The sequence below is a fragment of the Callithrix jacchus genome, chromosome 6, assembly GCF_049354715.1.
Source record: "Callithrix jacchus isolate 240 chromosome 6, calJac240_pri, whole genome shotgun sequence".
NCBI lineage: Eukaryota > Metazoa > Chordata > Mammalia > Primates > Cebidae > Callithrix > Callithrix jacchus.
In genome coordinates this window covers 153314257-153890972 of record NC_133507.1, presented here as the reverse complement: position 1 = coordinate 153890972, position 576716 = coordinate 153314257, and the positions used below count along the sequence as shown (strand labels likewise).

At 45.7% G+C, this 576716-nt stretch overlaps 6 protein-coding genes, 2 long non-coding RNA genes, 3 other non-coding genes and 6 pseudogenes across 45 annotated transcripts; 10 read left to right on the top strand and 7 right to left on the bottom strand.

Annotated features, from left to right (window-relative positions):
- Positions 1-21836: 21836 nt before the first annotated feature.
- LOC118154694 (uncharacterized) lies at positions 21837-26979 on the bottom strand. Its single transcript, XM_078375644.1, has 3 exons — positions 26581-26979; positions 25129-26359; positions 21837-24856 (listed from the first exon to the last, which is right to left on the bottom strand). Exons 1-3 carry the CDS (start codon positions 26977-26979, stop codon positions 24792-24794), a joined length of 1695 nt encoding a protein of 564 aa, XP_078231770.1. The 3' UTR covers positions 21837-24791.
- ECEL1 (endothelin converting enzyme like 1) lies at positions 25862-33853 on the top strand. 16 transcript variants are annotated; one of them, XM_035306072.3, is made up of 18 exons: positions 25862-25976; positions 26926-27812; positions 28409-28477; positions 28584-28694; positions 28780-28872; positions 29065-29189; positions 29434-29656; positions 30156-30254; positions 30526-30600; positions 30749-30852; positions 31093-31151; positions 31232-31283; positions 31839-31906; positions 32062-32186; positions 32535-32600; positions 32873-32968; positions 33208-33284; positions 33486-33853. In XM_035306072.3, exons 2-18 carry the CDS (start codon positions 27027-27029, stop codon positions 33496-33498), a joined length of 2241 nt encoding a protein of 746 aa, XP_035161963.1. In that variant the 5' UTR covers positions 25862-25976; positions 26926-27026; the 3' UTR covers positions 33499-33853. The 16 variants fall into 16 exon arrangements, with proteins under 16 accessions (XP_035161963.1, XP_035161959.1, XP_035161957.1 ...); XM_035306068.3 differs by having other exon boundaries at positions 33428-33853; XM_035306066.3 differs by having other exon boundaries at positions 32873-32977; positions 33428-33853.
- Positions 33854-46242: 12389 nt separating this feature from the next.
- On the bottom strand, positions 46243-47417 carry LOC100399440 (chromosome 6 open reading frame, human C9orf78 pseudogene; annotated as a pseudogene).
- Positions 47418-55393: 7976 nt separating this feature from the next.
- On the bottom strand, positions 55394-59399 carry LOC100399082 (intestinal-type alkaline phosphatase). Of its 2 annotated transcripts, XM_008999702.5 has the most exons (11): positions 59256-59399; positions 59058-59174; positions 58830-58945; positions 58452-58626; positions 58204-58376; positions 57827-57961; positions 57660-57732; positions 57395-57529; positions 57115-57306; positions 56775-56891; positions 55394-56665 (listed from the first exon to the last, which is right to left on the bottom strand). In XM_008999702.5, the coding sequence occupies exons 1-11, from the start codon at positions 59320-59322 to the stop codon at positions 56295-56297; spliced, it is 1671 nt and encodes a 556-aa protein (XP_008997950.3). In that variant the 5' UTR covers positions 59323-59399; the 3' UTR covers positions 55394-56294. The 2 variants fall into 2 exon arrangements, with proteins under 2 accessions (XP_008997950.3, XP_035161955.2); XM_035306064.3 differs by lacking the exon at positions 58830-58945.
- Positions 59400-90622: 31223 nt separating this feature from the next.
- On the top strand, positions 90623-97049 carry LOC118154748 (endothelin-converting enzyme-like 1 pseudogene; annotated as a pseudogene).
- A 16721-nt stretch (positions 97050-113770) lies between these two features.
- ALPP (alkaline phosphatase, placental) lies at positions 113771-117766 on the bottom strand. The gene is made up of 11 exons (XM_054258044.2): positions 117694-117766; positions 117495-117611; positions 117275-117390; positions 116907-117081; positions 116659-116831; positions 116287-116421; positions 116131-116203; positions 115866-116000; positions 115591-115782; positions 115257-115373; positions 113771-115132 (listed from the first exon to the last, which is right to left on the bottom strand). Exons 1-11 carry the CDS (start codon positions 117764-117766, stop codon positions 114834-114836), a joined length of 1605 nt encoding a protein of 534 aa, XP_054114019.2. The 3' UTR covers positions 113771-114833.
- Positions 117767-122712: 4946 nt separating this feature from the next.
- LOC144576762 (endothelin-converting enzyme-like 1 pseudogene) lies at positions 122713-124020 on the top strand (annotated as a pseudogene).
- Positions 124021-127203: 3183 nt separating this feature from the next.
- Positions 127204-132600, bottom strand: LOC144582945 (alkaline phosphatase, germ cell type-like; annotated as a pseudogene).
- LOC144576851 (U6 spliceosomal RNA) lies at positions 127236-127342 on the top strand. The gene has a single exon (XR_013519442.1). It is a non-coding gene; the product is annotated as a U6 spliceosomal RNA (small nuclear RNA).
- Positions 132601-141104: 8504 nt separating the features above from the next.
- On the bottom strand, positions 141105-527026 carry DIS3L2 (DIS3 like 3'-5' exoribonuclease 2). 18 transcript variants are annotated; one of them, XR_013519159.1, is made up of 22 exons: positions 526974-527026; positions 486025-486169; positions 485006-485163; positions 476185-476238; positions 469224-469325; positions 408238-408472; positions 357705-357805; positions 351636-351883; positions 331138-331311; positions 286069-286148; positions 253464-253576; positions 235159-235266; positions 215132-215365; positions 178534-178613; positions 150924-151035; positions 148398-148581; positions 147621-147707; positions 144082-144229; positions 143581-143711; positions 143345-143449; positions 142237-142338; positions 141105-141600 (listed from the first exon to the last, which is right to left on the bottom strand). XR_013519159.1 is itself a non-coding variant. In XM_054258039.2 (21 exons), exons 2-21 carry the CDS (start codon positions 486074-486076, stop codon positions 141525-141527), a joined length of 2661 nt encoding a protein of 886 aa, XP_054114014.1. In that variant the 5' UTR covers positions 486077-486169; positions 526797-527026; the 3' UTR covers positions 141105-141524. The 18 variants fall into 18 exon arrangements, 13 of the variants coding, with proteins under 13 accessions (XP_054114014.1, XP_078184954.1, XP_035161942.1 ...); XR_013519158.1 differs by lacking the exon at positions 150924-151035 and having other exon boundaries at positions 141105-141689; positions 142237-142820; XR_013519157.1 differs by lacking the exon at positions 150924-151035 and having other exon boundaries at positions 142237-142820.
- Positions 227907-243504, top strand: LOC118154691 (uncharacterized). The gene is made up of 3 exons (XR_004744908.2): positions 227907-228688; positions 241874-241944; positions 243113-243504. It is a non-coding gene; the product is annotated as an uncharacterized LOC118154691 (long non-coding RNA).
- Positions 453077-459864, top strand: LOC118154690 (serine/arginine-rich splicing factor 1 pseudogene; annotated as a pseudogene). Its single transcript, XR_013519160.1, has 2 exons — positions 453077-455671; positions 456293-459864. The product of XR_013519160.1 is annotated as a serine/arginine-rich splicing factor 1 pseudogene (transcript).
- On the top strand, positions 494580-506757 carry LOC128932441 (uncharacterized). Its single transcript, XR_008482318.2, has 3 exons — positions 494580-494624; positions 502881-502949; positions 503960-506757. It is a non-coding gene; the product is annotated as an uncharacterized LOC128932441 (long non-coding RNA).
- Positions 497629-498084, top strand: LOC100398005 (small nuclear ribonucleoprotein D2 polypeptide 16.5kDa pseudogene; annotated as a pseudogene).
- LOC118154974 (U7 small nuclear RNA) lies at positions 503486-503546 on the top strand. Its single transcript, XR_004745216.1, has one exon. It is a non-coding gene; the product is annotated as a U7 small nuclear RNA (small nuclear RNA).
- LOC118154881 (U6 spliceosomal RNA) lies at positions 517924-518030 on the bottom strand. The gene has a single exon (XR_004745131.1). It is a non-coding gene; the product is annotated as a U6 spliceosomal RNA (small nuclear RNA).
- A 20170-nt stretch (positions 527027-547196) lies between the features above and the next one.
- Positions 547197-551716, top strand: NPPC (natriuretic peptide C). Its single transcript, XM_035306048.3, has 3 exons — positions 547197-547433; positions 547882-548192; positions 551210-551716. Exons 1-2 carry the CDS (start codon positions 547344-547346, stop codon positions 548170-548172), a joined length of 381 nt encoding a protein of 126 aa, XP_035161939.3. The 5' UTR covers positions 547197-547343; the 3' UTR covers positions 548173-548192; positions 551210-551716.
- The last annotated feature ends 25000 nt before the right edge of the window (positions 551717-576716 follow it).

Below are 576716 nucleotides of genomic sequence, written 5' to 3'. Positions count from 1 at the left end.
CACCTCGTTGACCAGGATGGTCTCAATCTCTTGACCTCATGATCTACCCGCCTCGGCCTCTCAAAGTGCTGGGATTATAGGCATGAGCCACCGTGCCCGGCCTAGATAATTATTTTTTTTTTGAGATAGAGTTTCACTCTTGTCATCCAGGCTGGAGTGTGGTGGCATGATCTGGGCTGACTGCAAACTCTGCCTCCCAGGTTCAAGCGATTCTCATGCCTCAGCCTCCTGCCACCACGCATGGCTAATTTTGCATTTTTAGTTGAGATGGGGTTTCATCATGTTGGCCAGGCTGGTCTCAAACTCCTGACCTTGAGTGACCCTCCCAGACTGCTGGGCTTCCACGCTTGAACCTCTGCTCCTGGCCTTAGATATCTTTTTAGAAAACCCTGTCTCTCTGATGCAGAGACGTTTTCTGGAGTCATTTGGTTCTCTTCATGGTTACTTCCAGTCATTTACTGCTGCCAACATAAACTCAAATTAGATTTAAGAAGTCATATGAAAATGTTCGATAGAATCCCTCTTCCAGCAAGTTTCTAGCAATGTATCTCTCTAAACCTTTATCCGTATCGATGCAAAAAGAATTTCTGGAAATGGTGGTTATTTATTAATGATGGCCTAATTTTTGAAATTGAGACTGATTTTTATTGTGTTTTTTTACTTTCTTCTATGGGCTTTCCTGTGTCGTTTGAAGTCTTTAAAAACAGCAGGTAGCATTTATACAGATACGAAACATCAAGAGTGAAAAGGAAAAGTACAGCACCAAGTGGAAATCCTGCCAATGGGGCAGAGCTTACTGATGCAGTATTCACTGAATACATATTTATGAATGTCAAAAGCTGGTTGAGTAAAGGGAATTTCATGTAGTTGCATGTATTACAATGTATCAAAGCTTCACAATAACTGTTTGAGGCAGGTGTTGTCAGACCCATTTTACAGATGAGGCCATCAAGGCTCAGAGAAGTTGATGGATGCAGCCGAGACCACACTGCTGGGCACTGGAGAAGAGATGGAAGGCTGTTCTGCCTGCTGCCAGAGGTCACATCCTCAACCTCTGCCCAGCCCGGCCTCGGGAGTCCAAAGGGGCCTTCTGACTGCAGGGTTTGCTGAGGTATCCATACAAACGTCGAAGGTTCTTGAAACAGATTAAAGGATTGGGCAAAGGCTTTGTTTCCCCTCGAGGGAGACTCAGCTGTGTGAGGCAGGAGGGCGTGAAGCAGAACAGCTGGGAAGACACCTATGAATGGGGTTGGGACCTGCAGACAATGGGAGACCAGGGACCTAAAGGGAAGAGGAAGAGGAGAAACCAGAGACATGGCTGCCACCAAAGTGCCTCCAGTGTCCCTTCTGCAGCTATTTGGCACCACAAGACTGGCAACCTCCTCAGAGCCCCTGAGGTTGGGGAGGCCTCGTGGGGGTGCCCCAGCTACTCTCTCCTGTGTCCAGCCAGCAGGCATGGAGCAAGAAGGGGTGTGTACACAGGTCGGGGGCCCTCCGCAATGCCTCACCTACCCTTGGGCTGGGCGTGTCCAGCCCCCTGCCCAGAGCTCCAAGCCTCATCACCCAGGGCCAGGTGGAGGCCATGGAGGGTGCAGGGAGAGCTTACAAAGCCAATAAATCCCCCGAGGCAGTTACAGCAGTGAGTGAGGCATAAACAAGGCACTTTGGCTGCCGCAGCCACCCCCCGACCCCATGCACACACGTGCGCATGCACACACACAGGAACACACACGCATACACACACACACACATGCTGGAGCCAGCCCATTTGCAGGGTAATGGCTTTGCGACAGGAGAAATTATCTGCAGCCTTAGAGGCAGCCTGGCCAGGCGGGGCAAGCTGGGGGCGGGCCTTAAGATGAACCTGGGGGATACTAAGGGAGGAAGCAGGTGCCCGCAGGCTACGGCCTGGGCCCCTGGAAACACTGCAGGGCAGGGGGTGAGGGTGCAGGCTGCAAAGGACTTGGTGAGGGTCATGTGGGGTGGAGGGTCCCTGCCTACCCCTGCCCACAGTTCTTTCCCTTTCTACTTCTAAGGTCTGTAAGTAGGCAGATAACTGGGAGCAGAAGTGACTCAGGACCTGAATCATGGCTGGGCAGCCACCTGCTCCTGTCCTGGCCTGAAAGCCATGTCATTTTCCCTAGCCCCAGGGGGCCACACTTGTCGGCCTATGGAGAGGGCTGTGGGGTGACTAAGGAATGAAAGGGAGCCCCAGAGAGGAGGGTGTGTGTGGTGGTGTGTGGTGATGGGGGTGGCAGGGTTTGCATTAGCTGATTGTTTCCCTCCGTGACTGTCATGGGAATTAGGGCTGGGCTGCCCAGCCGTGCTGGGGAGGAGGGGGCTCCGGAGGAAGAACCTCACCCTTCCCCAGGTCAGGAAACTGGGGAAAGAGCCACCACCTGGATCTTCAAAAAAGACCTCTGCCTGCCCGTTTTAGGCTGAGGACAGAGGGGCTAATCTCCCCCATGCCCCTTTAGCCAGCTGGCATTGGTAGGGGCAGTGAAACCCCAGTAAAGAGCAGGGCAAGCTGGACTCCCAGACCTATGGGACTTTGAAGTTCACAGTGAGGTGAGGGGGTGGGAACAGTCCCAGGGGTCCTTGGCCTCCTGCCTCAAGGCCTGGCTAGACCTGTCATCTGTGGTGGGAGTGCTTGCTGGTGAATCACGCCTGTCTGCTTGACAATAAAGCTGGGTTCTGTGACTCTGGCAGCAATGGAGCATCCTGCCCACCTGCGGGCACACCCAGATTGCATTTGCTGAAATAAATTGCAGGATAAAATAAATCCTGCACACATGATTAATGGGAGGCAGAGAGGCAGGCAGCCACCATGAGGAGCCACTGGGGACAGAGTGACAGTTGGGCACAAAGCCAGCACAGCCACGGGGCCTCCGGGAAAAAGGGCTGTAGCAACTGTATGGCTACCAAGGTCACTGTGGTCCCTGCCACTGACACTGCACAGGAGACCTGACCCTGCATGCTGGCGAGGCCCTAGGGACTCAGGCTGGACCCTCAGCTTGGCTCTGCGTTACTACAGGTGGTGCGGAATGATTGTACCACTGCACTCTAGTCTGGATGACCTGGGCCTGACTAATCCTGGGGATTGGGGACCTCGAGGACCAGAGCAGGGAAGAAATCAAGCCCGGGTCTTGGGAGGAGGGATGAGGGTGAGGGGTAAGGATCTCCCAGCTGCCAGCTGTTAAGTCCTTGAGCAAATTACTTCCTGTCTCTGAGCCTCCGTCTCCTCATCTGCTCAGTGGAGCTAAGACCAGGGCCTCCCTCAGAAGGTTGCTTCGGGGCTCAGCTTAGGCCACCCAACCAAAGCACAGGCACATTGGGGGCTGTCCCAGACAACAAAGGTGTGCTCAGCATCTATGACACGCCCGTGCTGCGCTGGGGACTGGGGCACATTCTCCCTCATGGAGCTTGTAGCCTGGTGGTAGGCAAATGGTCAAGAAATAATAATAGTAAGGACTCTCTCTGTAAGTCATCTGAAATGCACACGGCGCTGTGTGAGAGAAGCCTTGAGTGCTGGGGGTGCGGGGAAGGGGCTTGCTTGTAGTCTGGAGGTCAGGGCAGGCTTCCTGGGGGAGAGGGCACTGAACGTGAGTGAATTTATGGCAAAAATTCAACAGTTTGGTTTTATTGAGGCTGTTGAGAAACAGTCCCGTTCATTGCTTGTGGGAGAGTCACAACAAGAGTTGACTTTGCTTACACAATACCTCCCCGAAGTACACACACTCTTATTCTCCTTTTAATTTTTATTTTCTCTTAATGAGACAGGGGCTCATTCTGTCACCCAGGCTGGAGCTTACCATAGCCTCGACCTCCTGGGCTCAAGTGATCCTCCTGCCTCAGCCTCCTGAGTAGCTGGGACCACAGACATGTGCTGTCATACCTAGCTAACTTTTAAAATGTTTTGTAGAGAAGAGGTCTAGCTGTGTTGCCCAGGCTGGTCTTGAACCCCTGAGCTTAAGCAGTCCTCCTCCCTCAGCCTCCCAAACTGTCATGCCATTGTGCCTGGCCTCACGCATTCGTATTTTGTACTCCCACTTCAGAGCACTTTATCCTACAGATAGGCACAAAAACAGTTACAAAATGACAGATGGACAAAGATGTTCACCACAACATTGTTAGAAAGAGCAAAAAAGAAAAGTAGCAACAGCTCAGGTAGTGATGGAGGAAAGACTGAGTTGAATAAACTCCTTACGAGGCTGGGAATGGTGGCTCATGCCTCTTATCCCAGCATTCTGGGAGGCTGAGGTGGGAACTACTTGAGGCCAGGAGTTTTGAGACCAGCCTGGGCAACATGGCGAGATCCCCATATCTGCAAAAAAAAAAAAAAAAAAAAAAATTTTAATTAGCTGGACATTGGCCAGCTGTGGTGGCTCATGCCTACAATCCCAGAAATTTGGGAGGCTGAGGCAGGTGGATCACTTGGGGTCGGGAGTTCAAGACCAGCCTGGCCAACGTGGTGAAACCTCATCTCTACTAAAAATACAAAAGTTAGCCGGGCGTGGTGTTGCACACCAGTAATCCCAGCTGCTCAGCAGGCTGAGGCACCAGAAGTGCTTGACCCAGCAGGCAGATGTTGCAGGGAGCCGAGATCGCGCCACTGCACTCTACCCTGGGCGAAAGAGGAAGACACTGTCTCAAAATAAATACATAAATAAATAAATGCATCAATAAAGAAGGAAGCTGGGCATGGTGGCATGTAGCTGTAGTCCTGCCTACTTGGGAGACTGAAGTGGAAAGATCACTTGAGCCCAGGAATTTGAAGTTGCAGTGAGCTCTGATTGTACCACTGCACTCTAGTCTGGGTGACAGAGAAAGGTGAAATACTACACAGCTATGAAAAAGGAATAAGGAATCTACTGCTGTGGAAAGAATGTCAAGATAGAATAAGTGAAAAAATGAGGAACAGTGTACATGGCATTCTATTTTTTGTGTGAGAAAGGACAAAAAGAAAAGCACATATTTTAATTTGTTTTAGAAGACTACACACAGAATTATAGTCGCCCCCTGGGGTTATGGGATGCAAGAGGAAACCAGGTGCTTGGGAATGGGAGTGGGACTTTGAATTGCTTTGATTTTTTAATCATATGGGTGTATTATCTACAGAAAACAAATTTAAAGATATTTCAGGGACTTTGTTTCTTTCTGGAGGGCAGAGGGCACATGACTGGAGGGGCTGGGGTGGGGAGCTGGTTCGGGGATAAACAGTGATACCAGGCCTTACCTCAACCTGGGGCGGCCCTGTGGTGACAATCCAAGTGCCGGATGAGTCGGAACAAACCATGTTGGGAACAGTTGGTCCATGGAACCTTCAGGAAGCCATGGAGGCTCAGAGGGAAGAGGGTGTGCAGCAGGTGTGGCCCTACCGGGCCCCAAACTTGGCCCTGCGCTCACACTAAGGTGGAGGACTCAGAGGGTGGGGACTGATCAGAAAGGCTGACGGTGGAGGGAGCTGCAGTGGTGCTGGGGAGTGAGTCTCTGAGTGACACCTGTCACTCACCCGGTGTGGCTGTGGGCATGTGTGTGGGTTGGTGGAGGGGGCAGGGGTCTGTGGTCAGGGCAAGAAGCGCTGGGGGGCCAGGAGAGATAAGCCATCACTTTGTGGGGGACATGTTGGTTCCCCACTGAACCACCGGGTTCTGAGGCAGGAGGCCTGAGGCCCAAAGACCCTCCCCACCTCTACCCTGAGGAAGCCCCTCCTCCCCACCTGCCAGGCTGGAGGGGCCCACCTGGGTGAGCAGATGTGGGGGTGCCTCCTGGCGGCGCTCAGTGAGAGTCACAGGCCTAGAAGGACTAGGAAGTCCTGGGCTACCCTGGGCCAAATTCCAGGATCCCACAAGGGCTGGGAGCTAACCAAAACCAAGGGGTCAAAGCTAGGCAATTTAGGGGGAGCTTGGGGCAGGTGAAGGAAGGTCTCGGTGGCTGTGGGGGCCCCAGTACCCATCCCCCCACGACAAGCCCAAGCCTCCTCCCTCAGCCTTCCCAGCAGAAGGGCAGGCATCTCTGCCTCAGAGTTTTCTGGGGCTCAGGGAGGTGAGCCTTCTGCTTTTCCTGACTCCCCATGATCTTTCCACTCCGCCTCCCTCCTTCTTCAACGAGGCCTTTCCTGTTTCCCAATCACCTCCTTCCTGTTCAAGCCACCCGCCAGGCAGCTTTGCCAGGTGTGCAATCCCAGTGCAGGACCCACTACCAAAGCGGCAGGGCTTCCTGGTCAAGTTAAGCAATTCACAAGGGCGACAGCACAGCGGGCCACCAGCTGGGGGCCATCTTCAGCAGGCAGTTCTGTGAGCTGAGCAGCATGGGGGGTAGGGCTGCAGGGGAAGGGAATCCTCTACTCCCAAGCACATGGCGCCCTAATCCTGGATTTGGGGTTCCCTGACCTCGCAGTTGTGGCTGAGCATCTCCACTGTGGGAGCTCCCAGCCCTTCCCCCACTTGTGTGCACATGTGGGCACACATGCACACGAGGTGGCGAGGTCCTCAGAGCACAGGACATCCAAACCAGGCTTCCGTGGGCCTCATTTGGTGCTGACGCACACCAGGTCCATGGAGCCTCACTGTGCCCATTTTGCAGATGCAGAAACTGAGGTATGGATAGGTGGATGGCTCGGCAAGGGGAGTTGGGATTCCTAGGTCTGGGCAAGAGCCACTGGGGAGAAAGGAAAAAAAAGGAGGAAGAAAAAGGAGGTGCAGGGACTTGTTCTCAGTGTGCTGCTGTTGACATGGACATGGTGGGGCCTAGGGAGATAAGATGGATGATGATTTGTGGGGTTCGCTGGACCATTGGCCTGTGGCAGGCCTGGCTCCGGGAATCCTGCAGGTACAGACTCAGTGACCCCCACAGGAGCTGCATGCAGTAGGGGCTGTCATCATAATCACTCCCTTTACATGGGGTGCCACTGAGTGAGCCACAGTGTCCCACAACCTGCACCGGGTAACAGAACAAAAAGGGGTGGAGCTAGGACTTGCACCCGGGCCTGTGGGAGTCAGGGAGGCTGAACTGTCCTGGGAGAGAGGCAGGCTGCCCCCGGAGCTTGTCAGGACTCCCCTCTGTCCTGTGTGGCTCTCCAGGCTGCACTGTCTCCATGCCATGCTCAGGGCCTGGCTCATCTTCTCCAGAGGCCCCTGACCCAGGCGGTCCTGAAGCTCAGAACTTGGGTCCTGGGGATCTGGGGCTTGCAGAGCAGTGTGGGAGCTCGGAGCTGGGGCTCACCCTCGTGCTGGCCCCTGTGTCCCCGCTCCCTGGGGACCAGGACCCCTCTCCTCCAGAAGCAGGCTGCCCAGGGAAGGGTGCTGCCCCTGTGGCTGGAGGTGCAGCACACTCCCTGAGCCACTTCTGGAAGGGCAGCCATCCCCAGCAAGTGCCTCCCCACCCAGGAGGCTCAGGATCAAGTAGAGGGACATCGAGGGGCCAGCCTTGAAGGCCTGTCTCCAGCCTGGCCCTCCCTGGAGGGAAAGGGACACAGCCCCCAGTGGCAGTCTGAAGCCCCCAGTGGGGACATCCCTGCCCTGTGTGAGTGCATGGCCTCCCCTCCACCTGCTCCTCTCCCTCCAAGTCTGTCCCTGTCCTTCCCCTTTCCCTCCCTGGCACCATCTGGGCTGCCTTTGTCTCCCTCTGACACCCCGGCTCCTCTCTCTGTCTCTCAGGGAGCCTCCGTCTCTCCCTGTCACCCTCTCTCCCTGCTTCTTCTCTCCCTGCGGTGTCTCTGTGGCCTGTCTCTGTGTCCCTCACCCTGCCCTCCCCCTTCCCAAGCCCTCTCTGGAAATCCCTCAGCTCCCCTGGCCCTTCCCACGGGCTCGGTCCTCAGGAAGCCTCCTTTCCTCTCCGGCTGGGCTTTTCCTAGCCGTGTTGGGGAGGGCACATTTCTTGTCATCCAGACCTAATATCTTAATGCAAGGCCATTATTCACCCGAGTCCAGGCAGAGCAGGACTCTCCCCTCCTCGTTTGTCATCTAGAGTGAAGCCGCTGTGCTGCTCCTCAGGGATCAGATTAAGGGACTGACAGGCTGGCCAGAAGCAAATGGAGTTGCCGCCGCTGCCACTCCTCACTCCCTGCTGCCCCAGCCTCCCAGTCTCTGGGCCCCGATGTGTGACCTGGAAAGACCTCAGGCCTTGGAGTAGGGGAGGCCTGGGGCCTCAGAGGCTCCTGTTTCTCACTTCAGCTCCTCCTCATGCACCTGGCAAAAGGTGAGGGGCAGAAGGAGGCTTTCCCTCTGAGACTGGGAGAGAGAAAAGGATGCAGGTTCAGAGTGACCTGGACTCCTGGGACTGGGAAGATCTGCTGTAAAAACAGAACAGCCAGCTGGGTGGTGGCTCAGTCCTGTAATCTCAGCACTTTGGGTGGCCAAGGCTGCAGATCACTTGAGGCCAGGAGTTCGAGACCAGCCTGGCCAACATGGTGAAAAACCGTCTCTACTAAAAATACAAAAATTAGCTGGGTATGGTGGCATGTTCCTGTAATCCCAGATACTCAGGTGGCCGAGGCAGGAAAATCACTTGAACCCGTAAGGTGGAGGTTGCAGTGAGCCGAGATTGTGCCACTGCACTCCAGCCTGAGTGACAGAGTGAGACTCAAAAACAAAAACAGAACAGCAAACATTGTAGATAGTCCTTAAAGCCTGGCAGGACCTGTTCTAAGCGCTTTACCTGTATTCACATGTTGAATCCTTACAGCAACCTATAAAGTAGGTCCTATTAATATCCCCATTTTGCAGAGGCTCAGAGAGGCTAAGTGACTTATCCAAGGTCACATGGCTAGTGAAGTCTATGTGTCAGGCATAGTGCTTTGCATCTCTGTCAACTTTATCAACACACTCCAAGAGAGGGGCTGGTACCATCCTCATTTTAAAGGTGAGAGAACTGAGGTGTTCACTCCAGTCCAGAACTCTCTGGCATGGCTCTGTGCCCCACCATGGTCCTGCCCTCCCTTTCTTGTTTCACAAGGAGAGGATCTGCTATGCACTGCTGTCTGCAGGGCAGGTGTGACTGCACCAAATGGCTGGGAACAGGATCAGGAGGCCCCCTGGCCTGTCTTGTTACTCAGACCCATCTTTGGGACCACATCCTCCACCGGGGTTGTTGGCTTGTAAGGGCAGTGTCCAGCATAACTCACCATCACTGTGCCTCCTTCCCTCAGGTCCCATCAGGATATCTGCCATCTGGAGTCCAGATCTAAATGCCAAGGACTGCCTCTGTGGAAGGGGCAGGGGAGGGGCGTGGAACCTACCTGGAGCCTTCTCATTGCTGCCTGGGCACCACCTCTTTCCACTTCCCACATCAGCCTAGTTCCCATAGTAACCGCCAGCTTGCTGTCTCCTAGCAACTAAGTGGTCCTCAGAGGCGAGGCAGAGTATTAAAGAGTAGTTGACATTTGAGGCTGGAGCACTGGGTTCAAATCCCAGCTTCGCCATGTCGTAGCTGTGAGGGCTTTGGCAAGTCACTTAACCTCTCTGAACCTTCTCTTGTCTGTGAAATGGGGATGATACTGTTCATGGATTAAGCATTCAAAATTAAGTTGCCAATCGGTGAAACAGGGGAGGGCCAGGCAAAGGTGTGGAATTAATGAGAAAGGCCCAGTGGGTCACTGTTGGGCCCTGGTAGTAGCAGAGGGAGGCTCAGAGAGGCTACGTGACTTGTCCAAGGTCACACAGCTAGGGTGTGTGGATCCCTGGTGTGAGTGAGCCTCCCCATCTCGAAGGACGCCAACCTGGCCCACGGGGCAGCCCCACCAGACTCTTGTGCCCTTTGCATCATCACAGTCCTCAGTGTGGTACTTTCATCATTTAAGTGCCCAGGGATATTCCTAGGGAAGCCACACCCCACGCCAGCTCTGCCGCCCCAGTGTAAAACTGCAATGTACAGGCTCCCAGAACCTGCTAATTCCAAGCCCTTTCCACATATCATTGAACTTCCCAGCCAGGTGGGGTCTCTTCATTACTTCCCAGTGTCAGAGGAAAGGGGCTGGGAGGCTAAGCTCCCTGCCCACAGTCTCGCAGGAACAAGAGGCAGGGCTGGGGCTCTGGGAGCCTGACTTCCTAGCACCTTTCCAGTGCTCTCGTGGGTTAGGAAGGAAAGACTGGAGAGGGGTAACCAGAATGGAGGTGAGGGAAAGGGAGGCAGAGACCCAGGGACAGGGCCTGCGGTCTCAGCGGGAAGGCGTTGGGGCCCGAGGACCCCAGCCAGAGCGCCAGGCTGGAGGAAACGCCTCCCTGCTTCCTAAACAGCGAGAACAAACTGCCTGCGGCTGCTCCTCACCCCGAGCCGAGCCGCGGGAAAGCCCCCGAGGGTGGGGGAAGAGCCCCGGGAAGTGGGGACCGGAACAGCCGCCCCCTCCCTCCTCGGGCTCGGGAATTCGCAGCCTTTCTCGGCACCCTCGGGGGGAAGCGAGGGTAGAAGAGGGGGACCCACCCCGTGGGGCAGGTGCAGAAACAAGGGCCGGGTCCCCGGACATCCCCCCAAGGTCCACCCAGCGGGCGCCAGGCCCCAGGCCTCGGTCCTCGTGGTGCTGGGGGAGGAAGGCTGAGCGGGACATTGACCTATATTTGGAGAGCGCTCAGTCCCCCTCCCGAGTCCAGGTGAGTCCCCTCCTCCAGTCCCCGCACGCAGCCCTTCAGCCTGAACCTCCCCCCGCCGCCCACCCAGGGCCCTCCGAGGGCCAGGGCCGAGGTCGCTGCGGCAGCTCCGGCCGCCTGATTCAATGAACTAATTCCCGGCAAGACAGATGTGCCATTCCCAGGCGCCTGCCAGTAGCGGAGACTGAGCGCCCGGGGGCGGGGGCGGGAGCGCGGCGGGGGCGGTGCGGTGACGTCACGGCCCAGCCGCTGACGTCAAGGGCACCGAGCCAGGAGTCCCGCAGCGGCCCGGCCCGCCCCGGCCTTCCGCACAGTGCGTGTTTGTGCGCACACCTGTGTGTCTCTGGGCCCCGGGGGTCTGCACTGGGTCCTTAGTTTGACCCAACTGGGCTGACTCCTACCGATACTCCTCCCTCTAACCCACTCCTCTGCCTTCCCTTTCTTTGTCCTCTGATCTTGCCTCCCCGCCCCCCTCTCCTCCCCCATCACCATCCCACCTCCGCTTCCCCCCACCTTCCATCTCTTCCGCCTCTTACTTCGGTGGTACTTTCTGTGGGCGCGTGCACAGTGAGGACGTACGCATACACGCGTGTACATTGATACCCAAGCATGCACACACGTGTGCACACGGGGGCCTGTGAACGCACAGGTGTGTGTCAGCAGGAGCATACCTCAGACGTGCACACAATGGTGCCCAGGGACACACACATGCACGCAAGGGCACAGGAGCCTCCAAGCCACACCTGCACTCACGGGTGCGCACACGCAGCCCTGGGTCTGGCTGGGGGTGCTGCAGGCCCGGGGGGGGGGCCCTCTCAGCCCTGGAGAAGCGGAGCCCATAGCCTCAGCCCCTCCGCAGCCAGGTTTCTGAGCCCCCGGGGAGCATTACCGCTGGGGTTGGGGAAGGGGCAGGATGGGGGGAAGGGAAGCCTTGTCAAGGACACCAGCAAGAGAAAGGAAAAAAAAAAAATAAAGTGGAAGAAATAAAATCAAAAGGCTTTTAAGGCTGCTCTCCCCAAGTAGTTATGTCTTGGCTGCGATTGCCGGCAATGAAATATTGTGCTCTCTGATCGCATAATGCAGGGAGCTCTGCAGCCCCCTCCCCCTGCCCGTGGCAGGCCTACCCCCCTTCCCCTCCTTCCCCCTCCCCGCCCCCCCTTCTTTCCTTACAGATCTGCCTCCTTGCTCCCGGAAGGGTCCTGAATGTTTAATGGAGGGCACAGCTGATGCCCACATCCACCCTGGCACTGACCCCAGGAGGGACCCTGAAAGCCACAGCTAGCCAGGACACCCCAGTCCACAGCCTGGGCAGGAAGGGACAGCCCAGCCAGGGGATGGGAATCCTGCCCATGCCCAGCAATTGTGGTGCCCAGGGCGTCTCCCTGCAGAGAAAGTGCTGGCTCTGGGGGTCTTTTAGGTGTGACAGCATCCTCAGTCCGAGAAGGAAATGAGGACCCTGTGTCACTGATTGGGATCCCCTGCCCTTGGAGCCCTGAGAGGCTGGGGACACACCTGAGGCTCCTGGAGACTGCATGTGTTGGGGCAGAGGGTGGAAAGGTGAGGGGATAGGTGGAGGGTGTCATGGCCTGATTTTCAGCGTTTAGTTAAAAACGGAGCTCCATAATAAGAGGTCTGGCTTCCAGCCTCAGCTTCCATTCCAGCTCCCTCACTTCCTGGTTCTGTGACCTTGGGCAAGCTCCGAGCCTTGTGTGTCTAAGTTTCCACACCAGAAAGGATAGAGCAAATAATAGAACCAGCTTCATAGGGTTACTGGAGGATTAGAAGAGAAAATATATGCAAAGTGCTTAGCACAGGGCCCAGTGCACAGGAGGGGCCCATGTAAGTAGGGCTAATTATCTTTGTAATCCACAGTGGCTCCACCCCGATTTTCCTGGACTAGGAGGGGCTGGGCTGGCAGCAGCCCACAGCCCCTCTCCTTCCCATCTTCCTCCTCCTCTCCCACCCTGGCTTCCACACCCACCCCACCCCCAGGCAATGGTTCACTCCGTGCGCCTTTCTGTCAAGGCGGCCAAATTGGCCAAATCTCCGTAATGCTAAAAAATTGGTCCATTAGCTGGCAGGGAACATTGACAGGAGGGGAGAGTGGAGAGTATCACCGCCACAGATGTGCCAGGGGCAGGGGGAAGGGGCTCCAGAGCCAGCCCTGTGTGTGTTTCTGCACATATATGTGTGCGCACGTGTGTGTGTGTGGGGGAGTGCTGAGGCTCTGCTGTGTGCCAGATGTGCTACCACTTGGGGCGTTTACAGCATCACCTCATAAACCCCAGACGGCCCTGAGTGGTTGGTCCTGTTATTATTCCCATGTTACAGATGTGGAAAGGGAGGCTCAGAGACCAAGGGGGCTTGAGCAGGTCGCTCAGCTAGTACCAGGGAGAGAACTCACCCTCTGCTCTGTGACTCACTGGCCTCCATGAGGCCCCTTCCCAGAAGTCCCAGTGGCCTGAAACACTCCATGAGCCTAGATTCTGAAGCCTCTGCCCTCATCCCTGCCTCCTGGCCCTGCCCTGGGGTGGGGGTGGGGGGGGCGGGGCGCTTCTCACTGCCCTGGAGCAGCTGGCTGGGGAAGTTTATCATGTTGGGGTCAGCCATGCCCAGTTGCTCCTTGTGGGGAGAAATGATGGATGTGGGAAGTGATCAGTGCCTGGAGGAGGATGGGGAGGGAAGCTCAGGGTTTCTGGCTGCCATGGCTGCCCTCCTGGGCAGGGCCAGGAGGCAGGGATGAGGGCAGAGACTTCAGAATCTAGGCTCATGGAGTGTTTTAGGCCACTGGGACATCTGGAAAGGGGCTCCACAGAGGCCAGTGGAATCACAGAGCAGAGGGTGAGTTCTCTCCCTGACACCTGCTGAGCGACCCTGCTCGAGCCCTTCTGGTCTCTGAGCCTCCTGTCCTATTTGGAAGTCATCTCACTTAAATCTAGCCCAGGTAGATATTCCTGTCCCTCTTTTGGGGCAAAGCAATTGAGGCCTGAAGAGGCTAAGTAACCTGTCCACAGCTAGTGGAAGGTGGCGATGGGATTGAATCCACATCAGTTTGACTCCAGAGTCTGGGGTTTCAATCCTTCTGCTCCAGTGATGGGGAGTACCTCTCTGGGTGTTGTGTCCTATCAGGACAGTTTGCATCCTGAGAATGTGTTCATTCATTCTTTCCTTCCATGCATATGAAGTACCTTCTAGTGCCAGCGCTGTGCACTGGGGACGCAGAGACAAACCAGCCCCTTCCCTGCCCCCAGGCCCCCCACTCCTGCAGCCCCAGGAAGCCCTGCCTCTCCTCTGGGGGCTGCTCAGCAATCCTCGCTTCTTCTCTCTCCCTCTACTCCTTGCTTCCTGGATCTACTTAACTGTGAGTCGGTCCACCCAGCTGCCTGCACGCACGGGCCCCCATCCCTGCCTATAAGAGGCAAGAACCAGCTAGTGGACTTCAGGACCTGACCTAACCAATTTTTGCTCTGCAGTTCCCCAGCCCCCCATTTCCCACCCCAGCACCCCCACCAGATGGGTGGTAGGGACCTGGCTGGTGACTAGGGATACAGCTGCCCACTCCAACCACCCCAAGGGAACAATACTTCAAGGCCAATGCCCTGGGCTGTGGCTGGGGACAGTGGAGGCTGGCAGGCTGGGGAAAGAGCCTTCTCTTAGCCATAACCTGTCTTGAGACACCACCAAAGGTCTGGCTGGGCTGCTGCATGGCCCCGGCCCCACTGTCTATTATGCTGCATAGTGTCCCCCCAATTCCTGTGTTCAAGCCCTAATCCCTATCGGGATGGCATCGGGAGCTTGGGTGTCTGGGAGGTGATTAGGCCATGAGGGTGGAGCCGTCACGATGGGATGTGTGCCCTTCTAAGAAGAGAGTTTGCTTCCTCCCTCTGCTCTCTGCCATGGGAGGATAAAACCAGGGGACAGCACCTGCAAACCAGCATGGCCCCAGCTGTACTGGCACCCTGGCCTCACACGCCCAGCCCCCAGGACTGTGAGGATACACCCAACCTGTCGTGTTTGCTATAGCAGCCTGAACGAACATGCCATCTCCCCACGAGAAGTGAGTGGGCGCCCAAGAGCCAGCCATGGCCCAGAAGTGAGGGGATGTTGAGGGACATAGGGCAACCCGGCCTCCATCTGTCTCGAGACAGAACTAGGATTCAGCTTCTCAAGTCCACATTGCCCCTTTTAACATCCCCTCTCTGCAACTCTGCAGGGTAGCCAGGCACGCATGGCAGGGGTGGAGCACAGACTGCTGCAGGGAGGGCCGGCCTCTGATGCTGCTGCTCCCTGAGTAGTCCAGGTGGCAAGTGACTCTCCCCCACTTCTACCCCTTTGCCCCCCCGCAGCTTGATTCCTTAGAACCCTGGACTGACTGTGGTGAGGCATGGTGGTCACAACTTTGGGCTCCGATATCCAGCAGTTTAGGTTCAGGTCCTGCCTCTGACACTTCCCGGCTCGTGACTTGGGAAAAGCCCCTTTATTGTAAGCTGTGGTCTCACCTTGCAAAGCGGGAGGATAATAATGGCACCTGCCCCTTGGGTGCTGTTGCCAGAAGTCAGTGAAATGCAACAGTGCGGAACAATGTGAGTCCTGAGGGTGATGACGGTAGTGAAATTATGTTGAAAGGGATGATGATGATGATGGTGGCAGTGCTGACGACGGGGAAGTCAGTGAAAAGGATGAGGAGGTGAGGTGACGGTGCTGACGGTGGTAGAATAGGGGAGGGCGACAAGGATGGCTGCTGCAATCCAGGCCCAGTGAAGCAAGACAGCAAGGCAGATGGGAAGCTCGCTGGTGCAGGGGTATGAAGCCGAAGGGTGCTTCTCTGTGGATCCTATGCCTCCCCCACCTGCTGTTAACCCACCGCCTCCAGCCAGCCCCGGAGAAGGCTGAGGTCTCTCCTCTTCCTGCCTGACTCTGGCTGGGCATTGATATGTCCATGGCCCCCTGGCCCCACCCAGGTCTCTGGGAAGCATCCACGAGTCCTGGCGGCTGCTGTGAGTCCCGGTTCTCCAGACCCAAAGGACCTATCAGCAGGTGACCATGGGGTCCAGCATGGCAGGCATGGACTGGTGCCTGGGTCTTGAGCAGGAGTCCCAAGGCTGTGGGCCATCCCGTGGGCTCTGAGGAGGGTCAGGGCAGGGCCATGGACCTCAGATGGGCTCCACAGGAGAAGGCAGTCATGTGGGCTGGATGGGCAGGCAGCTGCATGCTTCTGAGTTTGGAGTCAGATCTGTTCACATCTAGTTCCACCACTAACAAGCAAGAGGTGAAAAAACCTGGCTGTTTCCTAGTCCCCCTGAGTCTCAACTTTATCTCTGTCCTGACACATGGGGCCATGATTGTATCTACCTGGCAGAAGTTGTTTTTGCAGGTTGGGCGGGCAGCAGAACACCTGCCCCTGGGAGGTACCCTGGAGACATTGCTGATTTCATTATCATGGCCGCCATCGGCTCTCAAGGGCTGCATAGACCCTGGCCTGGGCTGCATCCGGGACAGTCATGGGCCAGACCCAGGCTGGGCTGGGGGCTTCTGGCAGGCAGGCTGGGCTGGGATGCTTCACCTCCCTGACCCCTCCATGTGCCAGATGCCCGGCTCTCCACTGCCCCCACCCCCAGCCTCCCCCTGTGCCCTCTCCACAGGCTGGCGAAGGCTCTGACGTGTGAAATAAAAAGAGATTTTAATTACCTCTCAGCAAAACAGCAATTAGAGAGAATCACAGCACAACAGCGGTCCCCTCCTCCACTACCCCAGCCAGGTCCGCCTTCTCGCCTCCTCTCCTCCTCTCCCCATAACCCCAGAGTGAGGCTGGGTATGACAAGAAGTCCTCCCATTCAGCTCAGGCCCCAGTCCCTGTGCCCCAGTCGGGTGTGAGGTGGGCGAGCCAAAGGTCAGGAGGTGGTCTGTGCTGGGGATGGGGGCGGGAGGGTGCAAGGGCTGTACGGAAAACCCGCAGATGACAAGGGCTGCTTGGGGAAGTGGAGCCTCCTTCTGTGCACACCTCAAGGATAGCCAGGGCCCCGTCTCTCTGGGGTCTGTGTGCGGACCACAGGGTTTTCCATCCACACCGCCTGTGCCCTGGCAGTGCCTGTCCCTGTGTGTGTGGCCGGCATGTGTGAACACCCGTGTGTGCATGTGAGCCTGGCAGCAACCTGGGGCAGTGCAACCCTCAGGATGAGCAGGCTGTGCTGAGCAGGCAGTGTGTTCTCTTGCAACAGGCTTTTAAAATAATTGCCTGTGACCCTGAGCAGTAGCTCTCTGTCTGATGGCTGCCCCCGCCCCAGGCCTCTGCTGCCAGGGGTCACTGCTCTGTCCATCTGCAGCGGCTGGGGCACCTGTGCTGTACTTGGGGATGGGGCAGGGAGGGCGGGTGAGGTGTCCCCATGGGTGGCCTGAGGCTGGGGGTGTCGGGTGGTGGGTGGCTGATTGAAGGGATAATTGCAGGCAGCAGGCCCTAGCTAATGCATGCTATGATTAAGCCCCGTTACTGAGGGAGGCTGCTGAAGCATGGGGGCGGGGGTGGGGGCTGGGGATAGGCCGCCTGTTGGGGGCTGACAGCCTTTCTCATGGGAGGGGGAGCGGGCAGCCACTGATACCTCTGTAGTCCCCTACCTTCCAGAGCTGCAGCCTGATGAGTGGGGAGAGCCAGGTCCAAGGAGTAGGAGGGACCGCCCCCGCCCCCGACAACAGTCACATATGCCCACCCCTGGGCAAAGGTCTGCAAGCCTCCATTCAGTTGCCTAGGGGCCAACCCCCATGGAGGAGCAGCAGTTTCCTGGCCATGAATCCTGGGGTTCCTGTACTGTGAAGCCTCCCAGCCCCAATGCCAAGGAACACCATCACTGGGTTGTGGAAGCCAGACTGCATCGGCACTGTGGCTCATGCCTGTAATACTGGCACTTTGGGAGGCTGAAGGGGGTGGATCACCTAAGGTCAAGAGTTCCAGACCGGCCTGGCCAACATGGTAAAATCCTATCTCTACTAAAAATACAAAAATTAGCTGGACTGGGTTCCTGTAATCCCAGCTACTTGGGAGGCTGAGGCAGGTTAATCGCTTGAACCCGGGAGGCAGAGGTTGCAGTGAGCCGAGATCAAGCCATTGCACTCTAGCCTGGGCAACAAGGTCGAGACACTCTCTCAAAAAAAAAAAAAGTCAGACTGGCCGTGAATGGACAGCTGACAGGAGGGACCGCAGCTCACTGGGTGTCACAGATGCCAAGTACCTGTGATGGGGCCACAGATGAGCCTGGTGAGTACCTGCAACGTGTCCCCACGTCTGACCCACTTGTCCATGGGGAACAGACCTCAGCATCTATTTCCCAGAGGCCCAGAGCAGGTACATGACTTCCCCAAAACACAGCCAGGGCTGGGTCACACTGCACGTACACTAGTCTCAGTGTGGCCACTCACCAGCTGTGTGACTGTGAAAGTCAATCTCTCAGGGCCTCAGTTGCTTCCTCTGGGAAATGGGATAATAGTAGCACCTACTCCTGGGCTTGTCCTGAGGAGTGAATGAGGTAATTCAGCACTTACTGCCCGGGGCCTGGCCCGGAAGTCAGCTACTTCTGTCCTCAACACTGTCTTTGCTCTCTGACCCACATCCTGTGGGAGGCAGAATCCTAAGATGCCCCAAGATTCCCAGCCCCTGGTGTACACATGCATGTCCCACCATTACTCAACTGAACACAAATCTGGGGAGTGTTGTGAAGGGATTTTACAGATGTGATTAAGGTTCCAAATGATTTTAAGACAGGGAGATTATTGGAGTGAGCCTGACCTACACACGAGCCCTTCAAAATCAGAATTTTGCCAAGGGCAGTGGTTCACACCTATAATCCTAGCACTTTGGGAGGCCAAGATGGAAGGATTGCTTGAGCCCAGGAGTTTGAGACCAGCCTGGGCAACACAGAGAGATCCTATCTCTTAAAAAATAAATAAGTAAAAGCAAGAGTTTCCCTGGCTGGTCAAAGTGAGGAAAACAGAAATTTGAAGTAAGTGGAAGATTCCACTGGAGAGAGGGATCCTCCATTGGAAATAGAGGGGGACTCTGGGGGCTGACAGCAGCACCCCCAAAGTAGACACCTTGATTTTACCACTTCAGGAAACTGAATTCTGCCACAAACCCTGACCTTGGAGGAGGCCCCTGAACCCCAGATGAGTGCCGCATCCCCAGCCGACACCTTGATTTGGCCCAGTGAGGCCATGGGCGGAGAATCACATGCCTGGATGGCCGACCCCGTGAGCTGGGAGCTTGTACAAGCGAGCGCTCTAAGTAGCTGCATTTCTGCTCGTTTGTTCGGCAGCAGCAGCAAACTATAGCCCTCTTTCGTAGTTCTGTCACAGACTCTGGGACATCTTGCCAAGAGGAGAGCTTGGTGCCAGGCTGAGGGCAGCCCCAGGCATGGCTGGCACTCTCCGGTGACGTGTGGATGCGCACCTTGCTGCTGGCTACTCCTGGCAGGCCCAAGAGGCTGTCACGGGTGGAAGGGAAGGCAGAAACTTGGCACCCAGGCTTCCTGCTCGGGGCGGGGCCATGCAGGAGTTGGGGAAACCTGTACCCAGTGGCCTGTCCTCCAATCTGAACTCTCATCATGACAGAGGAGGAAGTCTGTGGGAGCCCCTGCCATGCACTGTCCAGCCCACACCCCCCGAGTGCGTGGCAGTGGACAGAGGTGGGGCAGAGGTGGGCACTGGTATTCACAGTGATCGGGGTGAATCACCAGAGCACCAGACCTACGTCTCCAGTCCTTTATCCCACAGTTCCACTGTAAGGAGCCTCTGACAATGCCTGACCCTCAAACACACAGTCTGGAAGGAGGCTCTACCAGAGCCAGGCCCCTGTGCCCAGCCCCCCGCCTGCCAATATCTGCCTTCCTCAGACCCTCTGTCTTCTCCCCTGCATAGCCCTGCTCTCTCTCCTACAAGGGACAATTAGTGGCCTCAGCTTTAATTAGCTAACGATCCCCTTCAGCTCCAATCACTTGAGATGATGATGGAGTACTGGGGGAGGGGCTGCAGGCCCAGGGACCCTGTGAGCCAAGGAAAAGGCCTTTCAGGCAGTTCAGGCTTCCCGGCCTGTCCCAGGCTCGCCCCTCCTTGCATTCCCAGGCAATGCACCATGGAGACCCTGGCAGGAAGGGGTGTCCAGGGATGCCATATCCGCATCCGTCTTGCAGCAGGAGCCGAGCTCCTGTGTTGGCCTGTCCATCAGATGGGGAGCCCCAGGGGCCTGCTTGTCGGTGCTGGAGGCTGCCCAGCTGGAGACTCTCTACTGCCCCCTCCTTCCTGTCCCCCTTCACCACTATCCAACTTTCACTCTGCAAATCTGACCCCCACTCCTGACTCCCTGCCTTGTGGTCAAGGCCTGGCCACTTAGGTTGGGCAGGAAGGACGAGGCAATGGGGAAATCTAGTGTCCCAGCAGAGCTGAGGAGGAGAGGCTGTTATGAAAATACCGAGTCATAAGAACGTCAAGTGGGGACACATGCAGTTCAGGATGTACCCAGTGCTACAGACAGAAAACAGCTTGGCCTCTTCAGATAGGGAAATCCAGGAAGGGCCCATGGAGGTGGGGACATCTGGAAAGGAGGCCAAGGTCCCGGCTACAAGCCCTGCCCTGAGATGCCTCCTGAGGTCTCTGGGCAAAGCCAGCCTTGGCATCTCCAATGCATTTCCTGGGCCTGAGGTCCCAGGCTGGGCCCCTGGCTCTGAGCTGCTGTCACTTGGGTCCCCGAGCGCCCTACTGCCCCCTGCAGAGCTGTCCTTCCATCTCCCCACTCAGAGTGTGCGTGGCCCTGAGACTCTGAATGCAGCACACAGAGGGTCCAGTCTCTGTTTCAAAACGAAGTAGCTGCATGAACCTGGGCATCTTCCTTTCCTTCCATGCATCCCAGTTTCTTCCTTTGTAAACTGGGGCCAACGACAGGGCTCCCTCATGGGCTTACTCAGCGCAAGGCTCAGTGTGGAGGAGCTAGAGGGCTTGGTGCACAGCATGGCACTTGGGAGCTGCTCTGCGTGTGACAGTGGTTGTCCTGCCCACAGTTGTGACAGGCCTGTCCAGGTTGGATCTGGGGCCTTGCTCTATTCACCTGGCCCAAGATCTGGGCACCCCTGCTCTGGGGTCATGTGCCAGGCTCTGGGCTGGGCACTGTGGGGCATGCATCACTCCTGCCAGGCACCCTTGGGCACCTTCCTCAGGTGGGGGCTGTTAGGGGGCTTCTGGAAGCTTGAGATGGACCTTAAGGAGGGACACAGGTCTGGGAACACAGCACTCAGGCAGAGGGGACAGCTTGAACAAAGGCTGTGCTGTGAGTATGCCAGGCTGGGAGAGCAGGATACTCAGGGGAGTGTGAAGGGACCAGACCCAGGAAGCCTCAGAAGCCACAATGGCTGGGGCTACACAGAGGCTGGGGGCAGGAGCAGGCAGGACTGCAGCAGCATCCTGGGGGGGAAGGAGGGAGAGACCCCTTCTCCACTAAGAAAGGGAGAAGGAAGGGCCAGAGCGGTAGACAGGAACAGGTTGGGAATGAGAGGAGGAGGTTAGAAGGCTTTCCAAGTGGGTTTGGAGTGCAGTAAGTTTCCAGCACCAGCAGGTATGGGTGGGACCTGGGCCCAGAGCCAAACACCTGGGCACAGCATCCAGGGGGTGGAGGAGGGCCAGGGGCAGGTAAGGTGGGACAGGGCGGCAGGCAGAGAGGAGAGTTCGAGGCAAGACTCCAGGCCAAGGCCTTAGGATTTGAAGACCAGACAGGGGTGGGCGAGACAACCTAAGTGTCCCTCAGCCAAGGAGGGTGACCTTGAGGACCTCTGGGTGGGAAACACCAGCACAGGCCACATGGAGAGGAGAGTCACTCAAGTATCCATCCTATTGTGTCTTGTTTATTAAAAATAAATCAATAAGGGCTGGGCACAGTGGCCCACACTTTGAGAGGCCCAATCCCAGCACTTTGAGAGGCTGAGGAAGACAGCCTCTTCAAGTGATCACAGTCATCACTCAACTTGATCGCCAGGAGTTCAAGACCAGCCTGGGTAACATAGTGAGACTCACGTCTCTACACAATAAAAAAAAATTAGCCAGGCATGGTGGCAACACCTGTGGTCCCAGCTACTTTGGAGGCTAAGGTGGGAGGATTACTTGAGCCTGGGAGGTCCAGGCTGCAGTGAGGTATGGCTGCGGCACTGTACTCTCGCTGGGCAACACCACGGGCTGCCAGTGCGTGACAGAGGGCTTTCATGCATATCCTCTATGTACTTGTGTGGCTTAAATATTTTAATGCAAGAGTATATTTACATGTTTCCTGTATAAAAACAGCATTACTCTAGAGGTTGGGAGGCAACCCAGAGAGGAGTCTGTGCATGGCGGGACAAAGTGAACCATGGGGTTCAGAGTGGAGGGGAGGCGTGCAGGAGACTGGAAAACGGCTCTTCTTGTCATTTGGCGGGTTCAGGACCCAAGCGCCTGGGCAGGTTTGTCTGGGTGCTGTGCCTGGTGTATGGCCTGGAGTCCAGAGATACTTCATGCAGGGCGTCTCCATGAATGATCACAGTTGTCACTCGACTTGATTACATGCGTCCCCTGTCCCACAGCCTCCAGAAGGGGCTGTGGGTTACACGGAGATGAAGAACAGGGGCTGCCGTAGGAGAGACCTACGCATCCAGTGGAGTAGGGGCCTGTGGAGTCAGCATCTGATCAGAGAGGTGAGGTCACTCCCAGGTGCCCCAAGGATGGGTGGCGATTGGCTGGAGGAGGGGAGGGAGGAAGGGGGCTCCAGGCAGCCAGAACAGCGAGTGCTAAGGCCTGAGGGATGAGGCTGGAGATAGCCAGTCACCTTCTGGAAAATGGAAATAGAGCTGAGTGACCAGAGGAAAGAGGGAGGTGTGGGGGCGGGGAAGCAGAGAGGGTCAAAGAGAAGAGCTGGGAGGAGGCCCTGCCTCATGGGCCACGCTAAGGTGTGTGAGCTCCACCGTGAGGGGTGAGGAGGGGTTCTGGCATGGAGAACCCCTCCACAGAGTGGAGGCCAGGGCAGCAGTCCAGGGTGGAGTGGGCCTAGTTCGGGGTCAGGGCCTAGCAAAGGAGCTCAGCTGGAGGTCTGGACACGGTGGAGGAAGCCAGCCCAGGAGGGCTGGGGAGTGTGGGGAGGTGAGAGGCCAGGCCTGGGAGCCCAAGGGCTGCCTTGAGGCACAGGAATCTGAAAGTCAGTGAGGGACAGAGACCCCACTGCCCGGCCAGAGGCAGGCCTCACTGGAGGCTCAGGCAGGACTGATGGGCACCCTGTCACCCCACCTGGTCACAGCAGCGGTGAGGAGTGGAGGCCTGGGGCAGAGTGCTGGGGTCCTGGGGCTTTGGGGATCTCTCAGTTCAACTGTGGCCCTGAGATTTCCAAGGCAAACCTGAGTCAGCACCGTGGCGGCTGCGGAGGCTCTGGCCTTCCTCTGCCCCCTCCCTGCCACCCGGCCACTTGGGAGAGTCATTTCATTTCTCAAATTAAAAATCCATTTTGTGCCTTGAATAATAGATGGGATGAGCCCCGAGAGGCCGGGTGGAGGACAGGAAGCTGGCTGGGGTGTGTTTTGAGGGCTCAGCTCAGAAGACACCACACATCTGCAGAGGTGTGGGGCCTGGTTGGACAGGGTGGAGGCTGGCGGGGCAGGTCCCAGAGCTGATGCCCTGAGGCGGCACACTGAGGCAGGACAAGGGGTTCATCCCCACCCACATGCAGGCTGGAGGAGAAAAGCGGGTCCCACCACAAACAGGTTCCAGATAGGGCCAGGCCTGGCGTTAGGTGGCAGCCCCACCTCAGAGCGAGGCACTTAGCTACCCACTTGGTGAATGGGCAACAGATGCAAGCTATTGGTGACAGCATGTGGTCCCCAGGGAGGGCTCCATGCCCGGAACCCAAACCGAGTGATGCCCCACTCTACAGGGTGGCTGGGATCTGCCCTTGGTCAGGGAGGAGACAGAGGGTCAGGCTCTGAACCCATCTCTGCCCCTGGCATCCCCTCAGGCTTTTGCTCTCCAAGTCAGTTGTGGCGGCACCCCACTGCTCCCCCAAGCTGGGCACTCAGCTGCCTCACTCAGGGCTTGGCTGGGTTTAGTTGGGCACTGCTGTGGCCTGTCATTCTCTTGCTCATGAGTCATGGGGTCACCTTGGCAATTAGGGGTAGGAAGAGAGCCCCCCCCCAAAGAGTGAGCAAGCAACAGGCCGGACCGCTGGTGCCCTACTCCCCTACAGCGTCAGTTTCCCTTACAGAGAAGGTGTTGAAGTCAAGGAAGTGGGCCTCCGACCTCTCTTTATTGGTAGTCTGTGCAGGGCCACCAGGACTGAGGGGTCAGAGAGCCCAATTCCAAGTCAACTCCTGTAGGCCCTGGTTGCTGCTCTCTGGGGCAGGGCTGGGGGATGAGAAGTGAACAGAGCAGGTGAGGTGGAGCCTGCAGGGCACCTGGCTGGGAGTCCTGAGGCCCATGAGCAGATCAATAGCAGCTGAGTCTGGGAGAGGGTGGCTGGAAGGGGGTCCCAGAGCTGACCTGGGAGGGAGGAGGAAAGGAAGAGGGAGGGAGAAAGGAGGGAGGAGAGACTGAGGGCCTGGAGGCTGCCCCCACCCGACCCCTGTGGCTGGAGCGGAAGTGTCCCTAGGGAAGCATATTTGCCTCTGTGCCTTTCTGTCGGAAGAGTCGGCTCTCTGAGACAATATCCATTTTTATATTTCTTGGAAATTTCACGGCATTCATTTCGGGGAAAATAAAAGCTGTCATTGCTGGAGAAATGATACCAATCAGGGCCTGAAAAGGCTGGAAAATTATCCTCCCGGAGACAGGAACGTTGAGGGAAAAATGCAGATTAAAAGCACAAAGAGCCACTTTGCCACCTCTCTGCCCTCCCCTCCCCCGTCATGGAAACACCACATTTTAAGTAATTCCATTTTTTCCTCCTTAGAATTAATAGGACCCGAGAAGGATACATTGGGCAGAGGATGACCCTGGGGTGGCCAGAGATGGAGGCAGGGTATCCAGAGTGGGGGCTTAGAGATGGAGAGGTGAACACACAGGAGACAGGCAAGACAGGGGCAGAGGCTGTCACTCGGGGCCAGGGCCCAGGAGCTGGGCAGATGCACAGCCCCAGAGGACTGGAATGGGGTGATGGGTAGGTTAGCTGAGTCCCTACCTTGTCATGATTTTTATCAGATGGCCCTCCTTGGCTCTTACCATTGTTTAGGCCAATCCTGTGGGCTGGAGCCGGCAGGCCTGGAAGGGCTGATGTTTTGTGGGGTCCCCTGCTAGAGACACCAGATGGAGAAGGGGTGGGTCAGGCAGGGCAGAGAAAGCAGAGATTCCAGAAACAGTATCAGTCTTCCAAGGACCCCAAGTTCTCTAGTCCCATGAAGGCCAGGCTCTCTGGCCAAGGGAGGGAGGCAGGTAGAAGAGGCTCTGGCTCCAGGCAGCCGGGAGGCCCCACATTTAAAACGCCAGTTCATCTGGAAGAAGGCGGGGGGTGGGTGAATTTAGGGTCCCTGCTCCCTGCCTTCCCACCCCTCAACAGTCCACATACCAAGGTCTTGAGGCTCAGGGCCTGTCTGAGGCCTGGGGCTGCTGGGCAGAGGGGGCAGGCTCCAGCCCTTCCAGGCGCCAGCAGGGAGACTTCTCTCCTTGTCTGGCCTTTTCTTCCTACCTGGGCCAGGGACTTCCTGAGCGGTGGTGCCAGGTCCAGCCAAGGCTGGGGAGGATGGGGAAGGGGGCTGCATGCCCTCTTCTTGCAGGAGTCCCCACTGAGTTCCCTTCACCAGGGGATAGATGAAGGGGGCGAGGCCAACTAGAAGCCCTGGTGGAGAGCTGATCCAGGGGTTCCAAGGAGGACAAAGAAGCCGGTAGTGAAGGTGCGCTCTGCGCCAGGGACTGTGCTGGCAGATACAGGCGCTACTGACACCGCCCGCAGCCCTTGGGAGGAGTCCTCGGCTCCTCATCTCCAGCTCCAGCCCCTTTCCAGCCTGCTGGGAGTGGGGAAGCTGGATCGGAGGAGACCCCTCGCTGGAGTACCCGCTGCCCTCACTCGTCCCGGAACGCGGCTGGACCCTGGAGTCCCCGACCGCAGCCCGCGCACGACCCCCGGGCGCCTGTCTCCGCGGCAGCCGACCCACGTCCGCGCTGCCGCCCCACTGCCAGGTGGCCCGAGAGACGCAGGAGGAAGGAGGGGCGCGCGGGGCGGGCGGAGGAGGGTGGAGCCGCCGGCGCGCCCCCTCCCTCGGGCCGGCGGGCGGGCGGCGCGGCGGGCTCCGCGCGGCGGCAGAGGAGGCGGCGGGCGCTGGGAGGCACCGGACGCCCGCGCCGCTCCGCTCCGGCTCAGGCCCCCGCTCAGGCCCGACTCTCTGGGTCCCCGCTGGCTCCGGGCGCACCTGCCGGGTAAGTGGCGCCCGAGTCCCTGCCGCGGAGGCCACCATCGCGGCCACCTCCGTCTCCGCCGCCGCCACTGCACGGAGCCTCCCGGCTTTGTCTGCGTCCTTTCGGCTGCGGCTGCGACTGCGGCTCCCGGGCTCGGCTCTCCGGCTTCGCGGACTGCGCAGCACAGCGCCAGGGCTCGGGGCTCGCCGGCCAGCTCGCGCCCCGCCGGGGGTGAAACTTCGCCCAAGTTTGGGTTCTGGGGAGAACCTGTTGAAGCCAGGAGTGGCTCGGGGCGGAAACAGAGATGGTGGGGGTGGGAGGAAGAAACTGGTCTTGGGTTCTCCATCAGGGCCATCCAGTGGGTGGGCTGTGTGTCCGAGACCCTGGGGCGTTGGCGCGCGCCCCTAGGAAAGGGGTGAGTGGGCCGTCGGGCCACCAAGCAGAAAGAGCCAGCAAGCGGGGTTGGAGTGGTGGGTCCTGAGGACTTCCGCGAGGACGAAGTTTGGTTCTTTGGCCGCTTTCTGGAGCCTGTGTCTGGGTCCAGCGCGGAGAGCTGGAAGTGCCGCATAGACGCGCCCCTGACCGCACCTCCTCACTCAAGCCTCGGCTCCTTCCCCTACCTCACTCGGCCTTGGCTGGGGCAGGTCGTGGACAAGAAAGACGAAGGGAAGAGGGACGGCACTTCCAGTAAAGGCCCACTACATGCCAGGCCCCGTGCCCAGCGCCTCTTGCTTCCCATCAGGGACCGCCCAACCCTGCGGCCCGCACGTGTGTGCAGGGAGGGGACAGGGGAGAAGACTCCATTGTTCACGTGGGGGTGGTGGCCCCGCCGAGCTCTCCTTGTCCCTGGATTCCGCAGTGAACGAGGCCCAATGCTGGGGCCTCCGCATCCAGGACTGCGCACCTCCTCTTGCCCTGGAGCCCCGTCGGGCTGCGGCGCCTCCTGAGCCTGCTTCTGCCTTTCCAGCAGCTGCGGCTCCGGGGCCATGTGGAGGACCACCAGGAGGTCGGCAGCCGCGAGCATCCCGTAGCCCAGGTGGCCCAGGGCTGCAGCGCGGCGGCCTCAGCGCCATGGAGCCGCCGTATTCGCTGACGGCTCACTACGACGAGTTCCAGGAGGTCAAGTACGTGAGCCGCTGCGGCGCGGGGGGCGCTCGCGGGGCCTCCCTGCCCCCGGGCTTTCCCTTGGGCGCTACGCGGAGCGCCGCGGGGGCCCGGGCGGGGCTGCCGCGATGGAACCGGCGCGAGGTGTGCCTGCTGTCGGGGCTGGTGTTCGCCGCCGGCCTCTGCGCCATCCTGGCCGCTATGCTGGCTCTCAAGTACCTGGGCCCGGTCGCGGCGGGCGGCGGCACCTGTCCAGAAGGCTGTCCTGAGCGCAAGGCCTTCGCGCGTGCCGCTCGCTTTCTGGCCGCCAACCTGGACGCCAGCATCGACCCATGCCAGGACTTCTACTCGTTCGCCTGCGGCGGCTGGCTGCGGCGCCACGCCATCCCCGACGACAAGCTCACCTATGGCACCATCGCGGCTATCGGCGAGCAGAACGAGGAGCGCCTACGGCGCTTGCTGGCGCGGCCCGGGGGTGGACCTGGCGGCGCGGCCCAGCGCAAGGTGCGTGCTTTCTTCCGCTCGTGCCTCGACATGCGCGAGATCGAGCGACTGGGCCCGCGGCCCATGCTGGAGGTCATCGAGGACTGCGGAGGCTGGGACCTGGGCGGCGCGGCGGAGCGCCCGGGGGTCTCGGCGCGATGGGACCTCAACCGATTGCTGTACAAGGCACAGGGCGAGTACAGCGCCGCCGCGCTCTTCTCGCTCACAGTCAGCCTGGACGACAGGAACTCCTCGCGCTACGTCATCCGCGTGAGTGCTCCCCCCTAGCTCCCCGACAGCGGCCACAGACCCGGGGCGTAGTGGCCTTGCCCAGGGCTTCTTGCGCGCGCGAGGCGGGTGCGCGAGAAGAGACTAGGGGAGAAGAGAGCAGGGGAGGGGAAGGGAGCGCACAGCGGCAGAGCGCGGGAGGAGGGCCCAAGTAATTTCCCTGGGGTAATTGCAGTGTTTAGCTGAGCCGCGGGAGCTGTAATTTCCCAGCCCTCTTGCAGGCAGTGAGGGCCAGGAGGGAGGGGCGCGCCGGCGGGCTGGGTGGACATCTCGGCGAGGGCTGGCGCTGGCCCCAAAGCTAGGGGTCCCAACAGTCAGTGGAGGATCTACAAATGTCCCTGACAAATAAGGAAAATGCAGGCGTACAGGGGGAAGATTGGGCGTCCCCAGGCTGGAACAGTCAGGGATGGGGCTTTGGCCATTTAATCTGGGTAGGAGGAGGGGCTGGGGTCTGTGTGTTTCTGGGGCTGTACCCATGGATGTCTGGGTGCACTCTGGGCATTGAGGGGGGAATTCCCTCTGTTTAGGGAACTTGAGGGCATGGACCTCTGACCTCTGGCTCCTGTCTCCCTCCTCAGATTGACCAGGATGGGCTCACCCTGCCAGAGAGGACCCTGTACCTAGCTCAGGATGAGGAGAGTGAGAAGGTGCGGGGACACGGGATGGGAAGGGAGGGAAGGCCTGGGGCCCCGGAGGGGTGGACCCAGGCTAGGCCTGTCCCTGTCCCTGGATAAGCCCCCTCCCCTGGTACAGATCCTTGCAGCATACAGGGTGTTCATGGAGCGAGTGCTCAGCCTCCTGGGTGCAGACGCTGTGAAGCAGAAGGCCCAGGAGATTCTGCAGGTGGAGCAGCAGCTGGCCAATGTGAGCAGGCCAGGTTGGCGGCTGCCCTGGACTGGGGGGAGGGCACCATGGAGCAGGGCTGGGTCAGCTGTGATCTCTCCCCCAGATCACTGTGTCAGAGTATGATGACCTACGGCGAGATGTCAGCTCCATGTACAACAAGGTGACGCTGGGGCAGCTGCAGAAGATCACCCCCTATGTGAGTGTGGCCTAGTCCTTGTGGGCAGGCAGGGTTGGGGGTAGTTGGACAAGCCCTTCCCTGACTATGGACTCTCATGTTCCCTCATTGCCTCTCCCTGCCCCCCACCGTCTTCTGTGGCCCCTGCCACTCTGTCCCTCTCTGTCAGTGAGGACTCTGACAGCCTCACTGTCCCTGTCCTTGGCCTCACAGTTGCAGTGGAAGTGGCTGCTAGACCAGATCTTCCAGGAGGACTTCTCAGAGGAAGAGGAGGTGGTGCTGCTGGCAACAGACTACATGCAGCAGGTGTCCCAGCTCATCCGCTCCACACCCCACCGGTATGGCTGCAGAGCTGGCATTTTCTGCCCAGTGGCCACTAGGTCCCTCCCCTGCACCCCGGACCTATCTGCCGGGTGGGCTTTAAATTTTCTGCTCTGCATATCTGGGATGACCTCCTGCCCCATCTTTGTGGGGTTGTCTGGGTCCTGGGTCTAGCGGCAGGTTGGGGGGAACAGGTGGCGGTGGTGCCCTTGGTGGCTCATATGAACATCTGGATACCCACTGGCTTCACCTGGCCCCCAGGGTCCTGCACAACTACCTGGTGTGGCGCGTGGTGGTGGTTCTGAGTGAGCACCTGTCCCCGCCATTCCGTGAGGCGCTGCACGAGCTGGCACGGGAGATGGAGGGCAGCGACAAGCCACAGGAGCTGGCCCGGGTCTGCCTGGGCCAGGCCAACCGCCACTTTGGCATGGCCCTTGGTGCCCTCTTTGTACATGAACACTTCTCAGCTGCCAGCAAAGCCAAGGTGGGCTGCCCTAGTTTGGGTGGGGAGAATGGTGCCAAACTGAGGGTGGACCCCTCCTGAGGCCATGGTCCTAGCATTGGGAGCCCCACATGTCCCCCTGCAGGCAGGGGCACCAGGCCTTGCTAAGGACTCAACCCATTCTGAGGCATTATACTGCTCCTCCGCAAGCCTCCTCTTCCAGGAAGCTCATGTGGACTATGAACTGCAGGTGGACCTCCCTGCCAGGCCCCAGCCCACCTTCTCAGCAGTGCTCAGGAGGCGTGGCCTCAGGGATGTCTGTGGTCATTGCTGGGGCAGTTTCCTCTTCTAGCCTGTGAGCTCATTGTTAGGGGTGCAGGGCCTGGATCCCCACCTCCAAGGTGTTCTCTTGGTGCTCAGCACTGAGATTTGGGCTTAGAAAGTGCTGCTTAAAGATGGGGGTACCCCTCCTGCCAGGAGTGATGGACCAGTGTAAACGATGGCTGAGTTGACCCTTGCTCCCTGACCCCTGACCCTGCAGGTGCAGCAGCTGGTGGAAGACATCAAGTACATCCTGGGCCAGCGCCTGGAGGAGCTGGACTGGATGGATGCTGAGACCAGGGCTGCCGCTCGGGCCAAGGTGAGGGGACTCATTGCCATCTGTTGGTCCCATACACATTGAGCACCTGCTGTGTGCCAATGAAAGAGAACAAAAGGGGCAAAGAGGCTTTGTGGAGTTGACTAGGCCTGCCTCCACCATGAAGCTCACGGTGAAGCCCACTCCCAGGCTGGCCTAGTGCTCCCTTTCTTGGTGGTGGGGGTGGGGGGCGCTGTCCCTTTCTTGGTTGGGGGGTGGGGGAAGTGCTGTGTCCGGAGGGCCCATGCCACCCTCACCTGCCCTTGGCCTGCAGCTCCAGTACATGATGGTGATGGTCGGCTACCCAGACTTCCTGCTGAAACCCGACGCTGTGGACAAGGAGTATGAGGTGGGGCCCTGACCCTGTCTGCCCAGCCTGTCCACAGCCTCTCTACTAACAGCTCTCAGGAGGGCAGGTGTCCTGCGTGGCCAGGCTGTGGCCCGGTCTGCAGTAGCCCTGCCCCGCCTGCCGCTGAGTGCTGCCCCACCTCCTGCAGTTTGAGGTTCACGAGAAGACCTACTTCAAGAACATCTTGAACAGCATCCGCTCCAGCATCCAGCTGTCAGTCAAGAAGATTCGGCAGGAGGTGGACAAGTCCACGTGGGTGCCTGGCCCAGAGCTGGGGGTCAGAGAAGGGCTGTGCAGAGAGGGCAGGAGCTGGTGGGGCACATCACCTCACAGCCACGCAGATGTGGGGGGTGCGTGGGCCAGCACAGGGCATGGGGTGGGGGCGGCAGGGTGACCCCCAGACTGTCAGGAGATGGCTGATGAGGAAGCTGTGATGTGAGGGTCATGGGGAGGGAGTGTGTGCCCCCTGTTTACCCCAGCCTCCCTCCACAGCTGGCTGCTCCCCCCACAGGCGCTCAACGCCTACTATCTACCCAACAAGAACCAGATGGGTAAGAAAACGTGTCCCTACGAGGGGCGGGGCAGGCTCTGAAAGTGGGTGGGTTTCCCACTGAGCACCCCCTTCTTATAGTGTTTCCCGCGGGCATCCTGCAGCCCACCCTGTACGACCCTGACTTCCCACAGTGAGTACATAGCTTGCCCTGTTTGTGGCTGAGGGCAGGGCTGGCATGCAGACCTTGTCTACCTGGTGTGTGTCAGCGTACCGTGGCTACAACTGCCCCAGACCCAGCTGGGTTCAAGAGTCAGGACAATTGTGGACCCTGGCTCCCCACTGCATCCTTGGTTACTTAGGTTTGTTATTTGTAACTTCCTGGAGTCTACCTTACTTGTATGAGGCTTGTTTAGATGTTTCAAAGGTGAGGCAACACTCATGATGAGGTAGGAGGCCAAACCCCACGTGGGTGCCTCCGTTTCCCTCCTGTCTCCTCCAGCTCTGTTTACCACCCAGTCAGCTCTGTTACATGTAATTTCCTATAAGGCAGCTGGCAAGGTTCCACTGGCAATCATACAGCCCATGAGGAAGCAGAGGCACAAGTGCCCCTGGACCACACGGGTGCCTCTGTGGCCTCCCTGGGCCCCCTTCTGGCCTGGCCAGGGGATATCCGGGTCCTGGGCAGCAGCATGGGGCTCTCAGAGGGTGGTGAGGGCTGGACCTGATGCTGCTGTCATGTGCCCAGGTCTCTCAACTATGGGGGCATCGGTACCATCATTGGACACGAGCTGACCCATGGCTATGATGACTGGGGTGAGGCCTGTTGGGGCCCACGGGGATGGCCGGGAGGGGGCAGGACAGGCAGTGGAGAGGCAGGGTGGCGGATGGGTTAACTGGGGCTGGTGGGTGGTGGTGGGGGGAGGGAGGTCAGGGTGACGGTGGGTCTCAGCCGGCTGCACTGCCCACAGGGGGCCAGTACGACCGCTCAGGGAACCTGCTGCACTGGTGGACGGAGGCCTCTTACAGCCGCTTCCTGAGAAAGGCCGAGTGCATCGTCCGTCTCTATGACAACTTCACTGTCTACAACCAGCGGGTGAGACCCCACCTGCTCCTTGTGCCCCTCAGGCCTGGCGGGGCACGGGCTGGGAGCATTGCACACACCCTTGCACACATGCACGTGTCCAAACAAAACACATGCCCAGGACCCTGCACACACACTCTGTTCCCATGCACACTCACGCGGACACATGATGAGTGTGTGCAGACTTACGGAGCACCAGGGCGTCGGGGGGGAAAGAGGAGGGTTGGAGTCCCCCTCAAACTCTCTGGGCAAAGGAAGGAGAAGGGTGGTGGGAATTAGGGGCTAGGGCCCAGGGTATCAATGCCTGAGGGAGGCCACCTGGGCCCCAAGCAGCCCCCTGGCCTCTTCTCTTCCCGGCAGGTGAATGGGAAACACACACTTGGGGAGAACATTGCAGACATGGGCGGCCTCAAGCTGGCCTACCACGTGAGCAGCCTGCCTGTGCTCCACCCCTGTGGTGGGAGGGGCGGGGTGGATGAGGACTCCAGGAGGGACAGAGCTGCCCCTCCCTGCCTACCCTGCAGAGCTCTGGCCTGGGGCGGGGCAGGCATGTGCTGGGGATACCATCCATTGGAAGAGGAGGGATTCACAGGCCCCCCTTCACAGGGAGAGCAGGGAGGGCTGCCTGGATGGAGGACAGAGAGGGAGCAGTGTCCAGGCAGGTGGGCACAGCAGGTCCATGCTCTGTCTGTCCCCAGGCCTATCAGAAGTGGGTGCGGGAGCATGGCCCAGAGCACCCACTGCCCCGGCTCAAGTACACGCATGACCAGCTCTTCTTCATTGCCTTTGCCCAGGTGGGCCAGGTGGGGGATTGAACTGGGAGCCTTGGGGTGGGGACACGGCATCCAGGGTCAGTCCCAGCTCTGCCTTGCCCAGGCCTCGCATGGCCAGCCTGTCTCTCATCACCTGTCCCCTCAAAGGTGATGGCCCTGTGGCACTGAGGGGGCCTGCGGCCTTGCGTGCTGGGTGGGGGGCTGGAGGTGGTGCCTGGTTTCATCTCCCCCTCCTCCCTCCATTTGACTCCTGGACCCAGAACTGGTGCATCAAGCGACGGTCGCAGTCCATCTACCTGCAGGTGCTGACCGACAAGCATGCCCCTGAGCACTACAGGTATGCTACCTGCCCGCCTGGCCTCGTCCACTCCCTGTGTTTGGGTGGGATCAAGAGCATGGGAAGGAATAGAAGTCATCCCCGGTGGCTGGGGTCGGGGTGGCTGCAGGGCCCCACACTCTGTGGGTCTCTCCCCACCCCAGGGTGCTGGGCAGTGTGTCCCAGTTTGAGGAGTTCGGCCGGGCTTTCCACTGTCCCAAGGACTCGCCCATGAACCCTGCCCACAAGTGCTCCGTGTGGTGAGCCTGGCTTCCCACCTGCACGCCCCCACTGCCTCTGCACGGATCGCCTCCTGCCGGCTACCGGGGCAAGCATGCACCCGGTGCCAGCCCCGCTCTGGGTACCACCTGCCTTCCAGCCCCTCCAGGACCCGGACCCCCTGCTGCCCCTCGCTTCAGGAGGTGCCCGGAGCAGGGGTGAGGTTGGACTCTGGGGGCTGTGGGGGAGATATACTGGGGTCCCCAGATTCTGCTCTAAGGGGGCCAGACCCTCTGCCAGGCTGGATTGTATGGGCCCCACCTTTGCTGTGTCCTTGCTGCAAAGTCTGGTCAATAAATCACTGTACTGTTGCCTTGGCCTCTTCACGGGTCCCCAGGGCAGGCGGAGCTGTAGAAAGCCCTCTGCAGGGAGACTGGGGCGCTTAGCACGATCCGGACTGTGGAGAGGATCTGCTTGTCTCCTCCTCAGCCGCCTGTGTCCAGCCCCCGCCCCCGCGGGCCCCTGTTCCTCTACGTTTTCCGTTTTCCACCATTACTTCCCTGGCCCAGCCGCCCTCCCCCAAAGCCTTGCCCAGGGCTTCCTGCCCAGTTCTGGGGCACCCCTAGATCAGCCTTACGGCCTGGTGACCCACATTCCAGGGTGATGCTGGGACTTATGTCCCCTGCAAGTCTGAAATGGGAGAAGCTTCTGCCTTGTCTTGGCCTGGCCCTTGACTCAGCTTCCCTGGAGAGGGGGATTGTGACCCACACCCACACAGAGGTGGGGCCAAGCCACAGGACATCTCAGCCTCTCCTCCAGCGTGGAGGTGGGCTCCTGGGGTGCAGAAAGGAGAAGACTAGAAGGAATGGTAGGCTCCTGGCATGACGAGGGTGGACTGAAGCAGGGAGCTCTGCCCAGGCTGGAGGCCACAGGCTGACTCTGCCTGATCAAGAAGAGGCGGCAGGGGGAGGGGAGACTCTCCTACTGGGCAGCCCCATTCAGGGATCCTGAGTCTGCATTGAGGGGGACCAGTGGGCAGCTGCCCTTCCTCCCAGGTCTGTTTTTCTTCCTTTAGGGGTGGCCTAGAGGGGTTAACCCTCCCTGAGCACCGCCCGGTGCGGCCATCCCCATCTCCTGAATTGAAGCGGCGAATCTCTTGCCAGCCCAGCTCTTGTCATTCTGCCTTAGCCAATGCCTGCCTGTGCTCTATCCCTAGTCTTGAGAGAGCTTTAAAAAGTCCTTGTTACCTGAGCCTTGGGCAGGACAACCACGCGTGGCCCTGCGGAGGAGGCGGGAAGTAAGGACACCTAGGGGAGTGGCAGGTCTGGGATGGGATGGAACCCTTCCTCCCAGTTTGCAGGTGGCTGACACTGGTTCCAAGGTGTCAGGGAAGACTGCAGAGGCTCGGTCCTGGGCACTGGGCCCTGCTCGGAGCTGCCTGTCAAGGGCTCCTTCACGGCATGCTCTGTGGAGGACCCCAGGCCCCATGCTGGTGCGGTTTCCAGACCTTTCCTCCTGAGCTGGGCGCACACATGTCTCTTGGGCAGCTGGAGCAGAAAGACAGTCATCTTTCTGCCACCCTCCTGGATGGGGCCTGGTGTCCGGGTCCCTCCACACCCCGAGGCCCACCCTGTCCCTCCGACCTGGGTTTTTGACTGGAACAGGGCTCTGCAGGCCCAGCCCCTCTTGCCCTCACCCCAGGGCCCCCCAGTTTTCCAGCTCTATCGTGACCAATCCCTCCTGCCTCTATACCAGCTTAGGGGAGGCCTCGGCATCAGGGGAGCCTGTGGGGTGAGCCTCCAGCAGAGCCATCAGACAGGGGTCCTTTCCGCCCCTCTCAGGAAATGCAGTGAGGCCAGGACCTTCTTGGGGCCAGGCTGTTTGCCTCTGTGCCCCGCTGAGGATGCAGTGAGGATGGGTGCTGGGAGGGGCCTGGGACAGGACATGAGGTTTCTGGCTTCCCGGCTGGTCCAGAGCAAGTCGCCTGATGCCCAGCAAACACCATGTATCACCCGTTAGTTCCCAAACTGCTTTTTCAGACAGGCCCTAGGAGCATCACTACTGCGACCCAGTGAGGTGGACAGAGACACGGGGACAGCCCCTTTAACAGATGGGCCATGTGCCACCCCCAAGGTCACCCTGTTCCTGTTCCTGATGTCGATGTCTTGTGGAGCTCGGGTGCCAGCAGGTGTCGGGATGGGTGCATCGCCTGTTCCGCTGGGAGACCAGGCAGGTGGCATTGTCCCAGCCATTGCTTGGTCTACCAGGCCCTGTCCTAGGATCCACACTAGGTTGTCACTGACTGTGATCCCGCTGGGGTTGAGGAGTGTGAATGAGCTCAGCACAGCCACCCACTTGCCTTCCATTTCCCTTGTGTTCAGTGAGGGGACATCAGCCCACCTGTGAAGGCCCTTCCCGGGCAATCCCAGAAGCGGCTGAGGGGTGTGTCATTGCTGGGCTGGCTCCATCCATCCCCTGGGGTGGGTTGTCCCACACAGCGAGCACAGCTCACTGGGATGACAGAAGACAATCTTTGGCCAAGCGGTTGTGCTTAAGCTTCAGGATGTCTGGCCCAGCGAGGTGGCTCAGGCCTGTAATCCCAGCACTTTGGGAGGCTGAAGCAGGGTCACCTGAGTCTAGGAGTTAGATATCAGCCTGGGCAATATGGGCAAAACCCCGTCTCTACAAAAAATACAAAAATTAGCTGGGCATGGTGGTATGCCTCTGATATCTCACCTACTTGAGAGGCTGAGGTGAGAGAATCACTTGAGCCCGGGAGGCAGAGGTTGCAGTGAGCCATGGTCCCACTTTGCACTCCAGCCTGGGTGAGAGTGAGACTGTGTCTCAAAAACAAACAAACAAACAAACAAAAACCCAGAAAAACAAAAAAATCTTCCAGGTATCCACCTGTGTTCCCAAGTTCAGAGGGCAATGCTATCCCCGGCAGTGTCCTCAGGGGCTGGCTGGGCCTCCGCACCCAGGTCCTGGTTCTGCCATCCACAGCTTTGTGAGTAGGCCTTGAGCCCAGGGGTTTACTGCCGGGTGACCTGGCAAGGGAGGAGGACTCTATGGGCCCCAGCGTTGCCATCAAAAGCAAGAGGTAAGGGGTGCCCCAGCCCTGGCTTGCAACTGCCGCAATGAAGGGTTGGCATGCCTGCCCCCCTCCTGCCTTCCTAGGTCTACATAGTTCCCCTGCCTTGGCTGCGACACGTGAACTTGCCTCGGAGTTCTCAGGGCCTAGGGCGTCGGGAGGCGGGGGGCCTCTCAGCCCCTGGGGCCCTGTGGGTGCCTCCGCTATACAGACTTGGGAAGGATTTGAAGCCAGCAGAGAGGTGGGTTTGTGCCCAAGCTTCCCACCCTAGGGCCAAAAAGGGGACATTGATGAATGTGGGGGTTGAGCCCAGCTCCAGCTTAGTGGCCCTGGGATTTCTGGGATCCCAGGAAGGGACACAAGGCATCTGGTGCCGCTGAGCAGCCCCGAGCCCCAGGCCATTCTAACTAGCTCCAGGGAGCCCAGATTTAAGTTCCCACCACTCCTATGGCTGCTTCTATGCTGGCCCTGATGTCCAGCACCCTGTGGGGCCCAGCTGGTAAGTGCCACAGATGCAGTATTTTTAAATGGCTGAACATTTTTAAATTTCCAAATATGTTGGAAGCCCAGTCTTTCATATGCAAATGCCTCTGGGGGACAGGTTCTGGGGTGGGAGGAGATTGGGTTTCTCCACATGGCCCCTTTGGTGGGCTGGTTCTTTCCCACCTCATGCCCCCTATGCCGGCAGCATCCTGATTCCTTCCCTCCCCAGGTCCCACCCACACAATCCTGGGTGGAGTCACAGGCTTTGCTGAAGTTTCAGGACGCCAGAGCGGGTGCGGCCTGTTAGCTGCTGAGATCTGCTGTCTTTCTCTCCTCCCTCCCCGCTGTTGAGCTGATTGGAGGAACCCACTTTCCCAGCATTGATTATGAAGAGTAGTTTCCCCTTCTTGCCTGCTCCAGACTTGTCCAGAGGCTGAGCACTGTCTCTGTCCCCATGGGTGGACTTTCAGGGACATTCAGGGGCAGGATTCAGGTCCAGCTTTCCTTCTTCCACCCCCATGGCCTCTGTACCAGTGAGACTGCAGGAGGTTATTTTTACAGATCCAAATTTCACTGTCTACCATCCATCAAGAAGTAGAAGGCATGGCCAGGCACGGTGGTTCATGCCTGTAATCTCAGCACTTGGGGAGGCCAAGGAGGGTGGATTACGAGGTCAGGAGATCAAGACCATCCTGGCTAACATGGTGAAAACTCTTCTCTACTAAAGATCCAAAAAATTAGCTGGGTGTGATGGCTGGCACCTGTAGTCCCAGCTGCTCAGCTGAGGAAGGAGAACCACTTGAATCTGGGAGGCAGATGTTGTGGTGAGCTGAGATCGCGCCTGGGTGACAAGAGTGAAACACCGTCTTAAAAAAAAAAACAAAAATAAAAAAACCAAGCAGATTCTAGAAGGGACTAGAATCTGTTTTTATTTCAATTAGCGTCTTCCGCTTCCTGCTTCCTTTGCAAGGGGCCTCAGGACATGTCCATGAAAGGGGCTTCTTGGTTTGTTTGTTTGTTTTTGAGACAGAGTTTCTCACTCTTGCTGCCCAGGCTGGAGTGCAATGGCATGATCTCGGCTCACTGTAACCTCTGCGTCCCAGGTTCAAGCAATTCTCCTGCTTCAGCCTCCCAAGTAGCTGGGATTTCAGGTGCGTGCCACCACACCCAGCTACTTTTTTGTATTTGTAGTAGAAACGGGGTTTCACCATGTTAGCCAGGCTGGTCTCAAACTCCTGACCTCAGATGATTCTCCCACCTCAGCCTCCCAAAGTGCTGGGATTACAGGCGTGAGCCACTGAGAAGCTGAGACCCTTTAGGCTTTGGATTCAGCAGCTGGCCTTCCCAAGTCTAAGTCACCACATAGCAATTGACCCATAAGAGGCTGTCCTTGGGAGGATTTTATGGAGAAGAACTGAGCCCACCAATCATGCTACATATAGTTCCTTCCTGTTGCTTATTGAAGGTTTCTGGACAATGGGAAACTCAGCCCAGGCACCCCAAGGAAGCCGGTGCTCTGTAAGCTCACTTGTTGCTGCCTTTTAGAGCCCATGGATTTGGAAGGCACTAACTGACTGAGCCCCTGGCGGCTGTGCTCTTCATCGTCTGAGAAGAGCAGCTCTTCTCTGCAGCCTCCATCAAGCAGTCACTCAGCTTTGCCTAGAAAACCATCAGGGGCAGGAACTGCCATTTCTCAAGACCCCTTCCCCTTGGGAAAAACCTTAGCTGTGTCCTGACCTGGTCTTTCCTGCAGAGTCCTTATGATGAGCAGGAATCCATACCTTAGAGTCCTGGTGTGGGTCCCTGCACGGTGATTCCTCTTCATATGGTCCAAGGTGAGTCACAGGTCCTTCTCCTCTCTAGGCAAACATCCCTTTTTGTTCCTACTGCTGTTCATGTGACATGGGTTGTAGCTCATGTTGGGGCTTCTCTCTGGGGCCTCCTTTCCATCTGCCTGGGTTGGGGGTTCTCAGTCCTCACTTGTTTGCAGCCCATTTTAGAGGTGCTGTCCCACATGTTCCCCTGGCTGTTCCTACTCCCCCACTATCAAGTGTGGCTTATTTTACTCTCTGTCACTGACTCAGGCCACCCCGCTCCCTGACAGCTGGTACACTCTGCTGCAGCAGAAATAAACCAACCCCAAGCAGCATGGTAGAATAGGAAGCTCCTGACTCTCCCCCGACCACAAATGCACTAGATTGGTCTGTTCACAAGTCAGTTTCCTCAAGAGAAAGTCAGAGACCAGTTGAGACTCCTACCCATTGAGCAACAGAGAAAGCCACTTTGAATGGTTAGGAGAGTGGAGGCACATTCAGGCATGGCCCAGGGCACCTCACCACCTAGCTGGGAAGGAATCACCCCAGCTTCCTTCTCCCTGTGGAGAGAAGGGTTTGGACCTTAAATATAGCACCCTAACTCTAAAGCTCCCCACAGTTTGCCTCTTATTTCACCAGCTCTGGGAGCAGAGAGGATTAGATGCCTGTGAGTCTCTGTAGACCACAGGAACAGAGCAGCAGTTTTATATGGGCATACAAGCACTTCCAGTGGCTTTATCCTCTGGGAACAGTACAGAGAAGGGGCTTAAAAAGAACAACCCCCTGTTTCTTCCTCAGATAGAGCACCCCCATTTTCACAGCTTCCACTGGAAAGACTGCATCCTAAACCCCTAGCTTTGGGGGCAAAGGGGACTGGCACGAATGTGTCTCTCTAGACCACAGGAAAAAAGCAGCAGTTTTATACAGGTGCACAAGCACTTCCAAGGTCTTCATCCCCCCGAAGCAGCACAGAGAAGGGGCATAAAAAATACAGCCCCCTCTTTGTCCCTGGAAAGGGTTTATACCAAAAATTGAGTTCTCCAACTTTTACAGCTACCTCCCAAAAGACTCCATCCTAAACCTCTTAGCTCTGTGAACAGAAGGGACAGGGCATATGTGAGTCTCCTTGGATCACAGAACAAAGAAGTGGTTTTAAATGAGTGTGTAAACACTTTCATGGGCTACACCCCCTCGGAGCAGTGCAGAAAGAGGCAGGAATGTGCAGTTCCTGTTTGCTTTCCAGAAGAGGCTCTTGGCACACACTTCTAGTGGCTACTTGATGGCCTGGCTTCTAAATGAACTTGCATAAACCAGTTAACTGGGCAATGGAAGAGAACAGGAGCCCTTTGACAGCTGGAACCAGAGCTTGGAGCTGCATAAACCTTCCCTCAGGCTCATGCTGGTGATAAATCCAGGCTTACCCATTCTTCATGAAAGGAGTTTGGCCACGTGCCAAGAGCCAGAACTTCTATAGCTCCCACCTAAGGGACTGTGTTTTTAATTACCAGCTCTGGGACTCAATGGGGCTTTGCATTCCTGAATGGCCCTAGACCACAAAAAAACAAAGAGGTGGGCGCAATGTCAGCAGCTATCGCCCCAGGATCAGAGAGTGCACCCTGTACAAATACCTGTACAGGCATTTGCCACAGATTTCATCCCCAGATTAATGCAGAGAAAGTGGAAGACAAATGCCTGCACCCAGCTTCACTGTAAAGGTAGAAGGAACTGGAACACGTATCCAATACCCAAACTTTCCAGCTATATCTAGAGAGTCTGGTTCCCATCTTACTGGTATTGGGGTACTCATATGATGTAGTACATCCTAAGCTCTATGGAGCCACCACAAACAGAGACAGCAGTCTGGACAAACACAAAGATTTGAGGGACATCTTAAAATCTCTGGTTAGATAGATTGCTGAGGTTTTTCTACATTCTCACAAGACTGAGGGAAGTAGTTGTCCTATCTAATTCAAAGAGACCAACACAGAGACTCAAGGAAAATGAAGAAACAGGAGATGATATTCTAAATAAGAGAACAATATAAATCTCCAGTGAAGAAGCAATCCAAGTGAAGTGGAGATACATGATTTAACTGACAGGGAATTCAAAATAACAGTCATAGAGATGTTCACCAAGGTCACGAGAGCAATACAAAAACAAATTGAGGATTTCAACAAGAGACAGAAATTGTTTAAAAGCACTAAACAGAAATCATAGCTTTGAAGAAGACTATAACTAAACTGAAAAAGGATCAACAGCAGACTAGATCATGCAGAAGAAAGAATCTATAAATCCAAAGACAGCCCACTAGAAATCATCTAATATGAGAAGCAAAAAGAATGAAAAGGATTGGAGATAGCTTAAGAGACTCACAACTTAAGCATTATCATGCCAGAAGGAGAAGAAAGAGAGAGAAAGGGATAGAAAACAATGGCAGAAAACGTTTGCAAGCCTGGGGAATGAAATAGCCAGATCCAGGAAGCCCAGAGAACGCCAGATAAGATGAATCCAAAAAGATCCACAACAAGACACATTGTAAGCAAATTGTCAGGAGTTAAAAAGAGTGTTGAAAGCAGCAAGGGAAAAGTGAATCATCATGTATAAGGGAACCTCCATATGACTATCAGCATACTTCTCAACCTTGCAAGCCAGAAGGGAGTGGGATAATATATTCAGAATCCTGAAGGGGGAACAAAAAGTCAACCAATAATACTATACTCAGCAATCCTGTCTTTTAAAAATAAAGGGGTGACAAAGACTTTCTCAGACAAAACTGAGAGAGTTTTTGTTTTAGAACAGCTAAAAGGAGTTTTTTAAGCTGAAGGAAGAGGATGTTAATTAGTAATATGAAAACATATGAAAGTATAAAACTCATTGGTAAAAGTAAGTACATTGTCAAATCCAAAACACTCTAATACTATAATGGCAGTATGTAAATCATTTATATCTCCAGTACAAAAGTTAAAACTATTAAAATCAACTAGAGCTACAGTGATTTGTTAAAAGATGCAAATTATAAAACGATGTAAAGTGTGACATCAAAAACATAAAATAAGGAAAAGTAAAAGTGTAGAGTTTATATATGCAATCAAAGTTAAGTTGTTGTCAAACTTAAAATAGCCAGTTAAGTATAAAATGGCTTATGTAAAATGGCTTAAGTATAGTAGCCACAAAGCAAAAGCCTATAATAGATATACAACAGATCAAAAAGAACAGATCCCATGCATAGCAGTATAAAAAGCCATCAAATCACAAAGGAAAAAAAAACTAGAGGAAGAAAAGAATGAAAGATCTACAAACAGCCAGAAAACAATGAACAAAATGGTCTCACCTATCAATAATTAGTTTGAATGTAAACAGATTAAATTATCCAATTAAAAGGCACAGAGTAGCTAAATGGATAAAATAACAAGAACCAACATATACTGCTTACACAAGACTCACTTCACCTTAAAGGACACTTACAGACTGAAAGTGAAAGGATGGAAAAAGACAGTCCATGCAAATAGGATTTCAAAAAAGAAGAGAGGTAGCTTTACTTATTTCAGACAAGATATACAGAGAGAGAGAGAGAGAGAGAGAGAGAGAGAGAGTGTCTTGCTCTGTCATCCAGGCTGTGATTCAGTGATGCAATCTCAGCTCACTGCAACTTCTGCCTCCCAGGTTCAAGTGATTCTCCTGCTGCAGTCTCCCAAGTAGCTGGGATTACAGTTGTGTGCCACCATGCCTGGCTAACTTTCTATTTTTAGTAGAGACGGGGTTTCACCATGTTGGCCAGGCTGGTCTCAAACTCCTGACCTCAGGTGATCTCCCCACCTCAGCCTCCCAAAGTGCTGAGACTATAGTTGTGAGCCACAGTGCCTGGCCCAGACAAAATATACTTTAGATGGAAAATTGTAAAAAGAGACAAAATCTTTGTATAGTGCCATCCTGTAATGGTGGATTCATCAAGAAAGTATAACAAGCACAAATACATATGCACTCAACTTTGGAACACCTAAATATATGAAGCATGCCTGCAATCTTAGCACTTTGAGAGGCCAAGGAGGGAGGATTGCTTGAGGCCTGGAATTTGAGACCAGCCTGGGTACCATAGCAAAACCTCATCCCTATGACCAGTCAATCAAGCAACCAAGCAAGCAAACCTTAAGGGATCTGAAGGAAGACACAGACCACAACACAATAATGGCAGTGAATTGCAATTCCTCACTTTCAGCATTGGACAGATCCAAACAGAAAATCAATAAGGGAAACAATGGATTCGAACTACACTGTAGACCAAATGGATCTGTTAGATATACATAAAGAACATTTCACCTAAAAGCAACATCATACACACTCTTCTCAAGCGAACATAAAACATTCTTCAAGGTGTATACATTAGCCTACGAAACAAGTCTTAAATTTAAGAAGATTGAAATTGGCTGGGCGCAGTGGCTCATTCCTAGAATCACAACATTTTGGAAGGCTGAGGCATGAAGATCACTTGAGCCCAGGACTTTGAGACAAGCCTGGGCAACTTAGGGGGAACCTGTCTCTACAAAAAATTAAAAAAAATGTTTTCCCAAAGGAATGTTTATTTTAAGCTCTATGTGAAGAAGAACAGAGTGTAAATGTCAAAAGGAACAAAGGAAACACAAATGACAGGCACACATATTTACAGAGCAAGTGTAGGCAAAACTTGTCAAGAAGAGTCTTTAAATACTTCTACTTTTAGATTTAACAGTTCACATCAGTTTCTAAGAATAATGTACCATCCAGGAAGAAGTTTTAGAAGTTTAAGGCTTAACCTTAAGTTGAGTTTAAATCCTTGAGTTTAGAAGGCTTGTGTTGCTGATACCTTGGTCAACAGCTTTTGTGTTGACCATTTCTTCTTTAGTTCGCTGGATGTGGTAGTGCGTGCCTGTAGTCCCCGCTCCTAGGGAGGCTGAGTCAGGAGGATCACTTGAGCCTGGGGGTTGCAGGTTGCAGTGAGTGTGATCAGTGCCACTGCACTCCAGCCTGGGTGGTTCAAAAAACCCAAAAAAGATTCAGATCATATCAAGTATCTTTTCCAACCACACTGGTGTGAAACTAGGATCAATAACAGAAGGAACTATGGGAAATTAACAAATATGTAGAAATTAAACAATATGCTCTTTTGAGCAACTGTTGGGTCAAAGAAGAAATTAAAGGGTAAATTTAAAAATATCTTGAGACAAACAAAAACAGAAGCACAATGTGCCAAAACCTGTGGGATGCAGCAAAAGCAGAATTGTTTTGTTTTGTTTTGTTTTTGAGATAGGGTCTCTGTTTTCCAGGCTAGAGTGCAGCAGCACGATTACTGCTCACTACAGCCTTGAACTCCGGGGCTCAAGCAGTTCTCCCACCTCAGCCTCCCAAGTAGGTGGGACTACAGGCAGGTGCCACCACCCCTGGCTACTTTTTAAATTTTTATTTTTGTAGAGATGGAGTCTTATTATGTTGACCAGGCTGGTTTCAAACTCCTGGCCTCAAGCAATCCTCTCGCCTCAAGCCTCCCAAAATGTTGGGATTACAAACATGAGCCACCATGCCCCGTCTAAAAAGGTATTCCTAAAAAGGAATAAGTAGGGAAGTTCTAAGAGGGAAGATTATAGCAATAAATGCCTACATCAAAAAAGAAGAAAAATCTCAAATAAACAGCCTAAAGTTATGCCTCAAGGAACTAGAAAAAGAACAAACTAGGCCGGGCGTGGTGCTCACACCTGTAATCCCAGCACTTTGGGAGGCTGAGGCGGGTGGATCATTTGAGGTAAGGAGTTCGAGACTAGCCTGGCCAACATGGTGAAATCCCGTCTTTACTACTACTACTAATAATAATAATTAGCCAGGCATGGTGGTGGGCACCTGTAATCCCAGCTACTCGGCAGGTTAAGGCAGGAAAATTGCTTCAATTTTTGGTTGTAATGAGCCGAGATTGTGCCATTGCACTCCAGCCTGGGCAACAAGAGCAAAATTACATCTAAGAAAAAAAAAAAAAAGACCAAACGAAGGTGAAAATTAGCAGAAGGAAGGAAACAACAAAGATCAGAGCAGAAATCAATGAAACAGAGACTAGAAAAACAATACTAGATGAACAAATCTAAGAGTTGGTTTTTAAAAAGCTGAACAGAATTGACAAACCCTTAGCTAGACTAATAAAGAGAAAAGAGAGAAGATTCAAATAAAATCAGAGATGAAAGAAGAGTAGTTACCTTGATGACAGAAATACAAAGGATCATAAGAGATTACTATAAGCAATTATGCACCAAAAAATTGCACACCTAGAAGAAGTGGATAAATTCCTAGAAATATAACCTAAATATTGGATCGTGAAAAAACTGGGAATCTGAACAGACTGATGATAAGGAGATTGAATCAGTAATTGAAGGTCTACCACCAACAACAAAACGTCCCAGGGTGAGATGGCTTCATGGTTAATTCTACCAAATATTTAAAGAAGAGCTAATACCAATGCTTATCAAGCCCTTCCCCAAAATTGAAGAGGAAAGAATACTTTCAAACTCATTCTACAAGGCCAGTTTACTCTGATACCAAGCCAGACAAAGACACGACAAAAAGGAATAAGAACAGGCTCTATCATGGATGAACATGCATGTAAAAATCCTCAAGAAAATACTAGGTAAACCTATTCACCAGTACATTAAAAAGATCATTCACCATGGGCCAGGTGCGATGGCTCACGCCTGTGATCCCAGCATGATGTTGAGGTAGATGGATCACTTGAGCCTAGGAGTTCAAGACCAGCCTGGACAATATGGCAAAATCCTGTCTGTACTAAAAATACAAAAATTAGCCAGGTGTGGTGGCACATACCTGAAGTCCCAGAATTGCTTGAACCCAGGAGGCGGAAGTTGCAGTGAGCCAAGATCATGCCACTGTACTCCAGCCTGGATGACAGGGTGAGACTCTGTCTCAAAAAAATAAAAATAAAAGGAAGAAAAAGATTATTTATCTCTCAGATAGAAGTTTGGTTCAACCTATGGAAATCAATGTCAGTCACCATATTAGCAGAATGAAGGACAAGAAATCATATATTCATCTCAATACATGAAGAAAAAGCATTTGACAGAGTTCGATCCTTTCATGGTAAAAAGCTCTCAGCAAAGTAGGTATGCAAGGAACGTTCCTCAACTCCATGAAGGTCATGCATGACAAGTCCATCGCTAACATCATACTCAACAGTGAAAAGATGAAATCTTCTCCTCTAAGAGTCGGAACAAGGCAAGGATGCCTGCTGTCACCATTTTTGTTCTACTGGAAGTCATAGCCAGAGCAATTAGGCTAAGAAATAAAAGGCATCCTAATACGAAAGGATGAAGTGAAATTATCTCTGTTTGCTGACATGATCTTTTTTTTTTTTTATTTAAAAACAAAATTTAATAATGCTCACAAGAATAGTTTGCCCTCAGGTGGAAAATTACATATTGTTTTGTTTCAAAAAGTTATAAATTTCGTGCTTGAAAAATCCAGCAGGTAAGCAGAAGGACTAATAGAGGCTGTTTCCCGAACTGTCTGCTGGCAAATGAGCATGCTCTGTCCAGGAAGCCATTTCTCCCGGGAGGGATGTAGGGAGAGGAAGGCAGTATTTACAGCCCACTCCGCACAGCTCAGTACCGCCTATTCATCTTCTTGAACTTCTCATAATGATAGTCATCAGTTGCCTTCTCGTTAGCAGGACGCTTACGGTTAGGAGGGGACCGCTCAGGCTCTGGCTTCTCCGTGTCGCCTACTCTCAAGGGCCGGGCTTTGGGCTCTTCTTTGTTTCTCCGTATGGGCGCATTGAGCTCCTCATGATAAAATCTGTTGTGCTGCACATAATTCACAGCCATGTTGGTAGGCACAAAGGAGGTCTCGCTGTCTTTCTTCTTGTTCTGCTGCTCTGCCAGCAGACGAGCCTTGGCATCCTCCGTGGAAATGATATTTTTTATTTTAGCATCGATGCCCAGGTCCACCTCAGGAATGCCACTCAGCATCTGGTTGGAAAGCATCTCCTCAGTTTTCTTTGCTGAAGAAACATGGATATTTTCTGGAAGTTCATAAAGACAGTCCTCTGCGTTCTTTGGCTTCACTTTCTGTTCCTCATGTTCCACAATTCCTTTCCTCTTCTTTAGCTCTGTCTCAACGTACTTCATCATGTCTGCATCCTCATCCCTTCGGTTGGTTTCTGCAGAAAATGACGTCCCCAGGTGCAGGTCCTCCTCGTCACTAATCTTATCTTTGCCCCTTTCCTTCAGTTTCTTCATATCCACCATACCACCTGTCTTCATCTGAAAAGGATCATCCACTAGAGTGGTCTCTTCCTGTACCTTCTCTCCCACCAGCAGGGCCACAGCACTCACCCCGTTGGGCCTCTTCCTCAAGTTCTGTACCTCTCTGGTCTCTTCCAATTTTAATCGAACCTCCTCTGAGTCCTGCTCATCTTCCTCTGACTCCGAGTCGCCCCGGCGGTGACGGAAAATCTTCCTGATGACCGGCATGTTGACAACGTCCAGGCTGTCCAGCCGCCGTGCCGCGGCCCAGGCTGCTTCCGGCCTGCTGACATGATCTTATATATAAAAATCCTAAAGATTTCCCCCCAAAAACTGTCAGAACTGATAAATAAATTCAATAAAGTTGTAGGATACAAAATCAACTTACAAAAAGCAGTAGCATTTCTTTATACTAACAACTAAGTGTCTGAAAAAGAAATTAAGAAAACAATCCCACTTAAGAGACCATAGAAAAGGTTGGAGTGTGGCCAGGTGCAGTGGCTCACGTCTGTAATCCTAGCACTTTGGGAAGCCGAGGTGGTAGCTCATGAGGTCAGGAGTTCAAGACCATCCTGGCCAACATGGTGAAACTCCGTTTCTACTAAAAATACAAAAGTTAGCTGGGTGTGGTGGCATGCGTCTGTAGTCCCAGCTACTCTGGAGGCTGAGGCAGGAGAATTGCCTGAACCCAGGAGGCAGAGGTTACAGTGAGCCGAGATCACACCATTGCACTCCAGCCTGGCGACAGAGTGATACTCTGTCTCAAAAAAAAAAAAAAAAAGAAGTTGGAGGGCAGTGATGCAATCATAGTTCACTGTAGCCTTGAACTCCTGTGCTCAAGCAATCCTCATGCCTCAGCTTCCTGAGTAGCCAGGACTACAGGTGTATGCCACTATGCCAAGCTAATTATTATTATTATGGTTTTTTTTTGTAGAAACAGGGCTTGCTATGTTGCCCAGGCTGGTCTAAAACTCCTGGTCTCAAGTGACCCTCCCACCTTGGCCTCTCAGAGGGCTGGGATTATAGGCATGAGCTAATTTACCTGGTCTTGGACAATGGGGAAGGGACAGTGTCTCTCTTAATAAGTGGTTTTGGGAAAACTAGATCTCCACATACGGAAGAATGAAAATGGGCCTTTATCTCACTTTTTACACAAAAATCAACTCAAAATAAAGACTTAAATGCAAGACCTGAAACTAAAAAAGTACTAAAAGAAACACAGCGAAAGGCTCCATGCCATTGGTCTGAGCAAAGATGTCTTGGATATGACCCCAAAAGCACAGGCAACAAAAGCAAACATAGACAAATTGTATTGCATCGAATTAAGAAGCTTCTGCACAGCAAAGGAAACAGTTGATAGGGTGAATAGACAACTCGAAGACTGGGAGAAGATATTTGCAAATCACACACGGTAAAGGGCTGATATCCAAAATATACAAGGAACTCAAATGACTCAATAACAAAAAACAAATAAGCCTATTTAAAAAAGGGTGAAGGACTTGAACAGACATTTCTCAAAACAAGACATACAAATGGCCAACAGATAAATAAAAAAGTGCTCAATATCACTAAGCATCAGAGAAATGAAAACTAAAACCATAATGAGATATCACTTCACAGCCATTAGATTGGCTCTTATAAACGAGATGAAAGATAATAAGTGTTGACAAGGATATGGAGAAAAGGGAGCCATGATACATTGTTGGTAGTGTTGTAAATCAGTACAGCCATTTTGGATAACAGTATGAAGATTTTTTCAAGAAAAAGAGAATTACCTGGAGGGCTAAGTGTTGTGGCTCATTCCTGTAACCTCAGCACTCTACTCTGGGAGGCCAAGGGGGAAGGACCACTTCAGACCAGGAGTTCGAGACCAACCTGGACAACACAGTGAGACTCTATCTCTAAAAAAAAGAGAGAATTAATTACCTGTGTCATATCATCCAGCAACCCCACTACTGGGCACATACTCAAAGGATTGAAATCTGTATGTGGAACATTTATTCACAATAGTCAAGATATGGAAATAACCCAAGTGTTCCTAAATGGATAAATTGATTTTTTTAAAAATGTGGTGTATTTATATAACAGAACACTGGTCAGCCTTATAAAAACAGGAAATTCTGTCATTTTCTTTCTTTCTCTCTTTTTTTTTTTTTTTTTTTGAGACGACGGAGTCTCACTCTGTCACCCAGGCTGAAGTGCAGTGGTGAGATCTCCACTCACTGCAGCCTCTACCTCCCAGGTTTAAGCAATTCTTCTGCTTTAGCCTCCTGAGTAGCTGGGATTACAGGTGCATGCCGCCAGCCCTAGCTATTTTTTATATTTTTAGTAGAGATGGGGTTTCACCATGTTGGCCAGGATGGTGTTGATCTCCTGACCTCTTGATCCACCTGACTCAGCCTCCCAAAGTGCTGGATTTACAGGTGTGAGCCACCGTGCCCAGCTGAAATTCTGTCATTTTCAAAAACATGGATGAACCAAGAGGATATTAAGTGAAACAAGCCAGGCACAAGGGGAGGTGAATGGGGAAGGGGATAGGTTGGTCAACAGGTACAAAGTTACAGTTAGTAGGAGGAATACGTTCTGGTGCTCTATTGCAGAGCAAGGTGACTAGAGTTAATAACAATTATTATATATTTAAAAACAGCTGAAAGATGGGATTTCACTTTTTTTTTTTGAGACAGAGTTTTGCTTTTGTTGCCCATGCTGGAGTGCAGTGACATGACCTCAGCTCACTGCAACCTCCACCTCCTGGGTTCAAACAATTGTTCTGTCTCAGCCTCCCATGTAGCTGGGATTACAAGCATGTGCCACCACACCCAGCTAATTTTTGTATTTTTATTAGTGATGGGGTTTCACCGTGTTGGTCAGGCTGGTCTTGAACTCCTGACCTCAGGTGATTCCCCCTCCTTGGCCTCCCAAAATGCTGAGATTACAAGTGTGAACCATCAAGTCCAGCCGAAGATGGGATTTTAAATGTTCTCATCACAAAGGAATAATAAATATTTGAGGTGGTGGATATGCTAATTAGTCTGACTTGATCATTCCACAATGTATATATATATTGAAATATCACATTGTACCCCATAAATATATACAATTATTATTTATCAATTAAAAATAAAATTAAACTGGCCAGGGCGTGGTGGCTCATGCTTGCAGTCCCAGCCCTTTGGGAGACTAAGGCAGATGCATTCCTTGAGCCCAGGAGTTCAAGACCAGCCTTCGCAACATGGCAAAACCCTGTTTCTACAAACAATGCAAAAATTAGCCAGGCGTGGTGGTGTGCACCTGTGATCCCAGCTACTTGGGAGGCTCAGGTGGAAGGGTCACTTGAGCCCAGGAAGCAGAGGTTACACAGCCAAGATCATGCCTGGGAGACAGAGCTAGGCCCTGTCTCAAAAATAAAAAAGAAAGAAACACACACACACACACACACACACACACACACACACAAATAAAATAAAATAAAATCTATAAACACATCCACACATAAAGCAACCCCGTTGGTCACAGTGAATGCCTCCTCCCAGCCTCCCCACTACCCTGCTGCAAGGTTCAAGGTGCCCAGAGGGCTGCATGGTTCCATCCCAATGGCCTGTGCCCAGCATGAGCTCATCAGGTTGCAAGGGAGTGAAGTGGTTCCTGGCTTCCCAGACCTCAGCTGCCACCCAGGATCCCACAGCCTCTGGCAGAAGCTCATGGCTGATTCATTGGATCAGCAGGCAGCTCAAATCCCCAAGAAGCAGTCACATGGTGCAGTCAAATCGCATCTTTCCTTGTCTATATTTTGCATAAATAATAATTTTAAAAAGCTCCTTCCATCCTGTGGAACCAAACCATTGCAGGGACTGCTGTCAGGAATCTGTGTGGAGAGGTCTGAAGGTAGCTCCTTGGGGAGAATTTTCCATTTCTCTAAGGAGCCCAGACAGGGCGGGTGGAGGCGGGAAACTATGCTGGCTGATAACAACAAATTTGCAAATCTGGTGAACAAAGCAAGGGCCAGGACAGGGCACCAGGGCCTGGCCACCTCCCTGTTAAGGGTGGATAGTGGCCTCATCTTTTGACAGGGGCCTGGTGCTTCCTCCTTGAAGCGTAGGTCAAGAGCCACATGACTGGTTCCCAGGCACCATGCCAAGTGCATTGGCAAAGACTGGCATCTCTAGTGGCAAGGTTCTCTCAAGGGGAGCTTCCAGCTCCTTGCTGGTGTTGGGGTCTGGTGTGTGCCCTGGCAGCGAATGGGGAAGGAAGCTGGGGTCAGCTGGGGTCAGCAGGCCCTGGGCTGCCTTAGATGAAGGGGTGCAACTGCAAATCCCACCCAGCTCCCTGCAGGCCTCTGGAGCCCCTCTGGGAGGCTGAGATTCAGGGAGCATTCCTTTAGGGGCAAAGGCCAGTTATGTGGCTGCTAGCCCAGTGGGGAGGCTTGTTCCTGGAACCAGTGGGGCCAGGGCACGATCAGATGCAACATCAGCACCCAGGCCAGAAGGGCACAGCTGGGTTTCCCCTTGAGTCCTCCCAAGAGGCTACAGGGACTGTGCTCCTCTCCCTAGATCACGAGGCTTCCTGTGCCCATTACTGGGGCAGGGGCTCAAGGGAACTCAATGGGCAGGGAGCTCTGAGTCTAGTGGGGACTGAACCTGTGGTGCCTTCTGGAGTCTGTGCTCTGCAGGGAGTGAGACGCCCCTGCTCACAGGCAGTTGCTCAGCCTGAGCATCCTGTCCAGTACTCAAGCACTTCGGAACTAACCTGGACCTTGGGGTTTGGTTAAGGGATGTTGGGCCCTCCTAAGTGCTTACTGTTTGCTGAGCTCACCACATGCCTTGCCACAGCCCTGGGCTGTGGGTGCCCCAAGAGCTCATGCTTAACATCAAGCTGTGTGCTGGCACCTTCGCCCTTCATGCAGGCACCCACTCCACACAGTTCTTGGGTGCCCTGGAGGAAGGGAGTTGGGTGCCCCGGGCCGGGGGTTGACACAGTACCCACTCAGGATTGCTTGCTTTCAGCGGATTGCGAAGGATTAGAGTTTAGTGTGTCTAAGTAGATTGACGGATTATATGATCTAGTTTTAACTGAACTCATCCTCCAAAATGGCCAAGTGGCTCACACAAGATTACTGTAAGGAATCTGCAACTAGCACTAGAAGCCCAGAGCGGTGAACCACAGCAGAAGGGAGAGCTGAGGACTCCGCAGTACTCCCGGCCGAGCTCAGGGCACAGACCTGAACAGAAGTTCACCCTAATATATAAAATAGCAACAAAACTCTTTGAATTTCTCCCACTCTGTGGTTACTGCTGAAGTCTGCCGCGGGTGCCTTGTGCCTGGAGGTACTGGTCTTCAGCAGTGTGAAATCCTCATGGTTGGCAAGGTGTCTAAAACTGAGCTTTCAGAACTGAAGAGAAACCTGTGCGATTTTTTTCCCAGCAATGTTTAAAGTTCTGGCAGTTCAGCCCAGTACTTCTTAGTATTTCCCTAAGCAATGATAAATATTTGGAAAACTCTTTTAAAGTTTCTGCATGACAGCATGAGGCAAAAAACACCTACCACCAAGCAGACACTTATTCTTTCTGCTGCAGGAAACATGGCAGAAACAATGAGCAGTAAATGATCTGCCGACAAACCGAAAGGCATTTCTTTGTCAGCAAACACGTTGGAAGATGTAGAGAAAACACTGCCGAAGATTGGAAGAAACTCGTGTTCGAGCAAATTACCCAGTGTGGGAGGTTTGCTTTGCAGTGGGCTGAAAGCACAGATGTTCCCAACGTGGCTCAGCGGAAGGTATTTGCCAGGTGCTGTTCCAATAATGAAATACACACACTGCTGCTTTCTTTTCTTTCTTTCTTTGCTCTTTTTTTCATGAGCCATTAAAGGGAAGATATAGCAGACAAGATATATCGCCAATAGTAAATGTCTTCTTTAAATAAAAAACAATGTCATACAGGAAACGGTAAAAATGCAACCATGGATGGAATAGCTACTCAGAAAGGATTTTTTCAAAAAGGATTCTGGATGAGAATCAGGGTGTAGGGGTAGGTTCATCTTTACCCCTCACTTGTCTCTTCCCCAGTCTAATCAGCGTAGGGAGGAAGTGGAAGCCTGAAGGGCACACAGAATTTTGCAGGAGGCCACCAGTGGGCTAATTTTATAAAGCCAAGCCTGTAGTGTTACAGTAGAATATTTACTACACTTAGCAAGGAGGGTTAGGCGTGACCATGAAAACTTTCCAGCCACACAGAATGACCTGTCTTTATGGCAAAATACTGAAGAGGGTTGTCCCAAATTTCCCTCCCTCTCTGCTTAACTTTCCCTCCCCACTTATTTTTTTAAAAATTTATCAGTAATTTTTATTGTATGTCTCTGTTTCTGCTTCCCTGTGATTGAGTCATTTTTCCTTGTGAATATTCTTTTTTTAAATTTTAGATTCATGGGTACATGTGCTTGTTTGTTACATGGGTAGACTGCATACTAGTAGAGATTAGGCTTCTAGTGAACCCAATACCCATAGTGAACTTGTACCTGATAGGTAACTTTTCAACCCTCGCCCCCACTCCCACCTCCCTCCTTTTTTTTTTTTTTTTTTTTTTTTTTTTTGAGAGGGAGTCTCCCTCTGTCACCCAGGCTGGAGGCGGTGGCATGATCTCAGCTCACTACAATCTCTGCCTCCTGGGTTCAAGTGATCCTCCTGTCTCAGCCTCCTGAGTAGCTGGGATTACAGGTGCCCGCCACCACGCCCAGCTAGTTTTTGTATTTTTAGTAGAGACGTAGTTTCACCATGTTGACCAGGCTGGTCTCAAACTCCTGACCTCAAATGATCCACCCACCTCCTTTTCCCAAAGTGCTGGGATTACAGGTGTGCACCATCATGCCTGACTAATTTTTGTATTTGAATAGAGATGGGATTTCATGATGTTGACCGGGCTGGTCTTGAATTCCTGACCTCAAATGATCTGCCCCTGTTGGCCTCCCAAAGTGTTAGGATTACAGGTGTGAGCCACCATGCCTGGCCTCCCTCCTTCCTAAAGACCAAAGTGCTTACACTTTTGAGATGACAAGAGCTACTCGTTTTAGGCAATCAGGAAAGAGCTTGAAAAATAAATGTACTTTTCTTGCATCTGCTCCTTCAAGGTAAAGATGTCCTTTCAATGAAAAAAATGAGAAAGTAATCATCTTGGAATGAAAACTCATGCCAAGGAAAGAACATTTTTTTAGAACAGAAGTTTGAGAGTGTTTTCATTAATATATAAATTTTGTGGTCAAAAATGTATGTGACTGATAAAATCCTCATCCCTACACATTTAAAAAAACTTGAAAGCAGATTATATATTTGAATCTGTTTTTTAAAATTTAGATATAATTTCCATATCATAAAATTAATGATTTTATTTTGTTTTTTAGACATGGATTCTCGTTTCCCCAGTCCTACAGCTGTTCACACGTGCAATCAGGGCTCCTCCAATCAGCTCCAATATTTTTGTGACAGCCACTAAAACCCAGGTTTAAAAAAACTACCCTGAGAGCCAGATCTTCAAACTGATGTTTTACAATTTTATTTCAAGGTTTTAGGAAATAAGAAATCATATTGAATCACGGTACTATTTCTTGCTAAAGCAAGATGCTTATTCACACCTCTGTAAATGTACAAATACATTTGTAACACTGTAGAATTTGCTGGAATATGTGGCTGATTTCACCTTTATTTAATTCTTTTCAGTGTTCTCTTGGGGCAGGTGTGGTACTCACTCAGTATGGGTGTACTGGGATGGTGCTCCCAGAATGCTTTTGGAGGGAAGTCAGAAACACCAGAGTCTGCTCCTTCCCCAGCGCTCACCTCTGCCCTCTACCCCCTACCACCCACACCCTCCGCCCAAAAGATCAGACCCTTCTCCTGGCAGCAGTCAGAGTGCTCATTTCCCAACCAGGGCAGGCCACAGCTCTCCTCAAAGACCTCCAACCCCACCCCTCCACCCAGACTTCATGGTCCCCTTTGCCCCCCCACTCTCCTACAGGCTTTCCCTCCTTCTACCCACCTACCCACTCACCTACTCTGATCCAGCTACTGGCCTCCCAGAGCACCTGCTGGCACTGCCCCAGGGCCTTGGCACTGCTGTGCCGCCTTGCTCAAGCCCCCACTCTGTGCAGGTCTCTTGCTCAACCGTCTGCTCCTCAGCAGCCCCTCCTGGCTGTGTTGTCCACCCCTCCAGACACCGTGCCCACAGGCACTCATGATTTTTCTTCTAGGAAGTAGTACTGACATTACATTGTCTAACACTTCCTTTTATTATTTATTGTTTTGTCTCCCAGGAAAATAGAGGCCTTGAGGAGGCAGGGGAGTCTTCCTTGTTGAGAAATCTATGCCCAGAGTTCAGATGTCCTGGGAGGGGCCACGGGCTCTGGGGCGGGGCTGCTGCCCTGCACCCAGAGCTCCCCAAGTGCTCCTTGGATCTCCTTAACTGGAATGGGCATGGGGGGCTGGGAGCATCTGAGTGGTCTCGACTTGGGGCAAGCGTCTGCCTCATTGGTCCCCTGGTCAGGTGCAGGGTTGTGGAATGATCCCAGTGGGGAAACAGCAGAGGACTGTGTCAAGGCCCCCCGGGGATCCCAACCCCAGAGCCTCCTTGGGTGGGTTACAGGGTTAGAAGGTGGGTTGCAGGGTGGTGGGAAGCTGCTCTTCTCCAGGTGTCCTGATGCACTCAAGTCCTTAGCTGCCAGGATTGAAGCTAAGAACGGGGGGGGGGCGGGGGGAGACACACACGGTCTGAGTGTGTCGTGTCCCGGGTGGGAAGACATCTCTGGGTCCATGCCTGTTTGGTCCTCCTCAGGCTAGAGGCGGGGTGGGGGCTGGGTGGCAGCCGCATGGCACAAATCTGCAGTCTCTGGGGTTGGGAGGAAGAATCAGAGAGCAGCTGGGGGCGGGGTGGGGGGGGGTTGGTCCTGGGAATTCCAGGCTCAGCTCCCCCGGCTCCCTGTGCTTCTGCTCCCTGCGGGGGATACGGAGCAAAGGGCAGCGCTGCACTAGTTGAGTCTGGTTTATCTCTAGGAGGTGAAGGTCCAGCGGCAGGACACCGGTGTGTGTTCTCTGGAAGTAGCAGCTCGGGACGGGGACCAGGGCAGGACCCCTGGAGGTGGGGAGCAGGAGAACTCCAGGGTAGGGCGTTCAGGGAGCAGTGGCCGCCCCCAGCAGCAGCAGCAGGGTCCCAGCCAGCAGAGGCAGCGACTGGGGAGCCAGGTGGGCGGCGTTGCTGGTGCTGGCAGGAGGCGCGGAGTTGATGGTGCCGGCGGGAGAGGCGGCGTCGGTGGTGCTGGCTGGAGGGGCGGCACCCGTGGTGCCGGCGGCGGGCGCCAGGTCGCAGGCCGCGTAGGGATCCAGGCAGGCGGCGAAGGCCATGATGTGTGCTAAGAAGCTCTGCTCCTGCACACCGTGCACCAGGTGCGCCTGCGGGCCGCGCGCGAACACCGCCACGTCTTCGCCTCCGTGGGTCTCAGACGACAGGGGCACCGCCGCCTGCTGCTTGTAATCGGGGCTCCCTGGTAGGAGGATGAGTGCAGTTCAGGGAAGGCAGGCGGCGTCCCCCTCCCGAGAATGGCCCCATCCCTGGCCCCCTGGCACCCCGAGCCTCCATCCAGCCCCACTCACCGCTCTCGCTCTCATTCACGTCTGGTCGCACGCTTGAGCTGAACGCGTAGCCTGGGCCATTGCCATACAGGATGGACGTGTAGGCTTTGCTGTCCTGAGCCTTGCTGGGGGCCAGCCCTGTGGGGAGATGGGAGTCCCTGTGGTTGAGCTGAACGCAGCTGTGGGAGTGCCTCCCATGTGCCAGGCATCGCCACTTTTTGCCTGTTCAGGGGTTCGGTCCTCACAAGATCTCTACAAGGCAGGTGTCAGCATCAAGCATATTTGACAAAGGAGAAAACCGAGGCTCAGACTCCACCCACATAATTGATGCGGCAGCGCCTGCCCCTCTGCCCAGACATACCGAAGACGGAGCTCCCTCGCAAGGTGTATCCACCAAAGGAGAAGACATGGGAGTGGTCAGCGGTGACAAGGGTCAGCGTGTCCTCCTCGCTGGTGAGCTGGCCCGCTCTCTCGATGGCATCGTCAAACATGACCGCCTCCGTCAGCGCATGATAAGCTATGCCCTCATGATGACCATGGTCGATGCGGCCGCCTGCAGGAAGGCCAGAGCGGCATGATGCTTGAACCTGCCCTACCCTGCCCTGCCCGCCTTGCTCCACTCCCCAGGGGACACCACACACCCTCCACGAAGAGGTAGAAGCCGAGGGGATTCCTGCTTAGCAGGCGTAGGGCGGCCTCCGTCATCTCCATCAAGGAGGGGTCTCGTGTGGGGTCTCGGTTGATCTCATATTTCGTGTCTCCGGGCTCAAAGAGGCCTGTGGGACAAGGGGCTCAGTGGTGACTGGAAGGCTGGGGGTGGGAGGGTGCTGGCAGACCTGCACACAGGCTCGGAAGGTGCCATCTGAGGCTGTCCAAAGGGTGCCAGGGCAGGAAGGGGGTCATTACCCATGAGGTGGGTCACAGAGGAGTCCAGGGAAGCCTGCATGAGCTCAGTGCGGTTCCACACATACTGGGCACCCTGCAGGGACACAGCCAGGCCTCAGCCCACAGCCCTGAGCCCCACACCTCTGCACTCCCCCTGCTGTGACCCTGCACCCACCAGCCCCCATCACCTGGTGCTTCGCCAGCCATTCCTGCACCAGGTTCTTTCCGTCCAGCCTGATTCCGTTCTGGCTGGCATCACTTGGGTACTCAGGGTCTGGGGTCCCCGTGGGAAACATGTACTTTCGACCTCCGCCCAAGATCACCTGGGGACAGAGGATTGGGCAGGTGGGTTTGGGGCCTGGCTGGCCCTGTGCCCCCCCCCCCAATGCACAGCCCTTGGCTCCCCTCCCCAGGCCTGTGGAAAGGGCCCCGCCTGTGCTGCACCATCTACGTCTCCAACTTCCAGACCCTGCTGGCCCCATCAGGCTATTGGTTGCCTGGATCTGAGCCTGTGCTCCCACCCTCCCCTCTGCCCAGCCCCAACCCTTGGCCTTGGGGGTCTCACGTCAATGTCCATGTTGGAGATGAGCTGCGTGGCGATGTCCTGGCAGCCCTCCTGGCGGGCCGAGGCAGGCATGTCAGCATCTGAGTACCAGTTGCGGTTCACCGTGTGTGCGTAGGTGCCGGCCGGTGAGGCATGCTGCACCCGTGTGGTGGTCACCACTCCCACAGACTTCCCTGAGGGTGACAGAGGTCAGGATACCCAACACAGGTCTGTGACGCGGCCCTGACCCTGCAGCGGCCCCAGCTCACCTGCCTTCTTGGCCCGGTTCATCACGGAGATGACCTCGTTGCCGCGGGTCGTGTTGCACTGGTTAAAGCGGGCGGCTGCGCTCAGGCCGATGGTCTGGAAGTTGCCCTTGACCCCGCACAGGTAGGCCGTGGCTGTGGCTGCGCTGTCTGGCACCTGTCTGTCCACATTGTATGTCTGGGGACGGAGATACCCTGAGCTCTACTTTGGAGCAGATACACAGACCCCAAGCAGAGCCCTGGTTCTGGTCCTCTGGGATCCTAACTGCCCCCAGCTCCTAACTCAGGCCCCAGCTGTCTGGAGTCCCTCCCTCCTGCCACCCCCCATATCCTTGACCCCTCCCCTCTACTTGGAGGACTCTGAGGTGGCCCAGCCCTCACCTTGGACAGAGCCACGTATGGGAAGCGGTCCATGGCCAGGGGTGTCTCAGGCCCCAGTTTGCCATTACTCTGCCCCTTTAGGATCCTGGTGGCTGTCACTGTGGGTACCCCCATCCCTGAAGGAGCAGAAATGTGTGAGGCTTGGGCCCCAGGGCTGTCCTGGAACCGCCGACGGTCGGGGTGCCCGGGCTGTGAGGGTTGCGGGCTGGACAGGGCTTGCTTACTCACCGTCGCCCAGGAAGAGGATGAGGTTCTTGGCGACCCTCTGGATGGGCTGAAGCTTCTTGGCAGCATCCAGGGCCTCAGCTGCCTGGCGGTTCCAGAAGCCCGGGTTCTCCTCCTCAACTGGCCAGGGAGAAAGTAGAGATCAGGTCAGCCCGGCTGAGGGGAAGTCCTAAGTGCAGAACAGCAGGGGAGCCTCATTACCTGGGATGACGCCCAGGGAGAGCTGCAGCCTCAGGCCTAGCAGCAGCAGCACCCACAGCCCCTGCATGTCTTGGGGGCAGCTGGAGGGAGGCGAGGTGGGGACACCAGATACCAGCTACAGTGCAGGCTACCTGGGTTTAAATCAGGGAAGGACTTTGCCCCTGGCTATAAATGCTCCACGTCTCTCCTCACGCCCCTGGTGTCCATCTTGACCCCGCCCAGTCCTGTGACATGAAACCAAGGTTGCTGAAGGGAAGGGACAGGGTATGGCTCATAGTGCCACTCCTTCCTTTGCCTCATTGGTTCGTATTTCCCAGCTACTGCCTGGCTCTGTTCTGGTGTGAAGAGAGGCGAGACTGGGAACACACAGCCCACGAGCCCCAGAGGAGCATGAAAGGAGGCACGTTCGGTGGCCTGGCTGCCCTGGAACCCACTTGGTGTGTGTGGGTGCCCACACCTATGTCATGAGGGTGCGGGTGGGGGGAAGGGCCAGCGCCCTGGGCCACCCGGGCCTGGGCTGTGTCTTCCAGAGCAGCTTGTGCACTTGAGGTTGACCCCTGTTCCCTTGCACAGGTAGATGGAGCCTGTTGGAGTCTGTTTTCCATGGGCCCTGGGCACACCCAGAACTGTAGCCTCTCACGTGGTGCCCAGAAAGTTTGGTAACCTCAGGCTGAGTTCAAAAGTATTGCTCCAGTCCAGACATCCCACTCTGAGTGTGTAGCCAAAGGGATGCGAGCCAGGGACATGCTCCCAGCATCCATAGCAGCCAAGAGCTGGAAGCAACCCATGTCCATCAACAGAGGGATGCAGAAACCAAACAGGGACCCATGTCCAGTGGAGTATCATGCAGCCTTGAAGAGGAAGGAGCCCCTGACACCTGCTACAACGTGGATGAACTTGAGGACATTATGCTCAGTGAAATACACAATGCCAAAGGACAAATACTCATGAATGCACTTCTCTGAGGTCCCTAGAGGAGTCAAATTCATAGAGACAGATGTGGAATGGAGGTTACCTGGGACTGGGGGAGGGGAAATGGGTTAGGATTAGGGTTGGGGTTGGGGTTAGAGTTGGAGTTTAACGGGGACAGAGCTTCAGGGCTGCAGGATGAGAACGTTCTGGGGATCAGCTGCACAACAATGTGCGTGTACTCAACGCGGCCACCCTGCACACTTGGAAACGGTGAAGGAGGTGAGTGTGACGAACTGTGTTTTGTAGCACAATTCAGAAATTGGTCCGAGAAGAAAAGGCTCCTCCAGCTCCACCCGCCCCTGCTCAACACAGCAGCCCTCCTCCACTCAGGCCTGCTCACCCCGAGCCCCAGGCTTGGTCCCCAGAGCCCAGGGGACCTCACCTGCTTCCCAGCCTCTGCCTGTCCCACTCCACTCCCCACCACGCCCATATGCCTCCCCTCCGGCTGAGCTTTCTGGGGTTCTCCTGCCTGCACCCTGCCTGGCTTCCCACTGTTCTGGAGCTCTCAGGGAAGACGTCGCCTCGTGGGGCTTTCCTGCCCTCTGCTAGTCACCCTCCTAGTTCCCAATACCTCCTGCTTCATCTGCTGAGTTAGGAACGTTCTTGGCTAAAGGTCAGAGGAAACTCACTAATGGGCAGGCGATTAATTAATTCATTGATTCATTCCAAAGTCAAGGTGAGTCAGGTGGCTTTACAGCCACCCTGAGTTTCATGTTTAAGTTGGAATTTTTGACAGAACTACAGATTCACATGTAATTTTAAGAATAATACAATCCAGGCATGGTGGCTCATACCTGTAATCTCAGCACTTTGGGGGATCACGAGGTCAGGAGATTGAGACCATCTTGGCTAACACCATGGAACCCCCATCTCTACAAAAAAAAATATAAAAAATTAGCCTGGCATGGTGGCAGACACCTGTAATCCCAGCTACTCAGGGGGCTGAGGCAGGAGAATCGCTTGAACTTGGAAAGCAGAGGTTATGGTGAGTTGAGACCCCACCACAGTATTCCAGCCTGGTCAATAGAGTGAGACTCCATCTCAGAACAAAAAAAAAGGAAAAGAAATGCCTTGTGGACTGTGCCTAGTTTCACTGCCACCCTCCCTTTGGCATCTCTCCTTCAACAAGATAAAGCACGCTTTAGCTCAGAGCGTCTAAGGACACTGGGAACACGGCTTTGGTTTGTTTGGAATACACAGTTGCCTTCCGTTTGTGGTAGGAGATGGTGGTCTTCCGTGTTTTGTAGTTACAAGTTTCCTTTTCTAATAGATTTAAGGAAAAACTGGGCTTATGTAGCGAACAATGTTCAGTAAATAATAGCACAGGCAGTAAGTGGCTATGGCAAAAAGCTGTCAAGGTGATACGTGACCCGCTGAGTGCTGAGAAGCATGGATTTAAAAGAAGTATATTAAATAGCCTTTGGGTCTGAGCTGAATCGCTCTCTCCATCACTTACTGGGTGTCCTTCAGAACGGAACCTCTCCAAGACGAACGAGAAGCGTGAGAGTCCTGTCAGCCTCAAGAAACAGAGGGAGGCTCTCTGAAATGATGGAGTTTAATAGGGAATCAGCAGCAGCCCCGCACGCGGAGCCCTGGCCTTATAAACCAGGGGCGCATCACGGAGGGGAGGCAAGGGGGGCTTTGAAACACCCAAGGAGCAGTGTATGGTCTGTTTTTTGTTTTTGTCTTTTTTTGTTTCTGTTTTGTTTTTTTTTTTTTCAATTGCTCTGTTGCCCAGGCTGGAGTGCAGTGGCGAGATCTCAGCTCACTGCATCCTCTGCTTCCCGGGTTCAAGCAGTTCTCCTGCCTCAGCCTCCTGAGTAGCTGGGATTACAGGCAGTCACCACTGCGTCCTGCTACACCGTTGTTTTGAAAGGAAGAGAGCCCTGGTTCCAGGGGCTTATCCCAGGAGCGGACATCAGCAGACACCGCGTATCAGGCAGGTGTTCCTATGTATCCGGCTGGCTGTCCTTGTGACTCAGGTAGCCAGCTGCAAAGTCCTGGCAAAAGGTCTTGTTACTGGCATCTGTGCCTCAGAGCCCTTCCCAGAGGCTTCATAAGTGCACTGAGCGTAGGCAGGTGTGCGGCGGGGAGGGGCTCCTTCATAACCCCCTGCCTGCATTATTTTGTTGTTGCTCTTAGGGGTGGACAAAAGTGACTTCTTTCTGATTCTAAAAACTTTCACAGAGGCTGGGTCTCCGGGCTGTTGTTGGCTTGATTAGTGCAGGGCCTGCTGCAGAGTTAACAGGGGGAGCAGGCAGAAGAGGTGAACGCTGACCTTTATTAACACGAGGCAAGCCCTGAACGTCCTTGAAACCCCGTTTCCAAGCTGAGGATCTGCACACCACACAGTTGGCCAAATGGTCACGGAATGCTCCTTCCTAGAGCACAAATCTCTTCAATTCTTAATTAAGGGCTGTGTAGTCAGGACCTCCTTCTGGTGCATCCCACCTACCAGGGAGGGACATCCAGGCGCTCCTCACCCACAGGAGAACTTGGGTCAGGTATCTGGAGTGGGAACCAGAAGGGACTGTCCCACCCCCAAGGCAGAAGACACAGCCATCTCCTCCCCATGTGCTTCCTGGGAGGTCTCTCAACAGGCCGTGGAGCCCCCGCAGCAGCACGAGCAGGGCCTGGGGCCTCAGCCTGCAGGAAACTGGGGCACAGGAACTGGGGCTCAGCGAAAGGGGAGCTCCACCAGGCACCCGAGCCCTGATCTGGCCACCCTTTTACCCCCTGGCAGTAGTCACAGTGGCAGGGGTGGCTGGCAGGTGGGTCCTAGTGCACGGCTGTCCCCTGAGAGTGAGGGACAAAAGACAACTCTGCCCTGAAAGGTGCTTCGCGAGTGTATTTGGATGTGTGGAAAAGAAAGTTTACAAAGTCAAGGGTGCTGCGATTGTGTTTAGTGGTTTAACTTTATCTTACATGGCAGGAACCGGGAGGACAATTGTATTCCAGTAGCACCCTGGTGAGCTGAAAACCTGTGAATCAGAATACACTATGCGAGAGCTTTTGTTCCATCCTCTATTCTGCTGCTTTTTAAATATCTGGCTAAGTGCTTTCCAGAACTGAGCAATGTACAATTGATACACATTAAAGAATGCAACACAGCTCATGGACGAGGTTGAGCAAAACTGTTTTTATGTAAAATAAATTATTAAAATGGATCAGTTTCCCCCTCAAATGACTTTCTATCTATGAAAAAATAAATAGGCTGGACGTGGTGACTCATACCTATAATCCTAACACTTTGGGAGGCTGAGATGGGAGGATCACCTTAGCCCAGGAGTTTGAGACCAGCCTGGGCAACATAGTAAGACCCCACCACTACAACAAATTTTTAAAACTAGCTGGATATGGTGGTACTTGCTTGTATTCCCGCCTAGTTGGGAGGCTGAGGCAGGAGGATCTCTTGAGCCAGGGAGGTACAGGTCTCAGTGAGCCCTGATGGCCCCACAGCACCCCAGCCTCCGAACTCCAGCCTGGTCAACAGAGGGAGATCCTGTCTCAGAAAAACAAAAGCTGAAAAACCAACAATATAAATAAGCAAAATTTCCCCCAAACCATAAAAACCCACAATTAAAGAGAAGGTTCCAAGAGATGGTCTTACAATATGGTTTCAAATTCGGAACCCAGACCCAGGCCTGTGCAAATTGATACTAATCATTCCAAGAATCACCCCCTTCTCCAGAACCTTCTTTATGTGAGAGGCATCACACCCTGTTGCCTCCACCAGGGCTCAAATCTTTAATTCACTTCAGTCCTCCTGACTCCCATCCCGACTGCCGTCAGCCCCTGAATTCTGTGATTCCAACCTAGGACCCACTCTGGTCCGTGACCAGCAAGGACTGAGGCAGGCTTTTGTGAAGCACCAACCGCGCTGCAGACCTCTCTGGAGAAAGCCCATCCCCACCTGTGACGTTTGCGGCCAGTCCCCGCCAGGCCTCTCTGGACAGCTGCACTGTCCCCTCAGGCCTTCCTCCTGGTACCTGAGTGATCACAGCCCCTCCTGCCTGGCCTCCAGTTTCCTGGGTGGTAGAGCCGCTGGAGTGGCATCTGGTGGTGCCTCTGCACAGGCCTCGCCTCCTCTAGTGCCCAATTCCCAAGCTTCATGCCTGTCCCTCCCTTCTGCGGCCTGACATCCTCCTTAGGGGCCAGGAGGCTGCCACCCCAGACTGTGATCCCAGTTCTTTCCTGAGGTCCTTCCTAACAGGAACTGGGGAGGCATCCGTTTCTCTCCAGGAAGGTGGCTGCAAGCTCTGGGAACCTCAGCTCTTTCCCCAGGCTGGGCCACTGCCTGCACCATCTTCCCCTGGACCCAGGGACCGGTACTGACCCATCAGAGTGGGGAACACACTCCCTGTCCTCTGAGCACCGCCAGTCCTTAGTCACGGAAGGAGATCGGTGGTGAGTACAGCTCCCTCCCCCCCCATGGCGTCTCCTTGAAGAAAAGGCAGAGTCTCCCTCTGTGCCCCCGACTGCCCGCAGGTGCTGTGGGACAGCACAGGGAGTGGCCAAGTCCTCCTTTAGATGAGGATCGGTGCCTGCCCACCCTTTCTGTTGAGTCCTTTCAGCCAGGGGCCACATAAGAGGCTGGGCCCCCAGTGGACCATAGAGAGCTGTCCCACCAATGGGTGGCATCGGGCTGAGTCAACCATGTTCCTTAAAGGAGGGAATGCAGACGGGGGCTGTGCATGAGCGGCATGGAGAGAAGGGTGGGCCGTCTGCTCTGAGCTCCAAGGTGGTGGGGTGTGGGGGCAGCCTGGGCCTGAGCCCTGGTCTTGGCTGGGCACAACCTTACCAGGTCACCGTAGGCAGAGACCTGACCTGACCGTCTTGGATACAGTTTCCACTTCCTCCAGATGGGGTGGGGTGGCCAGGGAATCTCCATGTTCTGAGGCCAGCAGGGAAGGCAAGGCTGTCTGGAGAAGGTTGGAGCCCAGCATCTGCCTCCCAAGCAAGTCCAGGCAGCAGAGAGCCCCCTTGCTGACTCCCCTGGCTACTCCTCACCAGGGCCTGGGGGTGCTGGGATGTAGGAACAGGTGTCCATCTGGGTCTGTGCTGCCTGCAAAGGAGCAGCTCACAGGCTCCGTGGGAGGCCCTGGGGGACAGCAGGACCAGCCTGGCCTGAGAGGCCCAGAGAGGAATTTGGCCACTGTTCCTCAGAAGGTGGGCAGCCCAGAAGGGAGGGGAATGGAGGGGCTGGGGTGTCTCCTCAGAGGGTGGGGAGTGTAGGGGAGAGGGGGGCTGGGTTGTCTCCTCAGAGGGTGGGGAGTGTAGAGGGGAGGGGGGCTGGGGTGTCTCCTCAGAGGGTGGGGAGTGTAGAGGGGAAACTGGGGTGTCTCCTGAGAGGATGGGGAGTGTAGAGGGGAAGGGGGACTGGGGTGTCTCCTGAGAGGGTGGGGAGTGTAGAGGGGAGGGGGGACTGGGGTGTCTCCTGAGAGGGTGGGGAGTGTAGAGGGGAGGGGGGCTGAGGAGTCTCCTCAGAGGGTGGGGAGTGTAGAGCGGAGGGGGGACTGGGGTGTCTCCTGAGAGGGTGGGGAGTGTAGGGGGGGCTGAGGTGTCTCCTCTTTGGGGCTCTCACAGGCTGCCTGGGTCCTGGCAGCACCCCACACATAGCCTTTACCCCAACAGCAAACCCTCAGATGCTCGCCTGTCCCTACACATACTTGGCTCCAGAAGGCTCTGGGGACAGGAACAGATGGGGTAACCATGGCCTCTGGGACATCTTGGGAGTGTGAGGATACACAGACTGAGGCCACCTGAGGTGGCTGAGCCCTGGAGGAGGGAAGGGCACCAGGGGCAGGTGAGGGATGTCTTTGGTCCCCTCCCACAACCAGCCCCATTTGATGGTGGCAGAACAAAGGCAGCCATGCCCAGTCACTGTGGTCCAGGCGCTGCAAGGCTCTGACAAGGGACCCTATTGAGCGTTTCTTTGAAGAAAATTCACTGTAACCAGATCAAATGAGCTTGTTAATCCCGACACCCCAGGAAATGGTGTGGGGAGCAGAGGCCGGGCTCACCGTGGCTTTCATCCTAGTTTCTGGCAGCTCTCGGGAAGCCAAGCCAGGGAGCTTCCCTCACTGAGACGGGAAGGAGTGAAGGCTGGGCTCCGGCTGGCTGGGGAAGGGACTGCCCAGCGGCTGGCCAGCTCTGCCTGGGACCCAAGGCAGGTGGGATCTGTGGGTGCTTGGAACACTGGGTGGGTGACAGGGCCAGGCTGTGTCACCAGGAGCTGGTTTCCCCTCCTGGTTGGGAAGGGCCCCTCCAGGGCTCTCATTCCCTCCCCCGAGGCATAGACCTGCTTCTGTCCCTAGAGCACAGGGTCGGGTCTGGAGCTGCCAGGGCACTGACTCAGACCCAGGGTACAGACAGGGCCATTCAGAGCGCTGGCTAAGAAAATGGGGGAGGAGGTGGTACAGAACCCATGACCCCCACCAGGCCCTACAGAGCTGGTGCAGAGAGGAAGCGGGGACAGGGTTGGACACAGCCACATGCGTCAGGGTGACGGGGGCGCGCTCAGTCCTGCATACTAATTACATTTTTAATCAGGCAGAATGAAACTCCGGCATCAATCTGCCAGGCGGTTGGCTCTGAATCATGCTGGAACTGACAGGAAGGCTCCGGGTGGTGACATCGGCTCAGCAGCAAGGGGTGGAGCCTGAGCTGGGTCCCTTGCCCTGGGTGCAAGGGGCATTCCATGCCCAGGCTTCCCAGAAGCACCCCACACACCAGACAGCACTCCACACTTGATTTTATTCCCTGACACTGATTTGCAGAAAAGCCTCCATTCCCTGGGCTGGAGGGGGCAGTGGGGCCAGGGCAGAAGGGGAGCCGGGTTCATTGCTGGCCAGGTCTCAGCCTTCCTTCCAGCCCATCCTCTCCCCTGCACTTTGTTTAAAAACTGAGCTGCAAACATTAAAGAAAACACAAAAGTAAAACCAAAGCAAGCCCTTGAGTTGTTAAAATCCAAATTAAAAATCCCCCTGGTGTCAACAGGTCCTATTCCTAAAGCTAGTGGGGTGGGGCAGGAGGGTGGGCTGAGCTCTGCCAGCAGGATCAGCCCTCAGGTTCCTCGTCACACTTGACCCCCTCCTCCTCCTCCTCCTCAGGGCCCAGGAGGCCCTGGGTGCCCAGTGGCTTCAGAGCAGCACTATACTAGAGGGCCATGACTGCCCGTAGGATCCCTTCCACCAGGCTGAAGATGGTGATGACCTGTGCAGAGTCCGGCCGTGAGGGGACAAGGACAGCAGGGCCTGATGTCAACGTGAAGCTCCACCTCGATCCCTGCAGCAGGACCCCAGGTCCCTCCCTCAGACTCTGGTCAGTAACGGGGGTCTGCTCCAGGATGAACACTCTGGGTCAGGGCAGAGCCCCGCCTCTCTCCACTGTGGTTGTCCCCAAGGAAGGGAAGGTGGTACCAGAAAGCAGTGCCCTCAGAAGGGGTTCTGGGTGAGCTGGGAGGGCCTGGGGCCGCAAAACCCCACCAGGGAGGCTGTAGTGCTGGGGGAGCCCAGGGGACACAGAGGAAGGAAAGGGGGGCATCGCAGGAGGCAGGGGAGGGCTTGCCAGGACTTGGGAGGACAGGACACAGGGGGGCCACCTGCCCTTCCACCCTGGAGGGCTTCACTGCCTGGAGGCAGCCCTTGGCCCTCCATCCTGGCCCACCCCTGCCTGGCTGGAAGGAGCTTCAGGGAGGCCCTGCCAGGCCACCTTCTGCTGAGGCATCAGGTGAGCGGGACCAAGGGCCAAGGGTGGGGGCTTGGAGGCCCCTGGCTCTGTGTGCTAATGGGCCCAGGGCTCACTGCACTGAGGTGGGAACACAGAACGGTGGCGGCGGAGTGCTGCGCCCCCTGCTGGTGCCATCTGTCTGTGCAGACAGGGCTAGGCCCCCTGCAGGGTGACCTAGACTTGAACTTCAGGAGACAGAGCCCCAAGGGTCTGCAGGTGGACTCGGTCCTTCCTCTTCTGCCTGGCTCCAGGTTAGGAACACATTTGCTGCACACAATGGGCTGGACGCTGCACTCCCCGGGCACTCTGGATATTAGGAAATTCAAAGCCAGGCACATGGGCCAGCTGCAGCCAAGCCCCTAAGGTGGCGTTAGGACAGGTCCATGTCCCCTTGGAGAGAACTGGGAATCAACAGTCACCCAGCACAGGAGCCGGGTCAGGGACAGTTCTCTCCCTTGTCTTCAGGGGACACAGTTTCCAGAGCAGCCAAGGACTATTCGCTGGCCTTTCATTCCTTCACGTTCCTCATAAGCACAGTCCCCAAAGCCTGCACACCCTGCCGAGCTGTGCTGCCCATGGAGGGGCCTGCTTTCTGGTTCCTGGGTCCTTGGGGAAGGGGGCCAGGCCCGACCCTAGGCCTGGAGCCACCATCCCAGGTGGGAGAGGTGGGTATCTCAGCAAGGCCCATCAGATAGGCTTTGTGCTAGGGCTGGGGGAGCGAGGGGTGGAGTGGGACCCATCACAGCCTGCACCCCTCCAGTGTGGGACGGCTTGGGCTGCCCCGCCCTCTCCCCCCTCCGCTCTCCCAGGGCACTCACGTTGCAGTAGATGTGCTTCTGCACGCCGTAACGCAGCACCAGCACGTCAAAGGCTTGGTTCAGGACGCCCATCACCATGGCTTCTGACTCCAGGGGGCCACTCTCCTGCAGGGACAGTGCTGCAGCCATGGCACCTCCTGGCACTGCCCTGGGCTCCTTGAAGCCTCCTGATGAGTTGGTGCCCAGGAGGGTTGGGAGCCAGAGGGAGGTGAGGGGCACCAGGCTGGAGGGCTCACCTTGACCAGAACGGCAAAGAAGAGGCCAGTGCTGAGCTCCTGCACGCGCTTGGAGGCCATGCGGCGGTCGTTGCAGTGGTCTGCCTGCTTCTGCAGGGTATCCGGTGCCAAGTCTAGTCACTCTCTATAGCCTGGGAAGAGGGGGCGGGGTCATGGGCAGGAGCTGTATGGAGCATGAGGGTTGGGAGTGGGGAAGGGCGATGGATGGGAGATGGGCTGCATGGTGCTCTGCGCCAGGTGACAGATTAGGACCCCAGCACCCAGCCCTCAGGGAAGCAGAAAGCAGCCCTCTGAGGTCAGCGCCCTCCTCCCAGCTGTGTCCTGGGCTGGCTATGGGCCCCCTGCAGCTTCTGCAGCACTGGCCCATACAGAGAGTTCTCAGACTGGGCTCCCCTGAGCTTGGGTCCAGGCCCTGGGACCTCTGCGGTTACTGCAGAGCGGTCTTAGGCCACCCAGCACCTGCTGTAGGGGAAGTGTGTATACAGGGGCACGTTGAGTGTGTAGTACAGAAGCCCCAAGCACAAGTACAGTACCATCTGCCGGGCAGGCCAGAGCTGCCCAACCCGGCTGGGAGGGCCCAAGTCACCCACAGCCTTGCCATTGCAGCCTTGGTGTGCACAGAACAGACAGGCTGCTGGCTGCTGAGTGAAGCCAGAGAGGACCGGGGCTGGGGGCCCTTTCTCCACAAGGGGACCCAAGGGGAGGCCAGAAGGCTAGGCAGAGCCCAAGGGTGCCCATGCTTCTCTGTAGGAGACAAATCTGGTCTGCCTGGGCCTCAAAAATGCCCTGAGGATGGCAACACTGAGAATGGCCCACACATGTACTATCGCTGCTGGACACCACCAGGAGGGAATGGTCTCTGGTCTACCCCTCCCCAGCATGGGGCTGGGGCTGCCACTCTGGCCCAGGAAGGAGGATGGAGAAGCCTGTGGCCATGTATGACCAAGGGCTGCAGACATTGTCTGCTGGAGATACACACGGAAGCTGAGGAGCCTGAGGGTCTTTGTTCAAGGAGGCCAAGGCTAAGTCCACTGCTCTATCTGGCCAGAGTGGGTGGTGGGAGAGAAAGCCCAGGATGCCATCCCTGCCCTGTGCAACTTGAGCCTCAGGCTCCTGGCGCTTCCTCTCCAGCCCAGGCCCACTATTGATTGAGGCTGACCTCATCCCCTCTGGCACTGATACTGCCCAGCTGAAGCCACGCTTCACCCCAGCACCTCTGTGCTCCCCAGTACTCCACAGCAGCCAAGGGAGGCAGTTTCCAGCCTGCCAGCCTCGGCCCTTCTCATCCCCAACCACCTGACCCTCCCAGGGGCTGACACAGAGGTCTGAGTTCCACAGGCCCTTGTGCTGGGCAGGAGGCAGGACTGGGGCAGGAGACACCCAGAGCCTCTTGCGACCAGCACACAGCGCAGCCCAGCTGGGGCCACAGCCCCTCAAGCTGCTTATCCTGCGGTCCCGGTGCTTTCAGGGCTGGGGGCCAAGGCCAGTGCTGCTGCCTGGGAAGGAGTGAACCCGTTCCTTGTAGAAGTCCAAGGTCACACCCGTGCGTCTTGCTGGCTCCCTTGCTCCCTGGCTGCTGGTGCATTCACACCCTCCTGCGGCCTTGGCCAGACAGCCGGCTCCTGTTACTCTGTGCACACAGGCCCTGGAATCCAAGGCACAGCTGGCGGTGACCTGCTCAGCTCCCTAACTCTGCTTCCCTTCCAGCCCCTGCTGGGCCCTGGGTTAAGTCTGGGGCAAGTCTCCAGGGGAGGTGGGTGCAGCCTCTACGCCCAGACACATTTGGGCTTCGTTCTCAGCTGTGGCCCAGTTCCCCAGATAAGCTGGGTGAGCATGACGAAGGGCCTCCCCTGGCTGCTGGAGGTGCGAAGGGTCAGGTGGGATGGGTGGGGACCATGGCTTTCACACAGGCCCAGCCGTCCCTGGGACGGCCCTGGTGTTCTGATGCAGAAGCTCACTGGGGACTGCGTACCCTCTCACACCTTTGTGTGCTCTCTGCGGCTGCCCTGCCCTGTTGCCCCCCCCACCTCCGCCCCAGTTCCTGGGGCTGAGGAACAGGAGAACTTCTGGTGACTCCCTGCTGTCGGATTCCCAGGTGAGGGCGCCTCCAAGCTCCCTGGCAGGCAAGGCAGGAGAACGCGGCAGTTCCTGCTGGAGAAATAGCTGACAGGGTCTGCTATCTGCCCTTGGTCAGGCCATCAGCACCAAAATGCTTCAGATGCACACAATCACGCATAACCTTTGCACTCACTCAACAAAGGTTACCATGTGCCAGGCACAGTTCTGGACTTTCTCCCCATGCAGTCGGACAATCCTCCTGGGGAGGAGCACCCAGCTGTTCCTTGGTGTCCCCTTCCCCCTCCAGCCCAGCTGCAGGCTCCAGGGAAGAGGGACACCTGTAGCCTCAGGTCGACCCTGGGCTGCATTTTGCAATGTGGCAGGCAGGGGGCAGCATGGCCCCACAGAGGGCTGCACTGAGGCTGCAGGCTAAAGAGGCCACCAGGCAGGCAGGGTGAAGGAGCAGGGCTGTGCGGAGCCGCCCTGGGGTCTCCCTATGCCCATGCCCCACCGTGTGGGTTTAGGAACTCAATGTCTGGGGGCCTCTGGGGCTGAGCCAAGCTCCTGCTCTCAGTAAACACGAGGACAAGGACAAGAGGGAGGGGACAGGGAGAGGGCGGGGCTGCTGGGGAAGGCCCTGCCATGACCACAGACCTCAGGCAAGCTGCTTCCCTGGCAACTCTGCTACCTGTCCTCCCTGGACCCCAGCACAGCCCAGGAGTCACCCCCGCCCTCCACAGAGAACAAGTGCACTCTTGCTGACCTTGCACGTGAAGCCTGGTGAGGCTTTGGAGGAGAGGCCCACCTTGCCAGGGCTGTGGCTGAGTCTCTGCTTCCCTTGTGCTCTTGGCCCCTCCCTCCCTCCCTCTTGAGGCTGGGGATCGGGACAGTGCCTGTGGAGCTCTGGCCCAGCCAGTCGGGCCACATCAAGCATGGACCCAGACAAAGGCCAAGGGCATTGAGTAGGGAGCTGACACTGCAGGGAGTCTGCTTCCAGCCTTGGCCATGATATTTGAGGACAGTTGCAGGGTCGTTTCCTGCCCTCAGGTCCTTCTGATGCTGCAGGGCAGATGGGGGCGGAGAGAACAGCTGGGCTCTGAGCAGGAGTGAGTGAAAGTGGGCCTGGCCTCTGCCTCTGGTGGTGGCTAGAAGTTTGGGGACAGGAAGGTCCAGTTGCACCAAGTTCAGGATTCACCATCGCAAATGGGGCCCCAAACCACTGGTCGGAGAACTGAGCTGAATGGTGCGGGTCGCGTCTGGTAGGGTAGGTGGGGATCAGGGCCCTCACCTGGGGCCAGAACAGCTCCGCAGTTCCCCACCCTGTCAATTCCCTGATTGGCCAGCAGGTGGCGCGCGGCCTCTTCCTCCCCGAGTTCCTGCTATGGGTCAGCTCCACCTTAGAACCCAGGGGCTCCTGCGAGAACCCAGGTCCAGAGATAGGCTGCGACAGCGACCTGGTCAGCAAGGCCCTCTCCCCCGACCTCCTCCCTTCCTGACCGCCTCAGCCTCCCACAGTGCTGAGATTACAGGCATGAGTTACTGACTTTTTTTTTTTTTTTTTTTTAAATTTTGAGGCAGGGTCTCACTCTGTTGCCCAGGTTGGAGGACAGCGGCGTGATCTCAGGTCACTGCAGCCTCGACCTCCCTGGCAGCCCACATGATCCTGATCCTCCCATCTCAGCACCCAGGTAGCTGGGACCACAGGCGTGCACCACCTTTCCCGGCTAATTTTGTTTATAGAGAAGGCGTGTCACTGTGGTGTCCAGGCTGGTCTCCAGCTCTCGGGCTGAAGCGATCCTCCTGCCTCAGTCTCCCAAAGTGCTGGGATTACAGGCATAAGAGGCCATGCCCTGTCAGACACATTAAGTTTTCAGAATCTCAGTTTTCTTCCTTGTAAATAGGGAAGCAATGTGCTGGTGCCTGGCCTTGAAAAATGACATTATTGTAACACGTTCTCTGTTGTCACTGGTGTGGTTGCCCCAAGTCTAGTGATTGGGCTAAACATGCAGCCACATTTCTAGAAGCTTCTCCTGCCCTCCTCCTGACAAGGGCACCACTCTTGTCCCAGCCTCCGTCTCTTTTACCGGGTGGCCTCCCTACTTCTAGTTAGGCTCTGTTCTGCAGCCCTCACACCGAAGCTGGTCGCATACCTGTCCTGTAAAGGCCCTCCATGGCTCCCCCATCATGGGCACGGGAGAGGGATGTGACACGCCCTCCAGGGAATCAATTCTGCATCCATCTCTCCTCCCCTTCACCCTCCCTTCACCCTCCTGACACCTGCTTCTCAACATCCCATTCAGAGCCCATCCTGCACTTAGCCGCTGTCCCAGGGGCTGTTTCCTTCCACGCCCAGTGTCGTGGGCTCTTGGTCCCGCTGCAGATGCCAAGCGCATCTGTGCAGAATGAAGGACTCTAAGATGGAGCATGCCAGCCTCCAATTCAGGAGTGGAGAAGGCCGGGTCCCTGTCCCCAGCGACCTGTTCTGCTGGGCCCTCTCCTCGCTCATCCCTGCTCCCCATGGGTGGACCTAGCACCACCCTTGGGCTCAGACAAGACAGTGGCTACACCCCAGCGTGGCCTCCTCCTGCAGAGCCAGGCTTTGCTAGCATCCTTGTGTCCTCTCTCTCATTTGCATCCTGAAGCCTTCTCTAAGTGGCAGTGGTGGCCAAACTGTGCCCTTGAGCAGCGCCGAGAGAACAGGCAGCCCCTAGCCCTGTGGCTGCCTCGCGTGGTGCTGCCCACATCACGTTGCATCCAGGCCTCTGCAGCGCAGTGTTCCATGTTTCTGTGTGGGTCAAAGCTTAAGGTGCAAACAAACAAACAAAAGGGACTGGCCACACACAGTCCCCCACCCCAGGCCACGGTCCGAACTGCTGCACCAGACGGCCTTGGCTCTGACTTCCTGGAGCCCCCACAGCAGAGGTACATTCCTGAGTATGAGATTAATTCCAAGAGACAGTAGGCGAGAGAGGAATGTCTTATAGGAAAGGGATGAGATAACAAAGGCATGGAGGCAAAACTAAATAAATAAATAAGGTAAACAGGCTGGACATGGTGGCTCACACCTGTAATCCCAGCACTTCCGGAAGCTGAGGCGGGTGGATCACCTGAGGCCGGGAGTTCGAGACCAGCCTGGCCAAAGTGGCGAAACATCTCTACTTAAAATACAAAAATTGTCTGGGCATTAGTGGTGGACACCTGTAATCCCAGCTAGTTTGGAGGCTGAGGTGAGAGCATTGCTTGAACCTGGGAGGTGGAGGCTACAGTGAGCTGAGATTGTACCGTTGCACTCCAGCCTGGGCAACAAGAGTGAAACTCCCTCTCAACAAACAAACAAACAAACAAAAACAAATAAACAAAAGCCTCAGGTTAGTTTGGAAAGTAAGGGGTAAAGGGCAGGCTGTGTGAAGGGGCGGCTGAAGGGCTGTACCAGGAGGGGTGCGGGACAGCCTGGTGCCTGTCACACTCTACCACCAGCACTTTTCTGGGGGCTGGGGAAGGCTGTTGGAACAAGGGAAGGACTTTGCACATGGACCTTAAGCAGGACACAATGAGGGCCAGAGGCTGGGCCAGAGGCAGGGCACGGCTGGGATGAAAGCTGAGCAGCTCAAGGCTCCCAAGAAGCAGCCCCAGGCAGCAAGAAAGAGCAGAGTAATCCCAGCACTTTGGGAGGTCAAGGTAGCTAGATCACTTGAGGTCAGGAGTTCGAGATCAGCCTGGCCAACATGGTGAAACTCTATTTTGTGCTAAAAATACAAAAATTAGCTGGGCATGGTGGTGCATGCCTGTAATCCCAGCTAATTGGGAGGCTGAGGCAGGAGAATTGCTTAAATCTGGGAGGCGGAGGTTGCAGTGAGCTGAGACTGCGCCACTGCACTCTAGCCTGGGTGGCAAAGTGAGACTCCATCAGAAAGAAAAAGGAAAGAAAGAGAGAGAGAGAGGGAAGGAAGGAGGGAAGGAAGGAAGGAAGGAAGGAAGGAAGGAAGGAAGGAAGGAAGGAAGGAAGGGAGGGAGGGAGGGAAGGAGGGAGGGAGGGAGGGAGAGAAAGAGGGGGGGGGAAGGAAGGGAGAAAGGGAGGAAGGAAGGAGGAAAGGAGGGGAGGGAAGGAAAGGAAGGAAAGGCAGGCAGGCAGGTAAGCAGGGCCAGAGACCTGGGGCCACGAGGGCTCCGCCTTCCTAACTGGGCACAGGTGGGCAGGAGGTAGTGAGCGCCCAGTAAGAACAGGAGGTGGCTGAGAAGCAGCTTGGGGACTTTAGAGGAGCCTGCAGTTTGTCCCCAGTGTGAGAGCTGCCGAGAAGAGCAGGGGCTTGCACAGGACCCTTGGATTTGGCCAGAAAAAGCAAGTCACAGTGGTGGTGTGGCTGGGAGGCTGGTTCAGAAACCCCAGAGGATGGAGGGAGGGAGGGAGGCTGGCAGGTGTAGACAGTTCCCCACCAGGTTGCTGCTGATGGGGCCGAGTTGGCCTTGTGGAGCTGTGGGGTGTCTGTCTACTTCCTGCTTGCTGTCTGAAGCATCCCAGAGGCTGGAATGTGTCTGCAGAGGAGCTCATAGAGAGAAAGACCACCGGAGAGCGGCCAGCTCATGGGGCAGCCCACAGGACCCAGAGCAGGAGGAGGAGCTCAGGACGGAAGCTGGAGGTCCCATCCTGGGGAGGGCGGATGGCCAGCTACCAGGAGGAAGCCCCGCCATGGTGTTGGGCGAGACTAGGAGGCTTGTCTGGGTGGGTCCTGAGGCTGGCCCCTGCTCAGCGCCCACAGCTCTGTCCTGACCATGGTCCCTGCAGAAAGGGTGGGTGCAGTCAGATGCCACTTCCTTTCAGCATCCTGGAGGCCATGGCACTAAGGAGTGTCACCCATGCCATGTGACAGTGGCCAAGAGACAAAGAGCCTTGCCTGGATCAGATAGCCCATCAGGGGCACAGAGGGCTGGATCCCTCATCCCTGGGCCTCTTGACCAGCACCCTGCAGGCTCAGTCAGACCCTTGGCCCAGACAGTCCTAGAACAGAGGAAACAGGCTGGAGCCTGCTGCCAGGTTTCAAGTCCAGCTCTGTCACCGTCACCTGCCAGACAGGTGGCCCTGGAGCTCTGGCCTGAGGACTGTGCCCTGGAATGATCTTTTCAAGTCCACTGGGTGCAGGAGAGAGGAGAAAGCAGAAGCACTGTCACCCTACAGAAGCAAGGTTCAGGCCCAGTGCGGTGGCTCATGCCTGTAATCCCAACACTTTGGAGGCTGAGGAGGGTGGATCACAAGATCAGGAGTTTGAGACCAGCTTGGCCAATGTGGTGAAACCCTGTCTCTACTAAAAATACAAAAATTAGCTGGGTGTGGTGGTGTGCGCCTGTAGTCCCAGCTACTTGGGAGGCTGAGGCAAGAGAATTGCTTGAACCTGGGAGGCGGAGGCTGCAGTGAGCTAAGATTGCACCACTACACTTGAGCAGGACCCAACTTCCTGACCCAGCCTGCCCGGCCTGGCCCTCACACTCTTGGCTCCTCTGCATTTGGCCTCTCAACCCTGTCTGGCAAGGAGGCCATATCTCCAGAGGTGTCCCATTTCAGATCCATGCACCTGCTAAAGTGCTGAGGAGCTCACCCACCCCTTCCTCCACAGGACGCTCAGAGAGTGGCTTTGGAAATGGGCGGAAGCCGGGGTGGAGGGGCAAGGCCGGTGCCCAAAGCTGAAAATGCATCCATTTTCAAAGGCCAAAGCCAAATGTGGGACAGAAACAGCCTCTTCTGCCCTCAGCCACCAGGGCCCTTGTCACACTGTGGGAGGCTCCTGCTAATGGAATGAGACCGCTCACAGAGCTTGTTCAATTAGCTCTTGCTGAAAACTGCTAACGCGGCTTTGATAAGAATTGCTCCCAGCCAGTTTCAGCCTCATTTCTTCTGCAGACCAAATTTTCCACACTTGGGCACATGCTCTCTGTAAGCTCCGGAGCCCTGGGCTCTACCGAGGCCGTGAAGGCAGCTGCTGGGCCTGTCTCGGAAGCTGAGTGCCCGAGCATGGCCCCTTCTCCATGGCTGGGCAGCCCATGGGGCACAGGTGGCGGCCGCCTTCATGTGGGGCCTGCTGTGTTCCCAGTGGCCAGAAATTGAGTGTAGTGTGGTGGAAACGGCCGGGCCCGGAAGGCAGGGGTCTGTGGAGCACCGAACTGCAGGCTGCTCTGTCCCGGGCCAGGCTGGGTGGGGCTGGGGCCTGGGAGGGGAAAGTGGAGGCCTGGAGAGAGGGAGCCACAGGCAGAGCTGGCCTGGGTGGGGTGGGGGTCCGGAGGAAGTGCAACTGCCTGACTGATGAACCCCCACCCACCGCTGGCCGTGCACCCTGCTGCCAGCCTCCAGCAGAGAGTGCTGTGGCCACTGGGTGGCCCACCAGTCACAGCTCGGGCCTCTTGCTGACCCCTCTCCTCCTGTGCACTCTGCAACCTCCTGAATGCATTGGACGTTCTCATGAAACCACAGGGAAATGAATGGGGCCCAGTTCACAGGCATGGAAAAGCACAGAGGAGGCCTCTGGAGCCAGACATCACAGGCCTGCGGGGGAGGCCAGAGCCAGGTTTCCTAGGCTGGGAGGCTCAGTCCACGGCAGGGCGTTGTCACTACCATCATCCTGCTCCTGATTGCCAAGGGCGCCTCCTCCCCTCTGCCAGGGTCATAGCAACTGCACAGCCCAGGGTCACCCATCTGAACCTGGCTCTCCACCTGCCCGGCCACCTCCCAGGGACAGAGCCTTTCCTCCACTCTGCTCCCTAGCTCTGGGCCTGAGGCTGGTCACAGACAGAGGCAAACACACATGGCCCCCTGCAGTGACAGCCTGGCTGGGCTGGGACTGGACACTGTCCCCGCCTTGGAAGCCTTGTTTCCAGGTCCCCGCTTTGCCTCTGCCTCTCCCCCACTGTGGTTGGACGAGGAGGGCGGAAGCAGCACTGAGGCCCGCACAGCGCCTCCCTGGCACGGCTGCCTCCTCATGGCTGCCTCGGGCTGGGCCCTTTCCTGTCTGAGTTGCCCAGGGCTGAGCACGGATGCTTTTCCTGCTCTTGGTTTCCCATCACTGCTAAAGGCACCGTGTGTGGCCTCTCCTTTGCCCCTCCCACCCCGCACGGAGATGAGCTGGGCCCCTGGGTCAGGAGGGCAGGGCAGAGCAAGTCACTGGCCACAGCAGCGGTGAGATGGGGAAGGCCCCTCCCCCTCAGTTGCCTTGGCCCACATGACAGCATGGCCCCTCGGTGCTGGGCCTCATGCAAGCCTCTTTTTAGACTATTCCTGGTGGGAGTTTTCTCCCTCTGAGCTGGGCAATGAATCCCTGATGTTTTTCCTGGTGAGCTCCGAACAGTCAGAGAAACCTCAAGAAGTCCCCAGGTCAGTCCCTCGCCCAGGCCTGACTGCGACCTGGGGTCAGTCAGGTTGGTGCTCTGAGGGTCAGCAGGCTGGTGCTCTGAGGATCCTTGGCTGTCACACTGGAGGCTCCCTGGTCCCAGCAGGCTTTGCTTGGCCTGTTCCTGCCCTCAGCCCTGCTCCCTTACCGGGCAGGAGGGGATCAGTGCCTCTGTCCCTCAGGGACCCCTTGGAGGTTTCTCATGGGTGACAGGCACCTAGACCCTTAAGAACCCCTGGGTTTCCATGCTGTCCCCTCTGCTCCCCACACCCAAGTCCACCTTCTCCACTCAGCTCCCTGTGGGGCTGTACAGGTTCAGTTCAGGCCCATCCTAGGCATCCTCCTGGGACTGACTCACAGAGGCTGATAGCGGCATCACGAAGGAGGGGCTATAATCACTCCCTCTACAGATGGGCAAACTGACGCACAACGAGGTCCCCTGTGGGAGTGAGCCCTGTGTGTTTGGTGTGTGTGCACGTGTGTGTATACACATGTGTGTATGCATCTCTGTGTGTATGTGTGTGTACATGTGCATGTATGTATGTGTATATATGCATGCATCCATGTGTGTATGTGCATGTGTGTATGGATCTATGTATATATGTGCAAGTGTGTATGTGCATGTGTGTGTATACATCTGTGTATATGCATGGGTGTGCATGGGTGTATGCATCTGTGTATGCATGTGTATGTGCATGTATGGATCTATGCATCTGTGTGTGTACATGTGCAACTGTGTGTGCACCTGTGTGTGTGTGCATCTGTGCGTGCATGTTTGAGTGTGTGCATGTGTATGCATCTGTGTGTGCATCTGTGCGTGCATGTTAGTATGTGCATGTGTATGCATCTGTGTGTATGTGTGTGTACACGTGCAAGTTTGTGTGTGCATGTGTGTATGCATCTGTATGTGTGTGCATCTGTGAGTGCATGTTTGTGTGCTTGTGTATATGCATCTGTGTGTGTATGCATGTGTGTATGTGTGTGTGCATGTGTGCACATCTCTGTGTGTGCATGTGTGTATGCATGTGTGTATGCCTGTATGTGCTTGTGTGTATGCATGTGTGCATGTCTGTATGCGTGTGCATCTGTGAGTGCATGTTTGTGTGCATGTGTGTATGCATCTGTATATGCATGTGTGTACGCACATGTGCATGTGTGCGCATCTCTGTGTGTGCATGTCCATATGCATGTATGTGCATGTGTGTATGCATCTGTGTGTGTATGTGTGTACATATGTGTATGCATCTATGTGTATGCACAGGGAGCAGGGGGCTGAGGCCCCACCGTGTGCCAGATGTGCCGCCACTTGGGGTTTTCACAACATCACCTCATACAAACTCCACAACGGCCCTGAGAGGTTGTTCCTGTTATTCCCAGGTTATAGATGAGGAAACTGAGGCCCAGAGATGAGAAGTGCTAGAGCAGGGTCACTCAGCAGGTGTGGGGGAAGAGGATTTCCTCCCGGTTCTGGGATTCCACTGGCCTCCATGGGGCCCCATTCCCAGATGTCCCAGTGGCCCCAAACACTCCATGACCTTGGTCTTGCAGTCCCTGTCCATGTCGCTGTCTTCTGGCCCTGCCCTGTGGGGTTTACTCTCTTTAGGAACAATGTGAGTCCCTTTTTTTTTTTTTTTTTTTTGAGATGGAGTTCCGCTCTTTATTGCCCAGGCTAGAGTGCAGTGGTGCGATCTTGGCTCACTGCAACCTCTGCCTCCCGAGTTCAAGCGATTCTCCTGTCTCAGCCTCCCAACTAGCTGGGATTACAGATGCCCACAACCATACCCAGCTAATTTTTGTATTTTTAGTAGAGATGGGGTTTTATCTTGTTGGCCATGCTGGTCTCAAACTCCTGACCTCAGGTGATCCGCCTGCCCCAGCCTCCCAAATGCAGGTCCCATTTTTAAGAATTCCACAGAAGGCTGGGAACAGTGGTTCATGCCTATAATCCCAGCACTTTGGGAGGCCGAAGCGGGTGAATCACCTAAGGTCAGGAGTTCTAGACCAGCCTGGCCAACATAGTGAAACCCATCTCTACTAAAAATACAAAAATTAGCCAGGCGTGGTGGAGAACACCTTAGTCCCAGCTACTCAGGAGGCTGAGGCAGGAGAATTGCTTGAACCTGAGAGACGGAAGGTTGCAGTGAGCCGAGGTCATACCACTGCACTCCAGCCTGGGCAACAGCGCAAAGTCCATTTCAAAAAAAACAGAATTCCATGGAAGAAAGTTGGATTTGAGGAAGCTAGAAGAATTCAGGATCAAATCCTCTCTACAGGTAGATCAAAGGACTCATAAATAAAGCCAGGACTACAGTCTAATAACAGGCTTTTCTTCATATACATAACTTTTCATCTCCACACTGATTGGACAGGAATCTCAGGCTGGGCGCGGTGGCTCATGCTTGTGATCCCAGCACTTTCAGGGGTTGTAGTGAGTTGGTCACTTGAGTCCAGGAGTTGGAGACCAGACTGGGCAACATGTCAAAACCCCATCTCTACAAAAAATACAAGAAAAATTGGTAGGGCATGGTGGCATGTGCCTATAGTCCCAGCTACCAGAGAGGCTCAAGTGGGAGGATCGCTGAAGCCCCAGAGGTCGAGGCTGCAATGAGCCATGATTGTACCATTGCACTCCAGTCTGGGTGACAGAGCAAGACTCTGTCTTAAAAAAAAAGAAAGGGAACCTCAGATTATAAAACCTCTTGAGGCTCGAGAGCCAAACCAAGACAGACTTTAGATTTTTTCTGTAGTCTTAAGATTCCTAGGCCTGCCAGGAAGTGGCAATTTTTACTTGCTCGCTGTAAGGCTGGGAACCCTGGAAGCCAGGCATTCTATGTATATTCACAAATCTATTGCAATCAAAACTTTGGTAATATAACCAATGTCTCCAATTGCATCCTATATAAAAATAGAGCAGGCTGGGTGTGCTGGCTCATGCTGTAATCCCAGCACTTTGGAAGACTGAGGTGGGCAGATCATGAGGTCAGGAGTTCGAGACCAGCCTGACCAACATGGTGAAACCCAGTCTCTACTAAAAATACAAAAATTAGCTGGGTATGGTGGCACATTCCTGTAATCCCAGCTACTCAGGAGGCTGAGGCAGGAGAATAGCTTGAACCCAGGAGGTGGAGGTTGCGGTGAGCGAGATTGTGCCATTGCACTCCAGCCTGGGAGAGAGAGAGAGAGAGAGAATCCATCTCAAAAACAAAGAAAAAGAAGAGAGAGCAAATTTTTATTGAACTTCAAATAACCATATTGTCATAAGAATACTCATGAATAGTGTCTGAATTTTGGAGGTATCCACTCTAGCATGGATGACAGAGTGAGACCCTGTCTCAGAAAAAAAAAAAGAAAAAAAGAAAGCTTCAGTTGAGATAGCTGTTAAATACAGAAGGAAAAATGAATGTCTCTTGTGGATTTACTAAAAGCAGATATAGACTAGGCATGATGGCTCACACCTGTAATCCCAGCACTTTGGGAGGCCAAGGCGGACAGATCACCTGAGGTCATGAGTTCCAGACCAGCCTGGCCAACATGGTGAAACACCATCACTACCAAAAACACAAAAACTAGCTGTGCGTGGTGGCATGTGCCTGTAAACCCAGCTACCCAGAGGCTGAGGCAGGAGAATCAATGGAACTGGGAGGCGGAGGTTGCAGTGAGCTGAGATTGTACCACTGCACTCCAGCCTGGGCGACAGAGCAAGACTCTGTCTCAAAAATAAATAAATAAATAAATAAAAATAAAAGCAGATCTATATTTCAAGGAAATCTTGTTGTACTAACATAGGGGACCAAATTTTTAGTTTTTAAATTAGTGTAGGTTTTTTTTAACCTCTCTTAGAGCCTTCAGATCAGAATATCAGTGTTGTTTTAATATGAAAGTTCAATCTTTAGAAAGACTCATGAATAATTTCCTTCTAATTTTAGCCAACTTGATCACACACAAAAATTTCTTTCACAAATTCATCCTTCCTAAAAAAAATGGCAAGGATGAATTATATGTGTCTCTGCTAGATGCTTCAAGGTCATAAAACTATAAACCCTCTTTCCTTCCCTTCCTTTCTTCCCTTCCCTTCCCTTCCTTTCCTTTCCCTCCCTCCCTCCCTCCCTCCTGCTTCCCTTCCCTTCCCTTCCCTTCCCTTCCCTTCCCTCCCCTCCCCTCCCCTCCCCTCCCCTCCCCTCCCCTCCCCTCCCCTCCCCTCCCCCTTCCCTCCTTTCCCCTCCCCCTTCCTCCCACTCCCCTCCCCTCCCCTTCCCTCCTTTCCCCTCCCCCTTCCTCCCACTCCCCTCCCCTCCCCTTCCCTTCCTTTCCCTCCCTCCCTCCCACTTCCCTTCCCTCCCCCTCCCCCTTTCCCTTCCCTCCCCCTCTCCCTCCCCCTTTCCCTTCCCTCCCCCTCCCCCTTTCCCTTCCCTCCCCCTCTCCCTCCCCCTTTCCCTTCCCTCCCCCTCCCCCTTTTCCTTCCCTTCCCTTCCCTCCCACTCCCCTCCCCTCCCCTTCCCTTCCCTTCCCCTCCCCTTCCTCCCTCTCCCCTCCCCTCCCCTTCCCTCCCCTCCCCTCCCCCTCCCCCTCCCCTTCCCTCCCCCTCCTTCTTCCCCTTCCCCTTCCCTTCCCTTCCCTCCTCCTCCCTTCCTCTACCCTCCCCTTTCCTCCCTCTCCCCTCCCCTTCCCTCCCCTCCCCTCTCCTCCCCTCCCCTCCCCTTCCCTTCCCTTCCCTTCCCTCCTTCCTTCTTTTTTTTTTGAGATGGTCTCTCTCTGTTGCCAGGCTGGAGGGCGTGGCACTCTCCCAGCTTCACTGCACACTCCTTTCATGACTTAGCACTTTCATGATATGCTTAGACCTTGCCTCAACCTAAATGTCCCCTTTCTTAGGTAACAAGTCATTTTACTTTAGGACAAAAAACTTACAAGATCCTTTTTCATTCCAAATTATTCTTTTTTCTTTTAACCATCCTTATCAAAAATATATCTTCATATCTTTCTTCACGTCCCTCTCCTACTTATGGGTTCCTTTCTATCTTGTTTTTAATTCTTTCATGAATCCATATTTTGAGACAGCATTTAAATAATCTCCAAATTAGACAAAAGTATTTCTTTCCATAAAGAACACATTTTGGCCAGGTGCAGTGGCTCACACCTGCAATCTCAGCACTTTGGGAGGCAACAGCTTGAGCCTAGAAATTCAAGACCAGGCTGGACAGCATAGCAAGATCCTATTTCTATTTTTTTAATTTAAAAAAAGTTAAAATAATTTTTAAATATATGGAAAACTCAAATAAAGCAAAAACATATTTTTTATACATTTTTATACATTTTAAATAGTTCTTTTTATATATTTTTACATTTTTAATACATTTTATATAGTTTTTATACATTTTAAATAGTTCTTATCAAAACATATTTTTATACATTTTAAATAGTTCTTATCAAAAATACTATTTTTTGGTATACTTTGTCTACAGAATTGTATAGATTAATTAGAATTTTTAACTTTTAGCAACCTTAATTTCTAGTGAAAATCTAGGAAGCAAAAAATGTTTAAATGGCTGTCACATATTGGTATTTTACAGATGGGAATAATTTTAGAAACATGTTTCCCCATCACGTAATTTTTATGTGTATTACTAGAACCCCAGTATATTTGGTAGTTGCATAAAATTTAAGAAGCCAAAAACAAATTTATATTTGTGTTCGGCAATTTACGATGTTGTGTTTTATCTTATTTGGAAATGGCCAATATATTTAATGAATATCTGTCCATTAAGGTAGCATAACATGACTTTAAGATTTCAAAATCTGGCAGGGCACAGTGGCTCATGCCTGTAATGCCAGCACTTTGGGAAGCTGAGGCAGGAGATTGCTTGAGACCAGGAGTTCGAGAGCAGCCTGGTCAATGGTGAAATGCTATCTCTACTAATAATACAAAAAGTAGCTGGGTATGGTGGCATGCACCTGTAATCCCAGCTACTCAGGAGGCTGAGGTATGAGAATCACTTGAACCTGGAAGACGGAAGTTGCAGTGAGCTGGGATTGCACCACTGCATTCCACCTCGGTAACAGAAGAAATTCTGTCTCAAAAAAAAAAAAAAAAATTCAAATTCTATGAAAAGCTTATTTACAGACATTCGTGCCATTTACATTTAACTCTATGTGTGTGTGTCTGTGTGTGTGTGTGTGTGTGTCTGTGTGTGTGTATTAGGAGTTTCTTATTGCCCAGGCTGGAGTTCAACGGCGTGATCTCAGCTCACTGCATTCTCTACCTCTCAGGTTCAAGCGATTCTCCTGCCTCAGCCTCCTGAGAAGCTGAGATTACAGGCATATGCCACCATGCCTGGCTGATTTTATATTTTTAGGAGAGACGGGGTTTCTCCATGTTGGTCAGGCTGGTCTTGAACGCCTGACCTTAGGTGATTCGCCCACCTCAACCTTCCAAAATGAGATTACAGGCATGAGCCACCAAGCCTGGACACAGAAAGCAATTTTTTTGCTGGACAGAGATCCTTTTTATTATTGCTCTGAGCTCACAATTTTGACCTCTTTGATCTGACAGCCCAATTTTTATAAACATTTCTCTCGTTCTGTTCTTTTCTAGTATCAGTCCTTCCATGGGCTGTTCATTCCATCACCCCAAGCAACTGTTAGACAGGCAAACCTGAATTTACATTTCCAAAATGTGTCTGGGTTCTGGGGTTCTGGGTTGCCATGGAGCTGTTGTGATTTGTAGAGCCATTAATTTGAAAACCTTTTAAGACCCCCTTCCTTATTGCTTTTTCTCTTGGCTGGAATAGGATAATGTGAGTTTATCCTAATACCAGCAGCAATGTCAGCAGATTCCAAGTAGGCAGAAAAAAAGGGAGAGAGAAGCAGGGAATTTAGAAGGCTCTCCATTTAACTCTGCAGTTGGCAGTTTTTAAGTTCAATATAAGGAGAAAACAAACTTGGGAGTTCAAATGATTCCCATCATGTCCATCGATTTTTAAATGTGCACGCGGAAAGGCCATGTGGCTGGCTGTTAATGTTTGAGAATGTCATTCACTTTCTTATTAATCTCTTAAGAGCAAAGAAAATCCTATAAACCCTGTTTGCCCAAGTGTTTAGATGGTGGTGATACCCTAGTTTCTTTTAATTGGCCATCTCACACCCATCTTTTTTTTATCGTTCTGTTGTTGTTTTTGAGACAGGGCTCCTTCTGTCAAGCAGGCTGGAGTGCAGTGGTGTGATCACAGCTCAATGTAACCTCCACCTCCCAGGTTCAAGCAATTCTCATGCCTCAGCCTCCTGAGCTCAAGCAACACCCCCTACCTCGGCCTCCCTAATAGCTGGGCCTACAGGTATGCACCGACACATCTGGCTAGTTGTATTTTTTTGTAGAGACAAGGTTTTGTAATGTTGCCCAGGCTGGTCTTGAATTCCTGAGCTCAAGCCATCCTCCCACCTTGGCCTCCCAAAGTGCCAGGATTATAGACGGGAAGCACTGTGCCAGGCCTGCACTCACCATTTATGTATTTTTTTTAAAACCTTTCCTATGGTATTACTATCAGATGATCAGAAGATATTCACAAACAAGCAAAAAAAAAAAAATGAGCCAAGTTATTTATAGACGTGGGAAACCAAACCAAATTCAGACTGCTCAGAAAATTCAACCAGGGCGTGCACATCAAACAAATTATTCGCCAGGTGTGCAGAACCAGAAGTGAGTTCACCAGAAAAGGCTTGCCTCATGGACAGAAGATAAATTCCCTAGAAACCAGAAGGGCTCTTCTGTTTATACCAGAAAGTGCTTGCCAAAAGCAAAGAAGCAAAGCAAAAAACAGAACTGGCTGGGCACAGTGGCTCACCACTTTGGGAGGTTGAGGCGGGCAGATCATTTGAGATCAAGAGGTCAAGACCAGCCTGGTCAGCATAGTGCAATCCCATCTCTACTAAAAACACAAAAATTAGCCGGACATGGTGGTGCGCACCTTTAGTCTCAGATACTAGGGAGACTGGGGCACAAGAATCGCTTGAACTGGGAGGAGGAGGTTGCAGTGAGCCATGATCCTGCCAAGCACTCCAGCCTGGGCAACAAAGCAAGACTTTGTCTCAAATACACACACACACACACACCACACCACACACACACACACACCACACACACATACACCACACATACACACACCACACACACACACCACACACCACACACACACCACACACACCACACACACACACCACACACCACACACACACACACCACACACACATCACACACACACACCACACACCACACACACACACCACACACCACACACACACATCACACACACACCACACACACCACACACACACACCACACACACCACACACACACCACACACCACACACACACACCACACACACCACACACACACACCACACACACACACACTACACATACACCACACACACACCACACACCACACACCACACACACACACACACCACACATCACACACACACACACACACACACACACACACGCCATGACCAAAAACAAAACCCCAAACTTTATCCTGCCAAGAAGGATGCAAGGTCCTTTGTTTAAGGGAGCCTTATAACCAAATCTGATCCACGATCCAGGATCAAATAAAAAGAAACTGACCAAAGGAAGAGAGTGTGAGTATTCGAGGAGATTCACCAGAACAGAAAAGCAATTCCTGGAGAGGCCGTGTGTAAAGGACTCAGTCAATGCTTCGTCAGATTCCAGGGGATGCTGATTCATCCAGGATGAGTTCACTTCGGTCCCACTTCTGGCACCACTATGTGACACTGCATAACGGATACAGGAAGACTCTAAAATAAAATGAACTTTCTTTGGAAATGGTATCGCAATGGGAATAAGCAGGCTGTAGGAAACTATGTGTGAATTTAGGAAGGTGAAGGAAGACAATGGTTTTTAAAGGAAAGAGGAGGAGGATCACAGGATTGTTTTGAGATATTTGTCCTTGGCTACAAGATCAAGGCAGCAGCCTGAGGCTGGACAGGCAGTTGCTGGCAGACATCCTTGCAGAAGTATTTTTTGGTGAAAGGCTTCAAAGGCCATTGTGTAAGGTGGTTGTAGGCAGTCTTCTGAGATAGTTCTTCTGATCAGATTTTGTGCCTCCCTTCATGGCCCTTCCTGGCTCTACTTCTCAGGGTTTTTAACAAAAGGAACTCCATTTTGATTCTGACAAGGTTCATACGCAGGGTGACTGGGGTCTGTCCTTAGGGAGGAGGCAGAGAGTCAGATTCTGAAGCCCTTATGCCTGTGCTTCACACCCCCTAAGGTCTTCTCGCTCCAATGCAGCCATGGCTACTCTGCCCCCTCCGAAACCCCACCGCTACCCCCCATATCAGATATCCAGCTGCCTCACTCAGGGCTTCACTGGGTTTAGCTGGGCAGTGCTGTGGTCTGTCACTCTCTCATGTGTGAGTCATGAGGTCACCTGGGCAATCAGGGTGTATTAGTCCATTCTCACCCTCCTCTGAAGAAACACCTGAGACTGGGTAAGAAACCTCCTTTATAAAGAAAAGAGGTTTAATTGACTCACAGTTCATCATAGCTGGGGAGGCCTCAGGAAACTGACAATCATGGCAGAAAGCACATTTTCACAGGGCAGGAGAGAGAATGAGTGCAAGCCTGGGAAATGCCAGATGCTTATGATACCATCAGATCTGCTGAGACTTACTCATTATCACAAGCATGGGCGGAATTAGCCCCATGATTCAATTACCTCCACCTGGTCTCGCCCTTGACCTGTGGGGATTATGGGGATTACAATTCAAGGTGAGATTTGGGTGGGACACAGAGCCAAACCATATCACAGGGGTAAGGGAACACCCCCCAGTGAAGGAACTGGAGGTGGACCACTGGCATCACCCACTCGAGCTTCAGCTCCCCTTTTGGGGAACTGCAGCAGAGCCAAGGAGTTGGACCTTGAATTTTTTTTTTTTCTGACAGAGTTTTGGTTGTGTTGCCCAGGCTGGAGTGCAATAGCGCAATCTCGGTTCACCACAACCTCTGCCTCCCAGGTTCAAGCAGCCTCCCAAGTAGCTGGGATTACAAGCTAATTTTGTATTTTTAGTAGAAATGGAGTTTCTAGGCCGGGTGTGGTGGCTCATGCCTGTAATCCCAGCACTTTGAGAAGCTGAGGCGCATGGATCACCTGAGGTCAGGTGTTCGAGACTGGCCTGGCCAACATGGTGAAACTCCATCTCTACTAAAAATACAAAAATTAGCCAGTTGTGGTGGCGCATGCCTGTAATCCCAGCTACTTGGGAGGCTGAGGCAAGAGAATTGCTTTAAAACAGGAGATGGAGATTGCAGTGAGCTGAGATTGAGCCACTGCACTCCAGCCGGGGCGACAGTGAGAATCTGTCTCAAAATAAATTAATTAATTTAATTAAATAAAAAATAAAAGTAGAGACAGGGTTTTTCCATATTGGTCAGGCTGGTCTTGAACTCCCGACCTCAGGTAGATCTGCCCACCTCTGCCTCCCAAAGTGCTGGGATCACAGGCATGAGCCAGCGCGTCTGACCGAACCCTTCTTTATTGGCAGTCTGTGCAGGGTGACCAGGGCTGTGTGGTCAGTGACTCAACCCAAGTCACCTCCTATAGGTAGTGATTGCCGTGCACTGGCACAACCGCCCATTGGTACCATGGGGGCTCCCACTGGCAGCCCCAGGCCTGCTTCTGGCTCTCCTTTGCTCTCCCTGGATCAGGGGCTGAGGGAGGGGATGAGGCCAACCAGAAACCCAGACGACCCGGGGAGAGCTGATCCTGGACAGGGGTTCCCAAGAGGTCACGGAGGCTCCCTGGTGAAGCTGCGCTCTGTGCAGGCGCTGTGCGGGCAGCCCAGGCACTCCATCAGAGCCCTCTCTTCCCTTAAGAGGAGTCCTCCTTGGGCGGTGCTCCAGGGCTGTGGGCTGGGCCATGACGGTCCCCAGCTGCGTAGCTCCAGCCCCTTTCTAGCAGGCTGGTGGGCAGCTCAGTGTGGGCACCTGGGATCTAAGGGGACTCCTATGGGAGTACCCGCTGCCCTCACTCGTCTCGGGACGCAGCTGGACCCGGAGTCCCCGACCGCAGCCAGCGCAAGACCCCTGGAAGTCTGTCTCCGCGGTCCGCGACCCAGGTCCCCGCTGCCGCCACGCTGCTAGGTATCCCGAGGGTCGCAGGAGGAAGGAGCGGAGCGCGGGGCGGGCGGAGGAGGACGGAGCCGCCGTCGCGTGCCTTCCCTCTGGCGGGCGGGCGGGAGCAGAGAAAGCGGCGGGCGCTGGGAGACACCGGCCGCTCGCGCCGCTCGGCTCCTGCTCAGGCAGCGGCTCTGGCCGGACCCGCTCAGCCTCTGCCAGGCTCTGGCGCGCACCTGCCGGATAAGTGCCGCCCGAGTCCCTGCGGCCGCGGCCACCACTGCGGCCACCTCCGTCACCTTCGCGGCCGCTACGTGGAGCCTCCCTGCTTTGCGTCCTCGCGGCTGCGGCTGCGACTACCGGGCTCAGCTCTCGGGCTCCACCGACTGCGCGTCGCGGCTCCAAGGCTCTGGGCTCGCCCGGCCAGCTCGCGCCCCGACATGGGTGAAACTTCGCCCAAGTGTGGGTTCTAGGGAGAACCTGTTGAAGCCAGGAGTGGAGCGGAATGGGGATAGTGATAGACAGGTCTCAGGTTCCCCATCAGGTCGGTGCAGGGAGTGGGCTGTGTATCCGCGACCCTGGGGCGTTAGCACCGCCTGTGAGGAAGGGGCGGGTGGGCCTTAGGGCCACGGAGAAGAAGGAGCCAGCAAGGGGGATTGGAGTGGTGGATCCCGCGGACTTCCGTGAGGGCAGTTTGGTTTCTTGGCCGCTTTGCGTAGCGTCTGTCTGGGTCCAGCGTGGAGAGCTAAAAGTGCCGCATAGACGCACCCCCTGACCACATAAACTCACTCCAGCCTCCGCTCCTTTCCCCCCACCCCACCTGGCCTTGGCTGGGGCAGGTCGTGGACAAGAAAGGCGAAGGGAAGAGGGACGGCCTTCCATTGAAGGCCCACTACGTGCCAGGCCCCGTGCCCGATGCCTCCCGCTTCCCATAAAAGCCCTCCCAACCCAGCGTCCAACGTGTGTGCAGGGAGGGGACAGGAGAGAAGACTCCACTGCGCTTGAGGGGGTGGTGGCCCCGCCGAGCCCTCCTCGTCCCTGGTTTCCGCAGTGAATGAGGCCCGCGGTTGGGGCCTCTGCACCTAGGCCTGTGTCTGTCCTCACGGTGCCCGGGACCCCCGTCAGGATGCGGCGCCTCCTGAGCCTGATTCTGCTCTTCCCCACGAGGAGGCTGGCGGTGCCCATCTCATAGCCCAGGTGGCCCAGGGCTGCACCGCGGTGGCTTCGGCGCCAGGGAGCCCAGGTACTCGCCTACGGCGCATTAATACGTGTCCCAGGAAGTCAAGTACCTGAGCCGCTGCCACGCGGGGGTCGCGCAAGAAACCTTTCGCTTCCCCCGCCTAGGCTTCCCTCGGGGTTCACCGCCACCGGGCCTGGTCCGGCTGCAGCGTTGGAAAGAGCGCAAGGTGAGCCTGCTGTCAGAGATGGTGTTTGCCGCCCGCCTCTGCTCCATCCTGGAGGCTATGCTGGCGCTCGGGTACCTGGGCCCGGTCGCCGCGGGCGGCGGCACCTGTCCCGACGGCTGCCCTGAGCGCAAGACCTTTGCTTGCCGTCTGCTTCCTGGCGGCCAACCTGGACGCCAGCATCGACCCATGCCAGGACTTTTACTCGTTCGCCTTGCGGCGGCTGGCTGCAGCACCACACCATCCCCGATGACAAGCTCATCTATGGCACCATCGCGACCAACGACGAGCAGAACGAGGAGCGCCTGCGGCGCTTGTCCAGGCGCACAAGCAAGGTGAGCACCTTCTTCTGCTCGTACCTCAACACGTGCGAGATCGAGCGACTGAGTCCTCGGCTAGTGCTGGAGGTCATCGAGGACTGTGGGGCTGGGACCTGGGCGGTGCGGCGGAGCGCCCGGGGGTCGCGGCGCGGTGGGACCTCAACCGGCTGCTGTACAAGGTGCAGGGCGTGTACAGCGCCACGGTGCTCTTCTCGCTCATGGTCAGCCTGGAACAGAGGACCTCCTCGCGCTACATCATCCGCGTGAGTGCGCCGCCCCACCTTCCCCCAGCTCCCCAGCGCCCTGCCAGCAGCCGCTTGCCCAGTGGCCTTGCCCAGGGGTCCCAGGGTGTGCGAGAGGAGAGGAAGGGAGAAGAGAGCAGGGGAGGGGAGGAGAGCGCAAGTAATTTCCCTGGGTTAATTGCAGTGTTTATTGGAGCCACAGGAGCCGAAATTTCCCAGCCCTCTGGCAGTAAGGACAGGGAGGGAGGGGTGAGCCGGCAGGCTGGGCTGCCATCTCCCTGAGGGGTGGGGCTGGCCCCAAACCAGGGACCCCACCTGTCAGTGTGGCACTTCGGAGCGCCCCTGACAGGTAGGGAAAGTGCAGGCGTACAGGGGTAAGATTGGGCGTCCCCAGGCTGGAACAGTCAGGGATGGGGGCTTTGGCCATCCCCTTTGAGTGGAAAGAGGGGCTGGTGTCTGCGTGCTTCTGGGGCTGTACCCATGGATACTCTCTGTGCATTGGGGTGGGAATTCCATATGTGTGGGGAATCTGGCATGTGGACCTCTGACCTCTGGCCCCTGTCTCCCTCCCCAGATTGACCAGGATGGGCTCACCCTGCCAGAGAGGACCTTGTACCTAGCTCAGCATAAGGAGAGTGAGAAGGTGCAGGAGCATGGGATAGGGAGGGAGGGAAGGCCTGGGGCCCCAGGAGGGGTAGACCCAGGCTAGGCCTGTTGCTGTCCCTGGATGAGCCCCCTCCCCTGGTACAGATCCTGGCAGCATACAGGGTGTTCATGGAGCGAGTGCTCAGCCTCCTGAATGCTGACACTGTGGAGCAGAAGGCCCAGGAGACCCTGTGGCTGGAGTGGGGGTGGCTGACAACAGGGGAGCATAGGGCAGGGCTGGCTCAGCCCTGATCTCTACCCCCACTCAGATCACTGTGTCAGAGTATGACGATTTCCAGGGAGATGTCAGCTCCATGTACAAAAATGTGATGCTGGGGCAGCTGCAGAAGATCACCTCCCCAAGCCCCTCCCCTGCCGCCCGGACTTGCCTACTGGGTGTGCCATGAATTTCCACCCCCACTTCTGTCCAGTAGTCACATTAGAGGAAGCAGCACTCCAGTAGGCCCCAGAGCCTGAGGATCTGATCCTGGCTCTCCCCTCTGCTTTTCCAGGCCCTGGGCAGGGCTGGGAGCTTCCTGAGCTGCAGTCTTCTCAGTCTGGGGATGGCTGGAAAGAGAAAGTGCTCTGCTGTCCCTGGGCTACCCCTGGGAGAGCCTCCTGGTGTCTGCCCACCATGGGGAGGAGTGGAGGCCTTCGCAGGCCAGCTCTGAGTCAGCCACCCTCAGGCACAGATGCTGTCTCCCTATGGCAAGTCAGGAAATGATGCAGGCCCTGAACCATCAGCATCAGGGCTGGCGTCAGGAGCAAGAGTGTCCTGCTGTGTCACTGAGCTCAGCACACTCCAATTTCAGCCTCCACATACCTGGCATGACCTCCTGCCCCTTCTTTGAGGGACTGTCTGGGTGCCAGATCCAGCCGCAGGCTGGGGAGCACAGATTCGGGTGGTATCCCTGGTGGTCCACATGTCTGAACACCCCACCAGCTTCACCTGGCCCCCAGGGTCCTGCACAACTACCTTGTGTGGCTCGTGGTGGGGGTCCTGAGTGAGCACCTGCTCTTGCCATTCCACGAGGCACTGCGCCAGCTGGCATGGGAGATGGAGGGCAGTGACAAGCTGCAGGAGCTGGCCCAGGTCTACCTGGGCCAGGCCAATCACCACTTTGGCATGGTGCTGGCGCCCTCTTTGTACATGAACACTTCTCAGCTGCCAAGGTGGGCTGCTCTGGTTTAGGGTGGGGAGGATGGTGCTGAACTGAGGGCGGAGCCCTCCCAAGGCCATGGTCCCAGCATGGGACCCACATCCCCCTGCAGACAGGGGCACCAGATCCTGCTAAGGCAGCCCATTCTGAGGCTCCAGGCTGCCCCTCCGCAGGCCTCCTCCTCCTGGTCTGTTAGCAGACAGGAGGTGGTCCTCCCCGCCAGGCCCCATACTCTGGTGGGGGTGGTCCTCCCCGCCAGGCCCCATACTCTGGTGGGGGTGGTCCTCCCCGCCAGGCCCCATACTCTGGTGGGGGTGGTCCTCCCCGCCAGGCCCCATACTCTGGTGGGGGTGGTCCTCCCCGCCAGGCCCCACCCACCTTCTCAGCCATGCTCAGGGGGCACCGCCTTAGGGATGCCCATGGTCGTTGCTGCAGCTGTTCCCTCTTCTGGCCTGTGAGCATACTGTTGGAGGGCAAGGGCCTGGATCCCTACCTTTAAGGTGTCCTCTTCCCACTCAGCACTGAGCTCTGGACTTAGGAAGTGGTGCTAAAAGACTCCTTCATGGCAGGAGTGATGGACCAAAGTGAAAGGCAGCTGAGTTGACCCCTGACCCCTGACCCGTGACCCTTAGGTGCAACAGCTGGTGGAAGACATCAAGTACATCAGGGGTTGGCGCCTGGAGGAGCTGGACTGCACGGAGACCAGAACAGCTGCTGGGGCCATGGTGAGGGGCCCCCAGAGCCATCTGTTGGCCTCATGCACATTGACTGAGCACCTACTGTGTGCCAGCAAAAGAGAATAAAAGGGATAAAGACTCTTTGTGGAGTTGACCAGGCCTGCCTTCCCCACCGTAAAGCCCACTCCCAGGCTGGCCTAGTGCTCCCCTTCTTGGTGGGTGGGGGGTTGGCAGGGGGCGCTGAGGCCCCATGCCACCCTCACCTGCCTCCTGCCCACAGCTCCACTACACGATGGTGATGGTCGGCTCCCTGGGTTTCCTGCTCAAACTGGGTCTGTGGACACAGAGTATGAGGTGGGCCTGTGTCCCTGCCTGCCCAGCCTGATTACAGTCCCTCTATTAATGACACCTGGGAGGGCAGGTGGCCTACATGGCCCGGTTGTGGCGCTGTCTGCAGGTAGCCCTGGCCTGGTCTGAGGCTGAGTGCTGCCCGTATCCCCCACACTTTGAGGTCCACGGGAAAACCTACTGCAAGAATAGCATCCACTTCAGCATCCAGAGCTCAGTCAAGAAGATTCGGCAGGAGGTGGGCAAGTTCACGTGGGGGCCTGGCCCAGAGCTGGGGGTCAGAAGAGGGTCAGGAGGTAGTAGCCGGGAGGGTGGTGGCCCAGCCCAGAGGTGGCACAGATGATGCATTGTCAGGAGATGGCTGCGGCTGGGCCACCGGGATGGCCTTCCAGGACGAGGAGGCTAGGGTGTGAGGGTAGTGGTGGAGGGGATGGTGCCCCGCAGCTCACCCCTCCTTCCTACAGAGGCACTCCTCCCAAGGTGCTCATTGCCTTCTGTCTACCCAGCAAGAAGCAGATGGGTACGGGGTGTGTCTCTACACCCCTTGGGTCTGAATGTGGGTGGGGCTCCCACTGACCACACCCTGCCTGTACTGACAACACAGAATCTCCTGCAGTCCAGGCTCTTTGACCTGACTTGAGTGGTCAAGACATAACATACCCTGGTCAATGCATGCTCGGTGACATCTGGGTGGCAAGCTTCTATCAAGAAGAAATTCAGCTACTTCTTGGTATTGGGGTCTGGGGTGTGACCTGGTAGCAAAGGGGGAGCTCTGGTTGGGTGGGGTCCGCAGGCCCTGGGACCGTCTTCAGTCAGAGGGTGCAATTGCAAATCCCATGTAGTAAGTCCCACATGTTGTAGACATCTGCAGACCCCTTGGGAGGGGCACAAAGGCCAGTTATGCAGATGCTAACCCGGTGAGGAGGCCTATTCCTGGAACCAGTGGGACCAGGGCATCATCAGATGCCGTGTCAGCACCCAGGCCAGAAGGGCACAGCTGGGATCCCCCTTGAATCCTCCCAAGAGGCTGCAGGGAGCATGCTTCTCTTCCCCGATCATGAGGCTTCCTGGGCCAGTCACCAGAACCGTGCAGGGCCTAACGGGCTCCATGGGGAGGGGGCCTGGGATCTGGTGGGGACTGAACTTGTGGTGCCATCTGGGGTCTGAATTTCGCAGGGAGTGAGATGCCCCTGCTCACAAGGAGTTGCTCAGCCTGAATGGCCTGCCCAGGCCACAAGCACCTCAAGACTAACCTGGACCTTGGGGTTTGGTTAAGGGATGTCAGGCCCTCCTGAGTGCCTATAGTTTTCTGGTCTCACCACATGCCTCAGCACAGCCCTGGGCCGTGGGCACCCCAAGAGCTCGCGTTTAATATCCAGCTGGCGCCTTCACCCTTCATGCAGGTGCCAACCCCACGTGGTTCCCTGGTGTCCCGGGAGGAAGGGAAGTGGGTGCCTCAGGCCAGGGGTTGACACAGTGCACCCTCTGGATTGCACGCTTCCAACGAATTGCAGAGTATTAGAGTTTAGTGGATCCACGGATTATATGATCTAGTTTTAACCGATCTCATCCTCCAAAAGGGCCAAGAAGCTCACACACGATTCCTGTAAAGAATCTTCAACTAACACCAAAAATCCAGAGCAGGTGAACCACAGCAGATGGGAAAGCTGAGAATTCCTTATTATTCCCAGCAGAGCACACGTCACCTGGGGTACACACCTTACCAGACGTTAGCCCCTAATATAAAAAGTTAGCAAACAAAACTCTGAATTTCCCCCACTCTGTGATTACTGCTGAAGTTTGCCCCTGGTACCTTGTTCCTGGAGGTATTACTAAAAAATTACTTAGGAGCAGTGTGAAATCCTCATGGTTGGCAAGGTGTCTAAAACTAAGCTTTTTTTTTTTGAGATGGAGTATCACTCTGTCACCCAGGCTGGAGTGCAGCGGCAGGATCTCGGCTGACTGTAACCTCCACCTCCTGGGTTCAAGTGATGCTCCCTCTTCAGCCTCCCAAGTAGCTAGGACTAAAGGGATGCACCACCATGCCTGGCTAACTTCTGTATTTTTAGTAGAGACAAGGTTTCACCATGTTGGCCAGGCTGGTGTTGAACTCCTGACCTCAGATGATCTACCAGTCTTGGCCTCCCAAAGTGCTGGGATTACCTGGCCAAACTAAGCTTTCAGACTGAAGAAAGAGCGCAATTTTTTCCCAACAATGTTTAAGTGCAGTTCAACCCAGGACCTCTTGATATTTCCATACGCGATGACAAATATTGGAAAACTCTTTTAAAGTTTCTGCATGATAGCATGAGGCAAAAAACACCTACCACCAAGCAGACACTTATTCTTTCTGCTGCAGGAAACATGGCAGAAACAATGAGCAGTAAATGATCTGCCGACAAACCGAAAGGCTTTTCTTTGTCAGCAAACACGTTGGAAGATGTAGAGAAAACACTGCCGAAGATTGGAAGAAACTCGTGTTCGAGCAAATTACCCAGTGTGGGAGGTTTGCTTTGCAGTGGGCTGAAAGCACAGATGTTCCCAACGTGGCTCAGCGGAAGGTATTTGCCAGGTGCTGTTCCAATAGGGAAATACACACACCCACTTTCTGCCACTGAAGAGAAGATATAGCAGAGAATATCTATTGCCAACAGGAAGTGCCTTCTTAAATAAAAACAATGTCATAGGAAACGGTGAAAGAGCTACTCAGTTTTTTCAGGCCAGGCATGGTGGTTCCTCCCAGCACTTTGGGAGGCCTAGGAGACAGATCACTTGAGGTCAGGAGTTCAAGACCAGTCTGACCAACATGGAGAAACCTTTTCTCTACTAAAAATACATAAAATTAGCCAGGCATGGTGGTGCGTGCCTGTAATCCTAGCTACTCAGGAGGGTGAGGCAGGAGAGTAGCTCGAACCCAGGAGGCGGAGGTTGCGGTGAGCCGAGATTACACCATTACACTCCAGCTTGGGCAACAAAAGCAAAAACTCCATTTCAAAAAAAAAAGCTTTTTTAGGATATGAATCAGCATATCCTGGTGCAGCAGTAGGCTCATCCTCACCACTCAGTCATCGGCTGACCCCCGTCTAATCTGGCGCATAAACAGGGTGTTGCAGAAGGCAGTGGGGTTGATATTATAAAGCTTAGATTGCCGCAGAATAGAAACTTAAACTTCCAGCCTGGCCAATATGGTGAATCCTCGTCTCTACTAAAAATACAAAAACTAACCCGGCGTGGTGGCATGTGCCTGTGATCCCGGCTACTCAGGAGTCTGAGGCACCGGATTTCCCACTGCACTCCAGCCAGGGCAATGGAACGAGACTCTGTATAAGAAAAAAAACCACATATAGAAACTTTAAGATACTTGGTAAGGGGATTGGTGCAACCGTGGAAGCTTTCTAGCCACCTAGAATGAGTCACAGAATGACGAAGCACTGAACCCACCTGTCCTGAGTTCCCCCTCTTTCTTCCTAACTCCCCCTCCCTCCTTCTTACCGTCCAGTTTGCTGACTTTGAACTGAAAAGCTCTCTATTTAGGCATGCCATGAGAAGATTGAAAATATAAAATACTTTCTGTGTGTCCTTCAGGTAAAAATGTCATTTCAATGAAAAAATGAGAAGGTAATTATCTTTCCATGAAAACTCATGCTAAGGAAAGAGCACATTTTTTAATAGAAGTTTGAAAATAATTTTGTGATTCTTGATTTTGTGGTCAATAATGTGACTGATAAGCCCTTATACTTACACATGAAACAAAACAAAACCAAAAAACTAGAGAACAGAATGATCTAATTCCAGAACAATCTATTTTAAAACTAGTCCAGTTTTTTAAAAACAGAAGTCCCTGGATGTGGGCGCTCATGTAAAATAGAATCATACAGCACCTACCAGCTGGTCAGAAAGAGGAACTAACGGACACCTGGAAAGGCAGTAGCTGGATTTCACCAAAACCTTTTGCATATTTGCTGCATAGAATGTAACCATGAGTATGATAATTTAGTAAGGCCAGCTAACGGAGGCCATCTCTGTTCACCTCTCACATTTTTGTAACAACCACTGAAACCCAGAATCGATAAAACTGTCCTGAAACCCAGGTTCTCAAAAACAGGTTTTGTTTTGTTTTGAGACAGCATCTTGCTCTGTCACCCAGGCTGAAGTGCAGTGGCGAAATCTCAACTCACTGCACCCTTGACTACCCTGAGCTCAGGTGATCCTCCCACCTCAGCCTTCCCAAGAAGTTGGGATGACAGGCCTGTGCCACCTGACCTGGCTAATTTTTTTAAAATTTTGGGGCTGGGCATGGTGGCCTATGCCTGTAATTCCAGCACTTTCTGAGGTCAAGGCAGGCAAATCACTTAAGGTCAGGAGTTTGAGACCAGGCTGGCTAGCATAGTGAAACTCCATCTCTATGAAAAATTCAAAAAATTAGCCTGGCATAGTGGTAGGTGCCTGAAATCCCAGCTACATGGGAAGCTGAGACAGGAGATTCACTTGAATCTAGGTGGTGGAGTTTTCAGTGAGCCTAGATCCTGCCACTGCACTCCAGCCTGGGAGACAGAGTGAGACTCTGCCTCAAAACTAAACAAAAATGTTGTGTAGAGGTGACGTCTCACCATTTTACCCAGGATGGTCTGGAACTCCTGAACTCAGAAAAGGGGCCGACCATTTTCTGGGATCACCCAAGGTGGGATAGTGAGTGATGAGACACGTGGACTGTCAAGACTAGTAGATTTTGAATCCTGCCTCTGCCATGTCCTGCTGTGTGGCCTTGGGCAATCTACTTGTGTCTTTGTTGCTTCTGATAGAACAGGAGGGTGGTGAGAGAGATTCAAGTTGAAAGGAGACAAAGTTTTAAAATGTTGGCTTTGGCTGCTGTGTGGAGATTGGATTAGATATGAGGCTGTAAGGAAAAGGGAGGGATTTGAGTTTCTGGTGAGAATCAAGGTGGCTGGAGCCAGGGTTTGGTGCTATAGGTGGGGAAGAATAGAAAGTGATCCTTTTTATTTTTTTGAGATAGAGTCTCGGTCTGTCACCCAGGCTGGAGTGTAGTGGCATGATCTCGGCTCACAGCAACCTCTGCTTCCGGGTTCAAGCGATTCTCCTGCCTCAGCCTCCCGAGTACCCGGGATTACAGGCATGAGTCACTGTGCCTGGCTAATTTTCATAATTTTGGTAGAGATGGGGTTTCACCATCATGGTCAAGCTGGTCTTGAAGTCCTGGCCTCAAGGGATCTGCCTGCCTTGGCTTCTCAAAGTGCTGGCATTATAGGTGTGATCAGAAATGATAATTTAATGGACTTGGTCTGTGAGGGAGTGGTCAAGGGTTACGCCCAGATTTCCGGCTTCTGTTATTATAAGTAAAACAGAAGAAGAATGGCTGAACTTCATTAACATAGTTTCCATTTGTTGTGGTCACGCAAAGTATATTTTCCATCTATTCCATTTAAAGACTAATAACAAAAGTAAGTCCTTCTTTGCTCTGCAGGGATAACTCTTCTGTGAGAAAGAGACTCACTGAGACGTTGAGAGCCTCTGAGTCTCCCATGTTTCTCCCCAGAGGTAACGACTATCGTGTATTTTGGTCAATTTTGCCTTTGTTGTTGATTGTTTTATCACATAGGCATATTTTTCTAAATAACCTAGTGATTGGTTTTGTGTGGGTTTCTACTTCATGTTTCTTCTGTTTGGGGGTTCACTGATCATTTTTATTTATTTTTAACTTTTTACTTTTTTATTTTTTACATTTCAGATGTTACCATTCTAAACTTTTTCATCGAAGGGTTTATTACGGCCTGTTATTTATTTGTTATTATTATTATTTTCATTTTTAAAAAAGTTTTTTTTTGTTTGTTTGAGACAGAGTTTTGGTCTCGTAGCCCAGGCTGGAGCACAGTGACCCGGTCTCGGCTCATTGCAACCTCTGCCTCCCAGGTTCATGTGATTCTCCTGCTTCAGCCTCCTAAGTAGCTGAATTACAGGCATGTGCCACCAGGCCCAGCTAATTTTGTATTTCTTGTAGACATGGAGTTTCACCATGTTGGTCTGGGTGGTCTTGAACTCAGGCGATCTGCACATCTCAGCCTCCCAAAGTGGATGGCTTGAGCCACCATGCCCAGCCACAAGAAATGTTTTTTCAGCGTTTCACTCTGTCAACCAGGCTAGAGTGCAGCAGCAAGATTTTGGTTCACTACAACCTCCGAGGCCTGAGTTCAAGCAATTCTCCCGCCTCAGCCTCCCGGGGATCTGGGATGACAGGTGCATGCCAACACACTCAGCTAATTTTTTTGTATTTTTAGTAGAGATGGGATTTCATCGTGTTGGCCAGGCTGGTTTCCAACTTCTGGCCTCAAGCCATTTGCCTGTCTCAGCCTCCCAAAGTGCTGGGATTACAGGCATGACCCACCACACCCGACTGGTTTATTACGGTTTTAATAAAATTTGGAAAAATTTTGAAAATAAGAATAATCAAAAGGACGGCTGGGTGCAGTGGTTCACAGCTATAATCTTAGCCTCTGGGAGGCCAACGTCAGAGGACTGCTTGAGCTCAAGAGTTCAGGTTAGCCTGGGTAACATTAAATGGACCCTGTCTCTCTCTGTACATATAGAAAAGAAAATCCCAAAAGGTAGAAGAAACCTAGGTATCCATCAACAGACAATGGAAAAACCAAATGGGGTCATACACCCAAGGGAATATCATGCAGCCTTGAAAAGGAAGGAGGCCCTGCAGAAGACCCTGCTACAGCCTGGAGGACTGTGAGGACATTATGCTCGTGAAATATGAGAGTCGCAAAAGAACCAATCCTGTCACCTGTAAAATAAGGTTCTTAAAAACAATAACAAAAGGGGCACATACACACGAACACACTTTCTGAGGTCCCTAGAGGAGTCAAATTCATAGACGGAAGTGGATGGAGGTTACCTGGGACTGGGGGAGGGGAAATGGGTTAGGATTAGGGCTGGGGTTGGGGTTAGAGTTGGAGTTTAACGGGGACAGAGCTTCAGGGCTGCAGGATGAGAACGTTCTGGGGATCAGCTGCACAACAATGTGCGTGTACTCAACGCGGCTGCCCTGCACACTTGGAAACGGTGAAGGAGGTGAGTGTGACGAACTGTGTTTTGTAGCACAATTCAGAAATTGGTCCGAGAAGAAAAGGCTCCTCCAGCTCCACCCGCCCCCGCTCAACAAAGCAGCCCTCCTCCACTCAGGCCTGCTCACCCCGAGCCCCAGGCTTGGTCCCCAGAGCCCAGGGTGACCTCACCTGCTGCCCAGCCTCTGCCTGTCCCACCCCACTCCCCACCACCCCCATGTGCCTCCCCTCAGGCTGAGCTTTTTGGGGTCCTCCTGTCTGCACCCTGCCTGGCTTCTCGATGGTTGTCCTGGGGCTCTAAGGGAAGATATTGCCCTTATGGGGCCTTCCTGCCCCCTGGTAGTTGCCCCCCTGGTTCCCGCTGTCTCCTGCTTCATCTTGCTGAGGTAGGAACATTCCTGGCTAAAGGTCAGAGGAGACTCACGAACGGGCAGGCCCTTAATTAATTCATTGACTCACTCCAAGGTCAAAGCCAGACGGGAGCTCTCACAGCCATCCTGTTTTTTTTCTCTTTTTTTTTTTTTTTGAGATGGTGTCTCACTCTGCCTCCCAAGCTGGAATGCGGTGGCACCATCTTGGCTCACTGCAACCTCTGCCTCCCAGGTTCAAACAATTCTCCTGCCTCAGCTTCCAGAGTAGGTGGGATTACAGGTGTGCACCACCATGCCCAGCTAATTTTTTAAAATTTTATATATAGAAGATGGCCGACCACTAACAGTTCAGGATTGTAGCTCCCAGTGAAAGCTCAGAGAACGAGACGACGCAACATCTTTAGACGAATTTTCGTCACTCACTGATTAGCCGATTCCCAGTGGAGGAGCCCCCACGGGTCACCGGCGTGACTCTTGTGGCTGCCGCAGCGGTTTTGCCGGCGTCTCAGCGCAGCAGCTCTTCATGCAGAGCCAACGGGACTGCTTCCCCTACTGACCGGAGTTTGGAGCTCCGGGAAGTCAGAGCCGCTTGTTGCGGACTCAGGAGGGAAGCCAGACCAGAGATTCCCGGGCAGAAGAGCACCATCAGTCTTACCGCTACTATTTAGGCTGCCACAGTGGGTTGCTCGGATCCCAGCACTGGGAATCAATAAGTCGGATGTCGACTCAGAAACCTAATTAGAAAGGCGGTTCATCTACAATGAAGGGGAAAAAACAGCCTAAGAAGGCCGAGTATACTCAAAATCAGAACCCATCAGCAACGGAACAAGCCCTGATGGAAAAGGACACATCAGCAACCGAACAAACCCTGATGGAAAAGGACTCATCAGTAATGGAACAAGCCCTGATGGAAAAGGACTGTGTTCCATTATCTGAAGTAGGCTTTAAAAGGTGGATGATAAGAAACTTCTGGGAGTTAAAGGAACTTGTTCTAACCCAATGTAAAGAAACTAAGAACTTGGAAAAAAGGTTAGATGAAATGCTGAAAAGAATAGACAATATAGAGAGGAATACAAATGAACTTATGGAGTTGAAAAATACAACACGAGAACTTAGTGAAATATGTACAAGCTTAAACAGCCGAATGGATCAAGCAGAAGAAAGGGTATCAGAGGTCGAAGACCAACTTAATGAAATAAAACGACAAGAATAGAGAAAAAAGGATAAAAAGGAATGAGCAAAGTCTCCAAGCAATATGGGACTATGTGAAAAGACCTAATATACGCTTGATTGGTGTACCTGAATGTGACGGAGAGAATGAATTCAAGGTGGAAAATACTCTCCAGGACATTATCCAGGAAAATTTTCCTAATTTAGCAAAGCAGGACACTATTCAACCCCAGGCAATACAGAGAACACCACAAAGATATTCCTCAAGAAGACCAACCCCAAGGCACATAATCGTCAGATTCACCAAGATCGAAACGAAGGAGAAAATATTAAGGGCAGCCAGAGAGAAAGATCAAGTTACCCATAAAGGTAAGCCTATTAGGCTTACAGCAGATCTCTCAACGGAAACCCTACAAGCTAGAAGAGAGTGGGGGCCAATATTCAATATACTTAATCAACAGAACTTTCAGCCCAGAATTTCATATCCTGCCAATTTAAGCTTTACATTTGAAGGAAAAATAAAATCTTTTAGGAACAAGCAAGTACTCAGAGATTTTATTACCACCAGGCCTGCTTTACAAGAACTTCTAAAAGAAGCATTATACACAGAAAGGAACAACCAGTATGACCCTTTCTAAAAATACACCAAAAGGTAAAGAGCATTAACATAAAGAAGAATTTTTATCAACGAAAGGACAAAATAGCCAGTTAATATCAAATGGCAGCAACCCTAAATTTAAATCGACCAAATCTCCCAATCAAAAGATACAGACAAAATCTAACGGTATATCCAAAGATATACATAGACTCAAAATAAAGGGTTGGAAAAAAAAAAAAAGTACCAACCAAATGGAGAGCAAAAATAAATAAATAAAAAGCAGGAGTTGCAATTTTCACATTTGACAAAATAGATTTCAAAGCTACAAGGATACAAGGGTAAAAGGATTAATGTAATAATAAGAGATCTTAACACCCAGATACATAAGACCCATAATGAGATTTAGATTCAACGAGACAGAAAATTGATAACGATATCCGGGACTGGAACTAAGATCCAGAACAAATAAACTCAGTAGAGCTCTCCATTTTAAACACACAAAATATACATTATCCACAAAATCTAACGATATATCTAAAGATATACAAAGACTCAAAACAAGGGGATGGAAAAAAACTCACCAACCAAATGGAGAGCAAAAATAAATAAATAAAAAGCAGGAGTTGCAATTCTCACACTTAATAAAATAGATTTCAAAGCTACAAGGATGCAAGGGTAAAAGGATTAATGCAACAATAAGAGATCTTAACACCCAGATACATAAGACACATAATGAGATTTAGATTCAACGAGACAACAAATTGATAACGATATCCAGGACTTGAACTCAGAGCCAGAACAAATAAACACAATAGAGGTCTCCATTTTAAACACATAAAATATGCATTAACCACTTTAAACACTCAAAATATTGATCGGCCATTATTGAAACCTATTTTAGGAATGAAGTAATATTCCTTTTCCCCTCTTTTTCTTTTCTTCCCCTTCTTTTTCTCTTTTTCCCTCTAAAAAAAAACAAATTGGCTTAAATTTTGATTTTTTTTTAGCTACATTAATTTAAACACAAAACTTTTTCCACAAAAAAAAAATTTATATATATATTTTTTGTCACTCAGGCTGGAGTACAGTGGTGCAATCTCGGCTTACTGCGACCTCCGCCTATCAGATTCAAGCTATTCTCCTGCCTCAGCCTCCGTAATGGCTGGGATTACAAGTGCCGACCACCACACCTGGCCAATTTTTGTATTTTTAGTAGAGACGGGGTTTCATCATGTTGGCCAGGCTGGTCTCAAACTCTGGGCCTCATGTGGTCTGCCCACCACGGCCTCCCAAACTGATGGGATGACAGGCAGTAGTCACCACACCCAGCTGAGGTTCGTTTCTAAATTGAAATTTTTGATAAACTGTAGATTTACTTGTAGTAGTAAGAGATAATACAAGAAGGCTGGGTGTGGTGGCTCAAGCCTGTAACACCAGCACTTTGGAAGGCCGAGGTGGGTGGAACACCTGAGCTCAGGAGTTCGAGACCAGCATGGGCAATATGACAAAATTTCATCTATACCCCCAAAATATAAAAAATTAGCCAAGCATTGTGGCATGCGCCTGTGGTACTGGCTATTCCTGAGGCTGCGGTAGAAGGATGGCTTAAACCTGGGAGGCGAGTTTGGGGTGAGCTGAGATTGTACCGCTGCACCCCAACCTGAGTGACAGAGTGACACAACATCTCAAAAAAAAGAAATGATAATACTAATCATATAAAAAAATGCCTTGGCCAAGTGCCATGGCTCATGCTTGTAATCTCAGCACTCTGGGAGGCTGAGGTGGGTGGATCACCTGAAGTTGGAAATCGGAGACCAGCTAGACTAACATGGAGAAACCCCGTCTCTACTGAAAACACAAAATTAGCCAGGCATGGTGGCGCATGCCTGTAATCCCACCTACTCTGGAGGCTAAGGCAGGAGAATCGCTTGAACCGGGGAGGTGGAGGTTACGGTGAGTCAAGATTGCACCACTGCACTCCAGCCTGGGCAACAAGAGCAAAACTCCATAAAAATAACACCTTTGCTGCTTCCCCTGTATCTAATGCCTGGCCATCTGCTATGCATCCTGTATCTCCAAAATGTTATCATTTCAACTAAGTTACATAAATGCAAACAAACAATGTGTGATCTCTTGGGAATGGCGTTTTTTTTTCACTCAACATAACTTCCTGGAGCTTCATCCAAGCATGGACCAGTAGCTGCCCCCTCTGTAGTGCTGAGCTCTATTTCATGGGATAAACACAGTGTGTTTAACCAATCACCTGTTGAAGGAAGTCTGGGAAGATTTCAGTTCTGGCTTTTATAAATACAGCTGAACATTCGTGGGTGGGTTTTTGAGTGAACATACGTTTTCATTCCTCTTGGATAAATGGCCAGTGCTGTGTGGTGGTTGCATGTGTAGTTTTTGGAGAAACCGCCAGCTTGTTTTGCAGATTGGCTGCGCCATTACGTGTCCACCAGCAAGTTGAGGAACCGAATTTTTCAGCATACTTGCCAGCGTCTGATGTTGTCATATGTTTTATTTCAGCCATTCTGATAGCTGTGTAGTGGGAAGTTTCTTTAAATGCTCTTCTTACGATGACCTTAAGTGATCCTCAGCTACAATTCGCCCTGGTTTCCTAACTCATGCTTGTAATCCTAGCACTTTGGGAGGCGGAGGCAGGAGCATCCCTTGAGGTCAGGCTGGGCAACATGGAGAGACAGCATCTTGACAAAAAATTTAAAAATGTACTCAGGCGTGGTGGTGCCAGCTATTTCAGAGGCTGAGGCAGGAGAATCACTTGAGCCCAGAAGGCTGCAGTGAGCCATGTTGGAGCCACTGTACTGCAGCCTAGGCGACACAAGGACATCCTGTCTCACAAAAGAAGGAAAAAAAAAAAAAAGAAAGAAAGAGAGAGAGAAAGAAAAGAAAAATGTGGCAATCAATGTAGAAGAGACTGCACTGAGTGGGGCTGTTTCCCAGATCCCAGGCTGGCCACACCTAAAAGTCTACCTCTAGGGAGCTGGGGGGAAGTGAAGGAACCAACAGGAATGTCATTCTGGATGTTGACCTGTGCACTTCCCAGGAGACAGCAATTCTGTCCTGGGTAAGTGTCCTAGAGAAATTTGGCACATGTCCCAGGAGGCAAGCACCAACGTGTACGAAGTGGCATTGTTTAAACAGCCAGACATCAGAAGAGCCCAAATGTTGATCGACAATAGAAAAGATGAAAGGCCGATTGCTTTGTCATTGGAATACTATACAGCAAAGGAAATAACCAGGCTTTTGTAACATCCAACAGATTAAGTGAATCTCACAGACATAAAGCTGGACAGAGATGCAAATCACAGAAGAACACGTCGGATAGAACACATCTTTCATGTATGTTGTGGCATGACCACAACTCCCAGCAGCCTCGACCTCCTGGGCTCAAGCAATCCTCCCACATCAGCCTCTTGAGTAGCTGGGACTACAGGTCGATGCCACCACATCCAACTCATTTTTTTGCATTTTTTGTAGAGTCAGGGTTTCATCATGTTGCCCAGGCTGGTCTCCAACTCCTTAGCTTAAGCTATCCTCTCACCTCAGCCTCCCAACATGCAGGGATTACAGGCGAGAGCCACCTCGAGGGGCTGACCCTCCGTGTGTGTGCGTGCACACGCGCGCGTGTGTGTGTAACACTCCTATGGCACTGAACTATTTATGTTTGTTTTTGCTGTGATATGATCAGATGATGTTCAGAAACAAGCAAGAAAAAAAAAAATGAGCCAAATCATTTAAGGACCTGGGAAACCAAACCCAACTCAAACCAGAATCAGAGTGCTCACATTTCAACCAAGGTGTGCACATAAGCAAAATGATCAGCCAAGTATGCAGAGCCGAAGGTGAGTTCACCAGAAAAGGCTTGCCTCATGGACAGAAGATAAATTCTGTAGAAACCAGAGTCCTCAAACCTGAAGGACACCTTTACACTAGAAAGTGTTTGCCAAAAGCAAAGAAAAGGAAGGAAGGAAGGAAGGAAGGAAGGAAGGAAGGAAGGAAGGAAGGAAGGAAGGAAGCCAACATTTTTACTCCCAGGAGGGATGTAAGGTCCTTTGTTTAAGGGAGCCTTATAATCAAATCAGATCCAGGATAAAGTAAAAAGGAACTGACCAAAGGGAGGAAGTCTGAGTATTCGAGGAAGATTCACCAGAACAGAAAAGCAAATCCTCCAAAGGCAATCTGCAGAGGGCTCAGTCAGCACTGCATTCAATTCCAGGAGATACTTATTCATCCAAGATGCATTCACTTCGGTCCCACTTCTGGCACCACTATGTGATGGATACAGGAAGACTCTAAATAAAATGAACTTTCTTTGGGAATAGGTATTGCAATGGGAATAAGCAGGCCATAGGAAACTATGTGCGGATTTAGGGAGGTGAAGGAAGACAAAGGTTTTAAGGAAAGAGGAGGATCACAGGTTTGCTTTGAGATATTTATCCTTGGCTACAATAATCAAGGACATGAGTGGCAGCAGTCTGAGGCTGGATAGGTGGTTGCTGGGCAGATGTCCTTGCAGAAGTATTTTTTTGGTGAAAGTTTAGGAAGGCCTATGTGCAAGGTGGAACTGGGGCCTGGACCACTGGCATCACCCACTCACCCACAGCCTTGGCTTCCCTTTTGGAGACACTGCAGGGGAGCCAAGGAGTTGGATTTCAGACCCCTCTTTATTGGCAGTCTGTGCAGCATGACCAGAACTGTGCATTCAGAGGCTTAACCCAAGTCACCTCCCATAGGTCAAAACTGCTGTGCTAAAAAGCAAAAAAAAAAAAAAAAGAAAAAGAAAAGAAAACTGCTGTGCTCTGGTCAACTGTGCATTGGTACCATGGGAGCTGCGCTGGCATCCCCAGGCCTGCTTCTGGCAGGGCTCTCCGTTGCTCTCCCTGGATCAGGGGCTGGGGGAAGGGGATGAGGCCAATCAGAAACCCAGACGCCCCCGGGCCTGGACGGAGGAGTGGGGGGATTCCCAGGAAGACCAGCAAACTCTCTGGTGAAGGTGCGCTCTGCGCAGGCGCTGTGAGGCTGCCCAGGCGCTCCATCATGCTTTAGAAAGAGTCCTCCCTGGGCGGTGCTCCAGGCTGTGGGCTGGGCCAAGACAGCCCACAGCTGCGTAGCTCCAGCCCCTTTCTACCCGGCTGGTGCGCAGCTCAGAGTGGGGACGTGGGATCCGAAGAGACCCCTCCCAGGAGGACCCGCTGCCCTCACTAGTCCCAGAACGAGGCTGGACCGGTTGCGCGGCGGCAGAGAAGGCGGCGGGCGCTGGGAGACAGCAGACGCTGGCGCAACTCTGCTCAGGCTCAGGCTCCTAGCGGACCTGCTAGGCTCGGTCCTGCTCAGGTGCGCACCTGCAGGGTAAACGGTGCCGAATCCCTGCAGAGGTCGCCTCCATCGCGGCAGCTGCGCGGAGCCTCCCGGCTTCTGCGTAATGTAGGCTGCGGCTCCCGGGCTCACCTCTCCGGCCCCGGGAACTGCACCGCGCGGCTCCTGGACTCGGGGCTCATCCGAACAGCTTGCGCCCCACGGGAGGTGAAACTTCACGTTTGGGTTCTGGGGAGAACCTTTGAAGCCAGGAGTGGCTCGAGTCTCGGACACAGGAGGGGAGTGGGGGACGGGGCGCGGAGCCGGTCTCGGGATCTCCATCAGGGCGGTACAGGGAGTGGGTTGTGTGTCCGAGACCTGGGGCGTTGGCGCTGGCCCTTGGGGAAGGGACAGGTGGGCCGTCGGCCCACCGAGCAGAAAGAGCCAGCGAGCCGGGTTGAAGTCGTCGATCCTGCGCACTTCCTGAAGGACAAAGTTTGGACGCTTTGTGGAGCGTCTGTCTGGGTCCAGCGCAGAGAGCTGAAAGTGCCGCACAGGACGCCCCCCTGACCACACAAACTCATTCCAGCCTCCGTGCCTTCCCCAACCCCACCCGGCCTTGGCTGGGACAGGTCGTGGACAAGAAAGGCGAAGGGAAGAGGGACGGCCTTTCAGTGAAGGCCCACTAAGTGCCAGGCCCCGTGCCCGACGCCTCCCGCTTCCCATAAGAGCCCGCTCAATCCAGCGACCCGCACGTTTGTGCAGGGAGGGGGACGGGGAAGAAGACTCCACTGTGTACGCGGGGGTGGTGGCGCCGCCGAGCTCTCCTTGTCCCCGGTATCCGCAGTGAATCAGGCCCGCGGCTGGGGCCTCTGCACCCAGGCCTGCGTCTCTCCTTGCGGTGCCCAGGAGCCCCGTCGTGGTGCGGCGCCTTCTGAGCCTGACTGCTTTTCCCGCAGCTGCGGCCCCGGGGCCATGCAGAGGCCCACGAGGAGGCCGGCGGCCACGCGCATCCCGTAGCCCAGGTGGCCCAGGGCGGCACCTGGGTGGCCTTGGCGCCACGGAGCCCTCGCATTCGCTGACGGCGCACTACGACGAGTAATAGGAGGTCAAGTACTTGAGCCGTTGAGGCGCCGGACCTCCCTGCCCTCAGACTTTTCCCAGGGCTGAGCATCACCTGCCCCAGGTCGGGCTGCAGCGCCGGAACCTGCGCAAGGTGTGTCTGCTGTCGGGGCTAGTGTTCGCCGCAGGCCTCTGCGCGATCATGGCGACAATGCTGGCGCTCAAGCACCTGGGACCGTTCGCGGCGGGCGGCGGCGCCTGTCCCGAGGGTTGCCTGGAGCGCACGGCCTTCGCTCGCGCCGCTCGCTTACTGGACGCTGACCTGGACGCCTGCATCGACCCCTGCCAGGACTTCTACTCGTTCGCCTGCGGCGGCTGGCTGCGGCGCCACGAGGACAAGCTCACCTATGGCACCATCGCGGCCAACTACAAGCAGAACTAGGAGCGCCGCCCAGAGTTAGGAGAGCGCCTTCCTCCGCTGACTGCCTCGACCTGCGCGACCTCCAGCGACCGAACCCGCGGCCCATGCTGGGGGTCATCGAGGACTGCGGGGGGCTGGGACCTGGGCGGCACGGTGGAGCACCTGGGGGTCGCGGAACGATGGGACCTCAACCGGCTGTTGTAAAAAGTGCCGGGCGTGGACAGCGCCGCCGCGCTCTTCTAGCTCACGGTCTCCCTGGGCGATGGGTTTCGCGCTACGTCATCCGCGTGCGTGCGCCCCCCCCCACCCCAGCGCCCCGCCAGCGGCCACGGACCTGGGGCGCAGGGGCCTTGCCCGGGGGTCTCTGCGCGCCGGAGGAGAGTGCAAGAGACAGGAGGAAGGGAAAGCGGGGGGTGGGGGGGAGCGCACAGCGGCAGAGCGGGGGAGGAAGGCGTAAGTCATTTATTTCCCTGGGGTAATTGCGGTGTTGAGCAGCCATTTCCCAGCCCTCTGGCAGGCAGTGAGGCCGGGGGCGGCGCACGACTATGTATTCAAGCTTATGTACAAGGCATCTGAAGTCGAGGCATGGAAAGATACTGAGGCACTGTGTGTCTGTTGTTTGTGCGTGAGACTGTAACTCCTGGCCCTGAAAACCGGACGAGGAGTAGAATGTGTGATGAGCGCTGAAAACAGCCTCCTAAGAATGTGGTCTGAGTGCTTTCACAAGGCCTTCTGCGCCTCATGACCCGACTGCCAAAAGCCATCTGGTGGGTGTTTGTACTTTAACAAGCCCTCTCAATAAATACTTGGCGGACGGATTTTGGGGCCAGAGCCCCTCTCCACCCCGCTCAGCTGCAGTTGTCTGAGTACTTCATTCTCCGGGTTCACTGCAGCTAAAAGCTGTGGTGGTGACCCCTTTGAAATTACCCGTGGAGAAGGTCGGCTCATCAACTTTTGTACTAAAAATACCAAAAAATTAGCTGGGCGTGGTGGCGCCAGCCTGTTATCCCAGCTACTCAGGAGGCGGAGGCAGGAGAATCCCTTGAACCCGGGAGACGAAGGTTGCAGTGAGCCGAGATCGCACCATTGCACTCCAGCCTGTGTGACAAGAGCAAAATTCTGTCTCAAAACGAAAACAAACTCATGCTAAGGAAAGCGTATATTTTTTAGCAGAAGTTTGAAAATATTTTGACACTTGATTTTGGGGTCAACAACGTGTTGGACTCATAAACACGCATGCCGACACAGGAAAAGGAAGCTTGAGAACAGAATGATCTCGTTTCAGAATAATCTGGTTTTTGTTTTGTTTTGTTTTTTTGAGACGGAGTGTTCTTGTTGTCACCAGGCTGGAGTGCAGTGCAATCGTGCGATCTCAGCTCACTGCAAGCTCCACCTCCCGGGTTCAAGTGATTCTCTTGTCTAAGCCTGTAATCCCAGCTAGCTGGGATTACAGGCACCTCACCACACCTGGCTGATTTTCCTATTTTTAGTAAAAATGGGGGTTTCACTATGTTGGCCAGGCTGGCCTCAAATTCATGACCTCAAGTGATCCGCCTGCTTCGGCTTCGCAAAGGGCTGGGATTACAGGCCTGAGCCACCATGCCCAGCCAGAATAATCTGTTTTTAAAACGTCTCCATTTTTAGAATATAGACATCCGTGGGTATGAGCGCCCATAAAAACATACACGTGAACATGCAGCTCCTCCCCATTTGTTAGAAAGAGGGACTTCCTAACCACATGACAGCTGGGAAGACAGAAATCCACCAGCTGGATTTTACCAGAACCTTTGCAAATGTGGTGGGTGGAACGTAGCAATGGGTATGATGATGTAGTAAGGCCAGGTAAAGGTGTCTACCTTCTGATCACCTCCCGTGATTTTGTGACAGCCACTAAAACCTAGAATTGAAAAAAAAAAAAAAACTGTCCTGAGAGAGCCAGGTCCTTATATATATATTCAGACAGGGTCTTGCTGTGTTGCCCAGGCTGGAGTGTGGTGGCACAATCTTGTTTCACTGCAGCCTCCACCTCCCTGGGCTCAGTTGTTTTTGTAGAGATGGGGTCTCACTATGTTGCCCAGGCTGTTCTTGAACTCCTGGACTCGTCATCCTACCTCCTCTTCCTGCCAAACTTCTGAGATTGCAGGCAATGAGCCACTGTGCCTGGCAAATAGATGTTTTACAATGTTAAATCAATTTTCATAAGCAAGGAAATATTCAGTCATGCTGCAGAGTTTGGCATAATCTTGGCTCACTGCAATCTCCTGGGTTCCAGTGATTCTCCTGCCTCCGCCTCCCAAGTAGCTGGGTGCCCACCACCATGGCTGACTAATTTTTGTAGTTTTAGTAGAGACCATGTTTTAGTTTAGAACGATTTTGGTTTCACCATGTGGGCCAGGCTGATCTCAAACTCCTGACCTCAGGTGATCCTCCCACCACAATCTCCTGAGTAGCTGGGACCACAGGCACGGGCAACCAGGCTTGGCTAATTTTTGTATTTTTGTGATAGTGTAAAATTTGCTGGAAAATGTGCTTGATTTCACCTTTAATTCTTTTCGGTTGGGCACGATGGCGCACACCTGTAATCCCAGCACTTTGGGAGGCCAAGTTGGGCAGATCACCCGAGGTAGGAATTGGAGACGTGCCTGGCTAACATGGTGAAACCCTGTCTCTACTAAAAATACAAAAACTAGCCAGCTGTGGTGGCATGCGCCTGTAATCCCAGCTACTTGGGAGGCTGAAGCAGGAGAATCACTTGAACCTGGAACGTGGAGGTTGCAGTGAGCTGAGACCACACCATTGCCCTCCAGCCTGGTCAACAGAATGAGAGTCTGCCTCAAATAAAAATCTTTTCAGTGTTCTCTTGGGGCGGGTGCAGGACTCACTAAGTACGGCTGTGCTGGGATGGGTGCTCCAGAATGCATTAGGAGGGAAGTCAGAAACACCAGAGCCTGCTCCTTCCCCAGCTCTACCGGGGCCTGCCGCCACCCCGTTCTCCCACGACCAGACCCTGCTTCTGGCAGCAGCCAGAGTGCTCATTTCCCAGCCAGGGCGGGTCACAGCCCCCTCAAAGACCTCCAACCACACCCCACTACTCAGACTTCACAACCCCCCCCATACCTCCCACCCTTTGACCCCTCTACCCACCCCACCCTCTGATCCATTCCTTGGCCTCCCAGAGCACCTGCTGGCACCGCCTCAGGGCCTTGGCACTGCTGTGCCGCCTTGCTCAAGCCCCACTCTGTGCAGGTCTCTTGCTCAACCGTCTGCTCCTCAGCAGCCCCTCCTGGCTGCGTTGTCCACCCCTCCAGACATTGTGCCCACAGGCACTCATGATTTTTCTCCTAGGAAGTAGTACTGGCATTACATTGTCTAACACTTCCTTTTATTTATTATTTATTTTGAGATGGAGTCTCACGCTGTTGCCCAGGCTGGAGTGCAGTGGCACAGCCTCAGCTCACTGCAACCTTTGCTGCCTGGGTTCAAGTGCTTCTCCTGCCTTGGCCTCCCAAGTAGCTGGGACTACAGGCATGTGCCACCACGCCTGGATAATTTTTTGTGTTTTTGGTAGAGATGTGGTTTCACCATGTTATCCAGGATGGTGTCGATCTCCTGACCTGGTGATCTGCCCGCCTCGGCCTCATGAAGTGCTGGGATTACAAACACTTCCTTTTATTATTGCTTTGCCTCGGAGGAGAACAGAGCCCCCCGGGAGGCAGGGGAGTCTTCCTTGTTGAGAAATCTATGCCCAGTGTCCAGAGACCTGCGCTGCAGAGGGACCTTGGGCTCTGGGCTGCTGCCCTGCACCCAGATCTTCTCAGGATCTCCTTGGATCTCAGTTGGGTGCTGAAATGGGCATTTGGGGTGGGAAACATCTGAGCAGTTGTGATTTGGGGTCCCTTGGAGGGGTGCAGGGGTGTGGTATTAGCCCAGTGGGGGCAGCCGAGGACTGTGTCAAAATCCCCCTGGGGACCTCCACCCCAGCAGCCTCCTTGACCGGCAGGGTGGCAGGAAGCCACGCTTCTCCAGGCATCCTGATGCTCAAAGTTCTCAAGTCCCACAGGTGATTCAAGGACTGAAGCAGAGATCAGCGAGGTTCGGGGCCTGGGTGCTTCTTTTCCCCAGGAAGAGAGCAGAGCCTGCCTGGTACTCATTGGGCTGTAGGTGGGGGCTGGATGGCCTGAGCCCCTTCCTTTCCTGGGGTGCAGGCAGCCTCAGGACACAACCCTTAGTCCCTGGGGTTGGGGCAGGGAGTCTGGGAGAAGCCAAAGGGCAGGTTTGGTGTGGGGCTCAGTCCCCAGGGGGCACGGGGAGGTGAAGGTTCCATGGCTAGGCATCTGTGTGGGGACTCCAGGGGGGACAGCTCAGAATGGAGGCCTGGCAGGACCACTGGAGGTGGGGAACAGAACTCCGGGATGGGGAGGCAGGAGCCCCAGGGACAGGGCACTCAGGGAGCAGCGGCCGCCCCCAGCAGCAGCAGGATCCCAGCCAGCAGGGGAAGTGAACCTGGGACCGCGGCCGGCCCCGGGTGCGCAGCGTCGGTGGTGCCCGCAGGGGGCGCCAGGTCGCAGTCCTCGTAGGGCTCCAGGCAGGCGGCGAAGGCCAAGACGTGCGCTATGAAGCTCTGCTCCTGCACGCCATGCACCAGGTGCGCCTGCGGGCCGCGCGCGAGCACCGCCACGTCCTCGCCTGCGTGGGTCTCTTCGTCTAGGAGCACTGCTGACTGCTGCCGGTACTCGGGGCTCCCTGTAGGAGGGTTCAGTTCCGGTAGGAGGGTTCAGTTCCAGGCAGACAGGAGGAGAGTCCTTCCTGCCAGTCCCCCATCCTTGGCGCCCTAGTCCCCCTGAGAGGGCCACCCCGCAGCACTCACCGCTCTGGCTCTCGGTAACATCCGGCCGGGCACCGTCTTTGAGCACGTAGCCGGGACCGTTTCCATATAGGAGAGCCGTGTAGGCCTTCCCGTCCCGGGCCTCGCCGGGGGCCAGCCCTGCAGAGAGAGGGGTCCCGTGGTTGAGCTGAACACAGCTGTGGAAGTGCCTCCCATGTTCTAGGCACCGCCACCTTTTGCCTGGTCCGGAGCTTAGTCCCTGAGACCCTACAGGGCAGGTGCCAGCATTGCCTCTATTTGACAGAGGAGGAAACTGACGCTCAGATTTCACCCACAAAATTTATGGGGCAGCACCTGCCTTTCTCCCCAAGCCTACCGTAGACAGAGCTCCCTCGCAGCGGGTAGCCACCAAAGGAGAAGACGTGGGAGTGGTCGGCGGTGACGAGGGTCAGCGTGTCCTCCTCGCTGGTGAGCTGGCCCGCCCTCTCAATGGTGTCGTCAAACATGATCGTCTCAGTCAGTGCCCGGTAAGCCCTGCTTTCATGATGACCATGGTCGATGCGACCACCTGCAGGAAGGCCAGAGGCGGGTGGTGCTTGAACCTGCCCTGCTCCAACCTCCTGCTCCCACTGGCCAGGGGCCATCACACACCCTCGACAAAGAGGAAGAATCCTCGGGGGTTCCTGCTCAGCAGGCGTAGGGCGGCCTCCATCATCTCCATCAGGGAGGGGTCTCGTGTGGAGTCTCGGTGGATCTCATATTTCATGTCTTCGGGCTCAAAGAGACCTGTGGGACAAGGGATCCCGTGGTGACTGGGAGGCTGGGGGTGGGAGGGTGCTGGCAGACCTGCACACAGGCTCAGAAGGTGCTATCTTAAGCCATTTGAGGGGTGCCAGGGCAGGAAGGGGGTCATTACCCATGAGGTGGGTCACAGACAGGTCCAGGGAAGCCTGCATGAGCTCAGTGCGGTTCCACACGTACCGGGCACCCTGCAGGCACACAGCCAGGCCTCAGCCCACAGCCCCGAGCCCTACACCCCTGCTGTGACCCCGCACCCACCAGCCCCCATCACCTGGTGCTTCGCCAGCCATTCCTGCACCAGGTTCTTCCCGTCCAGCCTGATCCCGTCATGGCTGTAGTTATGGGGGTACTCAGGGTCTGGGGTCCCCATTCGAAACATGTACTTTCGGCCTCCGCCTAGGATCACCTGGGGAAGAGGATGGGGCAGGTCGGTTTGGGGACTGCCTAGCCCTGTGCCCCCTCCTCATGCACAGACCCTGGCTCCCCTCCCCAGGGCTGTGGGAAGGGTCTCGCCAGGGTTGGACCTTCTACGTCTCCAACCTCCAGACCCTGCTGGCCCAATCAGGCTGTTGGTTGCCTGGGTCTCAGCTGGTGCCCCCTGCTACTGTCTGCCCAGTCCCAGATCTTGGCCTTGGGGTCTCACGTCAATGTCCATGTTGGAGACGAGCTGCGTGGCGATGTCCCGGCAGCCCTCCCGGCGGACAGAGAAAGGCATGTTGGAGTCTGAGTACCAGTTGCGGTTCACCGTGTGTGCGTAGGTACCGGCTGGCGAGGCGTGCTGCACCCGTGTGGTGGTCACCACTCCCACTGACTTACCTGAGGGTGACAGAGGTCAGGATACCCAACACAGGTCTGTGACCCGGCCCTGACCCCGCAGTGGCCCCAGCTCACCTGCCTTCTTGGCCCGGTTCATCACGGAGACGACCTCGTTGCCGCGGGTCGTGTTGCACTGGTTAAAGCGGGCGGCTGCGCTCAGGCCGATGGTCTGGAAGTTGCCCTTGACCCCGCACAGGTAGGCCGTGGCTGTGGCTGCGCTGTCTGGCACATGCTTGTCTACACTGTATGTCTGGGGACAGAGACTCTGGGCTCTTCTCTGGGGCAGGCACCAGACCCAGACCATGATCTCTGTCCTCTGGGATTGCAGCTGCCTCCAGCTCTTACTCCAGCCCCAGCAGTCTAGGGTCCCTCCCTCCTCCCGCCCTCCATAGCCAGGATTCCTCTTCTCTGCTTGGAGGACTCCGAGGTGGGCCAGCCCTCACCTTGGACAGAGCCACGTATGGGAAGCGGTCCATGGCCAGGGGTGTCTCAGGCCCCGGTTTGCCCTTCTTCTGCCCCTTTAGGATCCTGGCGGCTGTCACCGTAGACACCCCCATCCCTGAAGGAGCAGAAATGTGTGAGGCTTGGGCCCCAGGGCTGTCCTGGAACCACCAACAGTCCGGGTGCTGGGGCCGTGAGGGCTGGACAGCCTGGCTCACTTACCATCGCCCAGGAAGAGGATGAGGTTCTTGGCGGCTGTCTGTGCGGGCTGCAGCTTCTTGGCAGCATCCAGGGCCTCGGCTGCCTGACGGTTCCAGAAGGCCGGGTTCTCCTCCTCAACTGGCCAAGGGGAGAGCAAAGATCAGGTCAGCCTGGGCTGGGGGTGCCCCGTGTGTAGGGGCAACGAGGGGAGCCTCATCACCTGGGATGACACCCAGGGAGAGCTGTAGCCTCAGGCCCAGCAGCAGCAGCAGCAGCACCCAGGGTCCCTGCATGTCTGGAGGGAGCAGGAGAGTGGTGAGGCGGGAATACCAGGTATGGAGTAGCAGCTGCACTCCAGGCTGCCTGGGTTTAAATCTGGGAGATCTGTCCCAGCCTCTCCCCTTGTTGCCACCTTGACCCTTCCCAGCCTCTTAATTGAAGCTACACTGTCTGAAGGGAGTGGCAGGGTGTGGCTGGGCTGGGCTGGGGTCCTGAAACAGGCAGCTCAGGGCGGGGCCAGGTGTCCCCCAGGGAAGGGTGGGGTGTTGGGTGCAGATGCCATCTGGGTGAGTGTGGTGTTCCCCCTGCAGCCAGGAGCCCCCGCTCCCCCACTCATTGTCCTGTGTGGAACAAGACACCCTGTCACTGGTTCATTCACCCATTGATTTCTGTATTTCCTGGGAGCTGGGGCCAGGCTCTGTTCTGGTGCCAAGAGGAGGGGAAGCTGGAGACACACAGCCTGGGCCAGGGCCTGGGTTCAGCGTCCTGATGACAGGAGCCTGGGCCATGCAGGAAAGGGCCTCATGGGGGCCTTGCTGCCCTGGCACCCCCTTGCTCCATCATCTGGTCTTGGCCTGGACAGGTGGGGCTGGCAGAAATCTGGACCCAGAGCTCCAGGGCTGTGAGCCCCTGTGAGGCCAATGGTGACAACACTGAGTGGGGCCAGGCCAGTCTCGCCCATTGCTCACATGTTGTGTATGATTGTGTGTGTGTTTTCGTGGGTGCAGTCACACGATGTTTGGATGATGCAGGTGGGGTAGAGTCCAGCACCCTGGGCCACCCAGCCTGGGCTGCGTCTTCCAGAGCAGCTTGTGCACTTGAGGTTGACCCCTGTTCCCTTGCACAGGTAGATGGAGCTGGGGCGAGTGTTTTCCATGGGCCCTGGGCACACCCAGAACTGTAGCCTCTCACGTGGGGCTCTGATGTTGTGATAACCTCAGGCTGACTTAGAAAGTGTTTCTCCAGTTCACATATCCCCCCATCATTTTTTTTCTTCCTCGCCTTTATTATTATTTTATGTTTATGAGACAGGGTCTGGCTGTGTCACCCAGGCTGGAGTGCAGAGGTGCAATCACGCCACACCTCCCAGGCTCAAGCGATCCTCCCACATCAGCCTCCCATGTATCTATGTTACATGCAGCTAATTTTTAGTTTTTTTTGAGAGGCAGGATCTCCCTATGATACCCATGCTGGTCTTGAACTCCTGGGTTTAAGTGATCCTCCAGCACTGCTAGGACTGTAGACTTGAGCCACCAATCTGGGCCCACATTCAGGAGAAATGGATCTGGAGAGGAAGCAGAGTGCTCAATGGTGGGCAGACAGACCTCTGCCCTCGTGGAGGGCACCATCTAGCGGAAGAGGAACGTTTTGAGACATGCACGAAGCACTGGCGGTCAAAGTGTGGGGAGTTGCTGGACTAGGGCAAGGGGTAGGAAGGCCTTTCCTAGAGAGTGTGGTTGGAGCTGAGAATTAGGGATCACTAGGAGTTAGGCTGATGAAGGGGGTGAGGAGGCGGCGGGAGGAGAAATGGTCTGTCTCTGAGATCACCCTGTGTTAGGGCCGACCCTTTTCTGGGATCACCCAAGGTGGGATAGTGAGTGATGAGACACGTGGACTGCCAAGACTAGTAGATTTTGAATCCTGCCTCTGCCATGTCCTGCTGTGTGGCCTTGGGCAATCTACTTGTGTCTTTGTTGCTTCTGATAGAACAGGAGGGTGGTGAGAGAGATTCAAGTTGAAGGGATACAAAGTCCACCACGTTTTAAAGTGCTGGCTTTGGCGGCTGCATGGAGAGTGGATTGGGGTGGGTATGAGCAAGAGAGAGGGAGGGATTTGGGTTTCTGCTGAGAACCACAGTGGTTGGGCAGGATTTGGTGCTGTGGGTGGAGAATAATAGAAAGTGATCTTTTTTTTTTAAGATGGAGATTCGGTCTGTCACCCAGGCTGGAGTACAGTGGTACAATCTTGGCTCACAGCAACCTCTGCTTCTGGGTTCAAGCAATTCTCCTGCCTCAGCCTCCCAGGTACCTGGGATTATAGTCATGAGCCAGAGCACCTGGCTAAGTTTTGTATACGTATTAGAGATGGGGTTTCACCATCATGGCCTGGCTGGTTTAACTCCTGGCCTCAAGTGATCTCCCTGCGTTGGCCTCCCAAAATGCATGAGCCACCATGTCCAGCCACCCTGAATAGAATTCCTTCAGGGATTTCTGGCTGACTATGCCAGATTTAACTTAGAGACACAACGTACAGCATGCAAACACATACATACATAGACACACAAATAAGACCGTATAGCTTTCATTTTATAATTTTAGTCATGAGTTAGCAAAACATTGTAATATGAACTCACAGGTTTATAAAACACAGTTGGATCCAAATGAGATTTCTAAGAAAATGGGAGAGGTCCCAAAGCTAAACTTTAAGATTTTCAGGGCCAGGCACCATGGCTCACAGCTGTAATTCCAGCACGCTGGGAGGTGGAGGCAGGCTTATCACCTGAGGTCAGAAGTTTGAGACCAGATTGGCCATGATGTTGAAAACCTGTCTCAACTAAAAATATAAACATTAGCCAGGCGTGGTGGCAGGCATCTGTAATCCCAACTACTTGGGAGCCTGAGGCAGGAAAATCACTTGAACCCAGGAGGGAAAGGGTGTAGTGAGCTGAGACTGCTTCACTGCATTTCAGCCTGGGCAACAACAGCAGAACTCTGTCAAAAAAAAAAAAAAAAAAGTCATTAGTCTTGATAAGCAATCTTATCCAAAATGTTGGGTTAAATAGTTCAGTTTTCTTTTCTTTTTTTTTTTTTAAAGAAACCTCCAGACTGGGCACGGTGGCTCATTCCTGTAATCCCAGCACTTTGGGAGGCTAAGGTGGGTGGATCACCTGAGGTCGGGAGTTTGAGACCAGCCTAATTGATCATGGAGAAATCCTGTTTCTAATAAAACATACAGAATTAGCTGGGCGTGATGGCGCATGCCTGTAATCCAAGCTACTCAGGAGGCTGAGGCAGGAGAACTGCTTGAACCTGTGAGGCGGAGGTTGTAGTGAGTTGAAATTGCACCGTTGCGTTCCAGCCTGGAAACAAAAGCAAAACTACCTAAAAACAAAAACAAGCAAACAGAACAGCTGCTCCAGATTCCAGATTGAAGAGATCCTCCTGCCTCAGCCTCCTGAGTAGCTGGGATTACAGGCCTGCGCCACCACGCCCAGCTAGCTTTGTATTTTCACTAGAGATGGGGTTGCACTGTGCTGGTCTGACTGGTCTCGAACTCCTGACCTCAAGTCATCCACCCACTTTGGCCACCCAAAGTGCTGGGATTACAGGCATCAGCCACTGCACCTGGCCAAGAGTTTCAAGATATTTATCCTTGGCTACAATAATCAAGGATATGAGTGGCAGCAGTCTGAGGCTGGACAGGCGGTTGCTGGGCAGATGTCCTTGCAGAATTATTTTTGGTGAAAGACTAGGAAGGCCTTTGTGCAAGGTGGAACTGGGGCCTGGACCACTGACTAGCATCACCCACTTGCCCACGGCCTCGGCTTCTCTTTTGGAGATACTGCAGGGGAGCCAAGGAGCTCGGACTCCTCTTCACTGGCAGCCTGTGCAGCAGGACCAGGACTGTGTGGTCAGAGGCTCAACCCAAGTCACCTTTCATAGGCTGCGATTGCGCTGCTCTGGGTCAACTGTGCATTGGTACCATGGGAGCTGCACTGGCAGCCCAGGCCTGCTTCTGGCAGGGCTCTCCATGGCTCTCGCTGGATTAGGGGCTGAAGGAAGAGAACGAGGCCAACCAGTAGTCCAGAAGCCCCGGGGAGAGTGGATCCTGGACAGGGGCTCCCAGGAGGACAAGGAAGCTCCCAGGCGAAGGTGCGCTTCGCGCAGGCGCTGTGGGGACAGCCCAGGTACTCCATCAGCGCCCACTCGTCCTTTAGGAGTCCTCCCTGAGTAGTGCTCCAGGACTGTAGGCTGGCCATGATGGCCCGCAGCTGTGTAGCTCCAGCCCTTTCTAGCCGGCTGGTGGGCAGCTCAGAGTGGGGACGCGGGATCCGAAGGGACCCCTCCCAGGAGGACCTGCTGCCCTCGCCGGTCCCAGGACACTGCTGGATCCGGCTGCGGACGCTGGGCCCATGCAGCTCTGCTGAGCGTCTGGCTCTGGCTCCCAGCCGGCCCTCTAGGCCCCGGCCCTGCTCAGGTGCGCGCCTGCTGGGTAAATGGTGCCGAATTCCTGCAGCCGTTGCTACTATCGAGGCAGCTGCTCAGAGCCTCCCGGCTTCGTCTGCTCCCACCCCGAGAAACGTAAAACTTCACCCAAGTTTGGGTTCTGGGGAGAATCTATTGGAGCTAGGAGTGGCTCGAGTTGGGGACACAGACGGGGAGTGGGGTTGAACCTAAGCAGGTCTCAGGTTCTCATCGGGATGGTACAGAGGGTGGGTTGTGTATCTGCGACCCTGGGGCGTTGGGACCCTGGGGTATTGACGCTCTCCCCTGGAGAAGGCCATCCGGCCACGGAGCAGAAGGAGCCAGCGAGCGCGGTTGGATGGTTGACCCTGCGCACTTCTGCGAGGACCAAGTTTGGTTCTTCCTCTGCTTTGTGGAGCATGTCTGGGTCCAGCGCAGAGGGAGGAAAGTGCCGCCTTGACTCACCCCTGACTGCACCTCCTCACTGCAGCCTCCACTCCTTCCATCACCAACCCGGCCTTGGCTGGGGCAGGTCCTAGACCAGAAAGGCGAAGCGAAGAGGGACGGCCTTTCAATGAAGGCCCACTACGTGCCAGGCCCCATACCCGACGCCTCACGCTTCCCATCGGCTCCCTCCCAACCCAGTGACGGGCAGGTGTGTGCCCGGAGGGGATAGAGGAGAAGACTCCACTGTGCACTCGAGGTGGTGGCCCCGTCGAGCTCTCCTCTTCCCTGGTATCCTCAGTGAATGAGGCCCACTGCTGAGGCCTCTGCACTCAGGCCTGCATCTCTCCTCGCAAGGCCTGGGAGCCCCTTCGGCGTGCGGCGCCTCCTGAGCCTGACTCTGCCCTTCCCGCAGCTGCAGCCCGGGGGGGCATGTGGAGGCCCACGAGGAGGCCGGCGGCCACACACAACCCATCGCCCATGTGGTCCAGGACGGCACCGCGGCGGCCTCGGCGCCACGCAGCCCCCACATTCGCTGATCACTACGATGAGTTCCAGGAGGTCAAGTACGTGAGCTACTGCAGCGCGGGGGAGGCTCGCGGGGCCTCCCTGCCCTCAGGGTTCTCTTGGGGAGCAGCGCCACCGGGCCCAAGCCAGGCTGCAGCGGTGGAACCCGCGCGAGGTGTGACTGCTGTCGGGGCTGGTGTTCACCGCCGGCCTCTGCGCCATCTTGGCGGCTATGCTGGCGCTCAAGTACCTGAGCCTGGTCGCGGCGGGCTGCGGCGCCACGCCATCCCCAACAAGCTCACCTATGGCACCATCGCGGCCATTGGCCAGCAGAACGAGGAGCGCCTGCGGTGCCTGCTGGAGCGGCCCAACACCAGGGCGCACTTTCTTCCGCTCGTGCCTTGACGTGTGCGAGATCAAGCGACTGGGCCCGCGGCCCATTCTGGAGGTCACCGGGGACTGCGAGGACTGGGACCTGGGCGGCGCGGCGGAACATCCGGTGGTCGCAGCGCGATGGAACCTCAACCGGCAGCTGTAAAAAGTGCTGGACGTGGACAGCGCCGCCTCGCTCTTCTCGCTCAGGGTCCACCCGGGCGACAGGAACTCCTCGAGCTTCGTTATCCGCGTGAGTGTGCCCCCCACCCCCAGTGCCCCGCCAGCGGCCTCGGCGGACCTGGGGCGCAATGGGCTTGCCCAGTGGCCCATGCGCGTAGGAGGAGGGTGCGAGAGAGGATAGGAAGAAAGAGCAAGGGAGGGGAGAGGAGAAGGAGAGGGGAGGGAAGGCCAAAGTCATTTCCCTGGGGTAATTGCGATGTTTAGCGGAGCCGCCATTTCCCAGCCCTCTGGCAGGCAGCGAGGACCTCATCCTCACCTGACCTCGAGCCCGCAGCTCCAGTACATGATGGCAATGTTTGGCTCCCTGGGCTTTCTGCTCAAACTGGGTCTGTGGACACGGAGTATGAGCTGTGACTGAATCTCTGCCTGCCCAGCCTGACCACAGCCCCTGTTGAGAACTGAACGCGAGCCCGGGAATCTCGTCCAGTGAGAGGGTCCCAAACTTGGAATATAGCGTGCGCCGGAAAAAAAGGAGAAAGAAAAGAGCGAGGTCTGGAGGGCCACATGCGCTATGCCCATGCAGCAATTTTATTTTTGCAATATGTCTCATAATATACTTTTCTGAAGTTAAAGTTGTTTACGCCAGATCAATGTACTTGTTACAGTAAGCAAGTTACGCCCACTAAGTTACGCCCAGTAAGTAGGTTACACCCAGCAAGTAAGTTACGCACAGTAAGTACTTAACAATTGTAAGCAAGTTACAGTTATGCCCTGTAAGCTACGGTAAGTAAGTTACAGTTACGCCCTGTAAGCTACGGTAAGTTACCAAGTGTAGATACTTAAGTTAATATTTTACAATGAAGGTAACAAGGGTCCAAAATGAACACAATCAAGCAATAAACCATAAGAAGCCGAAAGTGGACACAATGCCTTCCAAGTCCTCATATCCATAAAATAATGTCTGTTAATTATTTTGAATAACATACTCCCTCTGTCAGTTCCTGCTTTCCCTCAGCTCAACTCCCCCAACCGGGGATCTGGGTCCGGGCTCAAGCTCACCTTATGGCGAGGCCCATTTCCTAGGGGCCTCACACGGGAGCGATCCCCCCTCTGCTAACGGCACCCCAGAGGGCAAGTGGCCTACATGGCCTGGTTGTGGCGCTGTCTGCAGGTAGCCCTGGCCTGGTCTGAGGCTGAGTGCTGCCCGTATCCCCCACACTTTGAGGTCCACGGGAAATCCTACTGCAAGAATAGCATCCGCTTCAGCATCCAGAGCTCAGTCAAGAAGATTCGGCAGGAGGTGGGCAAGTCCACATGGGGGCCTGGCCCCGAGCTGGGAGTCAGAAGAGGGTCAGGAGGTAGTAGCCGGGAGGGTGGTGGCCCAGCTCAGAGGTGGCACAGATGATGCATTGTCAGGAGATGACTGCGGCTGGGCCACCAGGATGGCCTTCCAGGATGAGGAGGCTAGGGTGTGAGGGTAGTGGTGCAGGGGATGTGTGCCCCGCAGCTCACCCCGCCTTCCTACAGAGGCACTCCTCCCAAGGTGCTCATTGCCTTCTGTCTACCCAGCAAGAAGCAGATGGGTACGGGGTGTGTCTCTACACCCCTTGGGTCTGAATGTGGGCGGGTCTCCCACTGACCACACTCTGACTGTACTGTCACCACACTGCAGTCCAGGCTCTAAACCTGGCTTCAGCAGTTAAGTCATAACATACCCTGACCAATGCATGCCCAGTGGCATCCTGGGTGGCAAGTTTCTATCAAGAGGAACTTCAGCTGCTTCTTGGTGTTGGGGGTCCGGTGTGTGCAATGGAAGCTCTGGCTGGGTGGAGTCAGTGGGGCCGGGGCCGCCTTAGGTCAGAGAGTGCAATTGCAAGTCCCACGCAGTAAATCCCACCCCCTGGAGGCATCTTGGAGGCCTCTTTGGGAGGCTGGGATTTAGGGGGGCTTTCTCTAGGGGTGAAGGCCAGTCATGTATATGCTAACCAGGTAGGGAGACCTGTTTCTGGACCCAGGGAGGCCTAGGGCACCATTACATGTGTCATCAGCACCCAGGCCAAAAGAGGGCCACAGCTGGGAACCACCTAGAGTCCTCCCAAGAGGCTGCAGAAAGTGTGCTCCTCTCTCCTGCTCATGAGGCTTCCTGTGCCAACCACTAGATCTGGGCAGGGGCAGGGGCTCCAGGTCTTATGGGGACTAAACCTGTGGTGCCGTCTGGGGTCTGTGCTCTGCAGGGAGGGAGACGCCCCTGTTCACAGGGAGTTGCTCAGCCTGAGTGGCCTGCCTGTCCCAAGCAAATTTGAACCAACCTGAACCTCAGGGTTTGGTGAAAACGATGTAAGGCCCTCCCGAGTCCCTATTGTGTGCTGGGCTCACCATATGCCTCACCATAATCCTGGGCGGGGGGACCCCAAGACAGGAATGTACACCTATCCTGTTGAATATTGAGCTCCATGTTGGTTCTTTCACCCTTCATGCAGGTGCACACCCTAATGTCCGACCTACCCTCTGCGGGAAGACTGAGCTCGTTCGGAAAAAACCGGACCGCAGGCTAGAGGAAATTCCTTAAGTTCAGGCTTTATTGAGAGGAAAGAGCCTCCGGGCGGACCAGCCGGGACGAAAAGGAAAAATGGCCGCGCCGCTCAGAGGGGCAGGGTTGTTTTATAGGGGGCTGAAGGGCTGGGGGGTGGGGAAGCCAAAAGCCGAGGTGGTGGGCAACTGTTGGTCAGTTTGAACTGCTGGGCGGGAAGCTGGGCGGCGGGAGGGCTAGGGCCGGTATGTAAAGTGAGAGATAAGGGAGCCTCTTTGTGGGGGAGGGAAAGAGAGAGAGATTTTGCGGTAGGGGCAGAGTTTTCCAAACACCTAAGTGGTTCTCAGGTGTCCCGGAGGAAGAGAATGGGGTGCCCCAGACCAGGGCTAGACACAGTGCCCCCTCCCAGGTGCAGGCTTTCAGTGGACTGGGGAGGATTAGAGTTTAGTGTAGCTGCCCAAATGGAGTGATGGATTGTCATTGAACAGTCAACTGTAAAATATTTCAAGAGATTTATTTTGAGCCAAATATGAGTGACCATGGCCCCAACACAGCCCTCAAGACATCCTGAGGGCCAGGCATGGTGGCTCACGCCTGTACTCCAAGCACTTTGGAGGCCAAGGCAGGTGGATCACCTGAGGTCGGGAGTTCAAGACCAGCCTGACCAACATGGTGAAACCCTGTCTTGAAAATGAAAATAAGACATCCTGAGAACAAGTGCCCAAGGTGGTGGGGCGAGCCTGGTTTTATACAATTTAGAATGACATGAGACATCAATTAAATACACTGAAGAAATAAACTGGTTTGGTCCAGAAAGGTGGGACGATTCAAACGAGAGGGGGGCTTCCAGGTTAAAGGTGGATTTAAAATGTTTCGGATTGGCAGTTGAAAGAGTTATTATCAATGGAAAGGAATGTCTGGATTGTGGTGAGCTGACCAGTTTTATCATGCGGATGAAGCTTCCAGGTAGCAGGCTTCAGAGAGAATGGCCTGTCAGTGCTTCTTATCGCAGGTCAGGTCTGTGTTGCTGTTAATGCTGGCGAGGTATGAGAGGCATGTGGGACCCCCACTTCCCCTCAGGGCTGGAAGCAGTCCTTGAGGTTAAATTTTACAATGTCCTGGCCAAGGCGAAGGCTTTTTAGATGGCTGGGTGGCCTTAGAATTTTATTTTTGGTTTACAATTGTATAATCTAGTTTTAACCAAACTCAGCCCCCAAAATGCCCAAGAGGCTCACACAAGATTCCTGTAAAGAATCTGCAATTGTGCTCGCTTCCGCAGCACAGATACTAAAATTGGAACGATACAGAGAAGATTAGCACGGCCCCAGCGCAAGGATGACAGGCAAATTCGTGAAGTGTTCCATATTTTTTTTTTAAAGAAAAAAAAAAGAATCTGCAACTAACACCAATAATCCAGAGTGGGTGACCCACAGCAGAAGGGAGAGCTGAGAGCTCCTTACTACTCCTGGCAGAGCTCAGGTCACTTGGGGAAGCAACTGACCAAAAATTACCCCAATATAAAATATTAGCAAACAAGCCAGGCGCGGTGGCTCACACCTATAATCCCAGCACTTTGGGAGGCTGAGGCAGGCGGATCACCTGAGGTTAGGACTTTGAGACCAGCCTGACCAATATGGTGAAACCCCGTCTTGAAAAAAAAAAAATCAGCAAACAAAACTCTCTGAGTCCCCCCACTCTGTGGTTACTGCTGAAGCTTGCCTTGGGTGCCTTGTGCTTGAAGAATGTATTTGATCAACAGTGTGAAATCCTCATGATTGTCAAGGCATCTGAAACTAAGCGTTCAGAGCCAAAGAAAAAGTCACATGCGCCGGGCACGGTGGCTCACACCTGTAATCCCAGCACTTTGGGAGGCTGAGGTGGGTGGATCACGAGGTCAAGAGATCGAGACCATCCTGGTCAACATGGTGAAACCCCGTCTCTACTAAAAATACAAAAAATTAGCTGGGCATGGTGGTGCGTGCCTGTAATCCCAGCTACTCAGGAAGCTGAAGCAGGAGAATTGCCTGAACCCAGGAGGCAGAGGTTGCGGTGAGCCAAGATCGCGCCATTGCACTCCAGCCTGGGTAACAAGAGCGAAACTCTGTCTCAAAAAGAAAAGAAAAAGTCACATGATTTGTTCCCATCAAATTTTTTATTTTTGGTTGGTGTCTCACTCTGTCGCCCAGTCTGGAGTATTGGTGGGGTCTGGGCTCACTGCAAACTCTGCCTCCTAGGTTCAAGGGATTCTCCTGCCTCAGCCTCCCAAGTAGCTGGGATTACAGGCACCTGCCACCACCCTGGGCTGATTTTTGTATTTTCAGTAGAGACAGGGTTTCTTCCTGTTGGCCAGGCTGATCTCAAACTCCTCACCTCTAGCGATTGGCCGCCTCTGCCTTCCGAAGTGCTGGGATTACAGGCATGATCCACTGCACTAGGCGCTCATCAATGTTTAAAGCTCTGGCAGTTCAGCCCAGTACTTCTTAGTATTTCCCTAAGCAATGATAAATATTTGGAAAGCTTTTTTAAAGTTTTTGCATGATAGCATGAGACTAAAAACACCTACCACCAAGCAGACACTTATTCTTTCTGCTGCAGGAAACATGGCAGAAACAATGAGCAGTAAATGATCTGCCGACAAACCAAAAGGCATTTCTTTGTCAGCAAACACGTTGGAAGATGTAGAGAAAACACTGCCGAAGATTGGAATAAACTCGTGTTCGAGCAAATTACCCAGTGTGGGAGGTTTGCTTTGCAGTGGGCTGAAAGCACAGATGTTCCCAGCGTGGCTCAGCCGAAGGTGTTTGCCAGGTGCTGTTCCAATAGGGAAATATGCAAACCACTTCTTTCATTTTTTTGTGTGCGCAGCTAAATGGAAGATATAGCAGATAAGATATTGCCAACAGCAAATGCCTTTTTAAATGAAAACAATGCCGTGAGGAACGATGGAAACGCAACCACAGATGGAACAGCCACTCAGACAGGGTCATTATAAAAAGGATTCTGGATACAAATCATCCTTACCACTCGCTCTCTGGCTGATCCCCAGTCCACGGCACAGGAAAGAAGCAGCCTAGAGCCACATGGAACGTGGCAGAAGGCAGTGGGGTTGGTTTGTAAAGCTTAGATTGCCACATAAGAGTAGAAATGTTGTGGCCGGGCATGGTGGCTCATGCCTGTAATCCAAGCACTTTGGAGGTCAAGGCGAGTGGATCACCTGAGGTCGGGAGTTCAAGACCAGCCTGACCAACGTGGTGAAACCCTGTCTTTTAAAAAAAAAAAAAAAAAAAAAGAGTAGAAACGTTGAGAGATTTTGTAAGAGGATTGAGTATGACCATGGAAACTTTCCAGCCACATAGAATGAGTCACAAAGTAATGACCACATGGTCCTCGTTCTTCTTCTCTTCCTAACTCTTGCTCGCTCCTTCCCGAAGTCCAATTTACTGACTGTGTTGGAGGTGAAAAGAGCTGTCCATTCTAGATGCATCGGGAAAAGATTGAAAATAGAAAATATATTTTCCCTGTGTCTGTTCAAGGTAAAGATGTCCTTTCAATGAAAAAATGAGAGGGTAATTCTCTTTCAATGAAGACTCATGCTAAGGAAATGGCATATTTTTGAGCAGAAGTTTGAAAATATTTTCTCTGACACTAGATTTTGTGGTCAATGTAATGGACTGATAAACTGTCATTTCTACACAGGTAAAGGAAGCTTGAGAACGGAATGATCTCATTTCAGAATAATTTTTTTTTTTTTTTTTGAGATGGAGTTTCACTCTCATCACCCAGGCTGGAGTGCAATGGGGCAATCTCGGCTCACTGCAACCTCTGCCTCCTGGGTTCAAGCGATTCTCTTGTCTCAGCCTCGTACATAGCTGGGATTACAGGTGCATGCCACCACATCTGGCTAATTTTTGAATTTCTGGTAGAGACAGGGTTTCACCATGTTGGCCAGGCGAGTTTCAAACTCCTGACCTCAGGTGATCCCCTGGCCTCAGCCTTCCAAAGTGCTGGGATTATAGGCATGAGCCACCACACCTGGCCAGAATAATCTGTTTTTAAAACGTTTCCACTTTTAGAATATAGAAGTCGTGGGTATGAGCGCACATGTAAACATAAACATGCAGCTCCTCCCGATTTGTTAGAAAGAGGGACTTCCTAACCACCTGACAGCTGGGAAGACAGAAATACACCAGCTGGATTTTACCAGAACCTTTGCAAATGTGGTGGGTGAAACGTAGCAATGGGTATGATGATGTAGTAAGGCCAGGTAAAGGTGTCTACCTTCTGATCACCTCCCGTATTTTTGTGACAGCCACTAAAACCTAGAATTGAAAAAAAAAAATGTTCTGAGAGAGCCAGGTCCTCAAATGTGTGTGTGTGTGTGTGTGTGTGTGTGTGTGTGTGTGTGTGTATTCAGACAGGGTCTTGCTGTGTTGCCCAGGCTGGAGTGCGGTGGTGCAATCCTGTTTCACTGCAGGATCCACCTCCCTGGGCTCAGTTGTTTTTTGTAGAGATGGGGTCTCACTCATCTCAGTCAGTGCCCGGTAAGCCCTGCTTTCATGATGACCATATTCGATGTGGCCACCTGCAAGAAGGCCAGAGGAGGGTGATGCTTGAACCTGCCCTGCGCCAACCCCCTACTCCCACTCACCAGGGGCCATCACACACCCTCGACAAAGAGGAAGAATCCTCAGGGGTTCCTGCTCAGCAGGCATAGGGCGGCCTCTGTCATCTCCATCAGGGAGGGGTCTCGTGTGGAGTCTTGGTGGATATCATATTTCATGTCTCCGGGCTCAAAGAGGTCTATGGGACAAGGGGTTCCGTGGTGACTGGCAGGCTGGGGGTGGGAGGTGCTGGCAGACCTGCACACAGGCTTGGAAGATGCCATCTGAGGGGTGCCAGGGCAGGAAGGGGGTCATTACCCATGAGGTGGGTCACAGATGGGTCCAGGGAAGCCTGCATGAGCTCAGTGCAGTTCCACACATACCGGGCACCCTGCAGGGACACAGCCAGGCCTCAGCCCACAGCCCCAAGCCCCACACCCCTGCACTCCCCCTGCTGTGACCCAGCACCCACCAGCTCCGATCACCTGGGGCTTTGCCAGCCATTCCTGCACCAGGTTCTTCCTGTCCCTCCTTATCCTGTCCTGCCTATAGCCATGTGGCTACTCAGGGTCTGGGGTGCCCAAGGGAAACATGTACTTTTGGCTACCTCCTAGATCACCTGGGCATAGAGGATGGGGTAGGTGGGTTTGGGGCCTGGCTGGCCCTGTGCCCCCTCCTCATGCACAGACCCTGGCTCTCCTCTGCAGGCCTGTGGAAAGGGTCTGGCCTGGCTGCTTCTATGCCCCAACCCCACCTCCAGACCCTGCTGGCCCAGATTAGGCTGTTGATTGCCTGGGTCACAGCTGGTGCCCCCTGCTACTGTCTGCCCAGCCCCAGCCCTTGGCCTTGGGGGTCTCACGTCAATGTCCATGTTGGAGATGAGCTACGTGACGATGTCCTGGCAACCCTCCTGGCGGGCCGAGGTGGGCATGTCAGCATCTGAGTACCAGCTACGGTTCACTGTGTGTGCATAGGTGCCGGCTGGTGAGGTGTACTGCATCCGTGTGGTGGTCACCACTCCCACTGACTTCCCTGAAGGTGACAGAGGTCAGGATATGCGACACAGGTCTGTGACCCGGCCCTGACCCCGCAGCGGCCCCAGCTCACCTGCCTTCTTGGCCCGGTTCATCACGGAGACGACCTCGTTGCCGCGGGTCGTGTTGCACTGGTTAAAGCGGGCGGCTGCGCTCAGGCCGATGGTCTGGAAGTTGCCCTTGACCCCGCACAGGTAGGCCGTGGCTGTGGCTGCGCTGTCTGGCACATGCTTGTCTACACTGTATGTCTGGGGACAGAGACTCTGGGCTCTTCTCTGGGGCAGGCACCCAGACCCAGACCATGATCTCTGTCCTCTGGGATTGCAGCTGCCTCCAGATCTTACTCCAGCCCCAGGAGTTTAGGGTCCCTCCCTCCTCCAGCCCTCCATAGCCAGGATTCCTCTTCTCTGCTTGGAGGACTCCGAGGTGGGCCAGCCCTCACCTTGGACAGAGCCACGTATGGGAAGCGGTCCATGGCCAGGGGTGTCTCAGGCCCCGGTTTGCCCTTCTTCTGCCCCTTTAGGATCCTGGCGGCTGTCACCGTAGACACCCCCATCCCTGAAGGAGCAGAAATGTGTGAGGCTTGGGCCCCAGGGCTGTCCTGGAACCACCGACAGTCTGGGTGCTGGGGCCGTGAGGGCTGCGGGCTGGACAGTCTGGCTCCCTCACTGTCTCCCAGGAAGAGGATGAGGTTCTTGGCGGCTGTCTGTGCGGGCTGCAGCTTCTTGGCAGCATCCAGGGCCTCGGCTGCCTGGTGGTTCCAGAAGGCCGGGTTCTCCTCCTCAACTAGCCAAGGGGAGAGCAAAGATCAGGTCAGCCTGGGCTGGGGGTGCCCCGTGTGTAGGGGCAACGGGGGGAGCCTCATCACCTGGGATGATGCCCAGGGAGAGCTGTAGCCTCAGGCCCAGCAGCAGCAGCAGCAGCAGCCAGGGTCCCTGCATGTCTGGAGGGAGCAGGAGAGTGGTGAGGCGGGAATACCAGGTATGGAGTAGCAGCTGCACTCCAGGCTGCCTGGGTTTAAATCCGGGAGAAATGGCCCTGCCCTTCTGTTTGTTGCCCCCTTGACCTGGTCCAGCCTCTGGACCTGAAGCCACCCTGTCTGAAGGGTGTGGCAGGGTGTGGCTGGGCTGGGCTGGGGTCCTGAGAAAGGTGGCTCAGGGCGGGGCCAGGTGTCCCCCAGGGAAAGGTGGGGTGTTGGGTGCAGATGCCATCTGGGTGAGTGTGGTGTTCCCCCTGCAGCCAGGAGCCCGCCCCCCACCCCTGCTCATTGTCCTGTGTGGAACAAGACACCCTGTCACTCGTTAATTCACCCATTCATTGATTTCTGTATTTCCTGGGAGCTGGGACCAGGCTCTGTTCTGGTACCAAGAGGAGGGGAAGCTGGAGGCACACAGCCTGGGTCAGGGCCTGGGTTCAGCGTCCTGATGAAAGGGGCACGTGGGGGCCTTGCTGCCCTGGCACCCATTTGCTCCGTCATCTGGTCTTGACCTGGACAGGTGGGGCTGGCAGAAATCTGGGCCCAGAGCTCCAGGGCTGTGAGCCCCTGTGAGGCCAATCGTGACAACACTGAGTGGGGCCAGGCCAGTCTCACCCATTGCTCACATGTTGTGTGTGATTGTGTGTGTGTTTTCGTGGGTGCAGTCACAGGATGTTTGGATGATGTAGGTGGGGTAGAGGCCAGCGCCCCGGGCCACCCAGGCACTTGAGGTTGACCCCTGTTCCCTTGCACAGGTAGATGGAGCTGGGGTGAGTCTGTTTTCCATGGGCCCTGGGCACACCCAGAACTGTAGCCTCTCACGTGGGGCTCTGATGTTGTGATAACCTCAGGCTGACTTAGAAAGTGTTTCTGCAGTTCACATATCCCCCCATCATTTTTTTTCTTCCTCGCCTTTATTATTAACTTATGTTTATGAGACAGGGTCTGGCTGTGTCACCCAGGCTGGAGTGCAGAGGTGCAATCACGCCACACCTCCCAGGCTCAAGCGATCCTCCCACATCAGCCTCCCATGTATCTATGTTACATGCAGCTAATTTTTAGTTTTGTTGAGAGGCAGGATCTCCCTATGGTACCCATGCTGGTCTTTAACTCCTGGGTTCAAGTGATCCTCCAGCACTGCTAGGACTGTAGACTTGAGCCACCAATCTGGGCCCACATTCAGGAGAAATGGATCTGGAGAGGAAGCAGAGTGCTTAATGGTGGGCAGACAGACCTCTGCCCTCGTGGAGGGCACCATCTAGCGGAAGAGGAACGTTTTGAGAGATGCACGAAGCACTGGCGGTCAAAGTGTGGGGAGTTGCTGGACTAGGGCAAGGGGTAGGAAGGCCTTTCCTAGAGAGTGTGGTTGGAGCTGAGAATTAGGGATCACTAGGAGTTAGGCTGATGAAGGGGGTGAGGAGGCGACGGGAGGAGAAATGGTCTGTCTCTGAGATCACCCTGTGTTAGGGCCGACCCTTTTCTGGGATCACCCAAGGTGGGATAGTGAGTGATGAGACACGTGGACTGTCAAGACTAGTAGATTTTGAATCCTGCCTCTGCCATGTCCTGCTGTGTGGCCTTGGGCAATCTACTTGTGTCTTTGTTGCTTCTGATAGAACAGGAGAGTGGGGAGAGAGATTCAAGTCGAAGAGAGACAAAGTTCATCAGGTTTTAAAGTGCTGGCTTTGGCCGCTGTGTGGAGACTGGATTAGAACGGGGTGTTAAGGAGGAGGGAAGGGATTTGGGTTTCCGGGGAGAATCAAGGTGGCTGGGACCAGGGCTTGGTGCTGTGGGTGAGGAAGAATACAAATGATGCTTTTTGGATTTTGTTTGGATGGAGTCTCAGTCTGTTGTCCAGGCTGGAGTGCACGAACTTGACTCACAGCAACCCCCACTTCCAGGTTCAAGTAATTCTCCTGCCTCAGCCTCCCGAGCCGCTGGTATTGCAGGCATGAGTCACTGTGCCTGGCTAATTTTCATAATTTTGGTAGAGATGGGGTTTCACCATCATGGTCAAGCTGGTCTTGAAGTCCTGGCCTCAAGGGATCTGCCTGCCTTGGCTTCTCAAAGTGCTGGCATTATAGGCGTGATCAGAAATGATAATTTAATGGACTTGGTCTATGAGGGAGTGGTCAAGGGTTACTCCCAGATTTCCGGCTTATGTTATTATAAGTAAAACAGAAGAAGAATGGCTGAACTTCATTAACATAGTTTCCATTTGTTGTGGTCACGCAAAGAATATTTTCCATCTATTCCATTTAAAGACTAATAACAAAAGCAAGTCCTTCTTTGCTCTGCAGGGTTAACTCTTTTGTGAGAAAGAGACTCACTGAGACGTTGAGAGCCTCTGAGTCTCCCATGTTTCTCCCCAGAGGTAACGACTGTCCTGTATTTTGGTCATTTTGCCTTTGCTGTTGACTGTTTTACCACATAGGCGTGTTTTTCTAAATAACACAGTGATTGGTTCCACGTGGTTTTCCACTTTATGTTTATTCTGTTTCAGGTTCATTGACATTTTAATTTTTAACTCTTTTTACTTTTTAGTTTACATTACAGAAGTTACCATTATAAACGTTTTCCATCCAAGGGTTTATTACAGTCTTTTTTCTTTTCTTTTTTTTTTTTAATTGAGATGGGGTTTCACCATATTGGTCAGGCTGGTCTCGAACTCCTGACCTCAGGTGATCCACCCGCCTCGGCCTCCCAAAGTGCTGGGATTACAGGCGTGAGCCACTACGCCCAGACTTTTTTTTCATTTTTGGAAAACCACTTTTTCAGCCTTTCACTCTGTCACTCAAGCTGCAGTGCAGTGGCTGATCTTGGCTCACTGCCACCTCCACCTTCCAGGTTCAAGTGATTCTCCTGCCTCAGCCTCCTGAGTAGCTGGGACTACAAGCACATGCCACCACACCCAGCTAATTTTTTTGTATTTTTAGTAGAGATGGTGTTTTATCATGTTGGCCAGGCTGGTCTTGAACTACTGGCTTCAAGCCACCCACCTGCCTCGGCCTCCCAAAGTGCTGAGATTACAGGCGTGAGCCACCGTGCCTGGCTGGTTTGTTACAGTCTTAATAAAATTTGGAAAATTTTTCAAAACAAGAATAAAGGATGCTGGGCACAGTGGTTCACACCTATAATCCCAGCCTTTGGGAGGCCAAGATCGGAGGATTGCTTGAGCTCAGGAGTTCCAGGCCAGCCTGGGTAAACACAAATAGACTCTGTCTCCCAAAAAAAACAAACAAACAAAAAAACAAATCCCAAAAGGTAGAAGAAACCCAAGCATCCATCAACAGACAATGGAAAAACCAAATGGGGTCATACACCCAAGGGAATATCATACAGCCTTGAAAAGGAAGGAGGCCCTGCAGAAGACCCTGCTACAGCCTGGAGGACTGTGAGGACATTATGCTCGTGAAATATGAGAGTCGCAAAAGAACCAATCCTGTCACCTGTAAAATAAGGTTCTTAAAAACAGTAACAAAAGGGGCACATACACACGAACACACTTTCTGAGGTCCCTAGAGGAGTCAAATTCGTAGAGATGGAAGTGGATGGAGGTTACCTGGGACTGGGGGAGGGGAAATGGGTTAGGATTAGGGCTGGGGTTGGGGTTAGAGTTGGAGTTTAACGGGGACAGAGCTTCGGGGCTGCAGGATGAGAACGTTCTGGGGATCAGCTGCACAACAATGTACGTGTACTCAACGCGGCCGCCCTGCACACTTGGAAACGGTGAAGGAGGTGAGTGTGACGAACTGTGTTTTGTAGCACAATTCAGAAATTGGTCCGAGAAGAAAAGGCTCCTCCAGCTCCACCCGCCCCCGCTCAACACAGCAGCCCTCCTCCACTCAGGCCTGCTCACCCCGAGCCCCAGGCTTGGTCCCCAGAGCCCAGGGGACCTCACCTGCTGCCCAGCCTCTGCCTGTCCCACCCCACTCCCCACCACGCCCATATGCCTCCCCTCCGGCTGAGCTTTCTGGGGTTCTCCTGCCTGCACCCTGCCTGGCTTCCCACTGTTGTCCTGGGGTTCTCAGGGAAGATGTCGCCCTCATGGGGCCCCCTACTAGTCGCCCCCCCCAGTTCCCAAGACTTCCTGCTTCATCTTGCTGAGTTAGGAAAATTGTGGGCTAAATTTTGGAGAAGACTCACTGTCAGGGCCTTAATTCATTGATTCACTCCAAAGAAAGCCAATCAGGAGCTTTTGCAGCCACTCCATGATGATTTTTCGAGTTGGAATTGTTTTGGTTTTGGAGACAGTCTCATTCTGTGTCAGCCAGGCTGGAGTGTGATGGTTCAGTTATGGCTCCGTGCAGCTTTCGGCCTCCCAGGTGCAAGTAGTCTTCCCACCTCAGCCTCCCAAGCAGCTGGGACCACTGGCATGTGCCACCACACCTGGCTGGTTTTTTATTTTGTGTAAAGACATGGTCTTGCTCTCTGGTCTCCAACACCGTGGGCTCAAGGGATCCTCACACCTCAGCCTCCCAATGTGTCTGGATTACAGACATGAGCCACTGCACTCTCCTTTTTTTTTTTTTTTTTTTTTTTTGAGACAGGGTCTCACTCTGTCACCTGGGCTGTACTGCAGTGCCGTGATCATGGCTCGCTGCCTCAGCCTCAGCCTCCCAAGTAGCTGGGCTTATTGGCACCAGCCATCATGCCTGGCTAATTTTTTTTTTTTTTTTTGGTAGAGTCTCACTATGTTGCCCAGGCTGCTCTCAAGCTCCTGACCCCAAGTGATCCTCCGAGCACTGGGATCACAAGTGTGAGCCACCACACCCTGCTGGGTGTTGTTTGGTGACAACATTCATTCCCAGCCCCTGCCATGCTCTCCCCTGAGTGGCAAGGGCTGTCATCATATTTCTTAGTGAGATGTCCTGGTGAGATCTGGAGGGCAGGAGGCAGGCAGAAGCCATTCATCCGTGGTTGGCAGTAGCTGGTGAAGGGGTGGACTCAGCCCCACCCTGGCTCTGGCACTGAGCTGGACATGGTCGGGACTGCATGGAGCTTGGTGTCCTCAAGGGCATCAGGTGGTAGAGGGTGCTAAGGAATCCAAATGGTGTCCTACAGGAACAGCCCTTCCTTCTCAGAGACCAGAAGGACCAAGACGACCAATCCTCAAAGAGTACACGCCACAGCCTGGGCCTCCCCTGGCCCCAGGTGACAGTAACCAGGAATCCCAGGAATGGAGGCTTTATCTCTTCCTCCACTGGGAAAGACTGCTGCTTCTGCTTTGAAATTCCTGGACCTCAGAGGAAGGGCTGTAACCAGATATCACGACAGTCAGGTGACTCTGGCAGGACGGTAGGAGGCAGGTTAGCCAAGTGTCCCCATGTGGCCAGGGTGTCACCACACACTTTGAATGTGGACAAATATCTTTTGTTTACTGCAAGTGACATTGGTGTGTGTGTGTGCTCTCCAATCTTGCTCAGGCGCATGAAAAAGTTCACAACATAGTGAGCAACATACCAAAACCCTGTTTCTATTTATTTATGTATTTTTTAGGACGCAGTCTCCCTCTGTCCCCTAGGCTGAAGTGCAGTGGCGCCAACCTCCGCCTCCTGGGTTCAAGCAATTCTCCTGCCTCAGCCTCTTGAGTAGCTGGGATTACAGGCACCCACCACCATGCCTGGCTAATTTTTGTATTTTTTTTCTTTTTAAATTTTTATTTACTTTTTTGGAGACGGAGGCTCGCTCTGTTGCCCAGGTTGGAGTGCAATGGTGCGATCTCAGCTCACTGCAACCTCCTCCTCCCAGGTTCAAGGATTCTCGTGCCTCAGCCTACCAAGTAGGTGGGATTACAGGTGCCCACCACCATCCCCAGCTAATTTTTGTATTTTTAGTAGAGATGGGTCACCACATTGGCCAGGCTGGTCTCGAACTCCTGACCTCAGGTGATCCACTCATCTGGCCTCCCAAAGTGCAGGGATTACAGGCGTGAGCCACCGCCCCCAGCCTTTACTGTATATTTGGTAACATAAGGCATCAAAAAGCTATTAAATAAACATCACTTCCATTTGGTGCAGGGCCAATATATAATTACATATACCATTCCTAGAGAAAACAGTGTAAATATACAGAAAGGAACAGCCAAGTTGTATCTTGAGACCTAAAACAGATGCCGTTTCTAATTCAGAACTAATAAAAAAGCTGTATGTTAAAGAACAAGTGACTTTGCCCCTTGTAAAAGCTGTCACTTGATTTTCAATAGATACTTTAATACAATGGAGAAAACACAACGTATTATCCTCTCACAAAACTTTTACGTGTCAATCTAGTCTAAACAGTATTTGATCAATAACAAAAATCTTTTTCTTGCTCTGTCACCCAGGCTGGAGTGCAGCTGCACGATATTGGCTCACTGCAACCTCCACCTCCCGAGTTCAAGCAGTTCTCCTGCTTCAGCCTCTCAAGTAGCTGAAATTATAGGTGTGTGCCACCATACCCAGCTAATTGTTTTGTATTTTTGGTAGAGACAGGGTTTCACCATGTTGGCCAAACTCGTTTTGAACTCCTGACCTCAAGTGATCCACCTGCCTCAGCCTCCCAAAGTGCTGGGATTACAGGCGTGAGCCACCATGCCCAGCCAAAAATATTTTAATAAATTCCAAAACCTTATTTTAACCATTACTGCTCTATAGCAATAGTTGAAGTCCCAACCTGAGCCAAGGGCAGTGTTGGTCTTGAGCTAAAGACACTTGAGTATCTTTCCTACTGCAGCAGATACGGTTCCCCAGAGACATGTGCACCATCCAAGAACGTCCCCAAATCCACAGTACCCGCTGCCACAGCACAGCGGGGAGGGGGGCTGGGGTGTCTCCTAAGAGGGTGGGGAGTGTAGAGGGGAGGGGCTGGGGTGTCTCCTCAGAGGGTGGGGAGTGTAGGGGGGGGTTGGAGTGTCTCCTCAGAGGGTGGGGAGTGTAGAGGGGAGGGGGGACTGAAGTGTCTCCTCAGAGGGTGGGGAGTGTAGTGGGGGGTTGGAGTGTCTCCTCAGAGGGTGGGGAGTGTAGAGGGGAGGGGCTGGGGTGTCTCCTCAGAGGGTGGGGAGTGTAGAGCGGAGGGGAGAGGCTGGGGTATCTCCTCAGAGGGTGGGGAGTGTAGAGGGGAGGGGGGAACTGGAGTGTCTCCTCAGAGGGTGGGGAGTGTAGGGGGGAGGACGGACTGGAGTGTCTCCTCAGAGGGTGGGGAGTGTGGGGGGGGCTGGGGTGTCTCCTCAGAGGGTGGGGAGTGTAGAGGGGGGGGCTGGGGTGTCTCCTCAGAGGGTGGGGAGTTTAGAGCAGAGGGGAGAGGCTAGGGTGTCTCCTCAGAGGGTGGGGAGTGTAGAGGGGAGGGGGGGCTGGGGTGTCTCCTGAGAGGGTGGGGAGTGTAGAGGGGAGGGGGGCTGAGGTGTCTCCTCTTTGGGGCTCTCACAGGCTGCCTGGGTCCTGGCAGCACCCCACACATAGCCTTTACCCCAACAGCAAACCCTCAGATGCTCACCTGTCCCTACACATACTTGGCTCCAGAAGGCTCTGGGGACAGGAACAGATGGGACATCTTGGGAGTGTGAGGATACACAGACTGAGGCCACCTGAGGTGGCTGAGCCCTGGAGGAGGGAAGGGCACCAGGGGCAGGTGAGGGATGTCTTTGGTCCCCTCCCACAGCCAGCCCCATTTGATGGTGGCAGAACAAAGGCAGCCGTGCCCAGTCACTGTGGTCCAGGCACGCGAGGCTCTGACAAGGGACCCTATTGAGCGTTTCTTTGAAGAAAATTCACTGTAACCAGATCAAATGAGCTTGTTAATCCTGACACCCCAGGAAATGGTGCGGGGAGCAGAGGCCGGGCTCACCGTGGCTTTCATCCTAGTTTCTGGCAGCTCTCGGGAAGCCAAGCCAGGGAGCTTCCCTCACTGAGATGGGAAGGAGTGCAGGCTGGGCTCCGGCTGGCTGGGGAAGGGACTGCCCAGCGGCCGGCCAGCTCTGCCTGGGACCAAGGCAGGTGGGATCTGTGGGTGCTCGGAACACTGGGTGGGCGACAGGGCCAGGCTGTGTCACCAGGAGCCGCTTTCTTCTCCTGGTTGGGAAGGGGCTGGAGGGCCCTCCTCCCTTCCCCAAGCCCAGGCCTGTTTCTCTGTCCAGGCTCCCTTGGCACTGCCAGAGCACAGGATTGGCCTGGGGCTGCCGGGCACCAACTCACACCAGAGCTGGGGACAGGGCCTCACAGAGTGCTGCTTGAGGGGAGGGGGTGTCACAGCACCCACAACCCCCACCAGGCCCTACAGAGCTGGTGCAGAGAGGAAGCGGGGACAGGGCTGGACAGAGCCACATGCATCAGGTTGACGGGGGCTACATTTTTAATCAGGCAGAATGAAACTCCGGCATCAATCTGCCAGGCGGCCGGCTCTGAATTATGCTGGAACTGACAGGAAGGCTCCAGGTGGTGACATCGGCTCAGCAGCGAGGGGTGGAGCCTGAGCTGCGTCCCTTGTCCTGGGTGCAAGGGGTACCCTGCTGCCCAGGCTTCCCAGAGGCGCCTCACACACCAGATGGCACTTCACACTTGATTTTATTCTGTGACACTGATTTGCTGAAAACCCCCGTTTCCTGGGCAGAGGAGGGCAGAAGGGCCCAGAGAAAAGGGGGGCTGGCCTCCCAGAAGGACTAGGGCCTGCTCTGCTGGGGTTACTGCTGACCAGGCCTCAGCCTTCCTTCCAGCCCCACCCTCTCCCCTGTAGTTTGTTTAAAAGTTGAACTGCAAAAATTAAATAAAAACAAACCCCTGAGTTGTTAAAAACCAAATTAAAAGTCTCCCTCCATGTCAAGAGGTCTTATTCCTAAAGCCAACGCGGTGCGGCCGGCAGGTGGCGCAGGTGGTGGGTCGAGCTCTGCTGGCGCCTCAGTCCTCAGGTTCGCTGTCACACTCCTCCTCTTTCTCAGGGCCCAGGTGGCCCAGGGTGCCTGGCCGCTTCAGAATGGCGCTGTACTTGAGGGCTGTGGCCTCTGCCCGCAGGACCACCTCCACCAGGCTGAAGATGGTGATGACCTGTGCAGAACACAGTCGTGAGGGGACAAGGACAGCTGCCTCGGTCCCTGCAGCAGGACCACCTCCACCAGGCTGAAGATGGTGATGACCTGTGCAGAACACAGTCGTGAGGGGACAAGGACAGCTGCCTCGGTCCCTGCAGCAGGACCCAGGCCCCTCCCTCAGCCTCTGGAGGCCTCTGCTGGCCCATCTGTAACAGGGGCCTGCTCCAGCTGGAGTGAGAGGCATCTTGGGCGCTCCCAAGGCTTACGAAGCACAACCTGAGGGCCCGGATCCACCTCTGGGGACACATTGTTGGTGAAACTCGTTCCAGACAGTTTCTTGGGTGTAAACTCATAGCTTTTCTCAGGCTCTCAAAAGGACCCCAGAAGGATAGCACCCCTGCATTAGAGGGACAAGCAGAGCCCCGCCTCTCTCCACTGTGGTTGTTCCCAAGGAAGGGAAGGTGGTGCCAGAAAGCAGGGCCCTCAGGAGGGGGTCTACATGAGCCAGAAGGGCCTGGGGGCCCTGAAACACCACCCAGGAGGCTGCAGTGCTGGGGGAGCCCAGGAGACACAGATGAGGGCAGGGGACACCATAGGAGGCAGGGGAGGGCTCATCAAGACTTGGGGCGATGGGACACAGAGGGGTTCTGACCTGCCGTGTCGGCTCCTGCTCCGTGTCCTCAGGCTCCCAGACCAGCGTGAGCTCCGGCTTCTTGCCCACCTTCTGGAAGTGGTGGGACCGTAGGGCTAGTGCCTGGAGTGCAAACACCAAGCCTCAGGCCTCAGCCCTGGGCGCTGCTGCCTGCCATTCCACCTTGGAGGGCTTCACTGCTTGGAGGCGGCCCTTGGCCCTCCATCCTGGCCCACCCCTGCCTGGCTGGAAGGAGCTTCAGGGAGGCCCTGCCAGGCCACCTTCTGCTGAGGCATCAGGTGAGAGAGACCAAGGGCCAAGGGCGGGGGCTTGGAGGCCCCTGGCTCTGTGTGCTAATGGGCCCAGGGCTCACTGCACTGAAGTGGGAACACAGAACGGTGGCAGCGGAGTGCTGCGCCCCCTGCTGGTGCCATCTGTCAGTGCAGGCAGGACCCGGCCCACTGCAGGGTGACCTAGACTTGAACTTCAGGAGACAGAGCCCCAAGGGTCTGCAGGTGGACTCCGTCCTTCCTCTTCTGCCTGGCTCCAGGTTAGGAACACATTTGCTGCGCACAATGGGCTGGACGCTGCACTCCCCGGGCACTCTGGATATTAGGAAATTCAAAGCCAGGCACATGGGCCAGCTGCAGCCAAGCCCCTAAGGTGGCATTAGGACAGGTCTATGTCCCCTTGGAGAGAACTGGGAATCAACAGTCACCCAGCGCAGGAGCCGGGTCAGGGACAGTTCTCTCCCTTGTCTTCAGGGGACACAGTTTCCAGAGTGGCCAAGGACCATTCACTGGCCTTTCATTCCTTCACGTTCCTCATAAGCACAGTCCCCAAAGCCCGCACACCCTGCCGAGCTGTGCTGCCCATGGAGGGGCCTGCTTTCTGGTTCCTGGGTACAGGGGAAGGGAAAGGGGGAAGTGGGCCAGGCCCAACCCTGGGCCTGGAGCCACCATCCCAGGTGGGAGAGGTGGGTATCTCAGCAAGGCCCATCAGATAGGCTTTGTGCTAGGGCTGGGGGAGCGAGGGGTGGAGTGGGACCCGTCACAGCCTGCATCCCTCCAGTGTGGGACGGCTTGGGCTGCTCTGCCCTCTCCCTCCTCCGCTCTCCCAGGGCACTCACGTTGCAGTAGATGCGCTTCTGCACGCCGTATCGCAGCACCAGCACGTCAAAGGCTTGGTTCAGGACGCCCATCACCATGGCTTCTGACTCCAGGGGGCCACTCTCCTGCAGGGACAGTGCTGCAGCCATGGCACCTCCTGGCACTGCCCTGGGCTCCTTGAAGCCTCCTGGTGAGTTGGTGCCCAGGAGGGTTGGGAGTCAGAGGGAAGTGAGGGGCACCAGGCTGGAGGGCTCACCTTGACCAGAACGGCAAAGAAGAGGCCGGTGCTGAGCTCCTGCACGCGCTTGGAGGCCATGCGGCGGTCGTTGCAGTGGTCTGCCTGCTTCTGCAGGGTATCCGGTGCCAAGTCTAGTTGCTCTCTATAGCCTGGGAAGAGGGGGCAGGATCATGGGTGGGGCATGAGGGTGGGCCTGGGGGCTGGGAAGAGCTAAGGCAGGGGCATAGGCTGCATGGTGCTCTGCCCCAGACGTCAGATTAGGCCCCTAGCATCCAGAGCAGCAGAAAGTGGCCCTCCAAGGTCAGCACCCTCCTCCCAGCTGTGTCCAGGGCTGGCTATGGGGAGGGCAGCACTGGCCTGTGGGAAGAGTTTCTAGACCAGGCTGCCTACGCTTGGGTCACCTGACCCTTGGACCTCCGAAGTCATGGCAGAGTGGTCTTGGGCCACTGAGCACCCACTGTGGGGGTGGGCAGCCCTAAGCTGGCCCAGGTCTGCCTGGGCCCCGATTGCACCCCTCACCTAGTGCGGCAGCCAGGAGGCGGTGCACCAGGACATCAGCGAAGCGGCGAATGGGCGAGGTGAAGTGTGTGTACAGGGGCACGTTGAGTGCGTAGTGCCGGAACTGTGCCGGGTCCTGCAGCAGCCCGGAGCAGAAGTACAGTGCCATCTGCGGGGTGGGGTGGGGAGGGGCGGGTTAGAGTCTGGTGAGCCCAGAGGTGCCTAGCCAGACCCGGGGGGCTTGTACCACCCACAGTCCTGCCATCAGCAGTGATGTGTGCACAGGAGCTGCCGGCTGCCGAGCGAAGCTAGGGAGGACCAGGGCTAGGGCCCTTGCTGCACAAGGGGACCCAAAGGGAGGCCAGGAGGCTGGCTGGGCAGAGCCCAAGGGTCCCCATGCTCCTCTCCAGAAGACAAATGTGGCCTGCCTGGGCCTCCCAGGTGCCCTCAAGATGGCAGTACTGAGAATGGCCTGGACAGGTACTACCAGGAATCAAGTCTCTGGTCTACCCTTCCCCAGCAAGGGGCTGGGGCTGCTACTCTGGCCCAGGAAGAAGAAGAAAGAAAAGAGGGGGAGGGGAGGAGGCAGTGGAGGTGGAGAAGGAGGGGGAGGAAGAGGCAGAGGTAGAGGAGGAAGTGGAGGATGATGATGAGGAGGAGGAGGAGGATGAGGAGGTGGAGGAGGAGGATGACAAGGAGGAGGTGGAGGAGGAGGAGGTGGAGGAGGATGAGGATGAGGAGGTGGAGGATGATGAGGAGGAGGTGGAAGAGGATGAGGAGGAGGAGGTGGAAGAGGATGAGGAGAAGGTGGAGGAGGAGGAGGATGAGGATGATGAGGAGGAGGAGGTGGAAGAGGATGAGGAGGAGGAGGTGGAAGAGGATGAGGAGGAGGTGGAGGAGGATGATAAGGAGGAGGAGGAGGAGGAGGAGGAGGAGGTGGAGGATGATGAGGAGGAGGAGGTGGAAGAGGATGAGGAGGAGGAGGTGGAAGAGGATGAGGAGGAGGAGGTGGAAGAGGATGAGGAGGAGGTGGAGGAGGATGATAAGGAGGAGGAGGAGGAGGAGGATGAGGAGGTGGAGGATGATGAGGAGGAGGAGGTGGAAGAGGATGAGGAGGAGGAGGTGGAAGAGGATGAGGAGGAGGTGGAGGAGGATGATGATGATGATGAGGAGGAGGAGGTGGAAGAGGATGAGGAGGAGGTGGAGGAGGATGATAAGGAGGAGGAGGAGGAGGAGGAGGAGGAGGAGGAGGAGGAGGAGGAGGAGGAGGAGGAGGCGGCCTGTGGTTTGGTCGGACCGGGGACTGCAGACACTGATGGAGACACATGCAGAAGCTGAGGAGCCTGTGGGTCTTCACACGCCAAGTCCCTTCTCCAATCTGGCCAGAGTGGGTGAGACAGAAAGCCCAGAATGCCATCCCTACCCTGTGCAACTTGAGCCTCAGGCTCCTGGCGCTTCCTCTCCAGCCCAGGCCCACTATTGATTGAGGCTGACCTCATCCCCTCTGGCACTGATACTGCCCAGCTGAAGCCACGCTTCACCCCAGCACCTCTGTGCTCCCCAGTACTCCACAGCAGCCAAGGGAGGCAGTTTCCAGCCTGCCACCCTCGGCCCTTCTCATCCCCAACCACCTGACCCTCCCAGGGGCTGACAGAGGTCTGAGTTCCACAGGCCCTTGTGCTGGGCAGGAGGCAGGACTGGGGCAGGAGACACCCAGAGCCTCTTGCGACCAGCACACAGCGCAGCCCAGCTGGGGCCACAGCCCCTCAAGCTGCTTATCCTGTGGTCCTGGCGCTTTCAGGGCTGGGGGCCAAGGCCAGTGCTGCTGCTTGGGAGCGAGTGAATCCGTTCCTTGTAGAAGTCCAAGGTCACACCCGTGCGTCTTGCTGGCCCCCTTGCTCCCTGGCTGCTGGTGCACACTCACACCCTCCTGCGGCCTTGGCCAGACAGCCGGCTCCTATTACTCTGTGCACACGGGCCCTGGAATCCAGGGCGCAGCTGGTGGTGATCTGCTCGGCTCCCTAACTCTGCTTCCCTTCCAGTCCCTGCTGGGCCCTGGGTTAAGTCTGGGGCAAGTCTCCAGGGGAGGTGGGCGCAGCCTCCACACCCAGACACATTTGGGCTTTGTTCTCAGCGGTGGCCCAGTTCCCCAGATAAGCTGGGTGAGGATGACAAAGGGCCTCTCCTGGCTGCTGGAGGTGCGCAGGGTCAGGTGGGATGGGTGGGGACCATGGCTTTCACACAGGCCCAGTCGTCCCTGGGACAGCCCTGGTGTTCTGATGCAGAAGCTCACTGGGGACCGCATGCCCTCTCACACCTTTGTGTGCTCTCTGCGGCCGCCCTGCCCTGTCCCCACCCCAGTTCCTGGGGCTGAGGAACAGGAACACCGGAGACCTGATGATGATTCCCTGCCATCGGATTTCCAGGGAAGGGCGCCTCAGAGCTCCCTGGCAGGTGAGACAGGAGAACGCAGCCTTTCAGGCGCTGGCTGACTCGGGAGCGGCTCCAATCCCTGGAACTCCGGCTTGGCTTGTACCTCCTTCGAGTTGGATGGATGTGGAGGCGTGGGCATGGGAGGGGGCCCAGGGGGCAGAGCCAGAGGCAGTTCTGGGACTCAGGGGATGCTGTGTCTTCTCTGCTAGGCCTAGAGCCACTGGAGTGTAGAAAGAGAGAGCCCAGCAGGCACGACCCAGCCTGTCTCTGCTGGGTGCCGCAGGTGCTTGGTCAGGAAGACACTTGGGACTGGGGGCAGGTGAGGGCGGCCAGGCCCAAGCAGGCCCTGATGGCTTCCAACCCGGCAGAGCTTGTCCTGCTGGGTTACAAGGTGAAGTGCCAGAAGATAAATCTGCTGAGGTCAGCTAAAGCCATCCAGTTCTTGTGAACAGACTGAATCTGCTGAGTGACAGCCCCTGAAATATAGCCTGTCTCTGTCCCTGGGCTGGGCTGGGGTCCAGAGCAGACTCATCAGTATCCACAGCTCCCAATGACCCAGGGTCCACTGGGGTCTTGGTCCCAGGATGCCAGGGCCCTGCATGGGTGAAGCTCAAGCCTAGGGGGGTGTGACAGGTGTCCCAGAGCAAGCCCAGCTGTCTACCCCACAGGCTGCTGCCTCCCCGCAGGCCCAGGCCCAGGCTCACAGCCAAGTCTGTTTCTTTCCCACAATAGCCAGAGGCCAACAGCTGGTTCTGGACTCCACATGCTGAGGTGGAGGCTGCGGGGTGTTCCCTGGGACAGGAAGCCCCATAGGATGCTGTCTCTCCTCCAGGACTCCAGCCGGACAGGAGGTCTCAGTAGCCCTTCAGCTCTAGGGCACACTGTCCTTGAGCAAGTCTGAGCCGGAGGCAGCTGCTCAAACTCAAGAGGCTCAGGGTGCCCCTCCTAGGTGCTGCCTGGGGTTGGCCTCCCCTCCCACTCCCAGGAGTGTCCCCACCTCTGTCCACCCAGCCATGCCCAGAGCAGGGCAGGAACGGTGGTGGGCTGCGTTTGCACATGGAGGCCACGGGTCTGGGGCCCCGTGTGCTCCTGGGCACAGACAGGGACAGCAGCCGGGCCCTCCTTACCTGCATGGGTCGGGAGCACATATTGATGAGCACTTCCTTCCGGGCCAGTGAGTGCTTGTCATCTCCAAATGTTTGGGTCAGGCTTTTCTAGAAGCAAATCCCAGAAACCTGTGTGACATGTGGGGCAGCTCGGAGAGGGAGACTGGGCCCCATTGTCTGCTGAGCACCTCCTTCCCAGCTCTGGGGGAGCAGAGTTGCCTGTGGGACTTAGCCCTGCTCAGAGGGTATGGGTGGGGAGAGGGGTCAGCTGCCCACAGCCTGTGGCCCACATTGGCCTGAGGTCTGTCCCTTCCATGTCTTGCTGGCTGGCCCACACTCGCTGGGCTCTGGACTCCAGCACTCTGGACTAGGGCACCTCCCTGCTCCCACCAGAGTCAGGCCTGGGTGAGAAGTCTCCCTCCTCCAGGACCAGAGCCAAGGCCCTGGGCTCCTTAGCTTCACCCCAAGCAGGGAGCACCAGATTCCTACAATTCCAGCCCCCACACTGAAAGCCTCTGGGCCCAAGACCAGCCCTTTGTGGCCACAGGACCCCTGCTCTCTGCTGAGCCCCCAGGTGTCTGGCTTGGCACAGTCCTGGTGAGGGGGCAGGACCCATCATTAGGGCCCCTATGACTCAGAGGGGGCCTTTCTCCCAGGGCCTCCTTCCTCCCCTACAGGAGAGACCTGGCTGAAGGGGAGGGATGCTGAGGGAAGCAGAGGCCCTTAGACCCCAACCTTGCAGGTCTTTCTCTTCTTTCCACCAAGCAGAGTCTCCCCTGAACCCTGCCCAGCACTCACATTGAGGGCTCCTGCAGAGCTGAAGTCCATGGGCAGCCCCATCTGGTCACAGAATTCCATCAGGTCATTGAGCATCCGTGTCTGGGGCGGGGGGTGCCGGCGCAGCAGGGCCTGCTCTGGGAAGGCGCGGTGGATCTTGTGGGCGACCGCCATGTTGGCCAAGAGCATGAACTCCTCCACGAGCCTGCAGAGGGTGGGTAAGATGGGAGGGACCCTGGGGTTGGGGGACAGCTATGCAGGCTTTCTCACACTGCAGCCCGCCTGGCTCTATCACCCTTCAGGTCTCAGCTTGAGGATGACCTCCCAGCCATCTCATGTGTTCAGCCAAGTCCCCGCCTCGCCCAGCACCCCCATGGTCTCCCCTGTACCGGTCAGTCTACACTGCCTTCTCCTCTGACTGGTTAGCTCGTGTGCTGGCTCCCCCATAGAGGGGGACCCTGGAGAGCAGGGAAGCTCCTGTCTACTAAATAATTCACCACGGCAGCCTCAGAGCTCAGCAGCCCACCTGATCCAGAGAAGATGCTGAGGAAAGATCTCTGGTGAATGACAGGATGCCTGAAATCCTCAGGGAGCCCCAACTGTAAAAGGGCACCGTGCCTGCCAAGGCCATGGGAACACAGGGGCCCCGGTCCAGCCCTTGCTCAGAGGGCTCCCTGGGGTGTGTGGCAGTGGTGAGTGGACTGAGGAGATCCCAAAGTCCCAGGAGTGCTGGGCTCTCTTCTCCCCTCGGGACTGTGCCTTGTCAGAGGGAAGCCTCCCGATAGGGTCTCTGAGGATGAACAGGAGAGTCCGAAGCAGCAAAAGGGAAGCCCTCATCAGGGGATGGGGCAGGACGGGGGGCGGGATGAGATCCCGGAGTCACCCTTTTAGGAGCTGCTGCTCTGGCTGCATGGCACTTGGGTGTCATTAGACTCAACAGGTACTGTGAATGGACATGGCTCCCAGTGAAAGGACTGAGTAGGCCAAGGTCCCAGGCTGAAGGAGTAGGGACCGATAGGCGATGCGGGAGGTGAGCCAGGCAAAGGCTGGGGGGCTGGTATCACTGAGGTCAGCACCACTGTCTCTGCCACCAAATTTTGGGCAGGAGGCCACATACTTCTTTTTCCCACCTTTGGTGGGACAAGAGGATTGCATGAGCACGACAGCTGGAGCCTTGCTGATGGGTGCTTGGGCACGTTCTCATGCCTTGGTGACCAGGACCCTCTTCATGGCAAAAGCTGCTCCCCTTAGGGAGACATAGGGCTTTCGGAGCCTTGCCCAGCCTGGGGGGCACTCTGCCCTCCCTGCCTTTCCTCAGGCTTCATGCCCAGCTCCACGCTTTCCCCTGTAGTGGGAGAAGTCAGGGAGGGAGTTCCTGCAGGCCTGGCTATAGCGGGAGCCCTGCCATGAACTTCCTTTCCAGGAGATGTGGGTAGTGCTGCGGGTGAGCCTCGTCATCTGGCCATGCTTGTGGAAAGAAAGCCAGCCACAGGAAGGGAGAGAGAGCCCCAGCAATGTAGAGCCCCTCCTCCACCCAGAGTGGGCCTGCCAGGGCAGACGTGTGGCTGTGCTCTGCCAGGCTGTCCTGAGAACACATCTGTCTCCCCAGGGAGCCCGAGCTGCAGAGGAAGAAAGGCTGGGAAATGCCCCAGGAAGGCAGATGCCACCAGATAGGGCCAAGGGTAGGACCCACCGGGGAAGAGGGAAGCCAGCCCAGCACCCCGGCTCCTCCTCTGCGGGGACTTCTTTGGGCCAGCTTGTGGCACACAGTAAGGCAGGTGACAGCTGGGGCATGTGACCACAAGGATCAAGCTTCAGCTGACCCTTCTACCACACAGGACATCCAGCAGGTAAGAGGAGGAGCTTCCACATTGCCCTCTGGGTGGCAGCAACTGGCTGTAATGTGCCACCCCACCTCCCAGCCCCTAACCTGTGCTTGTGCCCATCACTTCCTGCTGAAAACCCTTGTGTTCAAGTCCTTAACCCATGACAAGCCTCCCAAGTCCAAGTTTGAATCTCAGCTCCACAACATTCTTGCTGTGGGATCCTGGACAAATCACAGAGCCCTCCCCATCCTCTGTCTCAAATGAAGGACAGGCATCACAATGGCACCTGCTCAGAGCTGTCATGGACACAGAGAAAACAGGTTTTGCATTGACAAGCCCTCTGCCCAACTCATCGAAAGCCCTCAGTTGCAGATGCTGCTCTCCTGTTGTCCCACCTGCCCCCCACATGGCCATCCGGGGGTCTCCTCAACATGCCCTGTGATTTTTGTCCCTGCCATCAATCTCTGTTCCTCAATTCCTTTGAAGCCTCCCCTGAAAAGCAGGCTGCAGTCCCTGACATGAACACTGTTTTAGGCTCACCTTATCACTGTCTAGCGACATTAGACTGTTTTTATTTGGATTTCATAATAAGACATTGTGAACCCAAGAATCGTCAAAATCCCTGCTCGAAAAATATCTGATACTGGTCAGGCCATCAGCACCAAAATGCTTCAGATGCACACAATCACACAAACTTTTGCCCTCACTCCACGAAGATTACCATGTGCCAGGCACGGTTCTGGACTTTCTCCCCATGCAGTCAGACAATCCTCCTGGGCGGTAGCATCTGGCTGCTCCCTGGCGTCCCCTTCTCCCTCCAGCCCAGCTGCAGCCTTCAGGAAAGAGGGACACCTGTAGCCTCAGGGCCAACCCTGGGCTGCATTTTGCAATGTGGCCGGCAGGGGGCAGCATGGCCCCACAGAGGGTTGCACTGAGGCTGAAGGATAAGGAGGCCACCAGGCAGGCAGGATGAAGGAGCAGGGGGCTGTGCGGAGCCATCCTGGGGTCTCCCTATGCCCATGCCCCACCCTGCGGGTTTAGGAACTCAATGTTTGGGGGCCTCTGGGGCTGAGCCAGGCTCCCGCTCTCAGTTCCTGCAGGGGCTCTCCACATCCCCTCTCATGGTCTTCAATAAACACGAGGACAAGGACAGGAGAGAGGGGACAGGGAAAGGGCGGGGCTGCTGGGGAAGCCCCTGCCATGACCACAGACCTCAGGCAAGCTGCTTCCCTGGCAACTCTGCTACCCCTTCCTGAGCCCCAGCACAGTCCCAGGAGTCACCCCCGCCCTCCACAGAGAACAAGTGCACTCTTGCTGACCTTGCACGTGAAGCCTGGTGAGGCTTTGGAGGAGAGGCCCACCTTGCCAGGGCTGTGGCTGAGTCTCTGCTTTCCTTGTGCTCTTGGCCCCTCCCTCCCTCCCTCTTGAGGCTGGGGATCGGGACAGTGCCTGTGGAGCTCTGGCCCAGCCAGTCAGGCCACATCAAGCATGGACCCAGACAAAGGCCAAGGGCATTGAGTAGGGAGCTGACACTGCAGGGAGTCCGCTTCCAGCCTTGGCCATGATATTTGAGGACAGCTGCGGGGGCGTTTCCTGCCCTCAGGTCCTTCTGATGCTGCAGGTAGCAGATGGGGGTGGAGAGAACAGCTGGGCTCTGAGCAGGAGTGAGCAAAGATGGGGCTGGCCTCTGGCTCTGGTGGTAGCACCTTGGGGTCGCTAGAAGGTGGGTCCCCAGTGGAGTTTGGGGACAGGAAGGTGTGGGCCAAGCCCAGCTGCCAGCAGCCAGAGTTGCACTGAGTTCAGGATTCACCATTGCAAATGGGGCCCCAAACCATGGGTTGGAGAACTGAGCTGGGTGGTGCGGGGTGGGTTGGGTAGCGTAGGTGGGAGTCAGGGCTACCATCTGGGGCCAGCACAGGGACTCCAGGCTCCAGTGTCCCCTGCCCTGTCAATTCCCTGGTTGGTCAGCAGGTGGCGCCCGGCCTCTTCCTCCCGGAGGTCCTGGGATGGGGCAGCTCGAGCTTAGAACCCAGGGGCTCCTTCCTGCAGGAACCCAGGGCCAGAGAGGGAGGCTGAGACAGCGACCTGGTCAGCAAGGCCCTCTCCCCTGACCTCTTCCCTCCCTCTCCTGCGGAGCAGTGGTAGGTGCACAGCCAGGGCAGCCAAATCTCTGAAATGCCTCAAGCTGTCCTGGGTGTTCAGGCCATGCCCCTCCACACTCTGGGCCACTGGAGCCGCAAAGAGGGCAGAGTGGGCACTGGGGCTGCTGGATGGGAGGGCACCCTGCCCCCTGCCTTGGCCTCAGACCTTGCTCCCCTGATATGGGCACCGGCCCTAGTGTCACCCCACTCCTACCAGTGCCAGCAAGGCACAGGCATGAGATCACTGGGCCCTGCTGGGAACAGGGTGCTGGAGCTCAGGGACTGCCTCACAACTGCTCTTGGAGGGGCTGCAAATGGCTGCCAGCCAGCATCACCTTCCAGAACAGCCAGCCAAGGCCTCGGAAATGGGGCCTCGGTCCCAGGCCTGGCATTGGCCGAGCCTCTGGAGCCTGTGCCACCAGGGCCCCACAACTCTGGAGGTCTGGGGCAGGGCTGTGCTGTGACAGTGGCTGCAGGGCCAGGACCCCAGCTTCTTGGCACTCACTCCCAGTACCCCTCTTCCCTGGGTCTGGGCCTCCCCGGAGCGGAGAGGAAGGGCAGGTGTGAGGCTCAGCAAGCCCCTCACAGGCTGTGGCATACAGCAGGGAAAGGCCACCAGCCCCCTGCACACAGTACACACTCCCCACAGCAAGGGTGACACTGGGGGAGATAGAGGTTTCCACAGTGCACAAATGTCCCTCTAAAGAAAGAGCATCAACATCAATATACTTGAAACTTGGACTCTTCATGTATTTACGACAGGGCGTCCTTAGCCCCAAGTGGCCGGCAAGCATCAGGACTGTGCAGAGTCAGCCACTGGGTGCCGCATTCCTGCTGGCTCAGGTGGGACCTGTTTCTGTCACATCTTAAAGGATGATGCTGGCAAAGGCAGCTCTCCCCCTGGCAGGACTCAGAAGTAATGAGATGAGAAAGGGGTAAAGCCATCTGCGCTTCAGAGGAACTCTGCCTTCCCTGACCATCGAGGAACCACATCTAAGTGTTTCTCTGCTCAACTGAAAGGCTGGGGCTGGGTTTTGCCAGTCAGGGATCCGGGCATCTGTGGCCAGGAAGGTCCTGTCTGGCAGGTGGTAGGGGTGGGGGTGTCCTTCACCTCTCCTGGCCCTGCCATCAGGAGAGGAAAAGAGACGAGGGGCTTCTCCTCAGTGGCTTTCATGGAGTGGCAGCCCTACCACTCGCTGTGTGATTTCAAGTTTCCTAACCTCATGGAATCTCAATTTGTTCCCCTGTACAACAGGGAAGCAATGTACAAGTGCCTGGCTTGAATAAATAAGACCTGATTATTACACATCCTATGATGTGACAGGCCTGGGTGCCCCAACTCTAGGACATGGACAAAAAACACAGCAAAAGCAATACTTCCAGAAGTTTCTCCTGCCCCCCCCCCACCACCACCACAAAGCCACCCTCTGGCAAGGAGGCCATGTCTCCAAAAGTGTCCCATTTCAGATCCATGCACCTGCTAAAGTGCTGAGGAACTCACCCACCCCTTCCTCCACAGGACGCTCAGAGAGTGGCTTTGGAAATGGGCGGAAGCCGGGGTGGAGGGGCAGGGCCGGTGCCCAAAGCTGAAAATGCATCCATTTTCAAAGGCCAAAGCCAAATGTGGGACAGAAACAGCCTCTTCTGCCCTCAGCCACCAGGGCCCTTGTCACACTGTGGGAGGCTCCTGCTAATGGAATGAGACCGCTCACAGAGCTTGTTCAATTAGCTCTTGCTGAAAACTGCTAACGTGGCTTTGATAAGAATTGCTCCCAGCCAGTTTCAGCCTCATTTCTTCTGCAGACCAAATTTTCCACACTTGGGCACATGCTCTCTGTAAGCTCCGGAGCCCTGGGCTCTGCCGAGGCCGTGAAGGCAGCTGCTGGGCCTGTCTCGGAAGCTGAGTGCCCGAGCATGGCCCCTTCTCCATGGCTGGGCAGCCCATGGGGCACAGGTGGCGGCCGCCTTCATGTGGGGCCTGCTGTGTTCCCAGCGGCCAGAAATTGAGTGTAGTGTGGTGGAAACGGCCGGGCCCGGAAGGCAGGGGTCTGTGGAGCACTGAACTGTAGGCTGCTGGGGAGGGAACGTGGAAAAGATCTTGGTGGCAGCTCTGTCCCGGGCCAGGCTGGGTGGGGCTGGGGCCTGGGAGGGAAAAGTGGAGGCCTGGAGAGAGGGAGCCGCAGGCAGAGCTGGCCTGGGTGGGGTGGGGGTCCAGAGGAAGTGCAGCTGCCTGACTGATGAACCCCCACCCACCGCTGGCCGTGCACCCTGCTGCCAGCCTCCAGCAGAGGGTGCTGTGGCCACTGGGTGGCCCACCAGTCACAGCTCGGGCCTCTTGCTGACCCCTCTCCTCCTGTGCACTCTGCAACCTCCTGAATGCATTGGACGTTCTCATGAAACCACAGGGAAATGAATGGGGCCCAGTTCACAGGCATGGAAAAGCCCAGAGGAGGCCTCTGGAGCCAGACATCACAGGCCTGCGGGGGAGGCCAGAGCCAGGTTTCCTAGGCTGGGAGGCTCAGTCCACGGCAGGGCCTTTCTATAGGGGAGCGGGTAGGGCCCTGCTGCAGACAGGCATGTTCAGCTGCTGTACTTCCAGCTCAGAAGAAAGGAAATCCCCAGAGGCCAGGCAGCCACATTTGGGCCCTCAGACCTGGCCAAAGGAGGCCCAGTGGCTATGGTGGGGAGCAAAAGGGGGCTGGCTTGGAGCTGGGGCCGGGCTGACAGTGCAGAAGGCTCTTTTCAGGGTAAAGTCAGCCCAGAAGCCTCATTCCCTCCCCCAGTTCAGGCTCCGCTGGTAGGGGCAGGCCTGCAGGCTGGCAGTGGCCCAGCCCCCGAGCAGAACCAGGTGCCAGCCTGTGCTGTGTGGCTTTACAGAGTGTTGTCATTAGGGCTTGCTGGCTGCTTGATGGTGGAGACACATAAGCCTCTCTCTAGTGACAGCCCCTGCCCAACAGGAACTGGAAACGAGGTCCCCAGGAGTGGTGGCACCGGCACACAGAAGACTGGCCACCTGGGGGAGTCCCTGCAGTGCCCCCAACAGCTTGGTTTGCTGCTTTGCTGGCTCCTGGCCAGGAGTCCCTTTCAAGCCGTTGCAGTGGAAGCTGGCTCCGTAGGCTTGGAGCCAGAACAGAGCTCAGTAGGGGCCAGCTGGGTCATCACAGACTTCAGGAGGCATCTACTTTGGTTTTACAATTAGGCTTTGGGCACTTGAGTGTTCAAGGAAGAAGGAAGTTCTGCAAGGCACAGGTCTTTCTTTCTCTCCCTCTCTTTCCTGCACGTACATACGCTCTCACACACAGACGTTGCCAAGGCAGGCACAAAAACGAGAGATGAGCCTGGGCTTCCTGGGACCTCAAGCCACTTTGCTGCTGCAAGTCTGAATGTGTGTGCCCACATCTGAACACTGCTCCTGCCCCCACAGCTGCTAGGTCAGATCCTGCAGCAGGGCCACCACCCCAGCCCCAGAGTCACCAAAGTCTTCAGGGAAACAAGAGCGCAGCTGTGGTCTCTGCACTTCCTCATCCACCCCTCACTGTCCCCCCATACCCAGTGTACACGGAGGGGATTTTTGGTCCTAAGGTGACAGAGGGAGATGGTGTCTCTGGGAGGCCACAGAAGTGACCACAGAGGTCCCATCCATGGTGTAGCAGGGCTGGATTTGGAGACTGCCAGGCACTTTGCCACTCTTAGTCCACCTAAGTCTCAGAAGTCAGAGTTCTCATGCCTGGCAGGAGCACAGGGAGCTTGCAGGATTTGCCCAAGCTCCCAGACCCAGGGTCCCTGATATCCTGTCCAGTGCTCTGTCCTCAGGTGACCCTGCGTTGCTTGCTCTGAACCCTCTGAGCAGGAGGGAGCAGCAGGGTTTCTTACTGGCACCTCCAAGGGCTCTGCCGACAGTGGCAACTCAACACAGAGCTCGCCCTGAGAGCACACGGCTGCCTGGGGGCTGTGTCACACCCCAGCGGTCAGCTGTGTCACTACCATCATCCTGCTCCTGATTGCCAACAGCACCTCCTCCCCTCTGCCAGGGTCACAGCAGCTGCAGAGGCCAGGGTCACCCATCTGAACCTGGCTCTCCACCTACCTGCCCAGCCGCCTCCCAGGGACAGAACCTTTACTCCAGTCTGCTCCCTGCCTCTAGGCCTAAGGCCGGTCATAGGCACAGGCAAACACACATGGCCCCCTGTAGCCACTGCCTGGCTGGGCTGGGAAACTGTCCCCACCTTGGAAGCCTTGTTTCCAGGTCCCCGCTTTGCCTCTGCCTCTCCCCCACTGCGGTTGGACAAGGAGGGCAGAAGCAGCACTGAGGCCTGCACAGCGCCTCCCTGGCACGGCTGCCTCCTCATGGCTGCCTCGGGCTGGGTCCTTTCCTGTCTGAGTTGCCCAGGGCTGAGCATGGATGCTTCTCCTGCTCTTGGTTTCCCATCACTGCTAAAGGCACCGTGTGTGGCCTCTCCTTTGCTAATGCTCCTCCCACCCCCCATGGAGATGAACTGGGCCCCTGGGTCAGGAGGGCAGGTCAGAGCGGGTCACTGGCCACAGCATCGGTGAAATGGGGAAGGCCCCTCCCCCTCAGTTGCCTTGGCCCATGTGACAGCATGGCCCCTCGGTGCTGGGCCTCATGCAAGCCTCTTTCTAGACTATTCCAAGAGGGAGTTTTCTCATTCTGAGCTGGGCAATGAATCTCCCATGTTTTCCCTGTTGAGCTCTGAACAGAGAAACCTCAAGAAGTCCCCAGGTCAGTCCCTCACCTAGGCCTGAGTATGGCCCAGGGTCCTTGGCTGCTAGCGCTCTGAGGGTCCTTGGCTGTCACACTCCCTGGCCCCCACAATTTTGCTGGCCTGTTCCTGGCCTCAGCCCTACTTCCTTACCAGCCACAAGGAGATCAGTGCCTCTGTCCCCCAGGGATCCCTTGGGGCCTCCTCATGGGTGACAGGACCCAGACACTTAGGCCACGCTGGGTTTCCATGCTGCCCCCTCTGCTCCCACACCCAAATCCACCTTCTCCACTCAGCTCCCGCTGGGGCTGTACAGGCTCAGTTCAGGCATCCCTCTCCCTGGCTCCATGGTCCTGTGGGCTGATTCTAAACCAAATCTCATCCGTGAATCCAGACCGTCTTCCTCTGGAGGCAAGTTTTCCTCTGCAGACCACAGGCCCTGGGGTGGGAAGGTGAGAAACACCTGGCCTTGCCCATCTAGGTATTTCAGATCTGAGCAGCACATAGAGGAGCTGATAAAGTGTTTGCGGGAACAAATGAGGCATTTCAGAGACATGATTTGCTTGTTTGCTCCACAGAAAACGTTGAGTGCCAAATAAGACTTACTTTGAGGGGTGGAAACACAGCCCCCAGTAATAAAGGACGAGGGGTTGCAGTTATGGTGCCAGCAACTTCCCTTCAGCTCATCACTGTTGAAGCAGAGGTGTATGGACTTGGCAGGCAGAAGCCAAGACAGCTTCTGCTGGCCTAATGGGACACGCTGCATTTGCCTCAATGCACTCTTACTGCCTGTAGGCGGTTATTGCTTAAATCCAACACAGGTGACAGGTGGCAATGTGACTGGGCCTCATTTGTTGGTTACATGATCAATGAATCCTCTCCTGCAAGGGCAGCCTGCCTCAGTATAAACATAAAATGCGGAAGATGAAGAGAAAACCCATCTTGTCTTGGGTTTTTTCCACTGAAGCAACGCTCATCTCATCACCCCCGGAACACAGTGTGTTGAGTCTGGCAGAGCTCTGCATTCATTCTGCGACTTTAAAAATACTGACATACAGTTTTATGAGCTAGGTTCAGAGTCGTTTAAATGAATGTGTCCCCTGCCCCCCAGAACATTCTGGGCTTCCCTGACATCTTCATAGACCCGCCCCATGTGGCACTGGGGCCCAGCTCTGCCCTCTCTGCCTTGCCCATACGAAGGGGTAGGGTGGAGGGGTGGGGCGGGGAAAACCACAGGACTGCTGGGTTTCATCCCCACCCCTACCCAAAGTCAACCAAAGACTCCTGAGAGCTCTCACACAGCCTGTGTGAAGACTTCAGCTCTATGCCACTCTCATTCTACCTGAGAACCAAGACCAGAACAATCGGAATCAGGCCCTGAGTTCTTCCAGGCCAGCTGGGTCAATGGTAAGTCAGACAGCAAGGCCAGACAATGCCAAAGCCAGACCTGAGAGTTCTGCTTCCCCTGAGCTACCACTGTGCAGGCTAAGCCCATCTTGTAGGGCAGCCTGGGGTACAGAGGGCGGCCCTATTTATCCAGGATTTACAGAGTACAAAGAAAGCTCTCCTGGTACCTGGGATGCTGACCAGCAACGGCCTTCTGGGAGCTTCTTCGCAGGTAGGTCAGGCTAAGCCCGGCAGCCATGTTGGCCTGGGAGGACCTGCCCATTCCTTTCAGGCCTCCCCTGGATGAGAACTGTTCTTCCTGGCAGAGGCTGCAGTACCCAGAGCTCTCTGCATCAGTCCAGTTGCCTCTACCTGGGAGAAGACCTTGTCCAACAACCGCAGAGGGCCCTGTGTGGTCTGCTGGGCTGTGCATTAACTGTGCTCTCTAGTTAATGGTGCTTATGCCTGTGCATTTACCAGTAAATCTTTGTGATACTCAAGCCCAGTTCCTCGTGTGCCATGTTTGGCTGCTGTGGAAGTACAGTCAAATGGTCATTTACAACAAAAGAAAGAACTGGCCACTAGTTTCACCAGGACACGCTTACATGTAGCATGCAGTCCAGGGCATCCACCACATGCCAACCACACAGACACTGGGTGCTCCTTACTCAATACTATCTGCCCAGGAATGGCCCAGCCAGCCATGTGGGAGCAGACCATACCTCCCTGATGGGTACAGAGCCAGCAGTGCTAAGACTCTAGGAGTGGCAGTTGTGAGAAAGGAGTGGCCATGGCCACTGCACTCACAGAACATGACAGGAAGACCCCCTGCCCTGTGTAATATTTGGAATGCTCCTGAAGTTTCAGGGAGAGATGGTGGAGAGGCAGTGGGAAGGAGAGCCATTCTCCTTCTACTCATGATCTTTAGAGATTCCCCCTCATTCCAAAAAGCGTGACAAGAGGGAACACAGAGGCTTGGTGAGGCGGCTCTCTGCTCTGCTCAGTTCTCCAGGCTTGACCAGGCCTCTTCCCTCTGGCTATTGCCCCTTGACTCCACCCTGCCACCTGCTCACTTGCCTCCCCTTGGGTGGGTTGGGGCCTATGGGGTCCCACACTGACACTCCAGCCAAGAAAAGCAGAGGGCGACAGTACCCAGCACCCTGCTGCACTGGCCTTCCCATGTGGGGTGTACATGACACTGAGAGCTACTCCCTGCGTCCTTTGCTCCCCTCCCTGCTGGCCTTTGTCAGCCCCCTTGCAAATGCTGCTTTCCACACCCGTCTTCCTCGGGCTGCGGGCTTCCAGGGAAGGAACTGGGCCTTTTGCATCCTTGTGCTTAGTGCAGTACCTGGCGTTAGTAGGTATCCAATAACGTTTGCTGGACGAGCAAACAAATGATGTTTACAGCTGGGCCAGAGAACACCTGCAAAACTGGTCCTCCAACCCACGAGGGATGTGGGAAGACTTCTCAGGGCCCTTTTGAACTCTGAGGGATTTCCTAGGGGTGTTTTTCTAAGTTTGATGGTGGGAAAGGACCCAACTGGCACAGAACACAATTCTGAATATAAGGGCTTCCTGAAGATTCCTCCAAGTTATCTTTGAGCCCAGCTTCATTGGCACTCTGCAGCACTGGCCTCTGGCCTCTATGGAGGCCTGGCTTGCAGGAGTGTGTTCTCCACTGTGGATCGGCAGCTTCACTTTATAACACAGCCCAGAGGGCTGCAGCAACTTGCCAGTATTCTTGTCTTGCTAAAGTCAGGGGGAAAGGCAGGGCGCTGTCAACCACGCACAACCTGGATAACCTTAGGCAGGCAACTTAACCTCTCTAACTTCTTCTATCTACCTCACAGGGTTATTCCGGTGAGGATCAGACGAGATAAACTTTACCTTATTTAACATTATAAGCTCTGACATATTGTTAACTATCCACGCATATTAATTATTAGTGTTACTATGAAAACCTTCTGCACTGAATTAAGGTGACAAAAAATAGAAGAGGTATAATTAAAAGATAGAAGAGGCCAGGAGTGGTGGCTCGCCTGTAATGGGACTTTGGGAGGCTGAGGTGAGCAGATCACTTGAGGCCAGGAGTTCGAGACCAGCCTGGCCAACAGAGTGAAACCCCATCTCTAAAAATACAGAATTAGCTGGGTGTTGTGGAGGGCATCTGTAATCCCAAGCTACTTGGGAGGCTGGGGCATGAGAATTGCTTGAACCCGGGAAGCAGAGATTGCAGTGAGCAGGGATCGGGCCACAGTACTCCAGCCTGGGCGACAGAGTGAGACTCTGCCTCCCTTCCACCTCCCTGCCCCACCAAAATAGAGGAATGGTAGGAACAGAGAACGTGAGAGGAAAGAAAAGCAAACACGCTCCCGGGAGACGTCTGTCCAGCACCTGCTGAGCACCTCTGTGTTCTCGACACTGTGCAGGGGCTGGGATGAAGTGACTGTCCTTGCTCTTGGGCACAGGAAATCAGATCAACACACACTCACTCCCCAACCCCTAACTCCTGTAAAAATTGTATCAGCATAAAAACGTGGCTTGTTTCCTCAGCATTTACTGCCTGGGTGAGGGAAGCGTTTTACACACATTCTCCACGCTCTACCTACAAATATTTCCTTTCCATTGCAAGGAGTGCCCATGGGTCACGAAGCCAAGGGTAATAACCTGCCTCCCAGAGCACACAGTACGGTACTGATGGTTCTGAGACCAATGGTGCCTTTAAGGATGGGAGAGTTAAGTTCGATGACACTAGCAGCTGGGAAATTCACTGCGAAAAAAGCCCAAAGGAATGGAAAGTTCCTTCCTCTTCAGAATGGTACAATGAAAAATCACAACAATGGTTTCCTACATTTATTACACAAAAGATAGTGACCAGTTAACTGCTCTTTTATCTACACCAAAGACGAATGAGAGGAAACAGATTTTGATGAACTGGAGGGCTGATAAACTAAAGAAGAACAATTAATCATTTCATTTGAATATGCACAACATTGTGCTTACCTAACAGTTAAGCACCTTTGAAACATGACCAGAAGCAGGAAACGGGCAGAAACAGGGCCTGTGGCAGCCAATGCAGATGCATGCAGGACGGGCACGCACGTGTGCCTCCTGGGAAGTCCCTCCTTCACACCTCACTCAGAGCCTTTCCTCTCATTGAACAGAATCCCAACAGCTTGCCTCGGCTTCCTCACAGATTCCACACCCCCTACAAAGCCTCACGCTTGGAGTGGCTGGAGAGGGTGCTACAGGCTTCTCTGGAAAGCCAAGGAGAAGTGACAACTGGCCCTGTCTGTACAGGCAGAGACAAAGACAGGGGCAGGGCCCCAGTGAAATAAGTGAAAATACATGGCATTGTGGGGACATCGAGTGTGGAAGCGAATGACACTTCAGAATGCAGCAGACCCCATTAAAGAACGGGACATGAACCTAAGGAACAAGGTTGCGCTGCCTGGAAGAGTAAATCCTCTCTGTAGAATGATTCCTTGCTTCTTATTCTAGGTAGCACAAACATGAACAGATTTACAGAACAACAAGGGCTGTGGTGGAAGCTGAGGAGCCGCTGCCCCGGGGGAGGAGGCTACTGTGAGGCCGCAGTGGTGTGCCAGGGCTGTGGGATACACAGCAGTGCCAGGGCGCTCAGAGAAGGGAGCTGCTGAGAACGGGGTCCCCGACCCCAGGAGATGAGCCATGTCCTCTGCCATCTCTGTCACCCATTCATCACAGTCCATTCTCCAATTTGATAACTACCCCCAACTGATATCCCAGGCTTGGAGGGTGGACCCGGGGTCTCACCTAGCTTTGGGACAGGTGGGGGTCACATGGGGTCAGCTTGGGGGTAGCCCAAAGTCAGTGGAATGATCTAAGCTGTTCGTCTCAGCCAGGTCTTGCTGCCTTGGGCTTTCAGAACAGCTGCGGAAGTCAGCCACTTCCTCTTGCTTAACTCAGTGGGCATGAGCTGGGCGCTTGCTCTGAGTCACTCTATGAAATCTTTTCCCAGCTGTGTTCTGGCCATCAGAGAAGCATCTGCAGAACAGACAGCAAACATGTTCAATTCTTCTTCAATACGTGAGGCAGCTACTAGGCAATTTATAGTCATTGATAGCCTCTGTCTGTCATCAAGCACAGCAATTCCTTCGGGCTCTAGAGGCTTTCTGCCCAACCATCAAGAAAAAGCCACAGTGCCCCAGAGAGCTGGGAGTGGCAGTGAAGATAGATCAGAAACACTTCCACACAGACAGCACGGCCAAAAGCAAAGAGAGCCAAGCACATTCTGGTTACCTGCCAGGCAGCCGCAGGAGGTGACAGCCACGGGCACCCTTCTTCAGGCGCAGACCCAACATGCAATCCTATGACCAGTTTCTTTTATGGGCTAACCTCCTTGAGAGTGTATGTGAGGCCTCTGCAGCTGGAGCCTGGGCTCTGGGCTTCCAGTACCTGAGTAAGGGTGTTCATTAAACAGGGACCTGGCCTGAATATCACAGCCTCTTCTAGAACTCCTTGAAGTCTTGGGAAGGGGCAAGCCTCCTTGGGTTTGAAGACTGCCTGGCTGTGCCATCTGCTTAAAAAGGTTAGCAGGAGGGACCAGAGAGCCGGCTTCCCCCTGGGGATGCAAACCTGTGGTTGGAGGAACACCCAGAGAGGAGAGAGAGAAACGAGGCATTCTAGGACCTGCTGAGAAAGGTATGGATGTGGCAGGTATAGATACGGGGAAAAGAAAAATGTTCATTCTCACCACCCTCTGCCACTGGTAAGAAGACATCTTCATGCGCTATGAAGTATCTGGGAAAGAAACCCAAAGAGCTCCAAGTCACGCTGGATTGCTGTAGCCCCAGGAGGCTCCCCAGAATGGAAGGAGCTGCAGTCCATCTCAAAAAGATGAGGAAAGGGAATGGCAAAGTAACACAGAGGAAATCTTACTCAAGAAAGGGAAAGTGTTATCTGCTTAATGCAACTCTGTGTTAAATCAACAAAGAAAACACTGACTCTTTAAGGTCTTTGAGAGTTTTGAAGTATCCAGTTTTGAGAGTTCCTGGTGTCCTATAATTTCTGTCTCGTAGGAAAATCTCTTGGGGCATCCATAGGTAGTTATTTGAGCTGCAAAAGGTGGGGTGTGAGAATAATGGGAGACACTCTTGGCCCAGGGAGCTGCTTTCAGCCCCAGGGCCTTGAGGCCTCCAGGGCCTGCTTGGTTTGGGTCTCAATCTTCCCTGTCCTCTTCATTCCTCCCTCTGAGTCTCAGTGAGAGGAATTCTGTGAACCTGCATAGGACTTATAACCTCAAATTGGGACAGCTGAGACTCTACAGGGCTTAAAAATATAGGATCTACCCTGAAGCCTGAGCAGCCTGCCCAGGAGGAAAGCCTTCAATCCCGCCTCCCAGCACTACACAACAGGTAACAGAATGACAGCAGAGACTAGGGAATGCCCTGTACTGGGCCCAGTGGGTGCAGGGCGGGTGCTGAGGAGGGCTGCAGGTACAGCCCTTTAGGGCACAGGCAGGTCCAAAGGGTTCCTTTCTATGGCAATGGAAATCAGGGAAAGGTGGGATGGGGCAGGTGACAGGGTAATAAGGTTTGACTCTGTGTCTCCACCCAAATCTCATCTTGTAGCTCCTATAATTCTTATATGTTGTGGGTGGGACCTGGTGGGAGATAATTGAATCACAGGGGTGGGTCTTTCTCATGCTGTTTTCATGATAGTGAATGGGTCTCACGAGATCTGACTGTTTTAAAAATGGGAGTTTTTCTGCACAAGCCCTCTCTTTGCCTGCTGCCAACCTTGTGGGATGTGACTTGCTGCTCCTTGCCTTCTGCCATGTTATGAGGACTCCCCAGCCATGTGGAACTTAAGTCCATTAAACCTCTTTATTTTGTAAACTGCCCAGTCTTGGGTATGTCTTTATAAGCAGCATGAAAATGGACTAACACACAGGGAGATAAGGAGATTTTGGGGAGGAGGTTACTGGGGAAAGGAAAAGATGCTGAATATACCTGTGAGGTATTAATAGTTTAGTGACTTTTCTCTAAGTCATCTATGATAAAAGTGGTATTTTTATGACCTCAGGGGTTACACATTCAATATTCTACCAGGGAATCAGGGAGCAGGAAGGAGAGCAGAAGAGTCTAACAGATCTGTCTGAATGTACAGCCATGAGATCCTTCCATAAAATGTCCAGGGCAAAAGCTCCTCACAAGGTTAAAATGAAGAGTAGCAGTCTCGTGATAAATATTAGTTCCTTTTCACTTAAATAAGATATCAGATTCTACTTTCCTATCTCCTAAATCACCACTTAAAACTTTAAAAAATTGTTCCCAAATTGAAAACTCATCTTGGGGAAAAATCAAATAAAGTGTAGACTAAAGAAAATGACAGTAAAAATTTTCATAATCTAAGAGTGAGTTTGTGGTAAAAACTCTTCTCTCTGATATCAGGAACGAGACATAAATGCCTGTTATTATTATGTCCAGGAAATACTGTACAGTGCAATAAGGCAAGAAAAAGAAATACATGGCATGAGAACTGGAAAGGAAAAAAGTAAAACTGTCATTATTTGTGGGTGACATGACGAGGTACATTGGAAATAAAAAAGCATCTACACTGAATTGAAATATTGTTATAAAAAATCTACAAATTATTTGAACCTAATAAATTTAGGAAAGTCACTGATGACAACTAGGTCAATAAAAATAAACTGTGTCTTCTTGTATCAGCAACAAATAAAAAATTAAATTTATAAATACCATTTAAAATAGCACCACAAATCAAATACCTAGGAGTAAATCCAATGAAAAATGAGCAAGAGCTCTAACAGAAAATTATACTGAGAAAAATTAAAGAAGACCTAAATAGAGGGAGATACCATGTTTATGAAGACTCAATAAGTGTTGATTTTTCCCAAATTGATTTACAGATTCAGAGCAATCTCAATATAAGTCCTAGCAAGTTTGTGTACATGTATGTGGCAACTGACAATCTGATTCTAAAATCTATATGGAAATGGAATGGGCCAAGAATAGCGTAGATGTTCTTTATAGAAGTCCAAGTTGGAAAGTCCGGCTCTCCTGGATATCAAGATTTTTATAAAAGTACAAACATTAAGCTAGTGCGGTACTGGTACAAGAACAGACATATAAAGCAGTGAGACAGAACGGGGTGCAGAAACATACCTGTGCATATGAGTACTTCGTTTTTGACAAAGGTGGCAGTGCTAAGCTATGGGAAAGTATTTTCAAAAAATGATGCTGGGTCAACAGATATCCATATGAAAAAAATGAACTTGCTGTACCATTTTCAAAAATCAATTCTAAGTAGATTCTTTTTTTTTTTTTTGAGATGGAATTTCACTCTTGTTACCCAGGCTGGAGTGCAATGGCGCGATCTCGGCTCACCACAACCTCCGCCTCCTGGGTTCAGGCAATTCTCCTGCCTCAGCCTCCTGAATAGCTGGGATTACAGGCACGCGCCACCATGCCCAGCTAATTTTTTGTATTTTTAATAGAGGCAGGGTTTCACCACGTTGACCAGGTTGGTCTCGATCTCTTGACCTCGTAATCCACCTGCCTTGGCCTCCCAAAGTGCTGGGATTACAGGCTTGAGCCACCGCACCCGGCCCTCTAAGTAGATTCTTTTAGAATATAGACAAAGATTTCCTAAATGGATGCAAAAAGCATTTAACCATAAAAAGATTGACACACTGAACTCCATTAAAACGAAGCATTTCTGTTCATTAAAATGACACCAGAGACAGTAAAAGAGCAAACTACGCAGTGGAAGATATTTGCAACATGTGTAAGCAACAAAGAACTGATATCCAGAATACAGAGAACTATAAATCAAGAAGAAAAACAGAAAAACCAGTAGAAAAATAGGCAAGAAATTTGAAAAGGCACTCTACTGAATGGCCAATAAATAGATGAGCTCTCATACACTGCTTGTGGAATTACAGATGATTCAACAATCTCCGTCCCATTACATACTCAAAAGTAACACATGCATATGTGCACCAAAAGACATGTACAAGCAGAATGATTTATAATCACTTCAAAATGGAAACAACACAAACATTGACTGAACAAATGCAGACTGGATAAAACGATGGACTATAGGATGCAGCAGCAAAGATGAATTCTCACAGATATGATGCTGAAAGAGAACAGCTGGTCACAAAAGAGAATACAGTGAGTAATTCCATTTATATGAAGTTCAAAGCCAGATGAAACCAATTTATAGTGTTAGAAGTTACAACAATGGTATCCTTTTGGGAGGAGAGAGGGGTACATGGGAGGCTCCTGGAGGCTGTAATGTTCTATTTATTATTTTTTTAATAAAAATTTTTTTTTATTGTCATTAAACTTCCCCGGGCTGGTGTCAGATCCCTGAGCTCCAAGCAATCCTCCTGCCTTGACCTCCCAAAGTGCTGGGATTATAGATGTGAGCCACTGCACCTGGCCATATTCTCTTTCTTGACTTAGATATGTTCATTTTCTAATAGTTTCCTTGAATTAGATGCTTATAATTTGTACACTTTTCCCTATGCATGTCATAATTCAGAAATAAGTTTACAAAGTAAGCTTATTATAAAAATCTAATTTCCAGTATGAGCGCTACAGAAAAAAATTGCAGAATGCATAAGTCACAATACATGCCGAGACATGGACCAGCATGTGTACACTGATGTATGCAACTGGTCTGTGGCTAGCACCTTCTGCTGATTTTTGTGGCTTCCACATTTCCTCGCTTGGATCAGTTCTGGCCTCAGAAAGCCAGCAAGAGCCAAGGGTCTAGTGATTTCTACAAAGGGTCCTGAGCACCACAGCTCAGCAGCATGGGAGACCTCTGCTGAGGTAACTGGCTACCATAAAACGTGACTTCAGACTCTATCCCTCCCTGGTTCTCCCAGCAGGTGGGGAATGGGCACTGACTCAACACAGCTGATAAAGAGCTCTTCCTTGTCCTGGCCCCTTGTGGTTCAGATTCCATGTGCAGGAGAAAGGATGACTGTCACTCCAGAGGTGACAGAAGCAATGTAGGAGGCAGCTGTGCTACCTCAGGCTTTGCTGGCCTCCCTACTCCTGGACTCATGGACAACTCAGTGCCACTTCTGTGTAGCTATTCTAGGGCCCCACACCTGCTTGCATCAGATAGCTCGGGTAGTATCCAGGGAGAAGCCTGCTGGATGGTCCTCTAATGTACAGCTTGACCTTGCACAGGGCACCTATCAGGGCATCCATTTCTCTCTCTCTAAAATGGGAATGTTCATAGCCTCTTTTCTTCTTCCCATAGACAAAACTGAGGTTGAATGAAGCACTGCATGTTAACAGACAAAATATCATGATTGCTGCTGCACGGAGTGAGATGAGAAGAGAGCAGAGCATAAAGAGCCATGGCCAACCCTCTGCGTGGATGGATGGTGAAGAGACACAACACTACCTGAATCCAGCCGTGGAAACAGGAGTTGTGCCTGCATCGTGCTGATGCCAAACACTAACGGCTGCGGTGGAACAGTGAGCTCACACCTGCACTGTGAGTGGCTGACTCCCATGTGCCCAATACAGCTGCAGGCTTGCTCCCATGAGCTCACTCTTGGCACCTCTCTGGCTGCGCCACTTCCAACTTCTCCCGAACCCCTCCTCTCTCTTGATTTCCATCTCCCCTTTCTCCTAAACTAGGGCTTCATCAGGAACAAGAAAGGCCTTCTTATGCTAACCTGGCAGTGTCTGGGAGGCCTGGAGGCTCTTGCCCTCTGCAATGAATGGCTCTTAGGTAACACTGCCGCTTAGCCTGAGGAGCTGGCATCAGTTCCAAGGTGCAGACAGAAAGTGTCATTTCCAAAGTACTGGGAAGTGTTGGTGCTGGTTTGAAGTTGTCAGGGCTGCTGGGAAATATTTTTGCTGATTATTCAGGATGAAGGAAAAGGCAAAGAACCAAGCAGAGGGGGAAACTAATTAGACGCAGGACTTGATCCAGGAACACCCTGCTCTGTCCCCTTCTCAAGTGCTGTAGCCAGGAAGAAGCATCACTCAGATCTACTACTGAAAACGTCCCCAACTGCAAGTGCTCTGACCCACCGCTACATCTGCCCTGAAGCCACACTTCCTGGGGCTCGCCTCCTGGGTGCTAATGCAGGCCAGGTCCTGCAAGATGTGAGGATCCTCCAGCAGGCAACTTTGGCTCTGGCTTGAGGACTTCCCGTCAGTGAACCTTAAAACTGGGCTGCAGGTGGGAGCCCTTGTGCAGGCCTGTCATCCTAGCTGGTGGGGATGCTGAGGTGGGAGGATCCACCTAAGCCTAGGAGTTTGAGACCAGGTTGGGCAATATGAGACTCTGTCTCAAAAAAACAAAACTAAACAAAAAAACCTGGGCCATAGCCTGAACTCTCCCTACCCAGTCCTCCTTTCTTCCCAGATTCCTTCACAAGGGCCAGACTTGTGTCGAGGTCTGAAGGCTCTGCCTTCTGCTGCTCTCTCCCCTTTCATCCTTCACAGGCATCTTCTTCCACATGTTTCTCAACAACTAATCCCATCTCAGCATCTGCTTCTTTGCAGATCTGAACTGACACAAGTGGGACAAGAGTGGGTGTGAGAAAACAGGCAGAAAGATGGAGTTTGGGGAGTGGCTCACTCACTACCTAGGGGGCAAAGGGGATGCTCTTCTGAGTGGTGTGTGGGCAGGGACAGGCCCTGGTACAAAGTTGTGGCTCAGTTGCTCAAAGACTCACCAGTAAGTGACCTGGGAAGAAGCCCCTGAGTCACTTTGTGATGATGCCAGCACTGGAAAGCTCTGGGAAGCACAATGTCTACAAGGGCTGGTTGCTGTAAGGTGAAGGAAGCCCTGGGCCTGCCCCTGTTCCCTCCCCTCATCCTTCACAGCCCTTCCCCCAACACATCTCTTACACATTAATCCTTATTGGGGTCCACTTGTCAGAGCACTTAAAATAACCCACCACATCCTCCATGATAAACAAACACAAAACAACAGAGAGAAGCACAGTGTGGTTTCAGGATTGGTTCTCTAGGTCTATTGTGTCTAGACAGTGTGTTCTGAGACCCTGGGGGATGCCAGGCAGGCTAAGCCCCCATGGGCAGGAGGCATGTTGGGAAGCAGAAAGGACTATGTGCTTGGGTGCTGGGGAAGAGAATCCAGGTGTCCTTACCCAGACAGGACAGTGGCCTGAGCTACCTGTGGGCTGGGGAGAGGATGTGCAGTCCAGATCTGCCCTATTTTCTGGAAGGCTGCAGGTAGTACTGTCCTTCAAGGTAGGCTCATGAATGCAGCACACGCTTCAGCGGAGGGAAGGCAATCCCACAGTGTAGATCTCTCTCATACAGCAAGAAGCCAGCTAGTGAGTTTAATGATGTGTGTTTCAGGGTCCCAATGAGTCAGGTAGCTAGGCAGGAAAAAGTGAAAGATTTTCTCTTGGCAGTTTAACAAACTAACTTGTTCTAAGATTTAGACTGGAGTAAGGTGGAGGACCCGGCTGCGAGCGTAAAGGAGACTCTAAGAGGTCCGCAGGGACAAGGGATCTGCCAGCAGCTGCTGGCCTCACTGCCTGGACCACGTGAGGCACAGCTGCCAGCAGGACACGGGAGCGGGCACCCCAAAGCTAGGACCTGGGTCTGCCAGGGTCTACCACAAGTGCCACTCAGGCAGGTATTCAGGGCAACTGCACCCAAAACTACGAGATCTTTATAGCTGACAAGTGGATGGTGACCTACTGTGCAGCGTGACTGGCTTAACCCAGGACTCTGATGATAAGTCAGAAGCTGCCCACCTAACCTGGGGTTCATGGGGATTGGAAATCCCAGAATTTCCCAGGCAGTCTTCCTGAGAAGGCCTGCTTGGAAAAGGCTGGAATCAATACTCCCTGCAGCTTCCTGATGTGGAGAGAAAGGCAGGTTCCATGAAGGCATAGCACAGGCTTTGGAATTTGCCCCAACTGGGGCAGCAGCCACGTTCTGCCCTTGACCTCTGTGGCCCTGGCAGGTGAGCCTCTTCAGACTCTTCAGTCTTGGTTTGTTTTTACTTTTTTTTGAGACGGAGTCTCACTCTGTTGCCAAGGCTAGAGTGCAGTGGCACGATCTTGGCTCACCACAACCTCTACCTCCCAGGTTCAAGCGATTCTCCTGCCTCAGCTTCCCAAGTAGCTGGGATTACAGGCAGGTGCCACCATGCTCAGCTAATTTTTTTTGTATTTTTAGTAGGAACGAGGTTTCACTATGTTGGCCAGGCTGGTCTCAAACTCCTGACCTCATGACCCACCTGCCTTGCCTCCCAAAGTGCTGGGATTACAGGCGTGAGCCACCACGCCTGGCCTGTTTTTTTTTTATTCTGTAAAATTGTGAAAATAATAAAACCTCTCAGACTCTCACTGGTTTTACTTTTATTTTTTATTGTGAATATCCTCTAGAACTGTTTTAGACTAAGTAAGCCCCGTGCCTGATGTCTACGGGCACTCAGAAGGTGGTAGTCCCGTCATGACTATGGTACGTGGGTAATGAGGTCTAGATGTCATGCAAGATTGCCTTGCAATCGAATTCAGCTTCCACAAGTTTGTCTGACATTTTTAATGCTCTTCACGGTTATCGCTGTGTTTCACTATCCGGCAAAAAATGGTAAGAAACTGATATAAGTGCCTGTAATTACTACTACACTTAAGAGTTAAGCCACATTTCTACAGCTTCTCTGTTCTCTCTGTTAGCTCTTCAGAATTCATAACCATCCATGGAGACAGTTTCCCTGATGTCATGTGTAATTTGACCATCATAATAATCCTACAGCAAATGAAAAGACAAAGTTGGAAAGAAGCTTGACTCCCCAGTAGCCATGCTCCCTGCCTTCCTAAAGGGCTAAATCAGGCCCCCCGCCTTCCCTTCATCAAGCATTATTTGCTGGGTAGTGGACTAGGCACTGTGAGTACTGAAATGAAAACAACAAGATGGTTACCTCAAAAGCATCAGTCCAGTGGAGGAAGTCAACAAGTAAACCCAAGACTGAAAGGCACGGTGCTAAGAGCTGACATAGAGCAGACGGGCATGGCACAGGGCCACAGGGAAGCCACACCTGACCCAGCTTTGGTGGTGCCTGTGAGGGGTATGGAATGGTTTCCCAGAGAAATACCTAGCTGAGAGTGGAAGGAGAAGCAGAGGTGACTTAGATGGGTGGGCAGGGGTTCTGGGAAAGAGATGTTCTGGAAGCAGGAAATGGCATGAGCATACTGGGACACGCTGTACGCAGGAGCTCAAGGTAATCTGGTACAGACAGCATGTAGGGTGCCGGGGCAGGAGGACAGGGTGGGTCTGTAAGGCAGGCAGGGCTGCCTTGCTGCTGAGGAGTGCCCAGTCCCTTCCACTGGCACATGGGCTTCTGCTGGCAGCATCAGTGTTTATTCAGCTCTACGGTCCCAGGGCCTAGAACTATACCAGTATGCAGCAGGTACTCTCTACACACTTGCTAAAACAGTGAACATTTTTAAGTTTATTCCAATATCTGCTTCTGACAAGATGGTAGACTGAATTGATGTGGACCTCTTTCCCAACACAAACATACAGAAATGATAGATTAAATATACAAAAAGAATAATTTAAATATATTATTGAGTACAGAAGAATAATGGGGAAATTCCCAGACTCATGAAGTGAAAAAAAAATTAAGTCAGAGCTGTAATTTTTACCATGGCAACTGGGGCTGGGAGTATGAGTTTGATAGAGTTACAGGAGGTAAGATTTGAATGCATGCAGGAGGCAGAGGACCTGCGCATGGAACTGGAACTGAGATCCCCACATAAAACCAGGATCCTGGGGGCTGTCGGTCTCTAAACAAAGAACCAGGAAGACCTTCCTGACAGAGCAGAAGAATGTCTGTATATGGCACAGACCAGAGGCATCTCCTATAAGAAATGGAGATGCCAAGCCCACAAGGCATGTGGGTGTGGAGTCTGAATGTGGACTACCCAGGAGGTGGGACTCATAAGCCAAGGAGTTAACACTCAAACTAGCGGGACCATGAACCCTCCCCAGGTCTTGGCAGAACATAAGCAAATGTGATGAGGTAACACATCCACAACCCACAGTATGTGGAACTCCCACTAAACACAATCCCTACTTAAGATAATCTTTTTGAGATGGAGTCTTGGAGTGCAGTAGCTTGATCCTGGCTCACTGCAACCTATGCCTCACAGGCTCAAGTGACTCTCCTGTCTCAGTCTCCTGGGAAGCTGGTCTTACAGGTGTGTGCCATCACACACAGCTAATTTGCGTATTTTTAGTAGAGACGAGTTTTCACCATGTTGGCCAGGCTGGTCTCAAACTCCTGACCTCAGGTGATCCACCCACTTCAGCCTCCCAAAGTGCTGGGATTACAAGTGTGAGCCACTGTGCACAGCTTTAAATGATCTTATGATAAAAAACAAATTGCAAGAGAAAATGAAGGATGAGTCAACAGACACAAGAAATAAGAGAACTGGCATTCTTGGAACTAGAACTAAAAATCTCCAAACAACTGGAAACAGGCTATAAAATAAACACAATCGAAACAATTAGGGAGATAAAAGAAAGAACAGAAATTATAATGGAAGACTAAGACACCAAAAAATAAATTAATTAATAATAGACTGATTTTCTATTATTAACAAACAGAACCTCTGAAAACTAAATATAAAAAAATGAAAAATGAAAAAAAAATATATATATATATATATAAACCAAACTTTAGGCCAGGCACAGTGGCTCATGCCTGTAATCCCAGCACTTTGGGAGGCTGAGTTGGGCAGATCACCTGAGGTCAGGAGTTCAAGACCAGCCTGGCCAACTGGTGAAACCCCATCTCTACTAAAAATACAAAAAAAAATTAGCTGGGCATGGTGGTGCATGCCTGTAATCCCAGCTACTTGGGAGGCTGAGGCAGGAAAATCACTTGAACCCAGGAGGAGTAGGTTGCAGTAAGCTGAGCTCATCCCACTGTACTCCAGCCTGGGCAACAGAGTGAGACTCCATCTCAAAAACTAAATAAGTAAATAAATAAAATTAAATTAAAACACTCATATTGGGAAGGGTTATTAAACAGCAGATAGTAAACAGCTACAAGGAGAATAAAGTGACAGACACTTTTGAGGAAGTTTCCTACAATGCAACACTAACAGATACGGAAACCGAAAAAAGAGAGGAAAGATGAAATAAGACAGAGGGTTTCTAACAAGTTCCAGAAGGAGAGATTAGAGAGAACCAAAGAGAATCAGAGATAATAGATAAAAATTTCTAATTGAGAACTATATTGAGTCCTAAACGATACAAGTAAAAATGAATCCACTCAGACATAATGTAGTAAAACTGAAGAACACCAAAGATAAAAATAAGGTCTAAAAAGCAACCAGAAGGAAAAGACACACACACTCACTCAGGGTACAGAGAGGATAGCCTGGAGACCAACCAGCTAATAGCAGGAAAAACAGCTTGCAAAGCAGCTCCACAGTCCTGGCAGTAAGAAGGAGGGCAACAGTGGGGACCAAGAGAAAGGAGCCTTCTGGACAAAGCGCCTTGTCTGTGAAGGTCATGACCAATCACACAGTAACTCCAAAGTCAGAAGCATTCACCTTCCTCATCGTTGCTGTCCCAGCACTCGATTCCTACTACTGCCAAGGTGCACATCATCCCACAGGGTACTGGAGTGTGCTTTGCTACTTACACAAACCCTGAGGTCATGCACTGGGTCTAATGTATCTTTGCCTCTCCCATGTAACCTACTGTACAGAACAGGGGCTTCATAAATGTGTAACTGAATTCTCACAAATCACTTATTCACTCTCGAAGGCCTTCTTCCTTGTCCTGTATCAAGAGACCTCCAACCTTCAATTTGACAATGACTCTCAATCACTCCGTGACTAACTGGATTTAGTATTAAAGACAGGTAAAATTTTCTGCAACAGAGGAAAAAAAACAAGGTGGCCCTTGGGTCCACGGGTGGCGAATGGTGGTATCTGCCAGGGGGCGCAGGTGAGACCTCACACCTCTTAGATGCAGATTGGAACAGCTTTTGGGAGGCTGAAAGAATAATTCAACATGGAAAGCTTTACTAGTTGAACCCAAGACACAATAGGACAGCTTCTTGCTTTCTTCTAATGACCTCAGAGGAGAATGTTAACCTGAGACTGTGCCTCTAACCTTAGAGAAGTCAGGTCCAAGTCACATCAGAGACGAACCCCAGAGGCAGACATTAGCCCCTTTATATGAAAGGAGAACAGGATGACATAGAGTCAAGGAGCAAAGCTATCAGGCACCACCCATGGATCCGAGGTCCACCTTTTTATCTGTTGCAGAAAACTTTACCTGCTTTTGATATTGAATCCAGTTAACCAAGGACTAAGAGAATCCAGAAAATACAAAAACGGAGTGCCCATTTTCTGGGCCATTCCATTTGAAAGGAAAGACTACTTTGGAGAACCATCCAACAGCCTAAGCACTTATTCAAAACAACTTTTTTTTGCTAAGAGATTGAATATGGCAAACAGAGATGAATGCTAAAATGATTACAAACTGTACTGCAGGGAATACCCAAAAGGGAAAACCGGTAATTTCAATAATCAGTTGAACCAAACTAATATTCAAGCTAGCCTTTTCATCTGCAGAATTTCCTCTCTCTGCTGGTGTTGCCTTCAAGTTACTTGGCCTGAGACAAGGGTCTGGGCTGAACATCTTCATTTCCTAAATGCCACTATCACACCAATATGTGGATTCAGGTGTTATAGGGAAAATGACCATAAATGGAAACAGAGAACACAGACAGGAAGGGGTCTGGGGGAGAAAAGTAGCCACAGTCAGGATTGTGGGGTCCTCCATGCTTCCCAACTCATGAGTGAGGAGTGCAGTCTGCCTTTTTTTCCTTCCTTCCTCCATCCTCCTTCTTTCTTCCTTCCTCCTTCCTCCTCCTCCTCCTCCTTCCTCCTCCCTCCTCCTCCTCCTCCTCTTTCTCCTCCTCCTCCTCCTCCTCCTCTCTGTTTTTTTTGGGGTTTTTTTTTGAGATAGAGTCTCACTCTATCACCCAGGTTGGAGTGCAATGATGTGATCTTGGCTCACTGCAACCTCTGCCTCCTGGATTCAAGCAATTCTCCTGCCTCAGCCTCCCAAGTAGCTGGGACTACAGGTGCACACCACCATGCCCAGCTAATTTTTGTATTTTTAGTAGAGATGGGGTTTTACCATATTAGCCAGGCTGGTCTTGAACTTCTTACCTCAGGTAATCTGCCCACCTCAGCCTCCCAAAGTGCTGGGATTACAGGCGTGAGCAGAAAACTTTACCTGCTTTTGATATTGAATCCAAAATATCAGACTGGCATATCAGAATCCAAAATATGCACCCGGCAGGAGTCTGTCTTTGATAGTGTCATACACAACAGAAGGTTATGAATGGCAAGTACACCAGCCTCTTCCCTCATCAGTACACTGTTAGCTGCAGACTTTCTGGGAAAATGGAAGTCACAAGCCAGTTTTTCTCTTTGGGAGGGAGAGGCAACCAACATTTCCTATGGGCATTCTATACATGAGGCTGGTGATGACACACTTCAACATGACATCCTGCCTAGAGAGCCCCATGCAATCCTGCCAGAGAGGCATTATTAATCCCATTATTTTGAACAGATGAAGAAACTAGAGGCTCAGGCCAGATGCAGTGGCTCACGCCTATAATCCCAGAACTTAGGGGGCCAAGGCAGGCCGATCACCTAGGTTAGGAGTTTGAGACCAGTCTGGCCAATATGGTGAAACTCTACTAAAAAATACGAAAATTAGCTAGGTGTTGTGGTGGGCACCTGTAATCCCAGCTACTTGGGAGGCTGAGGCAGGAAAATCATTTGAACCCGGGAGGCGGAGGTTGCAGTAAGCCGAGATTGCACAATTGCATTCTAGGCTGGATGACAAGAGCAAGACTGTCTCAAAAAAAAAAAAAAGAAAGAAAAAGAAGAAAAAAAGAAACCAGAGGCTCAAAGAGGTTAGGAAAGTTGTCTAAAGATTGAGAATGAACCCCAAGACTGACTCTAATACAAGTAAGAGAGAACCAGAGAGAGCAGTCACTGAAGCATTTGATTACCATACTTTTCTAGATCATGGCTCCTATCTGATTTCCTACACATACACTTTCTTTTATAGGTTTTTGGGGGCCAAAACTTATTCATATTTATAAACCCTAAGTTATCTTCTTACATTGCTTGGCCTGATAATATGCTAGGAGTTATGGCTAGACCAAGACACACAGCTAGGCCAGGCACGGTGGCTCACATCTATAATCCCAGCACTTTGGAAGGCTGAGGCAAGAGGATGGCTTGAGCTCAGGAGTTCAAGACCAGTCTAGGCAACATCATGAGACACTGTTTCTGTTATACATATAAAGAGCTAGGCTGTTTTCTCTTCTCACAGTCAAAGACAACCTAAGTTGTTGCCACTGGATATGTGAACAGCTAAGGCATAAGCTTAAAGGATACAGAGCTGGTGCCCTTCTCCCATTGAACAAAAACTCTGCAACTGTTTCCCAAAGAGCAGAGAGTCCAGTCAGAATTGTTAAAGGATGTCTGGTCAAACCTTCCTATGATTAATTAGGGGTATACAACAGTTTACTATGGAATTCTCCTAAAGATAAATTACAAAGAGTTATCATGTCTTGAAGGTACTCTCAATGGAGATGTGGTCATGAGGCCAGCTGGTAGCCTATCTTCTACCCGTAACAGTGCAAGAGGTCTTGAGGTAGGTGCAGGTTTCTCTTCTGGAAGGTAATATACAGTTTTACCGACATGCACCTGTTTGTTTCCTTCCCCTGTATAAACAGCCTAGAGACTTAGACAATGAGACCAGAGTACATTCTAGACTACATTCTCCTCAAGACCAGATTGGGACTGCTCTAGTTATTGACTGGGGTTTCTAAGTAACACGATGGGTCAACTGTTTTCCATCTGTTCTCTCCTCAGAGTAAACATGTTGACTCTGCTTCTCACAGCTGTGGGAAGTTACCCTGAGTGAATTACTTTAGTTCCCTGGACCTTAGCTTCTGCAGATATGACAATAATAAAAGAACACACCTGGGGCTGTCATGAGGGTTAAGTAAGATAATAAATGTAAAGCCCTCAGTGCTGTCCCTAACACACAGGAGGTGCTCAGTGGTGGCTGCCATCATTACCATCACTGTCATCATCAGGGAACATTACCTGTGTCTCACTCACCACCACTTTCACTGTTTCACAAACAAAAAATACACGGCCAAGGAGGCAGTCTGTGGCTGGGTGCAGTGGCTCACACCTGTAATCCCAGCACTTTGGGAGGCTGAGGTGGGATGATCGCTTGAGCAGAGGAGTTCAAGACCAGCCTGGGCAACAGAGGGAGAACCCTGTCTCTATTAAAATTTTTAAAAAATTAGCTGGGTGTGGTAGCATGCACCTGTAGTCCCAGGTACTTGGGAAACTGAGGTGGGAGTATCACTTGAGCCCAGTATCACTTGAGCCCAGGAGTTTCGGGCTGCAGTGAGCCATGATTCTACCATGCACTCCAGCCTAGGTGACAGAGCAAGAACCCGTCTCAGGAAAAAAAAAAAAAAAAAGGAGGCAGTCTGTGATGTGGAAAGGAGGTGCTATGAAATTATGCCAGGTGCCACCTTTTCAACAAGGCCACCAATTTAAATCTCTGTAAGCACCCAGAAATCTCCCAACCATTAATATGAAATTCACAAGGTAGACAATTACCACAAAACCCATAAACCTAAGTATAGACAGATAGTATAGACAGTGAACCAAATAAGCAGGCACACGCCTGGAGACTAAGAGTGGGGAGGGTCTGGGGGACGGCTGGAGCCTGGAAGAAGGTCTGCTTCAGAATCTGCTTCTATCACAGCACAACTGCTCCTCTACGAGCACTCCAACTTCTATACTCAGGGGCAAAGAGATCTTATAAGAGGACTATTTCCGTGGCAGTTATTTTCTAGTACAGTAGTAAAAGGTGTCACTCCCTTCCTGAAAACCACCTAGCAATGGAAGCCCAGTGTCAGATAGCCCACAGGCACCACTGCTGCACACACGTGAAAGGACGCTCTTCCCCACTGAGTGGCTTACTTGTTGCTGTCGCGGTACTCATAGATATGACATCCTTGAGGCAATCCGGTCTCATGGTCCAGAGTGAAAGCAAGCTTTAGCTGAACAGAGAGAGAAGAGAAAAATAAGCTTTAGGCAGCATGTTCTATTCGCTCCAATAGCTGAAATGAAAAAATAAAATCAAGTAAAGTCACACTCCCTCAAGTCTATGTGTTGTGGAGAACCTGGGCCTGCCTGCTCTGGGAAGAGCCCACACCTTACAGGGACCTCATCATCAATGATGACTATCACCAGGACTCTACTTGTTCACTCAGCATACAATCAATACATTTATTAAGCACCTACCTTCTGCTAGACATGAGCTAGCGGAGAGGGAAAGAACAGTGACAACAGCCTCTTTCATGGGTCTTACCGCCTAGCAGAGAAGACTGATGGCAATCAAATGATCACACCAATGAATATGTATATATGTGTAGAACTTCAAATTCAAATAGGCTCTCTGAAGCAAGAAAAAGTCCCCATTATTCTATAAAAGTAAAGAGCCTGACCTGGATAAAACGGGTAGAAGGGAAGGCTCCTCTGAATCAGGAGGAGCGGGGAGTAGAAAGGGTTCTCCTGGGCAGAGAGCACAGAGTGTGCAGACACCCTGGGGCAGGAGCTGCAGGAACTGCAGGATGGCTGGTGAAGTTAGGCCCTGATAGATCCAGGTACATGGTGGGTGACTCAGGGCAGGACCTTCTTGGCCACGATGGAATTTTTGGCCTTTACCTTAACAGCAAAGAAGAGAAAAAGAAGGAGTGGATGAGGTAGAAGAGAAAAAGAAGGAGTGCACAAGGTAATCTGAAATCTATTTTGGCAAGATCCCTCTGGCTACAGTGCCGACTGCAGACCACAGACCACAGAGCAGGAGCGACATCCTGCGGGACACGGCCACTACAGAGTCAGGGAGTGGCCATGGGCTGGGATTAGAGGGAGAGAAATGGACAACTGGAGACACATTTTAGAAGTAGAATCAACGGGATATGCTGGTGGATTTGATGCTGGCAGTGGCAAGGACAGAAAGAAATCAAACTTTTGAATCCAAATCACCAGTCAGGTGGTACTGAGAGAAAGGCTGAATTTAAGGACTGATGAGTCAGAAATTTGGCTCTGGACAGGTTAACTTTGAGACACTCATTAGCTTTCTTCGGTTATGGAAGACCAGGAACAGGAGCTCTGGTGAGGCCTTGGTTTCTTTCTGGATTCCAGAGAGCAGTGCTCAGGTGAGTGCTGAACTCCCAGCAGAGCCCAGGGAGGTGCAGCATGTCTTGCCAGAGCCAGCTGGTTACGACAGCTTTAACATTCCAAATGCAAGCCAATTACTATGTTTATTAATTCACTGAGTTTTTAAAGCACCAGGGAAATTTTAACTAAAATTAACTGCACATTAGGAGGATACATTATTATAAATTTTTTTTTACTACAAGGCTGTGAACACAGCTAATGATCTGCATCATTAGACACTGGACGACTTTCCTCTTCCTTAGTGGGAAAGGAACTCATAGGAATGGCTTGTCCTCTAACTGACCCAGATGAAAATACAAAAGCAGAAACAAGCCCTTCTTGACCATCACGAAGCCAGGAACTTCAAGTCAAAGGCCTGTTTTCCCTACAGAGCACCACTTGAATCTTCCCAGCTCTCCTTTGTGAAGTAAAAAATAACGTTAAAAGCATCTATTAGTTACAACCCTTTTTTCTTTACCTCTCTCTTTGCAGCTGAGGTCAGGTCTATATTCATTCTGCCCATTTTGAGTCTGCATTGCTTAGAAATTTTTATATCCTTTGACTCAATGATTTAAGTTATGGATTTATAGTTTAGAAAAATTATTAGAAATGTAGGAAGAAAAGGTTTATTTGCAAAACGGTTCCCCCCAGTGTTATTTATTGCAAAGACTAAAAAGTCTAGCAATAGCAGAAGGTTAAACAAACCGTCCTATAGTCACACATGGAATAGCAGGCAGTTGTTATGTTGCTTAGGAAGAATTTTTACTAACCCAGGAAAAATACGTTGGACAGATGAGATGAAGTAGGATGTGCACTTGATTATACAGTGTACCATGAAGACTATGTAAAAAAGTTCAAAGACTTCCTAGAAGAAAGACTGAGGCCAGATGTGGTGGCTCATGCCTGTAATCCTAGCTCTCTGGGAGGCCGAGGCAGTAGATTGCCTGAGCTCAGAGACCAGCCTGGGCAACATAGTAAAACCCTGTCTCTACTAAAACACAAAAAATTAGCTGAGCCTATAGTCCCAGCTACTCGGGAGGCTGAGACATGAGAATTGCTTGAACCTGAGGGGTGGAGGTTACAGTGAGCCAAGATCACACCAATGCACTTCAGCCTGGGCAACAGAACGAGGCTCTTGTCTTTTAAAAAAAAAAAAAAAAAAAAAAGGCTTGGAAGGAACATACCTAAATGGCAACAGTGGCTATCACTAGGTGAGAGGTTCCAGGTGATTACCTTTTTTGCATTTTCCAAATTCTTTATAAGTATACATTGCTTTGATAGAAGACTCATATGTTTTCCTCCTTATTTTAGGACTGCCAATTCTTTCTTACAGAATTCTAAGCCCTCCTGGGTTTCCTGTGTCTTTGGTCCCTGTTTTCTGGACAGCTGGTCTTAGCGGAGTGTCTTATGCCTGTCCTACTAGCCGCTAGACCCAGGAAGTACAGTATTCAGCTTCTCAATCAGTATCTAAGCATCCTTCTTGCTCCCAAGAGGGCACTGGGTGAGAGAGAACTTACTCACTGGGCTGGCACAGGCATGCAAGGGAGATGAGCTGGCAAGGCAGGCTACACGGAGGAGTGTGTGAACTTCATTGCACCAGAAAAGAGAAGCCATGGCAGGTTTCAGGGCAGGAAGACCAGCTCTGATGGTCAGGTAGAAAAGGGCTCAAGTGGGAGAGGGCAGGGAGAAAGGCCTTAGAGGGGGCTGCTGCAGTGGCCCCAGGAGATGATGAGGATCTGGCCTATGGAGGTGCAGTACGGATGAAGTGTTGGAGACAGCTAAGAGACAAGACTTGGAAATATATACACATCTAACTATGTGCCAGTGACATCTGGAATCTGCCTCCCAGACCCCACTCAACGCTGTTATCTCCCATGACCAGGTGAAAAACAAGTGATCAGACAGAAGCTGTAGTCCTTAGTCATGAAGGAACTATGGGAAATGTAACTGCCGGGGGATCCTCAAAGTCAGGAAACTATGTACACCCCAATTCAACAAGGCAAGTCAGTAGAAGTGGTGATGGGGTGGTGGAGAGAAAAGACAGGAACAGAAGACCAGGCATGTTTACTGAATGGAGGACTCATACTTATCAAATGCCTACTCTATGTCTGTTCTCACACCACTAATAAAGAAATACCTGAGACTGGGTAATTTATAAAAAAAAGAGGTTTAATGGACTCACAGTTACACATGGCTGGGGAGGCCTTATAATCACAGCGGAAGGCAAAAGAGATGCAAAGGCAAGTCTTATGTGGCGAGAGGCAAGAGAGTTTATAAATCAGGGGAACTCTGATTTATAAAACCATCAGATCTCGTGAGACGTATTCACTATCATGAGAATAGCATGGGAAAAACCCACCGCCATGATTCAATTACTTCCCACGGTCCTTCCCACGACTTGTGGGGATTATTATAATTCAATATGAGATTTGGATAGGGACACAGAGCCAAACTATATCACCTACCAAGTAAAGGCTTTCCTTTATCCTGACAACCACTTGAATTAGGTATTACTATTTCCTTTAAACAGATGAGGAACTTGAGGCTGAGAAAGGTTAAGTAGTTTGTGTGAACCACAATTAGAACTGGAATTTTAACCAAAATCCACATTCCTTTCACCTCACCAGCCTCACCAGCCTCACCAGCATTACAGGATTGGTGATGGTCTGGGTATAAGTCGGTGAGAGAGGGAAGAGTCAACAATAACTTTCAGGACTCTCTGGCTCAGGCTGCAGTGCAGATGCTATTGCTGCTCACCCCGACAAGGAAGGACAAGAGGTTTGGGAGAAGAGTTGGAGTTCAGTTTGAGGCTGAGAGGCATCCAGCGGAGATGACCAGCAGGCTGCTGAATATACTATTCTGAAGTTTACAAGCAAGGTTGTAACCTGGAGGGATAAGAAGAGGGTCCTGGATAGAATCCTGTGAAACACCTGTATTGAAGAGCTGGACAGCAGAAACTGGGGAGTGGCTATGGAGTTCTGAGTTCTGACATTATAGAAGCCAAGGGGAGAACATGCTTAAGGAGGGAGCAGTCAGCAGCATTAAATCCTTCTAAAGGGTCAAGTAACAGAGGACATTCCCAAACAAGGACTCCTTTGGATCTATCAGAAAAGACTCTTGCAGGGAGTGCTGGGAGCAGAGATCAGGGTGACAGGTTGAAAAGCGAGCAGAAAGCCAGGAAATGGCAATCATGAGTGAATGCAACTTTTAGCAAATTAGTCAGTGCTAGGGAAGAGGCAAGATTCATGAAATGGAATGGGACAGGATGAGAGGCTGTGGGAATGTACCGAAGGTGTGGAAGGGAGTGTATTTAAAGACAATGGAGGCTTGTTTAAATGCTGACAGGAAGAAGGCACTGTGGTGGAGTAGAAGACATAAGAGAGACAGAGAGAACTGCAGACTCAAGGTCTCTGAGATGACGAGGGATCGGATCCAACACAAAAGTGGAACCCCTTTCTGCAGGAGGAAGGACGACAAGCAGGGATAACAGTGTGATCTGTGGATTAGGCAGGGGGGATTTAGAATGTCCTAGTATGATTTTTTGGGTTATTTCGTGAGAATTAGGAGACGAATTATCTGCAAGGAATGGGGAGTGTGATGGGGGAAAAAGTTTAAGGAAAGTGATGAAGGCTTAAGATTGCTTAAGAAAGTGATGAAGCAGCTGACCTGGACGGAGCCAGAAGGATTGCCAAGGAGGACTTGGATCCCCCTGAGGCCACAGGATCTGAAGTTACTGTAGCAAGCATCTGTCCCACTGTTGATTTTTTTCTAGCAAGCTAAACATTAGCATAAAGAAAGTTAGGTTGGTCCAAGCTGAGTATCTCCCTGGAAGGTTTAATGGAAGAATAAGGGGTAAGGGAGTGGAGATACCATGCAGCAGCATATGGACCAGGAGGGGAATAATGGGAAAGAGGCTGATGGGAAGAAAACGGAAGTGGCTGGGTGACAGATGTCTTGAATGGAGCTAATATTTATTGAGCACATCCTCTGTCCTAAGCATCTTTCGTGCTGGTCTTATTTAATCCATGCAACAGCCCTGCAAGGTTGGTTCCTACCTCTGTTTTACAGGGGAGTTTATTAAATATTTGGCCCAAAGGCAGAGCTGAAGTGTGGTCCATGTTGCTAACCACTGGGTGTAGTGTCTGAGAGGTCAAGGAGAAGAGTGTGGGAGTCACTGGGTAAGGGAGTTGAGGGGGCTGAGGCATGGTCAGAGAGCAGGTCATGTGTCTGACCTTGGAGATAGCTGGTCAAAACCAAGATCCAAAAAGAAAATCAATAAATGGAGAGTCAAGGGTCTAGGTAGGGATGAGTGGGGGATCCTTCAAGAGGACTGAAATTCACCCAGGATGATGGTATGCTGTTTCCACAAAGTATGCCCCCACCACTAAGCAGGTGTGTGCAGGTGCTTACCATGTGCAAGGTTCAATACATGAATGAATGGGTCCATCTGGTTCTTGTACCAGACATGGATGCATATCTAGCAGGCATTTCCTCCTTGCTAAGGATGCCCTAGTTTCACTCAGCTATTCACTCCCCTGTCCTGCTCCCCAGTATAGAGGGTCAAGGGGAAGAAGACCCAATCTCTAGCTCTAGGGCTGGACTTGACGGCTCTGAGATAAGAAACCCAAGCCAATCAGGGCATGGCATTTCCTGGCCCTAGAAGCTGGTTCAGGAATGGATGTGTGATCCAACCGAGGCTGATGAGGTATGAGGGGATGCTTCTTGAGTGCTTCTGGGCACACGGGCCAGAACTGCAACCAGCTTGCCACCATCCTGAGAAGAGAACCAAGTCATGGAGGATACAGACTCAAAAGACTGACAAAGCGGACAGCCAGCGCCTTGGTGGAGGCAGGCCTGGTCCCTGCCACCTTTGGGACCTCTACTGCCCTTGTGTAATTTGTGCTCACGTTTCTCCTAAGGACACTGACACAGTGTATCTCCCCACACCCTTGCTTCTACTCTCCTAATCCGCTCTCTAGTTATTATCTTCCTGAAACATAAACCTGGTGATGCTTCCCTCTATAGTACCTCTGATGGCTTCCTGCTGCTGGAGATATAAAAGTAAATTTAACACAGCGCAGGCTCTCTGGAGGGTGGTTGTTCACATGAACAAATATGGACTGTAACAGAGCAATGGAAAAAGGTGGGCCTGTGCGCAGGAAGGTGTGCCAGCCAGGCAGGCCCTCAGGGCGGACAACAAGAGTCTTACAGGACAGGGAAGGGCCATTCTCTGGCTCCCAAGAGCTCCATGCACTTCCCCTACGTGGTCCACCTCCCTGAGGCGTTTGGAGCAGGCCATGCTCCTTCAGGCCTCTGTGCCCTTTCTCATGCTCCACCGGCTTCCAGAGGAGCCCTTCCTGCATGTCCCTCCTCTGCACAAGTGGCCTTGATCTTTTGTTTTTCCCTTCACTGGGATGGCGGAGGCAGAGCCTTTTTCCAGAGTCCAGGCTTCACTAGGTCTCCTGGGCACTCAGTGTCCTTATCACTGTCACAGCAGATGGCCAATGCTATCCCTTCGAAAGAATATCTCCTTTCTCTCCAGTAAATAAACTTTGCCTCACATCTGCCCACTGCTCAGTAATCGCCACCAGACGACAAGCTGTGGCTCAGATGCTCTCAGTGTTCAGGTGTTGCCATCTCATCAGCACTCTGAAGAGGCACAAGCTCCTTCCCTCAACAGTGCTCACTGGATACTTTCTACCTGTCAGGCACGGCAAGCAACCAGGCAGCAGGACCACAGCCTGCAGAGACCCACCCACAGAGCAGCTCAGCTTGGGAAGTCAGCCTGCAAGAATGGCAGCCGCTCAGACTTCACAAGATCTTTCTCTCTCCAGAGGCAGCTGCCTTGTCAAGCAAGAGAGCTCACCACTACCCAATGCTTTCCCCAGGAATAGGCTTCCCTGGGTGGACAGTTTCCAGCTGCACAACGGTCCTGGTATTGGGTGAAGAGGGAAGGAAGTGAAGGACCCAAGGGGCGGTAACAAGGCTGCTCTGTCAGCTTTCACCAACAGAGGGAAGAAGACTTCAAATGGTTTCAGTTAGAGGCAAGGCTTTCATCCCAACAAGGACAGGTCAGTCTCCCTAGGGCAGAAAATGGAAGACCCTTCTCCTTCAGGGGCTCAGGCTGAGGTCACACAGTGGGGCAGGCTCCAGACAGCCAGAGCATGAGAATGAGACTTCCACAGGGACCCCTTTGGACCTAGGCCTCTTGCTGTAGGGTGGGGCCCCAGGGAATCATGTGGGTGAGCTCTAGAAGCCTGGATGAGTTGAAGGGACTAGGACCCTTGGGAAGGAGAATCTTTCCCCAGACTCTGTGGAAACATGGGATGCAGACCCTGGTGGGGTTGTTGGGCCTTTGAGAGGCCCTCCTTCAGCCCTTCTGAGCTCTCTGGGTGGGATGGCAATGGAGACAGCAAGGCCATCCTCCCAGCAGGCAGCAACAGGTGAGCAACAAGAATGAGTGACTGAGGGCTATGTACAGCTTCCTCAGGCTGCTCAGATTATTGCTGCTTGGGGATGGCACTTCAGGGAGGACTTAGGGGCAAAAAGAATGTCCTAGGTAAGCAGGAGGAAGGGTGCCCACTGAGTCATTTAATGTAACTATTAAAAGGCAGGTGACCTTATTTTGAATCCCAGTCTGGTGAAGCCAGAGGGCCAGGCTACATTCATAAGAATAACCAGAAGAGTGGTGGGACAACACAGAAAAGTATGGCCAGGCAAGCATGCCAGAGGTCTCTCTGGGCTACTGAGCAGGTAGGCCTTTGGCTGGCTCAGGCACACGGGCAGCTTTGTCCAACAGCCACACTTGGAGAATGTCACGAAAGGGCCACTAGGCACTAAACTCCATCAGTTAGGGAAACACCACATCGGAGGTTTTGAGGCTTTGGAAAACTTCTGGCCTGACCTTGGGAGGGCAAAAAATAAGTTATAAAGATGAAGAATTCCCTGTTTTGTCCACAGTACCTCCAAGATGACCTCTCACGGGCAACCAGGTCACCCTCTGGTCATCTCCTGGAAGGTACTTACAGCCCCAGCAGGACACAGTCATTCAGTTTTCTCTGCAGGCTACTCCATGAATGAGCAGGGAACCTAGGATTCTAGCTCAGGGCTCCCGTCACAGGCATGTAATGAGGGAGGTCACTGGTAAAAGTACAGTGTGGGTTCTTTGGCCAGTTCAAACCAACATGAGTTCTCCAGGAGGCCTGTGAATTTCCTTCAATCTGCTAGTTATTAGGACTAAGGTTCAAATGCAGGTCAAGGCCAGCCTGGGAAGCCTCCAGCCTCTCCATGGTTGACTCTTCCCCACACAGTCCACTGACTGGGTGTTGCAGGGTATCCAACTCTTCCTTAAGCTGAGAGTGGCAAATCCTAACACAGTTCAAACGTTTCAGGTATGCCACTTATGGCAGACTTAAAAAAATCAGAGAATTAATTCTACCTGCAGCCTTGGCTTTTAATAGAAAAATCTGATTAGAAGAAAATCTCCACATTCTCAGAGACGATCTTGAGTTTTTCTTCTTTAGTGCTGGTGTTTGGTTTGGATTTCCTAAGTATCATTTCTTTTTTCCATCTCCTTTTTGCTTTCTTTTATAAGACAAAGATGCTGTGGACTTTGCTTTAACTTGGTTAATAACGATTCTATGGCAATGTATTAAATTTCTTCCTCCTAAGTCCACTGAAGTCTTTTTGGACTTGGAGAGAGCTTTTTAAGAAAGAACTTGCTCATTCAGCAGGATTTTCCTCCCCACCCCAAGCTCTGCTTCTGACCTGGAAAAAATAAGAGTGAGAAAGAGCAAGAGAATCCTGCAGTCCTGACGCTCAACTTCACAAACCACAAAAAAGAACCTTGCTCCAGTAACGTAATCATGGAGATTTCTGGCACCTTGGTCTTTCAAGAAAAATACATCCTTCTGCTGGCACCCATCAAACTAAACTCTGTTCAGCATGGAGTTCCCAATTCATTAGTGTTGGAAAGTCTATAGCGAGGCTGGCCGCTCCCATTGGATGACGCCTCCCTGCAGTGCTGTCTGTAAACCCCACAGCTGTGTTTTCACTTAAAGCCACTTCTCCTGACTGAGCTGCACCTTGTTCCAGAGGCTTGTTCTGTTCTCATTAAGGTTAAAAATGACAGGACAAGGATTCTTCAATGCTGAGGTTTTACTTTCTGAGAAGCAAAAAACGTCTGCCTCTAGAGCTCTGGTCAACCCACAGGGAGGGCTGCTCTGTAGGAAGGAGCCGGTCCCAGGAGAAAAGGGCCTGGTGGTAGCTTTCATGCCCCCAGGTCAGGCCATCTCCTCTTCTGAGGGTGACTCCATTGCTCACCAGCAAGTCTATGGCAGGAGAGTTCTGTTCACCACTGTCCCACACAACCTGTATCACTGGGTGAGTCTGGCAGAGGAGAGCTCGTCCCTGGTCCCGGGTCTCCTTTAGCAGAATAGGAGCACTTTTACCTCAGCAGCTTCCTGATCAGGCCTTGCCCAGTTACTGGGCCATGTTCTTGCCTCTCACATGCCTTAGCAATATGCAACAGTGAATACAAAGCGTGACAAGCAAGTCTGTGTGCGTCACATGTAGCCAGCTGGAGAGACAGTGCAGCCAATCTGCTCATCCTAATCAAAGCTGGAGCATTTTTGAGGATTTTCATGGCCAAAGAGGGTGACTGTATTGGAATATCACCATATCAAACCATTTGTGCTCAGAGCTCAGGAGCCTCAGGCCAATTACTGTTCAGGGAATAGAGTTACCCAAAGCTGCCTCCACAGTAAAGTGTCAGTGCTGACTGCAAGAACTGCATATCTCCCCTTCCAACAAAGAGACGGTTGTGCACCTGGGAAAGATACTGTCTAGATTGCCTTGCATATAGAATATAGTGATTCTGCTACCTATCTGTCTGCTTTCTAAAGCTTGCGGTCCTGCCCTCAGCAGTGGTCCTACCCATGCTGCAGACCTTGTAGAAGCCTCCCGCTTTAGAGTGGCTGCTGCACAGCTTCAATCACACACTCAGCAAAGAGAAGGGAAACAGAAGCAGCCCAAATGACTGGCTCTCCACTTATTCAGAGATGTTCTACACTTTATCCTGGAATCAGATTAGGCTAGAAGAAAGTCATGTGCGTAGATCATGTGAGCTTGGCTCTCTAGTGCCTGTCTTCCTCAAGGGTGGGTTAATATGTCCCTCTATTTTCACCAGATTTTGTCTTAAGAAATACCTTGTAAAAAATCTCTTTCCTGGCTGGGAATGGTGGCTCATGCATATAATCCCAGCACTTTAGGAGGCCGAGGTGGGTAGATCACCTGAGGTCAGGAGTTTGAGACCAGCCTGGCCAACATGGTGAAACCTCGTCTCTACTAAAAATACAAAAATTAGCTGGGCGTGGTGGCAGGTGCTTGTAATCCCAGCTACTTAGGAGGCTGAGGCAGGAGAATCACTTGAACCCAGGAGGCAGAGGTTGCAGTGAGCCAAGACTGCACCACTGCACTCCAGCCTGGGTAACAGAGTTTCAAACAAAACAAAACAAACAAACAAAAAACACACAGCTCTTTCCTCATTTGCCCAAAAATGCTGTCCACTGTTGTAACACTGAATATTTCCAATGTCAAGCCTCATGTGAGAAACTGCTTTTGGGTGCTAGGAAAAATAATTCTCAACATTCAGTGGTGTTTGTTATAAGAGATAACCTTATAAATTCTCCCTCCCCCACCCCACCAAGCAGGATGACTGCCTCTGTGATAATGAAATCAGAAAACATGAGGCCCAGTCACAGGAGCTGTGCCCACCATTACAGATGTCACATTCTTTCTGGCTCCTCCCCTTGATTCTGATTTTCTGTCTTTCTATTGTTTAAATGCAGCTCACTGCGGATTTCCTTTGTTGTAAGCTCTCTCAAAATCGTTTTGGAAATAGATGAGGGTATATATAAACAAAGCGAAGTTATTAAAAATATAAGCCAAATATACATAAAAAGATGAGATCCAGGCAAGTTTGAACACAAACTGATGAAACAATTACCATAATGGTAGGCATTCAGTTCACGGAAAAAAAAAAGAAAAGAGGATATTCCCATACAATACTCAGCCAGTGATCAAGCTGGCTGCATTCTTGAAAAAACAGTAGAGAACAGAATGATCTTCCAGGGAACTGGCCTCAGTTTCCAGGGACTTGAGGAGTCGTTATATAACCCCAAGTAGGGAGCCAGCAGCTCTGGCTTTGTCTCTGTTCTCTCCCAGATTCTGGGGTGACGATGGGGTTCTGATGGCCTTGGACTTTCTACCTGTGAAATACAGCTGAGCTCCTCTATGGTTGTCTTCATAGTTTGTTTTATGGGTAAATGTGAGATACTTTCTAGGTTTGCAGGAAGAAAGCACTCATCATAAGCCCCTGCTATATCACTCAGAGGAGAAGCTCTAAGATTTCAGAAGGACCAGTGCTCACATCTTGAGATGTTTTAATGAGAAACAGTGGCAGTGAAGAGTTCTCCTGTAAAAGACTGTCTTATGCAGCTAACCACTCCCATCTAAGTTCATGACTTGACTTCAGTTTCTGCTTCCTTCCTCCCAGACAAGGCCAAATATCTGGATAACATATTGCAGGACTAAACGGCCATCTCAGGTCCCTTCTGGACCTGGGGCAGCCAATCTACCCTCTTCCCTAACTGCCTGCTCCCCTGGTCCTACACCCTGGCTTCAACCTGCAGAAGGGGGCTTAGCAGCACCTCCTGGTAGAAGAATCGCTTTCTACTACCATCCAGCCACAAAATGCCCATTGATCTGACATCCCTTAATCAGTTGCTCAGAACAATCTGGAAGAGACACCTATGGGGCCCATACCTGGGGTCACCTGAAGTTCCTATTCCAAGATAATTAGCTGTATGTTAGATAGTCTGTTTCTTTACAGAATGACATATCATTCTGTAAAAAGATGCTATTCTAACTGTGGTCAAAACCAAGGAACACATGGGTATTATGAAGTTTAAAGACCGTACAGATGAAAGTTTAAAGTTAAGATGAAATGCAAGACCAAATGAAGGGTATTTGGAAGGCCAGGGTCCATTAAGAAGGAAAACGGCACTGGGTGGAGTGGCTCACGCCTGTAATCCCAGCACTCTGGGAGTCTGACATGGAAATATTGCCTGAGGCTACGCGTTTCAGAGCAACTTGGGCAGTAACAACATGATCTCCATCTCTACAAAACATTTTAAAATTAGCACAGGCACGCACCTGTGGTCCCAACTACTCAGGAGGCCAAGGTGGGAGGGTCACTTAAGCCCAGAAATTTGAGGCTCCAGTGAGCTATGATCATGCCATTGTACTCTAGCCTGGGCAACAAAGTGAGGCGTTGCCTCTATGTAATAAAAGGCAAAAAAAAAAAAGGAAAGAAAATGAACAAATTTTCTATTTGTAATGCTAACTATGAAAAATTAGCTTTGGTAATAAAAAAATCCTTGGATAATCTCACACAGTTGAAAATCATTTAAGAAACTAGACATAATGTCAAATGTTAAAAAAATAAGTTTCACAATAATCTTAGGGGAATGTTTTCATTAAGCAGGAACTTGTTTGCCCTCTAGCTGCCATGAATCTCTCTAGGGGTTCTAAGGGCCAGAACTCAGGGGACAGACAGATCTCAAAGTCTAGTCTAGATCTTCTAGTCTCACTTTCTGCCTGTTAGACTAGACTAGTTCTCTTTCTAGCATTCCAGAGTTTACGCTCTTGCTTCTACCTTTCTGCCAGGAAGACAGGCCTTTGACAAGGGGAAGAAAGAACTTCTGCTTGCGAACACCTCTACCTATGAAAACAATCCATGACAGGCCAGGCATGGTGGCTCACGCCTGTAATCCCAGCGATTTGGGAGGCCAGGGCAGACAGATCACTTGCAGCCAGGAGTTTGAAGCCAGCCTGGCCAACATAGTGAAACCCTGTCTCCACTGAATATACTTAAAGTTAGCCAGGCGTGATGGTGCACACCTATAATCCCAGCTACTCAGGAGGCTGAGGCAGGAAATCTGAACCTGGAAGACAGAGGTTGCAGTGAGCCAAGATTGTGCCACTGCACTCCAGCCTGGGCAAGAGTGATAATCTGTCTCAAAAATAAAAGTCCAGTAACAGGGGGCTGCTTAGTAGAGAAGTAAAGGGTACAGCCTCTTTAGCTGCTGGGTTTTGAATCCCGGCTTTACTTCTTCTTAGTATGTAATCACCAGTCATTTTACCTTAGTTGCCTTCTACATAAAAAAGAGATAATAACAGTGTCTAGCTAGAGTGAATACTCAATGATGTTCCTGGTGTATTATACAGTAAGGCCAGAGGTTATTCTGGGTGAGTTCAGATCAGAAGGCAAAACATGACATGCTAGAACAAGCTGATTGAGACTCAGTATATCTAAATGTGACCACTCTAAAACCTGAGGAATTTCTACAACAATAAGGTCCAATTTCTTTACCTGAGCAATATCCGGGAAACACTCTCTCTGTGTAGGACTCCTTGGGCTGCAGCAGGAAGATGCAATGCTTCAAAGCCTCGCTGTCTGCCTCAGCGGCCCCACGGCCACCACACTGCTTTCCAGTGGCTGTGCTGACATGGGGTCTTCTATTACAAGACAGCCCTGATTTTATTCCCCACTGACACTAGCTCCAGGGCTGCTTCAGACAGCACCACCATCAGGGAGGCCCTATGCCTTGAGATGAAGCTCACTGCTCAAAAAGAAAAAAAGCTTCCAAGGCCCTGCTGGGTGAACAGATGTGCCTCAACAAGGAAGCTGCCCAGAACCTCAGCACCAGTAACAACTTGTCCATTAATCTCTGCTTGGGGAAGAAAGAGGCCACCCTGGCCTGTCAGAGCACAGCAGAGGATTGGTTCTGACAGTCCAGATACATGAAAATCGCTTATATCGTGGTCTGATTCTTCTCAGTTATTTTCAAGTTGAAACATGTCTCTAGCTGTATATTAACATCATATTGTCCTGGCTAGATTGTAAATCCCAGTAGAGAAACCCCAGTTGTTTACTCTTTGAGATCCCCACAAAGGCTTTAAGTTAAGGCAATCCAGGACCCTGTGATATGCAGGAATCACAGGTTCCACATGCAACCAGAGACTGTGCCAGAAACATCAAGTGTCCAGGTACTACTGCTCTTATCTTAAAGGTGAGGAAACTGAGGTTCACGAAGGTTAACTGACCTGCCCAAGGTCAGGCAACATATAAACCAACACTTGGCCAACCTGGACATGAAACTCAAACCCGTATGGCTCTAAAGTCTTGACATTTCCTACTGGGCCCCACTTGCTGTTTTTTTCTCCTACAAACGGGGACACTGTGTTGGAGGCTGGAAGTTGCAACAATTTACCTTTCCCTTTCTCTAGATGCTAATAGAGAACTGCAAATGGCATTCAGAAAGTCAGCCTCCTCAAGGCTCACTGGCAATTAAGGTGGGGGCTGAGGAATCAGGTGGGAGCTGAGCAGACTGACCCACCCAGTTGCAGATGCAGAGGCTGGAGAAGAACTGGAGGAAGGGGATGCCTGGGTGGGCTCCCTCCAGGCAATGTCAAGCTTGGAGCCTACAGATGCTAGGTGAGCCCACTCAAAGGAGAGCAGGTGAGGGAGAGGTTGGCTTCACCTTTTCAATTCAATGAACCTGCCTCCAGTTATGGCCCAGTCACACAGCTAAGTAGTAGTAAGATCACCACTAGAGCTACTCACTCTCAAGGTCTGTAACAGGCTAAAAGAGGAAATGTCAGTCAGCTAGTCAAAATACTGCAGAACAGAAATAAAGGAAAAAAAACCTAAAACAACAAAAATTAAGGTCAGTATAAGAACTATTATTATCCTATTAAAACTTGGTTTGGGGATGCAGATAGCCACTTTCTATTATTTGGTCATAAGCCCCTATTCAGGATTTCATCTGTAAAATCAAAGTCTCAAAAAGCTCCTAAGGCTCCTTCTGGCTCTCCGTTTCACAGTTCTGTGGGCAAGCACTTGCTGAGCACCGTCTCTGTGGTGCACAGCGTCGGGCCAGGTCCCATGGGAGGCTCAAGGGAAAGGCAGGCAGAGATGACTGAGCTGCACTACCTCTTAACACTGAGGGAGCTCAGAGAATGATCTGGTAGAGTGGCCTGCATAGAGTAGATGAGGCCTGAGGTGAGTCTTGGAGGACAGCAAGGATCTAAACAATGCACTCAGGAGAGATACCAGGTGATGGGGGAAAAGCAAGACCTTTAGCTCTCCTGGGGCAAAGACCACAGGGGTCACGTCCATCAGTGCATCCCTAGTGCCTTCCAGAATTTTCAACAAAATAGGTGCTCAATTAAAATTGTTGAAGGAATAAATGATCAACACCAGAGAAAATAAGAATGAATATTCAGTGTTCCATGAATACACAAAAGATTGGTCTGACTACAAAGTGGGGGGTATAATCGGGAAAAGATCAAATAACAACACTGACTGTGGTATCAAAGATGACGGCAAGCACATCAACACATTCTGCCGGATTCTCTCAGCAGCCTCATAGGGTGGGTGCGGTTACCACTCCTACTTTATAGCTGGGAAGCTGGAGGCTCACAGAAGCTGAGAAGCTTGCTCTGGGTCACACAGCTGCAGCCCTGATACTTGAGCCTGGGAGCCTGACTCTCAGTTCAGTGCTTTCCCATAAGACAAGAGAGGCTCAGCCCACATCTGACAGATGATAAAACCTGGACGCTCTTCTAGTTTGTGCCCTCCTCCTAGGCACCTGCAACTGTATGATGTGGGTTGCTTTCTGAGGGCAAGCACTCCCTCAACTGAGAGCTGGCTATTTCCTGGGGGTAATGCTGGTGTTGTACACAGAAGAATTTTAAAAAAACCACTTTTTATTCTGAGATAATTACAGATTCAGGAAATTGCAAAGATAGTACAGGTTGCACGTGCCCATCTCCAGTTTCCACCCAAGGTTCCGTATTACATAATTACAGTACAATATCAAAGCCAGGAAACTGACACTGGCACAGTATGTGTGTCTAGTTCTATGCCATTTTGGTCACACACATACGTTCATGTAACTGCCACGACAATCTACATAAAGACTGTTCCCTCCCTACATAGGTCTCCCTTGGGCCACCCTCCTCTCCCCACCATCCCTAACTCCTGGCAACTACCCACCTGTTCTCCTCTATAAATTTGTCATTTGGAGAATGTTATCTAAATGGAATCACACAATATTTTAAATAGCTCTTCAAATCATTCTGAGATCAGAATTTGATCTATTTTTTAGATTTTTAGAAGAATCTAAAACAACAACATCAATATCCACCAAAAGAAATGAAAAATTAAGCAAGATAGGAAATGTTTCCACCTAGTCCAGGCCCAGTCACTCACAACACCTGTAATTCCAACACTTTGGGAGGCAGAGGCAGAAGAACCGTCTGAGCCCAGGAGTTAAGAGACCAGCCTGGGTAACATGGTAAGACTTCATCTCTACTAAACTTAAAAAATTAGCTGAGCACAGTGACACATGCCTATAATCCCAGCTATTCAGGAGGCTGAGGTGGGAGGATCACTTGAGCCTATGAGGACTGCAGTGAGCCATGTTCACACCACTGCACTCCAGTGTGGGCGACAGAGTGAGACCCTGTCTCAAATAAAGAGAACTGTTTATTTCCTAGTTCTGCCATCTTTAGCTATATGAGTTTTGACAAGTGTTTAAGCTCAAGTCTCAGTTTCCTCATCTCTAAAAAAGGGAATAAGGCTTGAGGATTAAATGAGCAAATGTATGAAAGCACTTGGCAAACTGCAGGCTCTCAATAAATTCTAGCTGTTTGTTACTACTAAAGAAAAGCCAAAGAAGCCTCTGTGCTGCTTCACAGAAAATAAGGCTCTTAATGGTCACAGATGATTAAGGCAATGACCATGCCAGCCCTTAAACAACCTAGGTTACTCTTCCCCTTTCTTTGCAAGACTCCAGGATGGAAACAACCTGGGGATTCTTAAAAGGCGCTTCCAACAGGCGTTTTCATGTGCACAGCCTCATGAGAACAGGCTGCCATCCCCATGCCAGATTCACCAGGGGGCCTTGAATTCAGAAAGTGGTGAAAATGGCCAAGTGCTCTCTGCTTAGCACAGGATACCTCCAGAACAGTAGGGTTTGTGTGGAGGCCCCCAGCAGCACACTGAGCACAGAGAAGAGGCCAGTGCCAAAGAGAGGCAGGGGTCAGATGTGTGATTGAATTAGGTGCTGCATGGATACTCCTGAAAGCGCAGCCTTGCTCAAAGGCTGGATGCCAGAAGGGGACAATGGCCTGTACTGCCCACGAGGTCATCTTTACTGTGACTAGCTATGGAAATCTGAAAACGTCTCCCCCAAAATCACATATGCGAAGACTCCATTATATAGTGGAAAGAGCACTTGACTTTGAGCCTTTGAGTAGCTGGGAACCTTGCACAAATGGCTGGCTATATCTAAGCAATATGCCCAAGGCCCATTGAAAATGGGACAAAACGAGGCATTCAGAATCCTTCATGATTTATTGAAAGTGGCATTGTCTGTGCCTCTGCATGGCACCAGCAGGGGTGGGATGGAGGGCACTCCTCCTGATGGTGGGGTCACCCCATGGGTCTCCTGTTCCCTTGGACTTTTCAACTCCTCTGGCCCACATTCACTCACTCAACTTTTCTCCTTTGAAGTTATAGAATACACTCTCATCTATCACTGACATGTTGGGTTTCAAAAGGACTGGGAGTGAATTCACTTTTTTTTTTTTTTTAAATAAATGAGAAGGGCTCAGCTGGAAAGACAGAGAGTAGGAGGTGAGGAGGGAGGGTGCAAGTAAGGAGGAAGGATGGCTGGTTTCCTTCTGCTCCACAGTAGCCTCTGGGCTCACCGTCGGGGGATGGAGGCTTTCATGGGTGCCATGCGCTGCTCCTAAGTGCCTGTGTGGCTCACTGTGGCCTGGCCAACTAGACTTCATATTGCTTCTAGTTCTTCCTGCTGTACTTTGGGAGGTGTGAGCAATCCTGATGTTTCCCATGTCTCTCTAACTCAGAGGCAGCAGCCTATGGCAAGGTAGGAGAGGAGCAGCAGAATTCTGGTCCAGCCATCACACAAGTGTCTTTAACTGGGCAGCTCATGCACCTCAGGCTTGGAGGGTTTCCACTGGATGCCTGCTCCTCCTCCCCGGGTGGTGCCAATGATGCTCCTGTGTGGCACATTTTCCTGCCTGTCAGAAACCTGGGTGTATCCAGGTGTACTCCCTCCCTTTTGTGGTTCTGATTCCACCTCTCTCATCTGTTCCTTCCTGTCAGCTGTGTGGCCTCACCTGCATACAGCCACGGCCATCGAACTGGCCTCCTTGATGTCTATACCTTGACCACTTCCAACTCATTCTCTACAGAGCTGCCAAAGAGATCTTTCTAAAAAAGAGGTCCCATCCCATGAATCCTGTATGTAAAATGCTTCAATGGCACCAAGGTGAATTCAAGAACATACTCATATTTCAAAGCAGAGCAAACAAGCTCCTTCAGATCAGCCCTGGTTACATCCCCAACAACATTTTTACTACCACTGGGAAACTTCCTCTCACACAGCCACACCAATGGCCTGTATATCCCAGAACAAACCAACCCACAGCAATGCTCTGCCTAAGACATTCTTGGAGAAGCCATCTCTAGGCTGCTCTCAACTGCCTTGCCTTACTGGAACAAGAATCTCCTGCCAGCTTCTACAGCCTAGCGTGGATCACACAGTGGACCATGCATTTCTTGAAGACAGAGCTGTGTTTTATCTGTCCTGCTGTAACTGACACAGTGCCGATTATCAATGTTGTTTCCTGAGCACTCTGGCTGCAGTGTATTTTCCCATGGATGAAAGATGGAGGGCCTCTACTTAGCTTGGCTGAGGTTGGTCATTTCACAGATTTCTATCAAACATCAGCTGCACATCCTTCCCAGGCAAGTGATCCTTGGCCTCTCACCCACACCAGGCTTTGTTCCCACCATGTTACACTCCAGCTGTTCTGAGGAAAACTCCATTCCAATGACAGTCATAACTAGTAAGCTGCCTTGTTGACTGTAATTTTTTAAAAGGCTTTCAGTTATGAGATTAAAGCATAATTGGGTAAGTCACTGACATGGGTGTTTGCATGTAATCGGTAAAGTCTTGGGTTTGGCACCATCCATCATTTCAACTTTGTACAACAGTTAGAAGGATTTATCTAGAAAGTTTGGAGGTTGTTCTCTAATCATCCCATATGCTCTTTTAAAATGATACAATCTTCAGTTTGATGTCAAATCTCAAGCCAGAGAAGCCTGGTATTTGTTTAAAGGCCACCCCTGGGGCAACTTCCTCCTTTTCAGATAGCTCATGGAGAGCAGGATGCCTGGCAAGGCTCCTAGGAACACCTCCATCCCAAATCTTCTCAGGTGCGTCTGACTCTGCTCCTGCAACTGTTTTCCAAAAGAAACTTCTAGGCCTGGGAAATATGTTTTTAAAAAGGGAGAAACTAAAATGTAAACCCTAAAATCATAAAACCTTCAGAAGAAAACAGATGAAACTCTTTGTGACCTTGGGTTAGTCAAAGATTTCTTAGATATGACACCAAAAGCCCAACCTATAAAAGAAAACTTTAATAACTTGGGACTTTATGACAATGAAAACCTTCTGCTTTTCAAAAGAGGGGAAAAGAGAAGCCAGAGAGAATGGAGAGAAAAGAAATGAAAAGACAAGCCAAAGAACAGGAGAAAGTATTTACAAATCACAAACCTGGTAAAGGATTTGTATCAAAAAAAAAAAAAAAACACCTCTCAAAACTCAGTAATAAGAAACCAAACAACCCAATTAAAAATGGGCAAAAGATATGAACAGACACTTCACCAAAGAAGTTATGCAGACAGCAAGCATGCACATGAAAAGATGCTCAACAGCATTTGTCATTAGGGAAATTCATATTAAAACCACAATGAAATACCACTACACACCTATTAGCATACCTAAAAAACAAAACAAAAAAACTAACAATATCAAGTGCTGGCAAGCACATAAGAAACAGAATTGCCAGGCACAGTGGCTCACACCTGATATCCCAGCAATTTGGGAGGCCAAGGCGGGTAGATTATCTGAGGTCAGGAGTTAGAGATCAGCCTGACCAACATGGCAAAACCCCATTTTTATTAAATATTAAAAATTAGCTGGGCGTGGTGGCGCATGCCTGTGATCCCAGCTACTTGGGAGACTGAGGCAGGAGAATCGCTTGAACCCGGGAGGCAAAGGTTGCATAGAGCCGAGACTGCACATTGCACTCCAGCCTGGGCAACAAGAGCAAAATTCCGTCTTTAAAAAAAAAAGAAAGAAAAGAAAAAATGAAAAAGAATTCTCATATATTGCTGGTAAGAATGCAAAGTGGTATAACCACTTTGGAAAACTGGCAGTTCTTTATAAAGTTAAATATACATTTACCATATGATCCAGCAACCCTATTCCTAGAAATCTACGCAAGTGAAATGGAAACAATGGCCATACAAAAGCCTGTAGGCAAATAGAGCATTATTCATATTGCCAAAAGCAGGAAACAACCCAAATATTCTTCAACTGGTTAGTGGATAAACAAACTGTGGTACATCTATACAACAGAATACTACTCTGCAACAAAAGGGAATGACCACTGACACACATAACAATATGGACGACCCTCAAATGCATTTTCATGCTAAGTGAAAGATGCTAGACTTAAAATGATTCCATTTGTATGACATTCTGGAAAACCAAAAACTATAAAGAGACAATACAGGTTAATGGTTGCCAGGGTCTGAGGATAGGGAAGAGGAAGTGACTACAGGGGACACACGGGAGTTTTCTGGGGTGATGGAACTGTTCTATATGTCTTGACTGTGGTGGTGGTGGTTACATGACTATATGTGTAGCGTGCAGAACTGTACACTAAAAAGGGCAGATTTTACTGTATGTAAGTATATGTCAGTAGGGAAAAAAGTGATTTTAGCTATTGTAAGATTCTAGTGATAGCATATAAAATGGTAAAATGTGCCCTTTCACAGAAATGGTGAAAAGAGGACTGAAGAGTTGATTGAGCCCACAAGCAGGAAAACAAATGCAAGTCAAAGCAATAATAAAACACAATTTCCAATCTATCATATCAACAAAGATTAAAGAAAACCCACTAAGTCTCAATGTGGTGAGAAGCAGTAAAAATGCACTATTGTTCCCTGCTTAGGCTAACCTTTCTGGAAAATTCAGTCATGTGCTGCACTAACGAAGTTTTGGCCAATGATGGGCCCCATATCTGACAGTAGTCCCATAAGATTCCAATACCGTATTTTTATTTTACTTTTCTATGTTTAGGTATACAAATATGCAACACTGTATTCCAACTGCCTATAGTACTCGGCACAGTCACATGCTGTACAGGTCTGTGGACTAGGAGCAACTGTCTAAACCACAAAGCCTGGGGGGGTAGTAGGCTCTCCCATCTAGGTTAGTCTAAGTACACTCTATGATGTTTTCACAATGATGAAATCACTTAACAACATATTTCTCAGAACATGTCCCTGTCATTAAGTGATGTGTCACTGTAATCTCAAAGTCAAAAGCTCTAAAAATGTACATGCCTTAAGATATACAGAAAAATGTTATTACTTAGTGATAGGTGACCAATGGCTGCTTTTGGTTTACTTGTCAATTTCTAAATTTTTATAAAATAAATATGTATTACTTTTATAATAAAATAACAAAAGGTAGTAAAAAAAAAAGTAGCACAGAGGCTGGGCACGGTGACTCAAGCCTGTAGTCCCAGCACTTTGGGAGGCTGAGGCGGGTGGATCACGAGGTCAAGAGATCGAGACCATCCTGGTCAACATGGTGAAACCCCAACTCTACTAAAAATACAAAAAATTAGCTGGGCATGGTGGTGTGTGCCTGTAATCCCAGCTACTCAGGAGGCTGAGGCAGAAGAATTGCCTGAACCCGGGAGGCGGAGGTTGCGGTGAGCAGAGATCGCACCATTGCACTCCAGCCTGGGTAACAAGAGCAAAACTCCGTCTCAAAAAAAGAAAAAGTAGCACAGAAAAAAAAGTTACTTTTCTTCAATCTAGTAATTTTAAGAATGTACTCCTAAGGAAATAATCCAAAAGAATATTAATCACAGTGTTATTTATAACAGCAAAAACTAGAAACATTCAGGCCGGGCACAGTGGCTCACACCTGTAATCCCAGCACTTTGGGAGGCTGAGGCGGGCAGATCACCAGGTTAAGAGATCCAGACCATCCTGGCCAACATGGTGAAACCCTGTCTCTATTAAAAAAAAAAACAACTGGAAACATTCTAGCTGCAACAATGTTAGCAGGTGTGATGTACACTGTGGTCTAGTGATTAACACAGGATGAAAGATTTTGCAGCTCGCATTTGTGTGACTTGGGTGTGACGTTCAAAACTGCATCCCTTTGCCTTCCCTGCTCACAAATCTTACTCCCCAGTAAGGAACTCAGCACCACCATGTCTAGGCTAATGCCTCACCATGGAGCTCCCTTTAGGGACCTAGCCAAACCAGAGTGTTCTGCTTCCCTGCAGGGGGCAATGAGGCTTACTCTGCCTTGTACTTTCATTTTACATCCTCCCCCGCCCCCCAGATCGATCAGAAGTATCATAAAGGAGGCGATGTCTCCATGCCATGGCTGCTGGAAGCCACCGTCCTTTACTGTAGTCCTTCCATGTTCACCTCTGTGTTAAAGTAGCTCTTCTGTGAAGACAGAAATGGGCCCCTTCTCAGCATCTGGCCACACAGCTAATCCCTGTTGGATGCTTGCTATGTGTCAGGCACTGTTCAAGTGTTTTATGGGTACAACTCATCTAACCTAATATCCCCATAATGTAGGTACTGTTATACCCTCTATTTCACTGACAAGGAAACTAAGGCACAGAAGAGTTAAACCGACACAACTAAGTGATAGACTCAGGATCAGAACCCAGGTAGTCTGATCCAGGGTCCATGCTCTTGATCACTAGATTCTCCTGTTGCACAGAAGATACTCAAATAAACAATCATTGATTGGAAGCTGGTAGCAACAGCAGAGTTGAAAGCTGGGGCCTGGGGCAGTCTGAAGTGGAAACATGTACCAAAAAGGAACAAGTCTGAGCGAGGCCTGTGGGCAACAGGACAGATCTCCACAGGGACCAACAAGGTAGTCTTGGCAACTAGGAGTCGGAAATCCCAGTCAGAAAACTAGGCAGCCAAGGAGGGTCCAGAAAAGGCAGGAGCTTTGCTTCCCTCGAGGTGAGCTCAGCTGTGCTCTGGCACGCCCACCAAGGAGGTGGGTAAGACTGAGAGCTTGGCTGGTGGGTGGTGGGCAGGAGAAGAGAAGGGGAGAGCTCCCTGTTATTGATAGGTCGAAACCTTCAAACTGCCTAATGGCCAAGCCAGCATTCTCAGAGCTCAGTCACAGCTCTGTTCAAATGTGCTTTGAACCCAGTAGACTCTGTTATTCATTAGCATATCTTCTAATTTAGGAGGCTGCCAGTCTCATGATGACAAGCAGATAAAAAACCTGTTGGGATTCCTTCCCCAGGTATTTGCCCTTATCTCCTCCCACTGTGGCAGATTTCTTTTACCCCAGGAGGTCACAATTCAAGGGGCAATTAAATAATTTCTAATTTATTTTCAGCATTTCTAGTATAATAGCAAGTTGCCAATATCCATTTTGTACAGGAGAAAACTTTTTTTTTTTTGAGACATTGTTTTGCTCTCGTTACCCAGGCTGGAGTGTAACGGCGCGATCTCGGTTCACTGCAACCTCCGCCTCCTGGGTTCAGGCAGTTCTCCTGCCTCAGCCTCCCAAGTAGCTGGGATTACAGGCACGCGCCACCATGCCCAGCTAATTTTTTTGTATTTTTAGTAGAGACGGGGTTTCACCATGTTGACCAGGATGGTCTCGATCTCTTGACCTCGTGATCCACCCACCTCGGCCTCCCAAAGTGCTGGGATTACAGGCGTGAGCCACCGCGCCCTGCCCAAGAAAACTTTTAAACAGAGTTCCCACATTTCTAACCAACTTTGGAAAGTGGCCCGTTCAAAGCACAGCTGGTTACTATAGAACATGAAAGCAGCCATGTCCACGCCTGGCACAGGTGCAGCTTGCTGTCCAGGCTCTTCTTCTGCACCCCGTCCCATCTGCCTCCACATCCTCCAGGAGACAGTAAGCTACTCCGAGGGCTGCGACCATGTTCTAACCTTGTCTTTGTTCCCCAGTACCTAACAGAGTACTTTGTACCTGGTAGATACTAAAAAACTATGTGGGCAATTAAAAAGATAAATCAAAAGGAATATTTTAAAGTTATAAAAGAATTTTAAAGCTCTTAAATTGTCTTTAGCTTAAAAATGTCTGCCATGTCACTTAAAAAGGGAGTCAAGAGGCTGGGTGTGGTGGCTCACGCCTGTAATCCCAGAACTTTGGGAGGCTGAGGTGGGCAGATCACGAGGTCAAGAGATTGAGACCATCCTGGTCAACATGGTGAGACCCTGTCTCTTAAAATATATATATATGAATCAAGAAGTATTATAAAGCAAAACAAACCATGCTACAATATTATTACTCTTTAATAAATGCGGGCGTTTCTTGAGGAACAGCAGTACTACATTTTCACATTGTAGATAATATAATGGGAACAGTGTCCTGGGCACCCATGGACCTCAGAGGTGACATCTGGATCACTGTGAACAGCTCTGAACTAGCCTAGTGATGCCACACTAAAGGACTGCATATCTCTTCTGTCCCTAGCACTATGCTAGATTTACAAATATGAAAGAAGCAACAGTAAGACATCTGCCTTCTCAACAGTTATAGTCAAGAACACAGGCAGGGAGGAAGAGAAAAAGGAATAAAGAAAGAAAACTGCAAAACAAAATGAATGAAAGCCAGTGGTATTCTGCACCAGGCACCTAGGGAAGAGATAGCTGGAGGAAGAGGAAGGCTATTTGGAGCAAGCTTCTGGAGGGAGTGAGGTGTGTAGGGTTGTGGGGAGCAAATGGAGGCCCAGACTCTAAAGAGGCAAGGCAAGAGGGAAGAGGAAGGATAGGGGTTAGTTGGAAGTGGGGTACACCCACACCAGGCTACCTGACAGAGAACCCAAAGGCAGGGGCACTAAGATCTGATGTAGGAAGCCAGTCGTTCTCACCGGCTGGTCTGAGATCAAACAAAATGAGAAAAAGATGAGATGATTAAATAGGTTTCCACCAAGCTCAACCAAGTCAATGTCAAAGACTGCCCTGTATTGTGAAACTATGTCTTGTCTTTGTCTCGGTGCTAAGATGTTTACATTTATAAAATAATGAAGACAGTAGATGAAAACTGGCTTTTTAAAGAAAATGTCCTTGCTTGGTAAAATAAAAAGGCAGCAGTCTTATTATATCTTATCTTCAAAATATTTTTGGAAATCTTATTGGTCCAGTCATATTTGCTTCATAAGACTGCAGGCTCTTGAGTGGCAAGGTGAAAGCAGCATTTGGGGAAACTCAGTCTGGCAGCAGAGTTTAGGACAGACAGCAAATAGAACAGAAGATTCTGGCCTTAGCAGCAGAGCCTCAGCTCACTGAACAATGAAAACTGAAATAAACTGGGCCTGTCCCAAGAAGCAGTCATGGTTGGAATCTAAGGACCAGCTGCAAGGGTTCCCTTTCCCTAATGCAGGTTTTACTAACGTCAAAGGATTCCACGTATCTTATGTAGCTGTTTGGCTCACATTTGAGTGACGTGGAGTGTGACATGAGGGCAAGGCAAGGACGTGCAGTGTGTCCCATGAATAGAAAGAGGAGAATCCAAGTGCTGCCTAATTATGAGAATAATTACCCAAAAGCCAGGGTCCCAGAGGAGCCAAATCCTGTTCCATCTGTCAAGGCCACTAACTTGAAAAGTTCATATCTCTGAGCGGAAGAAGGGGTGCTGGACGGGGCTCTGCTCTGGAAGTTTCTTATCGATCTCCTGGTCAGCACAGGAACCTGTGTCTCACTTCATGTCACCTGGAGATGCCAGGCACTTAGGTTTAAGTCATCTGGGCACACTTTCAACTTCAACTGGGATGTGAGTTATCTTCCTTTCTCAGACAGCCCAGCAGCAGCTAGCACAGAATCTGTCTTACAGAAATGATCTCCATTAAAAGCAAAAATAGGCTCTGATCAGAATGTTACAGAAGGAGCATTAGACTGCAGAGTCATCTTGATACACAAATCACTTTCAGCCCATCATGGGACTGGGGAGTAGCAGCTGATGGTAGCTCACCCTAGAGAACTTTCTGGAAGTTTGGTGTCTCCCTCCTACCTTTCCATGCCAGCAGGCCAGCATCTCCCTTCCCAGAGTGGCACACTAGGACTCTCTTTGCCATCCTCTGGAGTGCCCCTTCCATCTTGCTCCCATGAAGGAGGACACAGTTTGTCTGAGAAGGCAGCACCGAAGTGCTCAGGATGCCTCAGAAGCACTGCCAGGCCCTGAGGGTGCCAAAGCTTCCTGGCTCCTCACACCTGTTAAGGCAACTCCACCTTGAGAAAGTCCTCATTATACCTTATTCTAAACCCTGGATGCCCCAGCAAATAATCAAACACCCAGCCCTTTCATTCACAAGGAAGGAGAACTGCCCTGGCTCATGATATGTATCTAATCCTCTTATATAAACACGCCTGTCTTCTAGCGCTACAATCCACTCTCTTGAACACAGTTCCCATCATCTTTTTAAAAAGATCAATATGTATAGTGATGTTTAAAGATCTTGAAATGCCTGGTTAAAAATGAGCACTGGGCAGGGGCTGGGGATACAAAGCTGGAGAAGATGTTGTCTTTACCCTTAAGGAACTTGGAGACAGGGAAGCAAACAGCAAATGGCAAGACAATGTGACAGGGTGATAAAGACAGGTAACACGTATAAAGAATCAGGGGAACCCTAGGAAGGAGGGGTGGATGGGCTGGCCCTGCCTAGGAAAAACAAATGCAAACTACTCTGCAGCAGGATCTGGAGTTTCAATCTTCAGCTTCAAAAGGTGAACCAAGAAGGTCACAGGATTGAAGGTGGAGGAGTAGGGTAGGGGTAGGACTTTCTTCATCTATAAGAAATGAGCCTGGATATAGGCAAGCAGAAAGAACCAGAAGGCAAGTGAAATGCTTCTAGAAGTGGGGTGGGAGTCAATTTTGCTTTCAGAGTTCTTGTGAGGATCTGCACTGCTGTTCTCAAGAGCCACTGGTCCTTAACAGCAGACCCTGCACTGGAAGGGCATCTTCTAGCGAGGGTCACATCAGGGCTGTCCTCCATCAGAGTGCCCAGTCTGATGGAGGGCATGGTTCTCTCTGCATCTGGCTACTTTCTGCTCCCACAAATCACTCCAATCAGTTTCTTTTTACATTACTTCTGGGCTGTTCTGCTAGATTGCCTTCTAACCCAAACTGTATCAGTAATAGATGAAATATTTCAATCTCAGTCTGATATGTGTGACTATTTCTCAGTGGGTTCAGCACTCAGAGGAGAGAGGAATGAGGGGATACATCTCTTACCTCTCACAGGGTGGGTACTCCATATCTTTCAGCTCCTTTTCCCTTTTCTCACAGTGTGGCTCATGGCTTCACCCCCCAAACTGGCCTTCTTTCTCTAATACCACTGCACTGAATAACCATCGGATTTGCAATTCTGTCAGCCCTGTCTCAAGTGACTGTGCTCTTGCTTTTATCTTATTGGTGTTTTTTAAAGTACATACAGTTCTTCTCAAATTGTTGAAGCAGCTTGAGGGTAGAGAGTTTGTGTTCCGCTGCCTACAGCTCCTTCACAGAACAGCGAGCAGTATTTGTAACAGACAGGAACTCAGGAAGCGTCCTTCTTTGCAGGTCACATATCACCTCTGAGTCTGTATTTTTAATACCTTCCAGAATACTGCAACCTGTATTCCTTGTAATTTTTGAAAATTATGAGGAAATGACTAGGTGATTTGACTTGCCTAGAGGGAGACTGAGCACATGAACAGGACAGGGTTATAATAACGAGCTGCTCAACGGAATTAATCTGACACTTAATGACGCATATTAGTTTTTATGCATTTGTTAACAAACTAGAAATGGTGACCAGCTCACATAAGGGGCTAAAATTAGCGTTGCTTATATTTAACTCGGCCAACTTTTCTCGTGTGTCTCTTCTTCATGCCTTGGGATGCACAAACATGGATTGCCTTCCTCGATTCCATAAAGTATACTAACTCTATCAATCTCTGTCTTTCTTTTTCTCTCTCTAAAGGGAGACTCCAATACCTGCGATGACGGAAATTCATGCTCCCAGGTTCTCCCTGAAGCTCAGGAATGCAGCTTCTTCCATCCCTTGCTGCTTCCTCCACCCACTCTCTTCCACGGAGGCCGTCCTAGATAGCCTGGATGCTGAACAGCTAGGAGAGTACACATTCTTAGCTGTGGATCTACTTTATAAATGAGATGAATAAATTTAAATGACATTTTGCTAATATTATTATTATAAAAGTGGTAACTGGGAAAATGTAGGAGTCTAATATTCTTCAAGCCTTGCTGATTCTAGTTCTCCATGGTTGAAGTAATATGCCGTCGATATTTAAATGGAAGCCTTGAACTTCTAGCAGAAGCCTTCCCACTTCCCATACTGTTTATTACTCTCAAGAGAAGTGTAGCAATTCTTATGGGAGCACAGATTATATAGAGCGATTCTGTTTTCAATTGGATTTCCTTATAATTATTCATGTCAGACCAACCCAAACGATGCCTGAGAGCTAATATACACAGGAGGTAAGAGAAAAAAGAAAGACTAGTGAAGTTACAACCGTTCTCTGAGGATCTGAGAATGCAACTATAGTTCTCAGCACCATTTCAAACACAATGGGATTCTCTTTCTTTCTTTTTATCATTATTATTTTTAATCACAATTGGATTCTTTAAGGATTCTAATGAGAACAAAGTTTGGGGCAGGGATCATTCCCCAGTCTCAACATTAGCAAGAGTTTAGCAAGATACTTTCAACTACCTCTTTCAGTTTTAAATTTTAGGACTCTTGTCAGTCTTTTTTATAATAAATAACACAATGAGAAATGTCTGTGACATACTGAGCTCTTTGTAGAGAAGAGCTCGTGAAAATAAGACAAACAAAATATGAAAGATGAAGGAATAATCTAAGACCACAACCACTGGGATATTTCAGAGACCTGGACGCCTTAGAGAGAAAGAGAGAGAGACAGAGAGACAGACACACACATCCATGTAGGCAGAGAACTCCTGACAGATGTTTCCATCTAAAGTACCCTGATTCCCATGCTACTGAAAGAGCATAAATTGGTACAGCCTCTCTGGAAGGAAAGTGGCAATATGTTTCAGGTTTCTTAAATACATCCATACCCCTGACCCTGTCATCACAGTTCTAAGACTATCGTAAGAAAATAATCAGAGATCAGGTCAACGATTTGTGAACACAGATGGCCATGGTACTATTATCTGTAGTTCCAAAAAACATCAGACTGTAATCTAAATATTCAAAATTGGGGAGTGGCTGAATGTTTTAAGAGTATATTCATATGACAGAATATTATGTAGACATTATAATGTTTTAGAAGATTTTTTAATGACATGGGAAAAATTCATTATGTAATATTAAAGAGCAGAATATAAAAACTATACATATGCTAGCCACCACCCTTCCCTTCTGCTATGAAATGGTAAAATAAACAAAATAATGCACAAGTAATTATACCAAAATATTAACCATGGTTATTTCTGGGTAATGCAACTACAGGTGATTATGATTTCTTTTTTATATTCTTAAATTTTCTAACATGAGAACATATTACTTTTATGATAAAGCTCCCTTTCTAAAGGAAGAAAACGGGATCAGAGGGGCCTACTCATGGAAATCATCATCTCTCTTCTCGACCTCCTCCCCGCTGGTATTCCCTGGTGGTACACAGTACTACCATGTGCCTAAACTGGAAATCTTATTGCCTGATCTCTCACCTCTGATCCTGCCTCTCCCTTCCCCAGCTAATCAAGAGAGTCAATTTGCCACAGGCTTGTCGATTTTCCCTCCTCTCATGGATCTGTAATTTTCTCTCACCCCATGGTCCCTATCTCAGGTCAGGCCCTCATCATTTCTCTCCTGGATCATAAACATCCTTTATTTTGTTCACTTACAGAGGCTCTTTCTAAAACCCAGTTCTGATCATGTCACTTCCATATTTAAAATCATTCCACAGCTGCCCTGGCTCATTCCTACAGACTCCAAGGCCTAGCCTGCTTCTCCTTCTCTAGCTCTTCTCTCTCTCTGCACCCTACACCACACACCCTGGAATAATCTGCTATTTCTCACCCCTCCCATGCCTTCACTAGCCAATTGCTTGCCTTTGCAGCCTGGCTAGACCCTCAAGTCTTTTAGAAGGCCTAGTGCCCCACTACCTCTGCTGGAAAATCTTTCCTGAACCCCTGAGACTGAGCTGGTCCTCTGCAAGACAGCTCACTGCACTCTGGGCAGAGTTCTGTCACATTACTTTACATTTTCTGTGTGGCCTGCTGGCTCTCTCATTATTTTCCTATATTATTTATAGAAAAGCTCTATGACTAAGAAAACAGAATGATTCTACAAACACTCAAGCCCGTGATCAATAGCTTCCTTAAGTGACAACATAAATAATAAGACCAAGGAAGAACCAGACCGGATAAATGTATCCATCCTTCTTACCTTGGATCAAATATATTGTACAGAAATTAAACAGCAGAGCCAGCATGCTAATTTCTTAAAAGCGACTGTACTGGAGAGAAGGAACAGAAACGGATTCAATAAAGCATACTGCTACACTTGGCAGTGGGGACAGTGTCGGGGAGAAGTGCCACAGTTTCCTTAGAGCCACATTTTGCCATGAGCAGTCCCCACCCTCAGCACACCTACAAGTGGTAGAGTCAGCATCTCTGCATGTGGGCTTGGGTGGGCTGGAGACCTGACTGAAGAGCTGCTGAGCTTGTAGAAGTGGGAAATGAGAAGCTCTGCTCCTTTTGCTTCAGACTAATTAAAGCGACTTGACTGTAAATGGAGTAAGGGAACTGATGCTAAACTGATTCATTCCTCTACTCCCTGCCTCCAATTGGACGGGATAAGCATGGTACTAATCAAAGGAATAATTTACCTAATTGCATGAAACCATCCTGAGAGTTCATTTAGCACAACTGTTCTCCATTACCCAGCCTGGCTTCCCTGTGACGTGATGATGGGCTGCTAAAAGCTTGCTGGGGAGCAGGGCGGAAGTGCTTGCTGGCTGGGCGAGCAGGGGTCAGCAAAGTACGGACCACTGGCCAAACCTGATTTTGTATGACCCCAAGCTAAGATTGGTTTATACATTTTTATATGGCTGAAAAAATAATCAAAGAAAGAATAATATTTCGTGATATGTGAAAATTATATAAAACTCAAATCTCGGTGTTCTTAAAGTTCTGTTGGAACATTGCCACACTTCTCTATTTAAAGCAATGCTGGTGCATTCACACTACAACAGCAGAGCTGAGTAGCAGAGACCGAGACTGTATGGCCCACAAAACCTGAACTATTTACTCTCTGGCCTTTTACAGAAAAAATCTGCCAATCCCTGACTTAAAGGCTGGGCCAGGTCAAGGTCATACAGAACATCATTCCAGTGCAGCTTGGGTCCCAGGGTATTTAAAAATAATTTTCATTAACAAGGCTATCTTGACAATCAAGTGCACTCAAAGAAACTGCCTGCAGTTTGGGTTTCAAAACTGTGCCAAGTAGGATTCATATAAGATGCAGTTGTGAATTTAGTCAAGGCTCAAGTTGACAGTAATTTGTCTGAAAGGATGGAAACATCGGGTTTTCCCACCACTATTTCAACTTCTGAATTCCCGAAGTCCACTGACCCAGAAGGAACTGCTCACATCCCCTAACCACCTGTCAGGGAAGAGCTTCCTGCAAGCCTCATGCTTATTTTGAATAGAAGCCCTCAAACAGAGTGGCTTCTATGTACCGCCACCTGACTGAAGAGGAAGAGGCTGGAGGGAGAGCCCCAGCCAGCAGTAGGTGTAGCTTCCTAAAATCAATCAGTATTCCCAAGACACTTTTATATTTGGATTCTTCTGGCACCTGTCACCCTCCTTTGGTATCTTTTCTGAATGCAATGGCTAAGAAGCCTGAGGCCTTGTCTTCACATCATAGTCAGGCAGTCTCTGTAAAGGGCCTAATTGGGAAGGTACCTGAGAACCGGCTTTGTGTCCCAATAAACAGAAGTGCCAGGGGACTCTGTGCCCCCTACCTGCAAAGTCTATTAGTTGGGCCTGAATCACTAAGCAAGAACCAGGCAGAGAGCAAACTTCCCACAATTCCCCTCTCCCAAAGCTCAAGATTCGGATATGATTACAAACCATTATGATTCCTTTTACTACAAACACAAAAAAGTCTGGGCCCCTGTTACTGGAGCTCCCTTTTCAGAAATGAGAGACACATGTTAAATAAGTAAAATAAAACAAACATCTATGTTAAGTCCTAGAATTAGCCGTAGAAAACATGGAGATGGAAGAAGCCACCTGGAAGGGGTATTACTTAACCCATCCAACCAAAAAGCACAAGACTGCATCTGGCATCTGCATTTGCTTTTTAAGCAGTGAAAAAAGGAGTCATTTTATGTAATTGAACCTCTTTAGAACTAGGTTGAACTGTAGGTAAAGGAGACATTTGGAGCAGGTAATCCTACCCAGAAGGCAGTGCTTCCCACCACAGTTCTAGTATATGAAGGCTAGTATAGGACAGCACATACTGCTAGTAGGTGGGCCTCATGGAACTGAGGGCAGACTAGGTGGCCCTGAGGCCTGAGGCTCACTATCTCAGACATGGGCTAGGCAGCTCTGGTCTAAGCTGCCAACTGCAAATACACAGTGGTCAAGTTGCTCTACAGATCTGAGGTTGGGACTTCTGACTAGTAGGCCCCTAACTCAACCAACAGTCACCATACTAATGCCACACACTCAGCCCCCATTCATTCCAAAGGTCACCATAGTAAACTGACTTCTTGGAAAGGTGAAAGTTGTGGTTTACACACTTATTCTGAACCTTAGGGCATGATGCATAAATAAATGATACCCTCTTGCACAGACTCATCTCTAATTGAGGCTAGCCTAAATGGACCTTTTTTTTTTTAAGGACTGCCACCAAAAGCACGGACATAGTGGACCAAGGCAAACAAAGCATCAGAGAACAACTCCAAACAGTAGGCTACTCAAAAAAGCACCAAGGAAAAATGGATTTTTGTGAGGGCAAAGCAAGCAGTAGGGACAGGAGAACAAATGCAGTGACTTCTGAATAGGGCCATTTAGCTGATTTATAAATGACCTCACCAGAGTCCTTTGCTGTGGGAGATTGATGTGCTCCTCCTTCCAAAGCTGGGGTCCATGGACTTGTTTTCGGGGGAACCAGGGAATCGACTTCAAGGGTGCAAAGCCCTTATTTTCAAACCTTAATTAACTGGAACCTAATTAGGACTTTGGAGGGGTTCTTTTTTCCACTTAAAAGGAAAATTTTTTTCTCAAGTCAGCATGGTGTAAATGGATGCAAAGTGAGCACAGGGCAATTTGGATTTCTTGTATATAAGCAACTCTTTTAACCTTTAGCTTTCTAACTGATAAATTGAGAGGGCCAATGAGAGACACATACCCAAAGTCATTTTCAGCAATAAAACTCTGATTCTGAGATATGCCAACAGATCTTTATTTATCAATAATCTGAGATCATTCTTCTATTTTGACAACTATACCCCATCCTCATATGAACTGGGATCACCTGACAGTCTTTTATAGTTTTTAGAGTATTTCATATATTTAATTCAACTGAACGTTGCAACAAACTGGTGGGGCGAGGTCTCTAAAATGTAATGACAGAAACTCTCTCCTGTGATGTGCTTCAGCAGACACTGGTTGGTTACTCTGGAAGTCAGAAAAAGAAGGGAATCACACAGAAGAGATAAACCCATCACTAAATGTTCTAATTTATATAGATGTATATTCATTTGCTAATTTTTTTTTTTAGTGTAAGGTTTTCAAAAAAGGAGAGTGCTTACTGGATTTCTACACAGTCTTTTCTGAATAAACTACACTCGCAATTCACTGTCTATACTTTATCATTTGGTTTCTTCAAAAAAGAATGAGAATTTAGACATTTACGAAGCAATGTGAATACAGAATGCTTACTGGATTCCACAATTACCCCATTTTACAACTGAATTTTTAAAGACTTACCCTTATCCAGGTCTTTCCAAAACATTTAACTTAGTTTTTTATAAAAACAACAGCTTCTTTTTTATGTTCGTATTTGATGGGTTTACCTGATACAGAGTTAAACTGCATAATTACAACACGTACAACTGGCCTCGCCAGGTTTGAGAACCTGGGCGGGGGGCGAGGGAGAAGGCAGTACTAGACAGCCAGTGCCACCTGCTGTGGTCATTGATCACTGAATTTGACAGAGGGAAGGACGGGCATGGCTGAGATGATTGCAGGGCTGGACTAGAGCTGAGGGAGGAAGGTCAGGGACAGAGAGACAGATTTTGGCTCATTAGCACCCAGTTAGTAGTTAGAATCACAAGAGTAGAGGAGGTCATTCAGGGTAGGAGTATGGATAGAGAAAGGACAAAGGTGAGATAGATCCAGGGAATGCCTACCCTAAAGTGGTGGGCAAAAGAGGCTTCTGCAAAGGGGGCCAGCATGACATTGCTGGAGATGTACAAAGAGAAACAGAACCAGGGGGTGGGTTTCAAAGGGCCTGGTGCAGGTCAGAAGTCTAAGAAGCAAGAACTATAAGGTGTCCTTGGCCTTGACAATCAGGCAGCCACCAGTAAGTGAGAATCCGAGTATGTTCACACTCCCATGAACGATTTCTTGAAGTAGGTATTCTGTAATCCCCTATGCCTTTAGTTTCTCTTCCACCATGTCTGCTGTCTTCTTCAGTGTCCGCTCTGCCTCCTATCTATCTCCCTGCCAGCATTCTCATGCAGATAGGCCTGCTCAGGCTGCCTAAGCCCAGGCCAGGGAAGGAGGAGCAGGAGAACTCCAGAGGCTACCCTGACTCTGACACACAGAGACAGGACAGGTCATCCACTGGTTCCAAGAGCAGCCACTTCTACCTAAGCCCAGAGCAGCACCTATTTGCAATGCCTGCTAAGAAGCATTTGTGCAAGTCTGTTGCAATAGGAAGGATAAAATCAGAACTGTAATCAGAAGGCTTTACAACCAGGCCCTTCGGATTTCTCCCAGCTGACAGGCTCAGGGAAAGAAGTCTGCATGAGGTGGTCTGGTGAACAGCCCCACTCTCCTACCCACCTCATTTTTCAGACACATGGCAACTTCCCAGAGCACACAACAAGCAGGGAAGGAGAGTGTGAGTAAGAAATATAAATGAAAGAGGAAAAAACGTCGATAATACAAAACACAGTCTCTGCTCTGTAAGGTACTGACAAGCAATAAAAAAGAAATCTTGGTTCCTAACAGTCGCTGACTCTCAGACATGGACATTCAACCAGGTTTCAGTGACAGCTGCCTAAGTCCCAGAGGGCTGCCAGCATGGCTGTGATAGTTCAGACTTATCAATGTCAATCCAGGCCAATGTGTTTTTTAGTAGCCAGTGTTCTATAGCAGGAGTCCCCAACAGCCCGTCCATGGCCCGTTAGGAATGGAGCCGCACCACAGGAGGTGAGCAGCAGGTGAGCATGACCACCTGAGCTCTACCTCTTGTCAGATAAGTGGTGGCATTAGATTCTCATAGGAACTCAAACTTGATTGTGAACTGCTCATGCAAGGGATCTAGGTTGCACGCTCCTTATAAAAATCTAACTAATGCCTGATGATCTGAGGTGGAAGTTTCATCCCAAAACCATCCCCCACCCCCAATCTGTGGAAAAATCATCTTCCATGAAATCAGTCCCTGGTGTCCGAAACAATGGGGACTGCTGTTCTACTGTAAACAAGTAACTCTTTCTGTAAGATGAGGAATAAGAATAAATACTATTTTTTCCCAAGCCTTCAGATCAGACACTGGTCAGCTGCCTCCTAAATTTCCATGTCTCCTATTCTTGCCTCCATTAAAGAACAGGTTTGAATAGAAACTGAGGTAAGGATCACAGACTGGACATAGCCTTATCAGGGAAGACCAGCTGGGGGTTTTGGACAGAGCCACCCACACGGACCCACTGTACTTGGAGAGTGAATGGGAGTTAGTTCCTGCTGGCCTCAGAGAACACGATTTTAATGTAGTGACTGGTGCAAGGGGAAGGAGGGAGGAGTCTAAGCCTGCCATGCTGCCTGCAACCACGCTGGGTTCAGGCACGAGTCAAATCCGTTGGCTGCACTGAAAAAAAAAATGTACTGACCTGATCCAAACGAAGTGCGCCGTCCTCAAAGCGTTGCTGGCGTAATCGCTTGGCAATTCCATGGAGATTCAAGACGGCCTGGTGTACCTCCTCGCTGCTATGCTCTGGGGAAATGGGAGGCAGCTCTGTCACAGGGATTTTCTCAGTGGGGCTTTCAATCATGCTCTGCGCATGCTCGTAGCTAAGTTTGGTGCAGGAGCGGATGATGGTCCGGCCAAACCATTCATCAAGGATCTGCAAAGATCGACAGTCTGTGAGGGAACTGTGAAGAGAATTTTTTTCAGGATTTTCTTCCTTCAACCATTCATCCATACACATTCAACAAAGATTTATTGAGCACTGCTCAGAATGGTGGCAGGTTCAGGCTAGGCACCCAGATGAATCAGAGATGGAAGCTGCTGCCCTCAGGGAGCTTAGTCTCCACCTGGCATGGAATTAATCTAACAGGCACTGGACACCTATGGATGATCCCCAAGCACACTGGTGGCATAGGCGAGGCATGCTGGAGGTTTTTCCATTAGTTTTGGTGAATGGGCATCAATCTCAACACTGAGGGGAGTAGAGGAAAGAGCTGCCGACAACATGGTAGACAGGTACTCTGTGGGTTTGGGAGCAGCTCGGATGCAGGGGAATGGAGAAGGGGAAGGCAGGGCCACTGATAGAAAGAGGGAACACATGTGGAAAAGCAGGATAGGGCTGGAAATAGAAAACCCATTTCCACTGTTTCATTTGGCACACATATGTAGAGACAGAAGTCTAGAACAGGCTTCTCAATCTTGGCACTGTTGGGCTAAACAATTTCTTGTTGGGCGGGGGCTGAAGTGTGCATTATAAAATGTTCAGCAGTATCCCTGGCCTCTATCCACTGGATGTCAGGGGCACCTCTCCCCTATACCCTCAAGCTGATAATCAAAAATGGCTCCAGGCATTGCCAAATGTCTTCTGGGGGAAAGCAGGCACAGGATGAGAACCACTGGGCTTGAAGGAGATATACCCAAGTTTAGTGGTGGTGCCAGCTGAATGATGGGATTACCACTGAAGTGTGTTTTATTATTTTCACTTTTCTGTATTTTTGTATAATAAATATGTATTACTTATAAAACAAAAAGTGAACATTAAAACATTTTGGGCACTCTTGGGTCTGAGGTGCAGGGAGAGATGCAGGCAAGGTGATCTGGCAGGTATTTGGGTGTGGGCCTGGCCATCTGGACAAAGAGGGGTCTACGGAGGAAACAGTGGTCAGGAGAGGCAGGGCTGCTTGACCTAACACACCTCCTTCATGTTAAGGAGCAAAAAGAGAAGCCAGGGCATGAAACAGTAGAAAAACAAGAGAGTTGAGAGAGACAGGACAAAAACCAGGAGGGTCCAATGTTAGAAAAAGCAGGAGAAAAGAGCTTTAAGAAAGGGGACTCGAAGGCAACAAGGGACACTCTGACAGCACTTACCATGAGACAGGCATTGTTCACACTCTCCATATGGCAACTATTTAATTCTCATAACAACTCTATGAGGTAGGAATTTTGCTATCCTCTTCTTCAGATGAGGAAACTAAGGCACAGAGAAATTAAGGAATTTGCCCAAGGTTACACTGCTAGAGACTGGCAAGGCTGGGAACTGAACCCAAGCAGTCCAGCCCTAGAACCTCGGCTCTACACCACAAGTATACGTCTAATACCGCTTGGTTGTCAGGGAGGAGAAAACAAAGACAAACTCCTGGCATTGAGCATTTGTTGGCTATTTTAGGAAAATGCCAGAGCGAGGCAGAGTCACACTGCAAAGAGTAAAAGCATGTACTGCTAATGGGTCCAGAGATGCTGAAAGAAGGGCTCCAGCCTTCACACTCCCAGGGCAGCCAGAGCTTTGGCCTCCTGTCAGCTCATGCACATGCCCCCTGTGCCACTCAAACAGCAACATCTGCTGTGTGTGACATGATGTGAAAAAGCCTAGAAAGCACCGGGCTAAGGATAGGTGAAGGCTGGAAGTGGATGCAATGCAACCAGTGTGGCTGACGACTTCCAAAAGGACGGAAGGGAAGGAGCAGAATGGAGGGCTGTGTGGCATTTGCAGGAGAGAAAGACTGAACCATCACTGACGAAAGATTGAAGACACAAGAGAACAAAAGAGATCCTAGTCCAAGTGAAGGCCATCCATCCAGGACAGAGGAGGAGTGCCCTGGTAGGGAGGAAGGAAGGAAGGAAGGAAAGGGGAGGAGACCTGAGGGGAAGAAGAGGGAAGCTGAGAGCATGACTATCACAGAGCCCCAATCTATGTAGACAAGCATAAGGCAAAGAACAAGGGAGGCTAGGTGGGCTCGAGGGCCTGAGGAAAATGGAAAAGCTCAGATATAAATGCTGTGGAAGTATATTTCCTGTGTGAGAAAAGGGAGGGAGTGCCAGTCAGGAGTAGAACCTTTTAGCCTGGGCTTGCAGACATCCCCCTTGCCTTGCTCTTCACCAACGTTCTGTTCACAACCGCTGACATAATGCTTTCTGAAAAAGCCAACTGAAGGGTCTGTAGGCACTCCCCATGGGGAAGGACCGAGCCCAACCCAGGAGCTGTTCACACCACAAAGCCTCCAGGAAATACAGCTTCTACCCTGGAAGGCTGGAGAGACCACTTTGGTATTGTCCACTTTCCCTTAAAGGAAGAATCAATACTCTTGAAAAATGGCAGCCATGTGTTAGAGGACGAGAATGGCGGCAACTACTCACATTTTTGTCTAGAGCAGGGTCTTACGAAGGATCTTGAATCAGTAATCACTGACTTTAACTTTTCTTTAAAAAGAATCCTGAAACTATTCTTTCTATATACCAAGAACTACTACTATCCAAAGATATAAGGGATTCGAATAACCTAGCTAATTTTCCATTGTGGCAAGCACGTCTTGAATTTGGCTCTTAGGAGGCATGTGTGTGTGCTGCAGGCAAAGGCAACTGCAGAGCGGATTCCAGCTACCACCCGACAGTCCCAGCGGGGAGTGCCACATTCAGTTCTCCACAAGAGTCTAAAGAGCCCCTTTTAGGCTCAGCCAGGCTTGTCCTCCTCGTACATCCACATTTCCTGAAGAGCTGCTCCAGCCTCCTCTGAAACGACAGGGCCATGACCTCTTCATTCTTGTGGTCTCAAGGGTTTCCCCTGGTGATTTAGCTTGCTTCCTTTTCTACATTTCATTCCAAACCCAGTCACTCCTCCTGTGGGTCTACATCGGGCCGCACAGTCTGCCTTCGGCATGCTCAGGGAATGTCAGTTTCAGTTCTATGCCACTGCTCTCTTTCACATTTCACAAGTGGTCTAGAGGTTCCCTCCAGCATCCAGCATCCAGCATCCAGGTCACAGGGTGTGCAGCCTCCCAGCGTCTGTGGTCTTTTTCCCTAGTGAATGTTCCAGCACAGGGCAACCAGTGTACCCTGATAGGGCATCTGCTTTCACAAAAACCATGGGTCAAGAACTGCTTTAAAAATCTAGTGAATGTTGGCCAAGCACGGTGGCTCATGGCTGTAATCCCAGCACTTGGGAAGTCAAGGCGGATGGACTGCTTGAGGTCAGGAGTTTGCAACCAGCCTAGCCAACATGGTGAAACCCCATCTCTACAAAAAATACAAAAATTAGTGGGGCATGGTGGTGTGCATCTGTAATCCCAACGACTCAGAAAGGTGAGCTACAAGAATTGCTTGAGCCTGGGAGGTGGAAGTTGCAGTGAGCCAAGATCCATTGCACTCCAGCTTGGGTGACAGAGTGAGACTCCGTCTCAACAAAACAAAACAAAATGAACGTAGTGAAAGATCCAGTCCCTCCTCCCTGAAATATTTATGTATAAAACTTAGCAGCAAGCTCCACACGGCTCCCAGACACCCCTGCACCCTGCGTGCCCATGTCTCCTGGCTGTAAGCACATCCCTAGCTCTCTCTCACCCCTCTGACTGCTGAGCCCTGACCAGGAGCCACTTGGAATCCTGAGGTATTCCTAAAACTGATTACCTGAAACCTGCCCAAAGCAGCAGACTGTCACTCTTTACCAAAGCCTGCTCATCGCCCACACTGGCACTGGCTATCAGTTCGTTTGAGCTCCTTTTTTTTTCCTTAATGGGCACCTCTACTTTGTTTCCTTCTCAGTCAAAATAGATCCCTTCCTAACAGCACACAGGAACACCACCAAATTTGAGACTGCAGTACTGATGACCACTTTCCCAGAGCTCTTTTGCTTCACTTCAGTCCCCTTCCTTAACGCCTGCAACCCCAAAAGTCCACCCCAACCTTCTCTTTAAATACACAATGGGCTGAAGTAGAAGCTTGAAGAGCCGTCAGGAACTTCCTGCTCAGGGACAGGGACCTCTGGCAGCTGAATCTACTCTGCCTTAACAGAATCCAGTGCTTCTGGGAGTCATACCTGTCATTAAAAAATTATTAGGTCAGGGAAAGCAGGCCTGAAACCATTTTCTGCAGAAGTCAAGCAGAAAAGAAAGGAACCTGTTGTCGCCTGACACAGAGAAAAGCAGCAAGAAAGTAAAGATCCAAATGGAGGGGTTCCTGGGAACAGCCAGCCTCACAGTATGGAAGGCAGGCCTCTCTGGATGGAACACCTCATTACTTTCCAATTGGAAACTGGATTCATATCAACGCCCAGTGCACAACCAAAGCCAGTGGCAGAAGACAAAAGGACAGAGTTTTTCATGGAAAAAGTAGAAATACCACAGGGAGCTTCCGAAACAAAACCCTTCATAAAGAAAATCATGTCCTTCCTCTTTCCTTTCTTAATCATAGGATTTGGGTGACTCTTCTATAGCCGGGCGAGTTTACTGCACATATTCTGGAATACTACTGTTCAGAATGTCAGATTAAACACAGTGCCAACGCCGAATGAAGGCACATTACTGGGGAAAAAAAACTACTGAAAAAGGAGGACATGATTATCTATGACAACATTGTAATTCAAGGCCTACCTATTGTACCAAGTACGACTGGAAGCAGTCTAACCCTGGGAGTATTCTTATACCTACTATTTCTAAAATCTCCCCAACACATCTGGGAGGAGTACATTGTTAGCCCATTGCACAGTTGAGAAAACAGACCAGGAACTTGTCAAAAGTCATACAAACTCCTACCTGGCAGCCAAGACCAGATCCAGTTAAAGACACACTCAAAATCTAGTGTTACTTTTATTACATTCCAGGTGAAGGTCATAAGTTAGACAGAGGCAGATGATGAAGTAAAATAAACCAATTATGTCTCAAACACATATCAACCTTCTATACTGATACAAAAGTATGACCACCTCCTTTGAAAATTATTCAGTTCTGGCCGGGCGCAGTGGCTCAAGCCTGTAATCCCAGCACTTTGGGAGGCCGAGGCGGGCGGATCACCAGGTCAAGAGATAGAGACCATCTTGGCCAACATGGTGAAACCCCGTCTCTACTAAAAATACAAAAATTAGCTGGACGTGGTGGTGTGTGCCTGTAGTCCCAGCTACTCAGAAGGCTGAGGTAGGAGAATTGTTTGAACCCAGGAGGTGGAGGTTGCAGTGAGCCCAGATTGTGCCACTGCACTCCAGCCTGGCACCTGGCAACAGAGCGAGACTCTGTCTCAAAAAAAAAAGAAAAAGAAAAAGAAAAGAAAATTATTCAGTTCTATTCAAATGTATTTAAAATTTATCCTCTGAAAAATGTCAGCACCTCATTAAGATATCTCTGGTTGAAAAAAACTGCAAATGGGGTTAATTTATCTTAAATAATTAGGTACAAAATCACTTTTGCAGTAGCTCCAGGGTTCCATATGCAAAATATTTTGTTCAAAAAAACAGGAAGAAAAAAACCTTTTCCTGATTGGAACAAAACCAGGTTGTTTGGAGTGGCGGCGGCGGGGAGGTGGAGTGGATTTTGGCTGCTTCTTACAGCTACGAACACCGGGCAATCATCCTTAGTAGGGGCAGCCCGGCAGTGGGAGAAGTCAAAGGCGCCAAGAAGCAAGTGTCTGAAAAGGACTGGGTGGAGAGAGGACGGGTTGGAAGAAAGCAGAGAGAGGCAGGTCATGTCTGTGGTGGAAAGAAAGCCAACTTGTTAGGGAAGGTCCCAGTAACAGCAGGGGACAGAGGCAGTGGGGTGGCTAGAGCAAGGCCCAGCCCTCGCAGTAGGCCCAGTGTCACTGAGCAAAGCTCAGGCTTCCCCTGAAAAAGGAAGCAATGAGCACAGTAAGATGAAGGCGTGAATATCTAGACTGAAACACCATCGCACACAATCCACTTACTCCTGTTGAATGTTCACTTTCTCTTCACAGGTGGTTCACTGCAACTTCCACCTCCCAGGTTCAAGCAATTCTCCTGCCTCAGCCTCCCAAGAAGGGGACTACAGGTACCCACCACCATGACTGGCTAATTTTTGTATTTTTAGTAAAGATGGGGTTTCACCATGTTGGCCAAGCTGGTCTTGAACTTCTGACCTCCGGTGATCTGCCCACCTCAGCCTCCCAAAGTGCTGGGAATACAGGTGTGAGCCACCACGCCCAGCCAAATATGTGTTTGTTTATTCATTCATTCACTCATTTTTTCTTTAGGGACAAGGTCTCGATCTGTTCTCTATTTGATCAAGTGATCCTCCTGCCTCAGCCTCCCGAGTGCCTGAGACTACAGGTACGTGACATCATGTCCAGCTAATTATTTAAAACATTTTTAGAGATGGGGTCTCACTATGTTGGTCAGGCTGGTCGCAAACTCCTGGGTTGAAGTGATCCTCCCACCTCAGACTCTCTAGTAGCTGGAACTACTGGCATGCACAAACCATGCCCACTTAATTCCAAGTCTAGGAGGAAGGAAACAGAAAACTTCCTCAAATGTTTAACTCCCATGCCAAACCCAGGAAATGTGAGAAGAGCCTGAAGGCCCTGGATATGGTCAGGAGATAAGAATTTCCTTCCTGGAGGGAGCACTACACACTGGGCTCTATTGGGGGGAATAGGGGAGCTGGGGAGAGACAGCATGGGGAGAAATGCCAAATGTGGGTGAAGGGGAGGAAGGCAGCAAAACACACTGCCATGTGTGTACCTATGCAACTATCTTGCATGTTCTGCACATTTACCCCAAAACCTAAAATGCAATTTAACAAAAAAAAAAGAATTTCCTTCCTGGGACAGTGGGTGAGGACACTGTGCCTGAGCAGGCCTTGAAAGTGTTCCCCTTCCCAGTGACAATGGCATGGGGATGTTGGGGGGCAGGAGAAATCTTTAAAGGAAATACTCACCTCATGGACTGGCTGGGAGGCCTAAGGCCTTGGGAAGGCAGCTGGTGGTAGAGGAGGGCGGAAGAAAGGAGGAGAAATGTGGGAGGGCCATAGAGGAAGCCTTCTGAAGATGGGATTAAGACATGGATTGAGACCCAAGGAACACAAAATCATGCATATCTAAGGCTGGATGAGGTTAATTCAGCCCCAGGCCTTTCATCAGAGCCACACTAAGCCATCTCACAAAAACAGCGGCCCATCCTTCCTTTAAAGAAGCCCAGCACAACAACCTATTACAGTGTTTACTAACTTTGGGGCCCGCATCTTCAGATTTAAATCAAACCTCTACTAATAACTTTTCTTTTTTTTTTTTTTTAAAGAAAGGAGAGAAGGAAAGAAAGAAAAAAAGGAGTGAAGGAGAGAAAGAAAGAGGAAGAAAAAGAGGGAAAGAGAACGGGAATGTTGCTTTACTCTAAAATGAGTATTGAAAACCTCTTTTATGCCAATAATTGTGCTTAATAATGGCTGATCAATATTTCATTTCATTTCATGAGTAGGTGTGATGTGGTACTGACAAGAATGTATATTTTGTGTATTTAAAGTGGAGAGCTCTATAAATGTTTATTAAGTTTACTTGTTCCAGATCTGAGTTCAAGTCCTGGATATCCTTATTGATTTTCTGTCTCGTTGATCTATCTACTATTGATGTTGAAGTCTCCCACTATTATTGTGTGGGAGTCTAGGGAATCTAAGTCTCTTTATAGATCTCATGTATCTGGGTGTTAGGATCGTAGCTCTTATTATTGCATTGATCCTTTTACCACTATATCTTTGTTGCTTTAAAATCTATTTTATCAGATGCGAGAATTGCAACTCCTGCTTTTTATTTATTTATTTATTTATTTTTGCTCTCCATTTGGTTGGTAAATCTTTCTCCTTCCCTTAGTTTTGAGTCTTTGTGTATCCTTGCATGTGAAATGGGTCTGGATGTAGCATACCGTTGGGTTTTGGCTGTGTCTTTTGATTGGGGGATTTAGTTGATTTAAATTTAGGGTTACTGCCATTTGATGTTAACTAGCTGTTTTGTTCATTCGTTGATGTAAATTCTTCATTATGTTGATGCTCTTTACTTTTTGGTATATTTTTAGAAAGGCTAATACTGGTTGTTCCTTTCTATGTGTAATGCTTCTTTCAGAAGCTCTTGTAAAGCAGGCCTGGTGGTAATAAAATCTCTGAGTACTTGCTTGTTCATAAAAGATTTTATTTTTCCTTCAGTTGTGAAGCTTAGTTTGTCTGGATATGAAATTCTGGGCTGAAAGTTCTTTTCTTTAAGGATGTTGAATATTGGCCCCTACTCTCTTCTGGCTTGTAGGGTTTCTGCTGAGAGACCTGCTGTAAGTCTGATAGGCTTCCCTTTGTGGGTAACCTGACCTTTCTCTCTGGTTGCCCTTAGTATTTTCTCCTTCATTTCAACCCTGGTGAATCTAACATTATGTGCCTTGGGGTTGCTCTTCTTGAGGAATATCTTTGTGGTGTTCTCTGTATTACCTGGGGTTGAATATTGTCCTGCTTTGCTAAGTTGGGAAAGTTTTCCTGAATAATAACCTGAAGAGTATTTTCCAGCTTGGATTCATTCTCTTCGTCACATTCAGGTGCACCTATCAAACGTAGATTAGGTCTTTTCACATAGTCCCATATTTCTTGGAGATTTTGCTCATTCCTTTTTATCCTTTTTTCTCTATTCTTGTCTTCTCATTTTATTTCATTAAGTTGGTCTTCGACCTCTGATATCCTTTCTTCTGCTTTATCAATTTGGCTATTAAAACTTGTGCATATTTCGCTAAGTTCTCGTGTTGTGTTTTTCAATTCCGTTAATTCATTTATATTCCTCTCTATATTGTCTATTCTTGTTAGCATTTCGTCAAACCTTTTTTCAAAGTTCTTAGTTTCTTTACATTGGGTTAGAACAAGTTCTTTTAACTCCCAGACGTTTCTTATCATCCACCTTCTGAAGCCTGCCTCTGTTAATGGAACACAGTCCTTTTCCATCAGGGCTTGTTCCGTTGCTGATGAGGAACTGTAATCCCCTGTAGAGGGAGAGGTGTTCTGATTGTGGGTATTCTCAGCCTTTTTAGGCTGGCTTCTTTCCTTCGTTATAAATTTATCCATCTGTCGTCTTTACAATTACCACCTTTCTAATTAGGTTCCTGAGTGGACGTCTGATTTATTGATTCCCAGCACCGGAATCTGAGCAACCCACTGTGCCGGCCAAAACAGCGGCGTTAAGACTGATGGTGCTCTTCTGCCCAGGAATCTCCGGTCTGGCTTCCTTCTTGAGTCCATAATAGGCGACTCTGCCTTCCCGGGGCTCCAAACGTCGGTCAGAAGGGGAACCAGTCCCATTTACTCTGCACCAAGAGCTGCTGCGCTGAGGCGCCAGCTAAACCCCTGTGCCGGCCAAAAGAGTCACGCTGGCGACCCGTGGGGCTCCTCCACTGGGAATCTTCTGGTCCATGAGCGACAAAAATTGGTCTGAAAGTGTGGCGTCCTCTCATTCTCTGAGCTTTCACTGGGAGCTACAATCCCGAGCTGTTAGCGATCAGCCATCTTGGATCTCTCTCCCCCAATCTCTACTAATAACATCAGAATGCAGGAGAAAAGCTGATTACAAATAATTTTCAGCTCTTTGCATGACAATCTTATAAATGACAAATATATTGTTTTATTTCTTGAAAATGTTTTACTTTGAATTCTTATTTTAATCCTGAAGATGCACAGCAAAATCTGTGCTCACAATTAATTCTGCTTTATTTTGAAGTGACCTTAGGTGAGCCATCTAACTGTCCAGCACCTTCATTGGGGAACTGAGACTGGAAGGACAGAGAACACAGCAGAGGTCTTCCAAAGGCTCCCTTTTCCCAGTGTTGTCACCACTGGCCTGAAATAAAACAGCTCTGCTCCACCTCCAGTCATGACTACAGATGGGTCTTCTGGGAACCTTATAATTATTCTCAGAAGCAGTGTTTGAAGCAATCATCTCTCACTGCGAGCTGCTTGGGCAAAGTCTCCACTGAGGATAAAACCCAATACCCCTCACGCCTATAATCCCAGCACTTTGGGAGGCCGAGGCGGGTGGATCACCAGGTCAAGACATCGAGACCATTCTGGTCAACAAGGTGAAACCCCATCTCTATTAGAAATACAAAAATTAGCTGGGCATGATGGTGCATGCCTGTAGTCCCAGCTACTCGGAAGGCTGAGGCAGGAGAACTGCTTGAACCCAGGAGGCGGAGGTTGCGATGAGCCGAGATCGTGCCATTGTACTCCTGGGAAACAACAGCGAAACTCCGTCTCAAAAAAAAAACAAAAAACAAAAAACCCAATACCCAAACACTGTTTCTTTACCACTAACCGAAGCCCCAAATTATATTATCATGCTCATGAGCCTTGGCTCTGTGAGCTTGCTGCAGACACTGTGGTAACCCAGGAAGAGCAAAGCATTTTATTTTTTAAGTTGTAGGATTCCCAGGAAGGGAAAGGCATGAAACTCTGGAGGGGCTGTCATGGGGGAGGGCGCTGGGCAGTGGGGAAGAGTGGGTGCAGCTTCAAGAGAAATCTGCGTCAGGTGCTGCTCCCCTCCCTGGACGTGGCTGAGGAGGGCTAAGAAGGCTGCCATGGATAAAAATGCTTGCCAAGGGGATTCCATGTTAATGGAGTACACAAAGCTAGCACAGAATTGTGAAAACAGTATACACATCACTGAAGTTATTGCTAAGCATTTTGGGTATGTGGCACCGTGCTATGGAGAAAATACATGAGGAATGAGCCCTGCTTATAAGGACCTCAAAATCTAACAGGACAACAGAACTGTGCCATGATAGCTCTAAAATGCACGGAAAGATGACGGGTGCTGTAGGGGTGGAGAGCTGGGAAAATGCATGCTGACAGGGAGGACAGAATCCCACAGCCATAGCCCAGGCCCCTCTCTCTCAAACTTCAGCCACCTCTCCATCTCCCCTCCCTGCAGGGTGGGAGAGCTGTGGTCCTCCCATTGGGAGCTCATCCCCCACCTAGGGTTGAGTCCTGACTCTCCCAGAATCTTCTTGACCAGGCTCCAAATATCTGTTCCTTCTTCCTGTCTCTTTTACTATTTGCCTTCCTACTCAGCTTACAAACATATTCCAATATCTCTATTAAAAAAAAAAAAGAAAAAATCTGAAAATAATTTTTACTTTTCTATTACAGTGGTAGTATGTGTTCACTGCAGAAAACGTTAAAAATAAAGGTGGAAAGGCAAGGTGCGGTGGTAATCCCAGCACTTTAGGAGGCTGTAGCAGGTGGATCACCTGAGGTTGGGAGTTCAACACTAACCTGGCCAAGATGGTGAAACCCCGTCTCTACTAAAAATACAAAAATTAGCTGGGCATGGTGGCAGGTGCTTGTAATCCCAGCTACTCAGGAGGCAGAGAATTGCTTGAACCTGGTAGGCAGAGGTTGCAGTGAGTCGAGATTGCTCTACTGCACTCCAGCCTGGACAAGAGAGTGAGACTCCATCTCGAAAAAAAAAAGGTGGAAAAAGAAGGAGAAAAATATCTCCTATAAATCCACCATAAGGAGATAATTATTATTTCTATTCTGGTGCATATTTAATTTCTGTACCTTCAATACTTTGTACACTGTCTGAACAAAGCATATATCCAATAATATTTACAAAATGAATGGCTGACTAATGACAGTCTCATGGGGGAAATGGCATTCTGGCTGGATCTCATGGGCTGAGTAGGAATCTGACTGGTAGAGGTAAAGGGAAGATAGCAAACATAACGTCCTAAGCGTGGCACCTCCAGATTAGGCCAAACCAACCGTTCAGTGGCAAGTGGGAAGGCTGAGAGGCCAGGAGGGCAGGCGGTAGATGGCCACACCATGGGGGTGAGTTGGTGGAGGTCTTTGAATGTCCTTTGCCAGAGACTGGACTTTTGTGGCTAGTTGTGACCTAGTGTCAGAGGATGCTGAGTAATAGTGTAAGAGGACCAGATTCAGCTTCTAGAACATCATCTAACACCACTGGGGACACAGAATACATTAGGGTGCAGGGAAGATGGCGAGAACTTGAACCAGCCAGGATGGTGGCTGTAGTAACAGAAAAAAGAAAACTGATTAGGGACACTCTGCAAAGGTCACACTGTTAGCACTTGGAACTGCTTGCATGTGGCAGATGTGAAACAGGCTAGCAACTTGGAGTTTGAGTGGCTTGGTGGATGCTGATGCTGTTGATCTAGAGAACACAGAGCTTAGACTTGGATTGGAACAGGAGCATTTTCACTGCATGAAAAGAAGGGAAAGGATGTGGCAAGGCAGAGAGGAATTGTGATGTGGAAAGGGGGACTTCAGCAGATGAAGTTGGCTGGCCTCTTTGCTTTCCAAGAAGGAGAAATGAAAGGTACTTGGGAGAATGATAGGTCTTAAAGGAGAGGAGTGGAAGGCAAGGTTGAGGTTGGAACCTAAGAAAAATGCTTGGAACCTTAGTAACAAATAAAAGGATTACCAAGCAGCACTGAAGGTTCCGCTGAGAAAGCCCGAACTGGTACACACCACAGTTCTACAATGTCCAATTCTCAGAGTGTAATGAGTTAGGCAGAAAGGAAAAGACCTGCTCAGCTACAAGGAATAGGCAGAGTCTTGACGGATATAAGAATATGGTGGGAAAACTCAATCTTGACTGTTGTCAGGTCCCTGGAGCTGGGGATGGGGCCTGCAGCACAGCAGAGAGCTCAGTTATACATAAAAGGCAGCTTCTATCCTGTGAGCAGCGATACTCCAGGACATAAGAAGAGAGGCTAGTCACAAAAAGACTCTGAAGTCCATGCATTTCTAGCACAGAAGACAGGCAGAAAAGAACGAGGTAAAAATTACCATTGTATGGACTTTTATCTTTTATTCTGAATGAGAGACAGGAAAATTTCAATGGAGAGACAAGACCTAAGATTCAGAAGGATCACTCTGACAGCTGTATACAGAGGAGACGACATGGGGCAGGAGCAGCAGCTGCAAGAACAGTCAGGGGGCCACTGTATTTGTCAAGGTGAGAGAGAATAGCTTGGACCCAGGTATCAGTGCCAGTAGTTAAGGAAGGGGCAGATTCTGGAGACATTCAGAAGGCAAAGCTGCGATGATTCACTGGCAGACTGGATGCAGATGCAGCATGAGAGAAAGACCAAAGTCAAGAATGACCCCGTGGTTTTTGATCTAAGGAAACGGCTGAAACAGGCGACGTCTGGAGTACACTCTGGGTCCTGACTAATCCTGTACAGCACACAGCAGGGATGCAAACTGAGGACAGCTAATAAATTGTGAGACCCGTTTTTTATTATTATTCAGATATTTGGCCCTAAGATTCTATGGTCTCTGGACGTAGTTACTAGTCAGAGAATAAGGCTCTCACAACCAACATGTGAGAAATATACTAAAAATACATTATTCAGTGTTTATTGACCTAAAAACCTAAGCACTAGCTTAATGAATGCATACATGTCTAAGATTTTCTTGTGAGTGTTAAAAAAAATCTAGTGGGCATTAAGAAAACGTTGGAACAGTCTTTCTATAGCTGACTATGCCTGCTCCAGAAAGTAAGCCATTCCAATAGACTAAGGAAAAATACACAGCTTTCTTCACTTCAGCTCCAGATGAGACTGGTGGCTACCCAGCAGCCCTGGCACGATGCTGTTGGCCCTGCTCTGGCTCCTTCTAAGTTCAAGACTTTACGCCATGAGAAGTCACCATTGCATGCAAAAGCAGCCTCAGACTTAGGCCACAGAGGCTTCGGAGACCCTCCTCTTCATCACTGGGTTCTTGAGGCAGGGCTACCTTTGCCGGGTGGCTTTCTCTGGCTCCCTGACCGTCCCATCTGGTTCCAAACTTTGTTCCCCCTGCCCTTGCTAAACTCAAGCTTTCCTTGCCAGTGTCTTGAAGAAGCACCATCCCTTGGATGTGAGTCAGGAATCTGACCTCTCATTTCATGCATCTTGACTGTGGGTAAGAGATACTCATCCCCAGGACTAACCAATCAGGTCTACCTCTCATGTGGTCGCTTGCTCTGGGTAGGGTGTTTGGATAATCACAGTACAAGGAGTGTGGTTAGTGGGCTTTGCCCTCCAACCCTGTCTCTAGTCCAAACTCTCATACTTCCGACCTGTCTTGGCTTGCACTGAGGCCCACAGCCCCTCCTGGATCCTGTGCCTACTTCACACCTGTTCTCTAGTCCCTAATGCCAGTGGCCTGGGCACCAGACACTACCTCCAACAGAAATCCCAGAGGTCAACTGAGTTACAGAGTTTGCCACTTTCTAGTGCTTCTTTTATGATCCTCATATTTTAGAAGCTCATTAGATTGGGCAGCTTTTTATTTCTTGGGTCTGACTTTGGCAGGCATAACTCAGACTCAAAAGTTCTTTTATGTTGACTCAAGTTAGCTTTCTTCTATGGGCTTTTAATTTTCTATTTAGTTAAACTTTCACAAAAATAAGCATTTATAAAAATATAAAAGTTACACGTTTTCAAAAAACATTAGAAAATACAAAAAAGTAGAAAAAATTACTCATAGTTTTACTCCCCAAACATAACTGCTACTGGCATTCTATTTTATTTCCTACTGGTCTTTTTCCATTCATTTTTTCCCCCATGCACGCTCCCACCACCATCAAAACATGACTGCTGGCATACTGTTCTCACAATTCCTTCTTTGTTTTCAGATAGCATTTGCCTCTTAAATCTTAAAAAAAAAATCTTAAAGGGGGTCTTTTTTTTAAACCAGATATTTAAGAGTCATAAAAACTAAATATAATGTGTATAACTTGTTTTGATCCCAATTCAGGCAAATCTTTGGGAGAAAGCAAGGAAATATATTATGGACTGGGTTTAGAATGACACCAAGACATCAGTAGTCACTGTTAGGTGTGCTAATGGCATTGTGGTATATAAGAAAATGTCCAAAATTTTTACGGCTTCATACTGAAATATGTATGAGTGAAGTGACATGTCTGCAGTTTGTTTTAAATACTTTGACAATAAAAAAAAAGCCTTGATAGTAGTTGAATCTGGGAGGTGGGGAGGATGGATTTATTGTGCCATTTACTTTCATGTATGTTTGAAATTTTTCACAATAAAAATATTGAAGTATACATAGTTCAGTCAAGTAGTTTTAAAGGCTTGTTATGAAAAACAGCTGCCCTCCGTCTCTCTCTGTCACTTCCCAAGAGTAACTACTTTTACCACTTTAAAAAGCGTATTTGGGTATTAACTTCTATATAACCTGCCTGCTACTTCTTGATTTTTTTTTTTAGGCATTATTTGCAAACTTTTCACTACAGAAGATAATTTATTTTTCCTTCCGTACACACTCCCTCCCACATCATGCCCACATGACCATTCAAGTCCTTAATCCTCCTAATACATGACAATGATCAGAATTCACTTGCTCAATCTACTATTATGGTTATAGAAATACTGTTACTTTTCTATATAACTTTATATTCTCACTGGAATTAATAACTGCCTTTTTATTTGCTTGATTTTTCTGTGTACTATGTACATTAACCTACCCCAAACTTTCCACCAACCATCTATTTGGTTCTCAAGGTATAGTCCATGTATCCCTAGGGATCCCTGAGACCCTTCCAGGGGTCCAGGGGGTCAAACCTATTTTCTTAATAATACTAAGGCAGTGTTATATGTTCTTTCCACATGCTGACATTTACACTGGTGGCACAAAAGCCCTCATGGGTAAAGCTGCTGCCTTGGTGAAATCCGGCAATGGCACCCAGTGCACCTGTGGTCACCACTCTCCAGCACTGCATACTCATGTAAAACAAATGAAGATTCTGGACAGAGCAGTAAAAATTATTAATTTTATGATGTCTCAACCCTTGATTGTCTTTTTCACTTTTGTTGCATGTGGAAGTAGGCTGGTGGTCTTGAGGAAAAGCATTTATGTAACTGAGTCATGAAGTGAACTATTACTCATTTTATGGAACATTGTTTTTATTGAAGGAACAACTGACACACAAACTATAGTTATTTAGACTTGGGTATTTGAGGGAGAGTGAGAGAGCACAGTCTCCAGTGTCTCTTCTTTTTTTCTCCACAAGAGGTCTCACGATGTTTCCCAATCAGTGAAATCCTCCTGTCTCAGCCTCCCAAAGTGCTGGGATTACAGGCATGAGCCATTGTGCCAGCCCCCATTTTGTTTTTGACACAGAGTCTCACTCCCATTGCCCAGGCTGGAGTGCAGTGGCATGATCATGGCTCACTGAAGCCTCAATTTCCCAGGCTCAGGTGATCCTCCCACCTGAGCCTCCCCAGTAGCTGGGACTACAGGCACATACCACCACACCCGGCTACCTTTTGTATTTTTAGTAGAGACAGGGTTTCAATATGTTCCCTGGCTGATCTCAAATTCCTGGGCTCAAGTAATCTGCCTGCTTCAGCCTCCCAAAGTGCTAGGACTACAGGCATAAGCCACTGTGCCTGTAACTAACTTTTGAGAAACTATTTATTACAGTCTGGTATAGTACAAAAATGAATATCCACAATTATCTGAAAAAGTTATTAAAATGCTCCTTTCTTTTCAAGCTACATGTCTACATATCAACCAAAACAAATGATTCCAACAGACAGAATGTAGAAACCCATGAGAGGATCCAGCTTAGCGTCTTCTTTTTTTTTTTTCAGACAGAGTTTCACTCTTGTCCAGGTTGGAGTGCAATGGTGAGATCTCAGCTCACTGCAACCTCTGTCTCCCGGATTCAAGCAATTCTCCTGCCTCACTCTCCTGAGTAGCTGGGATTACAGGCACTCGCCACCACGCCCGGCTAATTTTTTGTATTTTTAGTAGAGACAGGATTTCGCCATGCTGGCCAGGCTGGTCTTGAACTCCTGACCTCAAGTGGCTGGCCTCCCAAAGTGCTAGGATTACAGGCATGAGCCACTGTGCCTGGCACTTAGCATCTTCAAGACAGACCTGAAGGACAGTGTAGTAGCTGCGACAAGGATCCTGACTGGTCCTTTACAGGAAAAGTCCGCCAGCCCCGATCTAAGTGATTCCTTCACTTCTTTCCAGTATCGGATCATTTGTTTCCTGGGTCCCACACCTTCCTCTTTCTTGATTTACTCCTCCTTCATTTTTGTGAAGCACATCCCCTGGTGGCTTTCTGAGAAAGGGTATGTGAGATGTACATTTTTGTTGAGGCCTTGTATGTCTGAAGATGTCCTTTCCTACCCTTGCCCTTTATTGATAGATTTGCTGGGTACAGAATTTTGGCATAAAGATCACAGTCCTTCAGAAATTAGCTCTGCATCACTGTCCTCTAGCTTCTAGGGTTCTGGTAGAAAACTCTGGAGTTATTCTGATTTCCAATTTATCATATGTCTTTTCTTTGTCCACAGTATTCTTAAATTTTATGACGATGTGTCTCCACCCCTGTGCTAGGCAGTGTGCCCTTTCAATATGAAAAATCATATCTTCCAGGAATGGGGCATTTCCTAGAATTATTTTGTTGATTATTTCTTTTCCTCTGTTTACTTTGTTCTCTATTTCTGGAATACTCACTGAAGAGATAGTGTCTATCTTGGACTAGTCCTCTAATTTTTTGTCCTTTCTATCTTTTTCTGGGACAACTCCTCAACTTTATCTTTCAATAGGAATTTTGAATCTTCTTTAATTATTCTAACCTGTTTTTAATTCCCAAGAGCTCTTTTTTTTCCCCTCCAAATGTTTCTTTTTTAAAGTATCAAGATTTTGTGATATAGCTACTTTCTTTTTTAAAAAATTCCCTAAAGATATAAGTGATCATTTCTTTTCCCGGCTAGTGTGTTTTGTTCTAGTTACTTTTTCTGTTTGTTTCCCTTTTTCCTGTTTGTTTGTACTCCAGTTGAATTACACATATACTTACGAGCCCCAGGGCTAAGAGTAAACTCTGGACAGGGTTTCATCAAAGTAAAATAAAGCTATTGTTGAATCAATGCATTGGTAATAGCTTCCCTATTCCATATTAGAATCCTCCCTCTGGGCTGTCTCTTCATACATGGAAATGAAATCCTAAAAAGCTCTGATTGTGTGGGGGAAGCTTATTGTCAATAAGCTTTACTGCAGGGAGAAACAGCTGGGCTTTTGATTGGGAAACTCTTAAGGTTAGTATCTTTATGTTTTTATTGCTTTTTTTTTTCCGGCAGTCATCTTCGAGTAATATCTTTATGTTTTTATTCCTCACTATTCAGATTCCTCAGAGATTTTCCCATGTCCCGACTCATGGATATAGGCCTGGCAACCAGAATTCTGGGGCTGGTGGCAAAAAGCAAGCTGACACTCTCAACATTCAGTATGCCAACATTCACTCAACCTCCCCTAAATGAGTTCTCTAGACAGGGTAAAGTAAGAGGTGTCTGAACTAGAGGACATCAAATACCACCATCAAGCATGTTTGATGTCCTCTAGTTCAGACACCTCTTACTTTACCCTGTCTAGAGAACACATTTCTGATCTTCTGCTAAGTTACAGGAGGGGCAATTTTAAAAAATAAACTTTCAATACTGTTGTTACCCTCATTCTCCCCCACCCCTCCCCCACCTTCTAGAATTATCTGGTACTGTCAATTTCTGAATTGTTTAGGGTTCTGCTGTGCAAACTGGGTTGTTTCTTGGCTTTCTCTATTTCTGGCTCAGGATTCAGCTTTCTCAGGACTGCTAAGTCAGTTACCACTCATCCATCTGCTACTTAGCTTCCAAAATTTTGTTGCTGTTGTCTCCTCTCCCACTCTCTTTGTTCTTGTGGGTTTCTGTCTTTGAAAAAAAATCCCTTTACTGTTGTTTTAGTGAGGTTTTGGGAGGGAATGAAAGCAAATGTGGGTATTTGATCCTCTATCTTTATTTGGAACCCCTTTATAATTAAGTATCTTTTTTTACTTCCATTTAAATATTACAGTATAAACACTTCCCATGTTCTTGCATGGTCTCTGTTGATAGCTTTAATAACTGCATATATTCCATTGAGAATGCACCAGAGCTTACCTAATAATGACCCTATTTCTGAATATTTGGAGTTGTTTTGGATGCAGGAGAGGTCTAAATTCTCTTTCATGTATCTCTCTCCCATCATTCCCTATAGGCACATCCTGATGACAGGCATAGACCTATTTTTCCCTATGCCTAGGAACTCCTGCTGACATCCTTCTTTGTTCTTGGTCTGTGGTTTCACCGCCCTGTGCCTTGATTATGGCACTACTTGCTCATTCATCTTCACAGCTCCAATCATCCTGTGTGATGATGCAGTGCTGACCTTTCTAAAATCATCTTTCTCATGACACTTCAGAGGAACCCTAACACCTACAATTCACTTGTGAGTGGCAACTGTGATTCTCCACTTTGATTTCACCCCACCTATGTAAACTCTTTTCACTTTACCTAATGTCTTCCTCCAAATAGGTTCTGCTCTCCTAACTGCAGGCTGAGCTGCCCCTCCTGCCTTGCCAAGCCTCATTCAATCCCACTTACACCCTGTCTCCTGAATAAGCCTCCCCAGCATCTGCTTACTCAGTTTCTTCCTTCATGATAGCAGACATGAAGAATGTTCAAAGTGTTTAGGGTCAGTCTTGCCTTCTAAGTGGGGCTGATGGCTCTTCCAAGGCAAGGACTCTGACATTTCTTCTCTATTATGGCTGCTCCATACCTCCCTTGTCCTTCCACCATGGCACCCCAGCCAGTGCCAGGCACATGGTGAGTGCTTCCCATGACTCCACTCAAATGGAGAAAGAAAACATGTAAGTTGTTACCTTGCCCGCTGGAGTCAGTGTCCAGATCACAGAGAAGGTCAGCTTGTCAGACATGGGGTTGAGACTGCACAGCTCCTCACACAGCAGCCTGGGAAGCATGGGGACCACCTGTAAACAGAGTACAGGCCCATGAGCACCTTTCTCCAACCCACTTAGGAGAAGCCCAGAGGGCAGAGTTTTGGTGAACAGCTTCAGCTTTTCCCGAGCAAGCTGAAGATGGAGGTGGCTCTGTTCCCAAAGACACTGCAGAAAGACCACACTGTCGTATACTTTTCCATGCGCCTCTAGAGTCAAATGGAAATGTGAGCTGGGAGAGTGAGGCGAACTAGTAGAGGAAGGCAAAAGTACACTGCAAGCAATGGAAAATAGCTACACTGTATGATCTACTAAACCTGACACTCCAGACTCAAGAAGTACTTATGCTTTGGGGACATAAACACTCCAGTTGAATTATACATATACTTAAGAACCCAAGGGCTGAGTGTAAACTCTGGACAGGGTTTCATCAAAGTAAAGTAGGCTATTGTTATTGTTGAATCAATCTTTTAGTAATTCATATACCATAATTTACCAAATTAGCTATTGGAATATTGAGAGAATACTTTAATAAAATATCACTAGAGAGGAGACCGACTCAAGATGCTGTGGTGAGAACAACCCAGGATTGAAGCTCTCGGTGAACACACGGAGGGTGAGTCAGGGTCGCATTTCCAGACGGATCTTTGTTACCCACAGAACGGGGAAATTCCCAGGTATGAAAGAGACGCGGGAAGCCAGCGCAGTGGTTTTGGCTGGTGCAGCCAGCGGCCGGCGCTGCAATGCAGCGGTGCTTCACAGCGCTCCGCACAAAGCGCACTGGTCTGGGTGCCCTGCTGAACCAGCAATCTGAGACTTGAGAGGGCAGATTGGCATATCCATCTGATTGAACGGGACTTGGACAGTGAGCCAGGCCAGGAGATTCCAGGGAAACGGCATTTGGGCCAGTGGGACAAACAAAACGGCGATTCCAAACCCTCCGGGTGGAGAGTTTCACTGCGGGCACAGCTGAACCCATGACGGTGCAGCTCGGTGGGGGAGGGGCGTTTGCCATTACCGAGGCAACCCACCCCTACTGAGGTACACTCCCATTGCTGACGCAGCCTGCCGTTGCCGAGGCAACCTGCCACAACAGAGAGACTCCGCCACAGGGCATAGCCTGTGGCAGCAGGGCGGAGACTGCAGCAGCAGGGCAGAGCCTGCAGCAACAGGGTGGACCTCACACCAGCAGGGCGGAGCCTCGGCAGGCAAATAGTGACTAGACTGCCTCCTAGCTGGGTAGGACAGCGCAACGGACACTCATAAAGAAAACCCCAATCCCCCGAGACAGAGCATCTGAGAAAAAAATGGGTTTTTTTATGAGTTCTGCTGCAGCAGAATTAAATGTAGCAGCCTAACAGCCCTGAATGAACAACAGAGCACACAGATCAGCACTTGAGCTCCTATAAAGTACAGACTGTCTCCTCAAGCAGCTCCCTGACCCTTCTATATCCAGAAGACTGACATTTGGCAGGCGTCATTCTGGGACAAAGATAGCAGAAAAAGAAACTGGTAGCATCCCTCACTGTTCTGCAGCCGCTATAGGTGCACCCCAGACAAGCAGGGCCTGGAGTGGACCTCAGCAGTCGTACAGCAGAGGGGCTAGACTGGTAGAAGGAAAACCAAGTAACAGAAATACTTCATCATCAACAGTCTGGGCGTCCACTCAGAGACCCAATTGAAAAGTCAGCAACTACTCAGACAACAGGTGGATAAATCCACAAAGATGGGAAGAAACCAGCGCAAAACGAAGGAAAACACCCAAAACCAGAACACCTTGACTCCTACAAAGGACCAAAACTCCTCACCAGCAAGGGAACAAAGCTGGACGGAGAATGACTGTGACAAAATGATGGAATTAAGACTTCAGAAGGTGGATAATGAGAAACTTTTGTGAGCTAAAAGAACATGTTTTAAATCAATGCAAAGAAACTAAGAACCTTGAAAAAAAATTTGAAAAAAGATTCGAGAAAATGATAAGAATGGATAACTTAGAGAGGAATATGAATGAATTGAAGGAGCTGAAAAACACAATACGAGAACTTTGCGAAGCATGCACAAGTTTCAACAGCCGAATTGACCAAGCAGAAGAAAGAATATCAGAAGTCGAAGATCAACTCAATGAAATAAAACGAGAAACCAAGATTAGAGAAAAAAGCGCAAAAGGAATAAACAAAGTCTCCAAGAAATGTGGGACTATGTGAAGAGACCTAACCTACGTTTGTTAGGTGTACCAGAATGTGACGAAGAGAATGAATCCAAGCTGGAAAATACGCTTCAGGATATTATCCAGGAAAATTTCCCCCACCTAGCAAGGCAGGCCAACACTCAAATGCAGGAAATACAGAGAACACCACAAAGATATTCCGCAAGAAGAGCAACCCCAAGGCACATAATCGTCAGATTCACCAGGGTTGAAATAAAGGAGAAAATACTAAGGGCAGCCAGAGAGAAAGGTCGGGTCACCCACAAAGGGAAGCCCATCAGACTCACAGCAGATCTCTCAGCAGAAACTCTACAAGCCAGAATAGAGTGGGGGCCAATATTCAACATCCTTAAAGAAAAGAACTTTCAACCCAGAATTTCATATCCAGCCAAACTGAGCTTCAGAAGTGAAGGAAAAATAAAATCCTTTGCAAACAAGCAAGTACCCAGAGATTTTTGTCACCACCAGGCCTGCTTTACAACAGCTCCTGAAAGAGGCACTACACATAGAAAGGAACAACCAATACCAGCCATTCCAAAATCACACTAAATGCTAAAGAGCATCAACATAATGAAGAATCTACATCAACTAACGGGCAAAACAGCCAGCTAGCATCAAAATGGCAGTATCAAATTCACACATAACAATATTAACACTAAATGTAAATGGACTAAATGCACCAATCAAAAGACAGAGACTGGCAAATTGGATAAAAAACCAAAACCCATCAGTGTGCTGTATCCAGGAAACCCATCTCACATGCAAGGATACACAAAGGCTCAAAATAAAGGGATGGAGGAAGATTTACCAAGCAAATGGAGAGCAAAAAAAAGCAGGAGTTGCAATTCTCATCTCTGATAAAATAGACTTTAAAGCAACAAAGATCAAAAGAGACAAAGAAGGTCATTACATAATGGTAAAAGGATCGACACAACAAGAAGAGCTAACGATCCTAAACATATATGGACCCAATACAGGAGCACCCAGATACATAAGGCAAGTTCTTAATGGCTTACAAAGAGACTTAGACTCCCACACAATAATAGTGGAAGACTTTAACACTCCACTGTCAATAATAGACAGATCAACCAGACAGAAAATCAACAAGGATATCCAGGGCTTGATCTCAGACCTGGAACAAGCAAACCTGATAGACATTTACAGAACTCTCCACCCCAAATCCACAGAATATACATTCTTCTCAGCACCACATCACACCTACTCTAAAATTGACCACATAATTGGAAGTAAAGCACACCTCAGAAAATGCAAAACAACTGAAATCATAACAAACAGTCTCTCAGACCATAGTGCAATCAAGTTAGAACTCAGAATTCAGAAACCAACCCAGAACCACACAGCTTCATGGAAACTGAACAACTGGCTCTTGAATGTTGATTGGATAAACAATGAAATGAAGGCAGAAATAAAGAAGTTCTTCGAAACCAATGAGAACGAAGACACAACATGCCAGAATCTCTGGGACACACTTAAAACAGTCTCTAGAGGAAAATATATAGCAATAAGTGCCCATATGAGGAGAATGGAGAGATCCAAAATTGACACCCTATTGTCAAAATTGAAAGAGCTAGAGGAGCAAGATCAAAAAAACTCAAAACCTAGCAGAAGACAAGAAATAACTAAGATTAGAGCTGAGCTGAAGGAGATAGAGACACGAAAAACCCTTCAAAAAATCAATAAATCCAAGAGCTGGTTTTTTGAAAAGATCAACAAAATAGACAAACCACTAGACAGATTGATAAAAAAGAAAAGAGAGAACAACCAAACAGATGCAATAAAAAATGATAAAGGGGAAATCACCACAGAGTCCACAGAAATTCAAACCATCATCAGAGAATATTACAAACAACTCTATGCACATAAACTAGTAAACCTGAAAGAAATGGATAAATTCCTGGACTCCTGTGTCCTCCCAAGTTTAAACCAGGAGGAAGCTGAAACTATGACTAGACCAATAACAAGGTCTGAAGTCGAGGCAGCAATTAAGAGCCTACCACACAAAAAAAGTCCAGGTCCAGATGGGTTCACAGCTGAATTCTACCAGACACACAAAGAGGAGCTGGTACCATTCCTTCTGAAACCATTCCAAATAATTCAAAAAGAGGGAATCCTTCCCAAATCATTTTATGAGACCAACATCATCCTGATACCAAAACCCGGCAGAGACCCAAAAAGAAAAGAAAACTTCAGGCCAATATCCATGATGAACATAGATGCAAAAATCTTCAATAAAATATTGGCAAGCCGATTGCAACAGCAAATCAAAAAACTTATCCATCATGATCAAGTAGGATTCATCCCGGGGATGCAAGGCTGGTTCAACATACGCAAGTCTATAAACGTAATTCACCACATAAACAGAACCAAAAACAAAAACCACATGATTATCTCAATTGATGCAGAAAAGGCATTCAACAAAATTCAACAGCCCTTTATGCTAAAAACCCTCAATAAACTCGATCAATGGAACGTATCTCAAAGTAATAAAAGCTATTTACGACAAACCAACAGCCAATATCATACTGAATGGGCAAAAACTGGAAGCATTCCCTTTGAAATCTGGCACTAGACAAGGATGCCCTCTTTCACCACTCCTATTCAATATAGTACTGGAAGTTCTAGCCAGAGCAATCAGGCAAGAAAAAGAAATAAAGGGCATTCAAATAGGAAAGGTGGAAGCCAAATTGTCTCTATTTGCAGACGACATGATAGTATACCTAGAAGACCCCATCGCCTCAGCCCAAAAACTCCTGAAACTGATAAGCAACTTCAGCAAAGTCTCAGGATATAAAAATCAATGTGCAAAAATCACAAGCATTCCTCTACACCAAAAACAGACTTAAAGAAAGCCAAATCAAGAACGAACTGCCATTCACAATTGCTACAAAGAGAATAAAATACCTAGGAATACAACTCACAAGGAATGTAAGGGACCTCTTCAAGGAAAACTACAAACCACTGCTCAACGAAATCAGAGAGGACACAAACAGATGGAGAAACATTCCATGTTCATGGTTAGGAAGAACTAATATCGTGAAAATGGCTATACTGCCCAAAGTAATTTACAGAATCAATGCTATCCCCATCAAGCTACCACTGACTTTCTTCACAGAACTGGAAAAAAACACCATGAACTTCATATGGAACCAAAAGAGAGCCCGCATAGCCAAGTCAATTCTAAGCAAAAAGAACACAGTGGGGGGCATCACACTACAGGATTTCAAACTCTACTACAAGGCTACAGCAATCAAAACAGCATGGTACTGGTACCAAAACAGAGATATAGACCAATGGAACAAAACAGAGGCATCAGAGGCAACATAACATATCTACAACCATACAGTCTTTGATATACCTGACAAAAACAAGCAATGGGGAAAGGATTCCCTGTTTAACAAATGGTGTTGGGAAAACTGGCTAGCCATGTGCAGAAGGCAGAAACTGGACCCCTTCCTGACAACTTACACTAAAATTAACTCCGGATGGATTAAAGACTTAAACATAAGACCTGGCACCATAAAAACCCTAGAAGAAAATCTAGGCAAAACCATGCAGGACATAGGAGTAGGCAAGGACTTCATGAACAAAACACCAAAAGCATTGGCAACAAAAGCCAAAATAGACAAATGGGACCTAATGAAACCCCACAGCTTCTGCACGGCAAAAGAAACAGTCACTAGAGTGAATCGGCAACCAACAGAATGGGAAAAACTTTTTTGCAGTTTACCCATCTGACAAAGGGCTGATATCCAGAATTTACAAAGAACTCAAACAGATTTACAGGAAAAAAACAAACAAGCCCATTCAAAAATGGGCAAAAAATATGAACAGATACTTTACAAAAGAAGACATATATGAGGCCAACAAACATATGAAAAAATGCTCATCATCACTGGTCATTAGAGAGATGCAAATCAAAACCACATTGAGATACCATCTCATGCCAGTTAGAATGGCGATCATTAAAAAATCTGGAGACAACAGATGCTGGAGAGGACGTGGAGAAAAAGGAACACTTTTACACTGTTGGTGGGAGTGTAAATTAGTTCAACCATTGTGGAAGACAGTGTGGCGATTCCTCAAGGCCTGAGAAATAGAAATTCCATTTGACCCAGCAATCCCATTACTGGGTATATATCCAAAGGACTATAAATTGTTCTACTATAAGGACACATGCACATGAATGTTCATTGCAGCACTGTTTACAATAGCAAAGACCTGGTCTGGGAAAATGTGGCTAAAAGCTTCAGCAGAACTAGCCATTTACTCAACATATTTCCTATGGCCCACTTTGGTTTGCAGTGTTGAGCATGGATAATACTGTAAACCCCACGCTAGGTAATTGAGAAATGACAGGCAAAGGGTGGCCATGCTGTAGATGAGGTACATTTGGCAAATTATGTTTCTTTACAGGCAGAAACAACAAATCCCAGTGGCTTCTTATTCTGTGTGAAGCATCTGCAGCTGTACTCTGCTTTAGTACAGTAAGTATCTTTGGTATGGAATAGTAATCTAGAACTCATGGCCCACATCAGTAACAAATCATTTATAGTTGTTTGGTATTTGTTTTTTCTTTTTCTTTTTACTTTCTTTTTTATTTTTTTAAATTAAATATAAAAGTTATTTTAAAAATTTTTCATTGTGAGGCCCCACTTTCACGGTCTGTATTCGTACTGAAAATCAAGATCAAGTGAGCTTTTGCCTTTCTGCTCCATGAGGTTTCTGTCCTCCCTGAGCTCGCAATTGTTTGGTATTTCTAAAGGATGCCTCATCTCTTAACATGTATATGAAACCTAATGACTACCTGATAACTTTGGTAACAGCTTTTCCTAACAGCTTTTGGTAACAGCTTTTACAGACAACTGCTTTTGAAATTGTTTCTTGCCATTGCTTTTGCACCATCCTTTCAGACAATACTGTATTTTCTTTGCTAGTATTTTATGATGCATTTGAATGTAATCTAAATATTTAATATTTTCTTGTATATGTCAAGCGTTGTATAAAATGATATATCTTCACCTGTTTAAAAACAGTACACAAAATGGAGAAAGCTTCAATATGGTACTGAATTATAGACTTCACATACTCAGCCTTCGGGCTACACTAGGGACTGAATTGGCACCCTCCCCTCCCCACCCCCAGTTATATGTTGAAGCCCTAACCTCCAATGTGACTGCATCTAGAGAAAGTGTTTTTTAGAGGTAAGTAAGGTTAAATTAGGACATGGGGTGGGGCCCTGATCTAACAGGACTGGTGACTTTATAAAGATGAGAAAGAGACACAAGTCTCTCTCTGCATGAGTAGGCACAGAGAAAAGGCCATGTGAGTGCACAACCATATGCAAATCAAGAAGAGACCCTCCCCAAGAACTGAATTGGCTAGCACCTTGATATGGAACTTCTGGCCTCCAAAACTGGAAGAAAATAAATCTCTGTTGTTTAAGCTATGGCATGTTGTTATAGGAGCCCAAGCTAAGACACTAACTTGAGTTTGTTGGGCATGTGTTCTTGTATTCTCCTCTGGGCTGCATTAACTGACAGTTCGTTCTTTCAACTATATTTTGGTAACTGACTGCTCAGCCACCTAGCACACTGGCTGCAATGATATTAGTCCAGGGTTTAATGCCTTTTTTTTTTTTTTTTTTTTTTACAGATAGTTAGTGTGTCTTCTACGTGTTCAAGGCAGTATCTTACTTTAAGTCACAAAGCCGAGCATTTGATTATGCGTCATAATTCCTGACTTCATATTGTAGTGTTTGTCAAAAGAAAGTCATTACAGCTTGGGCCAGAATTAGACCCTGAAACAGAAAGAAAACACTGATGGAAAAACTAGTGAAATCCAAACAATGTCTGTTTCTTAGTTAGGACACATGAAGCATAGTCATGTAAGATGTTCACATGGAGGAACTGGGTATGGGACCATTCTGCACTACCTTCGCAACTTCTCTGTCAACTACAAGCATTCCAAAATAAGACAGCTTATTAAAAAGAAAGTCACTGTGTTCATTAATTGGTGGTGTGTTACAAACATAAATATGAAATAAATGTATGCTAATTATCTAGTGAAAACCTGATCTGTTTCTACATGTTCGAGTTTGGGGTTCAGATTTTATTTGCAAAAAGGGCTTCACCACTTAAAAAAATACAGCAAGGTCCAAAGACCTTTTTACCAACTCAGTGACATGCAGACTCAGCAGCAGCATGGTACAGGAAAGAGAGCAACCTGAGAGACTTGGGGGCTAATCTTGGGCCCACCGCTTCATGTACAATTTGGGCAAGTTTGTAAAAGTGTGAGTCTTGATCTTCAAGTCAGTAAAATTTTGAGTCTTGGTCTTATTGGTAGAACAATACTGAAGATGCTCAATAAAGATCAGCTCACTGGCCAGCCCACGGTGTCCAAGGTGCTGTCACCAGGCTCAGGCATCCCCTTCAGCCTTGTGCCCTGGCCCTCTCCCAGGGCACTGGCAACATCAGTCACACAGGCCTTCCTGCTGCAACCCCTTCACCTGCCTGTGTGCTGCTCCAGCTCTTGCCTGTGCTGGTCCCTCTTTCTAGAACACCTTTCTGGACATTTTACAGCTGGCAAATTCTTGCACATCCTTTCAGTTTCTGCTCATTTCTATTGCTAAAAGGTTTATCCAAAATCCCCCAGGCAGAGTGTGTGCTGTGCTTTGTGCACCTCCCCTGTCCTTTCAAAGAGGATTTGGGGCTGTCCTACACAGTCAGCTACTTACTCCATCCTCCCTGCTCTTCCGCTGCATTTACACACTGTCCTAATAGCTTCTTCAGGTGCCTCAGGTGCCACGGACAATGAATCCTCAGGAGCAATGGCCAGGCCTCACCCCTCTCTCTCCAGCACCTGATGCATGGTAGGCACTTCCAGTGTGCCGACAACTGACTGACTGTCCAGGAGATGGACCACCTCATTTTTCCTACGTCTACTGCATTACATACACATTTTATGAAATACACTAGAGACTTCTATTTAAACATCTTGACAAAAAAGGCATAAGCAACTAGTATTTTAAGTACAAGCTACGCTGCTTTGGCTACTACCTCCTGAAACTTATCAGCACATGCAGCAGCGGCACAGGCCATAAAAACTGTGTGGTGTCCTGTATCTTACACAGAAGACGTTTTATTATTCATACTGCAATGGTAAGACACTACACAATCTAAGTGCTCATGAAAAGGCTGAACATTAAAACTTTTTGGTTAGTATAATTATATTTAATTTTTAAGAAGCATTCCTTGAAAAAGACATTCACTAGGTCTTAAAGCAGAATTCAGGTGAAATTCATAGAAAACCATCTTTATGTGCATACAGTTTTCTAAATAGATAGTTATTCCTCTGTGTTTCAAAGGAAAAGGAATTAAGAGGTTACAATCACATCTGTGGTTTGGCACATCACAGCCTCTCACAAATGGGGCCTGGTTCCTGCCAGGGTCACTGTGAATGCACTCTCCCACAACCCCAGACACAACAGGATCTCTGTGGAAGAGGTCAGGAAAGGAGAGGCAGGCAGCCCCTTCTGATCAGCTGCTTTCTGGAATCCAAGTCCCGTTATGTCAGGCAGAGATGCGCCCGGACCATGGCGCAACAGTCCACGCACACAGGTCAGTTACATGAGGCCTGCCACGGTTACTGAGAGCCTTTGGGCCAGGGGGATAAGTGTGGAACACCATGTCTGACTGGAAAAGAAAGGTCTCTCCAGGAGCTGAGAAACTCCTGGCTATCATTAGCACTGTGCAAATGTTCAAGCATTCCCTGACACCTTGATCCTTTTCCCCGGTCTTTTCCTCATTAACTTCACTACATAGTGTGAACCACATGGATAATTCCTTCGAGGTTCTTTATTTCCCTCACTTCTACTATCCCTGCTCCACAAAGCCCATGACTGATCTTATAATCGGCCTTTCCAACTTCTGCACGTCCTTGCTGAGCAGTGATAGAGACCTGGGCTGTGTGGAGGTAAGTTGCTAAGCTGTCTTAGTTCTTACCTCCATGAGGGTTGGCAGACTTTGTTAGTTCCTTCGCCACGCCCCTCAGATGAGGTCCCAAAATGTTATTACTCTCCTCAGCCCTCCTACCTGACTGCCTTCTCAATCGTTCTCAGCAGAAAATCTCAACTCTTCTTCACAGAGAAAACAGATCATCAGACTCCATCCCTTGCAAGCTACTTTCCAGCTCTTTCCTTTGGCCAGTTTCTCCCAGGCCCCCTCACTTTACATGTGTGCCCTGGTCTCCTGCCACCTCACAATGAGCATCTTCCCTGTCCAAGGCCTGGCCCTCTGGCCTTGTGACTCCACATACCTCTGGACACCATGAACTGGATGTCCCATGAATATTTCAAACTCCACATGGAGAAGACAAAATTCAGCATTTCCCCTCTTCTTCGCCTGTTCCCATGTCTACATTTCCCACCTCTGTTAAGAGCAGCATTCTGCCCAAGTTAAATAAGCAAGGAAACAAATAATCACTCCTCCCTCAAAACCATCAAAGTCACAAACACCACACCCATGCCTCCCCACGCTCCTCACCCCTGCCCCCAGAATACAGCTGGGATTAACCTGTGATTTTTCACTCTCCTCTCTCTTCCGTCTACATCCAATCACTTCCCAAGCCTAGGTCTAACATTCTAACTCTCTCAAATGAGTGTTTTCCTCTCCTCCTTCCACTGTTCAAGTGTGGATATGTCTCTCTCCTTCTCTCAGGATAAAAACCAGTAACAATTCTTGAGTAGAAATTATTCTAGATAAGACTTATTTATTCTTCAGATTTCTGCATCTTCTTATTAATCTCTACTTAATGATAATTTGCAATTCCATTTATATTAGGCCACAGTCCCTTTGCCTTCCCAATAGTTAAGGAGCTGAATTTAGTAAATGGACTTTTGCATGTCCTGTAAATGAAGGAGGGCCTAGAGGGTTTAACGGGCCCAAGAGGTTTTTAGAAAAGCCTGGCCCCTCTATGTTCAGTGGCTAAGGTCACAGGTACTCAAGAGCTCCTCAGGGGGAAACTGGAGAAGGACCCTATTTCTGAGAAGACAGCAAAGGTAACAGTGGGAAGCTAAATTTGCTGTTTTCCCTGTCCTTTGCTTCTCCCTATTTCTTATGTGATATTGCCAGAATTGGGAAGAAACTGCAATTTGGAGTCACTAAAATGCTGCTTGTTCAGAATCTCCATTTGGCACTAGGCTGAAGACATTTATTGTCCTAGTTTTCCTGGGGTCTAGTTAGACATTACCACACTGGTAAACTCTCATAAGATTTTGGGAGCAAAGATCTCTGTTTGTGTTGGGGTAGTTACTCAGCGCCTCAAGAGCATGTGACTGGGGAAAGGGTCCTGGTACTGATGACAATTTTCCTGCCTCTGGCCTCACTAATCTTCAATCACACAGGTGCTAAGGTGATTTTCTATCTTGGTCAAAGGAGACCATATCACTTCCCTACTTACCCTCAAAATCCGAGCTCCTTCGCCTACCACTCCAGGCCTTTCTCTGTAACGTTATCCTTGGCTGTCTCTACAACTCACACCTCAGCAATTCCAAACTGCATACTGCTCCTTGAACGTTTCATGCTTTTTCTAGCCTCTTCCTGGAATGTCTTCCTTGCCCACTTTTGTCTACCTAGAAATTTTCTACTCAAAATGTGAAACACTGTTCAAAGCACAATTGGTGTGTGAAGGCTGCTTGGTCCTTGCAGAAGCTCCTCTCCCACTACCAGCCCAGGCAGATACAACCTCTCTTTCTCTTCTAACACCTCCTCACCTTTGGGGCACTTCTGTATCTGAAGACAGCCTGATGCATGGCAGGTGTTTCCTACCTGGCCACCTCCTCTGACTTCCCCAGGGCAAGACCAGAATCTGTCTCATCTTTACCTCTCTGGAATATGGCACACAGCTGGTACTCAATAAATACCAAGTGGATGAAGACTGATAAGTACTTTATGCAGCAGAAAAGGAAACGGGGTTTGAAGGATGCTAAGTCCTCTTAAGCATGCTTCACAGCCAGGACCAAAGTTGAGTCAGGGCAGAGCTTAAAAGCTGGCCATGGAGAAAAGGGACACTGATGATAAGATGCTGACTTTCTAAGCATTCTGGACCAGGTCTGAGTAGAGAGAAATCGATCATTTGGGTAAATACAACACTGCCCAAAGCAGCTGGGTGGGGGTACCAACAAGACTATAAAATCTTACATTAGCCTCAGAGAGCAGAAACATCTGCTAAAGCCACAGCGGGCAGGCTGGCCAAGTTCAGCAGCAGGTTAGCCAGGACAGCCCTGTGACCAACACAAAGGGCCACAGAGGGGAAGAATCAATCATTCAGGCAAGGAGGAGCAGGAAGGACTAGCAGTGATGTGGGAGCCAGATACTCACAAGCCAAGCCATAGGGGCTTCTCCACTACCTGGAGGGCTTGCAGGGCCTCTTCCACCCCTTTCAGCACAGGCCTTCGCTGGCTCCCCACCCACACTCCCTCACGCCCTCAGTGCCCATTGGCCATTCAGCCCATATCTGCAGTCTGAAAATTGGTAACTTTTCCCCTTTTCTCCAAGGACTTTGAGGTTTTAACAACAAGATACACTCAGCTAGCTCCCCACTTACACACTGAAATAACTTAAAGGAGACAGATGATTCACTTGCCAGCCAACATCTCTGTTTAAAGAGTTTCCTTTTCCATATCAACACTTCCATGAATTCAGAATTTGATCAACTCTTTGCTACACAGTTTGACATTAACAAAACATCAACACTCTGAAAACCTGCTGGTGTCAGAAAGAAACATCTTAAAACTCTTTGGACTCTGCATTAAGACAGGCTTCCAATCCCAATCTTTGATCTCTATTATAAAGCAGTACCAATAAAATAGCGTAGAGATTTATGGGCGAACTTTCACTTGAGCTGTTTCACACCTAAAATAACATGAATGCCTGGGCCAATAGGCAGAAAATTTAGGTTTAGGTTTCAACTGTTTAGATTTTCTTTTACTTTTAAAGCTTAATTTGCTTATTTCTAAATTATCTTAAACTTTGCAATTACATTATATTTAAATCCCAGAGAGGACGTTTGAGAGGCATGAACTGAGTAAATGTGGTGTCCTTCTGAGAAGGACAGGCCAAAGTTCAGGTGGACAGCTGTCCCCTGTTCTAACAGAACCATCAAAAAAATTTTTTCTGATATTTAAATGGACACTATTTAAATTTATTTTCCCACCTAAGTACAGCCTATTGTTAGTAAGATTAACCGAATGCTTATTACTGCGAGCAAAATCTCAACAAAATAATTTCATTTTAAAAGTCAGTGAGATGGTACTTGGACCTGAGACCTGTTACACTGTATACTGTCCTGTTCTATGGGTTAATCCCCCAATTAGAGTTTAGATAATGAGTTTAGATTGCAATTCTGGCATCAGTCACTTATAGATCTGAATGAAATCAGTGCCACATCCTCTGTAGATGGGAAACCAACTGGAACCCCAGATCCCCTTCCCCTGTGTGATGAAGCTGGGAGAAATGTTTGTGCCAAGCGAGAAAGCAGAGAATCTGGAGGATGAAAACGCAGCTCATCCAGCTTTTCAGAAGAGCTTTATAGGCAAAGTAAAGTGAAAACGGCAGAAAAGTTCCTGGACACAGTCCTTTAAGAAACAAAAACGAGTAGGAAGAAAGGTCAGAGCAGCGGTTCAAAGGAATCAGAGCACACAGCTGCTGCTGTCCAAGGTTGCGGGCCGGCGCCACTTGTGCCTGCCAAGCTGGAGGCAGTGCTGGGCAGCAGAGGCATGTGGGCCCTTCCTCCACCCAGCTCCCCACTTTCAGAACTCAGAAGCAGAGCCCCAACTCTGTAGTCCCACAGAGAAATTCCAGAACTGTGACAAACACAAAACCAAAGGAAACATGCTTAATTATTTAACCCAATTTGATTTTTTCATTTTCTGATTTTGAAAAGTAATTCCTAGTTATAAAAGAAGGATGCAGCAGCTGGTACATGGCCGTGGCTTCATGGCCATGGGGGTCAGGGAGGGATGTGCTCATGTGCTCATGAGGGATACCTGTGGGTCAGAAGTTTGTGCTGCATTCTCTTAAGCTGCCAATATCTGCCCAGAGCTTGGACACAGGTGTCACAGACATTGTGAGGGATGGGGGTCAAAGAGAAGTTCCTAAATATTGCATTTAGCCTTAAGCTAGCCACAAAGGTCAGGTAGGGATACAGTACGTTTGACACAAGCAAATGCTTCAAACAGAATTCCCCCACTCTGATGAGGACACAGCTAGCTATTCTCACTAATTGTTCACTGAAGGTGCTGGGTCTTTCAGGCATCACTGTGCATAGAGATTACCTATTGCCCATGGCACAGTTACCTGGAACTGGGTTTTGATGATCACACAGCTTCTGACTCAGAGTTTCCTGGCTCTGATCAACTCTGTCTTCCTCTCCATTCAGTATTTTCATTTCTGGGATGGCAGAAAACATGTACATGGTGGTTCTGATCACCTAATGTGAATAGTAGACAAAGCCGAACCTCTGAAAAAACCAGCTGTCAAATTCTCCTGGAGCAGGTAGAGCTAGGGTTTGCTCCAATATTCTAGGTTGCAGTGATCCAGAGAGTACTGTCCTGGGGTAGGGGAGAGGAGGTGCCAGGTCTTCCTAGGTAGGGCCTTCACATATTGAAGGCAGCCATGTTAGATGACAGCTCTGGCTTTCCTTTGGGACAAGAGAGCCCATCTAGGCTAGCTCCCTTTGTAGCAGGAGCAAAGTGTCTCAGACAGGGTGACTTCTACCACAGGGTTGAAGACATCACTGTCAACCGTTAGGCTCAGCTACACTGGGGGAACTAAACTTGGGCCACAGGCAACAGGATCTTCAGCCCCTAGAGGATATGGCTGCATTCAAAGCCTAGACTAGTCTCTTTCCTTTTGAGAGGTTGGTTTTCAGGGTGGACAAGTTGAAAACATTGGTAACATTTGGTAAATACCAGAAATCCTAGAAACTTTTGAGTTTTCCTAGATAGCTTCTGCTCCAGAAGTGCCATTACCTTTGTGGGCATCAAGTAGGCACTCTGCTAGAAGTGTAGCCTAGAAATTCTAGAATGTACCTGGATTAGTCCATTCTCATGCTGCTATAAAGAACTGCCCGAGACTGGGTAATTTACAAAGAAAAGAGGTTTAATTGACTCACAATTCCACGGGGCTGGGGAGGCCTCAGGAAACTTACAATCATGGTGGAAGGGGAAGCAAACATGCCCTTCTTCACATGGCAAAAGGAAGAAGTGCTGAGCAAAGGGGGAAAAGCCCTTATAAAATCACCAGCTCTCATGAGAACTATCATGAAAACAGTATGGGGGTAATCACCCCCTGATTCAATTACCTCCCACTGGGTCCTTCTCACAACACATGGGGATTATAGGAACTATAATTCAAGATGAGATTTGGGTGGGTACACAGCCAAACCATATCAGCACCCTTCTTAAGGCTGGCATGACAACTATGGTGTACAGTGGTCCAGGATGATACGTTAGGTCTTGGGATGCTGGAGGACTAGACAAGGTTGGGCTGGGGAAATAAATGATGATCCACTCATGTGACAACCTACCTGTCCAGGAGAGCTTCTGTACTTTTCGTGCTTGTGTATGTCTGGAATACTCAAAGGACAAATGACATTATGGATTATTGCACCTGGTAGAGTTATGTCTGGAAATCCACCTTCCACATGTCTGTCACATGTGCTGCTAGGTGTGGCTGAGGTGAGAGGTGTCCTAATCCTGTGCATCAGAGCACAAAGATAGGCATCTGTGGGAACCTTAGATGACAGCCATGTGAAAGCTGTGGTAGTTCTGAGAGAAGTGCATTCCACAGGGAAGAGGAGAAGGCCAAGAAACCCCTGACACAAGCTCATGTCTCTATCCTTAGAGGGCCTTGGTTTCAGGGTTGAACAGAGAACATACTACCAGAGCTGGGTAGACCTACAATCCTTGGGCTCCCAAGCCAATTCTCTATTTGGAATGTGGGTACAGCTCCTCTGTCTCTGTGTCTGAACACCCTCCTGTCCATGGGTATATTCACTGGGTATCCAGGGCAATGATGTAATGAGGAGGTAGTAGGTAGGAAGTGGTGCCACAGGCCATCCAGGAGGCAGAACTGACACGACATAGTCAGTGACACTATTCAGACCTCTAGCTGGGAAGAAAACAGGGCACAGGAGAACACTGGCTCTTAAAAAGATCCACGGCCTCCTTTATACTGGCAGGATGAGACTAGGCCTCCCCTATGGCCAGAGCCAGGCACGATAAGAGTTTGGGGTTGGTTTCACTGGGACCATAAGGTGGGGACATTTCCAGGGTGAGCAGTACCCCTAGTGGCCTGCCCTGACAGCATCTAGACAATATACCTACAAAAAGGCCAGTCCCTTCTTGGGAACAGCAGGAAATAAAGGTTTAAGAGGTGAGAAGCACAAGTTGTCAAGTACTTTTTTGGAATGATGTGAAGAAGGGAAGAGATACCAGAAAACTGAGAGAAGAGGAATGCTGTCTTGCAGACATGCCTCAATGCTTGTGCTGAGATTTGTATGTTAATCCATCTTTCCAGGGTCTCTCCAGGTTCCCTATACTGGTGGTTTCTTCAAACCTACAGGATGGCACCCCTCTAAATCATTCTTTATAGGGCAGGTAGCCGGGTGTATTTCCCCAGGAGTTAGAGAGGCAGTAGTTAAAGTACAGGGACCTACCAGGAAATCCACCTTCCTGCTGCTTGTAGGGGCATAGCTCAGAACCTGGCTTTTCCTTCTGTCAGCTATGTGAGTACACATGGGAGCTGCTGCCCAGAATGAGGCAGCAGAAAGAGTATCCTTTCCTTGGGCAATGACATTTGAAAGTTCCCAGAATGGAGGAGGCTTGGCACCTGAGCTAGTTTCTTGTTCCTGAGAGATGGGGCCAGACAAAGGGTATCCAGCTCCCAGAGTGCCTTGGTGTGTGAGGGTGGATGGAGGGGATCTTCCTCTGACTTTAGGGCAGTCAATGAGCAAATACCAGAATCAGGTCCTAGGGCATGGGCTTGGGAGGCAGGAAGGCTCAAGCTAGTATAGGTAGCAATCCCAAACTGGACTGCTGAATTTTAAAAAGCTGGAAAGGAAGTGGAAGTCCAGATATAGCCAAAGAAGGAAGATGAGCAAATGAGCAGAGGATCAGAGGAAGGAAGGAAGGAAGAGAAAGAAACCTGGCAGAATTCATGCACCACAGTGTAGAGGGCAGAACTCACTTAATTTTGGTCTCTTATTCACCCCTGTCTCTAAGTCTACTGCAGTGTCCACCAGATAATTGGTGCTCAACATATACTTGTTAAAGGAATGGATTCTCATGGTTACCTATTGGACATGCCAGGTACAGGTACACAGAATGGAGGGGATGTTTTGAGGTGAATCTGTCTAATCCTTTCATTTCATAGATGAGTCTAGGGAGGTCTGTAGACACTTAGTAACTAACCAGAAGTGGTACCATCAGGATGAGAAGAAAAAGCTCAAACTCCTCCTCCCCTTCGCTTTTCCATCTCGGATTTTTCCATAGCTATCTTGTAATGGGCAGGTCAGGACCAGACTGGCTTCCCCACCTTTAGAACAGGGTTTGAAAACAATTCCTTAAAGGGCCTACAGTAATAGGAAATCATCATGCCACTCTGCTGAAGTAGTGTGAAAGCAGCCACAGTATATGAACAAATGCATGTGGCTGAGTTCCAATAAAACCTTACAAAAACTAGTGGCTGGTGTGGGCTGAGTTTGCCAAGCCCTGCTGTAGAACAATCAGTTGAAAGCAGTATTTTGCCTCCTTTCTTTCTGAAACTGAGTATTTGTCAGTTACTTACATGGCAGGGCCATTCTGGGATAAGGCCTCAGATGAACACCTGTGTCTTCCTTTGGCTTCTCTTTCAGGAGAACATGCAATAACAGAGAGCACACACTTTTCCAGGGAAAGAAACAAATAAACACAGGAAGAAAAAAGAAACTAGAAATGGATTTTTACCTTTTGAACCAGGTAGACACTTGTGGCCCTCTCAGCAGCCACTTTATCCAGATCGGACCCCTCTGGAACAAAGTAACTGACGTCGGCAATGTGAACTCCCACTTCAAAGCTGCCTGTAAATGCATGAGAAGGACTATCAGGCTAGCATGCAAGGCCACAGCATTCCCTCCCAGGAGTCCTTTCCGAGAATGTATGTCACTCCCAGAGGCCACAGGACCTGCAGTGTAGGCTGACATGTTTTGCTTGCTTCCTTCTTTGGCCACTTACCCCTGTGACCCACACTACTGTCGCTTTCCCCATTGTACAGCAAAAGATGATGAAATTGTCCTTGTGAATAAACAAGATTAACCACTTCACAAAATGTTACCCAATTCTAAAGGCTTCTTATCTTTGAGTAAACATAAGAAGATATGGCTCATTCTCAATGATGAACAATCCTTTTAGGTCACTAGAAGTGAATTAATCCCCAAATCCTGCAGAGGCAGCCTCTGAAAGCTCTGCCCTTCCTTCCCATCGGCCATTGCCCTATTCACCCCACACCTGGTTGCCCTGCCTTGCCTCTGTGCCTCCCCATCAGGCCCTCCACATTTTTCTGTGATCTTTCTAAATGTGGGTCTGGTAAAGGGACTCTTAGCCTGTTATTCAAATCCTTGCAGGGTCACACCCCAAGCAACCTCAGCCCCATCCTTCACATGCTCTGCATGCAGCTGTCATGGGAAACCTCTTTTCATTCCCTGAACAGATCTTCCCTCAAGCCATTCAGATGTTGGCTTGGCTCATACTTTTTCCTATGCTTGGGATAGTCTCAACAGGGCATGCTTCCTACAGGGCATTCTTTGGAGTTTTTCTGCCCAATTTTGCCTATCAAAATCTTCCTGACTTTATTTGGGTCAACTGAAAGAGAATCCCAAAACAAGAAGAGATTCCTTTGCCCCTCCCTGCTGTTTCCTCCACCTGTCTGCCTCCCCTAACTCCCCATCCCCCACACATACACCCCTGTTCCCTCCACCTGCACTATAAAGCACCTGCTCCACATCTGTTGCTGTTTGCCACAGTCTTTCTTCAGAGCTCTCGTCACTACCAGATATCACAGCATATCTCTATCAGCTTGTGTGTTTGTTATATGCCTCTCTCCCTACCACGTAAACTCCAGCAAGTAAGGCCTTTTGTGTAATGTTCACTGTTGTACGCCCAGGGCCTGAAAGGGTGCCTGGCACATAATAGATCCTCAAGAAGTACTTGTTGAATGAATGAATCAATAGTCCTTTCCCTCTGGTAAAGGACCTCCCTTTTTTCCTTTTAGAACTGCTCCTTCCCTTCCTGGTGGAGATGTCTTTCAACAGGCCCTGTACTTCCTGCCAGTTTTACCAGAGTTGGTCAGAAGAACAAGGCTGTTAGAACTATACCTTAAGTGAGGGAGGGTAGTTAGGTTATCAACTTAAGATTTATTCTTGAATACCCTGTAGATAATCTGTCAAATAGTGTTATGTGAAAATAAAAATATACACATTCATATGTATGAGTATATATGTACATAAACATGTATGTGTGTATGAAAATGTACAAAATGAACAGATTACAAAAGAGTATACATGTAAAATAAGTATATAGGCTGGGCACAGTGGCTCATACCTGTCATCCCAGCAATTTGGGAAGTTGAGGTGGGCAGATCACTTGAGACCAGGAGTTTGAGACCAGCCTGGCCAACATGGCAAAACCCCATTTCTACAAAAAATACAAAAAGTAGCCAGGCATGGTGGCACACACCTGTAGTTCCAGCTACTCAGGAGGCTGAGGCAGGAGAATCGCTTGAACCTGGGAGGCAGAGGTTGCAGTGAGCTGAGATTGTGCCACTGTACTCCAGCCTGGGAGACAGACAGATCTCAAAAAAATAAAATAATAAAATAAATTAAGTATACAGTTTAAAGATACACAATGGGCAGACAGAAGCACATGGAAGATACAAGCATAATGCTAAATTTGCTTAAGTTGAACAATACACTTGATAAATTACATGAACTTCAGGAAAGACGGTCTGTCTCCTGAGATTCCAGGCACTAAGGACCATATAAACCTGGAGCTGCCAGGAAACATCTATGCTACATAATCATGCAAAAATAGAAAATAATAGTCTAAGAAAGAAAAGAAGAATTATGACCTCATTTGAACTTCAGGATCCAGCTGAGCCTGAAACTAGTCTACCTGTGAACTTGGCTATTAATGAGTGGATCAATTCCCTTTCCATTATGACTCACTGACAGAGTCCTGACTCATCCCCATGTTGGCTATGAAGGGCTTATTAAGACATTACTGTTTGCTCCTTTGGTGACCTGAATGATCCGTCCTAAGGCATCACATATTTTATCTGCAAATTGTGTAGCTATTTATTATCCTCCTATTCCTTCTTCACTGGGGGATAATTCTTCCCTCAGTTTTTAAAATGGAAAAATGCTTAAAACATGGGGTACTTGAAAAAGGGGTTCAGGCAAGGAAAAGAATTTAAGATTCCCTATTCTTCATCTGGTGTAACACTCAGAGGCCACCTTCCTACAGGGCATTCTTCAGGGTTTTTCTGCCCAATCCTATAGCTATAATACATAAAGGAATGACTTTACTTAAGAGATCCCAGCTGCTATGTGGTAACATAACAGATCTGTTTCCCACAGAGGAGAGGGCTGTCTGGAAAGCTGAGAGTAACCAGCATGACTCCAAGTTTAGCTGCCTCATTCTGACAGGCACGCAGCTGTGTCGCTGGGTCACTGGGAGCAGTGAAACCTGCCCGGCGATCGAGGAACTGAACTTTACGTGAATTCAGCCAAAAGTCTCAGACGGCTCAACTCCCAGTTTTGATATTTCAAGTATCTAAAACCAACACTTAGAGAAGGTAAAACAAAGTGTCTTCTTTTGAAGTCAGCATTATAATATATTGGCCTAACAGGTAAATATTGACTAAAGGACAAGAGAGAGGATTATTACATCATGATATAAGCCAGAATCTTAAATCCAGTTTCTGTGTTGTTACTACACATGAACTTTCTGTCCTTAGTCAAAATTGACAAACCGACAAAGAGTTCATTACAGGAGATAAAATATGAAAGAGGCCAATGAAAATATATTCAAGAGGCTTACATTTCACTCAGAATTCCCAGCAGAGCCTCTGAAACCAGCAAAGAGAAGCTCTCTTATTCTCTGCTTTGGATCTTTTTTTATGGAAACCCTAAGTAAATATTTTATTATATATGTTTACATAATGTGAACTTGCAGAACTCGAGAGGTAGTGGCCTTGAAATTTTTACTCTATGAAAGAGAAAATATAAATCCAAAAGTTACATAGCATACACTGCCAAAATGTTTAAGAAAAATTTGATATTTTAAAAGATACTGTCTTTCATATAAAAGCATTCTTTTAAAACATTTTTAAATTTAAAACTTTCTTCTGCCAGGGCTAAGATGAGTCTGTGTGTTTAAAGAGCAGTCAGAGCAGAGAGAGGACGGAGCCCCCGGTCAGCCGCGTCTGGCTCACTTTGCCCAGGGTCCACAAACTTAGATGAGTACAAACACTCCTTTGAATGAACTTGACAGGACATCAGAACAGTTCCATCCAATTAAAACACTAACAGATTATAAAGCAGAGTTTAGAAACCATCTCTTTGAAGCCAGCCTCCCAGCCAGTGCAGCCACTTCCCCACAGTGTCCCTGCCAGGTGGACCTGACATATCCTCAAGGGTAGGAAGTTGACATCTTCCTGAAGCCACCTGCTCTCTTTCTGAAGAGCTCTGTCTGGTAGAGGAAGTCCTTCCTCACATGGATCCTCTAGTTTATGCCCACAATAGATATCCGTGAGTGGGGATCCCTCCATTTAAGGAGCTCTCGGTCTAATGGGGTTCACAGATACACCCACGTGATGATTAAAGTGTACGGGAGGAAGTTGAACTGCAATCAGTGAGAACATTTGAAAGTGTTTTGTGATCCATAACAACTACCTAAGTGTAACGTGGACAGTGATGATCATAAAAATATAATAAAGATACCAGGAGTGACCATTTATGAAATGTCTCCTCTGTGCCAGGCAGGGGCTCCACACACAAGCTAGCTTTGACTACAACTTTGCAAATCGTTTTGCATAGATGAATTATCTGAGACACAGAGAACTTCTCAGTCACTATTCCAGTTACCTGGCTAAAAAGTGAGAAATCCCAGACTCAAATCCAGGTTGAGTTCAGAGCCTTTGCTCCTTTTATTACACTATCATTGCAACTCCAGGACAGGATGATACAACTCAATTTTTCATCTCAGTGGACCACAGCTCTCCCTATCTCTCATAACTCTGTGGAAGCCATGTTCTCGGCTTTGGATTCAGAAGTCCTGGCAGAGACTTTTCCCATCCATGTTCACAGCCACATTCCTGTCCCTGAAGGCTCTTTTGGTTCCCACTGTCAGTATCCTTAACTACCTGTAGCAGGGCCTGAATACAGAACAACCACTAAGCCATTAACTCCAGCTCTATTTAATCAGATGGAGCACTTTAAAATCTAAACCATTTCTCTCTAAATCTCTAGTTTATAGCCATTTTTAGTTGGTAGTACAGAGACTGTCTGAACTACTCAAGAGGCCTGTGCCAGGAAACTCTACCCTTACCAGCAATGAGATAAGAGCCTTCCAGACTTGGGTGACTTCATTCACTCTGACCCACTGCTGAGACTGCACAGTGGTTACAGTGGTGACAGAGACTTTTCTTGACATCAGCAGGAAACTCCTCACATAAAACAATACTATGTGCTGTAATAGATGTTTGTTCCCCCCAGTCTCCCCACCCCCTGCCAATTCATATGTTGAAATCTAATCCTCAGTGTGATGGCATCAGGAGGTGGACCTCTGGGAGGTGATTAGGCCACAGAGGTAGATCCCTCACAAATAGGATTAGTGCCTTATGAAAGGGACCCCAGAGAGTTCTCTCATCCTTTCTAACATGCGAGGACGCAACGAGAAGGTGCTGTTCCGTGAACCAGGAAGTGGGCCCTCACTAAACACTGGATTTGCCAGCATCTTGATCTTGGACTTCCCAGCCTCAAGGACTGTGAGGAATAAATCTGTTGTTTTATTTCTTTATGCCATCTAGACTACAGTATTCTGTTATAGCAGCCTGAACAGATAACCTCTGTGCACTAAATCCAAACCTTTGTAGGCCTGACCTTATAGCAGCATCTGAAGCTTGGTGAGTCTGCACCCTCCCCACCACCCCCACACCTTGAGACACTCCTCCTTAAGCTCTGGTCCCCACTCTGGGTGTCTAAGCTCCACGGCTGCTCCTCTTCAAGTTTCTCTGCCTCTCTGTATCCCTTGCGTGTGGCATGCCCAGCCTCCGTGCTCTGCCCCAGGCTGCCTTCTCTTCTAATTCCAACCCTTCACTCTGGATTGTCTGATCCACTTCCAGGGGTTCAAACCTCATTTCTGCGCTTTGGTCTTCTACCTATATGTCACCAGCCTAGACTTCTCTGAGCTCCAGATAGAGGTCTACAAACATCGACTGGGAATTGTCACTCATGGTCACATCACACTCATACCTCCAAAAGCCCCTACCCTCAGCAAAACCATTTCTCTACCCATGTTTCCTGTCCCAGGAAGTGGGCTCACCCCTCACTAAATCAAAAGTGATACCCATGTTTGCCTAAACCAAAAAGAAACCTGGGACTTTCTCAGGCCTGTGTTGACCAATCATTCTGTTCTACCTTCCATAGATCTCTCACATCTGCTCATATGTCTTCCTTCCCGCCACCGTCACCTTGGCCAAGACCATGGCTTCTTTTAAAAAATACCTAACAACCTCTTATTGCTCTCCCTGCCATTCCTCAAACCCATTTTCCATGGTGAAGACAGTGCCCTTTCCAAACACAAATCTACTGTTGCCTCACTGTCTACACCCTCCAGAGCCGCTGCTGTCCCGAGCATGCAGCCCAGACCTCACTTCCATGGCCTGCCTGGCCCGGCTTTTGCCCACCCCTCTCATCCTATGGACTTGTGTCTTCCACTCCTCCCCCGTACACCATCCTCCATCACTACTTCACAAGGAGCTGATACCAACCAAGCTGCTCATCATGTGGGTCTGCTCTGTGCATGCTTTGACTTTCCTGGCCTTTACCTATTAACGACAGCTACACCCCCATGACACTGTGATGGAACTCCTATGGGAACTCCCATGCTTGCACCCAAGGGGCTCCCACAGTTCTCTCTATTCTCTTCCTGGCAACTGCCACTGTCCTTCAAACTATCACCTAAAGTCATGTCTTCTGGCCTTCATCAGGCCTGCCCTGATGACCTAGACCAAGGCTCGATCCCCTTCTGTGTCTTCCTCAGCTTCTCAACTCTTCCACCCCCATTTACTGCATGCAGATCATGAACTACCTCCTAACTCTCTGTAATCAGCATGATGGGCAGAGAAAGGGCTGGGCCCACAGTGACTGAGATTACTGAATGAAAAAGAAAGCAACAAAAAATATAGGGCAGGCCTCCTGCTGCTCTGGGCTGAAAGGACTGTAAACCCTGCCTAACTGGCCATGCAGGCACTGAGCCTGCTCCATACCAGGTCTGCAAGAGAGCACCCAGCCTGTGCCTGCATACCTCAGGTGACTTAAAACTCACTGCTGTCTGGTGAAGCCCACTACATCCCATCCTCAGGTAAAGTGGCAATCAATTTTTTTATCTCTTTTAAAGTCAAAATATGTCTCTCTAGAGTTTCCAGTTACTGGCTCCAGTTCTGGCTCATGAGGGCGCCCAGAACAAGCCCATCTCCTCAGAGGACAGCAGTCTGGCTAAGAGAAAGGAGTGAGGCAGGACCAGGTGTTCTTGGGTAGCAGCAGTTTTGATGACTTAGACAGCTAGCCTATGGCCCCCGGGACGTCTCTCCTCAGGCTAAACACCCACATGGTTTGGCTTTCAGTTACCTCCTAATCTTCCTAATAACCACCTTCACTCACTCAATCAGCCGTGCAACAAGTACTTATTATGAAGCTTCTACTATGTACTAGTCCTTTTCTAGGCACTGGAGACATACAAGAAAACTGACAAAGTCCCTTCTCAAGTCAAGCTTCCAGTCTAGTGGGGAGAGAAAGGTAACAAGCAAACAGCAAATGACAAGATTACTTAGATAGTAAGAAGGACTTTGGAGAAAACAAAACAGAGAATGCCTGGAGCCTACTTTGGAGTTCGTCAGTAATGAAAAGGTCTCTCTGAGGAAACAGACTGAGACCTGTGGGTCTAGAAAAGACCATGTCGCATAATGGCATGGGAGAGAGCATTCCAGGCAGGAGAGCCAGAGCAAAGGATAGAGGTGGGTGCAACCTTGCTGTGTCTAAATAATAGAAAAATGCCTGGAAAGCAGAGAAGAACTGGAAACAGGGAGGCTAGTGAGGCCCTGAGGAGAGCTGCCCTGTTGGGTCAGGATGAGGCATTCTTTACTTCAGGTGCAATGGGAAACCACCGCAGGGTGTTAAGTGGAAAAGTAACTTGAATGTAGCATACTCACTTTCTCATTTTGCCACCTCACCCACTCAGCAGACCAAGGGTCTATTAATGCCATCTGCAGTCATACTGAACTGAAAACAAAGAGCCTGAAGACCACAACCTCTTAGGAATGGCACTGATAAGCAAACAAATCAATCACTTCGTTTAGTAATAAGTTTGATAAACAAAGGTAGATGATAAAAAGAAGTACAGCCTGCTAGACAGCCTGACAGATACAATAGATGTTGGATTTCCTGTCCCTCAGGTTGCTTTCCATCCAGCCTATGATGGGAACACAATGCTTTGGCTTGGGTCACCCTCTTGACCCTCTGACCAGTTTTCCCAACACAGGAGCCTCAACAGAGATACAAAACAGTATTTGGAAATTCAGAAAGGGTAATCCAATCAAGAGGGCTGAGAGGAAGGGATGTTCCACTGTCCAAACAGCACCAGTGAGGAAGGGCCTTACTTAGTGCAGCTCATGCAGCCAGGACATGGGCCCTGGCCTTAGCATGATCCTACTGAATTTTGGAGACAGACTCAACTGGGCTTGGATCACCTTGTGGCCACACAATAAACTCCACCTTTTACTTGGGATAAGCACATTCCCTCTAAGAAATACTGATTGGGTTGCTAGGTAAGAGGGACAACTCAAACACTGGCATCTTCCAGTTCCATGTGGTATTCGTTATGTAATCTCACACAAAAGCTGACCACCAGTATAGCAAGCCATGGCAGCACTCCATGGCCATGACGTGGAGAGGGTTTCAGAATATTTTATAAACTTAAGAGAAGTCAAAGTTAAAAAAAAATATCTGGGGTAAGTAAATCTGAATAAATGCAGGAACCCACCCTGAGGAGGGGCTAATATAGGATGATTTCTTCTTAGGTTTCCCTAAAGGTCAGGATTTGAAGAGTCTGGATTTTTTTCTTTTTTTTCCCCCTTTGCCATCCAGCAAGGGGTTAAAGAGGACCTCCAGTTGCAAACTCCTTAACTGGTGAGCTCATCTTCTGGAACTAAGCAGTTTCAAGAACCTTTTCCCTTCATTATGACTAAGGGCCCTATCAATCTGCAAGTACTCAACTAAACTGCCCACACAGCAATTTTTGTCATGTTCAATGTAATTCTCGGGAATCTAAGTTTAAATTTATATGAACAGCATGGATGAGGAACACCCAGGTAGTAAATTCCACTTTTCCTCTTCCAAATGACTTGAGCAATGGCCTTCTTCATTAATAGGAAAGAGAACAAGGAGCTGAAATTGTGAGGCTGGCGCACTCAACGTCTGGGAATTTCCAGGCATTTTAGCAGTGAGTGGGGAAAGCCCAGGCCAGTCGATCAAGGCTCAGACAGAGCACAGGCTCCAGAGAAGCTCTGAGAGCAGAAGGGCAGGCATTTGATCCTTCCTCAATGCCAAAAGACAGTGAAGTCCTAGTAACTGGGAAGAACCCTTGAAGGTCATTACAAAGTTAGCAGGTCAAAGTAATAAGGGCTGGGGTGCAGGTGGTTGGGAATGGAGGTGGGTTGAGAATGGAGCAGGACTGGCTATGGAATGAGGTATGCAGGTGCTAGGTGATGGAAACAACGGATTTCATTATACTCTTTTTTCTACTTTTGTGCATGTTCAAAATTCTTCAAAAAAAAAAAAAGAAGAAGCAGGACTAAAGACAAGAAAAGAAAAAAGCTTGAGAAGGACAAATCCAGTTAAGTAAAACTATCTCAAAGTTTTAAAACAACAACAAGCCAATAGAAGCCGAAGTTGAAGGTTACTGCTAAGAAAGAGCAGAATAAAAATGTCCTCACAGTGATGATCTTTAGAGGCAGCTGATACACGGATTGTTCCTTTTTCCATTACACACATTTGTAATGTTTTCAGTTTTTAACAGCTGGGAAAAGCAATAAGGATAAAAAGTATAAAATTTAAAAATGCAAGCCTAGCTTTAAAATGTCTGGAGAAAAATACATGAGGAAGGTGATAGAATTTCGAATTTTTCTTTTTGCTTAGATGTAAACTTTAATTTTTGTATCATTAAGTGTGTTACTTGGTAAACAGTCTTGGATTTTTAAAAATAAAACACACTAACAAAACACCATGTCCACCCCATCCACCTGCGTACCTCTTGACTTTCCAGCACACACCCAGAAACAGCACCACCAGCCAGTCTGAGCAGGAGGCAGTACATTGGTGCCAGCTTATTGGACAATTCTCCTGGTGGATTATGGTGACTAAAGCACTTTGCAAGTAAATTCTATAAAGGTGAACTCTGTAAAGAAAGTAGCAGGAACTGGGCATACTCCTTCTGAACAGGAAACAACTATTTTCATGACAGAAATGTGACTGAAGTATGTAGCAGGTTATGGCATTTGTTGTCATCTCTTTCATGGGCTTCAGCACGTACGGACAGCATGGGGACCTATGTCTGAGGCTGTGCAGGGAATGCGTGTGTGGAATCCCAGAAGAATGATTTCCCCCAGATCTAGGTCTGAAAACAGAATTGTAGCATATTTTCATTCATTTGTGGATTTTTTCTATTTTTAGTAAGTCCCAGCTAGGCTTGGTGGCTCAAGCCTATAATACCAGCACTTTAGGAGGCCCAACCAGGCAGATCGCTGGAGGTCCGGAGTTTGAGATGAGCCTGATCAACATGGAGAAACCGTCTCTACTAAAAATACAAAATTAACTGGGCATGGTGGCGCATGCCTATAATCCCAGCTAATCAGGAGGCTGAGGCAAGAGAATCACCTGAACCTGGGAGGCGGAGGTTACAGTGAGCCGAGATCATGTCATTGCACTCCAGCCTGGGCAACAAGAGGGAAACTCCATCTCAAAAAAAAAAAAGTCCCTCTATTAACAAGACATAATTACTAGTCTCTAATAGCCAAATACACAAGAGATATATAATTTTCAATTTTTAAAGAAATACAAAACAACTATCAACTATGTGTATTTAAATGCCTATAAACTAAATGTTAACTGTTATCACCCACTACTTAATCCAATCCCCAGCGTTCCTTACATCTAGGTAAAAATTCATATTTACCTAGAATTCTGAAAGGCAAAAGCTCATTGCTTTATATTCCAGTTACTAAAACCCTTAATGGCTTTTCTTTCATACTGGAGATACCTTTTGGGTTATTTTCTCACAATGCCCAATTAGCTCTTTTGGATCCAGTCACTCAGTTTCACTTATTGATTTCTTTGCATGAAAGGGAAACCATTTTCTGACTCCCCAAGACTTCACAAAAGTTAGTAAGAAAGTATACCCATAATTTATGCATGCTTGAGACTCCATCACACTGGCTGTCTCATAATAATGGCATATTGACTGCTTACTTTTTAAAGCACTTTGTTATATTAATTCATTTCCAATGCTATGATACGAATCTCTTTCTACAGGTAAAGAAACTGAGACCCAGGGAGGTCAGACACCTTGCATCAAGGTCTGGCTCCAAAACTGGAGCTCTTAACCACTGCATTATAGAGATTCGCCCCCTCAGCATCAGGTACTTGACAAACTCATACTTGCTTCTTTTTCAACACCTGTAGACTACAAGCACTCTCAATTTAATTTTAAATTAAAACATTCATTTTGCAGGACACGCATTTTAATAAGTAGAACAAACAAGAAGACATAACATGATTTTTAACATAACTGAAAGTAATTCCTTTACAGAGACAGTAACTTTGTTGAAATAAAAGCCTTGTCATGTAGTCTTTTAACTCCTGGTCACTTTCTATTTCTGAACTGTCCATTTATCAATTAGTTATAACTCAATTTCCTGTTTTTTTCGTTTTTGTTTTTTTTTTTTTTGAGACAGGGTCTTGCTTTGTCACCCAAATTGGAATGCAGTGGCACGACCATGGCCCACTGCAGCTTCCACCTCCCAGGGCTCACATGATCCTCCTACTTCAGCCTCCTGAGTAGCTGGGACTACAGGTATGCACCATCATGCTCAGCTAATTTTTTTATTCTTTGTAGAGACAGGGGTCTCACTATGTCGCCCAGGCTGGTCTCGAACTCCAGGGCCCAAGCAGTCCTCCCAAAATACTGCAATTACAGGTGTGAGCCACCCCACCTGGTCTTGAACGAGGTAAATGGCAAAGTCAGGATTCAAACATTGTCTGACTCCAGTAACAATGTGCTTACCTATCCTACCAAAGGACTATATGGTAGTATAGCCTTTTCCTAAGGGCTGACTGATGAGTCATGTTTTAATCATTACTACAGTTATCACTATCTCTTAACTTTTTATTTCATGACCGCTTTATTGAGATTTCATTAATATACCACACAGTTCGCTCAGTGTGCAACTGAATGGTTTTTAGTATATGCACAAAGTTGTACAACCACAACTACAATATATTTTAGAACATTTTCATCACCCCAAAAAGAAAGCCCTTATCTGTTTTCAGTCACTCCCTATTTCCTCCCAACCTTCCCAGTCACAGGCAACCACTAATCTACTTCTGGTCTCTATAGATGTACCTGTTTTGACATCTCATATTAATGGAATCATACAATGTCCTTTTACGGTTGTCTTCTTTCACCTAGTTTATTTTCAAGGTTCACCCCTGTTGTATCATGTACTTCATTTCTTTTTATGAATGAATAATATTCCATTATATGGATATATCATATTAATTTATCCATTTATTGGCTGACAGAAATTTGCACTGTTTCCATTTGTAAATCCTTCTTTTTTTTAATAATTTTTTTATTAAGGCATGAAATACATAAAGCATATCAACGTTAAGCATACAGTTCAATGAAATTTTATAAAGTAAATATACCTGAACCACCACCTAGTTCAAGAAATTGGACATATGCAGAATTCCGGAAGCCTTTCTCATACCTCCTCCCAGTCTGTACACTCACCAAAGATAATTACTTTTCTGACTTCTATAGTCATTGATCGGTTTTACGTTTCTTTGTATTTTACATAAATAGATTCATACAGCATGTATCTATTTTTTGTCTGGCTTCTTTTGCTCAACATAGCATTTCTGATATTTATCATGTTATGTTATGTTTTGAATTTGCTTCACCTGTTACTATATAATATTCCATTGTAAGAATAGACTCCAATTATTCATTCTATTGTTATCAGGCACTTGGATTGTTTTTGGTTTCGGGCTGTTATAAGTGATGGTGCTATGAACGTTCCTGTACATATATACTCCTTTCTATGGGGTATATACTTAAGACTAAAAGTGCTGGGCCATGAGTTATGAATCCACTCAACTTTAATACATGTTATACAATGGTTTCCCAAAGTAGTTGTGGCAAATTACACCCCTGCTAGCAGTATATGAGAGTTCTAATTGTTCCACACCCTCACTAACATTGCCAGCTTTAAAAACTTTTAGCTATTGTGGTGGGAATATAGTAATATCTTGTGGTTTTAATCTCCGCTTTCCCTCTGGACTTATGATGTTTTCATGTTTTTGACCATTGGCTATATTCTTTTATGAAGTGCCTGTTCAAGTCTTTGTGTATTTTTGAGAGGAGTCATGTGCTGATATTCTCCCATTCTGTGGCTTGCCTTTTCAACAATCTTTTTTTTTTTTTTTTTTTTTGAGACAGGTCTCACTCAGTTGCCCAGCCTGGAGTGCAGTGGCGTGATCTCAGCTCACTGCAACCTCTACCTCTCAGGTAAAGTGATTCCCGTGCCTCAGCCTCCACAGTAGCTGGGACTACAGGCGTGCACGACCATGCCCACCTAGTTTTTATATATTTAATAGAGAGGGGTTTTTACCATGTTGGCCAGGCTAGTCTCGAATTCCTGATCCGCCTGTGCCTTCCAAAGTGATGGGATTACAGGCATGAGCCACCACACCCTTTTAAACAATCTTAAGGATGTCTGTTGATGAAAAGATGTTCTTAATTTTAATGAAATCTAATTTATCAGTCTTTTCCTTTAAAGTTTATACTTTTTGTGCCCCACATAAAAAAATCTTTGCCTATATTAAGGTCATAAGGTTATTCTTCTTAAGTTATCTTTACAAGTGCTAATGTATTACCTTTCATACTCAGATCTATGAGCCACATGGAATTCTTTTTTTTTTTTTTTTTTTTTGAGACGGAGTTTCACTCTTGTTACCCAGGCTGGAGTGCAATGGCGCAATCTCGGCTCACCGCAACCTCCGCCTCCTGGGTTCAAGCAATTCTCCTGCCTCAGCCTCCTGAGTAGCTGGGACTACAGGCGTGCGTCACCATGCCCAGCTAATTTTTGTATTTTTAGTAGAGACGGGGTTTCACCATGTTGACCAGGATGGTCTCGATCTCTTGACCTCATGATCCACCTGCCTCGGCCTCCGAAAGTGCTGGGATTACAGGCATGAGCCCCTGCGCCCGGCCGGAATTCATTTTTATATGTGGTATAAAGTAGGGGTCAAAACCAATTTTTTCCCCATATGGATATCCAATTGATCTAGTACCATTTATTGATAAAACCACCCTTTTCTCACTACACGGTAGAGACATCTTGGCTAAAAACCAGGTGTGTGTGTGCAGGAGGGGATCTGTTTCTGTATTCCCTATTCTAGTCTTGCCTTGACTTCTGAGCAGCAGCTAAACATTTATTACTTCAGTGTAACCCTTACTATAATTCCACAGTAATATTTTTGGTCTCACTCTTGTCCAGACTGGAGGGCAGTGGCATGATCACGACTCACAGCAGCCTTGACCTCCTGGGCTAAAACGATCCCACCTCTCAGCTTCTCAAGTAACTGGGACTATAGACGTGCACCACCACATCCAGCTATTTGTTGTAATTTTTGTAGAGATGGGGTTTCACCATGTTCCCGAGGCTGACCAGCCTCAAACTCCTGGTCTCAAGCAATCCTCCCATCTCAGCCTTCCAAAGTGTTGGGATTATAGGCGTGAGCCACTGTGGGTCATGCAAATTTTAATCTTTCTAATTTTATATTAATAATAACCTTCAGTAAGCACTTACTTCTTGTCTAGTACCATTCTAAGTGCCAGGGATTATCTCATCTAATCTTCCCCATAATTCCGAGTTAGATATTATTATAACCCTTTTATAGGTCAGGGAACCTATAAAGATAAGAAGAGGTTAATTCTTTTCTCTGGAACACAGACTGTGTCCCTTCTCACTTTGTTGTTATACCAACTACTTTTGTGGAAAAGCATCAGAAGTATACGTGACTTTAGGCAACTACTGTAAATATCTTTAAAGCTAGGTTGTGTTTCTGCAACAATAGGCATCAATGAAGCTTAGCTCTTTTAGTTTTCCATATACTCAGTAATTTGGAACTGGAAGACACTTGAGAAATTGTCTAGTTCAAACCACCATTTTATAGCTGAAGAAAGAGAATCTCACAGAAATCACAGAAATGCCCAAATTTCCATGATGCAGTAAAGGCAAAGATGAGACGAGAACCCATTTCTCCTGCTCCTATTCCAGTGCTCTTTCTGGTATACCACAACTGTCTCTCATCACACAGTGAGTGTGTTGGATCACTGGGACCTCTAACTGGCTTCCAGGTTTACCTTGGTGCCAGATTCTTGAGGATGCCTGACTGGTGGGTGCCAAATTATCTTGGCTTTCAGGAGCAAGGAAACTGGAACCAATCGGCAGAGCTGGAAGCTGATGAACACACCACAGTCCAAATTCGGTTTAACAAGGTGCACTGAGACATCCATGAAAGAAGAGAATTTCCAAAGCCCAGACCCCACAGAAATAGAGCTAGCAAGATTTGAATGGAACATAGGAATAAGACTTAGAGGGGTGGAGCTGCCGCTCCACTTAATCTTTCCACTTAGATTCCGTGTCCTCAAAAAGGAACTCATTGGCAAGCATCCCAGAAGCCCACTTCCATGCCAGATCCCTCGCATGACTATTCAGTTATTTGGATTTTTTGAGTCAAGGTAAAATTCAGTAAAAAATGATCATACGACAAGCACAATTAAAATTGTTCACTCCCCAGCCGGGTGCAGTGGCTGACGCCTGTAATCCCACACTTTGGGAGACCGAGGCAGGTGGATTACCTGAGGTCAGGAGTTCAAGACAAGCCTGGCCAACATGGTGAAACTCTGTCTCTACTAAAAATACAAAAATTAGCTGGGCATGGTGGCAGGTGCCTGTAGTCCCAGCTACTTGCGAGACTGAGGTAGGAGAACCCCTTGAACCCGGGAGGTGGAGGTTGCAGTGAGCCGAGATTGTGCCACAGCACTCCAGCCTAGGTGACAGAGCAAGACTCCATCTAAAAACACACACACACACACACACACACACACACACACACACACAAACAAAAAAACTGTTCGCTCACCAATGCCTCAGATAAATGAAGAAGACATGCATTTCCTTATCAGTTGACAGATCTACAGAATTTCCCATTTCTCCTCCCAGGTTCATTATCAAGGGCTCTACTATGAAAATAAGATTTGACTGAGATCAAGTACTTGGGTTGCCTGGGATCTGCCGGAGTTGGAATGCCCTCTGACATAAAATACTGTAAGAGGAAAGAATTCAAAGTTTCAAAATGGGGTTTAGAAATGACTTCACAAAGCTGGGTGTGGTGGCTCACACCCGTAATCCCAGCACTGTGGGAGGCTGACACGGGCGGATCACCTGAGGTCAGGAGTTCCAGACCAGCCTATCAACATGGTAAAACCCCGTTTCTGCTAAAAATACAAAAATTAGCCAGGCAGAGTGGCATGTGCCTGTAATCCCAGATACTCGGGAGGCTGAGGAGGAAGAATTGCTTGAACCCACAAGGCAGAGAGGTTGCAGTGAGCAGAGATTGCACTACTGCACTCCAGCCTGGGTGACAGAGCAAGATGCTGTGTCAGAAAAAAAAGAAATGACTTCGCATGGAAGAGGAAGGTAAGAGGAATAGCGGTCAAAGTACTGGGCATCATGAAGATGTCAGAGACAAACCCAGAAGTGTATCTAAGCAGAAAATTACTCTGAAGTGGAATTTTTCTTTTCTTTTCTTTTTTTGAGACAGAGTTTCACTCGTCACCCAGGCTGGAGTGCAGTGGCGCGATCTTGGCTCACTGCAACCTCTGCTTCCCAGGTTCAACCGATTCTCCCACCTCAGACTCCCAAGTAGCTGGGATTAACAGGCACACACCACCACACCCGGCTAATTTTTGTATTTTTAGTAGAGACGGGGTTTCTCTATGTTGGCCAGGCTGGTCTCAAACTCCTGACCTCAGGTGATCTACCCACCTCGGCCTCCTAAAGTGCTGGGATTATAGACATGAGCCACCACACCCGCCAGAATTTTTCTTTGCCAAGATGTACTGACAAATGATCAGGGTTCCCCTCTAAAACACAAAGCACAGGTTTTAAGCATAGGTTTTTGTTAAGTTAAATGGTGCATGTAGATCTTATTTTTAAGCTACATATGCTTATGTTTCCAAAAGCTAACAGATTAAACTTTCCTAACTAAATGTGAGGTGCCTCTCATGGTACAGTCTTCAATCTTCAGGAAGGGCACCATTTTGAAACGCAGCATTCCAGGTTCAGCTCACTGAAGCGGATAAAACAGGGAGATGTATAACCTATGTGCTAAGAGTATATGTGGGGCTAACTCCAGGGTTTAAATCTAGGTATTCTGTCTGAGGTAAATTAAATTCCAAAAGGCTAGGGAAGGCCTGAAATAGGAAAACACCTGTAAGACCATCTGCTGGAAAGTTGAGAAAAGGACAACCCAAGGCGAGAAGAATGGTTGAAAGGAATGGTCCAGTCCTGAGGGGCACGTGCCAGGCAGAGGAGAACATCAAGGACATATGTAGATACACGCATATCTGTCCGCCTGGGCCCTCCTTTGAGGCAGGACATAAGTGGAGCTTTTGTAAGTTCACACAGTGGAAAGCTGTGGTGAAGGTTGTGCTTAAAGGCTGGCTGACTGACTGTAAAGCTATTTCCCCAACCAATGGTCTATGTGACACAGGCCTAGGATTCCATCTTTCTACACCTTGTCAACTGGGAGTTTGTGATGGCATGGCATATAAGGACTGCAAGGTGAGGTAAAGTACACTGTGCAAAGCTGGGGGTGGTAGACAGCACAATGTAATATAATGGTTTCTTTCAATTAGCTCAGGATTAGGTGCTGAGTATGTAGCAGGGAAGCTGCAGACTAGATCTCCTACCAAATAGTATAACCAGTTGACCTCTGCTTCTGGAAGGACGCAGCTCTTCCCCTGCCAATGTAGTGCACTGACGATTGTCCTGATGTGGCTTGCAGAGCAAGGGATGGGAATGCTGTACTCTTCCCTAAACAGGATCAACTCCTGCTAACATTACTCTTCCTAGGAAGAAGGGGCAAGTCTTCAGATGGGAAATGCAAAATGGAAGAAGTAGGCCCTTGGGCCTCTTTCTAGACCTCTTAGTTCTAGACTTTCAAAGGGCAGTTGCCGAGGTGTGGGTGCTAGGGTGATGCTCACAGTGTGGGGACAGGTCAGGGCCCAGGCAGGCCTAGATGTGGGAGCAGTGGAAAGCAAGCCACTTTGTGGTGCTTTATGTTCCTCTCTATTTTCCTTTTGCTATCTTCCCATCGTTAGCAAACTCCTGTTTAAAAGTTACAGTCTAGTTTCAATTGTGTGTGAGGTATGAAGCAAAAGATTATGGAATCACACTTAGACCAAGGTGGCAGTAAGTGCTGTCAGCTGCAAAAGTTGGTGAGCAGAGAGAGCAGACATCCAAGGAGAGAATGCCCACATGCGGCAGCTGCTGGTCCCATCTGGGAACTCTTTCTCTACTGCTAACCTTCAGGAATCTAGGTTTCTTTCATCAGACAAGGCAGTTTCTTTTTTGATGGTCTCCTGTAGTGCACGCTTTCCAGCAATCCTTGGCTCACTGGTAGCCAGCAGGTCAGCATATGGCATATTTCAAAGAGCTAAGTAGCTCCTGGATGGTCTGAGGAAAGTAGCAGGAGTAGAAACCTTAGGTCCTAAGGAAGGAGACATTGTGACTTCCATGTGAAAGGCAAGGACAAAGGTAGAGTCACCATGAGAAGGTAGGAAACTCATCTTTAAGGCATTAACGGGAGGCACAGCATCAAGGACATGCTGATTTACACCATGCATCTGGCCACTGCTCTTCGAGTGAGGGTAAAAGAAGGCAGCTTGATATTGCCAAACTTTAATTTTTGTTAATCTGTGGATGTATAATGAGAAGTCTATTTAAAATTTCCAAATTAAAATTAAAAATTTTTCTAAATTATTTCTAATCTAGTTGTATTATAATCTAAGAACATGATCTGAATAATACCAATGATTTAAAAATCATTGGTACTGATTATAAAATTAGTACTCAGAAAAGCTTTTGTGTGCTTAAGAACAATGTGTATTCTCTAATTGCAAGTACTATATTCTAGACATGGCATTAAAGCAAATATTACCTGTGCTGTTCAAATTTTCTAGTTCTATTGAATTTCTGGTGTGTTTGAACTATCACTTCCTGAGAAAGGTATATTAAATTAACCCGAAATGATGATGAATTTTTCTATTTGTCCTTGTGTTTCTGTCAAGTGTTGCTTTACATATTTTGAAGCTATATTATTTGGTAATATATGTTTAGAATTATTAAATTTTCCCAACAAATTGACCCTTCTAATCGTAATTTAGTGACTCTCTTCACATTTAATAATGTCTTCCACCTTAAGATCTACTTGTGCTAAGTACAGTGGCTCATGCTTGTAATTCCAACACTTTGGGAGCTGAGGCGGGAGGATCATTTGAACCCAGGAGTTTGAAACCAACCTGGGCAACACAGTGAGACCCTGTCTCTACAAAAAATAAAAATGAGCTAGGCATGTCGGCACACACCTGTAGTACCAGCTCCTCAGGAGGCTGAGGTAGGGGCATAGCTTGAGCCTGGGAGGCTGAGGTTGCAGTAAGCCATGATCTCACCACTGCACTCTAGTCTGAATGACAGAGTAGGACCCTCTCGAAAACAAAATAAAAAGAAAGAAACAAAACAAAACAAAAAAGTAGATTAAAGGTTACCAGGGCCTGCGGGCAGGAGGAATGAATAATTATTCCTTAATGGTTACCGGATTTCTATTTGGGATGATGAAAAAGTTTAAAAAATATCAGTGATGTCTGCACAACATGTACATGTAATTAATGCCATGATTTGTAAACTTTAATTAATATGGCCAATTTTGTGTTACATATATTTTATCACAATAAAAAAGTAAGTACGTCTTTATTCAACCTTCTTTCCTAAAAGATGATTTTGCAGTGTAAATAATTCTTAAGTTGAATGTTTTTTTTCCCTCTCTCAGCAACTATTTTTCCATTGCTTTATGTGTTCCATTGATATTGTTGAGAAGTCAGCTACAGTCTATCTTTCTGGCTGATTTCCAGATCTTCTTTAAATATAATGTATCTAGGTGTGAATTCCATTTATGTATCCTGCTGAAGCTCCACTGTATTCTTTTTGTAAGTGATAGAGTCTCACTCTGTCTCTCAGGCTGGACTGCACTGGCACAATCATAGTTTACTGTAACCTCAAACTACTGGTTCAAGTGACCTTCCTCCTCAGCATCTCAAGAAGCTAGGACTACAGGCCTGCACCACTATGCCCAACTAATTTTTTATTTTTTTCACAGAAAGGGTCTCAGTATGTTGCCCAGGCTGGTCTTGAACTCCTGGCCTCAATCAATCCTCCTGCCTAGGCCCTCCACAGTGCTAAGATTATAGCCACCATGCCTGGCCTAGAACTCATAAAAAATTAGACTTTCTCATTCTATCCTCCATGTCTTCTAACCATGGTTTTATAACCCTGCTTGTCTCTTTGTGTTATACTTTGACTTTTTCAGATTTATCTTCCAATTCTCTAATTCTCTATTTACTAAGTCTAATTGCTGTTAAACCAATTTGTTGAGTTTTAAATTTTACTTACTACAGTTTCTCATTTCCATTCTAGTTTTATTTAGTTCTTTTTTCAAATCTTAGTCATTTGATAATCTTTTTTCCTAACTCATACTTTCAATTCACTCTTTAGTTTCTTTCAACACATTAAAATACTTATTTTATTGTCAATGATTCTAATATCTAAAGTCTTTGTGACTGTGATTCCAATATTTGTTTTTTCTGCTCTCACTTATGGTACCTTATTTTCCTGTGGGTTTGGTGACTTTTTATGTGAGCTTATATTTACTAGAACTTATCGGTGGCAAATCTTTAAAGGTTTGGTTGAGTCAATTCTTCCAGAAAGGATATGCTTTTGATTCTTCTGGCTTCTGGAAGCATTATCCACTTGGTGCCACTTTAAAATAAGTATCTGGCTTCAAATGTTATAGACTATGCAGGTTGTGTTAATTCAGGTCTTGAGCAGAATCTCCGGGCTACTAAGAATGGGACAACACCATTAGGTAAGCTGCTTTCTTTAGCACATGTACACTTCTTTGGCATATACAAAGTATACCTGCTCTTGTTTTATTCCTGGCCTCTAAAGACTCTCCATACTTTCTTACCAGTTCTGCCATACGTTTTTAAAAAGTGCATCATGTTTCAAGAGTTTTACTGAAGAAGGATTTTTCAGGACGACCATTCTACTATATTACTGGAAATGTAAGTCTTATGCAAAATTATATATAGTTACATTTACATATATATATAAATATATATGGAGAAAGTCTATAGCTATCATGAAATACTCAAAGGGCTTTGTGACCCTAAAAAGAATAAAATCACTACCAACATTCTGTTTCAGTCACAGACAAACTAAAATATCAGATTCACTCTGAAGTTTCACAGATCTCCAGGCAAGAGGAAATCCCGCATATAAAGTGGACTTTCATTTTTAAACTGTCACCTGACTTCTAAGTTCTGGTATCACCTCGGCATTAACTTCATACCCCAACTTAACCTCCCAACTACAATCTCAACAGATGAAAATTAAAAACAAAAAAATTTTTTTTGAGATGGAGTCTTATTCTGTCACCCAGGTTGGAGTACAGTGGCACAATCTTGGCTCACTGCAGCCTCTGCCTCCTGGGTTCAAGCGATTCTCCTGCCTCAGCCTCCTGAGTAGCTGGGACTACAGGTGTGTACCAGCACACCCCGGTATTTTTGGATTTTTTAGTAGAGATAGGATTTCACCATGTTGGCCAGGCTGGTCTCGACCTCCTGACCTCAGGTGGTCTACCAGCCTTGGCCTCCCAAAGTGCTGGGATTACAGGCATGAGGACACCATGCCTGGCCTAAAAACTTTCTAATTTCCAATATCTCATCGACATGCATTAAGATCTATCTGCTACCAAAAGAATAGTTGGATTTTTGTACTCACATTTCTATTTCTTTTCTTTCTTTCTTTTTTTTTTAGATAGAGTCTTGCTCTGTTGTCCAGGCTGGTATGCAATGGCACGATCTCAGTTCACTGCAACTCCCATCTCCCAGGTTCAAGCAATTCTCCTGCCTCAGCCTCCTGAGTAGCTAGGGTTACAGGCACGTGCCACCATGCCCAGCTAATATTTGTATTTTTAGTAGAGACAGGGTTTAACCATTTTGGCCAGGCACTGGTCTCGAACTCCTGACCTCATGATCCACCCTCCCCAGCCCTACCAAAGTGCTGAGATTATAGACATGAGCACCATGCCCAGCCCTGAAATTTCTATTTCTCCCAATCTACAGGTGAGTACTGCCACTGAAGAGATAACTTGGTGTTTGTTTATGTATTTATTTATTTTAGAGACAGAGTCTCACTGTGTTGCCCAGCCTGGAGTGCAAAGGTGCCATCTTAGCTCACTGCAGGCTTGAACTCCCAGGCTCAAGTGGTCTTCCCACTGCAGCCTCCACAGGGCTAGAACTACAGATGTGCATCACTATGCCCAGCTAATTTAAAAAAAAAAATTTTTTTTTTTCTATAAAGACTAGGTTTTCCTATGTTGCTGAGGCTGGTTTTGAACTCTCAGCCTTAGGTGATCCTCCCACCTTGGTCTCCCAAAATGCTAGGATTATAGATATAAGCCACTGCACCTAGCACTGTACTTAAATGTTTAAAAGGCATTTCTTAACTAGCAAGGCTATTTGCCAGTATTACTAAGGGGGAAAAAAAATGGCTTTTGGATCACACATTTTGTTTTACCATCATATTAAGGTTCATTCAGGAAGTTAATTTAATCAGAAAATTAGCACTTGTTGAATTTGAAAATAGCAAGGATATAGGCAGGAGGGAGATGGAGGACATGGCAAGATAAAATCAAGACATGAGTTGCTCTCGAAGCCTGTAGGGATGAAAAGAAGAACGTTACAGGCCACGCAAGACACTTGGCAAGGAAATGAGAGGAAGGAAGTGAGCCTCACATGGGCCAATTCACAGAGCTGGAGTAACAGACAGCAGGAACATTAGACATAATCCAATGATCTTATAGGTACCACTGACACATGACAGATGGACTGAAACACCTGAATAAGGGATAGGTATGCCCAGTTCCAAAGAAATGAACTTATTTTAGGAGAGAAAGTGGATCAGGCTTATATGTCAGGTGTACACCCACAGGCAACCCACAAAACTAAGAATGGAAGTGCCCAGAAATAAAGGGGTAAGGCAAGAACCAGAAGAAGGAGTGAAACACTGAAGGTATGCAATCAGTTGCCTAGCTAGATCTCACTAGGCCAAACATATTTAAAACCCAGGGTAGCAGCCATTATACTCAAGAAGTAGAGATATCCAAGGAACACCCTGCCCTTAGGAAGTAAGAAAAAACAGAATTAAATCCAGGAATAATGACATTTATTGTCTTTGTATTCAAGACATGAAGAATACTTGCTGCTAGGAACAGTGCAGTCTGCTAGGGGAAAAGGAAAGCTCTGCAGAGGTTTATGTTGTTCTGGGAGATTTCAACTGACAGTAGAAGGCAGGGAAGCAAGGCATTGTAAGCAGAGGGAAAGGAGCAGGCAAGGCCTGGAGGCAGGAAAGAGAGCAGGAGAGAAGCAGAGCCTGCCAGCCCCCATTGTGTGTGTGTTAAGGGAAGCTGTGCTGGGGAGTGGGGTGGCAGGAGAGGAGGCTGAGGACTAATCTTAAAGGGCTTTGTTAACAAAGCTCTGCTAAAGACCTGCGGACCTAACACTATAAAAACCCTAGAAGAAAATCTAGGCAAAACCATTCAGGACATAGGCGTAGGCAAGGACTTCATGACCAAAACACCAAAAGCATTGGCAACAAAAGCCAAAATACACAAATGGGACCTAATCAAACTCCACAGCTTCTGCACGGCAAAAGAAACAGTCACTAGAGTGAATCGGCAACCAACAGAATGGGAAAAGATTTTTGCAGTCTACCCATCTGACAAAGGGCTGATATCCATTAATTTACAAAGAACTAAAACAGATTTACAAGAAAAAAACAAACAAGCCCATTCAAAAGTGGGTAAAAGATTTGAACAGACACTTTACAAAAGAAGACATACATGAGGCCAACAAACATATGAAAAAATGCTCATCGTCACTGGTCATTAGAGAGATGCAAATCAAAACTACATTGAGATACCGTCTCACGCCAGTTAGAATGGCGATCATTAAAAAATCTGGAGACAACAGATGTTGGAGAGGATGTGGAGAAACAGGAACACTTTTACACTGTTGGTAGGAGGGTAAATTAGTTCAACCATTGTGGAAGACAGTGTGGCGACTCCTCAAGGACCTAGAAATAGAAATTCCGTTTGACCCAGCAATCCCATTACTGGGTATATACCCAAAGGATTATAAATCATTTTATTATAAAGACACATGCACACATATGTTCATAGTGGCACTGTTTACAATAGCCAAGACCTGGAACCAACCCAAATGCCCATCGATGATAGACTGGACAGGGAAAATGTGGCACATATACACCATTGAATACTATGCAGCCATCAAAAACAATGAGTTCATGTCCTTTGTAGGGACATGGATGAACCTGGAAACAATCATTCTCAGCAAACTGACACAAGAACAGAAAATCAAACACCACATGTTCTCACTCATAGGCAGGTGTTGAACAATGAGAACACATGGAAACAGGGAGGGGAGCATCACACACTGGGGTCTGTAGGGCGGAAATAGGGGAGGGACAGCGGGGGATGGGGAGTTGGGGAGAGATAGCATGGGGAGAAATGCCAGATATAGGTGAAGGGGAGGAAGGCAGCAAATCACACTGCCATGTGTGTACCTATGCAACAATCTTGCATGTTCTTCACATGTACCCCAAAACCTAAAATGCAATTAAAAAAAAAATACATATATATATGAAATATATATATATATATATATATATATATATATATGAAAAAAAAGAACTTCGGACCTAATCCAGAGGTACAAGCAGGTTTGCAAGCAGAAAAGCTACATGATCTGGTCCTTGTGCATGCCATGCAGGAAAGACAACTGGCAACAAGGTGAATGGGAGACAGTGAGAAGGAGGAAAACTTACTAAAGACCATGACAACAGTCCAGAGAGGAAAAGGAATCAAATGTGATAATCAGGATTACTCTGTAAAACTTGGGTTGATTAGATGCTGAGCGATACCATCATAAAAGCAAGGGGTGGAGAAGAAAAAGGGGACCCTTGTCTTGCTACCCCTCCAGCTCGCCCTCCCTGGAAATCCCCAAGTTTGATCTTGAACTCCATGCCTCAAATGATCCTCCCACCTTGGCCTCCCAAAGTGCTGGGATTTACAAGCGTGAGCCACTGCTCCCAACCTGAATCTCTTAAATTTGGATCACTGCAACCTCTTTTCCCACACCTCAGGGACTGAGAATTACTGAAGAAAATCTTATTATTCTCCAGACTGTGTAGGATTCAAACCCAGACATACCCGAGCAGTGTTTGCCAATGTTTTGTCTGATGGGTTCCTGGTCAGTCCCTACCCTATCTGTGATGTGTGCATGGCATGGACATGTATGTGTGTGCACGCATGTTCATCCTGGCTTATGACTCCTACAGCCCTTTTTACAGTCTTTTGTTAAAATGTTGGGGAGCGTTAGGCCACTGAATCTCTCTTTCTCCTGCCCTCCTTTCACCAGCTTTTCTCCCCAAGGCAGGAATCTAATCTTCCTGTCTTCCCATTAAAATGTTCTCTGACCTACCTTGTCTGATTGTGGGTCTGAAGACTTTCATTCCAAAAGGGGTCCTGGAAGTGGGGAGGCTGCGCAGAGAGGCCAAGAAGCATCTGGACAGGTCTTACTGAGTTTCCCCACTCAGTCTGTCACTGAGATCAAACACTTTTTGAACCCGGGGGGTGGAGGTTGCAGTGAGCCGAGATCGAGCCACTGCACTCCAGCCTGAGTGACAGAGGGAGACTCCATATCAAATAAAAAAGAGGTGTTTTTCCCCTATGCCTCATTTTCCACTTATGCTATGATTAATCTCCCACCTTCTTCTTCAAGACCCTGCAAAACAATCAACTCTACTCATGCCTGTGTTTTCGACTTTTCCTTCTCTGTCATCTCCTAGTTCTCAACATAAACATGTCAAATATCTTCCATCTTAAAAGCAAAGAAAAAAGCCACCTTTGACCCTGCTATGTTAGTCAGCAAGTGATGAGTGGTGAGAAAAAGAAAATTAGAAAGGTAGATAGGAGGTGAAAGAGGTGGAATCAGAAGCAGAATGGCTAGGGAAGGCCTCACTGAGAAGGTGACCAATCAAACCTGAAAGGAAGTAAGAGATCAGCCATGTGGCTTTGCAGGGTAAGAGCACTCCAGGCACAGGGGACAGCAAGAGCAAGGGCTGTAGAGCATGAAAGCAGGGGACTAATGCCTGAAGGGCTGGGCAGTTAAAGGTGAGTTAAATAGGTGACTAGAGAAGAGAAGCCCACATTTAGAACCAAGAGCAGGCAGGGGCCTTTGGGTTCAAGGAAGAGTGAGTGAATTTCAAGGAGGAAGAGCAGACTAAAGAGCCAAGTGCTGTAGAGACTTAGTGAACTGAGGTTGGGGCAACCTGTTTCAGCCAACATTCTGAAGCCATGCTGCAAAAGGGATAAGGAATATATGGGACATGAGAAAGCAACAGCAAGTACAGACTACTCTTCCACGGTGCCTGACAGACAAGTGAAAGTTCTGGAGCTGTGGCAGAGTATGGGAAGGTTTTTTTTTTTTGAGATGGAGTTTCGCTCTTGTTACCCAGGCTGGAGTGTAATGGCGCGATCTCGGCTCACTGCAACCTCTGCCTCCTGAGTTCAAGCAATTCTCCTACTTCAGCCTCCCGAGTAGCTGGGACTACAGGCGCGTACCAGCATGCCCAGCTAATTTTTGTATTTTTAGTAGAGACGGGGTTTCACCTTGTGGACCAGGATGGTCTCGATCTCTTGACCTCATGATCCACCCGCCTCAGCCTCCCAAAGTGCTGGGATTATAGGCGTGAGCCACCGCGCCCGGCCCGAGTATAGGAAGGTTTTATAGGACCAGGGAGACTTCAGTTGGTACAGCAAGCGGAGGAAGCAGGGCAAAGGGAAATGGAAAGGGGCTGGCGTGAATGGCTGCTGGGGAAAAGTCTTCCCAGAGGTGAGAAAAGAGTGCAGGAAGAGGGTCTGGTCTGGCTGCTAGAGACATGCATAAACCTTTTCACTCAGAAGCTCCAAGGCTCTCACATTTCCCATTTCTTCCCAGTAGTGGGTCCAGTGACTTCATCTCACCCCTTTTCTCTTTAAAACAACTACCACCCCATCCTACCCCTCAGGTTTTCTACCCAAAGCCTGGCACACAGGGAGAACAAGTCTTTCTGGATCCAAATTTCTTACTGCCTCCAAAGGTGACCAAAACCTTTGAAATTCTCAGCAGGTGACATACATACCATTTGGGGAGCCAGAGAGTTTATTAGGAATTCTAAGAAACTGTTACAGGCACTGCTCCTCCCTTACTGCTTTGGGCTCCCAGGGACAGAGCTGTCTGGTCCATCCTCCTCAGAGAAGGTAAAGATACGCAACCAGGCAGGCTGCAGAGACAATCCAGGCAGGAAGACTGGTGCTTCCTTGAGCACAGTAGGTAATGTGCACTCCGGAAGCCCTTTAGGCTGGATGATGTTCTAACTTACCCAAATATTTTCTTTGCAGATAGTGGGACAGACCCTTCTTTTTTTGAGTTAGACAGCTGCACTGTGGAGATGGGAAATTTGAAACGTGCACCTTGGGCTGCAGTTTCATGGTTCAGAGAAGAAAGCGACAAGGAGGAGAGATGGACACAAGGGATGTGACTATGATATCCAGCTGGGCATTCCATAAAGACCTCTGCTAAATTGTGGTTAAGGTGTAAACTCCAATTTCCAGAAAGCCTCAAGGATGAGTGGGTATGTTTATTTCTTCCCATTCATTTATTCACTCACTCTTTTACCCCAGTGGTTTTTGGCATGTCCACAAAGTTGTGCAACTATCAACTATCTAATTCCAGAATATTTTCATCACCCAAAAAGAAACTGACACCCATTAGCCATCATTCCCATTCCCATTCATTCGTTTCTAAGGCCGGGCTATGGTAACTCTGGAAGTTCAACAGCAGAGAACACATTAAAGAATACGACTTTAGAGAAACAAGATGCTGGAGAAGGGAAGTTCAATTTCCTGTAGGATCTGCTGGGAGCCTGAATCAACGAAAAGCTGAATAAAGGTCAAAGCTTGTCAGGCTGACAATTTTCCCTCAGAGACTAAGGCAAAGCCACAATGCTTGATTAGCTGAAGAGAATGGGTAGCTGTTACTCCAAACCCAGTTCTGCCCAATAAGGAGGAACTGGCAAGGAGAGAGCCAGCAGGCCCTGACAGCCGGGGAGACAAAGTCTGGATACAGGCAGCTATGTACTTCAGACTTCATAAGAGCAGAAGTGACTCCATGACATGAGGGATGGACTAATACATCATAACCCGCTGGACACCAAAGAATATTTAGGATGCTAAGTTGAGAATTTATGACTCAGAAGACACATGATAACTGTTATCTAGTAACTGACAGGTGGTCACATGAGACACTAGATTTATTCTATGGGGTCCCAAGAGGCATAAGTGGGACTAATGAGTGGAAAACTATAGGAAGAGAGCAGTGTTTCAGATCATTACAGGGAAAGATTTCCTAACAGTCAAGCAATCTTAAGGCAGAATGAATTGCCTTTAAGGTAGAAAGTTCAAATGCAATCTGGACACTCAATAAGTGAATGCAGTGGAGGTAATTCAAAAACCAGAGTGTGATCTGACAACTGTGGCACTCCCACACTTGAGGGGTGAGGTCAGCTGTGAGGTATGCTGCAAGTGATCTGTTATGATAATAAAACACTGAGATCTAATGTAGATGATGGGGTGATGGATAGAGCCAACCATCATGGCACGTGTACACCTATGTAACAAACCTGCACGTTTTGCACATGTACCTCAGAACTTAAAGAATAATTTTAAAAAAAAACTGAGGCATATGATTTACTGTCTCTAGATTCTGGGTTATCACTATAACACCACTCCTATTCACTTACATTATTAAATATTTTCTTGAACGAAGGTGAAAAACTCCACATTGCTGGATAATGCTCATGGGAGTGTTCTCCTGAAGTGTGCTTTTAGGCTAAGAAAAGTGGAGAATTACCAGGTTGGATGACTAGTAGAATCCCTTCCAAGCTGAGATTTCATGAAGATAGGTGGCACCCCCTCCTCAGCCTTCAAATGAATTATGATCTACTGGTAGACAGGTGGTCGCTGTGATTTGATGAATTGATCATTGGAGTGTCTCATCTGATAGACACTGGTAACAAGTCCTGGGAGTACATCTGAACTCTACCAAAAGGGAAAGTGAGGACTAGATATGTTATATTTGTCTGCTTTTCACAGAATGGTCATTCAAATAATTTTAATGAGACCACAGGAAAGTTAAACTTTACAGTTTCTTTAAAAAAAAAAAAAAAAAACTACAAATAATATAAATAGTCCTAGAAAACACTATTTGTTTTTTGAAACATTAAACATTTTTCCCCCTAAGCAAGAATTGACCTAAACTGGTAACTACCTCAACCTGAACTTAGCCAACCTCACCCCAATCCAAATTGGAATTGCCTTTCCCTTTTCAATTCCTTGGATGAATGGTCCTGGCAGAAACTGCTGTCACAAAGGCCAACTGTAGAAGTGCCACCATAAAACTGCTTGACTGACCAACTCAGGCCTTTTCAGAGTCTTCCCTGACTCCTTTTCCATGTCCTTTTTCTGCTGTTCCACCAAACTACTTTGGAATGCAGGAAAAACGAAGCAGATGGGAGGTATCTGATCACCTGGTGCAGTAGGCTACTGAACAGCCTGTGATTTCTGGCACCTCATATTTTTTTATTACAAAATTTTTTTCATTATAAAACTATTATTGCCACATTATAAAAATTTGGAAATTACAGAAAGAAAAAAAATCACTTATGATCCTATCATTGTAATAAAATCACTGCATTTTGGTGCATTGCTTCCTTTCCTCCAGGGTTCTTTGTATATAGTTCCATGGGCTGCATCCATTTAGCTTATTTACACATCCCTCAGCTCCTCTACAAAGAATCTGCAGTAACTAACATAAATATCATCAGACAGACAACTCCATGCCCACATACTCTCTCCCAAACCAGCCTGTGCTTCTGATTCCCATTTCTAACTTACGAGTTCTAACTCCTGGTCATCCAGGTTGAAACCCTGGCACCATCCTGGACTCCTCTCCCTCAACCTCACCATCCATTTCCACAGATTCTTCTGTCATTATCACTTTCTCACTTCTTTCCTTCCCACCCCAATCCCCCCACTGATTTCGCTACCATCTAGTCCAGGTCCATAATTACTGCAATGCTTCTCTGACTCATCTCCTGGCCTCTACCTTCTCTCCTTTTCCTTGCAGTGCGAAATTCTTTTCCTCTTTTTGAATGCTCTCTTGCTGAATGACATCTGCTTGGCTTTCCATTGTCTTAACGAACAAAAAACATTATTTGGTCTGAAAATTTGTCCCCAGTCTATCTTTCCCACCATATCTTTGTCCACTTCCTCTACGAAACCTCTGCTGATACCCTTGTACCCTAGATATAAAACCGCAGTGTATGCAGTGAATGGGGCAGGATATGTGCCTGCTCCCTGGAGTCCCTGCAAGGTGCAGCGTTCCAGGCCAGCTGAGACAGAGGAACAGGTAGTAGATGTATCCTTCTGCTATTATCAACTATGAAACTGGACAAAATAAATGAAGCAATCATGTCCAAGCATTACATAAACAGCAGAGCTGTGAACCTAGAGGGAAGGGAAATATGAGGAATGAGGTCCAAGTTCACCCGGCTTTCAGCCTAGGGGCACTTTTCATACTGTGGCTCGGGGAAGTGGCATGTGCCGGGCAGGTATGCCTAAGCCTCTGCATGCAGAGGAGACTGCTAAGAATGTAAGAAATCAAGCCAGTACTTGCTTTTTAAAGTAGGCTGCTTCAATTCTGGATTTTAAAAAGATATAATTTCTCTACAATTTCCAGGGGACCTTTTCTTTTGTTATGCTTTATCTTTCTTTCAGTTTTCTTTAGTTGAAAATATTGAGGCTGGGCACAGTGGCCCATGCTCTGGGGAGCCAAGGCAGGAAGATTGCTTGAGCTTGGGAGTTCAAGGCTGCAGTGAGCCACTGCATTCCAGCCTGGGCAACAGGATAAGACCCTGCCTCTAAAAATCAATCAATTAATTAATGAATTTTTAAAAAGAAAAGAAACTATTGAGCAATCTTGCCCATAGTTTCAAGGAAGACAAAAACAGTTTTAGGCAATGATGCCTTCTATCTACTAAGCTTCACTATCTATTATAGTAGAGAAGAGTTTACATACTGAACCTATGGAGTTCTGTGTCATGGGGAGATATTAATATCTTTGCAATGTTTTAAAAGACTAGGTCACTGGGCCATCAACACTTGGTGGCAGACTGAAACTGCAAGGCTGGATATCCTCTTTGGGAAAATGTCAAAGGCCATGTTAGTGCCAAGGTCATCTCTGAGAATGACTGAAGCCAAAGCAGTCACCCAGAAGCCATCCTAGAGAGTGGCAAGAAGTAGGTAAATACTAGAGGCAGCACATCTGGGCATTAGAAAAGGGATTGGGGTGCTGGGCATGGCAGTTGACGCCTGTGATTCCAGCACTTTGGGAAGCTGAGGTAGATGGATCACTGGAGCCCAGGAGTTCAAGACCAGCCTGGGCAACATGGTGAAACCCCATCTCTACCATAAATACAAGATATTAGCCAGGCTTGGTGGCGCACACCTGTAGTCTCAGATACTTGAGAGGCTGAGGCGAGAGGATCACCTGAGCTTCAGAGACTGAAACTGCACTGAGTCAGGATCATGTCACTATACTCCAGCCTGGGCAACAGAGTGAGACAAGAAAGAAAGAAAAGAAAGAAAGGAAAGAAGGAAAGGAAAAGAAAGAGAGGGAAGGGGAGGGGAGTGGAGGGGAGGGGAGAGGACGGGACCGGAGGGGAGGGGATTGGGAGGATTCACTTTTCTCATATTCTATACATTTTTCCTTTGAGACTCAATTATTGCATTCCCTTCCTCCAACTGTAATTTCCAAAGACAACTGGCCTCAATCCCACTTTTACCTGCTCAGCAACATCCCAAAAGAATGTTTAAAGAGCCCTTACAGTTTGCCTTTTTCAACCTCCTGGATAGATGAAAACCTACCGGGAGCAGCCCAAACTTCTCCAGCTCAGCCCTGGAAAGGCATTTCTCAGGGAAGGTGTTCCTGCTGCCCACCAGGGAGCATGCCTTTGAAGAGTACCCCTTTGATAACCTTATTTGGTGTTAAATTCAGGTAAAGAACCCTATGTCTCTCCCAAGCAGAGCCCTTAGGAGCTTTCTTTCTGTGATACCTTATGCCAACACTAGAACTATCTGAAGGGCCAAGGCTTGAAATTCATTCTTTTGCACTCACTGTTGCCCCTTCTGAGGCCCAAGAAGAGTCTAGTGAGAGAACATTTCTCATTCTCACACTCGCCAATGTCAGCACAGGAACACAATCTTAAGGTCACGTAGTTGTAAAGGCTCAGAGGCCTATGGCAAGTTCAGGCATAAAGCAAACCTAGCTTTGCACAGGATGTGGCCTAGGGAGCACAGGGCAGCCAGGCAAACCACATAGGCATGCAAACTGTCTGCTACCCAGAATGCTATAGAAATCTCCATCCTACCATCAGCGAGTGGCTTGCAGGAGAGGGCGTCATCAAGGTCTCGGGCAGTTGATGGGTCAATGGTGAAGATACAGTCTTTTCTAGGAAAGAGAGAAGAAATAATTAGCAGGGCCACAAATAACAACTTCACCCCACATAGTACAGCTTTAAAGAACAGCAAATTTTGCATATATGCTCTGTTAGTGAAAGTGAAAAGTAACTTCTATTAAGTCTCTGAGAACGAGATCTTAGCTATAAATGTTAAGACTGGGAAGAGACAAATGGGTGAGTGACTTTCTCTTCCTCTGTGTGAAATGGCACCTACTTCTCCTTCACCCCAAGCCATAAGAGATGTGGGTGGGTGAGAATGAGGCTGCTTCCATGAATGAGGCTTCTCAAGAAGAGTTAGACAACAAGAAGGGCAAGTTACTTTGGTAAATTAATCTTCAATTTACACTTTGTTAAAATATCCTTCCCCAGTGGCTGATGGGAAGCTATCCTTTAAGGATCTCTATGAAGATAATTTACTGCTCCTTCTCCTATGTTGAAAAAATGGGAATACGGCAAAGAATAAGTCATCTGACTTGTGATACAGGGGGATGAGACCCAACAATGAGCTTCTAAAAAAAACTCTGGGCTGTGGAGTTAAACATAATATAAGTTTACCTGGAAACAGCCCAAATCACAGTTTGTTTCCACAGAATAACTGTGTACTTCAACCAAGCTCATACCAAGTATACCATGTGCCCATTTCATCTTTGTCAGTATCCTTACAAACATCACACTCTTAACATGTGAAACTCCCAGACATTTTTATTCTGTTTTATAGTTTCGCATGCCCAGCTCAACCCACCCATTCCCATGTAAACAACTAAAGATTTTGGCAGTGGCTGTCCTTGGTTCTCCATACTTCCGGCCTTCCCTGCCTGGGTACTGCCTGGAGATTGGGGTATTCAGCAGCAACTGCCCTTCTACCCTCATGCCATACTCTCTAGTCAGTGCTCACTGCTTCCTAAGTTCTTCCTCCACTCCATCCAGTACTAGCGGTGCACTGCCACCATTTCTTTGTCTTTTCCTGATTCATCAACACCAATGATGTTGGCCATGCTGGTGCTAACCATGGTAAGACAGGCTTTGTTCGTGAAGACTTCTTCCCTGGTGTTGTCCCTCTGTTCAAAACTTCCTTGGCATTGGTGAGCTTCGATTGGGCCACTGTACTCCAGCCTGGGCAACAGAGCGAGACCCTGTCTTCAGAGGCTGCCAAGCTGCTTTAGCACTGGCCTGCCACAAGCTCTTGGGGCCTTTCTCTATCTGACTCTTAACTGTCCACTTTCCCTACTCCTAATTATTCGCAACAGCCCTCTCTAATCCTAACCACAATACTTTGATCCTAAGACAGTATTAATTATATGATGCATCATCAATTCTCTAACAGCTTTTGGAGAAATAAAAACCCCACCACATTAAATATATACATTAATTTTAAGACACTTCAGAATTTCAGAATGTCAAATGTTGGTCTCAAACTCCTGGCTTCAAGTGATCCTCTCAACTTGGTCTCCCAAAGTGCTGGGATTACAGGTGTGAGCTCCATGCCCAGCCCAAAAAGTAATCTTTAATGGTAAATGGATAACCAAACTGTGGTACACCCCCATAATGGAACAGTACTTAGCAACAAAAAGTAACAAATTATTCATAAATGCAACAGCCTGAATGAATCTCAAAGGTATTAGACTGAGTGAAAGAGTCACTCTCAAAAAGAAAACAAAGCACTTTGGGAGCCCAAGGTGGGCGAACAACCTGAGGTCAGGAGTTCAAAACCAGACTTGACAACATGGTGAAACCCCGTTTCTACTAAAAATGCAAAAATTAGCTGGGCATGGTGGCACCTGCCTGTAGTCCCAGCTACTAAGGAAACTGAGGCAGGAGAATTGTTTGAACCCGGGAGGCAGTGAGCCAAGATTGTGCCACTATGTTCCAGCCTGGGCAACAGAGTGAGACTTGGTCTTGGTCTCAAAAAAAAAAAGAAAAGAAAACAGACATAAGACAGAAAGCAGATCAGTGGTTGCCAGGGATAGGAAAGGTATGCTTGTGTGGGACAGCAGGACGAGTGGAACTAAATCCATACATGTCTTAAAATTCACAGAATTTTACATACAGCAAATAAAGGTTAATTTTATTGTTTAGTCTAAAAAAATTAATGTGATTTTTCAAATCAAGAAAAGTAAAAAATATATGTTAAATATTCATAGGGTTGATTGATGGGTGCTAGATTTATGGATTAATTTTTCTGCCTTTAATGTGTACTTTTTCATATTTTAAAAAATTTTCACTGCAATTGAATATTACTCTTGCAAATGGAAAAAATAAACACGGTAGAGAATCTTCCTCAATCAAAAAACAATTGATCAGATATATATTATTGCTTGTACATGTATTTAGCTATCTGTAACACTTGTTACAAGATGCATTTGGCTTAATAGAGTTAATGGCTTTAAGATTATAAATCTGGTAAAAAACTATGTCTCCACTGGACGCTAAGAAAATAGGGCCAAGGAGGGTGAGTACCACTCAGGTAGAGGGAACAAGAACATTTAGAGTACAGACCCCAGAAAGGGTGGTTAATCAGGAGACCCACTCTCCCACTAAATATTTCGAGGAAGAGTCACACACAGTGTGGGAAACATGAAGGTTGAAGCCTCACGATATGTAGAAATAATTTTGGTTCCACTATATAAAAGAGGTTGTAAGCAAGAGTGCCAGAGGAGAAGAGAAACACTGATCTCCTGGAATGCATGCTCCAAGGGCTGTGTTCCCAGAGCCTTGAACAGAGGCTGCATCTCAGATGTGTTTGTTGAATGAACAGATGGATGGTAACAGGAAGCGCCCAGGAGGTGAAATCAGACCTGGCACCACAGCAATGTGCTGTAATTGATGAAGATCTTGAACTTGGCTCACAAGGAAAAGAAGGAAGTATCTACTTCTTTCTCCTTTTGATATCTCCCATAAAACCTACCCAAATGTTTTATATACACTGAGTACTCAATAAAAAATACTTGTATAACTGCAGCTAAAAAGTCAGACATGGTAGTAGGAATGTTTGCTGCTGCTTCTTTCATCATAATGACATCATAAAAAGCCAAAAATTGTTCCCCTGGCCAAAATAAAAAAGAACTCCACCAGCTTGGTTGGGGGTAGAAGCTATAGTTTACTAGGTTACTTGGAGAGTTGACTAGGAAGTTTTCTTTTCTTAAACTGTCTCTGGGTGCTTTGAGACTTTCATTTCTACAGATACAGTGAATAAATGATAATGCCACTAAGACATTTCCAGCTTGAAGTTGATCCAACCATACGTGACTGAGTAAGACTTTGTTAGTTTGTAAATGTCTTCTTTGAGAGAGGACTCACAACTGCTTTCTATGGAAAATCCTAGACTAGCCTACATGTAAGGACTCAAACCAACTTTCTGTTACCTTTAAAAATTTTTAATCTGCTGGTAAACCAGAAACATGAAAGTCTAAATCAAAATGGAACCTGATGAACAGCACTCAGGAAGGCTTGCTTGCTGGAAGGGTAAGCCACCGAAACATTACTCCTGATCAGGAGTCCGCAAACCATATCACACTGGCCAAATCTGGCCTGCCACCTGCTTGTGAATGATGTGTAAGATGAGAAGTTTTTGCATTTTTAAATGACTGAAAAATAAAAAGTTGGCAGGCGCAGTGGCTCACACCTGTAATCTCAGCACTTTGGGAGACTGAGGTTGGGGGATCACGAGGTCAAAAGATCAAGACCATCCTGGCCAACACGGTGAAACCCCCATCTCTGCTAAAAATATAAAAATTAGCTGAGCATGGTGGGATGTGCCTGTAGTTCCAGCCACTTGGGAGGCTGAGGCAGAAGAATAGCTTGAACCTGGGAGGTGGAGGCTGCAGTGAGCCAAGATCACGCCACTGCATTCCAGCCAGGCAACAGAGAGAGACTCTGTCTCAAAAATAAATAAATAAATAAAAAGTCAAAAGAAGAATACCATTTTGTGACATAAAAAATGACTGTGGAAATTCAAATTGCACCCAAAATATTTACTATGTGACCCTTCCCAGGAAGTTTGCTGACCCGTTTTAGCTCAATATGTCTGAAAGTGCCAATTAAGTGTTTTAATCTTTTAAAAAAAGGTCTTGTGATTAAATCAGTTTAGGAAATACTGGGCTGATTTCTTAATTGTAGGACTTCGAGGAGCCTTTAATAGGCCAGTATCAACAGTTCTTGCCTGATTCGTTTGCTCCCAGCACCTCTTTGTGGGACAGCATCTCCCAGAACCAAGGTTCCTCAAGGGAGCACCTTCGGAGACATGTAGAACCACACTGAATGCTCGGCACAGGCCTCCCGTAGTGCCCTTGTCCTACTTAGGGCTTTGCCACCAAGCTTACCCTGAGGTACACCGCAAGAAGTCAAGCAAATGACTGTATTATCACTGTAGGGGATTGGGGAGAACAAGAGCCCAATTGACAGTGCAGTGTCCTTTTATAGAGTGCACTTACAGGGAAAGGTAATGCAGTGTAAGGAAACACTCTTCCCGTGACAATCTACATCTTACAGACACACAAATTTTATCCTTGGTGGTTTCCCCTTTAGCTATATGAACTGTCTGCTGTAAAAAATAAAATAAATAAACTTTAAAATGTTTTCCTTTTTGCTCTGGCTGCTAGGAGACTCAGAAAACCTTCCCAACTTGCCTCGAGAAGATTTTATTTATAGTTTGCACATTGTGAACTAACCCTTATCCTGGCTGTGCCTAATTTTCCTACTCATGTGTTCCTTTTGCCCCATTTCCTAATGTTTAAAAAACTTGCTGGCACAGTGGCTCATGGCTATAATTCCAGCACTTCCCATGGTGGGCAGACTGCTTGAGTCCAGGAGTTCAAAACCAGCCTGGGCAATACGGTGAAACCCTGTTTCTACAACAAATACAAAAATTAGCTGGTGTGGTGGCATGAACATGTAGTCCCAGCTACTTCGGAGACTACTCCTGAGAAGTAGGAGTAGTCTACTATTACTTCCAGTTAGTAGTAGAAGGAGAATTGCTTGAGTCTGGGAAGCAGAAGTTGCAATAATCTGAGATCACACTACTGCATTCTAGCCTAGGTAACAGAGCAAGACCCTGTCTCAAAAAACAAACAATAACAACAACAAATTTATTGTATTATATATGTCTGTAAATTGCCTTAAAAGATTTTCGGATAAAAGCAGAGTATTACTACATACATATGCATATTGAGGGATTACAACATTAGAGAATCATGTGTTGAGGGGATGCTGCAAGAAAGAAAGCAGCAGCCTAGACTACCCAGGGAATGAACCTCTAGGCAGTCAAACTCAGAGGGCTTTCAGAAGGCATTTGTACTGTAGCGGCAGAATCCAAGCTTGCTCTCTCACTGTGGAAAATTGGGAGAAGCAAAGGAATGGTGAGTGACCCTGACAAACCCCAGTCCTCAGTGCTGAGAGCCAGTGATTTAATCTGTTGTCATCACCGCAATTAGGAATCTGCCACGATGTGCTGCATGAGGGCTCCTGCTTGAAGCCGCAGTGGCTAGGAGCTGCTGGCCTCAGCACTTGGGAGCCCAGCCCTGTGGGGCAGGGTTGAGGGTGAGTGGGGCGGTGCACCATGCAGCTGTCACACTCTGTTAACATGCTTGGGATTTTACTGGCTCCTTTTCTGGAAGGCTGTGGTCTCACAACCTGCAGGGAGCAGCCTGGCCTGCCAGCTTTTAGAACCTGTGAGACCAAATATTTAAAGAGTTCCGCAACAATGGTTAGAAAGAAGCTAACCCTGACCCACAGAAAATAAAGTACCAGGTGGGGGAGGGAAAGAATGAGACTCCAGTTCATGAGGCTGCAGAATTCCAACTCAGAGCAAAGTTATGTAACCAAAATTTCTGAAGGCACGTGACCAAGGGGCTTAGGAGAACTTTTTAAAGAGAAAGAAAACTTCTAAGACTGTATAACCCAAAGCCATTGGTCTGGGAATGAACACATGAAGAGTAAGCAAAAGCCTTCTATAATCCCTTAAGACCTCACCAAGAACCCTAGGAAATAACAAAAGCATAGAAGTAATTTCTGTTCCTTTGTCACTCACACTCTTCCTCTGAGCCTGCACTCTCAGGTTCCTCAAGGTGTTAATATCTCTACCTCCTTTAAGCTGGAAGAAGCTGCCTCGTCACCACAGCAACATTTACTCACCACTCTGTCATTATTCACCTCGCTGGATTTTGGCCGTGGCCCCTACCACATCACAGAAACTGCTCTCCCCAAGGTTGCAGATGCTGCCAGATTAAGCATCCTAAAGCATGCATTGGTCAAAAACCTTCATCAACTCCTTACCGAGAAAAATAGAAAGTCAGCTTAAGATTTAAAGCCCTTCATGACCCAGACCCAACCTGTACTTTTCCAGTTAGATTGCATGCTCCCCATCTGTCCCTCGTGTGCTAAACTCTCCTCTATACCCTCTACTCTCTGAAACGTTGTTTGTGCTGTTCCTATACTGGGTTACTTACTCTACCAATCTCCAATGTCTAAGACCTACCTTGCAGTTAAAGGCCTGGCTGCAATGCCATCTTTTTTCCAGTAAGCCCTCATGGCCCCACAGAATGGAAACCACCTCTCTCCACCCACCCTACCCATGCCAGCAAACTGCCCCTCTCTGATGGCAACAGCCACTGTCTCTGACATATTGGTGGCCACTTATGGACATGTCTTATCTCTATGACAGGCTGGAAACCAGTATCGTGTCTGATAATGATATTGGCCTGTCTTTACATCCCTTCCAACACATTGACGGCACATATACAATGAATAGCTGATGGACAGATGAATCAAAAAATGACCAAAGGGCTCTTGTGGAGCACTTTTCCATTCAATTTTGCCACTGTGTCTTGGGAAATACATTTAAGATTAGAACTCATGACTTCTTGGCATTCAATCCTGTGGTCACACCACAGTGTTATTGTTTCCAAGAGTGTCCTTTTCTGTCTTCATCCCATCTTCTTTTCTCATAAAATAGTGTTTTACAAACTGTGGTTCAGGGACCATTTCCAGATTAACAAAATTTATAGCGGCCCTCCACTGTCCGTGACTCTGGGTCTGTCTCCTTGCTAGCAAGCAATTCTGGGGAAGAGGATCTGGGTCAATGATGAAGAATGGGTGAAAAGAAATGGAAAAAAAAATTAAGAAATAACCTTAAGTGGATAAAGAATAAAACTTTTAGTCCAACACTTTCTTAGATCAGATGGCATCACAGGTTATATAGAAATCAGCAAATTTTATGTAAATCGTAGAAGGATAAACAACTGAAGAGCTGGATCCTTTACCCACCAGGATGTGTTCCCAAGTGTACCACTGTAGAGAGCCCAACTAGATGGGTACTGGACATTTCAGAACAATCAGATGCTGAATTCATCTTAGCCTCCATTTCATGGAGCCGGAATAATCATTCAAACCTGGGTTGTCCCCTTGTTTCAGTGGGGCTGTGCCTTTTCTTTTTTTTGATGGTAGTTGCAAATATCATAATACTCTTTCACTCACTTCTACTCACACAAAGTAAGCGAACGCAAATCACAAATTTTTCAGAACAGGAAAAGTCTATAATCTGTTTAGAGCAGAAAGTGACCTTAGTCCATTTGCCTCCACCTCCCCAGCCTCATTGTACTCAGTGGTGAAGTGACACTTAATGGGGCCACATGGCCAGCAGAAAGAAATGGGCAGCACTGTGGACAGATCCTTTTCACCAGGGGTTTCTAACCTCAGGTCCTCAGAAAGGTCAACTCAAGCTTTAGCAAAATTCTACACCAAGTGAATGTGGTTATTAAGTTCTTTTATTTTTTTAAGGATAGTGACAAAACTTAATCCAAACAGACTGAAATGGTCCCCCCAATACAACCCTTTACTCACTGGTCCAATGAACCTGTCATCGTTCTATGCCTTTTTTTTTTTTTTTTTTTTTGTCATTTTTTGTTTTTTAGATGGAGTCTCGCTCTGTTACCACGCTGGAGTGCAGTGGTGTGATCTTGGCTCACTGCAACCTCTGTCTCCCAGGTTCAAGCAATCCTCCTGCCTCATCCTCTGAGTAGCTGGGACTACAGGTGCACACCACCATGACCAGCTAATTTTTGTATTTTTAGGAGCGACAGTTTCACCATGTTGACCAGGATAGTCTCGATCTCTTGATCGCATGATCCTTCCGCCTCGACCTCCCAAAGTGCTAGGATTACAGGCATGAGCCACCATGCCCAGCCCGTATGCCTCTTTTTATATTTTAAAAATAAAGACATCCTAAAGCAGAGGACAAAGGACAGGACAGGTATGGGACTGTGGGAGCCAGAGATCAAGAGATGGGTCAAGAAAGCCATGGTTTAAACCCAGAAAATACATTCAAATTAATTTTCTTCCACTCAATTTTCATTTGAAGAATGTCAAACTTTCAGGAAAGTTCAAAGAATAATAAAATGAACATCCATATACCCTTCATCAGGATTCATCAAATTCAACATTTTGCTATACTGGCTTTACCTTTTTCCTCCTTCCATCCCTCCCTTCCAATGTCTAGCTGGTTGTTCTGTGTGTTTATTTCTGACATCTGAACTACTGAGAAGCATGTCGCAGAGATGGCAATACTTTCCCTCTCCATACTTTAACACTGTCCAAGACTAAAGGCATTCTTCTACAGAAACACAACACTAACACCACCGCCAAGAAGATTAATACTTTCATATCACCGAATTCATAGACCATATTTAAACATCTTTGGTTGTTCCCAAAAGTCTCTTTTACTTTTGGTTTTCCTCCTGATCCAGGATCTAATCAAAGTTTCCACACTGTATTTGGTAGTTATGTCTCTTGAGCCTATTTCTTGTCCAACTATCTTTTGTTTTTCAAATATGACATGCTTTTTTATTTTGAAGGGTCCAGGTCAGTTGTCTTGTAAAGCATCTCATGTTCTCGATTTATTAGATTGTTTCCTCACAGAAGGAGGAAGAAAGGGATACACAGAAATAAACCAAATGTGACAAAATTAATCTCCTCTGTATTTACTATAAATGAAAAGTTGGGTTAAAAGGCTTGACTAGATTCATGGTGAACGCTTTGGGCTCAAATTTTCACAGGTGATGGTGTGCATACCTTCAGAAGGCACAAACTGTTAGGTTGCCAGATTAGACTAACTGTGTATGTTAAGGCTATGTTTTACCCTTTGTAAATAGTAAGTAACCTATGGAAAGAGACTTAGAGATCATGTGAATATCTTGTTCTCAAAAACCCTTGTGGGGCTGGGTGCAGTGTGGCTCATACGTGTAATTCCAGCACTTTGGGAGGCGAGCTGGGCAGATCACCTGAGGTCACAAGTTTGAGGCCAGTCTGGCAAACAGGGTGAAACCCCATCTCTACTAAAAATACAAAAAACTAGCCAGGCGTAGTGGTGGGCACCTGTAATACCAGCTACTCAGGAAGCTGAGGCAGGAGAATCACTTGAACCTGGGAGGTGGAGGTTGCAGTGAGTCGAGAGCGCACCACTGCACTCCAGCCTGGGCAACAGAGCAAGATTCCATCTCAAAAAACCTTTTGGTCAATGGTTTTAGCATCCAGATGACTTGACTTTTGCCTGAATGAATCACAGCCTCGTAAATTGTAAAATGTTTGCTAATCCTATAATATCTCCTACATTTGCTGGCTGTCTTCTAGTAAAAGAAGTTTTTCCTGCCCCCAGTGTTTTTTTTTTTTTTTTTTAGCATCATTACAAATTCATTAATTTGAAAAAAAAAAAATTCACTGCACTATAATCCATTACCACTACATTCTTTTTGAAACATAAATTGTCCCAAATTAGGCTGGTGGGAGCCCTTTCAAGTGAGCCCCTGTAACCCTGCGGCAAGTCCTCGTACAATCCCTGCCCAAAGCTTATAATCACCTACTTCCCTAAGGAGCCCAAATTCCTTCTGGTGGCAATGGCATTTAGAAACCAGGATGGGGCACAAGATATGCTCATTACCACTGAGCCACCTCTAGAGCCTCTAGTCCCTTTACGCAAGCAGAGTTAGAAAATATTGGGTTGAATCACAGGAAATTGCTAATATTTGACTATTTGTAGCCTAAAAACTGGCCATTTCATGTGGTTCAACCTAAATACTGTTTAAAAATCTTGAGTTCATATGGATATCCCCAACTGAAATCTAATACCATAAAGTTCTTAACTCCTCCATTCCATATTTACATATTTCTTTTCCCAGGTCCCAGTGGCCTTGATATTCAACACTGTTTCAGAATTACAATGCCAAAACCATTCACAGCAACCAGTCTATTAAGTTTGACTTCTTTGGTGTTTTATCCTTAGAATATACTCACTATGGGCTTAAAAGTTACTTGAATTCTTTGTTCTGTAGGTGCTGATGCTATACATTTGACAAACATTAGGCCCATTTGTTTTTGTTTGATTTCAATTTTAGAAATTTTGCTTTTACCACCTTTTAGATTATATTAGTGAACATTTAAAACTTTAAATGGTTCAAAAGTTAGTATACCCAGAGAAATCTCATTCCCATCTCTATCCTTCCCCTACTCTTACTTCTCCTCTCTAAATAACTATTTTTATCATTTTCTGGTTTACCCTTTCTGTGTTTGTTTTCCTTTTTGATTGATTGATTCATTGATAAACAGATAGATATATAGATGCTTTTTCCTCATTTTCTCTTCTTTCTTACACAAATAGTCAAATACTATTATTTCTCTTTCCATTTTGCTTTTTGCACTTAACAATAAATCCAATAAATTAATCTGTATCACTTCAGGGACCGGAATCATAGAATCATCAGATTGGAAGGGGTCCTAGTCCAAATCTTATCCTCTGAATACCTCCAAACAAAAACCAAGCACCCAGATAAACCCACATCTTGAAAGCTAAGATGGGGAGGCAAGAGAAGGAGTCCACCGCGTCATTGGACAATAATTAGATAGCTCCACCTGTTAGGAAGCACCTTTATGTACTCAATTGAAATCTGACTCTGAGAAACTTCAAAATTCAGGCCCTTTGTGGCCACAAAGAATTAGCTGGCTCCCTCTGATACCATACAGCTCTTCAAACATGACTTTTTCCAAGAAATATACCCATTTCTTTCTTTTCTAAACTGTTTATAACTGTGAATAACTGTAGCTTTTTTCAAAATTTTTTACTTATTTAGTGTTAAGAACAAGTCCAAGTTGTAGGAACCAGTGGAAGATCAATGTGAAGAAGATATCAGTGGTCAAGAGAAAGACAAGAAATGCTTCACCTGACAAATATTTAGTGGCTATCTACTGCCCTAGGGGTTTGGGGCACATTTGAGAACAGACAAAGATTTCTACTGGGGGAGGAGATAGAAAATAGAAGTACTGAAATTAATTGCTATGGAGGAAAAAAGAAACATTAGAGTACAGTAAGGGGTGCTGAAAGTATTGATTACAGTTATGAATAGGATAGACAAGGTAGGCTTCACCGAGATGACGGCACGTGAAGACAACTCAAAGGAGGTGCAGAAGTAAGGCCTGGGCTATCTGGGGAAGAAGAACTTGGGCAAAGGCCTGGAATCCACCAAGTTAGTTTACCTGAAGGCACTGAACTACTGGGCACAACTCAACCAAGAGAGTTTGTACGCAGGGCAGAGATGGCTTGGTCTCTGACTCCTTTATTTCCTGTCCAAGAAGATTTAAATCTAGGCTTGCTCGTGTTCAGAATGCAGCTTTCCATGCCTAAGGGTGCAATGAGGGCAGCCGAGTCCCACCGAGCCAGAAAGTCTCTCTATCCGAAGCTCTCTCTGAACATCTCTTTCTTCTTTTATCTTTGGTAGTAGTTTACCTATAATCCAGATTTAAAATATCAGATTGCAGTTACTTTAAAACAGCCTATGAGAACACTGATTAATACAAATTAAGTTTTAAAATCAGACAAAACAAAGGGTCTGTAAGCTTCCAGGAAATAATACCACAGAAGGATCAAATACTTAAGCCCATAAATATAAAGTATTAAGAGTTAAAGCATAAAAAGTTCCACAAAATTTATAAAATCTTCAGAGATTTCATAAACATACTAGGGGTCTTCAATATATAAGAAATCTTATTCTCATTAAAAACACTTTTTTTCTCTATTTCCTAGAGATGGCCCTTAAAGGGACAGAATTATATTAATGGTGGATATTATTTTTACTCTCGTTTTGTGGAAGGGGAAACTGAGGCCCAGAAGGATTAAGTGACTTGCCAAAGGTCACAGAATTGCAGAGCTATGACTCAAAGGGACAGGAATTCACCAAAAGGGAAGCTGTTAAAATAAGTCAATTAGACCAAGTTCTATTTCAATGAGAGTTGAAATCTCCCCTACTTCTACCCTTAATTCCAGACTTTAAGATTTAAACACTCTGGATGCATTTTAGCAAAGGTAATAATTTATCCCAAATCCCTACGAGAAGAAGTTTCTCTGTGGTTGACTAAGTTGACAATGACTCCACTTTAGGTACCACATCTAAATCTGAAAACTTCCCACCTTCAACCTGAAAACACCCAACCAGAGTTCTTTTTTTTTTTTTGAGACAGAGTTTCACTCTTGTTACCCAGGCTGGAGTGCAATGGCGCGATCTCCGCTCACTGCAACCTCCGCCTCCTGGGTTCAGGCAATTCTCCTGCCTCAGCCTCCTGAGCAGCTGGGATTACAGGCACGCGCCACCGTGCCCAGCTAATTTTTTGTATTTTTAGTAGAGACAGGGTTTCACCATGTTGACCAGGATGGTCTCGATCTCTTGACCTCGTGATCCGCCCACCTCGACCTCCCAAAGTGCTGGGATTACAGGCTTGAGCCACCGCACCTGGCCCCAGAGTTCTGATATAAAGTTTCTTCACAATGGACCCTCCTTAGTATGACCAAGAAATTCAAGTCCCAAGTACTTTCTTTTGGAAAGGACATATAAAAATAGGAAAATGGTAGCAAAAGAAATAATATGTGAGAATACATTTTCACTTAAATATACTACACTTTAAAATTTGCTTCTCAATTTCCAGAAGTGACATAGTTAATACATAAAAATAAAACAGAAATGGTAACCACATTTTAATATGACTTTATCTGAGACTAAGCACAGTGGGGTAAAGAACAGCATTTAATGGATTTAAATTCTAGTGGACAGAATTAAGAATAGTCACAAAGTCAAGGAATTTATTATGTCTAGACATCTCTCCTAGATTTCTATTTGAGGAACAATATATTTCTTTTCTCATCCTTTGAATTCCCAAGTTAGGAATTCAGAACCTGCTGTTGAAAGGATCATCATCCTTAATTCTCAATCCATTTATCAGGCTAACATGCAAATGCAAGTGGTGAATGCATTTCAACAGCCCTGGAGCTCCAAAGAGCCTTCTCAGGGAACATGCTGAGCTAACTGGGGAAGGGTTAAGCCACCCCTATTTTTCAGATCTGAAAACAGTTGTTCTGATATGAGAAGAAGCATTACAACGGTGCCAGCTCCCTTCTATAAAAGCTTATACACATTTTTTGCACAACTGTATGATTGTTATGGCAACCATAAAAATGGAACTATCATTCTTCACATTACACACTACCCATACTAGATTACCTACCTACATTTGTTCTTCTACATCACCCAGAATTTCTTTTCAGAAAATGCTATGTCTGCCCTATAGATGTTTAGGAGCAAGATAAAGTGGTCTCTTTCAAAGGGAGATTGCACAACAATGAATCTTTCAAAAGCCTTGCTCTTCAAGAATTCTAGGGCTTTCCTGTCAAGTCTTTTAATCCCATGGTCACTGGGAGGCCTCAAAGTATTCCCCCGGGAGGCAAAGGAACTACCTGGAAAATGTATTTTCAAACTGAATATTTTTTATTAAGATGATGATGTGGAAAGATACAGTTGCTGAAGCATCATAAATGAGGTGTAATAGGCCTTAACAGGCCTGGCACAGTTTTATAAAATATTCAGAGTATTTACTAGAGTCTCCGTTTAGTGAGGTAAGAGACTTGTGTAAGAGATCCATACAAGCATTTTAACTAAATAAATTTTCTGCTGAAAATAAAAAACAACATGAATATATTTTTAAAATACCAGGCCAGGCACAGCAGCTCATGCCTGTAATCCTGGTGCTTCGGGAGGCCAAGGTGGGAGGGTCACTTGAACCCAGGAGTTCCAGGTTGTTGTGAGCTATGATTACACCACTGCACTACAACCTGCGTGATACAGAGCAAGACCCTGTTAAAACCGCCTTTTATATGAGTGCAAAATTTATAATTATAAAAATTCTAGGCCAGGTGCGGTGGTTCATGCCTGTAATCACAGCATTTTGGGAGGCTGATGCAGGAGAACAGCTTGAGCCCAGGAGTTCAAGACCAGCCTGGGCAACACAGCAAGACACCATCTCTATTTAAAAAAAAAAAAAAAAAAATGTAAACTGGCTCATCTGGTCTTGCGGCACCCCTGCCCCTTTACCCCCACCTCACCCTACCTCCAGGAACTGACTCAGGACAAGAGGACAGCTTCAACTCCCTATGATTTCATCCCCCACCCAACCAATCAGCATTCCCCATTCCCTAGCCCCTGCCCGCCAAACTATCTTTTAAAATCCCCAGCCTCCAAATTTTTGGGGAAGCTGATTTGAGAAATAATAAAACTCTACATGTTTTAGCCAGCTCCACACGTATCAAACTCTTTCTCTATTGTAATTCCCCTGTCTTGATTAATTGGTCTATCTGGATAGTGGGTGAGAAGAACCCATTGGGTAGTTACAGTGTCTCAAAAAAAATAAATAAATAAAATAAATTTCAGCTGTATTTCAGGATAATCAGGGATTCTATTATTAAATTCAGTAGGACTTTGTAATTTTTAACAGAAGGAAGTATAAATTTTCTTTTTTTCAATAATGGAGAAAGCCAAGCTTAGAACTATATGTCTTTTAAGTGTTCATTTTGGGCCAAAACTCTGTTGTATTAATTCAGAGCTGGTTCTATAGTTTTTTGTTTTGTTTTTTAAAAGCAGGCTAAAAATAACTTCCTGGCTGATTTTAATATTAAATACTTAGATCCTAGGACAAAAATATGCTCCTAATAACTGTTTGTTTCAGAGAGTTTCCAAATCAGGAACCGGAACACACTGAAGCATTGAGTGCTACTTCTCCACTCCCACCACCTTCAGGAGAGGAGGAGTCCCAAGGGACCCCTCATGCAACCTACACCTCTTCCTGTGCTTCCAGGTTGCAGGTCACCCAGCACATACTCCCTGCCTCAGCCCAACTCCCAAAGCCCAGTCCTTACCAAGCTCTGGACAGATCCTGAATCTCCTCTCTGTCTCTCCCACCTTTCAAGACCTTTACCACTTGGCTACTAGGATGAAGTCAATTCTTAGAACATACCATTTAATTATATTCTCCTTCTGAAAAACCTTCACTGGCTTCTAGCTATCTTTGAACTATAATCCTCGGCTTGGCATCTAATATCCTTCATGATCTGGCTTCAAACTACTTCTCCATTCTCACTTAATGTGACTTAGCTTCATTAACGTGGGACCTTGGTAAACCAATTCTGCCAAAACACCCTGCATTCATGTTTTTAGAAGCACAATCTTTTCCACCAAATCTTTTGCTTTTGAGACAGAGTCTTACTGTTACCCAGGCTGCAGTTCAGTGGTACGATCTTGGCTCACTGCAACCTCCACCTCCCAGGTTCAAGTGATTCTCATGTCTCAGCCTCCCGCGTAGCTGGGACTACAGGCAAGCACCACCACACCCAGCTAATTTTTGTGTTTTCAGTAGAGATGGGGTTTTGACATGTTGGCCAACCTGGTCTCGAACTCCTGGTCTCAAGTGATCCACCTGCCTTGGCCTCCCAAAATGCTGGGCCTAGCCCTAAACTGAATCTTTAATTGAGGTCTTCCAACTCCAATCACTGGAAAAAATGCTAGTAGAGCCATGGATGTTTTTTGCCTAATAGTCTATGTACCAACAAATCTGTGAGAGCAGAAACTACTTTGGGTGATACCTTGGGACCTCCAACTATTTCCTAGAGAATTTGGGGGGTTTCTTAGAACCAAAGCCCTTTAGATTATGAATATATGAATACCCAATGATAGACAAAATGGTGACACAAAAGAGGCAAGAGGAAGTAGAACTCTGAAGGCAGAAGGTAGTTTAAAATTTTTACTCCTCATATGACTTAAACATCTTTTTGTTAAGGCAATGTGCCTTAACAATCATCAGAAATAAAGGGGCAGTATTTTATCAAGCATAATGTATGCTAGACTCTGTGCTAAGCACTATACCTGATATTACATTAAACTCTGCCACAACCTCATGAGAAAGATATTATCTGTATATCCTTTTTAACTTTAAAGAAAGCAGGGCTCACGGGAGCTAAAACTTGCCCAAGATTATATACCTAGTAAAGTGGTAGAGTATGTCTCTAAAACCTATGTTCTTGCATTTTGCCCCTCTGATAGCAGTCATTTTAAATTCCCAAAGGTAAGAGTGAACACAGCTGTGCTAGTCACATTGGGTTGTCTGTCCTTACACTCACTCACCCAAACTAGCATGTAAAGTCAAAATGGGATAATCTGATCCTTGCCTAGAACCTGGAATTGGGACAGAGGATGGGAAACAAGGAAGAAGGAGTGTGCAGGGAGGAAAGAGAGAGAAGTCAGTCTCCCTTCTGCTGGATGGGCCCAGGGAGCACCTTTGTAGCTGCAGAAAGCAGCCATCCCACTAAGGAGGAGGAAGCAAAGGAGCTAGTCTGAGTGATGGGGAGGAAGGAAGCCAATGTGTGGAGTAGGAGAGGCAGAGAGGAAGAAAGAAGTCTTTCTGGGTTTCTTGACTCACTGTAGTCCCTGGTTCCCTGCCCTTGGATTCTGGAAGACACCACAGGATCCTTAAAACAAATTCCCCTTTCTGCTTAAGTGAGTTCCAGTGGTTTCTGTTATTTGGGACCAAAAAAGTCTTAATTAATGCAACAGCTGTGGAAAGTTTCCTAGAATGGCTAACTTGTCCTGCCTGGCTTTCTCTAACGCTTTATCATTGACGAAAGCTATGACAGGACATTACAGTCGCCACTTCCACACTGCCCCCTGGGGGAGCACAGAGAGCTCCAGGTGTGAGGAGGCAAAGGGAGGGCATTGCGACTTTCTAGGAGTTTAAAAACGATGACTTTTGTAATTCGGATGACATAAAGTGCAATGCTATCAAGTCTTTTAGGCAGTAGGAGCTTAAAGAAGATAGGCTCTAACTTCTGTTTTCTCAGTATGAGGAAGGGGGAAGTGTGAAGTGTTTCTGATTATTTTTTTAATTAAGGGCATAGGTTTAAGAAAGTGGAGACATATGAGGACAGTGAGTGAGAGATTCCAAAACTGCAGACCTGAAATCAAATCTCAGCTCTTCCCCCTCAGTCATGTGACCTTGGGCAAGAGATGACTACTCAGAGCCACAGTTTCTTTATCTGTAAAACAAGGACAAGTTTCACAAGGTTATTGCAATGACTAAAGGAGATGATACATGTGTACGTAAAGGTATAACATAAGCCTTCAAAAACGTCTTTTGGTATATAAATATGCACCCCATTAACAAGGTAAGCAAAGGAAAGCCAAAACTTCAAACTTCTGTACACAATTGTTTTCTTAATCCTGGATATTTTCGGCCAAACACCACGGGAGATGATCTACTAGCTAAGAACTGATTTTTATCTTAGTGTGTCCCCTGGTATATAACAAACACCAGGGTAGAGAAGACAGGAGAGGGATGTTCGGTGAGTGCTTACTATGTGCCCAGCACTGTCTTAGGTCTGACAGGCATTCGAGATTAGGGCAGCAATTTAATATTTTCAAAATAACTGCATTTCAAAAAGAAACAATTAAATATGACTATAGAAAAGGATAACTGAACACAAACTTAAAGTATTGCTATGCTTGTGGGAACACTCCTATCCTAGGAATTCTAATTACATCTGTTAGACCACAGGAGAACTGTTTAAACAATCACAGTTTGAAACTCTTAATTCTCTCGTATATAAACATAACTCCACTAAGTCACCTCTCAGGCAAAAAGATTACATAGCAACTTTACATTTGAGCCCTAGAAGTAAATGCAATATAACTAAGCCAATTTCTTCACATATATAATAGAACTTCTACACAAATGAGTGTCCTTTTCTCAAAGTTACAAATTCATACACCTATTCAGAGAATGCTACAACTGCTCAAATGGTTCTTGGAAGCCAATTCATAAGCTTCACAAGAAAATCAATTTTACTGCTTTATAATTATACTTTTTTTTTTGAAGTTGTATTATCCAACTTGATCACCCACCTGACTTACCACCCTTGGCTCTGAATTAACTTGGCTGCTTCGAAAAATTAAATCCACCCTCAAAAGATGAAGATTTGCCATTGCTGAAAATGTGCCTCAGGCTCTGAAGGCAATTTCCGAAAAGGAGTCCAAAATATGTATGTCGCCCACTGGCTCCTTACCCACTGCTTGCCAGCAAGCTCAAATGTCCCCAATTCACAAAAATAACTTCAGGACCCTGCTTCTTTCAAGCTCCCTCTCACCTCCTCTGCAAAGCAAAGCTCCTTAAAAGAAATGTTTACATTTAGGATGCTCACTTTTTCACCTCCTCAACAGACTAAAATCTGGCTTTAGTTCCAATCACTGCACGGCTGAGATAAACAAAGGACAGAGATAACTCTTGAGATATCCAAAGGACAGAGGAAAGGGCTTCATGGCTAACCACAGTGACCTCTGTTCTAGCTTTGTCCCAGCTGACCTCACTGCAGCAGGGCACAAGGTAGCTCATCCTTCTTTGGAACCTGTCACCAACTTTGCCACTGCCTTCTCTTTAACTCTTCTAATATCTGCCTTTCTGTGCTCCAACACCATCTTTTCCTAAGAAACTTCCTTCCACCCTTTATATTTTGGAGATCTTCACAGTCTATTGTTGGTCCTCTTCCCTCATCAGATTACATGCTCACCCTATGTATACTTACTCACTTTTGTGCCCATAACTACTACCGTCATGCACCTAAACAGTTATTTGTAGTCTAGACTTCTTCCCTAAGTGCCAGGCCTCGTTTCTTTCTCAGTCTTTCCCTCCCTCCCTCCCTCTCTCTCTCTCTCCATCTCCTTTTGAGAACCTAGGCAGAAAATATCCAAATTTTACTAATCTTTTCCGATCCAAAAATTGTGTTGTTCATGCTCTTCAAAGCAAAATCTCAGAGTCTTCTGAATTTCACCTTGGTCTATGGTTACTGATGCAACTCAAGGACCATGCAGGCATATCCCGCCACTGAGAGGTTTTCTCAGAGCATGAGGTAACCATGTTAACTGCTTTTTCTCTTCCTAATTGTTTGGAGACAGGGTCTCACTCTGTTGCCCAGGCTGGAATGCAGTGGCACGGTCAAAACTCACTGCAGTGTCAACCTTCTGGGCTCAAGCAATCCTCCCATCTCAGCCTCCTGAGTAGCTGGAACCACAGACATGTGCCACCACATCCGGCTAATTTTTTTTAAGTTTTTTGTAAAGATGAGGGTCTCACCATCTTGCCCAGGTTGGTCTCGAACTCCTGCGTTCAAGCAATCCTCTTGTCTCAGCCTCTCAAAGTTTTGAGATTACAGGCGTGAGCCACCATGCCCAGCCCTTTTTTAAAAAATAAGAAAAAAGTATACTGAAATCCTGTTCCTCCTTCAATGCCAAGTTCAAACATCACCTGCTCTAAAGTTTCCAAGTGCCTCACACTATATTACTTTCCCATCTTTGTTAATCTGGTTCCTTTTACACGTTTTAGAACCTTTTATGTTGTGATAATTATAGATTAAAATGCAATTATAAAAAATAATAAAGATGTTGTGTGCCCATTACCCAGTTACTAATGGTAAAATCTCACAAAACAATAGTACAATATCAAAACCAGGATACTGACATTGATACAATGCACTAATCTTATTTAGATCTCTCACTCTTACTATTACTAATGTGAGTGTGTAAATTCTATACAATTTTATGACATAAGTAGGTTTATGTAAACACCACTCAGTCAAGATAATGAACACTACTATGGTCTCAAGGATCCCTCAACTGCACCCAACTTCCTTCTGTCCTACCTCCCTCAATCTCAGCAACTACAAATCTGGTCTACAGTTCTAAATTTTGCCTTTTCTGAATCTTAAAACTCAGCTGATTTTTAAAAATTGTACTTTCAAAAAGATTATATAAATAGAATCATACAGTATGTAACCTTTGAGACTCATGTTTTTCACCCAGCATAATTTCCTGAAGATCCATCCAAGCTGTTGCACATATCAACAGCTCACTCTTTTTTGTTGCTGAGTACCATTCTGTAAATATGGGTGTTTGCTTAACCATTCATCCACTGAAGGACATCTGGACTGTTTCCACTACTTGGGCTATTCTATATAAAACTGCTACAGAAATTCATGTACAGGTTTTGGTGGGTTTTTTTTTTTTTTGAGAATGTAGGTTTTCATTTTTCTGGGATAAATGCCCAGGAGTACAATTACCAGGTTGTGTTTAGTTTTTTAAGAAACTGCCAAAGTGTTTCCAGAGTGGTTGTGCCATTTTACATTTCCACTGGCAACGTCTGAGTGATCCACTTTCTCTGCATCCTCGCCAGCACTCGGTATTGCTTAGAACTTCTTGCCAATTTGGCCTTTTCGTTATTTTACTTTAGACATTCTGATTGATGTGTGCTGATATTGTGAATTTAATTTGCATTCTCGAATGGATCGTGATGTTAAACATTTTTTAATTTGCTTGTTTGCCATTTGCATATCCTCTTCAGTGTATGTCTTCTGTCCATTTTCTAATTAAATTGCTTTTATACTGTTGAGTTTTAAAGGTTCTTTACAACTCTAGATACTAGTCTCTTGTTGGATATGTGGTTCGCAAATATTTTCTCTGCATCTCATCTTTCCTTCTCTTAATAGCATCTTTCATAGACAGAAAGTTTTCAGTTCTGATGAGATGCAATTTACCAACCTACTCTTTTGTGGATTGTACTATATCAAAGTCTAAGAACTCTTCACCTAGTCCTACATCCTCTGCAAATGTGTCAGTCTGCAAAGACAGTACCTTCCCCCGAGATTTTGTGTTGCTTCTTTTGTTATGGAAAATGATGGGCAAAACAAAAACCTGTGATAACCAGGGGGGTGTTGTTGTTTTTTTAAATAAACTGCCAGTGCAGGAAAAAAAAATGCACATTTCTATAAGTATAAAATGTTTACATTTTATACTTAAGCCCATGACCCACTTTGAGTTAATTTTTGCATAAAGCATGAGGTTTAGATCAAAGTTCATTGATTTGCCTGTGTATGGTAAATTTCTCTAATACCATTTGATGAAAAGGCTGTCCTTCCTACATTGAATTGCTTTTGCTCCTCTGTTAAAAATCAGTCCAGCATCAGTATGTCAGTCTAATTCTGGGTTCTCCATTCTGTTCCATTACTGAGAAAAAAGTCACATACTATATAAAATTTCCATTTTATAGCATACCATTCAGAAGTTTTTAGTATACAAACAGAGTTGCATAATCATTATCACTACTTAATTTTAGAACATTTTCATTACCCAAGAAAAGAAACTCCATACCCATGGCAGTCACTCCATGTTTTCCCATCTCTGCAGAGATGGGGAAACATTCTGTTTATACATTCAACAGTTGACCGGGTTGTTTCCCTCCCTACCTACCCTTATTATTATTATTATTATTATTTGAAACAGAGTCTTGCTTTGCTGCCCAGGCTGGAGTGCAACGGTGTGATCTCGGCTCACCGCAACCTCCGCCTCCTGGCTTCAAGCAATTCTCCTGCCTCAGCCTTCCGAGTAGCTGGGATTACAGGCATGTGACACCATGCCCGGTTAATTTTATATTTTTAGTAGAGAGGAGCTTTCTCCATGTTGGTCAGTCTGGTCTCAAACACCCAACCTCAGGTGATCTGCCTGCCTCAGCCACCCAAAGTGCTGGGATTACAGGCATGAGCCACCTTGCCCAGCCTTTTTTTTTTTTTTTTTGAGATGGAATCTTGTGCTGTCATCCAGGCTGGAGTGCAGTAGCTGGGATTACAGGCACACATCACCAGGCCCAGCTAATTGTTTTTATATTTTAGTAGAGACAGAGTTTCGCCATGTTGGCCAGGCTGGTCTTGAACTCCTGACTCCAGGTGATCCACTTACCTCAGCCTTCCAAAGTGCTAGGATTATAGGAATGAGCCACCTCACCTGGCCCCCTCACTACCTTTTAAAAAATAAAGACAGGATCTTACTATGTTGCCCAGGCTGGTCTTGATCTCCTGGCCTCAAGTGATCCTCCTGCATCTGCCTCACTTTAGCCTCTACAGCTGACTTGTTTCCATTTTTTAAATAATGCTGTTATAAATATTCATGTACAAGTTTTTGGGTGGGTATGTTTTCAATGCTCTAGGAGTAAAACTGCTAGGTCATATGGCTGCAGTGTCTGTAGTGATGTCCCCCCCATATCACTTCTAATGTGATTTATGTCTTCCATTTATCCGTCAGTCTTGCTAAAGGATTATGGGCTTTATTGATTTTTTTAAAGAACAAGCTTTTGGCTAGGAATGATGGCTCACACCTGTAATCTCAGCACTTTGGGAGGCTGAGGCAGGTGGACTGCTTGAGCCCAGGAGTTCAAGACCAGCCTGAGCAACATAGTGAGACTCTGTCTCTTAAATAGTAAGTTAAATTCTTAAAAAAAAAGAATCAGCTTTTCATTCCACTGATTTTTCTCTACTGTTTTCCAATTTCCAATTTTATTGACTTCAGTGCTTATCTTTATATTTTCTTCCTTCCTCCTTACTTTGGGCTTATCTTGGGTTTTTTTTTGTTTGTTTGTTTGTTTTTGTTTTTTGAGGCGAAGTCTTACTCTGTTGCCCAGACTGGGGTACAGTGGTGTGATCTCAACTCACTGCAACCTCTGCCTCCCAGGCTCAACCAATTCTCCTGCTTTAGCCTCTTGAATAGATGGGACTATAGGTTTGTGCCATTACACTCAGCTGATTTTTGTTTTTTGTTTTTTAAGTAGCGACAGGTTTTCACCATGTTGGTCAAGCTGGTCTCTAATTCCTGGCCTCAAATGATCCACTTGCCTCAGCCTTCCAAAGTGATAGGATTATAGGCATAAGCCACTGTGCCCAGCCTTGCTCTTCTTTATCTAGGGGATCCTAAGGTAAGAACATAGCTCACTGCTACGATCTTTTTTTTCTTTTTAATGTAAGCACTTAGAGCTATAAATTTTCCTCAGTGCTGCTTAGCTGTATCTCACATAATTTGATATGCTGTACTTTCATTTTCATTCAGTTCTGCATATTTTTAAAATACTTCCTTTGAGATTTCCACTTTGACCAGTGAATTATTTATAAGTATGTTGTTTAATTTCCAAGCATCTGGATATTTTCTGTTGTCCCGTTATGGACTCCTAGTTTGTAGTTCCATATGGTCAGAGAACATACACTATATGACTTCATTTTCACATGAGGTGAAGTTTGTTTTATAACTCAAGATGTGGTCTATCTTGGTAACTATGCCATGGTCGCTTTATTTGGGTCCAGATGTGGTGGTTCACACCTATAATCCCCCAAAACTTTGGGAGGCCGAGGTGGGAGTTAGAAACTGGCTTGAGCAACATAGTGAGACTTCATCTGTACCATAACAAAAAGAAAACAAAATAAAAAATTAAAAATGTGTATTCTGCTCTTGTTGCGTGGGTTATTCTACATGCATTTATTAGAGGCTGTTGGATGGCTGTGTTGTTCAGATCTTCTGTGTCCTTGCTGATTTTTGGAGAGAAGGTGCTGAAGCATCCACATGTAACTGTGGCACTATTTCTCATTCCATCCTATCTTTTTTTTTCCCCACACTACACCAACATACCTATCCATTTTGCTACATGTAATTTGAGGCTCTGCTGTTTGGTGTGTACACCTTTAGGATCACATTTCTTCTTGGTGAACTCAATCTCTTAACAATGGAATGTCCCTTTGTGTCTCAAGTAACTTTCTCCGCCTGAAGTCTATTTTCTTTGACAATAATGTAGCAGCTCCTGCTTGTCTAGTATTTGCATGACACATTTTTTTAATCTTCTCTCATTGTCAACCTATGTTGTTATATTTTAAATGAGTGTGCTTAGACATCTAATTGTTAAATCTTGCCTTTTTAAATCTATTTTGTCACTCTTTTATCATTTTTTTAAATCCCCAAACATTTGATGAGCAAATCTCTGCCTTTTAATTGGTATATTTAGCCAGCTTACATTAAAGGCTATTATTAGTATGTGAGAAATTAAGTTGCTACTTTATATTTTGTTTTCTGTTTGCTGCTTCTCTTTCTTGTTACTCTGTTTCTCTCTCTTTTTTAACCTTCCTGTGAGTTAAATTGCACATTTCTTTTTTGGATTCCATCTCAATTTGCTTTCAAAGCTTTTGAGTCCATTACTCTGTATAGTTTTCTTACTGGTTGCTCTAGCTATTATATATATTTTTTATCATAATCTACTGATAACAACATTTTACTGGCCAGGTACAGTGGCTCATGCTCATAATCCCAATACTTTGGGAGGCCAAGGTGAGAGGATCACTTGAGCCTAGGAGTTTGAGACCAGCCTGGGCAACATAGCAAGACCCTTTACAAAAAAAAATTTTAAACTTAGGTGGGTGTGGTGACATGTGTCTGTAATCCCAGATACTTAGGAAGCTGAGGTGGAAGGATCACTTGAGCCCAGGAGTTTGAAGCTGCAGTGAGCTGTGATTGCACCACTGTGCTCCATCCTGAGTGACAGAGCAAGACCATCTTTAAAAAAACACACACACACACACACACAATTACCACTTTGCATGAAGTGTAGAAACCTTAGATCCATTTAGGTTCTTTTATCCTCTCTATAATTGTTTTAAATATTCCTTCCACATTCATTGAATACTACATTTGATGATGCTATAATCTTTGTTTCAACTATCAAATATGATTTAAGAAATTAATGAGGCCGGGCACAGTGGCTTACACCTGTAATCTCAGTACTTTGGGAGCCCAAGGCAGGAGGACTGCTTGAGCCCAGGAGTTTGAAATCAGCCTAGGCAACACAGCAAGACCCCATCACTACAAAAAATTTTAAAAGCAGGAAAAATTAGCCTGGCCTGGTGGTGTGCACCTGTATCCCAGCTACTTGAGGTGACTAAGGCAGGAGGATCACTTGAGCCCAAGAGGTTGAGGCTGCAGTGAGCCGTGATCATGCCACTGCACTTCAACAAGACCCTATATTGGAAAGGGGAATTGGGGAAAGGGAGAGGAGAAGGGGAAGGAAGGGAAAAGGGAAGGAAGGGGGAGAAAAAAAGAAACTCGAGAGAAAGGTAGTCTATTATATTTGCCCCTACTGTTACCTATTCCAATGTTCTTTCCATTCCGAAACTCCAAACCTTCTTCTGTTGCCATTTTCTTTTTGTTTGGATAACTTCCTTTAGTTATCCTTGAAGGGCATGATGGCTAGCAACAAATTCTCTTCACTTTCTTTTGAGAAATTTTTCATTTCCTTTCATTTTTGGAGAATATTTTCACGTAGATATAGGATTTGTAACAGTTCTTTTCTTCCAGTGCTTTGAAAAATGTCGTTCCACTTCCTTCTGTACTCCATGCTTTCAAACGACAAACTTGTCATTTGAATTGGTGTTCCCCTATAAGTAACACATAACTTATCTCTACTTAAATTTCTTTTGTATTTGGTTTTCAGAATTTTTAACATGGTGTGCCCTGGTACAGATTTATTTGGGGTTATGCTATTTTGAAGTTTGCTCAGCTTCTTGAAACTGCAGACTTACGTCACTGGCCACATTTGGGAAGTTACCAGCCATTATTCCTTTGAATACTTTTCCAGTCCTCTTCACTCTCTCCTCTTGTTCTAGCCTCCAGTGACACAAATGTTAACTCTTTTGTAATTGTTCCATAGGTCCCTGTTGTTCTTACTAGGTAATTCTATTGATCTGTCTTCCAGTTCACTGATTCTAACCTGTCATCTCTAATCAACCACAGAGTCTACCTAGTGAGGCTTTTTTTCTTTTGGTGATATTTTTCACTCCTGTATTTTCCATTTGGTTGTTTTTTAAAAGCTTCTATTTCTTTGTTGAGATTTTTTATTTTTTTCATTTGTTTCCAGAGAATTTATTATTTGCTAAACCATTTTTATAAAGCTGCTTTAAAATCTTTGTCAGATCATCGCAAAATCTAAGGTGTTGATGTCAGTTGTCTTTTCTCATTGACATTGTGATTTTACTGGTTCTTGGCATAAAGAGTGATTTTCTCTTGAACCCTAGACATTCTGGACATTATATTATGAGATTCTGCATCCTATTTAATCTATTGTTTTAGTCAGCAATCCCCTACTGAGGTACAGTACAAGAGACAGGTAGGTGTGTGTGGTCAGCTTCCTGCTGGGCTCTGCAGCGGAAAAGGAGCACTGACTCACACTGCCTCAGTACATATAGGTAAGTAGAAATTCAGCTACCCTCTGGGCTGACAACTACCTGGTAGAAGAAGGTACCAACTACTGCTGTCTCACTCCCTTCAAGAACCCACTGCCTCCAAGAAAAGGGAAATCGAAGTCTGGCGCACGCACACACACACCTTTTTTTTTTTTTTTTTTTTTTTAGACGGAGTTTCGCTCTTGTTACCCAGGCTGGAGTGCAATGGCGTGATCTCGGCTCACCGCAACCTCCGCCTCCTGGGTTCAGGCAATTCTCCTGCCTCAGCCTCCTGAGTAGCTGGGATTACAGGCACGCACCACCGTGCCCAGCTAATTTTTTGTATTTTTAGTAGAGACGGGGTTTCACCATGTTGACCATAATGGTCTCGATCTCTTGACCTTGTGATCCACCCACCTCGGCCTCCCAAAGTGCTGGGATTACAGGCGTGAGCCACCGTGCCCGGCCACACACACACCTTTGTAGCTGCAGTCTGGAGGCAGAAGCCCAGCTCCCTGTTGACATCTGGGAAGGGAAGGAGGTAAGTGTCCACTATACCCACCTCATACCACTTTGTTTATGCTGGTAGGAAGTGGAGGCTCAGTTTGGACTGGGTCTCACTGGTACCAGGAAACTTGCCCTGCCTCATTAAGTTTCTTTGCTGCCAGGTAGGGTTAGAAGCTTTATCTCACCACTGGAACCTACTGGCACTATTCTGGTAGGAAAACTGGAGCACTGCCTACTTTTACTGGATGGGGAATGGGAGATCAGCTTCATCCTCAGCTCTGCCCAAACTAGCCCGTTAGGGGAATTTGAACACAGTTGGTCTCCCTGGATGGGGAATGACATCAGCTTCTCACTTGGTTCTGCAGACACTATTCTGGCAGGGGGGTTAGAGCACTGCCAACTGCTCTGCCCTGCTACCTTAGATCTGCTGACCTCCCAAAGAGGGAAGTGGGGTATCATATGCATCTGGTAGGCAAGATGGAAGATTAACTCACTCCTCAGTGCCATGGAAACCACCAGTTGCAAGAATTGGAGCATCACTGCTTGATTTCATAAGACAGAATGGCCGTGTATGCAATGTTTACATCCTGCTCAGTTCCACTACAACCATAGAGCGTTCATATATATTATGTGGTGGTGGTAGTGGTGGGGGTGGTGCTTTTCCATTGGTGCTGGGCTAGCATAGGGTGGGTATCAGCATTAGACCATCCTTTTCCCAGTCCTTTGACTAGAGGAGACAAGTTTTTCTTGGAGGTAACTTTTCCTGTGCTTTTTGGCCATTCCAGGGTGGTGACATCTGTAGCACCATGTCTGGGGTATATGGGAGCAAAAAGGAAACCCGAGGAAATTATTGCCAGGTTGTTCTTCAAGTCTTGAGATTCCTAGGCAGTCTAGCTTTGTTTTCCTACCTTTCGGAATCTTCCTATGCTTGTTTGTCATGTTATGTCCATGTTTTTAGTTATAAGAAGAGGATCTGAGAGGAATGGGTATATTTCATCTTTGCCAGAAACAGAAGCTGTGCCTCTCATTTTGGTAATTTTAACATTTTATTATTTAAGATGTTTTCCTCCCTAATTTTCCCACTATATTACAACCTCTTTGAAGGTACCAGACTATGTTTTATCAATACTCATTTTCCTAGAAATACCCTAAAGAAAGAGAAATGAGTCCTAGCACTTGCTAAAAAAACATATTATATTGAGTAAGTTAATACATACTTTTCTTTTCTTTTTTTTTTTTTTTTTCTTTGAGACGGAGTTTCACTCTTGTTACCCAGGCTGGAGTGCAATGGCGCGATCTCGGCTCACCGCAACCTCCGCCTCCTGGGTTCAGACAATTCTCCTGCCTCAGCTTCCTGAGTAGCTGGGATTACAGGCACGCGCCACCATGCCCAGCTAATTTTTTTTTGTATTTTTAGTAGAGATGGGCTTACACCATGTTGACCAGGATGGTCTTGATCTCTTGACCTTGTGATCCACCCGCCTCAGCCTCCCAAAGTGCTAGGATTACAGGCGTGAGCCACCGCGCCCAGCCCTAATACATACTCTTGAAACTCCTCTCAAAACCTTGTCTTTTTCCTTTTCCTCCCTTCTTTTATCCTGTACATATTTACATATAAGTTATTATACACCATGTACTGAGTTAGCACCCAGAAACAGAAAAGCAACACCCAGTTCTTGTTCTTGATGAGAACTCTGCTACCCATCAGACAGACTGAGTCATATGTAAGTAAATTAGACTATGTTATAGCAAGTGAGTAGACTGCCAAGGGAGAAGAGAGAAGAGCATGGCTAATTGTTCTAGAGGGAGAAGACAAAGGATTTACAGCATTTAAGATGGGCATAGGTTAATACAGAGAACTATGACAGAGTAAAAGTGGGGAAAGATGAAGGGCTGAAAGCAGAACAGGATATTGTATAGGAAGCTAAGAAATTTATTTTCCTCTTTTCCTATTATCAACAGAGTTGATCATTTCATTTTTGACCTGCCTTAATATGGATGTCAGGCTACCCTACTAATCTTAAGAAAAATTTGCCCACACAATTACTGACTAGTCTGTGCTTTTTTCCTTTTCACTTTTTTTGAGACAGAGCCTTGCTGTGTTTCCCAGGCTGGAGTGCAGTGATGCGATCACAGCTGACTGCACCCTCAACCTCCTGGGCCCAAGTGATCATCTCACCTCAGCCCCCCTAGTAGCTGGGACTAGAGGCACATGCCACCATGCCCAGCTAGTTTTTGTACTTTTCTGTAGAAATGGGGTTTTGCTGTGTTGCCCAGGCTAGTCTGGAACTCCTGGACTCAATCGATCAACCCCAAGTACTGGGATTATAGGCATGAGCCATGCACCTGACCTTATTTTCAAATTCTATCTTCCTTTCACTCTATCTGCTATTTTCCCCAGAAAGCTTGTAGCTTTTCTGCAAGACATTGTCTTCTTTTATCTCCAACTCAGGCGATAAACGTGAAGAGACTTGAGAGTCACATCAGTGGGACTGGCAAAGTACAGAGTTCTGAAAAGCTACTACTTCATATAAGTAACAACACCACTTGGCAAAATTGTCAAAATCAAATTTTGCATAACTCTGGAAATTAGCCACAGGTTTTTAACATTCTGAGGTGCAATTACTCAAGAAAAATGGCTAAATATGAATAAGGACAGTGAACTTTGTAAAGTTTTACTTTCTGTATTCCCACACTCCTCTCTCTAGCTCTATAGTAGCCTTAAAATCAACAGCATCGTAATCGTGGTGAAAACCAGCAGCCTAGCAGCCACGGGAACAGCCAGAACACTTTTAGAGCACCCTAAAACCCGCACCAGAGGAGAAATGTCATTATTTGACCTGTCCAGCAGTTCCCTGAAAACCCCATTCACAAGGTTTGCTTAATTTGACCTTCCTCAAACCTTGTTCACTGCAAACAGCCTTACAACCCCAGGGATGTTCATCAAAAACATTCAGCAGCATTTAATTAACACTGCAGCTTTCTGAGATGAAGAGCTGACCAAAAAAATTAAAAGGAAAAGCTGGAGAATGAGGCATCTATTAAGGGATGTGAAAAGGTCTGACACATTCCTGGGGATCAAGATGGTCACACTCATGCATAGGCCTGTGCACATGACCAAGAAAGACTTAAGAAGGTCTTATGCTCTCAATTCTGGCTGACCCTGAAGCTCCACAATGGCAGGAAGTAAAGGCTACAGCAGAGTTGTAAAGTGTATGCCTATGCGTTAAAGGTGTGAGTCTACACAGTCTCTCAACAAATGCTAACAGACTTACTGTTTTCAAATATTCAAGGAAATAATCTGTTTATTCCTTAGCTGACCCCTAAGCTAGCCAAGCAGAGATTTCAGTGGCTTCAAATAACACAGAATACAAACTGTTTTTCTTTCTCTCCTTGAGTTGCTGTAAGAAAATACTATAAATTGGGTGGCTTATAACATTTATTTCTCACAGTTTTGGACAGTGGAAAGTCCAAGATCAAGGCACTGGCAGACTCAATATCTGATGAAGGTCCACTTCCTCCTGAATGTCGCCTTTTTACTGTGTCCTCACATGGTGAAAGGGGTGAGGTTTCTTTCTCGTGCTTCTTTTTGTAAGGGCACGAATCCCATTCCTGAGGGCTCTTCCCTTGACTTAATCGCCTCCCTAAACTATAATTTGAGGGTTAGAGTTTTAACCTATGAACTTAGAGGGAACACAAACATTCAGACCACAGCACAGATGAAAAAGAATAGCTCAGCAAAGTCAAAAAATGAACAGCAGAAAGAAAAAACAGCAATAACAGCAAAGCTTGGAGATGAAGAGAGGTAAAACGATTTCCAGAGTTGCTACATTGTATTATTTAATAGTATTTATTTGTATGTATGTATGTATGTTCATGTGTGTGTGCCATGCAAAAGGTAACAAAGGACAGCTGGAGTAGCCAAACCAATAGCAGACAAAATAGAATTCAAGGCAAAAAGTGTTACTAAAGACAAAGGATAACATTTTATAATAATAGGGTCAATCCATCTAGAAAATGAAACAATTACAAACATATATGCACCTAACAACAAAGCCATAAAATACCCAAAGCAAAAAATGTCAGAACTTAAGGGAGAAATATAGAATTCAAATATAATATACATCAATACACAACATCCAGCAACAGAGAGAAAAACTAGGCAAAAGATAAACAAGGAAACAAAAAGCTTAAACAAAAGTATAAATCAACTAGATCCAACAGATATCTACAGAACACTCCAACAAGAGCAGAAGACACATTCTTTTAAAGTGGATATGGAACATTCTCCATACCATATAACAAGTTTCAATAAATAAATATACAAGGACTAAAATCATACAAAGTATGCTATCTGACCAAAATAGAATGGAATTAGAAATTAATAACATAAAGAAATTGGAGAAATTCACATATGTATAGAAATTAAATAACCTACTGCTAAATAAAAAATAGGTCAAAGAAGAAATCTCAAAGGAAATTTAAAAATATTTAGAAATAAATGAAAACAAATGAAACCCCGTCTCTACTAAAGATACAAAAAATTAGCTGGGCATGGTGGCGCGTGCCTGTAATCCCGGTTACTCAGGAGGCTGACGCAGGAGAATCGCCTGAACCCAGGAGGCGGAGGTTGCGGTGAGCCGATATCGCGCCATTGCACTCCAGCCTGGGTAACAAGAGCGAAACTCCGTCTCAAAAAAGAAAAGAAAGAAATGAAAACAAAACACAACCTACCAAAATTTATAGGATGCAGCTAAAGCCATCAGGGAGACAGGGAGGGAGGTTTATAGCTGCAAATATACACACAAAAATTAGCCAGATGTAGTGGTGCACGCCTGTATCCCAGCTACTCGAGAGGCTGAGGCAGGAGAATCACTTGAACCCAGGAGGCAGAGGTTATAATGAGCTGAGATCATGCCACTGCTCTCCAGTATGGCGACAGAGCAAGAAAGACACTGTCTCAAAAAAAAAAACAAAAAAAAATAGCCAGGCATGAGGGCACATGTCTGTGGTCCCAGCTATTTAGGAAGCTGAGGTGGGAGGACTGCTTGAGCCTGGAAGGTGGAGGTTGAGTGAGCCATGATTGCATAGCTATACTCCAGCCTGGATGAGCTACTGAGACCCCATCTCAAAAAAAAACAAAAAACAAAAAACCCAACATAGAAAGATCTGAACTCAATAAAAACTTCCACCTTAAGAAACTGACTAAAGAAGAACAAACTAAACCTAAGCAAGCAGAAAAAAAAGAAAATAATAAAGATTAGAAATACATGAAAAAGAGTAAAAAAGTAAGAGAAGAATAAACTAAAAGTTGGTTATGTGAAAAGATGAACAAAATTGACAAACCCTGAGCTAAGCTGACCAAAAAAGTGGAGGGGAGGTGGGGACTGATTCAAATTACTAAACTAACAAATGAAAGAGCAAATACTACTACAAATCTTACAGAAACAAAAACGATTATAAGGGAATACTAATAACAATGATATGACAAGAAATTAGATAACCAAGAGGCAGAAGACAAATTTCTAGGAAGAAGCCAGGTGCAGTAGCTCACGCCTTCAATGCCAGCACTTTGAGAGGCCGAGGGAGGTGGATCAGTTGAGGTCAGGATTCGAGACCAGCCTGGCCAACATGGTGAAATTTTTTGTGTCTTTACTAAAAACACAAAAAAGTAGCCAAGTGTTATGGTAAGTACCTGTAATTCCAGCTACTTGGGAGGCTGAGGCAGGAGAATCCCTTGAACCCAGGAGGTGGAGGCTGCAGTGAGCTGGGATTGTGCCACTGCACTTCAGCCTGGGCAACAGAGCAAGATTCATGTCTCAAAAAAAAAAAAAAAAAGCAGCAGCAGCAAAACTTCTAAAAGGGAATCCAGTAAACCAAATCTAGCAAAGTAAAAAGGATTATACACCACCACAAGGGTGGAATTTTATCCAGGAATGCAATGGCTCAACAGAAGGTCAATGAAACAGATTAATAAAGAACAAAATTCACATGACCATCTCAACAGCTAGAGAAACCATTTGACAAAATCCAACACTCTTCCATGAGAAAACCAGTCAACAAATTAGGACTAAAAGGAAAAGTGTTCAATGTCAGAAAGAGCATCTACAAAAACCCAAAGCTTGCATTAAAATTAATATTGAAAGACTGGGCTGGGTGCTGTGACTCGTACTTGTAATCCCAACACTTTTGGAGGCTGAGGCAGGCAGATCTCTTGAGCCCAAGAGTTCAAGACCAGACCAGGCAACATGGTGAAACCCCACCTCTACAAGAAATACACAACTTAGCTGGGTATGGTAGCACACCCTGTTGTCCCAGCTACTTAGGAGGCTGAGCTGGGAGGATCACTTGAGCCCAGAATTGTAGTGAGCTGCGACTATACCACTGCACTCCAGTCTGGGCAACAGAGCGAGACCCTGTCTCAAAAAAAGCAAAAAACAAACAAAAGACCTGAATTAGTGCTTTCCCTTCTCAAGATCAGGTACAAAAGAGGCCCACTCCCATTAATTCTACTTGACACTGTACTGAAGGTCCTAGCTTGAGTAACTGGATAAGAAAAGGAAATAAAAAGACAATCAAATTAGAAAGGAAGGGTAAAACTATCTCTATTTGCAGATGATACAAACTTCTAAATATAGGAAATTCCATGGTATCCATGAAAAACAGAGCTAACAAATGTGTTTTGTTTTGTTTTGTTTTGTTTTGAAGTGGAGTCTCACACTGTTACCCAGGCTGGATCAGCTCACCGCCGCCTCTGCCTCCCAGGTTCAAGTGATTCTCCTGCCTCAGCCTTGAGTAGCTGGGATTATAGATGTCCACCAACAAGCCTGGCTAATTTTTATATTTTTAGTAGAGATAGAGTTTCACTATGTTAGCCAGGCTGGTCTCAAACTCCTGGCCTCAAGCGATCCACCAGCCTCAGCTTCCCAAAGTGCTGGGATTACAGGCCTGAGCCACCATGCCCATCCAACAAATAATTTTTGTAAGACTGCAGGACACCAGATCTATATAAAAATATCAAATTTATTTCTAAACATTAACAATAAATAATTTGGAAATGAAATTAAGAAAACAATTTCATTTATAACAGAATCAAAAAGAAAAAATTTGTAGGATTAAATTTAACAAAAAACCTTGTATACTGAAAACTACAAAATGTCATGGAAAGAAATTAAAGACCTAATTAATAGAAAGAGCCCATGTTCATAGGTTGGAAGACTTCACAGTGTTAAGATGGAAGTGTTCCCCAAACTGATCTACAAACTCAGAGAAATTCCTATGAAAATGCTGAATATGCCTCTTGAAATTGACAAGCTGATCCTAAAATTTGTATAGAAATGTAAGAACCCAGAATAGTGGAAAAATCTGAAAGAAAAAAAAAGCAAAGTTGGAATAATCACACTTCTCAATTTCAAAACTCACTACAAAGTTACAATAATTTAGACAGTGTGGTACTGGCATAAAGACAGATATACAGATTAATGGAACAGAATTGAGAGTCCAGAAATAAACCAATACATTTATGGTCAAATAATTTTTGACAAGAAATGCCAAGACAATTTCATGAAGAAAAAATCATCTTGTTAACAAGTTTTTCTTATGGTGCTGAAACAACTGGTTATCCACAAGCAAAAAAATGAAGTTTGACCCATACCTCACACCATTTACAAAAATTAACTACAAATGAATCATGAATACAACAACTAATGGTATAAAGTTCATAGAAGAAAACTTATGTTGGCCAAGCGCAGAAGCTCACACCTGTAATCCTAGCGCTTTGGGAGACCAAGCTGGGTGGATCACTTAAGGTTAGGAGATGGAGACCACCCTGGCCAACATGGCAAAACCCCGTCTCTACTTAAACAAACAAACAAAAAAATGACCAGGCGTGGTTGCAGATGCCTGTAATCCCAGCTACTCGGGAGGCTGAGGCAGGAGAACCACTTGAACCCAAGAGGTGGAGGTTGCAGCCAAGCTCACACAACTGCACTCCAGCCTGGGTGACAGGGCAAGACACCAGCTCAAAACAAACAAAAAGAAAACATGTCTAAATCTTTCTGATCTCTGCCAATGGTTTCATAGATATGACACCAAAACACAAGCAACCAAAGAAAAACAGACTAAACTGGCTTTCATCAAATTTTCAAACTTTATGCTTCTAAGAACACCATCAAGAAAGTGAAAGACAGCTGGCCCACAAATAGGAGAAAATATCTGCAAATCATATATCTGATAAATGAACAGTATTTGGAATATAGAAACTACTCGTATAACTCAACAATCAAAAGGCAATCCAATTTAAAAAATAACATAGTATCTGAACAGATATTATCTGAATAGATATTTCTTCAAAGAAAATATAGAAATGACCAATAAGTACATCAAATTACATTCAGCCTCATTAGTCATGACAGAAATGCAAATCAAAACCGCAATGAGATACTACCTCACACCTACAATGATGGCTATAACCACAAATACAGATAACAAGTGTTAGGATATGGAGCAACTGAGATCCTCACACATTGCCATGGGAAATGCAAATGGTACAGCTACTCTGAAAAACAGTTTCACAGTTACTCTAAAAGTAGACTGATCATATGACCCAGCAATTTCAGTCCTAGGTATATGCCCGAGATAACTGAATGTCCATACCAACACCTGTAAACAAATATTCATAGCAGTATTATTCATAATAGTCAAGCTGGGGAATCAACCCAAATGTCCATCAACTAATGAATAAACACAATGTAAAATATCCATACAATAGAATATTAGTCAGCTATAAACCAGTATTATGTTCTGATATATGCAACAACATGGATGAACCTTGAAAACATTATGTCAAGTAAAAGAAGTCAGCTACCAAAGGCAACTTACTGTATGACTCCATTTATATAAAATGTTCAAAATGGGGAAATCCAGAGATTGAAAATAGATTCGTAGTTGTGAGAAGCTGGGTGGAGAGGGAATGAGGAGTAACTGCTAATGGGATTTCTTTTGGGGGTGATAAAAATGTCCTGAAATTAGATAGTGGTGATGGTTGAACAAATCTATTAATATACAAGAAACCACTGAATTTAAAAGGATTAATTTTATGGTATTTGAATATCTCAATATAAAAAAACAGACTGCCACAATGACATTTAGTTATCTCTATACTCCAATTTACTCCCCATCTTAGGCCATCTATACTACAAAATGAAATTTTAAAATATCATTATAGTATAATTTCCAAACAGATTTTATTTAGAAGATGTAGAAATTATCTTGCCAATGTACTCATATTTCTACAGTGCTATAAAAATATTTCTAGGGAATAAATTTGAGTATTGCCTTCTGCCAGTAAGCATTTTTCCACCTGTTCAGACAAAAATCTACTGATCTTTGAGTATCTGTCTTCTCTGAGAGCAATGCATTCATCAACATGAATTTTATGGGCTGATGAAGTACTAACTAAATACTTGCAACTAAGAATGTCCAGTTGTGTATCTACTTTAGGGCCCATTAATCCTTGTTACTATCTATGCATTTCTTGTAATTTCACAGTGAGTTGGGATTTACATGAAAGGAATACTACTGCCAGTAGTTTCAACTGACAATGACAGCTTCCCCATTTGATGCCAAACAATTTAATCTTGCTTCCCTCCAGCTAAGGAAATAAGGGGTTACCTTGGCAATCGAAGAACTGAGATTTAAAGCACAACTCATGAATTTCCTCCATAATTATCTTTCCTGTGCGGCCCATGGTGGGGCACAGTCGATACTTATCCATCAGATAAATGCAGCAGTCAGTCGCTGATGGGATACCATTTTCTTTCAAATCCAAAAATGAGATAGTTCTAAATAACTCAGAAAAGACATTTCAAATACAGAGTTACGCACTGCTAAAGCTAGAGGAGTTTGAAATACCTAGTTAAGAAAGTTGCAAGATGTATTCTAAGGAATACTGATCCATGAGAAGAAACTCTAAGAAATCTATTAACCCACTGTTTTCCAAAAATACTTGCCCTCAGATCCTTTTTCTGCATGACATCTATTCATGACCTAGCAACATGTTTTGAAAAATCCTAATCGGGTCAAAAATCCATTTCACAAAAGATAAAATTGCTCATTCCTCTCCACTTCCCCAGATTTTACTGATTAGCCTAAAGACACCAGCTAGGCCCTGGGGAGAACTAGGACTAACTTTTAGCGCTCCTTCAATTCTGCCACACTGTCTTACCAGAGGAACCTTTTTCTAAACGGCAATTTAATCATATTGGACTTCCTGATAAACAGCAAGATCATTAGTCACTTAATGTTAGTTATGTTTGAAAGCTCTCCCACAAAACGGTTGACCTGAAAGAGGTTAGTATTATATGGCTCTCCTTTAAAGTTGCTATTTCAAGGTTGGTTTTACCTGGAGTGAGAGGAAATTTCTGTCTATTTGGAACAGCTCCATCTTGAAGATTTTTCAATATTTCTTACCACAACCCCCTTTCTGTGCTTAGTATTTTTAGCTCATTGTTTTCTATTTTGGCAGCTGAGAAGCTGCAGTTTGTAATTTTACCTCCAGCTTCATATTTCTTCTTAAAAGTGAATACAATGTCCTGTTTATAATAATAAAATCACTAGTTGGCAGAACGACATTAAATGGAAAAAAAGAGAGAAAGCAATTGGAAAATTTAGAGCAAGCAATTTTAAGTGCCAAGTTTCACATTTGTAATGGTCTGGTGGAGGTCACTGGGCTTCCTTTTTATTGAGGGAATAGTAAAGAAATAGATACCCACAAGGTCTCTTGTAAAAAGCTATAGAAACCACCTCCTCTTCAATGAAACTCATGGTTTTACTAAAAAGTGACATGATTCAAACTTCCGTAATAATATTAACTACAGGAAAAACATAAAAATCGGCTTAGTGTGGTATCTTCCCCGCTCCGATATTTAGGTTTTCATTTTCCAGTTTAATTGAGATTTTAGGCTTTGGTTTCCCATTCCAGTTTAGCAACAAAGGAAACAAAACAATATGAATGAAATTAGAAAAAACTGGAGCCAGTCTCAGAAAGAACTTCTGTGTTTCTTGAGCTTCTGATGCAACCCCCCTTTAAGCAGTTTCCTTGGACATATTATCTTCCTGATCCTCAAAGTTTTGCGGTACTTACATTGCTTTTCTTTTTTAAAGCTTCAGATGCCCTGCTAAAGACAGCAACAGGTCTAGGCCATGCAAGCAGGGACTCTCCAGAGACTAGAGCTGAAGGTCCAGAAAAATGGTGACCCCAATCAGGAGGGCTATATGGCCCCTAGGAGTTTACACAAGCCTAACTTCTTGAAAATTGCTAACCAACCATTTTTCTTTTCAAAATAAACACTATTTCTCTCAACTTCAGTTTGCAAAATATTACCCCAATTCCATTGGACCAAAAAACTGGAATTTTACTGACATAATTGGATTATGAGGTTTAAAGATTGATGGAACTTTTCTGTTCCAAATATAATTGTTCAAATACCAAACCTAAACGGGTACGTAGAAGTTCTTACGTAGCTAGAGCCAGAGTAACACTGCAGGCTCTGAGGCACGGTGACCCAGAAGAGGGGATCAACTGGCCAAACCATAGGACTTGCAAGCCCTGTTATAGAAGGATCCTGAAGTCTGAAGGGAACATACTGCCATTCTGCAGCCATGAACTATCACTATAAAATGAAGACAACTTTAGTCACTCTAGTTCCCTCTGTACCTGCTCATTTTTTCAGATCTCATCTCATGCACCAATGACCCTGGCAGTCTGTTCATACCTATATTACAGCACGTGCCATTATCCACTGTAATTCACCTGGGTACAAATCTGTCTCCCTGAAGAACAAGGGCTGGCCCTTGGTTGTCTTTGCATTTCCAGTGGCTCAGTATGTGACATATATTACATATCCACATGTAAACATATTATACATACTATATATAAACAACATGCAAATAAATGTTTGAAAAGTTCTGATTTTATTCATTTACAAAATATGTATTACTTTATTAATACAAAATATGTATTAATTTATTCAGTGTAGCACATATTTTTCAGCATGTGCTGGGACTCAATCCTACTTCTTTTGACATTCTTAGGAAAATAAATACTGATTTTATAAACTCTTTGAAGGCAGTGGATCTCAGAGAAGAAACCACATGATCACAAACATTTGCATCAGGCACCCCTCTCCTTCATTACAATTCCACGTTTGACTACTGCTTAACAATTTCATTCATGTTTTTCTGCCACAAAGCTGAGAGTTTCACAAGGACAGAGAATACATCTATTTTTGTTCACTGTTGTATCCTCAGTGCCCATGATTGATGTTCAATAAATATTTTTGGTATAAAAACTAAATAAATCCATCACAAAACCAGTCAAAAAAAAGAAAAGATTACCAGATTCGAAAACCTGTACATGCTTACCTACTGCTGTACAGTACCGCATGCTAACCAACTACATCACTGGAGCTCATTCCACACACTTACGGCTTCTCCTTATGTGTATTAAATAATAAGGAATTAACTGACACTACATAACTACACGAATTAACCCTGGCACCCTCACTAGATGTGTGGGTCGGGTGGTAGGTAAGGTGTACAGATGAAAGAGCTGGCGTTCCAGAACGCAAAGGCAATGACACTGGCACTCTTAGTTCCTATGCTTTCGCCAACTGCAACTAATGGGTCTTATTCCCAGGCACATGGATTCATAAGTATTATCTAGTTTTAGTTAAACTAATCCTTACAAAAAAGGCAAGTGGCTAAAAAAGATGACTGCAAAGGTCCACATATTGAAGATAACACTAAACCACTAATACTATTGGTGATACCATTAACACTAGAAAAACGGCAACACTGACATTTCTTCTGCATCTAACATGAATTAATCTCCAGCTACATTATGATTTCAAAACAATGGATGGCAATCATATGTCACCTAGCAGATACTTTCAAAAAGTTAAACATGCTTAATCTGTCCTTCAAGGTAAAGGTGGCATTTTAATAATAAGAAAAAAAATTATCGCATTTTGAAACAAAATAACATGTTCAAATTTTAAAGATAACGTTTTTTAAAATGGATGTTTTGAAATACTTCCATTGTTATATTATTTGGGGCCTAAAATGATGTATGTGTATAAACTACAAAATAATTGATATCTATAGATTTAAACTGCTCACTATAATTTTTTTTTGAAACAGAGTCTTGCTGTCACCCAGGCTGGAGTGCAGTGGTACGAGCTTGGCTGCAACCTCCACCTCCTGGGTTCAAGTAATTCTCCTGCCTCAGCCTCCTGAGTAGCTGGGATTACAGGCACCTGCTATCACGCCTGGTTAATTTTTGTATTTTTAGTAGAGACAGGGTTTCACCATGTTGGTCAGGCTGGTCTCAAACTCCTGACCTCAGGAAGGTCGATCTGCCCACCGCAGCCTCCCAAAGTAGTGGGATTACAGGTGTGAGCCACCATGCCTGGCTGAATTTTCTAACTAGTTTTTAAAGATACCAACTAAAGAGTAACTGGAAATTATAAATCTAGTTTTTAATCTAAAAATACAGCACTTTTCAATGAATCCACAAGAACTGACATCAGAAAAGATGGAAATTTATTAACTAAATTTCAAAATGAATTAGAATATAATTCACCAATCAGACTGAGAGATGAGTATTATGATTTTGTAAGCTCAGCTCACATCTTCTAAACATATATCCTTTTCAATTATGATAATCATTAAAATCAAGTACCAAAACATACAGAACTTAGAATCAGACCTCTGAATTTCCATATCACTAGTTGTTAAAGTAAAATTTTAATAAATAAAATATAGAATATTATTCAATTATATTGCTTTCACCAAAAGTAAATTACTATATAAACAGTTTTCTACACTTTTGTAAGTAACATGAAAATATTTAAAATGTATTTCTCACTTCATTTTTATTTTTCTATTTTTACTTATGTTTAGAATGTACATAATAGATTAGTAATTTAGTAAATTCATTTACAATTTTAAAATAAAGATGCATGACTGAATTTACTACTTTACTTCTTGATGCCTAAAGTAGTAATCTCTAAACTTCAGAGATTACTACATTAGACATTAAGAAACATTAGAAAGTTTTAAATGCAAAGAAGTAAAATAAACCAGATTTGAATTTTAGAAACATAATTCTGAGGAATGGGCAAGGATAACATGTTTTAAGGTTAAAGTAATTTTTTTTTTTTTGAGACTGAGTCTTGTTCTATCGCCTAGGCTGGAGTACAGTGGCATGATCTCAGCTCACTGCAACCTCTGCCTCCTGGATTCAAGCAATTCCCCTGTCTCAGCCTCCTAAGCAGCTGGGATTACAGGTGTCTGCCACCAAGCCCAGCTAATTTTTTTTTTTTGAGACGGAGTTTCGTTCTTGTTACCTAGGCTGGAGTGCAATGGCGCGATCTCGGCTCACCGCAACCTCCGCCTCCTGGGTTCAGGCAATTCTCCTACCTCAGCCTCCTGAGTAGCTGGGATTACAGGCACGCGCCACCATGCCCAGTTAATTTTTTTTGTATTTTTAGTAGAGACATAGTTTCACCATGTTGACCAGGCTGATCTCGAACTCCTGACCTCAAGTGATCCACCCGCCTCGGCCCCCAAAGTGCTCAGATTACAGGTGTGAGCCACTGTGCTGGCCAAAATTTTTTTTTTGAGACTGAGTCTCACTCTGTCACCAGGCTGGAATGCAGTGGCACGATCTTGGCTCATTGCAGCCTTTGCCTCTTGGGTTCAAGCAATTCTCCTGCCTCGGCCTCCCAAGTAGCTGAAACTACAGGTGCGATCCATCATGCCCAGCTAATTTTTGTATTTTTAGTAGAGGCAGGGATTCACCATGTTAGCCAGGATGGTCTCGATCTCTTGACCTTGTGATCTGCCTGCCTCGGCCTCCCAAAGTGCTGGAATTACAGGCATGAGCCACCATGCCCAGCTCAAAAGTAATTTTTTAAAAAATCCTTGTTACTTCATTAATAGCAAAGAGCACCCTATAAGCTCCTTCTGTCTTTGGATCCTTTCACAAGGCACGCAGGGGTGTGTGAATGTGTGTGTGTTTGTATTTAAGTTATATTTTAATAGACACTTTCTGCAGAGAAAGGTTTCCTTTCTTTTCTTTCCTTTTCTTTTCTTTTACCCCCTTAGACAGATTCTTGCTCTACTGCCCAGGCTGGAGTGCAGTGGCAATGATCATAGCTCACTGCAACCTCAAACACCTAGGCTCAAACAATCCTCCCGCCTCAGCCTCCCAAGTAGGCACACGCCACTGTGCCTGGTGAATAGTTTGATTTTTCTATTTTGTGTAGAGTCAGGGTCTCATTAAGGACCTCTTATTCCACGGTCTAAACCAGAAAGCAATAAAGTTCAAAGAAATGGTGATGTAGAGCCATGAGAGGGAACTTACAGCAATATTGGGCCCCATAACTACTAATGTGCTTATTATCTACCTGCAGGCTAAGAGGCTAGAAAAAAATGAAATACTTCGATTTTGTGAGAAAAGTTATACAAGTGACTTTAAAAAAAATTTGGACCCAGTACAGCGGTTCATGCCTGTAATCCTAGCACTTTGGGAGGCCAAGGTAGGAAGATCTCTTGGGGCCAGGAGTCAAAACCAGCCTGCTCAACAGAGCAAGACCCCATCTCTACAAAAGTAAAATAAAAGAATTAGCCAGGCGTGGTGGCACACGCTCATCATCAGAGCACTTCGGGAAGCTGAGGCAGAGGATAGCTTCAGTCCAAGAATTCAAGACTATAGTGAACGATGATTGCACCATTGCACTCCCACCTGGGCAACAGAGTAAGACTCTGTCTTCAAAGTAATCATTTGAATAGTATGGCAGTATGCAAAATGAAAAGTCAAAGTTCACTTCCCTATTACCTACCACTCCACTGAATCCACTCTCCATGATAGTCACTGTTAACAGTTTATTTCCTTCCAGGCCTTTGTCTATGCATATATACGTTTATGTGTGTAGGTATCCACATATATGTATATATGCACATTTATGTAGTTTTTGTATTACTTTACAAAACATAGGCTCATATTCATACTGTTCTGAACTTGCTTCTTTTACTTCGTAACACATTATAGCCATTCTTCTAGGAAGGTCAACATGGATACAGCTCCTTTTTGCAGAGCTGCAAGCAATGCTATCATATTGATATAACACAGGTTACTAAACCACTCCTTTATTGATGGACATTAGCAGTGTCATTAATGTTTAACTTTTATGACAAGACAGCAATGAAGATTCTTGTACATGTATTTCTGTATACTCCTTCGAGCAGAGTTTGGGGTGCAGGAGTAGGTGCATTTAAAATTTTGATAGACACTGCAGCATGGCTATACTAATTATACTTCAGACAATAAGGGTCAGCAATTCATTGTAGCATTCTTTTCCCATTACATCACTTGACAGATTCGTAGATTCAGGAAATGACCTCAGAAAACAAACTCTTCAATTTGTATAAGAGAAAACAAAGGTTCAGAGAGGTTAACATTATGGGCCCAAGACCTCAGAGCCCCTGAAGAAACAACACATGTGCTAACAGGGGTTCAGTGACAGAGAGGTTACTATTAAAATCCTGGAATGCAATATGGGTTAACTGACTTCAAATGTAATGTGCGTTCTATAAGAGATATTAACAAGTAGGAAAGAGGACTAAGGATGATCTCCTTTTCCTTGCCTAACCTCAGTGAGAAAAGAAAAAGGCAGTAAATTACTAAAAGATACAACAGTATGAGGGTGCAGAGAGGGAGTATTCACAAACTAGTTGGGTAACAGGCACCCAGAGCTGAAGGTGTCATAAGTTCAGATGCATGAAGCGAGAAAGTGTGGTGGAAACAACTCTGACATGGGATGACCTTAGCAAAAACCTTCCATAGCCTCAGCGGGTTGTATGAAAAGTTTCTTGGTTCTAACTATCTCCATGTGGCATCCAAAATGAATGCCAGTACTGAAACCAAATTCTGAAGAGAAATATCAGAAAAGAACTAACATCCCACAATGAAGAAACATCTTCAAAGAAGATGTTGTTATAAAAATACCACAAAAGTACTTTCCAACAAATTCCAGACCTAAAAGTAAGGCTTTAAAATGAGGCTCCAAGTACAGAAGTCTTGAATCCTTTGCTGCGTGCCTGAAGAGGCCCGTTTAGAAGGCACTTCTAACTAGATAAGTCTTTACTTGACCAGACCGATGGGTATAGCAGTGAGAAGATGGGCACTGTACCTTTTGAAATTAGATGGTCTAGAACAGGGGTCAGCAAACATTTTCTGTAAAAGGGTGACAGTAACTATTTTTGGCTTTGCTGGCCATATGGTCTTGGTTGCAACTAATCAACTGGGCTACTGTGCAAAAAACCAGCCATAAGCAGCATAGAAAATAAAGAAGCATGGCCATGTTCCAATGCAACTTTTTGATTGCTGAAATCTGAATTTCATATAATTTTCTTTTTTTTCTTTTTTCTTTTTTGAGACGGAGTTTCGCTCTTGTTACCCAGGCTGGAGTGCAATGGCGCGATCTTGGCTCACCGCAACCTCCGCCTCCTGGGTTCAGGCAATTCGCCTGCCTCAGCCTCCCGAGTAGCTGGGATTACAGGCACGCACCACCATGCCCAGCTAATTTTTTGTATTTTTAGTAGAGACGGGGTTTCACCATGTTGACCAGGATGGTCTCAATCTCTTGACCTCGTGATCCACCTGCCTCAGCCTCCCAAAGTGCTGGGATTACAGGCTTGAGCCACTGCACCCGGCCCATAATTTTCATAAAATATTATTCTTGTTTTAATTTTTTCCAACCATTTAAAAATGTAAAAACCATTCTTAGTTCATGGGTTGTACATAAACCGGTAGTGGGCTAGGTTGAGCCTGTGCACCGTCATTTGCCAACTGTGGTACAAAAGCACTATTCCCAACTGAATTGAACTTGAATGTTCATGGAAAGATGAAAACATCTAAGCCTAGCTCCTAGGAAAGTTAAGGCAGAAAGGGTGAAATATGTTCTTCAAGGGTTTCAGGTGCTTACCTTAAATCCCTTCTCTTGCTGAACTCCTCTGGTGGAATTGTCCATGGCAGACCTTGAGGAAGACATTCTAGAACTTCTGAAGAGAAATCAGAGAAATCCACACCATACTCTGTTAATATTCCTTCTGTTTCAGGCTCAATTTCACCAGCCTGCCCAAGACTCTTAGCCAGCTGCCTGTAGATATAACAGAAAGGGAACAACTGGGTTAGCAAACAAATGGAACATAGACACCTGCCTCCTCTCTAAAAGTAAGATAGTAGGAAAAGTTAGAAATCTCCTGCCCTTCCACCAGTAGAAACATGATCATCTGCAAATGAGGGGCAAGGGGAAAGGAGAAGAAACAGTAATGTTCTGTCCTGTTAAATCTGTAACTACATAACTACAGTGTAATTTCAGCTGGTTTTTTTTTTTTTTTTTTAGTTTGGCATTCTGACCTGAAAAATGAAGCCAGAAGGCTTTTCTTAGAACCCCTGCAATTTTTTTTTCACAGAGAAGTCAAAATTGATATTATGACCAACCCAGTGTGCTGTTACATCATTAGCTCCGGAGCGCCTATACCTGAAGTCATGCTCACTAGATTAGTCCTGATGTTCCTATTTTACAACTCTACCAGCTTTTATCTTTAAAATTTTTTAATATTTTATCTGAACACAGAAGTAATACATGTTCATTGCAGAGCAGTTAGAAAACACAAAATCCTCCCTGTTTAATAAACTGTGTTGGGAAAACTGGACCCCTTCCTGACACCTTACACTAAAATTACCTCCAGATGGATTAAAGACTTAAACATAAGACGTAACACCATAAAAACCCTAGAAGAAAACCTAGGCAAAACCATTCAGGACATAGGCATAGGCAAGGACACCAAAAGCATTGGCAACAAAAGCCAAAATAGACAAAATGAGACCTAATTAAACTCCAGAGCTTCTGCAGAGCAAAAGAAACCATCATTAGAGTGAATCAGCAACCAACAGAATGGGAAAAGATTTTTGCAACCTACCCATCTGACAAAGGGCTAATATCCAGAATCTACAAAGAACTAAAACAGATTTACAAGAAAAAAACAAACAAACCCATCCAAAAGTGGGAGAAGGATATGAACAGACACTTCAAAAGAAGACATATACAAGGCCAACAAACATATGAAAAAATGCTTACCATCACTGATTATTAAAGAAATGCAAATCAAAACTACATTGAGATACCACCTCACAGCAGTTAGAATGGCGATCATTAAAAAATCTGGAGACAACAGATGCTGGAGAGGATGTGGAGAAATAGGAACACTTTTACACTGTTGGTGAGAGTGTAAACTAGTTCAACCATTGTGGAAGACAGTGTGGCGCTTCCTCAAGGACCTAGAAATAGAAATTCCATTTGACCCAGCAATCCCATTACTGGGTAAATATCCAAAGGATTATAAATCATTTTATTATAAAGACACATGCACACGTATGTTCATAGTGGCACTGTTTACAATAGCAAAGACCTGGAACCAACCCAAATGCCCATCAATTAAAGACTGGATAAGAAAACTATGGCACATATACACCATGGAATACTACGCAGCCATAAAAAAATGAGGAGTTCGTGTGCTTTGTAGGGACATGAATGAATCTGGAAACCATCATTCTCAGAAAACTGACACAAGAACAGAAAATTAAACACTGAATGTTCTCACGTTCTCACTCACAGGCGAGTGTTGAACAATGAGAACACATGGACACAGGGAGGGGAGCATCACACACTGGGGTCTGCTTGGGGGGGGCCAAGAGAGGGACAGTGCAGGGGTGGGGAGGTTGGGGAGGGATAACAGATGTATCTGGGAGAAATGCCAGATGTAGGTGACAGGGGGATGGAGGCAGCAAACCACATTGCCATGTGTGTACCTATGCAACAATCCTGCATGATCTGCACATGTACCCCAGAACCTAAAGTACAATTAAAACACACACACACACACACACACACACACACACACACACACACAAATCCACTGAGAAGAAAATTGAAATTACCTGTAAACCTATCGCCCATTCACATTTTAGAACACTGGCCCATTAAAAATAAAATTGCATTTAACAGGACAGTGCTGATATTATGAACAGGGTTCCACCTTTCAGAAGGCAGATCTCACTCCTTGCAAATTGACAGCTCTCTATCATCATAAGTATTATCATGCCACATACAGACCACAAGTCTAAAGTTGTGCCTTGAATACAGGCAGCTAATAGGAAATGTGTTATGGGCCTTGGCTGCCTTTGTAGAGGGAACTGCGGAGACCAAAAATGGCCACCTCCTCTGTTGTACAAGTCTATTTATCTACCGGGGTAATCCAAGAGTCCACTCTCAGCACTTCCTGCAAGAAATTTAGCTCTGGCATCAGGACATTCTCTGGGGCCATTCGATTTCTATGAAAAAGGTTCTTTTTCCTAAATAGGGGTAAATGATGCTTCACTGCTGGAGTTCTTAGGTACACAGTGGAAAAGAGGAACAGGGAAGGTGGTTGCCTCATAAGCCGACTTCTAACAAATTCCAATTCTCAGCCTTGCTACTGGAATGCAGCAGTGATGGCAGCAGGGCTGGCCCCATTTCTCACACCAGTCAAGAGAGACCAGCCCAGTCTACTCGTGCACCTGCCCACCAGCCTATGCTCTTGGCAACCTGCAGACTGACCTGTGGGCTCCTCCCATATAATGTGGGCTCAGAAGAGTACTTTCTCCACAACGGGTGGTCTCTCCCATAAAACACATAAAAAAGTCAGACAGCAAAAATATGAAAGAAAAATTAACAGAAAGCTATCTGGAAAATCTCCCAAATATGTGGAAATCCAACAACCCATGGGTTTAAGAAGAAATGAAAAAAGAATTAGAAAATATTTTGAACTGGGGTCAGGCATGGTGGCTCACACCTGTAATCTCACCACTTTGGGAGGCCCAGGTGGGCGGATCACTTGAGGCTAGGAGTTCGGGACCAGCCCGGCCAACATGGTGAAACCTCATCTCTACTAAAAATACAAAGCATTAGCTGGGTGTGGTGGCTTAAACCCAGGAAATGGAGGATGCAGCAAGCTGTACTGCAGGCTGGGCGACAGAGCGAGAGGCTATCGCAAAAAAGAAAGAAAAGGAAGGGAGGGAGGGAAAGAGGGAAGCAGTGAAGGAGGGAGAGAGGGAATTTTGAACTGAATGAAAGCATAACATGTCAACATTTGTGAGAAGTAGCTAAAATAGTGCTTGGAGGGTAATTTATAGCATTAAATGCTCATATCAGAAAGGAAGAAAAGTGTCAAATCAGTGATCTAAGCTTCTACCTTAAAAAACTGAAGAGCAAATTAGATTCCAGGGAAGGAGAAGGAAATAAACAATGAAGAAACAAGAATCAATGGATAGGAAATGAACAAATAATGAAAACAAATCAATAAAACCAAAAACGAACTCTATTTTTTAAACAGGGTCTCATTCTGTTACCTAGGCAGAAGTGCAGTGGCACAATCATGGCTCACCACAGCCTCAACTTCCCAGGCTCAAAGGATACCCCCACCTCAGCCTCCTGAGTAGCTGGGGTCCATCTAATTTTTGTATTTTTTGTAGAGATGGGGTTTTGTCATATTGCCCAGGCTGGTCTTGAACTCCTGAGCTCAAGCAATCTGACCACCTCAGCCTCCCAAAATGCTGGGGTTACAGGTGTGAGCCACCATACCTGGCTCAAAAGCTAATTCTTTGAAAAGAGAAAAACAGATAAAATTCTAGCCTGAATGATCAAGAAAAAAGAGGCGAGAAAGACACAAATTACCAATATCAAGAATGAGGGAGGAGATACCATTATATACCCCACAAACATTAAAAGAATAATAAGGGAATTATGAATGACTTTTAAGACAGTAAATTCAGTATCTTGGATGAAATGAACAAATTCCTTGAAAGATGCAAACTGCCTAGGATAATTAAAAAAGAAATAGATACTTGAATATTCCTATTTAATATATCTATTATTTATTATATCTAATGTATCTATTTAAAAAATTGAACTCACAGCTTGAAACCTTCCCACATAGAAAACTCCAAACCCAGATGGCTTCACTGGTGAATTCTACCAAACATTTAAGAAAGAATTATTGCCAATTCTACATAAACTCTTCTAAAATATAGAGATGGATGGAATACTTTCCAATTAGTTTCATAAAGACAGCATTACCTTGGTAACAAAACCAAAGGATTAATGAGATCAATACCTCTTATAAACAGACTTAAAATTCTTACAAAGATATCAAAGGTATTGAAAAAGAAAAAAATTTTAAAATTCTTACAAAGTTATTGGCAAACAGAATTCAGCAATATATAAAAAAGATACAGCATGACCAAATAATGCAAGATTTGTCCAACATTCAAACATCAATCAATATGTCATATTAGCAGACAAAAAACAAACACATATAATCATCTCAGTAAATTAAGAAAAAGCATTTGATAAAATTTCAACATTCACTTATAACAAAAGGTCTCAGCACATGAGTAACAGGAACTGTAAAACTTAATGGTGAAAAACAAAATGCCTTCCCTTGGAGCAGAAAGAAGACAAAGGTGCTCATTTTCACCAATACTATTTAACATTGTACCGGAGGTACTAGTGAATGCCATAAAGCAAGAAAAAGAAGTCAGACATACAAATTGGAAAGGAGGAATTGCACATTGCCTGTAAGCAGGACAAAGGACTACAATTCCCATCACAGAAGTGACCAGCTTCCTACTACATAATGCCTGGCCTCTCTTTATACAAGACCCCTCGCACTCTGTGAGAACCAAAAGCCCAGTACACCGTATGTGACTTAAACTCTGCCTCAACTCAAGACTTTGAATGTGAAGACTGAGAAACAAAGACAAAAGTCTGCTTAGGATTCACTCACGACAGCTAGAATGGTTTCTCATGATAGGGGAGGCGGTAGCATCCAGTGAAAATGGTGTCCCGCAAGAGCAGTGGTAAGAGAATTACTGGCATTACAGCTAAACTAATCCTGATAAAAGATGATGGTTGGGCTTCTGTTCTTGGCTTTCCAGAGTTGCCTTAGTTTACATCCCTTTTCAGGTCATTCGAGTCTTTTGCTCAGAGAGCTCTTCAATACCCTCCCAAAAAATTCCTTTCCCTACTAGAGTTGAAGATTAGAAGAGTTTATGTAGAATTGGCAATAATTCTTTCTTAAATACTTGGCAAAATTCACCAGTGAAGGTTTTTCTTGCTTATAACCAGGAACTCAGACAATTAAAGTTTCCATTAATTTTCAAAATGACTAAATTATTACCTATGTTTACTAGAATGAAGTTCCCACTGAAGATATGCAACAGCCATTATCACAACCTTTGAAATTTGAAGGACACGGGATTCAACACTGCGAGTACAAGATGAATACTTGTAACAATGTTGTTTAGCTTAAAAACAACTTTATTCTGGTAATGACAGGTAATAATTAGTCACTTTAAAAATTATTTTGTATTTTGAAAATTAATGGAACGTGAGTTACTTCCAACCCATCTAACTCATTTATTATTCCCACAGGTCCCTGAGGTTCTGTTTCCTACATTCATCTCCTAATAGCAACGTCTTAAACTGTCTGGGTTCTTGTTTGTAAGCACAAAATACCAGTACTGGTTAGAAAAGAAATTTATTGAAAGAATATCAAACGGATCACAGAAACAGTGAGAGGCTTGGAGAGCCAGAAAAGGGGGAGAATCAAAGAATTACATCTTCATCTCTAAATTCTTCATTTCTAAGACTGAAAGTCAGGGATGGGACTTTGTATGCCCATCAAAAAAGTATCTTGAATCTCTTGTAGCTGCCAGGCTAAGGCAGAAAAAAAAAAGGTGATGAATCATTAAACCATTTAATTTAAGGTCTCATTAAGTCACTTAAGTGAAAAGTGGGACACTAATCCAAGAAAGTAAGATTCAGAAAACCCAAACACACACGTGTGCACACAAACACATACTCAGATGATAAACAGCATGATGCAGAAAAGTTTGAGTACCTTGAATGCCTAGTTCCAACTGACCCTCTATTGTGATGAGTCATAAATGGACTATGGCAGCATTATATCCATACTAAGGGATGGTCTTTGAATAGACAGTATAGCAGAAACTTTCTCCCAGTGGGCAGAACTTCGAGCCATATGTCCGTGGTCCACTTTAGCTGAGGAAGGACAGCCTGGTAGACTGATAGTCAGTGACTACAAATTTAGCCAGATGGATAGGGACCTGAAAGAAGAAAGACTGGAGTACCGGTGACAAGGACATCTGGGGAAGAGACATGTGGATGAAATGGGACCACTGAAATGAGCCCAGACAGGGTGTAACTATTTGTGCTCCATGAGAATGTACAGTGGAGGCAACATGGCCTGCCCGTGCCTGTCCCCATCACTGCAGTACTTGCTCAAGGGACACAGGAACAAAGCACAAGTAGCAGGAAACGCGCTCTACGTCAACTTCGCACTAATGCTGACCACCTGGATACCATCCTTGCAGGATGCTAGTTTGCCAACAGCAGCAACCAACTCTGAGCACCTGATACAGAACCATGCCAGAGGACCCACCACTACTTCATATCAGATTGCATCCACTGAGCTCTTCTATGACAGGGAACGCAGTCATTTCTCGCCACTAAAAGAGACACTTACTCTGGGTTTGGGTTTGCTATGTGCATTTCTTCTACCTATCTTGCTTATGTAAACACCACAGTCCTCAGATTTATGAAATATCTTTTAAGCTATTACATTTCAACATTGTTTGTAATTAGGGATTTTACCTTTTGAAAGAAGCAAAGCCCATACATTTCACTGACTGGAACGGTGTAATGGTCTGACTACTACTAAGCTGTAGGATTAACCGGGAAGCATCCGTTGTGAGCAGGGAGTGCCATCCTCCAGGATGTACTGGTGCTCTGACTTAGCATTCTACAGCCAGTGTATACAGTTTGGGAAGAAAGAACACAAAGGAAGAGTCAGGCCTTTCAATATCACACTTAAGACCATGCACGAAATATTCAATCCTGTCTTCACAATGCTCATTGCTACAGGTGAAAGGTTTTAGTACTTCTGGGGACACAATTATGATTCCTCCGAATTGGAATCTGAGAATACAAGAACCCTGACTGATATTAAAAGGCATAAAATATGCTATTTACTTTCCTTCCCAAAAAAATTTATGTGCAACTCAAACCAACTGAAAGATTACTCAGAAATAATAATTCAAGAATGGCAATAACAACATAAAGAAGTAAATCATATATTATGTTGAGGTATATAAAATGCTCAATATTTGACCATTTATTAACACGTAAAACACAATTTGATCGGATTCTACCTAATAGTATTAAAAGTTACATAAAGTAATTAACCATCCATTAATTAGACAGCATACATAGCTTCTGGGAGAAGTATAAACAATGAGATACATCACGTACAGTTTATTAGAGAACTACGCTAATACAAAAAGAAACAAATTCTTACATGTGGTGGGAATCTCAGCGCTTGTGAGGCAGACCTAGAACATAGTGACGATACTATTCTCACCTTGAAGTTAAGAGTGAGTCAAGCCGGAATGCTATCCTCCAGGATATAATATGGCCAAAAATGATTATCTTATGCCTAAAATAGAAAAAGGCCTAAAAACTTAGATAAAAAAGAATTTGATAATGTCCAGTTTTTGAAATATAATACTAGAGGAATAACTCATTATTTAAATATTTCAGGGAGGGGGGTAGAAGGAACCATCCAAACATTCTATTTTAAAAATGCACCTTTAAAAAGAAAAAAGGGAGCAAGAAAAAGAAATGGCAGAAGGATAAAGTGATCTCTATAAGCACACAACAACAGAAATGACCAAAGATATTCTCAGGAACTCCCAAAAACATAAGCTCCATAAAACAAGAGCTTGAAGCAAAGATGCAAGTACATAAGGAATAAATAAGTCACAAAAGGAAACAAAAGCTAGGTTTTTAGACCTCAGAAAATAAGCAGAAAAGAACGATAAAACCATCACAGAAATGAAAGTCATACTGGAAATACGTAATGAAGAATTGACACTATTTGAAAACAATAAGGATCATAAAGTAAAATCTTGAGAAAAGTCAGGAAAACTAAACTAGGCAAGAAGGGTTAAAAAGGATAACAAACAAAATAGATGATGTGAAAGGCAGACCAAGGAGTTCCAGGCATCACTCCCTTGAAATATAGAGCTAGAGATGAGGAATAGAAAATATTTTCCAGTTTTAGTATATGTGCTGCTGAACCGAGCACAGAAAACATTTTCTAGGATTCTTTGGAAAAGAAAACATTTTCCAAGATGATTAAGAAAACTTTTCTGAAATAAAAGAAAATGTAGGTTTACAGAAAAAATAAGTCTCAGGAAAGAATAATACAGAAAATCACCAATGAAATATATTCTAGTGGAGTTACTGGATTTCAAAGATAAAGATTTCAAAATACAAGAACTCAGGGAATATAGTTCTCCTAAGCCCTTTCTGAAAAACTGCAAGGTGATGAACTGAGGTGTATCAAGAGATGGAGAAATTCTTCCACAAAGACTGGTGCTGAGCACCAGATCCATGAATGGAGTGGTGGGAGGGTGAGGAGGAGGGAGGACAAAAGGAAGCAAGTAAAGTGACAGACCCAATATTAGTTGTTAAAACAGTCCTGTCATACCAATTATTGGACCTTTAGGAAATTAAGGAAAAAAAAAAATTTTTTGTCTTTTTTGGTGCTTTGTGTTCTGACAAAATTTTTTACTGTGTTATACTCTAAGTCCAAAGAATCTCAATTTGTTTACTGAAATTACAACATGGCTCATATAAGACAAAATTATACTTTAGTTATGGTTTCCAAAGGTGATCAATAACTCCAACTTCCTATTAGTTGTAATTAACATTTATTTTACTGAGTTCCAGAGAACATTTCTCAAGGTCCTCATTTAAATAAATTTATTATGGATTTTCACTGAAGATACATTTTACAGCAGCATAGACTGGGGGGAGTTTATGGCAATAAAAATCTAACAGATCAGCAATGCTGAAAGAGGTCATGCTTTTGGGGCCTTAGATGCCCTAGAAAGAATCCTATCTTGGCTGGGTGTGTTGGCTCATGCCTGTAATCCCAGCACTTTGGGAGGCCAAGGTGGGTGGATCATCTGAGGTTAGGAGTTCGAGACTATCTTGGCCAACATGGTGAAACCCCATCTCTACTTAAAATACAAAAATTAGCTGGGCATAGTGGTGTATGCCTGCGGTCCCAGCTACTCGGGAGGCTGAGTAGCTGGAGAATCGCTTGAATCTGGGAGGCAGAGGTTGCAGTGAGCCTCCAACACAAAAAAAAAAAAGAAGAAGAAGAAGAATCCTATTCTATCTACTCATGAACTCTTCCGTCACCTTGAAAATCGAAATTCTTTGGTATCTAAACAAAGCCAATTCTACCAGGAAACTGACTTTTACATTGTGTATTTGTCTTGCAGAAGGGTTTACTTTTATATTTTAAATTTAATTTAATTGTAAATTCTATTTAAAATGAATCATGAAAGTAACTTTCCCTTTTATGTAATGTAGTTCAAATGTTACAACTTTCTAAGTACTTTCTTCTACTCACATTCTGAAAAGATAACAATAGCTGCTTTAGGACCACTATGATTCAATGTTATGTCAAAATATCTGGTGATTCCCTTAAAAACCAAATTTCACCCTCTTCTGCATAAAAATAACTTAGGAACTCTTGCAGTGAAGAAGAATCTAAAGAGACAAGACAACTAAATGTAATATTGAGATCCTGAAACAGATACAGGACATTAGATTTTTAAAAACAAGAAAGTTTGAAGAAAGTAGGACTTCTGTTATTAATGTATCAATATTGGTTCATTAATTGTAAAGTTAAGAGAAGAAACTAGTTTTGGAGGTGGGGGGAGAGGTGGCAGATGAGAACTGCACTATCTTGACAATTTTCTGTAAATCTAAATTTGCTCTAAAAAATAATGTTTATTTTTATGGGCCAGACATGGTAGCTCACACCTGCAATCCCAGCACTTTGAGAGATGGAGGTGGGAGGATCACTTGAGCCCAGGAGTTCGAGACCAGTTGGGCAACACAGCAAGACCCCCTTCCTATTAATTAATTAATTAAAATAAAATAAAATTTATTTTTAAAAATCTTAGAGCAGAAAAGGAGTAAAAGTAATTCAGATGTCAAGCAATAGATAAATGATAAACTAAACCATGTCATATTTGTTTAACTTATTATGGATTTCAGAAAAAAAATTTTAAAGATGTATATAGAGCATAATTTAACTATGTAAAAACATTTATGGGCTGGGTGCAGTGGCTCACACCTAAAATCCCAGCACTTTAGGAGGCCGAGGCATGCGAATTACCTGAGGTTGGGAGTCCGAGACCAGCCTGACCAACACAGAGAAACCCCATCTCTACTAAAAATGCAATATTAGCTGGGCACGGTGGTGCATGTCTGTAATCCCAGCTACTCGGCAGGCTGAGACAGGAGAGGAGAATCGCTTGAACCCAGGAGGTGGAGGTTATGGTGAGCCAAGATCGTACCACATTAGCAAACTTATTAGCACATCAACAAATCAGGAATAAAAAAATACCTGCCTCTATTGCTTTTACTCAAAACTGAACTTTTATCAGTCACTGTGAGGAAAATACCTCCACTCCAATTGTGAGTTGCCAACTCAGGAAAATAAGAAAAAGAAATGAAAGTCGTAAGAATTAGAATCAAAGAAATAAATCTCTCATTACTTACCAATGATATGATTATCTACATAGAAGAGCCAAAGGAAATTCCATCTGAAGTATTAAAATGAGTAAGGGTATAGCAAGATGACTGAATAGAGGATTATGTACAAAAATTAACTGTAATTCTACATTCGAGCAGCAGAAAGAAAAGACAACTTCAAACATCTGTTCTTCAGAAGATACCATTAATAACATGAAAAGACAACTCATAAATTGAAGAGAAGATAATTTCCATATCAGTAACTGCTAAAAATATTACTTTCTGGAATAAATATTTTTAACTCCAAAAAAATCAAATGACAAACAGCCTAATTAAAAATGGGTAAAAGTTAGCTGGGCATGGTAGCGCATGCCTGTAATCCCAGCTACTTGGGAGGCTGAGGCAGGAGAATCACTTGAACCAGGGAGTCAGAGGTTGCAGTGAGCTGAGACAGTGCCATTGAACTCCAGCCTGGCTATAGAGTGATACTCCGTCTCCCAAAAAAAAAAAAAGGAGGGCGGGGGTGAAAGCACCAACATATGCTAAAATGAACGGGTGACATTAAGCAGAAACAGAGTATTACATAGTCTCAAAAAAAAAAACTTTCCAAAAATACAGTATAATAATTACAAGGGAAAAAAGCAGTAAGTTAGGAATCCTGGCAGATACCTCCTTAACCAAGTGGTCAAGATTAACATCACCAGTATGACTTACTGACATTATGTGTCCCCTGATAAGATGCACATCACCTCTGTGGCATCTTTCCCAATAATGCCTACTCTTAATCTAATCATTAGAAAACACTAGACAAACCCAAACTGAGAAACATTCTGCAAAATCACTGGCCAGTACTCTTCAAAAGTGTCAAGTTCATGAAGGACAAGTAAAGAGTAAGAAATGTCACAAATTGGAGAGACTACAGACATAGCTAACTGTAATATGGGATTCTGGACCTAGATTCTGAAACCAGAAAAGAATGTCAGTGGAAATAGTGATAAAATATGAATAAGACCTATACTTCAATAATATATCGTACAAAGCATATTCGTACATACAAAGCATATTTGTATGATATTATTAAAGTATTGTTAAAAAGTTAACTTTAAGAATACTTTAAAAGTTTAAATAATTTAAAAGTTAAACAATACTTTTAAAAGTTTAACAATACTTTAATTGCTTAAGGGCTAATTGCTTATTTTGATAAGTATTCCATGGTCATGTAAGATGTTAACATAAGGAGAAGATAAGTAAAGGATGTACAGAAAGTCTCTACCATTTTTGTAATTTCTGTAACCAAAATTATCTAAATAAAAAATTAACTGTTGAAAAACATGAAGACACTGCCTAGAAGAGGAAACATAACAATGAATATATGAAAAGATGTTCAACCTCATCAGTAATTAGGAAAAAATAAACAAAAATCATAATGATAATCACTGTTTTCTACCCACCTGGCTGGCAAAAATGAAAGAGTCTAACAAGTGTTAATAAGAATGTGGAGCAATGGAACCACAAACACATTGCTGGTAGGACCAAAAATGGATACAATCACTTTGGGAATGGTTTGGCAGAAAGTTGTAAAGTTAAACATGTTCCTACGTGTGATCCAGTAATTTCGTTTTTAAGCAGAGTCTAGAAAAACTTCAGTTAATGAGCACTGGAATGTTTGCAGGGGCAAAATTCTCTGTTCAACCCAAATGTACATTGCTAGATAAATTATGATATATGTCAGGAAATGGAAACACTATGGATTAAAATGAGTGAAATACATGAGTATATTTAGAAACATGTTAAATGAAAAAAGGCAAGAATATAATATGTAACATGGTATTTTGTATAAGGCTCAAAAACAAGCAAAACTAAACAACATTATTTGGGTTTATAAATATGGGTAAATTATTATTTTTTTTTTTTTGAGACGGAGTTTCGCTCTTGTTACCCAGGCTGGAGTGCAATGGCGCAATCTCGGCTCACCGCAACCTCCGCCCCCTGGGTTCAGGCAATTCTCCTGCCTCAGCCTCCTGAGTAGCTGGGATTACAGGCACGCGCCACCGTGCCCAGCTAATTTTTTGTAATTTTTAGTAGAGACGGGGTTTCACCATGTTGACCAGGATGGTCTCGATCTGTTGACCTCGTGATCCACCCGCCTCGGCCTCCCAAAGTGCTGGGATTACAGGCTTGAGCCACCGCGCCCGGCCAGGTAAATTATTTTTTAAAGTACATTTTGATTAGCATATTTGAGACACTGGTTACCCCTGGCAGAAAAAATTATGGTTTAGGATAGAGGAGAACAGACAGGGAACTTGAACAGTATTAGTGATATTATATTTCTTAATCTGGTTCAGAGCTCATGGGTTGGTTTTAGTATTAGGTTTCAAAAATTCCATGTGTTACATATATTCTTTTTTCTGTGAAATATGCTTTGTAATTAAAGTTGATTGATACTTTAAAAACAATATTTTTGTCAAATGTATACCAAAACCTTAATAGTAATCATTTCCGGGGATGAAACTCTGGGAAATTTTCATTTTCTATAGTACACATTTGAATAAATTTAACAGTAAATATTCAATAGGTATGTATTTGCAGAAAATAAAATTTAAAAATGTTTGTTAATTTGATATTTCAATAATAAATAGTTGTAAGAGAGAAAGCTTTCCTCCCTAGAGACATTTATAATGATCACCACTTCAATTTTTCCTCAGTAGAGCTCTTCCATGAATACTGCTCCCACTCACAATGAATGACATTCCAACTGAGACCTACCGTAAAATTAATCTGAACAGCACTGAAACAATATTCTCAACTTCCTACAGATGATAGGTGGGGGCCTTGGGAGACATATAGACATTCTATATAAATAAGCAACAGATCTACTGTCCTGGGTGATGTGTCCATTAAAAACTTATTGAGGGTTTGGTTCAATTCATTCACTTCAGAAAATAAATAAATAATAAAAGAAAAAATTTAAAAATAACTTATTGAGGGAAGGGACTAGCTACAGACAGAAAAAAAATATAACAAGAAAGTCCTTCAAATTGGCCTCTTTACCTTAAAGAAAACAGGAACACTTAATAGTCAATATTAGTGTTCTCAGCCATTCATCATCTTTTTTCTAATAAATATTCGTATAAACTCCTAGTCTTACAACTAGACAACATATAGAAGACAGTCCTGCACTCTTGTAGTGATTACCACTATAGATCGTATGACTGCTCTTAAATACATGCTCTCATACATGTTAGTCCAACGTTGGAAACTCCATGCAAACAGTTATAATGGTATCATAGCCCTGAGAATCTACAAGTAGAGAACAATCAAACATCAACTACACCGAGGGCCCAAACTTCTAACAACACAAAGTACAAACGAAGAGTGGCAAATACACTTGTCTTTGGCTTTATATTTTATGTGTCATTTTCTACAATCAAGAGAGAACAAGTTATTTTTGCTTCTTATGGCTCAGTACTATGACATAGCAGAAAGTAGCACTGAAGGAATGGGGGCTTCAGGAAAAGTGTTTTTATCAGTGAAAATAGATAAAAGCATGGAGAAAAGAAGTAAGAGTCAACAATACTGAGTTATTTGAGAGAAGGTCTTGAAGTTTAAGAGTGAACTGGTGTTGATACAAAGAGAGCAAAGAGGAAGGTGAAAGCCTTTAATGAGTCTAAGAGGAGGCTGATGGTTATTTAAGGTCCTCTAACATTGTAATATTTTCAAGAAGGAGCACTAGAAACTGCAGTTGAAGATGACGATTCTGGAAAAACTGCATGTGGTGCTCCTGTAGGAAAGGAACGATTTAGTAACCTAAGCCTGTATCAAGACCATTCTCCTCCATTCCTTTAACTGTTGCTCTGCCTTGACCAGGATTTTCTGTGTTGAAGGCATAGCTTTTTCCAAAGCTGTCCTTAAAGGCCACCAGGTGGAGCCCAACAGTCACAAAAAAAGAGCCCCCTCCTCAGCCTGATTTGCTTTTTGCCTCCTCGCCAGCCAGATCCATACCCTCTGAAAAGAACATACAAACTCTATAGGTCTGGTAATACGAGTCTATAGCATTATATAACGTAGTTTCTCCCTCAGAGCTGTCTTTAAAGAATATGCTCTCAAAAAAGTGAAATGTTCCTTTTGCAAAGGGAAAGGTTGGATACGGTTATTTTTCAGTTTGCTAATCTTGAAGCCTATGCTTCAGTGAATGAAACAAAACTAATTTCTTCTGTTTGTTTTTTCTATCTACCTAGTCATGGTTTAATTTTCCTACTAATTACAATTCAATGTGTTTAATTTAATTTAATGACCACCTCTTCCATTCCTATCTACCCTGTAAGAAATTGAGTATCTAGGCCGGGCATGGTGGCTCACGCCTGTAATCCCAGCACTTTGGGAAGCTGAGGCGGGTGGATCACGAGATCAAGAGATCGAGACCATCCTGGCCAACATGGTGAAACCTCATCTCTACTAAAAATACAAAAAAAAAAAAAAAAATTATCTAGGCATGGTGGCACATGCCTGTGGTCCCAGCTATTCGGAAGACTGAGGCAGAATTGCTTGAACCGGGGAGGCGGAGGTTGCAGTGAGCTGAGGTCGTGCCACTGCACTCCAGCCTGGTGCCTGGTAATGGAGTGAGACTCTGTCTCAAAAAAAAAAAAAAAAAAAAAAAAAGATATCGAGTATCTATCAAAACTGAATAGAATGTAAAAGTATTTGCTTCCATCAGTCAATAAATATTGCTGACTGGCTAACAACAACCATAAGGTGCAAAGCTAGGAGACAAAGGTGATACCAGAACCTGCTACTTCCCATCCCTCCCACAGGCCTCCATGGTCAGAATTTCCCTTCCTCTACTTTCACCTCACTCCGTCATCCGCTCCAATGGAACCTGCTGTCCTTCACACTCATTAAAGCCAGCAGCACTGTGACCCATTCTCTGTTTCTCAGTTCCACAGCCTCCCATTAAGCCTAGGCAATCCCATGTTCAACCAAGAACCTCTTAGCCTGTACTAACCTATTCATTTCCTTCTTCCTCCTCCACCCCACAAAGCCACCAGACTTTGCTTGATAAAATAATATAAATATGTCAATTTGCTCTAGGTCAGTTCATGTCATATATCTGCAGCTAGCCTTCAACATTGCCAAGAAACACTATTAAGTTCCTCACAGTAGCTGCTGTAAAACTTTTCCATTTTATTCAAGATTTACTCTTAAATATTCAAGAAGAAACCATGACAAATCTGGGAGAAAGTGACCATGATATCTCTACGCTCATGACATCCTGGAAAGAGAAGCTGGAATTGTAAACTCTAGACTTTAGGATACCAAATTTCCCAAAGGTCTGAGAAAATATAGGCATGAATTGCACTGCAAGAGTTTCTAAACGGCAAGATAATTTAGGAGGGTTGGGAAGCTCTTAAAACTGTAAATCTGATTATATAATTGCAAATCATTCCAGCAAGGAAGCCAATGTGGCTTTTTAATTATCCTGGACTAGAGTCTAGTACTAAATATTAAAGGTACTAAATATGTTGTGATGTATTACAAAAAGCAGTGATTCCCTAAAAGCTAGCAAGGGCTCACTTGGGTTTCGATAGCATTACAGAACAAAGATTCATAAAAATGTGGTAGATGTGAGGTACAGAGAGATGAACAAGGTTCAACCGAGATCTCTCATGACAATTCTAAGAACAAGATAGAAAATAACTTTATAACAACTGGAAGTCCCCAGTGTTGTAATACTCTTTGAGCTGCCCCCAAATGGTGGCCCCAAGGCAACACTAGGGTGTCAGAGAAGCAATGTTTACAGCAAAGGGGAGGCCAAGCTCAATGTCCTCCCTAAAGATCCTTCCAAAGCTTCTAACATCATATATTCCATTAATGTGTGCATTCTGTTCAATCTTTCTGTTAAATATCTGTGCCTTCGCAATTTGGCATTCTCCACCTGAGTGTTTCTACTTGTTGTATACCATTGTCAAGTATTCATTTTGAAGTTATAGAACCTTAGTTCTCATCATTTTCTGTTCCAAATTACTCCTTGTGTGTTTTCTAGCTTGATTCATGGTGCAACATCCTCCTAGTCAACCTGGCTCAAGACGTTGGGGTAATCAATTCATTTCCATCTACTCATCTGACCAGCCAGCAAATGTTCACTGCGTGTCCTTGTCCTAAAGGAGTTCATGGCCAAGTAAAACAAATAAGCAATTGCAATCCAAACAGATGAGAGCTATAATAATAGTACTATGATAGAAGTAATAGTAATAATAGAAGCTATGAGGGCACGAGAAGAAAGGTTTATGAGTCAGAGAACTTTTGAGTGGACAACTGAATTAAGTTTAAAAGTTGAGTATTTCAACCAGGCAAACACCAGAAAAAGGAGAAAGCCACTGCTAGGAAAGGAAGTGTAATGTGCAAAAGTTTGGAACTATGAACATACACAGTCAGCCCGGGAAATGGCAAGTTTGATTTCTGGTAGTGAAGACCATGGAACGAGCTGAGACTGCTCCCCATGAATTGTGGTTAAAGGCCATCAGCATCCACCCACTCCCCCTAGTCAGAGCCCTGAAAGGTCATCCAAGATTCCATCCTTCTTCCTCATGCCCCACTTCTAATCAGTCATCACATCTGGGAGAATTTACTTTCTAATCTCCCCTGAATCTTCTCATTTCTTTTGTTTCCTCCATTGCAACTCTTTATTTCAGGTTCTCCCATCTCATCTGTCTTACTGCAACAGTGTATCACGACCTCCTGCTGCCAGGCATGTCCCTTCTCATCATCTATTCTTTACTCTTGGTCAAAGTGATCTTTTAGCAAGGAGGCCTCTGTCCTGTAAGAAATGATCCTGGATTTAACCCTTCACCTACCGCCTCTCTAAATCCCCCCAAATTATTTTATTCCTATGGAAGAACTTACAACATTCTCTTCATACTATAGGTAGAACTCAAAGAGATAAGCCATTCAAGTCATCTGTTTTATCCACAATCTTTCCCAGAGAGTCCCACAGTGCTGCTAATTGGGTGTGAGGCATAGGACTCTGGACCCCATCTCTGCTTGAAACAATGGACCAGAGAAAATACCTGCCTCAAGCTAGACCAATAAGATTTTCCACCATAGAAATTCTGTACTATAATTTAGACTTTAGTATGTAACTGCCACAGGACTGGCAGTGCCATTTTGGGGTCATGTATGCTGTTGAGCAGGTAGACTACTGTGCAGAGAGAAGCAGAAGCTCGCGAGCAAAAGGCAGTAAAGAAAAGATACTGTGCGGTGGCTTGGCTAGCCGCAGGGGTGAAAGAGAAGCTGTGGTTCTTCTGTTGCCTTGTTAGTTCTGATTTTCTCATGAGACTTTCTCCATTTCCTGCTCTGGTTTTTATAAAAATCACTAGTTTCTTATATTAATCTCTACTTTTATTTAAGTTAGCTGAAGTGGGATTCCACTTTTTAGAATCAAATTATCCCTATGATATATACATATACAAAAATCCTTATGCAGTAGACCATAAGTTCCTTAAATAAAGCATCCATAGCTTGTTTACCTTCATACTTCTCAGATAATATAACATAGTACTTTACACATAGTTGGATCAAAACATGTCTGGCAAACTAACTTTAACTACAGAAGAGGTTGAACTTGAATAATTAGAATCAATTACATAGGCAAAGAAGTCCAATACTTTTAAGGGTAGAGGTTTAGGAGTAGGAAAGAAATTCAGAAGGAAGTCACCTTAGCTAAAGTTGATTTTTAGGGAAAGTTAATGTGGAAGCTAACCATACACTTTCACACGCACAACAGGTATTACTGTCACACTCCTGGTCAAGGCCTGGCAAAGATAAGGGAGAAAGCCTAGGCAGTCACAGCACAGCATGTTCTGATTAAGAAACAGTGACCTCAGTTCTTAAAGATCAGTAACAGATAACCAGAACAAAATGGCAAGGCGACCACCAACATAGGCAACAGCTGCAGCTTCACCCTCATACAACAGACGTCATCTAGAACTTCATCAGGAAAACCTGCCATATTTTATTTCTTAAAATAAATTTTCTCTTTTTCACAAAGATTTTAAAAGGCACATTTCCATAGATGACAATTTTTATATCCTTATGTTAAGAAAGTAGAGAAAAAGCATGATGTATCTAAATATCTTCATTTTTTATTTTGGAAAATTATATGATTAATATGTGACTATCATTTTTAAATATTATTTCTTTAGATCCAGCAAATATGATTGTTGCTTCAAAGACCTGACTCCCTTTTTGTTGTATTTTAACTTCAAGAAAAGGGTTCCTGAGGAAGTAATGGCTTAGCTGTAAAAAATAAAAATTTAAAAAAGACTGATAAGGCCATGAAAGTAATAAGAGAAACTCACACTATGAAGATTTCCTGACTACACCCTTATAACTTGAAAACTAAGGAAGTAGTCCAATCAAATACGCACAATGGGATAGGACAGAAAGGCAGATAAAAGACAAGGCTGGATTTCCTGGTTTGATGTGAAAGTTTTCCTCTTTCACTGCCAGAGTGTGGCTGCACAATCAACAGGGACCAGGTGGCACAGTCATTACTGGGCCTTTTGATTTGATGGTGAGAAACTGGCAAACTTGTAAGAAGGGCTATTTACGGCTCAAGGGGGTTGACATCACTTCTGGATAATGAGTTAGGCTTAAAAATGATGACATTGCAATCCCACCACTTGAGAGTAGAACTGTTTCTAAGTAGCTATGAGATCATATAAATCATACCGATCTTCATGTAACTGAAAAGTGGCACAGGGTAATGTTTCTTATATATTGAAACACTCATATATGACACACACATTTGATTTGGCTTATTTTGCTAGGCATGAGAAGCTAAGTATAGAATAAACCTGATAAAAGCAGGACATGGTAGCCATCCATTCGGTGCTGACTCTCCTAACCATAGGATATTCCCAGAAGGGAGTGACCAACAGGCAAGTCATTAAATTAGACTAAAAGTAAATCAACAGGCTCTTTTCTAGATTGTATACCTTTATAGTCATTTCCTGTGAAACATAAACCAGACATCATCTATAATACTTAACGACATAGCTGAAACTTACTGCTTTTCTTTCAAAATGAATACCAGTTCTAAGAAGAAAACAGGCATAGCATTTGATGAAACAACTGGGTCATTTCTTAGTTCAAAATGAAGTGGCCATCCATGATGCTCTGGACTATGTCATGTATATTTAAGTTAGATTGATTTCTGACAGCTTCCACAAAAGCATGGTACCCTTTTCCTTCTTACAATAGGGTAGTTTTTAATGCCAGAGGCAAAATCTTTGAAGATCAATACCAAAAGAGAATACCATTTAAATATGCCTTCATGTTCATATTTTAAAGCAAAGGAGCCTGGGGTTTCCTGAATATGCCTAGACTTTGCATAGTTTAACACGAGTTTCTGCAAGGAGAGGACTGGTTGTTTGATGAATCATCTGTGGTACGCAAGTACAAATAGGACACTTGACATAACTAAATAAGTAGAGGCTTAGAATGGCTTATGTTTTATGCCAAAAACCAAAAACAAGAACATCACTGCCTGGTAATTCAAGGAACATACAGGCAACCAGTTGAGGTGGCAGTTAAAAGTGACTTCTGAAGAATCAGGACCAAAATAACACCAGAAACCATGCTTCAATCAAGAAATAATAATTAAAATACACCAAAAGTTTACCTAAAGGCCATCTAAACTGAATTCTGCCTGTGACCTGTGGTTTTTCCTACCAGAGATCACCTACCCCAAAGCAAAATTGCAGTCCTCCTTCCAGTCCACAATGCGGCAGATGAACAGTGTGTTGGCATAATCTTTAGGCCGTGCCACAAAGTCGTGGGGACAGTCCTTGAGAGGCACATAAATTCTAGGCACTCGGTGGTCTGAGGGAGAAAACAGGGCGTATTTCCTAAACAGTTCGCTGTTCTTATCAGCCAAGAGTTTGAGGAAGCCAGTTGCTGCTCGAGAATGTTTTTTCTCCAAGATGTAAACCACCTAAAAACACCAAAGATATAGTCAGTGTTGTTTATCAGACTGAATGACACTTCGGGGAAAGGTCAGCAGGATATAATTTGATCAACTAGCAGGAACTAGCAGTTTTTCAGAGTAAGTCAGTTTTTCTAGGTCAAAAATAAATGCCTCTCTCAGTGATGATCTGTGACTAAGTAATCTATATTTAAGTTGCAACAAGTGTCTAGTAAGCACATATACTCAAGAAAAATTAAGCAATACATGGATGAATTAAATCAAAGCACTTTTATTACTATGACCTGTGTCTTTTTTTTTTGAGATGGAGTTTTGCTCTTGTTACCCAGGCTGGAGAGCAATGGCACGATCTCGGCTCACCGCAACCTCCGCCTCCTGGGTTCAGGCAATTCTCCTGCCTCAGCCTCCTGTGACCTGTGTCTTAGAAAGACATGTTGGACTCCAGCAGGGAAGTATAGCTCCAGGTATTTGTTCCACGTTATATTTTTCTCACATGAACAATATTAGTATCTCACACGAACAACATGGTAGGTACTTTTTGTAAAAGACAAAGGGTTATTAGACATAAATTACTTCTCTTAATTATGTCTTCAACAGCTGAAAGGAGAGATATTTGATCTTCCTTCTTTCCAAGATTAAACTCAAGTTCTAATTTTACTAGGTGAAGATTGAGGCCACCATTCCAGCACATATACATACTATTTCCATCAAGAGAGAAGTATTCTCTGAGAAAGTGAATCTTCTCCCTCACCCAGCCTTGGAACGCATTCTTCCTGCATTGCTTCCTTTCCCCATTGTAGACAGTCTGCAGTCTCATTCCTTCCTCAGAGCTACTTGCCAACATCCCACCAGACCCCTGGGCAAAGATTCAGCCTGCAGTTGAGCTGGCTGCTGCTCTTCTGTATGTCCCTGACTCCACGTAGCATCTCAGCCCATCTGCAGAAAATCTCCAAACCAGTTGAGTGCACCACACCTCTCCCCTGGTCACTCCTAGCTACTACGCCACAGGAAAGCACCTTAGGGCACCTGTCTCCTCATGCCAGCCCAAAGCATGCTCTACTTTCTTTAACTCTTCCTTCTTCCTTGAGAAAACATCGATTTTAAACAAACTGCTGGGCCCTCTTTCAAGAAGGCTGTAAATATCTGTCCTAAGGACTGTAATTTGCATGTAAATATCTGTCCTAAGGACTGTCTCCCCAGCCCACTTGGGAAGAGGATCTCCTTTTCCCATATACAGTCCCTGAAATGGGTGTCCGTGTTTTCCCATGCTGCACTGCCACGTCCAGACCTTTACTCTTCTAGCCTCATGCATGTATGTGCACCCTCTTCTGGTTCAGGTGGCCCCATTCCTGTTATTGTCATCTCCTGGCCTCCTGGTTACTCTGTGAAACCTGGCTTACAGTCTGCCTCTCCTACGTCCATCCAGGTGAGTGACACAGTCAACATCCTATCCTCACTGTTCCCTTGTCTTCAACACCAGTGGCCTTCACTTCTATTTAATTTCAGCAACTCATCCTCATGGCCACACCTCAGCATCATCTGGCACTAGTCCAATCCCAACACCCCCCCTCAGACTAATCCATCACACAGCTCTCTTGCTCTCCAGTGCTGCATTCCACAGGCTTTTTCATCACATCAAGACTTCTAGCACCTTTAACCCTTGCCTGTTCTGCAAGTCTGTTAGCTATGTCTAAGTCTCAAATCCTTTTCTCCCTTCCCAGAGCCATCATATGTATGTGTGTGTACACCTTGTTTTGTTTTTGGAAGAAAGTCTCACTCTGTTACCCAGGCTGAAGTGCAGTGGTGTGATCTTGGCTCACTGCAACCTCTGCCTCCCAAGTTCAAGCAATCCTCCTGCCTCAGCCTCCTGAGTATCTGGGACCACAGGCATCACCAGTCACCACGCCTGGCTAATTTTTGTTTATTTAATAGAGACAGGGTTTCACTATGTTGTCTTGGCTGGTCTCAAACTCCTGACCTCAAGTGATCTGCCCACCTCGGCCTCCCAGAATGCTGAGATTACAGGCGTGAGCCACCACACCCAGCCCTGAGCCACCATATTCTATCACCTCAAGTCCTCTTACCCACGCTGTCAAATCCCTTATCATCTGGTCCTTCACTAACCCACCCTAAAAACCCTCAGTCCTGGAACATTCCAGCCACTGGTATTCTCTAACCTTCAACGCAAGGTATAGAGTTGATCAGAAAAGAAATTACAATTGTACAGATGGATAGCATTATATATTGTTATACAACTTTTACTAGAACCATAAATTCTCTGAAGATATATTTTTACCTGTCCCCATTCTGCGCAATCTCTACGTTCATCTTTACTCTCTTGATCTTCTCTGGGGCTCCAGTTGTCTGAATGTTCAATCTTTTTGTTGTCCCACAACTCCCTGAGGCTCTGTTCAATTTTTTACAGTCTACAGTCTCTTTGTCCAGATTGGCTAAATTCTACTGATCTGTCCTAAAGTTCGCTGGTTCTCTGCTGTGTCATCTCTACTAATGAGTCCATCCAATGGTGTTTTTATTTCTGTTATTATGCTTTTCAATACCATAATTCCCATTTGGTCCTTTTTATTTTTCTTTTTTTAATTTTTTTGAGACAGTCTTGCTCTGTCACCCAGGCTGGAGTACAGTGGCACAATCTCAGCTCACTGCAACCTCAGCCTCCTGGGTTGAAGCAATTCTCCTGTCTCAGCCTCCCAAGTAGCTGGGACTACAGGCACGTGCCACCACATCCAGATAATTTTTGTATTTTTTTAGTAGAGCTGGGGTTTCGCCATGTTGGCCAGACTGGTCTCGAACTCCTGACCTCAGGTGATCCTCCCACCTTGGCCTCCCAAAGTTCTGGGATTACAGGCGTGAGCCACCATGCCCGGCTTTTTTATAATTTCTAAATCTTATGAAGCACTTGCTTATTGAAGTACTTTTACGATGGCTGTTTTGAAATCATTGTTAGAAAACTGCAAGAACTCAATGTTGGCATCAGGTGATTGTCTTCTCACTCATGTTGTAACCTTCCTGGCTCTTGGTATGATGGGTGATTTCCAATTTGTATCCTGGACCTTTTGGTTATCGCGTTAAGACACTCTGGGTCTCATTTAAATCTTTTATTTTAGAAGGCAGTCACATACTCTTTAGAGGTTTAGCATGCAGGTCCTGACCTACTTTTGTGGGCTGTAGTTTCAATGACAATTTCCTTGGAAAATAGGCTTTGCTATCTTGGTAAGTTTGGTTTCTATGATATCACTGGGGCTCCCGCTGGTCTCTACTGGTGCTACCTATGTGAGTGGAAGGAAATTCCCCAAGTATGGAATAGCAATCTCCAGCCTGCAAGGACAAAGAGGCTTCCCATTTGCAGTTTCTTGTTGTGGCAGATCTCTTTTACTGGTGCTTCCTCATTGCCCAGTGTTTCTGAGTGGGAGAGGGAAGTCTCTGGCCTATAAGGATAAAGAGGCTTCCTGGACCATACACTCATTATGACCAGATCTCCCTTGCTAATGCCACCTGGCTGCTGGTGTCTCTGGGTGAGGGAGGGAAGATCTCTTGCCTGTGAGACAAGGGGGCTTCTCATACTTGACTGCTAGTTGTGGCCAGACCCCCTTTCCTGGTGTTTTCTAGGTAGATATCCAGTGTTTCTGGATGTTCAGTGCCTCTGGGATGATGATAGTCTCAGCCTCACAGGAAGAGCCTTACTGGGCTGGGCCACTTCTAGAATTCTTCTTGTTGGAGTCACTTAGATATCTGATATCTCCTGGTGGGGAAGAAAAGTTGCAGGTCCAGGGAGGAAGGAAAGCCAGTCTCTTAACCACCTATTATCATTAGGGCTCTTTAAAGGTGTTCTTGGGATTCCCTGGCATTACTGGAAGGATTTCTGTCAGATCTGAGTGAGTAAGAATGCGTCTAGTTGGGCTACCCTCTATTGCTAGGTTGGCATTCAGAAACTGGGCCTGGGCCACCTTCTGTTGCTGCTGTAATTGGTTGGGGGTTGTGAGGTCCCTGCTGTCATGATGTTTCTCTAATACTGGCGTAACTAGTTCACCTTCCTCTCTTCACCTTTCAGAATTCTCCTTTAGTTGCCTCTTGTTTTTTCTAGGGTTTACAGTTATACTCAGTGAGAGGAGCAAGAAAAAAAAAGGTCTATCCCATCTTTTCTCAACTGGACATTCTTGCTTCTTGTTTTAATGTTTGACAGCATGGAAATGTATAAAGTAAGCTGACATTACTACACTACTTGCAATTCATATAATGTTAATTGTCATGGAAATGACTCTACCATAGCATAAGCTTTGCAGCCAAGAGCTGTTTTGCCTTGCAATTTTAGGTTGAACCCATTAAAAAACATTATCCAAAAGAAAAGGAGAGCGGGAGGAGGGAGAGGGAAAACAAGTTCGGAGGGCAGGAGCAAATCACAGAACACAGGTTCCATAGAGAGAAGGTTGCCTCTACTCAGCTTTGACTAAAGTGATTTAGGAATTTGGCCCCATGTTACCAAATGTTTTGTTTCAACAAGAGAAGCCAAAAGTCTAATTTTTAATGTGAACACCCCCACCCCCACCCACCGCCAACTCTTTTATTGATGAAAGCCATGAAATCAAAATTTTTAAATACTACACAGGTCAAACAAACAGGTCTGTGAGCCAGATCCATCCCCAGGCTTTTCATTCATTCTAATCTCCCACACCTAGCATGCTGCCTGGAGCACAGTTAGTACTCAAATATATAAAGTATAATTTAGAAATTCCTCATGTCAGTACTCAGGAGAAATACTGTATTAACCAACTTGCTGGGTGGAGTAAGCACACTGTATTCCCAGATGAAACACACCGATGGAGGCCTCTGGAACATAAAGCTTTATGCCATTGTGCCACTTTACACTTTGCCCTTGCACCATTTCTGCTATTATGAGTTATTTGCACAGTTAGAAGTCAGCTGTGTTTGGCCAGGCATGGTGGCTCACACTTATAATCCCAGCACCTTGGGAGGCCGAAGCAGGTGAATCGCGAGGTCAAGAGTTTGAGACCAGCCTGGCCAACATGGTGAAATGCTGTTTCTACTTAAAAAAAAAAAAAAAAAAAAAAAAAAGAGCCAGGTGTGGTGGTGCATACTTTTAATCCCGGCTACTTGGGAGGCTGAAGCAGAATTGCCTGAACCTAGCAGGCAGAGGTTGCAGTGAGCTAAGATCACACCATCGCACTCCAGCTTGCGCAACAACAGCGAAACTCTGTCTCAAAAAAAAAGTCAGCTGTGTTTCATCCCACATCTGAAAATTACACTAGCTTATATAATTAAAGAATACAAGTGAATTGTGCAAAACAGTGAAATAGGAATATAAAAACAATTGTTTCTGTAACTAAATTGAATACTTTGGAAAAACTAAAAAAGACATTAAAAATTATTTTTCAACTAGGTATGGGCATGGTAACAATGAAAAAAAAAATTGGAGCAAAACTGCATAAATCTGAAGAGAGTCTATATTCATACTGCTTCTCCAGTGTCTAGATTCTCACTCCACCAAAACTGGAAGTGATAAATGCTGCATTACAAGTGTGGTTTAAGCAAGAAAGACAACACAGAACTCCAATCAACACACCCACGTTCAAAGAAAAGGCTTTTATCCCTTATCCAAAGGCAGACAGATGGGTTTGTATTTATATGTTTAAAGTCTTTTGGTTTTTTTAATTCACTCTTTATGGTTCTCCGCTCTCACCAACTTTTCTGATTAACAGACCAACTACAGCCCTGACTGAATCACAGGAGATCTTCAACAAGGAGCCCAGGTGACAGCCATTTGGACACATGGAGAAAATATGCAGGCAATGACCTTTGCTGATCTTTGCAGGGATTTCTCTGGTAAAGCTCTTGTGTCTTGTGAAATGCAGGTGGTCTCATCTTTTGTAACCGGTGCATCACCATCCTCTTTTCCTATATTAAAAAGAGAAAAAAAGAGAGAAGAGGAGGCATAAACTAGATGCACAGCAATTCATGGGATTTTAAAATTCAGATCTAGAAAGATGCTTGGATACCAGTTACCCCAAAATACTCACTTTACAGAAGAACCCCAGGCCCCCAGTGGTTAGGTGACCTGTCACATATCTGTATTATATTCAGACTGAACACTTAGCCTCAGCAGACCACATTTTATCTACTTAACATTATTCACATACTAAATACTATACAAGGGTTGAATTAAACTAAATCGCCTGTGTGTCAAAATGCCAAAAAACTAGATGTTAAATGCTGCCCCAGCCCAAAACAAAGAATAGATAGGTTAATTTATTATGCACATCTGCTGAAATAAACCAAAATCATAATAAATGTTAACTTTTAAAAGTACTTTGGTACCAGCCATAACAAACAAAATGGTGGAAAATAGATTATATTTATTAAATAAATAAATAAATAAACCCAACCCTGATTTTCCTGGCTTTTTCTTAGTGACATTATATAAAGAGTAAAGTACTTAAAGTCTTTTAATGTTTAATTTCCTTTCTTAAAAAACTTATAAAATGCACATTCACCCAAGAAACTGAAACCACATCTCCCCAGGAAAGAGGCAGTTAGGCTCTCTACCAGAAGTATTAAAAACACTCATGAACAAAAGCAGCAAATTACACACTTCTGAACATTTAAAATTTTGAATCTTTACTTGTTACATTAGATTTCCCCACAAAATATTCTATCCAACTATGTTAGAGATTCTAGATTCTAGGGGTCACAACCAATTTACATGGGAGCCTCTCCAGAAAGCTAAGAGAAACTTGCACTTATCATCAGTTAGATGTTGCCAAGGCCAAAATAAATAAATCAATCCTTTTCAGGACTGGCTGCCTTTTAGCAAAAACTCAGCTTAAAGCCAACTTTTACCATTCTGGGCGTACTCTGGAAACACTGACATGATCTGACCTACCAGGGTTTAAGAACGATCAACTTCGCTTTTCCATTTATGTTGAAATCTACCTACTGAAGTGCCTTCTAAATGCAGAATCCTCATTGTTTTTGAAAAAGAAAAAGCAAACACAAACTTTTCTATTGTAGACTGCCCTATCAGTAAAAGAGGACATCAGCAAGGTGCATCTTTTCTCTTAAACCCATAATTCAGGATTCCAAAATCATCAGATTTTTTTATAATCATAGAGAGGAAAAAAAACCACACAAGTTGTTGATCTGTTTGTTCCATAACATATCTCGCCAATGTACGCTGCAGAACAAGGTAACTGAGGAAAAATCGAAGGGTGGAATTACCACTAATAAGTATCCTCTATTTAGATATTTGACAACTGTTTTTGTCTATAAAGCTAGCAATCAAGATAGTGTAGTGAGAGGACTGGTTCTTCCAAGGCAGCCTAACCTGGGCAAACAGCTTTCTGTGACGATCACTGAAAGTGATCATTAAGTGATCATTTAAGATGGCTCCATTTAAAATGACTGTTACCTCAGATTCCATCCCAACAACAGCAAGTCGACTGTTCAAAACATTATGCCAAATTACATCTAAAGAGAGAGGGCAAGCCATGGAAGTGGGCCCAATCATGATTTTCAGGTATTAGACCTTTTCAGGTTCTATATTCAAAAGGATATCTTGGCAGAAATGAGGCTAACGTTACATTCTAATAAATGAAACCAAGGTTTGTTGCCTTACAGTTGAGAATCATAGGTAATGGCCAATGCATATAAAGAAACACAATGCCAGGCTGTAGAGGTGAATCGCCTTCATACATTTCCAACAACCATGTCTTGCCACACTCAATAGTAAAGTTGTCGGCTGGTTTGGGTAGCTCATGCCTGTAATCACAGTGCTTTGGGAGGCCAAGGCAGAAAGATCACTAGAGCCTAGGAGTTAAAGATCAGTCTGGGCAACATGGCAAAACCCTGTCTTTACTAAAAATATAAAATTTAGTTGGACATGGCAGCACTTGCCTATAGTCCCAGCTACTTAGGAGGCTGAGGAAGGAAGATCACCTGAGCCTGGGAATGCAAGGCTGCAGTGAGCCGGGACTGAGCCACTGCACTACAGCCTGGGCAAAAAAGCAAGAACCTGCCTCAAAAAAAAAAGCAAAGTTGTCAATTTAATGAGAATCTACTACATTGTTTAATTACAAGATCATTTATTACTCACTTATTCCGTGTGTATTTATTGAACACTGGGCATTGAGGATTCAGTGTTAAGTAAAAGAAATATGATCGCAGTCCTTATGAAACATATAGACTAATGAGGGAATATTATAAAATTATAACTGAATAAATATACAGTCATAGGCTGGACAGGTGGCTCATGCCAGTAATCCCAGCACTTTGGGAGGCTGAAGTGGGAGGATCACTTCAACCCAGAAGTTCAAGGCCAGCCTGTGCAACATGACGAAACCCTGTTTCTACAAAAAAATTTGCCAGGTGTGGTGGTGTACAACTGTGGTCCCAGCTACTTGGGAGGTTGAGAAGGGAGAATCACTTCAGCCCAGGCGGTAGAGGCTGCAATGAGTCAGGATCGTGCCACTGCACTCTAGCCTTAGCAACAGAGTGAGAACCTGCTTCAAAAATAAAAATTATAAACCATGATAAATGCTGAGAAGGAAAGAACGATCCCAAAAAGATGGGGGAAAGAACATATGATTTATGTTAAGAGATCAGGGAAAGAATTTAAATTGAGACATGAAGACAGTGTATACAAGAGTGAAGAGGAGAATGAGACTTTCAGGATAGGAACGGCATACAGGAAAGGGCAAAGTCAGGAATTTCTTTACACAATCAAGGACCAGAAAGACAACCATAAGGCACAGCTGGAGCACAGTGAGCAAGAATAGGCATGGCTAGAGATGAGAACAAGAGGTAGATGGGTGCCAAGTCAGGTGTGGGCCTTGCAGAATATAAAAAGCCAGAATGTTAGTACCACGGCAAGATAGGAAAGGATTCTGTGCAAGAGCGTGACACAGCCCAGGGCAAGGTAAGAGCAGACTAAGAGTAGGTGTAGGGAGACCAGTTAAAAGCTACTGCAATAGTCTAGACGTGAGAGGATGGAGCTGTGATGCAGGTATTGGAAATAGAACTAAGATATATTTTGGAGTTGAACTGATAGACTTAGTGATAGTTACCTAGGAGAGCTTAAGGATTATTAAATAAGTCAAGGATTTTCAGACTTCTGATACCAGCAACTACGTTGACAGTGGCATCACTTATGGCACAGGAAAGACTAGAGGAAGGGGTAAAGATCACTAATTCTTTTCGGAGGTGGTTCTATTGGAGAGGCCACCTATGAGAACTTCAAGTGAAGAAACTGAGTAAGCAGTTTAAAATGAAGGTCTGGAACTCAGAAGGCAGACCTGGGCTGTGACTTTACATAAAATTCATATACTGGGAAACTTTCCAGCCCAAGCTGGAGAGAGGATATGCAAACCCAAGGCCATTCAACTACTAAATCCATGAAACTCTTCCAGTGCACCACACTGCTATATGCACAAGTAAGGTGTAATGGTCTGTCGCTGTTAATGAAGAAAATTCATAGAGGAAGTGACTTGGGGCTTGAAGGATATATAGATATAGAAGTTTCAAAGACAAATAAGGAAGTTAAAGGCCATTCCAGACAAAGGCCAGAACTTGTGAAAGGCCTAGATCTGTGAGTGGGCTTGTCATGGTAAAGGCCCAGTAAAAGATTTACTGTAACTATTAACAGGCTGGGGATACAGTGCTGGGTGGGGACGGACTAGAACAGGGGGAAAATAAGTCTGGTAGAATGGCCTTGTGGCAGGGACTAGTTACTGCCCAATTATCCAGTCTCTTCTTTCCTGGTAATAAGAACTCCAATTTTCAGCTGGGCATACTGTCGCCTAGTTAAAAGGCCACCTCCTTCAGCCACATCTCTGCATGTCTACATTTTAGGCAACAAGATGCAGGGGAAAGAGTGTTGTTAATGACTTCCAGTAGTATTCTTACAGGGCAGAGGCCCAGCCATCTCCCGCTTCTCAGTCCTGCTGGCTGAAATGTGGATTTGATAGCTGGACCGTGAGCACTCATCTTGGTCCTAGAGGCCACAGGTCAAGGTGTTAACTACTCTGCAGAGCAACACAACAGAATGAGCTGAAGACTATGGAGCTGCAAACCCTGGCCTGCTGGTCTCTGATCTTCTTCTATGTAAGATAGAAATCAACTTCTTTCTTGTTTGAGCCATTTATATTTTAGGATTTAAAGCTATTCTCTGCAGAATATACTTTCTAACATACAGGCCCAGACAACGAAACTAACACGCTGGGACACTATCCTATAAAGCATTATAAAAGCCAGGGCAATTCTTCTCTTTAGAGTTATGTATCACACATGTATTTTAAGGCTAGGAATTTGGTAGCACCCCGGAATGAAGAGACAATGGTAGCAGAAACCTTAGAAAGCTGAGATTAGAATCTAGGTAAGACACAGTCAGAACCCAAATTAAGACAGTGGCAATGATGTAAGTCCAAAACTGACAAATACAAGTTTGTTCAATCTCTAAATAAAGGGCCACAGAAACTTATAATTTCCAAAGAGAAGTCAATGAAAACTGAAATATGAATTTATAAATGAGTATGTCCTGTCTGGACCTCTCAAAACGAACTAGGAAAATTTATTTTATGGGCCCCTCTCTCTAGCGAAATGTAGACATGAAAACACAAGTCCTCACAGGGGCAAGGTAACATACACTGTGAATAATCATTTGTGATGCTGCAACCTTCTGAGCATAACAAGTGCTTATTATCATTCTAGGACCCTACTTCTAGCTCCTGTCAAGGCAAAGGCTTGGGAGGGACAGTCTTCAGGAGCATTAATAAGCTCCTTTCTTCACAGAATCCCCAGGCCTAAGCAAGTTTCATTCTGATACAAAGCTAAGGAAAATGTATGATGCTAAAGAATTTTCACAGCATGCTTACCTATATCACCTCTTTTGATTTACAACTTATATATGTGTATGGTGGGTATTGTTATTCCAGCTTCACTGAGGAAACAGGGGTAGTGAAGAGAAGGAGCCAGTCAATGACAGCATGCAGGACACTGGTGCTGATGGTGGTGACCTGTTCTCCACACTAGCTAGAATTGGGACACTATAAAAAGTACCATGAAAACCTGTATCAAGTTATTATTTAAATGACATGGGACTTTCTGAAATGTTGGAGTCAACCCAGTGAGCATCCTGAATATCGATGGAGTACCAAACCCTGTCCTCAGAAAGCCCAAATGTTAGACGGGAGGCAAAGATGCAAATGAAAGCACATGACGTTGGTGACTGCTAGCAAGCAGTATGCCTAAGGGTAATGAGATGGAAGTCCCACAGTTTGACAGAGCAGCTAACCCCTGAGTTGAGAATGGAAAGGCTAAGTAGGAAATGGTCAGTAGGGTGGGACTAAGGAGCATTCTAGAAAGGGAGAAGAGAGTGTGCAAAGGCACACAACACAAACAAGAGTAAACTGGGTAGGAGGAAGGCCTACTATGTCTGAATGAGTTGTAGGGACCAGACCATGAAAGGCTTCATATGACATTCTGAAGAGTATCTATTTTATATATTAGGGATGGAAAACCATTGAAAATTCTGAGAATAACATGATTGGAATTATATTTAATGAGAAATGGTTAAATTATATTTAATGAGAAGAGATTATCCTGGTCAGTCTAGTGCTCCTTTGAAGACAAACTTTTATTCCTCCAGCTGCTTTTAAGATTTCTCTTTGCCTTTGGTTTTTAGTAATTGCCTCCTAGTGTATCTAAATTTGGATTAAAAAAAAAATTCTACTAGCAGTCACTGATCGGCTTAATGCTATCTCGCCTGCTATAGAAAATCTCAGCCATTGTCTTCAAATTTCACCTTTGCCCATTTTCTGTCTCCTTTCCTTCTAGAACTGTAATTCAACTTATTTAAACCTTCTCACTCTATTCTCTATGTCTCTTGCCCTCTCGTCTGCATTTTCTATTTTTCTCTCCATGCAATACGCTGGATAATTTTTTTCTTACTATCTTCCGGTTTGTTAACTTTCTCTTCCACTTTATCCAATCTGCTGTTAAATCTATCCAATGAGTTTTTCTCTTCAAAATGTTTACTCAAACATATAAGTTTCCTCATCCACTAAGTTTTTAATTTCATTAATTTAATCTTTATTTCTAGAAGGTTTTTTTGGCTTCTTTTCCAATTTGCTATGTCACAATTCAGAGTTATCTTCAAAGTTATCTTTTCTTTAAACAGAGGAAATAGACATTTTTTAGACTGTGATGATTCTAGTACCTGATGATGTTTTTGAAGGGCTATTTCTGTTGTTTGTGGTTTCTTACGGTTCTTGTCTTTGAAGTATGATTTCTTTGGATGCTTGGTTAGATTTATATGCTAGTCACTGAATAATCTGAAGCCTATGCTGAAGAAACCTTTCTTTTGAAAAAATTTCCACTTGATTTTGCCAGAAACCCAGAGGCACTACCAGTCCTTAAACCAATTCAAGACTTCAGATTCTCTGATTGACCCAGTCAGCTTGAACCTTGGCTGCATTTCCATGTGAGAGCTGCTATATTTCAGGTCTACCCTGATGGTGTAGCCATTTGGGGTTCCAGTTTCTTGTAAAGAGTCTAGACATTATTTCTGTCCCCAACAACTGTGATCAAATCTACAATGTCTTATCAAATCCAATTTTAACCTGGTAATGCCCATCAGTTCTTTGATGCTTTGATATTTTATTTTTAATCTAAATATTTTTAGTTGTTTCAGTGGGAGGGTATATCTGAATAACAGCCCTCTATAACTATTAATGGAAAGTCCCTAGGATTTGTATCTTAGAAATCTTTTTCAGGTGGCAGTGTAGGGCATAGAAGGGGAGTAGTGATAGGGTAAGAATGGCGGGGGTGAGGAGGCGGGGGCAGTGCCAATCTTCACAGTAAACACAAGCAGAGAGATGGTAAGAAAGCCATTACAATAGTACCCAATGTTCCATTAAGGCACTATGGGATAAGGTATTATCTCTTAAGGCAGATAATACCTCCATCAAGGATGGAGAGAAGTGGGTACTCACATTTATTTGTCTCAGCAACCCCATGAGGAAAGTATAATTATCCTGAGGTGTTTTTTTATCTTTCAGAAACCCATTGCTTGCTAATATCCTGAGTTTTAAAGAAAAGCAACCAGCAATTCAAAGAAGTGAAGTAACTTATCCCAGGGTTCATCCAAGGAGATGGTTAGTAGAGGCGCATCAGAACCCAGTCTGACTCCAAGTCCAAGCTCTTCCCACCAAGGTGCGATGGGATCTGGAAGAAAGATGGATGCACGTGGGTAGGTTCCTATTAGGGTAGGAAGGTTGTGGAAATTTTTATAATTCAGTTATAGACAGTGATGGGTTTTAAATTTTAAAAGCTGCCTAACAATAAACAGCTCTCCTTAGATATCTAATTGCACTGCTTCCAACCATAGTCATGACAGATAGCACAAGCTTTGGAGTCACAAGATCGAAATGCAAACCTAGATCCTATGAGCTTGAGCTATGTAGCACTGAACAAGTTACTCTGTCTCTGAATTTCCTCCTTTGCATACCAGAAATAGTTCATATGAGTTATGTTTACATGTAGTGCCCTAGCACAAGCACATTTTTAAAAAATTGTTAGATACTATTAATGTTTTTGTTGTTGTTGTTTCTTGGAATAAGTTTTTTTTGTTTGTTTACTTTTGTTTTTGTTTCTGAGATGGAGTCTTGCTTTGTCACCCAGGCTGGAGTGCAATGGTGCGATCTCAGATCACTGCCCCCTCCAGCTCCCGGGTTTAAGTGATTCTCCTGCTTCAGCCTCCTGAGTAGCTGGGATTACAGGCACCCACCACCACACCCGGCTCGTTTTTGTATTTTTAGTAGAGATGGGGTTTCACCATGTTGGTCAGGCTGGTCTTGAACTTCTGACCTCAGGTGATCCAACTGCCTCGGCTTCCCAAAATGCTAGGATTATAGGCATGAGCCACCGCCCCTTGCCTGTTGTGAGTTTTGAGTGAATCCAACCCTGTTACTCTGGACACAACTGACTAAACAGGACTAGTATACAGAACAATGGCAGCATTATAAAACAAGTCACACATCTCCTTGTCTGTAAAATGTAATTTACCCTAAGGAGTTAATGGGCAGATTAAACGAAATTAATGTCTGTTAAAGTGTCATAGGGACTAAAACACAGTAAGTATTCAGTAATTGTTTTATATATAAATTGCTGATATTTTTCTGAGTGCTTGATATATGCTGTGCAGAGTAAGGAGGAACAAGAGAAGGTACTACATAGATAGGCAGAGCCCAGGTAAACATTACGCAGTTTGGATTACCACAAAGGCAATGGGGGGCTATAGGAGAATGGTGGCAAAAGGCTGACATGATTAAAGTACTGAGAAGCTTAGACAGGTTTCTGAACAGGGAACAGATTTAGGAAAAGTGAGACTGGAGGCAGAAGGCCAGTTAATAGGTTACTGCAATAAATCAGACTAGTGGCCAAGGGAATGGAAGGTCGTGGCTAGAGAGGTGTTTAGAAGGCAAAACTGGCAAAATTATAATATTTAGATGCTAATGGGGAAGTGGGAAGGTATATGAGGTACAGTATGGTGTGGGTAAGACTGCCTGATTTCCTTGTAACAGAGCTTCCTTACCAGCAGCATTGTCATGACCTGTGAGCTCTTAGAAATGAAAAATAAAAGGCCCCATCCGTGACCTACAGACTCTCAGAACCTCTGGGGGTGGGGTCAGTACTCTGTAGTTTCAGGAGCCTTCCAGGTGAGTCCACTAAAGTGTGTGAGCCACCACCAGTGATTGATGAGGAACCACCATAGGAAGAGTATCTCAGTGCAACCAAGAGAGGATATCAATTCAGTCAGCTTTCAGTTTGAGGTATCAGATATTAGATCTGGCATTTCAAAAATAAGTCTGGGCTGGAAACAGAAATGAGGGAGTCACCTGTGTACAGAGAGCAAATGAATGAGTAGACTGGCTCCCTAGGGGACTGTTCAGAATTAGAGGGGAAGAGAACCTAGGACAGAATAGTGGAGAACACCAACATTTAAGAAAAGCAAAAGTAGAAAAGTCTGCAAAGGAAACTGAGGTGTGGTCAGAGGTAGGAAAAAAAATCAAGCTAATATGGAATCAGAAAAGACAAAGAAAGAAAGCATTTCAATAGGGAAAATGTAGTCAGCAGTGTGGCCTTAGTGACAAGGTCACAGGTGGCCCTAGTGAGACTAATGTGAATGAAAGAAAGGTGAAGTCAGAATGCTGTGCCTGGGAAACTGAGTGGGAGGTAGACTGTGGGGATGAGGGTGTGGAAGAAGCTCAGGAAGTCTGGCTGTGAAGGATTGGAATAATACAGGGTGGAAGCTGTAGGGGGAGGACAGAAATGATGACATGGCTTTTAATATTTTATTTTTTTAAGATAAGAGAGGCCTGGACATGGTTAATTGCTGATGGGAAGGAACCAGTAAAGAAGGCACTGTTGAAGTGGGTGCAATTAGGAAAGGGAGGGGTCCCTGGACAGGAAGGGATGTGATCCAGAACCCAGGGGAAGGGTTAACTCAGGCAGAAGGACAGAGAAACGTCAACTTCGTTGTATGGAAATAAATGTAGGAGGGAGGGAGATTAAACATAAGCCATTTGTAAATCTGGTGGCTGAAAGCTGCAGGGGATCACAAAGGGGTCAGCTTTTGTTTCCTCTGAAACTTCAGAGCCAAACACATCTGCTGAAAGTGCTAGGGAAGGTAGAGAAGACCCACTAAGTGCAGAGCTCTGTGTTCCACAATGCCAGGGTAGGCTTGAAAGTGAATGACATCCCAAAACAATGGCCTTGAACATGCCAGGCACTGTGCTCAATACATTCAAACTAACCATTAGTAGCTTGTCATTGAGCCGTCCCTGCACTTGGCACTGTGTTAGGTTGTTTACATACATACCACATTTAATATTCTCCAACAGTCCCATGCAGTAGGCAGGGATTATCATGCTGGTTTTAGAGATAAGCAAACTTATCTCTAAAGGCTCACACATATCAAATAACATGCTTGCCCATGGTGACCAGCTCAGAAGTGGCTGGGCAGGATTCAAACCAGAATCTCATGGATGCCAGCACCTCATCCTCTTTATGTGCTGCCACATTACCTTCAGAATCCAAACAGCATTGATGGGAATGAAAATGGAAAAGAAAACATGATACCTAATAGATATGCCTGAGTGACAGACCCTGCAAGAGTCAATCAACTCTATTTTGAACACATTCCAAATCTGGGGTGACGATGGGACATAAGCATAATAAGGTCCTCTGCCCAAGCCAGGGATATGTTTCTACATCTTAGGGTAGAGGTGTGTATATTAACTCTATGGTAACATCATTTGAGAGTAGATAAACTGGGCAGAGACTGGGGAAAAGAAAGCCTTAACATATTAGAGCAACAAGATGAATAAAGGAATAAAAAGGAAGCTGATTCCTAAGCAGTGAAAGGGGAAAAACATCCTTTCACTACCCAATTTTCCTTCACTGTTCTAATTTATAGATTGGTAAGAGACTAGGAAGGCAGAATTTGGTCACCCTCCTCTTTAAGCTGGCCATGCAGTGACTTCAGACTCCTGAGTTGGACCTGAGCCTTAGCTACTGTGGCTTTCAGGCCCAAACCGGAGTCCCTTGCAGGGTCTTCACAAATGGGGCTTTGCACTGATTCCCATTCCCAGCTATTAACTGTATTAATGACATCTTCAACACTCTCCTGCTTTTCCCTGAGCACTCTCTGCTCCAAATCTTTCTCTTGCCCAGGAGAAACCACTTTTAAATTTCTCTCTACTAAAGTTTTAATTGGCTTTTAGTCTCATGGCTCCCCAAAGACCCAAAATGTAGGTATACACTTACATGCTTCCATCTCTAGCTGGCTTTAACTTACTAATTCTGCATCTTAACAGATGAATGATTCCTCCAAGTTTAAGTTCACTTCCATCTGAGTTTTTCTTAAAGAGGCCAAGCTTCATCTCTTTCTATGGTGTTTACTAAAGTCAAATGGGTGTTTCTTTAATTGTCTTCTAAGGACTAGCTAGCTATCCATGAAAACTGCAAATAATGAAAAAGCTGTTAAGCCATCTGAAAGAGTTAAGTAGAGACCCGCCTCAAACCATGGGAAGCTAGACTAGATCAGTCAAGTTGGGTCTGCAAGCCCACATATATCAAATATATATCATATCTCTCTTATATTCCAAGCCTCTTAAAGCACATTCAATATTTCACTCTTGAATATCTCCAGCAGAAATAACAGCAGCCAGCCCACTGCTTGGGCAAAAGGGAAATAATTAAAATGCTACTTCCCCAAGAGCCTGTCCTCTTTTTCAAATCATTTGCTGTGACCTGAACATAGTAGGACTACCAAGTGAACATCACATGGGAAAAGAAACTAGATAGTTTAAAGGAGAATAAACTCATTTTTATAGACAGCATCCTTTCTGAGATCCACGTAGGCCCCTAGGAAACAACAATGCACCACTCAGAAACAGCTCATGCTTGAAGCATCTTTGATGGAAAATTGCTTCTCTTTTATATGGTAACAAGCTTCAGCTCTAAGTGCAAATCGGGCTAACATAGACCACTCCAGCCAGGTTATATAGACAGGAATGAGTCACTGCTTTTGATGCCAAATTGGCGAATCTGAAGGTTTTATAATGGATGCTATATGGCTGTTGTGGAGGAAAATAGGAATTAAACATGAGAACGACTGGTTTGGTCCTTCTTTAGTTTCAAAGGACGGAAGGAAGGAGCACCTTCTTGTATTGCTAAATACAAGACTGGTATGGGGTTGCAGTGGATGATTAAAGACGAGCAAAAACGGTTACATGGGAAAAGTTTTTTAAGTCAACTATAAAAACACCAATCAAGAATTGTAAACTGGAAAAAATATGTTGTTATAAAGAAGACTCACAAAAGGAAAAGATCACACATGTGGTTGGAAAAAAGTAAGTAAAGGCTGATAAGGGAACCATCTGTGACAAGCAGACTCTACTATGATCCCCAATAATCCCCCACCCTTCTGGTCTTTGTGCCCTGTATAATCACCCCCACTTGAGTGTGGGCAGGACCTGGGACTGACTTCTAACCAACAGAATATTGCAAAAATGATGGCCTGTCACTTCCATGATTAGCTTCTATAAGACTGTGGCTTCCATCTTGCCAGCTGACTCTCTGGATCTGATCAAGCATGCACCCACACAGAGGCCCATGGAGCAAGTAGCCGAGGACAGCAAGGAGCTGAGGTCCTCAGTACAAGAGCCTACAAAGAACTGAATCTGGCCAATAATCATAGAAGCCTGGAAGCAGATCCTTTCCTAGTCCACCTTCATATAAACGACACCTTGACTATAGCCTTGTGAGAAACCCTGAAGCAGAGAACCCAGAAGGGCCCTATCCAGATTCCTGACCCACAGAAACTGTGAGATAATAAATGTGTTGTTTGTAACCACTAAGTTTGTGCTATTTGTTACACAGTAATAAATATCTAATACATATCTAAAATGACAGTTGACCTTTGAAGAATGGGAGGCCTTTTCACAGAAGATGGGGAACTAGGTGGCATTCATGTCAGAAAAGATAAAGCACAGACACAAAAGGGCCAAAGAGGAAAGGGAGTGCTCAGGAACAATAATACAGCGCCTGATTTGGCTGGCCCTGAGGTCTGACTGGGCAGGTGCAAGAGCAAAGGTTGGAGAGGCAGGGAAGAGGCCCCCCGTGGGCAAGGGACCTGCCAGAGAGTAATTAAAGCTCATCACTGACACCATGTGGTCTGAGAACCTCTGCAGGAAGATTCATTTGACTCTTGTTAGTTCAAGAGGCAATAGACTTCAAAAATGGTTTGGAAAATGCCCAACATGAAATGCTATGCTTTACTCTCTTTAAGGCGCTTTCCCTTCCATGACCTCATTTGATCTATGCAAGAATCATGTGATTTATGCAAGAACCTGTGAAGTAACTAAGACAAGGTTTCATACAAATAATAAAATTTCATACAAATAAGGAAAATGAAGCACTAAGAGGTAAAAATGACTGGCAAAAACTCTTGTTTAGTACTTTTTCGTCCTAGTAAGAGTGCTGCCACATTTCATTGCAACCTCCTTCCCTGAGGCAGAAGTGAACAGAGCTGGCCAGACAGGTTTGGATCCTGGCCCCACTGCACCAGGGTGGGGCACAGAGCATATTCATACCTGGAAGGGAAAGTGCAATGAGGCCTGGGTGAACTGCAGGGTCATGGGCGCAGTAGCAGGTACCAAAGGGGCTCTGAAACAGAGTTTAAATGAGTGTCAGAGCCAAGGGGACCGGCCACATGGGAGTCAGCTAGCTGCAGAGCAGAGATGGGGAACTTCACAGTACAGCTGAGCTTTTTTTGCTCAAGGGACTAGAAAAGATATGAAGGGTGGAAGGCTGGTTCCACTTACAGGCACAGAGGTGGCACATTCATTTTTGAATGTTTTGAATTGGGTGGGTGGTGGTGGTTGTTGTTTTAGCATTATCCGAAAACCAGGGACAGTTTTCAATTGTAAAATGTTAAATAAGATCTGTCCTTAATGGTGGACATTCTATAGCTGGAATAGGGCAACTGTCAGTTCCCTCTCCTCATTCAGAGCCATACGACCCAGTTTTTAGCCAATAGCTAAACTCTTCAATAGCTTTTCGAAAATCTCAACAGGTTATAACCATCATTACTCCAAGTCTATTAGTCAGGCAAAGATTTCCCTTGGCATGTTACTGCATGACTTGAAAAACCTAGTTGAAAATTCTCTAAGGAGAATGGGAATTATCTAAAGTAATCCAAAAGGAATCAATGGCAGTAGGATGAAATTGCAGGCACGAATAATTCTAAATAGTGACCATGAAAGAGTCCCTAACAAAGGAAAAAAAACACATAAAAGCTTAAAGAAGCAGGTAAAACACCGAGTCACCCAAAAGGTTTCATTACTCAGCTGAATAAACCTGGCATATCCTGACCAGAGGAATAAAAAGGGAAGAGCTACTTGATTGGCCTTCCCTTCCTAGACTCTGAAGACATGAAGCTTAATTTCACTGAATTAGTCTGACTTTTTTTTTTTATGAGACCAAGTCTCACACTACTGGCCAGGCTGGAGTGCAATGGCACAATCTCAGCTCACTGCAACCTCTGCCTCCAGGGTTCAAGTGATTCCTGTGCCTCAGCCTCCTGGGTAGCTGGGATTACAGGTGCCTGACACCATACCAGGCTAATTTTTGTATTTTTAATTGAGCCAAGGTTTTGTCATGTTGGCCAGGCTGGTCTCAAATTCCTGACCTCAAGCCATCTGCCGACCTCAGCCTCTCGAAGTGCTGGGGGATCTGCAATCCTGTGCGTGAGCCACTCCGCCAGCCTTGTATCGGTCGTTTTCACACTGCTATAAAGAACTTCCCTGATATGGGGTAATTTATAAAGGAAAAAAGTTTAATTGACTCACAGTTTTGTATGGCTGAGGAGGCCTCAGGAAACTTACAATCATAGTGGAAGGCAAAGAAGAAGTAGGCACCTTCTTCACAAGGCGGCAGGAGAGAGAAGAGTGATGGAGGAACTTTCACTTATAGAATCATCAGATCTTGTGAAAACTCACTCACTGTCACAAGAACAGCTTGAGGGAAACAAACTCTAAGATCCAATCACCTCCCTCCCTCCACACATGGTGATTACAATTCCAGATGAGATTTGGGTGGGGACACAGGGCCAAACCATATCATTCACAGACAAACAGCCTCAGAATCTCAGGGAGAGAGAAGTTAGAATGAAGACATAAACCATCCCACATGGAGTTGATTCTCAGGTTCCTAAGTATAAAGTACTTCTGTAAATATCAAATTGAACTTTTATCTTTCAATAAATCCTTACAATATAAAGATTAAATGCAAAATGGGCTGACAGACTGAATCTAAATAATTATTGAAATTAAGTGTTTTTCAAGAACAGAAAATGAAATACCGCATGTTCTCACTCATAGGTGGGTGTTGAACAATGAGAACACATGGACACAGGGAGAGGAGCACTACACACTGGGGTCTGTTGGGGGGAATAGGGGAGAGACAGCAGGGGGTGGGGAGTTGGGGAGAGATAGCATGGGGAGAAATGCCAGATATAGGTGAAGGGGAGGAAGGCAGCAAATCACACTGTCATGTGTGTACCTGGCAACTATCTTGCATGTTCTTCACATGTACCCTAAAACCTAAAATGCAATAAAAAAAAAGAGAGAGAGAAATTAAGTGGGTTTTGGTTTTTTTTTTTTTAATAAAAATAATCTTCAATCACCTGATACCTGCTAAGGGAAACAGAGGTATTCCTTTGTTCCTTGGAAGTAATCATCCCAGCCAGGCGTGATGGCTCAGGCCTATAATCCAAGCACTTTGGAGGCCAAGACGGGCAGATCATCAGAGGTTGGAGTTCAAGACCAGCCTGACCAACATGGTGAAATCTCGTCTTTTCATAAAAAAAGAAAGGAAGGAAGGAAGGAAGAACAAAAGAAGGAAGGAAGGAAGGAAGAGAGGGAGGGAGGGAGAGAGGGAGGGAGGGAGGGAGGGAGGGAGTTATCATCCCTTTCTTCTGACTTCCTGCTATGGTTTGAATATTTGTCCCCTTCCAAAACACATGGTGAAACTTAATCTCCAATGTGGCAGTACTGAGAATTGGAGACTTTAGAGGTGCCTGCCCTCATGAATGCATTAATCCATTCATGGATCAATGGGTTATCATGGGAGTGGATCTGGTGGCTTTATAAGAGGAAGAGAGACCTGAGCTAACACACTCAGCTCCCTCTGCATGTGATGCCCCATGCTGCCTAAGGCCTCTGTACAGAATCCCCACTGGCAAGAAGTCCTCACTAGATGCAGCCCCTTGACCTTGGACTTCTTATACTCCATAACTGTAAGATACAAATTCCTTTTCATAATATATTACCCAGTTTCAGGTATTCAGTTATAACCAACAGAAAATAGACTAAGACACTCCAGATAATTTTCTTCTAGGTCTTGTTCAAGGCTCTTGAAATCTTTATCAGATTTACTTCTCAAACCTCAGACCAGATTGTGCTCCAGTATTATAGGATGATTACTTCAGGTAATTCAATCATAGTCCACCTACTTGACAATCTCATTGATTTCCCATAGCTTCAACTGACACTATTCATATGTATAACTCTCACCACCCCTCTTATGGGTCTATACTTCTATTCCCAATTGCCCACTGGATGTCGTAACCTGAATGTCCCCTATGAAACTCAAATCAACATATAATCACAACCTAAATTCATAGTCCTTCTCACCCTTGTTTTTTTAGTTTAGTTTTTTTTTTGTTTTTTTTTTTTTGTTTTTTTTGCATTTAAGAACATCAGCACCACACAGTTGCTTAACTAGAAACCAAGTTATTCTCATTCATTAATCCTTTTCCGCCTAAGTACCATATCAGACCTGCCACGGAACAATGTCAATTCTAGTTCTGAAATGTATTGTTCATCTTTCCTCTTTATTCGAGCTGCTATTGCTCTTAGTCAGGTCTTCCAGCATCTCTAGTCTTTTGGGCAGGGGGATGGGAGTAATTGATGTTTTATTATCACTCAAATCAGTCTCCCTGAGCATTCGGGGATCAGATATTTTAAGGATAATTTGGTGGGTAAGGGGCCAGTGAGTCAAGAGTGCTAATTGGTTGGGTCAGTGATGAAATCATAGGGAAACGAAGCTGTCCTCTAGCCCTGAGTCAGTACCTAGGTGGGGGCCACAAGATCAGATAAGCCAGTTTATCAATCTGTGTGGTGCCAGCTAATCCATCCTGTGCAGTATCTGCAAAATATCTCAAGCACTAATCTTATCAGCAGTTTAGGGAGGGTCAGAATGCTCCAGCAGCATGACTCCTAAACCATAATTTCTAATCTTGTGCTTAACTTGTTAGTCCTACAAAGACAATCTAGTCTTCAGGCAAGAAGGAGGTTTGTTTTGGGAAAGGGCTGTTATCATCTTTGTCTTAATCTGTAAACTAAGCCCCTCCCAAAACCTACTCCCAGGAATGAATAAGGATAGCTTGGAGGTTAGAAGCAAGATGGAATTGGTTAGGTCAGCTCTCTTTCACTGTCTCAGTTACAATTCTGCAATGGTGATTTCCATCCCTCCCTTTGAGTTTTATAACACCTTAATCTTAAAGTGTTAGCTAATAAAGATGGAAAAAGGGCAAAGACCATTCTAACTTCTTCCTGCTCTCAGGGGCACAGGGGGGTAGGTGTAGATCCCAAGGTAAAAGGAATGGAACCACTTTGCAACTGTTTGAGCATATTCATGCCGGCCTGGCTGGAGTTCTAAGACTTGCATGGCAAAGGTGTTAGTACTGTCATCTACAGTTTCAGTACCACATAAGGAAACAGCATACTATAAGGTAAATACTGAGTACTAGAATGAGGGGTACAATACCCAGTTTTAAAAGTAAAGATTTGAAAGCTTTGGTTTGGAGACTTATAGCCCACAAGAATTTCAGATATAGTCCAAATTATTTAAAAAAACTCAATAACAGCTAAGAACAGGTATACTATTTTTCTTTCAAAGCATAGTTTTTCTCTCCAGCATCTCCAGTCTTAACGGTTCCCCTCCATGCCCCAGTTTCTCCCTTTTCTAATGGCCAGTCTCCTTTCTTTAACAACCTTGGATGACTCTTCACAATCAAGAGCTCTAAGCTGCCATAGGTAATTCTGCGAAAACTCATCAAAGCCTATTTTTTTCCTAGCCTCCTTTCCAGGCTCCCCACTGTGCATCTTGTACTAATCCCACTATAGGTATTATTCTACCTACCAATTCTGTGACCCTGTTCATACCAAGAATATTATTCATCCTCTTTCACATGGCAAGCACTACTCACCCTTCAAGGCCCAGGAAATACACTGTCCTCATTTTTTCTCTCCTTCTTTCCACCACACCTCCTTCTACCTTGTCCACCTTCCTCTCTGAATGGCTTCTCCTTCTCCCTGCAAATCTGTTCCTCTTGTCTATATGCCACTGTCTATGGTTACTAGAGCCTCTTTTCCCTAAAAACTTTGTTTCCAGCCCTGACTCTATGTGATATCTCAGCTTCAGAGCTCTCAAGCCATGAAGGAAAATAACTAGTGGATCACTGGCCAGTCAATATGTTGGTTTTCCTTGGGACAGGAGTCTACTCATGGTCCATGCAAGGCCCTGGGGACAAGAACAGACTGTATTTACCAGTTTAGTAGGGGGATTTCCCACTGAAGGGGCTACAGCAGGCAGGATCCAGAACACATGTCTGTTACGGTCTCTCCTCTTAAGGACTAAGTGCACCCAAAGACTGGTATCCAGATTTTACTTTGTATTTACCTTTTTCTTTCCCCAGCAAGTAACATAAAGCCTGGTATGTGTATAAACCCACTTGGACCCCTATTCTTAAAGCTGTAAAATAGCATAATCCTCACTTACAAATTAAAACCTTGAGTTATAAGAAGAAAAGTGATTTGTCCAAGTTCACCTAGCAAGCAAGCAGTAGAGTGGAACTACCGGTCGTTCACATCACCTTTAGCTGCAAAGCCCTCTCCCTCAATTACAAAATTTGTTCATGACAGTGCCCATCAGAGACTCAAAAGCCTTATATGAAACATGAAGCCTAACTGTCCCTTTGTATCTGCTTGGTTGCTCTTGACTGAAATGACAGAATATTCAACTCAAACTGGCTTACATATCCAAGGTAACAAATTAGCTCATGTAATTGGAAGTCCAAAGGTAGGCAAGGATTCAGGGTTACTCAATCCAAGGTTCACTAATGGCCTTAGATCTAATGTAGGAGCACAGATTCGCTTCTAGTTCTTCACCCTTCTATGTACAATACTTGGCAAGTCATAAGATAGCTGCTAATAGCAAAAGGGGATAAATGATGCCTTGTTCATATCCATCAGAAAACTACTTATGACACAGAATTCCAAGCAGGATTCAGTCTGACTAGACTGCTTAGGTCATGGGCCTATGGGAAGAGGCAAAGGTTTCAAGCTATGACATTTCATAAAGTGACCACTAACCACATGTAGCGATTTAAATATAATTTTAAAATTAAGTTTATTAGTCACATCAGACTTATTTCAAGTGCTCAACAGCCACATGTGGCTAGTGGCTACAGTACTGGACAGTATAGATTAGAACATTCCCATTGCTACAGAAAGTTCTACTGGAATAAGGCAAACCAAGTATACCAAGCAACTTGTATAAGACAACCAAGACCCAGCTTGGCAACTGGGATCAATTTTGTCCAAAGTACAAGGAATCTGGGGAATAGGCAGATGCCCAGATGAAAATCAATATATGTATGGGAAAGAGAAAAGGGAAGCAAACATTAGATGAACAATGTCCAACACATTCTCATAAAAAGAAATTCACGTGACATGATGTGCTCTTTTTAAAAAATGATCTATTTTAGAAATTGTCTGCTACTACTATAGGTACAAGTATTTTTCTTGAACAAACTCACTAACTTCCTATGGGACACTGGATAAGCCAAGAAACTTCTCTGAGCCTCAATTTCCTCATCTGTAAAACAAAAAGAATGAATTAGATCAGTTGTTTCTAAACTTTTAAGCACAGCAGTTTTTTAGTAAGGTTTTTTTTAATTTGCCCAGGACCTCATATTTGGAAGTATGTTTAGTAACAACTGCATCTATAATTAATTTCCTATCCTTTTAAAATATAAAAAACATATATCTGTTAATTAGGGCTTCTGATCAGCAGGCAAAGTCAATGATACTACAGTGGGCTGATAATATTTACATAGAAAGTAATGTAATTTGATCTTGCAGTCTTATTAAATACAAATTTACCATTTTCTTTCTTTTATTTTTTTAATTTCCAACTTTTATTTTAAGTTCAAGGGTATATGTGGAGGATGTGCAGATTTGTTACATAGGCAAACATGTGCCATGGTAGTCTGCTACACAGATGATCCCATCCCCAGGTGTTAAGTCCAGTATCCACTAGCTATTCTTGACCCTGTCCCTCCTCGTACACCCCAACCTCTGACAAGCCCCAGTATGAGTCATTCTCCTCCCTGTGTCCATGTATTCTCATCATTTAGCTCCCAGTTGTAAGTGAGAACATGAAGTGTTTGGTTTTCTGTTCCTGCATTAGTTTGCTAAAGGATAATGGCCTCCAGCTCCATCCATGTCCCTGCAGGATACAAGATCTTGTTCCTTTCTATGGCCACAAATTATTCATAGAAAATGTGTGTATGTACCACATGTTCTTTATCCAGACTATCACTGATAGGCATTTAGGTTGATTCTACATCTTTGCTATTGTGAACAGTGCTACAATGAACATAACACGGACATGTGTCTTAGTAACAGAATGATTTGTATTCCTTTGGGTATATACCAAGAAATGGGATTGCTGGGTCAAACGGTATTTCTGGCTCTAGGCCTCTGAGGAATCGCCACACTGTCTTCCACAATGGTTGAACTAATTTACACTCCAATCAACAGTGTAAAAGTGTTCCTTTTTTCTCCACAGCCCTGCCAGCATCTGTTGTTTTTTGATTTTTTAATAATAGCCATTCTGACTGGTGTGAAATGGCATCTTATTGTGGTTCTGATTTGCATTTCCCTAACTTTCGTTTACAAATGTTGGCCACATGCATTTCTTCTTTGAGAAGGGTCTGTTCATGTCCTTTTCCCTCTTTTTTGATGGGGTTGTGTTTTCTTGTAAATTTGTTTAAGTTCCTTACAGATGCTAAATATTAGACTTTTGTCAGATGGGTCGTTTGCAAAAATTTCTCCCATTCTGTAGGTTGTCTGTTTACTCTGTTAATAGTTTCTTTGCTGTGCAGAAGCTCTTTAGTTTAATTAGGGACCGTTTGTCAATTTTTGCTTTTGCTGTAATTGCTTTTGGTGTCTTCATCATGAAATCATTGCTGGTGCCTATGTCCTGAACAGTATGCTTAGGATTTCTTCTAGAGTTTTTATAGTTTAGGGTTTTCCACTTAAGTCTTTAATCCACCTTGAGTTGATTTTTGTATATGGTGTAAGGAAGAGGCCCAATTTCAATTTTCTGCATACGGCTAGCCAGTTTTCCCAGAACCATTTACTAAATAGGGAATACTTTCCCCATTGCTTGTTTTTGTCAAGTTTGTCAAAGATGTACATGGTTGTAGGTGTACAGTCTCATTTCTGGGTTCTCTATTCTGTTCCGTTGGTCCGTGTCTTGTACCAACACCAGTAGCAATACCAATAGCAATGCCAATACCAATACCATAATGTTTTGGTTACTGTATCCCTGTAGTATAGTGTATTTTTATTTTTAACTTTTGTGTGTGTGTGTCTCATTCTGTCGCCTAGGCTGGAGTGCAGTGGTACGATCTTGGCTTACTGCAACCTCTACTTCCCGGGTTCAAATAATTATCCTGCCTCAGCCTCCTGAGTAGCTGGGATTACAGTACAGGCACATGCCACCACAGCCAGCTAATTTTTGTATTTTTAATAGAGGGGGTTTTGCCATGTTGGCCAGGCTGGTCTCAAAATCCTGACCTCAAGTGATCCATCTGCCTCAGCCTCCCAAAGTGCAGGGATTACAGGTGTGAGCCACTGCACTCAGCCTACCCCTTATCATTTCTGATTGTGTCTACCTGAATCTTCTCTACTTCTATTAGTCTAGCTGGTGGTCTATCCTATTAACTTTTTCAAAAACTCAGCTCCTGAACGTGTTTACTTTTTAAAGGGCTTCTCATGCCTCTATCTCCTTCAGTTCAGCTCTGATCTAGGTTATTTCTTGTCTTCTGCTAGCTTTGGGGTTTGTTTGCTTTTAGTTCTCCAGTTCTTTTAGTTGTGATGACAGGTTGTTAACCTGAGATATTTCTAGCTTTTGATGTGGGCATTTACTGCTATAAATTTACCTCTTAACACTGCTTTAGCTGTATCCTAGAGATACTGGTACACTGCGCTGTTGTTCTCAGCAGTTACAAAGAACGTCCTGATTTCTGCCTTAATTTCATTATTTACCCAAAAGTCATTCAGGAACAGGTTGTTTAATTTCCGTGTGGTAGCAAAATGTTGCGTGAATTTCTTAATCTTGAGTTCTAAGTGAAATGCACTGTGGTCCAAAAGACCATTTGTTATGATTTCAGTTCTTTTGCATTTGCTGAGGAGTGTTTTACTTCTGATTAAATGATAAACTTCAGAGTAAGTGCTGCGTGGCAATAAGAAGAATGTATATTCTGTTGTTTTCAGTAGATATCTATCAGGTCCAATTGATCCAGAGCTGATTTCAAGTCCTGAATATCTTTGTTAATTTTCAGTCTCAATGATCCAATATTATCAGTGGAGTATTAAAGTCTCTCACTATTAAGGGATCCAAGATAGCTGATTAGGAGCAGCTCAGGATTGCAGCTCCCAGTGAAAGCACAAAGGGTGGGTGGACACCACATTTCCAGACAAATTTTTATTGCCCACAGACCAGGAGATTCCCAGGCAGAGGAGCCCCACGGGTCACCAGCACAGCTGTTTTGGCCGGCACAGCTGCTTTGCCGGCACCCCAACACGGCAGTTCTACATACAAAATACACAGGCTGGGCACCGTTTTAGCTGGCAATTGGAGCTCCGGGAAGGCAGAGTTACCCATTCATCTGATTAAAAAGGGGACTGAAACAGGGAGCCAGGCCAAAAAAGCCCCACAGGCAAAAAAGCACCACGAATCTCAGCGCCGCTGTTTCAGCCGTTGCAGTGGGTCATCGCATGGGAAATCACACAGATCCAGGTGACTTTTCAACAGGCGACTGGAACACCTGTGAGAGAGTCGACTGTTCAACTAAAAAAAAGGCTCTGAGGCAGGGAGCCAGGTGATCAGGCTCGACTGGTCCACTCCCACAAAAAAAACAGCAATTGGAAATGCTCTGTGTTGAGAGTTTCACAGGAAGCACAGCTGAACCCGGGAAGGTCCAGCTCTGTGGGGGAGGGGCGTCCGCCATTAACAAAGCCCTCCACCACTATGGAGGTAGTCCGCCATTGCTGAGTCAGTCCACCATTGCTGAGGCAACCTGCCATTACAGAGGTGGGCCACCATTGCCGAGGCAGTTCTAATTACACCCGTATAAACAGGACTGCAGGGAAGCTCACACAGCAGCTGGGCAGAGCCCACGGCAGCAGGCAGACAGTGACAAGGCTGTCTCCTTGCTGGGCAGGGCAGCCCTGAAAAAAAGGCAGGAGCACAATGGAAACTCATAAATAAAGCCCTAACTCCCTGGGACAGAGCACCTGGGAAAAAAAGGGGGGTTTATGAGTTCTGCTGCAGCAGACTTAAACATACCTGCCCAGCAGCTCTGAATGAACAATGGAGCTTACAGCTCAGCACTTGAGCTCCTATAAAGGACAGACTGCCTCCTCAAGCAGCTCCCTGACCCACGTATATCCAAAGAGTCACCTCATAAAGGAGAGCTCAGACTGACATCTGGCGGGTATCCTTCTGGGACAAAGATACCAGAAGAAGAAACTGGCAGCAAACCTTACTGTTCTGCAGCCACTGCAGGTGATCTCCAGGCAAGCAGGGCCTGGAGAGGACCTCAGAAGTCCTACAGCAGAAGGGCTAGACTGTTAGAAGGAAAACTAAGAAACAGAAAGAAATAACTTCATCATCAACAAACTGGACGTCCACTCAGAGACCCAGTCTGAACATCAACAACTACAAAGACAACAGGTGGATAAATCCACAAGGATGGGAAGAAACCAGTGCAAAAAGGATGAAAACACCCGAAACCAGAACGCCTCTCCTCCTACAAGGGATCACAACTCCTCACCAGCAAGGGAACAAGGCTGGATGGAGAATGAGTGTGATGAACTGACAGAATCAGACTTCAGAAGGTAGGTAATAAGAAACTTCTGTGAGCTAAAAGAACATGTTCTAACCCAATGCAAAGAAACTAAGAACCTTGAAAAAATATTTGACAAAATGCTAACGAGAATAGACAACTTAGAGAAGAATACAAGTGAATTGATGGAGCTGAAAAACATCACACAAGAACTTCGCGAAGCATACACAAGTTTTGACAGCCAAACTGACCAAGCAGAAGAAACGATATCAGAGGTCGAAAATCAACTCAATGAAATAAAACGAGAAGGCAAGATTAGAGAAAAAAGGGTAAAAAGGAATGAACAAAGTCTCCAAGACATATGGGACTATGTGAAAAGACCTAATCTACATTTGATAGGTGTACCTGAATGTGACGGACAGAATGAATCCAAGCTGGAAAATACTCTTCAGGATATTAGGCAGGAAAACTTCCCCAACCTAGCAAGGCAGGCCAATATTCATGTCCAGGAAATACAGACAACACCACAGAGATATTCCTCAAGAAGAGCAACCCCAAGACACATAATCGTCAGATTCACCAGGGTTGAAATGAAGGAGAAAATGCTAAGGGCAGCCAGGGAGAAAGGTCGGGTCACCCACAAAGGGAAGCCCATCAGACTCACAGCAGATCTCTCAGCAGAAACTCTACAAGCCAGAAGAAAGTGGGGGCCAATATTCAACATCCTTAAAGAAAAGAACTTTCAACCCAGAAGTTCATATCCAGCCAAACTAAGCTTCATAAATGAAGGAAAAATAAAATCCTTTGTGAACAAGCAAGTACTCAGAGATTTCATCACCACCAGGCCGGCTTTACAAGAGCTCCTGAAAGAGGCACTACACATAGAAAGGAACAACCAGTACCAGCCACTCCAAAAAACATACCAAATGGTAAACAGCATCAACACAATAAAGAAACTGCATCAACTAATGGGCAAAACAGCCAGCTAGCATCAAAATGGCAGCATCAAATTCACACATAACAATATTAATCCTAAATGTAAATGGGCTAAATGCCCCAATCAAAAGACATAGACTGGCAAATTAGATAGAAAGCCAAAACCCATCTGCGTGCTATATCCAGGAAACCCATCTCACATGCAAGGATACACAAAGGCTCAAAATAAAGGGATGAAGGAAGATTTACCAAGCAAACAGAGAGCAAAAAAAAAAGCAGGAGTTGCAATTCTCGTCTCTGATAAAATAGACTTTAAAGCAACAAAGATCAAAAGAGACAAAGAAGGACATTACATAATGGTAAAAGGATCAATACAAGAAGAGCTAATGATCCTAAACATATAAGCACCCAACACAGGAGCACACAGATACATGAGGCAAGTTCTTAATGACTTACAAAGAGACTTAGACTCCCACACAATAATAGTGGGAGACTTTAACACCCTATTGTCAATATTAGACAGATCAACCAGACAGAAAATTAACAAGGATACCCAGGACTTGAACTCAGACCTGGAACAAGAAAACCCAATAGACATTTACAGAACTCTCCACCCCAAATCCACAGAATGTACATTCTTTTCAGCACCACATCACAGCTACTCTAAAATTGACCACATAATTGGAAGTAAATCACTGCTCAGCAAATGCAAAAGAACGGAAATCATAACAAACAGTCTCTCAGACCACAGTGCAATCAGGTTAGAACTCAGAATTCAGAAACTAACTCAGAACCACACAGCTTCATGGAAACAGAACAACTGGCTCTTAAATGTTGACTGGATAAACAATGAAATGAAGGCAGAAATAAAGATGCTCTCTGAGGCCAGGCACGGTGGCTCACGCCTATAATCCCAGCACTTTGGGAGGCCGAGGCAGGTGGATCACGAGGTCAAGAGATTGAGACCATCCTGGTCAACAAGGTGAAACCCCGTCTCTACTAAAAATACAAAAATTAGCTGGGCATGGTGATGCACATCTGTAGTCCCAGCTACTCGGGAGGCCGAGGCAGGAGAATTGCTTGAACCCAGAAGGTGGAGGTTATGGTGAGCCGAGATCATGCCATTGCACTCCAGTCTGGGTAACAACAGCGAAACTCCGTCTCAAAAAAAAAAAAAAAAAGATGCTCTTCGAAACCAATGAGAATGAGGATGCAACATACCAAAATCTCTGGGACACATTTAAAGCAGTCTTTAGAGGAAAATATACAGTAATAAATGCCCACATGAGAAGCAAGGAGAGATAAAAATTGACACCCCATCATCGAAATTGAAAGAGCTAGAGGAGCAAGATCAAAAAACTCAAAACCTAGCAGAAGACAAGAAATAAACTAAGATCAGAGTAAAACTGAAGGAAATCGAGACACAAAAAAACCTTCAAAAAAAATCAATAAATCCAGGAGCTGGTTTTTCGAAAAAAATCAACAAAATAGACAGACCACTAGCCAGATTAATATAAAAGAAAAGAGAAAATAATCAAATAGATGCAATAAAAAACGATAGAGGGGATATCACCATGGATTCTACAGAAATTCAAACCATCATCAGAGATTATTACAAACAACTCTATGCACATAAACTAGTAAACCTGGAAGAAATGGATAAATTCCTGGACACTTGCCTCCTCCCAAGCTTAAACCAGGAAGAAGTCAAAACCCTGAATAGACCAATAACAAGGTCTGAAGTTGAGGCAGCAATTAAGAGTCTACCGCATAAAAAAGCCCAGGTCCAGATGGGTTCACAGCTGAATTCTACCAGACATACAAAGAGGAGCTGGTACCATTCCTTCTGAAACTATTCTAAATAATCCAAAAAGAGGGAATCCTTCCCAAATCATTGTATGAGACCAACATCATCCTGATACCAAAACCTGGCAGAGACTCAGCAAGAAAAGAAAACTTCAGGCTGGGCACGGTGGCTCATGCCTGTAATCCCAGCACTTTGGGAGGCCGAGGCGGGTGGATCACGAGGTCAAGAGATCGAGACCATCCTGGTCAACATGGTGAAACCCTGTCTTTACTAAAAATATAAAAAAAATTAGCTGGGCATGGTGGCGTGTGCCTGTAATCCCAGCTACTCAGGAGGCTGAGGCAGGAGAATTGCCTGAACCCAGGAGGCGGAGGTTGCAGTGAGCCGAGATCGCGCCACTGCACTCCAGCCTGGGTAACAAGAGCGAAACTCTGTCTCAAAAAAAAAAGAAAACTTCAGGCCAATATCCATGATGAACATAGATGCAAAAATTTTCCATAAAATACTGGCAAGCTGATTGCAACAGCACATCAAAAAGCTTATCCACCATGATCAAGTAGGATTCATCCCGGGAATGCAAGGCTGGTTCAACATACACAAGTCTATAAATGTAATTCACCACATAAACAGAACCAAAGACAAAAACCACATGATTATCTCAATTGATGCAGAGAAGGCCTTTGACAAAATTCAGCAGCACTTTATGCTAAAAACCCTCAATAAACTCAGCATTGATGAAACGTATCTCAAAGTAATAAAAGCTCTTTATGACAAACCAACAGCCAATATCATACTGAATGGGCAAAAACTGGAAGCATTCCCTTTGAAATCTGGCACTAGACAAGGATGCCCTCTCTCACCACTCCTATTCAATATAGTCCTGGAAGTTCTAGCCAGAGCAGTCAGGCAAGAGAAAGAAATAAAGGTATTCAAATAGGAAAGGAGGAAGCCAAATTGTCTCTATTTGCAGATGACATGATTGTATATCTAGAAGATCCCATTGTCTCAGCCCAAAATCTCCTGAAACTGATAAGCAATGTCAGCAAAGTCTCAGGATACAAAATCAACGTGCAAAAATCACAAGCATTTCTATACACAGACTTAAAGAGAGCCAAATCAACAACGAACTGCCATTCACAATTGCTACAAAGAGAATAAAATACCTAGGAATACAACTCACAAGGAATGTAAGGGACCTCTTCAAGGAAAACTACAAACCACTGCTCAACGAAATCAGAGAGGACACAAACAGATGGAGAAACATTCCATGTTCATGGTTAGGAAGAACTAATATCGTGAAAATGGCTATACTGCCCAAAGTAATTTACAGAATCAACGCTATCCCCATCAAGCTACCACTGACTTTCTTCACAGAACTGGAAAAAAACACCATGAACTTCATATGGAACCAAAAGAGAGCCCGCATAGCCAAGTCAATTCTAAGCAAAAAGAACAAAGCGGGAGGCATCACACTACTGGACTTCAAACTATACTACAAAACTACAGTAATCAAAACAGCATGGTACCAAAACAGAGATAGAGACCAATGGAACAGAACAGAGGCCTCGGAGGCAACACAACATATCTACAACCATCCAATCTTTGACAAACCTGACAAAAACAAGCAATGGGGAAAGGACTCTTTGTTTAATAAATGGTGTTGGGAAAACTGGCTAGCCACGTGCAGAAAGCAGAAACTGGACCCCTTCCTGACACGTTCCACTAAAATTAACTCCAGATGGATTAAATACTTAAACATAACACCTAACACCATAAAAACCCTAGAAGAAAATCTAGGCAAAACCATTCAGGACATAGGCGTAGGCAAGGACTTCATGACCAAAACACCAAAAGCATGGGCGGGCAACAAAAGCCAAAATAGACAAATGGGACCTAATCACACTCCACAGCTTCTGCACGGCAAAAGAAACAGTCATTAGAGTGAATCGGCAACCAACAGAATGGGAAAAAATGTTTGCAGTTTACCCATTTGACGAAGGGCTGATATCCAGAATTTACAAAGAACTCAAACAGATTTACAAGAAAAAAACAAACAAGCCCATTCAAAAGTGGGTGAAGGATATGAACAGACACTTTACAAAAGAAGACATACGTGAGGGCAACAAACATGAAAAAATGCTCATCATCACTGGTCATTAGAGAAATGGAAATCAAAACTACATTGAGATACCTCTCATGCCAGTTAGAATGGCGATCATTAAAAAATCTGGAGATGACAGATGCTGGAGAGGATGTGGAGAAATAGGAACACTTTTACACTGTTGGTGGGAGTGTAAATTAGTTCAACCATTGTGGAAGACAGTGTGGCGATTCCTCAACGACCTAGAAATAGAAATTCCATTTGACCCAGCAATCCCAGTACTGGGTATATATCCAAAGAATTATAAATTGTTCTACTATAAGGACACATGTACATGAATGTTCATTGCAGCACAGTTTACAACAGCAAAGACCTGGAACCAACCCAAAGGCCCATTGATGACAGACTGGACAGGGAAAATGTGGCACATATACACCATGAAACATTATGCAGCCATCAGAAATGATGAGTTCATGTCCTTTGCAGGGACATGGATGAATCTAGAAACCATCATTCTCAGCAAACTGACACAAGAACAGAAAATCAAACACCACATGTTCTCACTCATAGGGGGGTGTTGAACAATGAGAACACATGGACACAGGGAGGGGAGCATCATACACTGGGTTCTGTTGGGTGAAAACAGGGGAGGGACAGCGGGGGGTGGGGAGTTGGGGGGAGACAGTATGGGGAGAAATGCCAGATATACGTGAAGGAGAGGAAGGCAACAAATCACACTGCCATGTTTGTACCTATGCAACAATCTTGCATGTTCTTCACATGTACCCCAAAACCTAAAATGCAATTTAAAAACAAGTCTCCCACTATTATTGTGTGGGAATCTAGGTCTCTTTGAAGGTGTCTAATAGCTTGCTTATAAATCTGGGTGCTCCCATATTGGTTGCATGTATACTTAGGACAGTTAACTCTTCTTGTTGAATTGAATGCTTTCCCATTATGTAATGCTCCTCTTTGTCTTGTTTTGATCTTTGGTAGTTTAAAGTCTATTTTGTCAGAAATTAGGATTATAACCCCTGCTTTTTTCTGTTTTCGATTTGCTTGGTAAATCTTCCTCCATCCCTTTAAAATTTACCATTTTCATTCAGTATTATAAAACAGTATTTGTAAATAACACAAAGTGCCACACTAAGAGCCATTAGGGGTAGAGTATCACATGTCAGCAAGAGTACATGATCTTGTAGGACCCATGCAGTGCCAGAATTTTCTTTCCATGGCAATGTAATGTAATTGTAAATAGACATGGCTCCTGAGTCAATATTTCTCACTAGCATGACCCAGAAAGTACCAGAGTGGGGGAAAAGTGGATAGACTGGGAAGAAAGATTCCCAAAGTGGCTAGAATCTAGAGAGCATAGAAAAGGAAGTAAGGAGAAAATAATACCATTATTCAGTGAAGTTGTTCTTCCCTTTTTATTACCAGTAAACCCAAAGAAAATGAATTACGAAAAAGCCCAGGGAGCCTAGTATAAAGCTAAGGGTGCAGAGCAAGCAAGAGGGTCAGGAACACCATATTGGAAAAGGTGCCAGAAGAGCCATAGGGGTGATAGGCACAGGGGACTTCAAGTCTACACTCACCTCCAACAGAGGACAAGGACAGGCACACATAATGACTGACATGCTAGAGGCCCGGGAATCCCTATTTCCAGATAATAGGGTGAACAACATTTGTGAGACATTATTTCCTGTAATTTAAGTTTCTACCCCAATAATTTTGTGCTAAAAGTGCTAGCAAGTCTGATGCTTCTTGCTAGCTGGAAGACACAGAGTGGGACAGACTATATTCTATAAAATAAGTTATTTGTAATGTTAGAAAAATGTTCTAAAACCCAAGCTGCCTAGGTCTGTTGATGTGTCAAAGAGAAACTAGGCATGTAAGTAGGAATGACTCCAGCATTTTAAAAATGGGAAGAGAAAGAACTGAAAAGGAAAAGCCTGAAAAAGAACTGGGCAAGCTCCAGTTATATCTGAATGAAGAACAGATGTAATTATTATTATTTCAAGATGTCTTATAATACATCAAAATTTTCAGTTTCTATTAACCCCCTCTAATAACCATGTATTTAATAACCAACAAAAATCCCTTTTCAAGAAACCTCAAAATCCTCAAAAAGCTAAACACAGAATAACCCTACGACCCAGCAATTCTAGTCCTATATGACCCAGGTATAAAAAGAATTGAAAACAGGGACTCAAACAGATACTTGTACACCAATGTTCATTTCAGAATTATTCATCATTCAACAGCCAAACGTAGAAATAATTCAAGTGTTCATCAACATGGATGGATAAATGAAATGTATCGGTATGCATGGTGGCTCGCATCTATAATCCCAGCACTTTGGGGGGCCAAGGTGGGCAGACCACTTGATCTCAGGAGTTTGAGACCAACCTGGACAACATGGTGAAACCCCATTTCTACAAAAATTACCTAGGTTTGGTGGTGCCACCTGTAGTCCCAGCTACTCCAGAAGGCTGGGGTAGGAGGATGGCTTGAGTCCAGGAACCAGAGGTTGTAGTAAGCTGAAATCATATCACTGCACTACAGCCTGAGCAACAGAGCCAGACCCTCTTTGTCTTTGTCTCGAAAACAAAAACAAGCAAACAAAAAAAACCCCACAAAATTAAGTATATACAATATAATTGAATATTATTCTACCACAAAATAGGATATTCTGATACACATTACAGCATACATGTACCTTGAAAACACTGTGCTAAGCCAGGCATGGTGGCTCACACCTGTAATTCCAGCACTCTGAGAGGCTGAGGTGGGAGGATCACAAGATCAGGAGATGGAGATCATCCTGGCTAACACAGTGAAACCCCGTCTCTACTCGTAAAAATACAAAACACAGCCGGGCGTGGTGGCAGGTGCCTGTAATCTCAGCTACTTGGGAGGCTGAAGCAGGAGAATGACTTGAAACTGGGAGGTGGTGGTTGCAGTGAGCCAAGATTGTGCCACTACACTCCGGCCTGTGCAACAGAGCGAGACTCTGTCTCACGTATACACACACACACACACACACACACACACACACACACACATAGTGCTAAGTGAAAAACATAGAAAATGTAATTAATGCCATTGAATTATACACTTAAAAATTGTTAAAATGGCAAATTTTTTACCACAATTAAAAAAAAAATTTAACCCACAAAAGTTTCTGTGTGTTATGGAGGCTCCAGGGCAGGGAACAGTTTGATAAATACCTATTGCGTTCAAGGAGGGAAATCCAGGTGGCAGAAGAAGAGAATTAGTAGGTCTTTGTCCTCTGACAGTCTCTTAAAAGAACTCTTAGAATTCAGGAGTTACTCAAGGAACTAATTTGACACTAATGAATCATTAAACTACATTTCCAGTTCAAACCTCTATCATGAACTTCAATTTGTATTTCTAATTAAATATGATCTTTTCAGATTTACCATATCTAAAGGAAAGTCTTTGGTAATAAAAACAGTAGAAATCAGTTACAATAAATAAAAATGGCAGAAATCTATTTCCATTAAAACTTAGATAAGTCATAGCAGCTAGTGTTAGAAAAGGTGGTGGGGGGGCTGAAAGGGATTATAATTACAGATACAGAGGCAACTAAACAACTGAAAATACTTTGTACATTATTCTATACATATATTCTAATGCATTCCAGTATGTGCTGAAAGAATATGATAATCCTGGAAAATATAATTATCAAAATTAGTAACTTTGGAGAAAATTTATAGAAATCAATACTCATTAGAGATTGAGAAAGTTGCCAACTAAAAAAAGCTCTAGCCCATGTTTCAAGTAGGAGCTCTTTGATTGCTTCAATCATTGAGAATATGAGAACTCTTAATGCTATTGTAACTCTTTCATGGCAACGGAAAAAGTTCCTTCAATTCTTCCTACAAAGTTACAAAGACAAATTCAACAAAAAGAAACTGCAGACCAATGTCACTTTTTATTGTAAATCCAAAAATCATGGATAAATGATTAGCAAACAGAACTGAGTTACATGTTAATGCGTGCCACATACCATGACTAAATGTCATGGTCAGATGAAAATTATTCAATATTATATGTCAACATGTTAACAAGCCAAAGGGAAAAATGGCATCTTGAAAGAGGCTCAAAAGGTACTTGAAGAGATTTCAATATCTATTATTTCCAACAGAAACTTTTAATATAAAAGAGGACATCTGACATTTGGTTAACTTGGTCTCAAGCCAATAACCAGCATTGTGCTTGAGGGTTTAATATTGGAAACATTTCCATTCAAGTCTAGAACAAGGCAATCACCACTATTATGCAATACAGTTCTTAAAGTAATGGCCAATGAAATAAGGTAACAAAGAAAAGGTACAAAACTGGAAAGAAAGGGGCAGAATTATTTTACGCCTAGAAAATCAAAACAGCCAACTACAAAATTATTAGAAATAATAAGAGCATTCATTCATTAAGGTATCTAGTTAAGAAATACACACACAAAAAATAACAGAACTGGGAAGAGGCACGGCTGCTACTACCATCCTGTCTCTGCACTTGACCCTTCCCTCCCAGTACATGTAATACCAAGAATGCTGCAAGAAGAGAGAAGAGTCAGGGTGGAGGCCTAGCTGAGCTGAGGTCTGGTGCTCCTCTGGTATCCCAGGTCCACCCTGAATAAAGAAATGAGTAGTACATGAGCTCCAAGTAGGAGCACAGTATATTTTCCAAGTATGGCAAAGTTATAAAGGTTACTAATGAAAGATAAAGATACCAAGAAAAATAAAAGAGTTGCATTTACTTTATTTTTGGATAAATACTCTGCAAAAATTGTACCAGGGCAATAAATGACAAACAGTGACTTGGAGAGTGATAAAAGTAGCATTGCTATTGACAATGAAAGACAGCTGAGTTCATCTGAAGGTAAAACTACTTTGATAAATCTAAGTGTTATGAAAGTGGGAAAAGTGAACACTCAAGTTATGCCTATCGTAAAAATATGTTTGTAGAACATGAACCTCCAAGGAAGCAAGAAAGAAGGGAAAAAAAAAAAAAAAAAAAAAAACAGAAAATGCCTGAACCAAAAGAAGAAACTAAGGAAGAATATGGGGGAGATGGGCAGAGAGATGCTTCTCTTGACACTCTCATTCAGGCCATAGCAATCCAGCAAGCCAAAACTAAAGAAGAACACAAAACAGTGGAAACCCAGTTGCAGGAGTCCCTCAACATCAGCTGATTCTAGGTGTCCACGGATAAAGAAAAGCACATATTTCAGTGATGAGGAAGAACTTGATGTTCTGTAATGATATTCTGTAAATATCAAGATACAAAAATCTTGGAATAAAAGTTCAATTGGGAACTAAAGATTACTTTTAGAATGTGAGCATCAGAACATAATACCAAACAGTGTTTTACAGTAAAAATAATCCACAGGAAACGTAAAAATAATTTTAAATTATCATATTTCTATCTTGCATTAGCACAATAAGAAATTAAGATTCACTAGTAATATTTAACTTCAAAAGAGATAATTTTAATAGAAATTAAAAACAATATTATGTAATGCTATGTCATCCTAGGAACTAGATATTAAAAAGATTTGAGAAGTTCATTATAAAAGCTTTATTCATGTCTGATGGATTTACATCAAGATTTCTGAAATAATTAATCTTTAAAACAAAACTTCAGGAAAAAAAGAAATACACAATAACCCCACCAGCCTTCTTCTATATCAACAACAACCTGTGGGAAAATGTCAGAAAAAAACTTTCTTTCAAATTAATACCAAAAAACACAAAACATTCAAGTTTCTCCTAATAAGCAATGTGCAGGATTAATGTTATCTATAAATTACAAAACATATTAAGAGGACCTAAGACTCATAATTCATAGTGTAAAAAGGATTAATAAATACTATGTCCATGCATCAGACAATAAATAGCAAAACAGGGCACAAGCAGTCCACTCAAAAAATCCAAAATTGAACAAAAGAAGGCAATAGATTTTAGCCTGAATTATTAAATTACAACTCCACAGAAAAAAACATTATTACCATTACTGAAGTTTTTAGCTAGAAAGAACTTCTGGGCTGGGGGTGGGGGGGCACAATCCAATAACTAATTGAAGCTAGGGAACTGAAGAAGCACTGAAATTCCTAATGGTAAAGAATTAAAATATTCGCTGAAGTCCTGTCCAGCATCAACTATCTTCTTCAATGGTTCTCCAAGAGTAGTCTGAGACCCTGGTCAGAGGGCCTACAAGGTCAAAACTCTCTGATGAGAAGATGTGGCTTACCTTTTACACTGTCATTCTCTCACAAGGGTAAAGTAGGGGTCAGTGAACTAACCTGACCAGCAGGCCAAATCCAGCCACGTCCATTCACTTCCATATTCTCTATAACTGCTTTGACACTGCAACAGAATTTAGTCATTCTAGAGACCCTACAGCTCACCAAGCTGGAAATATTGATTTCCAGCCCTTTTACAGAAAACTTGTACTGACCCTGCTCTCATGACTTACAGAATGTGTGTTATATGTCTAGTGTTTTCTAGAATTTTCTAAGACACTAGATTTAAGGTGCATTTTACAGGTTAACTCAGTTTGTTCTCAGTATTTTGACTGTGGTTACACCTGCTATAATCGCATTAGCCTCATTAATACCTGATAAATCACTATTCTGAAAGCTTAAGTTTTCCTTAAATGTACAGTCAGCCTTCCATATCCCTAGATTTTACATCCATGGATTCAACCAACCATGGATCAAGAATATTTGGGGGAAAAAAAGGTTGGGCCTATACTGAATATGTAGAGGCTTTTTTTTTTGGGGGGGGGGGTCCTTGTCATTCACTGAATAATATAACTATTTACATAGTATTTATATTGTATTGGGTATTATAAGTAATCTAGAGATGATTTAAAGTACATAGGAAGATATGCATAGTCTATATACAAATATTATACCATTTTATATAAGGAACTTGGACATCCCTGGATTTCGGTATTTTCAACGGGTCTTAGATTCAATCCTTCACAGATACCAAAGGACGACTGTACATAGAAACACAACTAGATATACATTTATGTTACAATAATAATTTTAAACTTTCTTAGTTTTAATTTAAAAACAGAAATACTAGTAGATATAATATACATATGCAAAAGCACTTTGGGGTCTTCAACAACTTGTAAGAGTACAAAGGTATCTTGAGACCAAAAAATTTGAGAATCACTGGTTTAAACTGCTTCCTTAGAGTTTACATTGATAAGCTGTTTGAATCTACATAAGAATGTTCTCAGTGAATACTGATAATAAAGAAAGGAGGCTGCTTAAAGTTAAAAAGCTTTACATATTATAAAATAGAAGTTGAAAAGAACTCAAATTCACAAATACGTTCATGTCCACCTTAAAAATGAACCAGAGAAAAGCTCTAGATAGGCTGAAGCCATATCTTTTATGCTATATAGTGGTTCTGAATCTACAATCACCCTTGCTAAAGGAGAGAGTAACTATGGTGAAGAGATAAACATGCAGAATCTGGTGGGCTGACCCAGTGCTCTGTGACTGCACTTCACATGCTCTAAGGTACAGGACAAGAGGACAGTCGGGTGGTGGTAAAGACATAGATCCTGGAGCTGCTGTACTCTGAGAAATGCAGAAAAGACAAGAGGACAGTAAAGGCTTTAATGAAGCTCCACACCAGAAATTATCTGATACACAGGCAATATTGTAGGGATCACTGTGCAGTGAGATAAGAAGACATGAATGGCATGCAATTCATATAAATGATTGTAGTCAGTATTAATCTTCCTATAACTAAACAAAGAAGCTCTGGAATCAGCTGTGGGGACAAGAAAAAGGGAAAGAGGAGTAAGAGACATCTGCAGGGAGGTATCTCTTAAGGAGCTCCCCCGTCACTGGGGACAGAGGACTATGAAAGGTGCCTGACACAAGGGAGGAAGATTGGCTGGTTCACCTTTGTATAACCCAGGACCCAGCAGAGCATCAGAAGCATCATAATCATTCCATAAATGCTGAGTTAATGAATAAACAAATGGCAGAGGCAAGTGGCACAGGCTGCAATGGTTTTAAGAGACAGAACAGGTACCATGGAAGAACCCCAATGGTTCATGACTCATCACAGCCTCCCTGATTAAACCCTTACCAATACTGAAAAATATATTTACTCATAGAGATTTTTAAACTAGAAAGAACTTCTGTCATATTTTGCCCAATTCTGATTTCAGAAGCAGAGAGGGGGCTTGAACCTTGCTTACCTTACTTGCAGCCCACTGCTTTTTCCACTGTCCCAGTCCACCAATAACTGAGTGCCTACTCAATGCCAGGTCAAAAAGACAGAAAGAATAAGATATCAGAGGATAGGCAGGGCATGGTGACTCATGCCTGCTATCCCAGCACTTTGGGAGACCGAGACGGGCGGATCACCTGTGTTCAGGAGTTCAAGACCAGCCTGGCCAACATGGTGAAAACCCATTTCTACTAAAAATACACAAAAATTAGCCAGGCATGGTGGTGTGCACCTGTAGTCCCATCTACTCAGGAAGGTGAGGCAGGAGAACTGCTTGAACCCAGGAGGCAGAGGTTGCAGTGAGCCATGATTGCGCCACTGCACTTCAGCATGGGCAATAGAGGAAGACTCCATCTCAAAAAAAAAAAGATATCATAGGATAATGAGGGTGATTCACACTAGGAAAAGTTCTCATAAAATAAATTCACTTTGCAGTGGGGATCAAATTTTCTAGATTATACTGTAAAAAATACTTTATATATAACATGTTATTAACGCAAGAATATACTACTTAGAACAAAGATTAGAATAAGAGGGGTTCTGCATAATTTTTGACAAATCATATGGCTGCATGATGTGGTCTCGTTCTGTTTGACTTTTGCAGGAGATTCATAAAAACAACCATGTTTACAAAATTACATGAAGGCTTCATTAATTTTCCCAAGAATTTCTCCTTATCCACTGTTAAAAATCTTTATTCAAGATTTTTTTTTACTGACACGTTGTGTGATACATTGGAATTTTTAATGGGAAATAAAATTGTGACTGACTAAATAAAAGTAACTTTTAGAAAAAACACCCAGCTGAAAACAGCAGTCCTCACTATATTTGTATTGAACAATAAGCAATAATTATTTTATGCTTTAGAATAACTTTGGAGCCAAAGATGGGATGAGCAATGCCAGCTCTTGAAATCCACACCAAACTGTAGAACATTGCAATTTTTATTTTTCAGTAATGCATGGTGTATTTTTTCACACAATGTTTTATTTTAAAGATTTTTAAATTTACTAAAAAGCTGAAAGTGATATTATGAACACCTATTGATTCATCAATTCACATATTGGTACATTTGCCCCCATTCTCTCTTGATTTTTATATGCATGTGCATTTGCACACACACATAACCACACATAGTTTCTTCTTTTCTCTGAACCACTGAAAGTAAGTTAAAGACATCAGGTTATTTCACCCCAACCATATTAGCCAGTATCTCCTAAAAATAAGGACATCCTCGGCCGGGCGCAGTGGCTCACGCCTGTAATCCCAACACTTTGGGAGGCCGAGGTGGGTGGATCACGAGGTCAAGAGATCGAGACCATCCTGGTCAACATGGTGAAACCCCGTCTCTACTAAAAATGCAAAAAAATTCGCTGGGCATGGTGGCGCGTGCCTGTAATCCCAGCTATTCAGGAGGCTGAGACAGGAGAATTGCCTGAACCCAGGAGGTGGAGGTTGCAGTGAGCCGAGATCGCGCCATTGCACTCCAGCCTGGGTAACAAGAGCGAAACATCGTCTCAAAAAATAAATAAATAAATAAATAAGGACATCCTCCTATATATCTGCAATATCATTATCACACCTAATAAAATTAATGGTAATTCCAAAATGTCACCTAATATACACCCTAAATTTTAACCTCCCCAACTGCTGCTACCATATTTTTTCCCCAATACAGGTTCTAACCAAGCTTCACACAATATTTTTAGTTATGTCTCTCTTGCTCTTTCTTCCTCTAGAACAGCTCCCCTTGTTTTGCATGGCATTGAATTTAATCTTATTATTTCTCCCCTGGTATCATTAACTTATTCCAATATCCCCTGTATTTCCAGTAGACTGGAAGTTAGGGCTAGAGCTTTGATTCAGGTGAAATATTTTCAGCATGAATGCTTCACAGATAATGAGATACAATAATGTATCCCCCATCAGAAGATACAAAATGTCAGACTACCCCACTCAATGATGCAGAGCTTGATCAGTTGGTTAAACTGGTGACTACCAAGTATGTCCACTATAAAAGGACATTCTGCCCAGTGTAATTAATAAGTCAACTGTGGCATGATACTTGGCACCCATATGAATATCTTAGCCCTCCAAAATCTTTATCTCAATGGTTTTAGTATCCAGTGATGATTCTTGGTTGAATTATTAAACTAAGGGTAAGAGAAGCATGAATATAATGGTTAGGAGGACAATAAAAGGAGAAAGAATATAATGATTAGGAAGACAAACCTAGGGCTGGTTCTATAGCAGCAATGCTGATTATGTAGTAGAATCCTTGAATCTCTAAAGAGCTCTTTCAAAATACCAATGCTTAGCCCCAGTCCAGATCAATTAAAATGACCCTAAAGCATACTTACCAACTGTATGACTTTTCTGCATCTTGGGAATAAAAACGACTGGAATACTGAAATAGATACTATTTATATTCCCAAAATGGACACTATATTAGGTATGTTCTGAGGATTAACTAACTAATGTAATGAGAATTACAAAGTGCTTAGACAGGGCCTAGCACATTGTAAATGTTCACTAAATACTGGTGATTAATATGTGTACAAATATTTACAAATAAATATATATGGACATGCATGTATACAAAAATATATCTGGATATATTCTAGCATACCATAAGTATATAACAACACAACTTCAAAATATTTCAAGCTACAATTGACAAGATTGTAGGAAATACAAAGAAATCAAAATTTACAGACAGATTTTTAAATATCCCTCTCAGAAACTGACAGATAAAGTACATACAATAATAAACAGTTTATTATGAAGGGGAGAACAATATAATTATAAACCAAGTTTGTGGATACACACACACACACACACACACACACACACACACACCCCTTTCTTTCAAAGCATATGTTGTCGACTATTTACAAATATAGACAATATAATACACTATAATGGAAGTATTCATAAACTATAAAGAAGTAAATATACAGGCATCCTATATTCTCACTTAATACAATAAAATTAAACATTAACAAAAAAATAGCAAAATTCAGAAATTAAATAGCCTTAATAAAGAACCTAGTTACAGAAGAAATCAAAAAGAAAATATTTAAAACTGAATAATAAAAACACTGAACATAAAAATCTGTAGAACAGAGCTAAAGTCTTTAGAGGGATATAAGTAGCTTTAAAAAGATCTCAAAACAAAAAAGGTTAACATTAATAAGCAAAGTATTCAACTCAAGAAGTTGGGGAAAGGGCAAAAAAGCAAAAACCCTGGAAAATAAGAAATTAAATTAAAAAGTTAAGGGCAAATATCAATAATACACAAAACATCATTATCAACAATAGAGTAAAAAGGCTGGGTGTGGTGGCTCACACCTGTAATCCCAGCACTTTGCAAGGCTGAGGTGGTTGGATCACTTGAGGTCACGAGTTCAAGACCAGCCTGGCCAACATAGTGAAACCTCGTCTCCACTAAAAATAAAATAAAATAAAATAAAATACAAAACTTAGCCAGGCATGGTGGCAGGAGCCTGTAATACCAGCTAGTCAAGAAGCTGAGGCAGGGTCCAGGAGGCAGAGGTTGCAGTGAGCCGAGATCATCACACCACTGCACTCCAGCCTGGACAACAGAGCAGGACTCTGTCTCAAAAAAGAGAGAGAAATAACACAACTGAAACTGTCCTTTGAAAAAATTAATAAGATAGACCCTTGGTGAGTAAGAGTTATCAAAGAAAAAAAATAATTAAAATATAGAATGAAAAGGAATACAAAAGTACAGATAGAAAGGAGAATATAAAGAGCATTAGGATTATCTACGTGCTAATAAATTTGAATGGAGAAAGTCCCACTAATTATGCCAAAATTGGCACAAGAACTGATAAAGAATCTGAACAGACCAATTAATATAAAAGAATTAAAACAGCAAAGATCTTGCCTCCTGAAAAACAACAGATACAAACAATTGCACAATGAGTTCTACCAAATTTCAAGGGTTCATTCCTGTTTTATACAAGCTGTACTAGAAACAGGAAACTCTCAGAAACTAACCAAGACATTTCATTAGATTATTATAATCTTGATTCTAAAAACTGAATAACAAAAAAATCAAAGATCCATTTGAACATGATACAAAAAATACTACACTTGGCCAGGCATGGTGGCTCATGCCTGTAATCCCAGCATCTGGGGAGGCTGAGGCACGCAGATCACTTGAGGCCACGTGTTCAAAACCAGACTGGACAACATGGCAAAACCCCACCTGTACTAAAATTACAAAAATTAGCTGGGTGTGATGGTGTACATCTGTAATCCCAGCTGCTTGGGAGGCTGAGGCAGGAGAATCACTTGAACCTGGGAGGCAGAGAATACAGTGAGCCAAGATGGCATCACTATACTCTAGCCAGGGCAACAGAGCAAGACTCTGTCCCCCCTCAAAAAAGACCAAAAAAAAACTACACTAATAAGTGAATCTAATCATATATTTTAAAAATAATAACACATCAGGATTAAGTAGAATTTATATTTGGAATTAAAGGATGGTTCATAGACTTAGCACAGAGAAACCAGATGACAATCTGAATCAACAAAGCCTAGCAAAAGGCAAAACTGCAGACCTAATAAAAGATTACAAAGGAGAATATCTTTGTGACCTAGAGACAGGGGAAAACTTAAAAACCCATAAAGTGTATGATAAATTTTACTGCATTAAAATTTAAAAGGTTTGTTCTATGAAAGATACCACACAAAGTTAATTGGCAAATAACTAAATGACAAAATGAGAGAAGATATTTATAAAACTGACATTAGAAAAGGGATTATTACATAGAAGAGAAGAAATTCTGGCCAGGCACGGTGGCTCAAGCTTGTAATCCCAGCACTTTGGGAGGCCGAGGTGGGTGGATCACGAGGTCAAGAGATCGAGACCATCCTGGTCAACATGGTGAAACCCCGTCTCTACTAAAAACAAAAAAAAATTAGCTGGGCATGGTGGCGCGTGCCTGTAATCCCAGCTACTCAGGAGGCTGAGGCAGGAGAATTGCCTGAACCCAGGAGGCGGAGGTTGCGGTGAGCCGAGATCGCGCCATTGCACTCCGGCCTGGGTAACAAGAGCGAAACTCCGTCTCAAAAAAAAAAAGAGAAATTCCTACAAATCAAGAAGAGAACAGTAACCCTGATGGAACAATGGGCAAATAATATAAAAAAGCAATTTATAGAACTTAATCTATATTATAAAAATTAGAAAGCTGTGCCGGGCACAGTGGCTCACCTATAATCCCAGCAATCTGGGAGGCCCCAGCACAGTGAAACCCTGTCTCTACTAAAAATATAAAAATTAGCCAGGCATGGTGGTAGGCGCCTATAGTCCCAGCTACTCAGGAGGCTGAGGCAGGAGACCGCTTGAATCCAGGAGGCAGAGGTTAAAGTAAGCCAGGATGGTGCCACCTCACTCCAGCCCGGATGATGGAGCAGACTGTTTCAAAAAAAAAAAAAAAAAATTTTAGAAAACTGGATAATCCTAACTGTTGTCATAGATGAGAAGATACCAGGAGCCTCACACATTGCTAGTAGGAGTGTATACTACAATCATTCTGGCTTGGATGGAAGCTTCAGTTAGTAAAGAGAGAACTGCTCCTCTGCCTTGTTTTGTCCTCTGTGCATATTTCTTCTGCAAACTTCATAGGGAAGAATGTCTGGTCTAGCATAGGATTTCGGTCTTAGAACACTGTGGGTCCTGACCATCTATCACCTAGTTGACTACATTGTTCACCCAGGCTAAAAAACAGGGAAGCAAAAATTCCCACTGATGACATTTTTAGGCATACCCTAGGCCAGAAGAGAACTTGTTGCCTTGAAGGGAATGACCCAGTCATGGTAGGACTTATCACCTGGTGAATTAAAGAGCTATTTGGCCCTGAATAACCAGCTGTGATACCCAGGTAGCACATCACGGGCCCTGGGTAAGACTCTGAGACATGCTGGTTTAAGGTGAGACACAGCATATTCTCAACTGTGGTGGCTACTGTGAGAGACTCCATCTGCCTGAGAAAAGCAGAGAAAAAAGAAAGGAAGACTTTGTCTTGCACCTTAGGTATCAGCTCGGCCTTGGGAGTAGAGCACCAGGCAGGATCTTGAGGTCTCTGATTCTAGGCCTTGGCTCTTACATAGCATCACTTCTAGACCTTTCCTGGGCCAGAGGGGAGCCCACCACTTTGAAGGGTAAGTCCCAGGCCTAGCAATATTCATCACCACAAGTTGACTGAAGAGCCCTTGGGCCTTAAGTGAACATTGGTGAAAGCCTGGCAGGACTCCCCATGGGTCTGTGGTGCTGGTAGCCACAGGGTGAGGCTCGTCTGCCTATGGAAAGGGAATGGAAGGGTGAGAAGGAGGACTGCATCCTGTGGTTTGAGAGCCAGTTCAGCAGCAGGACAGGTTGTTGGGTTGTGGTTACAGTGGGCCTTGCATGAGACCCAGTGCTGTACTGGCTTCAGGTCTGATCCAACACAGTCCCAGTGATAATGGCCACAGAGGTACTTGGGTCAGCCCACTCCCAGCTCCAGATGGCTCAGCAGAGAGAGAAAGAGAGAGAGAGAGAGAGGGAGGGAGAGAGAGAGAGAGAGAGAGAGACTGTTTGATTGGGAGAAAGTAAGGGAAGACAACAACAGTCTGCCTGGTAATGCAGAGAATTCTTTCAGATCTTAACCAAGACCACCAAGGTGGGACCTCTACAAGTTTGCAAGAACCACAATGTTACTAGGCTTGGGGTAATGCCTAATGCAGACACAACTTGGAGTACAACACCCAAATCCTTTCAAATACCTGGAAAGCCTTCCCAAAAAGGGCAGATACAAATAAGTCTAGACCACAAACACTGCAATAAATACCTAACTCTTCAATGTCCAGACACCAATGAACATCTACAAGCATCAACACCATCTGGGAAAACATGACCTCATCGAACAAACTAAATAAGGCACTAAGGACCAATCCTGAAAAAACAGATATGTGACCTTTCAGACAGAAAATTCACAATAGTTGTTTTGAGGAAACTCAGAGAAATTCAAGATAATAGAGAAGGAACTCAGAATTATATCAGATAATTAACAAAAAGACTGAAATGATTAAAGAGACTCAAAAAGAAAATCTGGAGCTGAAAATGAAACAGACATACTAAAGAATACATAAGAGTCTTTTAATAGCAAAACTGATCAAGCAGAACAAAGAATTAGTGAACCTGAAAACAAGTCATTTGAAAATACACATAGGAGACAAGAGAAAAAAGAATAAAAAAGAATGATGCATTCCTACAAGATCTAGAAAACAACCTCAAAAGGGCAAACCTAAGAGTAATTGGCTTTAAAGAGGAGGCAAAGAAAGACATACAGATAGAAAATTTAATCAAAGAAATCAAAACAGATAACTTCCAAAACGTAGAGAAAGATAATATCCAAGTACAAGAAGGTTATAGAACACCAAGCAGATTTAACCGAAAGAAAACTACCTCAAGGCATTTAATAATCAAACTCCTAAAGGTCAAGGATAAAGAAAGGATCCTAAAAGCAGAGAGAGAAAGAGAGAGAGAGGGAGAGAGGGAGGGAGGGAGGGAGGGAGGGAGGGAGGGAGGGAAGGAAGGAAGGAAGGAAGGAAGGAAGGAAGGAAGGAAGGAAGGAAGGAGGGAGGGAGGGAGGGAGGGAGGGAGGGAGGGAGGGAGGGAGGGAGGGAGGGAGGGAAGGAAGGAAAAAGAAAGAAAGAAAAGAAAAAAGTAACATAAAATGGAGCTCCAACACATTTGGCAGCAGATTTTCCAGTGGAAACCTCACAGTGGCATGTTTAATGTTGGAAAAAAAAATACTTTTACCATAGAATAGTATATCTGGTGAAAATATCCTTCAAACATAAAAGGGAAATAAAGACTTTTTCAGACAAACAAAATCTGAAGGACTTCATCAACACCAGATTTGTCCTACAAGAAATGCTAATGGGAGTACTTCAATTAGAAAGAAAAGAACAGGCTGGGTGCGATGGCTCATGCCTGTAATCCCAGCACTTTGGGAGGCCAAGGTGGGCGAATCACGAGGTCAAGAGATCGAGACCATCCTAGCCATCATGGTGAAACCCCGTCTCTACTAAAAATACAAAAAAAAATTAGCTGGGCATGGTGGCACACACCTGTAGTTCCAGCTACTTGGAGCCTGAGGCACTCCCATCTTTATCACAGCACTATTCATAATAGCCAAGATCTGGAAACAACCTACATGTCCATCGACAGACAAATGGATAAAGAAAATGTGGCAGACATACACGATTGAGTACTATTCAGCCATAAAAAAAAGAATGTGATCCTGTCATTTGCAACAACATGGACAGAACTGGAGGTCGTTATGTTATTTGAAGTAGTCAGGCACAGAAAGACAAACTTCATATGTTCTCACTTACCTGTGAGAGCTAAAAACTTAAACAATTTGCAAATCAAAACCACATTGAGATACCATCTCACACCTGTTAGAATGGCAATCAGTAAAAAATCTGGAAACAACAGATGTTGGAGAGGATGTGGAGAAGTGGGATCACGTTTACACTGTTGGTGGGAGCGTAAATTAGTTCAACCATTGTGGAAGACAGTGTGGCGATTCCTCAAGGATCTAGAAATAGAAATTCCATTTGACCCAGCAATCCCATTACTGGGTATATACCCAAAGGACTATAAATTGTTCCATTGTAAAGACACATGCACATGCATGTTCATCGTGGCACTGACCTGGAAACAACCCAAACACCCATCAGTGATAGACTGGACAAAGAAAATGTGATACATATACACGATGGAATACTATGCAGAGTGATGAGTCTGTGTCCTTTGTAGGGACATGGATGAACCTGGAAACCATCATTCTCAGCAAACTGACATAAGAACAGAAAATCAAACACTGCATGTTCTCCCTCATAGGCAGGTGTTGAACAATAAGAACACTTGGACAAAAAGAGGGGAGCATCACACACTGGGATCTCAATAGCTATGGGAGGGATAGCAGAAGGGAGGGTGGGGGAGGGATAATGTGGGGAGAAATGTCAGGTAGAGGTGATGGGGGGATGGTGGCAACAAACCACCCTGCCATGAATTTACCTATGCAACAATCTTGCATGATCTGCACAAGTACCCCAGAGTCTAAAGTACAATAAGTAAATTTTAAAAAAAGAAACTGAAACAATTGAACTATGGAGATAGATAGTAGAGGGATGATTATCAGAGGGTGGGAAGGGTAGTAAGTGGGGAGAAGTGGCAATGGTTAATGAATGCAAATAAAATAGTTATAAAGAATGAATAAGACCTACTAATTCCTAGCACAACAGTGTGACTATAGTAATTTCAAAAACTTAATTGTACATTTAAAAATAACTAAAAGAGCATAATCAGATTGTATGAAACACAAAGGATAAATGCTTGAGGTGTGGGATAACCCATTTACCCTGATGAGATTATTACACATTGCACGACCTTATCAAAATATCTCACGTACCCCATAAATATATATACCTACTAAGTACCCACAATTAAAGATTTAAAATTTTTTTTAAAAATTCCCACTGTATCTTTCTGTTTAACATAGGTCTGCACAAGGCTTCACTTTGTTTTTTTAAATCAGATTTTTAAGGCTTGGCACAAAACACTGCGCCAAAATTGTGGTTGATGAGAAATTACTATATATTTAATTTTAAATACAATTTCTGAAGCAAACACGGTCTTCTAGTTATATTAATCATCATTATACACAGTGAAGAGCTATATATATAGGGAAAAGAAGAAATGTATGCTGAGAAAAAAGAAGGGTTGCCAAACCTGAGAAAGGGTTCCTGGAGTTTCAGTAACCCCAAAGTGTCATGGGAATAATCATATGGGTCTGTTTTTCTCAGCAGAAGGGGAGTACAGTTACTTTTTATTCAAGGAAAGAGTATTTAAACCTCAGCACTGAAAGGGCCTGTCTTGAAAGGAGATCAATCTTAAGTGGGAAAAATGGGGTCTTCATGGCTCCCAAAGGTGACCTGAGCAGGCCCCAGATGTAACAGACAGAAAACTCTCAGAGGGAATTAAGGACTCCATGTAGATTCTCCTCTTCAGAAACAGCTGAAGTTGGCCAGGAGATAGAATTAAAAGAGTCATTACATCTGCACTTTAAACCCATGCTCACTCATCAGGGTATAGGCAGAGGCTTGTCTCTAGACCAGAAAACTAAAAAATATCTCTGGAAGACCCTCCTGGGATACAAAGCAGGAAATGTACATCACAGCCTGATTAGGTCACCATCACCAAGATTCAGAGGCCAAATCTGTTCTTAAAATTCCTGGTGATGAAACAGAACTACTATATCACTTAACCATGGTTATTTCTTCCCTTTGGAGTTTGCTAACCTTGCCAACTGTTATCCAAACTTTTTTGGTTTGAATAGCTAGAATTACAGGTGCACCCAGCCAAACATTTTAAAGCCATTTATGCATTTGATACCAAGAAAATTTTAATTGGTTGTCCCTAACCTCCACACAAATGCGAAGTTTCTATGCTAACAACAAAGCTACTGCTCGTAAAGTGGTAAAAGTTCAATCTCAAGGGGCTGTGGGGACTGGAACTCTAAAAGGGGCCCACATCTTTGGCTCACTCTGTCTCAGGGGCTGAGGATAATACAGACCTGTGCCATCATCCTCAAAAAAACTACTATATGAGTGTCTATAGAGATGTTTCTCTTAATGCAATGACAGGCACTTGCTACAGACAATGGAAGCAATTGCTCTCTTACCAGAGAAACTGGTAGTTATCACAAAGATATAACTATTTCCTTGGCAAATAGGTATATGCTATAAATGCACATGCAATACTAAAGCAAAAACAAACAAAAAACACTTTTGAACACAAGCATGAACTAGGATTAATCATCCACTTGCAAGTACAACACAAAGCAAAGAACCTTTCTAGAAGTCTTCGGAAAAGTTCATGATATTCTTAAGGTTATGGTTTGTTTCAATAACAAATTTCGAAACCCTAAATGGTGCAAAAAGTACTAACATCCTAACAGTAACCAGATTTTTGTATTATCCCAAGTAAGAAAAGCTGGTTAAAATATCCTTAAAAATGCTGCGATTTCTAAAAGAGCAAATTGTAATTTTCCTAAATATCAAGAGGGCAAGAAATGAGAAACAGCCATGTGGTTTCACAAACTCTCTATTTAGAGGCTAGCAGGAAACAGAAATCTGTACCAGATACTGAGGGAAGGATTAAGGCTGTTCCCTCAGTCAGGGCTACTAACGAAGTAATATAAATAACAGTGGGCTAGGAAGGATGCAAAAACAATAAGGAAAGAAACATGCATATGCTGGGCTTGTAATATACTCAGTGATATTATTTGTAAGAAAGAGGGAAGGGCTAGGCATGGTGGCTCACACCTGTAATCCCAGTGTTTTGGAAGGCCAAAGCAGGAGCATCACTTGAGGCCGTGAGTTCAAGACTAGCCCTGGTCTCTATTTTTTAATAGAGACCTTGTCTCTATTAAAAAATAGTAAGAACAACTAATTATCTGGGTATAGTGATGCACACCTGTAGTCCCAGCTACTCAGGAGGCTGAGGCAGGAAGACTGACTGGGCCCAGGAGGTTAAGGCTGCAGTGAGCTATGATCACACTACACTCCAGCCTGGGTGAAAAAGTGAGACCCTGTCTCAAAAGGGATGTAGAGGGAGAATTACAATAGAGCGTGAATCAAGAGGAGGTATAGCATCAAGTTTCCCAAAACTCTGGGTTGGATGCTAACAAAGTAAACTGTTAGCATCCAACCCAGGCATCAATCCTGCCGTCAATTCCATCTATCAGTATTTCCTTGTCCTTGTATTTGTACCAACCACTAATGAGAGATCAATATTCCTATCACTTCACTTGGAGCCCAGAGGAAAAGAGGCTGCTGAGATCTGCCAAGCCTATCACCAGAGCTGGGTTTCCACGAAGAAGTTTTAAGCCAAATACTCAATATGCTTTAAAGTGTTCCTTTGCCTGTCTTTATCCTCTAAATGTCTCTCTTCCTTGCTGATCTTGTTAATGAAGGATTTGGCTACTTAGAGTACTGGTTATTTGCTACTCTTCTCACTGAAAATACATGACTCATAGTACTGATGTGATTATGATAATACACATTTACTTTAAGAAGAGGGTCACAGTATTCAACTATTTTTAGTTGAAAAGAAAGTAGAAAAATCGCAGGAATGAAATGTCAAGAAATAGCATCCAAAAGGAACTGGCTGAGCTCTGAACAGAAACCACTAGTTATCTAAGCATGTCCCAAAACAGAAGGAACTTGGGTACTCTGAAGTCGGTGATACCTGGAGGGCCCAAAGCAGTACCTGACAGAGGAAGTAGTAGCTTCTTCAGTCAAGAAGAATTTCAAAGTTGGAAAGTCCTTCTGAATGAGGAGTATTAACACCAAAAAGGACACATTCTGTCAAAAAATCCTTTCTTTCCCAGATCACTACCTCATGAGCAATGGAGAAAAGCAGAGTCATCCTTCTGCAGTCATTTTCTGAAAATGCCTTCTGCTTTCTTTACGCTGTAGGGACATATGCTCACCAGTCTCTAAACAAGTTGTCTGCTGAACATCTTCCTTTAGTAATCTTCTGGCATTTCTCCTAGCCCTTTGTGGGAACTGTGCCAGAAACAACTTCTTGATAACAAAGCTCATTATCTAGTCAGCCTGGCCAGGTCAGAGTTGGTTGGTTTCCATTAATAGTATACATAAAATTCAATTTGGCTAGAAAATATACTCCTTCTATATAGAATCTCTTTGAGATCTCATATTGAAATATTCAAATTATACTTAATACTTTCCCTTAAGTCTCCTAGAATGTGGTCAGGTAGGGTCCATGGTCACAGCTCTCATGTGTTTACAATTGCTTTTTTCCTGCATCCAGAGGACCCATGGCTTAGATTTCAATTAGAGAAAACAAGACTGGCTTTTTAAAAGGCTTACAATCAAAATACTTTCTGAGGTTATCTGTTTATAAAATTTTGGGTGATCCATGCCCACCAGAAATGACAAAAATATTTTTAAAAGATATTTAAAGTAAAACACAGTAAAATAAAATACTTTTTCACAAGAATTTTACATACCAGTTTAATTCTGTTCACATCAGCCAGAGGATTGGGTCTATCACAAGAGATATCAAGGTTAACCAGCAACACAGCTCAAGCCTATCAGGAATGTGGTAACTGCAACTACTGCCCACACAAACCGCTGGTAGTTCTTTCATCCCCTCTTTCACAACCAGCAGCTAAACCTGTCAAAGATGCCCTTTTCTAAAAGCTGCCACAGGTCAAAACTTAGAACTATATCAACTGCATTGTGTTATTTACTCTGTAGCAGAGAGAGAATTCTAATATTTAATCAGCGTACTTAAAAAAAAAAAAAGTCAGACGATAGTCCAGTACTCACCTTTTTCAGAAACACAAACTGAGAGTTTCTTAACACCATCAACCAGCACATTTTGTATGATGCCATGTCCATCTTCTGAGTCGCTGCCATCAAACTGAGCCTCTATAATGACATCAGGACTGTCATTACAGCTTTTCAGGGACTGCTGTGGGAGATGGTGTCCACAGAGCTCCTCAGGGAGATCTGATTCATAGGTACCTTCTGTTTCTTTATCATTGTTCTCTGGTTTAACTACCTGAAGAAAATAGAAAAATTCTGCTAAATCACTGGGAGAAAAAAAAAGAGCAAATTTTTCTTTTCTAGGGAAGAAACCGCATTGGACACTCATCACGTAGTTCAAAAAAGAATCTTTATTTTCCAAAAGCACAGACCACCTAATGCACATAATCAATCCAGCAAAGCCAGAAAGACACTCAGCTCTTCAAGATGCCCCAAATTAATGCCTTATCCACTTCTCATATTTCTGAGCTACCTTTTCATCCTCTCTCCCCAAAGGCCCTGAACACCAGAAGCAGTAACATGTTGCTTCATAAAGGTTCACCATACAGGAACAATTAGTAAGTCAGGGAATGATAAAAAGAACTCAACAAAGTATGCCACAGTGTTCCCAAAGGAAACCACAAGAACACAAGATGAGGTGGAAGAAAAACAAAATTAAGTGTGAATAAGAGTTTATAAAATGTTCTCATAAAAATATAAAGCTTTACTCAAGAGGCCGAGGTGGGAGGATTACTTGAGCCCAGTAGGCACACGTTGCAGTGAGTTGAGATTGCGCCTACTGCCTAGGCAACAGAGCGAGACCCTGTCTCCAAAAATAAATAAGCTTTAACTCCCCATTTTGTGACCTGAAATCAATATATAAAGCACATACACTGATGGACATTTGCACTACAATATTAATGAAGCAAGTAGAGGGAAAAAAATCCAGGCCAGATGCAGTGACTCACACCTGTAATCTCAGCACTATGGGAGGCCACGGCAGGAGTTTAAGACCAGCCTGGGTAACATATTGAGACCTTGTCTCTACAAAAAATTTAAAAATCAACCAGGCATACAGGGGGCACCTGCAGTCCTAGCTACTTGGGAGGCTGAAGTGGGAAGATCACTTGAGCCTAGGAGTTACAGTGAGCTATGATCATGCCACAGCACTCCAGCCTAGGTGATAAACAGATATTCTGTCTCTAAAAAATTTAAAAATAAAATAAAAAACCAACCCACATACTAATCCATTTCATGAGTTTGTCACATACAGCATTCTGATATCTATGGGCTCTATATCAAAACAACCAGGTGTTACTGAGTCACTGAAAAAAACTGTGACCCTACATGTAAATCTGCCCATCCAACATTAGCAAAAAAGACAGCAGCAGATTTTGTAGGTTCTGGATGGTACTTGAACACCACATCCTTTTTAAGAATCTATTTCTAGATGAGATTTCTATGTGCAATTTAAACATATAAAACTTAAATGATCACACACGTATATATAAATATAAAAAAATGAATTTGATCACTACTTATAAACATTCCTTTTATTCTTTCAAACAAATGTTGGAATGCCCACCTCGTGCCAGGCACAGTCATGAGTCCTACTTCCTAGTGGGGAGACAAATGGTGAACAATTTACTCATTCAACAAGTCATTATGGAGTCGCTTTCATGGTGCCAGAAATTGTTCTAGGTGCCAAGGACAGAACACTGAACACAATCAAAAGTTGACTTGTGAGAAACGCCATTAAATGTATTGAGAAAATGAGAAAGCTGATGAGGTAAATGAGAGAATAATAGAGAGAATGTGGCCAGTTTATCAGTAGGGTGGTTAAGGAATATCGCTCAGAAGAAGCAGCATTTGAGCAGAGACCTGAATGAAGTGAGTGAGCTCTAGCAGTTTCACCATATGTTAAATTTGATAGGTCTAATGTTCTAATTAAAAGTCACACAAAGATCATGCTTAGTGAAAGAGCTTCACCTTATACAAGAAAGAAAAAGTTATTAAATCTTTCCTAAAACATTTTAATGCAGTAGGTTCAATTAACCTAACCATCCCTAGACAATTAATATTATAATATCCACTCAGAAAACAAAAATAAAATATTACAAAGATATTAACGATCAGAATAAACATAAGAATATATCCTCAATTTATAAAAGTTCACTCCATAAAAACATAGTTAATAGAAACACTTGTAAACAATCCTTTATTCTTTTAAGCAAAATTGTGCTCAAACTTTTGAGCAAAAGTTTAAGGAATTTTTTAAAAAACTTGGTTCCCAATCCCTGAGTACATTTAATGAAAAAAAATTTTTTTTTGCTGTGTTTTGACTCTTGCCAGCTTCATACATTCATCTGTCCATTCATCTGTCCATGAGAAGTTAGAAACAGATATGTCTCCCTCTTTTTAAAACTGCAAAAAGTTTCTACTGGCTAGGCCAGTGATCTCCAAAAAGATTCCCTTAGGCCCCTTTCTGCAAGAGCTCATGTGAGTGAAGCTACAGCTAGGGCACTGACCCACAGGTTGAACATCCCTAATCTGAAAATCCAAACGGTCTAAAATCTGAAACTTTTTGAGCATCAGCATGACACTCAAAAGATAGGCTCAGTGGAGCATTTCAGATTTCAGATTTTAGGATTTCGGATGCTGAACTGGTATAATGTAAATATTCCAAAACCTAGAAAACATTGAAAACCCAAAAACACTTCTGGTCTCAAAAAGGACATTATTTTGGATAAGAATTTCTTATTTTGGATAAGGAATACTCAGCCTATACAATTTAAAATGAGCTCTCCTGTCTGTTCTTCTGCTTTACCACATTAAGTCTTGTTTTCATAACTGACCAAAGAAGATCATTCAAAAATTAGAAAATATACTGACAAGTTATGGAAGAAAAAGAATTTGATATCACTCAAATCAACAAATTCATTCAATTTCTTCAAATGTCCCTGGTACATTCAGAAATATTTAGGAACATCTGCCCCTGATCATCCTCAAAGAACCAATACAACCTTGGGTACTGTCAGAGCAGCCCAAGCACAGGAAGAAGGTGCAGGGGTATACCACACCCTATGTCTAAAGCATGGTGGCTACAGTACAATCTCTGGTTTATTGGTGTTTCCTGTATTATCCCCACAAATACTTTATCTCAGAGAGAGGAGTTCTAGGCAAGTGGTAAAAGAAAACTGACAGGCTGCAGTTGGACTAGTAGGTAAAAGGTAGTCTCCTAGAAAGACATTATGGGCTAGGCACAGTGGCTCATGCCTGTAATCCCAGCACTTTGGGAGGCCAAATTGGGAGATCACTTGAAGTCAGGAGTTCAAGACCAGCCTGGCCAACATGATGAAACCCTGTCTCTATTAAAAATATGAAAATTAGCTGGGCATAGTGGTGCACGCCTGTAATCCCAGCTACTCAGGAGGCTGAGGCAAGAGAATCACTTGAGCCTAGGGGGCAGAGGTTGCAGTGAGCTGGGATCACTGCCACTGCATTCCAGCCTGGGCAGCAAAGCAAGACTAAAAAAGAAAAGAAAAAAAAGGAAGACATTATGCAAAGAGCTCAGGCCTTTAGTTTCTGTTATATATTTATTTCCACCACTAATGGCTTCACAAAGGATTTGGTTCCTACCAACCATGGAGAAACCATCACAGGAATCAGAATTGTGACTTTGTTATACAATCTGCAGGCTGAACTTTCTCACAGTAAAAGGTCTTTCTCTGCATGTATGTATATATATGGGAGGAGTATAAACTGTAATCAGCATGATTATGCCTGCCTACTTATTAATTATTCTTTGGCTCATGCATACAAAGTTTAAGAAGAGAATGGGAAGAGAAGGTGACATGCTTTGGCTGCGCCCCTACCCAAATCTCATCTTGCATTGTAGGTCCCACAATTAACACATGTCATGGGAGGAACCTGGTGTGAGGTAATTAAATCATGAGGCACGTCTTTCACATGCTGTTTGTTCTTGTGATAGTGAACAAGTCTCACGTGATCTGATGGTTTTATAAAGGGGAGTTTCCCTGAACAAGTTCTCTTCTCTTGTAAGCTACCATGTGAAACATGTCTTTCACCTTCGGCGGTGACTGGAAGACCTCCCCAGTCACATGGAATTATGAGTCCATTAAACTTCTTTTTTTCTTTTTTTTGAGACGGAGTTTCGCTCTTGTTACCCAGGCTGGAGTGCAATAACGTGATCTCGGCTCACCGCAACCTCCGCCTCCTGGGATCAGGCAATTCTCCTGCCTCAGCCTCCCGAGTAGCTGGGATTACAGGCACGCGCCACCATGCCCAGCTAAATTTTTGTATTTTTAGTAGAGACGGGGTTTCACCATGTTGACCAGGATGGTCTTGATCTCTTCACCTCATGATCCTCCCGCCTCAGCCTCCCAAAGTGCTGGGATTACAGGCGTGAGCCACCACGCCCGGCCCATTAAACTCCTTTATTTTGTAAATTGCCCAGTCTTGGGTAGGGCTTTATCAACAGCATGAAAATGGACTAATACAGAAGATCAGTGGAACAATAACCGGAGTACGGCAAGCTTAACTGTAGAGCACATTCAAAAACTAACCTAGATCTGACTTTGTGATGATCTTCGTGGTTTAAATTAACTATACTAAACAATTAGTGTTTTAGGTGCTAAATTCACTTTTGACTTACTAAACCAAAAAAAAAAAAAATGCTATAAGGCAGCAGTCCCCAACATTTTCAGCACCAGGGACTGGCTTTGTGGAAGACAATTTTTCCACAGACCAGAGGTGCGGGGGGGTGTTTTGGGATGAAACTGCTCCATCTCAGATCATCAAGCATCTCACAAAAGAGGACATGCTCCTATGAGAATCTAATGCCCCTGCTGATCTGACCGGAGGCAGAGCTCGGGCAGGAATGCTCACTTGGCCACTGCTCACCTCCTGCTGTGTGGCCCAGTCTCTAACAGACCAGTACCAGTCCATGACCCAAGGGTAGGAAACCCTTGAAGTAACAGGACTAAATAAATTAAGTCATTCAAAACTTTGCAATTAAAATATAAATTAATATGCTACATTTTTTTTTTTTTTTTTTTTTTTTTTTGAGACAGAGTCTTGCTCTGTCACCAGGCTTGAGTACAGTGGTGCAATCTCAGCTCACTGCAACCTCCGCCTCCTGGGTTCAAGCGATTCTTCTGCTTCAGCCTCCGGACTAGCTAGGACCACAGGCACATGCCACCATGCCTGGCTAATTTTTTTATATTTTTAGTAGAGACGGGGTTTTACCATGTTGGCCAGGATGGTTTTGATCTCTTGATCTCGTGATCCGCCCACCTTGGGCTTCCAAAGTGCTGGGATTACAGGCGTGAGCCGCCACTCCTGGCCAATATGTTACTTCTTTAAAGCATTTTATTATGTGTTATTATCCTAAGACACATAAGAAAAGAACAAGAGGTATGGGGGAAAAAGATTATCATGAGATCACAGGACTCAAAACCTATGTACTCTCTAACCATTCCATATTGCATATTGGTCAAAAGTAAGGGTATGGGACACCTTAGAGAAATGGCTAATTCAAATCTGGAGCAGGAAATAGACAAGACAAACCTGGAACCTCTTGTCATACTGGGAAAACAAGACAGCTATCAATGGTTACTAGGGTCTTGTCTAAAGGACACAGGAAGTATCATAAAAGGACTCTCTCTGGTCAACCATGGAGAATTCTACGCATTTATTCTACTTGGTCTGTACAAACTGTACCTCAAGGTAACCAAGTAATTGATGAGGTAAAGTTTTTCTTTATAGAAGAGTTTCACCTAATTAAATTAGGAAAGGGAACAAAAAAAGGCTTTCTGTATCACCATTTTGCCATCCCCACTGAAATAATGGATTCAGGTAATGATCATCAATGATTGCAAAAACCAGTAAGTCATAAGTTGATGAAGAGGAAGTTTTATAATGGATGAACATTTTATAATGGATAGACCAGAGAGGCAATAATAATGGATGGATGTTTTATAATGGGTGGACCAGAGTTTTATAATGAATGGATAAGAGAGGCAATACCTGAACCCACTGATCAATATGCATTATGCTGAGTTACTGCAATAACTGATCTCTTGATTTCCATTTTGGACAAATAAAGTTAAAGCAATCCTTTTTTTTTTTTTTTTTTTTTGAGACAGTCTCACTCTGTCGCCCAGACTGGAGTGCAATGGCATGATCTCAGCTCACTGTAACTTCCGCCTCCCAGGTTCAAGCGATTCTCCTGCTGTAGCCTTGAGAGCAATCCTTTTAAAACACAAATCAGATCATGTCATTCTCCCACAACCACTTCCCAATCTCCTTCCAATGCTGTGCCACAAGGCCCTATCAAGACTATTCAGATCTATTTTTCTATCCTCACGTCCTACAATTTCTTCTTTTGCAAATGACGCTCCAAAACTAGAGACCTTCTTGCTCTTCCTACAATACTACAACTTTCCATCTTAGGGCTTTTTCACTTGCTATCCTTCTATCTGGAAAGCTCTCTAGAATACAGGTTTCATGAACATAGAGCTATCTATTCTATTCACTGCTGTATTCTGAGTTGAGAACAGCATTTAGTAGCCACTCAAATATGCTAACAGAATCAATAAATATGACAATTAATTAGAAAACGACTTGTTCAGAATCTATCTTTCCCAATAAATTCCATGAAGTGCCCATGGCTAGGCCTGGCACACAGTAGTACTCAATTGTCTTTCAAATAAAGAGCCAGACATAGCACACTGTACCTAATATCTCCACATATCTAAAACCTATCCATTTCTCAAGACCTACTCCAAAAAGCATGAATTTTCTATAATCCAAAATCTACCACATAATCTTGCCAGTTCCTCTCTATCTCCCTGCCTGCCCAGGCAAGAATAATTTCTCTTTCTTTGAAGTCCCAAAGCAATTTATCTATACCTCTTCTTTAGCACTTCTCAATTTCTTTACTACATTAGTGTTATCTAAGCTTATGATTATCTCACCTGTTAAGACTATCTGCTCACCAATTATGTTTTATACATTTTTGTGTATTCTACAGAAACTTGCATAATCAAACTACTCAATGTTTGATGAATAAATGGGCAAATGGGTTCAAGAAGAAAGAAATGAACATAAGAAATTATCAAGATGCAAGAGCTTTCAGAAAAGTTCTCAGGCACAAGTGTATGTGGGTTGGAAACTAGTAGCCCAATTTTCCTTGAATCTATAAAGTAAGAGGTTTTCTTCCATGGGGTTTTCTTTGAAAGAGTTAAGGAGTCTAAATCAGTGGTTCTCAACTTTGAAAGTAGCAGATCCCTCTGAGAATCAGATGAAAGCTGTAAATCGTTCCTCCACAGGGGAAAAAAAAAAGGCTTATCTACAAATAGATAGAAAATACTCGAGACTGGGTATGGTGGCTCACGCCTGTAATCCAAGCACTTTGGGAGGCCGAGGTGGGAGGATCACCTGAGGTCAGGAGTTCAAGACCAGCCTGGCCAAAATGGCAAAACCCCATCTCTACTAAAAATACAAAAATTACCCAGGTGTGGTGGTGCATGCCTGTAGTCCCAGCTACTTGGGAGGCTGAGAAAGGAGAATTACTTGAACCCGGGAGGCAGAGGTTGCAGTGAGCCGACATCATGCCACCGCACTCCAGCGTGAATGACAGAGCAAGACTCCATCTCAAAAAAATAATAATAATAAAAAGAAAATACTCTATAAGAAAGTACAGTAAAGGGCCTGGTGCTAAAGGATACCAGTTCAGGCTGGCCAATATTGTGTAGAACTCCAGGCTCAGAGTGAAAGAAGGGGTCCTAAGGATAGTGGATATATTACTGATATGGTTAATTGAGGACTCTTTTAATTCCTCTGGTTTCTCCATAGACCTGTGAGGGTGGGGCAGCTGACTGTACTTATTACCTGAGCACATGCTGCAAATGGGATTATTTCTCTCATGGAGATTCAGTCTAGGCTCTGGAGGACAGGACAAAAACAGACTAGTGAAAGACTCAAATCACTGGATCATACAGAACTTTTTCACTCTCAGTTTTTCCATGAACAGGGTGGGATGGGCATCACATAAGCCTTGCTAATAAAAATATGCAGTCAAACTACAGACAGATATCAACTGAGGAGTACTGATATGAAATAAATGGCATTTGCAGCCACTAAAAACGCTCTAGACACAGCACATTACAATACTTATTTTAATTTATTTGACCCTCCCCCTACTCCCAAACACATACACAGAGAAACTTGTGTCAGATACACCCCGAAGTTAGTTTTACCAAGGACATACCTGTAATTTACCTACTGTTTTGTTTTGAAAGGTAAAACTGGACAAGAGGAGTGATATGGCAGTGTGCTGAAAGGAAAAGGTCAGCCTTTCTCCATCAGGCAGAATTCCTAATGCTCTGGAAGACAGAGAACAGCAACCTGGCCTCTACAGCAGGACCCATGGTGGGGCAGTGGGTAGGGGTGCACCTGGAGAAACCATGAGGGATGGATGAAACTGAGGGGAAGCTGTGAGAGGCTCATCACTAAAAGGAATAGACCTAAGCCCAGAATCCTGAGTTCAGAGACACAAGAGAAGAAAAGACACCCTTCTGGAAAAGTAGGCTGGGTGTAGTATGACGTCTGCACTTTAAGGGGAACACAAGCCCTGTGTTGGCAGAAGAATGGCAAAATGCCTTGTAGCATCCTCCTTCACAGATAAGAACATTTGCTGGGTCAGCGACACTATGCAATAGTGGGAGTGGAAAATAGCTAAGGAAGATGTAATCTAAAAAGCCAGCAGAATTTCAGAAAACATGAGAAAATAGGTTGGGAAATGTTTTAAACATACACAAAAAACACTGCCACAAAAGAAAAATAATGATAAACTTCAACTCTATTAAAACTTCTTTTTATTCTAAGATATCATAAAAGAAATGTTAAAAGGCAAGCCACAGAAGTGCTCATACTCAGAATATATAAAGAACTATAGATCAATAAAAGACAAATAATCCAATAGAAAAATGGAAGAAAAGGTTTAAAATACTTCTCAAAATAGAGATGCCAAGTAGCAATAAAAATGGAAAGGTGCTCTGCCTCATTAGTCAGAGATATTAAAGCCACAGTGAGATATCACTACAAACCCACAGATGGGCAAAACCCAAATATCTGATAATACCAAACACTAGCAAGAACACATAGCAGTACATATCTAGTGTGAATGGTAACTGGTCCAGCCCTTTGCAGAAGAGATCGGGACTATGAAGGTAAGTAGAAAGCAGATCCACTGGACTCCTGAGCCCTGTCTCCTTCAGGATTCTGACAGATGTACATGTAAAAGAGATATTTAAGCTCAGAAAGAACATATGCAAAAGCAAACAGATAAGAACATGCAAATTCTCCTTTAGGTATGACAAAAAAATCATGAAAACATACAACAAGAGTGAGAAAGGAAGATGAAGGACCAGATATCAAGAGCCCTAAATGCCAGCTTAGTGAATTGGGCCTTTATTATCAAGTTAGTGAAGTGGGAAAGCAGAGTGGAGTGGTTCAGAGCACAAACTCTAGGGTCAACACAACTGGCCTGAGTCATGGCTCTGCATATTCCTGCAATGCCACCTTGGAAAAGTTACTTAGTTTCCTTGAATCTCAATTTCATTATCTGCAAAATGGGGACAAGAGTGTCTAATATATTACAACTATTGTGGGAACTAAAGTAATATATAAAAAACTTTTAGCACAGGTGCCTGAACATGGAGCTTAAGAAGTGGAGGATTTAATAATAACAATACACTCAATCAGGAGCCTTTAAATCCTGAAGAACAACCTGAAGCAAGGGGAAGGGGAAGGAAGGGTCAAATATAATTTAAGACCCTGAACTCAGACAACAGAAACAGAGAAGTTAGGAGCAGCTACATACAAGGAAACAAATACAGCCTTCAGATGACTCAAGAAGCTCAAGATAATAAGGAACATCCAGGCAGCAGCTGGAAATGTAGGTCTGGAGACTAGAAGAGTGTCTTGAAGGACAGAAATCCAGATTAGGGAGTTACCCACAATATGGGTTGGCAGTTAAGCAAAGATGACTCGGTGCCAAGGGTCTACTGAAAAGAGAACCTGAGGATAAAGCCCTGGGGGAAGGCTCAAATCAAGGGGTTTCAACAAGGAACAGGAGTGAATGAAGTAGAGAGAATTTAAACATAACTATGGATACGGGAATCACAACAAACACTGAAGTTTTTATTATGAATCTTCACATTCTATTGCACAATCGCCCCTGTGCTTTTATAGATATTAACCGTTCTGATCCATCCGATGACCCTGGGTGATGAACAGAAGAATGAGAATCTCCATCTCACAGAGGAGGAAATGAGTTCGGACATGTCACAGTCTCACAGCTCCTAAATGGCAGAGTTGTAACAGGCATATAGGTCTAGGGCTTTAAATCCAATTCTCTTGGTCCTGGACACTGGATGAGATCATCCATGGGAGTTGAAAACAAATAGATTCAGAGTGAGCTTCACCCATACAGCTCTACCCTGACACGCATTGCAAGAAATGCCTCTGAACCTTTTGTTGGCCTAACAAATCATCAAAATTCAAGACCCAGCTCTTCTGTGAATGTTTCTCTGCTAACTTCCCTCTCTACACAAATGTTATGTTGCCTTCCTCTGCAGCACTGCTAGTCCTTAGCTATTCTTTCACTATGAGGTTCCTCGGCCAGGTATGGTGGTTCAAGCTGTAATCTCAGAGCTTTTTGAGGCTGAGGCAGGCGCACCACTTGAGCTCAAGAGTTCAAGACCTGCCTGGGCAATGTGGCAAAACTCCACCTCTATCAAAAATTAAAAATTAACCAGGTGTGGTGGCATGTGCCTGTGGTCCCAGCTACTTGGGAGGTTGAGGTAGAAGAATCGCTAGGACCCAGAAAGTCAAGGCTGCAGTGAGCCAAGATCACATCACTGTATTCCAGCCTGGGTGACAAAGCAAAACTCTTGATGGGGCTATATTCCATTTATTTGTCTGCATATTTTTTTCTTCCAACAGACAGTAAACCACATTACATGCACGTTTATATTTCCGAGAGTCTCCCACAATGCTTGGCACATAGAATGTGTTCAGTAATACTGATTCTCTTTTCTGTTCTTCTGAGGATAATGAGAAAACTTGAATCAGTTCTAAAAAGAAGCATTTGCAAAAAATAACAACAAATAAATACTAAACACCAAGAGCCAGATAAATTAAAACGCATGTCCATAAAATACTACATGATACTGCAATGTCCTCCATTAACACAATGTGTCTGGAAACCAGAAAATAGTCAACAATTATTTTATCAAAATTAAAACATTACTGTAAGAGGTACAAGATAAATAAATGCAAATAAGTAAAATTGGAAGACATTGAAATAAATGCATTTTTCTAAAATAATTCTACACTTTCATACCTAAATTATAACTCTAGTTTTCAATATAAATGCAAATATAACCATAAAGTTAACTGCTCCCCAAATTGAAAACAAGTGTCTTAGCAAAAAAAGTCACAAATGTCCAGATGAAGAAAAGAAAGCCTAGATAGGGCAACACCTCAGAGAGACATTTCCTGATCTTTCCAGAGCTGTGAAGGAGCAATCTGTCACTCAGAAAGCAGGAAAACTTGCCCATGCTGTGTAGTAAGTTAGATCAACTGCAAACAGCAGTTCAAACCTACAGATCTAGAGAAGGAACTGGTCACTTCAAAACTGTTCGATGTGCATTTGGTTTTTCTTCCCTTCCTTTTAAAATCAATATATTGTAATTCAAAATTGAAGAGTAAACAGAAAAAGTCCCTGTAACCAAAAAATACAAATGTAATCCTAAATAAAAGTGCCAGGTAACCTTTCCATTACACTGGTTCATCTGAGCTCCAAGCATGAAACATTTCATAGCTTCCCTGTTTACTGATATAGAAAAAACCTTTCCTTGAGCACAAAGACCACCTTTGAAGAGTGTTGTTTTAAATCTTATAAAAATAGCAAGTCTATATTAGCACTGGAAAATTTGGTTACAGCAAATAAATCCTATTACATTCTCCTTGGGCAGGGGGTTGCTATCAACTTGATATAATGGAGTTTTTCCAAAAGATTCACATACACCTATGTCCACAGACACTTTCTGCCGAAAGGGCTTCAGAACTGTGTCCACTGACACTTTCTGCACAGGAAATAATGCTCTATCCATCCCACTACCTGAGCCTCCAATTCAGAGCTAACACATGTCAGGAAGTCCAGTGAAGAGCTGTTTTTCATTTCTTGGCTCCCCTGGCTAGGCTTAAGTGACAGCACTCACTTGCCATACATGTTTTAACATACTTTCAAATCCCTTAATGGTGCACTCGGGACAAAGGATAATACACTATTCAGGAAATACCTTGAAGCCAAGAAAACCAATTGATATTTCCACAGGGAGCTCTTGACAAGGCTTGCCAATAAGCTTTTCATTATAAAATGTAATTATGGGCACTATCGCTTAAAAGACATATTTAAAAACATTCTCAATGGCATATTTGTTGGGAATTTCATTTGCTTAGGGTAGCTAATCCAAAGTACCTTTTATCTAATTAACAGCCAAAGAACAAACCACATCCAGTCAAGAATAGGTTTCTAACAACTTAGAACAGTAGGATCAGTCTCTCTCTTTCTGGTTCTTTGTGACACAGTACAGAAAACTATGTAACTCCCTTTAAAAATGCTAAATTCTGTTTCAACTTTTTTTTTTCCAAGATGGAGTCTTGCTCTGTCACCGAGGCTGGAGTGCAATGGCACAATCTCGGCTGACTGCAACCTCTGCCCCCCAGGTTTAAGCAATTCTCCTGCCGCTGCCTCCCAAGTACCTGGGATTACAGGCACCCGCCACCTCACCCAACTAATTTTTGTATTAGTGGTTTCACCATGTTGGCCAGGCTGGTCTCGAACTCCTGACCTCATGACCCGCCCACCTCAGCCTTCCAAAATGCTTGGATCACAGGGGTGAGCCACTGCTCCTGGTCTGTTTTAACTATTTTAAGAAAAAAGAAAACAAGACCTTGGAGAAATAATCAGCACCTGTCAAGAAGCCCTCCTCTATGCAGATGTGGCTTGGACTACAGGAAAAGAGGTCTAAGAGTCAGGCTTTAGGGCCTCTGGACACTGTTCCCATGAGATTACAGGGTTCAAATCAGAATTACAAGTGCCTGTAACATGTGCCCTCTCTCCTCTTTTGCATGGCCACCACAATCAACTAAAGAACCAAACCTTCCCAGAGGAGACCCAGTTCACAGAACACAGCAGGATCCAACTAGAGTTCTCTCAGTAGCAAGGTGATAAATATTTTTGATGCCAGAAATGAACAGAAAACATTAGACAATTTGACAGAATATCATACCAAGTTCTGAAGTTCAGAAACAGGAAAAAGAAAAAGGCAAGAAGCAAATCTGGGTAAACTAGAAAAGCAAGCCCTAGGAAAGAATTTCTTTTTGTTGTTGTTGTTATTTTGTTTTTGAGACAGTGTCTCGCTCTGTTGCCCAGGCGAGAGGGCAGTGGCACCATCTTAGCTCACTGCAACCTCCATCCCTAGGAAAGAATTTCTAACAGAGATAGAAGAACTGGATTTCTACTTGAACAGAGTTCACAGGAGAAATAATTATTGAATTTAGTGGAAAAACATATACGTGTGTGTGTGTGAGCACGCGTGCGTGCGTGCGTGCGTATACACACATATATATGTTGTACATGGGTGGTTGCTTTTCTTTGACTTTTACTCTTCACTGTATTTTGACTTAACTCTAAAACATCATCAGTGTATTAGTACTCCTGTATTAGCTACTAGAGACAGAAAAACCAACTTGAACTGGCTGTCTTTTATAAAATAACTTATAGCTTATGAAATTGAGACAATCTGATCAAATTGAGAGGCTCAGATGATATCCGTGGAACTGTGTGTACACACATGTGTGTATGTGCCTGTGTCTCAACTCAGCTTTCCTCAATACTAGCTCCATTATCAGGACAGCCCAAGATGCAAGGATACCACCAGTAGCTCCAGAAATACATCCCCATCCTCTTAGAGATCCCAGAAAAAAAATTAAAAACAACAAAAACAGATAAGCTATTAATTAGGGACTCTGCAAATAAGTCCCAGGACTGAGTCTGCTGGGGTTGATTTAGGTCACATGCCCACTCCTGCATCTAACACCATAGCAAGGAGGTGACCTAGAATGATAATACCTATATCTGAGGAATGTGGCCAATTTTTCAATGCTAGTAAAAGAACAAAGTTGAAGTTTCCTTAGAAATGCTCAAGTAGGGCCGGGCGCGGTGGCTCACACCTGTAATCCCAGCACTTTGGGAGGCCGAGACGGGTGGATCACAAGGTCAAGAGATTGAGACCATCCAGGTCAACATGGTGAAACCCCGTCTCTACTAAAAATACAAAAAATTAGCTGGGCATGGTGGCGCGTGCCTGTAATCCCAGCTACTCGGGAGGCTGAGGCAGGAGAATTGCCTGAGCCCAGGAGGCGGAGGTTGCAGTGAGCCGAGATTGCGCCATTGGCCATTGCACTCCAGCCTGGGTAACAAGAGCAAAACTCCGTCTCAAAAAAAAAAAAAAAAAGAAATGCTCAAGTAGGATTTTTAAAAGACAAGTCTCTGCATTTTTATTCATAGAATACTACACTGATAAAATAATACACAGAAGTCTACTTCTATGGATATTATTTCCAACTCCCTGCCAGAATGAAAGATTTTTCCCCTTTTAGAATCACAACAATTTTTGATAGAGAATCAAAGCTGGGATATAACATCATTCAGGAAAGAAAAAAACCTATAAAGGTTGAACAACTTGTCAAATAAAGATCATCTATATTTAAATATTTTATGTGTGGAGAGACTTAGCTGCAAGCTCTAACCTCAGATTTCATCTTAGAAACACACTTCAGTATCCTGGACCTCACTAAAAAATAAGCTCAGGCCAGACTCAGTGGCTCACACTTGTAATCCCAGCACTTTAGGAGGCCAAGGCAGGCAGATTACTTGAGGCCAGGAGAGTGGGACCAGCGTGGCCAATATGGTGAAACCCCGTTTCTAATAAAAATACAAAAATTAGCCAGGCATGGTGGTGCATGCCTGTAATGCCAGGTACTCAGGTGGCTGAGGCACGAGAATTACCTGAACCTGCGAGACAGAAGACGCAGTGAGCCGAGATCATACCACTGCACTCCAGCCTGGTGACGTCAAAAAAATAAAAATTATAAATTATAAATAACCTCAATTTGGACAAATTTCAGAAGATCAAACAGTATAATGAAAAATTTTCAGGACAAGGGAGATTCAGGACACTGATAAAACAGCCACAGTTCTGGAGCCTGAGGATATTCCATATGGTCAATTTGGTATTAAGAAATGAACTGCATTATCTGAAAGGTCAGCCAACTGGAATTACCACCCACATACATACATACACACACACACACACACACACACACACACACACACATATATAAACTTTTTTTTTTTTGGAGATACAGTTTCACTCTTGTTGCCCAGGCTGGAGTGCGATAGTGCAATCTCGAATCACTGCAACCTCCACCTCCTGGGTTCAAGTGATTCTCCTGCCTCAGCCTCCCAAGTAGCTGGGATTCCAGGTGGGTGCTATCATACCTGGCTAATTTTGTATTTTTAGTAGAGACAGGGTTTCACCATGTTGGTCAGGCTGGTCTTGAACTCCTGACCTCAAGTGATCCACCTGCCTTGGCCTCTCAAAGTGTTGTGATTACAGGTGTGAACCCGTGCACCTGGCCTGTAATTATTTATTTATTTATTTATTTATTTGAGGCAGGGTCTCGCTGTGTCACCCAGGTTGGAGTACAGTGACACAATCACAGCTCACTGCAGCCTCAACCTCCCCAGTACAGGTGATCCTCCTGCCTCACCTCCCCAAGTAGCTGGGACTATTGCATGCCACCACACCCAGCTAACTTTTGTATTTTTATTTTTAGTAGTGATAGGGTCTCACTTTGCTGCCCAGGCTGGTCTTGAACTCCTGGGCTCAAGTGATCCTCCTGCCTTGGCTTCCCGAAGTGCTGGGGTTACAGATGTGAGCTACCGCAATTGGCTCACCCTCATACATTGATGATAAAAACTGAAACCACATTTCTTCAATCAGTGGTTTCTGGCACAGTGTAAAGTACATAGTGCTAGATTTAAAAAACAGAATTCAGGTACGGCCAACTCTAAAAATCAATTTATGTCTGGTCAGGCATGGTGGCTCACATCTCTAATTTCAGCACTTTGGAAGGCCGAGGCAAGAGGATCACCTAAGATTGGGAGTTCGAGACCAGCCTGACCAACATGGAGAAACGCAGTATCTACTAAAAATACAAATCAGCCAGGCGTGGTGGCTCATGCCTATAATCCCAGGTATTTAGGAGGCTGAGGCAAGAAAATCACTTGAACATAGGAGGTGTGAGCCAAGATCACGCCATTGCACTCCAGCCTGGGCAATAAGAGCAAAACTCCACCTCAAAAAAAAAAAAAAGTCTACTAATGTCTATAATCATCCTTTCTTTCCTCTGCTGTGCAAACACAGATGAAGTGATTCACTTCTTTCACAAAAGACCAATCCTAACACATGCTTTGAATACTACGTCTTGCCCTGGGGATTTTGCTCCATGGGTAATACCTTCTCTCCCCATCTCACTGCTTCTCCTCTACAGGAAACCTTTCGCATATCAAGCACACAAATGTTCTCTATTATCTCCCATCTTTGAAAACATTCCCATATTAGTATTAGACACAGTGATTCAAGAAAAAAGGTGTTACCAGGGACAAAGAGGAACACTTTACGCTGATAAGCGGCAATGCATTAGTAAAATACAATGATTATAAATGTACATGCACCTAATAAAAAAGCTTTAAACCATATAAAGCAAAATCTGATAAAAGTAAAAGGAAACATAAATTCCCAATCATAGATATTTTCACAATTAAAGAAAGACAAAAACCAGTAAGGAAACAGAGGCCCTGAACAATGCAAGCAGCCATAACCTAAGTGGCCTTTATAGAGCATAACACTGAGCAAATGCAGAATATAAATTCAAGTGTACAGAGAATGTTCACCACAATAGACCATTTGCTGAGCCAACATGAATTTCTTTTTTTTTTTTTTTTTTTTGAGACAGAGTCTTGTTCTGTTGCCCAGGCTGGAGTGCAGTGGCACAATCTCGGCTCACTGCAAACTCCACCCCTTGATTTGAAGTGATTCTCCTGCCTAGGCCTCCTGAGTAGCTGGGATTACAGGCATGCACCACCACGTCTGGCCAATTTTTGTATTTTTAGTGGAGACAGGGTTTCACCATATTGGCCAGGCTCATCTCAAACTCCTGACCTCGTTATCCACCCATCTCGGCCTCCCAAAGTGCTGGGATTACAGGCGTGAGCCACTGCGCCTGGCCCCAATGTGAATTTCTATAGGTTTCAAAAGCTTGATATCTCTTGCAGAGTATGTCCTCTGACCATAACACAATTAAATTAGAAATGAATAGTATGATATCCTAGAAAACTTCCTAAATCTTTGAAAATTCACCTATACCACTGAAAATAAAGAATGGGTCAAATAAAAAAAATACAGAGAAAACTTTAAATTATTTTAAACTGAATATAAAAAATACAACATGCTAAAATTTGTGCAATGCATCTAAAGTAGCATCTAGAGAAAATGATATAGCTCTCAGAGCTTAAAATGGGAAAAAGGGGCTAAACTCAATTAGCCAAGCTTCACCTTTAGAAGTCTGGAGTTGGGGCCTATAAGAAGCTAATTTGACCCAAAAAAGCGGAAGGAAAGACACAGTAAATTTAGGAGAGAAAATTCAATAAAATAGAAAATCAGACCAAAAAATAGAGTAAATGAATGCAACCAAAAGTTATTACATTAAAGACACAAAATCTTCCACTAGAATGATAATGAAGAAAGAAAAATAAGGCATACAGATTACCCATAATATCTCAGAAATCAAAGAGGGGCAATCACTGGAAATCTTACAGACACTGAAAGGACAATAAACAAATATTACGAACAGCTCTATGACAATACAGTCTACATATTAGATAAAATGAGTAATTCACCTGAATGAAACAAATTACCAAGATAGATACAAGAAGAAACAGAAAATTTTAAAAGCCTTTAGTGGCTGGGCGCGGTGGCTCACGCCTGTAATCCCAACTCTTTGGGAGGCTGAGGTGGGCGGATCACGAGGTCAAGAGATCAAGATCATCCTGGCCAACATGGTGAAACCCTATCTCTACTAAAAATACAAAAATTAGCAGGGCGTGGTGGCGTGCACCTGTAGTCCCAGCTACTTGGGAAGCTGAGGCAGGAGAATTGCTTGAAACCCAGAGACAGAGGTTGCAGTGAACCGAGATCCCACCACTGCACTCCAGCCTGGCGCCTGGCGATAGAACAAGACTCTGTCTCAAAAAAAAAAAAAGAGCCTTTAGTATCTGTTATGAACAATAGAAGTGTCAAAAAAATGTAGGGTCATGTTTAAAACACTCTACATCAATAAAGAAATTTATTTATTTATTTTATTCAGGCTGGAGTGCAGTGGCACGATCTCGGCTCACTGCAACCTCCGCCTCCCAGGTTCAAGCTATTCCCCTGTCTCCGCCTCCTGAATAGCTGTAATTACAGGTGCCCACCACCACACCTGTCTAATTTTTTGTACTTTTATTAGAGATGGGGTTCGCCATGTTGGCCAGGCTAGTCTTGAACTCCTGACCTCAGGTGATCCAACCACTTTGGCCTCCCAAAAGGTGAGCATGAGCCACCGCACGAGCCACCGCACCAGGCCTCAAAAAAGAAAATTAAACTGTAATTAGACTACTAGACGCCGGGCGTGTCTCACGCCTGTAACCCCAGCACTTTAGGAGGCCAAGGTGGGCAGATCATGAGGTCAAGAGATTGAGACCATCCTGGCCAACATGGTGAAACCCCATCTCTACTAAAAACACAAAAATTAGCGGGGCGAGGTGGCACCCGCCTATAGTCCCAGCTACTCAGGAGGTCACTGCGCCCCAGCCTGGTGACAAAGTAAGAGTCCACTCCATCTCAAAAAAAAAAAACCTACAAGAAAAGAATACTCCAAGCCCACCTGCCTTCATCAGTAAATTTTATCAAACACTTAAAAAAGAAATAATACCAACCCTATTATACTCTCTCAAAATACAGAGGAAGAGGAAACATTTCCCAACTCACTTTATGAGACGAGTATTACCCTGATACCAAAACCAAAGGCATACTACCACTAAGTCACAAGTTTATATCCTGATGAGGATACATGTTAGATCTGCCAATACATTATTAGCAAATCAAACCAAGGAATAAAAGCTTAATTTACCATTTCAAAATTAATCCCTGTAATTCAACATATTAACAGGAAAAAGAAAAAATCTGTATGATCCTCTTGACATACACATTTGACACAATTCAACTTTTATTCATGATGAAAATTTCACTAAGACTATAAAGATATTTCCCCAGCTTGATAAAGGGCATCTATGAAAAACCTAAAAACAACATAATAATTAATGGGAAAGATGGAGGGCTTTCCCCACAAGATCAAGAACAAGGTAAGAATATCTCACTGCTTCTGTTCAACATCATAGTGAAGGTTTCCTGTAAAGCATGAAAAAACTAAAAGGCATACAGATTGGAACAGAAACACAAAACAGCCTTAATTCACAGGCAATATATGTGTAGAAAATCCTACAGAATCTTTAAAGATACACTAAAACTAATAACTAGGTTGAAGAACATTATAAATATACAACAGTCAGTTTCTATATACTAGCTATGAACAACTGAAAAATAAAATTAAAGGAAAAATTTCAATTATCACAGTATCAAAAACATGAATGATTTCGTAAGAAATCTAACAAAATACATGCAAAACTTATACACTGAAAACTACAAAACACTGTCAAAAGAAATTAAAGAAGACCTAAAAAAATGGAGATAAATATCTGTTCATAAATTAGGCAACTCCAATATATGCCATTTGGACCCCAAATTCGTCTACAGACTCAATGCAATCCAAATAGGCTTTTTTCATAGAAGTAGATAAGCCAATTCTAAATTACCTATGAATACACACAGGAGCCCAAAGAGCCAAAAGAATTTTGAAAAACAGATACCACTAGATATTAAGGCTTACTACAAAGCTATAGTAATTAAGCAAGGATAGATATATAGATTAATGGAACAGAATACAGAGTCTAGAAATAGAATCCCATTTATATAGTAAATTGATTTTCAATAAAGATGTCATGATAATTCAATAGGGAAAGGGGTCTTTTAAACAAATGTTCTGAAATAAGTAGATATCCACATGAGAAAGATGAAATTCAACCTTCACCTCACACCATATATAAAAATTAACTTGAAATGGACCACAGACCAAAAAGTGATCATTAAAATTACTATAAACCTTTTATAAGAATAAAAAAGAGACTTGCAGAAACAGAGTAGAATGGTGGCTGCAAGGAGCTGGGGGGAAGGAGAAATGGGAGCTGCTGGTCAATGAATATAAAGTTTCAGTTGTATAAAATGAATTAAGTTTGGCCGGGTGAACGATGAGGTCGGGAGTTCGAGACCAGCCTGGCCAACACAGTGAAACCCGTCTCTACTGAAAATACAAAAATTAGCTGGGCTTGATGGCAGGTGCCTGTAATCCCAGCTACTCGAGAGGCTGAGGCAGGAAAATCACTTGAACTCGGGAGGTGGAGGTGGTAGTGAGCCAAGACTGAGCCACTACACGCCAGCCTGGGCAACAGAGCTAGACTCCATCTCAGAAAAAAAAAGTTCACAGTGTCATGCATACTTAACAATACCATGCACTTAAAATTTTCATAAGAGTGTAGACCCCAAGTTAAGTGTTCTTACCACAATTTTAAAAAGAGAGAAGAAAAGGAGAAATCGATGCAACTTTGGGATAGACAAAGATATATTAGACAGAAAACCAAAGGCATAACTCGTCAAAAAAATTGATGTTAGATTTCACCGTAATTTAAAACTTCTGCTCTTCAAAAGGTACCCTCAAGAAATTTGTGTAGTAAAGGACTTTTGTCCACATTGTAAAGAACTCTTACAATTCATTAAAATGAAAGCAAAAAATGTATAAGACTTACACAGACACAACAGAGAAAATTATATATATATATATATTAATGGCCATAAATACAAAAAATACTGAGCATCATTTTGTCATCAGGGAAATTCAAAGTAAAATATAACAAATAATAACAAAGGAGATAACACTATACATCCACCAGAATGGCTAAAATTATAATATCATGTGCATATGATCCAACAATTCCATATCGAGGTACCTACTTAACCAAGAGAAATAAAAGTATATGTTTTTACGATGATGTGTACAGCAGTGTTCACAGGAGCTTATTCTTGATCATCAAAAACTGGAAACAACCAAAATGTCCTTCAATTGGTGAACAGATAAACAAACCCTGAAGCATCTATACAATGGAATACTACTCGACAACAGTGAAACCATGGATAAATTTCACATGGGAACACTAATTTTAAAAAGCCAGACTCAAAATTATTCCATTTATATGACAGTCAAAGCAAAATATAACAAACAATAACAAGCAGTGGAAACATATTGGTTACAATATGTTGTAAAGGTAAATCCACAGGGATGCAAAACAGATCAGTGGTTGGCAGGGGCTGTGGGATGAGGGCAAATGTTGACTTACAAGGGATATGGGGGAGCAGTGGTTTTCCATCTTTATTGTTATGATGGTTACACAAGCTTTTTAATTCATAGAACTGGACACTTAAAGGGAGTGGTTTTCACTAAATGCAAATTATACTTCAATAAACCTGAGCAAAAAGACTATATGCACCAAATAAATTTCTTTTATACCAAAGCCAAACAAACTCAGCATCTATATGCAGGAAAGTACAAAACTCCCTAAAAGCACCCAAACTACGAACTGAGTTTATGATCTAAAGGTACCAAATAATTTTTATTCTGACAAAATTTAAAATCCAATAAGTATTTATCAAAATTTTGTAACAATTTGTGCAAAGCATCTATTAGGCATTAAATCACTCCCCCTTAAAGTGAGGTGATGCTTAACAGTTAATAAGGCACTTTTGAAAACAACATCACTAGTATTGCCCTACCAACACCTGGAAATAAGTAGACCCATAAAGCACATCCCTAGCTATCTTTAAGCAGAAGCAATCATCATTCAAATTGTATAAGCTCTAGGAAATGAAAGCAGTACCTGCTTCCTGCTGAGATGATGAAGGAAAGTCTTAATTAACATGGCAGCACGCAGCATGGGTTATGAGGATGAATAGTGATGGAAAAAGATGTCATAGTTTAAAAAGTTCAAGAAGTAAGCATGTTTGAGGAACAATAAATAGACAGGCGTTGTTACAGCTGGAAGCTTCTGAAGAAGCACAAAAAAAATCCACTAAGGAAGACTGAGCTCATCCTTGCCAAAGAGAGCCTTAAATGTCATTCGTATGTACCTTAAAATGCACAGGCACACACATAAACATGCACACATACACAGTTTGTTTCTTTTTTTTTCTCAACTTGATGCTTAAAAGAGAGAAAGATCACTGTCAAGAAAGAAATCAAAATAGAAATGCTGTAACATTCTAAACACAAATAGAGTTGCGGTTCTTATATACTAAGTGCCAGTGATCAACTGTCTATAGGACTTTACATAGAAAAGCTAGAACCTCCAACTTTCAAAGGATCCATGTTCAAAAATAATATTGTATAATGAGGGCAAGGAGGTTGGGGCAAGGAATCAGGGCCTAAGTGAGGAAGCAGAAGCCTAGCAAGGACTGAAGCCTGGAGCGAAGAAGGTGACCTAGTGATACAGAAGGCAAGCAATGAAGACATATTGGTTACAAACATGAATGAACAAAAAAGTAAATATAATGTGAACAATAAGAGCCAGGTTTCTCACTGTCACAGAAAGGGGGTACAAATGTGGGAAGGGGAAAACTAGAAAAAACCCTGTGGTGTTGAGTTAGAACTGGAGATATCCATGTGAAAATAAAGTATGACAGATAGATAGATAGATAGATAGATAGATAGATAGATAGATAGATAGATAGATAGACAGATAGATAGATAGATAGATAGATAGATACAGACGGACAGGTAGACAGATGAAGGTAGGGTAGGTAAGTTAGATAAATAGGTAAGGCAGGCATGCAGGCAGGCAGGCAGGCAGGAAGGAAGAAAGGAGGGAAGGAAGGAAGATATACACATATGTCTTTCCTAGTTTCAGTTCACTGAGAGGGATTGAGAGAGACTGGATATCTCCATTAAAAAGAACTAGGGAATCTTGGAAACAATGGCTGATTCAAGAGATAGCAAAAAGAAAGTTAAAGAATGAGGTGGGAACATCACCAGGAAATAAATAAGTGTTCAAAGAATGATGAGGACATGTCCAAATGGCACAGGATCAACTTGGAGGGGGCAGTTCCACTGGTCAGATCAGGGGCAATTTGAACAACAATGATAGTAGTATATCACTCTTCAATAAATAATTATAGTAATAGATTACCCCCTCTGAGAAGCAAAATAATTTCTTCTTTCCCTAAGAGCATCTCTATACTAAACATACCCACTTTTCAGGAACTGTGAATTCAAACATTCGCTCAATGGTGTGGTAATGCCTTCTTTCTCTCCCTTCAAGAGGCCCACTATCACTTCTACACCTAAGATTCCAGCCTTGAGCTTCTAGTGGATCATGACAACATGAATGCCTGTCTCTCTCTAGAATAAGCCATCTAAAACCAGACCAGACAAGGATGGAGAAGTTGCCTCTCAGCAGAGATGACTCCAGAGAAAGCAGCATGCATCCACCTCTGAAGCCAAGGTCAACTTTCCCTCACCTTGGCATAGTGCTCCCCTCACCCCAACCCACCGCAAAGCTGAACAGGATGACTCTAAAAGCAAATTTCCTAAGATCTTTGAATAAACAATAACCTAATTTTAAAAATGTATTTGTCTAAGAAAGTTTTTTCTTTTACAAAGAAAGAAAAGTTGTTTAGCTTTGTAAACCAAAGGGTTGTTGTTGTTTTTACCTCGTTTGGGCCCAAGTGTGGTGCAGCATCAGTACCTTGAAGAATAAGGAATGGTGAGGGAAAGAAGCATGTCTTTAATGAGGTAGTTCCTTCTTCACCACGGAGACTTTATTTCTGAGTAACTGTATATAACTCAACATCATTTCCAATTCACATTTCACATAAAGTCATGTTTCATTTCAGACCAACAAGACTTCAAATATTCCCTGTAGGCTCTCTGCACATGAAATGTACTTCCATGGTTCAAAAGTAATACAACAGAGAAAACTATTGCCAACTCTGAGGCTAGACTGGCTGCCACATATAAAATTATCCTGGAGGCAATCTGCTTATGAGATTGAATGTTGAAGAAAAAGTAGGCAAGAATAAGAAAACAACCTGGCCACAACCTGTGAAATGCAGCAGAACTATATGTGCACATGTGCTCACAATAATATAAAAGCAAGGAGCCTATCCTCCTTGTGGTTGATCTTTTCAAGCTAAGATCTGCCCAAAGATTTGGGAAGAAAGTTACATTAACAGGAAGCTCTCCAGCTTCATGGACTAAGTCTCCAATCACGAAAGAAACATGTCTTTGCTTTCCCTTCTTACTTTCTTTGTGAACACTTAAGCCAGGTAACAAACAGAAAGCTATTTTTCATCAACTAGGAAAAAGAGACAAAAGAGTCTCGTAAGAGTTACACATTCCCTGAGTAGTTACAAATACTGCTTTCAAAATGAGCTGCTAAAATCTGTTCTTAAGAAAGTTGCTCTGCGAAGTCCCGGCTACAGCAATCAGACAAGAGAAAGAAACAAAGGGCACCCAAATTGGAAAGGAAGAAGTCAAATTATTCTTGTTTTTGGAAAAACCTAAAGACTACCAAAAAACTATTAAAGCTAATAAACAATTTCAGTAAAGCTGCATGATACAAAATCAACATATAAAAATCGGCAGTATTTATGCCAACAGAGAACAATCTGAAAAAGAAATCAATAAAGTAATCACATTTAAATAACCACAAATAAAATTAAATATCTTGAAATTAACTTAACCAAAGAAATAAAAGGCATCTATAATACATATTATAAAACACTGATGAGAGAAAATCAAAAGGACACAGAAAAATGGAAAGATATTACTACCCAAAGCAATCTATAGATTCAATGCAATACCTATCAAAATATCAATGATATTCTTCATAGAAATAGAAAAAAATCCTCAAATTTATATGAAGCCATAAAAGACCCAGAATAGCCAAAGCTATCCTGAGAAAAAGGAATAAAACTGCAAGAGTCACATTACCAGACTTCAAATTATACTACAGAGCTACAGTATGATACTGGCATAAAAACAGACACATAGACCAATGAAACAGAATAGAGAATCCAGTTTCTTCAATAAATGGTGCTGGGAAAACTGGTTATCTACATGCAGAAGAATAAAATTAGAGACCTATCTTTTGCCATATACAAAAGTCAAATCAAAATCGATTAAAAACTTAAATCTCAGACCTCAAACTGCTAAAGGAAAACACTGAGGAAACTCTCCAGGACATCGGACTAGGCAAAGACTTCCTGAGCGATACCCACAAGCACAGGCAACCAAAGCAAAAACAGACAAATAGGATCACATCAAGTTAAAAAGCTTCTGCACAGCAAAGGAAACAATCAACAAAGTGAAAAGACAACCCACAAAATGGAAAAAATACCTGTAAACTCTCCATCTGACAAGGTATTAACAATCAGAATACATAAGGAGCTCCAACAACAATATAGAAAAAAATCTCAACAATGCCACTACTGGGTAACATCCAAAAGAAAGTAAATCATTCTATCAAAGAGTAGAATGTGATGAACATATACTCATATTCATCACAGCACTATACATCATAGGAAAGATCATAGAATCCAACTAGGTGCCCAGTCCAGTTTTGGACTGGATATAGAAAATGTGGTACACACATACCATGGAATACTATGCAGCCATAAAAAAATTATGAAATCATGTCCTTTCTGGCAACATGGATGTAGCTGGAGGCCACTACCCTAAGTGACTTAACTCAGGAACAAAACACCAAATACCATGTGTTCTCACTTATAAGTAGGAGCTAAACAATGGGTACTCAGAGAAATAAAGACAGCAACAGCAGACACTGGGGACTTCCAGAGTGGGAAGGGAGAGAGGTGCCAAGAGTTGAAAAATGAATTATTGGGTACTATGCTCAGTACCTGGGTGACAGGATCAATCATACCCCATACCTCAGCATCACATAATATACACAGGTAACAAACCTGCACGTGTACCCCTGAATCTAAAATAAAAGTTGAAATCACTCTTTAAAAAATTTGTAAAGAAGAGGTATTCTGAAGTCATCTAAGATTTAGGGCTTATGCTGGGTTTGGTGGTGCTACTTACTATCTTTGATAATTAAGCCAATGGTGAGCCTTGTGATAGTAGAGTGGAAGAGCAACTTTTTTTTAAACCAACCATTTTCTAAGTATGTAAGTCTAGAATACAAATTTCCTATTGTTTTATTTGAATCAATTTAAAAGCTTTCATCTTTCCCTACTTTGATAGAAGCATAAAAAATGAGTTAAATGTAAGCTGGTTCTGCCATATAACCTTACAGTTTATGCTGTTGCAAGAACTCTTCTGAAAATTATCCTGGGCAGAGATTTTTGTATACAAAATATCAGCCAAGAATGAATTTTTACAGCTGACTTCTAAACCCTTTAAAATTGCATTTCATAATGGAAATACTGACAGATGCTTTACCCCAGAAGCACTATTTTAATATTTCTAGCTTTTCCAAAATATAATACTATGAACTCAGGATCAGCAATGTTAGAAAAAAGAAAAAGTCATAAGTTATAAAGCCATTTAAGAAAATGGGCACAAATAAAAATATGCTTTATGGATCAAACATGTAGATGCATCTACCTGCCATACTGTTACATTTAATTCTGCAATGCTTTCTTAAACCATTGAGTCAGGATTTCAGTAGAAGCCTCAACCCAAGGATTCTTCACAATCAATGACTGACTTAAATCTGGATTTATACCCACTCACACATATACAGAGTCCAGTTCTGTGTCCACACTGGGAAAAGCAGGGGCATTATCTAACTTCTTGACTCAAGAAGGAGGAAGGCTGTAAAGCAGTATGAGTCTGAGAAAATTTGGAAGAGCAGGAAGCCATGTGTGGTAAACAGGTACTCAAAACAAAAAAAAATTGATGACAATGACATCCCAGTGCATAGCATAAAGGTAGGCACAGTAGACATTCATGGCTAAATGAATCTCTCACCTACACCTTCCACAACCTGCAAAATTGGCTTATTAGTTCTAATTAGAAACAGAGAATGTTACTCCCCCACTCAATACCCTCGACACCGATCAAACTGCATCTATGACATAACCACTACCAAACTGCATGTATTTCCTCTGGACTCCAGAAGTTCATGATAGGAAGAAATGGACACAGAATTAGAGCCGTCAAGAACAGCTACTCAAGAACGGTACTGGCTTTGCTACTCAATACTTAACTTGAAGCATGACCCAGTTTCATCAATTTGGAAATAAGGATGTGAAAAATCATTACATGTCCAGCTTCAAGAATCTACCATTCCCATAGTGAAACTACTGGCGGCAGGGAGGGGTGAGGGATGTAAAATATAAGTGACATGTCAATGAGAGCAAGGATGGAGGATGAGTTCATTTATGAGAAGAAATATTTAACTTAATTTTGTAACCAAATCTGCTTCTGTTCAAACTGACCATTGTAATTACAATGTAACTATTTGATTATATTTGTGTACTGGTTAAAGGGAATACAGAGGAATGCCATTAATTTTTTTCTTGTTTTAAAGTAAACACTTGGATAATATAAATCATTTTTAAATTAAATATAGAAAAATACACAAATCATAAATGCATAATGTGAATTTTTACAAAGTAAACAACGCCCACATAAAACAGTAACCAAGATAAGTCTCACTAGTATGTTAGTTCTATGCGACACAAAAACTTACCACAAACTTAGCAGGTTTAGAACAAGACACTTTTACTATCTTACAACTTCTGTGGGTTGAGTATCTTGGTATGGCTTAGCTGGGTTCTCTGCTGGAGATATAAAGGTCGTAATCAAGGTGTCTGTCAGCTGGGGCTGCTGTCTCATCTGTGGTTTAACAATTAGGGCCCTAAAAGAAGCCTAGGTGGCTGTTGGCAAAATCTGTTTTCTTAAAGCTATAGAACTCCTGGCAGTTTGTTTTTTCAAGGACAGAAAAATTCCCTAACTCCTGAATACTATTTTAAAGGGCTTATCTGATGAGGTCAGGTCCACAAGGATAATCTCTCTTACATTTAACTTAAAGTCAGTTGATTAGGAACTTCAGTAACAACTACAAAAGCCCTTTACCTCTGCCCAAAATTGTGACTTGCTCATAGGAAGGATATCCCATCATATTCACAGGTCTCACCCACACTCCAGGTGAGGGAATTATACATGGTATGTGTATTTAAGGAAGAGACTTTTGAGGGCCACCTTATAATTCTGCCTGCCAGAACCAATATTCAAGAAGCTCTTTTCTTGCCCCTTTCAATTACTTCCCCTTTGAAGATAAGTAATATCTTGATAAAACTATAGTTTTATGCTTATAAGTAGAATCATAAGTAGTCTTGCGTTTCGCCATTAGATTCATACTTAATTGCTGTACATAGCTGTAGTTCATCCATTCTCTCTGCTGTATTCTATTATATATACAAACCATGATATATCCATTCTACTGTTGAGATTTGGGTAGTTTCCAGTTTGGGGCTATTTTATATAATATTGCTAGAAAGATTCCTGGACACGTTTTTTTGGTGTACAAATGTACCCACTGCTGTTGGGCATATACTTAGGAATGGAAATTCTAGGCCACAGGGTATCAGTAGCTTTAGCAAATGATGCCAAGCAGTTTTCCAAAGGAACTACACTGACATTCCTACTAGCAATGTATGAGATTTCCAGTTACTCTACAACTCATCAACTCTTAGTATGGTTTGCCTATTTCAATTTGGCCTTTCAGGCAGATGTGAAGTAGTACTATTGCATTATGGTTTTGACTTGCACTCCCTTGATAACTGATGAAGCTGAGCATCTTTTCCTAAGTGTACTGGCCATTTGCATAGCTTTTTGTGAAGAGCCTGTATCAATCATTTGCCCATTTTTCTATTTGTTGTCTGTTTTTTTTCTCAGTTATGTCAGGGAATTCTTCATAAATTCTAGTTATGCGTCCTTTGTTGAATATGTATCTTGTTGCATGTATCTTCTCCCATTGTATACATTAACATTTACTTTCCTTGTGGTATTTTTGAAGAGTTCTTTAACATACGCCAATCTATTAATTTTTCTCCTTCATAGTTAGTATTGTTTTGTTGTTGTTATTTTGAGACAGAGTCTGGCTCTGCCACCCAGTCTGGAGTGCAGGGAAAAGCAGGGCCATTATCTAATGGCGTGATCTCAGCTCACTGCAACCTCCGCCTCCTGGGTTCAACAGTTTGTCCTGCCTCAGCCTCCTGAGTAGCTGTGACTACAGGCATGAGCCACCAGGCCAGACTAATTTTTCAATTTTTAGTAGAGATGGCGTTTCACCATGTTGGTGAGGCTGGTCTCCAACTCCCTACCTCAGGTGATCTGCCCACATCAGCCTCCCAACGTGCTGGGATTACAGGCGTGAGCCGCCATACCTGGCCTATTCTTTGTGTCCTGTTTAAGAAATCTTGGGTGCCCCCAAAGTCATGAAAATATGGTGCCATGTTTTCCTTGAAAAGCTTTACGGTTCTACGTTTCATATTTAGTTTTTTAATCCAACTAGAATTGATTTTTGTGCATGGTCTGAAATAAAAGTCAACATCCTTTTTCTCCAAATGGATAGCCAATCAGCCTTACACCACTTGTTGAAAAGAGCATTCTTTCCCCCACTGTACTGTGCTGTCACTTTTGTCATAATCAAGTGACTGTATATGAGGCTATTACTGGACTTTCTATTCATCAGCTTATGTGTCTCTCCCTATACTAAATGCCGTATCATTTTAACTCTGCTCACTTACGATAAGTCGTGATGTTGGGTAGTATAAGAACTCCATCTTTGTACTTCAAAACTGTCTTGGTTATTTTGGTCCTTCACATTGCCATCTATTTTTAGAATCAGCTTGTTACTTTCCATGCATACACAACAATGACTGCCTGAATGCTGGCTTGGATTCTGTTAAATGCAGAGATCAATTTAGGAAGAATTAACATGTTTACTATAATAAATTTTACAGCCCATGACCATTTAGTTAGAGTATCTTTAGCATCTTTTGATAATATTGTGTCGCTTTCAATGTTGAGGTCTTGAAAACTTTTTTACATGCCAACATAAGGGTAACATTTTTTGTTTGTTTGTTGTTCATATATAAAAACACAAATAATTTCTGTAGGTTGACTTAGTCTGTAGCAGCCTTTTTAATTTTCCCTGTATATAATCAATTAGTCTGTAATTGATGACTACTGTCTTACCTTCCAATCTTCATCTTTTTTCTTGCTTTATTGCATTAACTATGACCTATGATATAACATAGAATGAAAGATAGTGAGCATCCTCGCTTCATTCCCATTATCAGAGGGAAAGCTTTCACTGTTTCACCATTAGCTATGATGTTTACTGTAGGCTTCTGTAAGGAGTCTTTACCAGATAAAAGAGTTTTCTTCTATTACTAGTACTTACCAGGAATGGATCTTTAATTTCACCAAGGGCTTTTCTACAGAAACTAAAGTAACCATAAGATTTTTCCTTTCTTCTGGTAACGTGATTAAGTACATTATTTGAGATTTTAAATAGGAATCCTCCAATCTTACATTAGTGGAATAAACCTAACCTAGTCATAATCTATTATCCCTTCTATGTATCTACGGGTTCCATTTTCTATTATTTTATTTCAAATATCTGTATCTATGTTTATGAGAGGGCTTTTCCTACAATTTCCTTACACTGTTTTATCTTTGTCAGGTTTTGATATCAAGGGCATGCTGGCCTCAAAAAGCATTTTTCTATTCTCCAGAATACTTTCGAAAAATTGGTGTTACCAGTTTTAAACACTGAAAAGCATTCACTGGTAAAGCCATTTGACACTGGAGTTTTCATGCCTCAAAAAAGGTGTCAAGTCAGTCTAAAATGAATGAGTTTAGGGAAGCCATTCAACTTACTGGTTCTATGATAAAAATTATACTTTAAGTATATAATACTATGGCTGGTTGTTCTTTCCCTAAATGAATTTAGCAGTCTCTGCTAAAAGAACAGAATTTTCCTTTCAAATTAGAAAAAGGTAAAAATCACTTATGGCTTTTGCATTTGTTAAAATAGCTTCCAAATGTTAGAGTGTTTTTTAAATCTTCTATGATTCTTAAATATACACAGAATAGATTCTGAAAATAAGCCTCCATGGATCCATTCTGGCCTAACAGACAATATAACTGTCTGTATGTTCCATGAGGACAGCACACTCTCTGTTTTAGTCAATGATATGTTCTCTTATCTGGTACATAGTAGATGTCCAAAATATTTGTTGAATGTATTGTCACATCACTGAAGTAAAAAGAAAAGAAACACTAACTGAACTGTGATATTACGATATAATAAAAAATACATATTAGTTCTTCAGCCCCAGTTCCTAATACAGAGCTTCTAAAAACCCCAGGAAATTTTCTTAGTGATGGAGTGAGAGGAGCATCTTTTGTTATTTGGAATAAACCCCTTTCAAACATACCTCATTTTATGCTAATGAGAAACTCTTGGAGGCTGGAACTTGCTGCCAGAGAATGAACCATGTGATTAGTGGACTGGAACTTTCAGCCCCATCTCCTGACCTCCAGATAGGGTAGAGAAGCTGAAGATTGAGTTCAATGACCAATGACCTAATCAATCACCCCTGTGCAATGTGGCCTCCATAAAAACTGTACATGAGTTCAGAAAGCTTCAGGGATGGTAAACGCAGAGAGGTGCTAGTAGGGTGGAGGGCTTCAAGAGGGTGTGGCAGCTCCATTCCCCTACATAAAGGCAAATGTACCTCTTCATCTGGCTATTTATCTGCACCCCTTGCAATATCCTTTATAATAAACTGGTAAACATACGTCAATGTTTCCCTGAGTTTTATAAACCATCATAACAAATTACTAAACCTAAGGGGGCCATAAGAATCCCCAGTAATAGCCAGTCAGAAGAAGTACAGGCAGGCTGGACTATGACTGGCACCTCGGTGGAGGGCAGTCTTGTGGGATGAGCCCTTAACCTGTGGGGTCTGTGCTAACTCTGGGTAGTCAGTGCCAGGACTGAGTTAAAAGGTAGGACACCCAACTAGAGTCTGAGGAGAACTGGTTGGTATAAAAAATTCACACAGTTGGTGTCAGAAGTTTTAGAGTAGTATAGAAAAACAGTGTTTCCTTTTAAACATGTAAGTACCCTCCTTGCTTTTATTTATTTTAAAAAGGATACTTTTAAACTACTTTTAACGTAATAATAAAACTGATACCAACATATTTTCTAAATTTTGTATAGCTTTAACAGAAGTACCTTGAGATGAAGTTTGGATTTTGTATAAACAAAAACCCAAATTCAAGAATTTACTCATTTTCTTTGGATTTAGGGACTCACTTTTTATCTGTTACCAGACATTGTCACCTCATGAATTAAATCAATATGCTCTGGTCTATTTGGAAATGAGTGCATCAATAATGAGAAAGAAATACTATAGTTCAGTCCATCTCACAAAGAAATCTATGTCTATAATATTCAGTGTTACAAAGGCCCTAGAAGAGTGCCTAACACAGGACAGGTACTCAATGAATGGCATTGCCATTTTTAACATCATCATATAGTGGGAGTCATTCATAGTAAGTGATGTAAATATCACCCAGAAGAAAACATCAAATCCCATTGGGATCTGAACAGGGACAATATAAAGGGCCCTACAATATATGAAAAACATCTAAATATTTTTCAATTCAGTAAAACAGCAGCATTAAATAACAACTGTGAAGATATCAAGGAAAGGCTTCCCAGAGCCAACAACCTGTGAAACCATTCTAGAAAGATGTGAAGGGGAAAGAGGAAGAGACACATGCAGAGAATTGCAAGCAAAGGAAACTGTGTATAAAAAGAAAATCTAAGCATGCAGCTGCATGGTGCGTTCAAAGACCTTCTGTATGTGGTGCCCAAGATTAAGGGTGCGCTGAAGGAAATAAAGTTGCCCAAGAGGGAAGAGGGCAGGTCATAGAAGGTCTTTATGTCACACAAAGGAATAAGAATGTAATTGGTAATAAAAAGCTAAAAGACTCTGGTCTGAGCTGGGTACTAACTGAGAAATAGTTAAACTACTATATTTGAGACCCCAAGGAGAAAACAGACCATCCTGGATCAACTGAAATCTACAATCAAGCTTATTTAATTCTGTAAACAAAAAGAAATTAAGATGAAGGCTGGGCACGGTGGCTCACACCTGTAATCCCAGCACTTTGGGAGGCTGAGGCAGGTAGATCACCTGAGGTCAGGAGTTCGAGAAAAGCTTGTTCAACATGATGAAACTCCGTCTCTACAAAAAGTTAGCCGGGCATGGTGGCGGGCACCTGTAATCCCAGCTATTCAGAAGGCTGAGGCAGGGGAATCACTTGAACTGGGAGATGGCAGTTGCAGTGAGCCAAAATTGTGCCACTGCACTGTCCAGCCTGGGTGAGAGAAGGAAACTGTGTCTCAAAAAAAAAAAAATTAAGATGGAAACAAATCCAAAATCATCTATAAACATTACAAAAGACATTCACAATCAATACAGCCAATCTTTTATATTTGGGGGGAAATTATATCCCAGCTCCCATGTGCAAACATCCAACAAGCTGACTTGATTGACTGCTGTGTTTTCTCTTCCAATTAAAGCTAGTTCTTAAGAAAACAAGTTTCTGCTTTGTAAGATAACTAAATTTAGTGAATTCATCCTGTGCTTTTGGTCTTCCTAGTCATAAAATTTACATCACAATAAACAATCCTATACCTTTTTCTGGTGGTTGGAAACACTGAAGTTGTTCAACAAGTATTTATTCCCTGCCTACTGTATGCCAGTCAACAGGTGGCTAGATAGAAGAGAAAGAAAAGGAAAGAATAAAATTCACTTTTTAAAAGCACCTACTACTTGTCAGACACTATTTTAAGTGATTACAGCTCATTAATCCTTATCAAAAAGTTATACCATTTATAGGTGAGGCCCCTAAAGCTCAGAGCTAGTAAACAAAGGATCTAGAATGGAGAGCCCAATCTAACTTGAAAGATTCCAGTTGTTACCTTAATACCATGAATATAAATAAAATAAGACAAAACCCCTGCCCTTACCAGTTGACACCGAAGGAATGCACACTTCTCTTCCTTTAAACATAGAGTTCCTTTGCCTAAAATATTCTCCTCTCCCCTGAATTTTCATTTCACAAACTCTCCAACTGCAATTCAAATGTCATTCTTACAGGAAATTTAAGTTCCCTTAGGCAGAGCCATTGTCTCCCCCTCCAAACACCTCCTTCATCTCTGCGTTCACATCTCTGTTAAGAAATGTATCACACAGCAGTGTGGCTCTTTGTCTACACATCTGATTTCTGCAATGGTCTCCCAAGTTCATCAAGGGCAATCAAAGTATGTTTATCTTTGTATCTCTAGGACCCAGGCCAGTGCCACATACAAAGCTGCCAATCAAAAAATGTCAAACAAATGGATAGTGGAAATCCTCCAAATAAAAGTGCCATTTTAAACTAGGAACATACATAAAGACCCATCTGTAAAAGAATGTAATGAAAGAAAAGAGGACATAGGCTAGAAGCTTAAGAAATGTGTACAACTGACTGGGCATGGCAGCCCGCGCCTGTAATCCCAGCACTTTGGGAGGCTGAGGCGGGTGGATCACCTGAGGTCAGGAGTTAGAGACCAACCTGGCTAACATGGTGAAACCCCATCTCTGCTTAAAAAAAAAAAAAAACAAGATTAGCCGGGCATGGTGGTGTGTGTGTGGTGGCATGCGCCTCTAATTCTAGCTACTCAGGAGGCTGAGGCAGGAAAATCGCTTGAACCCAAAAGGCGAAGGTTGCAGTGAGTGGAGATGGTACCACTGCACTCCAGCCTGGGTGACAGAGTGAGACTCCATCTCAAAAAATAAAAATAAAAATGAAAAAGAAATGCCTATAACTAAATGGAGAAATGAGAGAAATCAATAAAAACAAACATACTTAAAAGAAGAAACAGAACTCGGCTATGGAGCTAATGAGAGGTTACCACAAAGAAAATGAAAATCAGTCATCTTAAATCACTGTAGAAAGCTCAAGGAAAATGTAAACTAAGAAAGCAACCAATGAAAACAGGAAATTAGTGACAACCGTGAAACGAACAACTTTAGTAGAAAGCTGGAGTAGAAAACAAACTGCAGAATCCACATCACTACTGAGAAATAGACATTAGGTCCAAAAAGTCTGGCTACACAAAAAAGGAAATGAAACAGGAGTATGAAAGAAAAGTCTCCACAAAACAAGGATGTGTATGCTTACAGAAATACGTCTATGTCCCTGACTTGAGAGTAAGTACCATGAGGACATAAATCCAGCCTTAAGGCAGGCAAAACTAGCACTGTACCCAATGCAGAGTGCCAAACATAGAAATAACGCACACGAAAACCAGCCAATACTGAAGATGATAAAACTAACATTCAAAATATCAACAAGGTCACAGGATGAATGGAAAAACCAAAAAGTAAAAGTTAAAGAAATAAATGCAAATTTGTTGATCTGTTTTAATTATTTAAGAATGGCTAAAAACCTGTGTCTCAGGTTTTACTTGTGTCCAGACTGTCTCCTCGGTTCTGGAGGCTGGGAAGTCCTAGATCAAGGCACCAGCACCTGGGTGAGGGCTTTCTTGCTGTGTCCTCATGTGGACAGAAGGTAGAAGTAGGAAGGCAGAAGGGCAAGAGTAAGAAAACCCACTCTTGCAAGCCCTTTTATTTATAATCCATTCAGTATATGGCTCTATCTTCATCACCTAAACATCTCCCAAAAGATCCCAATGCTGGTGTATTTGAGATTATGTTTCTAACACATGAATTTTGGGGATACATTCAGACCACAGCAACCTGATAGTACACGGAATCCATTTGAATAATTTCATATCTTTGACCTAGTAATTCAACTTTAAGAATTTTAAAAAAAATCTTAAGAAATAAAAAATCACATATTTAAAGATGTTCTCCATAATATTAAATTTTAATAATCATAAAAAATTAAAATGTTCTATAACATAGGGAAGTTATTTAAAATACAAAACATCCACTCAAGGAAATATTATGTAGTCATTAAAAGTGACAATTTATTCATTCACTAAATGCATCCCATGTGCCAGAAATGATTATAATAAACTGAATGTTTATGGTACATAAAAAGCTTACAATACTAAAATATGTATCTATATATACTACTAACACTAAACTACATATGTGTATATGATAGGAAATGCTTGTATACTTGTGGTATATAAGCATTTTTAGAAGCATATAGCACAGATACGAAATTCTGACAGGACAACAGTGTTTACATTAGGTAACTAAGCTACTTGAGTTCCTAAACTATATTCAATAACACACTATAACAATAACCATAATAAACAACCTCCTTCAACAACAGCAACAAAAACATCTTGGGCATATACAAGTCTTATTAAGTGCCCACAAGATTTTTTTTTTTAAAAGAGAACTTTGATGCTCCAGCAGTAACTCATAAAATAATACAGCAAAGGTCCATCAAATTCACAGTCTAGGAAACAAGAGAGGTTCCATTTTGAAATGTCCAAAATGGTGACTTGCTGAAAAGAAACAGGAGCAACACAAGTGCTGCTCATATAGTGAACTAACTGCCAAAGAAAAAAGTTATTTTAGGGCTTAATAATGTATATATTCATAAGACTAATTCCTTTGGGGTCAGAAAAGTTTGGGGACAGTATCTTTTAGTGATCTATATTTAAAAAATTATTTTTGTTAAACATGGAGCCACCATAAGACCCAATAACTCCACTAATAGGCAAATACCCAAAAGAAGTGAAAACATGCTTATATAAAATCTTGTGCGTGAATGTTCACAACAGCCTAATAGCCAGGAAGTAGAAACAACCCAAACGTCTATCAACTGATGAAAGGATAAACAAAATGTGGCAATTCCACACATGGAATGTTATTCTGCCACAAAAAGAAATGAAGTACTGATATAGGCTACAACACGGAAGAACCCTGAAAACATTATGCTAAGTGAAGGAACACAAAAAGACACATACTGTACAATTCTATTTGTATAAAATGTCTAGAATAAGAAAATCCACAGAGACAGAAAACAGATTAGTGGTTACCAGCATCTGGGAAGAAGGGGAACAGAGTGACTACTGCTTCACAGGCACAGGGCTTCTTTTGGGGGTGAATAACATTCTGGAATTAGATAGTGGTGAAGGTTCCACAACACTGTAAATATACTAAAACCACAAAACTGTATACTTTGAAATTATTTAAATTGTGAATTTTATGTTGTATGAATTTTACCTCATTTTTTAAAATTTTAATCATTTTGGCATAATCTAACCTTCTCTTACCAAAGAAAGTATCTGAATGAAAAGATAATTTCAATTACAAATAATAAATCATTTTAATAATACAGGTGCCTCATTTATTAAAGTTTATCTTTTCGATAAACCTCAAATACAGTCATTTAAAGTTTCACACAGTTTTTCTTTACATGTTCCTCTTCTAGTTCTTTAACTTATCAACTATAGAAAGAGCAGCTATCTTCTTTTTCTTTCTAATCCCACCTGATGCACTAGCAAATGACCATGCAGTAGCATAGGCCAAATGGAAAAACAGTAATACTCAAGTTATGAGGAGGTGCTTCATACTTTGAAGTGTTTCGAGATACAAAAATTCTGTATATTGAAATAACTTTGCAATAGTCCATAAATTTACTTGTCAAAAAGACTACAAAACATGCTGAAAACTACAAAAAATGGGTCTCAAATAGAAAGCTGTGATAAACATGTATTAAACATAATGTAACAGGTAATCCCCTTCAGGAAAAAAATGAGTGAAGCTGGAGTCCAGTAAGACAGAAATGACATGACTTTTGAACTTAATATTAAAATGATCTCCACGGCTGGGCATGGTGGCTCATGCCTGTAATCCCAGCATTTTGGGATGCTGAGACAGGAGGAGAGCTTGAACCTAGGGCTTCGAGACCAGCCTGGGTAATACAGCAAGATCTCATCTTAATAATAATAAATAAAATGATCTCCCAAAAGTGGGAAGGAGTGGGGTTACAGAATACTTAGTAGGATGAAAATAACTCATGATATTCTGAAATCTATCTCTTTTCAATAAACTAATCAGTAGGTTTTTCTAGCTACAAGAACAACATATCCTTCAGTTGTTAGAGCTAACTGGAGAAGGGGGTGAACATGTTAGAGTGAGGGATCTAGAGTCTAAAACAAAGAAATAGTTATCACTACTTGAAACTTCTGAAGCACCAACAAGTTAGACTGCACCCAAAACTCTCCTCCAGGACCAACTATAATAACATCATATATGTTTCTCCTTTCTCTATAGTGACAAACTAATTTTTATCTTAAGAGCAAAGAAGACCTATTCATCCACATCAATGCTTCTCAAAATTTAATGCTCATATAAATCACTCAGGATCCTATTAAAATGCATATTCTCATTCAGTGGGTCATGGGCCTGAGATTCTTCCATGCTGTTAGTATACGAACTACACGTTGAGCTGCAATAATCCAAATCACCCCAAAAAGGAAAACCACGCCCAACACCAAGTATGTATTAGAGAGGACAGGCAGAAAGCCTAAAGCCAATATATCCAGGCTCAGCCTCCTCACTTTCAAAAGACACCATATCGTATCCTAAAGGACCTGAGGATATGATGTTTATAGGCTGAAGACAGTGCATCATAAACAACACCTCACTTAGCCATGGTTTAAGGAAAAGAAATGACCATGCACCAAGTGCTGTGACAGTATCCAGCTCATCTTAGATAGCATTAATCCAGTGAGACTGGGTAATATGGTTTGAATGTATCCCCTCCAAAATTCAGACATTGTCAATGATATGGTATTAAGAAGTGAATGGCCAGGTGCGGTGGCTCATGCCTGTAATCCCAACACTTTGGGAGGCCAAGGCAGGCAAATCACCTGAGGTCAGGAGTTCATGACCAGCCTGGCCAACATGGCAAAACCCATCTCTACTAAAAATACAAAAATTAGCTGGGCATGGTGGAAGACACCTCTAATCCCAGCTACTCAGGAGGCTGAGGCAGAAGAATTGCTTGAACCCGGGAGGCAAAGGCTGCAGTGAGCCAAGATTGTGCCACTCACTCCAGCCTGGGCAAGAGAGTGAGACTCTGTCTTTAAAAAAAAAGAAGGGCCGGGCGCGGTGGCTCACGCCTGTAATCCCATCACTTTGGGAGGCCGAGGCAGGTGGACCACGAGGTCAAGACCATCGAGACCATCCTGGTCAACATGGTGAAACCCCGTCTCTAATAAAAATACAAAAAATTAGCTGGGCATGGTGGTGAGTGCCTGTAATCCCAGCTACTCAGGAGGCTGAGTCAGGAGAATTGCCTGAACCTAGGAGGCAGAGGTTGCAGTGAGCCGAGATCGTGCTATTGCACTCCAGCCTAGGTAACAAGAGCGAAACTCCGTCTCAAAAAAAAAAAGAAGAAGAAGAAGTGAGACCTTTAAAAGGTGATTATATTATGAGGGTTCTTCCCTCATGAATGGGATTTAGGCCCTTACAAAAGAGACTTCACACAGTGGTAGCTATTTCACACAGTGGTAGGCCTACTTGCCGTTTCATTTTCTGCCACGTGAGGACACAGCGTTCCTCCCCTCTGGAGGATGTAGCCTTCACAAGGCAGTTGAACCTGCCAGTGCCTTGATCTTTAACTTCCCAGCCTCCATAACTGTCAGAAAATAAATGTCTATTCTTTATAAATGACCCAGTTTCAGGTACTTTGTTACAGCAGCACAAAACTGAGACCAGTAAGACACTGGGTCTGTCTGCAATCTGCCTTTGTCAGTGCCCAGTAAGAAACAGCCCAACAAAGCTGATAAGAACTTTTCTCTGGTCACTATTCTTCTCAAAATCTCACCTCTGGCTATATTTTTAAAACTTTTTGGCCTTAGAGAAAATGAGTCTCTCTTTTCCATCAAGCCTTCTCTATTCTTCACATGGTTAACAGTTTTCCATTCAGACTTCATTTTTTCCCAGAATCCCTTTCCAGAAAGCATTCCCTGGCCCTCTGCAGGCTAGCTGGGTATCCCTATTGCACACTCCCGTGGCACCCAGCACTTTTTCTCTATCACTGCACTTACCACTCTATTATTGCTACACTAGACGACTGATTTTCTCATCCTGAGTTCCCAGGAGAATTAAGCACCCTTACACTAAGGCATCCATTACATGCAATAAATAACGGCTCCACTTTCCATCTGGAATGGCACTACTTAAGTACCATCTTTGGGAGAATTGAGCAAGCAGTCAGTCAAGTCATTTTCCATGTTCTGTGGTTTAGATGCGAACAGGACCCTGTCTACTTTATTCATTACTGTATTCCTAAGATACAGCACCATGCCTGACTCATAATAAGCATCAACCTACATCTGAAGAAGGCATTGCATAAGTGGATGAGCCCCCTTCCTTGCTGACAGCCTACATTGTAAACCAGCAGTCACCAACTTTTTGGCACCAGGGACCAGTTTCACGGAAGACAATGTTTTCACGAACCGGGGACATGGTTTTGGGATGATTCAAGCACATTACATTTATTGTGCACTTTATTTCTATTATTATAAGGTAATACATAATGAAATAATTATACAACTCACTATAATGTAGAATCAGTGGCAGCCCTGAGCTTGTTTTCCTGCAACTAGACGTTTCCATCTGGGGGTGACAGGAGGCAGTGCTAGCTCTTCAAGCATTTGATTCTCAAAAGGAGCATGCAACCTAGATCCCTCACATGCACAGTTCACGACAGGGTTACCGTTCCTGTGGAAATCTAATGGTGCTACTGACCTGACAGGAGGCGGAGCTCAGGCAGTGATGCAAGCAACAGGAAGTGGCTGTAAACATAGATGAAGTACTAGTCCATTGCCCAGTGGTTAGGGACCCCTATTCTAAACTATTTACCTCACTCACTCTCATTTCCTATGCTCCGATCTGTTAGAAACCTCCTTGCTCCTGACTCTGAATTCACTTCCTATTTGTAGCATTATACTCATCCCCTTGAACTAATCTTTGTCATTTGCCTAAGGGCCCTGACCTTTAGCTGACTTGGTACTATTCTTTACTACTATATCCTGTACTTCTGACAATTTTTCTGGTGACATAAATGGTGCCAGTTTAGCATTTAAAAAGGACTATGTGGATAACTACTTATCTTTTCTCTGATCGTTGCAAAACCTAAATTCATGCTACTCACTGCTCAAGAAAATGGCAAAAAGGCCTGAAGAATAAGGGTAGAGACCCTAGGACACTGGATGACGAAGTACATGAGAAGCAGGAACAAGCAGCAGTAAAGTGAAAGAGCCATGCCCGAAAGCTAAGGTGGGCAATGGACTCCCTATTCAATTTCCTGTTTCCACAAATATTACTTACACCTTCATCTTCAGGATCCACTTCTAAACTGATCAAAAAGGATCCAAAACTATGGTAAATACATATAGAATTGTTAATAAGCTATAAGCTCAATGTTCATACACATTATTAAAGAGAAAACTCTAAAAAACAAAATATAGAATCCAGTCAACTACACAAACACCCACAGATATAGAGACTCTTTAATATTCTCTGATTTAAAATCAAAAGACTCAAGAACTACAAGCTTGAATTACTGAGATGGAGTTTAAATATTAAGACATTTCCCAGCAGAGTATGCAAGTCATTTAGGGGTGAGAAGAAGGTGTCTATGTCTAGTCTCACAGAGTTCCTTAGTGGGACAGGAACAAAGTCCTTCATGAAGCATGATAATCCTTCTAGATCAGGGGTTGGTAAACTATAACTCATAGGCCAAATCCAGTTGTTTTTATAAATAAAGTTTTATTGAAAGTTAGCTGTGGTTATTCATTTATATAATGTCTGTGGCTGCTTTCCTGCTACAATGGCAGTGTTGAGTAGTTGTGACAGAACTATATGGCCTACAGAGCTTAAAACACTTACTACCTGGCCCTTTGCAGAAAAAGCTTGCCAACTCCTGCTTCAGAAAATTCCTGCTTTAGAAAGGTTCCTATGCTCTCGAAAATCGCCACAGGGAAATCCCTTCTCATGGTCAATTGTCCCCTGTGCATTTGCTCCCAAACTCTGATTTGGCCTCCTCTGGGGTCGATTTTGAAATGTTTCTACCCTCAGCTGTGTGCTGCATTGTCAGGTCACGGTCTCACCAGCCATTCCCAACTTCTTCCAGCTTTATATCGAGTTCATTCTCAGTGCTGTTCTCAAATTCTAACTTTTGATCTGTGCTGTGATTTTCCTAATTAAATGTTAACTAATTTGTTATAGATCAGAAATTTTTAACAAACTTCTTAAGTGAAAAATCTCCATCTCAAGCCCTGCCTCTAGGAAATCTGACTTAAGATACCATATTTAAGTCAAGTTTCTCTCATATCAAAACAAAAACCATCATTTCTGTGCCTCTTATTTTTAATCACTATCCTTTCTCTGTCTCCTCCAGGAACTCCTTCACTCACTGTGGTTTGGTTTCTGCCTTCTCTACCCCCATTAAAAATGTTCTCATCAATGTCACAGATGCCTCCATGTTAGTCAAAGCTAACTTCTCAGGAGAGCGTCTTACTTGCGTGTATAAGCAACAGGGCACTTTCTCCTCCTTCCAAGGCTCATCAACTTGGTTTCTGGCACATCATTCCCTGCTGCTGTTCCTCCTTCCTTGCTGGCTACCACTTCTCAGCATCCTTTCCTGGATCCTCTTCTGCATACAGATCAAGTTTTGATATTCCTTGGGCTCTATCCTCAGAGGTCTTCTTTTATCTCTCTATAAAATGTCCATTTATTCAAGTGCGATTCAGGTCACCCAAATCTCTACCTCTAGCCAAGATCTGACTTCTGAACTCTAAATCCTAATATCTAAACGCCTTCTAGCTTTATATATCTATATGTCTCCAGGCATCTCAAACTCAACATGTCTAAACAAGCTCATCATCCTACCCTAACCTCAGTCCTTGCTTCCCTTCCCAAATTCTATCTTGGTAAAGGGTGCCACCATCCCTGTAATTACCTTAGCCTAAAGTATAGGAGTCACCCTAGCTTCTTCCTATATCCAATGACCACGTTCTAGCTTATTAAACAGTCTTAAATTCATCTCCTCCTTGTATTCCACATAGGCACTGTGAATTCATCGCTCACTGGATTCTCAATACATAATTTTCTTTTCAGTCGCCCACCAATTTTGCCCCTTTCCTTTAAATCCTTCACATCCTACCACCAGAATGATATTTAATATACAAATGTGACTATGTCACCTTCCTCAAGATTATCCAGTGACTCCCCAGTGACTACATAACAAGTGAACTCTCTTACACAGACCTTTTGTGATGTGACACCACCACCACCCCTGCCTCTCCATCTACCAACCTGGCCTTATCTCTTGCCATTTTATAACCCTATCTTGCCCTTTAAGCTAAAAAATAAACTAGTATCTGTAGTTCTCCAAATCTACCATGTTTTTCACAAGTCTCCAATGCCTTTGTACATAACACTGCCTAAATCCATAAGACAATTATGTATATGCCCTAAATCATTACTAGCTTCCATAAGACATGGGCTAAGAAAAGTTCATTGAAATTTTAATAAAAAATGAGAATTTGAACAACAGCAGTAGCAAGCAGCAATATCACAATACTACTATTAATGATAAACTCTTTATGATTTATAAATATGACCAAGTAAATGTCAGTACATTTCCTTAAAATATAACTTCCTTGTCTTTCACTTACAAAAACTGTACCACTGCACCATTAACTTAATTCCAAAATCAACAAATTTACTTGTTACCACACCCTGTACTTTAAAGCAAGAATTACATGACTGAGGGTGATCTTATACAGAGACCATCTAGAACATTTTTAAGTTCCTTCTGAATTTTATTTTAAATAGTAGGGATATATCTGTAGTAAGTAATATTGAAGCTTTTGCCATGACCAGTGGCATATGCTTTTCAGATGGCTAGTCAGGAATGCAACACATAATGAATCTAACTCATCCAGTGTGAGAGTCATTAGCACAGTTTACCAGATACATCCTGTTATAGCCCTAATTGCAGACATTTGGTAGGACTGCACTTCTTGGCCCTCTTGTAGTTGGGTGGGGTCAGGTGACTCATTCTTGCCAATGAATGAGCTATGAGTAGAAGTGACTCCATCACCTCTGGTCAGGGGCATTTTAAATATGGCCCTCTTGGGCTCTGTTTCCTTCTGCCACAGACAAAGGGAGCACTTCTGATGGTCTATGTTCCCTCCATCCTGGGCTCTGGAGTAAAAGATAATGCAAAGCAAAACCCGTAGATGATCTTGATGGGCAATGAGCATGAGTAAGAAATAAACCGATATCCGTGCGCCGAGCTGATAAAGGCACTATTCTGGAGGGGCCGCGGGAGACGTGGTGCCGCTGCTGGCTTGCTCTGCCATGCGCTAGGCTTGGTGGGAAGGCCTGTTCTCGAGTCCGTGCTTTTCGTCGCCGCCATGTCGGGAGGTGGTGTGATTCGTGGCCCCGCAGGGAACGACTGCCGCATTTACGTGGGTAACTTACCTCCAGACATCCGAACCAAGGACATTGAGGACATGTTCTACAAATATGGTGGTATACTCAACATCGACCTCGAGAATCGCCGCGGGGGACCGTCCTTCGCCTTCGTTGAGTTCGAGGACCCGCGGGACGCGGAAGACGCGGTGTATGGTCGCGACGGCTATGATTAAGATGGATATCATCTGAGGGTGCGAAGCTGCCGTGGAACAGGCCAAGGAGGCAGTGGGGGTGGAGGTGGCGGAGCTCCCCAAGGTAGCTATGCCCCCCCTCCATCCAGGCGGTCTGAAAACAGGGTGGTTGTCTCTGGACTGCCTCCAAGTGGAAGTTGGCAAGATTTAAAGGATCACATGCGTGAAGCAGGTGATGTATGTTATGCTGATGTTTACCAAGATGGCACTGGTGTCGTGGAGTTTGTACGGAAAGAAGATATGACCTATGCAGTTCGAAAACTGGATAACACTAAGTTTAGATCCCATGAGGGAGAAACTGCCTACATCCGGGTTAAAGTTGATGGGCCCAGAAGTCCAAGTTATGGAAGATCTCGATCTCGAAGCCGTAGTCATAGCAGAAGCCATAGCAGAAGCAACAGCAGGAGTCGCAGTTACTCCCCAAAGAGAAGCAGAGGATCACCATGCTATTCTCCCAATCATAGCAGATCTCGCTCCCATACATAAGATGATTGGTGACACTTTTTGTAGAACCCATGTTGTATACAGTTTTCCTTTATTCAGTACAATCTTTTCATTTTTTAATTCAAACTGTTTTGTTCAGAATGGGCTAAAGTGTTGAATTGCATTCTTGTAATATCCCTTTGCTCCTAACATCTCCATTCCCCTCGTGTCTTTGATAAATTGTATTTTACGTGATGTCATAGACAGGATTGTTTAAATTTAGTTAACTCCATACTCTTCAGACTGTGATATTGTGTAAATGTCTATTTTGCCCTGATTTGTGTGAACTGGGATGTTGGGGATGTTTGGGATGTTTATGGTTATCTTACCTGGGGAAGTTCTTATGTTTATCTTGCTTTTCATGTGTCTTTCTGTAGACATATCTGAAGAGATGGATTAAGAATGCTTTGGATTAAGGATTGTGGAGCACATTTCAATCATTTTAGGATTGTCAAAAGGAGGATTGAGGAGGAGCAGATCAATAATGGAGGCAATGGTATGACTCCAAGTGCTATTATCACAGATGAAATGGGCAGTATTGACCTTATACTAAAAGGCAGGGGGTAAAAATGATTATATATTTTCCTTAAAACACTTGAATGTTTTATTCAGTTATCTTTAGCTACAATTGCTTCGCCCTTTAAACCTTGGCAATTGTGGCAAAATTATGTTGCCCATTTTGTAGCAACTTATTTTGCTCCCTTCCCCCCATTTTTGTTATAATAGGGACTAATGTGGGAAGAACTGGCTAATTTGTCACAGTGCTTAGTTACAACTGTTAATGTGTGACCTGCTGTTGGTGTACATGTGGGTAGAGGGTGTCCTTAAATCTAACAAGATAACAAGATAGAGTATAATATCAATACTGCTAAATCTGCATGTCCTCTATGTGACTGATAGAGCGTTGCTATTTCATTTTTTTAAGACAAAATGAAAGCAAAATAATAGAGTTCCGATGTATTGGTGTAGATAATCTAGTTGGGAATACTTAGGTCTCACCTTCCCCTTTAATATTCACAATTGATTCATATGTTTAAAACACTTTAATTTACAAATTAAATTGCAAATGGGAGCATTAGATTTAGTTTTAGACTTAGGTGGGTAGCAATGCCAGTAAACTTAAATTACATAACTTCTTGCAACCACGAAACCTGTAATACGCTGTACAGTAACACGTGTTGGCATTATCAGTTGAACTGTAAATATAAGATGCTTCTTCCAGTCAGTCTCTATGATGATTAAGTTTCTAAAATTTATCTGAACACCATTCAGAAACTTGTTTTGGGGAATTTGATAGTTATTGATGTGCATCTGTTAAACTGATGACTGACATAACTCATCATTCCCCAGAAACCTTTTTTGATTACAGTATCTAACGTTTTGCCTCCCCTTTTTTGGTTTTGCTGGATATAAAGGTTTGGGTTGGAGAGGGCTCACTGGATCCCAATCCTTGGAGCTGGATCATTGGATTCAAATCATAATGTGGATAGGATAGGGAGGATGAATTACTAGGATTCATGGAGCGGGATCAGATTACCAGGAACATAGGAGTGGATTCCTGCCCCAACCAAACTGCATTCGTGTGGATTTTTTTATTCAACTTAATTGGCTATTCCAAAGATTTTTTTTTTTTTTCCTATTTTTGACGATTGGAGCCCTTAAGATGCACAATGGAATTGTGTTTTGCATATTTTGGTAAAAGGAGCAAAGCGAGGACCTGGAGATAAACGCTGGAGCAATCTCCTTGGAAGGATTCAGCACGAGTAGATGGTAAACATTTAAAGGGGAAAAGGAGGGGGGTTGTTTAAAATAGTAAATCAGTAAGTCACTTCTAAATTTAAAGAAAACAAAATTGGAGTTGAAGAATAAGTAGGTTTTCAATTGGCTATTGCCATTTTTCTTTGAAAAAATAAACATTAAAAAAAAAGAAAAGAAATAAACCACCATTCCAGAGTATAGCCTTGCCCATCACACAGTTGTTCAGCAATACTGATGACTCAAAGAAACATATACTAAGACAACAACATTTTAGTGAATATTTTGTATAATGTGGTACACTCAAGGGCTAGAAAAAGTAAATTTGAGTTATCATGTATTAGAACATGCAGCTAAACCATGTTCTTGGTCCTCATTTCTAAGACTAACAGTAGTAATATCTGACATTTCTTGAGCACTTAGAATGTGCCATCACTGCCGTATTTTATCTACATTAACTCATGCGTTACAATGAATGTGGATTTCACCAAAATATCTCCATGGGGTTAAGGAGAAATAAATTAGTTTCCTAGAAAATAACCCTGAAATATTAATGAGGAGTTTCCCAGCATAAATAAGCTACTCTATCCTTAAACAATACATTCCTTATTTCACACATTTCAACTTGAATTACAGAGATCTGAAGGCATGTTAAAGCAGGCAAGAACCTGAAGTATTTGATCCAGAGCTGGCAGCAATGAAGAAGAAAAAATGACTGTTAAAAATAGGCTGTGTATATAACAATCTTGGGAAAATCTGATCATGTTAGTGGATATACCTTACCTACCATACTACTCTTGATGGAGGCTCCAAAGATCTTGCCCTCCCATCATTAAATACCTTCCAAGTCTTTTTTAGGCCTGCCATGCAGGCCAAGAAACCAAACAGTTCTAAGAAATTCTAATTCCACTGGAACTGAGAACAATCCAAAATGATAGTGGTTATATAAGAGATTGGATTAAATATAATCTAGTATGATGGGTGCATATTTAAAGAAGAACTTGGAATACAAAACTTTAAAACAATCACTTGAAGGAAAAGTTAGTTGTCAAAGGAAACGATTTATTGTACTAGACCAATTTCATGTGACCATAAGAAGGTTTGAAACAATCATTGAAAACTAGGGATTAAAGGTACACTTTGATTGCTGGGTTTGTTTAATTTAGAACAAGAGTAGTCACTCCTATCAGCACTTTCTTTATCCTTCCAACTTACTTCTTTCTGTGCCAATCTCTTCAGAAACACTCACTTAGACATCTACTATTCCCTTGCTGAAGGGAATAAGGAAACTTGTGAGGAATTTTCTCTGCAGAAAAAATAAGTTGTCTTAGTAACTGTACAGTAGACATGTTAGAAAATATAGAACAACTGTAACTGCTTCTCCAACCTCCTTAAATCATTTATAGACTTTGCTATGTTGTAAGTTAAGTAAAACAATCCTGTCTTGAGCGAAATTTAGACTTGCTAACAAAGTACTTGACTGATTTATTCCCACTTTATCCTCTCAGTACACTGCAGGTGCTGCACAAATACATGTGGGAGAAATAAATGAGTCCCTCGCATTACAGGTTTCCAGTAGGTATCAATGTATCAAGTAGATTCCGGCCTGTCTTACTGTATTTTTAAGGAAGTTCCAATGAGTAAAAGTTTCACTTGAAATCCATCTCTTTTGCTAATTAGGTTCTGTACCACATTGTTTTGCCTGATTGGGTCTAATTTTAATATGCTCTTGTCCGCTTCTTTTACTCTTATTTTCTCTGAGCCAATCACTATGGCTGCATCAACCAAGCAGCTCATCTCTGGGCCCCAATCAAACAAGGCAATATTGTGGGCAACACTGTAACAGTTTTGTCTCTTCCTATGGAAGGGTTTGGTTTGTAACCCCCCCTCCCAAATCCAAGATACCAGAGCTGAATTCTGGGCTCCCAAGACTCCGTTGGTACAACCCAAAAAGTCCCAGAATTCTGGCTCTCAAGGCTGGTCCTCTGCTTAGGTTCTTGCTCCCCTTGACTCCTAGCCCAGTGGCTGCTTCCACCACTCTGCTTATAACAAGATAGTTCCACATTTCTGAACTTAGCACCCTGTACCAAAGCTCCAGTAAAACACACTTCCTCCTATATGGCAACCACCTACCTGCCTTTTGAATACCTGTGCCACTATAAATTCGGGATCTGCTGCCAATGAGTCGGGAATGGCATCTGGGTCTGTAACCCCTTTGACTCTTTGCCTTGACGAGCAAGCTGCAACTCTGATTTGACTTTTATTGCTGGGTCAGTTCCACTGTCAGGACAGTTATCTGTTAAGATTTTCCCTCATTCCTGACATCTGTCTCCATAATGTGCTATCATACCTCTCCAGTCTAACACACAACCACTAGAATTCTAATTAGTATTTTCTGAACTGTTTATTTTCTGAGACTAACACTAGGCTTTCTGTTACGTCAATTGATAGAGTCATCTTCTTTCTCTGTGATGGCAACTTAATATATTACCTATTAACTAACACTAAAGCAAATATTGTTATTTTCTAAATGTATGCTAATTTTTATGACACCTGACAATATCTGTCTACAGATCAAATAACTCTTCCCTGATACCTCTGGAATAACAAATAACAATGTGATCATGAAGCCAAGAGATGTAAATCTGAATCCCACTCTGTTACTCCTTAGTTATATATACTCTAAATGAGATGCTTAAGCTAAGCCTCAGTTTTCTCATTCACAAAACTGGGTTAGAGACAACAGTATACAAAAGAATAGTACAAGGCACTAAATACAGTACCTGGTACACAGTAAACACCAATAAGTTAACAGTCATTGTTAGCACCCACAGGGTTTATATGTGCATATTTGTAATTTGCTGTATTGGGGTCTCAAGAGAAGGAAAATAATAGAATAAACTCACTTTTGGTTAACCAAAAGATGAAAAACGAGTATGGGCTATGGTTACGGGAAGTGAACTTGATGAAAAAAAAAAAAGGAAAGAAAATGATTTATATTCTAGCAGGGCGAAGATCAAGTAAATGGCAAACAAGAGTACACCAAGCAGATAGCAATGTTCCAAGAGTCTCTAGAAAAGGATGCCATGGTCCTCTTTTTGGTCTCCCTTAGGGTCCTGAGAAGAGTTAGGAGTCCCCTGCTTCTTCCAGTGTCTGGGAGAGTAAAGGGGCTGCTGTACTCAGCCAACAGTGTAGCAGGAAGAGAAAGCCTTGATCCATATCACGCCTCCCTGAAACCTGAAATTTTTTCACAATTCTCTCTTGCCAAATCATTCTCTTCTTGAAATAAAACAAATCCTCTCTCTCTATTCCCATCCTTTAAACCTTAGCTCTAATGTAACCTCTATGAAATTCTTCCCCCAATTCTCTCAGTTTATTTCTCCCATAACAATGTGGTATTTCTGTTTCCATCCTGCAAACCCTACCATAATTGTTTCTATCCCCTTCCCAATCAGCCCATGAACTCCTTAAGGGCAAAGCCTGTGACCTATTCTAGTTTGTATCTCCACGATCTAGCACAGGGCAGGATGAATGGAAGATGAGAAGCCACTGGGTACCTTGTACTGCTCCAGGCAGAATTGTCAGGATCAATGCTTCCTTTGAAAATCTGAGGAAAAGAACATTAAGCTGAAAGTCAAGAGATCTGGATTCTCTCCCTGGTTCTGCCAAAAACTCTCAGTCCTCAAACCAGTCACTTACTCTCATAGTCCCTTAATTTCCCAATTGACAAAGGAAGAAACCATCATTTGCCCTCAACTATCCCTCATTAGATGTCTATAATAAGAAGTATAGGGGAATACTAAAAATGTGGAAAAATCTGAATTTTAAAGAGTTATATAAGAGCAAATTCGTTTTCATTATTGCTTCACAGCTTGATACTCATACAGCTATCTGTTTTGCCAAAAATCATGCTGTGAAATAAATTGACTATTTACTACTATAACGAAAAGAACTGTTGTTTTTTCTAAAACCCCAAAAGCCCTGTAGTTTACATACCCAAGAGGGGTGAGCACAGCAAGCAGAAAGAAGCAAAGATGAATAATCCAATTAATCCACATTTGCTCACGCCAGCGACTACAGATTCCTTTGATAACAACATGCCTTTGTACTAACAAACCTGTGAGACAATCGGCCAGTATGCATGGAGATGTTTATATCCTAGACGTCACAGATTCTTGATGACAGTCCAAATAGTCTCTTCTCTCTACTTTGACCCTGCCACCAACAACTATCACAGGTGGATTAAGGCCAACAGAACTCCCCCACTTCTGAATGAGAAGCTGTGAAATATTCGAACTAATGAGGCCTGAGAGACATACCTAATAGGGCTGACTTTAATACAAAAGGCAATTGTCAGGCAACCACTGTGAAGACTCTTAGGAGCTCCACAGAAACAAAATAATAAGGAACCTGGGGCTACCCTCTACATTTCAAATCTTCTGAAAGCTTCAGAGGCAGCCAGCAGCCCCTCTGTAGGAGCCAGTTAAACAGATAAGAGTTTGTGAAAATAGGTAGCACTAAGCTAATTTTATGACCTAGAAATTCATAAAATTAGGCCTCTAGGGAAAAACACAACTTCATTGCATTGAGTTTTAAAAGGGGTACAGATTTTTGTCCAAGAAACAAAGGCACCAAGGCAGAAACAAGAATGCTCAAGTCCCAAACCTGTCCTTCCGGACAACAAAAAAAAAACTTTAACCCTCAACCTACCCCAAGCTTTGATCAGCAACCTATCCCATCTTCTTAGACTTCTTGCCTGAAGCAAGAGCACTTCTAACAGCACAGGAAAGGCTGTGCTGACTGTCTTTTTACATAACGGGGGTGAAAAACAAGGAAAACAAGGCAACAGATTTACTTATTCATGTTTGTTTATTTTTGCCATCTCTTGCCTAGGTCCAAGGGCAGAAAGGATACCAGGTAATTTGGCCTTGTTCTTTTAAGCAACCTCATCCACTTCTGTAGAACTCCACTGCTCTACTGTATACTTTCCATGCATACTGTTCAACCAGTCAGCATCTATTTCTGGTCTGGTCTGCTCTAGACCTACCCACTTGCTAACCACTCTTCTGCTTCTCCCTATTCTACCATTCTCATGTCTTAGGTCAAAGGATGCCACCAACTTTCTGTTCTTTCTTTGGTTCCTCTTCACTATAATGCTGCCTCTTTACTCCTTCAAATGACCTCTAGGAATGCTTCCTTCAGTTTGACCTGGCCCTAATACACTTCTCTTGTCTTCTTGGACCTGGTCAATACTATGCTAGATTCAAGAAAACAGGAAGTGACCTAAATCAAGCTGCATTCCTAGAACCTGGAGCCAGCCCTTGGCTATGCTTTCAAGGAATCCTAGGACACTATATCCCCAACTGGCAGCAACTAGGAATGGAGCTGGGAAGCGGATCTGATGTAGGAAAGTTCACTGTAATTAAAAAACAAAAAAGAAGATTCCCAGGCAAGATGGCTGAATAGCAACAGCTCTGGTCTGCAGCTCCCAGCAAGGCCAATGCAGAATGCGGGTGATTTCTGTACTCCAACTGAGGCATCCAGCTCACCACATTAAGACTGGTTAGACAGTGGGTGCAGCCCACAGAGGGCAAGCCGAAGCGGGGCAGGGGGGCACTGCCTCACCCAGGAAGCACAAGGGGTCAGGGAACTTTCTCCCCTAGCCAAAGGACGCCATGAGGGACTGTACAGTGAGGAACGGTGCATTCCAGCCCAGATACTATGCTTTTCCTATGGTCTTCGCATGCGGTAGACCAGGAGATTCCCTTGGGTGCCTAAGCCACCAGGGCCCTGGGTTTCAGGCACAAAACTGGACAGCTATTTGGCAGACACCAAGCTAGCTGCAGGAGTTACTTTGCATACCCCAGTGAGACAAAACTGTTCACTCCTCTGGAAAGGAGGCTGAAACTAGGGAGTCAAGTCTAGCTCAGCGGATCCCACCCCCACAGAGCCCAGCAAGCTCAGATCCACTGGCTTGAAACTGTCACTGCCACCACAGTAGTCTGAAGTCAACCTGGGATGCTTGAGCTTGGTGGGGGTGGGGCATCCACCATTACCGAGGCTTGAGTAGGCCGTTTTCCCCTCACAGTGTAAACAAAGTTTCCAGGAAGTTCGAACTGGGCAAAGCCACTATAGACAGACTGCCTCTCTAGATTCCTCCTCTCTAGGCAGGGCATCTCTGAAAGAAAGGCTGCTGCAGTCCCACTCAGGGGCTTATAGATAAAACCTCCACTTCCCTGAGACAGACCACCTGGGGGAAGGGGTGGCTGTGGGCACAGCTTCAGCAGACTTAAACATTCCTGCCTGCTGGCTCCCAGCACAGCGCTCAAGCTCTGCTAAGGGATAGACTCCCTACTCAAGTGGGACCCTGTGAGATAGGGGCAAAAACAGAAGCTTAAGCACTGCCATCTTATAGAGAAGCCACCTGGGCCCTGGGCAGAGGTGTAATTCTCGTAACTGTTATTGTACTTCAGTTCTCAGAGGTGCTAAGGGTAAAAATTTCCACTGCTACCCGTCTCCTCTTGCAGCAAACCGCTAACTTTAGCTTCTGTACAGACAGCTTGCCTTGCATACCCCTGGGCCCCCTGAATAAGGATGTGGTTTTGCAGTTTAAATGCCTTGCTCCCCCTGAGCTTGGGGCCACGGGTGGGAGAGACTTAAGTCCTCCATGGCCGCCGGCAATAAAGACCCTGCAATTGGCATACTTTTGTCTTGATGTTGAATTACCACTCGCTCCGGTGCTACACCTGACCCCTGTGCCTTCTAACAGGGAGACACCTCCCAGCAGGGTTCGACAGACACCTCATACAGGAGAGTTCTGGTTGGCATCTGGTGGGGGCCCCTCTGGGACGAAGCTTCCAGAGGAAGGAGCAGGCAGCAATCTTTGCTGTTCTGCAGCCTCTGCTGGTGATACCCAGGCAACAGGGTCTGGAGTGGACCTGCAGCGAACTCCAGCAGACCTGCAGAAGAGGGGCCTGACTGTTAGAATGAAAACTAACAAACAGAAAGCATCAACGTCAACAAAAAACAAAGACCACCAGGCAAAAACTCCAATCAAAGGTCACCAACAGCAAAGACCAAAGGTAAATAAATCCATGAAGATAAGGAAAAGCCAGTACAAAAAGACTGAAAATTCCAAAAAACCAGAATGCCTCTTCTCCTCCAAAGGATCACAACTCCTCACCAGCAAGGGAACAAAACTGGACAGAGAATGAGTTTGATGAATTGACAGAAGTAGGCTTCAGAAGGTGGGTAATAACAAACTCCTCCAAGCTAAAGGAGCATTTTCTAACCCAACGCAAGGAAGCTAACAACCTTGATAAAAGGTTAGAGGAATTGCTAACTAGAATAATCAGTTTAGAAAAGAACATAAATGATAGAGCTGAAAAACATAGCACAAGAACTTTGTGAAGCATGCACAAGTATCAATAGCCAAATCAATAGAGGAGAAGAAAGGATATCAGAGATTGAAGATCAACTTAATGAAATAAAGCATACGACAAGATTAGAGAAAAACAAATGAAAAGGAATGAACAAAGCCTCTAAGAAAAATGAGACTATGTGAAGAGATGAAATCTACATTTGATTGGTGTAACTTAAAGTGACAAGGAGAATGGAACCAAGTTGGAAAACATGCTTCAGGAAATTATCCAGGAGAACTTCCCCAACCTAACAAGAAAAGCCAGCATTCAGATTCAAGAAATACAGAGAACACCACAAAGATACTCCTCAAGAACAACCCCAAGACACATAATCATCAGATTCCCCAAGGTTGAAATGAAGCAAAAAATGCTAAGGACAGCCAGAGAGAAAGGCTGGGTTACCCACAAAGGGAAGCCCGTCAGACTCACAGCAGATCTCTCCGCAGAAACCCTACAAGCCAGAAGAGAGTGGGGGGCCAATATTCAATGTTTTTAAAGAAACGAATTTTCAACCCAGAATTTCATATCCAGCCAAACTAAGCTTCATAAGTGAAGAAGAAATAAAATCCTTTACAGAGAAGCAAATGCTGAGGGATTTTGTCACCACCAGGCCTGCCTTACAAGAGCTTCTAAACGAAGCACTAAATATGAAAAGGAAAAACTGGTCCCAGCCACTGCAAAAACAAACCAAAATATAAAGACCATTGACACTATGAAGAAACTGCATCAACGAATGGGCAAAATAACCAGCTAGCATCATGACAACAGGATCAAATTCACACATAAAATATTAACCTTAAATGTTAGCAGGCTAAATGCCCCAAGTAAAAGGCACAGACTGGCAAATTGGATAAAGAGTCATGAATCAACAGTGTGCTATATTCAGGATACCCATCTCACATGCAAAGACACTCACAGCCTCAAAATAAAGGGATGGAGGAATATTTACCAAGCGAATGGAAAGAAAAAAAAAAAGGCAGGGTTTTTTTTTAAAGTCTGATAAAACAGACTTTAAACCAACAAAGATCAAAAAAGACAAAGGACATTACATAATGGTAAAGGGATCAATGCAATGAGAAGAGCTAACTATCCCAAATATATATGCACCCAATACAGGAGCACCCAGATTCATAAAGCAAGTTCTTAGAGACCTACAAAGAAACTTAGACTCCTACACAATAATAGTGGGAGATTTTAACACCCCACTGTCAATATTCGACAGATCGATGAGGCAGAAATTTAACAAAGATATTCAGGACTTAATTCAGCTCTGGACCAAGAGGACCTAATAGACATCTACTGAACTCTCCACCCCAAATCAACAGGATATACATTTTCTCAGCTCCACACAGCACTTACTGCAAAACTGACCATATAATTGGAAGTAAAACACTCCTCAGCAAATGCAAAAGATGAAAAATCGTAACAGTCTCTCAGACCACAGTGCAACCAAATTAGAACTTAGGATTAAGAAACTCACTCAAAACCACACAACTACGTGGAAACTGAACAACCTGCTCCTGAATGACTACTGGGTAAATAACAAAATTAAGGCAGAAATAAATAAGTTCTTTGAAACCAATGAGAACAAAGACATCACATACCAGAATCTCTGAGACACAGCTAAAGCAGTGTTTGAGGTAAACTTACAGCACTAAATGCCCACAGGAGAAAGCAAGAAAGATCCAAAATCAACAGCCTAACATCACAATTAAAAGAACTAGAGAAGCAAGAGCAAACAAATTCAAATGCTATCAGAAGACAAGAAATAACAAAGATCAGGGCAGAACGGAAGGAGACATACACGAAAAACTCTTCAGAAAAATCAATGAATCAAGGAGCTGGTTTTTTGAAAAGATTAACAAAATAGATAGACCACTAGCCAGACTAATAAGGAAGAAAAGCAAGAAGAATCAAATAGACACAATAAAAAAAATGATAAAGGGGAGATCACCATTGATTCCACAGAAATACAAATTATTATCAGATAATACTATAAACATCTCTATGCAAACAAACTAGAAAATCTAGAAGAAATAGATAAATTTCTGGACACATACACCCTGCCAAGACTAGACCAGGAAGAAGTCAAATTCCTAAATAGACCAATAACAAGTTCTGAAATTAAGGCAGTAATTAATAGCCTATCAACCAAAAAAACCCGGGACCAGACAGATTCACAGCCAAATTCTACCAGAGGTACAAAGAGGAGCTGGTACCATTCCTTCTGAAACTATTCCAAACAATAAAAAAAAAAAGGGACTCCTCCCTAACTCATTTTATGAGGCAAGCATCATCCCGATACCAAAACCTGGCAGAGACACAACAAAAAAAGAAAATTTCAGGCCAATATCCCTGATGAACACTGATGCGAAACTCCTCAATAAAATACTGGCCAACCGAATCTGGCAGCACATCAAAAAGCTTATCCACCACAATCAAGTCACCTTCATCCCTGGGATGCCAGGCTGGTTCAACATACACAAATCAATAAACATAATCCATCACATAAACAGAACCAATGACAAAAACCACATAATTATCTTAATAGATGCAGAAAAGGCCTTCAATAAAAGTCAACACCTCTTCATGCTAAAAACACTCAATAAACTAGGTGTTGATGGAACATACCTCAAAATAAGAGCTATTTTTTGACAAACCAACAGCCAATATCATACTGAATGGGCAAAAGCTGGAAGTATTCCCCTGGAAAATCAGCACAAGACAAAGATGCCCTCTCTCATCATTCCTATTCAACGCAGTATTGTAAGTTCTGGCCGGGGCAATCAGGCAAGAGAAAGAAATAACAGGTATTCCAATAATAAAAGAGGAAGTCAAATTATCTCTGTTTGCAGATGACATGATTGTATATTTAGAAAACTCCATTGTCTCAGCCCAAAAACTCGTTAAGCTGATAAGGAACTTCACAAAGTCTCAAGATACAAAATCAATGTGCAAAAATCACAAGCATTCCTATACACCAATAATAGACAGAGAGCCAAATCATGAACAAACTCCCATTCACAATTACTATAAAGAGAATAAAATACCTAGGAATACAACTTACAGGGGATGTGAAGGACCTCTTCAAGGAGAACTACAAACCACTGCTCAAGGAAATAAGAGAGGACATAAACAAATGGAAAAACATTCCAAGATCAGGGATAGGAAGAATCAATATCATGAAAATAACCATACTGCCCAAAGTAATTTACAGATTTAATGCTATCCCCATCAAGCTACCATTGACTTTCTTCCCAGAATTAGAAAAAATGACTTTAAATTTCATATGGAACAAAAAAAGAGCCCATATAGCCAAGACAATCCTAAACAAAAGAACAAAGCTAGAGGCATGCTACCTGAAACTATACGAAACTTAAAACTATACTAAAAGTCTACAGTAACAAAAACAGCAGGGTACTGTTACCAAAACAGATATATAGACTAATGGAACAGAACAGAGGGCTCAGAAATACACCACATATCTACAACCATCTAATCTTTACAAACCTGACAAAAACAAGCAGTGGGGAAAGGCTTCTCTATTTAATAAATGGTGTTGGGAAAACTGGCTCGCCATATGCAGAAAACTGAAACTGGATCCCTTCCTTATACCTTATACAAAAATTAACTCAAGATGGATTAAAGATTTAAACGTAAGACCTAAAACCATAAAACCCCTAGAAGAAAACCTAGGCAATACCATTCAGGACATAAGCATGGGCAAAGACTCCATGACTAAAATAACCAAAACAATTGCAACAAAAGCCAAATTGACAATTAAACTAAAGAACTTCTGCACAGCAAAAGAAAATACCATCAGAGTCAACAGGCAACCTACAGAATGGAAGAAAATTTTTGCAAGCTATCCATCTGACAAAGGGCTAATATCCAGAATCTACAAGGAACTTAGACAAATTTACAAGAAAATAACAACCCAGCAAAGGGGTATGATCAGACACTTTTCAAAAGAAGACGTTTATGTGGCCAGCAAACATGAAAAAAAGCTCATCATCACTGGTCATTAGAGAAATGCAAATCAAAACCACAATGAGATACCAACTCATACCAGTTAGAATATCGATCATTAAAAAGTCAGGAAACAACAGATGCTGGAGAGGATATGGAGAAATAGAAACATTTTTACACTGTTGATGGGACTGTAAATTAGTTCACCCACTGTGGATGACAGTGTAGTGATTCCTCAAGGATCTAGAACTAGAAATAACATGTGACCCAGCAATCCCATTACTGGGTGTATACCCAAATGATTATAAATCATTCTATTATAATGACATATGCACATGTATGTTTATTGTGGCACTATTACAATAGCAGAGATTTGGAACTAACTCAAATGCCCATCAGCGATAGACTGGATAAAGAAAATGTGGCACATATATACCGGAATATTATGCAACCATTAAAAAAAAAGGATGAGTTCATGTCCTTTTCAGGGACATGGATGAAGCTGGAAACCATCATTCTCAGCAAACTAACACAGGACCAGAAAACTAACCACCACATGTTCTCACTCATAAGTGGGAGTTGAACAATGAGAACATATGGGCACAGGGAGGGGAACATCACCCACTGGGGAGGGATAGCATTAGAAGAAATACCTAATGTAGATGAAAGGTTGATGGGTATGGTAAACCACCTATGTTACAAACCTTCTTGTTCCGCACATGTATTCCAGAACTTAAAATATTATTTAAAAAAAAAGAAAAAGAAAAGGAAGAGATAAAGAAAAAAGAAATCCTGCACTTCACAGCACCAATTCAAATTATACTTAAATTTGTATAAGTATGATCAGTATCTGTCTTTTCCTGTCTGCACTCCCCATTAAACTATAGGCTCCATGAGGGGAAGAACTACACCATATAAACAAATTAAAAAAAAAAAAAAGAACTACACCATATGAATACCTGGCACATAGCTATAACTTAATTACTTCAGCTGTATCAGATTAAAAAGAATTTATGCCTCAACAAAGCTCTAAGATAAAATGGTACTCCTCACATCACATCTTTTCTGGAAAAGCTAATAAGAACATTTCTTTTTTTTTTCTCTTTTATTGCATTTTAGGTTTTGGGGTACATGTGAAGAACATGCAGTAAGAACATTTCTTAAGCTCCTGCTAGTCTAAGATTGTTTAGGCACTATTCTAAAATTTTTACATGCATTCTCATTTAATTCTCATGACAAACCCATAAAGTACATACCATGATTATTCCAATTTTACAGATGAGACATTTGAAGCAGAAAGGTTGTACAATTCTCTCAAGGTTATAGAGATGAATGGCAGAGATAAGATTCAAATCTAAGTAGCCTAGTCTGAAAGCCCATACTTTTATTCACTACATTACAGCAACTTTTATTGAAGAAGACACCAAATTCTTGAGTACCAATGAATTTAGCCAAATAAAACAAATGATATGAAGACAAATTCAGAATTAGATATACAAGTCTCCAATTCTACACAACGATTCAAAGATAGTGTCACCACAAATCACTCCAAAGTCTGATCCTTACTTTTATTTAAAACAACAGTCAAAACTAAAACCACATCTTCCTTTTCAATTGACAGACATAGATGGAGACTGAAACCCAAAATATTCTCACTTAAAAACATTTTCTTCTGCCACTGAATCCCTGATTTATAAAAACACAGGCAGACTTTGTATCTGCCAAGGCACCCAATCACCAAACTGGGCCAATAGAACTCCATATGTATTGCCTGGGTTTTCCACTGGAGGCAGCAGAAATGCATGAGGACTGCCACTGTCTCCATGGCTTTGTCTTTCTAGTTCTTCCTGCATAGGATATAGGAAAATAATACATAGCAAGTTTGAATGGGCCCTCAGTATTTATTCAAAAGAATACCAAAAACCAATGCAAAGCATGTGACAGGGAAGATGGATCACTAGAGAGGAAGCAAGGAGAACAACTCAGATGATTAGAATGTGCCCAGCAGATGCCTGTAAGTCCCAAGCATTCAGCAGCATGCTTCCAAGATTACACCCCATCTTACCACAGCGGCTGAGGGGTCTGTGACTCCTCCAGTTTATGAAGCCTTATTGGTGCACCATGGAATGTGAAGGACCCTAAGAAATCTAAAATTAGAAAGGGAAAATTTAACTCACCTTCCACTGCTCCTCGGGAAGCAGTTTCACGACCACCAGATCCCCATTTAAGGCTCTATTACGAGCAACGACCCCATCAATAAAAATGTCTCGATCACCATCCTAGGTTGAAAAAAGAAATAAAACGATAGCTTAAAAACACATAAAGCAAAAAAACTGAGATTGTATGCTTTCATAACTGAAATGAGAAAACAGCAAGTTATTTTTAGATTATTTTTTTTGTATTAAAGCGAAAAAAGTTAACAAAAATAGAGTATTTTTAATACTAAGTGAATTTCTTAAAGTATCAAGAAAGTATAAAAATAGAAGGTACGCAAGAGAACAGAAGAGGAACCATACATAATCTCCCCAAAGAAAACAAACTGAGGGCAGGAATAGCAATGGCTCTAGGATTTGGGCTCTCTAGGAAGAAACCAGCAAACTCATAAAGCCCCTAAGAAAGTGGCAGAGATAATAAACTGTGGTTGTTTTTATGGAGACCTAAGTAGAATGCAAAGAAGAGAAGGAAAGAGATGTAATAGGAGATTCATCACGTGTTCTTTACACTCGACTGATCTTGTTGACTTAGGACCACTGTGAACTCCAGACCATGAACACAAGGTACAGACACTTTCATCCTCACTCACTCATTAAGAAATAACCCACTTTAAACAATGTGACTCCCCAGTGAACTCCCCAGGTGTCAACTTCTTGGCTTAAATAGGTACCAGAGTCTTCTTGGTAAGCCAAATTACTTTGAAATTTTAAATAGACAAGATAGCTAAGGAAAAGCAGGTTTTGAGCAGCAGTCAGGGCCCCTGAGAAAATAAAATATTTTCAATATGTTTCACCAACAAGCATGTACTCTTATCCTTCTATTCTCTACAAGTTTATATGATGTGCTCCTTTTCAGAGAATAAGAGAGAAGTAAAATATTATTTTTTCTTACAGGAGGTGATAGCAAAAGAGTCTGGAAAATCATCACTCAAAGTTTTCTTACAGAGACACAACATAGATAAGATTTAAGATAACATTCAATGGACTGAAGGCGATTACTATGATATTTTAGAAGAAGTTAAAATTAACATCCCAAACTCACCAAAGCAAAAAAAAAAACAGCAGTGGGGGGCAGATTCTAGTCACTCAGTGTTTTTTACGGTTTCCACTTACAAACCATGAGAGATCTTCTAGAACAGTTTTGCTGCTCAATTTCCAGTTTAGCTATGGGTTGACAGCTGTGGCCTGCACACTCTGCCAAAACCGACCCCACCCTAGTCCCTGAGGAAAAGCTACTGTGTTAGCCACAAAACATGACTGTAGCTGACCTCTTGACAAGGTTCTCAGAGAGATCTGGAAGAGACAGCCAGTAAACAGAGAGTGAACAACTGAAACATGGCACATCATCATCAATTGCTGCTTTTTGTAATTCAAAAAGCAATAGGATCTTTCGGACCTCCTTGGAATGAAAAGTGGGCTGTTTGGAGGTCACCCTAACCCATACTCATGTGTCAAACAGATGAAATGAAATGCCTCTATTATAAGCAGCTATTAACACCTTTTGGCAGCTAAGAGATTTCAAATTGATAGGATGATAGTACTGTCACCTTACTATCCCAAAAAAAAAACAAGGAAAGCAAGGCTGAGTTGAACCTCAGACAACACAAAAATCTACAGCTACTGGATCACTACTCAGCTCTTCCTTGATTCATAGACAAGACTGATCTGTCACTGAATCTCTTATTTTAAAGATACTAAGCTTGTGAACTGCTCAATATTAAAAGGATAAGTCATCCTGTTTAACTACTTTTTAAGGCCAAAGATTTCAGCTCTTTGTTTGGATGCCAAAAGTCTTGTTCTAGCCATTAGAATGAATAATAGATAGATAGATTAGATAGATAGATAGATAGATAGATAGATAGATAGATAGATAGATAGATACATAGATACATAGATAGATAGATAGATAGATAGATAGATAGATAGATAGATACATAGATAGATAGATACATAGATAGATAGATAGATACATAGATAGATAGATACATAGATACATAGATAGATAGATAGATAGATAGATAGATAGATAGATACATAGATACATAGATAGATAGATACATAGATAGATACATAGATAGATAGATAGATACATAGATACATAAATAGATAGATAGATAGATAGATAGATAGATAGACAGATAGATACATACATACATACATACATACATACATACATACATAGATAGATACATAGATAGATACATATACATAGATAGATACATAGATAGATAGATAGATAGATAGATAGATACATAGATAGATACATAGATAGACAGATACATAGATACATAGATACATAGATAGATACATAGATAGATAGATACATAGATAGATACATAGATACATAGATACATAGATAGATAGATACATAGATAGATAGATAGATAGATACATAGATACATAGATACATAGATAGATAGATACATAGATAGATAGATAGATACATAGATAGATAGATACATAGATAGATAGATAGATAGATAGATAGATAGATAGATACATAGATACATAGATAGATACATAGATACATAGATAGATACATAGATAGATAGATAGATAGATACATAGATACATAGATAGATAGATACATAGATAGATAGATAGATACATACATACATACATACATACATAGATACATAGATAGATAGATAGATAGATAGATAGATAGATACATAGATAGATAGATAGATACATAGATAGATAGATACATAGATAGATAGATAGATAGATACATAGATAGATAGATAGATACATACATACATAGATAGATAGATACATAGATAGATAGATAGATGATAGATAGATAGAGAAAGAAAAATAGAACATGAACATCCCTGGAGGAAAGATAAAGGACCTGGGGTGGGGTGTGCATTAAGCAAACTAAAGACTTAGGGGATTGGGGGAAGGAAAACAACACAAGCATGCCACGATGGTCACAGTATCCTTTCTCGATGGACCAGAAATAAACTCTACAAAGGATGCCTCCCATGACAAGAAGCATTTAAAAGTTAAAGAGCTTCTTAGACCTACATAATTCAGAATAGAAACTGTCCTTTTTTAAAATGACAGATTTTTCCATCTGATCCATTTTCTCCTCTTTATCCTATCCCCAAATAGGATTAAAAGGCATGTCAATACTATCATTTTATCTTGGTTTGCTTGAAAGTCACATGATCTTACTCACAGTCTGCATTTCATTTTTATTGAGAACCTCACAAAACTAGCAAGTACACATAAGATACTCATCCCATATACTTCAGTTGTGTAATGAAATGAAAAGCAACTTTCCGTCAGTAGAAATTATAATGAACCCAAGTCAAGTTCCCCCAAAACAAAGTATCGTTGTATACCTAATGACTGATTCACTGTTCTTCACCTGTGGACCTAGGGAGATACTTCAGCATAGCAAATGACATTGTGTAAATTCACAACCATTTTTAGAGTCAGTAAGAGCAAACCTAAATACTTTAATCAAATCTCTATTATTGTCTCTCTAAAAACTTTAGAATGTGAGGAACATTGGAGAATATTTCATCCATCCCGTTTTACAAATAAGAAAACCACTGTATGTCCTTTGTCAAAGCAAAAGCCACATCTTCTTTAATATTTATCCCTGCCTTCATTCTCCTAGCTTAAGCAGGTGACATTTAGGCCCTAGTTCTGACATTCTCCTTCCTAGTCTATCTGTGGGCATTTTTCATCCCATATATTTTATATTTGTCATAAAATGAAAATCAACTTTCTATCAGTAGAAGTTATAATGAACCTGAGTCAAGTTTGCAGTTCATAGAAGTTCACGGTTGACACAGACATGAGCTATGTATACTCAGAAATCCAGACCACAGGTGGTTGTGGGCTTTATATATGAGTAATCTGTTGCCCCTATTATTGCCCTGAATTGTTTTCTGTAATGCTTCTGAAAACCGAAGCATAGAACTAGTCCAATGTCCAAAATTAGAGTGTCTACAATCACTGGCAATTGGGTCCCGATTGTTGTTTTTATGATTTATTCTTAATTACCTAGAGGTGGGGCCAGGCACGGTGGCTCACACCTATAATCCCAGCACTTTAGGAGGCTGAGGCAGGCAAATCACAAGATCAAGAGATTGAGACCATCCTGGCCAACATGGTGAAACTCCCATCTCTACTAAAAATACAAAAATTAGCTGGGCGTGGTGACATGCGTATATAGTCCCAGCTACTCAGGAGGCTGAGGCAGGAGAATTGCTTGAACCCAGGAGGCAGAAGTTGCAGTGAGCCGAGATTGCGCCACTGCACTACAGCCTGGTGACAGAGCAAGACTCCATCTCAAAAAAAAAAAAAAAAAATTCCCTAGAGGTGAGTTGTCTTTCTCTCTCTGAGACAATATTACTACTCCAACAGGAGCCAAATAAAAGAATAAAAGAGGCACAGAAATAAGCAAATCCTCATATCACAACTGTCTAAAAAAATCCCTAAATAGGACATATAAAGAACACAATTTTATGTAGGAGAACAACTATGAGCTTTTAAAACATCACCAAATTTTGCTTTTGCTTCTTAGCTTTCTTCAACAAGCCAGGTTAGGCCATGGAGATATATCATGTGCAGATGTAAATCACATGAATTTAGCTTGCAGGATCCATAGGACACCCCATCAGACAAGGACTTTACAGGCCAAATGGATGTGCTTCCCTAAAATAACCAACCCCAAGCCCACCTCCAGGATATATACAGGCACTTTCCCACCACCAGTGGCACCCCCTCACCGTGGAGGCTGACTAAAGAGCAGTTATTTCTAATGGGTACGGACATAGCTTAGATATGAGGGACAGGAATGTCCACATTTGTGCATGAGAGGGCCCTCAGTGAATGCAGGGGAGTCACAAGGGGACAAGAAGCTAGCATTGAGAAGGGAAGAGGGGCAACCCAGAGGCGGAGCCATGTTTCAGCAAGGAGTGGCAAGAAATCTGAGAATTCTACATTTGAACCCAGGTATATGGAGGTGTATTTGGCAAGGAATAGACCTTGTCTATTCCTACATGGAATATATGGAATAATATATTTTATTTGATGATTAGTTTGAAGTCTAACTTTTCAATATTTGATTAAAGGTATATATGCTTTCTTTTCTACCTCTGTCCTAGGTCCCACACTTGCTAGGAGCCAACCCAATAGGGATTTAACTTAAGGAAATTGACTATCATGTAATCAGGGAAGAGAGGAAACAGCAAAATTTTCAAAATGCTATAGGTCCCCTTCTCATTCCCATCAATAAGAGCAAACTTCAGCACGCACAAGAGACAAGAGGTCTGAATCTACCCAGTTCCCAGCTTCCTCTCAGGATGAACTTTCTACACTGAGTGATATTTTCATGCTTAAAAATCTGTCTTTCATACATGAGGTCTCCTAATACAATCAAGTTCCTTCAACTGGTATATTCTTGAAGAAAGTCATCCTAACGGGAAAAAAAATTGGTTATGCAGGACTTATGAGAGATGGTGTATCCGTCTCCAACACAGCACCTTTCTAAGAGATTTTCATGGGTAGTTTTTATGATTCCTGGATGTAAATTTAACCTTACGAGCAAACTCTGGAATCTAATACCTATGTAAACTGCGCTTCCAGTGGATGAGAGAACTGCTCTTGCAGCCAAGTTACTACCTCAAAGCAGACCCTCAATTCTACAGTCCAATTTTACAACTCAAGTTCCAGGGGCAAGACATATGCCATCTTCTCTCAAAGGAACAGAATACGACTGAGAGAGAGAGTAATGTGAATGTCAGTGATAACTTTTATCTAATTCAATGGGCAAGACTTGAACTTGGATGCAATGTGAGTCCCTGGATTTCAGAAGGCAGGGGAATTGCTTAAGAATAGGTCATAAGGTTATGGTAACAATAACAATAATACCAGTTGAGCATATAAAATCTGAAATGTTCCAAAATATAAAACTTTTTGGGCACTGACATGACATTCAAAGAAAATGCTCACTGGAGCATTTTTGATTTCAGTCCAAGTATATAATGTAAATATTCCGAAATAAAAAAAAAAATCTAAATCCAAAATACTTCTGGTCCCAAGTGTTTCAAATAAGGGATGCTCAGTCTGTAATAATTGCATTTATAAAGTACATGACTGAACTTATATTCTCACTGAACTTACTGCCATTTAACATAATAAAATGTTAACTGAATTCCATTTCCTCATCTATAAGCATAAGTTTGGTCTCTTTTATTACGAAAAATCTACGATTCTATAGCTATTCTATTTATGGTATCCTGGAAAAGTTAGGTCAGGAATTTAAGAATATTGCTTTCCCAGCTTGGCTCAGTCAAACCTTCTCTAGAGAACTGCTGCTAACTATATGTCAGTGTGAACTTGATTTAAGTGGAAAGAGTCTCTTAAAATAAGTCATATATGTAAGAAAGAGTCTAAAGACCCAACAGGAAAGAGCCTTGTACAAAGTTCTATCACCTGCATGAAAGTGAAGTGAGAAATTCTAACCCCCAAAATAAAAAGCATTACACGATATTTTTGGATAAATGTTCAGATTAGCTCATGCAGTAGATCCAAAGTAGATAGCATATTTGTTTAGGAAAGATTAACTTAAATCAGTGGAAAAAAACCATAAACCCTTTTAAGCCATAAACCAAGAGCGTCCAATTACATGAACTGGTGGGTAGTCTGCCTGGGTCCAGCTGCTCTCTGCAGCCTTGTAACAAATGCCATCCCTTTCATTTGGCATGATATTTTAAGACTGGCAGAAGGGGTTGTTAACCAAAAGAAAATTCTGTTTTTAAATTTAAATCTGAAACAAATCCTCGCCCATCCTCAATTTTGTTTTACCACTCTGCTTTTTAGTTAGAATATATGATTTCAGTTTTAGAGCACATCTAAAAACTTAAATGTGACATTAAGTTTATTATAAAGTTATTGAACTTACCGGTGAAGGAATGAAGGCTTCATGAAACTTCTTTGGATTAATTCTCAATATACCCTTTAAAACAAAAAATAAAGTTTGTGAAAATCTAGCTAGATATTTATGATTTTTCCATATGTATGTTATTCTCCAATAAAAAGTTTTAAAATTTAACAGTTCAATTCAGAAAACAAATTAGATGTATAAGAACTATTCATTAAATGCAGGAAACACAATTTCTGTTGATATCTGAAATAGAGGGTTTCATCAAAAAGAGAAAGCTTAGACTGGCACCTTGCTGTGAACAGGCAAAAGTGAGAAACAACAGAGCTTGGCATGGAGTGGGAAAGTGACAACTGTTAGGATTTTAGGTGCCCCATATGCTAGTCTTCAAATATAAACCTTGACTTTACAAATAAGATTACCTGGGGATCATGCCTCACTATACAAAGGCCTTTTTTATTCTCCCAGTTCCAAGACCTTTCCACAATTACTTGTTTCTGTGACAATTTTCAAATTGGGATACAGGTTGATTTCCAACCTGGATACTGAGCCTCAAGAAACTGGATGCATTATTTTTAACCCTGGCCCCTGTGCAGAGCTTAATGAGTCAATAATTCAAAATGGTCCATAACCAGCTCTTAATGCAAACTGGAATCCTGGCTCCAACAGCCAGGCCACCCAGTCTGTCTTCAACTTCATGTTATTCCAGGACCAAACCAGGGTCTGCTTCTATTTACACACAGGGGTGCAGGTGGGGGCCTCTTCAATAGCAGTTCAGTATTTCAGGCTCTTGCAGGAAGCTGTAACGCTCCCCAGGTTCCAGCTGTAGTCTCAGGCCACTGGAACACATGGATGGAAGCAGTTATTTTTCTAACAGCCAGACTCAAAGGATATCTTGAGAAAGTATTTTAAATAACATTCCCCCCTAAAACATTTAAAGACTCAAAGATACATAATTAACAAAACAGGCAAGGGCATAAAGCAGAAAATAATTTCTTTCCGTGCTGTACCAAATTTAAACTACAAATGTCCATGCCACAGTTTATAATATCATAAACATTCAAACAGACTACTACAAATGATCATTTAGTCCTCAATTCAATAATTAATTGTTGAGTAATGACTATATTCAAGACCCCGAGACACACTGATGGGGAAGATAATGATTAACTAAGGTCAGCCCCTATTTTACAAGAAAACATAAAGCAGAGGTACAGCTTACTTTCATAGCGGGGGCACCAGAAGAGGCTTCAGAGATGGTGTCTGATCTAAATCTTTACAGAAGAGCAAACTTTGCAAATAAATCAGATGAGGAGTACAGTAGAGGACACTGTGTTAGCAGAAGTGGTTAAGAGGGCACCCATTAATTCTTCTCCATTGTGCAATAACTCTGCCTAGCATAGAAGAGGGAGGGACCAGGAGATAAGGTTGGCAAAGCTCTCCAAGGCCAGTCCCTTGTTAGGAGTGTCACAGTAAATCTACTTGTAGAACAGCTGTTTCTTGTTGAGGGAAGGAAGGGAAAAACTTACATTTATTCTAAGTATTCATCCACTCACTCAACATTTCTTAACGGATACCATGGCAGGCACTTGACACGGTGTCAAGTGATGGGGGTACAATGGAGACCAACAACACACTCTACCTTCAAAGAGCTTACAGTCTGGTGAGGGGACTCCAAACAAATCAAAGTCAATTCACTGAAATTAAGTGTTTAAAAATTTCATTTTCTGATTCCAGATGCTTTTCTCTGGCCTAAGTTTTTTTTCAACTCCTGTTCTTCCATCATCCCTTGTAGCTCAGCATATGAAGTACAGAGATGACAATGCCTCTAGCTTTGAAAATGCCTTTAATTGCAGGGCAGTCAGGCCAGGCTGGGCCCAGGGAAAAGAGATGGGTTGCTCAGGGCTGCATCCAGGCTCTATTTAAAAGAAAAGGTATTAAAAAGACCTTGAGGATTTTACCCTTGATTCCCTATCCCAAACTTCCTGATATATGCAAAAGCACCACAAGGAAGAACAGAAACCTTGGTCCACAACAGCATTTGTGAATTTGACTGGAGCGTAATTCTGAAGAACTGAAACTCAGAAACAGAGCCCTTGAGAGAATCCAGATCACACTAAGAAAGAAGAACCCACAGAGCTCCACAGCAGACCAGAGTCGTTCCTACAGCCTGATACAAGCAGCTGACAATAACATCTGTCAGAAAAAAAAGGATCTTTAATAACTAAAGGATACTTCCCACAGATGGTTTGTCTTAGTCACCTACAAAAGCCACGACTTTCATTTCTATAGCCATCCTCTAACCTGACCCAATCGCCTATCTCCCATCTTCTTCCTAAAGCATTTCCCTAGGCCTGGAACCTGGATCAGTGAGGATCCCAAATCCTCCATCTCTTCTCCGGATGCTCCTGATTCTTCACCACAATTGAAACCTGGCTGTTCCCTGATGTTATTGCTTTCCTTGAGTGCTCTCAAAGTGAGCCTATTTTATCTCTCATACCCCATGGATCTCAGGGACCAGGGGTGGAAGGTCTCTTTGCTTCCTCCTCATGGCTTTAAAAGTATTTTTTCCTCCATTCTTTTTCAAAAATCCCAGACCCTTTGAAGTTCATGTCATTAGCACCTCCTTGGTGCTGTCTTCTTCAAACTTTCAGGTGGGTCAAAGCTCTAATTCACTAACATTTTGACTGGCAGCTCACTGCCTTCCTCTCTATCCTCACTCCCATATATATTCGGGACTTCACAACCAGACTGAGGACCAAGCAACCCTAGCCTGTCACTCTAACTACCATTCGCTCCCCTGCTCCACCTACTCTCTCCCATGTTCACAGCCTGGATCCCATCAGCACTACTAATGATGCTACCTCAAAAAAAAAAAAAAAAAATTTCAAATATCACACTTTCCTATGGCAATCTTTGTCTACTTATGGTAGAAACCCCACTTCAAATTATTCAGTTTCACCAAGATCTCCACCCAAAGCCATGACCACATTTTTCATTCATTGTCCCCCCACTCTGTTTACTCCCTTCTCTGGCCACCTGACTGCCATGACCTGTCATCATCTCTTAACCTTGCAAATTATGAACAAACCACTTACTCTGATATTCAACTAGCAAAGACCCCCTCTCAACTAACCCCAACTGTCTTCTTTCTCCCTTCCTATACCCAAGCAGCTGAACAGTACCATAGAAAAACACCACACAACTGGGCTAAATCAGTCTAACTGGCAATCGCAAACATACTGTATTTGGCTTGAGAGTCCCTAAAACTGAGGAATTTCACACATATAAAATATGTGTTTCTAGATTTTCATTAAAAATCATAAGATCTAACAGCCTAACCTGAACAACAGATGCTCCTTTTATAGTAGTAAAAACAAAACTCAAGTGCCACTTACGCAGGTATACAACATGCCACACACTCTTTGAAGAGCTTTATATCGATCAGCTAATTTAACCCTCACAACAATCCTAGGAGGTAGGTACCATTATTGTTGTTTTTACAGATGAGGAAACTGAGGCACCAAAAGGTTAAGAAAACTGCCTGCTTTCACATCATTTTCAAGGCCAGAAAGTCTGGCTCCAGAGTCCGTGCTCTCAACCACTGTGAACAGTCTCTCTCTCTGTTTGCCACAGTCAGCACCAGGGCCTCTTCACTCATGCATGCCAGCTGTCCCTCTCACCCAAAAACTCAGCACCACATTCCAACCCTTGCTCTTCTCTGTCTTGGTTAATGTCAACATCAGCCAGCCAGCTGTTCAACTCAAAAACTCAGCAGTCATCAGTGATGCCTCCCTCTTCCTCACCTTCCATATCTAATCGTGTCATATCAGTTCTAGCCCCACATCCATCCATCCACTTCTCTCCATCTTCACTGCCACCTTCTTGTTCCCATCTCCATGTTTTCTGACCTGGTTTACTTTGATAGCTTCCTGAGCGGCCTCTCAGCTTCCACACTAGTCTATTCATCTCACAATTCCCAAAGAGATATGTTCAAAGCATAAAACAGATTATTTTCTTCCCCTGCTTAACAGCCTTCAGTGACGTCCTGCTGCTCTTTGAACAAAATTCAATTCTCCAGCACAGCCTTGAGACCCTATATGACTTGGCTGCTGCCTAACTCTCCACTTGTCCCGTAATAGAACTCCCTTTGCTCACAATGTTCCCAGGCTTCCTTCTCATTTCTCAAAACACCAAGCCTTCTTTGGCTTGCTGCTGTTCTACTAATTGAGCTCTCCACCTAAGTTCTTCTCCTAATTCTTCAAATGGCTGCTTCATTCTCATCTCAGATACCTCACAGAGAGATCACTTCATCACAGAGGCTTTCCCTTATCACCCTACTAAAGAGGCTCTCTCTAAATAGTCTCTCTCGCCTTTCTCATTTCCTTATTAGCAATGATCACAGTCTATAATTTCTTGTCTTTTTATTTTATTTTATTTTATTTTTAATTTATTATATTAAAGACGGGGTTTCACCATGTTGCTCAAGCTGGTCTTGAACTCTCGACCTCAGGTGATCCACCCGCCTTGGCCTCCAAAGTGCTTGGATTACAGGTGTGAGCCACCTTGTCTTTTTCTTTAGCTGTTTTTGCCTACCTTCCCAGTGACTTGCCTATCTTGCTTACTGGTATACACTTGGCACTGAGTAAGATGTCAAGAAACATTTGTTGCACTAATTAAGTAATTAATGCCTGCAGAGCTAAAGTTCTCTCATCACCCCCAGTATTAATGTTATGATTATCATCTCTCCCATCTAAGTGACTGGGCATTCCACTATAACATCACATCTATTCCCTTCATCTTTAATTCATCCCCAAGCTGATTTTACTCCTTTTTTTTTTTGAGACAGGGTCTCACTCTGTTGCCCAGGCTAGAGACCAGGCATCATCATGGCTTACCACAGCCTCCAACTCCAGGGCTCAAACGATCCTCCTGCCTCAGCCTCCCCAGTAGCCAGGACTACAGGTGCACACCACCATGCCTAACTGATTTTTATTTTGTAGAGATAAGTCTCACTATGTCCCCCAGGCTGGTCTTAAACTTCTGGCCTCAAGCAATCCTCCCACCTTTGCCTTCCAAAGTGCTGGGATTACAGGTGTGAGCCACCACACCCTGCCTGATTTCACTCTTAACAAATGGTGGAGATCCTAGAAACTAGCTCATCCTGTCCTCTATCTTCCTGTACTAGGATTTTTTTTTAGAGCGCCAATAACAACTTCTATTCTAAGAGATACTCTGACATCATGCCTCAGGCAGCTCTGGGGACTTAGCCTGAACTTTCTTTTTTTTTTTTTTGCGACGGAGTTTCCCTCTTGTTACCCAGGCTGGAGTGCAATGGCGCGATCTCAGCTCACCACAACCTCCGGCTTCTAGGTTCAGGCAATTCTTCTGCCTCAGCCTCCCGAGTAGCTGGGATTACAGGCACGTGCCACCATGCCCAGCTAATTTTTTTTGTATTTTTAGTAGAGATGGGGTTTCACCATGTTGACCAGGATGGTCTCGATCTCTTTACCTCATGATCCACCCACCTCAGCCTCCCAAAGTGCTGGGATTACAGACTTGAGCCACCACGCCTGGCCAGCCTGAACTTTCTTTAGCCAAAGCATCATTTGGGAGCTGAAACAGCCAAATCTACCATCTTCATACCCATGTCAACTTGATCATCACCCTAAACTGGAGCCCCTTCCAGGCTTGTCTATCCCCTACTCTCATCTCTCCCAACATCTCGAACAACCTCTCAGAACTCTACCTATGAAGAGAGAAATAAAATACATTTTTTATGTGAGATTTTATTATTTTTTTAGACTTCAAAACTACACATACATGATCATGTGTTATTGTCAGTTTCAAACACTGGAAAGAGGACTGTGGTCTCCTCTTCCCACATAGGAAAAAATACTAATGAAATGTCAAAGTATTAGTTAAGATATTGAAAACAAAATAAAAATATTCTACATCTATTTTTTTTAATCCCCCTACTATCTCTCAATAAAAGGTTTCTTCTCTGGATGGGGAGAAAAAAAAGAGGTCAAAAGAGATGAGTTTGAATACAAAAGTTAACAAAAGTTTCTAAGTATTTCTAATATACTTAATTTTCTCCATCAACATTAAAACATCTTTGTCTGGCCTTTTACCTTACCCAGTAAGGCCAGCACACATAAAGTTTATATCAAGCAGCAGATGGACTCTGTTTCTCTGCCTATGAAAATCTTATTTACAGTGTTGTATATTTCACACGGTGACCTCATATCTGGAACCCATTCCTTTCCCCATCTGCAAAGAACAACTGTTCTCATATGTTGGGGGGGAGGCCCTGGCTGCAGAGTCTCATGATGTCACAGGCCAGGAGGAATCACTTACAAACTCCTGGGAATGAGAGTTGTTATACTGATCAGATTTTTGTTTTGTTTTGAGTATCAGAAACTAGTTTCTTCAAAAGCAAAAATGAAAAGGGAGCTGAAGCTAATATCACCACAGAAAACACTGTCCTCTCTTTATCACTATAGAGCTGTAATTCTATAGCCAAAATTCTAGGCTATTTTTCTTTCAAGTTCTAACAACTGAGGTTCCCCCAGCTCTTCTCAAAGACAGTAAGTATCTGGATCTTCTATTCAGTCAGCAAGTAAATACTTAGTCAATAAAAACGTATTAAGCATCAGTCAAATGCCAGGCACCGAGCTAACTTCTGGAATAAGACACGCATGACCTTGCTATCAAGTACACAAACAGTCTACTTGGGGGAAACATAAAAGCCAAGAAACGGTAGTAAGTGTAGAATAAAGGAAAAACAAAAAAGTCAACTACAGGAAAGCAGTAAACTTAAAAGCAGAATTTTAATTCTACTTGGGGAATTCAAATGAGGCTTCTCAAAGTGGGTAACATTTAGGCAGGGACTTAAATGGTAAGTGTGATTACGTCAAGACAGTGGGATAAAGCATTCTAAGTACCAGGAACAGCATGTACAAAGTCACAAACATCAAGGAGCACAGGTTTTAGAGGAAAAGCCTGGAAGCTCAGGGTGAATAGAGGAGTGTGCGCCTGGAGGAGAGTGCAGGAGGATGAGAATGAGAAGGCACAATGGGTCGTATGTGAAACAAGAGGAGGGCCAAGAAACTTACAGATAAAATGGTGTTTGGGATATGGGCTGAACAATGAAGAGAAAATGAATTGATTAATGAATAGACTAATGTCCAAATGCAGCTTCATCTCTCCTAAAAGAGGGCTTGTCAAATAAATCCAGGGAAAGCTGTTTTTTTTAAAAAAAAAAAAAAAAAAAAAACACCAGTAGGACTGGGTATGGTGGCTCAGGCCTGTAATCCCAGCACTTTGCAAGGCTGAGGCGGGAGGATCACTTGAGATCAGGAGTTCAAGACTAGCCTGGAAAACATGGTGAAACCTGTTCTCTACTAAAAATATAAAAATTAGCTGTGCTGTTCATGCCCAGCTAATTTTTACCTCCTGTAATCCTAGCTACTTGGAGGCTGAGACACGAGAATCACTTGAACCCAGAAGGCAGAGATTGCAATGAGCCATGATTGTGCCACTGCACTCCAGCCCAGGCAACAGAGCAAGACTTTCTCAATAAATAAATACATAAAACCACCAGTAGTACTCCAAGAATCAGAAAAATCAACTCATTTGTTAAAAACGGTTTTCTAGTCAAAAGTCTAAATCGATTACATGTGCACTCAACCACAGGTAAGTACAGAAAGGTAAAGATATATAAAGATATATATATATATAGAGAGAGAGAGAGAGAGAGACACAAAGAGAGAGAAAATGACAGTATCTGTAAATTGGTTGGATCTTCAGCAAAAAAAAACATAAATACAGAAGCTGGGCTCTCAGATGCCTGATGGTTTATACCCAAGAAGGCCCAAGCTGCCATACTCCATGTTGCTTCACAAGTTCACCTTTTCATTAGCACCGCTGCCTCTCCATACCTCCCACACACATATCACTCACCTGATAGGCCCAAACTAGTCATCCTTCAATACCTACCATGAGGGTCACCCACTACAGGAAGCCTCTCCAGAACCTCATTCTACACAGTTTCCCAGTTTCTTCCCAATATTTTGCCACACACCCTGGCCACCCTTTTATCTGAGCACTTGCCATTTGATCCCCAAATCATCTGTTCACATGACTGCCTCCCACCACTGGCTGCAAGGTAAAGTACAGAAAGGCAGTCTTGTCTACCTCCATCTCAAAGGCACCCATGCTGCACGCTCCTAACCATAACTGTTCATGGCTGACAATGGATACTCAATAAATATTTGTTCAGCCGAACCACTGAACTAGCTTGTAAACATAGTTTATAAACTATAAAGCATTCAACAAATATTGTCTGTTGTTGTTTGCTGCTTCCTTTCCAACCTCATCCATTTTTGGTCATGCAGCATCCACATGCTCCGGAAGAACCGAACTATTCAATGTTTCATATATCCAAACCCAACTTCTCACTTCTACTGTAGCAGCTCACACTGGTTCCTCCATTTCTAAAGCTCTCTCTTATCTTCACTTACTCAAACTGCACCCATCCATGGCATGGCTCAAATATGTCACTTCTAATAAAGCATCTAATGGGAAACAGTGGCTCCCTCCTCTCAAATCTCAGAGCACTCTGCCTGTCCCTGTCTTGTGGTGCTTATTACCTCTAAATGTGCTGTAGTTCTAAGAAGTACCTGTTACCTCATCATCTCTGTTATGCCATCATAACAGCACTGCACCTGTTACATCACCATCTCTCTGAAAGCATATAGCACAGAACAGGAAATAGTTTAAATAGATTGTTTTGGATTTCACATATTCAAGGAATAGCCTTCCAGTAGATTTTAAGCACCTGGATGAGTGTCCCTCTCTTCAAGCCTTCCGAAACATCCTCCTTGGACATGTAAGTTTCAAACATGCTCTTTTTCTTCCCTCGCATGGACTTGCTCTTTGACTTTTTGTCACCTGGCGAAGCACCAATGTCATGTGGGCCAGCCACAGCAGACACACCTAGAAACATGAGGCAGCAATCAACTCTTTCCTCAAACATCTGTGTATTTTTAAAACTGGAGCTATTATACCTTTTTTAAATTATTATTTAAAGAGACCAACAAGAGACCGAAACACCTGATGGTGATTTTGAACAATCACAAAAAGGAAACCGTGGCTAAGAAAACATGAATAAAATGTACACAGATGAGACTTGAGTTTTAAATCAGCAAAACAACATGTATGGAACATAATCTGAATAATGAGTTCAGTATCCTTTGCTATTCATAGACACAAACTTTTTAAAAATAGTAATTACTAAAAGATTGCCACTTTTCTAGAGGAAATTAAACAGTTATACTTAATATAATAAGTTAAGACAGCAAGAAACACATCTAATTCTAGAATAAATCACACAGGAGAATACTTAACAGGTCACTAAAAGAAATAATCACCCTCAGCTGGGTGCAGTGGCTCACACTTGTAATCCCAGCACTTTGGGAGGCTGAGGCGGGTGGATCTCGAGGTCAAAAGTTTAAGACTAGACTGGCCAACATGGTGAAACCCTGTCTCTACTAAAAAATACAAAATTAGCTAGGCATGGTGGCTTGTGCCTGTAATCCCAGGTGCTTGGGAAGCTGAGGTAGGAGAATTGCTTGAACCCGGACCCAGGAGGCTGAGGCTGCCGTGAGGTGAGATCGCACCACTGCTTTCCAGCCTGGGCTACGGAGCGAGACTCCATCTCAAAAAAAAAAAAAAAAAAAAAAGAATTATAGTTGCCCTCAGTCCTAAAAGACACCCTCCACTTCACACCTTCATACCCATTCCACTTTTATTTCAGTTCTCCAGTTACTCAGGCAGATTCCATTTTCCTTTTACTACCTGTGGGGGTCTCCAGGGACCGGAGGTTCATTCTGTGGTCAGGCTGGCTCATTATTGGCTCCAAGGTCAGTCTTCTCTTCAGATCCAGGGAAACCTCCACTGCTCAGCTCAGAGTTCCCACCTTGAGCAGCTCTGCTGTAATCCACTGAAACCAAGGAGAGATTGGTAATTGGAGAGCAGTTAAGCTGTAGCCTCCTCTGTCCTCTCAGAAATTTAGTACTTCGATGGCAAAGGCAACGTGGTGCCCCTCCTGGGTTGTGGCATCACATTCTCCCAGGCAGTTAGTCAAGCACGCCATCTGTCTCAAGTTTCTTTTCAAAGTTTTCATCCTCACGGGTACCACTAAACTGCCTCTTTGGACCACTTCAACTAAATATCTCCACAAATGGCACAATGATGTGAAAAATAAGGATTCTGACAGTTCTATTCAGCTTGTGAAATGCACAAAAATATAAAGAAACATAGTTTTGAAAGGTGATATAAAGATTAGACTCTAAACACCGTAACGAAATAGGTACTAAACTGGGGCTCAATATGTGGCATTTACTAAGTCCAGCTCTGGACAAATGATACACCTCTATGAAACCAAGTGCGTCAACTCCTTAGAATCCACCAACAAAACCTAATTCATTGTCACAACTTGATGTACAAAACTATGTAGGGAACCCCAAATGATTCATATGCTTTCAAAATATGGCAATACTGTAATTAGACATCTCCCCTACTCTTACCCGCCATCACCTCAAACCAGTTGTCTGATCAGAAGCTCAGACAGCTGTGTCTAAGGAATATAAGAGAAGCTGCCAGGATCAGCAGGCTAGAATGTGGGCCCCTGGCCTTCCACCTGGATACTGAACATGTCATCACAACTTCTACTTTCTAGTCTCTACTGGCCACCAGCCCAGGAGTCAAGTCTATATTTGCAAATTTTTGTGGGCAGCCTGTGTTCCCACAAAATGAATCAAGATGTCATTCTGAACACTAGCTTCCATTTCCTCTCTATTTCCCACACACATCCTTCACCAAAATGATGTAATTTCTCTTTAAATTGAAATTAATACTAACTCAGCAGAAGAAAAGCAAAGGAGACAGCGGATAATAGGCCACTTAGGGACAGATAAAGAGATTCACAGATAAAGCCGATCCAATTGCAAAAAGGGAGAGAAAGAGATGGTCTCAGATAAACAGCAAGGGAATGAGAAAGGCAGATGGAGGAGTTGAGACTGTCTGAGGGCCTAATACAGAAATGCATTTATCCACTCATTAATTTAACACATATTTCTGCAAGGCACTACACTAGACAGAATGAAGGATAAGTGGAAAGCACTATGTTTTTTTAAAGTGTGGACAAATGTACAGATGACGGGCGAGAAAGAGTATCTCCAGGTCAAGAAACCTGAGAGAACTTCAGGAAAGATTTTAAAGAACTAATAGTGTGAGGAAAGCATACTCCTGGCAAAAGGAAATAAAAATAGAGATGCAAACAGAAAATACAGGCAAGTTCTTACAAAATCAATTCTATTTGGATAGAGTCCAGCCTATACGAAGGGAGGCAGTGGCAAGGAAATTAAAACAAGCTGGAAGGTCTAAAAAACTAGGTCAGGTTTTCAAAAGCACTAGGGAGTTTTCAAAGCATGAATGAGCAGAAGAGAAAAACAACAGATAAGAGTTGTTTCAGGAAAAATTAACCTGGTACAGGACTCAGAGTCATCTGGAGTTGAGAGACTAGCAGCTGATGCATCTTAGGAGAAAACCAGAACAGACAGGTAAAAGAAAAGGAAGACCAGAACTTGAGCTGAGGATATTGAAAAGAAGAGGACAAAGTGGCATCACCTAGCAACCAGGCAGGTCTGGAAGTGAGCAAGGAGGGAGTGGTTGTGTGAGATTTCTAGGTAGGAGACTGGGAGTTGGGAAAGTTAGCAAACATGATGAATTCCACTTGGAGTATTATGTACCTCCACATGGAGGGATCCACCAAATACTTGAAAACGGAAGCAAAAGAGACAGAGAGATTAGCCAGTCATTTGCATAAAAATGGCAACAAAGAGTGTACAAGAATGGATGAGAATGCCAAGAAAGGGTATGCTGATACAGAGGAGGGCACAGGATAAGGAACCAACAAGCAACATTCCTTTCTCATTGTGAAGGCTATTAAAACCCTGTAGAAGTCCGAGTCCAGAGCACTCTTGCCCTGACAAAATTGGGTTAGGGCAACTTTTAGGAAATGTAAATAAGTAGAAAATGTAACAAAGAAACTAATGAAGATGTAGGAAAAGAATCAACAGAAACAGGTATTAAGAAAACAAAGAGAAAAGAGCTCCCAAATGAGGACAGATCCATGACCAGGGTATGCTCCCACTAGTGACCAAGAATACAACGAAAGGCAGCCTTGGGTGGGGCAAGGGGTCGGGAGCAAACTGGCAACAATCCAAAAACAAGAGACACAATTAAAAATGGGACAGTACATGTCAATCCTGATTCAGGCAAAAGTTAAAATTAAGGGGAGTTACTGCCAGTTATTAAGTGAAATGAGGGGACAGATTTCAATTCCAGTGTCCCTAGGTCAGCCGCATCTGTATCCTTCCTTCACAGCAGTTATCCCAGTTTGTGTGATTAACACCTAACTTGTCTCTCTAACTCAGGAAGACAAGTAATGTTTGGTTGGGTTTGTCATTGTAAATCCTATGGCTACCACAGCACCTAGGATAGAACAAGTGCTCAAAAGCCACTCCGAATTAATTCAAGAAAGATGTTCAGGAAAAAAAAAACACTCTATAAATGAATGGATGAGTTTGTTTACATGAACAAGCAATGAGAACACCAAGTAAAGCAGGGTCATACCAGGAAACTACATTAAAAACAAGTCAGCAAAGTATGGGGAAAGAACGCAGGACTCAAGAAACAAAATTGGCAAAAATAAGCGAGACAGCTAGGCAGGCAGTCAAAGCCCACATTTGGGTACCAAAGCACTAGAAGGAGATGGAAAGATTTCTGAGTATATAAAATGCTAAGTAGAAAATGAACAAACAATGGCTGGGCATGGTGCCTCACGTCTGTAATCCTAGCACTTTGGGAGGCCGAGGTGGGCAGATCGCCTGAGCTCAGGAATTTAAGACCCGCCTGGACAACATGGTGAAATCCCATGTCTACTAAAAACACAAAAAAATTAACTGGGCATGGTGGCACAGGCCTGTAGTCCCAGCTACTCAGGAAGCTGAGGCACAAGAATTGCTTAAATCCAGGAGGTGGAGGTTGCAGTGAGCTGAGATCATGCCACTCCAGCCTGGGTGACAGAATGAGACTCTGTCTCAAAAAAGAAAATGAACAAACAAGCAATATTCGATTCCCTGTGACATAGTTACAAAGGGCCATTAAGCCTGAAGAAGTCCCTGGGCACTCCTACCCTGATACACTGAAAGCACAGGTCAGTTTCCAATCCGTACTAACTTCCAGAATGAGAGTCACTGATACACTGCCCAACTGCCCACTGGTCCCTAGAAAGAGTGTCCTACCATGGAAATAGCTATACATTGTTAAGAGCTGGGATGACATTAGGATGAACAGGCAATAGTTGTCAATAGCATTACATGGTACAAAAAGGCAGGAAGAATGAGGAATTGGGAAAAGGCACTAGAGCCAAGAGCAAATCTGAAGAAAGCTCCTGGGTGAAATAAACGGTGTCTTCAGACCCTCTATATTCCCCAAAACCTAGCACAATGCATAGTATATAGCAGATGCTCAAAAATTTGAATAAATGAAGCCTATTTGGGGCAGAAGTCAGGTTACAACAAATATATGCATGTGAGAAGTATGAGTAACCAGGGCCAGGACTACAATGGGGCAAGCCAGGCAGCTAGGGTGCAAAATTTGAAAATGCAAAGTCCTACAAGTACCAATCCCACACTTGCAGGACCCAGGAGTGAGAGCTTCCTAGAATGTTTGTGCCTTACACATCCCACTTGTGTTAGCCTAGCCTCAGTACTTATGAGTATCAAGAGCAAATGGAATGTATGAACCCAGATAGCAAAAGAAACTCAAAGAGATAAACTCCAAAGACAGTTTTAAAGAGAGAAAAAGATGAGCCAATGGAAAGCAAGAGATGGGAAAAACAAGCAAAAGATGATTATTGATTAATTTAAATAAATGGACAAGACTAAAATAAATCTCAACAAGATTAGAAAAATAAACCATTTATCTTACAAATCAGTGAGAAGCAATGGATTAATCAACAAGTAGTATTAAGACACTACTTAACAACTCCCTACTTCATAATGTAAGGGTTATTGCTGAGTTTAGAATGAGGAAACTGAGACTAGCATAAGAAAATTAAATGCTATTTTATTTAACTCCTGGGCGAGGTTTCATGGTCTCGGGGAAAGAGGCTAGGGAAGCCATGCTCGACTTCCTGAAGCATGGGTTTTTATAGTGAGTGAGGGTGTCCTGATTGGCTATGAGGGAACAGGACGTGGATGGAGCGAGCTGTTATTGGTAGATAGGCGGGATTTCTGGTGAGCGAGCTGCCCAGGGGAAGCGGGACGTGGACATGACAAACTGCTATTGGGCAGGTTTTGGTGGGGCTTCTTTTAAAGTTTGGCGGGGTTTTTCAACGGCGGGTTAGGTGCTGAGTGCAGAGCTTGGTGCCAGGCGCGGAGTGGTGACGTAATCTCTAGGCGCGGAGAGGTATGGGCGTGTCCGAGCTCCCAGCGAGGCGACCAGCCTTACACCTAACATATTCCAAAGTAAATTTTAGTTTGAATAAAATTTAAATGTTCAAAAATGAGAGACAGAGACAGAGAGACACATACAAAGAGGAAAGCAAGAGGGAAAGGGAGGGGGCAGGGGAAAGGACATCCAGACGGTTGAATGAGGAGTTTGACAAATATTAACCCCTAAAGCAACAATAAAACTTACAACATTGTTAAAACTATTTAAAGATCTTAATTAATCAAAAAGTTTACAACAAATTGAGAAGTGCCGGTCTAAGAAAATCTACTGAATCTTGGTAAGAACAGGGAAAAGTGTATGGTATGTTAGCCTGGAGCGCCTATCATCCCACACTCCTCCCAATTTCTTGGTGCAGAAGCTAGGACAAGCTGTGATGACTGGCAGCTCCACTGCCAGAGGGAGATAAATTTATCTGGAGAAGAATTCCATGACCATAAGCATTGTCAAAAACAAAAGTGATTTCAAGGGCAAAAAATGAGGGAAATCCAATATTACAGCTAACCTGAGTTTGCAATACCAGTCAGGGCAAGCAACACATCAGCAGACAAACCAGAAATTTAACATGGAGAACTAAAGAAATGAGACAGCCAACCTGCGCCTTGATAAAAATCTGTTTTTTCCTGCTGGTCTGAAGACTGTGCACATTACAAGACTGTAAACATGAAGGAAAGAAATGACAGGGCCACAGCAAGCTACTTATCACTGGAAAAAGATAAGACCTTGCAAATGGAAAACACAAAACCCAGAGCAGACTTTCTGAACTTTGAATGCATGCCCCAATCCTCACAAAACCATTAACAAAGGGAAACTCATTGTTTCAAGGAATTTAAACACAACCTCTGACCAATCATAGGCTGCCCACTAAGATATGCTGACCCAGAGGGCAAATACTTGACAGTCATACTAAAAAATAAAAACAAGAAAGGAAGAACTAAGCAGAGACATCAGCAGTCACACAAACACTTCATGGAGAAACAGACTCCATGGAATTAATTAGTCCATCCAAGTCACTAAATAAAGAGCAACCCCATCTAACTCTAGGGATAAGGGAATCAAAATACAGAATATATTATCAAAAATATCCAGTTTTCTGATTCTTCAATGCCTAAAAATATATATCTATATCCAGTTTTCATAAGATATGCAAAGAAACAGGAAAGTGTGACCCATACATGGAAGGGGAACAGTTTCAATAAAAACTGTCTCTAGGGGAGCAGAGATTTTGAAGTTAGGCAATAAGGACTTCAAAGCAGCTATTATAAATATGTTCAAAGAACTAAAAGAAAACACTTTTAAAATAAAGGAAACTATGATGACAATGACTCAGCAAACAGAGAATATCAACAAAGAGAAATTATAAAAAAGAACCAAGTGGAAATTTCAAGTAGAAAGACAACTGAAATGAAAAATTCACTAGAGAAGCTCAAGAGGAGAATTAAGCTGACAGAAGAAATAACCAATAAATTTGAAGGTAGATCAATTAAGATTATATAACCTGAAGAAAAGAAGTACAAAAAAATTTTTTTTTAATTCCAAAGTCAAGAACTGTAATCAGTCTCATTCCATTCGTTAAATTTTTTATGTTTGATCACTGACTTATGTTCAGCCTCACCTCACTTTTCCCCTTTTGAACCCACAACTAAGCAGGCTAATAAGAACATCCACATGTGCCTGGCCTTTGGCCCCAGCAGAAAATTCAAGTTTTGCCAATCCTCAGCCTGCACATGGGAACTCCCCAGCACCCTAGCCATTATAAAGAAATAGCCCATTCCCTCGGTCTAACTCAAGGCAGGCCAGACCCACTTGTACTAACCCTACCATCCCCAGAAGTCTCTTGGGTGAATAATAAAATTTCTCTCAAATTTTCTTGATGTATGGAGTGCTTCCAGCATAGACATCCTACCTATTAATTGGGAGGGGCACTTTCTACCTCCACAGGGTGACCACAGAATTGGAATGAAAGAAAGGACATCTCTACAAACCTTACAGAAATTAAAAGGATTATAAAGGAATACAATAAACAACTTTTAAAAAATGGACAAATTCCCAGAAACAAAAATTACTAAAATTGAGTAAAAAAGAAATCGAAAATTTGGCCAGGCGCAGTGGCTCACACCTGTAATCCCAAGGCAGGCAGATTGCTTGAGTCCAGCAGTTTAAGAACAGCCACAGCAACATGGCAAAACCCCAACTCTGTTTTTTTAAAAAAAAAAGAGTACAAAAAATTAGATGGGCATGGTGGCATGTGCCTGTAGGCCCAGCTACTCTGGTGGTTGAGGTGGGAGAATCACCTAAGCCTGGGAGATCAAGGCTGTGGTGAGCTGTGATCACACCACTGAACTCCAGCCCACGTGACAGAGTGAGACCCTGTCTCAAAAAAAAAGAAGAAGAAGAAGAAAAACTAGAAAATCTGAATAGACATATAACAAGAAACTGAATTATTAATTTAAAATCTTCCAATAAAGAAAACTTCAGGCTCAAATGTCTTCACTTGTGTATTCTACCAAACATCGAAAAAAAGATTATCAATCCTTTACCTCTTCCAGAAAATAGAGAACTCATTCTGTGAGGGCAGTATTCCCTTGATACAATAGCCAAAGAAAGGCATCAGAAGAGAAAAATTAAAACTTTCAAACAGATAAGACAGTTGATATTTAAAAATTTTCTTCTTGAATCAATTTTATTAATTTGTATTTCTAAAGGAATTCCTCAATTTCAGCTAATGTTTCATAGTGGGAGTAGAATGTTGTTCAAAATATCCTCTTGTATTTTCTTAATACCTGCCCTTCCTAATATGATGAAAGTATTCTTTATCTAAGTTGGCCAATATGGTAGCCACTAGCTTTGTCTTTGGAGAAATTTTAGAATGACTAGTACAACTGAAACACTGTCAAGTTTAAAACATTTGTATTTCATCTTTATTCGTAATGGATATTCTCTCAGGTTTGTTGGGGAGGAGGTTGGGTTTATTTTTGTATAGAAAGGGTTTCACTCTGTTAACTAGACTGGAGTGCAGTGGCACAATCATAGCTCTGTATCTGGAAACTCCTAGGTTCAAGCAATCCTCCTACCTTAGCCTCCTGAGTAGCTAGGATTACAGATATACACCACCACATCCAGCTAATTTTTTATTTATTTTTTGAAGATATGTGGTCTACATTGCCCAGGCTGCTCTTAAACTGCTAGGCTCAAGTAATCCTTCTACTTCAGCCTCCTAAAGTGGTGGGATTATAGATGTGAGCCACCACACTCAGCCTTTCTTAGTTTTAAAATTGAAGACAGTTATTTACTATCATACTCTAAAGGTATCACACTCCATTGTCTTACAGCCTCCGTTGTTTCATTGAGAAGTCAGCCATTAATATATTGTCAATTATTTGAAAGTATAACATTTTTTCTCACCAACCCAGCAGCTTTTGAAATTTTTCTCTTTATATTTGATTTTCCACAGATTTACTACACTAGACCAGGGTATGGATTTCTTTTTTATCCTGCTTGGTGTTAATAAGGTTTCTGGAATCTTGTTACTTAATAACTTTAATAAGTCTTAGAACTTTTTTTATAAAGTTTTCAGCCATTCTCTATTCAAATATTGCTTCTGCCCATTCTGTCTCAACTCTTTTCCAGGATTCCAATTACACACTTTTGATCTCCTCAACGTCTCTGTGTCTCCCTCAATCTCTTCAGTATTTTTCATCCTTTTTTCTCTGAATTTTTCCACTTCACTAATTCTCCCTTTAGCTCTGTCTAATCCTGTTAAACCCATCCATTAAGTTCCCAATTTCAGTTATGTTTTCAAGTCTAAAATTTTCATTTTTTCAAATTTCTAGTTCTCTGCCAAGAATGCTGAATCTTGTCTTTCATATTTGAACAAGGTAAGCATAGTAAATAAAGTTTGCTCCTAAAAACTCTAATATCAGAAGGCCCTATGGATCAATACTATCTTCTGTTGCTTGTACTTAATTTTGTGTGTGCTATGTGATCATGCCATGCCTGATTTTTTTAAATTATGAGCTGGACATTATATTTACAGAATGTTTATGGTAACATTAACAAGTAGTAATGTTACCTTCCAAACAGAATTTACATTTGCTTCTGCCAAGCACCTGAGATAATAAATTACCTCAATCTATTTTCAGGGTTTAAAGGTATTCAAAGTGGAGCTATAGTCCCCATGAGGGCCTATCTACATCCAACTCACCCCTATTTCTAGGCTGTGGCCCTTCGGGTACCAATGCCAAATAAGAGTGATTCACCAAGATCACATACAACCCACATTAGCAGGCCCTAAATTCCAATTCCTATCCTTCTGGCATTAAAAGGCGATCAAATGTACTACTCACAGGAGCAGTAGCTCACGCCTATAATCCCAGCACTTTGGGAGGCCAAGGTGGGTGGGTCACTTGAGGCCAGAAGTTCGAGACCAGCCTGGGCAACATAGCGAGACCCTGTCTCTACAAAAAATACAAAAATTAGCCAGGTGTAGTAGTGCACACCTGTAGTACTGGCTACTCAGGAGGCTGAGACAGGAGAATCACTTGAGCCTGAGAGGTGGAGGTTGCAGTAAGCCGAGACTGGGCCACTGCACTCCCGTCTAGGTGGCAAAAGTGAATCCCTGTCTCAAAAAAAAGAAGAAAAAAGAGTACTGCTCAGTTTTTCAGCTGATCCCTCAAAAAAACTTAGCAAATATTCACTGAAGAAAAACAGTCCCAAATACTAACCTTATATCTCTAAGCCTTTATTCCCTTCTAGACACACTCTTATTACCTCTCAAACACTTTCAAAGTATTTCTTAATACTTTGAGAGGAAGGGCTGGATTTGGCTTGTGGTTCTAGTTGCTGTCTCAAGAAAGATTGGATTCCAATTATTTTCTTTTTTGAAATGGAGTCTTGCTCTGTCTCCCAGGCTAGAGTGCAGTGGCATAAACTGCACTCTTGGCTCACTATACTGCCTTCTGGGTTCAAGTGATTCTCCTGCCTCAACCTTCCAAGTAGCTGGTTATGGGCACCTACCACCCTGCCTGGCTAATCTTTGTATGTTTAGTAGAGACAGGGTTTTACCCTGGTGGACAGGCTGGTCTTAAACTCCTGACCTCAAGTCATCCACCCACCTCAGCCTCCCAAAGTGCTAGGATTCCAGGCATGAGCCACCACACCCAGTGCCATAACTGAGAGTGGAAGTATCAACCTCACTCTTAACTCTCTTGTTCCCAGCTCTCTCCTATATGGACTCACTCTTCTCCCAGACAAAACACCTCCATACCACCACCTATCCTCTCTCTCCTTTCTATTTTAGAGGTGGAAATGTCCCTACATATTTATAACCTAACCCTCTTAATGTGTGTTCTTCATCCTATTTTAATCTACTCTAGAACTTTAACACACCCATTATTCTTGCCACTGGGGTATTCCCAATAGCACACAACCAAAATAAGAACCTGGCTCTCCTACCCATCTGCCCACTTCCAGCTACCAGCTATCATTCCATTTCTCTCATTTCCATCCCTACCAAAGTTTAAAAATGTGGTCTGGACTTACTACCTCTATTTCCCCCATTATATACTCTTTAATCTCTTTTGGAATATAACTTCTATCCTCATCTCTACAATGAAATAAAGCTTTCTGTTTTCCTAGGGAGGAAAATCCTCACTACTTAAATAATGGTATTCTCTCGGTTTGCTCGTTTTTTGTGCAGGATGCCACTGAGCAGCTAGCTCTCTCTAATACAAATTCTTCACTCTTGGCCTCCAGGACACACCAGTCTACTGGTTCATCTCTGTCTCTACAATTCACAGATTTCCTTACAGACTTCTCTTTTTTTCACTTACCTCTTCAGTTTCTACCATATACAAGATTCTACTCTTATACCTCTCTTTTAAAGAGTTTTAAATCATCTCCAGCTCTGCTCTTCAAAGCTCTTCTTTAACTTTCCAACATCCTGCTGAGTAATACTAGCAAGTACTTTGAATGCAACATGTTTCTAACTCAACTTATTATTCTCCTCAATACCTGCGTACTACATCCAGATTAATGACATCATCATCATCCCTGGGCAGTTACAGTAGACATCTAATCTCTTTTTCTCCCTTAGTACTGTATTACCAAATTTTGTCTATTGTATCTTCAAAACATGTCCTAAATAGATTCCTTCCTTTCCAACTTAATTAGAACTGTCTGAATTCAGGTTGTTACAACTATGTATGTACCATAAAGATGGCAATAGTTTCTTAGCAGGTCTCTCACTCACCAATCTCTTTTCTTCACTCCATGTTTCACCTACAACATAGAATATATTTTATAAAGTGATCTATCTATCTTTCTCTCTCTCTTTCTCTCTCTTTCTTTTCTTTCTTTTTTTGAGATGGAGTCTGAACACAAAAATTAGCTGGATGTGGTAGCACATGCCTGTAGTCCTAGCTACTCAGGAGGCTGAGGTGGACGGATCACTTGCGCTTAGGAGGTGGAGGTAGCAGTGAGCCAAGATCACACCACTGCACTCCAGGCTGGGCAACAGAGTGAGATCCAGTCTCAAAAAGAAAAAAAAAAATAGAAATTTAAAACTAATAAATACAATATCTGAAACAAAAAATTCAATGGATAAGCTCAATAGCAAAATAGAGGTAAAAGAATAAACACTCAGGTAACTTAAACTTTGTCAACAGAAATTATACAACCTGAAAAATGAGAAAGAAGGCTGGGCAGGGCATAGTAGGTCATGCCTGTAATCCAAGCACTTTGGAGGCCAAGGCGGGCAGATCACCTGAGGTTGGGAGTTCAAAACCAGCCTGACCAACATGGTGAAACCCCATCCTTATTATAAAAATAAAAAAGAGGCAGCAGCAACGCGGATGAAACCGGAGTGAAACGAGAGCTTAGCCACCAACATGAGCCTCCTCAACAAGCCCAAGAGTGAGATGACCCCAGAGGAGCTGCAGAAGCGAGAGGAGGAGGAATTTAACACGGGTCCACTCTCTGTGCTCACTCAGTCCGTCAAGAACAACACCCAAGTGCTCATCAACTGCCTCAACAATAAGAAACTCCTGGGCCGCGTGAAGGCCTTTGATAGGCACTGCAACATGGTGCTGGAGAACGTGAAGGAGATGTGGACTGAGGTACCCAAGAGCGGCAAGGGCAAGAAGAAGTCCAAGCCAGTCAACAAAGACCGCTACATCTCCAAGATGCTCCTGCGTGGGGACTCGGTCATCGTGGTCCTGCGGAATCCGCTTATCGCCGGCAAGTAGGAGCCACCTATCCCTGTCAGTCAACAGAACTCACTCCCCTGTCCTACAGAGACCGCTGCCGCTGATGTTGAGAATAATAAAGCTCTGTGTTTTTTTCTAAAAAATAAAAAATAAATAAATAAATAAATAATTTTTTTAAAAGACTGAACAAAGTATTATGGACTTACAGATCAATATCAAAATGTCAAACATAGGGTAATTGGCCAGGCATGGTGGCTCACGCCTGTAATCCAAGCACTTTGGGAGGCTGAGACGGGTGGATCACGAGGTCAAGAGATCAAGACCATCCTCGTCAACGTGGTGAAACCCCATCTCTACTAAAAATACAAAAAATTAGCTGGGCATGGTGGCGCATGCCTGTAATCCCAGCTACTCAGGAGGCTGAGGCAGGCGAATTGCCTGAACCCAGGAGGCAGAGGTTGCAGTGAGCCGAGATCGCGCCATTGCACTCCAGCCTGGGTAACAAGAGCGAAACTCCATCTCAAAAAAAAAAAAAAAAAAAAAAAGAAAGGAATTATGCTAACTATGCTTAAAATGAAAAACACAACAAATGTTAACGAAATAAACTGAAGAAGACAACAAAAAAATGGAAAAATATCCCATGTTCATGGATTGCGGAATATTACAACAGTGTCCTTACTACCCAAAGCAATCTACAGATTCAATATCATCGCCAACAAAATTCCATGACATTTTTCACAAAAATAGAAAAAACAATCCTAAAATTAATATAGAATCACAAAAGATCCCAAATAAGCAAAGCAATCTTGAGTGAAAAGAATAAAGTCTGAGGCATTACACTACCTGATCTCAAAATATAGCCTACAGTAATCAAAACAGCATAGTACTGGCATCAAAGCACACACAGAGAGCAGTGGAACAGAATATAAGGCCCAGAAATAAAAACACACATTTTTAATCAATTGGCCCTCAAAAAGATGCCAAGAATACATAGTGGAGGAAGGACAATCTCTTCAATAATTGGTACCAAGAAAACTGGATTCCTATATGCAGAAGAATGAAATTAGACACTCATCTCACACCATAAACAAAAACCAAGTCAAAATGGATTAAAGGAGGCCGGGCGCGATGGCTCACTCCTGTAATCACAGCACTTTGGGAGGCCAACGTGAGTGGATTACCTGAGGTCAGGAGTTCAAGACCAACCTGGCCAACATGGCTAAACCTCTTCTCTACTAAAAATACAAAAATTTGCTGGGTGTGGTAGCACGTGCCTGTAAGCCCAGCTACTTGGGAGCCTGAGGCAGGAGAATGCTTGAATCCCAGAGGCAGAGGCTGCAGTAAGCCAAGATAGGGCCACTGCACTCCAACCTGGGTGACAAGATTGAAACGCCATCTCAAAAAAAAAAAAAAAAACCCAACAAATTAAAGATTTAAATGTAAGGCCTGACACTGAAAACTACTGGGAAAAAACATGGAGGTAAAGTTCCATGAAATTAATCTGGGCAAAGACTTTTTTTTCCCCTTATGAACCCAAAAGCACAGGCAACAAAAGCAAAAAAAAAAAAAAAAAACAAATGGGATTCCATTAAGCTAAGAAGACTCTGTTAAGCAAAGGAAACAATCAACAAAGCAAAGAGACCAGTTAATGAATGAGAGAATATATTTGGAAACCATATATCTAATAAAGAGCTAATATCCAAAATACACAAAGAACTCAATCATTTGCAAGAAAACAAATAATCTAATAATCCAATTTAAAAATCAGAAAAGGACCTAACTAAACATTTCTCAGAAGACTAATAAATGGCCAACAGGTATATGAAAAAATGCTCAATACCACGAATCATTAGGAAAATGCAAATTAAAACCACACTGAGATATTATATTACCTCATACCTGCTAGAATGACTATTATCAGAAACACAAAAGATAACACATGTTAGCAAGGATGTGGAGTTCTATAACCCAACCCTCACACACTGTTGGGTTATAGAAATGTAAATTACTATAGTCATTAAGGAAAACAGTTTGGAGGTTTCTCAAAATTATTAAAAATAGAACTACCCTATGATCCAGGAATTCCACTTCTGGGTATCTACTCAAAGGAAATGAAATCAATACATTTCACTGATTTCACAAATGTCTCACAAAGAGACATTTGCACTCCCACGTTCATTACAGCATTATTCACAATAGCCAATACATGGAATCAACCTAAATGCTCAGTAAGGATGAATGGATTTTCAAAATCTGGTATATATACACAATGGAATACCATTCAGTTTAACAAACAAACAAACAAAAAACAAATAAAAAAAGGATGCCAGGTGCAGTGACTCATGCCTGTAGTCCCAACACTTTGGGAGGCCAAGGTGGGAGAATTGTTTGAGCTCGGGAGTTGGAGACCAGTGTGGGCAACATGGTGGAAGGAAGGAAGGAAGGGAGGGAGGGAGGGAGGGAGGGAGGGAAGGCACAGATTTCAATAAGACTGGAGGAGTAAGTTCAAGAGATCTATTGTACATCAAAGCAACTATAGTTAATAACAACATATTGATTGTATACAGTCATCCCTCTATATCCATGAGTTCTGTATCTATGATTCAGATTTAAAATATCTGGGGGAAAAAAAAACAATAAAAATACAACAATTTTAAAAAGAATCCAAATTTAAAAATACAGTATAACTACTATTTTCATACCATTTAAATTGTTTTACGTATTATAAGTAATCTGGAGAGGATTTAAAGTCTATAGAAAGATGAGCATAGGTTATATGCAAATGCCTTACCATTTTATATAAGGTACCTGAGCATCCACAGATTTTGGTAGCTGTAGGGGTCCCGGAACCAAACCGCTGTGGGTATCTAGAGGCCAGGTATACTTCAAAATTGCTATGAGAATGTATTTTAAGTGTTCTCATCACAAAAAAAATGATAAGTATATGAGGTAATGGATATGTTAAGTAGCTTGATCTAGTCATTGCACAATGCATACATATAACAAAACATCATGCTGCACAACATCAAAATATGTAATTTTTTGCTTAATTAAAAATAAATCTTCACCTGAAATAAATAAATCACAATACATTAGAGGGCAGGAAGAAATGGGGGCAACAGGGGTGGCACACTAACCCAGGTAACCGTGGGGTACAGTATTTAACAAAACCTTGTGGCTAAAAACAAAAAAGAAGCATAAATAAAGATTAAACTCTGGTTAATAGGTTTGTTTTTTATAGAGGTATAACTTAGCAATTCTGAAATTGCTTTCTATATATCCTAGATTGAACAAATAAGTAAATACTTATAGATAAGGAGCCAAGTTTGTCAATGTTGGAGAAAAAAAATTACAAATATGGAAAAGTGGAAAGGCTAGAATTGAAATGGAATTGGAGAAATCAATATATAACACAGTGGTTTATAATACAGAGAAATACAGATGCACCTATATACAAACACAAATGCACACAGCATGTAAAAATATATTCTTATATTCCCTAGCTTTGTCTACTGAAAGGGACTAGAATCAATGACATTCCAGTAGCAATGAGCATATCTAGTGCCTAGATCTGTTTCTAAACACCATTCATCACTAAAGTAACCAATGGAAAAATGGCCAGTTCTGAGACTGAGGTAGAAACGTACAAACATGAGCCTAGAAGAGGGGTTGGCAAACTACAGTCCATCCATTTGTTTATATAAATAAACTTTTACTGAAACACAGCCAAGCTCATTAGTTTACATATTATCTATGGCTGCTTTCATACTGCAAGGGCAGAGTTAAACAGTTGCAAGAGGGGCTGTATGGTCTATAAAGTCGAAAATATTAACTATCTGGCCACTTACAGAAAAAGTTTGCCAAGCCCTGGCCTAGAATATCTTGCTATTCCAGAAAGTAAAACAATACTCAAAAAATGATGAGGAGATGTCAAAAGTTCACAGGAGCCCTCTGAAAAGGTTGCTACTGGCCAAACATATAACCATTTAAGTATTAAAATTTTATAACTGACTAAATAAGAAACCCATAAGTTCCTACTGATAAAAAGACAAAAACAAGTAAGTGAAAAGGAGAAGCCATTCGTTACAGCAGTATTGCAACTGATAAATCTAGGAAAAACAATGGAATTAGAAAATTACCACTGGCCATCATCATCATACTACTTAATGTGTATTCATCAATGAAATCTAAAATTAGTGGGTAAGAGTTTAAGAGGTAATAGAATTTTAAATAGTTTCAAAGTATCCTCAAAAATATTATGTAAACACAAAGAGGAAAATCTATCCTGATTCTGGAAAAATGTGACAGACACACCTTAACCAAGTGATCAAAGTAAACTCATGTAATGAGCCAAATCAACATCATACGTCTCCTGATATGAAACATGAAGAAAAAACATGTCGGTTTTGAAACATCAGTTCTATGGTTTGAATGTCCCCTCCAAAATTTATGTTGAAACTTAATTGTCATGGTGATGGTATTAACAGGTGGGATCATTAAGAAGGAATTTGGCATTGGGCGCGGTGGCTTATGCCTGTAATCCCAGCACTTTGGGAGGCCAAGGAGGGCAGATCACAAGTTCAGGAGTTTGAGACCAGCCTGGCCAACATAGTGAAACCCCATCTAAATACAAAAATTAGCTGGTTGTGGTGGCAGACACCTGTAGTCCCAGCTACTTGGGAGGCTGAGGCAGGAGAATCACTTGAACCCAGGAGGCAGAGATTGCAGTAGTGGAGACTGCACCACTGCGCTCCAGCCTAGGCAACAGAGTAAGACTCCATCGCAAAAAAAAAAAAAGAAGAAATTTGGCCATGAGGGCTCTACCATCATGAATGAATTAAGGCTATTATCACAGAAACTAGTTCCTGATAAAAAGTGAGTTTGGCCCTCTCTACTCTTGCTCTCTTGCCTTTATGCCTTCCACTATAGGATGATGCAGCAAGAAGGCTCTCACCAGATGTCAACACCTTACCATTGGACTTCCCAGGCTCCAGAACTGTGAGAAATAAATTTCCTTTTCTTATAAATTACCCAGTTTATAGCATTCTGTTATAGCAACAGAATCCAAACTAAGACAGTCAGTTAAACCCAAATTGAGGGACCTGCTAAAAACTGGCCCTGTGGTATAACTGGCCTATAATCTTCAAAAATGTTAAAATCATGAAAGGAAAAACCATTTCAAAAAGGAGACTAAAGACACATGACAATTCCATGCCATTCATGATCCTAAATTTTCTTTTCATATAAGAAAGGAAAAGGGCATGATTGGGAAATTTGAATAAAATCTATTGGTTAATAATATATCAATGTTAATTCCCTGATTCTGACAACTGCATAATGTTATAAAAGAGGATGGCTGGCTGGGCACGGTGGCTAACACCTGTAATCCCAGCACTCTGGGAGGCCAAGGTGGGTGGATTGCCTGAGGTCAGGAGTTCAAGACCACCCTGGCCAACATGGTGAAACCCTGTCTTAAAAAAAAGGCTAAGAGGGTAAAATATTAACACTGGAGAATCATGTAAAGAATACAGAGTAAATGTTACAGCTCTTTTAGAATTTGTCTAGCAGGCTTCCGGTTTTTGCCAGAAAGCCCCTTTAAAAATATTTTTTAAAAATTTAAAAATGTATAATTAAAATTATATTTAAAAAAAAAGAGGCCAGGCGCAGTGGCTCACGCCTGTAATCCCAGCACTCTGGGAGGCCAAGGCAAGCAGATCACATGGTCAAGAGATCAAGACCATCCTGGCCAACATAGTGAAACCCCATCTCTACCAAAAATACAAAAATTAGCTGGGTGTGGTGGTGTGCACCTGTAGTCCCAGCTACTCAGGAGGCTGAGGCAGGAGAATTGCTTGAACCCAGGAGGTGGAGGTTGCAATGAACCAAGACCGCGCCACTGCACTCCAGCCTGGCATCTGGCGACAGAATGAAACTCTGTTTCAAAAAAAAAAAAAAAAAAAAAAGAATACAGAGTAATTCTTTGTACCATTCTCTCATCTCTTTTATAGGTCTGAAATTAGGTTTTTCAACAGAATCCAAGTCTAATTATAGATCATACCTGTTTTACTGAATTACATTTTTTCTCATGCTAAAGCATATTTCTAACAACAACGTAACAATTTTAACATACCCCCTAACATGGAATACAAATGACGCACTAAATAAATGAACTTCAAATAATCAATTAAAGGCTATGTGGACTACAAGATCATTCCATCCTGTTTCACGTGAGCCAAAACAGATTTGTTAGCTGCAAGCTCAAATAAAGTGATCTCAAATGAGAGTTATGTCAGTAAAAACTGCCTCTTAACAGGTCAGCAGTGACTTTACTCACTTAAATTTTACAAAATATTTTGAAGATTTAAAAGATTAAATGTCCTGAAAGGGACAACAGCCCAGCACTTTTTGCAAACACAGCTGTTGGTTAAAGCTCTTGAGAAAAGAAAAACTCTGGAAGAAAAATCAGTTGTAGGAAGAGATAATGGTTATAAAATATTAAGCAAATTTTGGAATCTTCATTAATCTAATAGCTGACTTGTTCTAAACCTTTGCCTCCTTACTGTATGCTAGGCTTGCTTCAGGCCCTGGGCATAGAGCAATAACCATGACACACCAGGTCCCTACTCTCATGGTGCTTACAATCTACGGGGAGGAGACACACATTAAGCAAGTACACAGGCAACCAAACAGCGAGGAGGCAGTGGCCAACAGGGTGGGAAAATGGACACTACTTTAGTTTCAGTCATCAGCAAAGCCTTTACTGAGGAAATAATGCTGGCACTAAGGCCGCCATGTGGAGGTCACAGACTAGAGTCACCTAGACAGACAGTATGACAAATACAAAGACAGAAAAAGAGAAACAATCTCAGCATGTTCAAAGAACTTTAAAATAAAAAGCCTCCATAGTCTATGTATCGTAGTAAAGAATCAGTTTTATATTAGGTGTGATAACAGCATTTTGACTACATGTGAAAATGTTCAGATTGTACATAAATAATGTCAGGATTCCTTTCAAATATTTCAGCAAAAGAAAGATAAACATGACATATGTACAAAAAGTATTAAATTTGGGTTATGCAGTATTCTCTCAATGCACTATTCTCTCTACTTTTGTATGATTGAAATTTTTCATACTTTTTTTAAAACTCCACATAATAGAGGCTTCACGTTAAAACTGACAATACCTCATATACTCTTTCTCTTACTTTTATACCCCAGCTCAGCTCTTACCTATTCAGTTCTTCCTTCTGATGACCTCACCTGAGATATACACAAAAGCTTTAAGGATAAGTATATATAGGATAGGTCCTACACTCTATGACTGAATCCAGTTTCTATGAAAGATACAGCTAATCTATCTAAGGCAAGAGTGGAAGCTAGACAGTATTAAAATAAGAGAGCATAAAATAAACAACCACATACTGATAAAAAAGAAGTCACTCTTCCTGAGAAAAACAGGAACTGCCTGGACCAAAGACCATCTTCCCAATTCCACGGGATTTCTCTGGCAAAGACATCCTAATTGTGAAATCCCACTGTCAATTTTCAGTCTTGATCTTACTTGACCTTGCTGTAGTACTTGACACAGTCGAACACTCCCTTCCTGCTTGAACCTCTTCTTGCTCGGCAGATGTGAGAGCACTGATGCCTGCGCTTCTTCCTTTTAAGGACAGGTGCCCCTCCCGAGAGACAGAAGAAACTTTTGTCCCAAGTGACCAATTTTGAAGAAGCCAGGAGTGAGTCCCTCCTGGGACCCAATAATCTATACTTTATTGAATGGTTTGGAAACTGTGTGTCAGAATCTTCTATTTCAAGTAACATAGTGGAGTCAATATCTGAAAAACCTGCTGATACTGAATTCCTATAACTGCTAAACAAAGTATTAGCAGTTTCTTTTTAAATGCACAGTTGAGTTCTCAAGAAAGAAAAGAAAATCCCCAGGAGCTAAAAATCAAGTAGGAGCTAAACAACAGAAAAAGTAGAAACTGAGGCTACAGAGATCCTGGGAGCACCTTCTGGTGCTAGCATCAAGAGCGGTTTAAAGCTGCAGAGGCACAGAAGATGCTACGGCCTGATGATACAAGACGTAGAGAGGTGGAAGTGAGCCCCTTGAAAAAAAACTAAAACCCTTGAAGGAGGACAATCTCAGTGAGATAATAGGCTGGAAAAAATATACCTGCTGGTGAAGGGAAAAAAAATCACACATCTCTTTGACCTAGGCTCCATAGGAGAGTCTCCTCTGAACATTCAGAACCCAATATTGCAGTCATACAGTAAAGTCCAGCTAACTAACCCCAAGTATAGAAATGAATTTAAAGTGATCCTAGGTTGGTAGCACCCATGGCTGAACCAAAAAACCCTCTCAGAACTATTTACTTCAGAATACGCCTACAGTCTAAATCCTGCTAAATCCTTACAAAACAAATAAGGAAAGAGCCATTATGATTGAGTCCAAGAAAAAAAATAGCAAAGTGTAGTACAATATCAGTACAGGTCTTAAAAAAAAAAAAGACAAATATAGAATATTTTTAAACTATATATATAGCCGGACGCGGTGGCTCATGCCTGTAATCCCAGCACTTTGGGAGGCCAAGGCGGGTGGATCCTGAGGTCAAGAGATTGAGACCATCCTGGTCAACATGGTGAAACCCCGTCTCTACTAAAAATACAAAAAAATTAGCTGGGCATGGTGGTGCGTGCCTGTAATCCCAGCTACTCAGGAGGCTGAGGCAGGAGAATTGCCTGAACCCAGGAGGCGGAGGTTGCGGTGAGCCGAGATCGCACCATTGCACTTCAGCCTGGGTAACAAGAGCAAAATTCCGTCTCAAAAATATTAATAAATAAATAAACTATATATATATAAAGAAATAAAAGGGCCAGGTGCAGTAGCTCACACCTGGGAGACCAAGGAGGGCAAATCACTTGAGTCCAGGACTTCGAGATCAGCCTGGGCAACATAGTGAGAAACTGTCTCTACAAAAAATTAGCCAGATGTGGTGGCATACACTACTTGGGAGGCTGGGGTAAAAGGATCACCTGAGCCCAGAAGGTCAAGGCTGCAGTGAGCCATGATCGTGCCACTGCACTCCAGCCAGTGAGAGTGAGACCCTATCTCAAGAATGAAAGAAAAAATAAACACAAGTGAAAGAAACTTACTAAAATATAAATTTTAAAAGAATTAAATAGAGCTTTTAGAAGTAAAAAGTAACTAATGTTGCAGAGTAACTTTATAGGCAAGTGTACTACTATTAGACTTTCTCCGCTTGAGTTTTAAAAATTACATTAGATAATTAAAACCAAAAGTATAATATTGTCTAATATGGTTTTCAACATATGTAAAGGAGATATTTAAGACAACCAACTATAAAGTAGGGAGGATAAAGGGGCCTAAATCGTGGTAAGGTTCCTATGTTCTAGCTGAAGTGGTAAGCCATTGACATCAGCAGACTATGACGTAGTAAAGATACCAATTCTCCCCAAGCTGTTCTATAAATCCAACGTAATTCTTATCAAAGTCCCAAGATCTTTCACAGATATAGACAAGTTAATCTTACATTTTATATAGAAATGCAAAGGAACTAGAATAACTAAAATAATGAACAACCAAAAAAAATAAAGTTGGAGAAATCACCCTACCTGATTTTAAGCTACATAGCTATAGCAATTAAGACTGTGATATTTTCAGAGGTACAGCCAACTAGACCAATGGAACAATAGAGAGATCACAGAAATAGCCCCTTACAAATATGCCCAACTGATTTTACACAAAAATACAAAAGCAATTCAAGCGAGGAAAGACAGCCTTTTCAACAAATAGTGCTGGATCAACTGGACATCAATAGACCAAAAAAAACCTAACAAAAAATCTTGACCTTTGCTTCAGACCACATATAAAAATTAACTCAAAATGGATCCGAGATCTAATACAAAACTATACAACTCTTAGAGGAGAAAAAGCGTTGTGACCTGGGATTAGGTGAGGAGTTCCTAGTCATGACCTAAAAAGCATGATTCACAAAGGAAAAAAAATAGATAAATTGTTTTTTTTTTTTTTTCATTTCTAGAACCTGGTCATTGACATAGCTGAATGACAACTTATTCAACAATGACTTTCTTACCCAACACTGTTGACCATTAGGGCTCTCTAAGAAGACCAAAAACAATGCAGTTAGATTCTGAGCTTCCTGTTTTATCCTTAAGTATTAAAGTGGACGAAAGGGAGGGACTTAAATGTATGTACCTATTTCATTTTAATTAAAGACATTAGCTGGACACCATTTACCTACAATATATCATTTCAGGATCTGTTTAAAATCTCCAGGTAATTAAACTTAAATGATACAAACCCTCAGGCAAAACCCTGTCTCTGCTAAAAATACAAAAATCAACATGGTGGCTCACATCTGCAGTCCCAGCTACTCAGGAGGCTGAGGCAAGAGACTTGCTTCAACCTGGGAGGCAGAGGTTGAGGTAAACTGAGATCGCACCATTGCATTCCAGCCTGGGTGACAGTGCAAGACTCTGTCTCAAAATTAAAAAAAAAAAAAGATAACTTATTTTCTAGCTTATATAACTGGATGGATGGGCGTTCCATGCACCAGGACAAGGTTATTAAGTTAGGATACAGGGGTAGAGATCATTAACCCAGAATCAGACATACTGAGTTTGAGGTGACTGCAACACTAGGCAGCTAGACACAAAAGTCAAGAGCTCTGAAGAACATCTGGGCTGAGAGCAAATTTGGGAGTCACCAGAGAACAAATCATAACCAAAGCAACTAAAGTTGAACACAGATGAGATCAGCGTAGGAAGAACATGGAGAAAAAAGGGAAAGAACCTAGGATTGAGACTTTGAGGCACCTCAAAGTTCAATAGCCATTGAAGCAAGAGACAGAAATTGCAGACTGAAAAGAAATGGCCTCCTCAGAGGGAGAAATAAGAGAAAACCTGGAAGAGTGTGATGTCAGGAAAATGTTTTTTCTGTACTTCCTGGAGGCTTGGCAGGGGGAAAAAGAGAAGGAAAATCAAGGTTTCAAGAGGGCAATAAAGTCCTATATTACTATGAGAAGTGAAATAAAGCATGAAGCGTTCATTACACTTAGCAGCATGAATATCACAAGGGGCTCAGTGAGAGCTGCAAGGGGGAAGCAATGGGGTAACACAAAAGAGAAATCAGCTGAGGCATGAATGGGTTGGGAGGATGTGGAGTTGGTGAGCTGTTGATTGCTTATGAAATTTGGCCATGAAGGGGGATAAGTAGAAGCAAAAGACAGGGTTTGCCTTTTTGTTGGTGTTTTTATGAAAGGAGAAAAAGGAAAAGGTGACGTGGTGGGGCCAAAAGCAAGAGGTAGCTTCTGCAAGGGTAGGAGGGGAGGCTGCAGACAGGTGCATTTTGGGCAGTATCGCCCAACATGGCCCGTACTCTTCAGGCTTCCTGCACATTTTCACAGAATTCACTCAGCCTCTACTCCAACCTCACTCTTAAAATTTTACCCAGTAAAAAACAGTTCAAATTCCATATCCTCTCCCCTACTGCCTCATCTAATTTCTCCAGCTCTTGGGATGCCTTCTGCGCAATCCCAAGTAGGTCATGTTTTCCATCTATCTGACCACAAAAATCTTTGATAGCAGGTTCCACAGAATACACACTGGGAAATGAACACTCATGCCCATCCATCCCCAGTCCTCCTCCCTCAGTACAACCTTCCAACCATACCACAGCAAAGTAATACCTCCTCTTGTAAGGTCCTGAACAATTTTCGTCATTTAGCACGTGAAGTGTTGAGGATCCCAGCACATAAATTTCAAGAGTGTAGACGCTTGTCTGTCCTGTTCATCACTGTATCCCCAGTTCCTGGAAAGGCTGGCACACAATGGGTACCCAGGAAATGTTTAGTGAATTAGGTCATTGAAAGAGATGTCCTGTGTACTCCTCAACACCTGTAAATTACTGAGGAGCAGGGACCATGTCTTGTGCCTACTTCTACACCATGCCCACAGAGTACACACCTAATAAATGTTCTTGATAACAGGATAATTTATTATGGCCTAATGTTACATCAGGAATTACAGGTACAGTTTGGCAATATATCCTGAGGCAAATAATATAATATATGCTGATGGAAAATAATGAAAAGCCTCCGTAATGTTTTGCAACTCTAAAGTTAAAAGACAGTTAATGTTAGGTGTGGTGGCTCATGCCTGTAATCCTAGCACTTTCAGAGGCTGAGGTGGAAGGATCCTTTGAGCCCAGGAGTTTGAGACCAGCCTGGTACACACGTGTAATCCCAAGTTACTCAGGAGGCTAAGGCTGGAGAATCACTTGAACCTGGGAAGTGGAAGTTGCAATGAGCCCAGATTGCACCACTCACTCCAGCCTGGATAAGCTGCCAAAGCTTGAAGGCAATGGTGTGATCTCAGCTCACTGCAACCTCCACCTTCAAGCAATTCTCCTGCCTCAGCCTCCCGAGCAGCTGGGATTACAGGCACCCGCCAGCACACCTGCTGATTTTTGTTTTGTTTTGTCTTTTAGTAGAGACAGGGTTTTGCCATGTTGGCCAGGCTGATCTCGAACTCCTAACCATAAGTGATCCACCCGCCTCAGCCTCACAAAGTGCTAGGATTACAGGTCTGAGCCACCATGCTCGGCCTACTTTTTAATTCTTTACATAAGCCACATGTCATTGTTTTTCTTTTTTTTTAATTTCCCCAGAATACGATGACTATCTCTAAGCAGCTTCTACAGAACAACATATTCTCCAGTTCTCCCAACATATTCTCCAGTTTTCCCAACATATTCTCCAGTTCTCCCTAACTGAGCAGCATATTTGTTCTTCAATTTGATGTTTCTCAGCCTCTAGTTCACCCTTCGCTTTAGAAGCCAAAGGTTCTGGAAAGCAGATTCAAAAATATTTTCCAATCCCTCAAGCCCTTAAATACTTTGATGAAGTCTAAATCAGTTGTTATGAAGAAGGAAATTAAATAGCAGTAACAGTAAAACAAAACCTTGTAATTTGTAGTTGCTATACAACAAAGTAAATTTTGCTGTGTTGTGTGATGTTTAACACCTCCCCAGCCCTGTTTAAGGCAGAATATTAAACTGCCTTCCTGCAAACCATTTAACCCTTATCTTATCCCCTCCACATTCTTAGCAAAGTTCCCAGGCAACTAGAAATTCCTGTTTTTCTTGCTGACCAGTTGCAAGGTCAAAGAGCAGATAAAAACTGCAAGAAGTGTTTCTCAAGATGTTACTTTTCAAATGTAAAGCACATCACAAGACATGTTACAAGTTAATTAACTGTTCTTTGTTCTGGCTTCTATAAACCTATTTGCTGCTGCATCATCCTAGGCGCATAAAAGGTACCCCATGTTCTTTGTCCTTGGCTTAGAATTAGGAAGCAATTCCTCTGAGCCCGTAATCACTTAAATAAAATCTTCCTGCAACCCCATCGGTCTCTTCAAATCTCTAATTTCCCACTACAGTTTGAGATGACAGTCTAAAGTTTCTTCCAGCTCCAAATCTCTATCTTGCCAGGAGCTACAATCCCTTTAATCAGCTCTGGGAGACAGTGTGTGTTCTTCTATAGGCCTTGGGATCATCTAACTTCACAAACCTTTCTCTCCCATGAATTCCAAGTTCTCAGTCGGTTAAAGTCACCCTAGAGCAGAACCACATTCAATCCATCCACTTCCAGTCAAAATCTCTCACATTAACCTTAGTTTCAAACTAGAACTGCTTCTAAGCCACTGTCAGCCCAATCCATTTCCTCCAGGTGGATGTGCTATGTGCTTAGTAAGAGTACATCCTATGGAAGAGTCAGGACAGTTCACACTCCTTACACGGAAATAGGTCTACTATGTCCCCAGTCCTCCACGCACAAATATGCTCAGTAAAGAAACAAAGATAGAAAAAATAAATTATTTTCATAATACTTAGAGAGCACAAAATCTATTTAAAAAAAGGATATAAATTTTTAAAGGAAGAATTTCATCAATATTTTGTATGTTAAAAAATAAATTCCGCCAGGCACACTGGCTCACACATGAATCCCAGCACTTTGGGAGGCCACAGCATGATTCTTTTTAAAGGATATAGATGGCCTAGAGATGAGGATAATTCACCATCTTAAAAATGCAATGATCTGCCATAACAAGATGTCTTAGAATAAAAACCTCAATGATCATACAATGAACCATCTCTTTAATCACTGCCTCTCAAAGTGGAACAAATGAAACCTCTAGACAGGCCACATTCACAACTTTAAATCTCTTTAGAAATAGAATTACTCACTTCAAGGCATACAATTTAGTAACATTTGATCTTTTGTTTCTTAAAAGTGTTCAAATTTTTTTTACCTTTGTAATCAAACAAAATATATACATATACACATATTCATACATTTTTAATAGTAATGCCAGGTCTATTTAGATTTACTGATAAAAATAATTATACTTTTTCCTAAACAAATTTGGTTCAATGGGTCAAGAAGAGCAAACATTTCAGTATGGCCTAAGAACACCTAGGCTCCTTCTCCAGAACCTAGCCCTGCAGGGTTACACACATTTTGTATAATAATTACTGGCCCAACAACTGAATGTGACTGTCTCCCCGTAAACAGGTAAAACTATACCAGAGGACTTCCATTATGACAAATTCTGCCAGTGGCTCATTTCTTTTCCCTGTGTAAGATAAGCTGAGCATATAAAAAGTGTCACTTCATAAAACTTAGTATGACAGGTAAAAAAAACTCTCAAATTACTTACAAGATTGCAATTTAGGACACCTCAGTTATATCACAGCCAGCACAATCAACACTTAAAAGGCTTTTCCTATGATAGATGACAGATAGAAGGGAAAGCTACCCAGCTTGACTGAAAAGAAGTATAAAGGACAGAAGAAAAGAACGGAGAAGCAGCTCGAAAACCATACTCCTGATGGCTCATGACCATCCGGAGCCAGGGCTTCCCTAAAAGTAACCAAATGGAGCTCTACTGTCAGTGCTCTTTGGGAGGCCAAGGGGGGCAGATCACTTGAGGTCAGGAGTTCAAGGCTAGCCTGGCTAACATGGTGAAACCCTATCTTTATTGAAAATATAAAAATTAGGGCCGGGTGCAGTGGCTCAGGCCTATAATCCCAGCACTTTGGGAGGCCGAGGTGGGTGGATCACAAGGTCAAGAGATCGAGACCATCCTGGTCAACATGGTGAAACACCGTCTCTACTGAAAATACAAAAATTAGCTGGGCATGGTGGTGCGTGCCTGTAATCCCAGCTACTCGGGAAGCTGAGGCAGGAAAATCGCTTGAACCCAGGAGGCAGAGGTTGCGGTGAGCCGAGATGGTGCCATTACACTCCAGCCTGGGTAACAAGAGTAAAACTCCATCTCAAAAAAAAATATGTGTGTGTGTGTGTATATATATACACACACAAAAAAAAAAGAAAAAATTAGCTAGGCACAGTGATGCATACCTATAATCCCAGCTACTAGGGAGGCTGAGGCACCAGAATCACTTGAAACTGAGAGGCAGAGGCTGCAGTAATCTGAGATTGCACCACTGCACTCCAGCCTGGGCAACAGAGTGAGACTTTGTCTCAAAAAATAAAATTTAAAAATTAGCCAGGCATAGTACACATGCCTGTGGCCCCAGCTTTTTGGGAGGCTTAAGAGGATCACTTGAAAACATAAAAGAGACCTAAAAAAATAAACCCTGCTTTTGATTTAAAAAAAGACTCCATACTATAAAGATGCCAATTAAAAATGAGTTGAAAAAGTCAATGTGATCACAAATTCCAATCACGGCCTTTTAATAGAAATTAATGAGTTTTCCTCCTTCTTCCCCTTCCCCTTCCCCTTCTTCCCCTTCCCCTTCTTCCTCTTCCCCTTCCCCTTCTTCCCCTTCCTCCCCTTCCTTCCCCTCTTCTTCTTGTTCTCGAGAAGGGAGTTTTGCTCTTTTGTCCAAGCTGGAATGCAATGGCACAATCTCAGCTGACTACAACCTCCATCCTGGGTTCAAGCGATTCTCCTGCCTCAGCCTACCAAGTAGCTGGGATTACAGACTGGCACCACCACACCCAGCTAATTTTTTGTATTTTCAGTAGAGACGGGGTTTTACCATGTTGGCCAGGCTGGTCTCAAACTCCTGACCTTGTGATCTGCCTGCCCCAGCCTCCCAAAGTGCTGGGATTGCGGGTGTGAGCCACCATGCCAGACCTAACAAGCTTATCTTAAAAATGAAATGAAAAAAAAATGGGCAAAGGATCTGAATGACCATTTCTCCAGAGAAGATATAATTACAGCCAACAAGTTTATGGAAGGATGCTCAACATCATCAGTCATTAGGAAAACGTAAATCAAAACCACAAGAAGTACTACTAGTCACACTCACTACAAGTATTCCCTTTAAAATGGCTAACATTATTTTATGTGATTTTCACATTGATAAAAAGTAATTTTTTAAATCTAATGGAAGAAGAATGCACAAAATAGATGAGAAATGTTTGCAAAAGAGTAATGAGAAAAGACTTGCTCTATCAAATTGAAAAACATCCTATGACATACCAGTAATTAAAAGACTATCATATTTAACTGGAAATAGGCAAAGACATCATTAGAAGAAAACAGAGAGTCTAGAAACAGACCTTAACGGAAATTATTTTTCAAGTATTTCAAATCACTAGGAGGGAGAACCACTCAAATGATAATGGGAGAGCTGGCTATCTGAAGAAAAGTTAGATTCTTACTAGACATAAAAAATAAATTGCAGGCCAGGCTCAGTGGTGCACACCTGTAATCCTAGCACTTTGGGAAGCCAAGACAGATGGATCGCTTGAGCCAAAGAATTTAAGACCAGCCTGCGCAACATGGTGAAATCTCATCCCTACAAAAAATACAAAAATTAGCCAGGCATGAATGCCTGTAGACCTAGCTACTTGGGAGGCTGAGGTAGGAGGATCACGTGAGTTCAGGAGGTCAAAGCTGCAGTGAGCTGAGATCATGCTACTGTACTCCAGCCTGGGTGACAGAGTGAAACCCTATTTCAAAATAAAAAAGTAAATTAAATATATAAAATAAACTGTAGGTGGCTTAAAGTGCTAAATCTTGGAAATAAAATTATAAATACAGTAAGAATATAGAAAAAGTTGCTTAAATCCTAGGAGCAAAGAAAGTCTTCTTAGTTAAGACATAAAATACAGATGTCATAATAATAAAGTCTCAAAAAAAATTATAAAAAATCAAAAACTTCTGTAAGCCAAAAGGAATCATAAAGACACATCAATTGACTAGGAGAAAATATCTATAACACACAGGAGTTCAAGGATTAATATACAGAATATTATGAAGACCTACAATCAATATGAAAGAAGCAACCCAATTAAAACAAAATTGTAATTTTAAATTTAAAAACAGCTAAAAGATAGAAATATTCTAATTTAATTGCAGGTAAAGGAGTTATTCTACTTTAATTGGTCAATGTTTGCACATAGGCGTGGATATTCTCAAAGCTCCCTTCCCCTGGTGACTCTCATACACAGGGTAAAGAAGCACTAGGCCACACCTATTTGAGGAGCAGGAGGTGTCTCAGCCTGCCCAAGGTGAGGTAAAAGAGGAAAAACATAACGCCCCCTCGAAGGGCTCCTCTGCAATGGGATCCAGAGTGAGGGAGGGGGAGTGCATGGAGACAGAATGCCTTAAAGGAGAGTGGTTTCTTTTTATCCAGTCAGAAATCATTCTCTTTTACTTCCACAAGACTGAAACATATAAATTATATTCTCTGAGTCAAATAAGGGAAATTATTACAAAATAATCTTATACGTCTGTGTGCAAGCAGCCCACGATTATTTACAAAATCTGACCAAAGCAAACACATATGACATTATGGGAAGAAAGCAAATCGCAGAAAAACATCTGTACCGTGATTCCATTTGATTAATGTCAAAACATGTAAAATTAAACCACAGTTTAGGGATACGAATTATGTGGTTCAAGTATAAAGAAAGAACCCAAAATTCAGATTACCTCAGAAAGGGGAAAGGCACAGAGATCTTCAATGGCAACGATAATTCTTTTCCTTAATCTGGTGGTTGTGTACATCGAGTGTTCATTGTCCTGCTATTCTATACACCTTACACATATTTTGCATACTCTACTTTGTAACTTTCCAGTTACAAACAAATAAGGCTATGGAATGCATGTAAAAACATACATAGTCTTTTAATTCTAGACTCAATCTTTCCCACTGAAAATCTGCCAGGTTCTATCATGTCCTTCTATCACCTGTAGGAAGTCAACAGAAACCTTGATTTTCAGATTTTCTTCTGAAGTTGTATTAACAAGGAGACTCATGGAGGTAGGGCAGGGATATTTGTAAGGGCAATAGCTCCTGATCAAACACAAACCACTGACAATCACTTCAGACCAGAACACAAGAAAAAAGCAAAAAACATGTGCAACAAAATTAAAAGTATTGCAAGAAGAATGATCCAATTTTAACAGCTAGATATTTTTCCATTAATTATTTTCTAACTGATCAAAATTCCATGAAACCCATTTGAAATCTCAGCTTTCAATTCCTTTGAGATACAAATATTACAGTGAGTCCAATTGAGTATTTGCAGTGTCAGAGCAAATTCTGCATGTGGTGGGTAGTTCTGAGTTCAACGACAGTGTCACATGTATTCCTCCCTACTGGCCAGAAGTTTAGAAGTCCCCGAGAACCAGGCCTGGGCTCTGCCCACAACACTATCTTCTGAGTGTTCCTTTCATTAGCACAGTACAAGATCACACAATGACCCTTAAGCCGAAGCAGGATCCTGGATGCTTGAGAAAGTGGGATACTCTTTGGGTATGGTAAGCCAAAGGCTGAGAGAATCAATAAATTAATTAGCATAAAGTATGCTGACTTCTTTGGAAGGAATTTCATGAACACAGGACTTAAGACTTCTTATACAATAAACAATACAATCACAAGTGCTAATAAAGTGGAACTAAGGGTGCTACAGTATGAAAATGTTATCAATCAATCAATAAGCCTCCAAATTAATTACATGTAAGATTGTACAGACAGTCCCCAACTTATCATGGTTCAACTTATAGTTTTTGACTTTACAATGGTGCATACTCATTCAGTAAAATTGTACTTCAACGACCCATACAATCACTCTGTTTTTCACTTTCAGTATTTAATAAATTACATGAGGTATTCAACACTTTATTATAAAAAAGTCTTTGTGTTAAATGATTTGCCAAACTTTAAGCTACCATAACGCATTTAATGTAGGCTAAACTAAGCTATGACGTTCAGTAGGTTCGGTACAGTAAATGCATTTTCAATTTATTTTTACTTTTTTGAGAGAGTCTTGCTCTGTTGCCCAGACTGGAGTACAGGGGTGCAATTTCAGTTCACCACAACCTCCACCACCCAAGCTCAAGCAATCCTCCCACCTCAGGCCCCCAAGTAGCTGGGACTACAGGTGCGCACCACTATACTCAGCTAATTTTTCATATTTTCAGTAGTGACAGGTTTCACCATGTTGCCCAGGTTGGTCTCAAACTCCTGAGCTCAAGTAATCTGCCCACCTCAGCCTCCCAAAGTGCTAGGATTATAGGCATGAGCCACCACACCTGGCCCAATGTATGATATTTTCAACTTATGATGGGTTTATCAGGATGCAACCCCAGCAGAAGTCAAGAAACATCTGTATTAGGGAATTCAAGGAAATTTTAAAAGATACCTTCCCTGGAGCAGATGCGTACAGTAGTTAAATAGAAAAGACCTAGAAAAGAGTTGTAATATACACTATCAGGGTGATGGGTACACTAAAAGCCAACACTTCACCCCTACACAATCCATCCATGTAAAAAAAAGCCTCTTGTTCCCCTAAAACTATTGAAATAAAAACTAAATACATGCTCCACAATTTAATCCAACCTCCCTTATCATCTGCTTTCCATATTCATATTCACTTCTTTTTTTTTTTTAATGGAATGCTTCACGAATTTACGTGTCATCCTTGCGCAGGGGCCATGCTAATCTTCTCTGTAACGTTCCAATTTTAGTATATGTGCTGCCGAAGCGAGCACATCATATTCACTTCTTAAACAGGGGTGTGTGTGTGAGAAAGAGAGAGGAGAGAAAAAGAAAGTAAGAGAGAGAGAGAAAGAAGGAGGAGAGGGAATGAGAACGTAGAAATACGTGGGAATAAAGAATGGGAAAGTAGTAGTTTATTCCAGAACTGCACTACCTCAGGACCTCTAAGGGAGCTTTCTTTCTCTAAGCACATCCCTCTCCTCCCTCGCTCCCTCAAGCGTGCAGAACTGCTCTTCCTTCTTCTAACTTCGAGTCCTTCATCCCTCATCTCTTTTTTATCCTCTCAGTTGAGCAACCCCATTTCTGCTTTCCCTTCCCTGGATTCTTAGCCTCAAAGATATATAATACATAATAATAATATTGGAAAGAGGTTATGGAATCCTGTTTCAGCTGCCTCAGAGTCCAGAGCTTTTCAAGCTAGTGACCTCATTATTTTGCACAGAGTCCCCTGCAGGGCCTGGTTAGAGGTTTCCTACATTCCTTTAGCTTGGCACTCTGGCATGGGCATAGCCCAGGGACACATTCCAATTTCCTAAAGCTGAAAAGTCCCATCTGGGATTCTAAGATCTTTACTAAAACTAACCTTAATTGAATGCCATTCAAAAGTGTAAAAAGTAGATAAACCAGTTCAACTCTATGCCCAAGTATTTGTTAAATTATGGTGAGACAAATGATAAAACTACTCATTTTTCATTATTGTATTGTATTGTATTGAAGACTTTGCTTTATAAAAAGAAAGCAACCAAACTGACACAACAGACTGAAAGGCATATATGTTTTCTAAATAAATAAAATTATAATTACTTCTCTGAATACATCATCTTTTTTTTTTTTTTTCTGAGACAGTCTTGCTCTGTCATCAGGTGGCAGGCTGGAGTGCAGTGGCATGATCTCGGCTCACTGCAACCTCCACCTCCTGGGTTCAAACAATTCTCCTGCCTCAGCCTCCCCAGTCAGGACTACAGGCGCATGCCACCACACCCAAATAATTTTTGTATTTTTTAGTTGAGACAGGATTTCACCATGTTGGCCAGGATGGTCTTGATTTCTTGACCTCGTGATCCACCCGCCTCAGCCTCCCAAAGTGCTGGGATTACAGGCTTGAGCCACCACACCCAGCCTACATCATCTTATTGCACTTTTAAGAAATGATCTGTTTATTCTATTAGCCTAAAAGATCAGGTTATAATACATCCTTTTATCACATAATTTGAATTGCCTTATGTTCTGATAACACTTAGGATCAAGAAATATAAGCGTTATTGATTCTAACATCTCCAAACCCCAGCATTTCTAAGGAAATAAATACAGATAAGTTATATGTTCGAGGAGATCGCTATGTCAAAAACATTTTTTTAAAAAGAACTGCATTCCCTATGTTCAAGAAGAAAAAAGACTAAATGCTTTCTCCCTAAGAGAAGAAACAAGACAAGTAATCTGCTCTCATCATCTCTATTTAACATTGTACTGCGGATTGTAGCCAGTGCAATAACAAAAAGAAACAAAAGCCTGAAAAGAAGAATTAAAACTATTCACAGATGACATAATCTTTACATAGAAAATCTAATGGAATATATTAAAAAGCTCTAGGACACCAGGTGCAGTGTTTCATGCCTGTAATTCCAGTACATTGGGAGGCTGAGGCGGACAGATCACTTGAGGTCAGGAGTTCGAGGCCAGCCTGGCCAACATGGTGAAACCCGTCTCTTCCAAAACTACAACACTTAGTGGACACAGTGGCAGGTGCCTGTAGTCCCAGCTACTCAGGAGGCTAAGGCAGGAGAATCGCCTGAATCTGGGAGGTGGTGGTTGCAGTGAGCCAAGATTGCGCCACTGCACTCCGGCCTGGGTGACAGAGTGAGACTCCATCTCAAAAAAAAAAAAAAAAAAGGTCTAGGACTAATAAGAGCTGAGTGAGCTTAGCCAGATTGACAAAGAAGATTAATGTAAAAAATTAATCATATTTCTATATACTAGCAACAATCGGAAATACAAATTTCAAAAATATTATTTTTAATAGTGTATCATTCCATTCTCACACTACTATAAAGAAATACCCAAGACTGGGTAATTTATAAAGGAAAGAGTTTTAATTGACTCACAGATCCACATGGCTGAGAAAGACTTAGAAAATAATCATGGTGAAAGAGGAAGCTGGCATGTCTTACATGGCAGCAGGCAAGAGAGAAAGCATATGAGAACAGAAGAAAAACTACCATTTATAAAACCATCAGATCTTGTGAGAATTCACTATCATGAGAACAGTACGGGGGAAATCAGCCCCATAATCCAATCGCTTCCTTCCTCGACATGTGGGGATTACAATTCAACATGAAATTTGGGTAGGGACACAAAACCAAACCATATCAAACAGCATCAAAAACTATTAAATACTTAGGAATACTAAACACTGACAGTTTTCTTAAAGATCAAGCATATATCTATTATATGATCTAGTCATTCTACTCCCAGGTATTTAACCAAGAGGAATAAAAATATATGTCCCTACAAAGCCTTGTAAACAAATTTTTATGGAAACCTTATTTTTAATAACTAAAACCAGTAACAACCAGTGTGTCCATCAGCAGATAAACGTATTAATAAACTGAGGTACCTCCATACAATGCAATATTAAAGAGGAATCGACTAGTGATACAGTTAACAACAGAGATGATTACTCTCAACTATGCTGAGTGAAAGAAGCATAACTACATATTGTATAGTTTCATTTATATAAAATAAGAGGAAATTCTTGGAAATGAAAGTTAATGTAGAGTGATGAAAACATCAGTTGTCTGGGATAAGGGTCAGGGAGCCAGGGTTATGAAAACAGTTTTGGGCATAATATATACATTCTCTGTCTTGTTTGTAATGATAGTCTTACAAGTGCACATATGTCAAAGCTTAACAAATTGTACACTTTAAATATGTGCAGTTTATAACCTGTCAACCATACCTCAATAAATCGGCTTCAAAAATCGGTCTTAACCAATAATTGATAATCCTATAAAACACAAATTGGGCCCTAATTTATTTATTAAAAATTGTTCTTTGTTAATGATATGTATTTCAGTCATGAAAGTTATAAGGCATCCTTACTTGTAAAAAAGACTGATTTGAACTGGCAAAAATTCAGTAAAACAAAGGGAAAATAAATGCATTATTTCAAAAAAAATCTCAGAACAATTCATTTTTTTCATTTACAAAACCAAACTAAAATTTTTAAAAACATGTAAATTTCTGGAATTGTTTAATACTGTCCCATAGATAAAAGGATTAAACAAAAATAATAATAGCTCCTTCCTGGTATAACTGTTGCTAGAGTTCTGCATTAACCTTTTAAAAGTGATGAAAGCTAACCATGGCAGACATCTGAGAAAGAGGCAACTATTTCCCATGCGGAAAGCTGATCTCTTAAAAAAATGAAGTTAAACAGAAATGTTTGGGGCTTCTCTCTGAATACCTCAACACCCAGCTAATCACCACAAACCTTTCCTCATCAAAGCCCACTGGGAAATAAAAACAATCTAATTTCATTAGAGGAGGACCAAAAAAGAACTTATAATGCAGGATTCTTCAATTAGTATTATATAACTTCCTGTCTCCTCCTGATTTGGGTCACACAAGCTCTCAGTGTCTACTTTACTGAGGGCAGGTACTTCATCAGCCCTTCTCCCCTGTCCCATGATTTCATCAGAGACAATTTAAAGGTACTTTGCACCACATGAAGTCCCTTCCTACCAATGTGACCACTGTCTCGTCTGCCACCATTAGTGCATCCCAGAGGCAGCCTGTTATTGGGGCAAGTAAGGAATCAAAAGTAGATGAATTAACAGTTGACTACACTTGATCAAGTCTTGCCTCAACATAACCAGTCACAAAATAACTACTCTAAGACATCAAGTTTTTGCTATGGTTCCAAATAAAATGCCTCTTACATGATAAAAACATCAAATCCTTCTACTTCATGTTACATGACAAAAAGGAGCATCTTGTGCCATTCTACCAACACCCTCAGTTTAATAAAGACAACAAGAATTCTGGGACAAGTGCAGTGGTTTATGCCTGTAACTCCAACATTTGAAAGGCTGAGGCAGGAGGATCACTTGAGGCCAAGAGTTTCAGACAAGCCTGAGCAACATAGCAAAACCCTGTATCTCCAAAAAAATAAAAAAAGTTTTTTAACTAGCTGGGTATAGTGGCTCATGCCTGTAGACCCAGCTACTCAGGAGGTTCAGGTGGGAAGATCACTTGAGCCCAGGAGTTCAAGGTTACAGTGAGCTATGATCATATCACTGCTCTACAGCCTGGGCAGCAGAGTGAGATTCTGTCTCAAAAAGTCTGAATGCAGTGGCTCATGTCTGTAATCCCAGCACTTCAGAGGCCAAGACAGGAGGATGGCTCGAGGTCAGGAGTTCAAGACCAGCCTGGACAACATGGTGAAACCCCATCTCTACTAAAAATACAAAATATTGGCCAGGCATGGTGGCATGTGCCTGTAGTCCCAGTAACTCAGGACACTGAGGCTGGAGAATAGCTTGAGCCCAGGACGTGGAGGTTGTAATGAGCTGAGATAGCACCACTGCACTCCAGCCTGCACAATGGAGTAAGTCTCCATCTCAAAAAAAAAAAAAAATGAATAATAATAATTCTGGTCAAGTCTCCACTTCCTTGACATCACCAAAAATAGCATAGATGGCCAAACCTCAGAGGGATCTATCCACTCATTCCAGGTAGTCTTACTTATATTCATGCTCAATAGTATTTCATTTCATAGCAACTCCTCCTGTAAAATAAAAAAGTTTTTGAAGGGTAAAATAAAACTACAGGCTAGGTGTGGTGGCTCACATCTATAATCCCAGAACTTCGGGAGGCTGAAGCGGGAGGATCACTTGAGCCCAAAAGGTTGAAGCTGCAATGAGGCGTGATCTCACCACCGCACTCCATCCCGGGCAACATGGGTTTGCTTCGACTAAAACACTGTTCTCTTCCTGTGCATCTTGCAGATCTCACTTAAAATGTCATTTCTGTGATTTCCCTAAAACACTTGTCACAGCCATAGTTTTGCATTTGTGTGGTTGAGTATCATCTACTAAGGACGGGGATCATATATGCATTCACGCTCCCCCATCTCCAATATATTTGTTGAATAAGTGAATAAATGACCACTAAGTCTATAAAAAAGCAACAAAACATCTTTTAAGAGGACTTAAGAGTTTGGTCATCTTCACAAATGTATCTCTGGTGGATGCCCAAAGCAATTGAGCCCCCTTATTAAACTCAAAAACAAAAAAGGCTCAGATTTATAAATAAATTGCTCTGGCTTTCAATGTCTCAAGGCAAATGCTGAGCATCAAAGGCTGATAGGCTAAACACACACATCCTCCATATATAGTGCACACCTACTGGTTACTAAGTAATTGTTGTTTTTTGGTATTTCCTGATATAGTTAATGCTACATAGGAAGCACTTCAGAAATATCAGTCAAATAAATAGAGAGCAACATTTCACAAGACTCTTGAGCATGACTGAAACAATAACTATACTTCAATTGTGCATTTGGTGTTGGTATAAACCTAACATCAAATGCAGAACAAAGAATCTCTAAAGGCAAAGCCCTGTATTAGTAGGTTCACTATCTAAGATCTCAAACAGGAAAAATGTCCTCTAGATTTGCACTAAGACTATTTGGTAGAAATAGATCACAAATCAAGTGACCTGAGAGCATTAAATAAGACCTTCAAAATGCCACATGGAACATTTTCCCAAACTCTTAAGAATATAAGGCAAGGAATTAGGACTTCCTATCCCCTCCAATACAAATACAAATTATATCTGTACTTCAGAGACAAATCAAGTCCCATTTAACCCATAAATGATTTCTCCACTCTCTGACCTACTACAGCACTTAATATCTCTACCAAATATTTTGCATTTAAACAAATGTCCATTTTACTGCTTTCCTAACAATTTCATGTGTGCAGTCTTTTATTTCTTTTATATCCTTTAAAGTATATAATGCTATAGATGCTTAATATTTATTAAATTGAAATGAAATTATAATTTTGAATTATGAATTTGGTACAGAAACTCCCGCATTTTATTCCCAAATAATGTCATTTCCAAAAATGGTTCACATGCCTCAGTTTTAGCTCCATCATCATCAAATGAAAAATAAAGTCATTATCCAACCATGTTCAAATAAGGCTTACAGTTTCCTTAGTACCACTCATTCAAACTCAATCAGGAGAGGTTTTCCAGTGCCATAGTGTTTTTTGAAGTGTAAGTCTGGGCTATTAACAACACTCTTCAATGTAGCAAATTTCATTTGAAATATTTCTCAAACCTAGTCAGGCCCAGGAAGATCTCCTTTGGCAGAAAAACTGGAAGACACAAAATCTAACCTACAGAATATACTAACCACACCTCAGTCACAACTGGAAAGCAAATTCCCCAGATAAGAATAAATTCAAGATGTACAACTAAGTAAGTCTCACACCTACGGAACAATGGAACAGAAGAGAAAACTCAGAAACAAAGTCCCACACCTACAACCATCTGATCTGCAACAAGCTGACAAAAACGAGCAATTTTTTTAAATGTCAAATAGGGAAAGGGACTCCCTATTCAATAAATGGTGCTGGGATAACTGACTAGCCATATGCAGCAGAATGAAACTGGATCCTTATATTTCACGATATACATAATGGGTTAAAAATTTAAATGCAAAGACCTCAGCCAGGCACAGTGGTTCATGCCTGTAATTTCAGCACTTGGGGAGAATGAGGCAGGTGGATCCCTTGAGCCTAGGAGTTAGAGACCAGCCTGGGAAACATGGTGAAACCACATCTCCACAAAAAATACAAAAATCAGCCAAACGTGATAGTGCACAGATGTAGTCCCAGCTACTCAGGAGGCTGAGGTGGGAGGATCACTTGAGCCAGGGAAGTCGAGGCTGCAGTGACCTGTAGTCACACGACTGCACTCCAGCCTGGGTGACAGTGAGACCCTGTCTCAAAATAAAAGACTATAAAATCCTAGAAGAAAACCTAGGAAACACACTTCTTGACACTGACCTTGGCAAATTTTTGGCTAAGTCCCCAAAAGCAACTGCAGCAAAAACAAAAATTGACAAGTTGTAACTAAACTATAAAGCCTCGAACAGCAAAAGGAATTACCAACAGAGTAAACAGACAACCTACAAAATGCGAGAGAATATTCACAAACTATGCATCTGACAAAGGTCCAGTATCAAGAATCCACATGTAACTTAAACAACAAGCAAAAAACATAAAAGCCCATTTTTTAATTGAATTTTATTTTATTTTATTTTTTGAGACGTAGTTTCGCTGTTGTTACCCAGACTGGAGTGCAATGGCACCATCTCGGCTCACCGCAACCTCCGCCTCCTGGGTTCAAGCAATTCTCCTGCCTCAGCCTCCCGAGTAGTTGGGACTACAGGCGCGCACCACCATGCCCAGCTAATTTTTGTATTTTTAGTAGAGACAGGGTTTCACCTTGTTGACTAGGATGGTCTCCATCTGCTGACTTCGTGATCCACCCGCCTCGGCCTCCCAAAGTGCTGGGATTATAGGCGTGAGCCACCACGACCGGTCAAGCCCATTTTTTAAAATAGGCAAAAGACATAAACAGACACTTCTAAGAATAACCACCCCCCCCCAAAAAAAAAGACCCAAACATACAAGAAACCAACAAATAGATGAAAAAAATGCTTATATCAGAAAAATGCCAATCAAAACAACAGTGAAATATCATCTCACACCAGTCAGAATGGCTATTATCAAAAAGTCAAAAAACAACAGATGCTGGTGAGGCTGTAGTGAAAAGGGAACACTTACACACTGTTCAAATGTAAATTAGTTCAGCCACTGTAGAAAGCAGTTTGGAGATTTCTCAAAGAACCTAAAGAGCCACGATTTCACCCAGCAATCCCATTGCTGGGTATAGAACCAAAGGAAAACAAACGAGTATACCAAAAAGACATAGGCCCCTGTATGTTCACGGCTGAGCTATTCACAATAGCAATGACACGGAATCAACCTAGATGACCATCAATGGCGGACTGGACAAAGAAAATGTGGGTGTACACCATGGAATACTAAGCAGCCACAAAAAAGGAGGAACTCACGTCCTTTGCAGCAACATAGATGGAGCTGGAGGCCATAATCCTAAACAAATTAGCACAGGGACAGAAAACCAAATACCACGTGTTCTCACTTATAAGTGGGAGCTAAACATTGAGCACACATGGACATAAACACTGTGGACTACCGGAGGGAGGGGCGAGATGGCGGATGTGGGTTTAAAACTACCTACTGTGTACTATGGTCACTACCTGGGTGCAATATACCCATGTAACTAACCTGCATGCGTATCCCCCATATCTAAAATATTTTTAATTATATTTTTTTAAAAAGAGTCTCTACGATCAATAAAGCAGATAAAGTGTATCACTGTGGAAAGAGCAAGCGTCAAGAATAATGCTATAATTAAACGGCTGCTGTTCAAGATCCCTGAGGCACCCCATCCCTGCCAGTGCTGAACATCTCGATCAAGACCCCTGAGAACCGCGTCCACAGGTGACCCAAGCCTCGGAAAGCAACCTCGCTATAGCAACAGGCTCTAATGCTGGTCTCGCTCCCCTCACACCATCCTAGGGTACAAGGGCCCAGGCGCTACGAGCACGGCTTGGGAGGCCGGTTCCGTCAAGAGCAGAGTGGGGAGCGGCGGACACTGACTGAGATGCGAGACAGGGGAGATGCGTAGGCCGGGGAGCAACGACAGAGGCGGAAGACGTTCGTCTCCGGCCGCCGCCGCAGGTGCCTGGCGAAGCGCCGCGGAACCTCCCAGAGGCCAGACCCCGGGTCGCCCTCGAGGCGGTCGTGCAGTAGCCGGGAGGCGAGTGAGGGTCTCACCTTTTCTCCCCGGAGGTCGGCGCCGCCGCAGTCCCGCAGTTGCTAAGGAGAATGCTCTTCCGGGTCACGGGCGCGGTAGAGAGCGACGGTGGCCGGGTGGGGCCAAGAGCGACGAGCGAGGGGTGTGTGATCCGCGGCGGGTCTGGTAGTTGGCTTGGCTGCTCAGCCGCGGCAAGGGCGAAATGGCCGGGCCAGGGGCCTCTGCGCCTTCTCCGGCCTCACTCGCGGGGACAACTCGCTGCAACCGTTGGCTCCCAGTGGGCGGCCTCTGAGACGTCTTGTGCCGGGCCCCTCTCCCACCGGCGGGAGCCTTCCAGATCCGGCTCCTGAACCCCGGGGCTCTGCTCCACCCGACCAGGTCTTGCACTGCAGACGCCGCCGGCCCCTTTCCTGTTACATGGCTTTGCCCATTCTTTCATTTACTCATTGCTCATTTATTGAACAATTGCTCAGGGCGAAGTGCAGTGCTGGCACTGAGGATACGGAGATGGGCAACCCCCGCGTGGTCCCTGCCCTCAAGATGCGTGGCTGACGGCAGAGCAGGCAGACGGCGTCCCGCACGCGAGGATGATTGAAGGAAAAGAAAGAAGAGGAGCCTGCCCAAGAGGCCCATCCCGACAAGGGTGGGAAGCAGCTAATGATGGAGACGTCAGCCTAGTAGAAAGGGTAGGGAAGAGGGTTTCAGGTGAGAGAGGAAGCGTAGTTGAGAAAGCCCTGACAGTTCAGTGTGGCCCGCCCAGGGACGTGTGTGGAGAGGAGACAGTCGCTAGGCACCAGACTTAGGAAACCAATATTGTAGATGTGAGCAAAGGAAAAGGAACCCGCAAAGAGCAGCCAGAACGTTTGGAAGAGCACGAGAAGAAAGAAAGTCAGAAAGAAAGAAAGACGGCTGCCATTCTCAAGCTATAGAAATCAAGTGTCCATTGGTGATCATAGAAAAATCAAACTTCCAAGACCAGCCTGGCCAACATGGGGAAATCCCGTCTCTACTAAAAATACAAAAATTTGCTTGGCGTGGTGGCTAGCACCTGGAATCCCAACTACTTGGGAGGCTGAGGCAGGAGAGTTGCTTGAACCCTAGAGGGGGAGCTTGCAGTGAGCCGAGATCATACCACTGCATTCCAGCCTGGGTGACAGAACAAGAGTCTGTCTCAAAAAAGAAAAAAAAAGAGAGAGAGACAGACTACTTAATTAACGATATTTTGCAAACCGTTTTGTTAAAGTATAACCTGGTATTGCTAAAAGGCAATTGTTAGACAAACCTGGGGATAAGATGAGGCTATGGTGGAATGCAGACTTCCCTTCTATTTTGTGGTGATGACAGTGTTCTAGAATTGATGATGAAATGGTAGTACAACTCCAGGGTGAGCCCTTGGAGTTCCGATGCACAGGTGTGCCTGCTTCCCACCGTCTTAGGTTGATCCTTCTCCTTCCCCACGTGTTCCTCGCCCCTTCCCCCAGACACACAGCTCTGTGTTCGCCATGGCAAAGCCATCCTGGCTACAAACCACCCTTGAGGTAGAGCTGGTGAGATGACTGTTTTGAGGAGCCCAAGAGAGACAAGCTACATTTAAATTGTTAGGAAGTGTTTGCCTACAAGGATTTCTTAAAACTCTTTCTAGACACACCTCAAGGGAAATATTTTCTCCTCTCACCTCTTATCAACAGATGGTCAGTAAATTGAACACACTTTGCTCTGAATATGAGAGCTGCCCTTGAAAAGCTATCAGGCAGCCCCAGTAAGCAGGCGAGAACCTGGTGAGAGACTAAAATGCGCATGAAACAATTCAGCAGCTGTCTGGCTCTTGCTCTAAACTCATAACTGCTTTCTCCGTCTTGGGAGAAAACCTCATTTGGGCCCCCAGGTATCCATAGTGTGAATTTCAGCAGTTTTGGGTGATCTTTGGAGGCTTGCTTGTCACATCTTTATGTAAGGGTTTGGTAGACCAGGTGGTTTCAATAAGCACAACAGACACATCTGGTACACCTTTGTTAACCTCCCCAATGTACATGACGTAGACATTTTACTGAGTATAAACCCAGGTTTGAATTCTAGTTCTGCCATTCCTTGGGCAAATTACTCAACTTCAGTGTGCTTCAGTTTCCCTATCTATAAAATGGGAATGAAAGTAGTCATTAGGATTAAATAAGTTAATAACCAGTGGCTAAGTAAGCACTTAGGATAGCACCAGCATACAGTAACATGCTACAGGGATTCTTTTTAACATCCAGTTTGATAAATTATTCCTTCTGATTTCCCTCTACACTTTATTCTTCACTGATAATGGAAGGAATGATTTATCAAATTTAATCATATATATATATACTCAAGAAAATAAAAACATAGACCAGTTGTTTATTACATGGCTTACACCTGTAATCCCAGCACTTTGGGAGGCCAAGGCAAGCAGATCACTTGAGGTCTGGAGTTCAAGGCCAGCCTGGCCAACATGGCAAAACCCCGTCTCTACTGAAAATACAAAAAGAATTAGCGAGGTGTCATGGCACACACCTATAATCCCAGCTACTCTGGAGGCTGGGGCACAAGAATTGCTTGAACCCAGGAAGCAGAGGTTGTGGTGAGCCAAAATCATGCCACTGCACTCCAGCCTGGCAGCAGAATGACATGTCTCAAAAAATAATAAAAATAAAATAAAACCGTATATCCCCCCATTCGAAAATGTGTACATACCTGCCATAGCAGCATCATTCATAACAGCCAAAAAGGAGAAACGACCCAAATGTCCATCAGCTAACAAAAAGGTAAACAAAATGTGGTGTTATTCATATAGCGGAATATTATTTGGGCATAGAAAGAAACAAGTTCCTGATACATGCTACAACGTGGGTAACTCTTGACAACACTGTACTAAGTAAAAAGCCAGACACATAAGGCCACATATACCGTATGATTCCATTTATATAAAAGGCCCAGAAAAGGCAAATCTATTGACACAGAAAGTAGATTAGTGTTACAAAGGCCTGGGGAGTGGGGATTAGAGGTTGACGGTTAAGGGGTACAGGGTTTCTTTTCAGGGTGATGAAAATGTTCTAAAATTGATTATGGTGATGGTAGCTCAACTCTGTGGCTAAACACCATTGAATTCTGCATTTTAAGGGGGTGAATTATGTAGTATATGAATTATATCTCAAAAAGGTGTTACAAAATAAATTTACTTTTTTTCAAAACAGGTGAAAAGTGTGTGTGCGTGAAGTTAATTTTTTTTTTTTTAGTTAATTTATTTTAACCCTCAATCCACTGTATTTACTGATCCTTACAAAACTATGACACTAAAAGTTTATTTTCATGCTGACCTTTAATATGGGATCTGAAACAAAATGTTCAACTAGATTCAACAAATTTGGAAGAGTTGGTTCTTTGTTGAATAAATATTTCCACCTTTCTTTTTTCTTTTCTTTTTTTTTTTTTTTGTTTTTTTGTTTGTTTTTTGAAACGGAGTTTCACTCTTGTTACCCAGGCTGGAGTGCAATGGGGCGATCTCAGCTCACCGCAACCTCCGCCTCCTGGGTTCAGGCAATTCTCCTGCCTCAGCCTCCCGAGTAGCTGGGATTACAGGCATGCACCACCATGCCCAGCTAATTTTTTGTATTTTTAGTAGAGACGGGGTTTCACCATGTTGACCAGGATGGTCTTGATCTCTTGACCTCGTGATCCACCCGTCTCGGCCTCCCAAAGTGCTGGGATTACAGGCTTGAGCCACTGCGCCCGGCCATATTTCCACCTTTCAAGTGACTTTATCCTTTCCAGAGATATAAAGTTGTTCAAGGCATTGACTTAAAATAAAAATCTTGAGGGAAACCCAAGTATTCTTATGAAGAAAGTTTCATGTGAAACTCAAAGCACACAACCAGATAAAGTGAATTTTCACTGTGAGCCCCCATGCACTCATGGCTGGCTTTAGTACCTCCAGCCTTGCAGCCCCAATGTCTGAGGTGGCCCTAGCCCCTAGCTCTGCCAGTCTGGCCACAGTGAAATCTCCCCGGGAGCCTCAGAAACAGTCCCTATGTCTCTGGTGCTGCTCTCCGCTGCCACCCCAGAGACTAGCCCCTCCCTCAGTGGTCCCTTAGGTGAAAGGGCAATGAGAGGCAGCCTGCCACCATTTCCAGGGTGTCCTGAGAAAGCATCAGGACGTCAGGGCAGCACAGCCTTCCTCATTCACACTCAGGGCACCCAGAGCCTGCCCATGGAGCCACAGTCACAAGTAGGGAGTGGGCACCTCCCCATGAGGAGTGGATCCCCTAGACTGGGGTGAAGAGAAACACCAGTGCTGGCCATGAGTGAAGCTCCCTGTGCTGGTTGTTCTCCACTTTTCCCTTCACCCCCAAATTCACTCTCTTTATTTTCTGCCCTGCATAGCCATGATTTCATTGGGGGTTGCTTTCAGTGGTTATAGCCCCAGCAGGAGGCTCTGCTATCCCATTCTCAGCTCTCTGCCACAATCCTCTATTTAGTTCTCATATCACACAAATAGTCCCATCACTAAACTCCCAGTAAAACCCTCTGAGTTGCCACAATACTGACTCCAACGCCTCTCCCCACCAAGACTCTTGGGGAATCCTAAGATAGAGAAGTAGCTCCCCAAAATGATGAAATTGACTATTCTATCATTAGGACAGCTGAAGGCTGAGCCACATTTAATCTGGTTTGGAAAACTTTTTTAAGGTGTCATTCTTTTTGCCTTAGTGCTGCTGAGCAAACCCATACTGTGATGCAAGTGTGGACCTCTGTGTGTAATAGGGCTGCCTATCACCTGTCCACTGGAAGTCCTTGTGTATTCGCCCTCATTTTGAAGAGAGTTTAGATGCATATGACCATTGATCACCTTGATTAAAGCTCCCTTGGCTACTCCATCCAGAGCATGGCACTGGCCCCTCCTCTCAGTCCCCCAGTAGAGCAAAGGCCAGATTCTCACAGGTGCCTGAGACCACAGGGACGCACAGCACAGGTAACAATGTCACTGCACATGCCCAGACCCGGCTCAGGCTGCTACTGGGGAAGCACCTGTTTCCTGATGGCCAGAGGCAGCTCACTGCTCCCTCTGAAACTGCCCCAGTGCTCCCCTTATGGCAAAGCCAGGCCCCACTGACCCAACCATCAGCTCCAGAGAGAGGATCTTTTTCTGCCATCTTTATCAAAGGCCCCACCCTATTCTTCCTGCCCCAGGACATTATCTGACAGTGGAAAAACCAGGGCATGCGGGACCAGGATGGGGTTGGCTTCTCTGATCCCATTAAAGTAATCTCAATATATCACAAGATCTAAGTTATTCACATTCATCTGTGGTCAGTTCACTATATTTTAGTAAAAATGCGGAAGCAACCTACAAGTTCATCAATAGGGAAGTGACTATTTAAATAAATGATGAGACCTTCATTCAACAGAGGCTGCTACAAAACCATGCTATAGTGCAATTGAATTGTATTATTCAAATAAATGGATGTTTATGTGTTTATATACATAGAAAAATATCTGCAAGGATATTAACCAAAATACGAATAGTGACTGTCTCATGGTGGTGGGCCTTGATGTATTCTCCCTCATATTCAGTTGTATCATTTATGTTATCAGTATTTTTTTTTTTTTTTTGAGACAGGGTCTCACTGTTGCCCAGGCTGGAGTGCAATGGCACAATCTCCAGTTAGTGCAACCTCTGCCTCCCAATCTCAAGAGAGCCTCCCAACTCAGCCTCCTGAGTAGCTGGAACTACAGTTTCACACCACCATGCCCGGCTAATTTTTGTAATTTTTTTTTTTGGTAGAGATGGGGTTTCATCGTGTTGAAACCCAGGCTGGTCTCGAACTCCTGGGCTCCAGCAATCTGCCTGCCTTGGCCTCCCAAAGTGCTGGGATTATAGGCAAGAGCCACCATGCCCAGCCCTGTATTATCTGTATTCTAATGATTATGTGATAGCTTTCTTTTAAATGATTCAGGAAATGATCAAGAAAACAGATTTTTAAGAATTTTCTGCTCAACCTTATCTTAACATGAGAAATCTTCACATGAACTTGGTAATGCAGCCAAAGTTACATCTTAGCCAGGAAAAAGCTATTTTTTAAAATTAGAATAAAATAAAGTAAGGCCAGGCATGGTGGCTCATGCCTGTAATCCTAGCACTTTGGGAGGCCAAAATGAGTGAATCGCCTGAGCTCAGGAGTTCAAGACCAGCCTGGGCAACACAGTGAAACCCCATCTCTACTAAAATACAAAAAAAAAAATAGCCAAGTGTGGTGGTGCACACCTGTAATCCCAGTTACTTGGGAGGCTGAGGCAGAAGAATTGCTTGGACCCAGGAGGCAGAAGTTGCAGTGAGCCGAGACACTGCGCTCCAGCCTGGGCAACAGAGTGAGACTACATCTCAAAAAATAAAATAAAGTAAAACCTTTCATATTTTAAAAAATCTAGTTATAATACTTGAGGCCTGCTCAGTGGGCTGGAACCTGAGAAGTCATCCCCCACCATCCCCTGGTGAGGAAACTAAATTGCTTTCTGTGGAATGATCAGCTGCCCCAAGGTGCTGCTCCCGGTTCTGGAGCCAGCCCATCTGGGTTTAATCTGTCTTAGCCACTTAACAAATTGGGATCTAGGGCAAGTTACACAGGACACAGAAGGTCACTTTATATTGTTAAATATAAAAGGTGAAGGAAGACATAACAGTACTGCATTGGGTAGGTCTCTGGTTGCAAGCAACGGAAACCCAATTCCAATCTGCTTAAGCACAAAGCAAGCAGAGTGGTCCTTGGCTCAACAAATTGACATGACAGGAGTATGAACTCAGAGACTTAATATAGCCATAGGCAGCTCCAGGCCAACCACCTGTACATTACAAGAAAGAGATTTCATCCTTGCCAGCTCCACAGAGAGAAAACAAATCCCTGGAAGTTCTTTAATGGGCTGGCTTGGATCACATGCCCATCCCTGAACCAACTGTATAGCCAGGGGGTGCAGCCCATTGTAAACACCTGTTCTTCCCTTCCCAACACACTTTTCCCTCATCCTTTTGTTAACAGTAATCAATTCTCGTCTAGAGACTCATCCTTTCCTCAACCTCCAGGATTCTGCTGAGGCAGGCAATCTCCATCTTTCACCTCTGGGGCCCCAGAGATTGATGCTTGAGCTAAGTCTAGCCGATCTATGAAAAACCATCCCCCTGGCCACAGTGACTGGACAAGTCAAAAAAGTCAAACAAGGCCAACAAGGCCAGTCGGTCCTTCCATAAGATTCTGTCTAGACATTAGAAGAAGACATCTGGGAGCATCACCCTCCCTGCCTCCGTGCATTACCACATGAAGGAAGACGCTCTGTAGGAGGAGGAAAGACTAAGGCCATCACATGGAGGCAGAGAAGTTACTGGGAGTAAGGGAGAGGCTCAACATCACTTGAGTCACTGAATCTGGTGGCCTCTGAGCCAGCAAATAGCCCCCAGCCTGGACTTCCTTGTAGCTGGAGTTACTTTTCTGTCATTGACTAACTGGGGGCTTGGTTCCGGCCAGATCTAGGTCATGTGTCTGTGTCTATAATAAAAGAGATGGGTTATTGGGATTGGTAGGCCACAGTAAAACAGGGTTAGAGTGGAGGGAGAGTTCCCAAAAGAAGTCGGTGCTGCACAGGAGAAAGCAATAATAACATCCAGACAAGTATTAAAACAGTCAGTTACCAAATAAATGGGGTTTTATCCAGTTCTATTAGGCTTTGCAAATCAATTGCCAAAAAAATAAGTATGCAGAAAATAGTTAGGAAAGCTGCATATATTAAACTTTGCATGCTACAAATAATTGTCATATTTTTAATGCATATGAGATATTTATAAGAACAATATATATTCAGGCACAAAAGAAAATCTGGCCGGGGATGGTGACTCATAGTTAGCCTGTAATCCTAACACTTCTTCGGGAGGCCGAGACAGAAGGACTGCTTGAGCCCAGGCGTTCAAAACCAGCTTGGACAACAGAGTAAGATCCTTGTCTCTACAAAAAAAATAAATTAAGGCTGGGTGTGGTGGCTCACACCTGTAATCCCAGCACTTTGGGAGGCTAAGGCAGGCAGATCACCTGTGGTCAGGAGTTCGAGACCAGCCTGGCCAACTCGGTGAAACCTCATCTCTACTAAAAATACTAAAACTTAGCCAGGTGTGGTGGCAGGCCTGTACTCCCAGCTACTCAGGAGGCTGAGGCAGGAGAATTGCTTGAACCCGTGAGGCAGATGTTGCAGTGAGCCAAGATCACACCACTGCACTCCAGCCTGGGTGACAGAGCAAGACTCCATCTCCAAAAAAAAAAAAAAGTAAATTTAAAACAAATTCGCTGGGTGTAATGGTGCTCGGGTATAGTCCCAGGTACTTGGGAGGCTAAGCCGGGAGGACTTGAGCCCAGGAGGTTGAGGCTATGGTGAGCCGTGATCGTACCACTGCATTTCAGCCTGGGGGAGAGAGTAAACCCTATCTTAAAAAAAAAAGAAACAGAAAATCTCAAAAAAGTTCAAATCTCGTAAATATTACAGTTTGAATATCCCTAATTCAAAACTTCAAAATCCAAAATGCATAAAATCCAGAACTTTTTGAGCACCAACATGACGCTCGAAGGAAATGCTTATTGGAGCATGTTGAATTTCAGATTTTTGGATGAGGGATCCTCAGCTAGTAAGTGTATAATGCAAATATTCCCAAAACCAAAACATCCAAAATTAAAACATTTCTGATCCAAAACATTTGGGATAAGGGATATTCAAACTGTATAAGTTATACCATCTGACCTCAATACGATAATGTTAAAAACCCATAATAAGAGTTTAATGAGACAGGGCACGGTGGCTCACGCCTGTAATCCCAGCATTTTGGGAGGCCGAGGCAGGTGGATCACTAGGAGGTGAAGGTCGTGGTGAGCCGAGATTGCGCCACTGCACTCCAATGGATCGAAACTCCATCTCAAAAAAAAAAAAAAAAAATTTAATGAAAATGAAATGCAACTAGTTAAAATTAAAATTACTGTTATAAAAGTGTATAAAGTAAAAATAGCATTTATATAAGTAAGTGACTGTGTGGGGGATTTTTTATTTTAAGGCAAAACCAGGGGAAATACCTACCAGTCTACAGAACACGTGCAGTAGCTCTCAAAACTTTATGGAAGAGCAAAACATACTTACCTGGGTTGAATATTTATCATGAATCAAGTTAAAATAAAATGATGAAAGAAGCAATTATCACTACATCATATGGGAAATGGGTAATAGTCACAGGTGAGTAAGAGATCTTTACTCACCACTTACCACAGAACATTCCAGACAGGTTAAAGTTAAATCCACACATGCACACACACACAACCATTTTTTAAAACCACAACAGAAGAATATAAAAGCATATGCTTCCCCATCTACCGAGACACTGGTGTCAGGGTGAAGTGTGGGTTTCAGGGCAGACAGACTTCTGAGTTTCAGTCCCACCCGTGGTGCTTACTCAAGTACTTAACGTTTCTGAGCTTAGTCTCCCATCTGTGTAAGGTAGGTGCAAACACCCAGTCCGCAAGAATGAAAGGCACTTTGTGGTGCCTCTGGAGCCTCTGTTGTGTACTCGCTGGGCTGGGTACTAGGCAGCAGGGCAAAACAAACAAGGTCTCTGCTCTCCAGGAACGAACAGCCCAGGAGAAAGGCCTGAGCCAAGTGACCACACACACATGTAGTCCGAGAAAAGTGCAGGAGGCTGTGAGAACTCAACACAGCTCTAAAACGTGTAAACATCTGATATGAGCGTAGAAAAGCAACACAGCGAAAGACCATTTCATAGCAAACATGAAAATAATGATATCAATACATCTAACACTCTGATCAACATGAAGCCCACACACCAGGTCATCCCCATTGGCACAGGGTTGACAAAACTCCACCAAACCACAAGGAGTGATCATGCTACAAACCCTTTCACCAGCAATTAGAAAGAAAGAGAGGAAGGCGGGAGGGAAGGGAAGGAGGGAGGGAGGAGGGAGGGAGAGAGAAGGAGAGACAAAAGGAAGTCGTGTGCGGTGGCTCACACCTGTGATCCCAACACTTTCGGAGGCCAAGGTGGGCAGATCACCTGAAATTGGGAGTTCGAGACCAGCCTGACCAACATAACGAAACCCGTCTCTACTAAAAATACAAGATTAGCCAGGTGTGGTGGCGCATGCCTGTAATCCCAGCTACTCGGGAGGCTGAGGCAGGAGAATTTCTTGAACCCGGGAGGTGGAGGTTGCGGTGAGCCAAGATTGTGCCATTGCATTCCAGCATGGGGAGCAAGAGCAAACACTCTTTCTCAAAAAACAAAAAGAAAGGTAGAAAGGAAAAGAGGAGAGAAGGGACAAGAGAGGAAGGGAGGGAGGGGGAAAGAAAGAAAAGAGAAAAACTCTCTTTCTATGGCAATGTTTTTACTTGGCGATATTTGTAAGCACGTGACACTGGAAACAGCCCAAATCCTGACTGTGAACCATTATATTGCAGATATGCAGATTCATGGAAAAGGTTTTATAAAATCATATTACATGAAACAGTTGATCACAAGATATTATGTGCACTTCAATTCCAACCAGGCACAAAAGTTGCCTGGAGGATCGGAAAACCTAGCAAGTAGTAGGCAGGCTGTTAGATGGGTGGAGCCATGCGTATTTTGCTGTTAGTTTGACATTTCTGTTTATCTTGCACTATAACATTGGGTAAATATTCCATATCAAACTTCTAAGAAGCATTGATTTTTAAGGGACCATTCATCATTCCACCCAAGTTATCTTCCTTAAGCTCAGCCTGCAGTTTCCAAGGAAGCAAGAGACTGTGTGTGCAGGGCAGAGGCCGGCAGGGCCAGCTGACGGGCTCCTCCTGCAGAAGCAGCTGCCCATGCATGGGCTCCTGGCCTGGTGAGGCCTGGGAGCATCTTATCGCATGAGCTCATGTGAAAGGCCCACGCCTCCAGATCCCCAGTAAGCATATGCTGTTCCTTTCCTGTCACTGCCCAGCCCTACTCCAGTGCCCATGAGCTCATTGCTGCTGGGCAAGGCCTGCTGGAGTCAGATAACCACCAGGGGCAGCCCCTTTCCCAGTCTCCAGCCCCTGCTCTGTGCCCCCGGGAGACACAGGACTGCCCTGATTCTCACTCTGTGGTTCCAGGCAGAACAGACAGCTTTATGTGAAATTAGCCTCTGTCCCGGGTGTTTGAGCTGGTTCTCTCACTCCAGCCCTGCCCCCTAGTGATGGCCTGGCCTCAGTCTGTGACTAGGTGGACCCGCCTGGCCTCCAGGCCCTGCCCGAGCCACTGTCTTGTTTCTGTCTCTCCTGTCTCAGTCCCAGAATCTGCAGCAACCCTGAGCCCAGAGGCCATTTCCCAGGTGGGTGTCTGCCAGAGGAGTCATTGGACAAGGGAGAGGGGGCAGAAATGGAGGCCCTGCTCTCAGGGACCCTGGGTGGCTGGTATCGGGGGAGGTTTCTCCCAGCAGGTTAGAGCTGGTTTATTCATTCAGTCTCACAGAAGAGGGCCCCCCTACCCCGTCGTGTGCCAGGCCCCGCAGCAATGGAGTCCCAGATGAATCCCAGCAGTCCTGATCTCACAGACAACTGGAGAGAGAATGTCCCCCTGGCCCTGCTCTGTTCCTGTGGGCGGTGGTCCTCGCCTAGGCCTCAGGACCCTGCCCCACCCACCTCCCACGCCAGCTGGCTCTGGCCTCAGACCACTACACACTGGCCACCAAGAGAGCTGATGTTCTGAAACTAGAGCTTGTCTTCCCCCACCACAGCCACGACATTCCCAATCAGCCCTGCCTCGCCTTTCCCAGACTTCCCAGATCCTAATGGGAAAGAATGGCAAGAAGGGACAGTGAGGTCCCAGAGAAATGGCCACTGACAACTGGGCACAGTGGCTCACACCTGTAATCCCAGCACTTTGGGAGGCCGAGGCAGGCAGATGACAAAGTCAGGAGTTCGAGACCAGCCTAGCCAAAATGGTGAAACCCCATCTCTAGTGAAAATACAAAAAATTAGCCAAGTGTGATGGCGCATGCCTGTCATCCCAGCTACTCCGGAGGCTGAGGCAGGAAAATCACTTGAACCCAGAAGATGGAGGTTGTGGTGGGCAGAGATCACACCATTGCACTCCAGCCTGGGTGACAGAGCAAGACTCCATCCGCCTCCCAAAAGAAGAAATGGCCACTGACAGATATGACAGAAGACCCAGAGCTCTGAACCCCACCCCCACCCCCAAAACGGCCACAGGTGGTGGAGGAGCTATGTCCTTTTGTCTGCCAAGCCACACACCACATTCCCACGGGAGCCCACTGAACGCAGGGTGAAGACAGCTGTTCCTCTCAGCAAATGTTCTCTGGGGGGAAGCAGGGTAGCTCGCTCCCCAGCCCATCCCCGTGGCTCGCTGGACTTCAGCCCACTCACTCACGGGGCCACAGCAGCCTGCTGAGCCCATGTGGCTGAGGGCAGACCATGGAGCCAGGTGGGGCCTCCACAGTTCCATCTGCAAAATGGGACCGGTCACTTTGCCAGGGGAGCAGGCTGTGGGGGTGGCAAGCACAGTTCCCGGGAGAGCAAGCCTCAGGGCTCAGCAGAGTGGGCACACCCTGGAAAAGCTTCCCAGGCCCTCTCACTTCCCTTCCTTCCTGGCCAGGGCCTTCTGCCAGAAGCACTCCTGAGGGTCACACAGCCCTCTCCAGCAACCTCACCTCCCGGGAGCTTCTCAGTGAGCAACCCAGGCACACCACTCATCTGCCGGCTGCTCTGCTGCCCATGGAACTCAAGGGACAGAGAGAAGGGGGCATGCCTGGGTCCAGGCAGGTTCTAGCATCTGGAGGTCTGGGGACAGGCCTCCCAGCAGCTGACACAACTTCTCTGAGCCTGCAAAGTTTCCTCAGGTCACCGGAAGGAGCAGGGCTCCACCATCTGGGCTCCTCCGTCTGGACACTGTCCTCTGAAGCCAGACGCCCTGTCTCCCACCGTGCAGACTCCAGACCTTCCCCAGCCCTCCCCGGCTCAGCCACCACCCAGCTTTCTGGATTTTCTTACAACGCCTCACTCCCTACACTGTGTCTCTGAGCTTGATGAGGCCTATTCTGCTTGAGGAGCACATTTGGATCTAATGGGGTGAGAAGGTGCTGAGGTTAGAAATATTTGCTTGATTTAGTAATGCATATGAGCATATGTCTCATTCATTTTACCTACGTGAACACTCCACCTTCAGGCTGCAAGCTACGGTCAGCAACTAATTCTTCAGAGGCAGAGTGATCATTAGAATCGTCTCCATCAAATGATTTTGAATATGATTTTTAAAGACAGCGATGCTGGCAGTCGGCCTGGACCAGTCCTTGAACTGCCCTGAGGATTTGCTTTGCTATTTCCATAGGGAACCATCAGGGCCCCCGAATTTTACATCTCTACATATTGACCCCTTTGTCCTTCTATCCATCGCTGAGGGAAGAAGGCAAGGACACCACAGATGTCTTCACCCTCACATCAGGGGCTCTCTGTGCGAGCAGCAGGGCTCTGGTAGAATGGTTATTCCAAGAATGGAGTGTGGGGGAGGTCAAGCAGTGAGCACTGAGGGCATGGAGATGCCTAGGGCTGATGTGTAAGCAACAGAAGCCAGCTCTGGCTGAAGGAAATGGAAAGAAATGCATTAAAAGGGCATTGGAGGCCAAGTGTGGTGGCTCATGCCTGTAATCCCAGCACTTTGGGAGCCTGAGGTGGATCACCTGAAGTCAGGAGTTCGAGACCAGCCTGGCCAACATAGCAAAACCCCATCTCGCTAAAAATACAAAAATTAGCCGAGCATGGTGGTGTGTGCCTGTAATCCCAGCTACTCAGGAGGTTGAGGCAGGAGAATCACCTGAAGCTGGGAAGCAGAGGTTGCGGTGAGCCCAGATCTCGCCATTACATTTGGCAGTCAGGAAGTCTTGGGAATAGCTTAGCCAGGGTCAGTTCCCAATGTCTGGTGCAGAACAGGTTGAGGGAGGACCTCAGTGCAGTCATCGATGCCAGACTCTATGCCAGCCTTTATCAATGACAACTCTGTTGCTACCATTGCCACCCTGTCCAGGAACTGCTCTTGTAGTATGATTCAGAGCAATCCCTGAAGACCTGGCTTCTCTGAGATGATGGCACCCAATTTGAAACTCAGGGCTAGTGCAATGAGATTGGGGCAGTCCAGGTCACACACTATGTGCAGGTTTCAAGCGTGCCTGAGAAAGCAAGCACGTGATGTCTCAGCTTCTCCAGTGGGCTGAGATGCCGGGCAGCAGCAACCATGGGCATGTGCCCGCTTCACATGGACACTCATCTCTACTCCTTACCACTTCTGTGGGCATCGACATCCTTAATCAGCCACTTCCTGGGACGTTCTGAACCCTATACAGCTCTATGCTGGGACTTTATCTCGTAAATTATTTCTCCCACAAGGCAAAACAGGCCATCATTTCAGGAGAATGACCTTTCTTCTCTTTGCCAAGTGTACACTGGACATAAGAGATCTTCTTGGGCAATCCTCAGGAAAGGCTTGTTGTGCAAGGTTGCACGCTGGCCCAGAGACACTTCACATAGGCAGAATGGTGGCCATTCGAACAATTTATGGGCTTTGGGCTTAAAAGTGTCTTCCAATCTCTGTGGAGCACAGAGTGCAAAACGTTTCTTCCCTCCGGCCTTCATCAGCATCTGGCTTGGCCATGTCTGCTTCTGACAAGTGTTTTCCGGTCATTCTCATCTTAGAAACTGACCGCTTACCAGAGAGCAGTGGGTGATGACACACTCACGGGGCAGAAGTCTGAGAAGTTTCTGGCTTGGAAAATCCAGAGACATGGCTCCCTGGAGGTGACTGGTGGTCCTGGATCCTAGCAAGTCCATTCCATGATCCTTTCTAGAAAGGTGCCAAGTTAGGGGGCTTCTGTAAGACACTTAGGGGTCCCTTCTATCCATAGGGAGAAGCCACCTCCTCCTTGAAGACTGTGGCCACTGTCAAATCTGAGACAAGGTCTCCAAGACCAGACAATAGACATTTTCCTCCAGGTACAAACTAAAAGGGTGGGCTCGCTGCAGGAACCCCCAGAGCAGGAAAAGAGTGGCTCACTTCTTGGAAAAGCTCCACATGACCAACATTTTACCAGAGTCCAGCCAAGGCAAGCACTTGTCCCCAGAGCGAGAATTTGGCAGCAGATCCATTTGCTCTGCAAACATCTGGTGCCGGCTCTGAGCTGAGGTTGGGGTGCTGAGCTCTTTTCTGCTGGGGAGGCCCTCTTGCTCACTACCCTGCTCACTTTCTTGGAGCTGAAGCCTCACCCCCTGCCCCCGTCACCTGCCCGTTGACAGCCAGATGGAGAGCTGTTGATTCCCCCAGGGAACAAAGCCTATTTGTGGAGGACCTATCTTTTCTTTTTGACAAGCGAGGGAAAAGGAGGAATGAACTCTGACGTCATGGGCTGCGTAGGACAGTGGAGTTGGAGGCCATCTGGAGCAGGTGCTGGCAGGGCCCCTGGGAAAGGGAAGAAGGGCAGCTGGCTCATCAGATGGGGGTGTCCTGGGGTCAAAGACTGGTGGCACAATGAGGTTAAGGTTTCCTGGAATCTCTGGCCCGTGAAGGATGAATGACACTTCCTTGGCCTCCACCTCCTCCAGTACTCCAGTCCAGCCCCATGGGCTCAGGACTCCTGGAGAAAGGTACCAAGCTCAAGGAGACCTGGCCATGCCCTGGCCTCTGTGTCCTCTGAAGGGCAGCACCACTAAACAGTCCTAGGGAGTCTCAGGGGCTGCGGGGGTCCTATCGCCAGAAGTACGAGTGTGCATGCAGTGACATTCAGATCTCTCTTCCACCCCAGCTGCCTCCTGCTGCGTTTGTCCAGGGAGAGATTGGAAACCTCTTATCAGGCCCTGGATTCACTCTGCCCTGTCTAGAAAGCAAGGATGATGTTTTTCTAATTACAGGTGGTGAAACTGAGGGCCCCACGCAGTGACAGGACTTGGCCAGGGTCCCGCAGCAATTTCCCCACCTGGCCTCAAGACCGGCTCACTGCCTGTTTAGTGTCCTCTCTGAGAAGTTATGCAGCTGGAAGGGGGCCCTGGGATGAAATAATTGCAGAGAAACAGATGGGCCACTCTGTAACCCTCCCCTCCTGTATGCCTGAGAACCTGCCTCTGCAGCCCTGGGGCCAGGAGAGGGCGCTGCTTCGCAGGGCTCATATTCCTCCCTCCTGGGACCTGGGCTGGACAGTCCCGTCTTAGCTGCTCCTTCCCCAGCTTCCCAGAAGCCCTTCCACACACCTTTCTCCCACCAGGCATCCTGACCAGGGCCCACTCCCATCTTCCATCGCGTCCTGATTCCGGCCAGACGTTGCCTGTCCCAAGGAAGGGCCCCTCTCCAGTAGGTGTGAGAGTCTCACCTTGCCCTTCTGGGAGGAAAGAAAGCCTGAAGAGGGGCCCACAGAATGGGGTCCCGCCCTTCAGAGGGCAAGAAGGGAGTAAACAGTCCCACCCAAGCAACTCTCCGACGCTGAAGGCTCTGCATACCCCCAACCTACTGTGGCAGAGCCGATACCCTGGACTCACCCAGACAGCTCTCTGACACTGAAGGCTGGCTCTGCCTTCCACTTCCTGCTCCCTCCCACTCCCCCCACACCTAGCTGACCCCCTTCCCTTTGCCTCATCTTCAGGCACCCCCAATGAACTCATTTGCCCTTCCCACCTCCAAGAGCTCAGCAGTGTTCCCTCTCTCTGTCACACACTCTGCCTCCAGAACACCACCGAACTCAGAACTGCCTCTCCCCAGCCTGCCTCCTCTGGGCTCCCCTGCCTGAATCCCTCCACCCTCCCTAGGTCTGGGCACGTGGGGTTCTGCAGTCTCACAGGTCTCCTCTGCCCTCTGCGTTGCCCTTTGTGAGGTCTCGCATTTGGTTTTTCTCGAATAGCACCCCCCAGGCCTGACTCTAGCACATTCCACTGTTAGCCTGGTTTTCTTTTCTTTTCTTTCTCTCTCTCTCTCTCTCTTTTTTTTTTTTTGAGGAGTCTTGCTCTGTCATCCAGGCTAAAGTGCAGTGGTGCAATCTTGGCTCACTGCAACCTCTGCCTCCCAGGTTCACGCGATTCTCTTGCCTAAACCTCCCGAGTAGCTGGGACTACAGGCGCCTACCACCATGCCCAGCTAATTTTTGTATTTTTGGTAGAGACAGGGTTTCACTGTGTTACCCAGGATGGTCTCGATCTCTTGACCTCATGATCTGCCCACCTTGCCCTCCCAAAGTGCTGGGAAGCCTGGTTTTCTGTCAAGGGTTTCCTCTTCTCGTCCTTTCTCTTCCTGTGTTTCCAGGCTCAGCACAGACTTTTCCTTCTCCAGGAAGCCCACCCTGCTAGTCCGGGATGGAGGAGGAGCCTTCCTTGGGTGGCCTCAGCCTGAGCTGTCCCCTTCCCTGGTATTGTCCTTTTCAGCCTACGAAGCTCATGTCTGTCTCCAGTGGGTTCTTCCTGGCTGGGATGGAACCCTGCAGGCTTCAGGGATGCTCAGTAGATACTGGGGGGGAATCAGCGAGATCAGTGAAAATGACAGGATTTCTTACAGAATGACTGGGTCCTTGGGGCCTTTAAATTTCCTCTTTTGCCGTTAGGAGGAAATTTAAAATTCAGCAGTCAATAACATGACTTGAATAGCTCATATTCAGCTGCTCAGTCAGTTCAACTTTCCCAGCCCATGCCCCTGGGGCTTGGGGCAGAAGAAGCGGACTTCATAAGGGAAAAGAAGCAAGAAGGGGCTTGAGTCCCAAATGGAGGCCCAGGAGGAAGACAGGGCCTCCCCTGCAGCTCCCCAGGCAAGGAAAGCAAAAAGAGAGGGGAAATCTTTGTTTTCAAGGCAGATCTGTGCTAATGACACACCTCCACAGTCCCTCTAGCCCAGGCCTCTGACTCCCTCCCACCTCCCAGGCCCCAGCTAAGTAGAAGCTGCTCCACAGCCTGCCCTGGGGAAGCCTCCTTCTGCAGATGACCACCGCCCAGTGGCCAGGAGTGGCAGCTCACCAGATTTCCCTTCCAAAGAAGGGAACAGGCATTCAGGGTATTGGCTCTGCCACAGTAGTTGGGGGTGTCAGTTTTATTAATTTAGCTTCAAAGCTGAAACAGAGAGGAGAGCCAGATAGTCACTGGGCAATCACCTGGATGCAAATGTGTCCAGGAACACCAAAGACAGGAAAGACCGGTCTACGGACGTTCAGGTAGAAGGAAGTAGCCAAAACAGCGGAAGCTTCCGACCTGCCCTTAATAAGGGGCTTTAGAGGATGTACCACCCGCCCCTGGAAACCAGCCCAGAGCTTGACTCTAGAATCAATCTCTGTGGCTGTCCCTGGCTCTTTAAACAGGTATGAAGAAAGCACGTGTCAGAGAAGTTCCAAATGGTAACATCCTTCTTTGTATAGCAGGCAAAAAGCAGAGGGAACTTTCACAGCCCACCTGGATTCCCTCCCTATTCTGCCTTCTAGTTCCTCTTCCTTTCTCCTCAAATGAAAGAGTGGTGCCACTCTATGGGTGTTAATGTGGAGAGGAATTGGGGGGCTGCGTGGAGGTGGTGAGTCAACTCCAGAACCCACAAAAGGTACCCTGTTGATGTCTGGATCTTCCTGGAGACCAGGAAATTTTGCTGCCCCAAACTCAGACCTCAGGTGTAGGCTGTTTCCTGCACAAAGGGACCTGTGGAGTGGTTGGTCCAGCATTGTGACTCAGGGTATAAGAGGGAAGGGGTAGCTTGAGAAAGGGGCCAACAGATCAGACAATGATGCTGCTGCCTCTGCAGCTCTGGGACCAGGCTTACTGCCACTGAAGGTAGAGGAGCCTAGGGGGAAACCTGGTTCTCGAAGCCCCTCTTCACTCCAGCTGCCTTCCTGCCTCAGGCACAGCCTCCTCTTCCTGGAAAAGCTCATCTGGGCTTGGAATGGTCTCGACGCTTGGGGGCAGCCACTGCACTCCTGCCGAAACATTTGTTCTCATCTGTCCAGCCTGAGTCCTGCTCAGCAGCAGCCAGTCATAGATTCTTGCACCTCACTCAATTTGGGGGATCTGGGCTGTCCGCCTCTGCGGCTCACACCTCAGTACCCATGTGCCCACCACACTCCTTAGTGCTCAAGGGACCAAGAAGCCCAGCGCAAGGCTTGCAAGCTCATGACCGGCAGGGATATGTGGCCGTGTCCCGAGAGCCACGAGGACCTTTCTACAGCTAAAAATGGGAATTTGACCACCTGTCATGGCCAGAAGAGGCCAGACTGGGCCGCTGGCTGGCTAGGAAGCTCCTTCCCCAGCCTGGGAAGGTGCACAGGATACTGGAGCGGGTTTCCCTCAGCAGCGGATCTTCGCGTGGGTGCAGGCAGGGTCAGGCGCTCATTGTTCCCACAGACGGAATTCACCAGCGGAGTCAGACCCAGGGACGTTCTTGTGTAGGCGACACCGGCTGAGCGTGAACCTAGAGCCTTAACTGGCGAGCATAGGATGCCGCCAAGCACACGCATGAACATCGACGTCTTGGGCCGCCCGCGCTTGCAGTCCCCTCGTTGTCGCCTCGCGCTCAAATACTCAGGCTGGCTGCAAGCTTGTACTCTCCGATGTGGAAGACTTGCGCTCCCCATTGCGGCCCAGGCGAACCCCGCTCTCCCTGCGCCTCCCACCCCAGTCCTCCAACCCCATCCTCTGCTTCCCCAACCTAGCGAGGCCGCCTGTGGTCTGCCCTCCTGCCCTGGCAAGCAGGTGACAGGCAGAGCTGCTATGCCATCCCGCGCCTGTCAGACGACAAGCAGGGCTGCGTGGATTTCGGGCAGCACCAACTTTCTGCCTGTATGACTTCGGGCAAGTGACTTCATTCCTCTGAGCCTATCTTTGCACCTGCAAAGAGGGCTACAGATCCCTTCCAGGTAGGGCGAGTGTGGTGAAGACCCAGCGCTTTCACAGGGCACCAGGCGCACCGATGCTCGGCAGGCCAGGTCGCGCGTTCGCTGCAAATGGAGTTCCCCAGGGCGCGCTGCTTTGCAGCTCCAAGTGCAGTACGGAGCGAGCCCGCCGAGCCGCGGGATCCCTCCGGGGTGGGTTGAGGGAGGGGAGCCCCCCCCCGCGGCCCCCTCCTGGCCCTTGGCGCTGCCGCGTGCGTGGTGCCATTGGCCCGGGCTGCCCGGTGGGCGGGAGGATGACATCAGCGGCAGGTTGGATTATAAAGGCGCGAGCGGAGTCACGGGCCCAGAGCGCACCCAGCCGGCGCCGCGCAGCACTGGGACCCTGCTCACCCTGCAGCCCCGCCAGCCTGCTCCGCACCTGCCTGCCGGTCTGCCCGCCGACTCGCGCGCCCTCGCTGCCGCCTGTCTGCGCCCCTCGACCCCAGCGGCACCATGCACCTCTCCCAGCTGCTGGCCTGCGCCCTGCTGCTCACGCTGCTCTCACTCCGGCCCTCCGAAGCCAAGCCCGGGGCGCAGCAGAAGGTGGGTGCTGTCTTGGGGACACCGAGCCTGGGAGAGGCTTGGGAGGCTGGGGGGTTGGAGAATGCGGCGCGCAGGACCCAGCAGAGAGGAAAGGAAAGCGGCCCTCTCCTCCGAGATGCGCGCGGGCGAGAGCCGGGGAGCCCTCGAAGCGCCTACTCGGGGGTCCCTATCCCCAGCCTCGGGAGAACGTCGGCCCACGCGCAGCCCCCTGTCCCAGTGTGGCCTGCCGGTCGAGCGGCGAAGGAGGGGAGGGCAGGGGGCTTCCGGAGTGAGCGGCGGCGGCGGCCGCGTGGCAGGTGGATGAGGGGCCAAGGGGGCCGGAATCCGTAGCGGCGGCTCCGGGCTCGGGAGGGACACCCGGCGCCGGCGGGCACGTTGGGCTGGAGAGTCAGAGTCTCTCGTGCTGCAGCCGCGCGTCCCTTCACCTACCCGCTCTTTCCTCGGACAGGTCCCGCGAACCCCGCCGGGAGAGGAGCTGGCGGACCCCCAGGCTGCGGGCGGCTGTCAGAAGAAGGGCGACAAGGCTCCCGGGGGCGGGGGCGCCAACCTCAAGGGCGATCGGTCGCGACTGCTCCGGGACCTGCGCGCGGACACCAAGTCGCGGGCCGCGTGGGGCCGCCATGTGCAGGAGCACCCCAACGCGCGCAAACACAAAGCATCCAACAAGAAGAACTTGTCCAAGGGCTGCTTCGGCCTCAAGCTGGACCGAATCGGCTCCATGAGCGGCCTGGGATGTTAGTGTGGCGCCCCCTGGCGGCGGTGAGTACTGCCGACCCCGCGCCCACCCCCAGCCCGGCCCCGCCGCCCGCCGCCCAGCCGGCCTTCAGAGGGGAGAGTGCGAGCCCGCTATGCTCAAGCTGTGCTAGCCGTTTGCCGGCCGCCCCCTTATTATCCCACTTACAGACAAAGAAAGCGAAGGATAAAGTGATCGGGGAACTTTGGCAAGATCAGAAATGGCTCAGCCTGGTTGAACCCACCTGGCTTCTTTTGGAGAAACAGAAACAAGCTTGGTGGGGTCTTACCCACCCCTCAACCGTAGCTGAACTAGCAGCATTGGCCCCGATTTGCCAGCTGGTGGGGGGATTGAGGGGAGATCATGGGTTTGTGGGAGCAGAGAAGGAAAGGTACACCCAGAAGTCCAGGGGACATTCATCATCTGCCGGCCACCATGCCCCCTGTAGGGAGAATAGCCCTCTGGCACTGTCGGGACCCTCTTCTGCCTGGGGCACTCCAGTTCCTGTCCCTTCTCTAGACCCAGGCAGTGGGCAAACTGGTCTGTCCAGGGTCCTGAGGCAGCTGCAGCCTGGTGGTTTCAGGGTGAACCTCAGTGCTTGTGGCTATTTCAGGGAAAAGGAAAGACACAAAGTAACTCAACCTCAAACTCAACATGTCCCAGAGTCCCTCACCAACCCTCTCCCCCACCCAACCGGTGCCCCAGGCTCTGTTTCTGGTGTGGGGTCTCACATGGCGCTAGGGTGGGAAACCTCTGCCCTACCATCACACTCTGCCAGGTGCCACAAGGTGGTAATTTCCAGCCGCAGAGGGCCTCACCTCTCCTTCCCTCTGCTCTATTCCTGCCACCTGACAGTGCCCACTGAGTAACAGCACCCAGTCTCTGACATCGACAATCATGTGCGTTAGGATCAGGCTCCCAAGGCTTTCTGGCTTTCTTGCCTCCAGCTCAGCAGCTGCCACTGCCTGTCCCACACCTTGACTGTCCCACCCCAGGCCATGGGCAGGCTGCTGTCTCCACCCCAGAAACCCTCGTCAGCATCCGATCTTCACCCAGAAGGAAACGAGAGCGCCTCTCCAGCACACTGTAAAAAAATAGTTTTTACAGTACAGAACATGTTTGCACAGTGTGTGAACCCATTCACCTCCCCGTATTGAACAGCTTAAGGCACTCCAGGACCCACTGCACCCCTAACAGACTCTTAGAAATATTTGTCAATCACCAGAGAAACCGGCACTCCCACCTACCCTAGGTTTTAACCAGCGCACTTCCTCTCTTTGCAGCCAGACCTCACTGGGCTGTGGGCTTCTCCCCAATTCTGCAGAGGCTTCAGTTGTCTGTGACCTTGACTGTCCCTTGCACAGGGAGATAAATGATTCTGACACTTGGGAACCAGACTTCAGTAGCTACCCTTGGAATGCCTTTGCTCTCTTTTCTCCTGTCTAAACAAGAAAGAGATAATCTGAGGCCTCAAATTTTCAATTTGACTTGTGTCAAGTTCAAACTTTCGAATCTGAACAAATGGTAGTGAACCTTTCATGGGTTCATGCCTGGAATTCACATCCCCATAGGGCCTTGTTCTTGGGCCTGGCTGTCTGCAGTCACCAAGTGATGGCCAAAAGGGTGGAGAAAGATGCTATGTAGGAGGAATCCACATTGCTAAGAATTCTCGACCCCTTTGATGGGGAGTAGGTTTCATTAATCTCCTACAAGCTCCCTTAGCCTGGATGAACACTTACCCTCAACCCCTCAACCCCAGCTTACCCCCAACACCAGCTGTTTTATTATTTGGAAGGGGGGTGTGGTTTTATTATTTTGTTTTTTTTTTTTTAATGAAAAATAAAAACCTCAACCTCACTGCCCCCCATTCCCAGTGAGAGAGCAGAAATCCTTCCTGCAGGTTCCTGGTGGTGATGCCCAGGGTGTATCACTGGGCTTAAAGGAAAAGACAGCTTCGATTTTTCACGTTAAGGAAAACTCAGTGAGGTTTTGGCCGTAACTCCATGCATGCGTTGACTTGGGCTCTGAGCACCACCATAATGATGGTCGCAGATGGTTCTAGGTGTTGATTGTATAACGCTAATGACAGAGACAGGGGTGTCTGTAACCTGAATGAACACTTTGGCCCTGGGGCCCAGCGACATCACAGAGAGCTGTCATCTGTGTAAACACCTGGCAGAGCCAGAGACGGGAGTGGGGGAGACTTCAAGCCATTCTGGCCCAGGTTCATTCAGGGCATGCTCTCCTTTGGGAGGGCACTGAACGTCCTAGAAGGCCACCTTCCTTGGTCCCCGGGGCACCCATATACCCATTAGCAGGGACTTCACCCTGACAATCCTCAACCCAGAGCCCATGACTGTGCATCCCCCAGGGCTGGTGTGAGACACCATTTCCTCTGCCTCTCAAGGGGACCTGAATCCCTTCCTCTGCGCAAACAGCTGGGGAAGGAGGTGCTGTTTGCCGGGTGGCACCTGAGACACAGACTCTGCCGATGCCCAATCCGAGACTCCCTGTTGAATCCAAAAGCCAGCCACAGGGAGGTGGCTATTATCCTGTTTTATGGGTGAACACTCCAAGCCATCCAGGGTCATCTAGGGAGTCAATGTCAGGGTAGAGATGTGAGCCCAGGCTTCCTGACTCCTGAGATGTCTCCTTTCTCCTTCCATCCACAGTCACCCATACACACAAAGCCCAGGCAAGCACTGACTGAGGGTTTATGTCATAGCAAAAAAGGGATGGGAGATTTTCCATTCTCTCTGTGCCTCCCTGAGGGCCAAGGGCAAGGCCTGTGGTTAGGCTGAGGGGGAAGGAGGGCTGCGGACACTCTGTTTCCACCTGGGCTGGGATGGCAAAGCCAAGGGGGCTGGGGAGTGCGCAGAGGGAGCCCCCCTCCGCAGGAAGGCCTGGTCAGGACAGGAGAGGGGCAGGGGCATCCCTCAAGCTGCTGTGGGAAGGGGAGGAAAGGGTCTAGAACCACCCAGCCCGCTGGGATTTCTCAGCTAAGAGGCCAGAACTGAGCATGCATGTCCATTCTGTGTTTCAGGATTGGAAACTGGCTCCGTTGTGCTGAGGTCACCTTTGGTCATCAGCCTCCAGCATCTGGAAACACCTCCAACGCAATGTGGCTTTTACATTTCTTTCTTTCTTTCTTTTTTTCCTGGTACTGGGAATACATGACACCAGCTGTTTTATTATTATTTGGGGAGGGGGTTGTGATTTTATTGTTTTTTTAAAATGAAAAATAAAAAGTTATATATTATATATATATTATATACATGAAACACACACACCTACACCGACTCGATGACGAGGGACAGTTTTTAAGAGACTGACAGAACCAGCTGTAAAACATTGCTGTTTGTAAATTCATGTCATGCCTAAATGTATTTATGTTGTAAAGCTATTTATAATGTTTATAAAGAGATATTTATAAAAGTTTTATTTATGTAACTAAATGAAAGAAGTCAATCATTGTAATGCTTTTGTCCTAACTAGTTGAAAAAATGTAAAAAAAAATGTCATTCCATGAATATCTTGAAAACCATCTTCATTTACTTGTCTTTATTTTTTCGGACTTAGGCTGAGGCAGAGGGAGAATGTGGAGAAAAGGCATTTGCTTCCAAATAGATCTGACAGCCAGATTCCCAGTTCCGGATTTATCTGTGTCAGGATGCCCTGGAGGGCTTGTAAAATACGGATTCCTGCCTCCACCACCCTCTTATCTACCGAATCTTATAGGACTGGCTGTACAAGTTTTGTCCCAAGTGATTGTTGACCAGCTCAGCCAGGTCAGGAAGCTCTGCTCAAACATCTGACTGCTACAAAGTCAGACATTATGAATTAAATTAATAATGGCCAGGCACGGTGGCTCACACCTGTCATCCCAGCACTTTGGGAGGCCAAGGTGGGTGGGTCACCTGAGGACAAGAGTTCGAGACCAACCTGGCCAATATGGTAAAATCCCAACTCTACTAAAAATAGAAAAATTAGCTGGGTGAGGTGGTGGGCACCTGTAATCCCAGCTACTCAGGAGGCTGAGGCAGAATTGCTTGAACTCAGGAGAGGGAGGTTGCAGTGAGCGGGGATCACAGACTGCACCCTAACCTGGGCAACAGAGCAAGACTCCATCTCAAAAAATAAAATTAACATTGAACTCAGCTGACTTAGGGTCCTGTAACTTCTGCTCCATCTTCTGCTATTAGTGGAGGAAGTAGCTGCTAAACCTCTGTTTTGGGAGATTTAGAAGGCTTCTGCATATCTTGCAGAATCGATCACGTCACCTTACAAATCCCAGCAACTCTGTTTTCTAGACTAGCTCACAAAGCCCAGGGTGGGTAGTTTCTGCCTCGTAATGACTGCCATGGTCAGCTGCGAGCCAAGACCTCGAAGAGGAGAAGGTATTGTCAAGTTTCGTATCTGTAGTGTGCTGTGCTTTGTGGGAGGGTTGCGGGTTTTCTTTTCACTTGAAGCCACTGACAATTACATTTCCTATGCCCCATGGAGCTATGAGTGTGGAATAATGAATATAATTTAGAATTTATGAATATAATTTAGATGAGAATCTCTTTTCCTAAAACCAGCAGGAAACTTTGAAATAATTCCAAGGTGTTCTCACTACATGCTCGGTTGGATGACAGCCCTGTGCAGCCTTCCCTGTCATCCGTCGCCTGATAGGGGAAGGTGGGGACATGCCCTCTTGGGCTGATAACACCAGTGGATTGGCAGCGCCCTGCTCAGGGGATTTGGGAGCAGTGTGGCCCTGTGCTCATGGATCTGCAGGCCTGGAGGAAGAGTTCCAGAGAAAAACCTGTCACTGGGGAGGTAGCCAGTGGCACCTGGTCTTTCTGTGGGTGTTTGAGCCCCAGGACCTTTGCCCCAGGTAGCCCTCCAGCAGCAACCTCTCAGGTGGCTGGGCAGCCAACACAGTGACATTGCCCAGGTGAGAAATCCTCTTTTAGACATGTTCCTGGCTGGGCATGGTGGCCACACCTGTAATCCCAACAGTTTGGGAAGCCAAGGCGGGCAGATCACTTGAGCCCAGGAGTTCAAGACCAGCTCCAGCAACTTAGCGAGACCATCTTTACAAAAAATAACAAATTAGCTGGGTATGGTGGTGCCCACCTGTAGTCTCAGCTGCTCAGGGGGACGCTGAGATAGGAGGACTGCTTGTCCAGAGATCAAGGCTGCAGTGAGCTGTGATCACCCCACTACACTCCAACCTAGGCAACAGAGTGAGACTGACACGCACAAACACACACACACACAGAGAAAGAGAGAGAGAGAGAGAATGCATGTTCCAGCTTCTCCAACTTCCCTCACAAGTTCATTTCCTCTCAACTGCCACAGGTGCCCCAGCAGACACTTCATCCCCCTTCTTTGGGGGCCCCTGTGGAAGCCACCCAGGGCACGGCTCCCTTCCTCTGCCTCACTCCCATCTCCGAGGTTGGAAGATCAGGGGTCCACATCATGGACGCTGACAGATCCAGCACCCCAGCCTCGCCAGTGAGTGTCCCAGCTCCCTGTGCTGTCTGCAGACCCCTTACAGGGAGGGAGCAGTGGGTGACACTGCCAGCTGTGCTGGTGCGTCTTCCCAAGGCCCAGAGGCAGAACAGATGGCAAACCATCTAGGGAACCATCATGAGAAGCTAAAGGGTTTTCCCTGCGGACAGTGCCCGGGCTGCCAGGATTCTGGGCTGATGCGGCCGCTCAGGCCCAAGCCACACACACTGTCCTCCTAAGTGCTCTTGTCCTGCATCTTTGCCTGCAAACAACACACACAGCCCTCTGCTGCCAACTTTGGCCCTTGCCAGGCAGAGGCCAGCCCCTCCGCTGTTGCTTTAGGATGCAGTCATACAGCCAGTCCTCCCCTTTTATACCCAGACCCGAGGTCCTGAAACTACCACCTCAGCAGCGACTGAAATATTGTTGCAGCCAGGGGTTTCTGCGGGAAAGCCCAGAGGGTTGACAGATGTTTGATAAGTAACCTGAAGTGTATTGACACCCCGGAGATGGCCCAGGTGCTGGGACCTGAGAGCTTCCAGCCTTGGGCCTCTGTCCTGGCCTCCTTCCTCTCAGGGAGCCTCTCATCTCCAAGCTGCCTGGAGTGCCTGTGACTTCACTCCCACCTGAGGTGACAACAGGCAGGGACAGCTCGGAGAAACAGCGCCCAGACGGGGCTGGCTGGAGTCCCGGTCCTCTCAAATCGGGCACCTCTGCAGGGCAGGAAGACATGGTGATCACCTCTCAGCCTTCCTGCTACCATCAATTGTAGAAGAGTCCCCGGGAAACACTGCGGTGCTAGGCAGGCCAGAGTGCAGCAGAGGCAAAGAGTGTGTCAGCCCGAGGGCCTCATTTCCTTTCCAGCAGCACAGCCATTGGGGAAGTCAGGGGCCCACAAGGAAGAGTTGCCCGCCTGCCTGGTCCCTGGTGCTGTAGCTGTTGACATGTGGAAACCCTGGTCCCGTAGTGCTAGGCCCGGAAAGCCCACCTTGGGCCCCCACACATGCCTGGAGGACAGGCCTGGTCTGTCAAGCCTATCTGAGGACATCATGCTGAGAGGCAGCACTGTGGGGCAGAGGTGGCACACCCGCCATGCAGGTGGTGTGGCCCCGGTGAGGTGGGACAGTTCCACCAGGCCTACAGCAAGTGGTCTGGGAGCCTGCCTTCCCCGCTGAACAAGCAAAGGGTCCTCCCCTGGCAGTCACAACCCCACAAGGGTGGTGGAAGACAGGGCTCTGCACAGGTGGGGCGCCCTGGGGTGATCAGAGAGGCCTCAATATCCAGACCCTGTTAGTGCCTCAGAAAGAGCTGTTAGTCCAGTCAGGAGAGTGGGGGCAGGGCTAAGCAGCCCACCTTGGTTGTGGGGGTAAGTGGGGAGGAAGCATCAGTGGCGGGCGCATCAGAAATGGGATTTGAGGCTGGGTGTAGGGCTCATGCCTGTAATCACAGCGCTTTGGGAGGCCGAGATGGGTGGATTGCTTGAGGCCAGGAGTTCAAGACCAGCCTGGGCAATAGGGCAAAACCCCGTCTCCACAAAAACCACAAAAATGAGTTGGACGTCGTGGTGCCCACCTGTAGTCCCAGCTACTCAGGAGGCCTCAGGGTGGGACGATCACCTGAGCCCAGATTGCACCACTGCACTCCAGCTTGGGTGACAGTAAAACCTTGTCTCAAAAAAAAGGGGGGCGGGATTTGACTCCAGTGGTTCACATGAAGAGCTTTAAGGAAGGGAAAATTTCCAGAGTCGAGGGCAGCTGAGAGGGAGGTGTCCAATGGAAAGTTTCTCCCCTGGGGCCGAAGGGAGCCATCCTCAGAGCTCAGCTGGGTCAGGGGCTGTGCCACAAGGCAGGAACTCCTGCAGGGATGTGGACCTTTCTCCCCTCCAGCCTCCAGCTGGTGTGTCTGATTATGGGGGAGAAGGGACCGCAGGGCAGGGCAGGGCTGTGAACCACCAGCACAGGAGGCCTGTGTCGAGGTGTCAGCCAGCACTCTCTCTCACAGGGATGAGGCCAGGCAGCAGAGGAGCTGACACTCCCTCTCTAGAGGTAATTTCTTGTCTTGGTTCCAGAAGACGGAGTGACCACATCAGAATTGTGGATGCAGTGTGACTAGCAGGTCTGATCCTGGGAGTGGCCCCTTATTTATGGCTATAGCGGACTTGCCTGGTGGGTCGCTGGTCCTCCCTCCGTGCCCCAGAGAGTGCCAGTTGACAGTGTCCTCTCCCTGGTGGCAGACTGAGGTTCTCTATCTGATCTTGGTCCAGGCCCTGGATAGATGCCATTTGTTGTTCCCTGAAGGGACAGGAGCAGAAATGTTTCCCAGCAAGCTCTAGTCCATTCCTTTCTAGGGCAGACCAGCCATAGAGCAGCCCACCCCACCCCCACCCACCCCCATGGTCTCCTCTGTCCTGTTTGAGAATTTCAATTTGCTTCTCACACCTCTGATTCAATCTTCCACTACGTTTTCTATCTCTTTGTAAGTTTTCTGTATCCGATCCTTTTCCCCTTTTGTCTCACCTGGTTTCCTTTTGATCTCACTCTGTTACCTTTTCATTTTAGCTCCTGATTCACAGAGGCCATGTTGTCCTGCATTGAACATCAAATGTAGCAGTTTGCTGAAACTCTTCTCGATCCTGCTCTCTGTGTATCCTGAAGCCACGTGTGAGCATCCCATCTCGCCAGGTCACTTCTGTGATTTGCAATCTGTATTTCGTTGGAGAAAGATGTCGGGAGAATGGCAGAATATCAGATGGCAGGAAAAGAGCCTGCCCATCTCAGGGAGCACCACGTAGGTGGTCAGAGGAATGGCTGGCAGCCCACAAGTCCTGGAGCTCTGAGTGGAGACCCCGAGAATGGAGAGGTGAATGCTGTTTGCTCAGTCTTCATTGAGGCATTCGGTCCATGACCCAAAAGCCACGGCGGGGTCAGCTGTTCCTCTCCAGCTCTACCAGCCTCAGTTTCCTCATCCTGCTTGGCATTGTCTGTCGACCTCATTTGGAGTGTTGTGAGTTTGAGTCCACATCAATGACTCCCTGCATGTGTAGCCCTCTCCAGAAACAGCTTTGAGGCCAGGCGAAGTGGCTCATGCTTATAATCCCAGCACTCCAGGAGGCTGAGGCTGGAGGATCACTTGAGGTGAGGAGTTTGAGACTAGCCTGACCAACATGGTGAAACCCCACCTCTACTAAAAATACAAAAATTAGCCGGGCATGATGGCATACACCTATAGTCCCAGCTGTTCAGGAGGCCGAGGCAGGAGAATCTCTTGGACCCGGGAACCTGAGGCCGCAGTGAGCCACAATCATGCCACTGCACTCCAGCCTGGGTGACAGAACGAGACTCCATCTCAAAAAAGACAAAAACGAAACAGCTTTCGAAGGGTGCGATGGCTCACACCTATAATCCCAGCACTTTGGGAGGCTGAGGAAAGCAGATCACCTGAGGTCAGGAGTTTGAGACCAGCATGGCCAACATGGCGAAACCCGGTCTCTACTAAGATCCAAAAAGACCCGGAATGCGTGCCTGTAACCTCAGCAACGTGGAGGCTGAAGGACGAGAATCACTCGAACAACCCGGGAGTCGGAGGTTGCGGTGAGCTGAGGTCACACCACTGCACTCCAGCCTGGGTGACAGAACAAGGCTCTGTCTCAAAAAAAAAATATTTGGAGCCAGAAACTGTGTAATAAATTACATTCCAATTTGTGAGGATGAGCAGTTCAACCATTTTATTAACTTTTTTTTAGTATTTAAGATATCAGAGGCCAGGCGCGGTGGCTCAAGCCTGTAATCCCAGCACTTTGGGAGGCCGAGGCGGGTGGATCACGAGTCAAGAGATCGAGGCCATCCTGGTCAACATGGTGAAACCCCGTCTCTACTAAAAAATATATAAAAAATTAGCTGGGCATGGTGGCGCGTGCCTGTAATCCCAGCTACTCGGGAGGCTGAGGCAGGAGAATTGCCTGAACCCAGGAGGCGGAGGTTGCGGTGAGCCAAGGTCGCGCCATTGCACTCCAGCCTGGGTAACAAGAGCGAAACTCCGTCTCAAAAAAAAAACAAAAAAAAAGGTATCAGAATATAAGTTCTTAACTGTTTTATTTTGCTATTTTCTAATCGGTTTATTTTTATATATTTGTTCTTTCATAATTTATGTCGGTTCTAATTTTTTGTACGCTTTCTAAATGCTTAACTGAACACATTCCAGAATACGACTGTATCAGTATCCCAAAGTTTTGATATGTGGCAATTTCACTGTTCTTTGCTTCTAAATAGTCAATTGACTTAATATTTTCCTAACAAGTGGAGTTTAATTTTTGTTTAATTCATATTATTAACTTTAGTATTATTGAGGTTGGGTTCAGTGCCTGTACGGTTTCTGCTTTATTATTGATTTCTATGTTTTAATCCATTTTGTAACTAGCACAGATAGTTTGAAAATACAAAGACCAGCCAGGCATGGTGGCTCACGCCTGTAATCCCAGCACTCTGGGAGGCTGAGGCGGGCGGATCATGAGGTCAGGAGTTCAAGACGAGACTGGCCAACATGGTGAAACCCTGTCTCTACTAAAAAAAATACAAAAATTAGCTGGGCGTGATGGCTTGTGCCTATAAGCCCAGCTACTTGGGAGGCTGAGGTAGGAGAATTGCTTGAACCGGGACCAGGGAGGCGGAGGTTGCGGTGAGCCGAGATCACACTACTGCATTCCAGTCTGGTCTACGGAGCAAGACTCCATCTCAAAAAAAAAAAAAAAAAAAAAATGAAGACCTATTAACACAGTTCAAAATTCTGTAAATATTTAATCCATTTTGCCTTTTAAATTACCATGGCCCAATCTTCTGACCCAGTTTTGATTCGCTAAAGACTGATAATGGTGTTGTGTGGGAAGTAGAAAAGTTCCTTTTTACAGTTTCCTTTTTGTTAAAGAATCAGGGTGCTAAGAGCTCAGTTGGAGCTAAGCCCTACCCTATGTAGCCGTCAGACGCACCATGTTACGGGCACCGTTGCTTATGCTTGGGCCAATGTCTTCATCTTAATTTTGAATTTCTGTTTTTAAGGTTCTTTTAATTTTTTTGTTCCTTTTTACTTGTTTTCTGTAGACTGCTGTGCTTGCTTTTACCTTCTGCGATGATTTGGAAAGTAGACATCCTGTTTTAAATTCTGCTAGGGGTCCCTTGAGGTTTTTCATAAAAACTGTTACAGGCAGCTTTACGTTGCTACCCAAATGAAAATCATACACAACAACTTCAGGCTCCTTCAGAAGAAAGACAAGGAATGTTGCCCGTTTGCTCCTTCCTGCCTCGTCTGTCCTTTCTGAGGACATCATCTGAGGACCTTCTCCTTACCTGGTTAAAACCAGCAACCTCCTCTTCCCACATGGGCCCCGTTCCACTCACCTTCGTCTGGGGCCGGCTTCCCTGCCCACTGCTGCTCCTCATGGCAGCCTGGCCCTCTCCCAAAGACTATGGGTTTAGATTTCAGCCCAGCATATGGACATGGTGTGTGTGTGTGTGTGTGTGTGTGTGTGTGTGTGTGTGTGTGTAGGGGTGTTTTGGATCATTCCAGGCAGCACAGACCAATGCTCTGTGGAGTTTGACATCTCCAGCGTGAGGGCAGAGACAGCTCTGTGAAGCATCCCCAGAGAAACACACACCTGTAGCAACTGCTCCCCCACCCAAGGAGCCAGAGGGGGGTTTGCAGAAGGGGCAGGCCTGTCATCACCAAGGCTGTCAGGCTCTCTGAGACCTCTTTCACCTCCTTCATTTCATGAACTACTAGGGAGCCCTGCGCACAGCCTCAAGGCTCCAGATGAGAGACAGAAACAAGGTTCCCAAGTGTTCTGCTTGTACAGTCAAGGAGGGTGGACAAGAGTCACTTCACAGGTGGAGGGACACCATGGGCTGGGACAACTCTGCAAAGGGATCAAGGACTTCCCTGGGACAAAGGCAGACAAGGTGGAGGGGCTGATCAGAAAGCACAGGGATCAAGAGTGGGCCAGGGTGGGGCTGAGGGGCTGGGGTGGGGCTGAGGGGCTGAGGTGGGGCCGGGGCGGGGCTGAGGGGCTGGGGTGGGGCCATCTGGATTGGGATCCCTGCTTTTGGATGCTGGGTAAGATAGAGGACCTGGGACAAGCTTTGAGCCCTGGGAAGGCTTTCGGGGCTCTGCTCCCTCAGTCACTTGGTTTTCCCATTAGCGGGTCTGTGGACATAGCTCAGGCTTCCTTCCTGGACACTGAGGGGCCCAGTGCTGGTGTGAAATCTGGGTGTGAGCAAAGAGAGTCAAGGCAAGCAAGCTGACAGTGGCTTCTGGGCTCACCTGGACTATATGTCTCTGGACAGGCCATCATGGCAGGAGGGCTGCCCTCAGCACACAGGGTCAGCTTCCTTCACACAACCCACAGCAACAGTGATGCTCAGCACCTGGGGACAAGCGGCCCAGGAGGAAAAGCGTGGGTATAGAATTATGTCTACGTTAAACTAAGCAAGTTAGTATTATTATTGAGATGGAGTCTCACTCTCCTCACCCAGGCTGGAGTGTAATGGCATGATCTCAGCTCACTGCAACCTCCACCTCCAGGGTTCAAGTTATTCTCCTGTCTCAGCTTCAAGTAGCTAGGATTACATGCGCCTGCCACCACACTTGGCTAATTTTCTTTTTTTTAGTAGAGACAGGGTTTCACCATGTTGCTCAGGCTGGTCTCAAACTCCTGACCTCAGGTGATCTGCCTGCCTAGGTCTCCCAGAGTGCTGGGATTACAGGCATGAACCACCATGCCCAACCCACGTCTGTATCATTATAAGGTTACACATGCGCACATCTATATCTCTATGATCTCATTCTATGCTCACACTTTCTTCCCAGGCCCAGGGATTGTCTTGCAGACACCCCCCGAAATACAGAGACATGCACCACACCCATGAACTCACATTGTTTGCAATGAAGAGGTAATTCACACAACAATGTTCATGCAGCATTATTCATACATAATCAAAAAGCAGAAATAACCCAAATGTCCATCGCCTGGTAAATAAACAAAATATGGCATCTCCATGCAGAATATTATCTGACAGTAAAAAGAAATGCAGTACTGATTCATGCCCTAACAGAAGAAACTTAAACAATCGTGTTGGTTGGGCACAGTCATGCATGCCTGTCATCCCAACACTTTGGGAGGCAACGGTGGGAGGATTGCTTGAGCCCAAGAATTAGATCAACCTGGGCAACATAGGGAGACCCCATATCTACAAACAGTTTTTTAAAAAGTTAGTCAAGCGTGGTGGTGCATGCCTGTAGTCCCAGTTACTCAGGATACTGAGGGAGGAGGGTCGCTTGAGCCCAGGAGGTCGAGGCTGCAGGAAGCCGTGATCACATCATTACAGTCCAGCCTGGGTGGCAGAGAAAGACCCTGGGTGGCAGAGAAAGGGGAGGAGGGGCATGCGAAATGAAAGAAGCCAGACACAAAAGGCTACATACAGTTATGAATCCTTTCATATGAAAGGTCATGGGTAGGGAGGTCTGAAAACCCAGAAAGCATGTCCATGGTTGTTGGGGCTGGATCGGGGTAGATGAAATAGGGAGTGACTGCCGATAGGGGATTTCTTCTCAAGTTAAGAAAACAGCCTCAAACTGATTGTGGTGATGGTTGCACAACTCTAAAATACAAAAACAGGCCCGGTGTGGTGGCTCACACCTGTAATCCCAGCACTTTTGGAGGCCGAGGTGGGTGGATCACCTGAGGTCAGGAGTTCGAGACCATCCTGACCAACATGAAGAAACCCCATCTCTACTAAAAATACAAAATTATCCAGGTGTGGTGGTGCCAGCCTGTAATCCCAGCTACTCAGGAGGCTGAGGTAGGAGAATTGCTTAAACCCAGGAGGTAGAGGCTGTGGTGAGCCGAGATTGGTCATTGCACTCTAGCCTGGGCAACAAGAGCGAAACTCCAACTAAAATAAAATTTTTTTAAAGTTACTTTGAAATGGAAGAAAAACTCTTAGAATGAAGACTCTTGCACTCAGAGCCCAGCCCTGTGTGTGAGACTAGATGTCTTCCAGGAGCGGTGTTTCCTAAGCTGTGTACAGGGGCGGGGGACACGCACCAAGATGTCAGGTGGCCAGGTCTTGGCACCACTCCTGCTTATGGGGGAACTTGGCCAAGTGAAACCTCAGCTTCTGTGCAATGGAAGCAATCATAGAACTACCTCATGTGGCCACTGCAAGGATGGCACAAGATGACCCGAGTCCTCACTCTGGGCCTGACAAGTGGAGAGCTGAGGTCACTGTGAGACCAGGTCACATACCTCTGCACCCAAGTGCCTGGGCTTTCCAAACTGCAAAATCTCAGCCCCATGAGCAGTAATGCCCAGATCACCACAGACTGGAGGACTGTGCTGCCCCTCACAGTCACCTCCATGGCTTCAAGGGAACACCAGAGTCACCTCACTTGTGAACAGGACAAGCCCATTCGCTTTCCTCCCTTACCTTCAGGGTGACAGTCCGTGGCTCATAAGCCCCTGGAGAGGACCCTGGCCCCTGCCTGCTGGTAATGCCAAGCAGGGATGCTGCTCTGCACTGGTGCCTCCTCATCTCCCTGGGTCCAGTTCTGGAGCTGCAGTGGGGGAGGATTCTGTGTCTCACGCTGCCGGGCTGAATCTATGGTCTCTGTATCACATGTGCTGTCATGTCAGCTACTGCCACCAGCCACTGTGGCCTATGAGCATGAAGTCAATACATGCAGGTGGAAAGGGGCAGAGGCAGAGGGTGGCAGCGGACCCCAGGCCACCCCCTCCTTCCTCTTCAAATGCTTATTTCTGTTTTTGCAGTGTTCTCATTCCCCACCCAACACACCCCGAAAACTCTCCACCTCCAGCAGCCAACCAACACGGGTCCTGTGCTTGTCTGTGCTTACGAAGGGTCATAAGCTCACAGGTCCATAAAAGTGGTCCCATTTGGGCAGAGCCAAGATGCTCTGCTATACCCCAGAGGTGGCTACAACTCCCTCAAGAGCAGGGGTGGGTCTTTGTTTTGGTGTTCCCAGCATCTAGCTCAGTTCCTGGAATGTCGCAGATGCTCCACAGAAGTTTGCTGAAGGCTCTGGCACTGATCCCTCATGATGGGAATTTGGGCAACTCTCATGGGTGGAATCCTGGAAGAGCTGTTTGCAGAATGGGCAGAGGACTGCATTCTGTTATCAGTAAGTAAAATCATTGTGGCTGGCCTAGGGACATCAGTTTCTGTCCCTTGATGGATGATGGCCACCCAACCTTCCAAGACCCTGCCCAAGACAGGTCTCTTCTAAGACAGGGGCTGGCACATGATTAAGGAGAGACCCCTCAGGAAGCCACAAAAATAGCTGTTCAGGGCTGGGCACGGTGGCTCACGCCTGTAATCCCAGCACTTTGGGAGGCCAAGGCAGGTAGATCACCTGAGGTCAGGAGTTAGAGACCAGCCTGGCCAACATGGCGAAACCCCATTTCTACTGAAAGTACAAAAATTAGCTGGCTGTTGTGGTTCATGCCTGTAATCCCAGCTATTCCAGAGGCTAAGAGAGGAGAATCATTTGAACCGGGGAGGTGGAGCTTGCAGTGAGCTGAGATTGCGCCACTGCACTCCCGCCTGGGTGATAAAGGGAGACTGTCTCAAAAAAGAAAAAAGAAAAAAGCCACAGAAATGGCTGCTCAATTTCTGTTGTCATTATCAAAGTTTTAAGACTTCCTTTATGATCCGGCAAAGCCCATTTCCCTAGGGCCCCACATCCATCTGTCTTCGGGCAGCATTCCCACTCTGTGGTCCCTTCCTGTAATGTGAAAGTGTCTCTGACCCTTAGGCCTGAAGACAAACATCTTAGAATACATGTGGTTAGACAAACATCTTGGCCCCTCTGAGCCGCAGTTTCTTATCTGTCAAATGGGGATAATGACTAATTCAGAGGGCTGCAGGTGGGGGTAGGGAAGGCCATGAAAAGGTCTTTGCTGTTGGCATAGTGAATACTTAATAAGTAGCAAGACCAACAATAGGATGCACATGGCTTTAGGAGGCCGAGGCAGGAGGATCACCTGAGGTTAGGAGTTCAAGACCAGCCTGGCCAATATAGTGAAACCACGTCTCTACTAAAAATACAAAAATTAGCTGGGCATAGTGGCAGGCAGCTGTAGTCTCAGCTACTCGGGAGGCTGAGGCAGGAGAATGGCTTGAATCCGGGAGGTGGAGGTTGCAGTGAGCTGAAATCATGCCACTGCACTCCAGCCTGGGTGACAGAGCGAGATTCTGTCTCAAAAAAAAAAAAAAAAGGACGTGCATAACATGCATGAGTTTCTCAGGAAAAGTATATGGGATACAGGGTGAATAGGAAGCCATGGACTTTCCTAGGTGATCTTTTCAAGTAATATCACAGAAAGAGAATTTTAAGAAGAATATCTGAAGCCGTCCATACCTAGAGAGGCTGTAACTCATAATGCAGGCATGGCTGTTGGCCACCCCCCGCAAGCTCATCCTGGATCCAGCCACATCTTGCCCCTCCTCTGCTCCCACCCTGCTCCAGCCACCTCCGTCTCATGTGCGGGCAACTGCAAGAGATGCCCAGCAGGGATGGGGGGGAATCTCCCCACCTCCAGTCCTACTCCTCTCTCTTCTGCAAGCCTAAGAGAACATTCCTACTGCTGGGACTTTGCTCTTGTTCTCTCTGCCTGGACTGCTGTTCCCTAGACATTCTCAGAGTGTATTCACTTATTCCATTCAGATCTCTGCTCCAATGCCAATCCCCCAGTCAGGCCTTGGCCAACATCTTCCTGCTGCCCACGCCCTGGGTACACCCTGCTCTGCTTTCTTTTCCTTTTGACATCATATTCAGTGCTTATTTATTGCTTGTTCTTTCTCACAAGGATGTAAATTCCATGGGGCAGAATTTTGTGTTGTTCACATGGCAAGTCCAATGTCTAGACCCTAGAACCTTTTTTTTTTTTTTTTTTTTGAGACAGAGTCTCGCTCTCTCACCAGGCTGGAGTGCGGTGCCATGATCTTGGCTCACTGCAACCTCCGCCTCCCAGGTCAAGTGATTCTCCTGCCTCAGCCCCCCAAGTAGCTGGGATTACACGCACACGCCACCATGCGCAGCTAATTTTTGTATTTTTAGTAGAGATAGAGTTTTACCATGTTGGTTGGGCTGGTCTTAAACTCCTGACCTCAGGGATCAGCCTGCCTCAGCCTCCCAGAGTGCTGGGATTACAGGCGTGAGCCACCGTACCTGGCCATATAGAATACAAACTTTTAATAGGAGACTCTTTGTTTCTGATTTTCGTAGTGCTTTTACATTTCTTTATGTTCTGAGCAAAACTACACCGCCAAATGCGTTCCACCACCACTCAAGTTACTGGCTCTGCAGTTGATCAAGGACCACAAAGTACAATTTGGTCCAAACACGTTGGTATTTAAGGTTAGCCAATAATTCTTAACATATTGTCCATCATTCTTTATTTTTAAAGTCTAGTGATGTCAGGCTGGGCGCGGTGGCTTACGCCTGTAATCCCAGCACTTTTGGGAGGCCAAAGTGGCCGGATCACCTGAGATCGGCAGTTCCAGACCAGCCTACCAACATGGAGAAACCCCTGTCTCTACTAAAAATACAAAATTAGCCAGGCGTGGTGGCGCGTGCCTGTAATCCCAGCTACTCGGGAGGCTGAGGCAGGAGAATTGCTTTAACCCGGGAGGCGGAGTTGCAGCGAGCCGAGATCGTGTCATTGCACTCCAGCCTGGGCAACAAGAGTGAAACTTCATCTAAAAAGAAAAAAAAAAGGCCAGGCGCGGTGGCTCATGCCTGTAATCCCAGCACTTTGGGAGGCCAAGGCGGGTGGATCAGGAGGTCAGGAGATCAAGGTCAACTGATCAACATGATGAAACCCCATCTCTACCAAAACCACAAAAATTAGCCGGACGTGGTGGCGCAAGCCTGTAATCCCAGCTACTTGGAAGGCTGAGGCAGGAGAATCACTTAAAGCCAGGAGGCGGAGGTTGCAGCGAGACTACATAGCTCCACTGCACTCGAGCCTGGGCGACAGAGCAAGGCTCCGTCTCAAAAAACAAAAAGTCTAGTCAGATCTTAATAATACCTGTAGCCGACCTTGAGAATCTAGAAGCCGGCAATTTTAAGGGGAAAACCACAGCCTCCTGGTGCCCTCTGGTGGTGACATGGTAGGACTGCATGGAATTACAAAGTTAAATCAGTGGCTCCAAAACTAGACCACATTCAGACTTGTTAAAACAATTTGCTCCAGCACTTTGGGAGGCCGAGGCGGGTGGATCACGAGGTCCACAGATCGAGACCATCCTGGTCAACATGGTGAAACCCCGTCTCTACTAAAAATTACAAAAAATTAGCTGGGCATGGTGGCGCGTGCCTATAATCCCAGCTACTCAGGAGGCTGAGGCAGGAGAATTGCCTAAACCCAGGGGGCGGAGGTTGCAGTGAGCCGAGATTGCGCCATTGCACTCCAGCCTGGGTAACAAGAGCGAAACTCTGTCTCAAAAAAAAAACAAAAAAACACAATTTGCTGAACCTCACTCTCGGGTCTAATTTGGAATGTCGGAGGTAGGACCTGAGAACTGGCATTTCTAACAAGTTTCCAGGTGCTGCTGCTGCTGTGCCTAGGACTGCACTTGAATGTTACTGGTTTAGGTTATCTAGCCCAAACCTACTTGTATCACACAGTTCTAGACTGCGTGCTAGAATATTTTTTCCTTGTTTTTTTTTGAAATGTAGTCTCTGTCGACCAGGCAGGAGTGCAGTGGCATGATTTCGGCTCACTGCAACCTCCACCTCCCTCGTTCAAGCAATTCTTGTGCCTTAGCCTTCCGAGTAGCTGGGATTACAGGCACGCACCACTATGCGTGGCTAATTTTTGTATGTTTTGTGGAGACTGGGTTTTGCCATGATGGCCAGGCTGGTCTCAAACTCCTGACCTCAGGTGATCCACCCACCTCGGCCTCCCAAAGTGTTGGGATTACAGGCGTGAGCCACTGCACCCAGCTAGAAAATTAATTAAAACAAGCTGAACAGTGGTTTCTGCTGTTTTTTGTTGGTTTTCAATCTTCCAAATGTTTGCAATATGTTTATAATTTTTTAAAAGCAAAGCGAAACACCCAAAAGATATCACTCTGGTTGGAGAATTGTTACCACGGGCCTTTCCAAGAGGCAGGCACAGACCACTGTTTGCCAAGATGGACTGGGCCTTCTGCTTGGGAACCCCTCTTTGCCTTTTTAACAGCTTTCTGTCAAAGGCCCTGCTGTTGCAAAGACCACCCGGGGTTGTTCCTGGACCCCCTATGGGGCTGGCTCCCCAAACACAGCCCTGTACCCTGGAGGTGCCACTTCTCCCTGAAAGCTGGACTCTCTCCCTCTGCCCAGGCGAATCCAGACCCCTGTCCTCTTGCCAACCCAGGTGCTTGCTCGTGGCTACTCCCTGCTGCTCCTCAAAGAACTCCTGGGAGAGGAGAGTCTGGTCTGGGTCCAGCACTGGCCCTGCCTGTCTGCTGAGGGGCAGGTGGGGCACAGAAATGAGATGCTTAACTCCCATGGCTCTGCTGGAAGAAGCCAGGCCCTTGCGCACTGGGAGAAAAGTGCCTTTGGAGGTGGCAGGGGCTTGGAATCAGCATCACCAAGGCCATAGGGACTTTGTCTGCACCAACTCTCTGGCTTAGGGAGCAAGGGTCAGCCACATTCTCAGAACGGCTAAAACCATGGTGCCTCTCACCTCCCAGGATGTAGATCAGAAAGGGAGTGAAGGAGGAAGGGCACCCAGATTAAAAAAAAAAAGTCCAAGCCCAGTGGCTCATGCCTGTAATTCCAGCCCTTTGGGGGGCCAAGGCAGGCGGATCACAAAGTCGGGAGATTGAGACCATCCTGGCTAACACCGTGAAACCCCGTCTCTACTAAAAATACAAAAAAATTAGCCAAGCATGATGGCACATGCCTGTAGTCCCAGCTACTCAGGAGGCTGAGGCAGGAGAATTGCTTGAACCTGGGAGACAGAGGTTGCAATGAGCCAAGATCATGCCACTGCACTCCAGCACTCCAGCCTGGGCGACAGAGCAAGACTCTATCTCAAAAAATTAAAAATTAAAAATTTAAAAATTTAAAAAACCCAGAGAAGGACCCAGTTGGCCCAGCTGGGGTCAAGGACACACCCCTTGGCCAATCGACTGGTACACAGGTCCTTGATGAACACCCCCCTCCCCCCACCATGAAGGCCACTCGATGGGCTTCATCCTCAACGAGGATGGGGGCCAGAACGTGACTGCCTTAGAACCTGGCTGATACAGTGTTTTCAGGCTCCACAGGGTGATTACAGCATGAACAGCACAGCACATGGCTCCAGACATCCTACAAGCTGCTGTCTGAATAAACTTCTTCTTTTTTTTTTGAGATGGATTCTTGCTCTGTCACCCAGGCTGGAGTGCAATGGTGCCAGCTCAGCTCACTGCAACCTCCGCCTCTCGGGTTTAAGCAATTCTCCTGTCTCAGCCTCCCAAGTAGCTGGGACTACAGGCATGTGCCACCATGCCCGGCTAATTTTTTATATTTTTAGTAAAGATGGGTTTCAATGTGTTAACCAGGATGGTCGCAATCTCCTGGCCTCGTGATCCGCCAGTGCTGGGATTACAGGCGTGAGCCATCATCCCCAGCCCTGAATAAACTTCTTACATCACACCTTTCCCCTGCTACCTGTACACTTCAGTCCACTCTCTTGAGCTCTGCAGAGAAGGCTCTTCTCACTTGAACTGCAACCAAATTGTCAACCTTGCCTGCCTGCTCCTCCCTTAACAAATTTTCCATCCCAGGAGCGGTGGCTCACGTCTGTAATTCCAGCATTTTGGAAGGCTGAGGCAGGAAGACTTGAGCCCAGGAGTTCAAGACCAACATGGGCAACATAATGAGACCTTATTTCTACAAATAATAATAATTTTTAAAATTAGCGAGGTGTGGTGGCACATGCCTGTAGTCCCAGCTACTTGGGAGGCTGAGGTGGGAGGATTGCTTGAGCCTGGGAGGTTGAGGCTACAGTGAGCCATGTCGGCACCACTGCACTCCACCCTGGATGATAGAGTGAGATCCTGTCCCAAAAAAATAAAAACAAAAACAAAAATAAACAAAAAACCCCAAACAAAAAGAAATAAAAAAATCTTTCATTGCAAACATACTTATATCATGTGTAAATTTCTGCTCCTGACTGCTTTTCTCCACCTAACTCCTAAACTTCATGAAGACAACCAGCCCAGTCCTATTCATCTCCCCCTTCTCTGAACACAGGCTGTCAGAGAGGAACGGGGCCCACCTGTGCTTCTCTGACACCCTCTCTGTCACTCTGGGGCCTTTGCTCTGCCCTGCTTCATCCCTCTGGGTTACAAGTAGGTTGTGGTACAGTCCTACCTGCTTCTTACCCAGATCTCTCTGACATGCAGTCCTGGTAACCTTTGTCACCCCATGTCAGCTCTGGGCACCCTCCCTGGTCCAACCTCATGTTGACATGACCCAGGTAACTCCTGGTACAAAGAAGGGTGTTGGAAGCTGAGGGAACATGTCTTTGCAAGGACAACAGAGACAGGGAAGGGGCCAGGGAGCCTTGAGGAGACAAACTTGGAGGCCAGGGCACATTTGTTAATGAACTTGAGAAGCTGCTGAAGGAGGCCTGGGAAAGCCCCCACTTGACACCTGTGGCAGCTTTGAACTCCTGAAGGCTGTTCTCCCCTGGCAGGTGGATGTCACAAAATGAATACATTCAAAAGAGAGGGGAAAGATTTGGCTTGAATCTGTGTCCCAGTCCAGATCTCCTGTCAAATTGCAATCCCCAGTGTTGGAGGTGGGGCCTGGTGGGAGGTGGATTTCCCTCTTGGTGCTGTTCTCGTGATAGTGAGTGCATTATCACGAGATCTGCTCATTTAAAAGTGGGTGGCGCCTCCCCATTGTCTCGGTTGCTCCTGTCCCGGCCAAGTGAGTTGCTGGCTCCCCCTTCACCTTTTGCCATGATTGTGGGTTTCCTGAGGCCTCCCAGAAGCCGAGCAGATGCCAGCATCATGCTTCCTGTACAGCCTGCACAACCATGAGCCAATTAAACCTCTTTTCTTTACAAATTATCCAGTCTCGGTTTCTTTATAGCAGTGTGAGAACGGACTCATACAGGGAGTGAGGACTTCTCTGATCAAAGGAAAACAGCCACCTGGTTTTTGTCCAGTGGTTCACTGAAAATGTTTTACTGAATAAAACTTTTCCTAACAGGCAAGAATGGTCTAGAAGCGGATTGCTCAAATAATGGAAGAAGTCCTCTTAAAGCCAAGGTAGTCACTGACGCCTTAGAACAGCAAAACCACTACTGGAAAACCTGAACACGTAAGATCACAGTCTACAATTCAGTGCAGAGGACCTGCAGTCCTTCGAAGCCCAAAGCCAGAGAAGGCCGGAGGAGAGTTTTACTGCAGGAACCTAAATTTAACCAGCTGCAACTCTTTTTAAACAATCATCCTATTCATATATTTAAAATAAATTGTACATCCTTAACAGGCAGCGTTTCGTTATTAAGATGGAAGATGAGACAGAGTGTTCTTGGCTGGGTTGATCCCAGAATCTCAGGCTCCTTTTCAGGAGCGCTTAGCATGTGGTAAAGACATTTACGAAGGTAAGCGTGTTTCAGGCCTGACAGATTGGAGCCTGCATACCTACACAGCAAGCAGCCGCTGGTCAACTGAGCCGCACCAAGGGAGACCTTTCCAAGGTGATGTCATTTTCTCCTGACGTTCTACCAGGCGCCTGTAGGGAGCAAGAAAGTTGGAAAGAAAAAGGACATTTTAGGAGGCTTAGTGGATTTACCAAAATCTCCTGGTAAGAAATACTAAAATATTTCGTAGAACTACAATAGTTAAAACAGTGTGAAGTGGTTAAAAAGGGAACAACGGTTCCAACAGATTGGGTTTTTTGAATAGACTTTAAGATACATAGGAAGTCAATATAAAATAAAAGGGAAAGGAAGCTCATTCCTTGAAAACAACCAGTACTGCTATATGAAACCTGACAAGTGTTACCATGAATAAGTATACAAATTAGTAATGAATATGGAGAAAAAAGCCCTGAGGCATCCCCCATACCAAAAACTGACAAGTCAGAACAAAAAGTTACACAGATCAATCTTTTCTTTCTTTATTTCTTTCTTTTTTTTTTTTTGAGACAGTCTCACCCTTGTCACCCAGGCTGGAGTGCAGTGGCATGATATCGTCTCACCGCAACCTCTGCCTCCCAGGTTCAAAAGATTCTCCTGCCTCAGCTTCCTGAGTAGCTGGGATTACAGGTTCCCACCACCATGCCCAGCTAATCTTTTGTATTTACTAGAGACAGGGCTTCACCACAATGATCAGGCTGGTTTCGAACTCCTGATCTCAGGTGATTCACCTGCCTCAGCCTTCGAAAGTGCTGGGATTATAGGCGTGAGCCACCACATCTGGCCTCTTTTCTTTCTTTCTTCTTCCTTTGTGTGTGTTGTGTGTGTGTGTGTGTGTGTCAGGGTCTTGCTCTGTCACCCAGGCTGGAGTGCAGTGGTGCAATCACCTCTCACTGCAGCCTCAACCTTATGGGCTCAATTGATCCTCTGACCTCAGCCTCCTGAGTAGCTGAAACCGCAGGTGTACGACCACGCTCAGCAAATTCTTGTATCTTCTGTAGAGACGGGATCTCATATTTTTGCCCAGGCAGGTCTCAAACTCCAGTGCTCAAGCAGTCTGTTCACCTTGACCTTCCAAAGTGCTGGGATTACAGGCCTCTCAGTGAGATCAATCCTTCTCACTTTTGAATATGGATGTAAAAATCCTAAATAAAATATGAGCAAATTATATTCATCAATGTTTAAGCCATAGTTTTATCATAGGAGTGTAAGAGTAGTTAAAAATTTGGAAAATTTGGTTCTGTAATTTGCTGCCTTAATAGGATAAAGGTTTTAAATTATCTTCAATACTTCTCAAACTTTGATGTATATAAGCATTACCTGAGGATCCGTCAGGGCACATAAGAATTAAAAAATGCATATTTGTGGCCAGGCGCGGTGACTCACACTTGTAATCCAAGCATTTGGGAAGCTGAGGCTGGCAGATCACTTGGGGTCAGGAGTTTGAGACCAGCCTGCCCAACATGGTGAAATCCCATCTCTACTAAAAATACAAAAATTAACCAGCCATGGTGGTGGGTGTTTGTTGTCCCAGATACTTGGCAGGCCGAGGCAGGAGAATCTCTTGAAGCCAGGAGGCAGAGGTTGCAGTGAGCTGAGATTATGCCAATGCACTCCAACCTGGGCAACAGAGCAAGACTCCATCTAAAAAAAAAAATACGTAACCAAATTCAGTACGTCTGAGAGTTGAGTGTATTTCTTTTCTTTTTTTCTTTTTGAGACAGAGTTTCACCCTTGTTGCCCAGGCTGGAGTGTAATGGAGCCATCTTGGCTCACTGCAACCTCCACCTCCACAGTTCAAGAAATTCTCCTGCTTCAGCCTCCCGAGTAGCTGGGATTACAGGCTCCTGCCACCACATCCAGCTAAATTTTTTTGTATTATTTAGTAGAGATGGGGTTTCACCATGTTGGCCAGGCTGGTCTCAAACTCCTGACCTCAAGTGATCCACCTGCCTTGATCTCCCAAACTGCTGGGATTACAGGCATGAGCCACCGCGCCCAGCCAAGTGCGTGCATTTCTAAAAAGCTCCTGTTGATTCCAGTTCTGCTGATTTAAATACCTCAGTTTTAGTAGCAAGAAATATAGAATCTCATGCCCCACCCACCCCAGACCCAGTACTGAATCACATTCTACATTTAGCAAGACCCCCAGGCAACTCATATGCACATCAAAGTTTGAGAAACAATGATCTAGCTCAACAATTCTTAACACTGGGCAGCTTTTAAAATTACCAGAAGAGCTTAAAAGTAAGTACTGGTGCCTAGGTTTCCCCCAGATCAATTAAATCAGTATCTGGGTGAAGGGGTCACCAAGAAGATAGTATTTTTTAAAGATTCCAGGTGATTCTAGTGTGAAGGCAGTATTGAGAGCCATTGATCTAGGGAAGTGCTGAGAAGATGCTGGATACAATTCAACATTCATTTCTGACCAAAATATTCAGAACTCCCCAAAAAGGAGGGTGACTTCTTAGCATGGCTACAAGTATGTATTAGGAACCAACAGCCAACATTGTACTTCACCAAGGAGAAATAGATAACCTCATTAAATCAAGAACAAAACAGGAATGCCCAATATCATTTTCAATTATTCAATAGCTCTACATGTTACAGGCAATAAAATTAGGTAAGAAAAAGGGGCCGGGCGCGGTGGCTCACGTCTATAATCCCAGCACTTTGGGAGGCCAAGGAGGTGGATCACGAGGTCAAGAGATCGAGACCATCCTGGTCAACATGGTGAAACCCCGTCTCTATTAAAAATACAAAAATTAGCTGGGCATGGTGGCGCGCGCCAGTAGTCCCAGCTACTTGGGAGGTTGAGGCAGGAGAATTGCCTGAACCCAGGAGGCGGAGGTTGTGGTGAGCCGAGATCGCGCCATTGCACTCCAGCCTGGGTAACAAGAGCGAAACTCCATCTCAAAAAAAAAAAAAAAAAGAAAGAAAGAAAAAGGAAATTGAGATATAAATGTTGAAAAATAAAATATAAGTTATGAGGCTGGGCACCATGGCTCATGCCTGTAATCCCAGCACTTTGGGAGGCCAAGGTGGGCAGATCGCTTGAGCCCAGGAGTTCAAGACTAGCGTGGGCAACATGGTGAAACCCTGACTCTATAAAAAATACAAAAATAATTTAGCCATGTGTGATGGCACACGCCCGTGGTCCCAGCTACTCCAGGAGGCTGAGGTGGGAGAACGGCTTGAACCTGAGAGGCGGAGGTTGCAGTGAGCTGAGATTGTGCCACTGCACTCCAGCCTGGGCAACAGGAGTGAAACTCTCTCTCAAAACAAAACAAAACAAAAAAGATGATTTTCCAGATAAGATTATATTCTTAAAAAGTAAACAAGATCACTTAATAGAGTACTGAAGCAATATAAAACTTATGTAATGTGGCCAGTACAAGATAAACAATTGAGCCTTTTCATACATCAAAAATAAGTTAGGAAATATTATTTTTGAAATAATTATTTGACAATTGAAACCATATATTATATTATGCTTGAATAGCCTTATGAGAAATGTTTATGCCATGCTTAAAGAAAATAGCAAAACTTCTACCAAAGACTTGAATAAATGAAAAGATGCAATATCCTTTCTGTAGAGGGAAAGTCTTGCTCATAGTGTCAGTTATACCTCAAATTAATGAACAAATCTAACACAATTCCTATCAAGAACTTGATATAGGCTGGGCGCATTGGCTCACACCTGTAATCCAAGCACTTTGGGAGGCTAAAGCAGGTGGATCACCTGAGGTCAGGAGTTCGAGACAAGCCTAGCCAAGATAATGAAACCCTGTCCCTACTAAAAATACAAAAAATTAGTTAAGCATAGTGGCAGGTGCCTATAATCCCAGCAAATCGGGAGGCTGAGGCAGGAGAATCGCTTGAACTCGGGAGGTGGAGGTTGCAGTGAGCCAAGATGGCTCCATTACACTCCAGCCTGGGCAACAAGAGTGAAACTTTCTCTCAAAAAAAAAAAAAAAAAAAAAGAATTTCAGACTGCTCAAGTATGGTGGCTCATACCTGTATTCCCAGCATTTTGGGAGGCCGAGGTGGAAGGATCGTTTGAGACCAGGCTGGGTGTAACATAGTGAGGTCTTGTTTCTACAAAAAAGAAAATTAGGCATGGCTAAAAGATAAAATAATGTTCTAGTTGAATTTATATGTATATACATATACATATACAGATAAAGATCTAAGACTTCAGTATGGCAAATAAGATTATCTGGGCAAAATAATAGCAAAATACGTGACAGACAAGGAATAAATGTGCTAAATATATAAAAAGCTACTTTAAATCAACTAGAGAAAAATGATCAAAGAACAAGTCATTCACTGAGGAAGAAATCCAGATGGCCAGGAACATAAGCAATGCAGCTCCATGAAAGAAATGGTAACAATTGTCTATCTGGTTGACTACTGTGTATCTGATTGACTGTTTAAAAAAATTAAAATATCTATTTTTGGTATGTGGAATTAGATGTCCACTCATATTTTTTAGGGAAGATTTGCTGAGTGGTATTTTACAAAGGGCTGCAAAATGCTATCACGCATGATCCCATTTAATCTTCATAGCAATTCCATGAAATAGGAAGCTGAGATGTTACTGATTTTACAAATGAGTTTTAGATTCAGTGATGTTACCTTGCCAATGCCATGGAGATAGTAAGGGGTTAACTTGTAATTTGCTGAATGTTTATTACATTATCGATTTCTTTGGGTCATCATGATTAACTTTTTTTTCAATGAATTTCCATTAGTTCAAAAATTTCAGAATTACTGATGCTAATATATTATGCTTTCATTTCCAGGGGAAGATACACTTACTGCCTTAGGAATCTCCAATCTTGTTTCTTAATGAAACACTTAATCTATTCAAGTTAAAGCACAATTGATAGCTTAAATGTCTAAAAGGAATGTGAAGATGACTGCATTATATTACTTCTTTACTATTACAAGGAAGCTGTGAGTTATAGTACCATAGACATTTTAATGTCTTTTTAAAATTTGTGAAATTGATTAATTAATTGCTTAATTTCTTCCTTCAACAAGTATGTTTTGAATGTCTGCTGTGGGACCTGCATTTTTCCTGACCCTGGAGATGCAGAGAAGGGCAAAACAGGCAAAACTGCTGTCTACATGGAGCAGTTCTAAATTTATTTTTGACATATGATAAAATAATGTTTGTGCTAGTCGAAGTATAAAATACATGACTGTACTACCAATATGTTATATAATTCAAACAAGATAAAAAGCAGATAATTCAGGCTGGGTGCAGTGGCTCACGCCTGTAATCCCAGCACTTTGGGAGGCTGAGGCGGGCGGATCACAAGGTCAGGAGATCGAGATCATCCTGGCCAACATGGTGAAACCCCGTCTCTTCTAAAAATACAAAAATTAGCTGGGCGTGGTGGCGTGTGCCTGTAATCCCAGCTACTCAGGAGGCTGAGGCAGGAGAATTGCTTGAACCCAGGAGGCAGAGCTTGCAGTGAGCCAAGATCGCGCCACTGCACTCCAGCCTGGCGCTTGGCAGATAATTCAATAAGTACACATTGTAATTTAAAGTACACAAAGATGCTCACTATCTTGGCCTGAAAATTAAATCTGGGATTGTAGGTGTGTTAGGATTAAGGCTGAAGTTAAAACTTAACCTGCTAGAGGTTAAGATTATATTTTGTTTCTCCTTTCATTTATTTATTAATTTTTTTGAGACAGAGTCTCACTCTGTAGCTCAGGCTGGAATGCAATGGTGTGATCTCAGCTCCCTGCAACCTCCGCCTTCTGGTTCAAACGATTCTCCTGTCTCAGCCTCCCTGTTCCTCCTCTTCTTTGTGTTGTTTTTTCATGTGTGTGGTGACCGGGTCTTACTTTGTGGCCCAGGCTGGTCTTGAACTCCTGGGCTCCTGCCTTGAGTGGCTGATTGGATTCTCCCACCTAGGCCTTCCAAAGTGCTGGGATTATAGGCATGAGCCACCACACCCAGGCTCTCCTCATTCACCTCTTTCAAGAAGGTGCCACCAGCCTGGGCAACACGGCAAAACCCCATCTCTACAAAAAATAAAATTAGCTGGGAATGGTGACGCTGCCTATAGTCCCAGCTAATGGTGGGACTGAGGCAAGTGGATCATAAGGTCAGGAGTTCGAGACCAGCCTGGCCAATATGGTGAAACCCCGTCTCTATTAAAAATACAAAAAGTAGCTGGGCACGGTGGCTCACGCCTATAATCCCAGCACTTTGGGAGGCTGAGGCAGGCGGATCACGAGGTCAAGAGATCAAGACCATCCTGGCCAACATGGTGAAACCCTGTCTCTACTAAAAATATAAAAATTAACCAAGCGTGGTGGCGTGCACCTGTAGTCCCAG

Bases quoted from the DNA above. Each gene is read 5' to 3' on its own strand.
- ALPP (XM_054258044.2), bottom strand. From the start codon at position 117,766: ATGCAGGGACCCTGGGTGCTGCTGCTGCTGCTGCTGGGCCTGAGGCTA. The intron at 117,612-117,693 runs GTGATGAGGCTC...CCCCTTGGCCAG, and splicing joins CTCCCTGGGTGTCATCCCAG to TTGAGGAGGAGAACCCGGCC. The intron at 117,082-117,274 runs GTGAGGGCTGGC...CTCTGTCCCCAG, and splicing joins CATACGTGGCTCTGTCCAAG to ACATACAGTGTAGACAAGCA.
- LOC118154694 (XM_078375644.1), bottom strand. From the start codon at position 26,979: ATGCTCGCGGCTGCCGACCTCCTGGTGGTCCTCCACATGGCCCCGGAG. The intron at 26,360-26,580 runs GTGAGGTAGGGG...CCCCTTTCCTAG, and splicing joins CCTGCCCCAGCCAAGGCCGA to GGGCGCGCGCCAACGCCCCA. The intron at 24,857-25,128 runs GTATGTGGACTG...TGGTGTCTCTAG, and splicing joins CCCTGAGCCTCAAGACCTTG to CAGGGGACCCCACAAAACAT.
- NPPC (XM_035306048.3), top strand. From the start codon at position 547,344: ATGCACCTCTCCCAGCTGCTGGCCTGCGCCCTGCTGCTCACGCTGCTC. The intron at 547,434-547,881 runs GTGGGTGCTGTC...TTCCTCGGACAG, and splicing joins AGCCCGGGGCGCAGCAGAAG to GTCCCGCGAACCCCGCCGGG.
- ECEL1 (XM_035306066.3), top strand. From the start codon at position 27,027: ATGGAGCCGCCGTATTCGCTGACGGCTCACTACGACGAGTTCCAGGAG. The intron at 30,255-30,525 runs GTGAGGGGACTC...CTTGGCCTGCAG, and splicing joins GGGCTGCCGCTCGGGCCAAG to CTCCAGTACATGATGGTGAT. The intron at 30,601-30,748 runs GTGGGGCCCTGA...CACCTCCTGCAG, and splicing joins CTGTGGACAAGGAGTATGAG to TTTGAGGTTCACGAGAAGAC.
- DIS3L2 (XM_054258039.2), bottom strand. From the start codon at position 486,076: ATGAGCCAGCCTGACCACAGAATGAACCTCCGGTCCCTGGAGACCCCC. The intron at 253,577-286,068 runs GTAGGATGGAGA...ATGCATTTACAG, and splicing joins CTGCAAGCCACTCGCTGATG to GCAGCTTTGAAGTGGGAGTT. The intron at 144,230-147,620 runs GTAAGGAGGGCC...CCCACCCCGCAG, and splicing joins TGTGCTCCCGACCCATGCAG to ATGGCACTGTACTTCTGCTC.
- LOC100399082 (XM_008999702.5), bottom strand. From the start codon at position 59,322: ATGCAGGGGCTGTGGGTGCTGCTGCTGCTAGGCCTGAGGCTGCAGCTC. The intron at 57,733-57,826 runs GTGATGGGGGCT...GTGTCCCTGCAG, and splicing joins AATGGCTGGCGAAGCACCAG to GGTGCCCAGTATGTGTGGAA. The intron at 56,666-56,774 runs GTGAGTGGGGCT...TCCTCCTACCAG, and splicing joins CGTGAATGAGAGCGAGAGCG to GGAGCCCCGATTACAAGCAG.